General features: G+C 39.2%; 2 protein-coding genes and 1 pseudogene across 4 annotated transcripts; 1 reads left to right on the top strand and 2 right to left on the bottom strand.

The window, feature by feature from the left end:
• Positions 1-200,987: 200,987 nt before the first annotated feature.
• On the bottom strand, positions 200,988-269,711 carry SLC38A4 (solute carrier family 38 member 4). 2 transcript variants are annotated; one of them, XM_058558437.1, is made up of 17 exons: positions 269,612-269,711; positions 241,514-241,607; positions 229,285-229,515; positions 225,065-225,155; positions 224,441-224,556; positions 221,245-221,318; positions 220,688-220,780; positions 216,260-216,341; positions 216,087-216,169; positions 215,928-215,986; positions 214,778-215,053; positions 214,566-214,645; positions 213,168-213,268; positions 211,315-211,439; positions 205,761-205,905; positions 204,755-204,852; positions 200,988-203,284 (listed from the first exon to the last, which is right to left on the bottom strand). In XM_058558437.1, the coding sequence occupies exons 3-17, from the start codon at positions 229,401-229,403 to the stop codon at positions 203,183-203,185; spliced, it is 1,644 nt and encodes a 547-aa protein (XP_058414420.1). In that variant the 5' UTR covers positions 229,404-229,515; positions 241,514-241,607; positions 269,612-269,711; the 3' UTR covers positions 200,988-203,182. The 2 variants fall into 2 exon arrangements, with proteins under 2 accessions (XP_058414420.1, XP_058414419.1); XM_058558436.1 differs by lacking the exon at positions 241,514-241,607.
• On the top strand, positions 267,765-450,473 carry LOC131415553 (protein FAM186A-like; annotated as a pseudogene).
• Positions 450,474-492,169: 41,696 nt separating this feature from the next.
• On the bottom strand, positions 492,170-495,711 carry AMIGO2 (adhesion molecule with Ig like domain 2). Of its 2 annotated transcripts, none has more exons than XM_058558433.1 (2): positions 495,130-495,711; positions 492,170-494,758 (listed from the first exon to the last, which is right to left on the bottom strand). In XM_058558433.1, exon 2 carries the CDS (start codon positions 494,690-494,692, stop codon positions 493,127-493,129), a length of 1,566 nt encoding a protein of 521 aa, XP_058414416.1. In that variant the 5' UTR covers positions 494,693-494,758; positions 495,130-495,711; the 3' UTR covers positions 492,170-493,126. The 2 variants fall into 2 exon arrangements, with proteins under 2 accessions (XP_058414416.1, XP_058414417.1); XM_058558434.1 differs by having other exon boundaries at positions 492,170-494,755; positions 495,126-495,418.
• Positions 495,712-576,716: the final 81,005 nt, after the last annotated feature.

Raw genomic sequence — 576,716 nt, 5'->3', positions numbered from 1 at the left:
AATGTCTGTACTACAAGTGAATTGTGATTGTCTACAATATTTTAAGCAAAATATATATCTTTAGCTGACAACCTTGTATTATATCAACAGTACAGTACTATTACAGCAGTAACAGAAATCAAGCAAGAAAAAAGAGAGAAAAAAGTATCTCTAATCTTGCCATTCTAAAAACCAGCTGTTCTAATGTTTCCTTCCAGTTGCTGTCAATATGTTATCTAATTTTCATATAGTTACAATCTTAGCATAGACATGACTTTACAGTTTTTTTGCTTCTAATGTTACATAAGTCTTTTTTCCCAGCCAGTTTGCGTTTTGAAACCCTAATATGCTTTTACAATAGAATTGCTACACAATAATGGACTACTTCAAAAGGGTTCACTAAGTTCTGGAAGCAAAAAGTTTTCATTGCTATTCTCAATATTACCATATTGTGGTTAATTGTATTTTTACTGTTTCAACCAAGACAACACTCTGCCAGGGGCTAAACAGAGCTCCTAAGATAAACAGTCCTAGGAGACCAAGGGGCATGTCACAATCTGAGTGCTAAGAAGACTTCAAGTCTCATTTTCTGCTCTATAAAGAGTACAAGGCTCTTAGATTTTACCCTCAAGGCATTGAAACTACTGCTCAATTTAATGGCCAGCAAAGGGAATGCACCCAGGGCCTTGTGGTTTGCTGCCTTTCCTAGGTACTCAATAAAAGGAAGGCCATTGATAATAGTATAAATTCTAGCGACAATACAGAACCTTGTTCACTCAGTCATTCCGAAGCTCCCAAGTTGTTCCACCAAGGGAAGGAACATTTTGTTATTAGAAGAAAAAGAAGGCATTAATCAAAGGGTTTACATGTGTAGTAAAGGCGAGCCATAGGGAGTTACAGGGAGTTTGTCTGCTTTTCCTCATAGTTGTTCAGGATTGTGTAGGAGTTTCCCGTGGATTTAGTATTTGCCCATTAGCAGACACCAAGGGAATTATTCAGAAAACATTCCCTAGAATAAAATGTGAGCCGACTTAGTGGTCCTCCTCGGAAGAGACCTGGAGGGAAGGTGACATGGTAGGAGGGAAGGAGGTAGAACCATGTGGCCTGCCTCATGAACTCTTATGTCACAGCTCATGGTCAGAAAACTGTGGAAGGTCACATCTCAGTGACAGGTCCAGTAAGACATCAGCGTATGAATCTACAAAACAGAAAATTAAGATGGGCTAAAGGGAGCAAGAGAGATGGCTCTCTCTCGATGTTTCTCATTTGGCATATGAGATGACCTTCAAGAGCTTCTGTTCTGTACTTTCCACTTACTAGCCCAATGTGTTCTGGGACTTAATGTGCTAATATTCATAAGCCTTATTAATTACAAGATTACTATCATTGTCGTCATCACCTTCATCGGCTGCAACTGTGGCTTACCAAATGTCCTTGGTCAATGAGGCCTGCACAAGTATGAATTTTACCCCAGACTCATCTGGTTTCCAAAATATAAATATTGCTAATGACAATTTGCTGATATTCATGGATGAGATGACACACTGCTAACCTGGCCCTCACTAAAGCAAGGATGAAATGGCTAAATGACAAAACACTGGGTGGTTGCATAAAGGACAAACTGGATATGCTAACCCTTACATACTCTGACCACAGCTGGGCTGCCTTGTTTGCTCGTTGATTCATTCATTCATTGGACAAATGCTGGTTGAGTGTCCACTCTGTGCAGGCATTGTGCTGGGGGCTGGGCTACATGCATGAGAAGAGCAGGCAAGTCCAGCTCTCAAGGAGCCTTCAATCTGAAGGGGAAGACAGACGTATGTAAAACTCTTGTAATAAATGCAAAATTAAATCTCTGATGGGTGCAAGGAAGGACAGTGCAAGGGTGTTAGGAACGCAGACAGAGGGGCAGTGAGCTGGTCAGGAAGGGCTTCTCCAAGAAGTGATGATTCACCCAAGGTTGCAAACGAGAATAATAAAAAATAGCTGGCATTTACCAAGTGGTTACATGCCACGCCCAGATTTTAGAGCTTTATATCAATTATCTGTGAGGTATGGACTCATGTTAACATATAGGCGAGAAAAGTTAGGCTTGGAGACAGTAAATAACGTGTTTAGGATCACCCAGCTGGTGAGTAGAGGAGTGGGGATTGGAGCTCAGTTTGACTGCAAAGCCTGGGGTCCTAACCACTCTGCTACCCTGTCTCCCATCCTGCCTGAAATAGAAGTTAACCAGGTGAAGAGAATGATGGGAAGGGGTACTGAGCAGGTGGAACAGCATGTGTGAAGCACAGAGGTAGAAGAGAGCTGAAAGTATGTGAGGAAGTAAACGGAGGGCTGGCGTGTGCAAGTGGGGGCAGAGTGTGAGGTGAGGCTGAGAGGTGGGCAGGGCCTGGACAGTCACGTCAGATTGCGGCCCCGCCCGAGAGGAAGCCACTGCAGGGCTGTGAGCAGGGGCGGATATGGTCAGACTTGAGTTTTGAAAAGGTCGCTCTAGCTGTAGTATAGAGCTTAGGGGGGGCAAAGGCAGATTTCGGGAGGTGAATTAAAACCCTTTGGTGGTCGGGGGGGGGGTTTGAGAGCAATAGAGATGCTGAGATAAGTCCTGACTATCTGACTTTGGCAATTTGGCAGACAATGGTACCATTTCTAGAGTAGGGAACAGTGGGATGGGAGATAACGTTGTTTGGAGGAAAAAGTCATGAGTTTGATTTGGGCAGGTTGAGTCTGAGGTGCCAACCAAGGTGGAGTTGTCTAGTAGATCGTTTCATATATAGATCAGGAGCTCAGGAAGAGGTTAGGGCAGGAGAAAGAATTTTGTGAGTCACCCCAAGGAGAGGTGGTAATTGTGCCCATAGGCGTGGGCGAGAGGGTCTAGGGAGAGAGGCTTTGTGTTGTCACCATCCCCTCCCACACTTTCTTCTTTCAAGCTTGCCTCTGAGGAGCATGCGCCCTTCTCTTTGCCAAGTTAACCCCTCTCTCTGCAACCTGATTCCTTCGCGCCTTTCCCCATCAGTCCTTCCCTCTTCATTTACATCTTCATTCCACATCCCTCCATCAGACTTCCTGACGGCCACTTCCTTGTTGTCCGCTCGTCCACTTTTTACTATCTTCAGTGCTGACTTTCTGTTCTTGGCCTCACTGAAGTTTCTTTTTCCAAGATAGCCAGTGACCTCCTGAGCACTAGATCCAATGTCTCCTCTCCTCTCAGTCTACATCTCTCGGCTTCCCCTTAGCATCTGACTGTTGATATGCCCTCCTTTAAACATCCTCCTTCTCTGGGTTCCCTGGCACTGCATAGTCTTGACACTCAACTCTTCTCATTTCTCCTGTCTTCCTCACGTGCTGCTCTTTCTACTTCTACCCAGTAAATGTAAATATTCCCCAGGAATGTTTCCTACTTCTATACCTACGCTTGCTACCTCAGCTCTCTTGTTCAAAGCCATGGCCTTAACAACCACTCCCTTGTGGGTAGCACCAAAATGTGTCTTTCTTGCCAGCACCTGAATACCCCAGGCCCGACTGTCCACCTGCGGGCTCAACACCTCCCCTCGACATCCTGCTAGCGTCCCAAACTCAGCATGGCCCATAGCAAACATTTTCTTTTGCTTTTAAACAAGTCAATGTCCTACACTGTCTATTTTAGTGAATCCTTCTTCTTTCCATTTTCTTTAATTCTCTTCAGCGCTATAGTATTTCAGCGCCTTATCACCTCTTGCCTGGGACCTTTGCATTTGTCTCCTAACCAGTTTTTCTTTCTCATTTCTTCTTGCTCTGAATGAATCCTATGCATTTGCTCTAAATGAATCGTGTATTCAACCCGGATCATATCTTCTCAGCCCCAAATCTTTAATAATCCTCTGTTAACACTGATTTAAGTGCTGCCTCATTAGCCTAGTTTTAAAGACTCTCTTAACATGGTCCTGATGTAGTCTCCCATCTTTACCTCCAACTGCCACCTGACATATCACTTCTGAGCCAACTATGTTGGCCTCTCCTCCAGGCTGCATGACTCTTGAAGACAAATGTCTGTGCCTCAGGATCCTTGTATCATTTATACTTCACACCTAGAACATAGTAGATGCTCACTGAAGCTTTGTTGTGTGCATGAAAAAGTATTTGCTAGTTCCCTCAGATGTCTGATGCATCCCAGTCCTTGCCTTTGCTCAGGATGTGCTTCCTACTGGAAGGACTTTCCCTTTTTTGTCTTAAGAAGTAAGAAGATATATGCCATAGTGCCATTTAAAATTGTGCATTATATATATTTTTATTTTTTTTTATTATTTTTTTTTTGTGAAGAGATCAGCCCTGTGCTAACATCCGCCAATTCTCCTCTTTTTTTGCTGAGGAAGATGGGCCCTGGGCTAACATCCGTGCCCATCTTCCTCCACTTTATATGGGACGCCACCACAGCATGGCTTGCCAAGCAGTGCGTCTGTGCGAGCCCAGGATCCAAATTGGTGAACCCCGGGCCGCCGCAGCCAAGTGCGCGCACTTAACCGCTTGTGCCACCAGACCAGCCCCTATATTTTTATTATTATTGTACCGTTTATTAAAAATCTCTTCACCCTTCAGGACTCATTTCCAATGCCACTTCCTTCATGAAACCATTTCTTATCCCCTTGATTTAAGAACCATCCCTTTTAGGAACCTTCAAAATACCTCTCTGTCCTTCCTTTTTTTCTCAAAAAAATTATTTTAAGCATCGCAGTGGAGGATAGGAAAATTTCAAGGGAGATATGGTCCCTAGTCTTATATCTACGTTGTGTTTGATCATTAGGGGCACTTTTGTTATGAAACCTTTGATTTTCAACAGTAATTCAAAGACTTGTCATCTCCTCCCATCCCCAACTCCCCACAATTCCTTTCCAGCAATCACTCACTCTATTTAACTTTTTGGGAAATGGGCTGTCTTTCTCAGATTTAGGTTCCCTGAAGTACCAAATGTGATGCCTTGCTCACTGTAGGTTCTCAATATTTGTGGACGTGAATTAGGTGAAATGATGCGTATGGCTGCCCATATCTTCCATCATAGGTGAAAAAGATTTGGAGCTGTGTTTGTTTTGCTTCAATAGCCAGAGGGAAAGCAACAATGCTCCTCTCATAGAACCAGCAAAGGGAGCAATGTAACCATATGTAGCACAATGAGTAGCAGTCTCTGACACTCAGTTTGGGGAGTAAATGAAATTAGCCCTCATGATGGCGGAAACATGAATATTATGCAAACACAGGCATGTTTCTTGCGGAGCTAATCTCTGTGTGATCTTGGGTTCCCAACCCGCTGGCTCTGCTGGATTCCAGTTGCCAACCAAGCCCGGGGCAGGCACTTCAAACATATCACAGCCTTGTTTCTACCACAGGGGCTGGGAAGTGAGTTATATAAAATTACACTTTGTTTTCAGAATCTTTTATTTGTAATTGGAAGTGGGTCCACTTCTCAGTCAGTTAAGAGACAGGGGTATAATTCTCAAATCCTCCTAACTATCCCCACGGATAGAAAATATTTGGGACCTTGTAGGATCTTTCTTTTGAGGACATAATCTACCCCTTCCCCCTTTTAAAAATAAACTGAGAGATGGCCAAAATCTTAGGATGAAATATTAGCCCTGATGAAAAGCATTCTGGACGGCTCTCCCAAAGCAGCCGCTGATTTACGGGAACAACATTTATGGGGAGAAACCACAGGGCATGGATCAGGGTCTAATTTGGTCATCAATAAGTCCATTGTTTCTATCTGGGAATTTTATTTTTTCATGGAAGTCTTTTAAAAAGGCTAAAGCATTCAGAGAACCACTTCAGTTCTGTGCCGGGTCCCAGATAGTGACTTGGGCAGTGAGTGGGAGGAGAGTTTTTCCTTCCTGAAGGGAGCTGAGCCGGGCATTTCCAGGGGCTGATCTGCAGGCAGGTGGCCTCCAGTGAGGAGGTCACTCCTAGACTGAGTTGGGTTTTGCTTGCCAGTCAGGGCATCCAAGAGTGAGGACCATCATCTCTACGTGGAAAGCAAGTTATTTTATGTCTTTGCCCCCACGATATTCATTTGTAAAGTGGGCACAATAACTCCTAGTGAAGCCTTCTTCACAAAGTTGTTACATTGATCAAATCAGAAATGAGAGGGAAAAAAAAAGCTGAAGTTATTATCAAAGCATTTTGAGATGCTAAAAATGTTACAGAAATAAAACGCGCTCTTGGGCTTTCATTTCATTGTGAAAGAGGCGATACTATTTTCTATGTATTAAGCGCCCCCCAAAATTAATGAGAGTCGTTCCAATGCTCTGAGCCCTCAGGGGAGAGTGAGTGAGCGCGGGAATTGACGGCCTGTCTTCTGCGAATGGTGGTGAAAAGAGGCCCAATTCCAAGATCTTCTCGGGTTTGAAGACTTTGCCTAAACGTGATTATGCAATGTTTGGAGTGTCAGTTCCAAGGTCTCTTGAATTGCTTCTGAGACATTTTGTTTATTAAATAATTTTCTGAAATCTACTAGGTTTTGGTGACTCATGGATTCATGCAAACATATGTATGACATTTAGAATTATAGAATTAGAGGGGGAGAGATCATCTAATTCACCCTCTGATTTACAGGAAAGGAAACTGGGTTCCAGGAAGTCTAAATGGCTTGCCCGGAGGTATACGCTGTGTCCGTGGGAAAGCTGGGGCTGAAGCCCAGACCTCCCAGGGTCCCAGCTCAGTGTTCTTTCTTTTGAACACATTTCCCATGAATATTCTGACTACTTATTCTATTTTCATGGTCAATGCTAATTCCTTGGAAGAAGGCAAGAATGATTTTTTTTCCCGTAATTTTAAAACAAGAGAAACCTTTTACAATCGTAATACGTTGTGCTTTTAAGAATGTAGGATTCTCTATAAGATTTATAGGTCATAAAGTGCTTTCAGACATGCTTAATCTTTACAACAATTCAGGTGAAGATTGTTATTAACACCAGAAATGGAAACCACGATGTAGGAGGAAGTGGCTTGGTCAAGGTTTCTAAAAATCAAAACTGGGACTCAAGAAAGGTTGGGTTTTCAATTCCATTCTTGGAGATTTTATGCTGCATGAAAGTTGCTACCTAAGTGTTTTTAAATATGAGTGACTATTAGTCATGGAGGTGAGACTCTTCCCACCCCCGCCTTTGTCTCCAGGCTGAAGCTAGGCTCCGCCCCAGTGTAGCCTTAAATGTTGACATCCGTGCCGCTGTGATGTGCCAACCCACAGCAGATTGAGTTTTTCAGCTCATCAATAAAACCTCACTTACTTGAGAAAGGCCTGATTGAATTATCAATAGTAGTGGCCATAATAACAATAAAAACATTTGCCATTTATCAAACACTTATTGTTTCTAGATTCTGTTCTAGGTACTTTAAAAGTATTAACTGGGTGCTGGCCCAGTGGTGTAGTGGTTAAGTTTGTGAGCTCCCCTTTGGCCGCCCAGAGTTCACCAGTTCAGATCCCAGATGTGGACCTACACACCGCTCATCAAGCCATGCTGTGGTGGTGTCCCATATACAGAGTAGTGGAAGATTGGCACAGATGTTAGCACAGGGACCATCTTCCTCAAGTGAAAAGAGGAAGATTGGCAATAGATGTTAGCTCAGGGCCAATCTTCCTCACAAAAAAAAAACAAGAAAGAAAAAAGGTATTAACTGATTTGATTTTTCCAGCAAGCCTGTGAAGTAGGCACCATTATTATCTCAATTTTACAGATGATGAAACTGAGCCACAGAGAGGTTAAGTAACTTGCTCCAGGTAACACAGCTAGCAAATGGCCAGTAAGTAAAATTTGCATTTCTATTTTTCTTATTAAAAATATTTACAATTATTATTTTCATATGATAACCCTAGCTGTTCGCTTCTTTGTCTTTGGGCAAAGATCTTCCCCTCTTTGAACCTCAGCTTCTCAGCTCTACAACATCTGGATTGAACAAGTTGATCTTGAGAGTTTGCTCCAGTTTGACATGTCTAGCTGTCTGCCACGTCCTCTCATATCCTACCTTATGCTCTGGGTTCTAGGCTGTTCTATCACACCCTATTCTCCCCTTTCCTGCTCCCCCTCACCCTATTTCCAGGGGTAAACAAAAGTCACATATTATTATCATTTTTATTTATATATAAACATTACGTGTGCTAATGCTTCAGAACATTTTAACTTGGGAAAGAGAGGGGAATGAAGTAACCACTCCTCTCCTCCCTTCCACTATACTTCTTAAATATTCATTTTAGCAAGACTTTTCCTCAAGGGTAATACAAAATCCTCCACTAAGGAGTATAAAGTCCCAACTCCTACAGTCCTTTCCTTTGCCTCAACATGTTTATACAGGCAAAACTAGCTTAAAATGAACATCAGGGCAACCAGAAGTGGGGAAATAGGAAGGTGACATCACCAAATACACATCAAGGCTTGTGTACAAGCCTTTGCAGAAGAGATAAGGCTGACCACTTGCACGAAGCTGTGGGAGTGTGTTCTGGATGTACTGTATTATTTGAATTTATAGTCTTTTTCAACATCAGCTACCATACTCCTTGCCTCCCCTGAAGTGTAAGATCCCAGAAATTCCCTCCATCTGTCATTGGAGAGGCCCAGCTGTGAGTTCAATGGTACACTTTCATGCAGCTTGGAAATGAATCATCACAAATTATAACTTCCTTGACTCAGAATCAATGAGTTTTTAAAAACAATTAAAGATGGTGAAATTTGTACCTTCTGATATGTGAAAAAATTTTACCAGGTGCCTTTACCAAGCCTTGAAATAAACCCAAGCTTTGGGGCAAAAAAAAGTTCAAACCATGTAGAGTGGATTGATGCTGAAAGAAATAGAAATCATTGTTTACATGGGTATTGGATGTTCCAACCAGAAGGGGTTAAATCTCTACTCGTGTTGATGCATTTTCCCCCTTATGAATTAAGCACTAAAATATGTCCACTTCATCATTTTCTTCACACACCTAGCTCTTCCTTTATTATGCCTTGTCTCCACTTGCCTGCAGACAGATCTCCCCATATTTTGCTTCTGACTCTAAATAACCACGATCACTCATGATGAGAGAGCATTGGTTAATGAGACGGCTGTGAGATATTGAGAAAGTTCTGTTTTGCCTATAAAGCCATGACTGTTTCTTTTATAATGTAACTTTTATCTGCTGACAGAGAGCTTGGATCTCACATCTTCTGTTTTTGCTGTTTTCATTAGTGGTTGTTGGTTGCTATTCAAGGACTTAATTCTTTCCTCATGGAGAGCCGAGTTGAACATGGGGACCCAGGGCTTGGGGGACAGGTAGACGTTTCTCCTGCTATTCTAGACAACCCTTTTATGGGGGGTGGGGTGGTGGTTGTGGTGGTGGTGGTGAACTGTCTCCTGGAGGAAAGAAAGTGTTATCCTTATATTGTATAATAAACCCTCGTTGTGGCAAATACACAAAGCTTATATACACCTCAGTACCAATGCTGACATTATTTTCTTCATTCTTTTGTGAGATTTTTGTGACTCAGAACCGGCTTCTGTCAAATAGGGAGCTGTGTGTGCGTGTTGAGTTTGGCACGGGTCATTTCCTCTGGCAACAGAAGGGCCTGCTAAATGAGGGTCATGATGACCTTAACCTAGGTTCTAGTTTAATCAATAACCCAGAGGCAAAGGTAATTATTTGATGTAAAATCACCACTTGAATTTTCTGCTCCATTGTATTTACAGTCAGAGGAAAACAAATCCCGCAAAATGTACATGTTTTCTATCAAGGATGTAGCACAGATGTAAACAAAGTGTCATTTTAAGTCAACATTTGGTAAGAAAAGCACAGGGTGTTCTTGCTATCATTATGGTACATAAAGCTTCACAAACTAATAGAAACATTGAATTTGCTACATATTTATACACAAGTACAATGAAGCATAACACGCCTATATTTTAATAAAATCAAACTCATACATGCTCTGATAGGCAAAAATTTTGTACTTACATAGATCATGGATGAAGTTTTCTGCCTAGTTTCTCATAGGAAAAAAGCAGCTTTAAATATTTTGTTGGAAGGTAAAGTTGTGTCTCTTTTGGATTTCATTCAGATGAAACTGAATAGATGAATAATGTATATGTCTTAATGCCAATAAAACAAAAAAGTCCTGTGATTTGTACAGCTGTGACTGAGAGGAGCCAATTGACACTTGAAGGCAAAGAAGATGGAAAATGAAAGAATAAATGGGTGGAAAATTCCACGACTCAGAATCCCAATGCTCTCTCAAGGACAGGATTGTTACTTGAGAAGGCTCTGTTGAATTTTTGGCATTCTTGCATTATCTCACGTTGAGAATGGAATGTAAACCATGCTTTTCAGCCAGCATCACTTTTCCCTGAAGTAGACTCAAGTAGATTTGCTGGGACTTTTTGGTAACACCAATCTCCCTAAATTTAAGCAAATAGTTAATGTTTCAAAAGCTTTGGGTATTAATGATCTCTCTCAGTGGAAAGAGCAGCCTCATCTTTGGGAAGTCTATGGCAAATTCCCTTTCCATGGGACTACAGTTAACTACAGTTAACCCAGAAAGAGACCCCCTCTTATCTACAAAGTCTTGGATGAGAATTTTGGCTACTGTTAATCCTAAGGAGTATTGTTAAAGGTTCATTTGCTACAGAAGTCATGAGAACTGCCAACAGCTGGGGTAGGCGGAGGCTGGACAAGTGCTGGACACCAGTGATAGACACATGTTCCTCTGGTTTCATGGATAAGTTGGGTATCACTGATAACACGCAAAATCTACAAGTTTAAAGTTACTTTTATTATTTTCTGCTGCCCAGTACAATTTGATAATTTTCCAAGTGTCCGAAGAATTATCAAACCTAAATTATCAAAGAAAACATCTAATAAAGCTTAATCTCTTCTTACTTGCCTATTTATATACAATATGAAAAGAAATAGAGGGAAGATTTTTTGGGGGTGTTTGTTTTTAAAATAAAATATTCACTCAAACTTCTAGAATTTTACTTTCTCTTCTTGTGTTTGTATCAATAGATAACATATATTGAAAGTTATGCTTAAGTATTGGTTGTTGGTCACCTTACTTTCAACTAATTAGAGATTTTGTGTACGATGCAAAAAGGACACTTAGATCCTCTAGCGTAAGTAGCACAAGAGTATAAATAGCAGCATATATAATAGAATTAGAAATTAATAGAGACTTATTACTCCAGAATTTAGAAATATTTCTTACTGTCTTATCACTACAATTTTAAATGTCTGGTTTAAATTATAAAATTGAATTTGCTTTAATGTTTTCCAATATGGAAAGGATTCTGAGAAAAGGGTCAGTATTCAAAACACACCTGGTCATTGCTGGAAGAACCTGATGAACTGCGCCATAGTCTTTTCACTTAGAACTAGATTATACGTTAGGGATGCTATGTAAAGGATTGCTCCACTGGCACAAGAGATCCTGTAGATGTTTCAGGCTATGTTCTTCTTTTAGAGTTGTGTTAGATCCCACAGCATGGGCCGTGAGTAGAGCATTAAAGTGAGGCTTCAGGGTGTAAGGTATTGTCCTTTAAAAATGGTTGAGAAAGATTGTCTTATAAAGTTGTCTCTTCTTGAAATTGAGACTTCTAACAAGGTGCAACCGAATGATTTCTCTTTTAGCGAATAAGGCATTCTATAACTCATAGAATGAAATGCCCTTAATAATACAGAATGTAGCCTTTGAGAAATTTGACCCAATAAGGAAAATATACTATTGATAGTTTTCAGTAACATTGATATTACATTAGTTAGGAAGGTTCTCTTGGTGAGAAGTCACAGAGCGTGACTTAGAAAACAGAGACCTTATTAAAATGAATCTGAAGACCTTATAGGCTCTAAGGAAGAGTTGAACAGGTAGGTGTTGGGAAGGTGAGGCGCCATGGAAATTTAGAGATCCTGTCAAATGACTCAACTCTAGGGACACGGATTAGCACCAGAGTCCCAATTCTTGGGAGAAAGAGTCTTATTGGGTCAGTGTCCACCTTGCATCAAAGAGTTAGTGAGAGAGGCAGGATCACACAGCACAGACCTGGCATCTAGGGGCTTCCACCACAGTGGGCAGGGACCCCAGAGGCAGAACACATGTGACTTACTGTAGCTGGGCACCCACAATGAGAAGTGTTGAATTTAGAAATTATAGCTTCTAAGTTCTACGTGACATGTTTTGAATATATATATTCATATACATATACGTGTACCTGTATGTGTGTGTGTGTGTGTATATATACATACATATATACATACAGGTAATCAAAAATCAGGTGGTTTCTTATACATTCTGTAGTTATAGCTAGCATAGTTGCAGGGAAAAATTATTGCAATACCATGTAATTAGTTTCAGGGAATGTCACATTCACTGGCGTAGCCCAACCTTCTTGTCAGTTACTCACCACAAGGTCATTGGAATAGAAATGGGATGAATGGGAAATAGCTTATAACACATGTTTAGTGAGTAAACATACAAGCTAAAATGCCTTGTGCCATCAAAATTCCAATCTGTGTATGTCCTTCACTCCACCTGTGAGTACTCAAGAGTCCTTGTTAATTCATTCACTGATTTGATTCATTTTTCTTGATGTTCTGTTCCGTGCCAGCATCTGTGTTAATCATCAGGAACTCAACAATAAACTTGCCATTGTTCTGGCTCCCAAAGAGTTTACAGTCTAGAAGTCCATTCAGTTTAATGGGTTTGAGCTACAGTTGAAGATAAGCCAAAGTACCAAGCAAAGTACGTTTCAGAGACACCAACCCAGATGTAGGAGTCTGGATGCCAAGGCAGACTTCCTGGAAGAGTAAGAAGGAAAAAAGTAGGAAACTGAAGGAACATGGAGTTGGGAGAGAGGCTGGATAGAAGACAATGAAAGGACATTTCAGCGGGAATGTGCACAATCCCAGAGGCAATAGAGGGTGTTTTTCATTTGGAAAACTGCAATGAGAACACTATGGATTGTGGAGAATAAGGTGGGGAGTTGTCATCATGTGAAGCTAGAGAGACAACCTGAGGTCAGATAATGAAAGGTGGAGGGGGTTATGCTAAAGATTTTATTTTGAGGATAATGAGGCCTTATTAAAGTGTTTTAAATGGGGATACGTGATCATATTTTTAAACTATAAAAATTACTCTGGAGACTAGACTAGTGCAGATAGGACTGGAGCTGGGGAGACTAGTTAGGAGAATAACAGGAATCCAAGAGAGAGTGGTGGACTGAACCAAAGAGGTGCTGGTGGCGGTGGCAAGAAGTGGGTGAAGACGAGAGATCAGTATTGATGGGAAATGGGAAGTGATGTGTAAAGAGTGGGGGTGAGGGTGGAACCAGGCTTCTGCCTTGGGCAACCCAGAGGACAACAGGGCTGGTCGTGGAGATGGGGAAGAGCAGGGTTGGGTAGAAATAGTAAGTTCTTTTTATGGCATTGGTTGTTAGTGCCATGCAGTGGATTCCGAGTCCTAGCCACCCTGTGGACAGCAGAGTGGAACCCTGCCTGGTCTTTTTGTGCCATCTCTTACCTTCCAGTGCTGTATCAGACAATGCTCCACTGCTATTCGTAAGGTTTTTATGGCCACTTTTTTTTGGAGACTTCCCAGTCTGTTTTAGTCTGGAAGCTTCGCTGAAACCTGTATACCATAGGTGACCCTGCTGGTATTTGAAATCCTGGTGGCATAGCTTTCGGTATCACAGCAACACACAGCTGTCACAGTATGACAACAGACAGTCGAGTGGTGTTGTTCATTGACTGGGAAACAAACCCTGGGCCATGGCGGTGACAATGCCAAATCTTAACCACTAGACCACCAGGTTTATGGCATAGTGTATTTAAATGCTCATGTTACAGCCAGAGGAAGTTGTCCAGTAGTTGTTATAGGTCTGATGATGATCAGGAAAAGGCTTTGGAATGGAGATGTATATCTGGGAGTCAATGAGACTAGATAAGAGTGTACTGGGAGAAGTGTTAAAGAGAGCTGTTATTTCTCTTAGTCTTGGTGGGGCCATAAAGATACAGGGCCTATCATAGTCTCTTCAGGGGAAGGATGTTTGAGCTTCTGATATTGGCACTTTTTTTTTTTTTTTGTGAGGAAGATCAGCCCTGAGTTGACATCCATGCCAATCCTCCTCTTTTTGCTGAGGAAGACTGGCTATGGGCTAACATCCGTGCCCGTCTTCTTCCACTTTATATGGGATGCTGCCCATATGCAGCATGGCCTGACAAGCAGTGCGTCGGTGTGCGCCTGAGATCCGAACCCGGGCCTCCAGCAGCAGAGTGCGCGCACTTAACCGCTACACCACGGGGCCGGCCCCCTGATATTTGCACTTTTGAAAACAATCACTGGTGAGACTAAAGCAAACCTAATCCACCCAGGAAACCCTCCCTTTTGCAAGGCGAATTTCTGGCAATGCAAAGGCAGGGAAGAGATTTCTCTTTTCTTACAGAGTACTGTGTGTGCTCAAATGAGTTATTAAGAGTAAAAAAAATATCTCTAGTGCATGCTTTCTGTCCACATGCGTAGAACCTTGATTGATTATCTGGAAGCGCTTCTTCTCCTCACAAGGGCTGGAGCAGGCACACGTGGAACGCTGATCAGGTGGCTAATATAGGTTAGCGTCCTGTGCTACTCATGGACTCACTGATGTCGGAGGTTATATTTTATCTTCATCTCTATAGACTCAGTTCTTTGACCACAGCCTAGCAAGTGGCAGATGCTCGCTAAATATTCATTGATTATATCAAGGTTCTTTGACAGGAGAACATCTTCATATCATAAAGATTTCCTCTTGTGCTGTCTAGTCACTTATTATTTCTCAGAGTGGAGTTAGGATGTCCAATAGGGTGGAGTGGAGACAAGTTCCAGATTTTCTTGAAGCTCACATTTTTCTGATATGGAGTGTTTAGAAGTTCTCTGGCACTTGGAACCCCAGAATTGTAGAAAAGACCCCTAAAATTCTATCAATAAATCTTCACCCTCAATTTTTGTTTTATGTCTTTCTTGTGGTAAACTAATTTTAGAACTTAGTTCTAGTCACAGCCAGGGGAGGAAATGACATTAATGGCTCTATCAGTTAGGATTCTTCTGGTTGCAAGTAACAGAATATTTAACCAAAAATAGCTTAAGGAAAGCAGAAATACGGCTTCAGACCAGAACTTCAATAGGGCTCAATGGTGTGGCCATGGAGAGTTACTCTTGTTAATTTTGGTTCCACTTCCTAGGGGCTGATTCCATTCTCAGGCAGGCCCTTCTTTCATGGCTGCAAGATAGTTACTAGAAACTATAAAATACTTCCAAGCTGAAATCCTGCAGAAAAAAGTGAGAGTCGTTGTGGCAGCCCCTGCTGAAGTGTCATTGGCTCTGATTGGGTCATTAGATCCCCATAAACCTATCATTATGATTTAGAGAATGGGAAATACTGACTAGCTTAGATCTGGTCTTACGCTCTTCTCAAAGTACATGGGCTGGCTTGAAAGGAAAGATTGTTTCCCATGGGGAAATCTGGGTTCGGTTACCAGAAGTAGAGTGAATGAATGCCCAGTGGCAAGGGCAATTGATGGCATGTGATCTTCCGTTTTCTCCTTCTGCACCTATGGCAGACATTGATAATAATCATGGTATTTTTTCTCACCTGGACATAGCTTTGGCAATCTTGTCAATGCAGTGCTGTAGTCAGCCACTAACAATCCATCAGAGTTGGCAAGCAAGAGGAACACTAGCCTTGATGCAGGAAATATCTGGAAATTCTTAGAGAAAGCTCTGCTTTTCCTCACCAGTAAATCAAGGCAGAAGGAGAGTAAAAGAATTCTATCGTAAGGTTAAAATTGATCATTGATGAGCATTTTTAGTTGATTCCCTCTGTTTTGTTTCTCTCTGTGTGTGTTAGTTTATTAAGGAAATATTTTGTTTATGGGTTCTGAGAAACTCTCTGGAGTTGTAGAGTGGTAATAAATTTGTTCTTTTCAGAGTGGACAGTAAAAGCGTTGGAAAACATTCTGTGATTTCAATGGGCACAATGTGGCCAAAATAACTATGTATTTTCCTACAAGAAAAATGCAAAATACAAACAAATGAAATCAGATTCGAACAGATGGGTTTCCTTCTGGGGCCCAGTGGTCAGGATTTCAGGAATTCTGAGGCTGAACCCTGACTCTGCCACTGTCACCCAGAACTAGAATATAGGTGACCACCGTGCAACCACAGGAGTCCCAGCAGGCCCCTGCCTTCCTGTGCTTTCATCCCAAATGCTTCTAGCACTGGCTCACTTAGGCCAGAATTAAACATTTATCTTTGTGATTTTAAAGCATCGCTTCTTTTATCTCTTCTTAAAATGCCCTTAGAAGGGCCTTATGAGCAACAGACCATTAAGTTCCGCTGGCCCTTTACAACTCTATAACAGGGGTGTTGGATTGTCCTTTGAAAGCAGGTTTTATTGTATGGGAAGTGGAAAAAGCATTGGGGGGCTGGGGTGGGTGCCAAAAAGGTATAAAAGTGTCCATAAAGAGGAGGCTGTGGAAACCACAGACAAATGTGACTTCTCACTTTCTTATGGGGTCTTAACTGTAGCCTTGGGGATGCAATTTGAGAGATCCTCTAAATTTCAGTGTGTGTATTCTGTCTCTCCATCTCACATTAATTTAACAGACATTTATTGAGTATCTGCTATGTCCAAGGCACTGAAGGGAATACAAAGATGTAATTTCTGACTGAGGAATCTTAATTACCTAGTTATATAAGGTGGAAAAATACTAATGTTGCCCTGTTTTGCATGGTGTTTCAAATATTTTCAGGGTCACGATCCTAAAATTACTCTATGATTATTTTTGCCCTCTAGTCTGGAAAAGTATGCTATTTTCTCAATCACACAATGTGGTACTTTCTCAAAATTCCTTGGGGGTTTTGCAAGTAAGCCAACATGATAATCCTGAAATATTTCACTTTGTCTATAGTATGTGTATACAGTTGTCCTCGCTAATCTCTACCTCTCTTTCCCCTTCTCTTTCTTTTACCCTCTCCTCTCTCTCTCTCCAAGCTCCTCTTCTCTTCTCTCCCCCTCCTTCCTCTCTATTACCTCCTTTCTCTTTCCTTCTTCTCTATAACCCTCCCTCTGCCTCTTTCTCTCCATAACCTCTTCTCTTTCTTCCTCATTCTCTCCATCTTTAATCCTACTTCCTTCTTTCTCCTCCTCCTCCTTCCTTCTCTCCTATGCCTCCCCTTCTCTCTCTCTTTCTCCCTTTCTCTCCCTCTCCTTGTCTCTCTTTGCTTCTCTTCGCCTTTCTCCCTCCCTTAGCTTTGCTTCTTTGGGAATTTGATCTAATTTCTCCCACTGCACACAGACATCCATGTGGTGAGGAAAAAGAGGAGTGTGAACTTAGATAGCTCTAAGTTTACACCAGTCCAGCCTTAACCCCACAGAGGAAGAAGAGAACACCGCTCTTTTTGTATCCATCTATAAATCACTTCAACCAGCCCAACTTGGGTTGTGTCTACATTCCTGGGTTAGTCACCTTGGCTGGTGTGTGTGTGTGTGGATAAGCACGAAGATGTAGTCCCCCTGGGTTGTGGGCTCACCCTGAGGCCAGGGCCACCCACGGGTACTGTGATTGTCAGTACCCTCAAAGCTAAATGGAGGTAGGGAGAGTCGTTCCCCCACAAAGTAGGAGTATTATTATCAGAAGAAACTGGGGGAGGGGACACTGAACAGGAAAAAGCAAAACAAACCAAAACCAAAATAAAAGGCACTATCCACCCTTTCCCATGTCTGGAAGACAATGATTTTTAAGACTATAGGTCGTAAGACATACCTTAGGATCTTAAGTAACTTTTTCATGATAAAATTCACTAAAGATAAGCTAAAGTTCATGAATATTTATTTTCATGCAGTGTGATAAATTAACATTGAATTCAAGTCATTATCTCCTAGTGAAGGAAGTAGCTAACTTGTTATTTAACAACTAGTGGCTAAATCATTCACAGACATAAAGAATAGGATGTTACAGTATCATAAAAAATCAGTTTGTGAAAGCTATCACAAAGCATTTAGAGACCAAGAGAATATATAATTAAAGGATCAATTTAATTCAAGTCAACAAATATTTATTGAGTGTATATTTTGTGCCAGGATCACCAAATTAAATTATAAATATACTAGGAAGAAAATAAAATGATTAATTGATATACGTTTGAAAAGGTAGGGATCTGCTAAATGTATCCTCAGCATAAGTACTCAGACTTGGGGTGGTGATGTTGGGGAGCAGTGGTGCTGACCCCACCAGGGTAGATGAGCTCTGCACACCTTGTGTCTGGAGGAGGTGGTGGTGGTGCCCCATGGCCACCATCATACATGCTTCCTCCCAGCCTCTCAGATGTGGCATGGCAATACCTTATGTTCTCCTAGGGCCGCTCAGCCAATAAAATGCTTTCCTGTGCCCTATCTCACTTGATTTCGTATGACTGCTCTGCGACATGAGTTGGGAGAATCAGCATCATCCCTGGTGCACAAGGGAGGCCCAGGGAGGTGCAGTGACCTGTTCAGTGTCACACAGGTCATCAAAGAGAGAGCTAGGACTCAAGTTGAGCTTTTCTGAGTGCAAGATGGGCACTTTCCCCCACTGCATCACTGGAGCGCTCTCCTCAGCAGAGGGATGAAGGAGGGCCAACCCTCTTTCTCTTGGGTGCCCTTCAGCCTTGGCCCATGCTAGTTTGGTCTGCCTGGGTCTCTCCTTCACTGATTCCTGATGTTCTCTGGCTTTCCAAGTGCAGGTATCACTCAAGGCAGTGGAACCCAAAGTTTATTAATCATCACAATTCTCTGGGGGAACTTTAATACCACTTCTAACACCCCCTCACATCCCCTAACACACACAGAGTCCTATTCCCAGCCCCGTCTTGATTTCTGTTAACATTTTGACATTGTTGCAGGTCAGATTATATCTCGGAGACATAGTTAGGATTACAAAAGTTTATTGAGGAGTGACCATTGTGAAAGAAAAGAGGAAGTGGGATAAGGACAGGGAGCCATCAAACTGCATGCAGACCTGACAAAGTCTCTGCTAGCCCAATGGAGAATTCTGGAGCAAAGATGGTCTGTTAGAAGAATACTCATTAGGTGGAAATGGCCAGGCCCTGTACTACTGCCTTGCTCAGTTATTGTCTTCCTGAGAAGAGCATGACCTTGGCTTGAAAGCTGAAGGAGCGAACAGCTGGAGGCTGTCAGCTCTCCATAGTCCTTGCAGCTGGGTGGTGAGTCCTTTCTCGAAGGGGGGGTCTGAGCTGCACATCTCTATCTGTGCCAACAACATCTTTCAGGACGCTGATTTGTGCTGGTCATTTAAGTGTTTTATGTCTTTAGGTCTTATCTCACCAACTAGAGTACAACCTTATTAAGAGTCAGGGCCTCAGGACAACAAAAACCCCACAGTAATAGATGGTAAAAACAAAGAAAAAAAAGACTCAGAGCACTTTTATGTATTTTTTTAACCCCTTTTGCAAAGCAGCACAGTAGTTTTCCTATTAGATCATTGATCAAATTGGGGAACAAAATAACTGGGTGCCTCTGAATAAGAAGGATGAGAGTCTTCAAAACATTCATGGAGGAGAGAGAAATACAACCTCTCTTGGAGAAACTTGACAAGTTGGAACTAAGAACAAATGATAAACATGGGCTTTAAAATTTAACTAAGCTTCAAATTTTTTGTGTTAGACTGCAAATATTTAATGTCCTAGTGGAAACAAATTCTTGAGGTTTATACTTTGGAAGATGACTACGTCGAGCCAAGTCACAACTCCTGGATTTAGATTTGATTCACTAAGAGACACAGCCTTACAAAAGAAGCTGGCTTTCTGTTCTTGGGTGACAGGCTGGTCATGACATGGTCATGTAACCAGCCCTCACAGAACTATCTCTAAATTCTTCTGCAATACTCTCTAGCTCAGGGAATGAATTTAGGGACTGATCAGTGCCATCAGGAATACCTCTTGCATGAGGAGATGGGAAGTGGAATATTTATGCACCCGGGTACTCTGCTCATCCCTGTGTGGCTTTTCCACATGTTAAAGCTTCCTGTCCTCATCTAGGAGTAACAGCTAAAGCAATCATTCCTTCTCACTTCATTTTGACAGTGCAAAAGCTTTAAAATATGTTTTCCCAGTGGCAAAATACACTTGATAAACAGAGAGTACTATCCTTTAAAAAGCAGATTTTGAGCACAAACAGCTGTCTTCCATTTTTGGCATAGACAGGGAACAACTGAAATGACTAATCTCACTAAGTATTACAATACAAGTGCTGACGAAACCTTAACTATATACTTCACATCTTTAGTAGCCCTGTAATTACAGTTCTAGTTAAAAAACACAACAACAACTTCTAAGGCACTTTTAATTCCTATCTGCCTTTCTCATTGTCTTCCTCCCTATAGGAGTGGTCCACTTATGCAGTGACTCCAATATCAGTCATTTATCTGCCTCGAAAAGGTAAATGTGTTTTTGAATAAAACATCCTTATTTAATGCCATTTCTATTATCCTAAAAGATAAGCTGGAGGAACAATCAATAGTGGTTGATCAGAATAGGGGCTTGAACATCTTAGTACATATTATGCTGCCGTCTACACTTCATTAAAGCATCAACCTGCATTTATTTTTATCTTTTTCTACACAAATGAACAAATTTCATGGGTTGTATATCAGTGAAACAGAAGCCTAACAATGACAATTATCCCCAGGAAATTATTTTAGAAAATGTTAATTTTAAACACTGTTTAGGGTTAATAAGGGGTAAATTGGGAGGAGGATTTAAAAAAATCAAATTGATGTATTACTCAATATGTTTGGAAATTGTTCCTCCAGAGGTCATCAGTGCTGTAGGTATAGTTGCCTTTCTTAACATGCATTTAATTCCACATTTCCTTTCAAAAGCCTACAGTGAGCGGCGGGTGGGGCTTCCACGTGCTGGATATCCTTTGGGACTCACCCATGTGTCTGTGGTTGTTTCCATAATTCTCAGTTCTACCTCGGGCATCCCCGTTGGTTTGTAGCACTGGGATGCTGGCCATTCCCAGGAAGCCTGTAACCACATGCCTGCAGGTAGCAGTGACATGGCTTCATCGTGCCTTGCCAGGTGATGTAGGAAACTACATCCTGCAGGTGGACAGGAGTGCAGACTTGGAGTTGTACTGACTAGACTTTGATGCCGGGTCTGTCACTTGGAAAGTGCATGACATTGGGCAACTTTACTTAACCTATCTAAGTCTCAGTTTTCTTACATGTAAAACAGGGTCGATAACGGTCCATCATAGGGCTGCTGTGAGAAGAAATGAGATAAAGTGTGTGCAACTCTTAGCTCACTGCCTGGCACAGAAGACTGTGTGCAGTAAGTGATAGCTATGCTCATTATTATAGACAAATTAACAGGGGACTCAAACTACAATGCAGCTTGTCTAGAAGAATTTCTTTAGACATAGGCATCTATTTGGGGGAAACTATATTTCAGCCAAGATTCTTTTGGTTGCAAAGAAACAAAACCTTGTTTGAGCTAGCTCTAGTCAGAAGGGGCTTGAATGAAAGTTTATAGAAGAACCTCATGGGACCAAGGGGAAAGGTTGAGTTGGGCTCACAGGTGTTGCTGGGAGCTGGGAACTGGGACCCACCACTGGGGTAGCTCTCTGTCCCTCAGCCTCCACTTGGCCTTCTCGTCTCTGCGTCTGTCCATTCTTCTGCTCCCTCTTCCTCTGTCTTGGCCAGACTTCTCTGCTGACTCCTCTTGCACGTGGCTCCAGTGGCCTCTCAGCCACCACTGAGAGCAGCAGGCTTGTGTGTCTCTTGACACACAATTAGTGAGAGAAATCTGATTGGCCCAGCTCTTCTGTTTGAGCCAGGCCACATGAGTCATAGGCCATTGCCCAGCCAATGGATCAGCTCCTCCTTGGTCAACTGGACCCCCATGACCTATGCAGTTGGGGTCATATGGGGAGTTAGAGCTGCCTCTCTCAGGCCAGTGGGCAGAGCAGATTTTCTAGAAAGGAGCAGGAATATCCAGTAAAGTCTGCCTGAGAGTTGACAACTGTACTGCTAGCAGCTTTGCTAATTGAGTCCTAATGACGGAGGCCTGAAAATTGGTGGTCCCTCCTCCCCTCTCCCCAAATGCAGCTCATGTCAAGGTAGTTGTTCAGCAAAGAAATCTCTCTCCATCTGTGCCTTTCAGGGCAGTAGGTCAGAACAGGAAGGACTATGCTAGATTTTTCCATGCAGAGGGAAGAGTGGATAAAATGGGAGGAGGCGCGTGTGGGCAGGGGGGCTGAATCAGAGTGACACAGCTGGTGGAGGAACTGTGACTTCTCAGAAAGGGCAGAGGGGAGCAGGCGGGAGGTCCTTTGGGCTCAGGGAAATGGCTGACCCAACAGAGAGAGAGCTTTCTAAATTCCTCTGGCCCAGAGCCCCAGAGGCCTGGTTTTCCTCTGTGTTCTGGCAAGGGGGGTGGCCGTTTGTCTGAGGAGCCCTCACCGCAGACCGCAGCTGGGTCGGATCCTCCCCTGGGGCACTGTGTTCTCCAGAGAATGGGACCAGGGTGGCAGGTTAGGAAGGATGAGCTTCCTCAGCTTAACCAATCCTGGGCCAAATGAGGAGTTCTCCACCTTCATCTGGTGGGGGGTTGGTCTGGAGCCAGCTACTACAGTTAAAATATGAGAGAAGGAAGTCTGCTGTGGAGACATCTGGAATGGGGCCTAGCCCTTGAAATAACTGATAAGGCACCTGAAGTCCTCACTCCCAATTGTGCCAAAAGTCTCTATGTTTTCACTTTGATCAGGAGAGGTAGTAGCTTGATTACGTAAAAGTCTCCCAGTCTTGTTTAGTTATAGGTGCCTTTTAGCAAATAATGTGACCCCTGGGTCAGGTGCATGGGAAGAAGAGAAGCTCTCTTTGGTAACCAAATGGGCTTGGCCAAGACAAACAGCAATTCGGGTTGTGGATCAGTGCCCTGATGGCCCTGATGGAGAAGGGAGAGAGTGGTGATGAGGAACACGGTGAGGGGAAGTCCAGGGGAAGGGACACCCGCAGGCTGAAATGATAATAATTAAAATAACAACAATAATAATAGGTTTCATCTACTTGGCACCAAGTAAATATCAGGCACTTTACATACATTTATTTCTCCCTAAATCCTGCAATGTAGCTATTGAAATATCCATTGCACAGATGAGGGAACTAAAGCTCAGAGAGATTAAATCACTTGTCCAAGGCCATACTGTGGCCCAGTAGAGTCTGAGCCTAGTTCTGTCTAACACCAAAGCCCATTGAAGTTCTATTACCATTTACTGCTTCTCCATGTTGAAACAGGTGGAGGGGAGGTTAAGGAGGACTGGTGGGAATTTCATCCTAAAAATAATAAAGAGGGTGCAAACAATAAGAAAGGAAATGGGTTTTACTCTGAGATCTAGATGGAGAGAAAGAAGGAAGACAAGAGACCAAGTCAGCTACAACAGAAGAGGAAGGTGAAGGATGGCTGATCTTGGTCAAGAATTTGGATATAATGGATTCGCCAAATGACAAGTCAGGTCATCTGGGTTGAGGAGGAGTCTGGTGGTGGGAGGAGTCAAAGATAGAGAGGGTTTAGGATCCCTCTGCTGGGAAAAAAAATAAAACTTGGCTGGAGGGTGCTGAGAAGAGGAGGAAAAAGTACGTCTACTCTTCACAGGATTGCCTGAATCCCAGAAGAGTTGAAATTAACATTCTGCAGAGTCCAAAAGAAGAAGGAGCTGGTATCCCTTGGGCATTTTTGTCAAAGCTAAGGAGCCATGTACTTGTCTTCACCAACGTTCAAGTGACTACAAGTATTCTGGATGGGACTACATTTCTTCAAAAAGCTCTGGGTAGGCACGCAGGCGCAATGCCACATGTAACGGCTGACAGGCACCCTTCCCACCCTCCTGCCCCGCCCCTGCTCTGTTCCTCCCTGGAGCAGCAATGCTGACAGCTGACCTACTAAGACAGGCCGGGAACGAATCCACGTGCGCACTTCTGAAAAGAGAACTCTTCTCTTTTGGGTATTTAACATTTTCATGGAAAAATTATATTGTGTGAAGAAAAATTTCTAGAGACATCTCTATGTTGTGTAGATCAAGTGGGAAAAGCCCCAACTTTTCCTATTTGTCTATCACCTCTATGAGGGTTTTCACAGCAGAGAAGTCTCCCCATTAGGAATACAGTAAGTGAGGAGAGCTTGGGGACTGAAGTTATCATCATAAAGAGTGATGTCTTATTTCAAAGAATATCAGCAGAATCCTAAACACTTTTGATTATTTTTGATAGCAAGACAGCATCTATATATAACCCTGCCAATCTTATGAATTGTTACACAATGTGCCATTTCTCTTTGTGATTCCAGAGATGAGAGTATTGAGACATGGAGCAGTGTGGGACGGAGAGCTGCATCATTTCTTAGACAGTGTTCTAGAGGAATTATTCTCAAGAAATGATTGAAAAGAGGGTACTATAGTTAAATAAATTCAGGGACTGCTGCATATAAAAAGATCATCTCTTGGAACTTCATGATGCACATTAGCTTATCAAAGGGAATCTGTTTAAGTTTGTTTAACTCAGTATTTCCCAATCTCATTAGACCAAGAAAATATCTTGTCATCAAACACTTATGAGCACTCAGCAGTGCTAGTGCTCCACCCCTCTGCTCCTGGGTGCCCACCCACGGCTTTGCAAAGAGACTTTCTGGGAAATACCCATCTCATCTCTTAGAGCACGGGCTCCCTGGTCTGACAGAGTTCAAATCTGATCTCTGCTACTGTTAACTTTCTTAGCCTTTGAAAAGCCTCAGTTTCTCCTAGTGTATTAAGTAATAGTTCATTCTGTGAAAATGCTATGGTTTGTCCAATTATTCCCTTATTTTGGGGTCTTTATGTTGTTTCTTATTTTTCACTATTATAGTAGTGTGATGAACAAGGCTGTATGTAAATATATTTTGATTATAACTGATAATTAGACTAGACTCCTGGAAATGAAATAACTGGGTGAAAGATTATAAACATTTTCAATATATATATGTGTATATATATATGCAATATATATTATATATATACATAGTATGATGTATATACAATATATATATAGTATACATGTACATATTGTATATGATATATACAATATATAAATATAGTTTATATTTCTGTTTCTTTCCAGAAATGTATTAATTTACCCTATGTGTGTCATCCCATTCTTGCTGCATGGAATATTACCTGTAAAAAATCTTTGATAATTTGATAGGCAAAACAATGGTGTCTCATGATTTTAGTCTATATTTCTTTGTCTAGCAGAGAATATATATATGTGCATGTATAGACAAATGCATATATTGTATATATGATATATATGTACATATATTGTGTATACGTGTATCTATATGGCATATATGTATATATTGTATATATATCATACAATATATATATGTACTTACTGTATATATATGACTATTATTTGCTCATTTTTCTACTGTCCCTTCTTAGTTTGAGAGACTTTGGTTTGTGGAAAAACTTCACACCTCTATCTAATTTTGACAATTACTGGTTTTGGGGATTAAATCTCCATCCCCCATTCTGAATGTGGCTCTTTTGTCTATCCTGGTGTAACACGTGCCTCAGCATTGCTCCTATAATTATACCTTAGAGACGGAGAGGGGCAAGTTATGTTAACTTATCAGAAAGAAAAAATTTTCATTTTCTGAAATGTCAAAAATAAACGAAATCAACCCTGTCAATTGTGAAAAATCAGTCACAGGTCTGTGTGTTCCAGGACAATGCAAAAACAATCAGTTTCATGGAGACTTACCACAATCTAAAAGTTTTAGTCACATTGTTGATGATTGCTCCTGACTTTGAGGAGATCACTCAACTTAAGAGTCCTTCACCGTTATTAAAATCAGCAGAGTGTTGTATTCTGTTGTGAAGATTAAATAAGAAAAAATATAATGTCCATGCAGTAATGGGATGTAGGTAAATACACAAATGCTAATTCTCTTTTCCTTTTGCTGCTGCTCCTGTAGTTATTCAGTTTTCATAGGTGGCATAGTTTAAAGCTAAATAAAGTTATTATAACCCATTAAATTGGGGCAGAGGTGCAGATTCCTCCAGGTATCTGCATGGCTTACTTTCTCAGATATTCATTAAAAATGCCTCTTTCCAAGGGATGCATTCCTTGGCAACCCCAAGTGAAATTCCAACCTCTTCTAATACTTTCTATCCCTTTCTTGCTTTTTCCTAACACATTACTATTTAGCATTCAAAATATTTACTCATTTGATTATTTTCTCCCACATTACAACAAAATTTTTATGAAATCAGAGGTTTTTTTTCTTTTGCCTCTTATTTTCACAGGTGAACTCTTTCTCCTAGAGCAGGACCTGACATATGGTAGATGTCCTATGCATATTTGATGAATGAATGGATAAACAGAAACTTATCAGCCTTCCTCGTTGGGTCCATTCCTGGGCTCTCTATTTTGTTCCATCAATCTAATTGTTTATCCTGCACAAATATGACACTGTCATGATTATTATAGCCTTGATATAAAAAGTCTTCATATCTGGTTGGGAAAGTTCCCTGCTCACTTTGTCTCAACACTGTATCTTCACTTTCTTCAAAACTTTTCATCTATTATTGGTCTTCTGCTGCTCCACGTATGTTTTAGAATGTTTGTTAAAACCCTGTTGGGATTTTAATTTGGAATTTAGGAATTAATTTGGGAAGAATTCACAACTTCACAATATCAGGTCTTCTCATCTATGAACATGTAACAAGTAATTCAGTAAGTGAAAGAACCTGGATAAGAATGGAGGTCTCCCAGCCTGTCACACAAGTTCTGTTTCCTTCTGCTGAACTTTGTGGAACTGAGTATACATGTGGCAGCACTCTGGAGCTCACTCCGCTCAGTGTCATAATCACAACCTAAATGCTGGCTGATTACCCTCCTTCACTTGTAACATGCTCTGCAGTTGACTCAGGGGGCTGTTGTCATCCTGAGGTCAAGTGCAGTCAGTCTTGAGTTTTTGAGTGTGGCAATGACCTTCATCTGTGGGAAAGTCTTTTTAGTCATCCTGGGAGGAGGGTTTTTGATTCACTTTTAAATTAATTATTTTGGGAATAAAAGTAAAAGTTTAAAAGAAGTTGGCGACATATAGCACCCAGGCTCTTTTCATTTCGTTGCTAATACGCTCCTTATGAGCCGTGAGATTTCATGAGGCAAGAATTGAAGTGCTTGAGCAATCCTTTGAGGAGTTGCAAGTTCCTGTTACGTGTTCTGCTTCTCTTCTGTCCCATGCCAGTGACAGACACTGCTAGCCAAACATCATCCTCTTTTCCAGTGAGCCTAGATGGAGCTTCAGAATCCTTTCACCATGGTGCTCCAGTAGGTCTACTAATTGATTGGCTTTGGTAGAGGGAGGAAACCTATTTGCCATCCATTTTCTATTTTGGTCCAGTGAGTTTAGAAGCACTTAAAACTGGGATGAGGACAAAATCAGGGGTTTAGGACACTGGGGAAGCTCTGAAAGAGAGTGTCAGCCCCTTTGTCTAAAGGCAGGAAGTCTTGAGTGGAGGAGCCATCTGAATTTGTAATAGCAGAGTTTTTGATGATAGGCTAGATAGCAAAGTACTTGTGGGTGCCCAGAGGGTGCAGAAAGATCTGGGATTCCTAGCAAAAGCAGTTAACCAGGAGACAGGAAGGTGACCCAGCAGGTGGCGTTGGTACAGAAGGCAGTGTATGAATACAGCTTTTCTCTGAGACTAGTAAGGGACACTGCAGCCCTTGTGGGTTGGGATGTAGGATAATTGTCATGTTAATTGCAGATAATGTACCAGCAAGTCAGTAAAGTCAAATATTTAACACCAAAAGTATAGGGATTCCACTCTTAATTTGCTATTGTTGATCCTGACTCCCTGTTACCCTGCATTCATGTGGATCCAAGATTGCTGCTGAGCAAAGCTTTGCTTGAATACAGCTGAACTCTGCTGGAGTCAGACAGGGGTTCAAATTTTTGCTCTGCCACTTTCAAGGCATGCGATCTAGGATAACATATATAAGCTCTCTAAATTTCAGTTTCCTTTTCTGTAAACTAGGGATAATAATAAAATTTGTCTAAAAAGGTTGCTTGAGGATTGAGCCAATGCATTTAGAGCGCTTGGCTTGGCATAGTAAGCACTCAACCCTGTAATAGCATTAAATCTTTCTCTATCTCTCTGTCTCATTCTCTCATAGTTAGTGGGCTTAAAAGTGAGAGAGTTTGGGGCTGATCAGGAGAATGAATTTTCTTGCTCTCTGGGGCTGGAGTCAATATAAGTGTGATCTGATCTTTGGTGCTAGGGGCCATATGTGACCCACATTTTGAAGAATAAAATTTGGGCCCCTACAGTTACAACTTCCCATTGGGTCTATCAAAAAATCCTCTTGACTTTCAAAGTCATGATTTTAGAATCATGAATTTTTAAAATCATTTCAGATATCAAATATTTACAGGTTTAAAATCCTCTTGCCTGAAATATTAAAATTAAATATTGTTGAAGGTACAGATGTCTACATTTTAGTTTTAGTCTCTTGGGCTATTTACAAAATAAGTGGTTGGATATTTGACAAAGTTTAGAAAAAAATTAAGAAAAATGCAGTGGTTAAGGACTTCTGAAGATTCTGTGTGATTAAAGAGATATATGAAAATGGGAATATTTCCTATATATTATTATTTTTTTGTGTGTGTGAGGAAGATTACCCCTGAGCTAACATCTGTTGCCAATCCTCCTCTTTTTCTGAGGAAGATTGGCCCTGGGCTAACATACGTGCCCATCTTCCTTTATTTTATGTGGGACGCCACCACAGCATGGCTTTGATAAGCGGTGCGTCGGTGCACACCCAGGATCTGAACTCAGGAACACTAGGCAGCTGAAGCGGAGCACGTGAGCCTAACCACTACGCCACTGGGCTGGCCCTGGGAATATTTCATACATATTTCTGACAGAAACCATTTCTAGATGCCCTAGTAAGGGTTAGAAAACGTAGACTTTGACTTAGTTGTCTGAAGGAGGGTTTTGAGTAATTGCTGGACAGAGCTGGTATGTGTGTGCATTGTGCTAATAGGAACTTAGGACACCATTCCTACCACAGTCTCATAGAAACCTTTGCATCCATTGAAACGGATAATCAGAGATGTGGATGCAGATGTTCATCTCAGCATTATTTATGATAATGAAGAAATTGAAACAACTCAAACATTCAAAAATAGATTAATATTTAATTAAATCATGGTATAGCCATTCTATAGAATGTGCTTTTTAAAAATTACCTTTTACTTTTTACTAAAGTAATATATGTGCATGGTTAAAAAGAGTCAAATAGTGCTGAAAGGCTTGTCACAAAAAGAGCAGCCCCATGACTCAACTTCCCTAATTCCCAGGTTGGCTTCCCAGAAGCAACAATTTCCAATTCTTAAGTATTTATTTTGTTATTTACCTTCTTTTTTCCCCTAAATAATACATGCTTATAACACCACTTCTTAATTTGCTAATTTTATATATTATCCATTCTCTTTCAGATAGAACAGACTTTGGAGCAAGAAAAGTTATCAGGAATAAATAACGGCATCACATAAAGGTAAAAGGATCAGTTCTCCAAGGAGACATAACAACCCTTAATGTATATGTGCCTAAAAATAGAATGTCAAAATTTATGGGCAAAAACTGATAGAATTGCAAGGAGAAATAGATGAGTCTACTGTCATAGCTGGAGATTTCAACACCCCTCTATGGACAGATCCAGCAGGCAGAAAATCAAAAAGGACATAGTTGAACTCAACAGCACCATTAATAAACTGGATATAATTGACATTTATAGACTATTTAATCCAAGAACAGCAAAATACACATTCTTCTCAAGCTCACATGGAACATTCACCAAGATAGAGCACATTCTGGGCCATAACACATACCTGAACAAATTTAAAAGAATAAAAATCATACAGTGTCTGCTCTCAGACTTCAATGGAATTACACTAGAAACCAACAACAGGAAAATATCTGGAAAATCTCAAAATACTTGGAGATTTAATAACACATTTCTAAATAACATGTGAGTTGAAGGAGCAACTTCAAGAGAAATTAAAAAATATTTTGAACTAAATGATAATGAAAATAAAACACCAAAATTTGTGGGATGCAGTGAAAGCAGTGCAAAGAGGGAAATTTATAGTATTGGATACATATATTAGAAAATAAGAAAGTTCTAAAATCAATAATCTGTTTCCACCATAGAAAACTGGAAAAAGGAAGAGCAAATTAAATTCAAAGTGAGCAGAAGAAAAGAAATAATAAAAATTAGAGCAGACATCATGAAATTGAAAATAGGAAATCAAAAGAAAGTCAATGAAACGAAAAGCTGATTCTCTGAAATGATCAATAAAATTGATAAGCCTCTGTACAGGCTCACTAAGAAAAAAAACAAGACACAAATGGCTAATATCAAAAATTAAAGAAGGGACATCACGATAGATCCCATGAACATTAAAAGAATAATAAAAGAATGTTGTGAACAACTCTATGCCCACAAATTTGATAACCTAGATAAAATGAACCAATTCCTTGAAAGACTCCATCTATCAAAGCTATACAGGAAGAAACAATTTGAATAGGCCTATATTTACTAAAGAAATTGAATCAGTAATTAATAGCTTTCCAAAACATGAAAGCATCAGGCCCAGATGGGTTCACTGGTGAATTCTACAAAACAGTTAAGGAAGAAATTATACGAATTCTCCACAATCTCTCCCAAAAGGTGGAAGGGAGGGAATACTTCCTAAACTATCCTATTAGGCCAGCATTAGCCTAATAACAAAACCAGACAAAGACATCACAAGAAGATCAAGCTGCCGACCAATATCACTCATGAGCATAGATGCAAAAATTCTCAACAAAATATTATCAAGTCAAATTCAACAACGTATAAAAGGAATTACACACTAAGACCAAGTGAGATTTATCCCCAGTATACAAAGCTGATTCAACATTTGAAAACTAATTAATGTAATCCACCACATCAACAGGCTAAAGAAGAAAAATCACATGATCATATCAATAGATGCAAAAAAAGAATTTGACAAAATCTAACACCTATTCATGATAAAAACTCTCAGCAAGCTTTGAATAGAGGGGAATTTCCTTAACTTAATAAAGAAAGGTTTTTTTCTACAAAAAAACCTATAACTAACATCATATTTAATGGTGAGCCACTAGAAGCTTTCCCACTAAGTTCAAGAACAATGTAAGGATGTCTTCTCTCATCACTGCTTTTCAACATCATACTGGAAGTCCTCACTAATACAACAAGACAAGAAAAGGAAATAAAAGATATACCAATTGGGATTGAAGAACTAAAACTGTCTTTGTTTTCAGATGACATGATCATCCGTAGATCATCATCTACATTTCATATGTAGAAAATCTGAAAGAATCAACAAAAAAAATCCTGGAACTAATAAGTGACTATAGCAAGTTATAAGGACACAAGATTAATATATAAAAGCTGTAGGATACAACATTAATATACAAAAGTCAATCTCTTTCCTATATACCAGCAATGAACAAGTGGAATTTGAAATGAAAATCACAATACCATTTAAATGAGCATCTCAAAGAGTAAAATACTTAGCTATAAATCTAACAAAGTATGTAGACGATCTATATGAGGAAAACTACAAAACTCTGCTGAAAGAAATCAAAGAACTAGGTAAATGGAGAAATATTTCATTTTCATAGATAGGAAGATTCAAAATTGTCAAGATGTCAGTTGTTCCCAACTTGATCTACAGATTAAACACAATCTCAATCAAACTCCAGGCAAGTTATTACATGGATATCAACAAACTGATTCTAAAATTTATATGGAGAGGCAAAAGACACAGAATAGCCAAAATAATATTGAAAGGGAAGCAGAAAGCTGGAGGACTGAGACTACCTAACTTTAAGACTTACTATGGGGCCGGTCCCGTGGCTTAGCGGTTAGGTATGTGCTCTCTGCTGCTGGCGGCCTGGGTTCGGATCCCTGGCGCGCACCGACGCACCGCTTCTCTGGCCATGCTGAGGCCACATCCCACATACAGCAACTAGAAGGATGTGCAACTATGACATACAACTATCCACTGGGTCTTTGGGGGGGAAAAAAAAAGGAGGAGGATTATCAATAGATGTTAGCTCAGAGCTGGTCTTCCTCAGCAAAAAGAGGAAGATTAGCATGGATGTTAGCTCAGAGCTGATCTTCCTCAAAAAAAAAAAAAAAAAAAGGCTTACTATAAAACTACAGTAATCAAGAGTGTGTGGTACTGACAAAAGAATAGACAAATAGATCAATGGAACAGAATAGAGAGCTCAGAAATAGACCCACATAAATATAGCCAATTCATCTTTGACAAAAGAACAAAGGCACTAAAACGGAGAAAAGACAGTCTTTTCAACAAATGGTACTGGAACAACCGGACAGCCACATGCAAAAAAAATGAATCTAGACCTAGATCTTACCTCCTCAACAAAAATTAACTCAAAATGGGTCACAGATCTAAATGTAAAACACAAAACTGTAAACCTTCTAGAAGATAACATAGGAAAAAATCTAGATGGCCTTGGGCAAAGTGATGACTTTTCAGATACACCAAAGGCATAATCCATGAAAGAAATCATTGATAAGCTAGACTCCATTAAAATTAAAAACTTCTGCTCTGGGAAAGACACTGTCAAGAGAATGAGAAGACAAGCCACAGACTCGGGGAAACTATTTGCAAAAGACATAACTGATAAAGGACTATTATCCAAAATATACAAAGACCTCTTAAAACTCAACAATAAGAAAACAAACAACCCTGGTTAAAAAGTGGGAAGAAGACCAGAACAGACACCTCACCAAAGAAGTTATATAGATGGCAAATATGCATATGCGAAGATGCTCAACATCATATACCATTAGAGAATTGCAAATTCAAACGACGAGACACCAGTATACATCCATTAGAATGGCCTAAATTCAAAATAATGACAACACTAAATGCTGACGAGGATGTGGAGCAACAGGAACTCTCATTCATTGCTGGTGGGAATGCAACATGGTACCTTCACTTTAGAAGACAGTGTGACAGTTTCTTGCAAAACTAAATATACTCTTACCATATGATCCAGCATTCGTGCTCTTTGGTATTTACCCCAAAGAGCTGAAAACTTATGTCCACACAAAAACCTGCACAGCGATGTTTACAGCAGCTTTCTTCATAATTGCCAAAACTTGGAAACAAACCAGTTGTCCTTCAGTAGGTGAATGGATAAATAAACTATAGTACATCCAGACAATGGAGTATTCAGCGCTAAAAAGAAACAAACTATCAAATCATGAAAAGACATGGAGGAAACTTAGATGCTTATTACTAAGTGAAAGAAGCCACAGCAAAAATATGGAAACAGTAAAAGAATCAATGGTTGCCAGCTAGGGAGGACAGAAGGATGAATAGGTGGAACATAGAGGATTTTTTAAGTCAGTGACACCACTCTGTCTGACACTATAATGGTGGGTACGTGTTATTATACATTTGTCAAAACTCGTTGAATGAACAACACTGAGAGTGAACCCTCATGTAAACTATGGACTTTGGGTGATAATAATCAGTTATTATAGGTTCGTTAATTGCAACAAATGTACCACTGTGAAGTGGGATGTTGACAGTGGGAGAGGTTGTTCATGTGTGAGGACAGGGGGTATATGGGAACTCTGTATTTTCTACTCAATTTTGCTGTAACCTAAAACAGCTCTAAGAAATAGTCTATTAAAAAAACTATACAGTATACCTAAAAATATAATTAGTCTTCTCTCACACACATTCTTGGTCTTGTTTTCTCTCATTTTTTTTTTCCTGACATTCCTACTAGTTAGATATTAGACTTAGCTTATCCTTCTAATTTTGTTCCCTTTTCTTTCAATTTCCCGTGTTTTTTGTCTTTTTGTTCTACTTTCTGGGAAATTTCTTCATTATATTCCAAACTTCCTATTGACTTTTTCTGCTATTGTATTTTAAAATTTCCACAATGTTTTCTTGTTCCCTGAGTTTGCCTTCCTCCTCTCCTCCACCTCCCAGCCCCAGATTCTCTTTCTTATTCCCTGGTTGTAGTATCTTCTCTTATGTATGTGTCTTATGTATATAGTTTTATTTTTGTATTTTATACTCTTTCCTGAAATATGTTGGGTTCCATTAAGTTCTAGTTTTTAATGTCTGTTTGTTTTTTATGTTGGAAGCCTTCTTCCTGTGTCTGGAGATTTTATCTCTCTGTTCATATTTTAAAGGAAGGCACTACAAAGTTGACTGGGAACTAAGTGCACAGCACCACTGTAGGATGATAGGGCCTAGAGTTACCCTTTCTGTTAGTTGACCGACAAATATTAGTACCTATGGCTTTTTAAGCAACTGGGTTTGTTTAGTCTTGTTTCTCCATAGAAGGATTTTCCAATTTGTTGCCTTGTTTCTATCAGCCTAGCTGCCAGTCTTCTCAGGGTATCCCACCTTTTCACTTATCAACTTTCACTCAAACCCGCATTTTTAGTCTCTTGTATCACCTCTGGCTTCTATCCTGACCTCTGCCAGGCTGGGCAATCATATATCTAGGGCGTTCTCTGGTTCATTTTCTCTGGAGAATGAATCCTCTGTGTCTTTGGGGCGGGAAGAGGTAGTCCCTTGGCTGTGCCCAATGGGGCCTGGGTGTCTACTCCTAATACAGACTTGAAGCCAGTTCTCCTGTGCTCAGAGCCATGTCTCACCTCCACTTTCTGTGAATCTCTTTGGGGAGGATTCTAGAGTGAATTTACTTGTAGCTTGATAAAATCCCCAGCTGTAGGCACTTAGTTTCAGCTTTTTCTGTTCTACTAAGGCAGTTACTATGCCTTCATCTAATTGCCATCATGAAAAAAATGATACTGCTTACTCTTCAATTCTCTTTGTAATTTTTCCCTTTTTAGTGGGAGGCAAAGAAGATGAACACATGATTTCAATCCATCATGTTTAACCATGAGTAATATGATTTTGAATACTTTTTTTAATGTCAAGAGAAAATGCTCAGTATGTGAAAAAATTAGAAGACAAAATGTGAAAGGAAAAATACCAAAGTTTACCCCTAGGTTGTGGTATTATTGGTAATAATTTATTATTTTCTCTAAAAGATCTTTTCTGAATTTGCCAAATTTTCTATAATAAGCATATGACACTTTCATAATAAAATAATTTTTAAAATATGTTTAAAAATTCATATTGATGCTTATATTAGCTCAATAAGGGCAACTTGGATTACAGTGAACACTAGTGACCCGGAGAAGGAAAAAGTGTTCATTTTTTCCATGTCAAATGTTAAAGCTTCAGTAACAAATTAAATGTAGGCAGGGGAGAAACAAGCTATAATCTTCCTGGTAAGAAGTTGAATTTGCTTTTCGCTACCAGTGTAAATTCAATTCCTATAGATAATGGTTAGCAATATATGTATACATATATTTTAATTATTTTATTGAGGTCATATTGGTTTATAACTGTGTGAATTTCAGGTGTACATTATTATATTTCAGTTTCTGCATAGACTGCATCATGCTCACCACCAACAGTCTAGTTTTTATCTGTCACCATACATAGATGCCCCTTTACCCCTTTCGCCCTCCCCCCACCCCCTTCCTCTTTGGTAACCACTAATCTGTTCTCCTTATCTATGTGTTTGTTTGTTTATCTTCCACATATGAGAGAAATCATACTGTTTTTGTCTTTCTCTGTCTGGCTTATTTTGCTTAGCATAATATCCTCCAAGTCCATCCATGTTATCGCAAATGGCAGGATTTTGTCTTTTTTATGGCTGAGTAGTATTCCATTGTATATGTATACCACATTTTGTTTATCCATTCATCGTTGATGGGCACTTGGGTTGCTTCCATGTCTTGGCTAACCAATATAAATTTTAAGATTATATAACTGGTGGGTATGAAGAATTTAATATAAGAATACATTGTATACAATATGGTTATTTTAATATTACAAAGTGCTTTTAAATATCTGCCTATAATCTAAGTCGGAATTTTCCAAAATGGAATACCAGCTCCAGTTGATTCTCTGCAAAGCAATAAGTTTGCAAATTGCTACACATTATTTTGCTTTCTAGGAGAAACAATTCACATTAGGGAACTGAAGCCTTTGAGGATACCGCTGTAAAGAAACTTGGTTAATTTTATTGGTTTAACTTTGTTTGAATAGAGTTTTTGAAACTTATTTTGACCATGGAACTTTTTTTTCACAAAATCCCTCCATGTAATCCCGATCATTATCACTGTTATTATTGTTACTTAAATTTAAATTTCCAATGTTTGATTTCTTTCAAGTCATAATCATGTTCTTTAGGCAGAGAGATTATGGGGCCATACTTACTTTTGTGGTGTGGTAGAGTCAAATCATTCAATTTATCTGATCACAGAGTAAAGTAAAATTAACTATGCTAGATATGCCCTGCATTGCTTTAGGAGGGAAATATTTTTCTGTTTTGTTGGGAGGTAGAATAATTTTCTTGTTTTGTTTGTTTTGTTTTTGGATAAGGCTCAGAAGGTCATGGTGCCCAGCTGTTTTCCTGCAGCCGTGGCATTTTGTAAAACCTGGAGCATCTTGTGGGGGCATATTTACTAAAATATATCTGTAGATGCTGGCTATTGTCAAACTGTACAGCTGGAGTCCTGAGATATGAAGGTTTATTGTCTAATTTTCAAGCAAACACAATTTTAATGAAAGTAATCATTCATGGATTTTCTTTATCACATTTGCTTTTTATGTCTGGACTCCTTTTATGAAAGGAAATGGGAAAAATAATTTGGGAATCTAAAATAAATCACACTTTATCTGTTGATTTTCTTAAACTGGACTATCTGAGCATATAAATGGTGGAATTTACAATAAAATAAATTGCTTGGAAATAATCAGCTCTTTTAATACAATTTTTCAAAGCTTCCCACTCTAAATAGTCTTTCCACAGTGGGCAGTCTCTAGTCTTATTGGAAAGATTGAGAGTAAAGATGTGGGGTCTAGTCTCAGCCCTGCCACCAAACAGCTCCAAGATATTACTATTACTATTAATAGCAACTTTTATTGAGGACTTAGTATATGCTAGTTATTGTGCTGCACAATATATATGCATGAGTTTTTTTAATCTTCATTACACACCATCAGATGGTTGGACTAAATAACTCTTCACCCCTTTTCCAGGCTTCAATGATCCTAGGAGCTATGCCTCTGCTGCCAGATCTTTGTTCCAGTCTGGGAGGGGTGGAGGAGTCATGAAATGAAAGAATCTTACCCTCACTCAAAGAGAGGAAGCCTGAGATGGAACTCGGAACCATTTTCTATTCTAAACCAATATATAATCTAGCAAAACATATACTATAATCAGACATGTTAAATGAGTTTTTCTGGGGGCCAGGCCTGTGACGTAGTGACTGGGTTCAGAGCACTCTGCTTCGGTGGCCAGGGTTCACAGGTTCGCATCCCAGGTGCGAACCTACACCACTCGTCAGCCATGCTGTGGTGGCAACCCACATAGAAGACAGAGGAAGATTGCAACAGATGTTAGCTCAGGGCTAATCTTCCTCAAGCAAAAAAAAAGAGGAAGATTGGCAACAGATGTTAGCTCAGGGCAAATCTTCATCAGCAAAAAAAAAAAAAAAGAAAGAAAAAGAAAAAAAAGAGTTTTTCTGATGGCCCAAGCATCTGATACTGAAATACAGCATTGTTTTCTTGGACTACAGCCTGTTTCAGCTGGGCAGGGGAGAGGTGCCTTGTATTCACTTGCCCATCAACGTGGGGTCCTGTGTTTGACAGTTTAGCCATCAACTCTGCTAGTCAAGTGGTGTCATGTCCCTATCACAATAACTCCACCACCCGATATTTATAAGGTGCCTTGGAGTTTTAAGTGCATCTCCTCACCCATGATCTCATTTGATTTCAAATCTTCAATACTGTATCATATTATTATATGTCTAGAAGACAAGAACTTCTAGAATACTACTTTTACTGTCTGAGTGCAGGGCTATGACACCACCAGGACTCGGGGAGGAAAGACAAAATCCAGGGACTTATTCTCAGTTCTCTTATTCTCTTATTTCAGTTCTCAGCAGAATGAAAACTTTCCCTACCTGATGGCCAAATGATTTCTAGTTGGCTTCTCTGCTTTGGTGATATGGCCTTGGTCCTAGAGGCCATTCTGGCATGAGGATGGCTTGGCAGGCAGAATCCTATTTATCTGTTTTTAACACAAGTACCTCAACGTACAGAAGTTGGGGAGTGTGTGTCACTTCCATGTGGATCTTGCCCTCTTTTGATGTATAGCCTTGAGAGAACTCACCATCCATTCTTTATCTTCCAATAGAGGTCTCTCACAAAACACTCAGAGGGGACTTTCAGAATTTCTATGAACCCGAACTGGATGTTTATTGAACTCTATTACTCTTCTGAGCTCATCTTCCTTTCTGTTTACCCTTTAACTTATTATCTGCTGAGAGACAATTGGAAAAGAATTTTTCTCTGCTTAGTTCTTATTAGGGTTTTAATGAATCTATTAACCCTTTCCCCATTAGGATATAACTACATGTTAAATAGTTCACAAAATAAGAAAGATAAAATTAATTAGTGTTTAGATCAGATCTGCTGAGTTAAAATCTTTTAGTAGGTAAAGCCTTCCTTGTCTTTTAAATATGGAGCCTTATTAAAAAAACCAAAAGATTTATTTTTTCAAGCAGCCTCAATAATTTGGTAGTTCTAGAAGAATGGCTGGATTATTCAGTTTGAGGCCGACTGATTTCCTAGGGCTCCAGGTCACACAGCCGAGAGTATACAGAGATTCTGGTGCCTCTAACAATCATGAAAAGGCAACTTCTACACAAAATGCCACAGTGTGGGCACAGGACTGTGAGAGAGCCTGTGACCAGGCTGAAATCCCACAATTAGAGATTTATTACTTTGGCTCAATTTTTTGTCACCTGGCAAATTATAAGAACCCTGTGTGAGGGTTGATATGGTCAGCCTTATGAATTTATCAAAATCTTTAATGAAAGCAGGTTTTGATGGCTGGGACAAAATGGACAGCTAGGGTTGGAGAGAGGGGACTGAGAGTGGCAAGCAGGTGGGGCAGGGGGAAGGGAAGGGAAGGCTGAGAAAGGGCAGCTGGTGAGGCAGAAGGGTGGAAGAAGGCAAAAGATAAATTTCACCCACTTCATTCATTTATTCAACAAATATTTACTGAGAATCTACTTTGTTGATGGAGAAGCACTGTGTTAAAGGCTAGGGAATAAATAGTCTTGTCCTCTGGGAGTTCAAGTGTCAGGGGAGAGGCAGCCACATGGACGGGTAGCCATGGCACAGTGTACAAACTGTCATAAGACAGGGCAGGCATAAGATGGGGACGGTGTAATCCCAGAGGGAGGATGTGCGTGGAGGGGTGACAGAGAGCCATCTCAGAGACCATTGTTTGAATTTGGTCTTAACAGACAAATAGAAATGTTTGCCCGGACGACTATAGAGAGGAATGGCCCTGCAGGCTGAGGAAAATGGGCCCAGAGACAAGGAAGAGCTTGTGTAGGGGGTGAAGATGAGATGTTCTAGGAGGCTGGAAATCATGAGGTGCTTGGGCGTGGCTGGGGAAGCCAGTGAAACTCAAGCTGAAACACTGTGGCAGAACTTCCTCCTCCTTATGGAGCTTGAACTTGATTCTGTAAGAGATGAGGAGGTTCTGACTGAGCGAGGGGCCTGGCCAGATTTGCATTATTGAGAAATGGCTCTGGCAACATTGAAGTGGATGGATTGGTGGCAGGGGCTGCATAGAGACTGAGGATAAGGAGAGCAGTGCACAGTCTTGACAATATCGTGTTCTTCTGGCATATCCTGCAGCTTGAGGGTACCCTGCAAAGGGGAACAGGACCACGTAAAAGCTGTGTGTCCATAGCCTGCAAATATGTACAAACCTCAAGCAGATGTATGCTTGTGTCTGAATTTCAAGTGTTTGTATTTTAAGCTATCTAATTCAAAGCCTCCCAGAAGAGAGTCAAGATGGTGGCGTAGGCAGACTCTGAACTCACCTCCTCCCGTGGACACAGCCAATTTACAACTACTCGTGGAAAAATTACCCCTGAGACAGAACTGAAAACTGGATGAGAGGAACTCCTGCAACAACGGACAACCCTAACTGGGGTAGAAGAGGCAGAGACTCCCTTCTGGAGAGAAAAACCCCACCTTCACAAGCCACCAGCTTCACGGCCGCCGGGAGCAGCTCACAGGTACGCAGCCTCCCTGGAGGCGCGGGGCCCTGAGCCAGGGAGCACCCCCGCTGTGGGCATTTTGTGGACCCAGCACAATCGAGACCAGCGGCATAATATCTGACTGTGCCTGCTGCTAAAGCATTGGGGAGCAGCCCCAGAAAACCCGGTTCACAAAGAAACTAAAACCGGCTCTTAAAGGGCCCGCGCGCAAACTCACCCGTTCCAGAAAGCATCCTAAAATCACCAGAAAGAAAGGTGCACAGTGCTTTGGTGACAAGAGACTCACCTAATAGGCCCTGAGTGCATCTCGGTGAGGGGTGAGACCTCTCCAGGGACTGGGACAGTGGCGGCGGCCATTGTTGTGGCCTGGTGTGGGCGTGCTGACACAGACACCATTAGAGTTCTCCCTGAGGCCTGCTAGCCCAGGGTCTGCCCCACCCGCTAGAGCACCGATTTAATCCAGCTCAGCCAGGGCAGACAGCCCACCCTAGAGACTGGCCCCACCCAACAACAAGCCCTCAGGCAACGTGTGGGCCTGCATAGATTGGTGACTGGATTCTCTGCAGCCTGGCAACTGAGCCGACTTGAGCGGGCAGGGTGTGCACAAGGAGCGGGTGGAGAGTGTGGGGCGGTGGCGGAGTGTGTGGGGCTCCCGCCGTGGTGAGACTGGGTCCGCTTGGGGAGGTCGGGGTGCTCACACGGGGCAGGACTGTGTTGGCAGTGGTGTGGACCTGTGGGCAACAGGGCTTGTCAGCTGCAGAAGACTTGTGCTTCTCAAAGACCCACATAGGAGGTTTGCCCCACCTTCCAAAGCCTGAAACAATTGGGTTCTCCTGTGTCTGAGGCCAGCCCCACCCAGCTGCAATCCTCAGAGAGCTGACAAGAGACCTAATAGGCTAGAGGCTTACGGCAATTGTAAGGCCCTGAGCCTAACAACCTGCCACACTGGGGGCCTACTCAGTTAAAAGAAATACTGCAACACAAATGTGGTATTAGAACTTACAGCCAACCGTGCTGGGGCTCCCCACACCTGATAAAGAGACGGAAGGGCCCACAACAACTACAAGCAGCTGAGCATAACAACAGCTGGCCAGGAGCATAACTCAGCCTCCCTGGGCGCCTATAGGGAGAGCTAACAGGCCACAATAGAAGGACACACGTAGCCCACATAGGGGTCACCCCTGGAACATTGAGAACTGAGGGAAGCACACTGGAAGCCTCCTAAGGCATCACTTACATAAGGTCACCTATCCAAGAGCAGGAGACGTAGGTGACCTACCTAATACGTAGAAACAAGCACAGGGAAAGAGGCAAAATGAGGAGGCAAAAGAATACATTCCAAGTAAGGGAACAGGACAAAACCCCAGAAAAGGAACTAAGTGAAACAGAATTGAGAAACCTACCTGACAGAGAGTTCAAACTAAGAGTGTTAAGGATGCTCACTGATCTGGGGAGAAGAATAGATGAACTCAGTGAGAATGTCAACAAAGAAATGGAAGATATAAAAAAGAACCAATCAGAAATGACAAATACAATACTGGAAATGAAAAATTCATTAGAGGGACTCAAAAGCAGAGTAGAGGATACAGAAGAACGGATCTGTGAGCTAGAAGAAAGACTAGAAGAAATTACCCAAGGTGAACAGGTAAAAGAGAAAAGAATTAAAAAGAGTGAGGACAGTCTAAGGGACCTCTGGGACAACATCAGGTGTGATAACATCCGTGTTATAGGTGTCCCGGAAGGAGAAGAGCGAGACAAGGGGGCAGAGAATCTATTTCAAGAAATAATAGATGAAAACTTCCCAAACCTAAGGAAGGAAACAGACATCTAGGTACAGGAAGCACAGAGAGCCCCAAACAAGATAAACCCAAAGAGGCCCACACCAAGACACATCATAATCAAAATGTCCAGAATTAAAGATAAAGAGAGAATCCTAAAAGCCGCAAGAGAATGTCAAGTTACATATAAAGGAAACCCCATAAGGCTATCAGCTGACTTCTCAGCAGAAACCTTACAGGCTAGAAGAGAATGGCACGATATATTTAAAGTGCTAAAAGGAAAAAACTTACAGCCAAGAATACTCTACCCAGCAAGGTTATCATTCAAAATGGAAGGAGAGATCAAAATTTTCCCAGATAAGCAAAAATTAAAGGGGTTTGTCACCAAGAAACCAGTGCTACAAGAAATGTTAAAGGGACTGATTTAAGGGGAAAAGAGAAGACCATAAATAGGAAAAATTATTTATTTCCATGATTAGAACATAATGGATACAAATGTACAAAAAAGAGGTGAGATATGATATCAAAAACATAAAAGGAGGGAGGAGGGGAGTTAAAGAGTACAGCTTTCAGACAGAGGTCAAACTAAAGTGACCATCAATTCTGTATAGAAGAAGTAAGGAACAGAGAAGGACTACTAAAACACTGAGAAAAAAAAAAAAGTTACAAAATGGCAGTAAGTACATACTTATCAATAGCTACTTTAAACGTCAATGGACTAAATGCTCCAATTAAAAGGCATAGGGTGGCTGACTGGATAAAAAAACAAGACCCATATATATGCTGCATACAAGAGACACACTTCAGACCTAAAGACACTCACAAACTGAAAGTGAAGGGATGGAAAAAGATACTCCACGCAAATGGCAATGAAAAGAAAGCTGGGGTAGCAGTACTCATATCAGACAAAATAGACTTTAAAACAAAAACTGTAAAAAGAGACAAAGAAGGGCATTACATAATGATCAAGGGAACAATCCAACAAGAGGATATAACACTTGTAAATATCTATGCACCCAATGTAGGTGCACCTAAATATATAAAGCAATTATTAACAGACATAAAAACAGAAATAGACAGTAACACAATAATAGTAGGGGACTTTAACACTCCACTTACACCAACGGATAGATCATCCAAACAGAAGATCAATAAGGAAACATTGGCCTTAAACGACACACTAGAACAGATGGACCTAGTAGATATATACAGAGCATTCCATCCAAAAACCGAAGAATACACGTTCTTTTCAAATGCACATGGGACATTCTCCAGGATTGATCACATATTAGGCCACAAAACAAGTCTCCATAAATTTAAGAAGATTGAAATAATACCAACCATCTTTTCTGACCACAACGGTATGAAACTAGAAATCAACTATAGGAAGAAAATCAGAAAAGCCACAAATACATGGAGATTAAACAAAATGCTACTGAACAACAACTGGGTTAACGAAGAAATCAAAGAAGAAATCAAAAAATACCTGGAGACAAATGAAAATGAAAATACGACATGCCAGAATTTATGGGATACAGCAAAAGCGGTTCTAAGAGGGAAGTTTATAGCGATACAGGCCTATCTCAACAAACAAGAAAAATCTCAAATAATCTAACAATGCACCTAAAGGAACTGGAAAAAGAAGAACAAACAAAGCCCCAAATCAGTAGAAGAAGGGAAATAATAAAAGAGCAGAAATAAATGAAATAGAGACTAAAAAAACAATAGAAAAAATTAATAAAACCAAGAGCTGGTTCTTTGAAAAGATCAACAAAATAGACAAACCTTTAGCTAGACTCACCAAGAAAAAAAGAGAGAAGGCACAAATAAGTAAAATCAGAAATGAAAGAGGAGAGGTTACAACAGACACCTCAGAAATACAAAAGGTTATAAGAGAATACTACGAAAAGCTATATGCCAACAAATTCGACAATCTGGAAGAAATGGATAAATTCTTAGAATCAAACAACCTTCCAAAACTGGATCAAGAAGAAGTAGAGAATTTGAATAAACCAATCACCAGTAAGGAGATTGAAACAGTAATCAAAAACCTCCCCAAAAATAAAAGTCCAGGACCAGACGGCTTCCCTGGTGAATTCTACCAAACGTTCAAAGAAGACTTAATACCTATCCTTCTCAAACTCTTCCAAAAAATTGAGGAGGGGGGGAAGCTCCCTAACTCATGCTACGAAGCTGACATTACCCTGATACCAAAACCAGACAAGGACAACACACAAAAAAAGAAAATTACAGGCCAATATCACTGATGAACATCGATGCGAAAATCCTCAACAAAATACTAGCAAATCGCATACAACAATAAGTTAAAAAGATTATACACCATGATCAAGTGGGATTTATTCCAGGTATGCAGGGATGGTTTAACATTAGCAAATCAATCAACGTAATACACCACATTAATAAAATGAAGAACAAAAATCACACGATCATCTCAATAGATGCAGAGAAAGCATTTGACAAGATACAGCATCCATTTATGATAAAAACTCTGAATAAAATGGGTATAGAAGGAAAGTACCTCAACATAATAAAGACCATATATGAGAAACCCACAGCTAATATCATCCTCAATGGTGAAAAACTGAAAGCTATCCCTCTAAGAACAGGAACCAGACAAGGATGCCCACTGTCACCACTCCTATTTAACATAGTATTGGAAGTCCTAGCCAGAGCAATCAGGCAAGAGAAAGAAATAAAAGGGATCCAAATTGGAAAGGAAGAAGTGAAACTGTCACTATTTGCAGATGACATGATTTTATATATAGAAAACCCTAAAGAATCCACCAGAAAACTTTCAGAAGTAATAAACGAATATGGTAAAGTGGCAGGATACAAAATCAACATACAAAAATCAGTTGCATTTCTGTACACTAACAACGAAGTAGCAGAAAGAGAAATTAAGAATACCATCCCATTTACAATTGCAACAAAAAGAATAAAATACCTAGGAATAAACTTAACCAAAGAGGTGAAAGATCTGTACACCGAAAACTATAAAACATTTCTGAAAGAAATTGAAGAAGACACAAAGAAATGGAAAGATATTCCATGCTCTTGGATTGGAAGAATTAACATAGTTAAGATGTCCATACTTCCTAAAGCCATCTATAGATTCAATGCAATCCCTATCAAAGTTCCAACAACATTTTTCACAGAAATAGAACAAAGAATCCTAAAATTTATATGGAACAACAAAAGACCCCGAATAGCTAAAGGAATCCTGAGAAAAAAGAACAAAGCTGGAGGTATCACACTCCCTGATTTCAAAATATACTACAAAGCTATAGTAACCAAAACAGCATGGTACTGGCACAAAAACAGACACACAGATCAATGGAATAGAATCAAAAACCTAGAAATAAACCCACACATCTATGAACAGCTGATCTTTGAAAAAGGAGCCAAGAACATACAATGGGGAAAAGAAAGTCTCTTCAACAAATGGTGTTGGGAAAACTGGATAGCCACATGCAAAAAAATGAAAGTAGACCCTTACCTTACACCATGCACAAAAATTAACTCCAAATGGATTAAAGACTTGAATGTAAGACCTGAAACTATGAAACTTCTAGAAGAAAACATAGGCAGTACGCTCTTCCACATTGGTCTTAGCAACATCTTTTCAAACACCACATCTGACCGGGCAAGAGAAACAATAGAAAAGTAAACAAATGGGACTACATCAAACTAAAAAGCTTCTGCACAGCAAAGGAAACCATCAACAAAACGAAAAGACAACCTAACAATTGGGAGAAGATATTTGCAAACCATACATCTGATAAGGGCTTAATCTCCAAAATATATAAAGAACTCATGCATCTCAACAACAAAAAAACTACCAACCCAATTAAAAAATGGGCAAAAGACCTGAACAGACATTTCTCCAAAGAAGATATACAGATGGCCAACAGACACATGAAAAGATGTTCAAAATCACTAACTATCAGGGAAATGCAAATTAAAACTACAATGAGATATCACCTCATGCCCGTCAGAATGGCTATAATTAACAAGACAGGAAACAATATGTGTTGGAGACGATGTGGAGAAAAGGGAACTCTCATACACTGCTGGTGGGAGTGCAAACTGGTGCAGCCACTATGGAAAACAGTATGGAGATTCCTCAAAAAATCAAGGATAGAACTACCATATGATCCAGCTATTCCACTGTTGGGTGTTTATCCAAAGAACTTGAAAACACCAATTTGCAAAGGTACATGCACCCCTGTGTTCATTGCAGCATTATTCACAATAGCCAAGACTTGGAAGCAACCTAAGTGCCCATCAAGGGACGAATGGATAAAGAAGATGTGGTATATATACACAATGGAATACTACTCAGCCATATGAAATGATGAAATCCAGGCATTTGTGACAACATGGATGGACATTGAGGATATAATGCAAAGTGAAATAAGTCAGAGGGAGAAGGTCAAATACCGTATGATTTCCTTCATTAAGTAGTAGATAATAACAACAATAAACAAACACATAGGGACAGAGATTGGATTGGTGGTTACCAGAGAGGAAGCGGGGAGGGAGGAGGGTGAAAGGGATAATTTGGTACATGTGTGTGGTGATGGGTTGTAATTAGTATTTTGCTGGTGAACATGATGTAGTCCATGCAGAAATAGAAGTACAATGATGTACACCTGAAATTTTTACAACGTTATAAACCAATTAAAAAAAAAAAAAAGAAATCTGGCTCTCATGTAGAGCTAAACACACAAAGATTCCTGAAACACCCACAGTTTGGGGGAGGATATGATATTTTGTGTTAAAAGCACCCCATCAGTGTTGTTTCCAGTTTGTCTTGGTTGTCAATTCTTGATTTTAAATTGACAAATAAATTGATAAACGATAAAAAAAACAAACAAAAACAAAAACAAAAAAAACAAAGCCTCCCAAAGCCAGGAAGACCTATTAGCACAAAGGAGTGCAATGATTTAAATCTTGGACAAGTTATATAGGCTTATGCAAAAGTGTCATCATTTCTACATTCATACCAAGCATTTTCAGGTTGTTATTAACCTGGTTGAATAGTCCATCAACACAAGAACTAACAATAAGGTGAAATTTTGTTAAACCCAACTCAAAAGTAAATGTAATCCTAAGACTTAAGACTTAATGTTGGTGTTTTTAAAGGACACTTTCAAATGTACCAAATGAAAGGCTTTAATTTTTAGTAAAAAATGTGGTCTTGATATAAAACATACTTTTCAGTTGCGGTTTCACAAAATGATATGATGTCCCAAGCCAAAAGACACACTCTGATTTGAGGTCCCATTGTTCTCAGAAAGGAGACAAATCCTGCTGAAGTCGGGAGGCCTTCTTATCATTTTCTGTCCTCATTTGGAATGTTTCCGTGGCTCAGACTCAGCGAGCTTCGAACCCGTGGACCAGTGCTCCTGTGGCAGCCACACTGTGTCAAGGGGATGAGGCAGATCATGGGAAAATAAATGTTTGAAAGAGAGCAACTTTGTGAAAAGGAAAAGAGGGAGGCAAGCCAGAGCCTCTTACTTTCATTGGGGAATAAAGCCACAACAGGTGCTGGGACTTAGGTCAAAATTATAAATAGAATGGACATTCTAATGAGAATAGCAGAGGGACGCTGGAGCTAAGAGCTAAGATGAAGTTCTGGAGGCCTGCGCAGTCTCAGATGGCATCTTTTCACATGGCCTTCCCTGATTCCCAGCTCTGCTTTCCTCTCCTACTGTGTTCATACTTCAGTTCAGGCAATAATTTACTCTCCTTCGCACCATAGTTTTGCATTAGATTTAGCCTGACTACTCCATTGAGTCTGCCCATGTATTTATTTACCCCTCTCTGGTCTGAGATGGGATTTAAGCTGGGGCTACGTGGTAAGCCCCTTGAGGATAGGGGAGGTGTCTTACTCATTGGTTTTCATAGTCCAGGGCCTTACGTGTGGTAGGTTTCCTGTACAGAAGAGAACTTGGCCTCTGATACCTGCGATTTCCTGTGATTTTTCCAACCCCAAATTAAATGTAATCTTAAGACTAAGACTTAATGTTTGTGTTTTTAAAAGATACTTTCAAATGTACCAAATGAAAGGCTTTAACTTCTAGTAAAAATTTGGTCTTGATATAAAACATGCTTTTTAGATGCGGTTTCACAAAATGATATGATGTCCCAACCCAAAAGACACACTCTGATTTGAGGTCCCATTGTCCCCAGAAGGGAGACAAATCCTGCTGAAGTCAGGAGCCCTTTCCATCGTTTCCTGTCCTCATTCTTGTCGTTGCTACTCACAGCATATGACTCGAGCAAAGAGTTTAACCCCACTAAATCCCAGGTTTCCCAATGGGTTCTTCTACTAAATGAAATAATGTATTTTTTTTAAAACCCCAGTACCTAGAATATAATATGAGCTTGATAATTACCTACTATTATTATAATTGTCCACAGCCTCAAGATTACAATAAACTGTGAAAACAATTTTACAATTTTATTCCGTTATACCACATCTATAAGTGGATTATCTTATTTTTACAAAATGGGACAAAAATACTCTGCCTGACATAAGTAATAACATACTAGTTTTAGTGGGTGTTCAAGAGAATAAAAAGTCATGGTTATATTACCCGAAGAAGTGATGGAAGAAGGGAATGATTTTTAGATAACCTGACAAGTTCGCTGGAGTCACAAAGGGTCCCAATTTAGACTGTTAATAATGAAAACAATACTACCTATATGTATTTTTCAAAGGATTTCACATTTCACGGGTCTCATTATTTGATGGCTGACAAGATCTGAATTCTCTAGGGAATATCTATAATGTAGTTGGCACACAGGTAATTTTATTGGCATCCTTGATTGCTAGAAATGAGGGCATTCTGTTTGGGCCTCAGGTTCCCTGTGCAACTTCAGATAGCATCTACTTTTCTCCTATCCATCCCAACCCTTCCTCAGAAAGTAAGAGTGACAGAACTGTTAAGAATGTGGGCTCTGAGACGCTTTTGGGTCTCCTGGGGATCTGACCAGACTCTGGGACTGAAAGCTTATATTCAGTTTTTAATTTGGATTTCACACAACCTTGTCAGGTAGATAGACAAGTATTATTTCCCCCTCTTTCTAAGAGAGGAAACTGAGGCTCGAAGAGGTGAAGTAATTTTGGAAGACCTCACAGCTCATCTGCGAGAAAGGCTGGAATTTGAACGCAGGTTGGTTTCACTCCAAAAGCTAGCTCATAGTTGCTTTACAACACTGCCTCCCTTAATTCCTGGGTGTCCTAAGAAGGAGCCAAGGACGTGCCCCCTACAAGCATCCTGCTGACATCATGGTGCTCTCTCTTGCCTCCTCCAGAGTAGCTGTTGATAAAGGAGAGATTAAAGAGCAGGATTCTAGAGGTCAGTGTTCCCAGCTTTAGTGGGAATGCCAACAGAAAAAGAGGCCCAGTGTCTGAAGCTACAGGGCTCCAGGGAGGTAGACACAGCTCACATCTCATGGTTAAGGACGTTGCCCCTACAGGCTCCTTTAAATACTGAACTCACAGCAAGTAAACAAGCTCCCACAACAACCAATAAATAAATATTGGTGGAACTGATGCAAGTGAAACAAAAGTGATGAACTGCTAGCTAGTTCTCCAGGCAATTGGCACCTGAGCAAACTCAAGAATGTGTGTGAATCCCTGGGTAAGGCAGGCATGATTTCAGAGGCTCCAGGGGGCCCTTCCCCTGACTCTGCCCTTTCAAACTGCAGCTCTTTATTCTAAAGAAGGGCCCACTTAAAGCCTCATTAGTCATTCCTCCCTGAAGAAGAATGAGTCTCTTGGGTCCTGTCTTGTGAACATGTTTGGAGGGTAGGGCAGGAAAGAATACAGTGCCTGTCAGCAGGGAGAGGAAAGAATGAGTTGGAAATGCAGGAAAATACAAGCTAACTAATTAGAGTTAACCGTTATGCTATTTTTATGCAATTCAGTACAGGTTGCTCAGAAAATTACGGGCTAATAGAAATTTGTTTCATGAATTTGTTCGTCATTCTTTGCGTAACTTAGGCCAACCAGAGAAAGAGAAAAAACCATACCTGGAGTCATGACTTCTCAGTGTCCTTCTGTGTTTGAGATTCAGCACTGTTACTCCTTTGGGAGGATAATTTATAAATCTACCATGGAGACTCCAACATCTTTGAAGGTATACTATTGTTAAGTAGATATATTAGTACTTTTGTTCTCTCACCTTTTGGCATGTGTTGGTATGTGGAGGTGTGTTGGGCAGGATGGGGAATGGAGAGTGTCAAGAATTAATGGGCATTGCCCAAAAAAGTGAATCAGTTGACTGTTTAATCACAATCTACCTCGAAGTAAAAATAGCTGTGGGGCAGAAAATCTTATTATTATGCATATTTTACATTACTGTCTACATTATGTATACATGTATACATTATTATGCATATTGTGATTATTGTCTAGGGCATGAAATGACAAGAATGTAGGCTATGTCCATTTGGCTACTGATTTCCCTAGTCCTTGCCCCCAGGAGTCCCAGGAGAAGTCTCATTCTCTTCCCTTGCAAAGCGCCTAGAGTTTCTGCTTCGAGAATGATTGGGGTGTTGTCCCATCTTGTTGCTTTACTGATCACCTTCCCTCATTCACACATCCACAGCAAGCCACCTCTCTCTCTCCAACCCTAGGAGACAGTCAAAAAGTCGGAGTCTTTTGTTGGTATTTCCAGGAGCTGGGATACAGGGAATGAGCCAATCAGATGATCAACATCAAGCCACATTTGTCCCTCTCCCTCAATCCTTTTTAATTGGGGAAGGTAAACACTTTCTTTAAAATCTAGCAAATATGATACAAATTAGACATCCAACAACAATATCTATAAACAGAATTGTCAAAAAAATCAGTATTTCTGTTCCAAGTTTATAGACAATTAATATAACTCCTTTTCTTAAGAGCTATTTTTCTTTAAACTAGGCAGCAGTAATTAAGGATAAATCTACCAGGACCACAGCAGCGGTATGAAAGGTTAAGCCACCTTCCACTGCCCTTGGTTTTGTTTTTATCATCGCTTGAACTTTCCCTTTCCTCAAAGGCCTGTAGAAATGGCTGGCAATTTTCAATCATCAAATCAAAGCCCTTTGTTGGAATGGTTTCTTTGGTGTAATGCAAGATATGCTGCCAGTAATTTGATCAGTTCAGTCATTTCCATAATTAGAACAAGAGCGCGTCTTCCTGAAGTATGTGCTCATACCATGGTCTGAAGTCACACAAAAGCGAATGCACAAAGCCCTTGTGTCATGTGGTCCTAAAATAGCAGCTAATTTTAAAAGTAAATTTATCTATCTATCTATCTATTTATTTATTATTTATTTATGTCTAGAAGTTTGTTCACCACCCCAGCTAGACACATTTACAGCTCTGCTCTACGTTTGGCTTATCTGTTGATGACTAATGAAATGCAAGTCAGAGCATTTCACTTTAAATATATTATTTTTCTGTTTATTGGGTGTGTTGTGGATACCCACTCACATGAGACTTACTCAAAACCTTCCTGGGTTTCTCAAAAGCATGGGAAAAGCAACACTTAAATGCATCTAGTCTTCGCTATTCACACTATTTACGAACCTGGAAAGCCTTATGCGTATGATCACCTAAGTGTAATGGAGCAAAGCCTCATGACATCGCTGAGATTGTAGGTACCCTAACCCTCATTTTAAAAAAGGGGAAACGAGCCAGCGGGTGCAGGCTCTTTTGTGGGGTAGTGTAGATAATGAATGCTGTGCTCCGACTCGCGAGAAGACTGGGAGCTCACACTGCATCCCATGTCTTTCTCATTCCACTGTCTTCTGGCGGTCTCCTTGCCCTCGTCTCTTTCCTCTCAACCACCCTCCACACAGCGGTCAGAATAAAGTCCCTCATATCCTTTCGTCATGTTACTTCTTATTTTCTAGCTTACAAAATTCCGACATCTCAGCTTACCCTTCCCCACAACTGTCCCTGTGTCACAGCAGCCTTATTCTACATTAGTCCCTCTGGTCCATTCCTTTGAATTTGCTGAACAAAGAGTCTTGTCACTGCTCTGGCAACTTCCTTCTCCTCTTGGCCAACATGAGCTTCTCTTGTCTCCTGAAATAGTAATAAAAACTCCTCTTATCCAGGCAATCTTCTCTGGTCATTGATTTCACCTGGGTCTAAACACCCTTCTCAGTGCACAACTATTTAAACATTTGAGAAGGAAACATTTATCTAATTTTGTGACAATATAATGAGAAAAATTTAAAGACTCCTCCATAATCCTACCGCCCTAACACAACTTTTCAAACTTCATGTTTCCTTCCAATTCTATCTTATCTGCACATAAACTTTTTACATGGTTGTAATATATACAGCTTGTATTATTTTTATTTAGCTTTTTTTTTGAGGAAGATTGGCCCTGAGCTAACTTCTGTTGCCAATCTTCCTCTTTTTTCTTTTTTCTCCCCAAAGCCCCGGTACATAGTTGTGTATCATAGTTGTAGAGTTGTAGCTCTTCTATATGGGACGCTCCCTTAGCATGGCTTCATGAGCAGTGAGTAGGTCCGCACCTGGGATCTGAACCTGTGAACCCAGGGCCGCTGAAGCGGAACACATGAACTTAACTGCTATGCCACCAGGCTGACCCCTGTATTATTTTTTTACTTAACATTATTTCATAACTATGTTTCCACCTTCATTTTTAATAATAGGCAGTGAGTGATGATAGAGAGAGAGTAGGGTTTGTGGCTAACCTATGTGTAACCTTGGGCAAGACGCCTAAACCCTTTTGAGCCTCAGTTTGTTCATCTGTGAAATGAGGATAAAATGTAAAGCACATTGTGTGCGGCCTGACATTTGACGAACACTAGCTGTGATTTATTACGCAGTTTGAGCCATATGAGCTTGCTTTTATGGTTTGTTGTTTTGAAGATTTTTGTGGCTGTTTCATGGGCAGTTCCCAGACAATTGTTAAGCTCCTCTAGAGTAAAGATGGAATTTTATTTACTTTGTATCACTTCCTAGGTCTTCTGTTGAAAGGCAGAGGTCTGCCTCAATGGACTCCCAATCATACAGTGTGGTGGCTAACTGCATTTCATTCTAAATAATTTTGCTCTTCAAATGGAAACTTGGTCACTAGGCTTCTATGCTCTAAGACCCCTAAGCTTAGTTATAAGTTGCCAAAGCAGAAAAAGAAGCTTTGGCGAGATCCGTTTATTTCCTACATCATTTCTATCCCCTTCTAGCTGAGAAAGCTGAGTTCAACCAGTCCTTCATGTTCTTCCCACCTCAGTACCTTAACTCTAAAATCTAGGCCGTCTTGGGAAGCAACTTAGGCTTTGTCTGAAAGGGGTGTATCCACTGCTGGGTGTATCTTGCTCAGAACATTCTAATTTATTTATGGGACGAAAGAGTGGTGAAGGCAGTGGAAGGTGGTCTGCAATTCTGATCTGTGTGAAGGCACTTATTTTTAACGTGGTAATGAGGCGGAGGATCAAAGAGTGCCCCCCCCCCCCCCGCCTTTTATCCTCCTCATTTACATATGGCTTTCTGATAGCCAATCACCAAGTGTTTAGTTTGACCCCTCCTCTTCCTGAGAAAAGCACACATGCTTAAAGTTAACGTTTTCATGACAAGTTTAGGAGGTACAAGTTGGAGTTTTACATTAAAAAACGGCTGCTTACCTACGTATTCTGGTATATTCTTTTTTCTAAAGCATCAACTTGTCATTTTAGAGCTAGGCTCTTTTCCTCCATTTACAAAATGAGGAATAATCACTGCGCTGCATGTATTTCATGGACCTAGCAGATAACATCTGTTGAGAAGAAAAGTGCTTTTAAAAATTCTAGTGTTACTTTTGTGTCAGCTGTTTACATGTCTTAACAACTATGTGCATTTTTCCATGTTCTCAATTTTCTGTCTAGTGGTAAAACTCTTGTTCTCCAACACACCTTGATGGCAGTTGCCCAAAAGATTCCTGTTTTGTCTTGTAAGTAGTATCATGCTTATCAATGGTTAGTCGTGTCTGTAGTAATTCTTTATTTCAGTATGAGCTTCTGGTATTTTACCTTCAAAAGATAGTCTCTGTGCTAATTCTCAAATCACATGAGGAGGCACATTTTTGATGATTGCTTAATCTTTCATCCCCAAAAGAAGCTTTCCACCATAAAAAGAGTCAAAAGGCGTTCTCCACACCAGCTTGCCTGAACACATCTCCTTTGCTTTGTTCTTTTTTTCTTCTGCTCTTGAAATCTGGCATGGCTGAAGCCTGGGAAGCAGCACGATTTGAGATGAAAAGGTTATAGTCATCAACACGTCTTCTGTAGATGCATTTCTAGCCTCAAAAGTATGTGGCGCTAGAACATGGCCGGTTCAGGTCTGGCTTTTTCCACCTTTAGACTCTTCCTTTTAGAGTTTAAAGTTTAGACGAATGGCACCATTTCACGTTGTATTGTATTGAATTTTAGGAGAAACATGTCCTTCAGGGTAGAGCTTCTATCAAACCTGTGTGCGCTGACTCTGCAATAATAAGGGGAGAAGACATTTTGCTGAAGCATGAGGAACCAAGCCCCTTGCTTTTGAAAAGTAATTAGGAAATCACCGCTTTTTTTTTTTAATCCCAGTAGATCAAATTTTTGATTGAAAGGAATTGAAAGTTTGGTTTTGCTTTGTTTTGAATGTGACTCACACGAGGAGTTACAAAGTGGAGTTTATTCTTTGGATATGGGAAGGATAAGGTCACTAGAAGAACATGTGAGGGGGCAGAGAGAGTTTTGGAACATGCTGCCTAAATTTTTGAACCAAAAAAATCCCCTAGTTTATGACGTATTTCAGCAGACCAACTGTATGAATGAGAGGCTGATAAGAGCACAGACTAGGTTTGAATCTTGGCTCTACTAACTGGCTGTGTGACAGCAGGTGAGTTATTTAATCCCTCTGTGTCTCAGTTTCCTCTTTGGTAGAATGAGGATAAATCACTACCACCACTAATGCCTACCTGGGAGGGTGATTGCGTGATTAAATGAGTTAATATTTATAAAGTGCGTAGGATAGAAGTTTAGCACACAGTAAATGCCACGTGTCAGCTGATACTATCACCACAAATGTAGGATTTTTATACTGCAAACACTGAAAGATGGCTTTTCTGTAAACATGCCCCAAGTCCTTTTGGGAAAAGTCCTTTAGGTCTTGACTGCCTAGTTTATAGTTTTAAATTTACACCAACATTTCTTTTGTTTTACTAAATGGAGACTCAGTTCCACCCGGAAATCTCAATTCTAATCATTATCTAAAAGCCTTGACTGACAAATAACATGATCTGTTGGAAAGTATTTTTCAAGAATCACTTGATGATGAAAGTTAACTGATAAACAAATTAGAGAACAAATAGCAACAGTCAATAGTCAAAAGAGAGTATTCTCCGCATCACAGAAAGTATGTGTTTTAATTCTATACATCCCAGTTTGTAATCTTGTGTGTGTGTAGTTGTTCGATCAGTCCTTGTCTTCCTAATTAGATGTTAAACTCCGTGAGGGTAGCAACTGTGTTTTGCTCACCATTAAATTCCAGTACCCAGTATCTGTTACATAGCAGGCATTCGGAAGTAGTTGTTGAATGAATGAATGAATGAAAGAATGGGTGGCTTAGTAATAAAAAAATACCTTGAAAGTCATTGTGTTTATAGAACAGCCTTTTAAGAAGTTCGTGTGCAGTTTATAGGGTTATTCGTACTCTTAATATTTCTATTAAGAAAGTAGAAGCCTGACAGAGAAACTGAGGTGCAGAGAGATTCATTAACTTAGCAAAAAGGCAGGCTTGAGGACGGACGAGCCTCCAGTTTTCTGAGTCCCAGTCTGAGTCTGTTTCCGGTAAGATGAGAAAGGATTTGGAGAATCAAGAAATGGCACCTTATTTATCTCTTTCATATTTTCCTTTCTTTTCCCCTGCCATAGTTCCATGACTCAGAGCCCCGTCTCCCAACTGTCTTGGAGACAGTTCCTGACATTCTGATAAAATTTGAGTGTGCTGCTGGCTCCCAGGTAGGTGTCTTGAACATCAAAGTCTTAGTATCCGCAATGACAATTTAAAGTGAATGTGGCATCTCACTAAAAAATTACCACATTGGCAAATAGATGACTTTTTATTTAGCTCCTGAAAATACCGTTCAGAAAGACATTCTTAACCATCTGGAAACTATTTTGAGGAAATTAAAGTTTTGGAGCTCAATTCTACCAATGCTTCCCTCTTGCCTTTATTATTATTATTATTTCTCTATTGCCTTGCCCTCAAATCAGATCCTAAAGCTTGTTTCCTATGAAACGGCTCCCAACAAATTTGCAAGTCAGACTCTTTGCCCTCTCTCCTCTGTGACTTTCAGACATTCCTCTGCTTTTGCTCTAAGTTACGTCTACGTATCACAGACATAAATGTTCTTATTTTTTTGCTATTCTTAGCACATGTGGAGATGATTTAGTTTCTGAAAGAAGGTTCCTTGGACACCTACTTTATACAGAATCCAAATCCTATGGAATCAGAGAGAGGTTTTTCTGTCTCTTTAAAGTGTAAACCAGAAGCATAATCAAACTAAATTAAAAAAAATCAAATTAGGTCAATAGAATAATGTTCCATATCATTGGGATGAGAATTTAATGTTGGACAATTTATAGTTATTGCTATTATGCCATGCACAACTCTACCCAGTTTGGTTATGTCCATTGGAGATGTAATTATCTGTCAGACTTATTGGCTCTCTTGTTTCATTTCAGCCTACATGCTGGCTTAAGGTTTCATAAAACCATGATTGACTAAAATGCTTAAGGAATGAGGGCTTGTGTTTCATTTAATTTTTTGGTTAGCTGAAGTTCAACCAGAAAACTCTTGGCTTTAATCCCTGTTGAAAAACTTGCTAAAATCATTTCATTTTCTTGCGTCAAAAGGATAGCACAATGGAAGAGTCTGTCACTGATAGTTAAGAGCATTACAAGTTCCTTGGGATCATTTCTGACTATTATAAAATGTTACAGATGGAGGTTAGAGAGGTTGAAATGAATATGGAAACTAGTTAAAAAGTAGACCTCTGGGGTCAAACAGCCAGTTACCTCTATCTTTTAAAAACAGATGATAAACTAGAATTTAATGAGTACCTGCTACTTGCCAGGCCTTAGACTCTCCCTTTCAGGAGCCCGATTCTGGTGGAGGAGAGGGGAGTGTGTTTACAAATAATGACTGTACAATGTAATAAGTGCTTAAGAAAGTATGCAGCAAGTGCTATTGCAGCTTAGAGCAGAGGACTACCAATGGCCTGAGGATGTCAAAGACCTCATCTGGGGGAAGATAATGGTCTGGGTCTTGACATATGCATAGGAGTTAAGTAGAGAAAAGGAGGTAGGACATCCTTGGCCTAGAAAGCAGACTTTGAAATACACAGGGATGTAAATGAGGGCAATCCGTCTAGGGACCTGGTATGTATGTCTGTGTGTCCGGGCAGTGAGAGACTGTTGGCAGATGAATCCGGACAGCAGGCTGGGGCAGATTGTAAAGGGCCATTTACACAGAGTTCAAAAGCTATTTTGTAAGTAACATGTAACACTGGAGTTAAACAATCTGATTTGTGTTCCAGAAAGATTACTCTGGCACTGGTGGGAAGGAAGCATTGGAAGGAGGAACAGACCATTTTAATTAACTAGTTAATATTTCAAAAAGTCTTTTACCGTTTTACTGTTTTATTGACCTGAATTGTAGTTTGTAATATTATTTCACTCGTAAGTAGGAAAACATTTCCGTTTTCTTCTTTCATTTATGTGCCATATTATTATCTTCACTTTGAATATTGGGAAACTGAGGCACAGTAGGCATGTGACTTCCCCAAGTTTCTGAATGGAATCCACTGAGAAACTGACTCAAAGCCAGGTCTCAAAGATTCTTTCAGCAATTGCTAGACCACACTCCTCACTATTACAGCATATTTATGATATAATTAACTTTCAGAAAGCCATATGGCTTTTGTTACAGATACTAAAGGAATGTGCTTTTCATAACAAATGGTATATGGCCTCCAATAGCTCTTTGCTTGCATGTTTTAACAAAATGAACATGTACATAAATTAGATGCCTCAGGTCAGTTAGCAAACTGAAGTTGATTTTCCTCTGCTCCCCCTAATTACAAATGCATTTCTGACAACTATCAAGGAGGTTTTTGGCAGCCTGTGGCTGTAAACATACGTAGTGTGGCTCAGATGATCCTTTTCTCCTATGGCATTGTCCTTTTGAAGAGTCTGCATTTGTCTCTTATTCACAGTGGAGTACGCAGCTCGGAAACGGGCAGTTCTGATGAAGCTGCATGCTCTTGGAATTGTGGGGAAATTAAACGACTTAAATGATACACTGGCAAAAGGAACAACTGAATGAGAACCACTGAGCTGAAAGTTGACATTTATCTTTGGTCACTTAAATGATGCAAGGCTGATGGATACATGATAAATGCTCTCATGCTGAACTAATTTAATAGCAGTTAAGCGTGAGGGCTTACACTTAATCTCTCAGAGTTATTTAGAAACCTTTCTATTTTAGGTAACATGCCTTAAAGTTCTGCTTTCTTAGTTTATACGGTGTCTCATCCTACTGTTGATTTAACAGGTTTGCTGATAGAGTCTGAGAATGAACTCCTTGCAACTTTCTCATTATCATGTTACAATATTCACCACTGACTATTTGTACTCAATGTCAATGACATTATCTCATTGGAATTCCCTGGACGCTGAATTCACAAGATAGTCCAAAATGTTCTCGTCTGTGATGCAAAAATACGGCACAATTACTGTAAGTCAGTTGGTTCATAAAGGATTTGAGTTTCAAATTTAGCTACTCATCATATTGGCAAGTCATTTGCATTTTTTTAATGCTTGTGTTTACATTACAGTAATAATAAAATTATTTTGTTAATTAAGTGGAAGTATATCAACTATAAAAGGAAACTTAAAATATATTAAAGTATATAAATATAATATATAAGTATTTAATATATAATATATTAAATATATTATATAACTAAAGTACATAAGTAAAAATACATTTTAATTAATATTAAAATATTTAAACCCTTCTATTCAAAAGCTTAATTTCCTAAGAACAAAAAACATGTAATTTAGGATAATTTATTCATGAAGAGTAAACCAAATATTTTAAATAATAAATTAAACGTTTAGTCTGTCTTTTTCTGGTCTAAAATGACTCATTCAAATCCTGTTCATACAAAAGGAAAGTGTTTGTTAACTTGTATTCTAATTTGTCTTGTATTTACTATCTCTGTTCCTTTTTTAGACAAGTCATAGCTTCTCTTTTCATAAAATCATATCTTCCATTATGTTATAATTACAAACCGTGGACTCATAGGATCAATGAATCACAGGGCTTGATGGAATAAGCCTTCAGCAATCATCTTGGCCTCCAGGGTATCTCTAAACCGTGAATTGAAAAACAAGGTGAGTAAGAGACACCTTTAGCCAGAAATATGTTTTGTCTAGATAAAGAGAAAGGTAAACCTGGGGACTACTTTCCTCTTTAGAAAAAATATTTCTTTTTTTTTTTCAAAGTGAAACTCACCCTAAACTGAAATTATTGGAATAATAACCCCACCAGAAAACTTGTCGTGTGTGAAAGTATGAAACCATTTAGACTCACTTCATGTTTGAGGATTGGATACTAGGATCTGTAAGACTCCAGATGAGAATGTTTCAGAATGAAAGATTCAGCCCTCATCTAGTCAAACATTATTTATTACATGACTGCAAAATATAAAACATTAAGTACAAGATTTGTAAACAAATTAATACTACATAATCTATAGAAAGCCGAAAAACAATTTGGAAGAGAAAGTAATTAGGGTAACATTTATGTACTAACAAAAGTCAGTTGGAAGTTGAAATAAAACGTTACTTTCTTAACTGTCACAATTCACTCATGTGAAGACCACTCCCACCCTGCTTATAGACTCTGTAGCACTTGGAGGCAATTCTATTAGAGGATATGCTTTAAGACGCTGAGCCAGTAGAGCTAACTGTGTGGAGAAGTAAGATCAACATTTCAAGCACACTTAACCCCCTGGCTTCTTATAAGATGGTTCCTTCATGACTGAACAAATGTGAACACAAAAAGAGAGACCTGGTTCACTAAAATGACTTTGGGTATTTGGGTTAATTTGAATTTTACATTCTAAAAATGTTATGATATGCAAAGACACAAACAACTTGTTTCTCCGTATTTCCAAATCCTGTGCCAAATTATTTTCAAAAACAAATATGGTTATGAGGGAAATGGCCAAGACCAAACACAACTGGCTTCAAAGGAAGGTGGATCCTGTTACTGGAAGATGTGTTTTGTTCTGCTGAGCACCCTGTTGGGTCTGAATATTCGTTTTTTTTTTTTGCTGAGGAAGACCGGCCCTGAGCTAACGTCTATTGCCAATCCTCCTCCCTTTTTTTCCCCCAAAGCCCCAGTAGATAGCTGTATGTCATAGTTGCACATCATTCTAGTTGCTGTATGTGGGAAGCCGCCTCAGCATGGCCAGAGAAGCGGTGTGTCGGTGCGCGCCCAGGATCCGAAGCCCGGGCCGCCAGTAGCGGAGCGCGCGCACTTACCCGCTAAGCCGCAGGGCCGGCCCCCTGGGTCTGAATATTCTAGGGTGGTCTTAGTACTAGTTTTAGAGATTGGACATGCAGAGAGCTGAACCGGAGTTGGGAAGATATAGGAAAGAAAGAGTAGAGGAGGAGACATGGAAGAGAAGAGGAGAGTAGCCAGGGAGATGATGTGACACTGGGAAAACACAGAGGGTAAAGGCAGTGACTGATGGATTCTTAAGAGCAAGAATGTTTAATATTTAATGAAATTGTTTCCAACTCTTCAACTTTTAGTAAAGCCTGTCATAATCATTCGTGCGTTGAGGGCTTCCTTTTGTTTTTGGATTGAAATTTATGGGAAAGGCCTCATTCCATGCAGGGTGGGATAGGGTCAGCATGAACAGAAAGAGCCGTAGATGAACTCATTATGCAGAAGCAGGCACTCAGAGTCAAGGAAGCCCTGCACACATACCAGCTCCACTTCTCTCCATCTCCCCAAGCGTCTAGAACTTTTGGAATGTGCTTCCGTCTTCCAGAACCCAGGGGATGGTTGTTTGAGTCAAGGAGAGAGTAGATCCCAGCTGATATTTGAGTTATATTGATACAGTCTGCAAATATAGTAATTTATTAAGGGTAGAAGTAGGAATGGAAAATTTTGATCTCTAGGGCTCCGCTTTCTTTCCTAGTGTTAATTATCTGCAGCATGTGATGCTGTTGGCATTTTCTTCTACAAACATACAAGGCATTTAGCATTTATTTTCATTTTTTTTTAAGTCAAGTCCAATTATGTGTCTGGTAAACCAAAAGATATTGCAAAAATCCGTGGCAATGGTTTTGAAACTATTTTGTGCATTTGCATTTATTGAAAGTGTAATTATAGGCTGCCTCTCTCTGCAGCATTCCCCATGGGATGCAGGGGAATTCGTTTGTATGTGGAAATCATTATAGGAAGCAGTGTTGTGTGAGGCTTGCAGACTGGTACCTACATGTTTAAAGATGCCCGCCTTTTTTTGGCTTATCATCACTTATGAATAATAGCTGTGGGCTATAGCGCAAAAAGTATCAATGACCCACTGCTTGAACTTCTCTTCTAAAAGGGCAAATTTCACATGTCTAAAATGAAGATGAATCTGAGGTTTAATTTGTCTACGTTGTTAGAGTTTTTATCTACATACCTACATTGTATTCTGCTGTATTATTAGTGGCAAAATATGCACATTTATAAATGGATGAGAGAGAGAGAAAGAGAGAAGGAAAGACAAAGAAAAGCAGAGATGTTTTACGATATGGTATAGGCAGCATGCCTAATTCCTTTATTTGGGAAGTCTCTCATACTCTGGTTTTAACAGATATGCCTTGTACTGCTACATCTTTGCGTTATGATGGGGGCTTCAGGGGAAAGTCATTTGATGGAGCAACTCCTCTATGGTATATCTTGACATTTGAGAACCTTCTAGAAAACACTGAAGTATACAAACAGAACAAGTACCTTGACTACCTATCTACGTTTAGCCATAACTACACTATTCCCATGGTTATGGGAAAGGCTGACGGCCAAGTTCTTGTCTGACTTTGAATCTAGTCAAGTCCTTACAAGTTATGAAGCTTCAGGGCAAAGTTTAATTTTCCCAAGACTCATAGAGCCTACTGTTTAGTGATACTATATTATATTTCTGCTTAAAAAAAGATGACACGGACTAACTGACTTTATGGAAATCTGAAATGGAATCCAAATATTAGGTGATTTTAATCCAAACAAAATATAACCCATAAAAACAAGGATTGTTATTAAATCTGGAAACGCTATATCTTCCTTTGCTTTTCAAAGTGAGTCTAGGACCATTTAGACCACATAAAGCTACCTTGTTTTAGAGTCTGGAGACCACTTCACTGTGTGGCTTTCAAAATGCCAAGTATGTTCTCAACAATCTTTTCCTGTCTCATGTTCTCCAACTTTTATTCATAGAGGGCTGTGTGTGTGTGTGCTATTTTACAGTTGCCTGTACTGAACTTCATCTTCCTAAATTGGGCCTATTTTTCCAGGCTATCAGGATTTGGGAGCATTCTCATTTCTGCCAGCTTATCATTTGTTTCTCCCAGACTCTTGTCATTCACAAAATAGCAAGTGTACCATGTACAAATTCATTTAGTCATTGACAGATATGGTGATGAGGGCAGAGCAAAGAGAATTCTACAGCATGCCACTGGGGCCCGCCCTGCAGGGTAACACGCGACTGTTAATCATGGCTCTGTGGGTGTGGTTGTTCAACCAGTTTAAAAATTATTTATTCAACAAATATTTATTGAGTGCTCCCTCTGAGCCAGGCTTCGCGCTGGGTGGTGGAAATGAGAAATAATACTTTCTCTGACGTCAAACACTTTATCAAGAGAAAGACATGGAAATGAAGAGCTGTTATGAAGTGTGATAATGCCAAAGGGATACATTAGGCAAGGGACTTAAAATCCTGCCTGGAGTTTTGTGAAAGAATAAACTGAGCAGAGTAAGAAATCTTTTGAATTTGTTCAAAATGTGTTCAACTTATTCCATAAATTTTAGAAATAGTTTATCAAATCATGAAGAAAATCCTATCAGAATTTTGATTATAATTGCATTAAATGTTTAACTTTATAAATTCAATATTCTTATCTAGAACCATGATATATATCTCATTTAATTTCCACATATTTTAAGAAGATGATTTTTAGATATTTTGTTTTTTGTTGCTCTTAAGAATAGGGCTTTTTTCATACCTTATAAGTGGTGTTTGTGGGTTTCCAAGAAAGCTATGGGTCTTGACTCATTATTTCTCATAGTTTTTCATTTGACTTAATTGAGTTTTCTAAATCAAAAGTCATTATGTATGGATAATGATAATTTAACCCCTTATTTTTAAACATCTTATTTGGTTGTGTATTTCATCACACTCAATATTTTCAAATACTGTAATATAAAATACTTGACTTCAGTCACATCCACTTGCATTTCAAACACCTACCGTCCAGCTTCCCAGGACACCAGCAGACTTAAATTTCAGCAGAAAGTAGACACAGGAAGTATTGCACCTACTCACACCCCATGGAAATGCAACATTCTTTTTCTAAGACAGGCTCACTGCTTAGTGATACCGTGGATGCTCCTGCTATCTTACATTTTTTTTTAATATGTAATAAATGTAATTGGAAAATTAAGAAAATTGTTGAAATTAAGATTGGAAATAAGAGTAAGAAAAAAATGGGGTGTAAAAATATAGAGGAACACTACCACGAGACCAGTTTATGACAGAGGTGATTCAATTTATGAATGCATCATCAGGGATACATATGGATGTTAGCAGAGTTACGTAATCTTGATCAATAGGTATTGCGTGTGGTTCAGTTCCTATTGTACATTCTTTCCATCCATGCTCCTCTTTCCTGAAATAGGAATTGCTGTAATGACAGCAGCAGGCATCCTTATTTTAGTTTTTCAAACATGGAAGGCATATGTATATATTTGCATTTTAGAAAGGTCACTCCGATGACATGGTGAAAGACGGATACAGGAAGACAAAACTGTCAACAGACTTGTCAGAAACTAAAGTAATATTGGAAAATATGAAGAAGTGGGTCTGATCTGTGAGGCGTGAGGAGGTGGAATCAATTCTTCATGAGGAATTAGAAGCAGGGCCGAGTAGAGGAGAAATCAAGGAGAGTTCCCAGGTTTTTGGATTGGGTGAGTGAGAGGACTGAGATGCTAATATTGGCAATAGAAGAGGAGGAGCAGGTATGAGAGAGAAGATAATGAATTCAATTGTGCACACTTCGGATTTGAGATGCCTGTGTGACCTCAAGTAGAGATGGTAGGTAACACATGGATTTGGCACACAGGAAAGAAGGCAAATCCACCAAATTTCTATCCAGTATCTATTTCTTTCTCTGGGGCACAAGGAAATAATAAAACACATTGGGTCAGGATTACAGCAAGAATACAAACAATACAATAAATGACTTGCATATGAGCTCATGTGAAACTCTTCTAAAGAAGTCCTTTTTTTTTTAATTGTGGTAAAATATACATAACATAAAATATACCATTTTAATATTTTTTTAAATTGGAGTATAGTTGATGTAAAACATTATGTTAGTTTCAGGTGTGCAACATAGTGATTTGACATTTATATACGTTACGAAATGATCACCACAATAAATCTGGTAACCATCTGTCACCATACAAAGTTATCACGATATTATTGACTATATTCCCTCTGCTGTGCATTACATCTCATGACCCATTTATTTTATAATGGAAGCTTGTATCTCTTAGTCCCCTTCACCTATTTTTGCCAATCCCCCTACCCCTTTCCCCTCTGGCGACCACCAGTTTGTTTTTTGTATCTATGAGTCTATTTCTCTTTTATTTTGTTTTTAGATTCCACATAAAAGTGACTCGTACAGGATTTGTCTTTCTCTGTCTGACTTATTTCACTTAGCATAATACCCTCTAGGTCCATTCATGTTGCAAATGGCAAGATTTCATTCTTTTTTATGGCTGAATAATATTCCATTGTGTATATATATATATATATATATATATATAATGGATATATATACCACATCTTCTTTATCCATTGATCTATCAATGCACACTTAGGTTGCTTCCATATCTTGACTATTATAAATAATGCTGCAGTGAACATAGGGGTGCAGATATCTTTTCGAATTAGTATTTTTGTTTTCCTAGAGTTAATACCCAGAAGTGGAATTGCTGGATCGTATGGTAGTTCTATTTTTTTTTTGGTGAGGAAGATCAGCCCTGAGCTAACTTCCGATGCTAATCCTCCTCTTTTTGCTGAGGAAGATTGGCCCTGGGCTAACATCTGTGCCCATCTTCCTCTACTTTATATGGGATGCCGCCACAGCATGGCTTGGCAAGCGGTGCCTTGGTGCACGCCCGGGATCCGAACCTGTGAACCCCGGGGCCGCCGCAGCAGAGCGCACGCACTTAACCGCTGCACCACAGGGCCAGCCCCCTGGTAGTTCTATTTTTAATTTTTTGGAGGAAGTTCCATACTGTTTTCCATAATGGCTGCACCAGTTTACATTCCCACCAACAGTGAACAAGGGGCCATTTTAATCACTTTTAAGTGTGCAGTTCAGTGGAATTAAGTACATTCATGTTGTTTCACAGCCATCACCACCATCCATCTCCAGAAAATTTTATCTTTCCAAACTGAAACTCTGTACCCCTTAAACAATCATTCTCCATTTCTCCCTCCCCCAACCCCTGGACATCACCATTTTACTTTCTGTCTCTATGAATTTGACCACTCTAGGTACCCCATATGAGTGGAATTGTACAGTATTTGGCTTTTTGTGTCTGGCTTATCTCACTAGGCATAATGTCTTCAAGGTTCATCCATGTTGTAGCCTGTGTCAGAATTTCATTCCTTTCTAAGTCTGAATAATATTCCATTATGTACATATACTACATTTTGTTTATCCATTCATCTGTCAAGGGACACTTGGATTGCTTCCCTCTTTTGGCTATTGTGAATAAATGCTGCTATAAACACGGGTGTACAAATATCTGTTTGAGTCTTTGCTTTCAGTTCTTTTGGGTATATACCCAGATGTTGAACTGCTGGATTATATGGCAATTCTATGTTTAATTTCTTGAGGAACCACCGTACTGTTTTCCACAGCAACTGTACCATTTTACATTCTCACCATCAATGCCCAAGGGTTCCAGTTTCTCCATGTTCTCACCAACACTTGTTATTTTCTGTTTTTAAAATTTTTTTATACTAGCCATCCTAAGGGGCATGAAGTATTATCTCATTGTGGTTTTGATTTGCATTTCCTTAATGATTAGTGAGGTTGAGCATCTTTTCATGTGCTTATTGGCAATTTATATATCTTCTTTGGAAAAATGTCTATTCAAGTCCTTTGCCCATTTTTTAACCGAGTTGTTCGTCTTTTCATTCTTGAGTTGTAAAGAAGATTTTTAAACTCTAAAGAGAGGGGTCAAATTCTGATCATTTACAGAATTCTCACTTCCGTTATTTGCAACTAATAACTTTATTCCTTTAGAAGACAGCATATGAAGCACTGAATTAAAATGCGAGTAAGTGGAACTCATTTCAGGTACCTTTGGTACAGATCTAATATTTCTAGCTATCCTGTTCTAGCCAGATGCTTGAAATAAATTTTCACTTAATGAATCAATGCATATTTCTGTTTGTCCACATTCACAACTATTTCTGAACTCAGTCAAAAATTCTAAGAACTTCTCTCAGACTCTTGCCTATCTAAATACCAGATAAATATATACAAATGACAGTATTTTTCCATTTTCAGGATATATTTGGCGTTAAACTCAGGACAAAAGAAGACACAAACTTTAGCCTGTGGTTTGGGTCCCCCAACCCTCACAAAGGTATTTGTTTCCACCCACTGCCTCACAAGGATGCTATTGCTCTATGTACATCTGAATCTGTTTATAATTTGAGAATAGAGGTGAGAAAGAATGTTGATTTTCTATTTTGTAACATTTTTGTGGTGGCACCGATATTTTTATGAAATCCAACCATGAAATTTCCCTTTTCTGAAAAGATAACACATGAGGAATTATTTTAAAAGAGTAAACTATTTAACTAACTACCCTTATGTGCTCCAAAATAAGCTGCACTCAATTGTTTGTAATTGGTTTAGCTAGCTGATTTGGGGGCAGTAAATTTTAATAGATTTCTATGATACTCAGCAATTTCTACATCAACAAAGGGAACTACATTATTTTAAAATGCCCCAGAGTATAAAGTAGTGTTTATAGAGGCACTCAGTAAAGTGTTGTTTTGTAAATGTCCTAAAATCGTTTTCATATGTTATCATTTATTTATTCCCAAACAGATTGTAAGTAACTCAAAGGAGCTGTTTTTAATCCCCTTTTATTGCATAATATAATGGTCTTTGTACAGTGCTTGCTAAATAAATGTTGCTGACTGATCTGGCGCTTGATGGAACGTTTTTATGGGCTATTCAAAAGTTGTTTTAAATTTTGGGTGGAAGGAAAAGAGGCTTTAACATTTATAGCATTTCTGTTAGATAACCAGTTTTAATACATTCTGAGAATTTCAAATATAATGGGTGAGTAGGCGCATGTGTTCTGTGTTCTAGCATTCGAATTGCTCTTCCGCCATGTCCTATTCAGTTTCATTACCGTTCCATTGACGAAATCAATATCCATCAGCCTGTGGCAGACAGTGCTATTTGCTTCTCACATGCCGTACTTTTTCCTAGGGGTAGCCTCTATTTTGTCTCTGCCGTGGCACTTGTTTAGAACTAGGAAAATCTTTAGTATAAGATTAGGAGATACTTTTCTCATCATTTGTAAATTGGAGAGAATCAGCTCTTTCTATACCAACAAAGTGAAATATATATATTTTTAATCCTCTAGAACTACACTTTCCAATATGGTAGCCACTACCCACATGTGCCTGCATAGTACTTGATGTGTGGCTAATCCGAATTGAGATGTGCTATAAGTGTAAAATACACAATGGATTTTCAAGTCTTAGTACAAAAAAAGGAATATATCTCAATTTTTTAAATATTGATTCCATGTTGAAGTTATATTATTTTGGCTATATCGGGTTAAGTAAAGTATATAGTTAAATTAATTTCCCATTTCTTTTCCCTTTGTTTTAATGTGGTTGTTAGAGAATTTAAAATTACGTATGTGGCTCACATTAAATTTCTATTGAACAATACTGCTCTAGAGCAAGGTTTCTCAACTCCAGCAGTGTTGACATTTTGGGTCAGATAATTTTTGGTTGCAAGGGGCTGTCCAGTGTGTTGTAGGATGTTTAGCAGCATCTCTGGTCTCTACTTACTAGATGCCAGTAAATCCCACTCCCCTTAGCTGTGACAACCAAAAATGTCTCCAGATGTTACAAATCTCTCCTGAGGGGTTAAATAGACCCTGGTCGGGAACAATCCTTGAGAGTGTAAAACTGCTGATAGAGGTATCTACTAGGAGGTAGCTTTGTACGTGTTCTAAGGTCTTCTTCGTAGGTTTAAAAATTACTTTATCCAAATAGATCACACACAATTTATGGGACCTATTTTTAACCTCACTTTGGTGCATAATATATAGTGTTCTGTGCACAGTGGGAGGTCAATAATTGCTCTTTACTTTTTCAACTTTTTCAGTCCCAATTTTTCACCGCCCCTAACTTTTCTAGGCAGTTAGTTCACAAAATAGATGGGGCTGTTAGTCCCACATTGGTCTTTTCAAATTTTGACATTTAGTGATCACCATCCACAGTGTTGTTTTTTATACACAAGCAGTGCTATGAGTCAATTAATCAGACTTACTTCAGGGACAAAATCTGCTCAAAAGTCAGTGTATTAACTGTCTGGGGAAGTGCTGAAAGCAGCCGGGACCCCTGCCCTGCAAAAGCCCAAAGACACTCTAATAGAAGCTCACTAATTTTAGAAGAAATGATTTTCATCTTGGTCACAGCTGTCGGCATTCCAGGGCTCTCATTCTGTCTATCGAAATGAGGACACACGGTTAGATGTTTGGTTCTGTCCGAGGATTTGGTGACATCATTTAGAGAATTACTAGGCTGCCCGTGTATTGGTTTTATGTATAGTAAATAACTATTTAAAACTGGTTTATAAGGATAAGGATGGGTTTGGAAAAGCTGACCCAGAGTTGGTTCTTAGAGAAAAATGCCTCATTTATGAGAACGTTTTCCTAAATTGAAGTGTGGAGATTGCTTTTCTGGATAACATCCAGTGTCACTGGCCACTCATACATGTATAGGAAACTGCCAAGGGCCACAGCAAGATTTGCTGGCCCCATAGCTATATCTCTGGTTCTTTCCTTTCCTGCTCAAATTTCAAGCATTTGAGCAACTTGCTAACAATTTATATAGTTAAATGGTGGCATCGTCCTTTGAATACCATGGTTGTGATATAGTTGTAACTTAAGAAAGCCCCTCCATCCGCTGCCACAAACTTTGTAGATCTCATGTGGCTTTTTGCAGGGGGCTAGCTGTTCTGTCTCATATTGGACAGTGAGTCAGTTTCTAGCTGGCATTCCGGCTTACCTCCAGATATGTTCAGAAGCCACTCTGAATGCAGACAGTGATCATTGCTTATCTGTTTATCATCACTATGGGTAACTCTGGTTGAACTCAGTTAAATTTAGCCCATATTTTAAAAAAGAGCAATTTCCTACTCCCTGAAATGCTAGATTCCTTGGCTTACTAGATCTTTTTTCTAAAATGTATGCTAGTTTCCTTTTTGTTAATTTGCAAGCTGGATTTCTTAGGCCAATATTCATCACCAGGGCTTTAAGTATGGCTATTTCACTATAGACCCATGACACACACTTTTGTTACCTTGTAGAGAAAAGAGTTTAGGAGAAACTCTACACAGAATGCAATCATTTCGACTTAGAGGTTGGAGAGTTTCAAATTAGGTCACATCTAACAGTTGCTTTTTGATTACGATCTTAAATTATCAGTATACCTGTTTCTGCCAATAGACCATGAGTGCAGTACGTGGAGGAATCATGTCTTCAAAGAATGTAGCATGCTCAGTATGTTTAAAATAAACATTTTAACATATCAGAAGGCAATAAGTTTTTCACAGTATGGGAAAATGAGGAAAACGAGAATCATGGATTCAAAATATTCCACCTCCTATACTTGTTGACAACAAATCCTATTGCCATCACTCAGACCTGGCTTTTAACAAACAGAAAGCAAAACAGCAAGCCCTGTCCACTTGCCTCAGTCATTGGACGTACTTGAATTTACCTCCTGACTTTGTATGTATTTTTTTTTTTTAAATAGATCTTGGAAATGACATTCAAACTTTAGCCAGAAAAACTACCCCCCAAAACAACAACAACCCATTTGTACCCTGTCCTCTCCCCAAAACACACTGTCATCATTGCTTTTCAAGCTACATGAATAAAGTAGTTTAGAAACCATCATTGGAAAACAGTGAGACTGGGAAATTGAATCAAGTAGGTTTAGTGTCAGGCATTGTACAAGTTGGCTATGGTCTAAACTTGGACATAAATCCAACGCATTTGGAAGTCACTTATACTTGGCCACATAAAATACAATTTTGTGTAATTTGAATGCTTTGGCCAATATTAATCTGTAACTGCCAATATGAGTCTAAATAATAGGGTTACATCAAAGTTTCAGGGGCCACAAAGTGCTATTTTGCTCTAAATTTTGGTAAATTATAGAGTATCCTTCTCTGAGCAAGCAAATAAATAAGCAATAATGGAAATAACCCACTCTCTTTAGACCACCCTGTTTTGATGCTACCATTTTTCTCAGTCCTCCTCAAGTTCCACAAAATTGTTTACTTAGCACAACCTTTGTTTGCTCAAAGAAAGATTTATTTATCCGATGTGCCTATTAAGTACAAAGTACATTCAGGATTTTTGAACTCTAATTGCCCGAACCATTTGTTTTACCTTAAATTCTGTTTTATATTGCTTTGCTTTATCTTGCAATGATAAATCTTACACCTCACTTTGTAGGTGTAAGTGTTATTTTCACTCCACCTTCATGGCTAGCCAAAATTGTAAAACACCAGATCAATACTTAGTAGCTTTTATGTAGTTTGTAATCCCAATGGCACTGAAAAGATAATTCTAAGCACATAGCGGACCCAATGGTATTGAATTGCCAATATTAATTTCATAAAGACAGGGATTGTCACTGGTTTTGTTCTTTGTTATATCTTTGATGCCTGTAACAGTATCTGGCATATTATAAGTGCTCAGTAAATATTTTTTGAATGAATTAATGAATTAATGCCCAGTAATAATTAATAGTAGTCAGGCCTTTCTTAAAAATACAGAGAATAGTTCATTCTGCTTATTGGAAAGCATTTCTAGACTTTTGAGGATTGTTCACTTTTTACCACAATGATTTGGTGGGTTTTTTTGATTAATACTATATAAATTACTTGAGAGACCACCCCCCATGCTTATTTTTGCACTAGTGTGGACCTGACCTTAGAATCTTCCCTCCAAAGACCAGTGCAATCAGAGAAAGAACAAGGAAACATCCCACCACAGGAAACAGTCATACAATGAGTATTATCCCAGGCAGGGAGTTGGGAAAAGGAAGACAGGTACCAGCTCTAAGTAAAACGAATTCCAATTTTCTTGATGTAAGAATGAGAGATAATTCCCTCCTCAAGTTCTGTTGGGTGAAATAAAATAGGTTTAGATATTTTCTTTCTTATCTGTCATATCTAGCTATCATATCTATCTATCTAATCTATCATATCTATCTAATCTATCAATCTATCTACCCACCTATCTATCTATCTATCTATCTATCTATCTATCTATCTATCTATCTATCTATCATCTCTCTACCTGTCTATCCTCTATCTATCTTTCATTTACCTATCAAGAGAGGGCCAAGGATTCACGGATTGAAGTGGTTCACTGATTGCAGGGCCTGCCATTTAAGCCACCTGAAATGTATATAACTTTCTTCATGCCACTCATTATATAAGTAGAGCTACATTTATTGAATTCTTACTGTGTACTAGCCATTTTAACTTACACAGCAAAAAAATCTCATTTAACCCTTAAGACAATTCATGAAGTTGGTGCTATTTTTTATCACCTCTATTTCACAGGTGAGGAAACTGAGGTTCAGAGCACTCAATATATTTGCCCACATGACCAAAGTGGGATTTAAAACTGGAAGATATGACTCCACAGTGTGGACTTTTAATGCTAGGATAAACTGCTTTAATGGTATTTACCTTATATTGTTGTTTATTGCTGTTTTTTGTCTCTCTTACTTGACTGTGAGATTCTTGAGGGCTTGAACTGGGTCTTGTGCATCTTTATATTTTTCATAATATCTTTCACAGATCAGCATCTTGTAACATAGTGGATGCCCAGTAAATGTACCAGATGGAAGACAATGCTTTTACAGCTGAAACTTGGAAACCTATGTGCCATAACAATTAATAAATGACCCTAATGTCACTCTGAATCTCACTGGTTTAGGTGCATTTATGCATATATTTTTCATTTTTTGCAAGTCAAAAAAATACAGAGGTAAGAAGAAAACAACTAGCATGCTCAAAAATTCTGATTCAGTTTCAATCTCTGCTCTTAACCTCCCACTTGCTTCTGATTTTCATTTCTTCACAGCATGGACTGTGAAATCAGCTTGGGGGTAGTGGTTTTCCAGGAAAATTTCGTCAAGACTGTGGGATTTGTTTTCTTTTGACTTGGAGGATAGAATCTGCCGCAAGTGATTAACTTGAGCGTTCTCTTGAAAGACGAGCTTTGAGCTGGGGTACTCAAAGGGACAGTATATTGTGGCTGTTGTTCCACTGGTGGTGAAAATATCCCACCAAAACTTTGGGTGAGCTGGACTTGGGAACATTTCCTTATTCACGTTGGAGTCTCACAGGTAGGATTGGCCAAGAAGGTTCAGGCTCAGTGGCCTTCTCCCATCTGGGCCTCTGCCAGTGAGGGCCTGAGGCAGTCTTAATTCTTACATTGACTTCAGATTCCCCATATCTTGCACTATAATTATACTCTATGGCTATGAGCATAGGTAGTAGCATCTGTACAAGATGATCATCAGAGGAACCGCTAAAGTGATTGGTTATAATTCAAGATATGGACTAAGCCGTGTTCACTGGTAGGGTCGCTGCATTAAAAGGCAATGCATATTCATACACATGCTCTTCTGTTCTGCCTCTGCTCTTATATCTCTAGGTGAGTGAATAAGCCAACGTCTTTTGTAAAGATTCAACCTCTTCCCCCAAAGGCACGTCTGAATGCGCTGGTTCTCAGATTTTCATTTGTAATGGGAAGTAGGATACTCTATTTAGCCCTGCTACGGTAGGTCCCCCAAATCTAAGACTAAAAGCTCTTTCTTGGCATCTAAGGCCCTTCAACTACTTTAGTAGCATGGGGTTCATTGAGTGTATGCATCCTCAGGAGCATGCAGGGAAGAGGGATGTTTGGTAGAACAGAATTTGAGTATTTTTGGATTCTTGGTTACACTATCTAAACTGCATCTATCTTATCTTAACCTCTACCAATGTTGTCAAAGTTCAAAACATTATTCTGGATGCTTCAGAGTTAATAACATACAGATAGTTTCTATCTTAACTCATGTTTATAAGAAATGGTGGGAGTTATGTAATCACAGGATGGTAGTTTGGCAAGTACCGGCTATAAATAAATAGGCTTTTGGTAGATGGGTTTATATCAACAGAATTCATTTGTTGTATAGCCCAAGGGTATTTCTCCTCCATTCCAGAAGGTCTGGTTAATGGAAATAGATAGAAAGGTTCCCAGTATAAGATGCATTTTAGGATCAGAATTTTGCATAGATTATGGAATGTGATGAGTGGAAAGAGAACAGGTCTGAGAGCCAGGAAACCTGGGTTTCTCTCATCAACTCGTTTTGTGAATTGGAACAATGGACAACATTTTTGAGCTTCAGTGTCTCCATCTGCAAAGTGGAGAAATCGGCTATGCTTTCCCCTTCCAGCGCCCTATGCTCTGTGTGTCCCTGTTTGAAGGGGAGCGCATCTTAGACTGAACTACGCTTGCTGGAGAAAAGATTGGATTTCAGAAATGGAAAATGTTTTTATTCTTCCTAACATTCCCTCGTCTCTCCTTCTTTCTCCTTTTTGGTGAAATGTGGATGGCATAATAAGGAAACTGTGATTCAAGAGATTAATGTCCTTAGCTTTGTGGAAATCATTTCTCTTTTTCTTCCTCTGGTTAGCTAAAGGTCAGAGCCATTAGCTTGTTTATCACACTCCCCTCTTGAATACCTCAGCCTCTCCCTTAATTAAGGTCTCAGTGATAAGCTAGTTTATTGTCAAAAAATCCCAGACATGGCTCAATGTTAGAGGTAACACCCTGTGTGGGTGACAATGACAGCTCCAGGGACCTGTTCCCAGGACCAAAAAGCCATTATGGACAAAATGCATTCCTGGCATGAGGCCCAATGCAACATGGACAGAAAAATGTTAAGTGTATGTTCCATTTGAGGCCTAGGAGTCTCTCCAGAAATAAGTGCATGTGGCCAGCTTTAACTAGGTGTGTGCTTCTGAGGTTTGTGGGAGCACCTAGGGGGAAAGGCTGGACACTTAAAGAGCCTAAGCCCATATATCTTGACTCCTTCCTCTCTCATTCTGTGAGTAAAAATAGCCTTGAGACCTGGCAATGAGCTCAGTCAGTCCTTGTGTGTCTTTTCTCTCCTTCTATGAGCTGTTGTTTATTCTGAAGAATTTTTAAAAAGTCTGTTGTAAACAGGGTACCTAAAGACGTTTTATTTTAAAACTACCACACAGACAAACTTTACAGGAATTTGTGTCCACATTTAAATCTGGCCCAGCATATGCCCCCTCTCCCACCTCAGCAAAGATGCCCTCCCTCTCCACCTTCTGTTATGTTAGCAGGAGAAGAAAACTCCTGGTGTGTTTCCTGGCAGTGTTGCTTGCAAGCACAGTTAACATCTCCAATTTTGGTAAAGTTGGACCTTCTGATTTATTTCTCAATTAGAAACAAGCTAACAAATCAAAACACACAGATTTTTTCTCTTCATGAGGAGAGGGTGTTGAAACGAGAGGTTTTTTCCCAGATCCCTACAAAATAGACTGTTCCACTAGCATTAGATTTTAAATTCTGTGGAGGAAGCAATTATGTTTTCCTGTTTGTTGAGTGTACTGTCTACGGCCACACAACGGCTCCAGTTCAAGGATGATCTTCCACGTGGTGACACAACTTCAGTTGACAGTCACAAGCACATCTGGCTCCAGCCTAAGGCACGCAAGTCTTCTAGAGGTTTGAGGGAACAGCAAGACCACGGTTCAAAGCTCATAAAAGTGAGAAAGCTCTTGAGATTCTCTAGGCAGCCAACTATTTACCATGTGTCTTTCTGGATATGGCATTGGGCTCGTTACAAAGTAAGTACCTCAAGGCCAGGCTTGCACTAACCTGAAAGAGTGGAAATTTTGCTGGTGATTCAGTTCAGTTCAACAAGCATTTATTGAGCTACTCAACACTATTTGCTATGGAAAATACAAAAGTAGTCCAACAATTGAAGGCATGATCACAGCCCTTGAGCAAATTTTGGGAAGCAAATTTTGTCTTCTTGGGAAGACAAAATTTAACAGTGAAAAGTACAATACAGTAATTAATTGATTTCGAACGGCAGATACCTTCTGACTACTTAATATTTTTCACATCATGCTACACATAGCAAAAATAATATTTAAAAAGTATATGGATAAATTTGGAAGTAATGGAGAGTTTGTTGTATTGGATTTGGTAAAAAAAAGTCTAAACATTGAATCTACACTGAATAATTATGATAAGAAAAATGTAATGCAAAGTATTAGAGGAGGTATTAAATATTGAATTTGTGAAAAACTTCCAAAAAATGTTTTCAAATATTTTAAGGAGAAACTTGAAATTGCTTTTATGAACATAATGTTTTTTACACTTATATTTGATAGTTTTTTGGTGGATTCTTTAGGGTTTTCTATGTATAAAATCAGGTCATCTGCAAATAGTGACAGTTTTACTTTTTCCTTTCCAATTTAAATACCTTTTATTTCTTTTCCTTGCCTAATTACTCTGGCTAGGGCTTCCAATACTATGTTGAATAAGAGTGGTGAGAGTGGGCATACTTACCTTGTTCCTGTTCTTAAAGGGATAGCTTCAGTTTTCATGGTTGAGTATGATATTAGCTGTGGATTTATCATACATGGCCTTTATTATGTGAGGTACTTGTCTTCTATACATTTTATTCAGAGTTTTTATCATAAATGAATACTGAATCTTGTTGAATGCTTTCTCTGAGTCTATTTAGATGATCATGTGATTTTTACTTTTCATTTTGTTAATGTGATGTATCACATTGATTGATTTGTGAATGTTGAACCATCCTTGCGTCTTTGGAATAAATCCCACTTGATCATGGTGTATGATCCTTTTAATGTATTATTGTATTTGATTTGCTAATATTTTGATGAGGATTTTTGTGTCTATGTTCATCAGCGATATTGGCCTGTAATTTTCTTTTTTTGTGTCCTCCTTGTCTGGTTTGGGTATCAGGATAATGTTGGCATTGTAAAATGAGATAAGAAGAGTCTCCTCCTCTTCAATTTTTTGGAACAGTTTGAGAAGGATAGGTATTAAATCTTCTTTGACTGTTTGGCAAAATTCTCCAGAGAAGCTGTTGGTCCTGGACTTTTGTTTTTGGGGAGGTTTTTGATTACTGCTTCAATCTCTTTACTAGTGATTGATCTATTCAGATTCTCTTTTTCTTCTTGATACAATTTTGGAAGGTGGTATGATACTAAGAATTTGTCCATTTCTTCTAAGTTATCCCATTTGTTGGTGTATAGATTTTCATAGTATTCTCTTAAAAGTCTTTGTATTTCTGTGGTATCCATTGTAATTTCTCCTCTTTCATATCTGATTTTACTTATTTGAGCCTTTTTTTCTTAGTGAGTGTAGCTAAAGGTATGTCAATTTTGTTTACCTTTACAAAGAACCAGCTCTTAGTTTCATTGATCTTTTCTATTGTCTTTTTAGTCTCTATTTCATTTATTTTCACTGTGACTTTTTTATTATTTCCTTTCTTCTACTGATTTTGGGCTTCATTTGTTCTTGTTCTAGTTCCTTTAGGTGACATGTTAGATTGTTTATTTGAGATTTTTCTTGTTTCTTGAGGTAGGCCTGTATTATTATAGACTTCCCTCTTAGTACCACTTTTGCTATATCCTATAGATTTTGAGATGTTGTATTTTCATTTGTCTCTAGGTATGTTTTGATTTCTCCTTTGATTTCTTTGTTGACCCATTGGTTGTTTAGTAGCATGTTGTTTAGTTTCCATGATTTTTCCAGCTTTCTTCTAGTAGTTGATTTTTAGTTTCCTACCATTATGGTTAGAAAAGATGCTTGATATGATTTCTGTCTTCTTAAATTTATGGAGACTTGTTTTGTGGCCTAACATGTGATCTACCCTGGAGAATGTTCCATGTGCATTTGAAAAGAATGTGTATTCTGCTGGTTTTGAATGGAATGTTCTGTATATATCTATAAGTCCATCTTGTCAGATGTGTCATTTAAGGCCAATGTTTCCTTATTGATTTTCAGTCTGGATGATCTATCTATTGATGTAAGTGGGGTGTTAAAGTTCCCTACTATTATTGTGTTACTGTCATTTTCTCCTTTTAGGTCTGTTAATATTTGCTTTATGTATTTAGGTGCTTTTATGTTGGGTGCATAGATGTTTACAAGTGTTATATCTTCTTGTTGGATTGTTCCTTTTATCATTATGTAACGTCCTTCTTTGTCTCTTGTTACCATTTTTGTTTTAAAGTCTATTTTGTCTCATATAAGTATTGCTATCCCAGCTTTCGTTTCATTTCCACTTGCATGGAATATCTTTTTCCATCCCTTCACTTGCAGTCTGTGAAAGTCCTCAGATCTAAAATGCATCTCTTGTAAGCAGCATAAATATGGGTTTTGTTTATCCATTCAGCCATGCTATATTTTTTGATTGGAGCATTTAGTCCATGTACATTTAAAGTAATTATCGATAGGTGTGTACTTATTGCCATTTTACACTTATATTTTTAATGAGTACATGCAACTCCTGATAAAGACATTCTAATGATGATTACTTCAGTCTTGAGAACCATCATTAATAAGAAAAGTTGTTCAAACGTGTATGTGATACAAAATGCAAAACAAATTTTAACATGATTGGAAAGTTTACAGGACTTGAAATTACTTTTAGAGACTCTTAACAGTGCTTTCTTTCCTTTTACTGACAGATGAAATGTAATTTTTCAAGATTTTCAAATAATGGTGAATCTCTAATTTGTAGAATTCACATAAAGTTTTTAAGAAGAAATTCACATAATGCAAAATTAAGCATTTTAAATTGTATAGTTCAGTGGCATTAGTACATTCACAATGTTGTGCAACAACCATCTCTCCCTAGTTTCAAAACTCTTTCATCATCCAAGAATAACACCTCGTACCCATTAAGTAATCATTCTCCATTCCCCACTCCCCCTATTTCCTGGCAACTGCTAATCTACTTCCTGTCTCTATAGATTTGCCTATTTTAGATATTTCATATAAAGGAAACTGTACAATATGTGACCTTTGTGTTTGTCTTCTTTCACTTAACGTAATGTTTTTGAGGTTCATCCAAGTTGTAGCATGTATCAATACTTTATTTCATTTTATGGCCAAATAATATTGCATTGTATGTATATATCAGAATCCATTTATCTATTCATCTATTGTTGGACATTTGGAGTGTTTTCACCTTTTGGCTACAGTGAATGTTATGAACATGCATGAACAAGTTTAGTTTGAGTACCTGTTTTCAATTCTTTTGGGTATATGCCTAAGAGTGGAATTTGAGGGTCATGTGGTAATTCTACATTTAACGTTTTGGGAACTACCAAACTGTTTTCCACAGAAGCTGTACCATTTTACATTCCCACCAACAAGGTATGAGGGTGTTTATTTCTCCATATCCTCGACAACACTTATTTTCTGTTTTATTTATTTATTTTTAAAATTATAGCCATCCTAATGAGTGTGAAGTGGTGTCTCCTTGTGATTGTTTTAAAAAAACTATATTTACTAGTTTTTATTGTGGTAAGAACAGATAACATGAGATCTACCCTCTTAACAAATTTTCAAGTGTACAATATTGTTTAACTATAAGTATAATTTTGCACAGCAGAGCTCTAGAACTTCAACATCTTAACGTAACAAACTTTATACCTGTTGAACAGAAACTCTTCATTTCCCCCCCCTTCATTCTACATTCTGCTTCAATGAATTTGATCATTTTAGACATCTCATATAGATGGAATTATGCAGTATTTGTCTTTCCGTGACAGGCTTATTTCACTTAGCATAATATGTTCAAGGTTCATCCATGTTGTCACATATGGCAGGAATTCCTTCTTTTTTATGGCTGAATAACATTCTATTTTTATATATATATTACATTTTCTTTATCTATTCATCTAATGATGGACATTTAAGTCCATTAAGACATTAAGTGCGTGTATCTCATCAAGATCCTTATTTCAATTCTTTGGATACATACTCAAAAGTTGGATTGCTGGATCATATGGTAGTTCCGTTTTTTATTTTTTAAGAAAAAATTTTTCCGTAGTGGCTGCACTATTTTGCATTTCTACCAACAGTGTACAAATGTTCCAATTTTTCCATGTCTTTGCTAACACTTGTTACCTTTTGTTTTTTTGATAATGGACAACCTCAAAGGTGTGAGATGATGTTTCATGATTTGATTTGAATTTCCCTAATAATTACTGATGTTGAGCATCTTTTCATTTACCTATTGGCCATTTGTATGTCTTCTTTGGAGAAAAATCTATTCAAGTACTGTGCCCATTTTTTAACCAGGTTATTTGTTATTTTATTTTATTTTTTTGGTATTCAGTTGTAAGTGTTCTTTATATTTTTGGGATATTAACCCTTTATCAGATGCATGGTTTGCAATTATTTATTCCCATTCCATAGGTTACCTTTTCACTCTGTTAATTGTATTCTTTGCTGTAGAAGCTTTTTAGTTTAATGTAATCCCACTTGTCTATTTTTGCTTTTGTTATCTGAGCTTTTGGTGTCATTTTCAAGAAATCATTGCTAAGACCAATGTCATGAAGATTTTCCCCTGTTTTCTTCTAGGAGGTTCACAATTTCTGTTGTTACATATAAGTCTTTTTTTGAGTTGATTTTTGTGTATGATATGAGATAAAGGTCTAATTTCATTCTTTTACATGTGGATATTGTTTTCCCAGCATCATTTGTTGAAGAGACTGTCCTTTCCCCATCGAGTATTCTTGGTATTCTTGTTGAAGATTGGTTGACCATATGTGCATAAATTTATTTCTTGGCTCTCTATTCCTTTTTAAAAAAATTTTATTGAGGTCATAATAGTTTATAACATTGTGAAATTTCAGTAGTACATTATTGTCAGTCACCATATATATGTACCCGTTTTCCCATTATGCCCACCCCTTAAGCCCCTCCACCTCTGGTAACTAATCTGTTCTCTTTATCCATGTGTTTGTTTATCTTCCACATATGAGTGAAATCATATGGTGTTCGTCTTTCTTTGTCTGGCCTATTTCAATTAACATAATACCCTCAAGTTCCATCCATGTTGTTGCAAATGGGGTGATTTTGTCTTTTTTATGGCTGAGTGATATTCCATTCCATACTGAGTAGTATATATATATATATATATATATATATATATATATATACACACACACACACACACACCACGTCTTTAACCATTCATCAGTCAATGGGCACTTGGGTTGCTTCCACATCTTGGCTATTGTGAATAATGCTGCAATGAACATAGGGGTGCACAAGTCTCTTTGAATTGTTGATTTCAAGTTCTTTGTGTAAATACCCAGCAGTGGAATAGCTGGGTCGTATGGTATTTCTAGTTTTAATTTTTTGAGAAATCTCCTTACTGTTTTGCATAACGGCTGCACCAGTTTGCATTCCCACCAGCAGTGTATGAGGGTTCCCTTTCCTCCCTATCCTCTCCAATATATATATATTGGAGACAATTGGACAAATATATATATATATATATATTTGTCTTGGTAATTATAGCCATTCTAACAGGTGTAAGGTGATATCTCATTGTAGTTTTGGTTTGCATTTCCCTGATATTAGTGATGTTGTACAACTTTCCATGTGCCTGTTGGCCATCTGTATATCTCTTTGGAAAAATGTCTGTTCATATCCTCTGCCCATTTTTTGATCAGGTTGTTTGTTTTTTTGTTGTTGAGTTGTATGAGTTCTTCATATATTTTGGAGATTAACCCCCTGTTGGATATGTGATTTGCAAATATTTTCTCCCAGTTATTGGGTTGTCTTTTTGTTTTGTTCATAGTTTCCTTGGCCTTGCAGAAGCTCTTTAGTCTGATGAAGTCCCATTTGTTTATTTTTTATTTTGTTTCCCCTTATGCTCTCTATTCTGTTCCATTGGTCTATATGTCTGTCTTTATGCCAGTACCACACTGTTTTAATTTCTGTGGCTTTGTAATATATTTTGAAATAAAAGTTTGAGGCCTCCAACTCTGTTCCTCTTTCTCAAGAATCTTTTGGCTGTAGGGCCCTTTGTGGATCCATATAGTTTTTAGGATTGTTTTTTCTATTTCTGTAAAAAATGCCATCAAGATTTTGATAGGAATTGAATGAATCTGTAGATGATTTTGGGAAGTATGGATATTGTAACAATTAAGTCTTCTAATTCACGAACACAGGATATCTTTCCATTATTGGTGTCCTCTTTAATTTCTTTCATCAGTGTTTTGTAGTTTTCAGTGAGTATTTCGCCTCCTTGGTTAAATTTATTCCTAAATATTTTATTCTTTTTTATGGTGTTACAAATGGGACTGTTCCCTTAATTACTTTTTTATATAGTTCCTTGTGAGTGTATAGAAACACAACTGGTTTTTGTATGTTGATTTTGTATCCTGTGAATTTACTGAATTCCTTCATTAATTCTAATAGATTTTTTGTGGAATCTTTTTGGTTTTCTACATGTAAGATCATGTCATTTGCAAACAGAGATCATTTTACTTCTTCCTTTCCAATTTGGGTGACTTTTATTTCATTTTTGTCTAGTTGCTCTGGCTAGGACTTCCAGTACTATATTGAATAGAAGTGGAAATCTTGGGCATCCTTGCCTTGTTCCTGATCATAGAGGAAAGGCTTTCAGCTTTTCACTGTTGAGTATTAGTTTAGTTGTGGGCTTTTCATATGTGGCTTTTATTATGTTGAGGTAATTTCCTAGTTTTTTGAGAGGTTTTTTTTTTTATCATGAAGGAGTGTTGAATTTGGTCTAATGCTTTTTCTTCATTTACTGAGAGGATCATGTGATTTTTATCTTTCATTCTGTGAATGTGGTGTGTCACATTGATTGATTTTCATATGTTGAACCATCCTTGCATCCCAGTGATGAAACTCACTTTGCCATGGCGTATGATCCTTTGAATGTGCTGTTAAATTCAGTTTGCTAGTATTTTTTTTTTTGAGGAAGATTAGCCCTGAGCAAACATCTCTTGCCAATCCTCCTCTTTTTTTGCTGTAGAAGATTGGCCCTGGGCTAACGTCTGTGCCCATCTTCCTCCACTTTATATGGGGTGCTGCCACAGCATGGCTTGATAAGTGGTGCACGGGTCCACGCCCAGGATCTGAACCTGCAAACCCTGGGCCACCAAAGCAGAGCACGTGAACTTAACTCTATGCCATTGAGCTGGCTCCAGTTTGCTGGTATTTTATTGAGGAGTTTTGTGTCTATGTTCATCAGGGATATTGGCTTGTGATTTTCTCTTTTTTATAGTATCTTTTCCTGGCTTTGGTATCAGGGTGATGTTGGCCTCATAAATGAGTTTGACAGAATTTGCTCCTCTTCAATTTTTTGGAAGAGTTTGAGAAAGATTGGCATTAATTATTCTTTAAAGGTTTGGTAGAATTTACCAGTGAAGCCAGCTGTTCTGGGCTTTTCTTTGTTGGGAGGTTTTTGATTGCTGATTCAATCTCCTTGCTAGTTATATGTATGTTCAGATTTTCTGTTTCTTCATGATTCAGTCTTGGTAAGTCGTATGCTTCTAGGAATTTATCCATTTCTTCTAGATTATCCAATTTGTTCGTGTATAATTGTTCATAATAGTCTCTTATGATTCTATTTATTTCTAGGGCATAAGTTGTAATGTCTCCTCTTTCATTTCTGATTTCATTTATTTGATTCTTCTCTCCTTTTTTCTTAGTTAGTCTAGCTAAACTTTTGTCAATTTTGTTGATCTTTTCAAAAGACCAACTCTTCATTTTCTTGACTTTTAAAATTGCTTTTCTATTTTCAATTTCATTTATTTCTGCTTGAATCTTAATTATTTCTTTTCTTTTGCTAATTTTGGGTTAAGTTTGTTCTTCTTTCTTCTAGTTCCTTGATGTGTAAAATTAGGTTATTTATTTGGGATTTGTCTTCATTTTTAAATACAACTGTTTATCTCTATAAACTTCCCTCTTAATGCTGGTTTTGCTTTATCTCAAGTGTTGGCATGTTGTGTTTTTGCGTGTCTCAAGATAGTTTTATAATTTCCCTTTTGATTTCTTCTTTGACCCATTGGTTGTTCAAGAGGGTTATTTAATTTCCACATGTTTTTGAATTTTCCAATTTTCTGCATTTATTGATTTCTAGTTTCATTCCAGTGTGATTAGAAAAGATATTTGTATGATTTCAGTCTTCTTAAATTTGTTATGACTTGTTTTGTGACCTAACATGTGGTCTCTCCTAGAGAATGTTCCATATGTGTTTGAGAAAAAATGTGTATTCTGCTGCTGTTGGGTGGAATATTCTGTATATGTCTGTTAGGTCCATTTGGTCTGTAGTGCTGTTCAAATCCTCTGTTTCCTTATTGATCTTCTATCCAGATGTTCTATTCATATTGAAATCTACTATTATTGTGTTACTGTCTATTTCTCCCTTCAGTTCTGCCAATATTTTCTTCATATATTTATATGCTCTGATGTTGGGTGTATACATATTTATAATTGTTGTATCTTCTTGGACAATTGGTCCTTTTTTCATATAATGTCCTTCTTTATCTCTTGTAACTGTTTTTGAGTTAAAGCCTATTCTGTCTGATATAAGTAGAGCCACCCCTGCTCTCTTTTCATTACCTTTTGCATGGAAATGTATTTTTGCATCCTTTCATCTTCAGTCTATGTGTGTCCTTAAGTCTAAAGTGAGTGTCTTGTAGACAGCATACAGTTGGATCTTGTTTTTCTTTTTAAATCCATTTAGCCATTCTTTGTCTTTTGATTGGAGAGTTTAATCTATTAATATTTAAAGTTATGTTTTATAGGGAAGGACTTAATATTGCCATTTTGTTAATCACTTACTGTTTGTCTTGTGGTGCTTTTGTTTCTCTGTTCCTTTCTTTTATCTTTTTGTGTTTCATCGATTTTTTTTGTAGTGATATGCTTTGATTCATTTTCATTTTCTCTGTGTGTTTTCTATAGGTATTTTATTTGTGGTTACTATGGAGCTTACATAAACGTCTTGTGGTTATAGCAATCTATTTTAAGCTGATAATAACTTCAATAGCATACAAAAACTGCACTTTTACTTCTCCCTCTTCCCATTTTATTATTGAGGTCACAAATTACACATTTTTATATTGTTTATGCTTTAACACATTTTTATAGTTATAGTAATTTTTTAACTTTTGCTTTTTAAGACTTTTTGGGTTTTGTTTTTTGCTGGGAAAGATTCACCCTGAGCTAACGTCAGTTGCCAATCTACCTCATAAGCCTGAGTACGTACTTGTATATCCTAGTTGTAAGTCGTTCTAGTTCTTCTATGTGAGCTGCTGCCACAGTGTGGCAACTAAAAGATGGGTGGTGTGGTTCCATGACTGGGAAGTGAACCTGGGCTACTGAAGTGGTGAGCCCTGAACTTTAACCACTAGGTCATCAGGGCTGGCTCTAACTTTTGCTTTTTAACATCTATACCAAGATTAGAAGTAATTTATTCTCCAGTTTTACAGTATTACACCATTCTGTATTTGTCTATATATTTACCTTTAGCAGCAAGCTTTATACTTTCATGTGCTGTTGCTGTTTAATGTCTTTTGATTTCAACTTGAAGGACTCCCTTTAGCATTTCTTGTAATGCAGATCTAGTGGTAATGAATGCCCTCAGCTTTTCTTTTCTGAGAAAGTCTTTCTCTCTCTTTCATTTTTGAAGGACAGTTTTGCTTGATATAGTATTGTTGGTTAGTAGTTTTTCCCCAGCACTTTGACTATATCATCCCATTGCTTCTGGCCTGCAAGGTTCCTGCTGAGAAATCTACTGATAGTCTTATGAGAGGATCCCTTATATGTGACAAATTGCTTTTCTCTTGCTGCCTTCAAAATTCTGTCTTTGTCTTTTGACAATTTGATTATAATATGTCTCAGTGTAGACTTCTTTGGATTCATCCTATTTAAGATCTGATGGGCTTCATGAATATGGACATCCATTTCTCTGTCCAGATTAGGGGAGTTTTCAGCCATTATTTCTTTAAATAAGCTTTCTGCCCTTTTCTCTTTCTCTCTTCTCCTTCTGGGTCTTCCACAATGCACATGTTGTTCTATAAATCCCTTAAGCTTCCTTCACTCATTTTCATTTTGCTCCTCTGACTGGATGATTTCAAATGACTTGTCTCCATCTTCTCTGATTATTTTTTCTAGCTGAACAAGTCTGATGCTGAATGCCTGTGTGAATTTTTCATCTCAGTTATTGTATTCTTAAGCTTGAGTATTTCTGTTTGGTTCTTTTTTTGGGTAAGTCTTTAGGTTCTTTTTAATAGTTTGTCTCTTTGTTGATATTCTTATTTAATCATGTATTGTTTTCCTGATTTTATTTAATTGTCTATCTGTGTTCTCTTAACTCACTGAGCTTCTTTAAGATGATTACTTTGAATTGCTTGTCATGTAATTCATAGATATCTATTTCTTTAGGGTCAGTTACTGGAAACTTGTTTTGTTCCTTTGATTGGGCCACGTTTCTGTGTTTCATCCTATTTGTCATAGATTTGCATCAGTATCTGCACATTTGAAGAGACAGCCACTTCTCCCAGTCTTTATGAACTGGCTTTGACAAAGAAAGATTTTCACCAATCAACCCACCTAGAGATATTGAAAGCCTCTCAAATCTTTTTTGTGGATGTATCTTTTCTGCACTTGTGAGTGTAGATTCATATTTAGAGGGATTTACTGATTTCTTTTTTCAAGAGATCTTAATATTTTCCTCTTCTGGTGGGTCTGCCTGCTGTACCACAGATCCTCTAAAGCTGCAGCATGCCACCCAACTGTTTTTGTTCTTAGCAGCTCCCAGGCATATAGCATATGCCAGGCCCCTTCAACACCCCAAGTCAGGCCAGACAGAAAACAATCCCTTGGGCAGCACTTCAAAAAGCCAGAATATTAGAGGAATGTTCCACTACTCTCCCTCTGTCCTGAGGGAGAAGCTTCAAGTTGTACACCTTCTCCTGATTGTGCTGAGCCATGCTGGCCATGGCAAGCCTCCCACTGCTTTTCTTTGTTCTCTGTGGCCCCCAGGCATCCAAATTATGATGGTTTCATCAGTGCTCCAAGTGAGGCAAGACAGAAACCAGTTCCTCAGGCAGTGATCTGGAAGTCTGAGACATTGGAGGTGTGCTGCACTCCTTTCCCTCTTTCCTGAGGGAGAAGCCTCAAGTTGTGTGCCTTCTCCCAATCACTCAGAGCAATGCTGGCCACAGCAGATCTCCTGTTCCTTTCCTTTGTTCTTAACTACCCTCAGGCATCTGGACTATGCTGGTTCTGTTAGTGCTCTGAGTGAGGTGAGACAGAAACTAGTCCCTCAGGCAGCTCTCTGAAACACCAGGATGTTGGACACATGCTCCACTCTCTCTTTCTTCCTAAGGGAGAAGTCATAGGCTAGGCCAATATCTCTTGGTGCTGTGCTGTACTGGCCTGAGAGAGGAGCTGACTTGGGTAAACTGAAATTGCTCTTCTTATCTATTTCAATGTAGCTGTTTTTGGCTTTGTGTTCATCTGGGCTGCTGCAATTTTTACACTGTATTCTCTGCTTCTCATTAAGGTGTTTTGGTCTGTATGTCATTGTTAAATTGGTGTTTCTGTGGGGTAATAAGTCTTAGGACTTCTTATTGTGCATCTTGCTGATGTCTCCCTTCATTGTGGTTTTGATTTGCATTTCCTTAATGACAAGTGATGTTAAACATCTTTTTGTGTACTTATTATCCATTTGTACATCTTTTTTTGGAGAAAATTCTAGTAAAATCCTTTGCCCACTTTTTAAAAAATTTTTATTATTATTATTTTTTTGTGAGGAAGATCAGCCCTGAGCTAACATCCATGCTAATCCCCCTCTTTTTGCTGAGGAAGACCCACTCTGAGCTAACATGTATTGCCAATCCTCCTCCGTTTTTTCCCCAAAGCCCCAGTAGATAGTTGTATGTCATAGTTGCACATGCTTCTAGTTCCTGTATACGGGAGGCGGCCTCAACATGGCCAGAGAAGCGGTGCGTCAGTGCACGCCCGGGATCTGAACCCGGGCCACCAGTAGCGGAGCACGCGCACTTAACCGCTAAGCCACGGGTCCAGCCCCTTTGCCCATTTTTAAATTGGGTTGTTTGTCTTTTTGTTGTTGAGATGTAAGAGTTCCTTATAAATTCTAGATCATAAACTCTCATCAGATACTTGATTGGTAAATATTTTCTCCCATTCCATATATTGTCTTTTCTTTTTCTTCATAGTGTCTTTTGATGTGCAAAAGTTTTAATTTTTATGTAGTCCAATTTTTCTATTTTTTTCTTTTTTTGCTCATGCTTTTGATGTCAAATCTAAGAATCTGTTACCAAATCTGAGGTAATAAAGATTTAAACCTATATTTTCTTTTAATGGTTTTAGAGTTTCATCGTTTATATTTAGGTCATTGATCCTTTTTGAGTTAATTTTTTTATATGGAGTGAGGTGGGGGTCCAACTTTATTCTTTTGCATGTGAGTAGCCAGTTATTCCAGTACCATTTGTTGAAGAGACTATTCTTTCCCCATTGAATGGTCTCAGTATCCTTGTCAAAAATCAATTGGCCATAGATGTTTGAGTTCATTTCTGGACTCTCAGTTCCATTCCATTGGTCTATATTTCTATCCATATGCCAGTATCATGTTGTCTTGATTACTATAGCTTTGTAGTAAGATTTTTTTTTTTTTTGTGAGGAAGATCAGCCTTGAGCTAACATCCATGCCAATCCTCCTCTTTTTGCTGAGGAAGACTGGCCCTGAGCTAACATCCATGCCAATCTTCCTCCACTTTATGTGGGACGCTGCCACAGCATGGCCTGACAAGTGGTGCGTCAGTGTGTGCCCCGGAACCGAATCTGGGCCACCAGCAGCGGAGTGCGCGCACTTAACCGCTACACCATGGGGCGGCCTTGTAGTAAGTTTTGAAATCAGCAAATGGGCATGCTCCAACTTTGTTTTTCTTTTTCAATGTTGTCTTGGCTATTCAGGGGCCCTTGAAATTCCATATGAATTTGAGGATTAAATTTTCATTTCTGCAAAAAAGACCTTTGGAATTTTGATAGAGATTGAATTGAATCTGTAGATTGTTTTGGAAATTATTGCCATCTTAACAATATTAAGTCTTCCAATCCCTGAATATGGGCTATCTTTCCATTTATTTAGGTTTTCTTTAATTTCTTTCAGCAATGTTTTGTAGTTTTTCAGTGTACAATTCTCTTATCTCCTTGATTAAATTTATTCCTAGATAGTTTATTCTTTTGGATGCTATTGCAAATGGATTTGTTTTCTTACTTTCCTTTTTGGATTGTTCATTGCTGGTGTATAGAAACAAACTGATTTTATGTGTTGATCTTTTACCCTGCAACTTTGCTGAATTTGTTTGTTAGCTCTAGTAGTTTTTTCGTGTGTGTAGATCTTTGAGATATTCTACACATAGAATCATGCCACCTATAAATATAGCTTTACTTCTTTCTTTCCAGTTTGGATTCTTTTTTCTTGCCTAGTTGTCCTGGATAGAGCTTCCAGTACAATGTTGAATAGCAGTGCTGAAAGCAGGCTTCCTTTTCTTGTTGTTGATCTTTGGAGGAAAGCTTTCACCTTTAAGTATGATGTTAGTTGTTGGTTTTTCTTAAATGTTGGGATTTTCATCATGTTGAGGAAGTTTCCTTCTATTCCTAGTTTGCTGAGTGTATTTTACTATGAAAAGGTGTTGAATTTTGTCAAATGCCTTTTCTGCATCTAATGAGATGATCATGTGTGTTTTATCTTTGCTCTATTAATGTGGCATATTATCGTTATTTTTTTTTATGTTTACCTTTTGCATTCCCACGTTAAGTCTCACTTGATGATGGTATATAATTCTTTTAATGTGCTGTTGGATTTGTGTTGATAGCATTTTCTTGAGGATTTTTGCATCTATATTCATAAATTTGTCTGCAGGTTTTTTCCTTATGATATCCTTATCTGGCTCTGGTGTCAGGAAAATTCTGGTCTCAGAACGTGTTAGGAAGTTTTCCCTCCTTCTCTATTTTGGTGGAAAAGTAGAATATAATTGGTATAGATTCTTCTTTAAATGTTTGGTAGAATTCATCATTGAAGCTATTTGGTCCTGGAATTACTTTGCTGGGAGGTTTTTGATTGCTGATTCAATATCTTTACTTGTTATAGGTCTGTTGAGATTATATCTCAAAGGACACTAGACAGTAACTTGAAACTATACAAAGAAATTAATGTCAGTGGTAAAGATAACTACATAGGTAAATAAAAGCTAGTATTTACTTTTATATTTTTTGTTTATAAATGGCTGAAGAGAGAAATTTAGGTCTGCTTGAGGCAGAGCCTTCCAGAAGTCGCTGTCTTAACTGTCTAATTTCCCATCTCCACCTTCACCACTGGCCCAATCTTGGACTATAGTTTGCAACTTTGGGCTCCAGGTCTCTCATTCATGATGGGTGGTAGTTTCTCCATAGCTGGCTGCTAACACAGATGACTTGGCAGTAGAGGACCCTCTTCACTGTGCTCAGCATGTTGGGTGGAGCAGCAAGTGCTAGAAACAACTCATCATGCTGTCTCTTATGGGAACCAAGGAGCCTGAGCGTAGCTGCTCATGGCCAGAGGCAGCAAGCTTGGCAGACTCTGGCCGCCCTGGTTGCCTCAAGCTCTCGCTGGCTGCTCCAAATGCAGATGAGATTAATTTTGACCAATGTAATCCGTTCTTAGGCCACAAGTGTGCTTGGCATACTGTTTGGGAAGCTCTGGGCTAGATAATAAATGCTAAAAAGGTTTTGTTTTGTTTTTAAACTAAGCATGATATGAACGAAACATGTAATCGTACCTCATGGATAAGTAATACATGCAAACCTGTATACCTGATAAAGAGAAGATTTTGGATCCAGACCTAAATTTGTCTGACTAAAACCCTCATTTGTCACCTCTTTGTTGTGTTGCCTCTGTTTTGGTGAGTGGAGAGGTATTGAGGACCAGGATGATCAAAGCAGGCTTTTTGGAGGAGTAGTGTAGGGCTCAACATTGAACTTTAAAGGCCAAGCAGAATTTGGAGAAGCAGAGAGCAGGGGAGGGTGCATTTCGTGTAAAGAGAGCTGCAGACATTTCCAAAGGTACTAGAATGGCATTTAAAAATAAATTTGGGAAAGAACAATGAAGATGGTGCCTCATTGTGTGTAATCCTTCTCAGTCTGAGTGGGTTGTTTTCAGCTAATGATGATATCTCATAACATATTTTCCTCACCAAGTTGATGTGTCTATTCTTTAAAGCAGAAAGTACAAACAATGGAGGGGAAAGTGCTCTGAGTTAGAAGACCAAGTTCTTGACCTGGCTGTGCAATCTTGGGGAATTCATACTTCTCTATTGTGACACATCTTTGACACACTCAAATTTGGTTCCTCTGCTTCTCAGAGTGATGGACCCAAAGCAGCCCTTGAAATTCTTTTGTTGAGTCACAGCTGGGTCTATTCACTGTATTGAACATAGTACTTTAACCCTTAAGTGTGTAAAATAAATTAAGCCAATCAAGACTACGAATGAGAGCAGTAGACCTTTCTAAAATTTATTCTATTCTTTCAAAATCCCTGCAAATAATCCTTTTCTTTTAAATAATCCATTGATTATTTAAAATAATGTTGGTTTTGTTGGCAATTGAAGTGTCTACGTGTAAAACCATTATTGTTTGTTTTAAAAGACACCATTCTTACTCAATCATTCAGGATGTGGAATTTTCTCTCAAAAATCTCTTGGTGTTTGACCTTCAAGTCTTCTCTCCATGGGCTCGCCTCACCAAGAGTGGGGAGTTTTTAGTATGGGGCAGTTTGAAAAATGACTGCTCTGAGAGTCCATCCTTTTTGTCTGTTGTTTTGCCCTCTGTCTCCAAGGACTGCCACTCCAATGGACCACAAGGCTTTAGTAGCAATGGTAAAGGCACTGGAGTGAAAGGCATGTACTTGCTGGCAGGCCTAAGCTTTGGGAAAGTTCTGGCCACAGGAGGAAGCTCTGCTCCTTTTATTGCTTGTTTTAGGTGAATTATTATGATCAGTGCCATGAATAGTTATGGTTGGAGTAGGAAGCTGAGAAGAGTGTGTTTAATTGGAATCAGATGACTGAGGGCAAGTGAGTGCACATATTTCACACGATTTCTACAATGAGATGGAGCAGAGTATACATATGGGTTTAGGAAATGAAAATAATTTCTAGAAATTGATCAAAGCTCAATATTTGAATAGAATCACATGAAGTTTGCTGCTTATGGAGCAAGAACGTAGCTGATTCTTGGTTCCTTTGTAAGTGAGTGGCTGCTTTTCTGGTTTCTGTGGACTGCCCCTGCCAGTGGATTCTCCCTACCATCCCCCTTGTGCTGTCTTTAGGGCTCTTTACCTGCATGTTACCAACTCTACCGAAGAGGACTGGCAGCCAGGGCTGGGAGAGCAACCCCCAGTTAGAGATTTTGTTTCTTGTGTTCAATTCTGGCAGAGGTTCATGGTAAGGGAGACTGATACTCGCAACCATAAAATGTGGTTTGGGGGCTATCCATAGATTTGATTTATCCATACTGCCCTTCTTTCCCTCTCCCCTTTCCACATACCACCAGGAATTGACTGCATAGCACTTCTCTTATGCTCTGGAAAGATGCTTTTTGAGGGTGTGTGGGGAAGGGGAAGAGGACAGACTATTTTTCTCAGTCTTTCTTGATAGGAACCCCACTCTTAAAGTATATAGTGTTCTCTTGACTGGGCTAAGTGATTATCACAGCACCAGCAGCTTTCCTCTTTCATAATTGCAATGGAAACAGCTGCAGGGAGAAGAGATTGCAATCTGGAGAGTTGTTGTTATTGAGTTTACTTGCAAAATGGTAGCTGTTTTAGGAGATGAAAACACTGTTTCTAACATTGGCCTGGTGCTGAACTTTGGCTCCCGAGTTGTGAGTTACAACTTTGTCCCTAACCAGGGTTGTTTATCTATTCTCATTCTGTTCATGGGAATTACTTTTTAAAATATTTTCACTGAAATATGTCTTCCTTTCTTTTGATATCAACAGGTACATCCTGGTGACGGGGGTTTGTGGGGAGGTCGGTCATTGAGTCACAGCTTTGTAGACTCTGTCTTTAAATATCATGATAATGGCGATGTCAATGATGAAGATAATGAAGATAAATGAAATCTACAGCCCAAACTAACCTGTCCTTGAAGTCTCAGCCAGGGGAAGCTATTGAGCCTGAGGGGAGCAGAGTATTATTGGGGTCAGGCAGGCTGACTTGGCCACTTGCCATCTTTGTGACCTTGGTTGGGCAAGTTATTTAACCTTGCTAAGCCTCAGGTTCCTGATCTGAAAAATAGGGATTATAGTGTGATGTTTAGAGTGGACAAGAGTCATTCTTTTTGGTTGTCCAGCATGTGGACTCTCCTTCCTAGGTTTAAGGAACGCTTTCACAACAGAATGCCAGCTACTTGCTCTCCCTGCCTCTCTTGCAACCAGGGTGCAGGCACCTGCCCCAGAGTTACAGGTCAAAAGGGACTTCTCACAGGGGTTGGTAGCAGAAGAACCAAGTTCCTGGGTACTGGTGTTGGCTGGGACCGCAGTGCCAGTGGTGGCATTTGGTGTCCACGATTAGGAGTCTCAGTGGTACAGGCCCTCTAGCCATTTCCAGAGCAGCAGTGGCTGCCTTACTGAACCAGTTCAGTGGAATGATTTTAGGTGGTGTTCCTGCCTGTAGAACCTCAAAAGTGGTTCTCCAGCTCTTCTGGTAATCTTGCGAGCTGCCCAATATCTTTCTTAAATTAGCCAAAGTTGGTTTTTATAGCTTGCACTACAAGTCACGATTGGCATACTACCTCGAGAGGTGAATATTAAATAAAATAATACAAGGAAAGTGGCACAGGGCATGATGCATAGTAGGGATGCAATGTTAATAACAGTAGGAGTATGTTAATAGTAGTAGTAATATGTTAATAATAGCAGTAGTATGTTAATAGGAGGAGTAGTAGTAGTGAGAGTAACCAGAGATTACACTCTGAAAACAGACCTAAGGTGTTGGGAACTTTTTAGGGAGAGATTTTGAAGATAATTGCTGGAGGGAGTCTATAAATGTAACTTTGATTTTCATGGAATTAACTGGAAGGGACCAGACTTAGTCCAACTTTCTCATTTACAGGTAAGGAAGACTCAGGGATGTGAGTAAATTACACAGTGCCACCAGCTAGTGATGGCAGAGCTGGGCTAGAACTCCTGAGCCTTTTGTTCTTTGCCCCATACACTGCCTCATGCTATTTAAATTTAAGAGTTTAACAAACATATATGTCTGGTGTGAGTTAGGTTCTATGAGGAACTGTATAAGAACTACGGGGGTACTTTGGATTGCTCAGTGCTGTTTCTCATTATCATAGCGGAACCTGGTGAGGCAGAACATACACATAACCAGAACAAATAGAGACCAGAGTAAAAGAGCATGGCCCATGCTGGTCCCTGTGGCTTTGGAACCACAGGACAGGGCAGTCACAATGGGCTAACGTCAAGGAAGTTCTCATGGAGAGGGTGAGAATTGAAGTGGGTGGTAGGGGTGACATTTACCATCTGGATAAGGTGTGGGTTATTAAAAAAAGTGTTAAGGTAAAGCCAAAGTAAGACATTTACTTGTGGGTTTATTTGTCTGTTTTTGAGAGAACATCAGGGTAGAACTTTTAAACATACCATGGAAATTATAAGTTGTGAATTATGATGCCTAAATAAAACAAAGTTTTAAAATCTCTGCTGTAAGCTCTTATAGGGCTGTTCTGTTGATTGTTGTAACCATCTTTGGAAGTTTAAGTCACATTCACAATAAGTTGAAAATGCTAATGAAAATATCTGTATGGAATTTTTGTATCATTTGGTGGGTTTTAAAGAACATTTATATGCATGGACTTTGATCACTATGACAATAATGAAACATAGGTAGGGTAGATATTTTTTAAATTGAAAGATGAGGAAACTGAAGGCCAGAATGGTTAAATGGCTTGTCCACATCATAAAGCAAGTTGGTTTATTTAACAAAACTAAGTTCAGGTGTCTTGACTTCTAGTCTCAAATTTTATCTACTAAGAAAGTCCCAAAAAATTCATGTATCAAAAGGCAACTTTGGAAAATTGTATATTGTGGTAATACCCTCTATTTTTGTTTGACTGGATATGCTTCTCTCTGTATCTCAAAGCTGATTTACCCCTGAGCATAAAGTAATTTCTACACGCATCACCAATTCTGGATTGTCTAAATGATGGTTATCCAATGAATCCATTGGGTTGCTGACTGCTAACTGGCTTGGGAGCTTCAAGCTGTAGACATGTCATGAACTGGATCTTTTGGGGAGTCAAGATGCTCACTGAGCCTGACATTTCTTTCTGCAGTATGTTGATATGGGTGGTGAAAGGATTTTTTTTTTTTTTAAGTTAGACAATGCTACATCCAGAATTCTTCTTAAGGGAGAACACTGACAATTCTAATTTGTCAAAAAGTGAAGAAAGTTACTCTCTGCTTGCTAGCCAAAGAGGATAATTTGAAGAGGAATCTGAAACTTGGACTCTCCAATCCATAGGTAGAGAGTGCCAAGAATCATGCTTCTAGTTTTTTCTTTGTCTTAAGAAATCATCTCCTTTTCTTCCTCTCTCCCTCCCTCCCTTCCTTCCTCTCTCTTTCTCTCCTTTACTAATAAGATTCTCCTTAGCTGGAAACTATATCCTGTTATAAAAAAGTTTGCCAATCCAGTTCTCATTTTACTTGACTTTTCAGCAGTATTTAACATGGTAGACCACCCCCCACCCCCAACTTCTTAAAACATGCTTTCCTTCTGGCTTCCTCTCTTTACTGGTTTTCCAACTAACTTTCTCTCTGTTCTTCCTTAATTCCCTTTCAGGCTCTTGCTCCTCTCCATGGCTGTTAAATGTTAGAATTCCTAAAGGCTCAGTACTAGGCCCTGTTTGTTCTCTTCTTGCTCTATACTCATTCCTCAGGCAAATTCTATGACCAAGCTTGGATTCCAATCTATGTAACTGTGACGGGAAAGTTTCTGTCTCCAGCCCGGGTCTCTCCTCTGAATGCCAGGGCAAGTATATCCTTCTATATCCACTGAGTGGTCTCACAAACACCTTAAATTTAACATGAATAAGACAAATTAATCATGTTTCCTTCACCAATCCTGATCGATTGTCACTTGCTGCTCCCAAATCTCAGTGAACATAGCAGCATCATGCAGTTGCAGTGCCCTGGGCATCATTCTTTCTCTCAAACCCCATATCCAGTCCATCAGCAAATGCGATTTTCCCCACATCCATCCACTGCTCTCTGTTTTTTCTACTATCACTGGTCCTGACTTAAGTCGGACGATTGCAGGAACCTCTTCATAGCTCTGCCTGCATCTTTTCAGCCTTCTTACATAATTACAGGCAAATAGTGCAGTTCAAGTTGTGACCATATTGACATAAAGAGCCTCTAATATATTCAAGTCCGGGCACCTATTAGGCATTCGGTAAATACTTGTTGGCTGTTGTAGTCCCCCTGCAATGTGGGATCCTGTAGCCTTGGCTCTGTCGTAGGGCAAGATCATCATGCTATCATTACCTCTAACCTTAGTCTCTATCTTTTCCTTCAAACTTCAGAGCAAAGGCCAGAGAAATTATGTTTTTGTAACAATATCAGAGACAAAATAAGCTGGAGAACAGGTTGAAATAATCAATGATACATAGTTTTGATCTCAGCTCAAAAGATGGGGGGAGAAGGGGCCAGCCATGGCCTGGTAGTTAAGTTTGGCATGCTCTGCCTCCGTGGCCAGCATTCACAGGTTGGGATCCCAGGCGCAGACGTACACCACTCCACAGCCATGCTGTGGTGGCGACCCACATACAAAATAGAGGAAGATTGGTACAGACTTTAGCTCAAGGCAAATCTTCCTCAGCAAAAAAAAAAAAAAAAAAAAGATGATGGGAGAAGGAGGAGCAATTATAGTAGTTTTTACCTAAATTTACATTCAAATACAGATAAACACATACACAATTATAGGTATACTTATGCACACCAAGAATACATACACACACACGCCCTGTGCCCAGTGCCTAATTCAGGCTTGGTATGTGGTAAATATTTGTTAAATGAATGAATGAAACAAATCTAGTTCCTTATCAGGTTTGGACAAAATATTAGCTGCTACGTAACTCATTTGTAGGTCACTAAAAATGAAATCAAAACAAAACAAATTTATTAGTTAAGATGCATTCTTAAAGAATTCTTTTTCAAAATTATTCTAGGAAAACATTTATCCCCCCAAATTCTTAGAGTCAAATAGGACTACCCTTCTTTAATTCTGCTCCTTTCCTCTAACCCTGTCCAGCTCCAGTTGCAATCCTCAGAGATAAGGGTCCTGCTTTTCCGCTTTACGGATTAGGGAACTGAGGCACTTCCACGTTGTGGAGTTGAGACTTTATTAAACATTGTAAAACTAAATTCATAAAGAAGTAATTGCACAACAGGAAATTTTCTTTAAGTCTGATATTCCGTACCAGTACTTCCCCCCCAACTTAATGATATTGTTAAAAATATACAGCTAAGCCTCAATATTTTTAAGAGTTCGATTCTTCCTAAATTAATCTATAGATTTAAGTCCTTCCCAATCAAAATCTCAGCAGCATATTTTGGTAGAAATTGAGAAGCTGGTTCTAAAACGTATATGAAAATGCAAAAGACTTAGAATGACCAAAACAATTTAAAAAAAAGAACAAAGTTGGAGGTCTTATACTACCTAATCTCATGACTTAATATAAAGCTATAGTAATCAAGACAGTGTAGTATTGGGGAAAAGGTAGACATATAGATCAATGAGACAGAAAAGTTCAGAACTATATATTTATGATCAGTTGATTTTTAACAAAGATGGTAATTCAATGGAGAGAAGAAATTATTTTTGATAAATGGTGGTGGAGAAATTGTATGTTTGTAAAAAAAAAAGAACTTTGATTCTTACCTCATACTATATACAAAATAAATCACAAACCTAAATTTAATAATAAAAGTGATAAAAATTCTAGAAGAAAACATAGGAAAAAAGTCTTTGTGTCTATGAGGTAGGCAAAGAGTTCTTAGACACAAAAATTGTGAATCATTAAAGAAAAAAACAACACATTGGACTATCAAAATTAAAGCTTTTGCTCTTCAAAAGACAACTCTAGGAAAATGAAAAGGCAAGCCATAGAATGGGAGAAAAGTTTTGCAATACATATATGTTAGTTATCTACTGCTGCATAACAAATGACCTCAAAACTCAGAAACTTAGAACAACAAAGATTTATTATCTCACAGTTTCCTGGGGCCAAGAATCTGGGAGGTTGCAATTAAGCTGTTGGCTGTGGTTGCTGTCATCTCAAGGCTTGACTGGGGGAAGAGTCACTTCCAAGCCCACTTACGTGGCTGTTGGCAAAGGATCCACCAGCACATCTCAGTTCCTAGTTACATGAGCCTCTCCATAGGCTGCCCGTCTGTCCTCATGACATGGCAGCTGGCTTTTCCAAGACGGAGTTGCTCAAGAGAAAGCTAAAAAGTGCACTGAAATCAGCAGCTGTAGTCTTTGTATGACTCACTGTCTGAAGTTATATCCCATTCTATTCACTAAAAGTGAGTTCACCAGAAGTGAGTCCCTAAATCCAGACCACACTCAAGGGCAGTTGAACTAAGTTCCACCTCTTAAGGGGAGGAATATCCAAGAACTTGTAGACATAGCTTGAAAACTAACACAACATATATCTTATGAAGAATTTGTGTACAGAATATACAGAGACTACTTAAACTTTATAATAAGAATCAACCCTATAAAAAGTGAGTGAAAGAATTGAAAGGACACTTTACAAAAGAAGATATTATAATGTCTAATAGGCACATGAAAGGATGTTCAATATCGTTGGTCATCAGGTAAATGCAAATGAAAACTAGTATACATCTACCAGAATGGCTAAAATTAAGAAGACTGAACATTTTAACTGAATGTTGGCAAGGATGTGGAACAACTGGAACAAACATTGCAGGTGGGAATGTGAAATAGTATAACCACTATGGAACACTCTGAGCTTTTAAAGTTAAACATACACCTAATATACGGTTTAGTCATCCCACTGTGAGGTATTTACCCAAGAAAAATAAAAACAGATGATAGCATAAAGGTTTGTACACATATGTTCACAGCAACTTATTCACAATAGCTAAAAGAACTGGAAATAACCCAAATGTCCATCAACTGGTAATGGAGAAACAAAATGTAGTACATCCATACAGTGGACTAGTACCCAGCAATATAAAGGAACAAACTACTAATATATAAAACAACATGGATGAATCTCAGAATCATTATGCTAACGGAAAGAATTCAGACACAAAAGGGTATATATTGTATGAGCTCAATGATATAAAATTCTGGGAAATGGAAACTAATCAATAGTGATCAAAGCAGATCAGTTTTTGCCTTGGGCTGTGGATACAGGATAGAATAGAGTACAAATGAACACCAGGAATCTTTTGGGGTGGGTGGAAATGTTCTGTATCTTGATTGATTTGTGTACCTTACATGGATGAAGTTTTCTGACTATGCATAATATCTCAATAAAGTTGACCTTAAAAAGATGGGGTGGAGGGAATGTAGAAATCAATAATTTTGCATCTTTAAAACTGTTAAATATCACTTTGTGTGAGTACATTCACCATTTGCATAACTTGTGGCTTGGCAAAGCATTTAAATGATCTGATTTTCAGTGTTCTTGTCTATGAAATGTGTGTCTTTGGCAGAGCTGTAAGCAAATGGAGAAGGTGGGAGAGGTTGCTGTGTTGAACTGGACGGTCTCTGAGGCTCCTTCCAGTTGACACAGAATCCTGTCTCCTGTCCCTACATGGACAAGAGCCCAGGCTTTGGAATTAGGCAGAGCTGGACTCAATTCTGGCTCTGCTATTTCTAGCAGTGTCACCACGGGCCAGTTACTATGTCTCAGTTTCCTCAGGGGTAAAATAAGGATAATATACCTCCATTGACATGAGTTGGCATATAAAACACCCTGCACACAGAGAAGAAGGCACAGACAGCTGTTCGATAAATATTCATTTTCTCCCTTCCCCTTCCAGAAAAGTCTTAACACTATGAAGTTTGAAATTATGGGTCCTAAAAAAATTAGCATGATTTTCATGAGCATTCAAATGTCAGCAAAATCTGTATCTTTTGACTGTGTAGACAAAATATCATGGCAAATTGATGAATAAAAATACATCTAAAGAGGAAAGTAAAATAAAGGTTAAATCTTTCCTTTATTTGTTTTAAATCAGTACTTCAAATTCCAAAGAGATACAAGTCACTTCTTCAAAATAGGAAAATACACTGTAGGTAATAGATATATTACCACATTATTAACAAGGCTAATTTGAAAAACGGAAGCTGTGGGATAGTTGATGATAGTTGAAATCTAAAGCATATGCCCATTGCTAGGCTCAAAATCAAACAGAAGCTTAATGACTGCGTTATACTGTCTAGTTTACCTCTATTGATGTTTTCAGGGTCTTTTTTTTTCCAAATTGGTGAATATTATCTATGCCTTTCCTGGTCTAAAATCAATATGAGCTGTGTAATGTTTGTATTGGAAAAGCAAGTGTTGGATACTGGGTATAGAGTGAAAAATGCAAGAAAAAATAATTTTAGAAATAGAAAGTTATTATCTCTCTATCTGATTTAAAAGAGGGGGTCAAAAAAGGAGGTGATTTGCTTGAAGGTATTTGAATTCTTTTACTTGTTTTTTATTACAATTTGTTGACTATTTCACTCAAAAATTTCAACTGTTAATTAGGAGTGTTGTTTTCTCATCTCATCAGTCAGAGCACGCAACCAGGAGTTTGTTTTTGCTAGTTGGTGCAATAGTTTATTGTCAGTTATATTAGGACTCATTTAAACCAACTAAGTGAGAGTAAGTGTTCCTTAAAAACAAATTAAGCTTTCAGCAAATAATGCAATTCAGCAAGGAGGTATTGAATGCCTACTTTGTGCGGTTCGTGGTTGACTTGATGTCTCTGTTTCTGCTCCATCTACCGCTTCTTCCTCGTGTCATTTTCTTTTGTTCCATCTTTCTTTTTTAGATTACATGCTCCCCACTGGGGAGCAGGTTGGCACTTATATCGCTAGTGGACACCTGCCTCTGTGAATGCCCTATACACAGGTGGCACTCTGTGGAATGGCGGCAGGCTAGAAGTCCAATTCCCCTCCTTATAGAATATTCGATGTATACCATGTCTCACGTCTTCTTGTACCTCTTCCTCTTACCTAGATGGGTGAGAGATGTTGGAAATGAATGAGATGGAGTTTAGGACCCCGCCTAGGGCACGCAAACAGATAATGAATACATGTCGCCCAAGTCTCCAACTGCTTAGAGTTTTCGCTGCTGGTACGCACAACCAGTGTGGTGAGTGCCAACGAGCCAGAGGCCCCTTGTAGGTTTCATGGTTCTCTGACTTTAGAACAAAAAAAATTCATATTCACATGAAACCACCCTTTCCTTTCCAGTTTTTCCATTAGAGTCAATGGAAGTTTTATCCAGGCCCAATCATCTGAAACACTGAGAGGTGATTCAGTGGCTCAGCTCTGCAAAGATGTGAACTCCCCGCTCTGAGGTTGAAAATGGAGAGACCAGGCTGCAAATTTGAGCTCTGTGAGGTTTGCCTCAGCCTCTCAAACGCGTGCAGCGAACCTTGTATAAATAGAAAGCTGAATGGCTTGTTTTGTTTGGGACGGCTTAGGCGTGGGGCTGCCTAGAAATGAGAGTAGACCAGATGACCCCTCACATTCTTCCAGGAGCCTTTTATTTATGAGTCCTTGGCAGGATATTCTAGGTTCTCCCCAACGATCTCCAAACTGTCTGCCCAAATTCATGAACCTGATTCCCTCATGTAAAAGTTCTATTTCTGTCAGTTTGATAGTTTAATAATAGCCTGTTCATCAACCCCTTTCTCCTTCAGACAACTTATTTATTTATTCAACAAATATTTACTGAATACTTACTCTGTGCCAGGCACTATTCTAGGTGCTGGGAATCAAGAAGGAACAAAACAGACAAAATGTCCTGCTTTATGGAGTTTACATTCTAGTGGAAGAAACAGACAATAAACAAGATAAATAATTAAAATATAAAGTAGATTAGATAGTGATAAGTACTGAAGAGAAAACCATCAGCAGGAAAATATAGTATGAAATTTTAGGGGGTGGCCAGGGTTGAAATTTTAGATCAGGTAGCCAGAGAAGGTCCCACTGAGAAGGTGGTTTTTGAGTAAAGACCTGAAGGAAGTGAGCGGGCGACCACACGCCTCTCTAGAGAGGAGCATTCCAGGCAGAGGGAATGGCAGGTGCCAAGTCCCTGAGATGGGAGCACACAAGTTTGTCTTTGTGCCTTTGCCCTCCGCATATTCTTTTCCTGTCGTGCCCCTCCCTCTTCCAAATTGTACTTCCTTCAAGGCCTCTCTGTCTCTTTACTTCTTCCATAGAGTCTTCCCCATTCAGTGTTTGATCTCTTCCCGACTCCAGATTCTTGAAGTGTTTTTTGGTTTGTACGGATTCTGTCCCACTTACTCTAGACTGACTTCATTAATTATGTGTTCATATGTGCACGTATATGTCTGGCTAATCAAAGTATGAGCCCAGGAAGGGCTGGGGCCATGAGTCCTGGAAAGGACTATGGGAAGCAGGACCTTTCCACTACGGAAAGTACGTGCATCTTGGCACTGATACGGGCTCAATACAGGGTTGACATAAGGGAAACCATATTGTAGAGGGGAAAGCATATTGTGACTTGGAATGACTTCTGACTAACTCTAGACGTTATGGCCCCTCCCAGCTGCTATAAGTTGATAACTCTGTTCTTTTGAGTTCCTTAGTAATGTGATGTGATGACCCCCGGGGAAAGAGTCTATGCTGATAGCCTTCATCAATGACAACTGAAAGATCAGGATATAGGGTGTTGCTCCTGTCTCTGATGCATATCAGGTAAAACGAAAGACTGCCAGGAACTAAGACCAGATGGATGACCCCACCCTGGGACCAGATGCCTCCCCCACTCAGAGACCAGCCCTCTATATAACTGTCCTGTAGTCTTTGTTCTGTAAGATGATTCTTTGAGACGTTAGTTGGCCATCTTCCCCCTTGCTAGAAGCTGTAATAAATTGCCTTTTCTTTTCCACCATCTTGCCTCTTGACGATTGGCTTTTGTCTCCTGGCGAGCAGACCGTGCCCTTTGTGCAGTAACAGCAGCAATGACTGCTTTTAAACTGTAGGATATGGGGTTTCACTTTACATTTAGAATTATGGTTGTGCTACATTTTAATAGCCTCTTTTAGAGTTTCCAGCAATGTGTCCAAAGGTCCTAGATCATTCCCTCGGGAATGTTTTTCTCTGTTATGATCTGGAAAACTTTAAACAATGATTGGAAGCTAAAATCTGGAGAATTTCACACCAGAAACAGTTTTGAGCTGGCTGTTACTTTTCAAAGATTGAGGAAGCTTTTTAATATGGAACGTCTTTATTAAAGCAGTATGCCATTAGGGTTTTATTTTTGAAGTCTTTTCATGTCATTAGGGTTTGTTTTTCCAGTGTAAGCATGATTTTACTCTTCCCTGATATATGTGTGTGTATACACACACACACACACACATATTTGTATATATAGATTTATAAATATTTTATATGTGTGTATATATTACATACATTATGACATAATATATATATTATGACAAATTATTTTGGAATATATAAATATTAGTGGCATATCAGTATAGAAAAATCAGTTACAAACAAACTGAACTCAAGTGACCATCAAGGAAGTACTGTTAGATGCACTGTGAAACTACATAAGCTACTATAATGAAATTTTAGATATACTTTTGGTAGTATCACTTTATTCTTAACAAAATATTATTTAAGTTTAAGAAAAAGAAAAAGTTTTCTTTTAGTTTTTTAAGGCACAGGTGTTTAATGGTTAAAGTCTTAAGTCAGGGCTTTTCATGTCTTCAGATCAGGTTCAGATGTTTTCTTTCACTCCAGCCAATGCCCTTGCCTCCTCCTCCATGTGGTCTTTGTGAGTGGTCATCTTCAGGGTGGGTCCTCTCATCCACACAGCTGTGAGCTAAATCTCCACCAGGAGAACCCCTTTGAAGAGGCAGGAGGAGAGAATCCTATTAGGACTTTCAAAAATTTGTGTTGTTGAGAGTACCAAGAAATCTTTGGATAGGTAAAGATATTTCCCACTAAATGATTCTTAGGACTGGATGCCCAGTTGAAGATATCTCAATGATGTCACGTGAGGAAATGATGCATGTCAAGTTCAGCTCTGAATTTAGGATTGTTGAATTGTTTATACATCGGAATCTTGGAGCATTATCTCACACCAACTATTATGACTTCACTGTTACTCCAGTTCCCTCTCCAGTTATTCTTGACCTTTGTCCCTTACCTTCCCTGGAGTGAAGGCCTCACCTATCCCTTATTCACTCCATCCTTTCCTATAACCAATATTTATTTGCATCTGTGATATGCATTGGGATTATGGCAAAGATGAAATGAGTTTCTGCTCTCAAAAATTCATAGGCTACGGGAGAGACAGGCAGGCAATTCCAACACAACATAATAACCACTATAATGGAGATTTGGCGAATGGAAGCAGAAAGAAAAGGATGTCTTAAACTTGTGTAGGGGGGACCCAGGGGAGACTTCCTCAAAGGAAGCAGTGGTTTAGCCAAAACTAAAAGTAAGTAGGAATTTTCCAAGTGACAGGTGGGTTGGATGGTAGGGAATTCCAGTCAAGGAAGTACAGGCTGGCTTAATCAAGGAGTAGTTTGGGATGGCTGTGGCTCAGTGCACTGGAGAAGAATGGTAGCAGATGAAGCAGGATGAGTAAGCGGAAACTTCTTTGTGAATGGCATAGTATGCTTAGATTTTATCTTATAAGGAGGGGAAAAATGGAAGACTTTTAAGGATAGTGACAAAAATATATTTGCATATGAAAGATATTATTTTAGGATAGATTTCCAGGAAAGGGTGAGACTAGAGGCCAGGAGACCAGTTAAGAGACAATTGCTACTACTAGGTGGTGGAGTTGCATTCAAATCCAGGTGAACTGGGTCCAGGGTAAGTACCCTTAACCACTATCTAGGCTGCCTTTCTTGCACAGAGTGCAAGAGTGGAGGTTCAGGAGGCAAATCTACTTGGGTTCAAAACCTTACTCTGATCCTTGGAGCAATGGGATTATTGACAGATCACTAATCGCTCTTTGCCTCAGTTTTCTCACCTGTAAAATGGGAGAATACAAATATACTATCAACTTTATGATTTGCATGTGAAGATTAAGTGAATAAATATTTATGAAGTTCTAATAACAGTGCCCAGTATATAGTAAGCATTATGTAAGTGTTGGCAATGATGATGATGGTGGTGATGGTGATGGTGATGACGGCAACTGTGTCTCACTGCAATTCCCATTGGAGGCAGCTCAGCTGGAGTTGACACTTTGCATCATAAATTTCCACTACTTAATGGATTTCTGGTAATAGTTGGAATTGATCAGTTATCCTGGATAGGAAACTAGAGTCATTTCTCAAATTTTCCTGAGTATGACTTTGACAATGTAATGGCATTGAGGTTTCCAGAACACTAGTTATAACATATCCAGAAGCAAGTTGAACTTTTCCAAAAGGCAATACAAATAATTACCTGATTATCCCCTGTTGCAAGGATCTCAAACATTGACGTGCATCACAATCACCTGGAGTATTTTTAAAAACGCTGCCAGGTCCCACTGCCAGAATTTGTGATTCAATAGATCTGAGGTGGGGTCTAAGTATTTGCTTTTCTAATAAGTTCCAGGGTGATGCTCATGATGCTGGTCCAGGGTCCAGACTTGGAGAGCTACTGCCCTGTTTCATGCCCTGCTGCCTTGTGTTGCAAAGAGTGAATGAGACACAGTATTCCTGGCTTCCTGCTGCCTCCCACACCCTCCTGCTGAGCAACTCAGGATTCCCTCACTGTGTCAGATGCTCTTGCTCTGCCAGCTCCCGGGGTGTGTACACTGCGTGGATCTTTCTTTCATCTGTATAACCAAGAGATTGGACCAAATTCCCAGGCCTATGGAATCAGAATTCAGATTTTCTGTGCATGGGGCCCAGAAACTTGCATTTTAACAAGTGCCCAGGGGATTCTGATCCTTATTAGAGCCTGAGAGTCATAGGACTAGATACTCCCAATACCCTTCCAGCTGCAAGATTCCAGACTCCATCCATGGGCAGCTCCCGTGCTGCCTCTGAGGCCAGGGGCTGCCTTATTTTTTAATTGAGATATAATTGACATAGAACATTATGTTAGTTTCAGGTGTACAACATAATGGTTCTTCATTTGCGTATATTGCAAAATGATCACCACAACAGGTCTAGTTAACATCTGTCACTCTACATAGTTACAAAAAGTTTTTTCTTGTGATGAGAACTTTTAATGTCTACTCTCTGAACAACTTTCAAATATGCAAGACGTTATTAACTATAGTCACCAAGCTGTACATTACATCCCCATGGCTGATTCATTGTATAACTGGAAGTTTGTGCCTTTTGACCCCCTCATCTAGGTGCTGCCTTCCGATGATGACAGGTAGAGCTCCCTGGCAGAGTACTGCCGCTTCTGACCCTGCTTACACCTGTGGCCCAGGCCCCTGCCACCCGGGAGGCAGAAAACAGTCAGCCGACTCTGCTGGAGTCTCACTTTTAGGCAACACTCTTGATAACCCCCTTTTTCACCGCCATGCTCTGACACCACCTTCCTGCTCATCCCCCATTTCTTTGGCCTCCACAGGATGTTTGCCTGACCTGCCCCACCCACCCCCGCCTTTGGCCATGTACTCTTTCCTGACAGGTGTCAACTTAAAAAGCAAATTTGCCTGTTATTTTATCCTCAAAATGAGTTTATTACGGAATAGCCAAAAGAATTGCAATTCAGGATGCTATGGCAAACCATAGGCAAATCCAGAAAACAAAGGAAGGGAGCTGCTTTTATAGAGAAAAAGGGGGAGCAGAGAGAGGCTGTTCTAAATAAAAGTCTATTGGAAGAAAGTAAATTCAGGGCAGCAATGGCTTCTCATTGGCTGAGCGGCAGCATTTCTCACTGGCTGGGCTGTTGCCAGGTAAAGAGAGAAATCTTCCTTCAGTAGTAAAGTAGTTTCACTTCCTGTCCAAGATGTGAGCATAAGTCTCTTCCCGTTTGGTGTCAATGACAGTGTATGATAGGGTGTGAGAGCTCCCCTTACAGGACTTCCTGACTCCAATTTAGTTAAGGTTTGTTTTATTAATTTCCACATAGGTAATCCAGGCATGACCACCTCCACACCCCAAGTAGGCTAGCAAGCCTCCCTCACCTGGAGGTTCTTGCTCAGCCGCCCCCTGGCAGTTTGGGGCAGAATCAGTACAGATGAGAATGGCTGAGAAATCAGCTAGCCAGCCAATTATTGAGCATTTATGGTGCTCATACTATGGGCCCACTCTGTTCTAGGTACTGGGGACGCAGCATGAAAAAGACACAGACCTCACCTTCAAAGCATTTACATTATAATGGGGCAGAAGAAAGAAAATAAATATGTAAACAACAAATAAAGATGAGGATTTCAGATAGCATTCACTAGGAGGGAATTCATGAGTTCCTGCTGTACAAATGCTTCTTACTCTGTACTCTGTAATCCTGTTAAAGTGGTGTCATTATTCTCATTTTACAGAGAAAGCACCTGAACTGAAGCTCAGAGGTTAAATAACTTGCTGTGGGAATACACACACACTGGAAATACATATAGTTCCACAAACAGGGAATTCTAAAGCATATTGTTAGGTGAATACAGTAAAACATTGAAGAGTATTTACAAAATGATTTGATAGATAGATAGGCTTTGTTTACATCTTATGGTTTTATATATATATATATATATATAAGGGTTATATGTATGTATGTATATATATACACATACAGGAAAAAACTCTGGATGGACATGTACCAAAAGTTCCATTGGGAGTATGTCTGGAGAGGAGAGTGGAATTGGTGGGATAAAGGAGGACTAACACTTTTTCTTATGTTTTTCTGTATTGTTTGAGTTGCTCAAAATGAGCATGTTTTCATGTATTACTTAAATAAGAATAAATTAAAAATTTAAGAAACATTCTTCCTCTCAATATCCGTATACAATCAGTGTTGCTGGAAAGGGATTTGAACTCGGATCTAGTGTGCTTTGAACCTCACTACGTGCCATCTCCAGGCAGACATGGAGGCACCATCGTGCTCCATCTTGGTCAGAGCAAGTGTGGGTGCAATGCCTAGTGGGTGGGGCGAGGGCACCAGAAGCCCATCTGCATGATTCTGTGCTCATTTCTGTATCACCCTCGCTCGAATCACTTGCTGGTGAAGTGGCTACAGCTCTTTGTTTTTGAAGGAAACAGGTAACTCTCTCCGACATTTTTCATTTGTGATTTTGATTTTCCATCCGATGGTTGACTAAAGGATCACAAACCAAAAGTTTGTCAACATCACTAGTTAGTTGGATAATGAATGCAATATGAACTATTTTGGCAACTCACTGATTCTGATAACTATGGTCAGCCTGAGATGGTGGGTTTGTGTATCATTCTCTGACTCCAGTTTCCAGGATCTGGCTCCTGCCACTTGGCCTGCTTGCTGGCTGCACTTGCCTGCAATGCTGGCCTACAGAGTGAGTTCCTGGAATGAAAGCCTGATGGAAATGACTTGGCAATTCTTAGGATGAAATAGGAGAAATTTAAGACACTTCAGGTTGGCAAGCAGCCTCTGTACCATTAAACACATAATTTCTGTGGTGGGGCAGGTAGGATTTTAGTGGCATGTTATGTAAATATCCTCCAAAGGAACAGCATGTACATTTCAGTGGCAGCAAAAGAAAATCACTCTGTTCTACCATGGCTAATTGTTATTAATAATTTAAATATTACCTTATCATATTACACAGTTCTGCTTACATCCAGTGACCTACATAAGGAAATCCTTAAGTGATAGATTATGGGACTAAATAACCTTTTCTTTAAAAAAAACAAAAAAGCATAAAAGTTCAAATTGAATCCCAACTTAATTTTTTCAGTAGGATCTATTAGAATGTCTCTTTTTCAGGCTTTCAAATATTTTAGTATTAACAGACATAAACATTAATCTTAGCAATGTACCGGTGATGGCGGCAGGCCAAGCATATTGTCTCTATTCAGTGTAACAAATAATTACTGAGTTCCTACTAGATAAGGGCACAGCATTAGGAGCTGTGGAAGTAAAAACAAAATGCTCTTGCCTTTTTACCGTTTAATAGATGTACTATGCAATTTCACTCTTTTTTCCTTTTTGTTGAGGGAGACTCGCCCTGAGCTGACATCTGTGCCGGTCTTCCTCTATTTTGTATGTGGGACACCGCCACAGCATGGCCCCGGAGTGGTGTAGGTCCTCGCCTTGGATCCAAATCTGCGAACCTAGGCTGCCGAAGTGAATCACATGAACTTAACCACTATGCCAAGGGGCCAGCCCCAACAATTACACATTTTTATAATGCAAATTGAATATTTAAATATCAGTACAAAATGCAAAGGAGGCTGAGCAGAAGGAGCATTTTCATTTGGTTGTGGGGATGTGGAGGGTTGTTAAAGGAAGGAGGGGTAGGATAGAGTTTTGACAGGTGTGGCTGAGGGAAGGGTCGTCTGTTCTGGAATCAAAGAAGGTGATGCTTTGGCTCTGGTGAAGTCACTGCAGGACTACAATGAGGCCGGTCTTGAAACTCTTCTCATTCCCACTCAGAGGCCATCTACTGACTCCTACAGATGTCCTGTCATAGAGGGAACTGTCACACTCGGAACTCACCATATGTGACATGATGGAGAGGCCGTCACAATGGCCAAGCTTCAAGACAGTTTCACTTCCTTCATTTTCTGGTGCCATCCTCACACCATTCCAAAGGTGGAGTTTTGGGAGAATGGAGGTGTCAATTGGTAGCTTATAGAGGCCAGCTTAGGCTGTTTCAACCCACCAAGGCTGCACATTTGCTGGGGTTAAAATAAACCTAGAAAAGCTGGGCTTTTGCCATCTCTTGAGATGAGAGTCAGGTGAAGTGGTGGGTGTGGCAGTGACTGGAAAGTTTGTACTGTGGGTGGGAGAGGCATTGGTCACACAGTGCAAGGGTAATACTAGTGAAGGGAAGTAGGGTCCAGAGTCATCAGGACTGAGGCTGAAATGTCATCAGTGTTGCTCTCTAGGAGTGAGGTCAGTCTGTGGTAAGCATGCTTAGGTGACAAACATCTTTGCTGTGCAAATTACAGCTTAGGAGAAGCCTTGCCTCCCTGGTGTGTGAGTGAGGACACTTCAGAAGTAACTCGGAAAATTCTGTTTCCCATCAAAGTGGGCACCAAGATTGTTTCTATCCATTCCCCAGAAAGGTGCGAGGCAGTTTACACGAGAAATGGTCCACAGGATAAGTGTCAATCCCCTAGAAGCTTGCTCTTTTCATCTATATCACCAAGAAGACACTGAGCGGCACATTTCTTCTGCCTTTGAGCTGATTCCCAGTGGAGCTAGGAGGTCGAAAAGCACCTGACTGTTGGACACCATGTCAAGAAACGTGGTTAAACTTTTATTCTTGGGTTGAGATGACAGCAGGAGATGAGTGTGTATTCTGCAGAAAAGAATCCAGGGATCATCTGGAAGGAGAGAAGTTATGGGTCATGCTTTGCCACATCAGAGTCGTGGACGTTTCTCATAGATATGTGACAGTCTTTAGATCTATATTAGCCTCTTTGTTTTTTTAAAGCAAACAAGTATAAAAATGTGCAGTAACTGAGCCAGCCTGATGATGGCCTAGCGCTTAAAAGTTCCATGCTCTCCACTTTGGTGGCCTGGGTTTGCTTCCCAGTAGTGGAACCACACCACTCGTCTGTCAGTTGCCATGCTGTGGCAGAGGCTCACATAGAAGAACTAGAAGGACTTACAACTAGGATATACAACCATGCTTGGGGCTTTGGGGGGAAGGAAAAAAAAAAGGAAATGTTGGCAACAGATGTTAGCTCAGGGAGAATCCTTCCCTGCAAAAAAAACAAAAGAAAATGTATAATATTTATCTAACCTTAGCTATTAGGAAGTGCCATTAGGTGTCCTCCATGGATGGGAGTGACTAAAAAACGAGGGAAGGTACCAGGGACCTGTCTTCCCGTTAGCTCCTCCTATACTTCACCTTAAAGGTTAAACATCTTCTCTAAGCTTTATTTAATTTTCTGTCCAAACATCTAGTGTTGGTACTTCTATTTTTATTGCTTTTATTGATTTATTTTTACTAATATTGATATTGACTTTAGAATTTATTTTGTATCACTCTAGGATGCTGGGTTCGTAAAATGAATTAAAATATTTTTATTTAAAATAGGCTTTTTATTTCAAATGATAGGTAATTTTATGCAAATATTCTTGATGAAAATACATAACTCTCTCTGACATTTTTCCGTTGTGATTTTGAATTGGATTCCATAATTTAATTTAAAAGATCATAAACCAGTTTATCAACATCCCTCGTTAATCTGGATAATGGAGGTAAGACTAATTATTTTGACGGTTGAGTCATTCTGATCACTGTGTAAGTCCAAAAAGCACTTTAGTTGGCAGGCAGGAAAAAGCCAATATGGAGAGTTTGGCGAAGTAAAAATGTGAAATTAGTTTCTACCACTAAAGTTGTTGTTCTTTCATTAACTAGCTCTTGTCCTTATATTAATTTTTTTTTATATCTTAAAAATCATAATATCTGAGTCCTGCTGTTTGTTCTAAGGAAAATAATTTAATCTGTCTCTTTTTAAGCCAAATCAGAATGCCATCAGTTACCTTTATTTACTTGACTTTAACAGGCGTCTGAAATTTCACCCCATTGGCTGAACACACAACCTTCTGACATTTATTATCTTGCTCAAAGGTGAACAGAGAAACAGCTTTGCTGTTGCCGCCATGATTTTAGGGATTATCTCTGGTTGACAACTGGCCTGAACTGGAATGCTCTTTTAGGTAGTTGTGTTTGTCTAGACAGGACTGGGCAGAGATAGCATCATTCCCGTGGCGCCTGATTTAACTTGGCCTTGGATGGTATCACAGATGGGGGTGGAACCTTTCATAGTAGATTACATCAATTTAACCATTATTTCAAGATTTTATCTTTTTGTTAGAACAGCTTAGCTCCAGAGATCACATTTTATAGACCCATGCTCCTTCTAAACAAATATTACTGTCATTTGGACCTATTCTGACGTCTCTCCCATAGACAATGGATTTTCCTGAGTCATCCTTGGTCTGGTCTTTCCTGATCCTCGCTGGGTTGTTTGTGATAGAGCTGGGGCCACCACTGAAATCTCTGATTCTTGGCCACTGATTTTATCTGTGCAAACCAAACCAGAATAGACAGGGATGAAGCCATTTACAGAATCTCCTCACCACCGTGCTGGGGAGCACAGGCTTAGAATGCGTTAGAATGGTTAATGTACAGGGCGAGGGGTTTTGTTGGCATTTAATTTGATCCTGATTACATGATAAGCTTCAGGATTATATGGATGGTATAAAATATCTAAAGTAACATCCATGGAAGTAAATAGCTGATTGATAAAACAGTTTTGGCTGGTCCTTTCCATCAGATCTCTGAAGAAAATCCAGGGGTAGGGGCTAAGTTAGGCCATGACACTTGGGTTCCTGGTGAAAGAGTGCCAACTTTTCATTCTTGAGATTGTGTCCCTTCCCCACTTCTTATTTGGCAGCAGAGAACAACTCCCCTGGGTCGATAGAGCCAGAGCAATTTGGAAGGTCAAACTGAATATATTTAGAGCTAGAAGAGCCAATTTAGACAATTTAAGCAAAAGATTATTTTCTTTGAGTGTAGACTGTCTGTCCAAGAAGACTCAAATTCAGTGCATGGCTATGCTATTTTGTTTTGGCTGGCTGACTTATAGGTTTTGTTCTTTTCCCCCTCTCCAAAGTAAAAATATTGACACATATGAATTCAATGAGGTGATTAGGGAAAAGGGATGGGTGGGATGAGAGCGAGCAGATTCTGAGATTCTGTAAACATCTGCTGCTTTGGGAGGACTTGGGCATGATTTGATGTCTTCTGATGGGGAAGTGAAGCATCCTGGGCAGCCACTGGAACTCTCCACTCTTGTTCTGCTCTGTGGCTCTGCTCCTTCTCTGAGAGCTGAGGGCTGTGACGCTGCCACCTCACCATGAAGCGTTACACGTGTGCTCAAGTCCTGGCCAGGAGTGCTTTCTGGTTCTCACGGGGGCTCCTCTTCTCAGTGATGCCCCGCTAAAGCTAGCTGGGACTTATGTGTGTACCCACTCCCTCAGGACCCACAAGACATGCCAGGATGTCCTGGCCCCCATCCAGCCCAACTCAGCCCTCAATAAAAACCTGAGCTTAAAAGAGGGGCAGCCCTCTGTGAACCAGCAGAGTATACATTTGATATAGGAGTTAAGAAACCTGCATTCTTTCCCCAAATCCGCTCTGGATTTGGGCTCTCTGCTTTCAGAGTGCTGATTAATTTTGTGTTATGTTGCACAGCTTATTCTAAAGCTATCCATTATCCTTACTACAACCCTCCTGCCTAACTAATTCAAGAATACTGAGTGCCCGGTACCGAGGTTAGAGGAGGCAGTTGGAACTTCCTTGGCCTGGGCTTCCTATTTGCCCGTGAAAAGATTCTCTCCAGGAGCTCTCACCTGCTAATGATCAGCCCTTGCTCTGTCTCTCCACGCATTCGGGTCTGCTCCTCCAAGCCCTACATTTTAGAGTGGAAGCCTGTGTGGCACTGGCCATGACTGGGAGGGTCAATACAGATAAATCTGGGGTTCAGCATCAGGAAGCCCATGGTTCCTATATAACAGGAGCCGCCTCCTCTGGCCCTGTCTTCCTCAGTAATGAAGCTGATATTTTTATCTATATCTGCCTTACTCTTTTGTCTTATCCCTCATTTGGCTTAGAACTCAGGTGCGGAAAACAGAGGTAAACTTTATTGGGCCCCTAACACCGTGCTTGATAGGCAAAGATGATTGAAATACAGTCCCTACTTTCTGGAAGCTCACAGAGCAGTGGGGAGAGGTGGGGTAGATGGAAACAGAAGCAAAACATTGTGAATTAATGTAACTGGGGGGCAATGTAGAGTGGAATTCAAGAGCTCCACTTCTGGACTTGTTCAACCTTGGCTGCATTACCAGATGTGCCACTGACGAGATGAGTGACCCTGGGAAAGTTACTTTAATGCCTCTCTTTTCTCATCTGTAAAATGGAGATAATAATAATGGCCATCTCCCAGAATTGTTGTCAAGTTTCAATGAGATGATATATGTAAATTGATTAGCACAGTGCCAAACACACAGAAAACATCATACTTTTTTGGTCCCTGTTATTATTAAGAGTATGACACATATGGTGTGGAATCATAGGAGGAACACCTGATTCTTCATGTGAGTACTGTTGTCCACAATGAGGTAGAAAATACATCTGTCCATATTGTGGAGTGATGATTAGAAAAGCAACCCCAGACTGTACCTCATGTATATATATTTTTTGTGAGGAAGATCAGCCCTGAGCTAACATCGGATGCCAGTCCTCCACTTTTTGCTGAGGAAGACTGGCCCTGGGCTAATATCCGTGCCCATCCTCCTCTACTTTATATAGGACGCCACCACAGCATGGCTTGACAAGCGGTGTGTCGGTCCATGCCGGGGATCCTAACCTGCGAACCCTGGGCCACCGAAACAGAGTGTGTGAACTTAACCACTACGTCACCAGGCCGACCCCTCATGTATTTTTTTGGAGCATCATTCTGCAGGTTCTAATTTGCTTTTCATTAATAATAGTTTGTATTAATTGGGTGGTAGCTATTGTCCAGACTGGTGTCAGGCAACAGACAGAGGGAAGGGCAGTCACTGAGTAAGTATGACACTAATTATATGTCTTTACTGAAGCAACTATCTCCCTAGTGCCAGAGAAGAATAGAAGAGAAGGCAAGAAGAAGAAAGAGAAGGGAAAGGAAGAGAACAAAGGGAGGGGAAGAAAAGAGAAGAAAAAAGTATGATTCAGTTCCTTCTCATAAATATAGCTGTGTAATATTTTACATTAATATCACCAAAGTAGTGAAATTAATTTATGGACTCAGAGTATAATAATTCACAATTGACATAAGGAAGTCACATCCCAGGTTAGGGTGGACAGAGTACAGATGGAAAGAGGGATATGCGCAAAAGAAGAGGGAAAAAAACCTTAATAAAAAAAGACAAAAGGGAGTAGAGAAGTCTACCACTGCTCTCCTTTATTTGAACACTTCCACTAAGATATATGTAGTCTTGTACTCTCATATAATTATAAAGTTCACGTATACACTTTTTCATCCACACCATCTGTGTGAGAGACTCAGTCTTATGAGATGATTTTTTCATATTCAAGTCTTGCTCTTGTCTCAATGTTTGGTACTTCCATGACTCTGCAGTGGAAAGAAGGAGGCCTTGTTACAACCCTCTTTATTAGTCCTGACATCCTGCCACCTGCTTTTGACCTCACCCCAACCATCCTCCCCTTGATCGCGCTATTCCAGCCTCCTCCTTGCTCTCCAACCGTCACAAGCATACTTGCTCCCCAGTGTGTGTGCTTCCCTCTGCCCGGAACGTTCATCCCCAGCCTTCCCCGCTTCTCATGCCTTGGCTTCCTTTGGGTCTCTGCCAATCATCTTAGAAGCTTTTTCTAAGTATTTTATCTAAAATGGGACTCTCATCTCTCCCAGTCTATCCTTCTCTTTCCCTTGTATTATTCTCCAAAACAGTAATCATCATTTGACATGGTATACATTTACATGTTTACTTGCTTATTATTGTCTTTCCTTCTGTGTTGGGTTGGATTCCCTGACAGCTGAAGCTGAGAGAAGGATTCAAATGCATATTGATGGAATGCTCTTCAGGAAAAACCTTTAAGGGAGGGAGTGGAGCAGGACAGCGTGGGGGGGAGGCAGCCGGGCAAGGATGTGGTTTCAGGGAAAGGCTAGTCTTGGGAAAGAATTTTTTGGTCCATAAATTGCACCTGAAGACAAGGGGCTGGCCCTTCATACCCTATCAGTCAGTCATTGGCTGTAGACTGGGGAGAGGGTGTTGGGACTTCCTGGCCGAGGCAGTGCCCCTCAGCTGAGGACGATTCTCTTGGGAATGTGGGCGGCTGGGAGCCGGGAGCCAGCACAGGTGGAAACTGGGAGAGGACATGCTGGCCAGGGAGAGGGAATCTGAGACAGGCAACTGAGTGACGTCTCACATGCCTCCACTGCAATATAATCTCCACAAGATCTAAGGCTTGATCATTTTTGTTCTGTGCTTTATCTCTAGCACACAGAACAGACATACTGTGTAATAAATAAATGAACTTATTGAACTTGCACAGTGCTAGGTCCAGAGACACAATCGTGAATGAGAGTTTCCTGCCCTCATGAGCTTATGGCCTCATGGGAATTCAGATACAGACAATTAAAACACAGTTGGGTAAGCGCTGTCATAGGAAAAGCAGAGGGGACTAAGAGCACCCAGGAAGGCACTTAAAATCCAGAATTTGGGAGGAGCTGGTATTACAAACCTTGTGATATGGTCAAAAGCTGTGTTTTCCAGAGTAATTATTCACAGTCAGTGGAGTGCACATTGATAAAGTTGGGAAAATACCTGCAAGACTGTAGCATTACTCTGAAGATTCCAATCCAGTTGTGTTTCACCTTGATTCGTGTCTCAAATAGAGTGATTGAAAGGAGAATGACCTGATCCAGGACATTTCCCGTCTGTCCCTGTTTCCTCACCTGTAAAATGAGAGGGTGGAATTTTGAATTTCCTTTGTGGTCTGACCTTCGAGTCTGTTGAGGGGCGTGGGCACAGGGCTCTGCCCATTCTTGATAGGAAGCCAGAGAATGCCAGACAGTCATGTAGTGCCACCAACCAGCCAGTATGCCCTGGGATTGAGGGATTCCCTCAGACGTATGGTAACTGGCATTTTTTTTCCTCCAAATGCACCAGGGTGGTATTTAGGTTTAATGCTTAGTAGGGAGGTCTATTTTAAAAAAGAACTCAGGTGCCCTGAAGAAGACAGCTACCACAGCGATACTGTGGTCCACGCTGGTGCTCTGTAAACCCTGGTGACCCACGAACTCGCTTATTCCGTCTGATCTACCTGAAAGATCCTACATGGATCCTGGATAGACATAAACCACCTTCCCCAGTTTTTTCCAATTTAGTTTTTTGTTGTGTGTAAGGTTCCACATATTTTGGGGAATGGTGTGTGTGTGTGTGTGTGTGTGTCCATCCATGCGTGGGTGCATAAGCTTGTATGTAGCTGAGGAAAATGTGGTAGGAGTTGGTCTGGGTAGTGTCTTCAGTTACAACGTGACTTGCAAGTTTGAGTCATGTGCCTTAAGATGCTTTCATAATTCACCTGGGAAAATGGAAAAAAATAGGTTTTGGTGAAATACAAAAAGGCTATTGAAATGTTACAGGGTGGTTATGTAACTGTGGATTATATAATGCCTGAGGGTAGGGGCTAGAGAGGGGACATTATTCAGAAATTTATAGTAATTTGAAGACATTCAAAATAGCAATGTTCTTGGGCGTTATTGTGTTTGTTGCTAGCTTTTGGCAGAGCTCTTTTGCGGGTTGTTAACCACAACCGGGTTGGGCAGTCACCTTGAGCACAGAGGGGGTCTCTGGCTCTGAGTACCTCACCTCTGCCCCATCCCTACACTGCCTTTTCGCCCCTTCCTGGGCGCTCTTGATTGGCTGCTCGCTCACCCACCCCTTGAACAATTGCCTTGAGGCGTGTCATGTTTAATGGGACCCATCCCGCTAATTTATTTTTCCGGCTTTGTGCTTGAATTTCATCTAGATTTAGAGCTTTGATTGAAGAGACATAATATGTCAGAAAACTAGGGGATTTGATTTACCAAATACGAATTTTTTGTAAGATGATAGTTTCCTGAATGCTAATTAGTTATTAAGTATGTTTTATTTAAGTTTGTGGAATGTTAGAACATTTGTGAAAATAAAAGTTGGGTTCATATTGCTCTGGTTCATTAATTGAATGCTGACCTAAATAATGGTAATACAGGAGGAGTCCTGGACTAGGAGGCAGGAGAAATTGGTTCTTGGTTCTGCTCAGTCGTGACCTTTGGCAAGTTGCTTGACGTCTCTTGGCCTCAGTTTCTCCATAGGACTACATAAATTCTAAGGATCTTTATAACTCTATGAGAATAGTTCTAGGTCTGTGTAGCTGAAAGCTTGCAAAATGGCAAGAATGTGTTTTTGTTCAGGTATCTTAAACTAATCTCCTAGAATTTAGGGTCAGCCCTTGTGTCAGGACTTGTGGAGAATGAAACCAAGCAATGAAGGCTCCAGCCTATCAGACATCCTAACTTAATTTTCATCAAATGTTGTTTTTTTCTAATGAAATAGATTACTACAATAATAATATGCTTGGGTGAAGGGCATTGGCTCCAGGCAAAGGGATTGTTTTTTAGCTCTCCCAGTTCTTGTAAGAGAAAGCCAATATTTTCATCAGAACTGGGGTAGGATCTCCCTTGGGAAAGCCCATGTCCTAGAAGCCAATAAATATATTGCCTGGGGGCATAAAGGGAAATTCTATCCTGGAGACAATCAGAAATGTTCACATAATTCTTTTTTTCATGAGTGAAAACAGAGCTTCACCAACAAATATGGAAAGTTGTCATATTTGAATTATTTTCCTTTTCAAGAGAGGGCTGTGCAATACTGAATAAGGGGAGAAAGATTTTTCCAGGAAGTGTTTTTTTGTTTTTTCTTTTTGGCAGAGAAGAACCCACTTTTGAGACATAACTGTCATGAAATGTCATTTATATTATGACTATATAGAAACTCTGTTCCTTTGCAGATAGGCATGACCCTTAAGTGATGGCCAGTCACGCTTACTCAGTATCTCATTACAGCCAGAGAGACCATTAGGGCCATTAGATGTTACTTACACTAAGCGGAATAGAATAAACAGAAAACTGGCAAAATGTGATCAGATAGGATTGACATTTTTCATCTTTTAGAGTCATTAAAGGGGAGTTCTACAGGGACCGAGTGGTTAGAGTGGGTTAGTTCTTTGGGTTATTCCGTCAATCCTAGGTCAGAATTACCTTCATACTGTCTTCACCCTTCCAACATGCTCAGACACTCCAGCTGGAGTGGGCAGCACTCAGCTGATCTGCGGGTAGTGGGGCAACCCCCAGTCATATGGACATTTCCATAGGAGGCTTAAACTAGACATCAAGACATTTCATACAATTTCAGGTGTTTTTTTTTTGTCTCCCAATATGATAAATATGATCAAAAGAATTACATTAAGTTTAAATATTGTAGAGCCAGCCCTGATGGTCTAGTGGTTCAAGTTCGGTGCTCTCACTGCTTCGGTGGCCTGGGTTGGCTTCCCAGTAGTGGAACCACACCATCTGTCTGTCAGCTGCCATGCTGTGGTGGCAGCTCACATAGAAGAACTACAAGGACTTACAACTAGGATATATAACATGCACTGGGGCTTTGGGGAGAAAAAGAAGAAAAAGAGGAAGATTGGCAACAGATGTTAGCTCAGGGTGAATCCTTTCCTGCAAAACAAAAAAGGGATATATATATATATATATACACATACATATATATATATATATATATATATATATATATATAGTAGTTTATTATATGGTATAAAGCGAGCCTAACTGCACTTTTAGCCATTCTTTTGGACATGACTACTGCAAGATGAGATGATGTTGGCAAGTCAAGGGTTAACATACTGCAAGAGAGGGAGCAATTTTCCTCTCTCCACATAAGGAGGGAAAGACTCAGTCCTGGATTTTCACTTCCCTCCTTGATTTATTAGATTTTACAGGAAATTTAATGTAGTATGTCCTTTATCACTGAATGAAGGTATTTCACTTGGAGGAAATCCTATGCACTAAAAAAGGCACTTAGCAATTAATGGGGTAAAATTCACATTACTAGTAAGTCTCATGACTTCACAAAAGGCTCTTTTAGTGAGCCACCCCCGGCGCTTTAAAAAGAGCATGCTAAATGAGGAGCGTAAGCCTGTTTCCTAAGGAACGACTTCAGGTAAATCGACACCAGCGTGGCCAAATGTTCTTCACGCCTGGCAGGACCCAGGAGAAATCAGCTAATTTATAATTGTAATGCCCATGTGCACTGGCATCAAACCTTCCACCCCACTTGGATGCAAAATTGTACTTTATTGCTCAGAAAGTTCTTTTTTTCTTGACCACCTCTGTGCCTCTAAACAAGGGGCTCTTATGGGTAACAACTTTTTATTTATGAGAAAAACATTTGCAAATCTTTTACTCTTTGTTTAACTTTGTTTTTACCAGAAAATAAGGGGCTGTGTATGGTGTATTCATGGAGACCAAATTAACTAATAGGGTTTAACTGTGGGTTGAGTGTTCTGGGGAAGTATTTGGGAGCTGAACTTACAAACAGAAGTCTAGTGTTCAGGGTCCCTGGAGAAATAATGATGGGTCCTGCTCACTGAACATTTTGTGCTTCAGGGCAAGAAGAATGCAGTATAAAAGGGAAGGAGAGAGACCAGTTAGAGTGGTATTTTGACCATCCAATTGTTAGATTTTTTTTTGAAAAACAGTGATATGTACAAGTTGTTATTTAGAACAACTGATGAAATCCTATAATAAATATACTTGTGGATGATTGGGGTTGGCTGTTAAGAGAAATCCAGAGCTGTTTTTCAAAATGCCTTGCAGACTGCTGGACTCCTTCTGGAATGCTGGTTGCAAGCTGCTCACAACACAGCTACCACTGAATTGAAGCTCTTTTTATCTCTGAGCTAGCGATCCTGGAGGAATTTTTTTTTAAGTTGTTGTGTTAGAACCTTCTATTTTGAACAAATGAGCTAATCAGAACAAAAGAAGAAATGGCTCTTGCTCAAAAAAGAGAAGACATAGCTTAGAAAACCTTAAAATAATTTATTATTATTTTTTAAATACAGGAAGCTTTTATTTTTTACTTTTCCGTTACACACGTATATTACCTCCCGCCTGAAGTGGTCAGGCAGAAGTTTGAAGAGTCAAGTTGAGCTTTTATAACAAGTGTTCTAATTTTTGTTTATTGCATGCCCAGGAAGCAGAGAGGACCACAAAATGTGCTTCTAGTCCTTGGCTGTCTCTGCCTCCTCTCTGCCCCATTGCTTCCTTTCTACTTCCTCATTTAGTCTGAATTTTAATATGTAATATTCAAGTACACTCATAATACTCATTTCCTTTTAGTGGAATTTTCCAGTAAGTATACTGACTATATTGTTCATAGGAAATTACCCAATGGTGGTATGCCATTGGGTATGCTAGTAAAAACATTTTTTTTGAAATGACAATAACATAGAAGCATTTTAAAGGAGTCACCGAGAGAAGAGAAGCATAGTTGTGTAGAGTTTTCCTGGGAGAAGGGTCAGAGAAGAAAGTCCTTAGAAGAAATGTAGCCCCCAGAGAGACCCTACTAAAAGAAAGGGCTTGTAGGGCTATGGGGGGGCGGGGGGAATGCGGGGGAGGAGACACTCCACCCATCTCCAAGGAGGCAGATACCAACTTGCCCTGGAAACCAAGGAAGTCCTGTTTGTGCAGAATAAGCACAAATAATTTTTATGTTAAGAAATTTTCTCAGGAGAGTTTTTTTCTTTAGGGTGAAATGTTAAGATAGTAAATGTTTTATTTGGATAGTTTCTAAATGCAATTAAGTACATAGTGATCACAAACTCATCGGTTTATGCCTGTTGTCTGTCATAATTATTATAATTATTATTAATTATAATTATTATTAATGCCCCCTTTCACTCTCAGAAATATCTCCATTTATGTAATAAATTATATGGTCATGCTAATGCTAATCAGGATCAGCCTTTGGAAATGGGACCTTTACTGAATTGGGTGGTAGATCACAGAATCCCATCTTCACTGTTCAAGATTTTGCAATCTACAACAGAAAATTCTAGAAATAGTATTCAGTGTGAGGGAGGGTGAATACTTCTGTCTTGTGTTAAGGACATATATAGGGGAGTGACCTCAAGTTCTCGTTTCTGACTTCCTTTCCTGGTAACGCCTGCCAGGGTTTCTCTAAGTGATTTCATTTTCCTTTGTACAAGAATCAGGAAAGGAACAGGAGACAAGCTTTTATATGACATACGTACATAAATATCTTTTACACTAGTGAGGCAAATAAAACTTACTTTTATTTTCCTGCTAAACTTATACAATGGGGCTGTCAGGAATTTCTATCTCAGGACATTAGTAAGAACACTGAGAGAGATCTCCAATTAGTGTGATTAAAGCCTGGAATCCAATATCGTTAGAAAATTCAGGGGAAAATTGTTATCTTTCTGTGGTTGTTGCAATGATGATGAGACACTTGTAAATACTGATGCTTCCATCTAACCACAGAGTTGAAATAGAATTCTGCCCTTACAGCCTTAGACTGCTTAGTAATCCTCAGAGGACTTCTGTTCTCTCAAAGGCTCCCCCACAGAACAGAATGTGAAGACAATTGTAGTTCAACAATTCATCCAGTAGGGAGAAGCCACTAGCTCAAATATTGTCTCCTTCAGTCTAGTTCTTGCAAAGTTTCCTGCCAGTTCAGTGTCCTCTAGCGGTAACTTGTCTTATTAATGAACAAGCTGGCACATAAATCTACTCTGAGATCCATAGAGGTCATGGTCTTTTCCTTAGTGTTTTATAAGGAATACAAAATCTGAGGGCCTACTGAGTGCCAGGTGATATGTCCTCTCAGTTAACTCTCTGAGTAAGAGACTAATAGCACCATTATATAGATAAGAAAACTGAGGTTCGGAGAGCCTCAGTGGTATGTTGTAAGAGTCAGAGGCAGGATTTGAAACTAGAATTCCTGAGCATTTGTCCTGATGTTTTTGTTTTGTTTTATTTTTTAACTGTACTCTACCATTTCATGATTCTAAGAAAATAGATATTTTCTAGCTACAAGCGAGGTGCAGAGGCAAGGAGCCTCCAGAAGATGGAGTGTATTCTGCCTCACTTCACTTGCCTCTGACCTTGCTGACTATGTGAGTACTGGGGGGCCACAACATAGAGTGAAAAGGGAACTGGCTTTGAAGCTGGATACACCTGGGTTTAAATCTTAGCTCCACCATTCCGCCATCCACTCAATCGATATTTGTTGAGTGCCTACTATGTTCTAGGCCCAGAGGTACAATTTTGTACAAGAGAAAAAATCTTCTTGGTTAAGTTTTTTATTCTTGCTGATCTTCAGTTTGTCATCTCCAAAATAGGAGTGGATGTACTCCTAAACATTTGTGGAAGGCAAATGTTTAAATTTATTCAACATCTTATGGAAAGAAGGTAATATGGTCCTTGAGGGCAAAATGGTGACCCAGTGCAAAGCAGATTTTGCAGGCTGAGGACAATCTGATTGGTCCAACATTTTTAGAACCCTCTTTTCGGCTGGCTGCCTGCAGATATAAGGACGTGTATCATCATGTATTTCATGTAGCCAAGTCCTGAATTCTTTTTGTGACGTTAAAAGAATGAGTTGCCTCTTCCCTCACTTTGAGTAGACCGAACGTGCTTCGCCCCCCAAAATTTGGATGTTGAAATATGACTCCCCAGTGTTATGGTATTAGGAGGTGGGGCCTTTGGGAGGTGAATAGGTCCCAAAGGTAGATGAGATTAATTCCATTATAAAAGAGGCCCCAGAGAGCTCCCTTGCCCCTTCCGCCATGTGAAGACACAGTGAGAAGACGGCTGTCTGTGGACCAGGAGCTGGACACTCACCAGACACCAAATCTGCTAGTGCCTTGCTCTTGGACTTCCCAACCTCCAGAGCCGTGAGAAATAAATTTCTGTTGTTTATCAGCCACCCAGTCTATGGTATTTTTGTTATAGAAGCCCGCATGGACTAAGACACACTCCAAACTCTGAAATCTTACCAGAGTCTCCAAAATAACGATGGTTTGTGATTGTAGAATTGGGTTGTCACCCAAGGTAATCGAACAATTCTGTCTCTTTCCCAGAAAAAGATTGGTGTCTAGATATATGATATGGCATCTTTTGAGGGATATACTTGAAAGACTGAATGGGAGCAGATGTCTTTTTCTATGAGCAACACTAAATTCTAGTGATGATCATTTCATGTTTGCTTAGATCTTTTGGTCTCCCAGAAGCATATTGTTCCTTAAGGAACCATTTCTTTCCTTTTTCTAATATAATGATTGAGAACACTTGCTTAGGAAACTAAAGAATCATAGAACATTATGAGCATGAGGAGAAGTTAAAGATTTTCTAATCCAACCTCCTCATTTTACAGATTGGAACAAAAGTGGGATTATGTGTCTTGTCCAAGGTCATTCTTTAATTCATTCATTCAACTAATATTTATTGTGTGCCTATCATGTGCTAGGTACTGTTCTACATGTTGGGGTGAGCAAAACAGATGTGGTCACTGCCTTCATGAATGTATGTTCTAGTGAGAAGGGAGATATTCAATAAAATTTACACAAATAAATATATAGTAGGTCAAGTAATGGTAAGTGTTAAGAAAACATAATTAAGCAAGGGAAGGGATAGAGGGTAATGAAGGAGAGTGCTCTTTTAGATAGAATGTTCAGTGAAGGTAGCATTTGAGCAGAGTCCTGGATGAGGTGAGGGAGTGAACCATATGGATATCTGGGGAAAGAGCATTCCAGGCAAAGAGAACAGCAAGTGCAAAGGCCCTGAGGTGGACTCGCACTCAAAGGTCCATGTGGCCAGAATGCGTAGATGGAGGGAAGAATTGTCAGGGAATGTGATCAGAGAGTAGCGAGGGGAGAGGACACATCACATGGGGCCTGGTGGGCATAGTAAGGGCTCTGGACTTTTAGGTCCTGGAGGTTTTGAGTACAGGAGTGACACAATCTATTTGTGTTTTAAAAAGATGACTCCTGAGCCAAGTTCAGAGCAGAGTCCAGATCCCTTTAAGGTAGAGCCCATAGGTCCCCCCAGGATATCATGCAGCTCTATATACTTGCAGTTGAACCTAACGAACAGATCTTGGAAAATTTTAGGAACTCTCTGTATTTACAGTATTACCAAGATTGCTACTTTCAACCGGAGTTTGGTAAACACAAAGTGATGATAATTATGCTCACATCTTTTCTTTTCCTAATCTCTCTAAAGGAGAAATAACATTTAGATCTTTTAACATTTCTTCACTATGAACTTCATGATTAAAAAGAATAATATTCACAGAAAATAAAACAATGTGCCTCCTACTGAAAAATTATGCACCCCTTACTTGGGCTTTAAATGGGGGGGAAAAGCAGCTGCCTTCTGAGATGAGTTTGTCAGTTCGAGCCCTCCCATGCCTTTTGGTTCTGCGTATCACTGGTCGAGCTGTGGTTGTTTCCAGCCAGAGGTTATCAATTTACACTCTCCTCTGTGGAATCCAAACAAACAGGTGTTTAAGCCATTTTGAAATGTGCAAAAGTTAGAAGGATTCTACACTTGTGAAGAAAGAAGTTCGATACAGTTCCCTAAAAGTCGAGATTATTATTTTCTTCTTTTCACCCCTTACTTGATTTGGTCAGTATTTTTCTTTCATCGAAGGCGGTAAAGTTCATCCAGTTGTGCTGAGTTCGGAATTGTGTAATTGTAACAGGAGTATTGTTTTTCAGACATTCTCTATGGTAATAATAATAGCTGCTGTGGATGGAGAGTCTCTTTGGAGCTAGACCCCTCACATACACTGCTTGCAGGGTACAGGTTGTTATCCTCATTTCCAGGAAACTGAGGCTCATAGAGGTTAAGGATTGGTGCACATCTTCTCACTCAGCAAGTAGCAGAGCCAATATTTGAATCCTGTCTAGCTTCACTGCTAGCTAGTGACCATGCCATGCCACAGCCAGGATTAATGGAGAAGTTCCATTCATTAGGGTGATTTAATGGAGTTAAGATGTCAAATGTGCCCTCATGTTCTGCTGCTTTAAAATACTTATTTTAGAGTAAAGGAATAACAGAATTCAGGTTGAGAGAGACTTGAAAGCTCGTTTAGTCCAAACTCCCTGTTGATTCCTGTAAAAGCTTTGTCAAGTGACCCTCCCCCACGCCCCTTTCCCCCATGCTGTGCTTCCCTAGAGATATGAAACCCCCAGGGCAACGTTTCCATCATTGGGCTATTTTGAAAATTTTGGAGTTCTTCCTTAGACTGAGTCATCATCACTCCCCTCTCAACATCTGAAAGGTTGAAGCCACATAGACTAGAGCCTGCCACATGTTAGAAGACAGTATTCATGTTCCCATTCAGACTTCTATACCAGAAGAATTCCTTGTTTACTTCATTTTTTCTCACATGATATAGTTTGATGTCTAGTTTCCATCCTGCTTAATTTCTTCTGCACGCATTTGAGTTGGTCTCTATCTGTTTTAACGAGGGACGTCCAGGGCATAAGATAGTTTTCTTTCCACATGGTCAGACCATGTGTCTGCCGCTGAGTGTAAGGTCATGTTGCTGTTGACTCATGGTGAGGTTACCACTGACTCAAGCCCCGCTGTCTCTTTTACCCACGTTATTGCTAATAAAGCACGTCTTCCTCGTCCTGTACTAGTACAGCTTTTAGTCCTACTTGCCAGCATTTATCATTATGCCATCTTTTTCGTTAGATCAGTCCATTGCTCAAAATTATTGGGATATTTTGAATTCTAACTTCAAAACAAACAAACCCTACTTATAAGAAAATCACTTTGCTTCTCAGACAAATTTTTATTTCTTTTGCATGGCACTGATTTTCATTATGCAAACGATGTTTTGTAGCACAGATGGAAAGTTGTGCATGCATTGTTTTTAAGTTGTGGGAAATTCTGGTCCATCTTCACAGTGAGTAGACTGCACACGGGGGTCTCGTAGATGCCCTCTGCTTCCTGACAGGTCAGTCTGCAGCAATTTGTTACCTCGCTTGCAGCAAAATGTTGAGTGTAGAAGAACTTGGGATCTCAAAAGAGATGTGAAATTTTTAAAAGCCTTGCCAATGTCCCATCCCACTTTGAATTTTTCTAATTTTTCAACTAGTATTTGGAACAAGGGTGGAAATGGGGCTTTGCCGATCTGCAGCGCAAAATGATGAAGTTCTTCTAGTAGCTGAATTGTGATTTATACCAAGAGAGAAATCCCTTAAAAGGTAGAAAGAGAATAGATAACATACATTACCCATAACGAGTTTAACCATTGACAAATGTAGCAATCATTGACAAATCTAGCAATCACCGAGGCCTCAAGGTAGGCAAATGGTAATGACCTTAGGTCTAATCGTGTTTTCCAAAATCTGGAATAGACATTCATAATATCTTTATTTCTTACTCCAGAAGGAAATATATCACAAAACAAATATTGTATAGGGAGATATTTTCTTTTCTGTATGCTTTATTATTATCAGCAACATTTTAGATATACACGTCTAGAATGAACTTGCAACAAAATTACACAAGTTTACCATTTGTTATCTAGATATTGGCTCAAACATTTTCTGAAAATACTGTAAAATTGAAAATCTCTCCAGATAAAGCACAAAAAAGAAATCTGTTGAATGGTGACAGAACTTGAGTTAGGCTAAAGAAAGATAAAAACCATAGGTGGAAGGAACTAACAACTTGTAGTCAGTAACTTAGGTCTACAAAGTGAAATCTTCTTGGCAAAAGTCACAAAATAAAAGCTTTCCTCAAGTTTATCCTTTACATTTGTAATGGATTTTTGAGCATTCCAAAGTGACTCTACTAAGAGCTACAAAGAGATATTTATTTCTGTTGTTTTATTTCTACATCGTTACCATTGTTTTTATTATTATAGCTTTGTACTATATATTCTAGTGAACTAATGTTGCACAATAATGGAAGTCCCTCTATTATTCTTTTCTTTTTAAAATTCAGTTAATTATTCTTGTTTCTTTTACAGATGAAATTACAGATGTAATTATTTTTATCAAATTCCAAAAAAATCCTTATTAGGAAATTGAGTAGAGTAGCATTAAACATATACATTTTAATAATTTTAACCCAGAAAAACTGACAACTTTACAATGTAATATCTTCCCATCAAGTTAAATTGGATTTATTTACCATAAATTTTAGTTTATTTCATGTTCTTTGGTAAAGTTTTGAAGTTTGCTTCAAAAAAATAACTACACACTTTTGTTAAACTAATTGCTATGTAAGGTTTTTGTTTTGATTATGAAAACCATCTTTTCCATTATGCTTTCTGAGTTTTGTTGGCATATACAAAAGCACTTTATTTCTTTAATAAGTGGTCACCTTTATAAATTCCTATTATAATTTTCTAGTTAATTAGCTGGGGTTTTCTAGGCAGACATCTATTGGTAATCATAACTTGGTCTCTCCTTTAATCATAGTTCACAATTTCTTTTCTGCAATTTGGTTTGAAAATGGAAACTTTGTAAGTTTGGCACTAAAACCTGACTTGAATGGATGTGAGGCTGTTTATAGTGGTTACTATGTTTCCACTTTGCATTAATGATCATACATTTTAATACAGAAATATTGTTATTACAGAAATCTGCATCAGTTTCTGTTATTACATGATATATAGTAAATTAACTTTCCTAAAATATGAAAACTTCTAAATTCTGAAACACATCCAACCAGAGAGTCAAAAAAAGGAATGTGGACTATATTTATATCTCCTTTTGTTTTACTTTTCTTGTTGAGTTGGTTAGAATTATCAGTATCCAGTAAGTGATAACTTGTATTTTTTTAATTGTTTTTGACTGTAATGAAAATGTAATGATCTAGTGTCTTAGAAGTGAATATGATAGTGGCTATCATCAAGATAGACATTCTTTATTATGAGGGAAAGAAAGTATCTTTCTTAAATTAGTTTGCTAAAGGAGATGGATCTTTTCCTTCAAATACATATTTTGTGTTTATTGAGATGATTATATTGTTCTTCTCCTTTGACTTAGTGGTAGTTTGCATCAATTTTTTACCCCTCTCGTATGCTTTTATAGTTCCTCCCACCAAAGGAGAAGAGTATTATATCTCCATCCCTTGACTTTGGATTCAGTCATATAACTTGTTTTGGCAATAGAATGAGGCAGAAACGACAGTGTGACAGTTCTGAATCTGTGCCTAAGAGGCTTTGGATGCTTCCATTTGCTCTCTTGTATCCCTGCCATTTTCATGAGAAGAGTGTGCCTTTGCTAGTCCATTGGTCCAAAGAAGATGAGGGACAGTGGAGCAGAGCCTCCCCAGCTGAGGCTAGCCTAGATCAGTCAGCCTCCAGCCGACCCACTGAAACTTGAACTAATGCTTATTGTTGCGTGCTGCTGAGATTTTGTAATTGTCTGTTATACAGCATTATTGTTAGCTGATGCAAATATATTGTTGGGTAATTATATTTATTGAATTCTGGTATGAAACTATTTTACATTCCTGAAATAATAAATGTTTATTATTATTTTAACATAGGTCTGGATTATATCTGCTTAATTGTTCATTTAGAACTTTTGTGTCTGCATTCATTGGTTATATTGGTCTATTTTATCTTTCTCAGATTAGGATATTAAGGTTACACTATCATCATAAAATGTATTGGGATATTCCCCCACCCCCAACCCCAGTAGACCATAGTGTATCCCAAATGCTGATCCATAGAAAAGTTCTCATGACTCCCTGGTATAATAAGGAAAATATAATGAGTTTGAAAACCTAACTTGATTTAATTTAAAGGATAGTCCTTGATTCTGAGATTATGTACTTCCTATGTTCTCATGTCAGAAATTTTTTTCTTTTACCAAATGATTGTGTTGATAAGTGGTAATAAAAAAGAACGTTTCTACTAGAAAAAATTAAAAGCTGGTGATTCCATGTTGGTCTATCCAACTTTTTCCCTCAGCTTTCACAGTTTGGGAAATCCGAAAGTTTGGAAACCATTATTCTAGAACAATTTACACAACATGTGATAAATATAAACTTGTTTGTGTCTTGGGAATTGGAGTTATTCTGAAGCAGCATAAGATAGCATTTGAGAACATGGGCTTTGAGCTGTGTCACCTCTAGCAGTTATTTAACTATCCCAAGAATCATTGTCCTCACTTGTAGAATGGGGCTAATAAGTAGATCTGTTGTGAGGTAATATGTTACAAGATGCTTAGCATAATATTGTGCATATAATAAGTACTCAATAAATATTAGCTATTTACATTACTAGTATTTTGACATTTTTCTATTCATTAAATGTATTTTGTCCTTAAAAGGTTTTCTGTACTTAATTATACTTTTAAAATTTTTAATTGAAATATACATATTGAGAAGTACATAAAGTATATCACTTGATAAATTAAAACAAATTGAACACACCCATGTAACCACCCAGGTAAAGACGTGGACTATTACTAGCATCTGAAGAACCTCCCTGCACAGATACACATAGCACTTTACCAACGAAATGTAACCATTCTCCCCAAACGTAATCACTATCCTGATTATTAACACCACAGATTATTTTGCCTGTTTTTCATGTTCTTATAAATGGAAGCATACCATAGATGTTTTTTTGTCTGGAGTCCTTTGCCTAACATTCTATTTGTGAGATTCAAGTGTGCTGGTGCACGTAGCTGCAGATTTTTCAGGTTTGTTACGGGTTAGTATTCAATTGTATGCAGACACCATGATTTGTTTATTCATCCCGATGTTGATGGACATTTAGTTTGTTTCTAATTTCATGGTTAGTATCATCAAAGGTATAATTATTTTATTGGGATTTTTGAGAACCAACTCTTAGATTTGTTAATATACAGTTTATTTAGTCTACTGGTTTTATGCTAGCTAAGATCTGCTCTTATCTTTGTTAATTTATGTCTCCTTCTTCCCTGCAATTCTTTCCCCTCAAAATAAGTTGAATACTTCATTCAGTTACTTTCATTTGGTAAAGATGTGTTTGCTTGTCTCAAGTGGACTCTTTTTCATGAGACGAAGTCTAATTCTGTTAGGAGGCAAAACTTGGGTATATTTTTCTGATCACAATTAGAATGCTTTTAAATGATAGTTCATGATATTGTGAAGTTTCATCTTTTTCTTTCTTCATACTTATTTTTAGTGGGAAGTTGAGAGAGGCTCCACAATTGCTACAGTCAAATCCTGTATGACTTTGGAAGTCTGCTGCGCTGAAAATCTGCTAGTTGCATCCACCATCCCATTCATCTATCCATCCTCCCTCACATCCATCCATGCATCCTCACATCCATCCATGCATCCTCCCATCCATCCTTCTATGCATCCATCCATCCATCCATCCATCCATCCATGCATCTTCTCGTGCACCCTCCCATCCATCCATCCATCCATCCAGCCAGCCATCCATCCATCCATCCATCCATCCGTCCATCCATCCATCCATCATTATTATGTGTGAGAAACATCACAAGGTGCTGGAAAGATTTTCGTGAACAAGATAGGTTTTCTTAAGGACAAGAGGTAGCCATTGAACAAGTTAAACAGGGACTGACAACATCAATTTGCATTTTAGAGAGGCAATTCTGACTGTCACGTGGGGAATGATTTTAAGTTAAGTGAATTAGAGTTTAGGAGCAGTTCTTTAGAGGAATGGGTGACCTTCAGGTGCTCACTGCTCATTAGGAGCTGCTGGGATATGCCAGTAGTGCCCAGAAGGGAACCCCTTTTATTATGTAAAGCCTTGACCACGCACCAGACCTGGATTTTTGGCATGAGAATAAGAAATTATGTCCTCAAAGAAGATAAGGCCTCCAATTGTTTTTTTTTTAAGTTTCTTATTCTAGCGTCTAATAAGAATCATTAGAAATTAATATCTTTCTAAGTAGAGGCAAGTAATAGTTATAAAGTCTTGAAATTTCCAGAATTGCTTTAAGCTGAATCTTAGCATTAAACTATTTATTGCCTTTTTCTGTGACATTTTAAATACTAATGTAACATTCACAGCTCTTTTCCAGAATCCAAATTATATTTTATAGGGAATACTTTAAAGTCTGAGCCACTCTGCTCATCCAAAGCATTAAGAGTTTAAACTAGATAATTTGAGACCAGTAAAAAAAATCTGTGACTATGCAGCAATAGAGCTGATTCCAATAAGCCACCTAGGAAGATCAATCTTATTAATTTAATGCGATATCATATAACCTGATCTTTAAAAAAATCTTTTGGGAATAAAGACACCATACACACGACGGCTAGTCAAAGTTAAAACATTTGACATTGATTTGAGAGGGGATTAGAAGATGTGTATTTTTGAATAGGCATCCTGCTGGAGCAATACGGAGTTTAGGTTTCTGAATCTGCATGTCTTATAGCCTTGTGCTTATACCTGGACTCATCTGAGGTAAAGGAGGCTGTCTGTGTGCCGCACAAGGCTAAGAAGATGCCGGATGTGCCATGAAAGAGGAGTTGGTGCTTCAGCAAAGCTCTGAGTCCATCTTTACCCACAGGTCCGGTATGGCTGTTGCAGGCCACGGACTATTAAAAGGGGCTTGTTTGAAACGCAGTTATAGATGGAGGTCTTAGTCCTGGATCTCCTTTACTGTGTGTAACATTGACATAGAATTAACTGAAAAGGTCTAAGAAGGTAACAATTTGTAAAGCCAAGTTTATGCCGAGTTTGGTGCTGAGTTTTTTCTCTACTCACTCTCTAACGCATTTAGTTAAGGTGATAAATTGTTCTCTCGCCTGGATTTAGAAGAGAGTGGTGGTCACTGGCTGGAAGGGTGTATGGATACTGCTCTTGGGGGTGGCAGGGGTGTGGTGGGGGATGAGGGCAGAATGGGGAAGTGGGAGGCAGAGGGAAAGAGGCAAGAAGGGACATGGAGTGCTTAAATACATCTAAAAGTTAAATACATCTAAAAAGCTGTTACAGCTCCTTGGGTGAGGTCTGTCAAAACAAATGAAGGAATCCTTATACGGTATCTCGTTGAGCAAGTACAGTAACTGAAAAAAGTGAGTGAATTATTAGTCTTCTCTTACATAATCAGTGTTAAAAATTCTTACCTTTTTCTTCAATATATAGTCTTAATGAGAATTATAAGTCAGAGATGAATTATTCAATGCCTTTCCAGAGTTTATGAAGAAATTATGAAATCAAAATAACAAGCACTGGCAAGTTATAGTTGAAAGCAAAAGAAGAATACTGGAATTCTCAAAATAATTGATAACACCTCAGCAAGAGGATTTTTTATTTTCTCTTTTTTTAGACCACCGAGTACCAACAGCTTCCAGTAGAGGGGGGTAGAGGGTCAACTCATTTGACTTTGGGGCTCAGGAAAATCTCACTTAAAAACAATTTAAAATAAAAAATTCTAATGTCTTAGGGCAAAATTTCAGAACAGCCCTCCTTTGTATACTTACCATACCTAATCCTTGCTTAATTTCTTGACTTAACGGTGTTGGTAGATATATTTGTATAATTTGCTGTAATACTGGAACGCACTGAAAGACAATGGGTGATCAGCTGTCATTCTAGAACACTAAACAATATTCAATGTAAGGGTGGTGCATGTAGCTTCACGTACACAATTCTGTGAGCACTGCTTCAATCATCCTTCTCCAGCCTTCCATTATTTCAACACCGAGTCTACATTCATCTAAGTCACTACACGTCTTGATTCAAAATCATATTTAACTCACAATGTAAATATCTGTATACATATGAGCAATTTCAAAACCCCACAAATAATACTGTTTTATCTATTGCAAGTGTCTATCATGCAATATTGCCCACAGCAGATATTAATGATATTGCCTGAAAATATCAAAAATGAGGCGGAAACCTGTTATCATAGGATAATCCTTAGATTATCAGATAAACTGTCCTATTTATAATACCTACTTCTCTGACGCTTGTGATACCTTTGACTTTTTAATGCATTTCTAACACAAAATGGTGTCTTAGAAGGGCGTTTTTGAGATTTAATAGTTGATAGGAAACCAACTAGATGAAATAACTAGGGCATGCCCTTCTATCATGTCCTAACTCACCGAGGGGAGGATCATCGTTTTGGTATAAACTCTGCCCGCTCCGGAACTCTAGTCATGCCCGGGCGTGCCTGCCATGCTATGTGATGGCTTACTGAGGCCTGTTTCTATGGGGGCTGAGGAGCCTCCTAGGAGGGGTCAGGCAAAGAAGACAGATCCAGTAGTGAATGGTGTATTACTCTGAAGAAGGACTAGCTTTTTGGTTTAAGAAGAGAAGTTAGATGCAGGTCCAAATGAGTGAGCTTTTACACAGAAAGCATAGACTTACAAGGTATAAGCAAAACCCAAGCAAATTGGATGATGTTGCCTCCCAAGTGACTCAGTAAGTGCAACCGTAGCAGCCCAGTCCTGATGCTTCCAGCTGTCCAGGAAAATGGCCATCGAGTCCTCTAATCAGGGCCCAGTTCTGACTCAGCTCCAGTAGCCAGGCATTCATAGGCTGGGCCACCCTGGCACGAGTAACTTGCTAGTCCTTGAAATATATAGAAACAAAAGCCACTCATTTTTACATTTCAAATGAAACCCTCAAATTGAAATTGCTAGTTTAAAATCAAGTTGCCCTATTCAGTTGTATATTTAAGGGCTATTGGTTCAACCAATTTAGGTGAGAGTTTGGTGACACCAAAGAAAGTCTTGTTAAAAAGTTCCAAGGAGGGGCCAGCCCAGTGGCATAGCTGTTAAGTTCGCACATTCCACTTCAGCGGCCCGGGGTTCACCGGTTCAGATCCTGGGCGGGGACCCACACACTGCTCATAAAGCCATGCTGAAGTGGTGTCCCACATAGAAGAGCTACAACTCTACAACTATGATACACAACTATGTACTGGCTTTGGGGAGAAAAAAAGAAAGAAAAGGAAGATTGGCAACAGATGTTAGCACAGGGCCAATCTTAAAAAAAAAAAAGAGGCCTAAAGAGATTTAAAAAAAAGTTCCAAAGAGTTTTATTTATTTATTTTTTTTGGTGAGCAAGACTGGCCCTGAGCTAATATCTGTGCCAATCTTCCTCTGTTTGCTTGAGGAAGATTGTCCCTGACCCAACATCCATGCCAGTCTTCCTCTAATTTTTGTATATAGGTTTCCACCACAGCGTGGCTTGATGAGCGATGTGTAGGTCCACGCCTGAGATCCAAACCCACCAACCCTGTGCCGCCAAAGTGGAGCATGTGAATGTAACCACTATGTCACCAGGCTGGCCCTCCAAAGAGACTTTTTTCCAAGGACCCTATCAAGTTCAATGGGTGAAGCCATTTTTCATGACATCACTGAGTGAATTTTGGGATTTGTCTCTAAGCCCAGCCCCCAGAGGGTGAATACCCAGATACTATTGTGAGAAGGGGACAGAGCGAAGATTGAAAGGGCTATTTCTCTAAATTCTAAGACGTCAGTGCACTGGCAGCTTGGCCTGAACAGTTCTTTAACAGAATATGACCCCAAAGGAGACAAAGAGATGATCTGCCTCCCTTCCAGGATAACACTCTGAAACACGGGTATCCCCTCTCTGAGAGGAGAGGGCAGTATTCACTGAGCATGGAGTTGGCTGGAGATGCACTGGGGGAAGACAGAGAAGGGCAGTAGTCAGCAGGACTGGATTTGTTTCTAAGCATAGGTGAGCCACCTACTGGAGATACCAGAAATGCTGTGTGGTGGTAGAGATTTTGTAGGAGACCAGAAGTCCTACATTAGCAGGCAAGGCTGAGTCTATGAAATATGAACTAAAACTACACTTCACCCCAGCCGTATCTATAAACTGGGAGATAGGTTTCAGCTAGGTGTTGTAGGGAAGTGATTCTGGGGCTTAGGATCAATGTAGGTGCACTAAAATTAGGAGCTCTTGAGGATCCTCTTGATATATTTGGCAAAAGCTGTTTGGATCATACTAATTCCAGCTTAGAGGCTGCAAGGCAGAATTGTTTCCTCAGGGGCGTTTATTGACTGCGTATTATATTTTCAGCACTTGCTGGGTCCTGCACAAGATGCAAGAGAAATATGACTATCCCTGCCCTCAGGGGCATATGGCCCGGTAAGAGAGAGAACACAGGTGCACAAATTACTTAGAGACAAAGTGAAAGTGGGAGTTAGGACCATACAGATATTTGGCTGATTCTTATAACCAGTACCTGTAATTAACTCAGACTGGTAGACTTGAGGTGAACAATTCCCCTAGGCTAACTTGAAATGAAAAAACGTAGCAGATCTCTGCTTGGATTTTATGCTTAACTGTTGCCTTGCTTAATCATCATACAAGTGAAGACTTGCTGGGCTTATACTATCTCTGGCAAACGCTGACTCAGCTTCAGGCGGACATGGTCACTGCTTAGACATTTCTTTACACTTGCGCCAACTCCCTAATTTCACTGCATTCAAGCCCTTCTGACTGTATAAATGAAATCTAAAACCAAACACTTTTATCATATATTTCATCTAATCTAAGGAGCCATCGATTGTGAGATGCACCATTATTTTATGTACCACTAAGGAAAAAAATTGCCAGTTAAACCATGCCACTATGCTTTCTTACCACTTAGAATTTTAAATTGATGCTTATTAAAAATCTCTTGAAAGCATTATTTACATAGAGAATTTTATCATATATCCTCTTATGCTTATATAAAACGGAACATATAAGCAAAACAAATTGCTTAAGATATTCCTAAACCTTCACATTCAGAGTCTAACTCTTCTGAATCATCTTGTAACTCAGAGTCGTTGATGTTTTTCACATAATGCCTCTTCTGTGCATCAAATGTACTGGTGATGTATCATTACTCCTTTCAAAACTTTTTATTGAAGAAAGAAACAATGCATATCACATAAATGTACGGCTGATTGAATTATCCCAGAGCAAACATCCATTAAACCACTAGCCAGTCAAGAAAGAGAAGACCATCAAGCACCCAAGAAGCCCCAGTTGTTTCCTCCTAGGCACTATTCCTGCTCCTCCCCTCCTACTACCATTAGTTTATCATAATGGACTCGTTTTGCCTATTTGTGGTATTTATACAAGGAGAAACATTCAGTATGTTTTCCTTTGGGGCTAACTTCCTTTCTTCAACATTATGTTACATACAGTAACATATGTTACAGTATGTTACATACAACATATAGTACATCCTTGTTGTATATAGCATGGTTTGTTCATTCTTATTACTATATAAGATTCATTGTATGAATCAGTCTCGTTTTATTTATTCACTCTTCAGTGATGGACAATTGAGTTGTTTCCATTTTATTCAGTTAAAATTAATGCTGCAATAAACAGTCTCGTGCATGTCTCTTGGTACACATGTGCACATTTATATAGGTGTATATCTAGGTGTGGAAATGCTCTGTGTTTTAACCTTTAGTACATAATGCCAACAGTTTTACAAAGTGGTTGTATCAATTTACACTCCCACCAGCAATTTATGAGAATTCAGCATTTCTTAGTATAACGGTCCTTTATAGGCTCCAGGATTTTCTTCCTAGCTGTTGGCTCCCATTCTGCAAGTTTTGATGCTGGCACTTTCTTGATCTTACCAGAAAGTGTCAATTTAATACAATAATCAGAATTCTTTCCCTAAGTGTATTTCATCAAATGTCAATGTACTGTGGAAACAATCTTGCTGTTATTATTATTGTTTGGCTCTGTTTTTCGATAGACTTGTAAATGCCCATTAAAAGAACCATAAAATTATGAAATATGAGAATACTGGTCAATATCTATTTTTAATTGATGACATATCTAGTGTAGTTGATGAGTGACTGATCTATTAATGTTCCTATAATAATATAATATAAAAATAGTGAGTAGGCATGGACCAGGTACACACATACACACACACACACAGACACACTGGGGAGGGTGTAAAAGAAATAGCTTGAAATTAAAGAGGATAAAAAAGGGTTAAAAGAGGTACAATAAAATCCAAATACAGTAAATGTGCTGATGTTTTCCATTTTTCTGAATTTGTTAATTTCCCTCCTTAGATATATTTTTTGTACACATACTGTTTTGCCTACTGAATCAAAATCCTAGGTCATTTCAGTTTATTTTAACTAAAATTATAGCATAATCTGGAGAAGCTTCTGTAGCAATAGCACTTACTTTTGCAGCCATATGTTCATGTGTGTGTGCTGAGGAGTGGGGGCTGTGGGAGTGTCAGAAAATGTAAGGGGATTGAAGTAACTGAAGCCGAGTCTAGAGCTTTCATTCTCTAAGGTCACCCTTCCGCATAATGGAAAGCAATTGGGATAACGATGACTCAACAGATGGCAACAGTCCTTGTCAAAATGTCTTTATTTGGCACTGAAGGAATGAATTTGCTTTTGCCAACTGATCAGTCGTGGCCAATGTTTTTATTTCAAACATATTGTATTTACAGGCACTCTCCCTCTCTCTCTCCCTCTCTCATAATTTTGAAGTGCTTTTGGTCCTGTGGGGGAGATTGTTGAAGATATGTTCACAAGAGATCTGGGCCGTTGAAGGAGGAAGATGGCTGAACCTGCAGGATGATCCGTTGACAGCTGGCAAAATAGCCAACATCCAGGACAGCCACGCAGAGAGGATATTATGAGAAGAGTGGGCATCAGAAGTTTGGTGTCATCTGTGGTTAAAGGTACCCAAGTGAGAAAAAGGAAGCCCGGGGGGTTTGGAAGGATCTTCCCTAAAGGAGCTCAACGATTTTTTTTGCAAATGAGGAAAGCAATTAGTTTAAGGAATGGGTCTACTTGCCCTTTCAATTTCTCTCTGCCTTGTTTTCCTGAAGCCATCAGTCTGTACAGATGGAAAGAGCATGTCTTTAGTTAATCATGTCTTCATTTAGTTAAGGGTATCTTTAGTTGTCTTTAAAGAATGTAAGGTGGTATGCTGTCACATGGGATCCTTGAAGTTAAGGACCGTATCCGAAGTTTCTTTTTCCCCCTGTGTCTTCTACAAATCCTGGCACACAGGAGACATCCAATAAACAAGTTCTGAATATACTGTTTTCAACTGACATTTATAGACCATTTGACACGTATGGTAGAAGCCCTCTTCCTTGAAATTATTGATGTAGTTTGTTAGCTAATTGCAAATTTTGATTAAAGTAAGGAATTGTAACATTTTATGCATATACACCTTGAATCTTTTATTTTCGTTTAGAACACACTCATGATCTATCTTTTGATGCAGTACCAGGATCTTCTCCTAGGTATGGGCTAGTTGGTCTATACGTCACCCTGTGTTAATTCCAAGCTCTCTTGATTACTATAGCTTTATATCAACTTTAATATCTGGTATGAAAAACCCCACCCACTTTGATCTTTAAAATCGACTTGGTCATTTTTGGCTCTTTGAGCTTCACACAAATTTCAGAATCAGCTTTTTATGTCCTCCACCCACCCCCAACAAATTTGAGATTTTGATTAGAATTATGCAATAACTATATGTTACATTGAGAAAAAGCAACATCTTTATGATACTTAGTCTTCTTATTCATGAGACTGTTTTTTCTCTCCATTTTTTATGTCATTTTTGAGGTCTCTCAATAAAAATTTATGATTTCTCCGAAAAGGTCTTGATATTTTGGATAGATACATTCCTGGGAAACTTATACTTATAAATGGTATCTTTTAAAAAATTACATTTTCTAACTTTTTGTTGCTATATTTATTAAGGCAATTTTTTTTTTTTTGTGAGGAAGATCAGCTCTGAGCTAACATACATGCCAATCCTTCTCCTTTTTTTCCCTTTTTCTCCCCAAAGCCCCAGTAGATAGTTGTGTGTCATAGTTGCACATCCTTCTAGTTGCTGTATGAGGGACGCTGCCTCAGCATGGCCAGAGAAGCGGTGCGTTGGTGCGCGCCGGGGATCCAAACCCAGGCTGCCAGTAGTGGAGCATGTGCACTTAACCGCTAAGCCACGGGGCCAGCCCCAAGGCAATTTTTAAAGTACATTTTCATTGAAGTATAAGATACATGTAGAAAAGTGCGCAATTTATAAGTATACACCTCAGTGAATTTTCACCAACTGTTTAACAAGCATCCAGGTAAATAATCTAAACATAGTCAAAACCCCAGAAGCCCTCTTTGTATTCCCTTCCAGCTCCTACCATCCTCTTCTCCAAAGCATAACAAAATATGACTTCCAAAAATACAGGATAATTTTGCCTACTTTTGAAATTTATATAAATGGAATTATCCATTTTTGGTCTTTTGTGCCTGCCTCTTTTCACTCAATATTATGTCTGTGAGATTTATCTACTTTGTTATGATTATCGTATAGCATTCTACTCTATGAATATATCACAATTTATTTATGCTTCTATTGTTTATGGATTCTTGGACTATTTCCACTTTGGTATGATTATGATGAGTGGTTCTATAAACCTTCTTGTGCATATCTTTTGGTAACATATGTACACATTTCTGTTGAGTCTGTACCTAGAAGTGGCATTGCTGGGCCATAGGATTTGAGTATGTACAGCTGTAGTAGATAGTGCCAAGTGGTTTCCCAAAGTGGCTTGGAATTTGATGGTACTAATTTATACTTCTACCAGCTGTGTGTGAAAGCTCTAGGTGTTCCACATCCTCACCAATGCTTAATCTTCACTTAGCTTTCTGGAGACATTATATTGTGGCTTTAATTTGTATTTAAATGGTGAATAATAAAGTACAACACCTTTTCACAAATTTGCTGGTCATTTGGATCTCTTTTGTGAAGTGTCTGCTCAAGTCTTTTCTATTCAACCTGTTTTTCTATGGGTTGTAGCATTTTTCTTATTTAGTGGGTGGAGATTCTTTACATATTCTGAGTATGACATGGATCTTAGAACAGTTTAATTCTTATTACTTACATCTACTTAGACTTGTTTTTGTCAGCTAGTATTTTAGTTGCATCTTGTTTATATCCATAAATGAGTGATCATCATATTATAATCATGGTTGGTACAGCTCAGATTTTTATATTTTTCTGCATGTTTACCAGTTTCTTTGCTCATCCTTTCTTATATTTCGTTCCTACCTTCTGTGTTCAATCCCTCTTTTCCTGAAGTACTTCCTTTAGAAATGAGGGTCTATTGATGGTAGGCTCAGTTTTGTTTGTCCAAAAATGTCTTGTTCTTGATTAATAATTTAGTGGAGTATGAAGATCTGTGTTGACAACTTCGCTCAGTGTTTGGATGAAATTACTTCACTCTATTCTAGTTTTAGTATTGCTTTGAGAAGTCTGCTGTCAGTCTAGTCACTGTTGTTTTATAAACAATCTACTTTTTTCCCTCAGATGGGTTTTTTGATCCTTTGGCTTTGAATTTTATGCAATTGCCTGGGTTTGGATTTGTTTTATTTGATATTCATTATGCCTTTGAATCTGATGACTTTTGTCTTTATCAGTTCTGGAAATATTTCACAATATTTCCTCTTCTCTAATTTCCCTGCCCTCTCATTCTGGAACTTTTCTTGGACTTATCTTGCATATTCTTGTTATCACGTTTATCTCTTAATTTTTCTTTTATATTTCCCAAGTTTTTATCTCTTTCTGGTGACTTCTTTTTTAATGTCTTTAGATTTATATTCTAGTCCATTAATCCTCTCTTCAGCTATATATAATCCATTGTTTAATCCATCTTCTGAATATTTTATCTATTACTACATTTCCTATTTCTAGAAGTTCTGTTTTAAATGGCTAATATTGTTATGGTATCTTGTATCATGCTTTGATTTTTATTCACCTCATTTCTTTTAGACAAAGGTATTTCATAGTCTTTGTCTAACAATTATATTATCTGAACTTCCTTGAGGTCTGCCTCTTTCCTCATGATGGCTTTTTATCCTTGAGGTTTTTAAGTGTTGACTTGTAAGCTCATTTTTGACAAGGCTTTTCTGTGGGGGTTGTATGGCCAGGGTTGAGGATGGCTCCTTCAGAGAAGTTTTGCATTTATTTCTGCTGTCAATCTCTTGGGTTTTACCAACCCAGGACCAATTTTGCCTCCTTATTGTTCAGGTTTTAAGATTTCATTTTATTTTTGGTTCCTGTACATTTCTCTAATTTTCTTGTGAACTTATTTATGCATTGAAAAGAATGTTGTTAATATTTTTCTCTCTCTCTCTCTTTTTTTTTTGGTGAGGAAGATTGGCCCTGAGCTAACATCCATGCCAATTTTTCTCTATTTTGTATGTGGGACACTGCCATAGCATGGCTTGATGAGCAGTGCATAGGTCCATGCCTGGGATCCGAACCAACGAAGCCCAGACCGCCAAAGTGGAGTGTGCGAACTTAACCACTAGCCACTGGGCTGGCCCCAGAATGTTGTTAATAGTTTATCTAACATTTCAAGGATTTTGTTGTGGGAAGATTTTTGTTTGTTTGTGTTTTTAATTTATAGTCTGTTATATTCTCCCAAACAGAAGCTTCGAGATAGTTTTTTTCTTCTAATTTTATATTTTATGAATAAATACATTTAAAACCCAGAGGTAGTTTCAGTAAAACTTTAAACTAAAGTATACTAGTTATTCCTGATCCTAATTGCCAATTCTACAAATTCTGTTGTTTCATTTTATTCAAGTACTGTCTTAGTTTATGTTCTTCCACAAGTAGACCCTAAGCAAGCATTTGGGTGCAAGTAGTTTATTTGAGAGGTGATGCCAGGAAGCGTAGTGAGGGATTGAGACAGGGAAGAGAGGAAAGCCTAAAAGGTGTATTAATGAGTGAGCTCCCACGTTGGGCAACCGGGGCTCAAGCGAAATGTGTAGAAGATACCTTATAATTGTTCCACCAAAGGCCCGGGAATCTGGCGTATATATCCAGCAACTCCCACTCCAAATCAGCTGACAATTGCTCCTGGGAATGTTAACTCCCTGGCACTTTCAGCCTGCCCTGTGCACGGACACAGTACACTCCAGGAGCCAGAGAAAGATGTTCCTGCAGCAGAGACATGTAGGTGCTTGAGATACGAAGTCATTGGCCTGTACAGGGATTGTTCAATGAAGCTGCGTCTGACTTTGAGGTAGGCTGAGGGGATGTGGGTGGAGTACTCACAGCATCTTCTAGATTTGCTTGTGTTCTACACTAAATTCACTTGATTCTATAAGCTGCAGTTTGCCCCAAGGATGTAACGGATAATCATTATCTCCCACCGTTTTAGATTTGCTCATCTTTGGCCAGAACTTTTGCTGGCCTAGGGAACTTGCCCAATGGAGTGATCCAGATCTTCATCCCTGAGGGGTCTGAGTCCTTGGTTACTGTGTCTTTGTCAGGCTATGGTTGCCACAGATATCACTGTGCACGGAAGCACTAAGACATACTCCAGTGAATACTCCTACCTGCCCCTTTTTCGTAGCAGCAATCCTCATCTCTCACGATAATTGGAGTCAATTATTCTTACTAGTATCTTAACTCTTTTTTTCCCTCTACTAGTTTACCAGTACGAGGAACTCAAATTAACCAAATAGTAAATGTAGTTTTAGGTTTAGTGGAAACTTTACTATGTGCTTTGGTTAAGGCATCTCATCCCCACCTCTTCTAGGAACCAGGACCTCTAATCCATTAAAGTGTGGTGTTTTAGGGACCAGAAGCATGAACTTCCCAAGTGGGTCCTTAGAATTGATGGTTGAGGAAAAAAAATTGATTTTCCCTTGGTTTCCAGGCCTATGTCTTGTAGCTATCAGGGACATAGCACCGTCTGATGGCCTCAGTTCAACATAGATATTACATCATCAAACAGACATCACCCAATCCGGAAAGGTATTCTTTCCAATCTAGAGGCCCTGTCAATGTTCTATTAGGCCAGCAGCTTCCAGGAGAAGTGCTATATTATAGAACCAGTGGAGACATGCCAATTGTTTTGCCTTCTTCACTATAAAGTGAGTTTTTTGATGTGAGGAGATATTACATTGGATCCTTTGTTGGTGACTCAGACACTCTGTGAGCCTTCAGATAACGGTGCTGGCAGAGGTATTGTGGCCAGGGAAGACAAACTCATTCCTAGAATAAATTATCAACCTCGAAAAGGAAGAACTGCTGCACCCTCCAGGGTGGAAGGGTTTGACGTCATCAACTTGCCTTCACACGGCTTGTTGTTCTTGATGGGGGTCCCTCATTGGTCTTTGCTGCTGACAGGACAGAAATTAAGCAACAGAAGTAGCTACATAAGTTTTGGTGAGAGGAAGTCTATGGTTGGACCTGTATATAGTCACCATTCCTGTCACCATAGCTACTCTGCTCAAGGACCCATTGTGCAAGCGCTGGAGTGGCAAGGACAGAAGAAGCCAGCTGATATCCACTGTGTGAGTCATCCTGTCCAACAGATTATTCTGAGCCTCCTGTGAGGTGGATGGGCACTTAGTATACATTGACATGAGAAAGAAAAATCTGCACGCTTTGAAGCTACTCCTAGTGGTCTATCTATGTGCTTCTTCTCCAGACTTTCTTGTGTCCAATGTTCTAATCTTGCTCCTTCCAGATTCCTGACCAATCAGCCAAGTCATTTGCAACTGCCCATGAGTTTATCCTTACCTTACATCATTTCTCCCTCTACACAAGGTCGATGACCAAATGTACCATTAAAAGCTCTGCATGCTGGGAAGATTTCCCTTCACTCCTGTCTTTCAAGGCTACCCCTGAGTGAGACTGTATTGCACCGTCAGTCTGTTTTCTATTCATACCATCATACGTATTGAGCTGACTCACCTGTGAACCAGACCTGAGTATTTTCCTCTTCCTCTTATCTAGTTATAAGGAACCTCCAACAGGCCATAAGTATGAGCTGAGGGAGAAGTATTGGTGCAACTGCCCAGGTGACATGCAGGTTGAGGTCATCTGTTTATATTTCATACTTAGGCTCTCTGGACCTTCTTGGGCCTGATCTCAAATGTACCTCTCTCATCAAACAATTGATATCTTCTATGCCCATCCAATTTGTGATTTTAGGAATCTGATAATGCGTAGGTGGTGATTGGAAAGCTCTGGTTTCAAGTCATTTGGTGTCCCATGGCTGGGTACTCAGTCTACCCAGTAGCAGGCCTGAAGCTGCTTTTTGAGTGGAGAGCAGTTATCTGCTGCAGACAGCATGGACTTGCTCCAGAACTCTGAGTGAGCCTGTGCTGAGACTTTCCCATGGGGTGTGGTGGAGACTTCACACGACACCCTTATCTCACTTCTCTCCCATGGGATCTGCTGGGTCATGTGGCCTGAGTGCAAGAGAGCTTGTACTCCAGACTGAAGGTTTTGCAGAGCCCTTTATTGCTCTGGGCGTCACTCAAAACTGGGAGCTTCTCTAATTGCTTGATAAAAGGGCTGGAGCTGTAGTCCCAAGGATGATTTATGCTGTCTTCAAAATCCAAAGACGCCTACTAAGGGGCTGTGCCTCTTTCGTAGTGGTAAGAGGTACAAGGTGAAATAATTTATCTTTTACCCTGGAGGAGATCCCCAAACATGCCTCCAGATTATGGGACCTTTGAAAACTTCACCAATTTAAAAGGCCCCTCAGTGTTTGGAGGGTTAGTAATCCACCCCCCATCCTCTGACATGAATTTATCTTTCTAGGCCATAAAAAAGAGTATTTGCTATTTCCTGTTCACCAGGATTAACATAATGTCATCAGTATAGGGCATCAGCTTGATATCCATATTGATTGTGTATCCAGGGACCAGGTATTCAGGGACCAGGAACAAGATGAGTGCATGGTTTCACTGGACCCACTGTCAGGTAGACTTGGGCCATGACTCCATTTATCACCTGGCCTCCATATGCCTCATTCTAACATGGAGGCCATGATGGGATTTTGCCCATTATGATAAGTGTCAACTCAGTCCCGATACCCAATAGCCCTTGAAAGATCTGAGTATTACCCTCCATAGGTCTCTTTGGGGAAGTATTGGGGTATAATTATTGTATGTACTTAAATGGTGGCATTGTAGAGTCATTCCTCAAAGGTACCTGTTCTCCTTTTCAATCAATGGACTCTGGACTTGAGAACGGACTCAGATCTACAAACTGGGTGAGGGTTCATGATTTTCCATTACTGCAGGTTGCACCAGCTTTCTGATCACCTACTTTTGATCTTACATAAGTCAAGTAATACCCTCACTGGCTGCCCATCTGTTTTATATCATGCCTTTTTTAGCCATCACCATAGATTTCTGCACATCAAGGCCTCAGTTACCATTCTGGCCTTGCTTCCCATTATGGAAATTATGTCCACCTTGCCTTTGATGGCTATATTCCTCCATAAGACCTCTAATATTCCAGAATCTTCTCATCTCATTGCCACTAGGGAGCCCAGTACAATAGCAACAGCTCTGACCACCATCAGCCCTGGCCTACAGAAGTCTTGAGCTTCTCAATGATGGTGATATTCTCCTCTCTGGTGCAGTCTACATTGTTTTGGTGAAGGAAGTGCCCTTTGGGCTCTCTCAGCAAATATAGTAAGCTGGTGAGTTCTCTGGTCTTCTAACATAAATCCATTCTAACATGTCTGCCTCTCTGATTCTTCTGGCAGCTTTCTCAAACTCTGCCAAGGAAGTTCTGGCATCTCCACCTCATTTTACTGGTAAGCTATTCCAGTACCAGGTGTCTTTGCCAAGATGTTAGATCCTGAGTCATGGGACAGTGCTCCTATATCAATCAGTTCTCTCCTTATACTCTGACCCCTTCTCCAGCACCTCAGGGTCTGTTCCCATGTCTGTTACCCTGGTTCCTTTGATACATGTTAGCCAGGCTCATTTCCTCCCACAGCAGGGACTGTACTTTCTCATTCAGGTCATGATAACTTAACTATTGTTCTAGAATAATTGAGGAACTCTAGGGGGCAGATTTTGAAGAGGACAGAATTATCTTGCAAGGAACCTGCCTCAGATGAGGTCCTCATATGGTCTCCAGGAAATGGGAGGCTGCTGTTCTCTAGAAAGAGGAAGGGTTTCACTTCTGCTGAGACTCAGGGGAATCTCAAAGTTATCCACCCAAATGTCTCCATCCCAGGTCTCAGGATTCCACTCCTTTTCTATGAGGGTCCTCAATTTTCAAAGAGACCTTACCAGGGCTACGTATTCAGTTTCTTTTGCAACTCTGCCAACCTCATGATCAAATCTTGGGCTGATTTCCAGCAAGGCAAGTCTGCCTTCCAGCTGCAGAATATTAGGGTCTCTTAAAATGCTGATAGGGAGGGCTTCTGGCCTTTGATCCACGCCTTGGGTTGACCGACAGTTGGTTGACATCAGCCTGTCATTTAAGGCTTCTACGTCAGTTAACAAAAAACAAATAAATCCATAATCCTTTTGTTTTCTTTGCTTCCATATATTTGAATTGCTAGAATTATCATGGAAGCCAGTATGTGTTGGTCCTCTAAAAATCAGATATCAAAGCATAGTTAGAAGTGCAAGAAATATTGGAAGTGATGATAATTTTAGTGAAAGGAAAAAGAGACAGAGAGCAGGAGTCAGCAAGGAAAACCTCCAAATCTCAATGCAGGTCTGACAAGAGAAAGGAGAAGGGGAAAGAAGAGGTTTCGATAGGAGGGCTTCAGACTGAGTGTAGCGCAGCCTGCCAAAACAGGGAAACGTGGGGCAAAGGTTGCTTGAGGAGTTGCCCCACACTAACCAGGAATGACAAGCCTTCATACCACCATCATGTTCAGTCATTGGCTGAGGGCTGCCCAGGTAGTGCAAGGCCTCAGCTCAAGAGCTGAGGCAGATCTTAAAGGCAACTATAGCTAACTGCACCCCCTGTGACAGGTTTTCTCTTGAAGGAGATCTGTGTGGGATACCTCCATGGCTGCCTCCTGCTCATCCATTCTCTCCTTCTCATGATTGTATCTATTAAGCAGCAGCCCCATTGAGATGCTATGTTTCATTGACTACCCCTACCACTCACTCCAGTCAAGCTGCCTTGGGCTACTCTGACCTTGGCCCTGCCTTCTAGTGGTTCAGCACTGCTACCTGCCCTCTGTTGCTTTAGGGCCCGATCATCGTCACTGCAACTAATGATCCAGGCTCTGTAACTGCCTCTTCTACCATCATCTCTGGCCTGCAGAAGAGAGCCACTTCCGAACTTAGTGATGCTGGTGCCCTCTCACCAATGTATTTCTGATGGTCTTGGTGCACGGCGTACCCTCTGGGGCCTCTTATGGAACGTAATCCTCCCATGGATCTGCTGGCTTCACATAACAGATCCATTCCAGCACGGTCCATTTCCCTGAAACTTTTAGTCCCTCCCTCCACCATCTGCCATGACAACTCAGTCATTTCAACTATGCTCAGCTTTCTCTTGAATTCTAAGATCCATCCTGGTAGTGAGGTTTCTCTCTCGCCTCGGGTCCCTGACAGGGGGTTAAATCTCATATCCCAAGACAGTGCCCTCAAGTCAAGTCAGTTTATGTTCTGACCTCCTAGATCAAGACTATTAAAATCAAATCCAGTTGGTACTCCTCTGGCTCCTGCTGGTACATGGTGGTTAATTCTTGAAGCTTTTGGGGTGTAATCTATATCCTCGCTTACAAAGCCCATCACCTTCCTAGATAGCTTATGTTGGGATTTAACCCTAGTTATTGGCCTGGGAGCCAGAAAAGGAGGTAGAGGCAGCTTCTGATGGGGGCATTTGTTGCCTTGTGTGGGAGAGAACCCTGCAGTGTCTTCCTGCATGGAAGAAATATTAGCTTTTAATAGAGAAGAGTAAGCCACCTCTACAGACTCTGAAGGTTCAAGGGATGTTAAAGAGCCATTGTAGCTCTTTTCTTTATTTTCAGGGATATCCAGCCAGATGTCCCCATCCTATGTTTCAGGGTCCCAGGTTTTCTCACTCAGGGCCCTAACCTTAGTATAACAGACCTGCATTGGCTGAGCATTCAAGCCTTCTTTGAAACTCTGCAATGTTAACTATCAGATCCTGAGTTTGATCCTAGGCTGTGTTTGCTCTCCCACTACAGGAGATAAGGGCCTCTTTGGTAGCTTCCAAAGAGGCCCTTTGGCATATATATGTTTGTTTGTTAACTCCCTGTGATTCTCATTTTTTTTCTGTAGGGGATCAATGTACCCTGGTGTAACCAACCCATCCCATTGTCCCGTATGCATTATTTTCTACGTACTTTTCAAATGATTCAAATGTATGAATCGTTGAACTAGTGAAGGCTTTCTCCATAAGTCACCATCAATAAAATTTTTAGCCACCGAACCTTGTGCCAGGGACTATATGAGCCTCACACCTCATGTTGTGATGGTTTATTTTATGGGTCAACTTGACTGGGCTAAGGGATGCCCAGATAGCCAGTAAAACATTATTTTTGGGTATATCTGTGAAGGTGTTTCTGGAAGAGATTAGTATTTGAATCAGTAGAGTGACTAAAGAAGATCTGCTCTCACCAACGTGGGCAGGCATCATCCAATCCATTGAGAGCTGGAATAGAACAAAAAGGTGGAGGAAGGATAGATTCTCTCTCTCTCTTCTTGAGCTGGGACATCCGTTTTCTCTTGCCCTTGGACATCAAAGTTCCTGGTTCTCCAGCCTAGAGACTCTGGAACTTACACCATCAGGCCCCCTGGTTCTCAGGCCTTCAGCCTGGGACTGAATTGTAGCACTGGCTTTCCTGGGTCTCCAGCTTGCAGAGGGCAGATCGTGGGGCTTCTCTTCCTCCATAATCACATGATCCAATTCCCATAGTAAGTGTCCTCACATATATCCTATTGGTTCTGTTTCTCTGGAGAACACTAATACACATGTGAATGGGATACTCTCTAGCAGCAGGGTAGTCAACTCATGCAGTTCCCAAACCCCATCTTAACACTGCTGCCTCAGACCATTTTTGGCAGCAACTGATTTAATTTGGATTCTCCAGCAGGCTCTGAGACAAGGATTTGGTTGCAGTGGTTAATCTGAGGGATGATCCCAAATTTGATATGGGCACGAGGGAGCGAGACAGGGACAGGAGGAAAGCCGATAAAGAACGCATTGAGCAGGTTATCACTGTGGGTGACTGAGGTTGATCCCACCGATGACTCTCTGAGAGGCTCTGTAGAAGTTACCTTACAATTGACCCATCGAAGGCAAAGGAGCTGGCGTATTTATCCACCAACTCCCATCCCTCTTTGGCTGGGGCTTGCTCCTGGGGGTGTTGACTTCCCTGCTTCCCTGTCCTGCTCTGCATGCAGGCACAGAAGACTCTTTGGCAGTGAGACACAGGAGCTTGAAGAAGAAGTCACCAGTGTGTGTGGAAATTGTCCCGCCAAGCTGCTTGTGACCTCCAGGCTGAGGGTACAGGGTGGGACACTGACAGTGTCTGCCACAGGTACAAGATTTCTGTTTATCTTATTTAAAGCACTTAGCCTTGTTTCACGCTCTGAGTAGTTTTCATTATTCTTTCATTCATCCCATAAATATTTCTATTGAGCACCTGCTATCACACCAAGAAGCCAGCTCAATATTTTGACCTTTTTTTACTTCTTTAAAATATTTTAATAGGCAAGATGACTTTTTTTCTTATTGTTCTTAGTCCTATGAGTTTTCTTTCCAATCAGTATCTAGTAAAAAATAATATCGAAATCTGGATACTTTGAGTTCATGTAATATTTTTATTTCTACTCACTCGTTTTCATCACCCTTCTGCATTGATTATAAAACAATGGAAACTAGATCAGTAGGTTTAGTCTCCAGGCAACAAAGAAAATACCAATCCATTTAGCCTTAGGCAGAGCCTTTTGTAAACCTGATTGTTTAAAACCATTAGACTTTTCTAAAAAATTGATAAATGTAACCAGTTTGTAAAGTTTTGTTTTGTTTGATATTGTTTTATACTGTAGGAATATAAAGCAAGCACTTAATAAACAAGTCGAATCAATGTTAAAAATTTATTGAGGAGAACTAAACATTTTCATCTTCCTTGTCTCTTCAAATAAGAGACTAAAAATGTGAATGTCATGAAAGACAAAGACAGGCTAAGGATTCATTCCACATTAAAGGAGCTAAGGAGATACAAAAACTAAATGCAGAGTGGATCCTGGAGTAGATCCTGGACCAAGAGAAAAATACTATAAAGGACATTATTGGGACAGCTGGAGAAATTTGAATAAAGATTAAAAATTAGAAAATAGTATTGTATTGTGTTAAATTTCCTGATGTTCTTAGAAAATATACTCTGAAGTGTTTCAGGGCAAAAAGAGAGAGAGGGAGAATGATAAACCAAGTGTGACAAATGGTCACACTTTAATTGCAAAATTGGATGATGGGTATCAACATGTTCTCTGTAATAGTTCTACGAAATTTTCTGTAAATCTTAAATTATTTCAAAATAAAAAAGTAAAAACAATAAAAACATAACAAAGTTATAAATATGGTAAAAGAAAGGAACCTCTTGATGGAACTCAGAACTCAGCTGTTAATTGAAACTTGTATTTCATTTATCTATGCTTCCTGTGGTGGATAAATATGTTACATTATCCTGGACTCAATACAGCATTAAAAACTAAGTTAGCTCTTTTGTGGTTAATGGAGATTGTAAGTTATAAAAGTTTGAATTTAATTAGGGTAACATGTGAAAGAGCCTGACACATATTGGGCTTATAGCAAATTCTAGTAGCCTCTCTTTCCTTTTGTAGTGATTTTCAACTGGATGTCAGACACACAAATATGGTACTATGGTTGTGATGTCTGGCAACTGATGGAGGAGAATTCTGCATAATGCTCAGACCCGTCCCAGAAGTATTGGCATCAGTTTCTATGCTCATGAAAGTGTCTCTCATATGAATCTGGGTTGAGGTGAAAAAAAGGCTTCAGAATAGCTTCCTCACAATTATGATAAGCTCTAGGTCATATTTCTTTTTTCTGGCATAATTTCTTATAAATTCCAAATCTTAGAGCTAGGTGTGAAGAAAATGCAAGTGTTTCTAGCAATTCTAGATGGTTTCTTTTATATACTGTTATAATTTCTTGTATTTTATTTGCATATTTTCAACCTTTTCCGTAACATAGGCTAAAAATGAATAAAAGCAGAATCAAAGTTTTCTCTCAAGGTGGAAAATAGGTTATCAGAGTAGAGTGGTGACTGTTTTCTAAATAGAGGAACAGGAGATGTGACCTGCAACACATTGCTTAGGATACAGTCTAGGAGACATAGTCAAACTTTAAAATGATGGGAGCTTGAGAACATTTCAAACGTATAGGGAGAAAATGAGATGAATATTGGAAATTAGGATTTGCCTAGAGAATTTGGGCTCTATTTTACTTCGTTCAACAGGTATATCCCAAACAGATTCAGTTTCCTTCAGTGTATTCCTCTTGTTATTTCTCTATTTACAAATATAGTAAAGGCAATGGTGACACATTTACTTCTCAGGTGTGAAGAAACAATTTTATGTATTTGCTCAAAACTTTTTTAAGGTCTACATAAACATTTCTTTAAATGTTATGATGTAATGTTTTAGCTCAGAATAGTGTACCTCCAATCTGTGTCAATGACAAATTTGAACCATATTCTATACGCTTTATGCATTTAACAGGCCATTTTGTGTAAATTAGAAATAACTCCAGATCATTTAAGGACAATATTTAAGAAAAGGAAAATGTAGTGCTCTAATTGGAAATGGCCAGTTGCTGGATTCGCTGGTGGCATAAGTAGAGGTGAGCTCCTATTCAGCAGGTCTGAGGGTGGGACCACATAGAGTAGACCCTGTTAGTGTTGTCTTACTAGCATGGCCACCAGTTTTAAAATACTCCTCATTAGATTCTGATTATCAGTTAAGTTTAGGTGACATGGTTGTACAGTATAAATCTTCATATCTTTCAAAGCACTTTTTGGTTGCCATATTTATATAAGAACCTATGTTAGACCTGATACCTGGAGAAAATTTTATGAATTTAGATCAACAAACGTTAAATATATACTCTACTAGGAAGTCTATTGTAAGACACCATGATATTCAATATAATGATGTTTGCTGAAGGGAAACAAGTCTAAATAAATTTAAATAGATTAAAATCATACTAAGTATGTTCTCCCACTACAGTGAAGTGAAATTAGAAATTAATAACAGAAGGAAATTTAGGAAACTCACAAAGAATGTGTAAATTAAACAACGCACCACTAAACAACTAATGAATCAAAGAAGATATCACAAGAAAAATTAGAACGTACTTTGAGATGAAAGAAAATGAAAACACAACATTCCAGAACTTAAGGGATGTAGCCAAAGCAGTGAGCAGAGGGAAGAGTGTAACTGTAGATGCCTATATTATAAAAGAAGAAAGATAAATCAATACTTTAACCTATGACCTTAAGAAACTAGAAAGAGAAAACTAGACACAAAACAAGCAGAATGAAGGAAATAATAAAGATTAGAGTAGAGATAAAGAAACAGGAAAACAATAGAGAAAATCAACAAAAATCAACAAAACCAAAAATTAGTTCTTTTAAAAGATGAATAAAATTGACAAACCTTTAGATAGACTTACCAAGATAAAAAGAGAGAAGACTCAAGGTAATAAAATCAGTCACAAAACAAGGGGCATACTGAACTTATGGAAATAAAAAGAATTATAAGGGAATAATTCTGTGCCTATAAATTAGTTAGCAGATAAAATTGGCAAATTTCTATAACACAAACAACTGACTCAAGAGAAATAAAAAGTCTGAATAGATCTCTATGAATTAAAGAGTTGAATTAGTAATCAAAAACTTTCTGACAAAGAAACACTCAAGCTCAGATGACTTCACCAGTGAATTCTGCCAAATGTTTAAAGAAAGTTAACAGCAAACTTCCACAAACTCTTCCAAAAACTAGACAAGGAGAGCAAACTTCCCAACTCATTCTATGAGGCCAGTATTATTCTCATACCAAAACCTGACAAAGAGATCCCAAGAAAATAAAGCTAACAGACCAATATCTCTTCTGAATATAAACACAAAAGTCCTCAACAACATAATAGCAAACCAAATTTAACAATGTATAAAAAAGATTATACACCATGCACAAGTGAAATTGATCCGAGGAGTGGAGGATTGGTTCAACATAAGAAAATAAATCAGTGTAATACACGATGTTAGAAAAAAGGACAGAAAACACATGATCATCTCAATAAATGCAGAAAAAGCGTTCAACAAAATCCAATACCCATTTATGATGAAAACGGTCAACGAACCAGGAATAGAAAGGAACTTTCTTAACATGGTAAAGAGCATGTACAAAAACCCCATAGCTATCATCACACTTAAAGGTGAAAGACCGAAAGCTTTTTCCTTAAGATCAGGAACATGACAAGGATGTCTGCTCTGACCACTCTATTCAACATTGCACTGAATTTCTATCCAGGGCAAGTATTCAAGAAAAAGAAATAATGGCATCCAGATTGGAAGTGAAGAAATAAAACTATTTCTATTCACAGCCGAAATTATCGTGTATATAGAAAATGCTAATGAATCTACAAGAAAACTTCAATAGTTTTCTAAGAAGCAAGTCAGTAAGGTTGCAGAATACAAGATCAATATACAAAATTGTATCAATTGTATAGAATTGTATTAATTGTTTTCTATACAGTAACAAAATGAAATTAAGAAAACAATTCCATTTACAGTAGCATAAAAAAGAATAAAATATTGAAAATAAATTTAACAAAAGAAATGTAAGACTTTTATACCAAAAACTACAAAATAGTGTTGCAAACAATTAAAAAAGACCCAAATACATAGAAAGGCATCCCCATTCATGGATTGGAATATTTAACATCGTTAAGATGGCAATATTCCCCAAAGTGATCTACAAATTCAATGTAATCCCTATCAAATCCCGGCTGTCTTTTGTTTTATAGGCATTGGCAAGCTGTTTGTAAAATTCATATGGAAATACAATGGACCAAGAACGGTCAATCTTGAAAAAGAAGAGCAAAGTTTTGAAAGCTCCCAATTTCAAAACTTACTAAAAAGCTACAGTAATAAAGACAGTGTGGTATTTGCATAAGGAGAGACACATAGATCAATGGAATAAAATTGAGAGTCCATAAATAAACTCTTACATTTATGGTCAATTGATTTTTGACAAGGATATCAAGACTATTCAGGGGGAAGGGGTGGTATTTTCAACAAATGGTGCTGGGACAATTGAATATCCATATGCAAAAGAATGAAATTGGACCCCTACCTCATATCATGTACGAAAATTAACTCAAAATGGATCATATACTTAAACTTGAGACATAAATCTACAAAACTTTTAAAAGAAAACGTAAGAGTAAATTTCCATGCCTTCAATTAGGCGATGGTTTCTTGCATACGACACGCAAAGTAGGAGCAATGAGAGAAAAAATTGATAAATTGGACTTCATCAAAATTAAAAACATTTGCCTTTCAAAGAATATCATCAAGAAAATAAAAGACAAGTCACAAAATGGGATAAATATTTGCAAATTATATATCTGAGAGAGGACTTGCATCCAGAATATATGAAAAACTCTTACAACTTAACAATAAAAAGGCAACCCAATTTTAAAAACTAGGTAAAGGATCTGAATAATTTCCCTAAAAAAGATACACAAATATACACATGAAAAGATGTTCAACATCATTAATCATCAAGGAAATGCATATCAAAATGCTATGTGATAACCACTTCACACCCACTAGGATGGCTATAATTTAAAAAAAAAAACAACAGAATAAAATGGAAAGCAAAAAGTGTTGATGAGGATGTGGAGAAATTGGAGGCCTCATACTTTGCTTGTGGGATTATGAAATGATGCAGCTTCGTTGTTAAATAGTTGGACAGTTCCTCAGGATGTTTAATACTGAGTTACCATATATCCTTGCAATTCCAATCATAGTTATATTCCCAAGAGAACTGAAAGCATATGTCTACACAAAACTTGTACATGAATGTTCATATTGGCATTATCCATAATAGCCAAAAAGTTGAGACAACCCAAATGCCCATCAACTGATGAATGGACAAACAAAATGTGGTATATCCATATAATGGATTATTTAGCCATCTGTGGAATGAAGTATTGATACATGCTACAACATGGATGAGCCTTGAAAACATTATGCTAAGCAAAGAAGCCAGAAACAAAAGGCCACACATATCATATGATTCCATTTATACAGAATGTACAAAATAGGCAAAATCCTAGAGCAGAAAGTGGTTGCCAGCGGTTGGGGGAAGGGGGAATAAGGAATAACTGGCAATGAGTATGAGGTTTTTTGGCGGGGGCTGATGAATATGTTCTGGAATTAGGTACTAGTGCGGGTTTCACTTTGTGAATATTCTCAAAACCACTGAACTATACACTTAAAAAGGGTGAACTTTATGGTATTTGAATTATATATCAATTTTTTTAAAAGGTACCTAGATTTTGTTTTGTTTCCTAAGTCTTGCCCAGTCGTATACCTTCTGAGAAAATCATTTAACTTCTGTCCAGAGAACAGAGTTAGGATAACAGGGTAAGCATTACAAGAAGGAATATTTCATGTCAGTACTATTCAATCATTCAAAAAACCCACAAAATTAGTGATGGATTCTCTCTAGTTAGATGCTAGGGAAGCAGTTTGAGCAAGGTAGAAATGCACCCTGCTTTTAAGTGGCATACAGTTGAGTCAGAGAACTTTCTACGGTTGGAGTTGTCCAACAATAAAATGACATCCCTCTAGAGGTGTTAAGACGCCCTCCCATCACTGAGGTGTTCAAGCAGAGGCTGGATGACCATCCGTTGGGATGTTGTAGATGGAGTTCAAGACTTGGTTAAGTGTCCAAGGCTTTGAAGGCTCCGTTAGACCTGAAATTCTGATCCTCTGACAAGCCTCATTAATGTGCCAATGGTTGCTAGTTTGGTTTATAGCATAAAGAAAGTTAAAAAGTGCTTCTGGATTTTGATCTTATATTTAAAAATACTTATTGCAGAATTGGAAACATTAAAAAGAGAATGAATGCACATGGTCTCTACTATGATTATAACTACCTGCTTTTCTCTTTCTCACACACTATTCCCAGCCTGCTTAATCTATATCCACATTTTATTGTTTTGCTTCTGCCTGTATGGTTTGCCTGCTTTTTAAAATCCATTGCAGTAGGCATCACATGAGATAAAGAGTGGTCAGCTTCACGGATCTCTTCAGAAAGAAATGGGACCCTTAGGGTGTTACTTTTGAAAAGGTTTGGAGTCAAATAGACTTGACTTTAAATCATGGCTCCTCCTTTTAATAAATGGATGATCTCCCTCAAGTTATTTTATTTCTCTGAGCCTCAGTGTCTTCATCTGTAAAAACATTTAACTTACAAGTCTGTTAAAAGCTTTAAAAATTATTTACAATCTAAGGCACACGGGAAGGGTGGTGATTATCATCATCAAGTTTATTTTATAGTACAAAAGTGAATTAAGAACTAAAGGTGGTCTTTTTTCTTTTTTATAAGGTTTTTATTCAAAATATGCCTCTAATTTTGGATATAAACAATAGCCAAATTATTTTTCCTAGAATAGAGGAGTAAGCATTTAAATACAGAGAAGCCATGGGGGATATTAGCAAGAATATTGAATCAGGATTTGGAGATTTGAGTTCCCTCTATAACTGTGATGTAAGTAATTGTGTGATCTTAAATAAGTATTTTATATTTTTGAACATCAGCTCTCTCATCTGCATAATGCCAGGATTACCCTAGGTCAACATTTTCCAACAGGGTTCCTTGATTAAGTCAATTTGGGAAACTCTGAGTTGAACAAAATCAACCTTAAAAAAGAAAACTGCAATACTTCTCAGAGCCTTTATTACACTATTATGTATTGTGACTCTCAAGTAGTTTATATAATATGCAGTATTTCTTAAATTTATTGGAGCACTGATTCATTTTATAGAGCATCTCACAAGACCAGTGTGGCACAGAACACATGCTGGGAAATGCTGCCCTACATAATACCTAAAGAAGGCCCTTCCAGCTCTAATATTCTGAGGTGAGCTGCCTCCTGCACCTAAGAGTTGTCTAAACTCAAGGGAATCTTAGCCTCTTTGAGTTTCAGTTTTATGTCTATAAAATGGAGACAATTACTATCTGATTACCTCACAACTTGGTGGGAGGATTAAACAAATAACAAGTTTGAAAGTGCTTGATAAGCTATAAGACACTACACAAATGCAAAGATCTCTTCATATCATTATAAGATTTTTTAAAACATGAAGATTTCCTAATAACATCCAAGAGAACATAAACAACAAATGTATGTATGCACAGGTTTATACTGAATTCAAGACAGAGAAATGTGCAAAATTTCTTTCTCCCACATCAAGGGAATTTACTGCTTATTGTTTGGGCTTGGGTTTAATTAATATGTTGCATTTTGGAAGTATTTGTGATTTTCCATACCCTCAGAATGCCTACTGATATAATTAATTAACAAGTAATTAAACTGTGAAGGCCCACTGGGCTCTGCAATTGCTGAGGGCCGGAGAGTACACAGAGAGATTGTGTTTCTCATGTGCTTTTCTCGTAGAATGGATTCAATGTCTTTGCACATGGAAATAGAAGGGTTATGGGAGGTTGGGGGGTAAAGATATGATGAATATACGTGATGAAATGGAAAGAATGTGTTTGGAGCCAGAAGACCTGAGTGTGGTTCTGATTATTCCACTCACTGGCTGAGTGATTCTAGGCAAGCTATAACCCTCTGAGGATCAGATCTTTCCTCTATAAAATGGCTGGTTTTTTTTTTTTTTTGGATAAAACATCGTATGGCTATTGTGAGGGGGAAAAATGAGAAAATCCCTTGTAATTCTAATTTGCTACAGAAATATTAGCTTTATGGCTTTAATAAGGTATTTGAAGTCTACGCTGAATTGATGAATAAGAAACCATCAGAAAATTCTGATCGCCTCTACCAGCTTCTTTGCCCCTTTTTAGCATTAAAAAGCAGTTGGTGTATGCCAATTATTTCTCAATAAAATCGGAGAAAAAAGCACATGAAAACATAATACACCAAAAGCACATAAAATATATAATATATTATGTTTAAAAAGATAACTAATATCATGTGGAATTCAATACCGTTTAGTCTATGCGGACTTTATCTAAATCTGTTTTTATATTCTTGATCTAATAGCATGGGACATGTTTTAAGAATGATTCCACTCTAATACAGATATAAAAGGAGCATTTAAAAAAAACTAAAATTTCTAGGTAATAGTCAATGTACCTGTTCCTTCTCTATTTTTAAGACTCTCTATATCCACAGATAAAATAAATATTAACTTACAATATATAAAGTACCCTCATTCATGCTTACAATATGCTATATTTCTGGAAAAGATATTCTCATAAACAGTTTAATCTGAATTTGTCCCCACAGAAATAGGATTGAACTTAATGTTATTTTTTTCTGAGAAGGAACTGGTTGCCCAAATTTTTATAGAATAAACCACAAACTCATTTTTTACCTATAAATAATATTTCTTTATGCTATACAATAATCAGTGGATATTTCTTTAGAAAGTGTTATGAAGGAGGCATTACAATAACTGGTTATATAAAACTATGTTTAATGATTCAACTTTGTAGTAAACCATATAAGATTCTTAATTTTGAACAACTGTTTAGTGCAACTAACACGAAGGTAAAAAACTGGCTTCATAAAGTTGGAGAAGTGGATTCAATATTATATATTGGGCTCTTTTTCTTATAGTGAATTTCAAGATTAGTTGTTGGACTTCTGTATTGAAGGAGTGGGAGTCAGTTTTCTCACAATGATGAATACAATATATATTGAAAATTCATTGTGCTTGAGCGGAAGCTGGTGTGGTCAGATGGGTACGGTTTGTTAAGAGCTAGTATGAGTGGTTGATTGGACAAGAACCAAGAAAAACAGATAAACAGGGCCCTAAAACAAGTGAAAGCCTCAACAGCAACTTAAGAAAATAAATATGACTCAGATTATAATTTACAATGGTGCTTATGGATCTGGATCCTTAGGCAGAGTTCTTTGTGCAATTATAGCATCACTAAAGTTGTATGATCTGCTAGAGGGAAAGCCTAAAGATATCAATAGGTTACATGAATATCCTAAAGAGTGATGTACTAGAATCCTTTCCATAGTCTTAGGCTCTAAATGTGGCAGTGACACACATCCTTGGACTTGAATCGAGAAAACTTGCTGTGTATTCCTGAAATGAGAATGATTGCAATGCAATTCCTAAAGTTTATGAATGGGAGAGAGATGTTTTGTAATGACCAGAACAAATTTCTTTGGAAGATGGGTTTCTTGGTGTTCAGGCCACATTTACCTTTGTGATTTCAGGATCATGTTTGTATACGCTTTCTTATTTTTGCAAACACTATATGTATAGACTCTTATAGGAACTCCACTTATTGTTTCCTATCCAAAGGACATGTTTTTGTCATCCAATATTTCTCTTTAAAGCAGCCGTCTAATTCCTTAACTTTCTCTTCTACGAATTCTTTCCAGTCTGTGTACACATGCTTAGTAATGCCTGGACTGTTCATCTCTTTTCTTTCCTTGGGAAATTGAAGAAAAAAGGAAGTACCATTTATTATTGTTTATTTTTGTCATGTTTTTTATTAAAATGACCACAAATTCTTCCCCTTTCTGTAGCCACATCCTTGTAATGTGACACTGCAGATCCTCCCTTCAAGGGGGCTAGTCTATATCCTTACCCTTTGAATGTGGGTTAGCCATGTGACTTGCTTTGGCCAATGGGATATTTGCAAACCTAATGCAAACAGAGGCTTGAAAAGCATTTGCATGCTGGGGCTTGCCTTCTTGTTGGGTTTGGAACCTTGAGAAAGAACACCAGGTAAACAATCAGAGTTAACCTGCTAGAAAATGGAAGAGAGCTGGGGAGTCCTGACCAATGGCCTGCCAACCGTCAGATGTAGGTGAGGCCATCTAAGTTCATCCAGTCACCATTGAATAAATGCACCAGCTTATCACAGATACATGAGGAAGCCCAGAAAAGATGAGATGAACTTGCCCAGTTCAAAAGAACTATCCAGCTGACTTACAGATCATAAGCTAAATAATGAGGATTTTAATAAGTTCCCACGTTGTGTGACTTACCTATTGCTGTGTAATAAACTATCCCCAAATTTAGCAGCTTAAAACAACAAATGTCTATTATCTTACAGTTTCTGGAGGTCAAGAGTGCAGGCACAGATTATCTGGGTGCCTCTAACTTGAAGTTTCTCACAAGGCTGAACTCAAGGTGTTGGCTAAAGATACAGTCATCTTAAAACTTGACTAGGGAAGGATCTACTTCCAAGCTCACTCACATAATGGTTGGCAAACCTCAGGTCCTCACTGGCTGTTTTCTGGAGATATCAGTTTCTTGTCACATGGGTCTCTCAACACAGCTAGTTACAATATGGCAGCTTGCTTCTCCCACAGTGAGAGATCCAACTGAAAGCAAGTGAAGGAAAACCTCCTAGGCAGAAGCCACTGTCTTTTTATAACCTAATCTCAGAAATGGCATCTCATCACTTCTACCACATTCTATTTGCTAGAAGCAAGTCACTAAATGCAGCCCACATTCAAAGGGAGGGAATTATGCAAGGGCTTGATAGCAAGAGGCAGAGATCATTGGGAGTTATCTATGAGGTTGTCTACTTCACACACTCTTATAAAATGGCCAATTTTTCTATAGCCATGGAAACAAATAACCACCATACCATTTTTTTTTTTTTTTTTTTGCTGAGGAATATTAGCCTTGAGCTAATATCTATTGCCAATCCTTCTCATTTTTTTTTTTTTTTTTTTAAAGATTTTTTTTATTTATTCATTTTTTTCCCCCCAAAGCCCCAGTAGATAGCTGTATGTCATAGGTTCACATCCTTCTAGTTGCTGTACGTGGGACTCGGCCTTGGGTTGGACGGAGAAGTGGTGCCTTGGGGCGTGCCGGGGATCCGAACCCAGGCCGCCAGCATCAGAGCGCGCACACTTAACCGCTAAGCCACGGAGCCGGCCCTCCTTCTCATTTTTTGCTTGAGGAAGATTAGCCTTGAGCTATCATCTGTGTCAATCTTCCTCTACTTTATATGTGGGTTGCTGCCACAATGTGGCTGATGACTGGTGTAGGTCCATGCCTGGGATCAGAACCCATGACCCAGGGCTGCTGAAGTGGAATGCGCCAAACTTAACCATTATGCCATGGGGCCTGCCCCACCACCATACCAATTTTAAACCTTTTTAATAGATCAACTACAACTGGCCTCATTAAACGTGCTTTTTGAAGCCTGGCTAATGAGTATTAACCTCCACTGTACATCAATCAATCAGAAATGAATTCATTCAAATAAGCACACCTCTGAGTGTGCCAACCAATCATCAAATGTCTTACCCAAGTAACCATGATTCAGCAGATGATGACCCTGATAATCCACCAATCTTTGAACTCCATGTATCCCCCAAACCCTGTATAAGATCAGCAGTCTGCTCTGCTTGGAGAGACTGCCTGATCAACATAGCTCTCCCCTACCACATCAGCAATAAATTCAGCTTTGTGTTTTTGATTGTTTGTTTGAGATATTGAGTGATGGTCTATCACCCTCTGGCAATCCAATAGATGTCATTTTAAGCCATTAAATTTTAATAGTAAGTTGTTAAGCAGCAAAAGCTAACTCATACACTCTCACAAATAACAGATCCATTATATGTCATTCTGTTTTTCATCCTCAAAAGAGTAGGACCCTGAGGAGTGATGTCAGCATCATGGCAGAGTGAGTTGTCTCCTTTGTCTCTCCTCTCTAAGTTAGAACTAAATGGACATTCATTTACCAACAGAGGATTCCCTACGCAGCACAACAGGACGTCTGACAGATCCATGCAGCCATACATCTAAAAGTGGGGGGACTGGATCCTTGGGAAGCAGTGGAACTAGGTGAGTGGGCCCCTTTCTCTCCCTGGTGGCAGCAATCTAGGTCGCGGGTCCTCACACAACAGCTGGCATGACTCTAAGAAGAGGTGGGGACAGCTCAGCCTGATCACAAATGCTTTCAGAGTGGTAGCCCATCCCGCAGAAGTGCCCACCATGCCACGGCATCCCCGCATGTGGGAATGCTTCCCACCAAGTGGCATGGCTCAGCCTCCATGAGGGAGCCCCCACCAAGAGCATCAACTCAGCCAAGCTGCCCGTGAGCACAGAGCCAGCTCGCACATGAAAGAATGTGCCCCTCCCCTCCCACCTAGTGCATCAGCTCAGCCAGTCCCCTGCCGTCCCCTGCCAAGTGCAGTGGTCCCACACCAGAGTGACCTGCTGGCAGAGCATAGAGGCCCCATCTGTGTGTGCATGCGCAACCTGCCAAATGACCACAGCCACTGTGCAAATACAGAGGAACTCTACCAGCACAACTTCCAGCAGACAGGGTGGGATCAGAAAGCACAGCTCCTGGCCTCCCTGCCCCCAGCGGTGGCAGGTGGAATCTGCAACCTGATACTACCACAGATGCACTGGCAAAGTATCAATACATCAAACACCATGAAGAACTGCATTAACACTTCAGAGCAGAAGGAAAAAGACAAGTGTCCAGAAACCAATCCTGAAGTCACATAAATTTACAATCTAAATGACAGAGAATTCAAAATAGTTGTCATAAAGAAACTCAATAAGTTACAAGAAAATTGAGAAATACAGTTCAATGAACTCAGGAATAAAATTAATGAGCAGAAGGACTACTTCACCAAAGACATTGAAACTCTAAAACAAAAAAAAAACCAAATAGAAATTCTGGATATGAAGAACACAATTAATGAGATAAAAAATAACCTAGAACCAATAAAAAATAGAACTGACGTTATGGAGGACAGAATTAGTGATTTAGAGGATAGAAATAGAGAAACGCTTCAGGTGGAGGAGGAGAGAAGACTAAGATTTTTAAAAAATGAGGAAATTCTTCGTGAAATATCCAACTCAATTAGGAAATGCAACATAAGGATTATAGGTATTCCAGAGGGAGAAGAGAAGGGGAAAAGAGCAGAGAGCTTATTCAAAGAAATAATAGCTGAGAACTCCCCAAACCTGGGGAAAGAACTGGACTTACGAGTACATGACGCCAACAGAACTCCTAATTACATCAATGCAAAAAGACCTTCTCAAAGGCATAAACTATTAAAATTGGCAAAAGTCAAAGACACTGAAAAAATATTAAGAGCAGCCAGACAGAAAAAAATAACCTACAAAGGATCCCCCACCAGGCTTTCAGTGGATTTCTCAGCAGAAACCTTACAGGCTAGGAGAGAATGGAATGATATATTCAAAATACTGAAGACAAAAACTTTCAGCCAAGAATACTCTATCCAATGAAACTATCCTTCAGATACGATGGCAAAATAAAGGCTTTCCCAGATAAATAAAAGCTAAGGGGGTTCATTGCCACTAGGCCTGCCTTACAAGAAACGTTGAAGGGAGCCCTCCCATCTGAAACTAAAAAGCAAAGGTTTACAAAACCTTGAGCAAGGAGATGAATAGACAGATAGAATCAGAAAACTGCATCTCTATATCAGAATAGTTAGTAAATGGTTAATTATGACATAAAAGACAAAGGGAAAGAAAGCATCAAAAATAACTATAAACACTTCAACTTAGTCACAAAATCACAACACAGAAAAGAACGATTTGTGACAACAATAACTCAGAAGAGGAAGAGGAAAGGGATGGAACCTGCTTAGGCTAATGGAGATAAGAGGCTATCAGAAAATGGACTATCTCATCTACAAGATCTTTTATACAAACCTCATAGTAATCACTAAATAAAAAATCAGAGCAGAAACAGAAATCATAAATAAAGAGAAAACTGAGAAAACTATCATAGAATACCACCAAACTGAAATGGCAGTCAGAAATACTAGGGAAAAGAAACAATGGAAATATAGAACAACTGGAAAACAAGAGACAAAATGGCACTATTAAACCCTCACATATCAATAACCACTCTAAATGTAAATGGATTGAAATCTCCAATCAAAAGACACAGAGTGGCTAGATGGATTAAAAAACAAGACCCAATGATATCCTGCCTCCAGGAAACACATCTCAGCTCTAAAGACAAATATTGGCTCAGAGTGAAGGGCTGGAAGATGATACTCCAAGCAAATGGCAAGCAAAAGAAAACAGGTATTGCCATACTTATATCAGACAAAGCAGACTTCAAGATAAAAAAGTAAAAGAGAGACAAAGAAGGGCAGTATATAATGATAAAAGGGACATTCCACCAGAGGAAATAACACTTATCAATATATACGCACCTAACACAGGAGCATCAAAGTATGTAAAGCAACTATTAACAGACCTAAAGGGAGAAATTGACAGCAGCACAATAATAGTAGAGGACCTACTTACATCAATGGATAGATCATCCAGACAGAAAGTCAACAAGGAAACAGTGGCCTTAAATGAAATACTAGACCAGTTGGACTTAATGATGTATATAGAACATTCCATCCTAAAACAGCAGAATACATGTTCTTCTGAAGTGCACATGGATGTTCTCAAAGATAGAGCATACGTTGAGAAACAAGGCAAGCCTCAATAAATTTAAGAAGATTGAAATCATATCAAGCATATTTTCTGATCACAATGTTATGAAACTAGAAATCAACTACAAGAAAAAGGCTGGGAAAGTCACAAATATGTGGAGACTAAACAACATGCTACTGAACAACCATTGGATCAATGAAGAAATCAAAGGAGAAATCAAAAAATAACTGGAGACAAATGAAAATGAAAACACAACATATTAACTCTTATGGGATGCAGCAAAAGCAGTACTAAGAGGGAAATTTATAGCAATACAGGCCTACCTCAACAAATAAGAAAAATATCAAATAAGTGATCTAAAATTACACCTAACAGAACTAGAAAAAGAAGAACAAACAAAGCCAAAGTCAGCAGAAGCAGGGAAATAATAAAAATTAGAGGATAAATAAATTAAATAGAGACTAAAAAAATAACAATAGAAAGGATCAAAGAAACTAAGAGCGTGTTCTTTGAGAAGATAAACAAAATTGACAAACCCTTAGCCAGACTCACTGAGAAAAAAAGGGAGAAGGCTCAAGTAAATAAAATTAAAAATGAAAGAGGAGAAATTACAATGGATACCACAGAAATACAAAGGATTATGATAGAATACTATGAAAAACTATATGCCAACAAATTGGGCAACCTAGAAGAAATGGATAAATCCTTAGACTCATATAACCTCCCAAAACTGAATCAAGAAAAAATAGAGAATCTGAATAGACCAATCACATGTAAAGAGATTGAAACAGCAATCAAAAACCTCCCAAAAAACAAGTGTCCAAGACCAGGTGGCTTCTCTGAGAATTCTACCAAACATTCAAAGAAGAGTTAATACCTGTCCTTCTCAAACTACTCCAAAAAATTGAAGAAGACAAAGTGATTTTTAACTCATCTATGAGGCCAAACTTACCCTTACCCCAAAACCAGACATGGACAACACAAAGAGGGAAAATTACAGGCCAACATCACTGATGAACATAGATGCAAAAATCCTCATCAAAGTGTTGGCAAATCAAATATGGCAATATATTAAAAAGATCATACACCATGATCAAGTGGGATTTATTCCAGGGACTCAGGGATGGTTCATCATCCACAAATCAATCAATATGATACACCACATTAACAAAATGAGGAATAAAAATCACATGATCATCTCAATAGATGCAGAGAAAGCATTTGACAATATCCAACATCCATTTATGATAAAAATTCTCAATAAAATTGGCGTAGAAGCAAAGTACCTCAACATAATAAAGGACGTATATGACAAACCCACAGCGAAGATCATACTTAATGGTGAAAAACTAAAAGCTATCCCTCTAAGAATAGGAAGAAGACAAGTGTGCCCACTTTTGCCACTCCTATTCAACATAGTACTTGAGGTTTTGGCCAGAGAAGTTAGGCAAGAAAAAGAAATAAAAGGTATCCAAATTGGAAATGAAGAAGTAAAACTGTTGCTGTTTGTGGACAATATGATTCTATATATAGATACCCCTACAGAATCCTATAGAAAACTATAGAATTCCCTAGAAAACTATTAGAAATAATCAACAACTACAACAAAGTTGCAGGTACAAAATCAACTTACAAAAATCAGTTGCATTTCTATACTCTAATAACGAATGAACAGAAAGAGAACTCAAGAATACAATCCTATGGACAATTGCAAGAAAAAAAATTAAAATATGTAGGAATAAATTTAACCAAGGAGGTGAAAGACCTATACGCTGAAAACTATAAGACATTATTGAAAGAAATCAAAGAAGACATAAAGAAATGGAAAGATATTCCATGCTCATGGATTGGAAGAATAAACATAGTTAAAATGTCCATACTACCTAAAGCAATCTACAGAGCCAGTGTAATTCCAATCAAAATCCCAATGACATTCTTCATGGAAATGGAACAAAGAATCCTAAAATTTATACGGAAGAACAAAAGACCCTGAATTGCCAAAACAATCCTGATAAAAAAGAACAAAACTGGAGGCATCACAATCCCTGACTTCAAAATACACCACAAAGCTATAGTAATTAAAAACAGCATGGTACTGACGCAGAAACAGACACACAGATCAATGGAGCAGAATTGAAAGGCCAGAAATAAAACCACACATCTATGGACACGTAATCTTCGACAAAGGAGCCAAGAACATAGAATGGAGAAAGGAAAGTCTCTTCAACAAATGGTGTTGGGAAAACTGGACAGCTACACGTAAAAGAATGAAAGTAGACCATTATCTTACACTCTACACAATAATTAACTCAAAATGGATAAAAGACTTGAATGTAAGACCTGAAACCATAAAACTACTAGAAGAAAATATAGGCAGTACACTCTTTGACATCAGTCTTAGTGACATCTTTTTGAATACCATGTCTACTCAGGCAAGGGAAACAAAAGAAGATATAAACAAATGGGACTATGTCAGACTGCAAAGCTTCTGCAGGGCAAAGGAAACCATGAACAAAATGAAAAGACAACCCATCAACTGGGAGAAAATATTTGCAAATCGTGTATTTCACAAGAGGTTAATTTCCAAAATATATAAAGAACTCATACAACTCAACAACAAAAAAACAAACAACCTGATCAAAAAATGGGCAGAGGATATGAACAGACATTTTTCCAAAGAAGATATACAGATGGCCAACAGGCACATGAAAAGATGTTCAACATCACTAATTATTAGGGAAATGCAAATCAAAATTACAATGAGATGTCACCTCACACCCATCAGAATGCTATAATTTACAAGATGAGAAATAATACGTGTTGGAGAGGATGTGGAGAAAATGGAACCCTCATACACTGTTCATGGGAATGCAAACTGGTACAGCCACTCTGGAAAACCAAATGGAGATGTCTCGAAAATTTAAAAATAGAAATACCATACAATCCAGCTATCCTACTATTGGATATTTATCCAAAGAACGTGAAATCACAATACAAAGAAATCTATGCACCCTTATGTTCATTGCAGCATTGTTCACAATAGCCCAGACATGGAAGCAACCCAAATGCCCATCAACTGATGAATGGATAAAGAAGATGTGGTATATATATACAATGGAATACTACTCAGTCATAAAAAAAGGCAAAATCGTCTCATTTGCAACAACCTGGATGGAGTTTGAGGGTATTATGTTAAGTGAAATAAGGCAGGCAGAGAAAGACAAACACCACATGATTTCACTCACATGTGGAAGATAAACATATGGATAAGAGAGCAGATTAGTAGTTACCAGAGGGGTGAGGGTTGGGGGGTGGACAAAAGGGGTAAAGGGGCACATATGTATGGTAACGGATAAAAACTAGACTATTGGTGATGAGCACAATGCAATCTATACAGAAACTGGTATATAATAATGTACACCTGAAATTACACAATGTTATAAACCAATATGACCTCAATAAAGACAAAAAAAAAGAGTAGGATGCTGACTCATTTGACACGGAAGTTGGAGAGTACAGATTATCAATCATTAATGGAAATGATGGATTGTAAAAACGGTTGAGTCCAAGTTATCATAGTCATGAATTCAGATTAATTTGTGACTTAATATAGTTTATTTTATCACTCCTATTAAAGTCCAGAATTACAAATGTCTTAAGTGTTTCTGGAGGAGTCTTTTTTATGTGGCTTTTAAATGCATTCAGCAGGCTTGAACTTTTGTCTTAAAATACTAAAGATGCTGGTGTTGATTTTTTGAAGGCACGTACTCTCATATAATTGCAGAATGATTTCTGAGAAGTTGGTATCTGGAAGGCACATTTTAAAGGCTCTGATTTATATTTATGATGCAAGAAGGAGGAATTATTAAGAAATTCTTGGAAATGGGCTATGACTAGTTTTTTTTCCTTCCCACATTTATTGGCTTTCATATGAAACTTCTTAGAGCAATACTGATCAAAACATGCTCCGTGGTATCTTGTGCTAATTTTCCTGAAGAACAGCACATTTTTTAAAATTCTGAGGTTTGTCACATGCTGGTCAACAACCAGATGATCAGCAAACCCTACAAAAGAGGAATATGGCAAGAAATAGTCTGAGAAATAAAATTGTTATTCTAAAACTAATTGTATTCAATACACATTTAACGTAATATCTTATTGTATAAAAAGAACTGGGTTGAGGGGTTGGAATTGGAGATAAAACCGAGAAGATTGAATCTTATGCCATAATAAAGAATTCTAAGTATGTTTTCAAAGAGCACAGGGAGCTTTTGAAATGGTTTAAATGACGATGACATAATCAGATCTGTGTTTTAGGAACATCAATGTGATATGTGTGTCAGATAAATAGTATTGTGGAGATAATAGACGGAAGGAGACCAGTTAGGAAACCATCATGGTACTCCACGTCATGGGTTCGTATCCCTATTCTACCACTTACCAACCATGTAACCTTAGAAGCCACCCAACACTTAGCTGCACCTTAGTCTCTCCATCTGTAAAGGGAAGTAACGTCAAGCTATGTGCTCCCTAAGATCCTTTGTAGAATCTGAAAAACCACCATAAAGCTCTTTAACTCTCTGGGGTTCTATGAAGGAAAATTAAAGCAATGTAAGAGTTTAGGTCATTGAAAGAGCAAAAACAGCCTTGTTAAGTGTTGATGAAGGAGAAACCTCTTTTGCTGACTTCAACCATCTCTCAGTGCAGAAATCCCACCTACATAATAGTTGGCAGATGGCCCCCGCTCCTTGCTTCAATAACTCAAGTAATACAGGACTCACTCTTGAAGAATACCACTTCATGCACTGCTGGGCAGCTCTAATTGTGTCTTCATTTGCTTTTATGTTGAGGCAAAATTTGCTCATTATTCAAGTCTGCTGTCTGGAATTACACTGAAGAAGTCCACTTTTCCTTCTGCGTGACCATTAAACTTGACCCTAGTCTCTCTCAGCCAAACATTCTGTTTTCTGAGGATGTGGCTTTTGGAGCCTTCACCATCTTGAACATCCAGAGCAAAATGGGTGCAGCTTACGTGAATGTCTGAATGCTGCTGTGACAGCCCCTGGCTCGTCCTCCTCAATCTACCCCTTCATTGCTGTTGGAGTAAGAACGCAGTTCACACTCTGCCTCCCTGGTCAAAACTTGTGGTTCTCCAGGGTGCAGGCTCCTGGGGTGAGGCTCCTGGAATGAGCCAGGAGCTCTCTGTGGATTGTTAATAACAAGTTGGCTGGGACTGAAGGTCCCTCTCTCCCAGTGGGAGGGGTTGCACTTGAACCCAGTTTGCCAAGGAAATGGTAGCTGTGGTCTGGTGGCTTCTTCCCCACAGCAGGAGGGGCTGCAAATTCTCAAGGGCCCTCAAGGTCTCCAAGTCCTGGGCAGCTAGCCTTTCTCAGTACTCTCCTAATCAGCAAGCAGTTAAGTTCAGATGGCTCAGCACCTGAGTCCAAAAGTGTTTATTTCCTCTACTAAGTCCATTTTCCAGCATGTACCATAAGGAGAGCAGAGGTCTCCAAATCTCCTCAGATTACAAGTTTCTCCAATAAATCTTGTACCTCGTGCTTATTCTGAAGTTGTGGAATTCACCCTCATCCATCTTACCACAAAGCTATAGTACGCCCACATACACACAGACAGATACACACACACACACAGACACACACACACACACGGTTCCCCTCCTAATTTCTTTACTTTGCTGAGAGATTAGGTCTCGGTTTTAGCATTGGATATAATATCTCTTCTCCAAACCATGTGGATTGAATTTTTCACTTAATGAGTTTTCTGAAAGCAAAAGTATTAATTCCAACTATCTGTCTCTTACTCAAGAGGCGACACATGCTCTTAACTTAAAGGACACAGTGTTTTCCCACAAATATGCCTGCCAGTTGAAGATAAGGCCTGGGAGAGGGAGGCTCAGGGGTCTCGAAGGCCTCTAGAACGTGCCTCTTTGGGTGGATCCTCCATCCATCCAGCCTCTGGAGCTCAGCCAAGCAGAGATCAGGAGTTGGCACTTGCCTAGGCAGATCTCTAATCTCTGAACTCAGGGGCTCTGCTAGTTCTTTGTAAAGGTGAGGCTTTTAGTTCCCGAAAGCTTGGAACTGTTGTTACTCAAGCTGACCTCTGGCCACTTAGTCATCTTTCTCTCCAGCATGATACGATTGATCCTCCAATCACCAGCAAGCAAGAAGAGGTGATGTCTGCTATTGGTTGGAGGTCCAGGGTGGCAGCTGGCAGTGTCCTTACCGGGGCAAAACCAGGGAACCTCATGGAGTTTCAGGGGCCTACCAGTATCATCTAAAGAACAGGATGTCTAAGGGACCAGTTCACACCTGTTCTTTATCATTTACTAAGACACTTCCATGTTATCTCAGTCGAGTAAAGAGGCAGAGTCATTTCTCAGATCAGAAAAGCCCACCTACTTTAGTAAAGGCAGGTCAAATTTCCCCTGAATGGTAAGCATTTGTAACATGCCTTCTGGCCATGACACTTCACGATAAGTATTTCAGGCTGCTAATAAGAGCTGGTTAGTATTTATTGGGTATTTACTATGTGCCAGGCACAGTTCTAATTGCTTTACAAATTTTAACCCTTTTAATCCACAGAATAGGAATGTGGCAAAGATACTTGTACTAACTCCATTTTATAGATGAAGAAACTGAGGCACAGAGCATTGGTAGCCTGCGCTAGGTCACACAGTGAGTAAGTATGGCAGAGCCAGAAGTGAGACGGAAACAATCTGGCTCCATAGCCCAGGCCTAACCACTGCACTGCCCTGCCTCTCTAGATATTGCTGCCTCTGCAGTATGGCCCCACATGTCCTTTCCAAATCCATCTTTTTACTTTCCAGGAGTAAAACTGGAGCATTCACTCTTCTGAACAAAATCCATTTTCCCCACCTGTGTCCTCTTGTGATCATTTCTCTGCCTAAAATGTCTGTCTCTGTGCCCTATCTCTGCCTGTAAATCTCATCCCCATTTTGGAGAGAGTCCAACTCAAAGACACCATCAAAGCAAAAGAAACATTTGCTATGTTCCTACTATTTTTTGGGTTCTGTACTAAAGAAATTCACATAGTATGCTTTAATTAATCCTAAATCTAACTCTTTGACACAGGATGGATGAGAAAGGGCTGAGATGACTTCCCTGCTCAGCTAGTAAAGGGCAGAGCTTGTGCACAGCTGCGCCGTGGGCACTAGGTGTGTCCTCCCTTTTTCTTGTCTCTCCTACACTTTTGTGCATCTCTGAGGACACTTTACCATACCTTGGACTATAGGTGTTTGTGTAACACTCCTACACTAAGACTTCTGATAGCAGAAATTGTGTCATGCTCCTTTTCCTCCCTGGGGTGTCCAGCCTAGTCCTTCGTACCTAAGTCAGTTAATTAATATTTGTGTAATTGACTGACAGAGAATCGAGGATCAAGGGGCAGCCTTCGCAAAGACAGGCTCCCTCTTGCCAACTCCAAGACTTTTCAAGTTCTGAAATAATGAGCTGTCAGTTTCTTTGATTCGCTGAGCCTTTTGGGGAGGGAGGAAGAAGTGAACTGAAACAAGCAAGTACATGCCTCGATTCACCAAAAGAGGAGGCTCCTGCTTTCAGACATGACAAGCTCCCAAAATATGTGGTGTGAACTCCAGTAGTGTGCATCCAGTACAACTCGTGACTGCACGGGCATGTGCAAACCAGCTTGGGAACAGAGACACCCTAACCCGAAGGTGCCAGAGTCCATTAAAACACCACAAAAGCAACTTCATTTGAATATTGCATGGCTCCTGCAAAAGAAAATAATTTGTTCGGTAACTTTCTTTTATCTTATGCCATGTTTTTACTTAACTGTGTCTAATTAGCTTGTGTGTTGTGTGCCAGTTGTGTAAGTAATAAGGAGTCCAAGGCACTGTGTCTATTTCACCACTGCTGGATCCCAAGTTCCAGAAAATGAAAAATACTTTTCTCTTCAACTCCTGCTGACTTTTCCTCTCTCATTCTGAATCGGAGGGCCAAAAGCCATAAAGATGATCCAGCCATTCAGGGGCTGCAAAAGAGTTACAAGCAGCCAGGACTCTTTATCTTGTCCTGATTCCAAACGGCTGAAACAGACGTGGCTTTAAAATACATAAACCTGATGAGACAATCACCAATAAAATACTGGAGAAAGAAAAGAAGGAGCTTAGTTTATATTGTATCGTATACATAAGAACACAGGGAAGTCGAGGCTGCATGAGGTGGTAGAAATTGGATTTGAAATTGATCAAAAATGTTGTATGTGTGAGCAATAAATTTCGAGGGGGAAATAAACCGTTCGCAAGGAGACCAAGAGAAAACCATTGCCATAGTTTCTAAAAGATGTTAAGGACACCCTAGGGCAGTGTTAGATGGACTGATGAGACATAACAAACCTGAGAAGTATTTGGGAGGTACTGGGAGACTGTGGGTAATTGATTGGCTGAGGTTTGGTGAGGCATCAAGGATGATGCCCCTTCTGCAGGCTTGGGTGACTGGGTGAGATATAGAATACAGCAGGAGGTATGAGGAGAAGATGATGTAGAAGGTGTAGCAGCTTAAAGCGGCTGGCTCCAGTTTTCTGGGTAAAGTAGGAAGCAATGGCATCTTGTAATAAAGAGAGGAGCAGGAGTGTGTTAGGGCCTTGAAGGTGGTGAAGGTTTACAATGGTAACTGAGTATAGAGAAGATGCCCATCCAAGGTAATGGAAAAAGAGTGGAGGGCAGAACTGAGGACTCAGCAGAGCTGGAGACTAGCCAGATGGGCAAGTAGTATGATTTTCTTTAGCAGTGTCAACGGCCCAGCTGTTGGAGGAGAGAGAGCAGAGTGTGGCACCGATAGACACAGAAATAAGCTTCAAAAAGGAGACATTCTGTAAGGTGTGATGACTACTTGGTCTAGCATGCTCTGATTACCCAAGTCTTAACTCAGATAGTAGTATCTACCCAGGCCAGATGCTAACCCATGCCATTTGTGTTTTAAACTAATCCCTGTGTAAACAAATACACTTAGAGTAATCAGTGTGACGAAGATTTGAGGGAGCTAGCACTGGTGGAGAGGAGTCCAGCCAGGAGGGCGGTCTGTACAAAAGATCAAGTTCTGGTCTAAGGCAATATTAGTTGAGCTGCAACTCAGACCTTATGAAGCCAACAGAAAGGTGGATGTTTTTGTTTTTAGCTTTTTATTCATTTATTTCTTTGACTGTCTGCCTTATGTATGATTGAATCCTTAAAAGAAAAGAATGCAGGTGTATCATTTTTAGAATGCAGATGTATCATTTTTAAGAGACAGTATGATATGGCAGATGACAACATAGGCTCTGGTAACTCAACTCCTGGGTTCAAATCCCAGCTCTACCATGTAAGGGTTTTGACAAGTTACCTAACCCTCACCTGTAAAGTAGAAATAATGATTTTACTTAGTTATATGGTTGTTGTAAGAATTAAACAGGTTAACACATGTAAAAGCTTGGAAATACTGCCTGGTACATATTAAGAACTCAATAAATATTAGTATTATTCTCATCTGTATTTAACCCAAATGTCACCATCTCAAAGAGTTATCTTGCTCTTGATATTAAAATTAAAATGGCCAAAGGTCCTACCTATAGTGCCTTCCCCCAGATTTGTGTGCCTTCCTGTAGGTGACAGCAGCTCTTGCTCACTAAACTCCTCCACTCGCTTCTCACCTCCTGTGTCTGTTCTCTTTTTTCTACCAGTTGATCCAAATGTAGAACACAGTCCCTTGTCCCGGATTTCCCCAAAGTATCTCCATCACAGGGCAGGTTAGCAGAATTTTCTCCCAGGCTCAGAGGGTAATAGAGCAGCAGCTTATACCACAGCACCACAACTCACCGTGAACCGTCAGAGCCCTCTGTTGTTGGAAGTCCATTGGACATTCCCATTGGCAGGAATGAGTTCCTGGCCACTGCTTTGTCTCACGTGGGCCAGTTACTGAGCCTCTTCCTCTCTCCTTCAGCTTCAACTTCTTCATTTCTCTTCCTTTTTAGTCTAGTCTCCTCATGCTGTCTTTCCTGGGATGCCAAAGGAACTCCATCTATTTTTTCTTTAGTATTCACAGCAGTCAGCTTTCTCTGTTTCACACCTCCACCTTCCAGAACAGTGGCCTTTCAGGGTGTTCGTCAGATAAAAAAATTATACTCTCACTAGGAAAATGCTGCTGTTGAATTTTAAAATAAATTTTTCCTCATGAAATGTACATCCGTTAACAATAAATGCTACATAGTGCCATCCTAATATAAATGTCTAATTCTTCTGTATATCAGTGATTCACAAACTCTAATGAAAAGTCTCCTTTTATTCACTTTGCTAGTATTTTGTGGAGAATTTTTGCATCTTTGTTCATGAGAGACATTGATTTGCAATTTTCCTTTATTGTAATATTCTCAACAGTCTTTGGTGTCCAGGTTATACTGGCCTCAGAAAGTGAGTTGGGAATGTTTATTCTTCTCCTCTTCTCTGGAAGAATTTGTATAAAGTATTATTTCTTCTTTAATGTTTGGAAGAGTTCTCAGGTGGGAACATTAGACCTAGATTGTGTATGTGTGTATGTGAAGGTTCACTGATGGAAAATCAAATTGTTTTTATTTTAATGTTTCTTATATATGAAAAAAAAAACTAGTTATAAACTCCATATGGCCCATAATTCCTATACAAAGGTAAGAATAAAATCAATTTATATGCTAAAAATCAATAAAGTTATACAAACCATAATATTCAAAGTGAACAATATTATTTCAGTGTGATGGGTAAGTGTTTTCCTTGGCTAAGTTGCAATTTGAAATGTGAATGCAGTGTTGTTTGGGTCTTCTGAGTCTGCTGTACCTATGCTCTCTTGTGCCAAGGGATGACTTGAGTCTCCCATCCCTTTTCTTCATTCAAAATACGGGAAACTTTTCTCGTAAGGTACAGTGACATCATTTGGCCTTCATTTAGCAGAAATGCCTCATCTCCGCATCAAATCCTCAAGAGCTCTTTTTTACACTAGACTGTAATCACTAGAATAGTCCATTATATTACTTGGTGGCAAGAGGTTGTTTCATGTTGTCAAATCAGTCTCATTTATTAACTGATATAAGACATTAAGATCACGTGCTATGGGGAAATCTTTTAAATGAAAACTATCATTCAAAAGAGAACTTGCATGTTCATAACTGGTAAAATAATTCAACTTGAGTGTGACTGAGAATAAGGGACAGTCATTTCTGTTTTGATATTAGGATGCCTAAGGTTGCTAATATCAACCTGGCTTCTGATCTAACATCAAATAAACGTTCTTCCAATGCATTCAAACTTAAATGTGGTCCCTTAAAGTGACTCCTCAGGGCTACTGTAAACCCAAATGCAGGAGCAGGAGCTACAATTGCGTGATAGTATTACCTGAGGATAAAGTGGTTCTCTAGGTGATTACTAATACTTTTATAGTATTTTTTTAAGATTACCATCAAAAAGAAAATACAGACTTAGAGAATATCTGTAGGGAACTTGTAGACCATTGAAAATGCACTTACAGACCCCATGAGTCTAAGAACCCTAGTTGAGAAACACTATTCCATAGTAAGGAATCAATTTTTAAAAATTCTGCTATTGTCTGGTGGTCTGTTCATACATCATCCAATTATGTTGTCCTTTTTTGTGTGTGCTCTGCTATTCTTGTCCCAAAGCTGACGTTTATGTTCAACAGGGCCTTTACTATTGGGCAGAAAGATTTCAGGCTTTGCATCTGCACGTGCAAAGTTTACTCCAAGCGTTGGGCTGAGACTTGGCTGTCCTGTAAGAAGCGCTGTACAAGGATGGCTGCCGACTCCCGCAGGAGCATATTCGTCCATGTGGTTTTTGTTGACAATGTTATTTGTTTACCCTGTGACTTTCCCCTCCTGGGGCTAGACCAGAGGCTTTTATTGTCCCGAGAAGAAATCAGCACAGCAGAACCAGAGGATAAATGCATTAAATCCTTGGTTTTTAACTGTAAAATCCTGTCCTATTGTAACTGCTGAGCCTGTTCAACAGCTCTTGTGGTCCCTGCTGGGAAGGGTTCTTGGGCAGAGTTAGGGGAAAATTTAGAGTAGACGCAGAGAGCAGGCTGATGGTGCAGATCTGAACAGGTGTGCTGTGCCCTGCTTCCCTGCCTTCTGGTTCGCTCCAACATGGGGAGCGGGGGCTGGAGTATAAGAGAACAATTGTCCGAAATGTGAGAAGCCCTGAATAGAGGGGACGGAAGTGCTCTGCTTCCTCTCTAGAACCCTGGGAAGTATGCACTCAGCAGCAGCATCCTATCAGCAATAGAGTTAGAGATGGCTGGATGGGGAGCAGGGCTGGAGGGTCTAAGGCAGCCCCAGTAGGTTTCCCACAGCCCATTTAACAATACAAAGTCTTGGAAGGAGAGCAGAATTTTTCCATACCTCAAGAAAAGCATGAAAATGAGCTAAGAGCAAACTGGGAGACCTAAAATTGTTATAGCAGTTGCAAGGGGATATCACCAAAGGACAATATGTCTAAAAATCACTGGAATGTGACCTTTTAGAAGATGCCAGCATGGAGGGGCGAAGCCAACAACCACGTTGGACAGTGGCCATGGCTGTAAATGCCGATGTGGACAGATGACTAAGGACTAGATGCTCCCCTAGTACCGTGATGGTACATGAGCCCCAACATAGATTCCACCTCAGGGAGAAGGAAGGACAAGGGACAGCCCCAGTGACAGAGCCTAGGAGAACTACATTTATCTGAAATTGAATAACCATACTTTTAAATTATTTTTCAGGCTCTAAATTTGGCAAAACATTCAAAAGAATCATAAACCTAATTGACAAGTCCTGTCCTGTAAAAATACCTATCAAAGAAATACATCCTGGGGCCAACCCCATGGTTTAGCAGTTAAGTGTGCACACTCCGCTACTGGCGGCCCGGGTTCGGATTCCGGGCGCGCACTGACGCACCACTTGTCGGGCCATGCTGAGGCGGTGCCCCACATACAGCAACTAGAGGGATGTGCAACTATGACATACAACTATCTACTGGGGCTTTGGGGAGAAAAGGGTGGTGGTGGGGGGGGAGAAATACATCCTGAATGCAGGAAAAAAGATACTATCTGAGAAAATATCCGGGCTTCAATATTTGCACACTTCAATATAAAAATACTGAATTAAGAATATCCTCGATTTAGCAGCATTTGCTCTGAGCTTACCAGGTACCTCAGTGCCTGTAGAGAGAGATTTTCTCAGGTAGACAAAGTCTACAGGACAGGATCATTGAAAAGTATCAATAATTTCAAAACTATTAGCTGTAAAATGCAAATTTGAAGAAAATTGTAGGCATTAAAAAATTTTAAAAACACTATATTTAAAAAGATAAATTCTTCCAAAGATAGGTAATGTTAAGAAACTGATTAAAGTTCATGAATATATAGAAAATTAACAATTCTTATACATTTTTACAAGGAAATATTTAATTTTAAATTTTATTTATGAATAAATAAATATACAACAGAGCAAAATCAGAAGTGTAGAGTTTATTGAATTTTCATAAACTGAAATCAGCAATCAGATTGAAAAACACCACACTCCCAGGACCCCCGACGCCCTCCTCCAGTCCCCACCTACAGCTCTCTAGGCAGCCGCTCTCCTGGCTTCTATCACCATCGATTAGTTTCGCCTGCTCTTGAATGCTGTTCATGCATTCTTTTGTGTCTGGCTTCTTGTGCTCAGAATTATATTTGTGAGACTCATCCATGGTGTTGTGTGTAGTTGTAGTTTGTTTATTCTCATTGTTATGTTCCTCCATAGTATAAATACACTACAATTTTTTATCCATTCTACTGTTGATAGACATTTGTGATGTTTTCAGTTTGGGGCTTTTATGAATAGTGCTATAAATGAGTGTATTCTTGTATAAGTCTTTTGATAAGTATGTGTACACTTTTCTGTTGGGTATATTCCTATGAGTGGAATTACTGGTTCATATGGTATACGTGTATTCCTCTTAAGAAGATGCTGCCAAATAGTTTGTCAAAGCAGTAGTACCAATAATGTGCCCATCTGCTGTACCCACAGAGTTCCAGTCACTGAGTGCATCCTTAATAACAATTGCATTTCTTTCCTCCTCCTCCTTCTCCTTCCTTTTCCCCTTCTCCTCTCTTTCCCCTTCTTCTTATACTCTTTCTTCTATTTCTCCTCCTTCTGTCTCTTCTCCCTCCTCCTTTCCTTTCTCCTCTTCCTTCTTCCTTAGCTCTCCTTTCTGGTGGATGTCTACTGGTAACATTGTGGTTTTAATTTGCATTTCCTTGATGTCTGAGGGACTCGAGCATCTTTTCACAAGTATTGGCTATTTGGATATTCCCTTTTGTGAAATTCCTGTTCAAGTCTTTTGTCCATGTAAAAAAATTGGGTTACGTGCCTTTTTCTTATAGTTGTGTAGCTCTTCATATATTCTGGATGTGAATCCTTTGTCAGATATACGTATTTCAATCATATCCTCCCACTTGAAAATTATTACTATTAAGTGTGATATGTGCTATACATTTTTTTATAATACTCTTTATAAGAAAATGAATTTCCTTTTTAGTCCTAATTTGCTGAAGTTTATCATAAAAGAGTGTGGCATTTTATTAAGTGCCTTTCTTCATCTTTCAAGTTGATCATATGTTTTTTCTCCTCTGTTCTATGAATGTAGTGAGATACATTGATTGCATTTGGAATGGTAAGCCAACTTCAAGTTCTTAGATCAAACAGTTTGGTCATTACACATTTTCCTTTTCTTTACATTTCAGAATTTCATTTTCTATTATTTTGTTTAAGGTTTTTGCATCTATGTTGTTGAGAAAGACTGGTCTATAATTTTCATTTCTTTTTATATCCATGCCCAGGTTTAATGTCCAGGCTATGACAGACATTATAAATATTCTTTTTTTTTTATATTCTCTGGAAAACATTATGTGAGATTAATTGTTGTTGCTTCCTAAAATGTCTGGAAAAATTCATGAGTGAATCCATCTGGTTCTGGAATTTTCCTTGTGGGATGGTTTTAAATTACAGATTCAACATTTTTAATAAATATAAAATTATTTAAGTTTTCAGTGTCATTTTTGGGAAGCTGTACTTTTCATGGAATTGGTCTAGTTCATTTAAATTTTCAAATATATTGACATAAAGTTATTTATAACTTCTCGTTATCATTTTAGTGTCAGTAGGATCCATAATTATGATGTCTTTTCCATTTCTGATATTGTAATTTGTAGTTTTTTCTTTTTTCTTGATCAATCTTCTTAAGAGTTTATTCTTTTCATTAGTCTTTTCAAAGAACTACCTTTTGATTTGTTGACTATTTCGATAATACACCAGTTTTCTATTTCAATAATTTTTGCTCTTTATTATTTCCTCTTTTCTACTTCTTTTAGGTATAGTTTGCTGTCCCTTTTCTAACTTCTTGATATGGATACTTATTAATTTAAAAACCTTTTGCTTATTTGAATATCTGTGTTTAACAAAATAAATTTTCTTATAAGCACAGGTTTAGCAGCATCCCACACATTTTGATATGCCCTATTTTTATTAACCATATTTAATATTAAAAATATTTTCCAATTTCTACTGTGATACTTTCTTTGATCCATATTTAATTTCTAAGCATCTGGAGATTTTTAATTTATCTTCTTGTGATTAATTTTGAGCTTAATTCCACTGTGTTGAGAACTTTGTATGACTTCAATATTTGAAAATTATTTGCGGTCTATGAGTAATTTGGGTAACTATTCCATAGACGATTGCAAAGAAAGTATATCTGCAATTGTTGGTGCAGGGTTCTATATATGCAGGAAAATTTTGTTAATCATGTTATTCAAATTGTTTATGTCCTTACTGATTTTTAATTTGATTATTATATCAGTTACTTAGAGATACATGCTAAAATCCTCCATTATGTTTGTGGATTTATCTATTTCTCCTTTTAGTTCCATAAGTTTTTGCTCTATATATTTTGAAACTAAGTTATTGGATTGGTGATCTAGTGGTTAATCTTCCATGCTCTCACCACTGACTAGATTCGTTCCCCAGTCAGGGAACCACGCCACGCAGCTTTCGGTTGCCATATTGTGGTGGCTGCGTGTTGCTGTGATGCTGAAAGCCATCCCGCTGGTATTTCAAATACCAGCAGGGTCACCCATGGTGGACAAGTTTCAGCAAAGCTTCCAGATTGAGTCAGACTGGGAAGAAGGAGCTGGCCACCCACTTCCAAAAAAATTGGCCAGGAAAACCCTGTGAATAGCAGTGGAGCATTGTCTGATAGAGCATTAGAAGGTGAGAGGAGGGAGCAAAAAGCCCGGACAGGGTTCTGCTCTGCTGTCCACAGGGTCACTAGGAGTCAGAATGGACTCCACAAAACTAACAACAAAGCTATTAGATGACTACAGATTTAGTATTATGTGTTACAGGCAATTGACCCCTTTATCATTAATAAATGTCCCTTTTTATCATTAGTAATGATTCTTGCCTTAAATATTATCCTTCTGATACTAGTTTCGCCTTCCCAGTTTTATTTTGGTTAGTGTTTGTATGGTATGTCATTTTCCATTCCTTTTATTCTTATCCTTTCTTTGTTTTTATATTTAAGCTGTATCTCTTATAACCAACATATATTTGTGGGTTTTAAAAATTATCTGACAATTTTTGTCTTTTACTCAAAGTATTTGTTGTATTTATATTTATTTTAATTACTTAGATATTTAAGTTTATAGTGACCATCTCACTATTTGTATTCTATTTGACCCACCAGTTCTGTTTCTCTCTACTTTTAACTTCCTTTGGATTAACAAAGTATTTTTTTATTATTCAACTTTTCTGCTTAATTAGTTAATTATATACTCTTTTACTATTCTTCTACAGGTTACCTTAGAGACTACAACGTGCATTCTTGACTTTTTGCAGACTAATATAAATCGTCACTTTTACTCCTTTCTGGATAATGCAAAGTCACTTCCATTTTATTCACCCTTCCTATCCTTTATGTTACTGTTGTCTTGTATTTTAATTCTACACATAAGCTAACCCCCACAAGACATTATTATCATTATTTTGTGGAAATAACGTTAACTTAGATTTACTTCTTCCAACATTCTTCATTCTTTTCTTCATTTCCATGCTTCCATTTAGATCATTTTTCTTCTGCTTAAAGAGGTCTCTTAGTATTTCTTTTAGTAAAGGTTCTCTCAGTTTTTGTCTGAAAAAGGTCTTTATTTTATTTTCGTTTTTTAAGAAATATTTTCCCCAGATTGTGTGGCAGTTACTGATTATCAACACTTTGAAAAGGTTGTATCTTGTCTTCTGGATTCCATCATTTCTATTGCTAAGTCAGCTTTCAGTATTATTATTGTTTCTTTGAAGGTAATGTGTCTTTTTTTAGTTTTCAGCAATTTGATTATGATGTGCCTTCGTGTGATTTTCTTTGTATTTATCCTGGACTCATAGGATTTTAAAATATGTGGTTTGATATCTTTGGTCAATTTTGGAAAATTCTCAAATATTGCTTCTGCCCCACTGTTTTTCTGGGTTCCAATTACATGTATGTTAGACCCTTTCAGCATATCCCATCTCTCTCTTATATATACATTTTTTTGTATTGTTTAAACCTTTTTTTCTCTCCTTATGTTATGGATCCTGCACTGTGCTACCCACATCCTCCAGTCAGGACTGGAAGCTTATTTTCTCAGCTGCTGGGAGTGTTGGGGCTGACAACTTGCAGGTGTCAGTCTTTTCTAGGAATTGAACTCAGTTGAAGAGAGTCACCTCCCTGAATTTCATGCCCTCTTCATGGGAACAGCCTGAGTCAAATGATTGATCAATGCAAAGGTATAAAAGATGGGCCCTGTTGCCCCCTTGGTGAAATTCTATAGGGCTTTCCCAGCTTAGAGTTTCCCTGGAGTTGGCTGATTCTATTGAGAACCAATTTTTCCCTCTGCCCAATTCTACTTCCTTCACTTTCTTTGCTTCCCTCCAGATGTTTATCCCAAGTGCTCTTCCCCAAACTTCCTGTATGCTAATCTCCATCTTAGAGTCTGCTTCCTAAGGAATCTGACCTGCAATCTGACCTGACTATGCTTCAGTCTGCAATTTTTCTACTTACTATGCAATTCACTAATCCCGTCTATTGCTGTGACTAGCTGTAGTTAACTACTTACGGAATTTTTTGTGTGTGTGTGAGGAAGATCAGCCCTGAGCTAACATCTGATGCTAATCCTCCTCTTTTTTGCTGAGGAACATTGGCCCTGGGCTAACATTCATGCCCATCATCCTCTACTTTATATGGGATGTTGCCACAGCATGGCTTGACAAGCAGTGCGTTGGTGCGTGCCCGGGATCCGAACCTGAAAGCCCTGGGCAGCCAAAGCGGAGTACAAACACTTAACTGCTACGCCACCAGGCCGACCCCAACTTATGGGGTTTTTAAGTTCAGTTAGTTTATTTAAGTTCTATCTTTTCCTTTAGGTGCTTTTTTTTTCCCTTGCTGAGGAAGATTCACCCTGAGCCAACATCTATCGCCAATCTTCCTCTATTTTGTATGTGAGCCGCCGCAACAGCATGGCTACTGACAGATGAGCAGTGTAGTTCTGCGCCCAGGAACCAAACCCAGGCCACCGAAGTGGAGTGTGCTGAACTTTAATTAACCACTAGGCCATTAGGGCTGGCTCTTACATTAATTTTTAATGTTTATATAATCAAGACAAATAAGTTTTCAAAATTTTATTCTAATGTACAAAGGTATATTTTATTTTTAAGGGAGAATTTTCTTTTTAAAGATAGTTTTTGAATAGAACCCTTGTACATGTATGCCAATATAATAAGCCAATTTACTGATAAAGTGTGTGTGTATATATATATATATATATATATTTTTTACTATTTCTAGTGCCCCTTTTCCCTCTCAACACTGTCCTCAGTTGGAAATACACCATTTTTTAACAAAGAGAATCCTAAATCTTGAAAGCAGAGGCCTAATTTAAATCACTTCAATAGAAAGTCACAGCCTTTCGCGCAGTTTCTAGACTGGAGTCAGTCAACTGACTTACAGCCCCTGGAGGATAGTCCCTGCAGAAATGTCACAAGTACTTACTATAAATATGCTTCTTAGCTTTATGGTAGGGAGCGTGAAGTAGATTCTCCTGGAGCTCTTCCTCCATGACAAATAGTAAAAATGAAGCAATATTAATACCATTTAACTCCCTTGTATGACTGTGAAGACCTGGAGCTTGGAGAGTGACAGTGGAATATCATAAGCTTAATCAAGTGGTAGCTCTGCCTTCTTTTATGCTGTACCAGTTCCTTTTTCTTTTTTGGTGAGGAAGATTGGCCCTGAGCTAACATCTGTCGCCAATCGTCCTCTTTTTGCTTGAGGAAGATTGTCCCTGAGCTAACATTCATGCCAATCTTCCTCTGTTTTGTAATTGAGACACTGCCACAGCATGGCTTGATGAGCAGTGTGTAGGTAGGCCCCCAGGATCCAAACCCATGAATCCCTGGCAGCCGAAGCAGAGGATGTGAAATTAACCACTATGCTGCCGGGTTAGCCCCTATACCAGTTTCTTTTTGCAACTCAATTAAAGCATAGCCGCTAATTCAGATTTTAAGACAATAAACCAAGCAAAAAATTAGAATCAATGCTAGCTGCTCTACCTAGTATTTTAAACCTCAAATCTCTAAATGCATCCACATCATTAAATTCAGCTGATGTAAATTATACCCCTCCCAACCCCCGACCTGGTCTACTCTAGCACTGTCCGAGTCCATTTCCTTATGTTTTTACCAGCTTAGTGTTGTTGTTGTTATACATATAGGGTAGGTTGAAAAAATGGCTACAAATTCTTTGCACCATCTCCATCAGGAAGAGGAGTTTATTTCTTCACTTCTTGAAAATGAGCAGCGTTTGACTAGCTTTAACCAATAGAATACAGAGAAAGTGACAAGTTCTGAATCTAGGCTTCAAGAGGTGTTGTAGCTTCTGCTCACACTGGGAATCATTCCACTACGATGTGAACAAACCCAAGCTAGCCTGTTGGAGCATTAGAGACCATGTGAACAGTCCACTGCCATTCCAGCTGAGGTCCCAGACATGTGAGTAAACCAGCTATGAATAGCTGATCCTAGCCCAGGCCAGAAGGACCACTCAGCTGTTCTCAGGCCAAATTGATAAGCACGGACTCATGAGCTAGATAACATTGTTATTGCTTAAAGCTGCTAAGTTTTGGTTAGGTATGTCATGTAGCAATAGGTAAAATTAATTAGCCAAGTTTTGTAATTTTGAGGCACGTAAGCATTCTCCTCCTGGGTTTGACTTTCAAATTGGTCTCCTGGGGCATGCAGGGGTATAGATAAGAGTCTGAAGGCAATAAGAGGCCGGATAGGTGAAACAGGAAGAGACTTTGAGCAAGAACAGTTTCAGGGAATAAGAGGGTGATCCTGCTGTCAAAGGCTGATCAGCAGAGTTTGGGGAATTCAGAATCATCTTATTCCTCCCAAGTGTCACCATTTTAATTCTCATGGTTCCACTCTTTCTCAGTCAATGCTCTGCTTTCACATAAAATACGTTGTGAGACTTAATTCCCCACCCAACATGATGACACTACATCTAATTTTTAGCTACATCATTCTTGAGATAAAAGATAAGAGATTCTTTTAGGGTCAACTGAGAAATTCCCTGGCTCTCTGATCATTACATTTAAAAATTTACAACACCAAGCCTTAAATTTTCTTTCTCTAAGCTCTGAAGATCCAACTACCAGGTCTCACATTTCTTGTGCCCCTCATATTGTGCTCTGAGAGTAGTCCCTGTCTGCCAAAATCATTTCTTCAACAGGCGCTTTCTCTGTGTGGCTGTAAATGATAGTTTAAGTAGCTATTTTGCCACTGCATGTTGTGAATTATGAGTATTCCATTCCTTAATAGCAACTGGGTCTTCACTACCTTCCAACCCAACCAAGTCAGATAACCAGTCCCAGTCAGTCAAGGTACCCCAGTGAGAGTTCAGTAGCAGATGAAGAATCCCTTCAAGCCAGTTTAAGAGGAAAGAGATTTAGTGTAGGGTATTAGGTGCTTATAAAACTTTGAAGGCTGAAGATGCAGGCTCTAATTTGAGCTGCTAGGAATGACTCCCAAAATGATATGACAGAACCGGCCCACAGTTGAGCTTGCGCCTCTGCCACAGTTAGGCAGCTGAGAAAATAGGAAGCTGCCATCACAACTTCTGGTTCTACAACTGCTCCCACCCCGACCTCTGCCATGATGTGGGCCAGGTATACGGATCCTCTGCTCCTTACTTCTCAATTCTCACTGAGCTAGTGATGATCTTAAAGGACCAGCTTCTCCCCTATCTGACACAGAAATACCTCTATGGCACTGTTTTCCAAAAGAAGTAATAAAGCACAGCTTCTACCTTTCTAGATACCCTAGAATTTGAATCTTCTAAATCATATGCAGGTATGTCTGCTTGGCCTAAGCTATGTGACTAGCTGAACTATAAAGGAATCAGGGAAATGTAGTTTTTCACTTTTCGTCTCTATTTCCTGACTATACAGAGTATTATCTGTTGCCCAGTGGCATCAGCATCGTCTCTAAGGCAATAGAGATAGGCAAGCTTATCTGTAGTACCTGACCCAGAGCTAAAATGAATGGAATATGCTTTGTACAAGTGCCGGTAACAAAGGTAACACTCAATTCATGGTAACTGTTTCATTGTTGTTGTCGTCAGCCTGGAACTGCTCATCGATGGGAAAAAGCAAACTCCAGCGTCGGGGAGCCTGAAGCTTCTTCCGCCAGAGTAAAAACATGCCTTTACACGGTTTTCTTTTTGCTACTAGTGTTGTGCTCTTATAAAAGGCTTTCCCCAAACACTGATGCTGGAAGGGGGTTAGTTTTTGATGAGTGCTTTTCATACTGTCTCTCTCGTCATTAACTCTCTTCATCAATTATCTCAATGTCCCCTTGAAGAAAATTCCACTTTCTGTCTCTCTTTTCCTTGACTTTCTGTTTCTGCTTCTTGCTTCCCTGGTCTCCTTCCCTCTTTCTTGCTCTTCTCTTCCCTCCTTGTCTCCCTTTCCTGCCCTCAGAATAAAGTTTTTACATTATTAGAAATATTTCATGTTATTCTTTTTCAAGAGTAAATCTCTTTTGACTTCACTATGATGAATTAATATTTGTAAAGCACTTAAAAGAGTTCCAGGCACATAGCAAGCATAGTTTGAATATTCACATTTCTTTATTTACTAATTTTAAAAAAATGGACATACTTTAGGCATACTCTGGGACCCATTTTTTCTTACAGTGATTTCCTTTTAAAACTTCAGGAGTTAAACTACTTTGGATGGGATCCAAGATAGACCTATTTCATACTGAATCTGGCTCTGGAGGGAAAAATATCAGAGGATGATTTCAGTGTTACCAAGACAAAGATCCTAAATCTCATCAAAGCTGCAGGTAATATATTGCAGGAAGAATAAATTGGTGCTGAACATTAGGTCTAATTTCATGTGATTAAACCTAAATATTAGAAATAAAAATAACCCAGTTGTTTTAGGTGCTCAGTTTTGCATTTCTTTTAACATCTGGTTTCACACTTGAACTTCTGCTTAACAAGATTGGATGCTGGTTTTCCAGAAAAACCCAGGAATAATTAAGCAGGAACTACACACCTATTTATCACATACATATTTGTATCGGGGACAGTTTTAATCATAACCCAAATGTAGGTTTTTACAAAAGACTTTGGAGACAGTAAGAAAGAAGGAGTGCGTGGACAGAGAATAAACACTTTCAAGTCTGAGAGGGTGTACTAGAACCTGCATTCTCGTGTCCTGGGAAGCCCATATCTGGGAAAGCCTTGCCTGCAAAGAGGTCATTTAAGACTTGCAGGGTGTGGAGACAGGGATGTGAGTGGGAAACCCCGAGTCTGGCTCGCCTGGGCCCTTACAGCTGTTAGCTGCTTTGGTTTCCTGCACTTCAAGCACAGTTGGGTTTAATAAGGCAGTTTGATGGTCTTCTTGTCTACACGTGCTTCCTTATGTTTTCTTCAGCTGTGACCAGCCCGTATGGACACTGTGTGCAGAGCTGTCAGCCTCTGAGATAGCAATTTTATCTCTTAAGTCCCTTCAAAGGAGCCTTTTACAACCTCTGCCTCTCAGCTCTTGAATGTGAGGAAATGATCATTTAAACAAGGGTTGCAACAGACCTCAAATTTGGCACCTTCCTTGTTAGATTTAACCACTTCACGAGTAAACAGGATGGCAGAGTGGAAGGATTTCAACAAGAAAAATGGCCATTAGCAGAGTTTCATTCAAGAACACATAGATCCTGATGTTTGCAAACTGTCCCTTTCTTGGAAGTACATATATTGTAATGTAAGTTCTTCAGCAATGTCGATGAACATCCATAAACATTGAGTTGCCAATCAATGCTTGTGGCCAAGCAAGGAGCCACCTGTTTCCTCCAACCTGACAGGGCTATATCAGCATAATCAGTGTGACTGACAGATGACTACTTTACAGGTTGGATGACCATATATCCCCATTTTTCGGGAAAATCCTGGTTTATACATATTGTCTCTGCATCCATCCAGTTGATAGCCCCATTCACTCTCAAGCATGTCCAGGTTTGGATGATAAACATTATGGACAACTTATTTCTAAACAAACAAGAGGGGAGGAAAAAGTCACACCAGGATATGCAACATTGACTCTTACCCTATAGAGTTCCTGGAGTTCTGATAAATTGGTGTGATTTCTGCTACTTGAATTGGGAACTTAGTGGAATCTTCATTGACAATGGGAGAGGTGTCCTTCCCACTAATCTATACCCTCCTGAGCACTGAACCCTCCCTCCAGCCTTTCCTTAAAACCATAGAAGACAAGACCATTGGCATCATTATGCCCCTTTCCCATCTCCTGCCTCCTCTCCTTCATTTCCTAGCTGCTGTTGCTGCTGCTGCTTCTTCAGAAACTATTGTTCCAGATTGTTTTTATTTTTTATTTTTTGCTGAGGAAGATTGGCCCTGAGCTAACATCCATTGCCAATCCTCCTCTTTTTGCTGAGGAAGATTAGCCCTGAGCTAACATCTGTGCCCATCTTCCTGTATTTTGTATATAGGACACTGCCACAGCATGGCTTGATGAGTGGTGCATGGGTTCCTTGCCTGGGGTTCTGAACCTGCGAACCTGGGGCCACTGAAGCAGAGTGCGCGGACTTAACCGCTACGCCACTGGGCCAGCCCCCAGATTGTTTTTAAATTACATTTTCTGTTTTGGGAATCTTTGCTCAACAATTGGAATACATGTTATAGCTGCACTATAAGAAATTATTTGTCTTCATTATATGCTTTACTGGTTAGTTGTTCTATTTCTTCTATTCTTGTTCTATTTCTTGTATCACATGTCCTGCCCTTTCTTGGATTACATTTTTATTTTAAGTAATATTTTCAGTAGGTTATGTGGGTGGCAAAATTTCTAAATTACTTGCATGTTCGAAATTGTCTTCATTTTGCCTTCACGCTTGAATGATAATTCAGCTGGGAAAAGTTTCCAAATCCTTTCCCCTCAGAATATTTCTCCATGGTTTTCTAGCTTCTCCACTGGCCAATCAGAAGTCTGGTGCCAGGTTCATTCTAACTTCTTTGTAATTTTTCTTTCCTTCTCCCCTCTCTCTCTTTTGGAAGGTTGTAGTATTTTCTTTTTATTCTTGTAATTCATAAAAATCACCAAAATATGGTGTTTCTTAATATTTGCGTAAAGCACATGGTGGGCCCTTTTGATCTGAACACACGTCTTTCTTTAGCATTTGGAAATTTCTTCCGTTATTTGTTTGATTTTATTTTTTCCTCCACAATCTCTGTTCTCTCATTTTTATTGGGTAAATATTAGATCTCTAGATGTAGCTCCATATTTATTAACTTTTCTCTCATAGTTTTCATTTTTCTTTCAAGTATTTTAAACTATATTCTTGGAATAGTCCTAAGCTTAAGCTTCCAGGTTAACTAAGTATGCCTCTAGTTCTCTCCATTCTTCTATTCAGACCTTCTACTGAGTTTTCATCTTAGCAACCAGAATTTTAGCTTCCAAGAATTATTTAGTGTTCTCATGCTTCAATTTCATACTATCCCTTCTCATTTAATGGATATGATTTTCTTGAATTCTCAGAAGACATTTCTGTAAATCATATTTTAGGATTTATTTTGTGTCTTGCATTAATTGTGTTTCCCTTGAGGATAATTCCCCGACTTATTCCATTTATTGGCTTTCTTTCTTTTTTTCTCAAATGTTGGGGCCTGGCTCTATATGTGGGTAGGCCTGTGTGACAGGTGGGCTTCATCTCAAGGCCAGAGAAGCTTATCTTCTGAGTATGGGGCTCCATGTCCACAGCGAAGCCAGAAGTGGCCTGGGACATTGCCCTATATCTCTCTCTCTCTCCAGTCCCAGATCTCATGCTGGGCACTCCCCAGAAGTAAACTCTACTATCTGGAGAGGTATCCTCAGGGCTGTAGGCTGGGGGCAAATCCTACAGGCAACTTCTTGGAAAGCTGATTCCCACACTATGTTAGGTTTTGTCAGCATCCAAGTCCATCTGCTTTATATTATACAGGAATTCCTTAATATTCTGGTCTACTAATGATACAGCTTTTTGGTTTTCTAGTGCTTCTAAGGATTTCTTCTTTTTTTTTATTCTTCTATGACATTTTGAAGAGAGCAGTAAGTAGTCCACCCATTTTGAGCTTTAAGACACACCAAGTTCACCAACTATTCTAATCCCAAGGAAGGTTTGCCCAATCTGAATCCTATGGACTTTATGGTCGACGTTGTACCTCTTATTATATGCTTCCATTTATTGCTTTCTAATTGTCTCTAATTTTACAATTTTTCTAACTTCTAATTCATTCATATGGAAGGAAATCTTGACAGATGCTACAACATGGATGAACCTCAAGGACACGATGCTAAGTGAAATAAGCCAGACGCAAGAAGACAAATACTGCGTGATTCCACTCAACGGAGGGTTTTGAAGTAGTCAAACTCTTCAAAACAAAAAATCATAGTGACCAGGGGCTGTCGGGAAGAGGGAAAAAGTTTTTGTTCAATGAGCATAGAGTTTCAGTTTTGCAAGATGAAGAAGTTCTAGAGATCTGTTCCACAACAAGGCACTTATAGTTAACAGTGTATACTTAAAAATGGTTATGATGGTAAATTTTATGTTGTGTGTTTTTTAACCACAATAAAAAAAAAATTAGAGCTTTATATCTCAGTTTGGGAGAGGCTTTATATGTAAATACTCCAGGAAGAGGGAAACAATTGGCTTGAACTCAGCGGTAGCTATAAATGACCATAGTAGTTTATGAAGTTGTGAGTGCCTTTTGAAGATTAGTTTGTATATGTGAATGTGCTGTGAAAAGCTAGAAATATGCAAGGTAGGTATTAATCATGATGAAATCAGCAACAAGAAATTGTTTTGACCTGCTTTTCTTTATTAAATCCCCAGTCAACTAACTTGCTAAAAGCTAAATTTAAAAAGCCTCCATATTGCAAGAGAATTCTTCATCCTGTTCTAACTGTATGCTTCCAATTTCATGGCAATAAAACACACTAAGCTTTAAGAAGAAGTTATGAAATAACAAAATTCCAAGTGAACTAACTAATTTTAAAGATCAGGAAATACTAATGTTATCTTTTGATGGAAGACCATGAAGACAAAAACAGGACACTCAAAGTTTTAAGCTGTAACTTTATTTTGAACAGGAGAATTTTCCTTACGGAAAGTTAACGGTTTTAATTACCTCAGGAAAAACTATTCAAAAGCAACATTTTATTACGGAAGAATCTCGCTTAAGTGGTTTTCTGTCCTCCTCTCTTCTCGTTATTATGAATATTTGCTTCATAAATATATTCTCCCTTGTAATCAAATCAGGTGACGAAATTACTATCTGTACTGAGATATCTGAGATCTGAAGACTTGGTTCAGATCATTTTAAATTGACACCAGCACAGTGTCTATAAGAAACTGATAATGCAGATTAATGGGAAAAAAAGAAACATTCCAACAGAAAAAATGGGCAAAGAATATAAACAAGCAACTTTCCAGCGATGAAACAGTGGTTACAAACATATTGCTAAATATATAGTCGGATTTATGCTAATTAAAACAATGAAGTACTCTATTTCCCCATCACAAAGCCAACCATTAAATAATGACAATATCAAGGAGTTATCAAATTATAAAGAAATGAGCACTCTCATATACTACTGGTGAGAGAATGAATTGATGCATATACTTTGGAGAATAATTTGGCAGTTTCTATTAAAGTTGTCTGTGTTGTATGACCCAGCTAGAGAAACAATTGTACATGTATACAGGAAGTTATGAATTATGATCTGCATAATTCACTGCAGCATTTTCGTGATAATGAAAAAAGTATGAACAACAAATGACTATTACTTGAGGAATAGTTAAATAAAACGTGGCATATTATACAATAGTTACTGTAGTTAAAGCAATAAACTAAATCCATATGAATCCACAAATATATATCTCAAAAAACTATACTGAATAAGAAAAAGAAGTTATAGAATAAATATAGTATATAACTTTATGTTTAAAAATGACACAAAACAATTTTATATTTTTATCTATGATATAAAAATATAGAAAAAGGTCTGGAAGGATACACAGCAAACTCTTAGTAGTAACTTCCCCAGAGAGTGTGAAAGTGGAAGCTTCCAGGCCTCTGAAAGACCCAGAGCTTGTGAAGGGTCATTTCAGCTACATGCTGTTGGTCAAAGCAAGTCTCAAGTCCAGCCCAGATTCAAGGGCACATCACCTCTTGATGGGAGGAGTGGCAAGCACATGGGCAGCATTGGTGGTGGTGGAATTGATGGTGGCCATCTTTGGAAAATGTCCACCATATTTCCCTTCCCCTATTTCAGGCAATTAGCCTCTTCCGGCTCTCCACTCCTTTGCTTTCTCCTGTGTCTCCCATCAAAGCCTGCTTTTAAGAAAAGATTTTATAGGATTCTTTTACTTCGTGAATTTAAAACAAGATATGCCATTCTAATGGGACATTTACATTTTCTCTCTCTCTCTGATTATGGCAAGAAATGATTTCTCTCTTCTTCAGGCAAGTTCAGGCATTAACAAGTAGGGGAGGTGCTTTGCAGAGCTTTACTTTTGAGTCACTTTTTGGCTTTCGAGGTGCTTCGTCTCCTCCACCTTCTTGAAAGCTGGCTGGGGATAAAAAGATAATGTCACCCTGGAGGGCCCTAGCTCTCTAATCACAGATACTGCACAGATGCTGGCTCTGAGCTTCTGAAGAGGTGTTCATTGTTATCTGGAACAGAGGTGTTTAACGACGTTCTCACAGCTTTCTGGGCCAAAGTTATTCATTGTCCATGTCAGATATCAGATAGGAGGAGAGGAACAACAAGAAGTCATCCATTCAAAAATATTCGTGGAGGCCAATGTAGCTGGGTACTATGCGAGGTACTGGGCGTACCAACAGTGGACAAGGGAAGTGGTGAATGGTCAGAGTCTGCCCTCATAGAGCTTATAGTCTGATGGGGCATATGGATAAGGAAATAGCAAGTGCAATGTGTGTTAACTATAAATAAAGGGAAATTATAAGGAGATATGGGAAGACCGCAGAGGGATCTAAACAGTAGTATGCTGGTAAGTGTTTAACAACTGGATCTGCCAAAAAGACAAAACAAAACAAAACAACCCCCCCCACCCCCGATTTGTAGTGTTTGCCAATTTCCGTGGTGTAAAGACTCCCACCAATTTCAAACTACCAACATGATGTCACTGAATGGAGTTATGAAGAGAGACGCAGCTCTTGAAAGCCAGTACATGCCAACTCAGCACTCCACTGATCTAAACCAGTTGAGGCAGGAGGAGGGGGATGTCAGATGTCAGGCAGGCTTTCTGGAGGGAGAGCCATCTAAGGGGGGAACTGAAGAATGAGGAAAAATGAGCCAGATGAAGAGGGTCACAAAGAAATTTTCCATGTAGAGGAGACAGCATGCGTCAAGGTCTGAAAGGTGAGAGAGGGCATGGCACACCTGGAGGATTACGGATCAGTGTGGATCAAGGGCATGGTGCTGAGCTGTATATTTGTGTGGGTCAGGGAGGGAGGGGGCATGTGGACATGTGTTGTCTGTAGCGTGGTATGTATATATGCATGATATGATATATACATATATGTATCTATCATGTGTATGTGTATGTGTGTGGTGTGGCCTGTATATCTGTGTGTGATGCAGTGAGGTAAGGGAGTGTGTGCATGTCTTAGTCAGCTTGGGCTGCCATAACAAAACACCATGGGCTGGGTGGCATAAATGCCAGACTTATTTCTCACAATTCTGGAGGCTGGGAAGTCCAAGATCAAGGTGCCTGCAGGTTTGGTATCTGTTGAGGGCCCTCTTCCTGGCTTGCAGAAGGCTGCTTTCTTGCTGTATCCTCACATGTAAGAAAAAGGGAAAACTCTGGTCTCTTCCTCTTCTTATAAAGCCATTAATCCCGTCATGGGAACCCCATCCTTATGACCTCATCTAAACCTAACTACCTCCAAATCCTATCAAATTGGGAGACGTAGTTTCAACATGTGAGTTTGGTTCGGATACAAACACTAGTCCACAGCAGTGTGGTGTGTTACTGATGAAAGAAATGTGGGGCTGGGATGTGAAGAGTTGTAGAAACCAGGATGCTGTGTCCTGATCCTCTTCTTTAACACAAGATTCTGCCCAAACTGTGGAGCAATCCATCTTTCAGGGAGATTTTGAAAATATCACAGGAACCCAGCAATTTTACCACTTTCACCTGGTAAATTTTCCTCTAGCTGAAGGCTCCTTCATAGACTCAGTACTCTGGTACCTAGGGAAGATCCAGTTCAGTTCATCTGTGTTTTCTGTGAGTAGGACTTGGGTGCAGGTAGGGGCTTTCCCAGGATCGCCTAGAAGGGAGTGGTCACTAGTCCTTAGGCCTTCAGAGCCTCAGTTCTCAATTTTTCAACTCTCCCATCAGTAGAGTTGGTGTTAGAAATAAAATAATTTAATTCAGTTAACTCTTATTCTAAACAAGTAGACAAAATACTTATATAAAGCTCTACTAAACAGTGCTTCATTTCATAGCATTATTAAATAGAAAATGACCCATGCGATGAACATCCTTCATGGGTAAATAGCTATTTGATGAAATAGACTATCTTCTTTTCATTTTCCTGCACGGCAAGATGAGGACTACTGTCATCTTAGCAGCTATAGCCTTCCAGCGACCCATCAGCAGCTGGCCAAGATTTGTACCTTTAGGAAAAGTGATACAAGCAAAATGACAACTATTTTGGGCTCTCTTTATGTTGCTGAGTTAGCAGAGGCCGTAGGAAATGCTGATTATACATCTGGGAACCTAGAGGCTTGGGCTGCAGACCAGGTTTAGACAACCTCATACTTCCCAAGTAAACCTCGGTGATTTTCCAAAATTTTAAGTTAAAAAGCTGGCAATAATAGGAGAAACATGCCCATTACTTTATGGAAACCAGTCAAGTTTTACTTCGGGATGACAATACCAGGAACCTGGCCTTAAAGTAATCAGTCTCAAGTAGCTTATTCACAAAGGACCCTGATAAAATGCTCCGTGAAGCTGTGCCAGGGAGGCTGAGTCATGCTGGACAGGGAAGAATTGGGTTTCTGTCTTTCTCCCTGCACCCTCCCCAGAGCTGGTGGAGAAACTCCAGCTTAGTGGCAATCATACTAAATGTCAAACTCAGTTTAAAGATTGCTGTCTGGGAGCCCTATTGCTAGAGCTGCTCACTGCCTGAGCCAGGTGTGGGATGTGCAGAGAGCAGGAGGCCAGCTGCAATGTGGCGATTATTTTGCTGTTACTCCTTCATTCCTGGATCCTAAATTTCGCTCCAGTAAATTGGATATAATATTTTCTTTCCATGAGTCTACTAAGCTAATCAATTAGACCCGAATCAGACTGATTTGGAAAAAAATTCAGATGGCAGTGAGTTCATGTTTTACTTAGTTACCTTTTGTATCTTCCCTTTGCTCTGACCTGGCCCCCTCCATCCTACCTCAAAACACACACACACACACACACACACACACACACACGCACACTCACTGCCATCCTAGAATTAGAGTGGCACATGGTGATGGTACCCACCATTTTGTACTACTGTGTACAGAAACTTTAGAAAAAATGGGGCCCGTACTCTTTGGACCACAGAAGGCTAATAAGGTTGTTTTTGTTTTTGTTTTTTTTTTTACAAAAAGCGTATTTTATTAAATTTAGTTTTTTTTTGTTTTAAGATGTACATTATTTTATGTACCATTAGAAGAGGAAAACTGCTGCCAATTAGATTGAGACACAATGCTTTTTTTCCCTCTTTTTATTTTTGTCAGTCTTGCTAGAGGCTTATCAATTTTATTGAGTTTTCCAAAGAACCAGCTCTTGTTTCATTGATTTTCTCTATTTTCCTATTTTTGGTTTCAGATATATGCTCTTATCTTTACTAATTTTTATCCTTCTGCTTGCTCTGGGCTTATTTTGTTTTTCTTTTTCTAGTTTCGTGGGGTATATAATCTAGCATTTTCCATTTTATACTGTAACTATCTGTATATATGTGTCCCTCCTCTAGACTGTAAGCTCCTTGAAGACCTAGACTACTCTGTATTCTTGTGCCTAGGGTGGTGTCTGGCACATGGTCTTCACTGAATAAATGTTTGTCCACTAAATTACTCAGCCCGAGTGGCCAGGCATATTATTCCTCAGAAGCATTTGACGTATCTACTCACTTTCAGGACTGAGCTACAGAAATCATTGCTGTAAGGTATGCTTTGAAGCTCTCTGATGATCCTTCATTTATGACTATTGCCAAACATTTGTACTAGAGATGCGACTGTTACAAGGACCTTCCGGTATTTCCAATGAGTCCAAGCTAAATGACCTTGGGAACTGCTTTACACAGAAATTATTTCAACAAGAATGAAGAAACTAAAGCTCAACAGATTGAATGACTTGCCCAAAACATGGGTCTGGGACTCAAGTCCTGGTCTACTAGCTATGCTACACCATTTTCTTCAACAAGTCCTTCCTATCTCTTCCCAGCCCCACCTCTGGCCAGGGTCTGCCCCATCCTTTCAGCTTCTGCTTTAGTCATCAATGACTGTTCCTTAGTTGTGAATTGCAGTTTCATCCAATTCTGCCTTTAGACTCAGCTGAAAATATAAAAATGTATACGAATTGGCAGCATGCTTTAGATTTTTTTCCAGAAAATATAAATTGGTGGAAAAACTTTTCTTTTTCTTAAAAGTTTTTCCTAACTAGAAAAGGAATATATGGTCTTTGTAGAAAATTTGGAAAATAACAGAAACGTATGAAGACCAAAACTAACATTACTTATTATTTTGCTACCTACAAATATCTACTTTTAACATTCTAGGTCTATTTCCTTTTTTTCTATTCCTGTTTTTCTAATCCATGCATTTTTAGTATGTAAAATTGAGATAATAGAGCTTTTATTCTTGTTGTTTTTCACTTAATATCATACCATAGTTTTTTATTTCATTATTGATTATTCAAAAAAATTTTTAATGACTGCATCATAGTCCAGCCTATGAAGGTACTCGAATTTATTAAATCATTCCACAATTTTGGGCATTTGGAGTATTTCAAAATTGTAATCCATTATATGTTGAAAGAATACATTAGTACATAAAAGTCAATTCACTTCTCTGATTATTTCCTAAGAATAGATTCCTAGAAAAGAGATTAGTGGAACAAAATGCGTGAACTTTGTATTTCATAGTTTCCTCTTGCTGCCACAAAAAATTATCACCAACTGAACAGCTTCAAACAACACTCATTTATTATCTCACAGATCTGTAGGTCGGAAGTCTGGCTGGCCCAGCAGAGTACTCAGCTTTGGGTCTCACAAGCCTCAAATCAAGATGTTGGTGCCCTGGGCTCCTATTTAGAGGCTAAGTTGTTGGCAGAATTCATTTCCTTCTCACAGTTTCCAGGTGGTCTCCTCCATCTTCAAGCCAGCAAAGGTAGGTTGAATCCTTCTCATACTGAATGTTTCTGATTTCAGTTGAAGAAAGTTCTCTGATTTTAAGGGATCATGTGATTAGATTATTTGGGATAAGCTCCTTATTTTAAGATCTGTACTTCAATTACATCTGTGAAGACTCATTTGTCATGTAAAGTGACATGTTCTTGGGTTCTAGGGATTAGGGTGTGATCATCTTTGAGGGGCCGTTCTGTCTACTACAAACATTTTTAGGGATCTTTACAAGTATCGCCAGAATGCTTTCCAGATAAATTTAGCCAAGATTTCTGCATTGAATGAGACTGCTCAACTCCCCACACTCACCAGCACAGAATGTTATCTTTTCTTTATTTTAGTAATATAACAGACAAAACAATTGTATTTAATTGTGTTTTTACTTGCATGTATTTGATTCATAGTGAGGTCAAACTATTTGTAAATACTCTTTCACCATTCATTTTTCTTCTGTGATTTCATGTCCACTGCCCATTCTTATACTAGATTCTTAGTATTTCCCTTGTTGATTTTTATTGTCTCTTCATACATAAAGGATATATGGGTCTGTATTTTAGAGTAGTTTGTGTTTTTTTAATAGTTTATCCTTTAATGTGCAGGATTATTTTTTACTGTTGTATAGCTGTATGTATTCATCATTGCCTTTGTGATTTTTTCCATTGTATTTTACTTTCACGTGCAGCTATCAAATAGTTCTTCCTAAAATGTCTACTGATTTTGGGGCTGGCCTGGTGACGTAGTGGTTAAATTCGTGCACTCTGCTTTGGCAGCCTGGGGTTCATGGGTTCGGATCCTTGGCGCAGATCTATGCACTGCTTATTAAGCCATGCTGTGGCGGTGTCCCACATATAAAGTAGAGGAAGATGGGTACAGATGTTAGCCCAGGGCCAATCTTCCTCAGCAAAAAGAGGAGGATTGGCAGCAGATGTTAGCTCAGGGCTAATCTTCCTCACCAAAAATAGAAAAAATGTCTGCTGATTTTGGCCTTCATATTGAATTTTTTCATTTTGGTGTGAGGTGTGAAGAAAAGCTCTAAACTAATTTTTTCAATCAGTTTCTTCAACACTATCTATTGAATAATTAGTACAAAATTTTTTATTGGAAAAAGATAGTCATGGGGGTGCATGCTACAGAAGCAAGGCTATGCAAACTGCTTTTGCATGTGAAGGAAAATGCAGGGTCAAGAGAAAATGCCAGAACTTCCAAGCTGGTAAGTAAGAACCAAATGGAGTCATTTCTCCTGTTTCATCTATATGTCCCTGTAACAAGAGCAGAGAAAACTAATATAAAGTTGATTACAAGTAGCCAGAAAGGGTTTTTGACGTCCTGGGCCTATCTAGGTAGTACTGGGTTTCCTAACCAGGCTTCAAAGTGACTTAGAAAAAGTTATTGTTAATCAAATATCTGTATAAAACAAGAACTAGATTAGCATACATTAAATAAAGCTAACTACAAGGCAAAAGTGTATACCAACAAAAAAAAAAAAAAGAGGAAAAAGAAAGAAAGAAGACTCTTACCCTCCAAATTTGAAAATCCAAACATTAATTATGACGAGACCATTCTAATTAATCTTATCCCAGTAAGACAGGAATTGCAGAACTTCAAGCTATAAAGATCTGGCCTCAGAAAGATGTAATTAAGACACCTTTAGGAAAATGAGTAGGCATATCACAGACTGGGAAAATATATTTGCAATCTGACAAAGGACATGTATCCAGAATATGTAAAGAACTCTGACAAATTCACAATAAAAAGACAACCTAATTTTAAAAATGGGAAAAAGATTTGAATAGACACTTCATAAAAGGAGACATGAATGGCCATTAAACACATGAAAAGTTTATAACACTAGTGATCAGGGAAATGGAAATGAAAATTCCAATGAAATACCATTTCATACACACACTCAAAAGGCTATAAAGTACAAGAGAATGCCAAATGTTGGCAAGGATGTGGAGCAACCAGAACTCATATATATTACTGGTGAAAATGAAAATGGTCCAGCCACTTTGGAGAACTATTTGGAAGTTTCTTAGAAAGTGAAGCATACACTTACCATTTGACCTGTCAATCCCACTAATAGTCCCTTTCTACCCAATCCTCGGCACTCCCGTGTTGTTTTCCCTTCTCTCAAGTCTTCCACGTCTTTTTTTACTATTCTCGTGTTTCTTCTATTTTCTGTTTTTTTCATTGTAAATGAATTCTCCCAAATTAACAACAAAGAGACTCATTTCTTCTACATTCATTCTAGGAGGTAAATATGTGATGACATAAAATAAAAATGATTTAGGGTTAGCTGTGTATTTTGCCAAAATAAGATGGCAACTATTTTTTGGACAGCTATAGATATGAGTTATATGTCAAGAGTAACAATAAAAATGGAACATATACCAACATAGGAAAGACAATATTTGGATTTAACTTTTTTCCTGTGCAAATAATTCACAGCCTTCAACAATAGAAAGAAAATCACCTCTTAGTCATTTGAAAAGTTCATTTATTATATACCAATATACACATTCTGTAATAAAAAAAAAAGCCTCCCAATACATTGAACCATCTTATAAATGAAATAAGAAAATAAAAATTTCATCTGTTTATAAATGGGGTTAAATTAACCAATACAAGATACCATATGTATGTCTGCCCTGCAGTCTATATGAACTCTAATCCAGAAAATGGCCATGAGAACAAAATGGTGTTTTATTATTTGGCACATATTATTGCTCTTGAATATTTATACAATTACACATGTTGATATTTTTGAGTTAGTCATTTCAAATGTAAAGCATTCAAAATATATACAGATTTTACAGTTTTCCAATGTTTTGGATTAATCTTTGATATTTACATTTAAATACAACCAGATTAAACATTTTTTTAACACTCAGAAGGTACCTTTTTCCCTTTCTATTTTGATACATTCTTTAGATGAATGAAAATGAAAATATATCTTAAAGATGATATTTGGCAAATTTTTTCCAGTAGTAATAACTCAAAAGTTATGATAGTTTCTAGTAATGCTCAATTTCCATAGCTTTGCACCGTTTTACAGTATTATGCCTCTAGAAAATAATACATAAAACAAATATATGTTTTCTTAAGGCACATTCCAGAAAAACTATTGAAATATGATTTAATATTATCATACTTATATCATACTTGTATTTCATAATTGGCTTTACTAAAATATAAAATATACAACCAATGTTCTTGCTACTGATTTGAAAACAAATAGTAGCAAACTCTGGAAATTTTAGGCAGTGAGTACTAATTTTTAAATCCATTTCGTGTAAGTATGTTGTAGAAGTGAGCAAGAATATTAGTTTGCATCTCTTTGTAGTGTTAGCACTTTTATTTTTATGGAGAACTACTCAACATTGTATTAAATGGCAAATGAATGTCAGCTGTGCAAGCTAAAATAAACTAAGTCCTATTTTAGACATGATAAATTAAAAGAATAACCTTAGTATTGATAATTATTTGCAAATAAAGAACTTATTCTCTTACAGACGATTATGATGTTATTGTAAACATTGAAGAAGAGCATTACTGAACTATATATAACTTAGGTCTCAAATTTAAAATATCCCCAATAGACAGATACATACAAATGGATTTTTGGGCTCATCAACTTAATTCCTTGCCCCCCACCCCAATAATATAAATGTTTTGACTGTGAAAAGAGAAAACTACACATGTAAAAAATAAAAATCAAATGTACCATACATTAAAATTCTGATGACTACAGAATAAGATTATATACATAAACATATAGCAATCACAGTTTCCTGCACTGAATATTTATCAAATAAAAATGTATCAAACAATACTGGGTAGTGTATCTCCACATGAATCGTGGTCTTCTAAAACTTCTGAATGAGAATGGAAGACGAGAGGGAGGGCATTGTTCAATGACAAAGTAAGACAAAAGGACGAGGAATAACATTAAAAAGCAAATGACTCCAGAACAGGCAGTTTAGCTACAAGCATTATTTTTGCTGTTGCTCTATAATTTAAATAAAGCCCCTCTCTATGTTTAGTAAGATGTTTTAACATTTATAAAAACATCTATTGAATGAAGAAGTCACTAATTCAATGTCACAAACAGGGTGGGCAAAATATTCCTTTACTGTTGACAATAAGATGTTCTAGCCTGGTGTCCGATCATTCATGTGTCTTATAGGGACAGTTTATAAGACATGCCTTTTGCCTCTGCTATTAAACAGACCCAGGGTATTTGGTGTAAGACTAGGAGAAGGAATTTAGTGGTGATAGCTTTGCCACCAGGGAACTTTTGTTTGCTGTTCTGAGAATACAAGTATTTAGTACTTTTCTGGGGGGAGAACAGGGGAGGGGGAGGGTGAAGGGTATTATCCGATGACCATACATGCAGTTACCCTTATTCTGCTTGTCCAGCAGCAAAAATACATCATCTCACACTGCTGTAGTAAAACCTGGGGAGAAATGTGCACCACAGATTTTAAACATATAAACAGCCATTCTTGATAAAAATGATGATTTTCTCTTCTGCAGGTGACTGGTGATGTTACTAGTAAACATTTTTGGAATCTTCCTGTTATTACCTATGAATAACGTTCCAATAAAGATAACTCAAATGTCTTTTGGAGCATAATTTGCAACCATTTCCAACAGAAAAAGAAAGTATTTTCCCTTGGGTTAGTGATGCTTGGAATTTGGGGGATTGTAAATCCAGTCAATGATAATGAGCGCCATGCTTCCAATCATGAAGATGATTCCAACCACAAGGAAAATTAAAGCCTGTAAGTTAGAGAAAACTTGTTAGGGAACACAGGAACCATACTTAGCATGGTTTGCTTTTATAAGTTGTTTACCTAAGGCTGCAATCTCATTTGCATATTAATTGTATTATTCTTATAGCTCAGATGCCCATGCCTAGCAGTTCAGTCAATTTAGAACCTTTGTTGGGGAAAGAGGGTGAATACAGTGGAGAGATTTAACCAAAATGTTCAAAATAGAATAATGGTTAATTGACTTGGTACATCAAAATGATGGAATATTCTGTGATCATTAAAATCAAGTGGTAGAAAAAGATTAATGACCTAAACAGTACTCACAATCTTTTAGGTGAAAAAGGGCAGGTCATAAAAGAGTAGTATTAAATTTTATAAAGCAAACAAATAAAAACAAAAGCCCAATATATGTTGCATATTCCTTGAAAAAAACCCAAAGTGTGTATATATGTATGTGTGTGTATGTAATACACAATATTTCAGAATTTTAATGCTAGAAGGGGACTTATATATTACCACACAGATCAACCACCTAATTCTATATATGAGGAAGCAATAGCTAAAATTTTTTTCACTATAAAGAATCTAGGAGATAATTTTACTCGTTTTTACATCTTGCCATATTGAAAATGGGTCACGAGCAGGACAAGTAATTTGCCAAGGTGACACTGCTATAAAAGTCCAACTAAGATGGACTACATAGACTGGAAATGTGGGGCTGAGATGATAGGAGGAGCTTTTGATATCAAACTGTCCTGAAATCCCTGAACAATCCCAAGAGGTGAATGACTTCTTGAAAAATTCAGGGTAATGCAGTAAGAGGCATTCATTTCAAGTCTTAATATAAGACTTTATTAAGCTGTCATTGATAATATTTAATTACTGGAAAAAAATTATCTCTAGTATATGTTTTCGTAGTACTGTTACAGAAAAGAAACATATACTCTCTAGTTTAATAAGACTGTATTGTATATCTAGAGAGGTTAACTGGAAAACGAATGGTGCTGTTCTGGATCTTAGTTCACACCAGGGGATAACAAGGTACTGCAGAGGGGGAAAAAAAGCAATATCATTTTTCTCGCCTTACAAACCTAACAAACGAGACCAAAATGTTGAAATTATTTCATAACACTGCTAGGGAGCCTAAATCCTTCCTGCATAATTTCCTGTAGACAGTGCAGCAATGGCTTGGCGGGGGTGCAAACTGGTGCGCATGTATGCCTGTGGGAAAACTCCACTAGCATTTGACAGGTAGGAAGGACTCAACCTAAGATATTTGATATTCGAAAGGAAGAAATCCTGGAATCATCGGAATACCAGAAATCTACCCCTCTTCTCTCTGCCAGAGAGCTCCAGCCCACCTTTGATTTTTGGTTCTTATCCATCGATTCATTTTTTTGAACCACATGCATTTTCTGCTTTAGTCTAAGTTGGCAAAGAGCAACTCATAACGGGGGAAATTGCAAGCCTTACTTACCCCGACCTTTTGGGTTGACCTAAGAGGCTCTTTCTTAACAAGTTTCAGATAAAGAACTGCTGGGAGAATGAAAATCAGCATAGTGGCAGAAGAAGCCCCTGAGGAGAGAAACACAGGGCAGGTCAATGTCGTACACAGCAGGTCTGGCTCAGCAAGGCACGCTCAGGCTCAGGGGCACGCTCTTTAAAGAAACCAAATCTAAAGCTACCCCAACCCTAGCAGTAAAAGCTCTATAAGCTCGTCTTGGTGGCTTATTCAAAGAAAATACGTTGATAAAGAAAATTAAAATGCGCCTAACTTTAGCTGCAGACTAAGTATACATAACACATAATAAACAATAAAAAGGCTAAATGTTACAAATTTACAGGAAATTAGTAATAGAAATACATACTAAGGAGGCTGAACCCATCGCACACCCTTCCTACCCACTTCTAAATTCTCAAGCTGCTTACACCTAATTTTTCAAAGTTTTATATTGTATTTTAAATTTGAGTAATCCCTCAGATCAGCAGAATGAAAAATTAAATATACTAACAGGACACATAGTTAAGGGAAATATGCTTTACAAAGTCAACCTCCTCTTCCTCCTTTAAAGATATCCTTTAATGCTCAGCTGATACTCACAGATCTGAGAGAGCATCTTGTAGGTTAAACCTATCTTCTTTACTTTTTGATGCAGAGTTAAGACCTAAGTCCAAATCCTGGGTCCCCTCCAAGTTGTATGGCTTGACTTCTACGGGGCTCAGTTTCCTCATCTGTCAGAAAAGGCAGCTGGACTAGATGAACTATAAGGTAGCCTAGCGCTAACATTTTCTGATCCTGTGAATAACCTGCAGTGTCACCTGGAAGGAAGGGAAAGTGAGCAGCTGGAGCCCAGCTGGGCTAATAGGAATCCTGTGAGCTGAGATGGACTGGGGATCCTTGATCTCCCAGCTCTGGGTCCCTGTCTGCCCTTTAAGGAGGTATTAGCTTGAGTTGACTAAATAAAAGCCTTTCTGAAACTTACCTATGAATCCAAAGATGTATTTTATAGTCGGCACCCGGATGACCAAAATATTATTAAGTGCAATCAGTATGGCTGCAATCAGGAAATGTCTTATCCAGCTGAAGGGTCTTTTGGGAAATAATAGTGTGGTCACTGATGTACGAATCTGCAACAAAGTTCAAAGGCAAGGTCACTGCTTTGCTTTTGACTTTATCTACTATTTCAAATATTCTCACCCCTCTAAAGCATTTTCTGTTTTTTCTTTTTTTCCCAGAAAAGATCTTGGTGCTCATTTTTTTCTGAATTTTTTTATTGTAGTAAAACACACATAAAATTTACCATCTTAACCATTTTGAAGTGTTCAGTTCAGTGGTATTAAGCACATTCATATCGTTGTGCAGCCTTGATGCTGATTTTTCATGTTTGAGATAGTGCCATTTTTCCTTGGCGATACGTCTTGTGCTTACATTCTCAGCTTTCAGAATTTTTTCTTAAAAATAATCTCAGTCAGAAAGAGGCAAAATAACAGGTAAGATATATAATTCAGAGATACAGTCAAACCCTTGTTGATTTCTAATTATGTCTCATCAGACTGGGCCAAGTATGAAGGGCAAGCACTGAATTGATTTGCACGTGATTGTGAACGGAATTTTTCCAAACTTGGGTTTTTTTAATTTTACATTTTCTTTAACATTTCTGCCAACCGATATTTAAAAAAATATGATACTCTTTGTATTTACGCCTTTCTCTTTCTCCCCTTTACTCCTGCCCCCATCAACAGATTATATATGCACAGGGCAGGGAACAGGACCTGATGATATTAACACTCCTCAAAATTTCTAGTTTGGTGTCTTGCACACAGCAGGCACTCAATAAATGTTGAATTAAATTAACAGAATGAATCTTTTCCCTCCCCCGGAGGTCCTTGACAGATTTCAGCCTATTTCAGCGGCTGAAATAACTAGGTGAAGGGTCAAGAGGTTCCGTTTGCAGCAGTGGCTCAAGTTACTCTGATGTAACTGGATAAAAAGATCCTTGTGAGTAGAGAGAGGGAGGGAGTGCTGTTTATGTCTCAACAGCTGAACAAAGTTGAAATTACTCTTATCTTTTGGAATCTTTTAGAGGACACTTTAGTCTATTGGTTTTTCAATAGGTGAGCACGTCAGTTAAGCTAGGACTTCACATTTTTAGAAATGCTGGGGTTGATTTTCACTCTCAAATTTTACTTCTCAAGTGTCTTAATGGTGTGGAATGGGAACTCATTTCAAGGAGAGAAAATGTAAATGATATTTTGAAACACACATACGAACGACAAAAGCTTCAAGCTGAATTGCTTGCAGTGTCTAACGTGTCGTCCCTTTCATACCACTCCACCAAAAATTAAAGCCACCTGTTTAGGTTTAAAAGGCAACTTCATTTCCAGAACGGCAAACCAGAGAGTCTCTGGAAATGGTGTAAGAGTGAGTTTGTACATGATTTTAAAAATTGAATTGGCAAAAATTATGAAACTCACTCTGAAAAGTAGACTGAGCAAAGCAAATGGTTTGATTTCGTTTTCCCAGCAGCCTATAAATTCTACATTATGACCTACAATTAATGCATATTCAGTGTTGTCCAAACTTTTCTAATGGGTAGGCTTATCATAAGCTTTCTATGCTACATACATAGTGCTTAAGGATTTATTTGTCTGAAGTGCTAAACTTACAGAATAAATAAGTAGAATACAGATTATTTTTAGGCAGAGGGCACATGTATGTGCTTTTCAGTCTTTTGTTAAAATACTGCATTTAATTCAGTAAGCTGAGTTAGAGGCAACCGTATAAGTACATGGCGTCCGAATGTAAATGCAACTTCCTAAGGTCTCATGGCTCAGAAAGTCTCAGAAAGAGTCTCAGAAAGACTCAGGTTTGGCCTAATGATGTAAGAATACAGAAAGTTTACAGGAGTAATGGTTGGAGTAATTGGAGAAAGCTTGCTCCTCGGAGTGAATAAGGAATAACAAAATCCAAAATAGAACTGAAGACATATAGAGTTGCCAATGCATTCTTGGAGAGAGCAACAGGGAGCAAGTAGGCTGCTGGTGGTGGTAGGTGGCAGTGGAAAAGAATAGAAGGGAACTTGCTAGTCATTCCATGTTAAAACGCTGCCTTGAGGGGTGAGCCTGGGATCAAAAGGTCCTCAGCAGTTCTATTTACCTATATCAGGATCGAGGCAACCCTGGCTTATTGCCTACAAAGCGTTGCCTGCTGGTCCACTCGTTTAAATGCCCTTTTCTCTACTGATGCATACTGATAAGAACCTGAAAATGTGGGTCAGATGCTATGAGTGGAAGAAGTCCCCAGCAACAGCCATGGCCTCTGACCCAGAATGATTCCAGAACAGTTCTATGCAGCTCTAGAGAAAACATCTGCTATTTCCGGGGAGAGTGTTCTGAAAAGGAGTCTGTTAGGAGGTGCTGTGTTTTAACGTGGGGACCCAATGTGAAAGTTAGAAACACAGAGGCAGAGTGAAAAGTGGGAGCCTAAGCTCTGAACTCTAAAAAAAAAAAAAAAACAATTCTATTGCTTAGAAGTGAATCAGTTTTATTTTGCAGGATTGCTTAGGACAAGAGTGTTGGAAATACCCATAGATCGCCACTCTATTCCAGTTCACAGCATCATCTGCCATATTTCTATGCCTATCTCTACATCTGCTTCAAAACAGGAGATCTAAAGGCAACATACGTGAAAAGAATGATTTTACTATGACAAAATGAAATAGAAGTAGCTAGAGAATCTGAGACGTGACTTTTTTTTTTTTTAAAGGGGTGGCAGGTGGAATTTGAGTCTGTATGTTCTTGATAAACCTGTTAGGATTATTTGGTTTTCTGTTTTTCATGGTGATGTGTGAATTTTACTGCATAAAAGGAAGCACAAACTGAAAATGGCATTATGGGTCCTTGGGAAGGAGGTGCAGTCCCGTAATAGACACCCCTGCCCCACAGTAAGAAAGAGGAAAAAAAATGTTGGGCTGCTAGTGAAAAAGCTGGTCTTAATTCACTTCATTTATTCATTTGTTCAACAAACACTTCAAGCAGTTACTTTTGTGTTTTACATTAAGAAGGAAAAAACTAATCTAACTTGAGAAAAGAAAGATAATAAATGGAGTAATGAAAGGAAAAACTAACCAACCAACCAGACACCACCAATAAAACCTTTGTCATCTTTTCCTGGGCTCCTAAGAAAGCGAGCCCATTTATCATTTGTTGAAAGAAGAAGAATACAAAATAATACCTAAAACCGATAGATTTTAATCCAGATTAGGTTTTGTTTGTTTTATTATTTGTATGTGGGGATATCAAGGCAAAGTCAATAAACTTATTGGTCTAGAGTTTCTTAATTCAAAGAAACCTGTCAGGAGAACTGAGCTGTGACTCAGCATTTGACACATTGAACATTGTGGCTCTAAATTGTAAGAAACAAACAAAAACACTGCTAACAACTTCTATTACTTTAGGGAAAAAGTGTCTGAATGTAGCCTTGTGGGACTTGACTGGGACAAGGAGGCTGGACCCCCTTTAATGTCATCCATCACATCCACGGAGGCTTGGTTCATTTAGCCAGGATCCTCACACAAACTGAAGTTCATGGCAGATGTTGGCAAGGGGAGTAGCCTATGCTTTTGCTAGAAAAGGTAGTTTATATGTCTCAGGAAAAGGCAGGACTCATTTGGAGACCATTTTTCTTAGCAAACATTGCTGGGCTCATCCTGTGCCCATCAGTCACTGTGCACATCCCTAGCCTCCAGGGACTTAGAACCCAGAGGAAAATGTGATACACAGATCATCTCAATGTAACGCTGTAAGGGTGAAGACAGAATTATGTACAAAATGTTTCATAGATGCTACTGTTGAGTGAAAATACATAAAAAAGGAGAGGTTAGTTATTTTTCTGAAATTTGGTTCTAATGATCAATTCTGATTCCAACGGACATCTAATGGGAGATGTTTACAAACTATTGCCCTTGCTGATGGTCAGATTTACACCAGGGCCTTATCCGTCATATAGGGGAAGAATTTCTACGGGGAGATCTGGATTTTTAATGTTGAGGTGAAATGGTCATTAGTAAATGAAAGGCTGACTTTCACTTCCCATTATTATGATGCAGCCATCAGTGTCATGCTCTGAGCACTGGATTAGTTCAACTGCTACCAACTAGCTGCATGACCACAGCCAAGTCCATTAATCTCCTGAGACCACGACTTGAAAGCACTATATTTAGGGCTTATGAATAAAGCAATATAGAAGCACGTCACAGATTTCTTTTATAAAATGCTTTGATTCAACAGTGATGTGAGTGCCTACTGTGTGCCACAATTTAGTTAGTGATATCTTCACACACAAAAACAAGGGCTGCAGATATTCTTTTCTCAGAGACGCTGTTTGCTTGGAATTTTACCCCACGATACACTTTCTGTCTACAGCTGTCTTCTGCCTTGTACCCACCACGGAGCTGATTTTAGGCTAAAGCTGTGTGCATGTCATTTGAAATACCTTCAGATATATGAGAGGCAAGACGTTATTTAAGAGTAAAATATTAGCTGCCATAGTCATAGGATCTGATTTCATGCACTCATGAGAAAGGAATGTGCCAAAAAATATTTCAGCACACAAGCTGCATTTAAAGTGACCACAGTGTCATTATATGAGTTGTCCTCATAGGCTAGGCCCTATGGAACATTCTGTACAGGACAGTGCTGGTTACTGTGTTGCTTATTTTTCCCCCTAAAATGAATGAGTAAATTCAGTGTTTATGAAAAGAGAAGAGTTGGCAGGAGACTGCAGACTTGTGTTTATCCATAGGTGGTGGTTTTAACTCATGTAGCCCAAATATCCGCAACCAGCCCTGCTCTGTGATTCCAGAACGACTGACGCCAACGGCAAATGCCAAGAAGGGGCCATCTCAGAACAAGTCTGGCAGAGGGCACATGTCAGTTTTGGGGGCAATAGAAGAGACATATGACAGATAATGTAACTATTTTTCAAGAAACTTGGTTCTAGTATGTAATTTACTTAAGATGAATCCCCTTCTCATTAGCCTTCAAGGAATCACATTAAATAAGGTGACTTTTGGATGCTACTGCAGCACAACAAACTGGGGGGAAAAAGTGAGATACCTTCAAAACTGTGGTGAAAATGCAATATGATTCAAAGGTTAATGTGGTTTTGGCTTTCAAGTTTCAGAAGTTATATGAATTCCTACTCATTTCTACTGATCCACAAGAGAGAAATTCAAGAACTGCTTTTTGAATTTGAGTTTAAAAATAAATTTTGACCTCAATAAAACTGGAAAATAGAAATAAATTTTGTGACTTTTTCCCTTCACTTTAAAAATATTTAACATCTAAAAATATTTGCTATATCTACATATTAAATGGTCCATTTTAAATGGCTACAAAATGCTACATAAAAATAATAAAGTCTTTGGGCATTGCAACTGTAAACTCATATTATAATTAAATCCACATCAAGTCAGAACTCATGTACTAATCTATGGGGTCAAGCAGGGTTCTTTCATCAAAGCTTCATGTACTTACTGGGAACAGGACAATGGGCACAGTTAGTGTTACCGCCACGAGGACCGCCAGGCGTACCATGAGGAGAGGGATGTCAAATGTGTACACTTTGCTGTAAGCATGAAGTAATTCATCTTCAACTTCTCCTACAAAGAGGAAGAAGAGAATGAGTCCACTGGGTGTTGTCAAGTTGGCATTGGTTATCTATGGCGACATTTTACAGAGGGAACACAGTACAGCAGAAAGAACCCAGGTCTGGGAATCCAGACACCTCCATTTTTATCCTGTCTCAGAGCTTATTAGCTGTGTGACCTTTGTTCAAGTGATCAAAGCAGCCCTGAAGTTTAAAGTTGCAGGAGCTAATACAAAATTATTAAGATGCTTCTCCAGCTAGCTACCTTTGCTTTTCAGAAGCATCGCAAAACAGATAACAAGTTGAAGTGCTCTGTTTGGAGGGTGTGAAAGGCCCAAGACCCACCAGCCTGTCCCTCACATCCTGCCACCCTCCTCTGCTCCCACCTGCCCAGGGATCCCTGACATAGCTGCTCCAAAACCAGTAGGGAAATCCTAGAACAAATGATCTCTAACTTAATTTTTTCACGTTCAATGTTATGACTCCAACATGACACTGATACACATACTTTTGGGCTTTTTCAAGTTTTTGCTTGTCTTTTGAAACTCATTAGAGTCAGTATAAGTAACATGCAAGAATGAGTTAATATGATTTTTACAGAGTCTTCCAATGAATATTGCTCTAACATTAAGATGCAGCCCTCCTGGAAAACACATTCATTCAGAATTCCAGACACAAATGACATGGAGGTGCTTATAGAATCAGATGTAGTTTGATTTTCCCACTACTGCCTTCAAAATCAGACAAAGGGGGGTAAAAATACCTTCCATGGTATTGACTTGACTTGCATTAACTTGTAACCAGCAAGGAGTTAATGTCCAATCTAAAGTGAGTGCTTGGTTAACAGCCAAATATTAGTCAAATAGAATAAAATCCAAGCAAATGGTGCCCCCCCAGACCTTTCTTCCCTAATTTGTCTTTCAATCAATTTAATTTACCATATCAGTCAAAAAAAAATCCAAAATGTTAGAGAGTTTTATACAAAAAATATAGTTGTGTTGAGAACATTGATTAGTGTGAACATCGGCTACCAGGTCAATGTTTGATTCCCTGAAATTAGTCTACAGGGTCATGCTTCATGGAAGGGAATCCTACTCCTTTTGTGTCCTGTTAAGATGCCATAGAGGAAACGTTTCAGGCAAAATCTAATGTGGCCATAGTCACTTTTTGTTTTGGTAGTACATTCTTAGATTGAAGGGAATTCTGTCATGTCCTTCTCTTTTCTGAGGAAACCATTCACTATAACCGAACAGAATGCGATAAGCCAGAAAATTTGCCTAATGCTCTAAGCCCCCAGATTCCATTTGACTGGTAAATAAAAAGCAAGTCCCAGCTTAAGGACTTTGTACTTTTTCTTCCATTTGTTTGGTAGTTAGTTACTCCACCAAAACAACTTTGCAACATGCAATTGGATTCACTCTTATTGCTTCTAGCTTGAGATGGCCTAGAGAGTCAAGCCAAATAAATATAATTTATCCCTTAAGGAAAATAATTAAATTTGAGGGGTGGTTTTTATAAAATATGCGTGAATTCACAAATTGTTGTAGCCCGTTAGCCAGGCTAGTTCAGGTCCTATTTTCTTAGGTCAAGGGACAAGGCTAAAACAGTAGGTTAATTGAATACATGTATCTACAGATCATGCTGCTTATAGAGGGTAATTAAAAGAATTATACCTACCCGGGTTAATGATCAGTCCAACTAGGATTTGCACAAAGAGAATGACTGTGACACAGTGACCTACCATAAAAGGTTAGGTAACCAAAGAGGGCAGCAAGCAGGTACATGACGAGCATCCCCGTGATGGAAATATTTGACACTGTTTGCATCTTCCTCCGGGACCGACTGAAAAGAACAAGAACACTGAGTTTTGTTTTTTCAAACTTATGAAAATATCACTTTTTACAATCAAAATAAAAAAAATAATGATTGTATGTCTCTGTGGCTCATTATAAAACCATGTCTCTAGTGCAGAAATATAGCTTATTTAAATTTATCTTAGAGAGCTGTGGAGGATTTGTTTCCATTTTTCTTAATCACTACACCTTCAGTCTTAGAAACAACCATTTTCCTAGAAGAGGACCAGTTTATTTCATGTTGATAAGTAAGCATGTCTACTGAGGATCTAAGAATGTAATTAACATGAAGATCAAACTGGCTCCTGATGTAAAAGCCTTCATATTTCACAGTGAGATGGATTTAATGAGGACAAGAACCTACTAGAATCTGCTAAGCACTACTTCCAGGAGTTCAGACTACCAGGAAGCCTGATATTGTTACCTGGACAGCTTCTGGAAACCATTCCAGAGAGCACTCAGCTTCTTAAATTCAATTGTCAGGCCTCTAGAATAACTGCTACATATGATTTTTCAAGTAAATCAAAGACATCAAAATACTTGAAAGTGTTCCAAAAATATTTTATGAGGTAAATCAGAATTTACGGGGAAAGTTATTGCTATTTAGTGAGAATAAAGACTGAGGTTATTGATGTCTGGGTTAAAGAAATTGAGAATTATTATATGACACCGTCCCCTAAGGGTAAAAGGGGAAGCTGTTCTAGTGGGCTCAGGTCCATTTCATCCCCAAGTAGATGTCAACAACCTCAAAGGGAAAAGAGTATTAATAAATCATAGACTATCAGCTGGAAGAAACAGGGTTGTCTAGCTAGCGTCTCCATTGTACAGATAAGATAATGAAGGCCAGATATTGGCACACCTCTGTGGTGAATGTCTTGTAGGCAAGGGTTAGGAATTGACCACAAGTGACATCAGTGGCTTAACAAGGCCTCCCTACCTATAATTTTTGGTCTTCATGGGTGTGGTCATATCCAGTTTAGGTAACATCACTTCTTTCCGCCAAAATTCAAATACTAATTCCCCATGCCTACCCAAATCCTTACAGACATTGGCTCCTCCTCCCCCAGTTCTTAACCTCTCCCCTGGACCATTAGGGTGGAAGAACAGGTAATGCAGTGAGGGGACTGATTCACACCTTTCTGGTTAAAGCACATTACTGATAAGTGGTTGTAGCACAAACTTTCCGTGAAGAGAAAGCTATAAACTATGCTTCTGTATAAAGCACCTTTGAACACACAAGCTCATTTTCAAAGCAAATTAGAGTGCTAAAATGATGGCTGCCTTACTCTTTAAGTTCACTGTAGATGGGAAGGACCTCAGGGTGGCATACAAAAGCAAATGCTAGGATAGGAATTGCATAGGCGGTCTGAAAAACAAAGACAACACAGGATGTTTAGCATTCCAACACAGATGGCAATCCCAGGCCATCTCAGCTTATGACATAAAAACTCAGAGGCCACATCGCTAGGCTCGTTAGAGGCCCAGGCCTCTCACTTACCCGGGAGTTGAATACAAAGTATTTGGGTTGACACTTGTCATCACTGTGTGCTTTATACTCTACTCCACTGCTGTGAGGAGAGCCCTTGGCCTGGTTCTCATCTAGCCCTGCAGTTTTCTGGTGGGTGTAATCCATCATGAAGTTCACATCACTACTCTCAGAGTTGTTGGGTAGCATGACCACATGCATTGGAAGTGTGTTGTTGAATGTCCGATTTCCAACACTGTGATCCAGAACAGGCAGAGGGCAGGGTATTTGGAATTTCTTGTAAATCACCTAGACCCAGTCATTAAAAAAAAAAAAGTCAGCCTTTTGAGAAAAACAATGAAACAAAAATCTGTATGGCTTATGGGGTAGAGGTGAGGGGCCTCTGCTGAGGATTCCTATTAGATAAACGGGCAATGGAGACTCTCTCTAGCCTCTGCCCTAAGGAAAGAGTTGGAACCATGATTGGCAGCCCTGCCCTTTAGAGTCCACAGGGGACAGTATTTTGCATGAATCTATCCCAAGCTTCATTCATACTCTACAATGAGAAAGACGAGTATTTCCTCGCTACATTTCAAATCTTTTGCTTCTTTAAATTAGTGATAATATGGTTCACTGAAAATTCACCCCTCCTCTTTTGCCTCTTTGGGGAAATGCTGTACAAATTTTGGCATCCATATTATAAGAAATTCTTGTTTTTGGGGGGTGTTGGGGGCACTAGGGAGAAGAATTTCTTCTTTAATTCCACTGTGGTTGCCCTCTCTGCATGGGTAGAATTTGTAAGAGAAAATGGCTGATTCACGCAGATGTGGCTAACTCTATAGCCTACTCATTTCTCTTCTGAGACTCCTCACTTCTTCTTCCTCCACCTTTCTAAATATTAGGTTATCATCACGTTCCTGCGTGAAGTATTCCTTTTGTCCAAATATACATTCAGTGTGTCTAGAACATACTATTAGTAATGGCCTTGATGTTCTAACTCAACTATTTTTAAACACATGACTCTTCTTTTCTCGTTCCAAATTAGAATATAGGAAAATTGCTTGTGATGTAAGAACTATTTCATGCTAGTGAAGTGCTTGAACAAAAATGAGGACACTAACTCAGGCACTAAAAGCATCTCATGCTCACCAGGCTAGAAAGATCATGTCAATAAATCACTTACCACACTGACAAAAAACACCATGCAGGTAAGAGAAAATCCACTGGTATAACCAAGGTAACCTAGGAGTTAGCAGAGAAATTCTGGAAGGTGAATATGGCATCTACAGTCAGCTTAGCTATTAGAATATAAAATGAAAAGAAAAATTAAAAATGACTTTACCTAAATTTTTAAGAAGAGAAAGTGGAAGAATGATTCCAACAGACACAAATATGAGGAGGTAGTTGCCATTGAGGTACCATTCTCTAGAAGAGAAAGAGAGGCAAGAATATTAGGATCAGAAAAGACCAAGTAGAATGAATCACTTGACATTACAGAGAGAACATAAGACATACCCAGTATTTTCTTCAAGTCCCATGAATGCTCTGATTACTTCAGGTAGTTCATATTTAATGATAAAGAGGTAGCTTGACATTGCTAAAATGGAAAACATGACAGCTTAGTGGTGTACACAGCACTAAAATCACAGGAAAGTTGTGAGAAGTCCTGGCATTTGGGACATCCATTCTTCTCAGTAAGATGAGCATCTAATCCCCCAAACAGATGAAAAAAAAAAAGCCACCCAATGTGTATTCTGTATCACTTCCAAGTTCTTTTCAAAAATAGACATTTGGCCCTCTGGCTCTTGCGTCTGGACCTTTGCTGACAGTATCAATGCTGATTCTGGGTTAAATCCAGCTCTGATGTTTTCAGTGAAGCTGCAGTTTCTAAGTTTTATCCTCATTAGCTATAAGTCATCAAGGCCTGTACTGAGTGTGCCAGTTTTAGTGTCTGAAACTTGGGCAAGGGTCTGGCAACCAAAAACATGGGCCAGAAGAGACAGGACAGAATTGCAGGGTGGAACTGGGTAGACTACATGTCCCTTTGGCTCTCTCCAGGTGGGCACTGGTTTAGTCCTCTGTAATCTCCCTGAGGGGCACACTAAGTCTCAGAACACTGATTGTCTAAGCTGGAGTCATACTGGACTGATAAAAGAATACAAGAGATGATAGCGTCTCCTTTCTTTGTCAATGGAGTTTATTTTCTATATCCTAGTCTCCCTTTGGCCAAATAACAAATTATGCAAAGTGGCAAAATTTCTTGAACGTCTAGATAAGTGATATATGTGTGATCATGTATTCTTCCGAAAATCTGATGAAATCTATAAACCATCTCTCTGGAAAAATGCATATGGATACATATGCATAACATACAATTTTGCCTACAATTGTAGGGATTTATGCAACATCCCTTTCCTCAAGTCCATCCACTTAGTGAAGTGTAATATTAATTTGTTATTTGACACATGGTCAAAAGACTCAACTAAAAATTAAACTGACAGGTGTTACATCGCAAGATTTAAGCATGTGCTACATCCTGCTGGTGAATTTTTGCTAACAGACATTTAAAGCAGGTATCCAAGTTGTAAATTGAACTATTAATAGTTTAAAAATAAAAATTTCCTTAGCCTCAAACAAAAGTAATAATGGTGAAAATAATTCCCCACATTTGTTTAGTTCCTCAAATTACTCCATTTGACCAGCTGAAAAGCCATGTGAAATAGCAGCATGTATAGTATTATCTTCACTCCACAGCTGAGGATACAAAGATTTTGAGAGCTTTCAATATGTCCAAGATCATACACAGCTTAAAAATGACAGACCATATCCAAAATATAAGATCCCTGATTTCAGGCCAGTGTTTCTTCTCTATTGTGAAGTGAAGTGATTTTTTACAATACTTGATGTGTCTTCTGTAAACGTTATTTGGTTAATCTTTACAAAGGCCTTGGCTAACGGTAAATCTTACAGAGCGTAAACAGAGGAGATATTTCTGATGAACTGGCTCAGCGCAGTACCATTCAATTTTAGAGCTATTAATTGCTGACTTTCAGTGATGTCACTGCTGTTAATGTGTTTGGTCTTTGAAATTCAGAATAATCCAGACTTGTCTGAGTAATGTCAACATTATTCTGCTAATAATGGTGGTAAAGGTTAATTTTTCAGGGGAATGAGAAAAACGTTCTAAGTGTGAATTGCTAAATACAGAAATACAAGTGATTTGCCTTAGGTCAAGATAACCACTAATCATATAGAGTAACCAAAGTGAGAGCATTTTCAGGGAAGGTGTACGAAATTTCGTCTTACTGCCTCTTAAAGCCACACTTTTTTCATTTGTGTGTGGTTTGATCCAGAATCCACTTTACAGTTTATTTCATTATTTAGAAGCATAACAATAGCTACACTTTGAGCAGCAGACAGTGCTGTTGCCACTCAGCCTGTCGGGTTCAGGGCTAAATATGTGTATGTCCCATTGTTTCAGTTGTCCAAACAAGTAAATTACAACAGTCTATTTGGTGGGGGAGGGGATTTATATGCTTGTGGCCCTAAACCAATAAAATTAATGAAACAATCTTGGTGTTACTGTCAAATTCTACCCAGGTATTGCAGTCTTAATATATAAAAATATGAAAAGAAATAAAAACAAATCATTAAGATATGGCTGGATTTTATTTATCTGCTTACCAACTATCCATTATCAGGAGCAGGAATAGTTGGTTATCAGGATAAAGGTTATTAAAGGAATTGCTGCATTTCAGAAATTCTAGATAACTCCAGTGATTTTATTTATCAAAAAGGGTTACCTCCTTCCAAGATCTCTGTGCAAGTTTATTTATTGCAGCATCATTTGTAAAAGTGAATAACTGGGAACGATCCAACTGTTCATCACTGAGGGCTTCAGTAAACCAATTACAGTACATTTGTACAACGGAAAACTTGAAAGCCGTTAAAAAGAATAGTATGCAAATACACTCAAGGCATATTGTTAAATAAAAAAGCAAGCTGCAAATCAGTTTTATAAGATGATCCAATTTTATCAGTAATAGCATATTTGTTAAATTTGGCATAGAGGAAAACCTGGAGTAGTTATTTCTAAGGGTGACTTACATAAACATTTCTTTGTAACTTACGTATTTACGTAATGTTTTAGCTTTTCACAATTAGCAGATTTTTGTTTTATAATTATAAAAATACCCATTTAACAAATTATCAGGAAGGCTCCAGAGACATGGATATTGAGTCCGAGAACCAGGGAGGAAGGAACCATGAACTGAACCCTTATTATGCGCGGTATGTTATCTTGTTTCATCCTCATAATGAACTTCTGAGGATGAGATATTACTCTCATTTTCATAGGTGGAAAAATTAGGTTCGGAGGAGTAAGCTGATTTTTCCAAGGTCAGAGATAGTGACAGAAACAGATTCAAGTTCAGGTACATCAGCCTCCAAAAGTCTATTCTCTATTCAAGAGTTTTAAGATATCTTTTTAAAAACAGTAACAGACCAGATACATACCAACAGGGCCAAGGGAGCCCAGAGGAACTGCTACCTACTTGCCTAGAGAAGTGATGGATTGTGTGAGCAAACAGAAAGTGCGTGCACGCGCCCACGAGAGAGAATGTGTGCGTGTGTGTGTGTTAGGGATGCAAGACACAAGAGCAGGGGAACTGAATACAGTTTGTTATGGTATGACACAGGACACATAGGGGATAGATAGATAGATAGATGATAGAGAGAGATGATAGTGATAGATGATGGGTAGAAATAGATGATAGATAGATGGATAGATGATAGATAGATGATACATAGAGAGAGAGAGAGAGATAGACAGATAGATAGATGGATGATAGACATGGAGGTTGGTAGGAAAGGTATCAGAAAGGTAGGGAGAGGAAAGATGATGAAGAGCCTTATGTGTCAGGACAAAGAGTTTAAATTTTACTAGAAAATAACGAGGATACACTCAAGAATTTTACGCACAGGAGAAATGAGAATTGCTTTGAATTTGAGAAAGTGAATCTGGAAGATGAATTAGAGATGGGAGCAGGGGATGTTCAAGGCAGGGGGACCAGTTGGAAGGCTCCTGCAACAGTCTGAGCTAGAAATGGTGATCACCTGAACTGTAGTGGTGAGAATAGAAGGAGAGGAGAGATTCAAGTGACAAGTACAAGATAGAATGGACAGGAGTTGGTATTTGATTGGATGTTCAAGGTTAGGGAGAAATGGAAAAGCTTAGGCTGACACCCAGATTTCTGGCTTAAGAAACTGGATGCTGCTGGTATCATTCACTGAGAGAAGAAAGAACAGAGGAATAGAATAGCAGGTTTGGGGAAGAAGCAAGTAGTTGAGGAAATAAGTGCCACTATGTGGGGATACAGTCTGGCTTCTGCAAGAGGATGTAGCCAGTGGGACATGTGAAATACGGGTCTAGGGACTTCTGATGCCTAGCTAGATCTTTGCCTTAGCCAATTCTAGGGACAGTCTCCAATGGGTTGGCTCTGTGCAAGCTCATGTCTCAAGGACCCCAAAATTTGGCTATGCCCCTCAGACACTTAATTTTAAATTTTATGAAATAAATTCAATTGTACATATGACACATCAACTGTTCTGGCAATGACAGAAATAAACACTAATGCTTTAATTTTGAAAGGTAATAATTAAATCCATAATAGCATTTGAAATCCAGAAAGGTTTTATTCTATATTTTAATTCTAGAATTCAATTGGTTGGGTTTTATAGAGTATTTCATTCATAGATATTGCTATTTTTAATTAAGGGGAAACAGAAAATCTATTTAAGGAAATTTATTTCATAAATTTAGGAATTGTAAAGCAGATATTTTCCTGTATTTAAAGTGCTTGTTTATTACCATAACAGTTTTCTTATTTATTGAACATTCTTTAGGAAAGTTTAAGCGGTGTATCAAAAGCTATATCCCCTTACCTCCAATGTTCTGCATTGTAATGGAAATAAAAGCTCCAATTTTCCCAGGCCATCCAAATGCTTTTTCCCCTAATTTTTCATAAATTAAAGACCCTACAATCAAAGATAAAATATCCTTGTTAAAAAGATTATTTTAATGACTAAAGTACTTCTCTAAATATAATTCCACACTGGAGTCTCAAACGTGTAAATAAAGACCATACAGAAATTATAATCCCAGAAGATGCAATCTCAAAAACCAGTATGAAAGATGTTAAAATATTCTCCCAACAAGAAGCAATGGCTTCATTCATGTTAGCTCCATGCAGCAAGTCAAAACTGTTATTTGCATCATCCACCAAAAATCTCTTTTTCTATTTGGCTTCAACCTGAGCCAGTTGACTTTCACTCCTCTCAGTTGCCCAAATAACTAAAAACATTGAGAGACCATGTCGTTGGGGTCAGAAGAAAATGAGATGCGAAATTGACAAAATCATCCTATAGTTATGGAGCTGTAGACTGAAATCCCGTTTGACGAAAATCAAAATAGAACATCTTGAACTTAAGGAGTAGCGTACCTCCTTCCTTGGCAGTCTTTAATAAGAGGTGAACTGAATAGAGTGATAATATTGCCACAGCAAGCAGCATGATTCTGTGGAGGGAATAGAGAGTTGAAAATAAAGTTTCTATAACAAATAAGGCATAATAATGTTAGATGTTAACAGTAGAGTATCACATTGATCTTTTCAATCATTATCTTTCCAAAAGTATGTGGATTTAGGGGAAGCTGAGAAATTCTTTTCGGAACTCCACACATCTTTAATGTCACAAACTGGAATTTACCATATTTTATGTGCCAAAAGCTACTACCTGAATTTCCTAACATATCTTTTTATTAGCGTGACCCAGTAGTAGCATCTGGTTCATAATTTAGACGCTAAATGTATAGCAAATGAGCGAATACTGTATCTACTTACCCAACATATTGGTATATGCCATCATATTTGCATGATATATGCATCAACATTTATAACTGAAGGACTTTTCAATAGTCTGACTAAACCTTAATCTAAAATCTAGAAATACAGAAGCCAAAGCATGCAGAATCTGAGCTCCATTACTACTAATCCTTCACATTAGATGACAAGACACCTTGTGAACCAGAGGGTCAGGCAACTGCCTGTGTAACAGAGAAGCAGAGAGAAGTAAATATAGGGTGCAGGAAAATTCCTTTGTTGTATTCAGAAAGAATCATTTCTGGTTTGGGACCCTCCACGTGTCCATAGGCAGGTGTGGTCTCTTCACGTACATGGCGATCAGTGTTTCTCCAAAAACAAGAATTGGAGAGCAAAAACAAAAGTGTAGATAGAAGCATCTATATAATAAATTTTGGAACAATACTAAACTTTACCTGAAATTCAAAACAAATCTTATTCTATGTCTGTTTTACATAGTGAGAGCACGCTAAACAATTTCCCCACAATCGATATAATTCTTTGGTAATTCCTGATGAAGTCAATGTTGCAAATGTACATTTGGACAAGGAGTTAAAAATTTTATAACTATCCTAGCTATATTGTGCTCTTATTTTCCATAAAATATGTTTGCTGGAGCTGTCTAATCAATGACTTATTCATATATTTTTCCATATGCCTTATGAATTTACCTGTTTTTAAAGAATTATGTAATTTAGATTACATAATTTTGTTCCCTGGAAAAATAATGAGTATTCCCTGTATTCCAAGCATAGACTTGCTTTGGCAGAAAATACTAAAACTAAAACCAATCAAATCCTCTGTCACTTGCTATGAACTAAAAGAGATAGCTGATGCAGTCTGTGCTACAGGGATATAAGGCACATACCCATGATGTCTAGCAATTTAATTGCTTGGGCCAAATTAATCTGCTACATGTTTATAGACCTGAAATAAGGCCCTCGGTTTTAAAAGTGGAATATTCTCCTCCCATGAGAATGATCTGTGGCTCTAGGATTGGGGGAAGTGTATTTTTTTCTATTCATCAGTGACCTATGATAACTCCCTAATTATTTGAATGGTATGTGTAATTAATAAGGAGAAGGCAGTCTTTTTGTCTGAGAGATAATGTACATTACAAAAGGGTACAAATACATATATGAATACCTCTTTAGCTATTAAGATTCAAAGAATAAAAAAAACTAGCTTATTTCAAATATGGTTTATAAAAGCAAAGTTGATATAAAAACCCATTCAGCTAAAAAATATTATACCTAAAACACTGAAAAAGCACTAACACAATATAAAGCACTAACACAATATAAATATTTATAGTCCTGCCTAATCCTTAGCCCTCAAATAGCTGTGTGATTATCTAATCATAAGTGATGCTCAGAACATAAATAGTGTACATTTATAATATAAATGCTGCATTCTTAGACAGTTATTTAACTCTCCAGCATTGCATTAGGGATTGTGATCTGCATTCACACAGATGCCTAACATCAGACTTTATTTCTGTGAAGAATTCCACTGCTGCCAACTGTGTCTTGGAAAATACCAGGCCATATGTAATGCACACAAATGTCTGTGCCTGTCTGTCACAGACGATGCGGCATCCACCCTCCGGGTCAGCTATGTGGCGCTGCTACCCTTAGGCAGCATTTGACCAAGTTTGGTTAAAGTGCATAGGTTTAGGAATAAGCTTCCGCCACTCTGCAAATATTCTCTGTGCCAGGCACTGTGCTAGGTCTTAGGGATACAGGCATGTGGTGAGTAAAAACAGACATGGGCTCAAATCTCTGGAGATTATAGTCTGGCAAGGGAGACAGACATTAACCAAATGAATCAGACAACTTCACTAAAATATTAAAACTAGTGAGTGTAGGGCTGGCTTGGTGGCACATAGGTTACATGCGCGCACTCGGCTTTGGCGGACGGAATTCGCAGGTTCTGATCCCAGGCGTGCACCCACGCATCACTTGTCAAGCCATGCTGTGGTGGCGTCCCATGTAAAGTATAGGAAGATGGGCACGGATGTTAGTGCAGGGCCAATCTTACTGAGCAAAAAAGAGGAGGATTGACATCGGATGTTAGCTCAGGGCTGATCCTCCTCATAAAAAAAAAAAAAAATACTGGTGAGTGTACAATAAGGTGGTCTGGCCCAGTCATGGAGGTCAGGGAAGGCAGCACTGAGGTGAGGCTGAGCTGAGGTTTGAGGAGTTAACTAGACGAAAAGGAAAAGGAAAAAGGATTCCAAGATCATGTGCAAAGGCCCTATGGTGCAAGGGAACATGGCACCTGCACAGGATGGAGAGAAGACTAGTGTGCCCAGCGTGTCTGGTGCCCAGGGACACAGGGGATGGGGCATGAGATGGGATGAGGGAACGCAGGGATCTGTAGGCCTGGTTTGGGATAGGGTCTTTTTCCTAAGAGTGGGATAATGTCAGATTTGCTTCTGGGAAAGATCACCATATTATTTTAAGCATCCACTGAACAATGAATTACTGTGTAAAATGGTTCCTATGGCCTGGGGGGCAGGGGGCGCTGCTCCAGCACTTCTGGTGGTTCAGCACATAGACTTTCTGCCGTTGGATTAGGGCCGGTTGGTTGAACAAGTACTATGATTAGACTGCTTTGACTATTCCTCAGGTTGCTGTTTTATCTGAAAGCAAGAGCAATATGCTAATACTTTCTCAGATTATTCCTGTTCACAAAGATCAAACTTCAGATTGTGAGTTGAAAGAACACCAGATATGCACAACCTTTGAATCAAATGCAGATGTGTCCATTCACTTACATAAAAAGTATGATCCCTGTGTTGGCCATGGCGTAGGACAGGCCCAAGATTCCACTGCCCATGATGGCATTACTCAGGTTGAATGTAGACATTCCAAAGGACGTGGTTCCAGGATGCTTGAAGAAAAAGGGATGCATTATAAACAAATATTTGCCAAAGGATGAACCTTTTTTGGGTTATTCTTTTTCTCACATTATCTCTTTTAGAGGAGATTATGGTCTAAAATAGAAGACTAAGATAAAATCACAGTGACTAAAAGCCATTACTCAATTTCAATAAAAGCGTGTGATTTTCAATGGAATGTAGCTCTTGGTTTCAGCAGGGATTTTGGTAAAAATAAAAAATACAGGTCAAGTAACACAAAGAAGGGAAAGCATGTATGATTGCAGATTACATTTGGGTGAGAATGATTTCTCCAAAAAAACAAATAAATTTCATAAATGATTTATACAGCCATATGGTGAACAGGAAAAACAAGCCCTTATTCCAGTAAGGGCCTGAATAAACAGAGAATGTGCTGATGAAGGCTTGGAAAATTTCAGTCACATTGTTTTCCCGCAGAGACCTAGGTAGATCAGACACCCTCAAGTCCTGTTTACTGCCCGACAGCAGAGATTCACTTACATGTTCATCATCATAATCTGCCAGCTTCTTTTCCCCCAAAAATCCATTTGTCAGGAACTTCTGACTTTCATCATCTTCATTAGCAAATTGACTGAATGCATACACAAAAAAAGGAAAATAAGAACATAAAAACATCTAAGTAAATGCTCTGAATTATATTTATGTTTCAGGTGATCTAAGTAACTGAATTAGGGAAGGAAAAACAAGACACCTAAAACTCTTTTTTCTACATACTAGTGTTCCTTCCAGACCAACACCTGAGACCCATTTATGAATGTACTTTGGGAGGAAGGGTTGGAGGAAGTAATGAAGGAAGAAAATATTTTTTTAGTTGGGATCATTTTTAAGCCACTTTTTCTTCCCACATTAACTACGCCAGAAAGAATAATCAGAGCTAATTTTGTTCCCATTTTGAGCCCTTCCAAAGAAAGGGTACAGAGCAGTGACTGAGTTTTCTCAACTACGAACACACCATAATCAGATGATTTTATTAATCCAATAAATATTTATTAAGTGCCTATGTGCTGTGATCCTCCTGTCATTTAATGCTCAAATATCCCCATGAGAGGAACTCTACTCTAAAGATGAGGCAACTGTGGCTCAGAAAGGTGAAGTAGCATGCCCACACCCACCAGACTGCAAGTCTAGGGTCTGCCACGGCACCCTGCAGTCCCAGGCAGGGCCCTGTAGCTGGTATTTTCCCCTCTTTTGTCTCCACCTGTTTATTCACATATCACTTGCTAGAAAGTAGTTCAGTGGTATCTCTGTATTACGTTAGGTTATTTTCGTACGTGAGTGTGTGTTTTTTAACTACTCTGAAAAAGTACTTGGGTTATGAGACAATGGAGAAAACCAAGAAAAATATTAAAGAAACCCAATGAATTAGTAGAGGAGTTGGGAGGGAAGTGAGACTTTAAAATGTCACTATCCACGGAACCCCGTGATGGTGGTCTGCTTGGGCAGAGGCTGGAAGCTGTGCACTCCCTTTCTGTACTGGTCGGCTCCCGCAGCACGTGCCAGGCGCTTTGAGGATACGGATCTAGCACCAGCCACACTTCCAAAAGGCTTGACTAATGAGTCCCGCTTCCACCATTGCATTCTGACACTGCAAAATATCACACAGGCTTTCTTTTCGTTATATGAAATGTTCAACTATGTATGCGTCTTTAAAGTGCTTTATAATTAGATAGATTGCAATTTTTAGGGCATTTCTTGCGTGAGAGAGTAAGATCAAATAATTGGAAAGTGTTTGATTAAAATAACTCTTAGAAATAAAAAAGTGGAAAATAATTGTTATAAGAGATTTGTACAAATTATCTTTTATAATAGGAGCTAATCCTGAAAATATCTTGTGAGAAAGAGGGATAACAAGGTTTCTTTTTGAGAATAGAGAATAATACGAGTTGTAGACAGAACCAGCAGACAAAAATCACAAAATTTTATGTGCTTTTCTAGAACCCAAGCAGTGGGTTTCTAGAACCTGACAGTGTACAAGTTAGGCACATTTCCTGACATTCTCCTCCTATTTCTGGTAGGAAACATAAGGCCCTCAGATGCTGCTTTCTTCCATCTCTGTACTCCACTCCCCCTTCCTTTTTGTGCTTTATTTTAATAGTCTGTAGTTAATATACTTGCTATGTGGAGACTGGTACTTAGTGTTCATAGTTGACAATAAGACGAAATGGAGCCTAAAATAGGCCTAAGGATTATAAAAACAAAAATGTCATCTGGATTTAAACTCTGGAATGTTCAACATTCTCTTTTTTACTTTAATCAATAAACTAGAATCCTTTAGTTCATGAGTAGTTTTGAAAATTTAGAATGTGAAAGTAAATAGATTTTCTTTTTTGAGGCATTTGCATGTTCTTATTTTGGCATGAGATGAGTTGCAGTCATAAAACATGCCAAGATTGTATAAAATACATGAGGAATGTCCCCAGTGTCTGAAATGTTTTGATATCAAACCCAGAATGTATTGAAAACATAAGTGTAATGATTCCAAATAAATGCATTATGTTGAATTTCCCAAAAATTTACATTTTAGGGATCAATCTAACGCAAACATAAACAAAACTCATCTTTTTAAAGTGATTATAAAATTGCAAAATGATGACTCGTGTTTGAGTGAGGAGTTAAAAGCTAAGTGACTGTAAGTGATACAGAAAACATTACATGAAGCTTAACAAAAGCGTTCTTGCTCTTTCCACTGTGGCTTTTAGAGGACCAAATCAAAGACTGTAGAACTGTTTTGGGGACAGTGTCCCCTTCAGCTTGGCCACTTCTGCAGAGCTCATATCTGTGTGCATCCTTCTCAGAAACAAACGAGCCCTCAGATTCGATGGATTTACTAGGGGTGATGAAGCGGAGGAGAGAGAACAAAAGTTCACTGAGTCTCCTCTCTCCTCCAGGTACTCATTTAATCCGCAGGGAAGTAGGTGCTAGTTTGTGATTCTGCGTTTTCCACTGAAGCCCCCAAAAAGATAAATAACTTCTCCAAAGTCAGGCAACTACTCTGAAGATTCCAGAGCCCTGGGTTCTACCACATTGTGCCTCCTCAAGAGTCGCCCAACCTAGAAGACGACGTGATTTACATCTCCACAGTCTCTCTAGTCCGACAACACTAAAGTTTACTGCATTGCTCCCTTGGAGGAAGAACAGTGCTTCCTCCTGATGGGCCTTTCCTGGATGTGATGAATGAAACGAGACGTCCTTGTTTGAGGATAATATTCTCAATTTGAGGTCTAGATTTGCTCAAAAATTCACTTCTGCACGTCCTAAGTCATGCATAATTTGTGTTACATAACATTTTGTGAGAAATTAATTTACTTATCAAATAACTATCATGCACCTACTATGTACCAGGCACTGTGATATGTGTTGGGATCACAGAGGCCATTAACCTGTTGTAGTGACATGATGAACATCTGGACAGAGAGAGGGTGCACAAAGGAGGGAGTGCACCTGGAGGAAGGCTTAGTAGGAGACCTGACATTAAGCTGAGTCTTGAAGGATGAGAAGTGTTAATAGAGAGAAAGAGGAAGGTGGGAGAATGATACTAAAAGAGGGCACTCGCGGCAGACAGAGCAGAATGAGTGAAGGCGCAGAGAGCTGTGAGTGGCTCCACAAGGCTAGAGAAGAGGATACAAACAGGGAGCAGGGCAAGAGGTAGGAGAGGAGAGCTAGGTCAGGCACAGATCATGAAGGGCCTTACATGCCAAGCAATGGATAGTCTAGTCTTTACCTTAGAGTTAATGGGGAGCCACTGAAAGGCTTTACCCAGGGATGGAGTACGAATCAGTTTGCAGTTATGAAAGATTACTTTTGTAGGGATGTGGAGGGCTAGTTGGAAGAGAGCAAAAGGTAAGACAAGGAGACAAATCTGGGCTGTTCTAATAGACAGGTGACAGATCATGAGGGCCTAAAGTAAGATGGCAACAGAATAGATACAGAGAAGAGTGTGGATTTGAAACACTAATGAGGTAGAACGAACTGGATAGAATCAAACAATGGACGTGCAGTTTGGGGGAAGGAATGAGTCAAAGTTGACACCTAGGATCTTTTGAATGAGTTGCTGAATGATAGTGGTGACTTTCACCAAGATGAGGATTACTGGAGGAGGAGCAGATATTGAAGGGAATTATAGGAGCTCAGCATTAGACATTACAAGTTTGACTTTATAAATGAGGCAGTTCAGACACACAAGTCATCCAGTAGAGATGTGTAGTAAACAGTTGGATATAATGATGTGAAATTCAGTTGAGAAGTCTAACAGGCTGAAGACATGGCATATGTTCAGTGGGTGAAGCCATGAGAGTTGTGAATGAGCTTGCTCATAGGACATTTCCAGTGAGAAAAGAATCCCTACAGAAGAATGAGGGGCAGCAACATTAAAAGGGCAGTCAAAGGAAGAGGAAGCTGAGAGCGAATAGTCCAAAAGGTAATACGAGTGATAGGCTAATAAAATTAGTTAATCTACATTATTAATGGGGACAAGAATCCTGTAACCTCGATTCTAAATTAGTCACACAAAGGATTGACATGTAATAATGATATAATAATGTGTACATCAGGATCGGAGAGTTGATGTGTTAACATCAATGTCACTGTTCTCTCTCCAATTGGTAATAAATCCAATTCTTCCTGACAAAAATCTTGTTGTTTTCCACATCCATAAAACTCTCTTATTTTTCCATGGAACCTTGTCATTTTTAACCCCATACCTGCTCATTGCTGCCTTTTCTAAATTTCCAATCCTGGTGTAGCTATCTTGAGCGCTTTCTCCGCCGATGCTTTCATCATCAGGTTCGATGTTGACATTTCTCAGTTCCATGGGATCCATTTGAGCTGTCAGCGCTTTCCTGTCCACACACAAGCTCCTTCAGTGTAAACAAGATACTGTACCTTCAGCTTAAGGCTCTGCCACGTTGTGTTGATGTTCAGAACACTCTGTTCTGCAAACAGAACACAAAATAAATCATTATGACTTTCTTTAAATGAGATAAATGAATATGAATCACCTACTTTGAGTATCTTCTCTGTAAAAGCACGAAAAGGAAGTCAACTCTTGAAAATTTCACATACATATGTCTGGAAAGGTTCCTTTACCCAATTCAAGAATGGAAAATGGAGAAGAAGGAAAATTATTAATAAATTGCCAAGTCAGCAGATATTTGTAGAGTGCCTATGTATATGAACATGGAAGGTACTTTGCTAGTCACCATGGGGAGAAAAAAAATAAAATTTCAGACGTGGCAGCAGTCTTCAAGAAGCTTCAGGTATTTGTAAGCAGATTGCATGAATTAAAAGAAATGGCAACCAAAGTAAATTGTTGATTAAGGAAGATCTGCCAAGGCAGAATCTATCAGTGTCTCTACTAGCAGTAACACAAGAGAATTACTACTTTAATCTGTTAATTGGGCACGAAAGAATTAACACCACCACAATGCTTGATAACATGCAACATAGGGTAGGATCAGGCTTAGGGAACCACCTTTAGGCACTTGGGTCATGAAGCCAAAGTTAAAAATAGTAACAAAAGGAAGTACAGGTTTATCTTTGAATCAGCGTCAGTCACCATCTATATAAAATTAAAATGCATTTTAACAACAAAGAGATCTAGATTTTAGGCTCTGCTTTGTCTAATTCATCAGATCTCAGCACAAGTTCTTTAACTTTTTTGGATGTCATTTTCCTCAATTGTAAAGGGAGAAGGGGTGGACTGGCCCCATTGTGTAAAAAAAATTCTTTGAACCCATTATATTTTGTTGATACAATTTTTTCTGAAATTTTTACTATTAAAATCATACAATTCTTATTGAACCATTATACAGTAGTCCCCTCTTATCCATGGGGGATATGTTCCAAGACCCCCAGGGGGTGTCTGAAACCACAGATAGTTCCGAACCTCATATACACTATGCTTTGTCCTATACATACATACCTATGATAAAGTTTAATTTATAAATTAGGCACAGTAAGAGATTAACAACAATAACTAATAATAAAATAGGACAATTATAACAATGTACTGTAATAAAAGTTGCCGTTGATCTGAGCAACCTCAGGATACAATTTTTTTTCTTAAGTTGAGAACTTTCACTTTTTCACTTGAAGTAAGCATTTTATGGCTAATCTTTGGCATATCTGAATTGTCAGCATCACGACTCGTACACTTTGGGCCACTATTAAGTAAAATAAGCGTTACTTGAACACAAGCACTGTGATACCGTGACAGTCAATCTGATAACCCAGATGGCTGCTAAGTGACTAATGGATAGTAGCGCATACAGTGTGGATATGCTGGACAAAGGGATGATTCATGTCCCAGGTGGGATGGTATATGATTTCATCATGTTACTCAGAATGGTGTGCAATTTAAAACTTATGAATTGCTTATTTCTGGAATATTCCATTTAATATTTTTGGACCACGGTTGACCACAGGCAATTGAAACTGCAGAAAGTAAAACTGTGGATAAGAAGGGACTACTGTATTCATAGAAACACCATCATTCTTGGAAGGTATGGTTCTGGAATGTGCACTACCCATTTGGTAAGGAAATCCTGAGCAGAGAAATTAACATAAAAATTGCTCTATAACTCATGAAATCCACAAATCCCATGACAAATATGAAACAACTGCATGGGAATGCCTCCACAATCCAGTGCTGCAGCAGCACATCTATGGAGGGCAACTCACACTTGAGATGAGCTCACACTCTGAATTACAAAAGTTACAGAACACACATGGAAACTCATTAGGATGAGTGTCGTTAGGCATAAGAAATGATAAGATTCATGCCTGAGTAACTACAGACAGCGAAGCAATTCAAAAGGGACTAAAATTAATATAACAAAGAGTAATAAAAAGATTCAAAATAAGAAATATCCATAGAATAAGAACATTGTAAAAGAAGATCAGGCTAGCTTGAACAAAAGCCAAAAAAGGAATTCTAAAAAAAATATAGTCATTGAAATAAAGAAAACTCAGCTAAAGGGAGAGTAATGAAACTGGAAGACAGATCTGTGGAAATCACTCAAATTATATCACAAAGAGAGAAAGAAAGAAAAATATGAAGAAGTTAAGAAACATGGGGAGGGAAAGAACAATAATAAGAAGTTCAGGGGCCGGCTCAATGGCATAGTGGTTAATTTCGCGTGCTCTGCTTCGGCAGCCTGGAGTTCGAAGGTTCGGATCCCATGCTCGAACATATGCACCACCTACCAAGCCATGCTGTTGCAGGCGTGGCATATATAAAGTAGAGGAAGATGGGCAGGGATGTTAGCCCAGGGCCAATCTTCCTCAGCAAAAAGAGGAGGATTGGCAACAGATGTTAGCTCAGGGCTAATCTTCCTCACCAAAAAAAAAAAAAAAAAGAAGAAGTTCAAATATACTCTAATAGTCTTTCTAATAGAATAGAACTGTGAGACTAGGGAGACAAAATGGAAAGACAGAATGGCAAAGAGTTGTCCAGAATGGGAAAATGTTAGTAATTCTCAGGTTTTTAAAAAAAGGACGCAATGCTTCAAGTGGGAGGAATAAAGATGAATATATTTATTAATACAAGGTAGTGTAAGTGTATAACCTCAAAGATAAAGAGAAAACTGTTAAAGCCACCAGATAAAATAGAAGTAAGACATGCATATGGTTAAAAGAAAAAATAGAAACTTGTATTAAATGGGTACAAAGGTTTCTCCCACCCATCACCTAGCACCAGTTTCACTTCCCAGCAGCAACCGCTAATGACAGTTTCTGTTTTTAGTTCTTCAAAGTTAGTCATTCTAAATTCAAATTATTCAGTAAAACCTCTGACTTGGTTTATCAACTCTATGGTACCAATGAGAGATAAGAAAATTAGCCTGCTTCTTTCTATCCTTCCTTCTCTCACACTTCTAATTTTAGTTTTAGTTAATGAAATATTTTCACAATGCTGAGATTCATAATATTTTCATCCTATTCTGTAAAATAATTAAATTTCTCGTAATTTGTCTATAGGTTGTTTCTAAACACTAAAAACCAATAATCAGCATTTACAGCATTATGATTGTGTAAATAGTATGCTCTAAAAAGCAAGTGGTATATTTGACTACATAATAAATAAAATATAATCCTATCTTACTAAAACTTTGAGAGTGAATTTTCCATGCCCTTTTGCTGTCAGTGTCTTCTCCACCCTCTGCGTCTCACTCAGCTACCAATGTTTCCTGAATGCCATTCCATCCCCCTTCTTCAATTCATTTTGCATTGTGCTAAAATATTACCTCGAATAACTTTTTTTCACACAATAAGTCCATGTTTGTAAATAAAATTTCTGAGTTGTTTCATGTTGGAAAATGTCTCTACCTTGCCATCAAACTTTGTTGATTGCTTGAATTTTAGATTCAAAATCATTTTCCTTCATAATGTTGAAGACATTTTTCTTGATTTATAGCTTCTACTGATGAGTTTGATTTTCATTTATTTGATTTTTTTCTTCTGAAGGATTTTAGAATTTTTCTCTTTCTCATTAACTGGAATTTCTCCAGGATGCAACCAAATGTGAGTAGTTTTTAAAATTCATCTTACTCAGCATGTGGAGAGCCCATTCAGTCTAAAGACTTATATCTTTCTTCTGATCAGAAAAATGTTCTGTTATTTTTAAAACTGTTTCTTCTCCTGTATTTACTCCTTTTAAAACTTTTATTAGTCAAGTTATTAGACCTCTTGATCTATTTTTGCTAAAATTTTTCCTTTATTTTCCATCTCTTTGTCTTATTACTCAATATTCAGAGATATTTCCTCCATGTCATGTCCAAAATAACAAAGATGATTTTCAGCTGTGTGATACTGTGATATGATAAGAAATACATATTTGGTCTTCATCCCTGGTTCCTGGCACAGAGTTCCTAATGTAATACAATAAATAAATATTTGGTTTTTGTCCCCAGTTCCTGAAATAGCTCTAGAATGATAAAGGTTAAAGGACCGTCTTTTGTTATTATTAACAAACCTCTTTCCACCATACCTGAGTTTCTGTTAATGCAGTGACTTCTGGAAAGCCCCTAAGGTTCTGGGGGCTGGTTGCCAGGGGAACAAACCAGGTGATTAGAGAGTTGAAACTTTCAGCCCCACCCCTAACCTCCAGGGAGGGAAGAGGGGCTGGAGGTTGAGTTAATCAATGATTTAATCAACCATGCCTATGTAATGAAGGTTCCATAAAAAATACTAACCAATGGAGTTTGGAGAGCTTCCACAATGGTAAACACAAGGAGTTGCAGCAAAGGTGGCACACCAGGAAAAAACTTGGAAGCTCCATGCCCCTTCCCCCGTACTTTGTCCTATGCATTTCTTCCATCTGCCTGTTCCTGAGTTGTATCCTTTTATAATACACTAGTAATCCAGTAAGTAAACTGTTTCCTGAGTTCTGTAAACCGTTCTAGCAAATTATCAAACCCGAGATGGGAGTTGTGGGAGCTCCTGATTTATATAGCCAGTCAGACAGAAGTACAGGAGATCTGGACTTACCATTGGCATCCGAAGTGCAGGCAGTCTTGTGAGATTGACCCCTTAACCTGCGGGATCTGACGCTAACTCCAGGTAGACAGTGTCAGAATTGAATGGAATTGTAGGACACCCAGCTGGTGTGGGACAATTGGTCTATGTGGGAAAAATGCCACACACTTGGAGGCAGAAGGAAGCATCCAGAGTAGAGTAGAAAAACATAGTTTACTTTTCAGCTGTATCCATTTTATTTTTCATCCTGTCAACTAATTACTTTTCACAATCATGTTTTTAATTTCTAATTATTTGTTCTTCCTCTTTTTCATATCACCTTTTTTGTTTGTTTTACAGACGCAATATTTTCTCAAATCTTCCTGAAGATATTGAAGTTTCAAAAGCTCCTTTTGTTCCCTAAATCATGTATTTTTTCTAGAGTTATTCTGTTTGTTCATCTTGGCCCTTCTCTTTCCTACGGCTGGTTTTCCTTAAATTCTTAGCAATCCTATGTTCGTATTTATGGATGAAGAGCACATTGGGTAGCTTAGACGCTAGTACTTGGGGTTTCTCTGAAACTGTGCAGGCCCGTTTCCCTAACGGGTTGCTCCCTTGTGGGTCCTGTGTGAGTGGCTTATCTGCAGCTTGTCTGCGTGTGGAGCATCCTGGAGAGGCCCGCTCCCGGACACAGCTGTCTCTAGGACACTCTAGGAGAGGTTCCTCTGGGAACAAAATGCTGTGATCTATTTCCCTCTTGGTGGAGCTTCCATTCCTGCTTGTTGTCCCTCTTTGTCTATTGTGAAGGCCCTGATACCTATTTTGGAGTCTGGTTGCAGGCTTTCTTTATAGATTAGATCACAGCCTTATCCTATGGGCAAAAATTGTGCCCAAACAGAATAAGGAGTCCCCCAGCTGAGGTTCCTTGAGGAGTACCCGGTCACTGGTTTCCCACGATCCATGCCTTCTCTTTGTCTATGTTGACTTAACTTGGAGCTGCTCCCGGGCTCCCTCTGGCAAAAGCCCACTTACCCTGGTTTACCTTGGCTTTATCTTTCACAGATTTTCCAGCTCTATCTGCTTTCTGGCTTCTAGAAATTCTCCTAAACTTCTGTTTGTTGATGACACCACTATTATTTTTCAGAACTTTTGTGGTTTTGTTCTTTGAAAAAGTATCATTTTGTTTGAAGTTCTATTGCTTAAATTCCTCAAGGCTAGGTCCCAAGCCCCCCTGCTTCCTGTCTACTCCCAAGACTTCATATACCAAAGACTCCTCAAGCTACATCTTTGGCCCAGGCTTCTCCTAACAGATGTATAGTCTTGCATATCTCAAAATCAGTTTAAATTCAGTGTGCCCAGAATCTAACCTGTGACAGTTTCCTTTTCTTCTAATATTTCCTATCCAAAGAATGTTGTCACCATTTATCCAGCTACTCAAACCAAAACCATCTTCTATTATAAATTTTTCTTTCTTACCCTCACATCCAGTCTTTTTTTTTTTTTTTTTTTGTGAAGGAGATCAGCCCTGAGCTAACATCCAATGCCAATCCTCCTCTTTTTTTGCTGAGGAAGACTGGACCTGGGCTAACATCCATGCCCATCCTCCTCTACTTTATATGGGATGCTGCCACAGCATTGCGTGACAAGCGGTGCGTCAGTACGCGCCTGGGATCCGAACCGTGAACCCTGGGCCGCCAAAGCAGAGTGCATGTACTTAACAGCTTGAGCCACCGGGCCAGCCCCCCTGTTTTTTTTTTTGGCTTCATGAGCAGCATGTAGGTCCTTGCCTGGGACCCGAATCTGCCAACCCTGGGCCACCAAAGCATAGCACGCGAACTTAAGCACTACGCCACCAGACCAGTCCCTCACATCCAGTCTTTTACAAAATCTGGTAGATTTTACAACTAACTAAAGTAGTTCTCAAGTTAGTCTACTTCTTTCCATTTCTTCTCCCATCACTCTTGTCCATGCAACCATCATTTCTTACGTTGTCAACTGCAACAATCCTAATTGATGTCCTTGAATCCTCTTCTGCCTACACTCCCCTGGAATTATCTTCCACACAACAGCCAGAATGATCTTTTAAAACCAAACTTAGATCATAGTATTCATCCCTTTAATGTCTTCTGTTTACTCTTAGGATAAAGTCTAAAATTCTCAACATACCCACAAGGTTCTATATGATCTACCCATTTCTTTGGTATCATCTCCTTCCACACCCTGCCCACCTCGCTGTTCTAGGTTCACTAGCCTTCTTTCCATTTCAAGAGCTCACTGTGTTCTCTACCACCTCAGGCCATTTGAACTTTTGGGTCACAGTGTCTGGAATACTCTCTCCTTCCTGCTTTCTACACTTTACTTCGTTAACCCCTCTAGGGGGTTACAGGAATATACAGTAGTCTTGAGGGCTTCAGTTAAAGTCTGTCTCACTTTGAACTTATTCATAGGAACCTCATTGATTTCATTCACAGTAAGACATGCTAATCCCAGGATCAAAAAAATATATATCAAACACTCATGTGGCACTTACCACACGCCAGACACTGTTCAAAGTGCTTCACATCTATTAACTCATTCAATGCTCCCAGCAGCCCTCTGAGGTAGGTACTAATTTTGTCCTTATTTTCATTCTACAGACTAGATAATGGAGGTGCTGAGAGGTTAAGTCACCTCCATGCCATCCACCTCTGTACTGCTGTCTCCACTACAGAAAACTAAAGCCTGAACAGGATATGGAGACTCTGGCTTTAGTGATAAATAAAACTGGGTGTAAATCCTGACCAAATTAACTAACTTCTGACCTTTCTGTCCATTTGCAAAATGAGGGTAATATCATTTGCCACAAAGCAGTATTGCGAGGGTTTAAATGAGATGATGTGTGTCAAAGCTTGGCGCACAGTAGGCCTGAATAAATTTAAATCCCTTTTCTCTCTTCTAATAATCAGAATTTGATTGCCACCTTCTCACCATGCAAACATATATAGTATTTTATATGTATATCTGCATATACACATAATTTAGCTTAGACAGTTATACAAGAGGACTTTACAGTTCTCGAAATTCTCACAAACATTGTAAGCAAGGCAGATGCCCCTTCACAAATAAGGACATTGAGATCTAATTGTATGCTATTTTTACCGTATATAAAACACTTATTCCACTCTCTTTTGAAGGTGATACGATATATCCCATGAAGGATGAAATAGTGGTTTCAAACCTGGGCCCCTAATCCTAATTAGAATCATAATTGCTAAAATTTACTCACATGATTAAACTTCAGTATGGAAGAATTTTACGCATGGCATTTATTTATTCATTCCACAAATATTGAGAATAAAATATGAGCCAGAAACTATGAAAAATAAAGCACGAATAAGACAGAATTCCTGCACTTGATGAACCCTGCTTAGTAGACAAAATAGATTATTTTTTTAATTTGGTTTTCATATTTACCTTTTTTTTTTTTTGCAGGGAAGGATTCGCCCTGAGCTAACATCTGTGGTCAATCTTTCCTCTTTTTTTTTTTTTTTCTTCTCCCCAAAGCCCCAAGCATGGTTGTATATCCTAGTTTAAGTCCTTCTAGTTCTTCTGTGTGAGCCGCCGCCTCAGCATGATAACTGACAGACGGGTGGTGTGGTTCCACAACCGGGAAGTGAACTCGGGCCACCGAGGCAGAGGTGGAATTTGAACCACTAGACCATCAGGGTTGGCTCCAAAATAGATGTTTGAACAAACTATTTTAGTATAACAAAATTAACATTCTTACTTTTTTCTCTGAATCAATACTTACTGAACTAATCAATGAATCACTGTATGGTTAGGATGGAAAAGAATGAGGCTGGCAACCACTGTGATAGAAAAGTATAATCTTCATAAGCATAGATTCTTCTGCTGCTCCCCATCTCGGTACATGGCACCTCCATTTATGCACTGCTCTCAAGAAGACTCTGGCTGTCAGTCTGGGCATCTCTCATTCTCTATCCTGAATCCCCCTAGCCACGTCCAATCTATCACCAAGTCCTATCAATCCTTCTTTCATTTATTGAAAATTCATCCACTTCTCTCTCCATGACCATTATGTTATTCCAAACGACTACTTGCTAAAGGCCCTAAAATGATTTTCTTATCAGTTTTTAGAATAAAGTCCAATTTCCTAATAGGCTGTATGGGTCCACATGCTTTTAACCAGACATAGCTCTTTAGTCCCAGAATGAATTGCATCTGCCTTCACTCACTGAACACACTTGGCTTCTTTCATTTCCCCATGGCCACTGCAGGACCTTTGATCCTGCTGTTCCCTCTACCTGAAATGCTCTTCTCCACAATCTTAACCCAGGTGTCTCCCAAAGTTCACTAACAGAACCTGAAAATCTTTAAATGCCACATGGTCAGAGAGGCCCCACATGTAATCTAGATTTTCTCTTATATATGCTCATAGCATATTCTCCTCTCCCTCACAGTACTTATCATGCTTTGTCCATCCATTTTTAGTTGTGTGGTTATTTGATAAATGACTGTCTCACCCTCTTGGCAGAAAGCTTCATGAAGGTGGGACCAGTGCTGGGCTTGTGGACTCTACATATTCCTAACGTCTAGCACAGTGCCTGGTGTTATATTCTAATAAGACCGATGCAGCTTTACATCTCCTTTATAGATCCAAGCATGCATTCTTGTGACAGCTTGATAAGTTAATATTATAATAATTCTTTTTATAGTTTATAGTGAAATGGAAGAGTTCCCCTCTTGTTACCAAGAGAAAGAACAGCTTTGTTGCACAAAGACTATTCAAAATGTTTCTAAAAGAAAAATCAAATTTGGTTTGACAGAACTTTCTGGAGTCTAGCCTTTCTCGCCAATAAAGTTAAGTTTCTCTGTGCTATGAACAGATTTTGCAGAAACAGACTGGATATTCCAGTGAAGTAGTCTTCTGCATTGTTGCTTCAATTCGCTCATTCATGAAGATGCAAAATCAAAACACGAAACAAAGGTATTTAGAATACTGTCATCATTAGAAGACTTCGTTTCATCACATTTGTTAAGAGATATCTAAATGTCCTAATTAGCCGATTCCTTATATCCAAATTCTAACTGTTAAACATTATGATGTCTCCTTCTTTGAATAGATACCTAAGAAACTCAGGATGGGAGATTCTCAAAAAAGCAAATTTATCAAATTTTTACTTATGTAGTTCAACTTCAAAGAAAGACATCAAACCTGGGAAGCAAAACTGTCCTTGAGTCAAGAGGCAAAAGTTATGACCCTCCCTAGTTACTGCAAACATTTATTTTACCTGATAAGTGAAAGTGAAAAGGGAGCTAACATTGTCAGAGCATTTCCCATCATAGCTATCTGTTTTGTCTTTCATGCCAACCCAGTTCTGACTAATATACTCTGAAATCCAGGTTTAGGTAGCAGACAGCCCACAAGTCATTTACCCTTTGGTTGAGCAAGTGAGAAGTAATGGGTAACTTCTAAAAGCCAAATTATCTTGCATCCAAAGAACTGATTTAAATCCACATCCAAAATTTATCTTAGATAAATGAACACACCTTTGACAACGAAATCAATCTAACATTACTTTTATATTAAATTCTCTTAATTTCTCCAACAACACCATTCTAGTCGCACATCAATAGTTAGACGGCTTGTTAGTCTGTGGCGTGATTTCTCACAGAAATCAGTCTCCATAAAAAGCATTCACTATCATTGCCTGAGGTCCACCTTAGAAAGGAAACTGCCTATAACAGCAAAACGGTATTTACTTGACTACTTCCTATGGCTCATGCTAATATTTAAGCATTTCCATTTTTCTCTTTTACTCAGACATAGCTTAGAAATATCCAGGGAGAACTGGAAAACTTAAAGTAAATAACCCTATGTTGAAATGTTTTCTCTTTGCTAAGAAGATTACATGTTTGCTAATATAAGAATTAAAGCAGCCATTTGATGAGGTATAAAGAACTACTCATAAAACCTGAATATGTTATTTTGCTTACAAACCTTCTAGCTCTGTTCTTAGAAGACTTAGATTCTCCAGTCATCTTAAAAGCTAAGAAACATCTTAAATTTATGCATAAGTTTTAGTTCCTATTTTCCCAAACAGTAGTTAGTTTCCAGAAAGGTACAGAGATATGTAGCACGTATGATATCAACATAGTGAACTCTTTATGCTACACATGTTAATGCATTATATTTAATAACATTTATGAAATGTAGATGCAGTAAATTCCAAAATGTCTACATTCTATATAATATATATACTGGACCACCCCCAGAGGTACTTTTTTCTTCTTAAAATAAATTATTTCCCTTTCTTTAAAATAACTCATATATTAAAAATAATAACTTCAATAACTCATAAAGTATACTGTATAATGTGGTTAAAGAGAAGTCAAGAATTTAGCCCTCAAAACTACATTACTCAATATTTAAATGTTACTGATATACTTCTTGGGAGTATATATATAAAGACTTAAAGAAAATCCCAAAACATTATCTAGATATAAATCTGAATGACTGGAGATCTTGACCTGTAAAATAAATGGCAATCTTTTCTAAAAAAACACCTAAATTTCTTTAGTTTGTCAAATATAAATCCTCTTTCAGCCAAATGTCTATGAATATGATATATATCATCGGATCAAATATTTTTTCACTGAGTTATAAAACACTCAGTTTTGTTATTGCCTTGGCATTTAATTAATACCATCACCATATACTCTATAAGATGCCCAAAATACAAGGATACTTAAATCTACTGAGAATTTTCCCCCTGTCTGATTAATAAATTTGAGGAGTACAGTTCTATTTTTAGATAATTGATTCTAGTCCTTCAAAATCTAAAGCTATGTTTATATTCTATATGTTTTCTCAGTTTCTTCTAGTAAGTTTGCTCTAAAAATATTCTTTCATTAAAATGGTCACATAAGAAGGCAAAGTAAGACGATTTTTTTCTTTTCCATTTGACCATGGTGGGGCCCCAAGCCTCAGCCTTTCACCTCTGCTGCAGTCATGTGATGTTCCCTCTGCTTAGTCTAAGTTTTTGTGGGTAATTTTGTTTCCAAGATAAAGAAAATCTTTGATGTTAGAACATTGAGAACGTACTTCTAAAACTTTATATTTTTCCTGAGACAAATTACATCAACTTTTCACTCCATTCAGCGATTAACCAGGAGACGTAAATAACTAAATACTTGTTACTTGCTGGTTTTGCAATGTTTCACTTTCCTATATCCACTGTCCTAATTTTATGCTCAAACCTAAAATTATCTGCAAAAGAAAACTGCAATCAGGATCTGGGTAAATAATTTCAATGTTTGACATTATATTGAACTGATCTTTTTTAAAGTGAGAAAAAAATTACCTGAGTAGTATTTTTCAAACATTTTAATTTGTAGTGAATAAACAATCAACACTATAAAGAGAAGAAAGGAAGCCTTATTTTAACACTACAAATATTTATGTAAAAACAGCTTTACCTTAATTATTTATCCAGTCCTGTGCAATCTTTCCAGAATTGTTTGGAACAGCAGACTCCTGTAACAGAGTTGACTTTCATGAACCTTTGGGGATCTAGACAATGATTTAAAGACCAGTGGGCGTGAACGAGAGAAGCCAATCACCACCACCACCTTGCCCCAACACCTCCCTCTGTCTAACTTGCGTCAGTTCTTTTAAAAAAAAAAGAGAAGCTAAATCAGTTGACTGTTGTACATTTGGATTAAACATCGGTTACACCAATTTCTATTTGCTTTTAGAAGTCTGGCTTTTAAACAAAATACTCACTTAATGAAAGTTTTACCTTGATTGGCGTCACTCTGTATCAAGATTCTATAGGTCGAGTGACTGATAAATCTAGAAATGTTAATTTTTCCAAAGGTTTATGAATTGAAGTCAAAGTAGAACAACACAGTAACAATAATAATATTCATGGAGTCAGATTGTTTAAGGAAATATTATAATCAGAATGCATGGAAAATATTCATTATGTAGTGGAAGAGTTATTCTCTTTAGAATTGTTGACGCATTCAGAGGAAACGTTACAGAATGAAAGAGACTTCCAAATGGCACCCAGTTACTCAAGGTGATGTGAGCTCGGAAATCATAGGTTGTTATCAGCCACCGCTACCATTCCAAGGGCAGAGTAAGCAAAAGGCTGTTTGGAGTTTTTAAAGACTTTCTAAACAGACATTTTCCTCCTTTCAAAAAAATCTACCTGGCTTTCCACATATCAGAGGAAGAGTTCAAATGTGCTGGCAAATAATTAATTCTGTTATGAAAATGTGTCAAATAGACTTAACATTCTGAAAGTGAGGTGAGAAAAACAGTTTAAAAATCAATCCAAAATTAACAGTTCTTTGTCTTTTCAATATTTATAACATGAACGAACAATCTGATAACCAATCAAAAGAAATGCTAGATTACAACAGTTGTGTCAATTCGCTATTTCTATTAAAAAAAAACTAAACTTTGTTCTTTGAGTAAGAAATTCTTAAGTTGATGCAAGACATTAAACATTAAACAAAATGTCCAGTTGCCCATTTTTCTTTTCCTTTTCAGATGTGCCCATTTGGGCTGTTAAATTTAATATGGTATTTTTACTTTTATTTGTCTCTTAGTTAGCTTGTTCTTTATTTTCCAGATTTAATCTGTAGTGTTGTCTTTTATCAGATGAAAATTATTATGGTCTAGGGAAAAAATGATAACAAATACACTAATTTTAAGTCAGGGAAATTTAAAGAATGTTCCTTTTCAAATTACTTCCATCATTTAATTGTGATCTTTCCCACTTAAGATTTCTTTCTGTTTGCAAAGTTACCAGATGAGTATAAGATTAAGCAAGCAAAAGCCTACAATAATTGTTAGAAAATTAAATAATCATATTGTAGTAAAATTCCATTTAATAGTGGGTCAACTGAAAATGAATGAATGTACCCCAATGTGTGAATTCTTACAATGATATCTTCATATAAAATAGGGTGGAGATAAATGTACAAATACCTAAAGTTTTACCTCTCTTAAAATTTTAAGTTTTGTCTTCCTTATAATTCTGATCTTCTTTGAGTATACTGAATAATTATAGTAAATTAGAATGTTGGATTAAAATAAAAAGCACATGTAAGAGACTTCTATGAAGGGTCTTGTCATATTTCTTTTGAACCTACTCTAATTGCAAAATTCTTATCACAAACTTTCCTAACACTGACTCAAAAACCAAATATACACATTTGAAATTTATTTGACAAAAGTTAGCTTAATTAAAATAGTTTAGGAAATTGTTTGTTGGACTATTTTCTTCCCTCGATATTTGACATGTTTAGACATGCCAAAATTAATGAAGAAATGTGTGGTCTGGTCTTGACAAAACTCACTGTAACTCTCCTTTCATAAGAAAAATACAGACAAACATTACAGTTCAATGTCCTGAACATTTCTGAAAACCATATATGATGTAATTTCACATACATTTGGTAATAAGTCTATGCTCTTTTGATTTTTAAAACATGGCCAATGTACTATATTCAGTTAGTCTCTGATTTGGCTCACGTATCACTGTAGAAACAGGTAATGGATGAGAATATGTACAGACTTAAAAAAATGAATGAAATGAAAAATATGTGGATAGTGAATAACAAAGCTAGTCTGAGCAAGGAGATAAAAAACATTTTAACTAATCCTTCACATAAGGAATTCATATAAGTGCCACCATGTACAGGTATATGAGACTTGATCTGTGTGTGTGTGTGTGTGGGGTGCCTTGCAGGGGGTAAGATATATCCACATAAAGGGATACCTGGCTTCCTAGACTAGAACGCAATTAATGTCAGCAGAATTGCGCAATATGCCCCAGGACTCCAGAAGACAAAGAGTCCCCCGCGGCTGAGGCCATCCAAGAAGGCTTCAGGGAGCCCACGGACTTTGAAGAGGGCCTTAAAGTCCAGGTGAGATTCCAATAGGTAGAGAGAAAAGAGAAAGACATCTTGGATGAAAAAATGCAGACACGCTAAAGTATATTCTGGCAACAGTGAGAACCAGTCCGACTGCAGTGGAGACTTTCTGGAGCAAAATAGAATAGAATGGAATAGTCCAGGTTATAAAAGGCATTAAGACTAGGGACCTCAGATTTTTAGCAATGAGGATCTCTTGAAAGCTTCTGAAGAAAATCATAAAATCACCAGGGAAGGGATATAGGTGGGATGACAGGGTGGAGATGGCGGTGGGGAGAAGGAGAACAGTGAGGAAGTTGACTAATAGTTTGGCTTTGGCGATACTTGCCTGTCTAGAATGATGGCAGAAGAAAAGGCAGATGGAAAGGATTTAAACTGGAGTCAGTGGTAGTTTGCCTCTTTCTTGTACTGCTGTATCTATCTATCACTTTCACTAGCTTACAATACATGCTATGAATTTTATGTGCTCATTCTATGAGAAACAAGAAACTTGCAATAAAATCTTCATTTTTCTTTATATAGAGAAGGAGAATATATGGTGATAACTCATCCATTTCAGCACCCCTTCCATCAATCTGTAGCTATCATTTTCAAATAGTACAGAGGAGGTCCCTAGAATGTATATCCCAATATAATGCTACCTATTGAAAATACAAAATTGTTGGCTCAAAATAAATTAAGTGATTCAGATCATACCTATGCATTTAAATAGGGGTTTTTTTGCCTCTATTTAAAATCATTGATCATCTTGTTTAAAGTTTCTACCTTCAACGATGTCCTCAAAGAGAAAGTTCCAGCTGGATCAAGTCAAAACTGGTCAACAATTAAAAAAAAAGTCCCTTAGCCAGACCATCAGGGCATTTTGCAATGACACTGGGAAAGATAACCTCTTGTTCTCATCACCATTGTACCCAAATTTCTAATTTTAGTCATGGGACAAAATAATACTTGGAAATAGAATCTGGTTACAGCCAAATTGGAAGAAGATGGGTAGAAATAGTAATGATTAAGAAACCAAATTACCTAATTTTTAGTAATTTCATATGACCTTTGTATCTGCATTCACTTGCTTTTCTTTGCTCCTACTTCAATTTCCCTTTTAGGTCACCTATCTTTTTTCTTGCTTCTGTTTCTTTTTAACTTTTCTATACTACACTGTTTTTATGATGCCTTATTCTCCAAGAAGAGTTGCCTTTTATCATTTTCATCCTTTAGATTTGTAAACTCAAAATCTAACAAAGTAGATCAAGTCCAAAGACTATACGTGTGTCCTCATCCTAGAGCCAATATTGGGGCTTCCAAATACGAACAACAATTCCATTAATCCAACTGTTCTTTATAATACTGCAGGGAAATGTCTATCTGACCTACCAAGTTATTCCTGAAAACAGAAGACACTACCATAACTGCAGTTAGAAACAAGATTTTGATATGTCTTTTTAATGTAGGATTTACCCTCTGGCTTTTGAGTCTCAGGCTTACAGTGATGAAGAGAATTTGTGATCTTTTTTGATGTCACGTTTTGGCACTCCAAATTCTTCATTTTATCTCTCTTAGTATGGATACATGCAAAAAAGAAAAAAGAAGAAAATCTATACAGAAATGTTACAGAAATATTTCTAAATCATTCAAATAGCAGAATTCCATGTTATTCTGAAGATGACTTGAGCACTATATTCTTGTGCTACCATAGTCTGTGCATCACTTGTGGAGTGATGAAAGATTAGATATGCTACAGGCATCTCTCTTCATGATTATGTAATTATTAACCTCAACTTACATAATAAGAAATAAAGAATAAAGGAGGAAAAAAATGAATATAACCCCCAAAAGCCACATAGCAAGTTAATTGTAAACACAGAAGTACAGATTAATAATTTTCTAATTCCCCTTTGACAGATCCTCTCAGATATCCATGGAAACTTAGGCCACTTCTATTTTTTGAGGCTCTAAATATATTTTAAAAAATTTTTAAAAATCCAAAATAAGGTTCCTAAGTTGTAGTACATTTTCAATGTTCCTATTTAACAAAATAACACCTTAACCATAATACAAATGACTTTATGAATAGCCTCATTTGATGATACCTTCAAAAAGTTTAAATTTGAGACCTTCCTGAATATGAGGCCCCAAAGGGGTTCCGAGCCTAGGCCCCCAGGAGAGGCTCTGCTTTTCTGTTCTAAAAACCACCCTGACCGAGAGAAATGCAGTGACCCAGGCATGGTGAGGAAATGATGTAGTCGATGGCATTCCCTCCTCTGCAGCCCCACCTAAACCACCTTTACAGTACAATGGAGCACTCTGAAAATGTTTGAATAGTCAACGACTATGTTGCAACATTAGCAAACAAGTTTGGTGCAGACTGACAAACTTACTGACTTTGCCGCAGACCTAAATAGGAAATTCCTTTTAGCCTCAGCTGACGGAAAAAACGTTAGGAGACAGCTCATGGTGTTGATGATATTTTGTTCTCTGCGTTTCCTCATTCAAGCAACTCAAATCCTTCTGGTCCGTTTCATTCCTTGATCCCACATTGAAATGATGCAGAGAAAAGGGTATTACAAGTTTACTGCAGGCTTCTGCCTAAGCAGATATATCATGGTGAAGAAGGATGACAAGTTCTGTGAGGCTTATGGGTGATTACAACTTAAATAACGTACCGAAACTCTAAATGTTAGATTAGAGCTTTTAAAAGATTGTTTTAAAGAATGATTCTTATGCTTTAAAATGCCTGCTTGAGAAAGAAATAGCACTGCTAAGAGATGTATAATTATAATGATAATTATAACAACACTTCCTAAACAAATAAATCACCTTGTTAATTTAAGTTCTTCATATAGAATGCAGTATTAATACAGTGCTAGGTTGTTGACTGCCTTTCTAATTAATAGCAATTGATGGGTTAAAAAATTACATTCTTGGGCCAACCTCGTGGCCTGGTGGTTAAGTTCAGTGTGCTCCACTTCGGCGGCCCAGGTTCACGGGTTCAGTTCCCGGGTGTGGACCTACACCACTCATCAGCCATGTTGTGGCAGCAGCCCACATACAAAATAGAGGAATACTGGCACGGATGTTAGCTCAGGGTGAATTTTCCTCAAGCAAAAAGAGGAAGATTGGCAACAGATGTTACCTCAGGGCAAACCTTCCTCAGCAAAAAAAAAAAAAAAAAAATTAGATTCATTTTGGGCTGCAGTACATTAATTTCCCTTGCTCTCTTTCATATTCCCACCCATCCCTTTCCTTTAAAAGCAAATTCCCTCCCAGAATAATTGCTATGCAGTTGGATCTTGTAATTTCATCAGTGATTGGACTTTGAAAACCTGGTGTCATCTTGCTTGAATCTGGACTCCCAACAGTTTCTTGAGCTGTGACCCAGTAGACTGCCTGGCTAGACTGGAACAAGATAGAGGAGAAAGGAGGCAGAAGAGCACTCAGCAGGATTTTTAAAGGGAAGGGGCTCTCTCCTAAAAGGTGATAACACAAACCCATGCTGTACAAGAATCAGTGTCTCTAATAACAAAGACACGTTCAGGCTGGCCTTTTTGGTATCCTCTCCCAAGTGTTGCAGTAGGAATTTGGGCAGAGTGAGATGTATAATAGTGACATTGACATTTCCTAGTGGACTTTCAGTGAATGCAGAGGATTTCCTGAGTCAGGTCTGCTCTTTCCTGAGTCAGTAATTAGGGGGCAGGTTTCTGCCTGAGGATCTCATCTCTCCTGCTGGGCTGTAAGCAACTCCAGGGCCGGGCCATGGTGCAGTCAAAGGTCTTAATAGGGAACTTGTTGACTGATGTACCGTCCTTTGCTATGAGGGTCACCAGTGCCCAGCATGGCAAGATTAATTGAGCTTTTTGTACTTTATGTGTTGCTTGAGTTAAGATTTATGATTCCTGGAGGGCTGGATATGAAGTTGGTAGCACCCATCTTTCTTTAAATATAGGAAAGCTGACTCAGAAAAAGTAAATGTCTTGACTTCATTCGGCAGGATGGCAGCAGAGGGGGGACATTCAGGCAGATGGTATATTTAGGAGGCTTGGAATGCATTCAAGCACGTCTAGACAGCCAATTTAGATTAACTGTAAACAATGTCTTGTTTGTGTACCTCGATTAGTATTAGCCTATGACTGGTTCATAGTAGGTACTGTATAAATGTTGAACAAATGAAGCCTCTGTTAAAGGCACTGATTCAATCTGTGCATTCAAATCCTTTCTTTAGAACCTGATGAGATTGCAACAGGAAACATTGTAACAATTATTCTAATTGATGGATCCTGTGATATATTAAAATGCAGTAGTTCCTTCCTATGTTCAGAGCCATTGTGAGAGGGTAAGTGAATGCTTATGCTGCATGCATTAGTCCCTTCCTAGAGAGCTGCCTTCCTGGAATACGAGGCAGTAATTACCAACCATGTGTTCAAAGAATATTCTAAGAATAATAAGGGTATGGGAAAATTATAATAATAATGTTTTAAAAAGCAAGATACAAAATCTAATAGTAATATGATCCCTATTTTGTTTCTAAAATTATGTATATGTAATATGTGAAAACATATGCAAAGAAAAAATGCTTGAAAGAACATATATCAAAATATGAATAGTGGTTATTTCCAGATTGTGGAAATGTAGATAATCTTTTCTTTTTCTCATCTATATTTGCCAACTAACCTTTAAAAAGTATGGATTACTTTCACTATGTGAAAAACAATAAACATTATTAAAAACAAAAGCAACAAAAACAAAGAGCTCCTCTCTTAGGTTTTGCAACAATTATTAATCAACCCCAGATACTAGCCGCTAGCTAAATCTCTATTTTTAGTGAGAATATTTTGCATCCTTGACCAGCAAAAATCAACTTTCTTAAAAAATCTTCTATCCTCAATGGGTACTTACAAAATTTTGTCTAGACAAAATCATACATGTCCCGTTTGTTCTGGAAGGATGGATTGTTTCTTCTCCATCAGCAAGAGGTACTCCAATGGATCTCAAAATATTGTTGAGAAAGATGGAGATTTTTGAATACATTTGGACCCTCAATATTTTTTCCATAATGCTGTGAGATAGTCAGTTTCTAATACAGCATAATAAGGAGCCATCTTCATTTATTCTTTCAATAAATATTATTGAACACTTATATGCCAGACTTTATGGTAGGGGCTAAGGCAAGAGAGACAATAAAAAAAATTAGACCCAGTCTCGGCTCTCAAGAAGCCCTGGTCTCTCAGAGGAATCCGTTGCTTAAGTAGGTCATGATGCTATAATGTGGTGGGCGAGATGCCTGTGGGAACTGAGGGGTAGGAGAAGTGTGGCACCCACCTCGGCTTGAAAGGGACAAAGAAGACTTACTGGAAAAGGTGACAGCTGGGCTCAGACTGAAAGAATGAACAGGAGCTGGCAAGGAGCAATGGGATGGGGGACAGACTGCAGGCAGAGGGACAGCATGAGCAAGGGCAAGAAAGAACACCTCCTGGCGACCTGGTGTTCCCGGAATACCAGCCCCATTTACTGGAGAGGTCACTGGTGTGATCACATGGGGTTTCCGTGCTTTGTCTTTTCTTTCTTCTGTTCAGTTCAAATGAGTTCATAAAAAAAAAAGCAACTGAGCAGTGCCAAAATTTCAGATATGTGGAGAAAATGTGCTTTGTTAGAAATCGTGTTAATAAAGGTTACCACAAAGAGTAAAAACCACCAGGGGAGCATGAGGTAAGTCTTGCCTGCATTGCATCCTTGGAGAGAGTGTTCATGTGGGCTGGGGCCTCTGCTTTGGGTTTGGACCATCAGGATCGTTGTGTTGTAATTGGGCTAAGAACAGAAAAGTTCAAGTTCATGAGGTATTTTGAGAAAGGAGCCAATTGCATGTTTTAAAGAAATTGAATTTTAACTACAGAAATTTTGACTCTCTATTCTTTCCTAGATATCTTAAATATTTTAAAATACATCTTGGTAAAGATGATGCTTAAGTAAATTATATAAGTAATTTACCCAGTAATATTAATGTCTTAATTTGCAAGCATCTATAGTCTCTAGTTCTTTTTTTATAGTGTTTAGTGTAGTGTGATTGGAAGACTGATAACTTGCTTTTTAATGATGGATGATTTGATTTTTACATATGCATAAAAGAATCATATTCATGCAAATAATTTTGCTTGTGCCCTTTTCTCGACTTTTGAAAAGGCTGATGGCATTTCCTTTGAAGCTTGCTTAAAACTTTTAACATTAGCTTTCTCAGAGGAAGGCTGAGAGGAGCTCATTTTTTCTTGAAATTGCCCTCTTCATCCTTTCTAATCTACCAGAGAAGCCTTCTGACACCCTGAAACGTCTGAATGGCTGAACAGGTTCTTCCTCCTCTGTTATACAAGCATTTAGCATTGGATTTCGATTCTGAAGATTTGGGTTCAAGTTCTAACTCCAACATGTACTAGCTGTGGAAGTACCAACAAGTCAGTAAACTCTCTGGGCCTTCATTTTCTCATTTATAAAAAGTATATGATTCCTAGGGTGACAACAGGACGACTGAGAGGAACAAATGAAATTCACCAATTCATTTATTGAGAATCTACTATGTGCCGAAAATACACTTATGAACATGACAACAGTTTAAACTGGCAAAATAGTTACTTCTTTCTTCTCATGGAGCTCCTTTTGCCACTCTTTGGACTACAAAACTTAGAAATGTAAATAGATGGTAGCTACACTTATGTAGCAGTCAAAGAAATAGCGAAGTGGTTGTCCAATAGAAACATGTTGGACATAAAATTCTGACACATTGACCTAAAATCCTGATTCTAAATATTTCAACTTAACTAATTCTCCTCATCCAAATTTTTACCAAAGTTGAAAGGTAAATGATGAATTAGTTGTCTTTAGTCTTTTTTTTCTCTCCTGTTCCTGTTTTTAACCTGTCAATCAAGCAATCATTCCATCAGGGAGTAATCACTGAAAATCTATAATTTACCCCAAACGATGTTCATCACTGTGTCCTCGTCTTTAGGCTTTACTTCTACTTCCGAACATCTGGCTCTGTGTTTCTCTGAGTGACCACAAGCCTTAGAATAACTGGGGAGCTTTACGGTTGAGTTGATATACACAAGAGTTCTGATGGTATCTACATATGTATTAAATTATGTATTGTATGTTACATATATGAAGACAGAGATCTGTATACCTGTATCTATTTTTACATTTGTATCTAGTAGGAACCATAGTGCTTTTTTTCCTATTCAAAGCTCAGTTTTTATCCTTTGCTTCATATGCTATGTTCCTATAAGGGCATTGTTGTTTTCTCACTGTAATTCCAAATTCTTTTATCAAATATGGGACTGCCCTATGAAATGGAGAGCCTGTTGATTCTGAAGTTCAAATTCAAGGATTCAGATATGATCCCCATTCTGCTGCCTACTAGCTAAGAGACTTTAGACAAAGTGGAGTAAATGCCTCCCTCCTCTGTGCTGTCTCTGCTTCCTACAAGCTTTGCTGTTGAGCTTATATGATATCCTAATAGATTTGTCTACATCTGCCCTTCTAGACTTCGTAGTCCTCAGGAGCAGACACTGTGTCTTGTTCAGCATAGCACAGGGTCAACTGGTATAGATTCTGGAGCTCGACTGCCTAGACTTAAGCCCAAGTCCTGTCACTTATTAGCTGCTTTGACTTTGAGCAAGTTGTTTGTCATCTCCGTGCCTCAGTTTCCTCATCTGTAAAAAGGAGATAATAGTGCCTACCTCACACTGCTGTTATGAGGGTTACCTAAGTTAATATTTCTAGAACATTTAGAAGAGTGTCTGGCACATAGTAAACATGATGTAAGTATTGTTATATATGTATATTTAAAGAATTGTCTCTAACTTCAAAACCTAATATGGTACCTACTTAGTAAGTCTTTGTTGAATAAGCAGATAAGGTCATGTAAATATTCTGGAACTCAGTTTTCTCTTTAAAACTGGGTCTAATAAAAACCATTATACAAGCTTACTGTGAGGGTTAAATGAGATAATGGATATTTAAGCACTATAAACATAAAATATATTTTTATTGCTATTCATTTATAAGGGCAATGTGACAGTCACAAAATTGATCATACAATTCAATTCGTTTCAACACCTTTTGCTTTGGAAGTGTCTTGTCACTGTTTATCAGACCATTATTTCATTTGTTAAACTATTGATTAGCACTGTCGAAAAGCCAGAAAACGGCAGGTTTTAACCCTGACCCGTGGAATCTCAGAAAACAACCTCGTAATAAGACACGGTTTGCAATACGTGTTTAACATTAACCAACCAGTGAAACTGAACAGCACCATGGTACATATTTACCCCTGAACCTGTCCTCAGAGCCAATGTTTAAACATGCAAATGTCCTGGTAGATTTTAGAGGTTTGGTTAGGCTTTGCTTTGGGTTACTTTTCTTTTTGGTGAGATTGACAAAATATGAAGACCCAAAGATGTGCCAAGACACATTTTCTAAAGGCCAAAGTAAATGACCTACCTTTTGCTTACACTCCAGAACTTGAGATTGCTGGGCATTTTAGTACTAATTCTGAAATTGGCCAGCCACACAGTTGTCGTCTAATCCTAGTCAGTTGATTCAAAGGTAAGACCCCTTTAATCTTGATGAATCAGTGCATGGTCAGCTGGCGACATGAATGGAAGACTGGCTCTCTTCGAGGCAGCTTCTTGATCAAACAGGACTCCATAACTTCCATCTTCACATCTCTTAAATACAAGGAAGTCTTGCAAGCACACATAGATGCTACTTCTCATTAATTGAGGTTAACCAGGACAATACTGCTTAGAATTTGAGTTGAAGTCTAAAAGACTGCGGTGTCGGGCCGGCCCTGTGGCTTAGCGGTTAAGTGTGCGCACTCTGCTACTGGCGGCCCAGGTTCGGATTCCCGGCGCGCACCGATGCACCACTTCTCCGGCCATGCTGAGGCCGCGTCCCACATACAGCAACCAGAAGGATGTGCAACTGTGATGTACAACTACCTACTGGGGCTTTGGGGAAAGAAAATGAGGAGGATTGGCAATAGATGTTAGCTCAGAGCCGGTCTTCCTCAGCAAAAAGAGAGGGATTAGCATGGATGTTAGCTCAGGGCTGATCTTCCTCACAAAAAATAAAATAAAATAAAATAAAATAAAATAAAATAAAATAAAAAATCAAAGACTGTGGTGTCAAATCCTTTATTAGGTCCAGTTCGATTCACTCTTTGAGATTGAGAAATGAGGAAAAACACATGCAGGTGTTTTCAAATAGAGAGCTTTATAGAAATTAAAAATAACATTATTTAAAAATCTTTAGTGTTCTTATAAAATATTCTTATGCTATTTGAGAAATATGTCAGTTTTTTTACCCATTAGGTGCTCTGGGTATAATGCTGATGCAAGCTAGTCATGTCCACTCTGGTCATTTACTTGCTTTCCATTTCTCCCTCTTTCAAACAGTTGTTCTTCCAGTTGCTGAGATATTGAGCCATTTTCCCATGAGTGTATATATACGGAAGTGAATACGTTCCTGTTTTCCTCCTAAATTGAAGTATATTTGTTACATAAATATAGATGTCTTTAGGCTTAGTACCTATTCAGACTACTGAGATTCATGGTCTCAACAACCCAGTTTAATTTTTATAAGGTAAATTTAGTCTTTAAAAAAAAATCTGTCTCACTATTTGCTGGTAGAACAGCAATAACTAGTCTGCTGAATTATTCATTGTCCAATGTGTAGTCACCTAGGCTGGTTTTCCTGGGGCAATCGTTAAGTAAACAAGATTTTTATCACTCTCATGCCCAATTATGGAAAGAATCAACAGGAGCAAGATGAGGCTGCAGGGAGTTGTCGAAAGACCTCCCAGGATTTTACTCAGTGTTTTCTGGTCATGTTTTTGTCACAAGAAACATTATTTAAACATTTCTTTAATATCCAGTATAGCTTATTTTTATTACACGAATATAAGGATTTAGGAATATGTGGCAAAAAGATGAAACACATTTTTAGATGCTTTCTCAGCAGAGAAATCTCCTTATGATGACCTCAATAAGCTAAATCACTCCAGCTATCGCGAAAAATTTGAGGCTCTGTTTATTCTTTTTTTCCTAGGATTTCAGCATAAAAGTACTCAGTTTCTATATGCGTTATCACAAATGTTTATATATACCCATGAGGAATATTTGAGAGTATATATAGATTCATTTTCACTGTGCAGAAATAGATGAGGTCACAGGGCTTTGTGGCACATGCATTTTCACCTAAAGTGTTTAAAAAACAATTTTCTTTCAAAGCTTTGCATGATCTCATGGAATCACACTTTGTTATTCTACGTTGTGACTGCTGAAATGACTTGAGAATAATTGACACAAGATGTACATGAGACAGTATGCTTGTATTGAGTAGATCCGGGTGGGGGGAAATAAGTTTTCAAGGATTCTAAGTGTTTAGAGAGTTCCTATTTTGCCCTCTCTCTTTAGCTCCACGAATCATGTGGAGATGGCCTGTGTTTTATATCTTGAGTAGACTGGTAAATTAAGGCCTCTTTATTTTTTAACCCGTTATTCCTTCCTTCCTTCTTTATTTTTGCATAGAACAGTAACTTATTAAAGAAGGAGTGTGTATTCTTTCTTTACTTTTCTGCAAGTGAGAAAATATGTGTAAAGAACTTAGAACAGGGCCATGGATACAGTAAGAACTAAATAAATATTAATTGTTGCTGTTGGTTGTACATTTTTAAATCAGAGAGCCACATAAAATTGCCTAGGTACTTAATATTTTTATGAGAACCTACTCTTCTACAGTAGATGATTTTTGATTCAAAGAATCATGCATTAACTAAATCTCAATTCAAAATCTCAATTCCATTCTGTATTCTCGGCTGAAAACCAGATGGCAAATTTAATTCCTAGGCCTACCGGCAAACGTTCCAGAAATGGTCCCCAAACTTCTGTTCTTTGCAATATTCACAGATCCCAGGAGAAACAGCTTCCATTAGTGGGCCACTTAAAATATTCAGCTACTTGGGCATTAGCATCCGTTGCCTTGTGTTAACTTGTTATGGAGTTAACTTTTCACATGTAGGAAATTCTGAAAAATATATATTTATAACAGAAATGCTGAGGTCTTAATGCCTCCAGCACTGCCTCAGTCTGCTGCAATGTCTGTTTACTCTGGTCTGGTATTTAAAAAAATATACAGACTTGCCATAGCAACCACTGCAACACAAAGCATATACGTGTTTCTAAGATAAGGAGAACTTTTTTTTTTAAAGAAACATACAGAAATATGTTAGTTGTACAGGTACAGATTAGATATTCTGCAAAATGGAAATGTGTGAGTATAGTAATAACATTTTCATATGAGACAAGAATATTTCTAAATACTTAGAATAGTTCTGAGTACTTATTACTATTATTATATTTAAGGAATTTTTTAAGATTAAGGAATCCTAAAAGTGTAATGTATTTGGATACACAACAGTGACTCCAGCAAAAAAGACACAACCATAGCCACATAAGAATTGAAGTTGATGACTATTAGTTTATGAAAACATGATATGTAAATGTAATGCCTTGTTATTATTTTGCTTGATATTCTCTACATATGCTTGAAGTTTATTTGTTAAAAGTGAACCTTGAAGAACCTGAAAAAGAACTACTCTATACCTATTTCTAAAGAACGTGTATAAACATTTCTTCTATTTTTATTGTGAGAAAATGATTTGTGCTTTACTGACAGAAGGACGGGTGATTGGGCCTTCTTTTGGCCTCAATAATTGATATATTTGGGGCTTACATTGCATGGAATTTGAAACTCATCACACTTGACTATCTCCTTACTGTCACTATTCAAAAGTGTGCTGCCCTCATTTGTTAATTTTGGTGGAGAATAGAGGAGTAAAAAAAATGTACTCACATGGGCTATTGAATTATTTTTCTAAATTTCTTGCAAAACTTAAAATATTCACAAATCTAGAAACTCAGAAATATATACATATATAACATTAGTTTTATTGAAAGAATTACAAAGGGGAACCAACTGGCTTTTTACTTCAATTCTGATCAAAATTTTTAAAGAGTGACTATGTAGGAAGTAACAGCTCCGAGGGATTGGGGGATCTGGGGATAGAATAACCTTTCACCCGTTGAGAGGATCAAATTCCTGAAAAGTCCATGACAGAAGAATTCCAGGTTGAGTAACTTAATAGCTTACAAAGAAGATATGATTTACGCAGTTGGGGCTAAGCCTGCATGAATCAGTAAGATATTTTTATACTCATAAAAGTAAAAACATCACCAATGAGATTATTACATATTTAAATTGGTAATAATAAATTTCAACTTCTCACTTTTTGCTCACTAAAATGTTTCTAGAATCTTAAATTTTGCTATTGCATAGCTGAATACAGTTAAAATTAATTACTAGTAAATAAATTAATTAAATATAATACTAATGAAGTAATAGGAAATTGTTATTAATAAAGGCTAAATGTCCTTTAAAAAGTATTTTCTAGTATATATGGCTAGTAGGTATTAAATTCTGTTATCTTTTCAACAGTTAAACAAAATAAAGAGAAATCAGACTCAAGTTAAAAGCTGAAAGGTTTTGGAAAGGTTTGCTTTTGACTTGCACATTGGAAAACAGGACTGCATGCTCGTCTAGCAGAGTAGCCCAGAAAGCTTGTAAGTGAGACCTTCATAATCCATCTGAGCATCTTTTCTTATGAGGTAATCAAACGGCTTGTGTTGCTTCTTCTTCCATGCGTCTTTTGTCAGCTCTTGGTACCTACAGAGGCATGTCAAGGAGTTCTGCCACACTAGAGTCTTAAGAAAGACAGCTTAGATATATCAGCCAACCTATGAAGCACCTCAGCATGACTCACATTTTCAATCATTCCAAACCATTTCCCTATTTTATTTAAATATTATTTATCTGCTGATTTTTTTTACTTTAAAACTGACTTGTTTTTAGGCAAACCATACTTGCAGAACAAGAAAAGCAACTGCATTTTACCTTAGAAATGATTTTTTGGTGACCTTTGGCAAAAATGTTACAATATATAGGCCCCCAAATGAAATGCTTCATTCCTTAGCTTAGCTAATATAGTGAATTTCATTTTTAATTCTTATTATGGAAAATTTCAAGTTTATACAAATGTAGATGGAATAATATAGTGAAACCTCACATATGCATTATCGGGCTTCAACAATTATCAACCATGGCCAATCTTATTACATCTAAACCACCACTCTCTCACCCTGCTATTTTAAAACAAAGCCCAAATATATAATTTCCTATTAAATATATCTGTGTATATGAGTAATAGAGAAGTACTTTTTAAAAAATAGTCATGTTGGGGGCTGGCCCGGTGGTGTTGTGGTTAAGTTTGCACACTCTGCTTCAGTGACCTGGGGTTTGCAGGTTTGGATTCCGGGCACAGACTCGCACACCGCTCCTCAAGCCATGCTGTGGCGGCGTCCCATATACAAAATGGAGGAAGATGGGCACGCATGTTAGCCCAGGACCAATCTTCCTCAGCAAAAAGAGGAATATTGGCAATAGCTGTTAGCTCATGGCCAATCTCCCTCATGAAAAAAAAAAAGTAGTCATGTGGCACAATTTTTTAAATCAAAACAACCCTTCTTGTTTACTGGTGATGTCTTGCAATCTTAGAGAAAGTTGTGTAAGCACCGGGGTGAGTAGACCAGTGCATACTTTGAAACCTGATTGAAAGGGCACCATAGGTCAGCCAGGTTCTATCAGGAAGTAGTGTTAGGTAAACCACGGGTGTTAAGAGGAAAGATATTTGAGCAAAACTGGGCAAAATGTAGGCTGGAAGATTCTCAAGGAAACAGGCAAAGAAATGACAAGAAGGTGCAATTTTTTTTAAAAGAGAAGCAATTTTATGAGGGTTGGATTGAAGAAGGCAGAATATTGGAGTTTGAGGATGACAGTCATGTAAATCAACAAAATTCAGAATATAGGAAATTCTATAGGACAAATGACTGGGTTTCGTCATCAAATAAATTTCAAGGGGAAAAAAAGAGATGAGAAGTGGTTGAACCTATGGATTAAAACAGACTTAAGAGACATATCAACCAATGTGTGTGAACTCTGGATTTGGCTTCAAACAAACTAACAGTAAAAGAAAAAAGAGAGACAATCAGAGATATTTGGATACTGCCTGGATACTTGATAATATTAAGGAAATGTTGGTTTATTTAAGGTGTGATAATATTTTAGTTATTCTTAAAGACTTTTATTTTTTTGAGATACATACTGAATCACATATGGATCAAATTATATGATGACTTGGATTTGCTTGGAAATAATCTAGTAATGATTGTAGTGGGAGTAGCAGGAAGGAAAAGTGTGGGTATAGATGAAAAGCAACAAACAAGTATTGACAGCTGTTGAAGCTGGGTAAAGATGGGGTGTCATCATACTATTCTCTACTTTGGGAAATGTTAGAAATTTTCCATATTAAAAAGGTTTAATTTTTCTGGTTTAGAACGACTACCTATATTTTTCCTGATATTCTTCCCAAAAATTTGCAAGCAGAAGGAAGATACTATAAATTCCTTCAACCAAACAGAAATTTCTATTAACTAGCACTTTTGAGTTTTTCCGTTATAGGTGAAGTTAACAATGGTAGCCTATGGCATTCTGAAACATTGAAAGATTAAATTATGTTCAATAGAATTTTGGTTTTAAAATGGATCTTGCTGTCTTCTAATTCTTTAAAAATTGACAATCCATGGCGGGTATAATTTCCTCTTAACCAAAACATTGCATTCTCTAATCATGCAACAAAGAGTTTTTCCATATCTTTAGTTAGACAAGTGAGACTTCTGAGCAGAATTTTCCTCTTTTGTGCCTGTGAAATTTATGCATATCCATGTGCACGTGTGCACCTCACCCAACTTTTGAGAACGTCTTTTGGGAGGGGGGTGTTATTTTGAAAAACACTTGTACACACAGAATTCCAATTCCTTAACAAAGAGTAATTATGTAAGATATGGCCCCAGGAGCAGGATAAAATCAGAATCTGCATGTGACTGCATCTGTTCTCCCAAATCCAATGTGCCTTGCTATTTATTTAAATTATTTTCTGTTCTGTTTATAATTGCATGCTATGGTCTAAACACATCATATTTAGATCTGTAACGCAAAACACGAAAGAGGTTTGCTTAGACATCAGTGTAACCAAAAAAAGTGCTAATGGTTATGCCCTTGATTTGATTGAAGCCATGCTTCAGTGAAACATCAACCAATTTGTAGAGGAATATCAGAAAACCTAATAGTTTACATCATGTAGCTCAAACAACCAGTTAACTCATTGAAATTTTCACTTTTCTATGGTTCCAGCTTGTGTTTGTAAATAGCTTCAAGGATAGATGACTCATCATGAGACTATTTTTATTACTCTTTGAAGCTAATGTCTAGCATTTGTTCCCTTCTTCATAGAAATTCTTCCATCATTTGATTACCTCTTGCCAAAAATAAACTCTGTGCCAAACCACACATATATCTATTAGATCTGAGAAGGGAAGACTCATTCTGTTTCAACCTCTTTGTGTCCAGTCTCAGTGGGTGGGCAACTGGGGATTCTTTCCTCTTGGTTGATAGGCATAGAGGGACCCTGTCCCGTCTTATGGCAGCATTAGGGTTGACAGACACAGAGAAGCCTAAACATTCAACTTTTGTGGTTTGCATCCTCCACTCAGACCATAATCCTGTTAATTTTGTAAAGTCTGAAATCTCGTTTACTGAAGTCCTCATTAGCAATAATCATATTCGTGGTAGCCTAGCGCAGTGCCAAGCACTTCACATGTATCAAATCAGTGATACCCTCGCCTTTGGGGTAGGTGTTATTATTATCCTCATCTTGCAAGGGAGGCAACTGATGCTCAGAAAGATGGAGTAACTTACCCAAAGACCAAAGCTGGTGAAGGAGTGGCTGAGCCAGGACTCAACCCCACGTCTGACAGCAGAGCCTGGCTCCTAATGACGTTCCACTACCATTGGGTACCTATTTTGTGTCGGACACTATTCCTAACAGGATCCCAGTCTTCCAGACTTGGGACTGAACTGGAGAGCTCAGCATGGGAGCTGGCGCAAATAGAACAGGTTCATGGAAGAAGAACGGTGTGACGGCAGAGAGGGGAGGGGGTTCCAGGCAGGAGAAGAGCCTGGCTGAGGTTGACCCTGACTGCCAGGTTAAGGAGTTTGTACTTTATGAAATTCTGGTATAAAAAAATAATGTAAGCATCGTATTTGGTTTCATTCTTCAAAGTGTAGATACTGCTATAGTATTACAAAATTGTTCGAGAGTAATTGTACAGTGAATGCTTGCTTTTTGTCTACATTGATATAGTACATGAGGCATTTCTATCTTATTTTTTCTTCAGAGAAGCTCTAGTTCTTCTCCGTAAAGACAAAGTTTAAAAAACAAACCCTCCCATCACCCCTTAAAAAAAACAATGCCTGCAATGTTGGGAACCGTAGTCTCTGCGTTTACATTTCATGTCACACCCCCTAAGGACTGTCATCATTAGTCAAATAAGTAAACAGCACAATGTAAGAGAGGGAAACAAAGTCCAGTGGGCCTTTTGTTCAGTCTCCCGATGTACAGAGAAGTGTTCTCTCCCTCCAGATTACAGGCCTGAGTTACCTGCGCTCCCACACACTGTGGGACCCTATGGTCCACGCACAGGAGATGAGACCCAGAAGAACAGCCTGCAAAGTGACATGAGGTAGCTAACGTTTACACAAAATAAAATAAATCACAAAGACAGCACAAACGATTCTATTCCGTTTCCAAAGATTCAGTAAAGCAGATTTGCCTATAAAAAGAGCTATAAGTTATTTTAGTTATGACGGTCTTTCGTATGTTTAGGCTTTGAAACCAGCATCTCCTACCTGCCCTCCACCCTCCTGCAGGGTTTGGGAAAAGGAATATTTTTCTGGTAACAGAAATCATTAGAATGGAGACTCAGGGCAGCACCCTCAGTTAGACTCGGGTCTAGTCAGGGCTCTGGACTGATAGTTTGTGTTATTTTGTGAATTGACAATATGTCTCTGAAAGCCAAAATGTGATATTCTAAAAACTCAAAGGGGTATTTACACCTTCAGAGAGTAGTGGATATTTTGTTCTCTCCTCCCCTTGGGGGGTGGAGAGGGGTGGGGGGAGAGCTCTCCCATAGGTGCTGGCTGAAGGGAAGGATGCTCCTAACTCCTCTAGGGAGTATTGAGAAGTGATGCACTTCCCTTAGCTTCTTACAGCTGCCAGTGCCCAGGTTCCCCATGCTGGTGGGCATTCAGGTGAAAGATAACATCTTCATTTTAAATCAAACCTGACTTAAGCAATGTCTTGGAGAGGCTCCTCCCCCCAGCAGGTGGGGTGAATGCCAGAGTAGTATAAAACTGACAATCTCTTGAGAGTTGACGGTTGCCTTGTGCCCAAAGATGCTGTTTTGACTCTGGGTGACCCTGTCAAACTGAACAGCCACTTGCTGTCATTTCCAGCCATGCCTCTGTCCCTGAGTTATCAGCTATGTGACTGAGCAGAGACTGGCAGGGAATTCCCTATTGCAGAGGCATTGTTTTTATTAGTTTCAAGAAATCTGAGTTGTCTTAATTAAAGGCAAAAATCACGGGATAGATTATCATATGGGTGTGGAAATTTTAAAAGGTGCCCAATTTTATACTTTATTGTCTAAATACACACTTTTCTCTACCCTATTCTTTTTCTCTCTTCCAATCTTCCAGTGGCCTCTGTCTTAAATGATGATGTAGTTTATCCATCCTTTTGATCTATCACACACAAATGTCATTTTGAACAGAAAAATTTATTCAAATTTTGTCCTCACACTTTTCACCTCACCAGGCATTCTCAGTATCTCTTTAATCCAACTGAAGTTCTAAATAAGTCTATCAACAGAGAGGAAAAAACATACCACTAAATATAGTCAAGCAACTGAAATATTACTCAGCAACAAAAAGGATCAAACTATTGATACAACTCAAATGGATCTCAAGAGCATTATGCTGAATGAAAAAAATCAGTCTCAAAAAGATCACATATAGTACGATTCTATTTATGTAACATTCTCAAAAGGAGAAAAATATAGAGATGGAAAACGTCTGGTTGCCAGGAGTAGGGAGAAGGAGGTGGGTGTAATTATAAAGGAATAGTACAAAGGAGAGCTTTGTAGCAATGGAAGTTTTGTATCTTGGTTGTGGCAATGTTTGCACAAATCTATGCATGTGATAAAGTGACATAGAAATGATACACACATATTGTACCAATGCCAACTTCCTGGTTTTGATATCCTAAGAAAATCAGGTCCCACGTAACCATTGGGAGGAAACTAGGTGACAGAGATATGGGGCCTCTCTATGTCACCTTTACAACTTCCTGTGAATCTATAATTACTTCCAAACAAAAAATTTATATGTAAGTCAACCAACCATATGGACTCCTCTGCAGAGCAAGTATAAATATAGCAGAGTGACACATGCCAAAAAAGCGTCAGACATTTTTTAAAAATGTGCTGTTACTAAAGAATTGCTTCCAAAAACAAGAAGGAATAAAATAGTGATGAAATGTGTTCTCAGGACTATAATAAAATCGCTCCATTTATGTAGCGCTCTGAACCATTTGATTGCTTTTCAGGCGTTCACAAAGCAAGACTGGAAACACAAACCCTTCCAGTTAGATCACTTTAACAATCAAGGGCGGTTTGGTCCTAAAGGTTACAAGTACATTCTGCATGCATGTACCACATTCCTCCCGTTTGGAAAAATTCCAGGAAACAAGACCATAGCATGTGTAGCCCCAGGTAACACGTAGGAAATGTTTCTTAAAATAGCAAGGGCCACCACAGCCTCTCTCCTTAATGAATTCCTCCCTCTCCTTTCTTTTTCAGTTCTTTAATACTTGTCCTTCCAAGTTCATCTCACTCCCACGCGGGGCCTCTCTAGCAAAGTCGGAGCAAAGCAGGCAAACCTGTAAGCAGTGCGGTGTCCCGAGGCAGCGGCTTCCCGAGGTCCTTCCTGCGAGCCACCACCCAGCTCATGCTCCTCGCGCCCCGGCGACCACCCAGGACCCGCGCGTCACCCGCGAGCCGCGAGCCACGAGCCACTAGCCACCAGCCACCGTGGGAGATGCTGCTGGGCGGCCTGCCCCAGTACCAACACTGCAAAGAGAACAGCAGCCTCACCAGCTGTCAGCCTAAGCCGCCTCTTGGTGAATTACATCTTTTTTTTCTTTTGCTTCTTTAACATTTTTATAGTACCCTGAGTGTACCCAGTGTTATAAAATTATGCCAAAACAAAGAACAAAGTCCTTGTCCTGAGGAGTATGTAGTGTAAAAGGCACGAATGACGCAAGGCAAAATGATAAGGCAAACATAGTGTGGGGAGAAAAAGTTAGGAGTGAAAGGGAAGTTAGAATCAACAAGACTTTCAGTGGACCAAAAAACGGAAAGGCTAAGCCAGGGCCTTTACTGCTCACAGCAGAAAAAGAAATAAAGATGTGCAATAATTGCAATAGTAATAGTAACATTTTTTTGAGTGTTTCTTATGTGCCAGGCAGTATCATCGAACCAATTCTATCAGGTAGGTACTATTATTATATCTAATTGGAAAACCAGGGTTTCTTTTAGCTGTTTAATTTAACAAACACCTCTAATGCTTACAAAGTGCCAATTATGGTTCTAAATACTTTACACATATTAACTCATTGAATCCTCATAAAATCTTTATGAAGTAGGAACTATTTCCCTCATTTCACAGATGAAGAGAATGAAGCAGTCAGGTTAAATGACTTGCTCAAGGTCACTGAGGTAGAAAGTGGGAGGGCCAAAATTTGAACCCAGGGAGTCCAAATGATAAAGCCAAGATCTGAATCCAGATAGCTCAACTCTGATGGCACTCGGCTTCCTATCCACACAGCCTGACGCACAAGCCTGCATACTTAATCACAGGCATCAATGTACACTGAATAAATAATTTAAATTTAATTTGAAAATACTTATATTGACTATCAACAATGAACAAATTCACTTTGCAAAAGCCTTTAATATTGCAATGAAAAAGTGTTCAGTTGAAGAATAAATCCTGTTAAAAAAAAGAGAAAGATGCAGGTTTTCCTTCATTCATTCAACAAACATGCATGAGTGTCTGCATATGCCAGGCACTACGTGAGGCACCAGGGCAACAGCAGTGACCAAAAGACACGAAAATGAGAGAAAACAAGGGAACTGGAGCTGCTGTTCATTTTAATGATGGATACACACTAGTTTTATCAGGAGTAATAGGGGCCAATAGCCAACAGGAAATAATGAACTTTTCAATCTTATTACGCAGGGAATGAAGTTATTCTGGGCTGGCCAGTCCTGCATCAGTGTTACATACTTAGTCTTTTCTTCATTTTCTCTCTTCTATTTCCTTCATTTTAATTACGACAGTGAGAGGAAAACACATTGTCAAAGAACATTTAGTATAGACATTTGTTAATATTTCTAACAATGCTTTGCGTGGCAGATAATCATAATAATAACAGCTATCACATATTGAGCGCTTACTCTGTATCAGGCATTAGTCTAAGCATTTTACCTGTGTTAACTCATTTAATCCTCATAACAATCTCAGGAGGTAGATGCTACTATGATCCTGATTTTATAGGTGAAGAGACTGAAGGTCAGAAAGATTAAGAAACTTGCCCAAAGATATAATGCTAAAAAGTCGTGGATTTAATGTATGAACGGAAATTAGGTTTTAGATTCTTTGTAGATTCCATTTACCCTTTGAATTCCCTTCCTCATAACAGTATGAGTAAGAGTATTTTACAAGTGTGGAAATGGTGGAGAGGCATGCAGACCTCTGATCCTGGAATGAAAAGTTGGTATAAAAGATTCCTAAAGAAAGAAGAAACATGGGGAGTTAAGTTTTCAAAGTCTATTATCAAAAGCCAAAATCTTAACTGGCGTAAATATCTACTTTGGAGATAGGAGGGACAGTTCATTCCCCCAACTCACCTTATTTTTTGAAAATACATTTTTATTTCCTGACTCCTTATAATATAGTAAAATAAAAAATAAAACCAATAAAAACTAAGATAAAGAGAGAACCCTCTCCCACCACCAGCATTTGTTTGGAAGTCTTCTTCACGACTATGTGGGTTGTATCTATGCTAAAATAAGCTATCCCCTTGAGAACAAGAAACATAATTTGGTTTTCCCATACAGGGGACAACAGAGTCTCGTCCTTCCATTTGAGCTTGGATTTTAAAACACTAACATTATAAGGAATCTAAAAAACTATAGTTCTCTATTATAGGGCCATAATAAAACGATAAAATAATAAAATGAATCGCTAATTCCTGTATTCAGTCATTTTGTCCACAGTTCACTTCCAAAATCCAAGGGAGGGGCAGAGAGCTATGGGACACTTGCAGAGAGAATGTGCAAGAACCTCCCAGACCACGTCTTCCGCCTCGTCTACCTTCTAGACCACACCTCCCTCCCAGCCCCTCCCCTAGCATTCCCCACTTCCCAGAACTGAACTCTTAAATTCCCAAGTGGCTCCCACCTTCTCCTTTCTCGGTTCAGGCTGGTCTTTCTGTTGAGAATTCTCTCCCACTTCCTCCACTTCTTTGCCTGGCTAACATTTATTTCTGCTTCAAAACCCAGCTCAGGCATCACCTGGTCTTGAAATGTTCTCTGACCCCTTTCCTAAGCCAGGTTCAGTGGCAGAGCGTTCAAATCTGATCTTTCCCTGGCCCTTAACATGCTGTTAATGCAACTGTTTGCTTATTTATTCTTCCCCCCACTAGACTAATTCATTTATTCAACAAACATTTCTTGAGCACCTAGTCTTTGCCCAGGACAGTGGTAGGTGTTAGGGAGACAGGCATAAAAGAAATTCCCTAACACGGTTCCTGGAAGATAGTAATACTCAATGATGGTTTGTGGAATGAATGAATGGAATTAGGTCATTACAAAAATAGTGAAGGAAGTCCAGAGGAAGATTAGCAGTCCCATGAAAGTGATTTGGTTTTTTCCGTTCTCCTATCTCTCGCTTCCTTCTTTGTTGTGTAACATCTTTCTAAGTCTCTTCTTTCCTTAAGTTTTTGTTCTCCCAGTAGTGTTGATCTTACTGCTGTCTTTACTGGAAGGAAGAACTTGGGCGTAAGAGGGACTGTCACTTCCTAGCTGTGTGACCCTTGGCTCTTTCCTTAATTTCTCTGAGCTTCAATTTCCTGCTCTGTAAAATGGAGCTAACAAACACCCATGGTATGGAGAACTGTGTGATGATGAAATGTGATTCACATATGTAAAGGGCTTAGGTCAAAGGCTGGCTTCGAGAGTCCTCCTTTCCTTTCCTTTGTCTCTTCCCTACTCCCACCCCTCACCCTTCCTACAAGATGTCATCAGGGCGGTGGTGGCACGCCAGATGATTTCAGGTGATCCATGGAAGTGCATTTTAAAAAACTCTATTATTATTTTGATATATATTAAAAATATGTAACTAGTGATTAAAACCCATTAAACCTTTGATTTTTATAGAATTCATTGCTTTGATATGTAAAAAGTAAAAAAAAAAAAGGAGTTTAAGTTTTTAAAAATAGTTAGAAAATAATAATGAGTCAGTACAAAGGGTAAGGGGGAAAAAACGGAATAGGTACCTGAAAAACACTGCAGAAATGAACAAAGACAATGACATAGAAGAAGAAAAACATTTAACGCAGAAGTCCACATGGTGCTATATTTATTATGCCTGCCCTCAGCGTTTGATAATCTGATAGTAACCATAGTTATACTATGCATTTTTCAAATGTCACTTATTAAAAAAATCCAGTCCTGGGGCTGCAAAGATTCAGTCTTGAGCTGCATGATCATGTCTTTGGATAGGATTAGTCTGTAGTAGATCAAGAAGTCAGCTTTGGGTCCCTAGAAGTCACCTGTGCAGTTCTGCCCGTGAAAAAGTGCAAAGTGAAAGAGAACTGTTCATTTACATTGAAGAATAATGAATGTCCAAATAGAATTTTCCAAAGATGTTCTGTGTCCCCATACTGTGTGTCTTCATTTCCTGATCTATAAAATGGGTATCATAATAGAATCTCTCTCATAAGGTTGTTATGAGGGTCAAATAACATAAAAGAAGAGCTTAGTAACACATAAGGAATATAATAATTAATATGTATGGGTGAGCCATTATTATCATTAATCTAGTAGACGCTAGCCTCCTGCGAACTCTGGCAGAAGAGCTCCTATCCCTGCAGCCTCGAAAGTTATGTATCCCCTTTGCCAGTCTTCCTGCTTTTTGATGTTTTGTGATAAAATTAGCCCAAAAATCTTCCTGACTCTGAACACATGGTATTCAGTAATTTGGGAAGATCAGATATTCTCTTTAGTGTCTCTGTCACAAACTTCTACCCAGAACACAGATTTTCTGTAGATTGATTTTTTAGAATTTGAGAGAGTACATCACACACACTCAACCATTTCTTGTGTTCTGTATGGGAGAGTCCACTAATATCACCGACTCATTAGGGACTTGTTTGGGGTGGGGACAAAAAAAAAAAAAATGAGAGAGAGAGGACTAATTTCCCCACCCCAGCCCCACAAAAAAGTTAAGGTCTATAAAAGGCAATAACCAAAGTTGAAACACATGGAAGCTGTAGCCCTAGTTACCAGGCCCTGGAAATTGTGATCTAGGTGTAGGATGCTCTCTTTACAACATAAGACAACTCAGTCATCATGATTATGTCTGCGCTGCCTGGAAGCAAAAAAACATGGATATAGGAAACCAGGAAATTGGGAAACAGGCCATCCACGGTGAAGTCCGCTGCCTCCTCTCCTTAAGGGTGAGAAGCTGTGCAGCTCCCAATGGATAACAAAGAAAGCAGGTCCGCGAGCCTCGGGGGAGGGGGCTGCGGTGGGAAGAGGGCAGCCAGGGTCCGCTTACACCTCCAGGGCCCCGCTACTTCCTTCATCTCTTTTCTCAGGATCTCAGATCCCCCTGAGACAGGTAGAGATGCACTTTTCACATTGAGAAATACATATCAAGAGCCAACCGGTCCTCCTCCAGTGAAACCAGGCCCAGGTATCTAAAGGGTCCGCGGAGGACTGCGGCCCGGGATCTCCCGGCCCTCGCCGTCTCTCAAGGCCCCCAACCGCTACCCCCTCACTCCCCTGATCACGCCCTGGCACACTAGCGACCAAGTCTCCCGCGCCTGGGTTCCCAACTTAGTTCATCCCCTTCCCTCCAACCAAGTCAGCAGCTCGGCGCGCATCCCTGGGCTGGTCCCGGCGCGCACAGAAGGGACACTCTCTCCACCTCTCCCTGCTGCATCACTGAAAGGAGCTGGGGGACTCACGGGTTCCCTCACTCCTCGCCTTTACCCCCAGCCCGCGCCGACCGGGGGCGCAGCGCCCACCTGTGCCAGCGACAGGCGAAGCACCTCTCCCTGCTCGCTGCCCCCGGCGCACGGCTGGCTGGTCCCTGCGTTCAGCTCTCTCTCCTGGACTCCGGGGTGCTCCCGGCTCACCCTCCCAGGGATCCCCTGCGTCCGGGCTCCCTTTTCCCTTCTCTCTTCCCTTCATTCTCTCTTCTCTCCATTTTCCCTCCCACTCCCACCCTCTTGAGGTCTGGCCTTTTATCATTCTTCCCTTCTCCTCTCCTCCGTGGGCTTCTCCCCTCTTCTCCGACGCCCTCTCTCCTTTCCCTGGACGCCACTCGCTTTTCCCGCTCCGTATTTCTGCACCGTCCCTCCCTTCTTTCCAGCGCGCCCCAGGCTTCTCAGTCCGACAGCGCCGGACGCCTCCCTCGGGACCCGGGCTCAGCGTTCGAACCCGCCCACGGCCGGGAGCAGAGGCCCCCAGACCCAGCACTGCTCTCGCCTGCCTCTTCCCTACAGGAGACTCCCCGGGGGATCCCCGGGCAGAGCCTCCGACCCGGGGAACTGCGCTGGCCTCCCGGGCTGCCCAGCTGTCAAGGACGACCGCTCTATTTTGAGTGCTGCACCCAGTCTCCCCGCCCGGCCTGGGTCCCGCGACTCGGGTAACACCTTGCCAGCAGGATCTCGAGGTGACGCAGAGCCAGCTCCCGCAGCGAGGTCGGGTCCCCTCCACCAGGCAGGCGGCGCCGCCACGGCGGTGGAAGCGGTCCCAGTACACCCAACTCGAAATCCAAGCGCCGAGGGAATCCCGGGGCCGCGGGCGGGGGTGCCCCACGCCCCAGCCACCCCCCTTCTGCCCCCCGGGAATAGGCTGCCTTGGCATAGCCACCTTTCCTTGCAAACGGAGTCACACATGAGCCTGCCCAGCCGGTCTCCTTTCCCTGCGAGTGCTCTGGTTTACTTAATTTCTAGTCAACCTGGTCATTAGCCTGCAATAACCCACGCAAAGTGCGATCCTCTAGAAAACGGAAAGAATAAATAGGGACCATCAACAAGGTATGACCAGCAGCAACGCCTAACCTAAGCCCCAGACGGTTGAGGGACTGGGCTGCACACGTGTGAGTGTCCCCGTGCGGGCACACACACACACACAAACACCCAGCCCGGCTGGGATCCAGCCACAAGTTTGCACATTGACACGTCTCTAAAGTCCAACAGAAAATATACAAAGCTCCACTCACCTGCCTCTTTTTCTACTCTCTTCCGATTAGGATCCAGGGGAAGTATCGGAAAAGGGTGGATAGAGGGACCCTTCTTTCTTTTCTTTTCGCCTTCCTAAAGAGTGGAAATTTCCATCGTATGATAGGGGGCGGCATCCCCAGTGTCGCGTTTCCTGCGGACCCTCCCTTCGAGCCCAGCCGCCAATCGCCAGGCGGCAACCTGAGATGTAAACAAAAGCATCCTCCCAGGTGGGGCTGAGTTGTCCAGCTGTCCCTCAAGAGGGAAGCCTGGGAGCTGCGAGCCCCTGCGCTTCCTTCCTGGGTCCCCAATAACAGAGAAAGTCTTGGTGTGAGTGAGTTGGTTATTATTATTAGTACTAGTATTTTTGACCATTAAGTTTCTTCATTAGTCAAGGTTGCTCTTATTGGATCTGTCCTACATGCAGGAATACAGGTTGATCTTCATTTTGAGGTCTGTAAAAGGGTCTCTCAGGTTGGTGACTCTAAACTTCCTCCAGGTTTGTGGATGTCAAACCTCAACTTGACATAAAGGGAAAAAAATAAACATTTGGGGAAGGGGTACAAATGAAACACCTGTCATTCACGGTAAAAGTTACTTTATGCAAGAGCCAAGCAGGGAATAACTTGCTACCACCTAGCCACGGGTAGGGGTCTTTGTGGTGATTTTTTTCCCTGGGATTTCAGTTTAAGCATAATCCTCAGATATATGAAGAAGAAATTAGGATATAATAAGTAGCACTATAATTTTAATTCCTTTTAGTAAAGGCACTACCTACCATTTTAAGGAAAACTTTATATTAAAACCATTTTCAGATGTTAACCAGAATTCTTGTTTCAAAGAAGGCCCATGTTCACAACCTCCTGTTTATTTAGTACTCATTTGTCATTCTTTAGGGAAAAAAAATCTTCTCGTATGGAGACTTGACCCTACAGTTTAGCAAACTCACCAGGCAACACAAATTCCTTTCTGAATTCTCTAATATTCAATTGAACTTGATTCACAATGGTAAGTCTCACTGTTTGTTCATACCATGAATACCCAGAACCATCTCATTTTACAGTTCCCATTAGCTAAAACACCAGCAGCACTTTAGCACCCTAAAAAACAGGATAACAACATCAAAAATCCACCCAGATGATGTATAATAATCAGGAACATTAAAAACACGACATTAATGCACACATCCACACATCAAATTGTACTAAAACCACCCAACGAGGAAAATTCACTAGAAAGATGATGCAATAAATATCTTCACTGGAGTTACTATTTTGGAACTTAGAAAAAATAGATAAGAAGCAGTATATAAGAAATATTTGTTTTATGAAAGCTGATTATCTACTATCTGACCAAATATGGTATACTTCTTTAGTTTCTCATAACTACAAGTTTCCATTTTGTGAAATTAGAATACATCAGAATAATTTTGAAGTCCCTATAAGCTTGTGGAAACTAGATTATCTTTACACCATCACACTGTTCCATTGATTCTTATTTAATAAATATAAGCAGCTTTTACTAAGCTACTAAAATGTCAAAATTGGTAGGATTGGGAGAGGGTTACTGAGAGATCAAGACAGGTATATATTTCTCTCTGCCTAACCTGAGATTTAGTAAAAGCAAAACCCAGGTATCTAAAAGGAAAAGCCATTCCAGAGAAAGTGCACCTGAAGATGGGATCAATGCATTTCTAAGCCAGATACTAGTTTACTGTGCAACTGCTCAGCTTTTTAAATGAACTGCTTATGTAATCAATTCTTGACATTTATATCTTAGCTAGTACAGAAAAGATCAAAAACAGTGATTTATTGCCTAATTTATTAGAGAACTATGGGTTACCCATCTATACATGCTGTTAATACTAATCAGATCATAGGTTGAGGTAAAATGAGTTGCATTCGTCTATAAAGCAAGGAAGTGCTGAGTAAAGGTCAAATTTGTCATCCTTTGTAGCTACTGCACATCATTAGAGTTTTAGAAGAGCTCAAAGCAATGTCTGGGTGGTGCGAGTCAACTGACAGCCGTTATCTCACATGCTGCAGTCAAAAACTTGAGCTATTAATGGCTATGCTGAATTGACTCAACAGTCCTCAAGGCTGTGTTTTAAATCAGTATTTGAAAGAATATGGAGCAGCTCTCACTAGCAACATGAATATCTCTGCTGGACCACATTGTGAAACACATTTTGATTTATCATCAGATCGTTGAGTCTGGAGCAGACTGCTTGAGTCTGAATCCCAGAGCCACCGCCTACCAGCTGCACAACCTTGGCCACGGTGACTATTTCAGTTCTTAGTGACACAGATCCTCCATCTGAAAAATGGAGAACGTTTCTTGATACATTATTTTCCTGACTTATGTTCTTTTCAGACAGTACTACACATTCACCTAGTGATAGAGGAAAACAAAATGTTTGCAATCCAGAACAAAGCTTACAGAGCAGTTAGAATTTACCAGCATTTTGACAAAGCTGAATTGATTGAAGCTCTCCACTCTAAAATTATATTAACACACTGGTCCTAGAAATGGTTATTGGTTTTGCTGTGGATGCTTTTGTTTTAAGAAAAGTCTGTATAAAAAATATTCCCCAAATATATTCTTTTAACTCAAGCTAAAACTTGAAAACAGAGTTCTACACTCCAATAAGTTTGGAAAACACCATGTTAAAGTTTTGGTGGGGTTCCTCAGAGGTTTGAATCAGTTTCTTTAAGTTGAGATGGAGCATGCAGTATTGAGAAGGAGCATGAGCCCTTTTTGGAGGAACATCTCTAAGATCTAACGATCCAGAGAACAGCCACTACTAAATTTTGGTATAAATGAATGCCTTAGGAAGGAAACAGAACACAATTATTATTCAAATATGGTACGTGTGAAGTTTCTTGGTTTATGTATTATCATTGTGAAGTTTGATAGCAGTGATTTTAGTAGGCTTTTGTATATTTTTCTTTGATAGTACTTTTAACATGGATTATTTTTCTAGTTAATAATTATTATGATTAGTAAAGTGGCTTTAGGTTACAAAGCACCATAGCATATGTTATGCCACTTGATACTAAAATAAGCCAACCATGTAGGTATTATTATTTTCCCCATTTGGTGGGAGAGGAAAGTGAGGTTCAGAGAGCTTAAGTGACTCTCCAAAGACACAGAGCCAATAAGTGACAGACTAGAGCATGAACAAGGTTTTCTGGCTTCAAATTCAATGTCTCCCCTTCCACAGCTCACCTCCCTTTTTTTCTGAACATTTTCTTTACTAAAATTGATTGCTGTTTTCCTGCCTACAATCTAGCTAACCCTAAATGGCATGCTTTGCCATAAGCTTATAATTTTTAAAATAATTACTATAAAAGTAATGATCTGTTTTTTTATCATAATTACATGAGCCTCTATAAAGTTTTAATGTCAGTATAATGATTTTATTTTCTATGAATTTGAATTGATTTATGTGAGAAACTGAGTAATACCATGAATTAAATTTATGGTTGAGTTTCTTTAGTGTCATGTTCTCTAAATGGGCTACTATTTCTTACCGGTAGTAGGAAAAAGACACTTGAATAGATCACTCACTGTCACAGTTTCACACATGATGAAACAACTAGATATTGGATCTCAAAATAGAATTATCAAACGAGATCTAGGATCTTAGAAGATCCAACTCTAGTGTCCAAATCGGGATGTCAGGCCCAGACTCTGAGCCCATCCATGAGGTGAAAAGGGAGAGCAGAGCCCACGCTGCACCCTGACTTAGCTCAGAGGAAAACATGCATCATGTGGTCAGTATTCAATACTCAGCTGCAGGGAGGTTGGCCTTTGTCTCTCTGGTCTGGACATGGCACTACATGCACACAGCTGACCAGTCATTCACCTTCCGTTTGCAGCTTGACACTCACGGCACCGGTCAACTACACCCCTCTGTATACCCCCTGTTCTAAACACTCACTGCCTCCCAGCTCCCCAGTGCCATGGTCTTCCACGCATTGGTGCTTTTGAACACACTGTCTCCACTTCCTGGAAGCCCTCGCTCCCAGCTCTGCCTGTCAACTTCACCTTTTACTCATCTTTCAAGCCCCAGCTCATATGTCACCACTTAAGTGAATGAAACCTTCTCCAACTCCTCTAGCTATTTGTTTTTTCTTGGTAGGCTGGGAACATGGGGTGATTGGGAAGCTGGCAGAAAGGTGGGAAAAGAGAACTAGGATATTTTGGACAGAGAGAATTTAGTACTGACAACCACCCTGTGAAGTGAGTGTTTTTATCTCCACTTTTCAGGTGACAAAACAGAGAATGAATGAGTTAAGGGGCTTGCAAGAGGCAGAATTAGGACTCAGGTATATGTGATTCCAAAGCTGTCCCCATTCTGTTCCATCACTAGACTTGCCTTCATTTGGGTTCCAGAAGCACATCGTAGTACACTGTTGTGGCCCCCACCAGATTTCAATCCCTTAGCAGCCAGCCCCTGTGTCGTTCTTCTGTGTTCCCGGCATTTGCCCCAGCATTTGGCACATAGGTACTCAGTGGATATGTGTTGAACGAGTGAATGAACAAATGAAGAACACCCCTATGATTTGCATATCTTAACAAACACCATCTGTGCCTGAGTTATTTGTTAAATAAAGTTACCTGTGATTTATACCTAATTATATTTTGTATCTTCTATATTTTTCTCTAAAGTTAAGAGGCATCGTGATTAGGTGGCCAGTTATAATTTTGGTGCCCAGAGAGACAATCTATGATTGAGTCTGCCTGGCTACCAGCTACTCTGACCTGCTTTGCACAACTGGTGTTTGAACAGAGACTGACATTGAGTTGATGTTGCCAGGTAACGCAATAGCATGGCAGCTTTCAGAAAACGATATTAAATTACTCTAAAAGCAAATGTTACCCTCTGTGATATCCCTTGAGAGTTAGAAACTTATTCATGTCAGTCTTAACTTCATTCTTCCTTTATCTGGAAAAATAAAAGGAAATGGCTTATCACCAAAAACTAGACCTGTTTAACGAGAATTATCACATTAAAAAAATGTGTGTGTGTGTGTGTGTGTGTGCTATGTTTACCAAATGTACAAGAAGTAGAACATGTGAAGTTAAACACTTTGTTTCTGATTTCTGGAACCAGCCTCCTAGGTTTGAATTCCAGCTCTGATACTTTCTAACTAATAACTAGTTGTTAGTTTTACAATAATTAGAAAAATTAACCTCTTTATGCTTCAATTTCCTCATCTATAACTTGAGGATAACAATTGTACTTATTCATAGAGTTGTTAAAAAAATTAATTGAATCACTTAAGGCACCTAAACCACATATCCTTAATCAAATGGAAAATGCTGATTATAGTCACATCATTTGTTAGTAAAAAATTCTTATAATTACCCCAAAACTTCATTCTATTCCCCTGGGCCTGCTTCCTCATCCTCAGTACAAGAGGGCGGACAATCTGATCCTTGCATCCCGTGCGATCTTAATGTTCTACAATTGCACAGCTTCTGGGTGTTTATTTCTTCCCTTGTTGCCACAACAAAACTTGAGTTTCCTTTTATTTGCCTTCTGAAGAGATGGAGAACAGGAAAATATTATTAATCTATTTTCTCAAGACTAAAATTTTCACAAGACTAAATCTAAAGTTTTCACAAGACTAAATCTAAAATAAAACAAAACTTGCGAAGTTCCATGAAAACATTTAGCTTTTAGTCTTCAAATGCAGGAGATGGATGGTATGAAAGAGGTCAGACTTCTGAGCTTATTTCTCCTTTGTCCTCCAGCATTTGGTTGTTCCAACGTTACAGTACTGCTTCTTTCTCATTGTACAATAGGTCATGCGCATGGATCCTCTTGAGACTGTAAGTTCTGTAGATGCTTTGTCAAAATGTATTTGCTGAATAAATAAATGGATGGATGGATGAGTAAATCAATTGATGCTTCTCTGTTTTTCCAGAAGCTTGAAAAGTTGAGTAATAAGTTCCTTAAAGATAGGAATGGAATTTTATCAAACCAAAACATTTCAGGTTGAAATATTACTGTGAAGAAGACTTTGGAATTTATTGGTTTTAAAATTATTACCTGGTTTTACTGGGAGCCTTATGTTACGTCAATGTGGAAGGGGGATATTCCTAACCTACATGGGCCGTTGGAGAAGTGGAGTCTTACTGGGGTGGTCTTCTGTGCCACTCCAGGCAACTGCCACTGACCTAGGGGGATTCTGCCTTGTATTCCTCTTGGGGGGCCAATGCTCTCCCAGCCCCTTCTCTGGTGGGGCTTTCAGCAAAGTAGGAGGTCTGGGATCTTCTCTTTCATGGCCATCCTACCTGGTCAGCCTTCAACGGCCTACAAATGCAGGAGTATGTAGATATGCCAAATTCTGAAGAGTGAGACACATCTCAGAAGGGTATTCCAAAGTGGAAGGAAGTTTGAAGGTTGACATTCTGACTAATTTTACTGCACAAATGAAGACTCTGACACAAAGCCTCTTGAACGCTGCCTTCACTTGCGGTGTTTCTCCCCTCTGGATTCTGCCTGAGCACAGGTGGCTCTCTACTCAAATCTGGTGACCCAGTCTCCTCCCTCAAGAAACCCAGTCTTGTCCACATTTGCTCATCCTCTGGCTTAATGATTTAATTGGGTACCTCCTTAGTGCTAGGTGTTAGGGACAGAACCATGAGCGAAAACAGACATAATCCCTGTCCTTGTGGAGTTTATAATTTTGTAGGAGGAAATATTTTAATCAAAGTGTGACACAAATAAATATAAAATGACAAAGACTGCAGTGAAGGGAGGATGCACAGGGTCTAGAGGAAGACTTCCGTGAGGAAATGACTCTTGAGGATGCGTTTGAGGAAAGTTTTTGTTTCTTAAGATGGTAGCAACTTTGGCATATTTATATGCCCACAGGAAGCCCATGCCTGCGGTTGAGACAGGATTCGAACTGGTGCTTCTGAGATGGTGGGAAGGGTGGATCTGTCTCAGGTGGAGTGATTGCCTTAGGTAGCAAGAAGGATGCCTCAGTTTTCTCTACTCTTTCTCTCCAGAGGCAGACAAGCTCTTGTCTCCAAAATGGGATAAATGAGGGGCCCTGATCCCCATTCTGTCTCCCCACCAGTGAGAGTCAAGGGCTGGCTGGCCTGTGTTACCATGTCCCCTGTGAATCAACAATTCTCACAGAGACATGCATTACTCATCTAGAGATAAGCAGAGTTACCCCTCCTTTTGCCTGATCCTTTAGGAATAACAGAGAATCCCACTCCACCCCCAGTATAGAGCTTTTGACTCTTTTTCTGCCCCGCCTTAGGCCAGCCACGTTGCACTAAAGATCATAGTCCACTGGTTCTCAGTGTTGTTCCCTTTGCTGTCTGAAGGAATGATCCAGCTTGATGGAATCTTTTTGACACCAGATCTTCTGCTGATGATTGATGTCAGAGAAGGAGGAATCTGTTAGTTCAACTTGCTGCAAGGAGTTCAGAGGGAAAAAAGATTCTTGTTCTTATAATAAGCCAGACTGTAAACTGGAGAGTGCGTCTGAGTGAGTTGGTAAGGAATGAGCTTCAAATGCTTGGACATTGAGTACCACTATTTTGAGGAGGGTCTGGTACATGAAACAGAGAGAGGTTCCTTTAAATCTTAAACAAACAAACAAAGAGTGGGAAAGTCAGTTTGAAACTGAGATTTACAGTCAGTCCCCGCATTTCTTCTTAAACTTATGTTGACATATTGCAGCACGTAGTATGTTAGGAAAGATGTGTTGCAATATTTAATGTGTAAAGGACAAAGTCACACCTCAATCCTAGGTTCTGGGTTTTGTGTTTTTTACTGTAATAAATTTTCATGCTAGCAGTTTACCTTATAATGTAAAGGGAAAATCTCCCCAGATAAACTTGGCCATCCCTATTCAAAGGTATGAGCTAGTACAGAAGTTTGTCAGATGATCACGGCAATTGGTTTCCAAATATAAATTTCAAATATCCTCATCAAATCGAGTCATCTTCTCATAAACCTGTTATTTTGTTACTCTGGCTCTCACTTTAAAATCATCCCACTACATAAGGTCCCCACTCTTTACCTAAGCACACCTCTCCTTAGGTTGGCCTTAGACAGAAGAGGTAAATTGGATGGAATGTGACTTGGCACACTGTCCTACTTTCCCCTTTGAGAGTCCTCTGGTCCCTACATGCCTGTCTATAGTCCTAATTCCTATTTTTTGTGGGACGAGAAAGAGCTTGCTGTCCATAGGGAAGGCAAACTCCCTACTTTGCTCCCTGGTGAAGTGTCCCAATCTCCAGACACCCCATTAAAACCAATGCCCTGGGCTGGCCCCGTGGCTTAGCAGTTAAGTGTGTGCGCTCTACTGCTGGCAGCCCGGGTTCGGATCCCGGGCGCGCACCGACACACTGCTTCTCTGCCATGCTGAGGCTGCGTTCCACATACAGCAACTAGAAGGATGTGCAGCTATGACATACAACTATGTACTGGGGCTTTGGGGGAAAAAAATAAATAAAATCTTTAAAACCAATGCCCTTTCTCTTGTTTTATCAGAAGCTTGTTCTTATTTAGGTATCAGAAGACTGAACATTTAAGGCAAACAGGTCTTTAGGTGCCACCTAAACCAAAACCCACAGAGAGTTACCTCCTCTGCTTGCTTGCTGAGTAAGCCCGGAAAAGAGCTATATTATGGCAACCTCAGAGGCGTCCTGATATGAGAGAGGCGTCACCCTTTCTGGAACTGACCTCAGCACAGAAAATGAATGTTTGGCATCTGTGTAACGTCTTCAGCTTTCTCTCATCCCATGAAAGATGGGGATGGGTGCGTGGGGGCGGGTGTCCCAGTGCCCTAACACTCTCATCCTTCTCTGTATCAAAACTTGCTCAGAGAAAAAGGCTTTATAATCCCACTGGCGTTAATGTGTGAGGACTCAAGCTACTATCTTTTGTTTATTAAGCAACAATTTATTGAACACTTACATGCTGCATAATGTCTAAGATATAGAGAGAAAAATTAGACATTCTCTGTTCTTAAACATTTATAGTCCAGGGGCTGGCCCCATGGCCTAGTGGTTAACTTTAGCATGCTCTGCTTCAGCGGCCCAGGTTCAGTTTCCTGGCACAGACCTACGCCACTCTTCAACAGCCATGTGTGATGATGACCCACATACAAAATAGAGGAAGATGGGCACATATGTTAGCTCAGGGCGAATCTTCCTCGGCAAAAAGAAGAAGATTGGCAACAGATGTTAGCTCAGGGCAAGTCTTCCTTAGCAAAAAAGAAAAAAAAAAAAGAATTTACAGACCAGCAGAGGGGAGCACACATGTAAAAATAATCATTCTAAATAAGAGTAATTGTTGGGGTGGGGTGGAGAACAGCATTGAGGAACATGTATGGAGGAAGAAGCAGCCTCAAGTTTCCAGTTGGAATATTGGGGAACATACCTCAATACGCTCCCAAAATCAACATGGTGGTGTTTAATGTTAATTATTCCTATTTGGCATTTGAAGGGGCTGTCTTTCCTAAAGATGTTTAATATTAACAGAATAACAAAACAATCTCTAGGCCAAAGGGCCTAGAATCTCTAACTATGGAATTTTAAGTACCAGGAAGGAACATGCTATATATTCCCGATTGCTGACAGGTCCATGCACAGGTTTGTACTAGAGTCATCTGGGGCATAGGGTAAAGCAGAACCTCCTAGACTCCATTCTGGAGAAGCTGATTCCATAATATCAGGCTGTGGCCCTTGGATCTATATTTTAATCACATAGCCCAGGTCATTTTAATGTGTAGCCAAGTTTGGAAACTACTGCACTATCTCTTGAAGTACCTGAAATTATACCAGGTCAGGGCATGTCTATTTTGAAGGCCAGCTCTCATCCTTTCCTAGGACTCTAGCTTAGCATCACAGAATGACTTAGCAGGCAGATTGGGTTCTTTGTGTTTCAGTGTCCACACTTGTTACATGGATGCTTCTTGCTCTGGGATCCTGGTCCATAAACTTCAGCAGGATAGGACCAAACAGCATGGGGTCTAGGACCAGATCAATGTTTTGTCAAGCAGGGTCCCTGGGTGGCCACCAGAATGAGAATTCCCTGGGGTACTTTTGAAAAATTCCCTAATCCCACCCCAGGCCTGTTGAATCAGAATCTCTTGATTGAGCAGGAATCCACATATTCAACAGGTTCCTCAAGTGGCTCTTGTTCCTACTAAGACTGAGAACATCTAGACCAGGCTCACCCACTGAGGAGACGGCTTTGAGGTCTGTGTTGGGAAAGTCGCAGGCTCAGCAGGCCAAATACAGTATCTAAAGAGTGTAGTGACAACCTGTTGTAGTGTGGAGGAGCAAGAGGGCCAAGCAAGAGGAGCAGCTGAGGAGGAAATTCTAGGGGGTGGTGTGGGGAGGGTGAGAGAGGCCCTGCAGTAGGAGACTCAGGAAGCACTTTGGTCATGGGGTTCTCTGAGCAGAAGGGCTCTGATTATGGCACTGGGAATTGGGGGCAGGACACTGTCTTTCCAAGGAAACTGGTGTCCAAGGCAGGCTCCCAAGAAAGAATTTAGAGGGAAGAAAGAATGTAGGGGACTCGATGTCAACTCTGGTATAACAGTGACTCAACGTGGAGTCCCTGAATGGAAGATTCCTCTGAACTGAGTTGAAATTGATTCTGCAGCTGGGAAATCAAATGACCTCTATGAGTAACAGGAGGTTTAAGGTGAGGAAGGGCAGGACTTGACCGTACTGTGTTACAGTAAGGCGGTGGTGCAGAGCAGGATGTCTCAGCATCCTAACTGCTGGAAGACAGTCCTGTACCTGAACTCCAGGGTAATCATTCTAGAGTACCATCTTCTCATAATATTTCGGTCTTACAATAAAATGATTATAAAGAGAATAGAACCCTGAGTAGCTGCAAAAAAGCATTCATTTCCATTTTCACTTATGAAAAGCAGTTGCTTTACATAGCCAATAAAATTAATTTGCATAACTTTTGCCTATTTTAATAACACTAGGCAATGAAATGAGAGAATGGAAAGGGTAGTACGTAACTAAGAGGAGACAAATAGCCTTTAGTTACAATGATCCCGATCTGGAGGTGCTTTTTAAGAAAATAGTATTTTATCTGCAATTTGTGTTATGTAAATTGGAATAAATAATAAATTTTTAAAATGTGAAATTAAGCAAAAGGATAAACTCACCTATTGTCTCTTTCTGCATGTCTAATGTATGAAGGCATTACACAGAACTCTAGCATCCTAGAAATGCATGTTCTGGGCCAGCCTTGGTGGCCTGGTGGTTAAGTTCAGTGAACTCTGCTTCAGCAGCTTGGGTTCAGCTCCTGGGCGTGGACCTATATCTCTCTGTTAGCGGCCACGCCGTGCTGGTGACCCACGTACTACAAAGACAGAGGAAGATTGGCACGGATGTTAGCTTAGGGCAAATCTTCCTCAGGAAAAAAAAAAAAAAAGCATGTTCTCTCACTTATAAATATTTATTGCCTATCTATTCTAAGATACAAAGTTCTACCACTATATAAGCTTAAACTTAACAGAGGATAATATAATACCATATGATATGATTCAATATATAATATCATATATAATGTAAAATGATATAATATTTATATTATTCACATACTATATATACTATTTACATTGTATATACATATACATTGTATACATATATTATTGCTGTATATACTATATACATATATACACATATATACATATATACACACATATATATTATTACATATTATATATATAAACATATATATATATATATAAAACGCCTTATCAAAGTAACATGAAGGTCTGGTTCCTCTCTTTCAAAGTGCCCCAGTTATTTCCAAGTATGTCCAAAGGGGACACCCCACACATGCCCTCGGACCAGCCACTGCAGTCAACCACAGTCACCATCCTGTTCCTCCTCCCTTGCTCTGGCACCTACTCCGCACGGGCAGTTCAAAGAGCCACTTGGAAAAGCTCCGAGAGGGACATCCTGGCCCATACCTATAGTCTGGTCTCCAGATGCTCAAGTGTCCACCAGGGCCTGGATGGGCTGGAACAGTGGTGGGGAGACGGACTTCTCTGTTCTGTGGGCCCTGGGCACGAAGCAGAAGCCACACTGGCCCCTGCATCCTCCCCCTCCTCCTGGCTCAGCCTCCAGTCCTCCAGCCATAATGCCTTCCTTGCATGTTATTGGCAGGAAATGAGTCGGGGGCAGGGGAGGGAAAGGAGGTGGGGCCTGGCAGCTCCTAGATTGGCAGCAACCGAGCCCCAAGTGTGACTTTCTCAACTGCTGAACCCCCTCCTGGGCTGTGCTTTAGCACTGGAGAGAATAGTCATGTTTTCTATCAGCTTTTAGGACAGCTACCAAGGAGTATTGCCTCTCATTCCTATGGTCTTTGAGGCAAACATTGCTTTTAGGCTAATGTTGTTTTACCTCTATGTAGGATAGGAAAAGAGGCAAGTATATAGGAATTGTTTAGAATGCTAATATTTAGTTAACTAAATTTTGCTCTTCCAGTGAATTATCTCTTATTATTGCTTTGGGAAACACATACAAAGATCTGATATTAAAATTCCTTTTAAAGTCACAGGGGATGTGGCTTCCCATGACTGCACATTACCAGCTCACAAATAAGTATAGTAACTAGTGACTTCACTCTAACAAAATAATCCGGACCTTTGTGGGGGCTGTGCTCTGTTTATGTTGAGAGAGGGCTGGAGAGAAAGGCATCAGCAGGCCTCAGGCCTTCACTCTAGGAACCTGAGGCCCCCAGGCCCTGCGTCCTGGACAGAAAGTTGCCCTCCCCTTCCCCTGGGCCAGCATGTTAAAGGCCAGTGGAGTGATGCTGGGAGGGGTAGGACAGAGGAGGGAGGGTGGGAGGATCTGGGGCTTCCCTGGCCTCAGGCTGGGGGCCTTTGGGGTCTCCGTAGCCTCACATCCCCGATACCTCAGTTTCTCTTCTCTGTGATGACCAGGGACAGACCCTCATGCTGAATCTCTAGGAATGTTCACTGTTTTCCACACCCGGGAGCCCATCCTTCTGCACTAAACTCAGGTGCAGCTGTGCCCCAAAGTTAACATGAAGACAAGATTCATGGCTACCAGAAAAGAGCGATGGATATACAGCCCTGCTCTTACATTTAAAAAAGAGAGAGCTCTCTAGGCTCTCCTGACAAAGAAAACACCCAAGAATCCCATGATTTGCCGTATTTCCCCAACTTCTGCATCCCTCTCATGTAGCCACCAAAAAGAAGTTTGGAGATTTTCTCTATCAGTAATACCTTTGCCTAAGTGCCTGGCCCCTGTGGTGAAAGATGCCTCAGAAACGCAGAGATGGAATTTCCAAGCAGCCATCTCAAACTCCTGCATAACTCCTCTCGTGGAGCTATTATTGATGACACTAATATACATGGGAGAAAAGGGAGAATCTGAGGAACTCAATGAGGTAGTTCTCTTTTACTTCCTCCTTTTGCAAAGTGAAAAGTTGACAAAAGTTTCATTCATTCAATGACTATTTCTTGAACATCTGTCTTCTTTATGCCATAACACAATATAAACACGAGGAGGGAGTGCAACCAATAAACAGTTAGCCATTGACGATTAGGTAGCTAGTAACTAAAGTTTTTTCTTTTTTGCAATTACTGATTATAGTTTTTAGTTGTTCACCTGCCCATTATTAACCGTGCTGCTTAGGCAATAAGGTACCTGACTCCAGCTAGGTTCCTATAGATAACATCTCTGGGTTGCCATGGTAATGGGTGTTTGAGCTGGTTTTTCAGGAATTAGGACCCCCTTGTCCAGTTCAGGCTGGTTGAGACCACCAACCCATCAATTGGGCCCAGGCAGATGCCCGATAAGTGACATTTTGATGTCAAGAGGCCAAAAACTCCACCCTCAGATCATGCTAATACCACCATTTTGTGAATATGTGTCCCTTGAAGAGGCGTGAAGTCTGACTAGGCTTGCGCAGATCATCAATTACCTCACCTCTCCTCACCTCCAATCATCTATCTCTACGCTTCAGACCACCTTGCCCCCTTACCTCATAAATGTCCCTGAGTCCCCATTTTCAAGGAGGCAGATTTGAAACTCATTCTCCTGTTTCCTCACTTAGCTGTCTTGTGATTAAAACCCTCTCTCTGTTGCAATCTTATGGTCTTGGTGTTTGGCTTTCTGGGTGACTGGCAAAAAACGAATCTGGTTCATTAGTTTTTTTATCTACAGGACCTAGCTCAAGTGTATTTTCTTCTTTGAAGCCTTTCCTGACCCAAACTCCCTCCTGAGTCATAACTATGCTTTGTTAAATATGTCATTAATATCACTTATTGCACTCATTACAGTTAATTGCTTGTATGTCTATCTCCCTAATAACTATGGGGTCTTTAAGACCAGAGACCATGTCTTATTTAACCTTTTAGGACATTGCTTGTACATTGTTGAGTACATTGCATGTATATATCCAATTAATTTCAGTTAATGAATGATGATGTAAAAGAACAAAGCTGGAGGTATCACACTCTCTGATTTCAAAATATACTACAAAGCTATAGTAACCAAAACAGCATGGTACTGGCACAAAAACAGACACACAGATCAATGGAATAGAATCGAAAGCCCAGAAATAAACCCACACATCTATGGACAGCTAATCTTTGACAAAGGAGCCAAGAACATACAATGGGGAAAAGAAAGTCTCTTCAACAAATGGTGTTGGGAAAACTGGATAGCCACATGCAAAAAAATGAAAGTAGACCCTTACTTTACACCATACACAAAAATTAACTCCAAATGGATTAAAGACTTGAATGTAAGACCTGAAACTGTGAAAGTTCTAGAAGAAAACATAGGCAGTACGCTCTTCGACATCGGTCTTAGCAACATCTTTTCAAACACCACATCTGACCGGGCAAGAGAAACAATAGAAAAAATAAACAAATGGGACTACATCAAACTAAAAGCTTCTGCACAGCAAAGGAAACCGTCAACAAAACGAAAAGACAACCTAACAATTGGGAGAAGATATTTGCAAACCATACTTCTGATAAGGGCTTAATCTCCAAAATATATGAAGAACTCATGCATCTCAACAACAAAAAAACTACCAACCCAATTGAAAAATGGGCAAAAGACCTGAACAGACATTTCTCCAAAGAAGATATACATACAAATGGCCAACAGACACATGAAAAGATGTTCAAAATCACTAACTATCAGGGAAATGCAAATCAAAGCTACAATGAGATATCACCTGACGCCTGTCAGAATGGCTATAATTAACAAGACAGGAAACAACATGTGTTGGAGAGGATGTGGAGAGAAGGGAACTCTCATACACTGCTGGTGGGAGTGCAAACTGGTGCAGCCACTATGGAAAACAGTATGGAGATTCCTCAAAAAATCAAGGATAGAACTACCATATGATCCAGCCATCTCACTGCTGGGTATTTACCCAAAGAACTTGAAAACACCAATTTGTAAAGGTACATGCACCCATGTGTTCATTGCAGCGTTATTCACAATAGCCAAGACTTGGAAGCAACCTAAGTGCCCATCAAGGGACGAATGGATAAAGAAGCTGTGGTATATATACACAATGGAATACTACTCAGCCATAAGAAACGATGAAATCCAGCCATTTGTGACATCATGGATGGACATTGAGGGTATAATGCAAAGTGAAATAAGTCAGAGGGAGAAGGTCAAATACCGCATGATTTCCTTCATTAAGTAGTAAATAATAACAACAATAAACAAACACATAGAGACAGAGATTGGATTGGTGGTTACCAGAGGGGAAGGCGGGAGGGAGGAGGGTGAAAGGGATAATTCGGTACATGTGTGTGGTGATGGGTTGTAATTAGTATTTTGGTGGTGAACATGATGTAATCTATGCAGAAATAGAAGTACAATGATGTACACCTGAAATTTTTACAATGTTATAAACCAATGTTACTGCAATAAACAAAAAATTTAAAAAAAAATAAATAAATAAAATAAAAATAGCCACAAAAGAAGGAAAAAAAAATATAATAAAATAAAAAAAAAATAAAGTATATGGGAGGATGTGCATAGGTTATATGCAAATACTAGGCCATTTTATATAGGGGACATGAGCACCCGCAGATTTTGGTATCTATGGAGCGTTCTGGAACCAGTCCCCCAGGGATACTGAGGGACGACTGTATATGGAAAAAAGACTCCGTGGACTATTAATACCAGAGTATAAAACAGTAATTAAGCCAACCGATATTTATTAAGCACTTCTTCAGTGCCAGGGACAGAGCTCTGTGGGGCAGGGAAGGGGGAGGTACGTAGCTTAATCCCTGGAATATAATAGGCCCTGCCCTTAGAGCCAGAAGCCAAAATAATTTAAATTAACAATTTAAATTTCAAATAATACTTCCTAAGTTGATTATTATAAGGAAATAACTAAATGAACACAAAAATAACTAAAAGAACATAACTGGATGAAGTAATTTTGTCTCGTTTTATTTATATTGAGAAATATTAGGATTACATTAAAAGGACTCAAGCAATTATTCAGATAGTTGAATATATCTAGACTTGGAAATATCCAAGAAGAATCGGCAGCATTTCTCCTGATATTCCCTACCATGTAAACATGTCCTTAGATTCTACATCTACAGTAAATTAGTGAAACAAATTAAAGAAGCTCAGATATTCAAGGCATTATAATTTTAAATGGTGGTAGTATCTAGATTTTATTGATTACTTTAAAGATTTCCCCATCAGAAACCTATCCTAAAATATTTCAATTCAAATGAGTTAATGTATATGAAAGCATCTAGCATCACACTTGCTAGACAGTGGATTCTTAATAAAAGTCAAAACAACAGCAGCAATTAACCCTATCTAAGGAGAAATAAAGCTCATGCTTTTCATTTGAAGCTATAGAAGTACAGAGCTTTACCGACTGAAAAAAACCTTGGAAATAATCTTGTCTAACTCCTTAATTTTAAAAGGCAAGGAAACTGAGGCCCAATGCCTTAGCCAGCTAGTGCCAGAGCCAGGATTAAAATCCAAGTCTCCTGATGGGAGACTAACACTTTTGCAAATTCTTTTGTTCAGCTAAATTATGAAAAAAAGAAATGAATCCACCAAAAGCTTTGTTTTCAACAAGAAGCCCTGACTCGAGGCAGAAGGCCAGACTCTTACTCCAGCTCTCACTAATTACAGCCTTAAGCAAGTCACCAAAGCTCTATGAGATTCAGTTTTGTTTTTTGTTTTTTTTTTAATTTTTTGTTTATTGCAGTAACATTGGTTTATAACATTGCAAAAATTTCAGGTGTACATCATTGTACTTCTATTTCTGCATGGACTACATCATGTTCACCACCAAAATACTAATTACAACCCATCACCACACACATGTACCGAATTATCCCTTTCACTCTCCTCCCTCCCCCCTTCCCCTCTGGTAACCACCAATCCAATCTCTGTCCCTATGTGTTTGTTTATTGTTGTTATTATCTACTACTTAATGAAGGAAATCATACGGTATTTGACCTTCTCCCTCTGACTTATTTCACTTTGCATTATACCCTCAATGTCCATCCATGTTGTCACAAATGGCTGGATTTCGTCGTTTCTTATGGCTGAGTAGTATTCCATTGTGTATATATACCACAGCTTCTTTATCCATTCGTCCCTTGATGGGCACTTAGGTTGCTTCCAAGTCTTGGCTATCGTGAATAAGGCTGCAATGAACACAGGGGTGCATGTACCTTTGCAAATTGGTGTTTTCAAGTTCTTTGGATAAATACCCAACAGTGGAATAGCTGGATCATATGGTAGTTCTATCCTTGATTTTTTGAGGAATCTCCATACTGTTTTCCATAGTGGCTGCACCAGTTTGCACTCCCACCAGCAGTGTATGAGAGTTCCCTTCTCTCCACGTCCTCTCCAACACATGTTGTTTCCTGTCTTGTTAATTATAGCCATTCTGACAGGCGTCAGGTGATATCTCATTGTAGTTTTGATTTGCATTTCCCTGATAGTTAGTGATTTTGAACATCTTTTCATGTGTCTGTTGGCCATCTGTATATCTTCTTTGGAGAAATGTCTGTTCAGGTCTTTTGCCCATTTTTTAATTGGGTTGGTAGTTTTTTTGTTGTTGAGATGCATGAGTTCTTTATATATTTTGGAGATTAAGCCCTTATCAGATGTATGGTTTGCAAATATCTTCTCCCAATTGTTAGGTTGTCTTTTCGTTTTGTTGATGGTTTCCTTTGCTGTGCAGAAGCTTTTTAGTTTGATGTAGTCCCATTTGTTTATTTTTTCTATTGTTTCTCTTGCCCGGTCAGATGTGGTGTTTGAAAAGATGTTGCTAAGACCGATGTCGAAGAGCGTACTGCCTATGTTTTCTTCTAGAACTTTCACAGTTTCAGGTCTTACGTTCAAGTCTTTAATCCATTTGGAGTTAATTTTTGTGTATGGTGTAAAGTAAGGGTCTACTTGCATTTTTTTGCATGTGGCTATCCAGTTTTCCCAACACCATTTGTTGAAGAGACTTTCTTTTCCCCGTTGTATGTTCTTGGCTCCTTTGTCAAAGATTAGCTGTCCATAGATGTGTGGGTTTATTTCTGGGCTTTCGATTCTATTCCATTGATCTGTGTGTCTGTTTTTGTGCCAGTACCATGCTGTTTTGGTTACTATTGAGATTCAGTTTTGTATATAAAATGAGAAGGTTAGACTGGATCAGTGATTTTCAATCTTGGCTGTGCAGTGAAATACTCTGAGTGGCTTTTTACAAAATAGCAATGCCCAGGTCCTACCTGCCCCCAAGATTCTATTTTAAATGATCTGAGATGGTGCCCTGGCATCAATATTTTTTTAAAGTTCTCCAAGTAATTCCAATGTGTAAACAAGATTGAGATCTACTGAATTAAGTAATTTTTAAGGTCCCTTTATCATCTAAAATTCCAATTCATTTTTCCTTGTTTTGACTGTAGTCATTTGGCTGTGGGTTAACTGGTGGGTAGATTAGACACAATAAATGCACACAAACCCAGAAAAAAAAACTGTCCCCTTTATACTTTGTAGACATTCACCGTGTGGGTGGATTTTACATATTATTATATTATTATTATTATTATACATTATTCTTAGCATTTACTGAGGCCTGTTATAGAGAAGGCTTCCTCTTCCCTGATGTATCCTTCCACAATGGGGGAGTGCTCAATTAGTATTAAACTATTGCCTCTCTCTCTGTCTTTCCTCCCTCTATCCAAGGAGAGACAGAATGGTTTATCGGTTGGCAAATATGGAAGAATAAACCATTTACAGTAGTCCCCTCTCATCAGAGGGGGATACGTTCCAAGACCCACAGTGGATGCCTGAAACCACAGATAGTACCAAACCCTATTTATACTATATTTTTTTCTATACATACATACCTATGATAAAGTTTAATTTATAAATTAGGCACAACGAGAGATTAAAAACACTAATAATAAAATGGAATAATTATAACAATGTACTATAATAAAAGTTACTGTAGATCTCAGCAAAAAAAAAAAACAAGGCTAGATGGATGAGACTATTCATTTTTAAAATTTTAAAATATTTTTAATATTCTATTATGAAATTTAATAATTAAATAAATTTAAATTTAATAATTTACTTAAAAATTGAAAAATTTTAAACTAAAGTCTAAACATCAGAGTGGGAAGGGATCTTAAAAATAATTTTGTCCATTCCTTCCATTCCCATCATCCCTTTCTTTAGAGATGAGGAAACCGAGATACAAAGAAGTAAGAATTGCTTAAGGTCACACTGATAGTAAGTGGCCAGAGTATGTAAGTAAAAGTACTTGGTCCCTGGCAGACAATCAGAATTAGTGGTCAAACAAGAAACCAAAATATAAATCCTATATCTTCTTTTACTATTTTTTGTCCCTTTCATCATTAGTCATTGTATTAGTGAAGATGTTCTCAGCTATGAGTAACAGAAAATACAACTCAAATAGGCTTAAATAATAAAGGCTCTTATTGGCTCCTATAATTGGAAAATCTAGAAGTAAAGTAGACTTCAGGGATGGTGTGACTCAGCAGCTTCGTAATGTCATGGTTTTCTTTCTGTGTCTCCATGTTACCTCCTGTAGTATCAGCCTTACACTAAGGCTGGTTTCTTCTTAAGGTGGCTGCCAACAACTCTCAGGGCTACGTCCTTTGACATCCACATGCAGAAGAGGTTGAGAGAGAGAGAAAGAAGGAGAGAGACAGAGAGAACAGCTCTCTACTGATCATCAAAACCAAAATCCTGGACTTTTCCCTGATTAGAAAATAATAGGTAATTTCCTTATTCTTGAGGCAATCAATCTATCCAAAGCAATTAACGTTCCTCAACTGATTACCCATCAGAGCCTCTTCTCTGCATCTTGAAGTTAGGTTAATCCCAACCAAAACACTTTGTCGTTATCAATGATGAAGTGATGGAGTGGATGCTATAGAGACCATTAAAATGCTAATTGCAATCTTTATTTCCTAATATCTTTTGAGCTCTGGGTAGCTGTTGTTCAGATGCACAAGTAAAATCATAGGAAAATAGCTGAGGAAATACATGTGAGGACAAATTATGTAACAAGTTTAGTGAATGATTTTATTGGGTGTTCCAGTTATTTATTGCTGCATAATAAATTATCCTAAAACTTAATAGTTTAAAATTAAAACAATAATTTATTTTGCACAAGAATCTGCTCAGCAGGAATGACTCATTTCTGTTCTACAGAACATCAACTATGAGAAATCACTTCCAAGAAAGCTCGCTCACAGGGCTGGCGAGTTGGTGTTGACTGTCAACTGGCAATTCATCTGGGGCTGTGGTCTGAGAGCTTCAGTTCTTCTCTACACGGGCCTCTCACCTGGACTAGCTTGAGTGTACTCATAGCCATGGTGACTGGCTTCCAAGAATGAATGTTCCGAGAAGCAGGAATTGGAAACTGCTATCCTCTTAAGTCAGAGCCTAGAAAAAGGCATAGTGTCACCTCCACCATGTTCTATTGATCAAGCAGTCACAGGACCCCTGTCCTCTTCATGACAAAAGCATCAAAACTTTGAGACCACATTGAATCTACCACAATGAGAATGAATTGAGTTAACAGGAATGAGAAAAATTATCTTCAATATAATTAAATGTATAGCATTTTTAGGAAGATTTCTACTGAACAAAAGTTTAAAAATAGTGCTAGGACTTATTTCTAGAACAGCAACTTGAGGTGCTCTGCTAGATCTGCTCTTCAGAGAAACAACCATTCTGGCTGAAATTATTTCAAAAAAATTTAAAGTCTCTGGAAATTGTCCTAAAAGCATACAGCAAGTGAAAAAAGATTTACTCAAAAAATCTACTAAATCTCAGTAAGAATAGCAAAAGTCTGTGACTCTTGAGCCCTGATCTGCTCCCCCTACTCCCCAGCTCAATGTAATGGAAGCTCCACTCTGGGGGATGTGGCTAAGAAAATGGAGCTCCCTCTTTCTTCAGATCACGGTTAAGGAATATGATTTCTCATTAGGAGGGCAGGCTGCCAACATTTCTCATTACTCCTGTCTCCCAGTTGCAGAGGCTAAATTCCTGATGAGTGCAACCAAGAGATCAGGAGTTCCCTCCTCCATCCAGCCTCCATTCATAAGACAGATACTCACATCAAGTGTAGTAACAAGAATACTGGGGACTGATTGCCCTCACACCAGCTCACTCAGAGAGCAGAAGTTGCACACCAGGAGAGGCAAGCAGAGACTAGAGGCTATCACCCTCACCCAGCACCCTGCTCATAAAACAGGGGTGTCACTCAGAGAGAAGTAGACAGCTATCTCCATCCATGGTTCCAGAGCAAGGTCTCAGAGATTTTGCTTAGGGACAGAGGCAGTTCACAGGAACAGCTCAAAGCTCTTCCCAGAGGAACTGATTTTATTTGAAACATACTTTGAGGAAGTTCAAGGCCAAACATTCTTAAAAACAATGGTGGTTTGGTGGTAAGCAATTAAGAGGAGGCTGATATCTTTATGAGGGTAACAATCTATACCGTAGGCCAGCTAGTTTACCAAGAGAACCAGGGAAAGACACCACTGAGAAGATCCCTTCTGGAGTCAGAACAAACCTCAAAGACTGGCTTCAAAGATTACCCTTGCAAAGGAGCCTGAATTTAATTGCAACATACTGTGGAACAACGTATGCTCTGGGGCATTGTCAAAACAATAGAGCAACCAGCCAGTAATTAGTGGAGCCTAATGTCTGGATGTGATACGAGCAGAGGCGGTCAACTTGATAGATAAATCAGGAAAAGAGACAGGCAAAGAGAACCCTGCTAAAACCACAGTACTCCCAGGGTAAATGTGTGCGTGCCTATGGCTGTGCCCTCTGAAAGATGACATCAGAGACTTTACATGGCATGGGAAATAGACTTCATTTAAAATATTCCAGCAAAGTCACTAAACAAATGAACAAGCAAACAATAAAGAAAATAAACCCTAGGGGAAGGAGAGAACAGTATCTAGAATTACTATAATATACTACCTAAAATGTCCTCCTCTCCTCAGACTCTTTGCTTGTGCTGTTCCCTCATCCTGTTGCTCTTCTTCACCCGTTTATGGAGTTAACTTCTATTCATCACTCAGATCTCCACTCACTTCTTTAGGGAAGCTTCTCTCACCTCCCAATTTGGGTCAAGTTTCTTTGTTATTAGTTCATATTTAACTGTACTCTTTTTCTTTCCTGGGACTTTTCTCAGATATAATATTATATCCCCTTGTTCATTTAACTGATTAAAATCTGTCTCCCTACCTCCCAGTCCCCTACTAATATATCGTAAGTTCTAGGAGAATGTGAATAAATGAGCGAATCTCAAGCTGTGTGATTTTTAGGTGGCCTTGTGTGGATCATGTGGAAACAAGTGTGATAGTGCTGATAACAAAGTGGTGGAATTCTGGGTCTTTATTGCTATGAATCTTTCCCTCCTATGTTTCAAAAATAGCATCATGCTATAGACTAATGATCTCACTGGTATGATAAGGTAAGAGAGGGGAAAGCTCCCGGCATAAGATGCTCAGCAAAAGAATAATTTTTTAGGTATTTTAGTGAAATGGAAAGAGCTGTGAATTCAAATCCCCGGTCTGCCTCTTAAGTCTTCTTAGAGCTTTAGCCAAGATGGACGACTCCCAGTCTGTTTCATCATCTGTAAAATAACAATATGCTGTCTCCTAAGTTAGTTGTAATAACTAGTAATAACTAGAAATTATATATCTACAGTGTCTGCACCATAGTAAGAGTCAGTAAATAGCTGCAGACTAAAGAAATAATTGAATGAATGAATAAGTGAAAATGAAGAACCCACTGGAGTCCTGGCAAGGAGCAAGTGCTCAGTGAATCATAACCATGACTGACAAGAATGCTTTCTTTAATTTTTAAAAATATTTTATTGAAGTCACATTGGTTTATAACATTGTGTAAATTTCAGGTGTACAGTATTATATTTCAGCTTCTGTATAGACTGCACGACCAAGAGTCTAGTTTCTATCACCCTACATATGTGCCCCTTTACCCCTTTCACCCTTCCTCCACCCCAAGAATGCTTTCTTGTAAGAAAAAGGGATCAGTGAGCTGATGTAGGAATAGAAGATTGAAAGTAGGTGGGGAGCAGTCCTGGACAATAATCCAGAGCAGGTCTTGTTTCAGGGCTTGGTGCCTAAGCAGGTTGACTCTGTTAACTGCTCAGGAATGGAAAACACATACAGCTAGCTGCCTACCACACAACGTTCCCTGATGTCCATAGGCAGCTATAGATGAAAATGAGTGGAGAAAAAGGGTCTCACAAAGAAAATGAAAGGATGAGCCAGAGAGAGAGAAGCAGACCAGTGGAGGGGAGGGTATGTCAGAGGGGCCAAGGAGGAGGCAGCGGTCAATAGCATCAGACCTCTAAATATCAGTTCAGATGGGAACGAAAACATGTCACCTAGAGCTAAGGATAGCCATATGAAGGTCATTGATGACTTTAGCAAAGACCATTTTCAATAAAGTGGTGGGGCAGATGGCAGAATCAATTGAGCAGGGCAGCAAGTGGAGGTGGGGAACAGATAGTGAGCTGATAGTATTCTTTCAAGAAATTTGTCTAGAATTGGCTGAAGAGAGACTGGGTGGGGGAGTTTGAGGGGGAGACAGGATTAAGAGAGACGTTTTTTGTTTGTTTTGTTTTGTTTTTAGGTGAAAGAGGCTTAGCATATTTATAGTCTGAGAAAGAGAATTAGAGGACAGGCAGATGTCCCATGTACTGGAGAGAGAGGATCATTAACAAAGATGAAGTTCTGAAGAGCTGTCAGGATGCCAGTCTAGCCCTCAGTGACCTACTGTGCACCCCTTAGCAAGATCCCCCAAGATTACTAAAAATACATTATTCTCAGTATCCCTCCTCCATCCATCTGCAGGGCCCTGGACCCTCTCACTTGGTCCTGCCTTGCATTTACATTCTTGACCTGGTGCATTCTCCTCACATTTTCCTTTGCCTCCTATTTTCTTTAGGTGGCACTCACTCTTAAGATCTGATGACTGATTTAGCTTCTCTGGCTCCCGGCCACTGTTATCCTTGGCTACACTATCCCCCTCACCCTCAGCTGTTGCAACTCTTAGCCACCCCTGGTAACCGAGTAACCGTAACCCAGTAACCGCCTACCAAGCCCGGCTCCCTGACTTGTCCACGTGGAGGAGAAGTGCTTCCCGGAGGAGGGCTCCACAAGAGGATGAAATCTGAGGCCCAGGGGAAAAGTTAGCTTCTGAGGCAGGAAAGAAGAAGGTGAGGAAGGAAGGTGGTGGAATTTACCGAGAAGGGCAACTTTATCATTTCCTTTAATGTAATTCTGTAGTATTTTGGGTTTTTACTGTAATAATATTGTGTATTAAAAATGAAACTTTTGTTTTTAAAACAAAAACTTATAAATGAGGGGAAGGAAGTATGTTCATTCATTTATGCAATAGAGGCCTATGGAGCGCCTGGCAGACCATGCGCTGGGTGCTGGGGACACTGAACTGGCTCCGTCCCTGATCTCATGAAACTTTCTATTTAGCAAGAGAGATGCGCAGACATTAAGCAAATAATTAGACACCTATTTACATCAGTACGAAAGTTGGGACTCTGGGAGAGTTCAATCCTGGAAGCTTCTGTTTTGACGGAAAGGTAGGAGGCAAGGTCATTTGCTCAGAAAGGGGGTGGAATTGAGTAGGGTGCTTGAAAGGAATGATGGGGATTAGGAAGAGGAGTGGTAAGGAAAGTGGGGAGAGACAGACCAGGAATGTAAACAATATGTAAGCAAGAGCAGAGCCGGGCATCCTTTTTGCTTGAATCTCTCCAAATTCAAGTCCCAGAACTTGATTTTAAGCTGGCCATGTGTGTCACATATTTGCTTTAAAAAGGCAAATCATTTTTCTTTCAGAATCTGTCACTGCTGTCTTTTTAACATCGCCAACAACAATCTTCTTTTGCAGAAGTGTCTTCAATTCACAGTAATTGTACTAGTAATAGCTAATCCATGTCTTCGGGACTAAGTGACAAGATAAATGTTTAGATTAAAAGGAAGACAACTGTGTCCTTATTAGGTTCTTAATTAGATTTTAGCACGCTGTTCTTAAGAGTCATTCAGCCCTCCTCCCCTGGGCTTTGGCAAAGTTGGAACCACTGCCTTCCTGGGACATAGACACCACAGCCCTCGTTAAGCTTCAAAAGCATATTACCAATAAATTAACTCCAGTTGTATCTAGCATATTTAAACGATAACATCTTAATTAAATTCTTGTAAATTATAAGTGCCTCAGAACACTTTTTTCTTAATCTTCAATCCACATCTTATTATCGTTCACTATTTTATGAGAATATATTTGCTGAATATTGGAAAAGAGAATTAAAAATAAGATAGGCATCTCTAACATTTTTTTCTTGTATGAAGTGTGCGTTATTTAATTTATCCACAGGTTTTATCTTCTATGTAGTGAATTTCTAAATACATTTAGAGTTTACTGTTGAGTGGTGTACTAAAATCAGGGCGTTTTCAGATATTAAAGAATAACAACAAAAAAGAAGTTGTGACAAAGTATTTTACTGCTATTTTATGGAGAACTGATTCATTTGTTTGGTGTGTATCTTGCCATATCCCTCCGTTCATCTCATTGATTTTTATAGGGTAGCTATCTGGGCAGCTTGGTCTGTTACGAGGTGTGAGGAGGGAGACGATGAGAAAAAAGATATGTTGCTGAATTGTTAATAATATCTGTATATGTTGCATTATAATAGGCAAATAATAAATATTTATTGAATTGAATTAAATTGAACCAGGATCAAGGACATGTGGCTGAAGGTTGAAATACATGTTGCTATGGTATCAAGTTGAATCAATAGTCCTGGGGAAAGAAAGGGAAAGAATGGAAGCAAAATAGAAAACAAAGTAAGAAAACAGGAGCAAAGTGAAAAGAGACTGATAAGAAGGATGGGGATTGGTACATATATATATATTTTATATATATATATACTCTTACATTCATATATATAGTTACATTCATATATCTATACTGTTACATACATATGTCTATGCTATTACATACATATATCTATATTGCTACATACACATGTCTATATTGTTACATACACGCATATATATACTGCTACACATATGTATATATGTAGCAGTCTCCATCCGTGTGTGTGTGTGTGTGTGTGTGTGTGTGTGTGTGTGTATAGCAATAACATTACAGAGTCAAATTTTAATAAATATGAAATGGAGTTAAATTTAACCATATCTAGTTCTTTCACTTTAAACTAACACCTCAGTTTCCACATCTCCTCATGTTGCACAGCAATCCATGTGAACGGAACGCATATCAGTAGCCTGAAAGATAGTATAATTCTTGGAAAAATACTTTCTCCTTTCAGTTAAGGTCGTCACTTATCCATGGGCTGATCCTTTTTCAACTTTGTGCTGATTTTCTGTAGCCTTCTACTGCATTTAGATGCCATCTCATCTGTCTGTGTTTTAGAATGCCAGGGTAAAGTTAAAATAAAAGTTAAAAAAAAAAAAAAAAAAAGACAGGAAACTACAACAACAAATAAGTGTTGAGGCATTCTTACTAGCTGCCCAGCATGGGAACACCTTTCCTGAGTTGGGGGAATTCCTCGTCTTTTTGAGACTGGGTGGGTGGCTCCGACACTGCTCGTCATTAAAGCTGAATATGTATGTGGGGACTTGCTTTCTCTGCCTCCTTTGAAATGAGGGACAAAAGTAATTCAGATGTCGCCAACTCACCCACCCTGGAGCCACCAAGACTTGGAGGGTGCGTTCTCTGGCAGCAGCGCAGGAGTGCCGGTGGTGTGGGCTGAGCCCGTGCTTGTTCCGTCACCCTACAGGCTGTAGTGCTCAGGGAGGTGGCAGTGATGGCTTCCCTAGACCAGTCCTCTGGTGTGATCAGGGCGTTTTCTAAATCTGTCACCCTATACTAAATTCTCTACCCAAGGCCCTGGTCAGCCTTTTGAGACCTTTGTGTGAAAAAGAAAAAGGTGCCCCCTCCTGGCAGGTACAGGGTTCTGCCAGCATATGGTGGCTCTGTCTCTGTCCTTTCAGTAAGTCCCTGAGATATCCATGCTCCTTTGCATAAATTTCTTTTCTACCTAAAACAGCGAAAGTTTGCCTTGTTGCTTACAACTATAAATCCTTGCTGATATAATAAGGCTACCACACCTGTCCAGTTATATCCATAAGCCTTTTCATAGTGTTATGTGCCTTTTAAAATAGATCAGAATTCTTTTATTAAGGCATACTATCATATTACCTGGCATTACCATAGGACCTATTATATCCCCCCAAAATAACACAACTAGCAAACGTTTGCTATTCAGTCAGCCTTGATCTACTAACCCAGAGTAAATAATTAGCTGACTTATAGTTTTAAATGTTTATATTCAAGGTTAAATGGCTCAACTTCTAATATTTAAATGAGATAACTTAAACGTTAAGTTTATCTTGCCTTGGGGAAGAAGGTAAGGACAATAGTTATCAGCTTGTACATGGAGATCCCATTCAAGTACACAAAACACAAACCCACTCCCGGGAAGAGTAATCTGGGCCACCTGGAGCGCCACTCCCTCCTCCACAGAGAGACTACAGGCTCAAGATTACTGTTGCATCTTCTCCAATCTTTCCATGGTCACAGCACCTACCATCGCCAGAGAAGGTATAGCAGCGTCCAATATCACTCTTGTAACCCAACCACCGTGACCTCTGGAATTCCTGCACTGTCATCATCAATCTTCCCTGTATCTTCAACCTCTTTCCTGGACATTTGCTCCACCTCCTTGACGTCATTGAAATAACCTGCAGGCTATTTCCCCTGCAGCCTTGTCATGTGGGGGCTGGTCCCTTCTGAACCTGCCAGAGTCAAGGTGGGTTGTTCCTGATGGTTTCCAGTGCTACATCAAGATTATTGTTTCCCTTCCCTCTTGTAAAATTCTTGCCTTTGAGGCTCATACTCTCTAGCCACAACACGTTCTTCCTTTTAATCACCTTCATCTCACAGCATCCTAAGCACTCTTGCTCGCTGACTAGACAGCACCTGGATGACAGTCTTCTCCATCCCAATCCAGAGGGTTATTGTGCCTTCCTCCTAACGGACATCCATACCCACAAAAGTGTGCTGCCCAACATCCCAGCCTCTTGTTCCTGGACCTCCAGTGACCTCCTGTCCTCTAACTCAGACACCCACTTGCTTTCTCCCTGTGCCTTGCCATCACCAGAGGCAGACCTTCCCTGAAATCACTAATTCTAACATTCCTCTTCTATTGCAACCCACTGTCTTTCTGGTTCTTTGCTCACGAATACTCACTGATATAGTGTTTTAACTTCATTGAGATTTCCAGTTCATTGACCTTGCCAATTTCTATCTATAAGTCTCCTTCAATCTTCACCAACTCCTTATCTAGCCTTGATTCCATGGTCCATCACTACAGTTTCTCTCCCTTGGTAATCTCCATTCCCTTCGTCAGAACTCAAATCCTGTTGCTTCATCTTTAAAATGAGAATAACAACAGTACCTATCTCATAGGGTTGTTAGGAGAATTAAATGTTAATGTGAAGCACTTAGAAGTTTACCTGAAACTGAAATAGTGCTAAATAAGTGTAACTGAGCAAAAGGGGGCTCGTTCTGCTTGCCACAGTCCAGTGCCAACCAATTGCAAATGAGTCGGTGGTTGAGAAAGGAAAGTTTATACAATTAGCTAGCACAATTGGAAGATGGTGGACTAGTGTCCTGAAGAACCACCTTAAACAATCTTGAGGCAGTTATATAGGGGACATGGGCAAGGAAGGAGGGGGTTTAGGGATGGCTAGCATCTGGTGTGACGAACTTCAAGGAACCTCATTATCTCTTTCTTCTGTCATTTGTGATGGGTACCAACACATAGTTTTTCTTTCTGGAGGTCACCATGTTCCTTGGGAACTCAGAGAACGAAGTTATCCTTATTACAGCTGGAAGATATACGTAAGCAAGAGTCATTGAACTAGCAGGTCACACGTTTTGCAAAAGTGAGAGGTGCTTAATCATCTAGGCTACGTGCAGGCTAGAGTGCATTCTCAGAGACTAGTGAGTCAGAATCACGGTTACAATATTGACTCCTTTCCCTAAGATGGCTTCCCTCATGCTAACTTAAGATCTAGCTGTTACATAAGTATTATTCTGTCCTGCCCCTCTGGAAAGACCCAACCCTGGATAAACCCAATCACCAGCATTCTCTGAGCATGTATTGAAAGGCTGAGCATTAGCGGAAAAATTTTCATGTAATTGTGAAAAATAGTAGCTGTAGATACTCTTTTTTTTTTTTTTTTTTTTGTGAGGAGATCAGCCCTGAGCTAACATCTGTGCCATTCCTTCTCTTTTTGCTGAGGAAGAGCAGATCTGAGCTAACATCTATTGCCAATCCTCCTCCTTTTTTTCCCCCCCCCAAAGCTCCAGTAGATAGTTGTATGTCATAGTTACACATCCTTCTAGTTGCTGTATGTGGGAGGTGGCCTCAGCATGGCCGGAGAAGCGGTGCGTCGGTGCTTGCTGGGGATCCGAACCCCGGGCCACCAGTAGCGGAGCACGTGCACTTAACCGCTAAGCCACCGGGCGGGCCCTGTAGATACTCTTGATCATCAAACTCAAACTGGCTCTCAATACAGCTCGAAGTAAATTTGTTTTTCCTTCTACAAGTATTTCCATATGTTCTTCCCTCATCTTTAACCTTGCATCTGACTTCCCTATACTTACATGACTAGCTTATGGTCACCTCATAAATTATAAAGAAACTAGAAACCATCACTCAGGAGCCCCCTTCTTTGCACCAGCAAGTCTACAACTATTGCTGTAGCTGTACTTCTCTTCTTTTTCATCCTTTCTATTAAGGGACAAGTGTTTCCACAGTTATCAAAAGCAGGTGTCTCCTTGAGTGCTCAGAACTTTTCCTGCCTTCCCCAAGACCTTGATCTACTAATTATTGCATACCTGCCCCTTGCCTTCCCTTTTCAAGAAGGTCTTTCTCTAAGAAGTAGGTCCTTGTGATGACTAGGTCCTTCTCATCTTAAGAAATCTTAGTTTCACCCATCTTATTGATGTGTTAGCAACATTCTCTCCCGGTTTGTGGGTTGTCATTTCACTCTCTCTGTGATGTCTTTTGGCGAACACGAGCTCTTAACTTTAATGTAATTAAATTCAGCAATCTTTTATGGCTTATACTCTATATTATATTTACAACTTTCTTCCCTACCTTGAAGTCATAAAAATATTCTTTTGTAAGTTTAATAATTTTGACTTTCTCATTTATATTTCTAATCCATCTGTGATCATTTTTTATTTGTGGTGTGAGAAAGGCATCTAACTTTATCTTTTTCTGAAATGATAGCCAATTTCCCAGAATGATTTATTGAAAAGATCATTTCCCTATTGATCTGCAGTGTTACTTCTGTCTTATATTTTAATGGGTATATTTTGGGAGTCTCTAATTTGTTCTACTGGTCTATTTTTCTCTGCCTGCACCAACACCTTTTAGTTTTAATTACCTTCGCTTGGTAATATGTTATGTAAAGAATGTCTGCTTGAGGTGTCACTCCATTTTAGTTATTCTTGACTCTTTGCAAATATAAAATTTACAATCAGCTTATCAATTTTCAAAAAAGAAAAGAAAACTGTTGCATATGTGATTAGTATTTCATTGAATCAATTTAGAGAGACTTGACCTTTTTAAAATATTGCATTTTCTAATCAATGAATTATCTTTCCATTTATTTAGGCTTCCTTAAACATCATTCTGAAAAGTTTCATACATTTATCCAGAAAGCTCTTGCCTATCTCTTATTATGTTCATTATTAGGTAGTTATTTTTCATGTTATTTTAAATAATATGTCTTTAATTTTATTTTTCAACTGCTGCTGGTTATGTGAAATGCATATCAACATTTATTTGATTCTATTTCCAGCAACTTTGATAAATTCTCTTGTTATTTCTACTAATTTTCTAAAGTGCCTTTTAAAGCGTTTATGCACGAAATCATATCATTTGCAAGTAATGTCTGTTTTGTTTCTTTTTTTTTTTTAATAATTTTATTTATTTATTTTTCCCCCAAAGCCCCAGTAGATAGCTGTATGACATAGTTGCACATCCTTCTAGTTGCTGTATGTGGGACGTGGCCTCAGCATGGCCGGACAAGCAGTGTGTCGGTGCTTGCTGGGGATCTGAACCCAGGGCACCAGCAGCAGAGCGCGAGCACTTAACCGCTAAGCCACGGGGCTGGCCCATGTTTCTTTCTTTCTAATCTTTGTAATTTTACTTTCTTCTTGTCTTCCTTGCATATAGACATGCTAAATTCAAAAGAAATTGTGCTGTGTTGTAAGTAGATGTATTACACAAATTCTGCCTTTATATGTATCCATTTGCAATAGTTCATTGGTGCTAAGTGGAGAGGTCAATATATAATGAAGAATGTTCAACAAAACTACTAAATGTCATGTTAATGAAGATTTCTAAGATGTTGCAATCCTATATCATCTTGATGTCTGTAAGTACACTTTACAGAACTATCAAACTGTGCTTCATTAAAAATGCCATTTAAAGATTGTCCATTGGTGAATTCTTGACTAATGTGATACTTGATTATCTTGAACTAACAAGCAAAGTTTTGGTGTTAGTAACATCGCTTTTTACAACACATTTGAGAGCAAGCATTGGCATTTGTATTGTGGATGTTAAAAAAAGATAAAAGAAACAGTCTGCGTCTTTCAACTACTAAATCAAGCTTTGGCAATTTAGTTTCTGCAAAATAACATCTTCTGTAATAGTATATTAATGTTTTAAATTTGAGTTATACATTTCCTAGTGTTTAATTTGTAAATTTATTTGGTTTTATAGAAGTATAAAAACTATAATTATACGTTGTTTATGCCTAGTTTTATTATGTATTTAAGTAACATTGTAATTAAAATAGTTTTAATAAATCCTGCTGGCCTATGACGATTTTTTCCTTTGAAATGGTCTCTCATTTTATTACTTACATTTGAGAAATTCTGTAATGAGGTAGGAGATGCTTCTTGGTCTCACTTTGGAGGACCCTGGCTTTGCTGGTCTTCCTAAATGTGTAAGTTGTCTACTCAGATTGGGTGGACGTACGTCATTACATCATTTTCCCCCCTGTAAGGGCTCCTGAGCATTTTTTCTAAAATGCAAATCTGATTCTAACCTTTGCCTACTTAAAAGTATTCAACAATTTTCCTTTATTTTTAAGATAATGTTCAAAATTCTTAACATAACTCAGAGAGCTCTGTATAATTCAGTTCCTACCTACCTCTCTAATTTCATCTTTGCAAACTGTTCCTCCCACAGTTGACTCTATTTCCATGGAAACTCCATCCTTCCAGTGCTCAGACCAAAAACTTCGGAATGACCCACAGCTCCTCCCAATCATACACCACATCAGGCTCTACTTTCAAAATCTATACAGAATCTGACCACTTCTCATCACTTCCAAACTTTTGCCTGGACCACGTCACCATCTCCTGCTAGAATTTTGCAATAATTTCTTGATTAGCATTTGTGCCCTTATTCCTGTATTAGTTTTCTATTGCTGCTGTAACAAATTATCAAAACTCAGCATCTAAAACAACACTCATTATAATCTCACAGTTTCACAGCAATCCAGCAAACTTGGTGGCTTTCTGATCTGGGACCTACAAAGTCCACAGTGTCGGCAGGGCTGCATTCCTTTCTGGACACTCTGGGGATGAGTTCACTCTCAAGCTCCTTCAAACTGTTGGCAGAATTGAGCTCCACTGGATATAGACAACACAATGTTGCTGTCCTGAGAAACACGTGCAAGCTGAGGGTCTTTGCAGTGTGGTGGTAGTGCACGATGCTCCAAAGGCTGAGCTGGCTTTCACTGAGCATGGGGGAAACACACACACCCACAAGGTATATTGCATACCTATAATGTACTGTGTGTGTGTATCTTTTAAGGAAAATGTTTCAAATATGAATGGTGTTATAACAAATCAATGCTGCACACACAGGCTGGCTTTGAAGGAGTTGTGTGTGCGCTTGTATGACTGTTTAACATTAGCTCTTTCCCTGCTAGACTGCAAGCTTCCAGAAGGCAGAGGCCTTGCTTATGTTGTTCACCACTCTATTCTCAGTGCCAAACACAGTGCCTGGCACAGAGGAAGTGCTCAGTGAATATATGTTGAATAAATAAATGAACAATGATTTTGTATTCACCAGTAAAACCGTGTTACAAAAATGTTTTAAATCCCAGTATTAGTTAAATGTTATCTTCATAAGCAAGATAAAACCATTGAGCCTATACTCTATTTCTGAGTGAGTTTAGGAGAAAATAAGTCTATGGGGAGTAGATTTCTGCTCTTGATGCAATAGCCCTGGTGCAAATCAACCAGAGATAAGCAGGTCCCACTCCGATGGATGGATGTGGGGTGAAACCTGAGCCCTGGGGTAGGCTGGGGCTGCTGCTGTGCCTAGCTCACTGGTTCAGGTATTGCTTTGAGACTGACCTGTTCCCTATGTCTTCTCCCTCTGGACCAGCATGCAAGGATGGAGACCCAGCAGCAATCAAGCCTTGGCCCAAAAAGGAGCCCTCCTACTACATTTGTCCCAACAACAGCTGCCTCAAGGGAGATTATATAGAGTTTCAGAATATATTACCTTGGAATTAAAAGAGTGGGTTATATGGGGGATGGGCTGGTCAGTCATCTTCCTGCATTTTCTTTATTGTGTACTATTCCCTTTGAGTAGGCTCTTCTTCCTTTTGCAAGGGCCTAGTATTGAAGGGTCAAATTGATCAGACAATGTGGGTGAATTACAATGGATATTGTTAATTCCACTCAATTACCAGAGAAGAGGTCCAGATTCAACTGTGCAAAATAAAGAAAATGTGTTAGTGTCATTTGTGAATATTTTTCTATACTTTCAATATTATAGAAGCTGTAGGAATGATTATACTAATTTGGGGAGTATGTTCCATAAACCAGAAAATATGCAGTAAGCTAATGATGAGCAGGACTCATCATGAGTTTACCTTTTTAAACAGGAATATTAGTTCCTCATTCAAAAATTAAGCATGTATTTGTTCAATTCATACATTCAACAGAAATTTAAAATAATCATCATTTGATTTTTGTTAATAGTCCAAAAAGGGAAGTTGTATTGAATAAACCCCTCTGGGTGTCCCCTGGGTTTCGTGAATTTCCCCAATACAGTGATCAGTTACACGTTGGAATCAAAGTCAAGGAGAGAAAGACACTTTGTGCTGAGGGCTAATGATTTGCCATAAGATCTTAGATGCGGCTTTCTGCTCTCTCTAGGCTCAGTTCCCTAATCTCTGAGAGAGAGTGAACACTTCTCCTTAAGGGTTTTGAGACACAATCTACAAACTAATTATAAAACACTTTGCCAAAATACTGTGCCACACAAGTGCTCCCTAATAAAGGCTGCTTTGTAACTGCAGAATATTTTGAAAGCTGATCAGAGATGAGGAGGGTGACGTGAATTCTGGAGCTAATGTTTTGGCTAGATTTTGTTTTCTTTTCTTGTAGGGTGGTCCTCTCAGGACCTGCAGATTGTGGTAGTTAGTGACTTAGGTCTAGGCATCCATTGCGGTGGGCATTTCAGCAAGCAACAGAAAGACAGCAAGGAATAAATAATTCTTGCCTTCAAGGAGCTTAGAGAAAAGGAAAAGCAGAAAGATGTGCATTTACAACTCCATGTGGTTAGTGCTTCAAGAGTATAGATGTTAGTGCTAAGAAGTATATAGGAGGGGAACCACACACAGCTAATATCTGAAAGGATTTGTGCGGGGAGGGGAGAGGATAGGAGAATATGAAGAGTGAAGAGAGAGAAAGCCAGATGTCTTAGAGGAACTAAAAGTAGTTCCCATTTGGCTGAAGTGCAGAGAAGAGTGGCCTCACAGTGGGATAGTGGAGGACTTTAATCTACTTTAGGGATTTTAAGCTTTCTCACTAAAGGCAATAGGTAACCATTAAAAGGCTTTAAATAGGGAAGCAACATAATCAGGTTTGTGTTTTAAAAGGTCACCATGTTATGTATATTTTACCACAATAAAAAAAAAGTCAGTATGGACAATTTTTCCATAAAAGAAAAAAATTGGACCTCATCAAAGATAAAAACTTCTTCTTTGTGAAAGCCTATATGAAGGGGATGAAAAGACAAGCTACTGACTGGGAGAAAATGTTTGCAAACCACATATCCAACAAACGATTGGTATCTAGACTATATAAAGAATTCTCAAAACAATAGTAAAAAGAGCAGCAACAACAAAATAATGCAATTAGAACATTGACAAAAGACATGCATAGTCATTTCACTGAGAAAGATATACGGATAGCAAATAAGTGCATGAAAAGATGATCAATATCATTAGCCATTAGGGAAATATAAGTTCAAACCCCAATGAGATATCACTACACATCTATCAGAATGGCTAAAAAAAAAATGGTGAGAACACCAAATGCTGGCAAGGATGTGGAGAAACTGGATGATTCATCCTTTGCTGTGGGAACGTAAATGATCCAGCCACTCTGAAAAATAGTTTGGGAGTTTCTTATAAAACTAAACATGCAGCCACACACCACACAGCGATTGCATTCTTGGGTCTTTATCCCCAGAAAAATGAAAACTTATGCTCACACAAAAACCAATACATGAATGTTCACAGTCACTTTATTTATAATAGCCAAAAATTGTAATCAATCTAGGTGTCCTTCAACAGGAGTGCTTAAACAAACTGGGGTACATACTAACCATAGAAACTACTCAGCAACAAAAAGGAACGAATTACTGATACACACAACTTGGATGAATCTCCAGGAAATTATGCTGAGTGCAAAAAGCCAATCCCAAAAGGTTCCATACTGTATGATTCCATTTATACAATATTTTTGAAATGACAAAGATTTAGAAATGGAAAACAAAGTAGTGGTTGCCAGGGGTTAGGGATGAGGAAGGTGGGGGCTGTTTGAGAAGGATGTGGGTATAGTCATAAATGGACAAACCGAAGGATATTTATGGTGTTAGGACTTGACTGTGGTGGTGGATGCATGACATACGCAGGTGATAAAACTGCAGAGAGCTTGATACATATGCACACAACATCACACACACACACACCACATCACTACAAGTAAAACTGTGGAAATCTGAATAAAACAGGTGCATTATATCAATTTTAAAATCCTGGTTATGACACTATATCATAGTTTTGCAAAATGTTACCATTGAGGGGAACTGGACAAAGTGTACAAAGAATCTCCCCATATTATTTCGTACAACTGCATGTGAATCTACAATTATCACAGTAAAAATTTCAGTAAAAAAAAAAAAAAAGGTTACTCTGACTGCTTTGTAAAGAATGGATTCAAAGCAGTGGTTCTCCCACTCCAGTCCTGGGCTCCACCTCCAGGGGCAGCTGGTCTGGGGTGGGGTCTGAGAATTTGCATTCCTAACAAGTTCCCAGGTGATGTTGAGACTTCTGCTCAGGGAACTACACTTTAGAGAACCACTAACTAAGAGGGTCGTTGTGGCTTTCCTCCATTTCTATTCAATTCAAAGGGAGAAAACAGAGAGTTTGGTTTTTCCTCAGTGTTTCTTTTCCCAAAGCCCTGAATCTTCAGGCTGGGCTTCTGCAAGGCTGGGTCATTGAAGACCGCCCAGGCGTTAGTCTCTTGGGGCAGCTTTGAAGTATCTGAGTCAGAGCAGTAGAGCTCCAAGTGTGGCCCCCAGCCAGCAGCATCAGCATCACCTCAGAACTTGCTGGAAATGTACCTTTTGGGAGTCCACCCTAGACTTAGTGAGTAGAAATTTCTCAGGGTGGGGCCCCGCAACCTGTGTTTTAACAAGCCCACCAAGAGATTCAAACGCATGCTAAAGTTTGAGGACCACTGGATTAGAAAGGCAAGAGAGGATGGTAGAAAGCCATTTAGGACCTTTTTAGTTAAAATTAACAAGTGTGAAGGGCCTTTCAGGTGTACCTGATTTCAAAACAAGATGTGGCAAAAGAGAAATTGAGGTGTGGTCTCCGTAGGACAATGTAGGACTTCTAGTCTCTTTCCAATAGAGGCAGAAGGCAATGCTAACTCACATCCTTCGCAGCTAGTGCTGGTCTAATTAACCAATTAAGGACTCATAAAGTGCACAGAAGGAATAAAGCCCATGATTAACCCTAAGTGGCAATTAGTGGTATTAGGCAGTGCCCATTATATGCTCATAAACCTATCAACATGTTGATCTTAAAGGGACTACAACCAGACAATGTTCAGTGAACTGCCAGGCTCTCAGGGGCCTCTTATTTACTGCAAGTCATAGGATGAATTGCCCCTTGAACAATTACATTTCAGGTTGGTTAATTCCGCCATTCCAGAACTCAATCATTCAGCTGCCTATTGAAGACCTGCTCTGGTTTTTCCATCATGCTGCTGGAATGGTTCTGGAAGTGCAGAGCAGTATCTGGTTTCTCAGTCCCCTTCTATTCCTAGCAGTGATTTTAGATGTGGCTGGCTGTCAACATTCAGAGACACAGTAAGTCACTGGGGACCACGGCTCAGGGTGCATGTGTGAGTGAGTGAGTTTCATACCAACTCTACGCATATGAGTCATCGCTGCTCTATTTGTGGAACAGGACAAAGATGCCAGGAGATTTTCAATGCCTGACTTGGCTCAACAGCTAACTAAATGGATGTTAAGTTGGAGTAATTCTACTTATTTATTGCTCTGTTTGCAAATTAACCAAGAAAATGTCTAAAACTTATAACACTTTTTCAACACATCGGGGAAAATTGACAGCTCTTGAAAACATTCCTTTATTGAGAACTTTGCCAAGGTCTTCTGAAATTTCTCACCAACTTCTGACTTCATAAGGAGATAGTGTGGTGTACAGGAAAGAACCTGAGTGTTAGAATGAAACATTTATGTTTGACTAGCAGAACTGCCACTTAATGGCTGTTTGGTCAAGTGACTTAAATTCTCTAAGCCTCGGTTTCCATCCATAACATGGGCAAAAATGCCTGCCTTATGGGATTGATTTGAGAAAACAAAACGACACATGTACAGTGCCTGGCACATATTTGGCACAACGACCTCGTGGTTCCTTTCTCTTAGTATTGAAGATAATTGCTTGGTCTTGATGTAAGCTCCCCCCACCCCCATGAGTTTAATAGTATATGGGAAAATCTGAGTGGTTCTAGGACATGTTCACTCTGCTTTCCCTTGTTTTCTTTTCCCCAGGGCCTCAGTCAGCATAAAGTCAGCCCTTCTGAGGCTCAGTCAGCTCTTCTGAGGCTCAGTCAGCTCGAGTCCATTTGCCAAGGATCCTATCACTCCTTGTATGGTCTGAAAAGTGATATTCGTATCTGGCAAGCATCCAAATCATAATGATACTCCAGCTCATGTTTGTCAGACAGGGCTACAAAAAACAGACCATAAAATAGTAAAAGGAACAGAAGTATTTTCCTATACCCTCCAAAGAACTGACCAAGAAACAACTGAAAGCTTAGTCCAGTATGACTAAAATCATACTATGATATATGATTATAAGAAAATGATAAAGTAGAACACAAGTTATTAATATTCAACTCCACCGAAACAGTAAACTCACTCTCTGTGGAGTGTATTAGGCCTTCGGTAAATCTGAAAATAAGTTTTCCTTTAAAATAAACATTTAAAATATTTTGGGGGAGTGAAAACCAACAGACGTAGAATCTAGCTGAAAATCAATTTTGAGAGACAGTATACTATTTTGTAAAAGTTAAATGCAAAGACCTTTTGGCTGGGCATGCCTTCTCCAGCTAGCCACAGTGCCTACCGCCCTTGTTGTTTCACGCTCTCCAGCCCACCTGCTTTGTATATTACGGGGCTTGCCATGCCCTGAAGGCATTTAAGTTTGTAGAACCCAGTCCCAATCGTTTACATCAAATTACTGGTTCCTGCTCAGGGAACTGGGTTCCAACAGCAGGAGCCTTAGCAATGCATCTGACCCAGCCTTTGGGCAAAGTTTTGGCTCTTCAACACAGAGATGGGAGCAGTTTCCTGTAGTTACTAATCTTTGAGTGGCTTGAGCTCACTGTCTTTTGCTTCTCCAGAATTTCCAACAATCTTATAAGGTATCCCTGTATTAAATTTGATCTGTACTGATGTTTGAAATACCTAGTGTGGTTTCTGTTTTCCTGTTTGGGCTCTGACTGATATAGAGCCAGACTGAACACAGCTACAAAGGAAACCTAAGGTCAGTACGTGTACTTTCCAATATTCACAAACACGAAAAGGAAATCAAGGGTCACCAGACATTTGAGGAAAATCAACACCATGGAAGAGAAAGACCAAGATGAACAACAGAAAAATTAACCCTAGAGAAAAGGAGATAAATTAGTGAACAAACAAGAACTTATGCTTTTAAAAAACACTTGAGATTAGAATTAAGAAGATTTTGCAGCTGAAAATGAAAACAGGCCGCTATGAAAATGGGCAATCAGAAAATGGGGAAGACTTTATGGCAATTAAAAATACAATTGCCCAAATGAAAGAAATTAATGAATGGTCTGAATAATGACTTGGACAACTAGAAAAGTTGATGATATGGAAGGTAAATTCAAGGAACTCTTTAGAATATACAGAACAAAGAGTCAATGAGGTGAAAAATAATAGTAGCACTTAATATGTGCCAGACCGTTGTAAGTGTTTTAGTTATAATAACTTATTTAATTTTCCTAACAACTTTCTGAGCTGAGAACTATTAGAGAGAGGTTAAGTAACACACCCAAAGTCTCACATCTAATGGGGTAACAGGAATGAAATTCAAATCCAGGGAATCTGATTCCAGAGACCTTGCTCTTAAAGTATTCTACATTGCCTATTTAAAAAGTAGGAGATAAGTTAAGAGACATGGAAGATATATTCAGGAAGTCCAATAGCCACCTAATTGAAGTTCAAAAGAAGCACACAGGATGCATAGAAAGAAGGAAATAATCAATAAACAAGAGTAGAAACTGTACTCAGCTGGAGAAAGACTTGAAAGACCCTACTAAGTGCCAAGAATAATAACTTAAAAAAAAATAACATTTCTAGACACATATTGTGAAATTTTAGAACTCCTGGATAAAGAGAAAAAGCTTAGAATCCTCCAGAGAAAAAACAACTAGCTACAGCATACTATGAATCAGGTTAACATCAGATGTTTCTTATATAGCAATGGAATAATGGTTTGTAAACTCTGAAGTGTTGGATTTAGAATTCTATACCCAGACGATATTAATCAAATGGGCAGGCAAAATAAAGACATTTTTGGACATGTAAGAATTCAGATAGTTTAGCATCCATTGCTATTCAAACAGACAAATTAATAAAATATAAAATGTGTCTTAGTCAGTTTGGGCTGCTATCACAGAATACCATAGTCTAGGTAGCTTATAAACAGCAGATATTTATTTCACACAGTTCTGGAGGCTGGGAAGTCCAAGATCAAGGCACTGGTAGATTCCATGTCTGATGAGAGCCCGCTTCCAGGTTCATAGACGGCTGTCTTCTCATTGTGTCCTCACATGGCAGAAGAGGTGAGGGAGCTCCCTGGGGTCTCTTTTGTAAGGGCACTAATGCCATTCATGAAGGGTCCACCTCATGAGGGCTAATCACCTCCCAAAGGCCCCACCTGCAAATACCATCACATTGGGGAAAAGGTTTCAACATCTGAATTTGGGGATGGGGGACACAAACATTCAGTCCATAGCAAAATAATTCTAAGAAATAGAAGGACTTGAGATATAAGAAACATCAGCAGTTGAGTATAATGCAGAAATGAAAGATTCCAGAACAAAATTAAAAGTGAACTCATTAGGCTGGGGCTTGTGAAAAGTTCTCTTTAGAAAAATATAAATGAAAACAATATATTTACTTCTCTGTAACTCCAAGCTGGTATTTGGTTTCACTAGCAAAATATTTACGTAATCAGAGTATAAGTAATGTAATGTAAATGACTTTTCAATTTATTATTATTTGAGTTTTTAAAAATGATGTTCATATAATTTGAAAAATATTGAATGAATGATAACAAAGAAAATCAATGAATGCCCTAATTATAAAGAGATTTAAGCCAAACAAAAACAAAAATGCAAACAAAACAGATTGTAATGATCAAGCAGAGCTTAATTGAGATCAAACAACTTTTCTCTGCTTTGGGGGGGAAAACACTTTGTTTCTACATTTTTTCAGAATAATGGGAACATGTTCTTTTCTTGATCATGTCTCAACTATTCTTGAAAAGACAAGCAACAACACCTTCCAGCAATCCTAAAGAAACTGCGAGGCAGCAATCCAAGACACACGCAATGGGTTGAAACCAGTTTGACAATTTAGATGTGCTGTATCTAAAAAGTTATCTGAAACTTTCTCAGCAAGCTAAGCATTTTCAGAAGTCAATTCAGTAACACCTCTTATTTTGCATTCTCAGAGTTTACTAATAGATTAAATTAAGGGGTAGCAAATATGGTGAGTAAAACTATACAAAATTATAACCATATATTATAGTGTTCTCTGCCTATGTTTCTCTTGCTTCCTCAACTTTGAATAACTTACGTTATTTACAGCTATCATGGCATTTGATGACCTCATACAAGAAAAATATTAAACTCAGAGCAAACGTCTCTAGATGGAATGAATCTAAATATCTTTTTAGAATTTTCTCAATAAAATAAAACCAAATCACACTCAACAGAGATATTTATTTCATCTCTTATATGTCTAAATAGGCTTGAAAAGATAATTTTGAAATAGCATGGTAATATATTAGTATCCTGTTACAAATTTAGGTATCTTTTTATAACCATCAAAATGGATTGAATTTAATGGATTCAATTTCAGAGTCAAGTTGGCAAACAATGACACTTTGTCTTTTGGAGTTGGTGGGAGGAAGAATGTGGGAAGATTGATTTCAGAGGACATTTAACTTGCTTTCAAGTCAGATTTCTTTGAACTAGGAGTAAATTCTTATACCTCATCAGTCTGTGTGGACTTGCATATGAGTAAAATACAGCCTAGCTTTTGAGCTATGGTTGAGAAACTAACGTACTTCATCTACCTCCCCCAAGTCAGGATGTAAAAGTCAGACAAAACCAGTGCTGTAAGTGCTGAAAAAAATTACTGTATAACAGGAGGCTACTAATGGTAATTGGAAACTCTGATTGGTGTCATATGATTGCTCATTAATCCTTCCATTCATTTACAAAACATTTATTGAGAGCTCCCTATGCATTAAACACTATGCTAAACTATGAGAAATCAATGGTGAAACCAAGAGACATGGTGCCTGACATCAAGGGAGGTTAGACTTGTCAATGGGATAGCATCTAATACAGAATATAGACTCTAATTTAGAAAGATTATTCTCTGTCATTTTCTCTTTAACTGTACATTTACATTTGTTAAATCAGATTTTCCTGCTGAAATGAGCTATACTCTGATTTGAAATGAAGTTCTCTTGAAAGCCGAGCACAGTCAGAACTGAAGAGCAATTCCGTTAAACACTGTACTTATCACATGGTTATCTTCTCTTGCTCCCGAACACCATTAAAATGAAAAATGACCAAAACAAGAAAGGGAGATGAGTCCTCAGCAGACAAAGGCTTTCAGTAGATTTTCAGATGATAAAATTAAAAGGAGGAATGGTAAGTGACTTAGCAGAGTGGAAGAAGCTAAAACTGAAGAGCCTGCTGAAAGGGACGCTGATGAAGAATGAATCAATTTGCTCCACTGAAACTCATAAAAAAACTCAAGACTTGGAGGCACCAAGCTGTGGATACAGTGAAAGGTTAAAAAGAGGGGAATAAGTCAGAAGTCTGTGTCTGAAGCAGTTGCACACCCCCAGGTCTCCTCCTCCAACCCTCATTGGACAAGTGACAACCTTTTCCTACCAACCTACCCGACACCTCTCTCTAAATGACCACAGGCTAATTCTTTGGAGAAATTAAGCAAGAGATGTTCTGGGCCTAAAAGTAGTAGGTGCAATGGAGTAAGGAGCAGGGTTGAGGACAGAGTGATATGTCTTTGAATATTACCTTCTCAGGGAACACAGGGAAAAAGCCAGCTCACTGCCCAATAACCCCAAAGCAAAGCCTGCCAGTTGATTAGCCATTCTCATGCACAGGGCACTTCCAATTAGTCTTTTAGTATTTCACTCTTAAATATGATGGAGAAGATTTTTTAGCAAATGGTGTTGGGACAATTGTATATCCACATGCAAAAGAATTAATTGGACTGTTTCTTCACATCAAACACAAAAAATAACTCAAAATAGATCACAGAAATAAATGTGAGAACTAAAACTATAAAACTCATAGAAGAAAATATAGGATTAAACCTTTGTGACTGTGGGTTAGGCAAAGCCTTCTTAAATATGACACCAAAAGCACAAGCCACAAAAGAAAAAAAAATAGATAAATTGGACTTCTTTAAAATTAAAAACTTTTGGGGGCAGGCCCGATGGCCTAGTGGTTAAGTTCAGCATGTTCTGCTTCGGCAGCCCAGGTCCGCAGGTTCAGATCCCTAGTGTGGACCTACACCACTTGTCAGCCATGCTGTGGTGGCAACGCACATACAAAATAGAGGAAGATCGGCACAGATGTTGGCTCAGGGCTAATCTTCTCAAACAAGAAAAGAGGAAGATTGGCAACAGATGTTAGCTCAGGGTGAATCTTCCGCAGCAAAAAAAAAAAAAGGAAAAAAATTAAAAACTTTTGTGCTTCAAAGAATACCACCAAGAAAGCAAAGAGAGAACCCACAGAATGGGAGGAAAAACTTGCAAATCATATACCTGATAAGAGACTTGCGTCTAGAATATATAAAAAATCTTTTACAACTCATAATAAAAAGACAAATAACCCAATTAAAAATAGACAAAAGGGGGCTGGCCTGGTGGCATAGTAGTTAGGTTTGTGTGCTTTGCTTTGGCAGCCCAGGATTTGTGGGTTCAGATCCCAGGCATGGACCTACACACCACTCATCAGGCCATGCTGTGATGGCATCCCACATACAAAATAGAGGAAGATTGGCACAGATGTTAACTCAAGGACAATCTTCCTCAAGCAAAAACAGGAAGGTTGGCAACAGATGTTAGCTCAGGGCTAAGCTTCCTCACCAAAAAAAAAAAAAAAAAAAAAAAAACTGGGCAAAGGATCTGAAGGGACATATCTCCAAAGAAAATACACCCATAAGCAATAAGCACATGAAAAGATGCCCAAAACCATTAGCCACTAGAGAAATGCAAATCAAAACCATGAGATACCACTTCCTACCCACTAGGATGGCTATAACCAAGAGGACAGATAATAACAACTATTGGCTATTGGCAAGAATGTAGAGAAATTGAAACCCTCATACACTGCTGGTAGGAATGTAAAATGGTGCATCACTTCGGAAATCTTTCTGACAGTTCCTTAAAAAGTTACACATAGAGTTACCATATGATCCAGCAGTTCCACTCCTAGATATAAACCAAGAGAAATGGAAACATATGTTCATATAAAAAGTTATACATGAATGTTCGTATCAGCCTTATTCATATGAGTCAAAAAGTGGAAACAACCCAAATGTCCACAACCTGATGAACGGATAAGCAAATATGGTATATCCATACAATGGAATATTATTTGGCAATAAAAAGGAATGAAGTACTGATACATATCGTAACATGGATGAATCTTGAAAACGTTATAAGTGAAGGAATTGAGTCACAAAAGACCACATATTGTATGATTCAATTTATAGGAAATGTCCAGAATAGGCAAATATATAGAAATGGAGAGTAAACTAGTGGTTTCCTAGAGCTGGGTCAGGAGAGGGCAAGGGAGAGAAGATTGACTGAGGGAAATGGGAAATGAATACTAGCGGGTACAGGGTTTCTTTTTGGGGTGATGAAAATGTTCTAAAGTTTATTGTGGTGATGGTTGCACAACTCTGTGATTACACTACAAGCCACTGAAGTGTGAACTTTAAATGGGTGAATTGTATGGTCTGTGAAATATATCTTAACAAAGCTGTCAGAAAAATGTGAATGGACAGCCACAGATTACCAAATATCTGTGGAAAGCCACCAATACGAAAGACAGTAATGAAAACAAACCACAAAAATGAACTCGCAGGAAAAACACATGGTATAAGAAATAGAAGAAAAAGTCAAATTAAACATATTTTATTAGTATCCTCAGAGCGATAAGAGAAAATATTGCATCTCCATATTTTCCTGGCAGATCAAGCTGCTATGGGGAAATAAGAGCCCCTGAAGATAAAAATATGATTCCAACCAAATCAAAGGAACTATCCCAGAAAGTGAAACAAAAAGACAAAGAGTTGTTACCCAATAGAGACAAGATAACAAAATTAGAGGATCAACCCAGGAGTTTCAACAATAAGATTTTCTAGAAAGAAAGAGCAGAGAATGTGGAGTAGAAGAAGGTAAAACAGAAATAGCAAGAAAAATTCCTATGACTGAAGGACACCAGCTTCCAGATTTAAAAACTCCACAGAGCACTCTGAATAATGAATTTTTAAAAAATTTATTTCAAAGCATCTGGAAATTTAAGAACACCAAAAAATATATATAAAATTCTTAGAGAAGATTTAAACATCCTGAACATATACACATATATGAGCATATGTATATATATGAACATATATATGTGTGTGTATATGTGTATATGTGTGTGTGTGTATATATATATATAAAATCAGTGGCATAGTATCAGATCTTTCCATTGTAACACTGGACGCTATAAGACAAGTAATCAATGTCTTCATAATCTGAGAAAAAAACCTTTTAGGTCAAAAGTTCTATACTCAGCCTGACTATCAATCAAGTATCAGAGCAAAAGACATTTTCAGATATGCTAGGACTCAGAAAAATAACCACCCATGCACCTCTTCTTAGGAATGTACTGGACAATGCTTTAGAAAATGAGGAAATAAACCAAGAAAGAAGAAGTTACGTAACCCAGGAAACTAGGGGCCCACAGGAAGACAGCAGGAGAAGGATCAGGATGAGAGCTCCACTCAGGAGGACTAGCAAGTAATCCATGTTAACTGGAGAAGGATAAAAGAAAACACGGGGTGGAGATTGGGGGGCTGGGGCTGGGGTGACAATGAAATCAGTAAATATCTGATGCAGGCTTTTGGATAATTTGATAAGTATTTGACAGATCTCGTGGAGCAGTTGGATACACACAAGAGAAACTGCAAAAAAGGGAAGGAAAACTAAAGAGTTCTATATACAAGAAAGAAAACGTATCAAACTGCAATGTTTGACTCAGCAGTGGCCAATGTTTGCATAGCTATAATAGTGCAATCACAATTTTAGGAATTGTGATATAGCTGTATTGGGAAAAGGGGCAATGGGAAATGACTAAGGAGGTGGGACTCGTAAGAGGGAGAAATAATCTCAATGATAAGTATTGGCTAAAGTTGAAAAAAATCAAGATAGAGAAGTTACGATTTTAAAACATAAAAGTAAAACCCAAAAGAAATAGTTAAAGAAATTGAAAGTTGTCTGGGGGTAGTGATGGAGAGAGGTGGTTTAACCAACTGCTGATTTTTGATAAAAGTGCTTTAAGACTGCTTGGATTTTTAAACCATGTGCATGCATTAATTTGGATAAACTATTTTTTAATCCATTTTTTAATGATAGACTGAAAAAACACTGTGAGGCATGGACATAGGCTGTCAGGAATTTTACAGAGTATAGAAAAGACGTGTTCTTTTCTTTTGAAGACCACCATCAAACAAACAACCAAACTGCAATAGTCTAAGTTTTAGTTCTGAACTATCTTGGAAAAACTCCCTAACCAGAAGATATATAAACCTTTCACAGATATTGGAAGGAAGCCCAGGAAAAAAGAAAGAAGGGCAATGTTCAAGTATTAATCTCGAAGCCTGGGCTGACAGGTGGAAAGATAAGCGAGATAGAGTGAGAGTTTTCTGGGCAGTTCTGAAGAATCAACTGGGAGTGTTGCCGGGGCTGCGTGTTACAGACACCAAGGCATCAGGACAGAGGCTGACATCATTCCCTCTGAACCTTGCAAGGCCACCAGCCAAGGGACAATAGAATTCTCCTCTTTAAACCGAATCTTTGAGACCACTTTGGATCAACAATCAGGTCTCATCCTCTCAGTTCCTGTTTTCATCCTAAATCCCAGCACATGGACAGAGTCAAAGTCAACTCCACTACAACATGAGGAATTCTGTGGTGCAAACCATATTCAGCTAAGCAGAGCACAGGATAGAGAATCTGGTGTTCGTGTGAGCTAACACATTTATTTGCCTCTGTGGCCACGTCAGCCAGTTCTCATAGTTCTAGAACTTGATGAAGTCAAGTCCATTCTGTCTTGGCCAAAGAGCCTATTATGGGTTCTTCTACGGCTCCCAAACTAGGAGAGGAGTTGTTCACATTTCTATTCCTTAGTCCCCTGGATGGCACACTCTTTGAAGATCCGTTTCTACCTACCCATGTCAGGGTCATATTTTGTCATCTCAGGGCTTCCTACATTCTTAGTCTTGTGCACTTATTAATCTCTTTTTATCAGAAGAGTAAATTTCTTACACCAGGTTCCCACTTTCCACTTTCTGCGGCTCCCAGTTTCCCTCTTTCAGACGACCTCTGTTTACTACATTATTAATAGATGTCAAAACTCTTATGTCTATAGAACTTCATAGCATGGCTCTTGTCTAAGTGGAAAGGGGCAGAATTATAACATACGTGTAACTATCCAGCGAAGTGGAGCACAGGGCTATTAAGAAGCTAACTTAGGGAATATAATTAAGGAATGGATTTTTAAAAATATACTCTTTAGGATTGTGAATGTTCTGACGGGAGTAGATGTCATTCCCATCCATTCATTTCAACAGATATCTTCCAAGTGCATTCCTTGGAGGCAGATTTTGTGTGTTGCACATCAAATAAGGCTCGTAACATGAACGACTTTGTAAGCTGTGGGAAGAGATTGGGCAAAGATGAGAGATCAAAACAGTAGAAAAAGAGATAAAGTAAATTATATAAGAGAAGTGCTAAATGCTGTCATGGTTTGAGGAGAAATAGATTATCTCTAGTTGGAGGAGGTGTGTCCAGAGTGTATTAAATAATTGTATGCAGCATTTGCGACGCATCTGCTGTGTGCTGTACTAGATGCTGTGTAAGAGGAAACTAGAAGTATAAAGACAGTGTTATGCTACAAGGATGAGAAAGTGCTGGGAAAGTGCAGAAGAGGGGGTACTCCATTCTCCTGGGGGTGGGAGAAAGGGTGGAGGTGTCAGGAAAAGCTTTATTGAGGATGTTGGTTTTTGAACTAGACCTTGAAAATAAGTGGGATACTGGCGGGCAGAATGCTAAAATGGAGCTCTATAGGCATATGTCACAGCATGAGCCAAAGCCTAGCCATGTACCAGTTGCTATGTAACTTGAGGCAATTTTTTTAGCCTCTCTGTGTCTTGATTTCCACGTCTGTAAAATGGGGATAATAATAATATCAAGCTTGTTGGTTTTTGAGAGAATTAAATGAGCTAGTACCTGTGAAATGCTTAGAATAATACCTGCTGCGTAGGAAGTGCTCGGTAAATGATGGCTATGATTATTATTGTTGTTATTCTGTCATAAAAACATCAGTGCTGACAAACTCAGTAGCAGCATATATTTTTAGGGAGAAAAGCAGAACACTTCCAGAAAAAGTTTCAGTAGAACAATATAATATTTCTGAAAAATGTCACTCAAAAATTGAGACTTTTTTGCGTGCATAATAACCCATTTTCTACGTTTCTGATGCAGTAGTTTGCATTAGTTCTACCAGGCATATTTTCAAAACTATAGACAAGTGTAGAAGGGCTCGTATCCAGTAGACTTTGTGGAAGTTTCCGTTGATTAAGGTGTTCTTAGGATCTGAAAGATACTTTGACCTTTGGAAGTGGCACTGTGTAGATGTCTAATCTATTATCTGCTTTGTAGAGTTTTACATGTGACAAAAATATTAAGTTTTTAGCATCTGAAGCTGTCTATTAAACACTTGGTTATTTCATTTTTTCAGTATGTTGGACAAAATACAGTGATAAAAATATTGCACTTAATGCAAACTGGGAAGACTGGCAGATTTTCCCTCCAGTTCATTTTATACGGGCTCATTACGACAAAGCCCTAGTGGCCTGGTGGTTTCCTAATTCCAGGACATCGTAATTCTGAACCAGATGCCTGTCTATGTGACTCTGTTAGAGGCTTTGCCTGGAAAGTGTTCTCTGGTCCTCTTCTGAGTGTGTCTCCTTTTTTCTTTGTTTCTCTCTGTCACTGTCTCTCTGTGTGCTAACTCCTTCTCCTTATCTCTTCTCATCACCAATTTGCTCATTATTTCCAAATAGTTTGAAAGTTCTTATTCTATAAATACTGTCTTTTCTAGCTGCCTGCTAAAGACGCTTCTAAACTGCAGCTCATGTTTCCACCTGGGTGACAAAGGGGCTCTGGCAGAGCTGCAAAGAATGAGGCAAAGAGTTCCAGTGGGCAGCAATCCTGTCTCCCCTCTCTTCTTGGTACCTTACAACTGTCCTCAGTTTGGTATTTCCACTTATCTCTCTACTTCTTTACCTATTCCTCCTTTTTTTTTTTCCATCTATCTCCTCTCTCAAAACAGAAGAAATGTTTTCTTAGGTACTGTACTTGCATATGTTGTGGTTATGATGATGCTGTTGATGATAGTAAATTACTGTAAAATAACTTTTATTTCAGAGTTTTTGATTAATGATAGGTAACACCCGCCTGACCATATTGCGGATGATACAAATACTCCCAGGAATAAAATATTTCCTATGGAAATGTTACTTAGCTATCTTAACCATTAGGACTTTCCTGACTGCCACTTATAAAACACATTTGTAATGTTTCAAGAGTAAATATCTTGAAGATCTCCTTGAATTTTCAATAAAGCTTTCATATGATAATTATCCCATTTGTCAGTCCCTGAGCTAACACAGATTAAAACTTTCTAAAGCTTTATTAATAAAATCAACAGTAACATAAAGTAGATTTTAAAATAAATCAAGATTTATAAATGTCATAAAAGTATAAATTATTAGAATCTCTGACATGTAAACATGGTGAATAACATTTTAACAACTGATTTGGTTTAAATTAAGGAAAATGGGGATCATAATGTTTAAACAGGAGAAATGACTGGGCTAGAGATATAAATTGGAGAAGTATTAGCATGTAGATAGGAGTTGAAGCAATGGGAACAGATGAAATCATTCAGTTAAAGTAAATCCAGGGAGAAGAGAGTAGAGACGAGGATGGAACTCCAGAGAATATCAACATAAAGGGATGGAAAGAAGAGCCAGTGAATGAGCCTGAGCTGGAACAGCAGAGAGAGGAAGAAGCAGAGAGAGGAACTACAAGAGTGTCTACACTCTCTAGGAGACAAAGGGGTCATGCTTAATGTCGCTTTATGCCTCTTCCAACCTCCAATTACAAGAAGTTACAAAAAGAAATAAATACCAAATAACTAAAGTTAAAACTGCCAGTTGCAGTTTAAAGATCAGAAAGAGAAAAATTTCTGCTGACTTAAATGTTGGTGAGGACGGACAGAGAGATGGAGCAGGCAAAACTCTGAGTTGGCCACTAAGATTCCTGCTCATTGGCGTACATGCCCTGTAGAGTTTGGGTGGGACCCGTGAGTAGGGTGGATTTCACTCCTGGGATTAAGTTATTTTATACCACAAAGGTGATAAAGTCATTAAATTTTTTCTTTTAGATAAAATATCTCTAAGGATAATAACAGCCTATTTTCAGTGAACTTAATGAGTGTTATATCTGATTTACACAAACGGATGAACATCATTTTATAGAGGAAAAAAATATTGAGCTATAATATTTAATAATCCTGACTCATAATATGCCAACAATATCAAGTGAAGAGATTCAGTAAGTCTGGAGCAGGGTATGGACAGCTGTTTGTTATAAAACTGCATAAGCAAATCTGATACATATCCCCAGTTGAGAGCAACTGGCCTAGAAGATGCTGCATTCAAATTAAAGGAGTAAGGTTGTAGCTAAGAAAAATTTGAAACAATAACTGAAATTCTGACTGACAACACTGTGGTTGCCTAACAGCCTAGGTCATCAGGCAGAGCAATACTAGGACTCTGATAAATACAGGAAAACCCGACAGCTATTTCTTAGAGTTTTGATCAGTGTTATACCTAAAGGTTAAAATACATTGTGGACAGTGAAGATACTGACAAATCACTAAGAATTTCCCATAACGCATACAATTTCTGATAAATTTATATTAATAAAATTTTACCTGTACAAGTTAACCTAGGAATGGCTGAGTGTCTCTTCTGATTTGACAACTATTCTCACTCAACTAAAAACAAACCTAGTTATTTCCGGCACCTCTCCTTTTATAAGGTGAAAGAACCAAGATTTGTAAATTTTCAGGAGCCCTTTGGGAAATCTTGAAGTTAGTTTTAGGTATAAAAGATAGCTTGAAAATTTTGTTTTATTTTTTCGGTATTTAGGATTCAATTTTTGGAAGGCAAAAATAGAGAAAAAACTGTCAGAAGAAATTTGGACACTTGGTTAAGATAGTCACTGGATACCTTAGAAACAACACTTGGTTGTCTATTTAGTCATAGTAACAATAACATATTTTTAAAAAATAAGCATGGTAACCTGATTGAAAAGAATCTTAGCTCTTTCAAAAGTGAGAGTGAAGAACCTTTGTTCTTTGCCTCCCCTACCCCAAATAATCAAGGATTCAGGGTGGGAGGGCCGAGTCTGTAGAGAGAAAATCAGTGTGGGGTGGAGTAAGGAAGATAGATGACCACAAGGGCTTGCAGTCTGGGCAGCGACCCAGCATAACAGGGATGTGACGCTGGGGAGGATTAACTGGATGCAAAATTCCAAATGGAACTCTGGTGTCAAGTTGCTCTGATACCGGAGAGGGTGGACTGTGGGATCAGGGTGTCAGATATTTGAGGACCTGAATGGTTGGGGCCAAATTAGAACATTCTTGAAATAAACCAGAGTTTAGAGAGGTTGTGTTATTAACACAATATGTTGATACAAGAAAACTTAATTCACAATATCCTGTACCTTTTTTCCTTAGGACTATTTAAATCTTTTAAAAATTTTGTCCTAATGTACAGCATTTGTTTTTAAGAATACAATGTTTATTCATCTCTGTGGCAATTTCTGAGGATTTGTCTATCTTCTCTATCTTTTTTTCCCTTTTGATTACGTTAAATAAGTAATAAAAGAAAGATAATTCCTGCTTGAGGAGTATCCTAAAAGAAGAAAATATAAATCTTTAGGACACAAAAACCCTTTCCAGAGTATTAACCTGATAACTTGAGATGGAAAATGTTGTGATTTCGGCTCTTAAGCTCAGCAAATCAGGCTGCAACTGTATCCTGCCAAAATATCAAGAACAAAGTGAAAAAAAAATTGTCACTGGACGTTTCCACAGATTGGGAAATTTGGCATTATGTATTTGGAACATCTGCATAATTGATTGAATTCTTCATCTGGATATTTTGGCATCATGACACCAACAGCTTTGGAATCCTTTCTTTTCCACTGCTAATTTGAGCAGAAAACACGCACACACACACACAAAATTCAGTGCTTGATGTGTGAAAGACAAGAGGGGTTGCAATCCCACTTCTTTTCCCACCGAAATCTTTTTCAGGAGTTAGGCACAGAGTGGATAAATAAATACACTTCCATATTTCTCTAAATGAAAAAATATTCAAACCATCCCATTTCTTCCTCACCCTTCCTCCACCTTGTCGCTTTAATCCTTCCAAATAGTCTATCATCTTGGTGATATGGACCCAGGGTGTCGGAGGGCGGGAGGAGGAGAGAGTTGGGAATACATGGGGCCGCCAGATCATCCCACATGTATCATGTCTGTCTATAGCAGAAGACGAGACTTTTGTGGCTACGGCAGACTGTTTCTTAGCTTAGGCGGAGACTAGAACAGGATTTTCTAGAAGAGCTCTCAGGATTTCTATCCATTTTATTGCATGAACATGATTCTGAACTTCGAACCTATTTCAGGGCACCTGGTCAGGTGGTGCTCAGTCTACCAGTGTTCAGGGAGCACCTGCTAGAAGCTCCTCTTGGGAGTTTATCATCCAGTGGGGAGCCCCGACTTGAAACAGGAAGGAGTGGACGGTACAAAGCTGGAGTTCTGTGACAGACTGTATACTCAAGGTTCAAACACTATGAATACCAATAAAAACTTGGGATTTGGGGAAAGGCATATGGAGAAAGAAATTTTGAGTTGGGCCTTAAAGGATGACCAGGATTCTACTATGTAGAAAGAGAGCATTCTGTAATGGAATGAGCAGATATACAGAAATGGTTAATTTATGAGCTTGATTGAGGAAGCGTGCTATGTGGTCAAGTTATAGAGAGGAAGGTGGGGGTTCCTGGAGGCCAGATGAGAACATTTCTCCCTGAGGCCATATGGCACAGGGAACCATGTTCGATGGTTCAGCAGAACTCAGTGACTGTCACTTGCCTCTCTGTGTCTTCTACTATACCTACCCTTAGTAGATGTTTAGGAAATATTCCTGGAATTGAAGTGTGGCATGATGAAAAAAGCTTTCAACAACTTAAATGCCACAATTAGGACCTAAAATTAACCACTTAAACTACATTTTCTGCTAATTTTTGAGAAAGAAGGGAAAGAGTATTTCTTGTTTCAAATATAAAAGCTACAATCATTGTGAATGTACCTCATTGAATACATAAATGATATAGATACTATTTATTGCACATTTACTGTGGGTCAGGCTCTGCTCAAGGCTCCTGGGATTCCACCGTGAACCAGAGAGGCAAGATGGATGCAAGAGCATTGCCCCAGTGATAACTGCTTTGAAGACAGCAAACACAGGCAATGGGAGAGTGACTGGGCAGGGAGAGTCTGGCCATTGAGGAAGGGCTCTCTGAGGATGTGACATATGAACAGAGTCCTGACTGAAAAGAAGGAGCAAGACAAGGGAAGGTCAGAGTATTTCATTAGAGGGAAGAGTGAGGCAAAGCCCCTAGGGAGAGGACAGCTGTGCATGCTGTCACCCATAACTTGAAGATGAATTTTGTCTTTGGGTGTAAATTCATCTTAAAGTATGCCAATAGGAATATGGCAGGGAAAATATTTTCTTCTTCATTTCTATTCTCTCAGACTATTTTCAAAAATAAAATTGAGCCTTCCCAAGACCCCATAGTAAAGGGATAAACTTATAACAGCAAAGAGAACAGAAAGTGGACCAGCATTGAACAAAGGTTTCAGAAAATATCTGGAAGATTGAGAGAGGATGGAAGCCCAATGACACATAAAACAGAGGGAGGAAGGATGTGGAGGGTGGGGGCAGCAGCCAAGGAGAGGGAAGAGAATCTCTCTGCCTGGCAGAAACACAGAGGCCTGCCCTGTACACGTACTATGACTGCACCGGTCAGCCATTCACATCCCCTCTCCTTTCCCTTCCTCCACGGGAAAGAATCCAGAGATAAAATTTAAAATAAGGTTGGGGTAAATAGTAGGGCCTTGAAACTAACTCAAAAGGACTTTATGGAGATAAAGATGCACGGGTAGAAAGTATTTCAAAATGTTTGGTTGTAAAAAGAAGAAGAGAATATGGCCAGAGCTAGAGAAAAGTATGGGATTGAAGGAAAGGGTTTCTGTAGTGGTGATTGCTTTTCAACCAGCAGGGGCTTGAAGACGTTGAAATGTCAATGAAAAGTGCAGTGGATGGGGCGCTTCCCAACCAGTGTTCGACTTCCAGGTTTCGTTCTCTTTGCTTTGTCTTGGTTAATCTTAGCTAATTTTTCTAAAACTCAGCTCAGAGCATACTGGACTGTCTCCTCCAGTTCCTTAGTACATATCCTTGTCTGCTGTTGTGACATCTCCACTTATGCCCCTTCCGGTGTTTAAATATTGTCTTCACATTTCTACTCCTGAAAGTGCCAGTGAACTTTTGGTTGCATTTCAAATGCAGCCTTCTCTTTGTTTTCCTTAAAGGCAAGCACTTGAACTTAATCCTTGTTTGTTTTGATTTCCCATTCTGGCCACATAATAGATATTTAGTGAGCATTTGTTGATTGTTCCTCCCAAAGCTTATGACTCTTCCTAACACCATATGTTCAATAGTCATCCACATCCTCACTTTCCACTCACCACATTCTGACCCAACACACCCCTGAATATGCTGTTTAGAAGATCTCCCACGAGCTCTTTATTGCTGATGCAGAGAACACTTCACAAGCTCGCCCTATGTCAGATTTCAGCAGGATTTGACTCTCTTGCCTTGAACTTTTTTTCTTGAACATGCTCTTGTCTTGACTTCATTGATACTTCATTTTCCTAGCTTTCTTCTGACCTCTCTCCTTCTTTTCAGTTGACTTTTCAGGATTTTTTCCCCTTATCTTCCCTTCGACGTCATACTCAGGGCTTTAGCTCAGCTTTTCCACTCTTTTCACTGTGCCCACTCCATCTGCATGTACTTATCCATGTCAACATCATCAAGGCCATCTTTCTCTCCAGCCCAACTCTCTCTCCTGAGTATAAGACCAACATGTGTAACTGTCTCCCAAAAACCTTCTCTTGGACGTCACAATCACACTTTCAATTTAGTATGTCCAAAGCCAAACTTATCCCCTATGCTCTACTCCTTCTCCACCAACCCTTATCGTCGCAAACCATTTTATCCTCCGCTCTTCCCTCTCTCAGTGAATTGAGCTATCAGCCATCTGGTTTCTTAAATCAGATTTTCACCTGGGCATCACCCTTGATTATCAAAAGATGAGTTAACTTGTATACCTTGGAGAGTAGTGGTGCCCTTAACAGTGACTGACACTTTCATGAAATGTTGTGTGCTGTTTTGTTTATTTCTTTGGAAAGGACAAGAGAAGAGTGATTTATTTGGATTAGACAGGTTGAATTTGAAGTCACTGGGATACCTATGTAAAAAATGTTGATTGGGCATTTGGAAATGTATGTAAGTACTGTAGCTATGAAGAGATTTCAGAGCTAGAGTTACATATTTGAGAATCATCTACAATACTTAGAGACAATAATTGAAACCATGTGAGAAGATGAGATCATCTTGGAAAAGTACATAGAAACAAGAACGTGTGGAAACAAGTTGTGGGGGCAGGTCATAAGTCTTTTAAACCTGATAGAACCTTACAGATCATCTGGCAGAACTTTTTTTTTACTTTTTTCCTGAAAATTATACTGAGACCAAGACAGAAAGAGAGAAATTAAATGCTAAAGAAAAATCTACTTATAAGGTCTTTTATGCCAAGTTACTTTAAAGTTCCAGAGCTCAGACCAAGAAAAGATTCAGAATCAGTTGACTTTACTCGAGTCAAGAGCAATGCCTCAGAATCAAGCTAACTTTGTTGTTGGCAACGCAGAGAGCCAGAAAGAAATTGGGATTTTTATGAGTTCCGTGAACCAATAGATAAGCAAGCCTTAGCTCTCACCCTGCCTCCAGATTTCCTGTAGTGTAAACCGATATATTCCCTTATTGTGTAAGCCAGTTTGATTTGTAAGTGCTGGAGCCAGCTCATAAGGGCTCATTAGAACTGACTGTGCACATCCCTTCCTAACTCTGTATTCACTGACATCATGTTGTTAGCTTGAAATTGGCCATGATGGGACTATTTACAACTTGGAAATTGACAAATACTGCGAGTTAGGGGTTTTATCCCCCTTGGAACCTGATTGTTAAATGTTTTCCAGCACATCACTGGTTACAGCCAAAAGCATCCTTAATTGATGTACATGTTGAATCAAAAACTGATGGTCAGTGTTTGTCACTTAATTCATTTGGAAAAGTATCCATCAATGTCATGCAGCTATAATCCAGTTACTACAAGATATCTATCTAGGCTTTATAATGGAATGCTGAGAATTGATTGGGAGGTAGGAAATGTGGGAGTTTGAATTTCCTTAGAGGGATTGGTGATGTGGGGATACCCTTCTCCATGGGATAGTGGATGGGGGTATTACCCTCCTACCTCAAGTCCAATGAGAGATTTCAGGAGAACCAGCTGGAGAACCTGACTTGAGTCCCATAGAAATTGAAGGATGTAGAGATTCACAGTTGAAAGTTTAGAAGGAAGAGGCTGTGCCTGAAATTACCCTGGACTTGTTGAAATCAAAGAGATAGTCGTTTTGGAGGGGCACAAGTTCAAAACTACATTCCATGGGCTTGAGTGGACTGCAGAAGGGAGCTGATTGGATCATCCTGAGAAAAATTCTGGCTAAGAGGATGGTCTAGAGGGCCAAGGTGACCCAACATAGGTGCAGACTGCCTGGGAGCCAGGAGGCTGAAGGGGGAGTTGGCTGTGGCCAGCCAAGAAAGCGTCTTCATCCAAGTCAAAGAACTATGAGTCAGAGACCCCTCAGGATGATGCTGATGTTGGGTAGAGAGAAAGTTTCATCACAAGAGGTCACAATTGTGCATCTGCCACATCCAGAGGGCACTAATACCAGATTACAACTATACTAGTACAATTAAAATAGACTCCCACTATTATTTCTCTCTTTTCTCATACACTCCAACCCTGGAGGGTTCTAAAACAGCAGCTAGTGAGTGGGTGAGTAGTAGGAGGCTAGAAAGACGAGGAAGAAGAAGCCCGCCAGGATCTCTTAACCCTGCAGATTTCCCAGCCACAGACAGGCCTTGATGGGAGAGGCGGAGGGTTTAAATTGGATAAAAGATGGACATTTGAAGGTTAGATCGGAAGGTACTTTTCAAAACTACTCAATGAAACTACCCTTGTGACTACAGGAGACCAGAAGAGCTGTGGAATCTTCTGAGTACTTCCTCCCGGGGCAGGAAAGAACTAGCACGAGAGTGGGTTTGAAGGGTCCTTGAGGAAAAAGAATAAAGAGAATCTCTGTTTGTGCCCTACTGGCTCATTCAAGGCATATTCGATTTGCACAGATGATTGCAGCATTTAATAACTTTATTAACTATAAGAAGCACAGTAAATGTCTTAACTGATGTCTATTGAATGAATGAAAAAAAATCCAACTTGGAGTAAGAGAAAAGGATTTAGGAGGAAATTCTCCCATCTGAGGTAAATGAGAAATTGTTTGAGTCTATACGATGTGAGAAAGAAAGGTACTTTCCTTTAATTCTCTCTGTATTAAACAGAGCGTAAATTAGGATTCATGGGAAGGTGGTGGTTTGAGGATATTTACAACACTTTTTCCCTTTAGCCCCATAAAGCTAAACACAAATACACAATTTCCATCTCTCTTCCCAACCTCTGCCCTGTGCAGAGGTGAAGAGGAAGATTCCTCTTCATGTCTTTCGATGGTTCTGCTTTTCTTCACAGGTAAAAAGTGCTGCGGTAGCAATTTGGACTCTCACTTTATTTCCAGATAGGGAGAATTAGAATGCATGGCTCTCAGGATCTAGAAGACCTGGATCTGCAGTGTCCATAACAGTAGCAACTAGCCATAGGTGGCTATTTAAATTTAAATTTAAATTTAAATTAATTAAAATTAAATAGAATTTAAAAATTCAGTTTTCCCATCCTACTAGGCACATTTCAACTGCTCATTAGCTACGTGTGGCTAGTAGGTACAGATACAGAACATTTTTATCATCACAGAAAATTCTATTGGTCAGTGCTACCCTAGATCTTAATTTATTAGAAATAGACATAAAATATTTTTTTAAATAAATTTTTACCTGGTATGATTGAGGTCCATTCCAAAAAAACAAAGAGATAAACATTCATATTTAAACATAAAAGGTCAAGAAAGTAAATAAAAGAAAATAGTCTTTAAATTAAGAATTTAGAGTACATCTAAAGGCTGACTTTGACAGAAGGGCTCTTCTGTGTGCAAATTTTATGAAAATGCTTTCAATGTGACTGTTTAGATAACTTGTTATTTTGCATTGTAATCTTAGAACACATCTTTTGGGATAATTCCCAGAGAGTCCATCTCAGTTTTTATAAAACATTACCTAGCTATTTTACATTGGCAAAGAGAAATTAAAATTGTCTGCACTTAGGGAAGAATCTTTACATTTTCAATAACTAAAATCTTTGATCAAAATAGATTGATCCTTACCAGGGATAAGAAGGCTGCCTAATTCCTCTCTATGAACGTCAACAATAATTTATAGTAGTTTCACTTCCAGCTCAGGGCTGGTGACTGGGGGAAAATATTGTGTCAGAGAAGGGCCCATTGGATTTAGCATATAGCAATTTCAATAGAAGGTCATTACAATGAAGTATAATTACAGTCATGCCTTGCTTAACAACAGGGATACATTCTGAGAAAAGCTTCATTAGGTGAATTCGACGTTGTGTGAACATCATAGAGTGTACTTACACAAACCTGGGTGGTGTAGCCTACTACACACCTAGGCTATGTGGTACTAATCTTATGGGACCACTGTCGTATATGCGGTCCGCTGTTGACTGAAACGTCGTTATGCAGCACATGACTGTATAACAATTTTCCATAGCTTAGGAATTGTCAATGGAGAGGGACAGGGATAGGTGAGAGAAAGGATGGTAAGACTGTCATTTTCTCAATAATGAGGATGGGCCCCATGGGAGCAGGCATCTTTGTTTTTGTCTACATGTGCCTCAGAGCCCAGAACACTGCCTGCCACATGGTCCACGCTCAATATTTGTTGAATTAAACTGTTATTTTACTATGTTTCCACTTAATGTTTACAGAATATCGTCATCTGCATTATCTCATTCTCTGTGAGGTAGGAAGGGAAGATTTCATTAACCTAATTTGTAGACTGAAAATGAACAAAGAGAAGTTATGTGGCTTTCCCAGGGTGACAGAGCAAGTGATGGAGCCGTGGGCTTAGCTCTACTTTGCCAAGGGAAAGGAAATGAGGTGCTTTCTCTGTCTTTGCCTATCCAGGGTTAAACACTGCTTTTTTGTGTGTGTGTGTGTGTGAGGAAGATCGGCCATGAGTTAACATCTGCTAATCCTCCTCTTTTTGCTGAGGAAGACTGGCCCTGGGCTAATATCCATGCCCATCTTCCTCCACTTTATATGGGATGCCGCCACAGCATGGCTTGACAAGCGGTGCGCTGGTGTACGCCTGGGATCCGAACCGGCGAACCCCAGGCCCCCGCAGCGGAGAGCGCGCACTTAACCACTTGCGCCACAGGACCGGCCCCCTAAACGCTGTATTTTTGTCTTGTTTTGTTTTCTACTTTGGAGTTCAAAGTTGTAAGAGTGAACTTGTTACTAAGTGGCAAGCTGAAGTGAGTAGATAGATGAATGAATGAACCATAAAAAATACTTTGTCTGCTTTAACGCAGAGCAAAATTTCAGGTATCAAGCCTAAACAAGTGTTAGTTCTGTGTATTTTACGTTTTTTTCTGAAATTTCTAGTTGTCCAAAGTCCGATTTCTTTAAACTAGACTTCTAAACAAGGGATTGAGAAACTTTTTCTGTAAAGGGCCAGATAGTAAATATTTTAGGCTTTGTAAACCATATGGTCTCTGTCACAATTACTCAGCTCTGCTCTTATAGCAGAATCTGCCAGAATCTACTCAGAATCTGCCATTATAGTAAAGCAGCCCAGATAATACATAAACGAGGGAGTGTTGCTGTGTTCCAATGCAACTTTACTTATGGATCCTAAAATTTGAATTTCATATAATTTTCATGTATCACAAAATATTATTCTTCTTTGGATTTTTCTTCAATCATTTAAAAATGTGAATTCTTAGCTTATATATGATAGGTTGGATTTGGCCCGCAGGCTGTAGTTTGCCCACCCCTGCTAAAACTCCCACATTCTAAGTTATGTCATCAAAGCAAGCTTATCTGAGCACACTTTTGACAATATCCTTCCTTTCCAAAAACTCCCACTGGCTCCATATAGACTATGAAGTGCAGTATCAACTGGTTGACTTGAGCACAACGCTGTCCAAGACCAAGGCCCACACTGCATTTCCAGCCTTATTCTCCCTCACCTTCTGAGGTGCAGCTAACCCAAGCTCTCCCTGAACAGGTCTGCTCTTTCCCCCTTCCAGTCCTTTGCCTATTCTGTTCTGTCCACCTGAAATGCCTTCTCTACTCCCATTGCTATTTCTTCCTGTCAAAAGTCAGCCCTCCCTTCCACCTTCATCTCTAAGTCTTCCCAAATCCACCACCCCCTCCCCAGCTGGATCGAACCTTTCCCCTAGTGTTACATCTTTGTAGCGTGTGTTCTTTTTTCCCCTGGTATTTAATAGATTGTGTCTTCTATTATAATCTTACACGTGATCTTCTGCTTTACAAAGTCAACAACTACTGAGGTCAGGACCTGTATCGTATATTTTTGGTAGAGTTCCATCATAGAGTTCAATGAACGTTTGTGGAATGCAAATGAATAACTAATCTGAAAAGGATCTAATTGGAATCACTTAAAGTATTGCTCTTGGCAATTTCAGAAAATAAAAAAATAGGTAACATTACTATTTCACAGCAGTTTCTAAAATCAAACTATTGATAATAAGAAATAAAAATTGTATTTTTTATTAAATGGAGTTCTTTTTCATTTTATGAAAAAAGATTTAAAAAGACAATTTACCAAAGCTTAATTGATGGTTATAATTGGCCATAAATGAAAGGTTCCCAATTAGCTGTAAAATGAGTGATGGCAAAGGAATCTTCTTGTCAAGATAGACTCGCAGGAACTTAATAACAGGTAGAAGCAAGTGAGCCACACTTGTTCGTGAGACAAGCTGGAGAAACCAGTGTTATTTGAGCAGACCAAAGAGCAAAAAATTTAAACCTGGACATGGAGACTGAGTTGAAGCAAAGAGGGAGAGAGGGACTGAGCCTTGCATGAAGGTATGTATTGCGGTAAAACTGGTCTGACTTTCTTTGAATTCATCTTATTTCCATCTACAAGGCTTTGTGGAGTGTTTTTTTATCCTTTCTGGAACCATAAAGACATCACAACTATTGTGAAGAGTTATTCATTGTTAGAAACCCAATCATTGTTTAAAACCAGGCTAGCTTAGTGCTGAAGACCAAGGTAGCCAAATTGTGAAGGTTTTGTTAGGGCTATGTCTGCCTGTCCCAGTTCCTGGGAGCTTTTGCCCAAAGCAAACTAAGCACATGCTGTGCTGTCCTCCACTTTTAATCTGAGAGGCAGTGTTGCTGTGGATGGAGTTGTACGGAATGCCAAGAAATCTCAAAGAGAAAACAGAGCATCCGTTAAAGGGTGCCCCAAACTAGGTGAGCAGCACGTTCAGGTAGACTGAGTTCACGATGGGAACAGCTACCAATCTTCTAATAAATCAGAAGAAAGTGTTCCTTTGTAAGAATGCTGAAGGTGTAATTTAGGAGTTGTTTAATTGATTGAGGGTAGGTAAGTCCCCCCAAAACATGCAAACTAACATGACCTACAGAGGTAGGAACATGCTTTGGGGAGTTGAGGATGACGTGGAGATTTTCCTTGGAAGGAAAGACTGTGACTTAGGAAATAAAATGTTGGTTAGGTATTTGGGAAACCTTAGGATGATGGGAATATGGAGAGAGGCTTGTGAGAGCTTCATTTTAGCTTTCTTAAACCAAGGTCACCCTTTAAATCTGTGGTCAGCAAAATTTGAGTCTTACCTGCTGAAGGTTAAAAAGGAATGGATATGTGCAAAAAGGAAAACTTACTGGATTTTAAGTGCATTTTCAAGGTATTCTATCTTTTTAAATTCCTTGTTGAATTGTACTTATTAGGTATCATAGTTTGATGGTAGACAAGTTCAGCTAGGAGACAAAAACAATTAGTTTATTGTTACCCTACAGCATAGGAACCTGGAATCACTATAACTATATGTGGGTAATGGAGTAGCAGTTTGAAATACTGAAAAATTTTTCTCCTGGTCTTTATGACTATTTTCTTTTCCTTTCATTCAAAGAGAAAGGCAGCATTCCATCCCACTGCCTTGGGAAATAAAGGTGACAGGATGGAGAACAGAAGGAGACAACAAGAAGCAGAGATGGAGAAGTGGAAGATGATGGTGGTCTGTGGGGTGAAACGGAAGAATGAGAATGGAGTGTAGGAAGAACCAGAGTGGCTTAGAAGAAGGAAGCTTCCCTGAGAATAAAAAGTTTTCCCGAGCTGTAGGATGGAAGGAGAGAAGAGGGGTCTGTAGTTGGCAGAAGAGGAGACCCAGCTCTGACCAAGGTCTGGAGGTGCCTCTCAGAGAATTAGCAAGACTGCTGAGAGGGATGAAGCCTAAGAGAAAGGGCTGGAAGTCAAATGTCTTTGGGAGTATGAGTAATACAAATGTGTGAAAAGTGCGTGTAGGCAGTAAGGTGTGGTGGCAACTGTGGCTGACTAGAGAGCACACGACCTGACTAAAGGTTTCCAAAATGTTTGGTTTTTTGGTAAAAAGCTTTGCTTGCCATCAGAATATTTGTGAACCAAATTTGCGTCTCCTGGGCTCCAGGGCAATATAGAGACATAATTTGCTTCACAATCAAATCCTGTGATATGGAAACCACAGAGAGCCATCAAACCTGTATGGACCATGGGGACAATGATAATTGTCATCTCAGTGGTAAGGTACCGACGAGAAACAGTCACTGGAAGAGGAGGATCTCATCTCCCCTTCTTCCCCCCTCCAGTTGCACATTTTTGGACACTATTTATAATCCTGGATTTTTGATACAAACTCAAGCAAGGGGTAGGAAGTTCCATGAATGCCTGCAGTTAGGTTTCTCAATGTCTTCATATTAATTTGAAGGTGATGGGGCAGGATGGTCCTGTGGTTTAAGGTTAAGAGGGATATACCACTTAATAAACTTGTGAAACTAATGAAAGCCTATTGTGAATGACAGAGTTTGTCAATGAAGCACATCAGATTCCGAATTGATGCGTAACCAATGAATGATCAGAGACACTTGCAGAGGTGGAAATGGAGGATGAAGATAAAATTGACATGTTCCAGCAGCAGACAGGAAGTATCTACTAAAAAGGGAACCTGCTACTTTACTCCAGGACTCTGTTCCTACAGCCCAAGAATACATTCTCAATTAGAAACTGCAATTTGGTTTCACTACATCCTGATGAGTACAGTATGGTTTTCTCAGTGCTTTCATTTCTTCCTTCCCCTTTCTGTTACTATACATAAAGTAACTGGTGTATGTGCCCACATATATTCTTTTTCATTTTTTAAACCAAATGACCAATGGTTTTGATCAACACCAAATAGAGGTGGGATGGAGAAAAACACTGGTTCTGTGAAAATACTCGCTTCCTCCATTAGTGACATCCTCATTTGCTCTTATCTTTATATTCCAGTAAGTTATTTTGCTCTCACTGTTTAACCAAAACAATCAACATAAAAATCCTTGCATACCACATTCCATTGGAGAATTTTAATTTTTTTCATTTATCATTGTAAAACCAGTGACAATTTTATAACTTTTTTGTACGTAATTGTTACATGTAGGGCAATCTGTATTTAAATAGAGATAAATTACTCTAAAAGAAATGAATCCTACATAGTTTTTCCTTCAAGTCAAGTGTTTGTTGTTTAAATAAACTCCTTGTTTGAAATGAAAAAGAAAAGCAAATGTGAGCTAGCAACTTCATATAATCTATCTTAGCAAGTATTCACTGAATATCTAATATACCATCATCTATATGGTGGAGGGAGATAAAATTTTAGTAAGATACAATTTTTGCATCCAGGGAACTTACAATCTAGAGAGAAACCAGGTGAGTACATTAAATACAAGGGAACACAGTCCCTTGAGAACACAGAGGAGAGAAGGGTTTATCAGTGTGGAAGGACTAGATGATAGAGGGAAGGACCCAAATTTACCTCAGTACATCTTAAGACTGTAATGAATTCAGTAGCAGTTTAAGAAACAGACTTAAATTGGGTAGAACATGAAGACAGTTCCTTACTCCTTCATGCTTTATCTTTCCTTCAGTCTTGTCACCAAGCTTCCAAACATTTTGATCTCACCTTTTGACTTGTTGGTTTAATTTGCCCCTTGCAGAGTCAGAAGAGTCTTTCTTATTACCTCCTGGTCCCACCTGTTAAAAAGATATTCAGCTTGAAAAATAAGGACCTGTTTATACTTGGCCAAATGAGTAGTTCTCAACCTTGGGCACATGTTGGAATCATTTGGGGAAATTTAAAAAATTCAGATGCTTGTCATTTGGCTCCTGGTAAGGATGCTCTGAGAAGGACACAGCATCACTCTGGGGTATTCCTGCCAAAAACACAGAACCTGAATTTAATCATAAGGAAAGATCCAAAAAACCCAACTTGAATGACATTTTACAAAATAACTAGTCTGTTATTTAAAAATGTTTCAGATCCTGAAAAATATGAAGAATGATTCCATATTAAAGGAGAGTAAAGAGACATGATAACTAAATGCAATGGTGATCTTGAATTGGATCCTAGACTAGAACTGGACCAGAAAAATAACAGCAGTGGGACATTTGGAGAAATGTGAATAAGATTTGTAGATAAGATAATATAACTATTACTGTAAAGTTCTTGATTTTGATAATTGTACTATAATCATTTAAGAGAATGTTCTTGTTTTTACGAAATACACACTAAAATATTTTGAAGTAGAGAGATGTCATATCTTCAGCTTTCTCTCAAATGTTTCAGAAAAAAGTATGTGTATATAGAGAGTGTGTATACTTAGAGAGAGACAGAAAGAGGAGAGAGGGAGGGAGAGGAAGAGAATGATGAAGGTACTGTGGAGAATCTGGATTAATGGTACACAGGAAATCTTTACACTATTTTTGCAACTTTCTGTAAGTTTTATATTATTTCAAAATAAAAAGTATTTTAAAATTAAAAAAAAAACAAAACACTGATGCCTGAATCCCACTCCCAGAGATTATGACTTACTTCATCTAGGGTGGAGCCTGGGCATCAGGACTTGAAGCTCTTTCCAGCTGATTCTCATGTGCAGTCAGGGCTGAGAACCACAAGCCTAGGCAGATCCTGGTGTCTAGAGATACAGAAGCTCTAAACTACCCATCATTTATGGAACTTGTTGGATTGGAGGGCATTGGGGTTGGAAATTAAAAAAAAAATCATCTCTGAGAAAAGCAGTTTATCAGGGTCCTAAATACGGACACTGTCACCAATTAGGTACCTTGAGAAACTCAAAGGTGGGTTTGGAAGCAATTAACTGTTTTTCCAGGTTGTTTCTTTTCCTTTTGTGTGTTAAGGAGATGTAAGCACCAGCCATCCTGAAACTGACCAAGCTTCACCACAAGAGCAATGCCCATGACCTTTGCCTTATTTTTAATGCAAAGATCTCTCCAGGAGGGGCTTAGTCCTCATTATGTGGAAGCATGTTCTCCAACTGAGCCTGTGCAAGCGAATACCCGCCTTTCTCTTCTTAATATTCGTTCTTCAACCAAATACAACCTCCTGCTTCCCTTTGTTCAGGGATGCCATGACTTTGGAAATGATTCCTCATGGCCTCCTATTTGCTGCAAATACACTCTACTTTGTGAGACAACTTCCATTGGTGTAGAGTCTTACTTAACTCACCAGGAGGCGAGCCCACTTGGTTCGGTAACAATACCTCAAGGTCCCAGCAAGTACTATAAATGTGTAAAGCAGCGGAACACAAGATAACAGGGAATAGTGAGAACATGTCTGAATTAAAGTCATTTAATTCTCCTGAACAATCCAAAATTGGCAGGCCTATTTGGGGGCAGTGGGTCATCAGATTGCAACATCTGGACCAGGAAGAACAGAGAACTATGGTCATGATTTACGGACATAGAAATTAGACGGTACTTAGATTCCTCCGAAAATATTCTTATCATGGACCACACACTATGTTTAGGCATCAGGTTTATATTAAATTTAGCAAAGTATATATTTAAGATAATTTTGGGAATAAGATAATATGCATTTGATAACCATTTCCATTAGGCTAATGTTGGCTGCAAGTAACATAAAACCTCAACTTAAACTAGTTTAAACAATAAAGCAATTTAACATCTGACAACATAGGAAGTCTAGCAGCTTAACAATGTCCTCAAGGATCTGGGTTCTTTCCATCTCTCTGTTCCATCTTCTTTAGTGGGTCACGTTTGCCCTCTAGCTAAGTTCCCTTGTAATCCCAAAGGGCAGCAAAAGCTCTAGGCCTCACATTCAAATGTGGCAACATCTAGGAAATAATCTTCTCTTGCTTTTGCCTCCTAGGAACAAGGAAACTTTTCCAGAAATGCTTAAGTAGATTTTCCTCTTATGTCCCAATATCTTGAATTGGGTCACATGTTCATTCCTAAGCTAAGCATTGAAAAGAAATAGGATTTCCAGGTTGGGCTTAGACTAAATAGTATCTGCCTTGAGGATGGGGTCACTGTTCTATGAGATATGAGGGAGGCAGGGTGGATACTACTACAAAATTGGGGTGGAGGTGGGGAATGAGCATTAAGTAATCAAACAGTAGAGTCTGCAACAACAAACTGTTTTTTTTTGTTGTTTTTTTTGTTTTGTTTTGTGAGGAGATCAGCCCTGAGCTAACATCCGCCAATCCTCCTCCTTTTTTGCTGAGGAAGATGGCCCTGGGCTAACATCGGTGCCTATCTTCCTCCACTTTATATGGGACGCCGCCACAGCATGGCTTACCAAGCAGTGCGTCGGTGCGCTCCTGGGATCCGAACCAGCGAACCCCGGGCCGCCGCAGCGCGCGCACTTAACCGCTTGCGCCACCGGGCCGGCCCCAACAAACTGTTTTTAATCAGACATTTCTCTGAGATTAAGTCAGACTTTCACATAAGACAGTGGTCTGCATAAACCATCAGTTCAAGTAGAGAGACTGGCAAATTTAGCAATTTAAAAATTGAGAGATGTGGAATTCAGTGAAAAAAAAGCACAAGACTAAGAGATTTGGCTCTACATTAACCAGCTGAATGACTTTGATCAAATAACTTACATTTTCTAGAGCTCATTTATTCTTTCACCTAAAAAATAAGAGTTGGACTGGATGGTTTTTAAGATCACTTCCAACATTAATAGACTGTTAGCCTGCGAGCACTGTTTATTAAGCTCTCTGTAAAAGAAATGAACTGAAGAACTTGGTATTTGTGAGGATGCCTCTCAGAGTAAATAGTTCTACAGTGCAGACACAAAATGAGGGAAAGACAAATACTACAAACTGAAAAATCAACAACTCTTCTTAGATCCATCAGAAGTGAGATCAAGGGCAAACTGCTGAACCAAAAATTGGAGTTACAGACAGACAGATGCAGAGAATCACCTTCCTGAAATAAAAACCCGTGTGTAGAGGCAGAAGCCTCCTCGGGAACCAGTGCTGGGGTAGGAAAACTTAAACTGTAACAGACAAATTGCTGAAGGCTCAATGTGGACAACTCCAGGTAGAGGGACCCAGTCATAGAGGAGCCACCCACACTTTTGTAGATTTAACCTGCAAAAGCTATACCAGGTTCTCACGGTGAAGAGTGGAGAAAAATCCTCTTGTGCTTCTTCAGATGGAGGGGAAAGTAATATTTTCAAATACTGAGTGTTTTATTCTTCTTAATAAGGTATGTCCTCAAGAGAAACTATTTTACCAGAGCATAAACTATTGGAGTTTTACCAGAGCATAACCAACCTGAGGGAAGAGAAATACCCAACTCTAGCCTTGTATGTGAGAGAAGGGAAATATCCAACTCCGGCCGACAATAGCCATCCTGTACCACTTAAGGGGTGGGAAACCAAGATGCACTTGTTAAGTTCACAACTAAGGGGCACAGGCTCACTAAAAGACTTATATCTAATCATAGGATTAATGAATACCTCCCTTCCCCACACACCTTACCACCACACCACTAAAGGGCAGTTTACCAGAGTACCAGTTCATCATGTCTGGCTTTCAACAAGAAATTACAAGGCTTACTAAAAAGCAAAAAATACAGTTTGAAAAGAGAGCAAGCATCAGAACCAGACGCAGACATGGCAGGGATGTTGAACTTACACGGGGAACGTAAAACAACTATAATTGATATGCTAAGGGCTCTAGTGGATAAAGTAGATAACGTGCAAGAACAGATGGGGGGCCGGCCCAGTGGCGTAGTGGTTAAGTGCACACACTCTGCTTTGGCAGCCCGGGGTTTGCAGGTTTGGGCCCTGGTCATGATCGATGCACCGCTTGTCAAGCCATGTTGTGGCGGTGTCCCATATAAAGTAGAGGAAGATAGGCATGGATGTTAGCCAGCACCTATCTTGCTCAGCAAAAAGAGGAAGATTTGCATGGGATGTTAGCCCAGGGCTAATCTTCCTCACACACACAAAAGAACAGATGGGTAACGTAAGCAGAGGGATGGAAATTCTAAGAAAGAATCAAAAAGAAACAATAGAGACCAAAAACACTATAATAGAAATGAAGAGTGCCTTTGATGGGCTCATTAGCGGAGTGGACACAGCTAGGGAAAGAGTCTCTGCACTTGAGGATACAACTATAGAAACTTCCAAATGGAAAAGCAACAAGAAAAAAATGAGAAAAAAAAAAAAACCATAATAGAATATCCAATAACTGTGGGACAAATACAACTGTGGGGTGTAATATACTCATAATGGGAAGACTAGAGGGAGAACAAAGAAAGGATCAGAAAATATATGAAGCAATAATGACTGGAAATTTCTCCCAAATTAATGTCAGATATCAAACCACAGATCCAGGAAGCTCAGAGAACACCAAGAAGAATAACTAAACTATACCTAAAACTATACCTAGATACATCATATTCAAACTGCAGAAAATCAAAAATAATGAAAAAATCTTTAAAGAAGCCAGAGGGAAAAAAATCTTAGCTATTGAGGAGTAAATATAGTCTGCCTTCCATATCCACATGTTCTGCATCTGTGGATTCAACCAACCATGGAGCATTTACTATGTTTATGGTTTATGATTTGTGTTTGGTTAAATTCATGCACGTAGAACCCTCAGGTATAGAGGGCTGACTAAGGGACTTGAATGTCTGCAGATTCTGTTATCCATGGGGGAGTCCTGGAACCATCCGCTGTGGATACCAACGGACAACTGTATAAGAACTAAGTCTGACTTCTCCTCAGAAACCATGCAAATAAGAAGAGAGTATAGTGAAATATTTAAAGTGTTGTGAATAAAACTCCACCAACTTAGAATTCTGTACCCTACAAAATTGTTCTTCAAAAGTTAAGAAAAAATAAAAAGTTTCTAAGAGAAACAAAAATTGAGAGAATTTGTTGCCAGTAGACTTACCTTGCAAGAAATGTAAAAAGAAGCTTTTCAGAGAGAAGGAAAATTATATAGGTCAGAAACTCAGATCTACATAGAGAAAGGAAGAGCCCTGAAGAAAGGAATAAGTGAAAGTAGGATAAAAAATTATATTTTTCTTATTCTTAATAAGATTCTTATTCTTAATTTATCTGATAAGATTGTTCAAAATAATAATATCAACAATGTATTCAATTATGTATGCTTATGTATGCTTCTATATAAGAGAAATGAATGAGAGCAATAATACAAGAGATGGCAGGGAGGAATTAGGATTATTTTGTTATTATAAGGTACTCACTACCCATGAAGTGGTATAATGTTATTTGAAAGTGGACTTGAATTAGTTGTAAATGTATATTGCAAACTCTAGATCATAAAAAAGGTAAAAAAAGAACTATAATTCATATGCTAAGAAAGAAGAGAAAATAGAATCCTATAACACGCTCAATTAAAACCACAAAGAGCAGAAAGAGCAGAAAAAGAGTGAAAGACAAAAATAAGAACAAAGAACAAGGACAATGAACAGAAAACAGTAACAAATATGATAGATATTAATCCAGTTGTATCAATAATCACTGTCTAAAGACACCAACTAAAAGACAGAGATTGTCAGAGTGGATTAAAAAACAAGACCCAACTATATGTTGTCTACAAGAAATCCATTTTAAATATAAAGATACATATAGATTAAAAATAAAGGGGTAAAGAAAGATATACCATGCTAACATTAATTAAAAGAAAGAAAGAATAGCTATATTAATTTCAGACAAAGCACTATTTCAGAGCAAGGAATGTTATGAGGAATAAAGAGGGGCATTACATAATAATAAACGGATCAGTTCTCTAAGAAGACATAACAATTCTTAATGTGTATGCACCTAATAACAGAGAGTCAAAATACATAAGGCAAAAATTGATAGAACTGCAAGGAGAAATAGATTAATTCACTATTTCAGTTGGGAAATTCAACACTCCTCTATCAGAAATTGACAGATCTTGCAGAGAGAAAATCAGTAAGGACATAGTTGAACTCAACAATACCATCAGTCAACTGGATCTAATCGACTTCTATAGACTACTTCATCCAATAACAGCAGAATAACCATTCTTCTCAAGCTCACATGGAAGATTCACCAAGATAGACCACATTTTGGGCCATAAAACACACTTTAAAAAATTTAAAATAGAAATCATTCAATGCCTGCTCTCAGACCAAAGTGAAATTAAACTGGAAATCAATAACAGAAAGATAGCTGGAAAAGTCCCCAGACACTTAAAGATTAAACAATATATTTCTAAATAACACCTAGGTCAATGAATAAATCTCAAGAGAATTTTGAAAATATTTAGATCTAAATGAAAACAAAAAGATAACATAAAAATTTTGGGGATGCAGTGAAAGCAGTGCTTAGAGGGAAATTGATAGCATTGAATGTATACATTAGAAAAGAAGAAAGATTTAAAATCAATAATCTAAGCTTTCACCCTTGGAAAATAGATAACAAAGAGCAAATTAAATCCAAACTAAGCAGAAGATAAGAAATACTAAAAATTAGAGCAGATGTAAATGTATTTGGAAAGAGGAATTCAATAGAGAAAATCAACAAAAACAAAAAACTGATTCTCTAAAAAGATTAACATAATCATTAAGCTTGCAGCCAGGTTAATTAAGAAAAAGAAAGAAAAGACACAAATTACTGATAATATAAATGAAAGAGGGTATATCAGTACAGATCCTGTGGACATTAAAACCATAATAAAGGAGTACTATGAAAAACTCTATGCATACAAATTTGATAACCTAGATGTAATGGACCAATTCCTTTTTGTGTGACTATTGGACATGATCTGTCAATATTCACACAAAAAGAAATAGACAATTTGAATAGGTCTATATCTTTTAAAGAAATTGCATCAATAATTATAACCTTCTAAAACAGAAAGCACCAAAACCCAATGAATTCACTGGTGAAGTCTAACAAACATTAAAGGAATAAATTATATTGATTCTCTACAATTTCTTCCAGAAGATAGAATCAGAGGGAATACTTTCTAACTCATTCTCTGAGGCCAGCATTACCCTAACACAAAAGTCAGAGAAAGACATTACAAGAAAAGTAAATAAGAGACCAGTATCTCTTGTAAACATAGATGCAAAAATCCTCAACAAAATATCAGCAAATAGAATCCAACAATGCATTAAAAAAATTATACATCACAACAGTGGGATTTATACTAAGTATATAGGCTGTTTCAACATTCAAAAATGATTTAATGTAATTCATCACTCAACAATCTAAAGAAAAAAGTTACATAATCATATCAATAGATGCAGAAAAAGCATCTGACAAAATCCAATACCCAATTGTGATATTGTGATTTATATTAGGAAATATATATTTGGTCTTAGCTGGCACATAGCTTTGAAAACCCTTGGAATTTCCTAAGTGATAAGAAGAGTAAAAGTGTCCTTTGTTATGTTAATGAGGTGATTTTTGGAAAGTACCTAAGGATGGGGGCTGGTTGCCAGGAGAACAAACATGTGATTAGAAGGTTGGAATTTTAGGTCCCACTCTCCTGACTTCTGGGAAGGGAAGAGGGGCTGGATGTTGAATCAATAGCCAATGGCCGATGATTTGATCAATCATACCTATGTAATGAAGCCTCCACAAAAACCCAAAAGGCATTTGGAGGGCTTCTGGGTTGGTGAACACATGGAGATTTGGGAAGAGTGGCAAACTCAGAAAGGACATGAAAGCTCCTCGCACTTTCCCTATACCTTGCCCTATGTGTCTCTTCCATCTGGCTGTTCCTGAATTATACCCTTTTATAGTAAACTGGTAATCTAGAAAGTAAAATGTTTCTCTGAGTTCTGTGAGCTGCTCTAGCAAATTAATTGAACCCAAGGAAGGAGTCATTGGAACGTCCAATCTATAGCCGGTAGGTCAGAATCACAGATGACAACCTGGACATGCAACTGGAATCTGAAGTGAGAGGGGACAGTTTTGTAGGATTGAGCCCTTAGCCTGTGGGAGCTGATGCTATCTCCGGGTAGATAGGGTCAGAATTGAGTTGAATTTTAGGACCAGCTGGTGTCAGAGAATTTCTTGGAGATGTGGGCAAATCCCCCTCACACACACACATTGAAATTGGATGCAGAACCCTTTTACCAATCATGATAAAAACTCGCAGCAAATTGGGAATAGAGGGGAACTTCCTCAACTTGATAAAGAATATCTACAAAAGAACCCTACAGTTAATGTCATACTTAATGTTGAGAAACTAGAAGCCTTACCACTAAGATCAGGAACAAGGTAAGAATGTCCCCTCTTACCACTCCTTTTCAATATCATACTGAAAGTCGTAGCTAATGCAATAAGACAAGAAAAGGAAATAAAATGTATACTGATTGGGAAGAAAGGAATAAAACTGTCTTTGTTCACAAGTGACATGCTCATCTATGTAGATATTCCAACAGAACTGACCAAAAAAACCTCCTGGAGCAACCCAGGTGTCCATCAACTGATGAGTGGATAAAGAAGATGTGGTGTGATATATAAAATGGAATACTACTCAGCCATAAAAAAGACAAAATCATTCCATTCACAACAACATGGATGGACCTGGAGGGTATTATATTAAGCAAAATAAGCCAGACAGAGAAAGACAAACACCATATGATTTCACACATATGTGGAAGATAAACTAACACAAAGAGAGAGAGAACAGTTTGGTGATTACCAAGGGGAAGGGGGTTGGAGGGTGGGCACAAGGGGTGAAGGGGTGCATTTATATGGTGACTGACAAATAATAATGTACAACTGAAATTTCACAATATTGTCAACTATTATGACCTCAATTAAAAAAATTTAATTATAAAAACCTTCCTGGAATTAATAAGCAGTTATAGCAAGATTGCAGGATACAGAGCTATTATACAAAAGTCAGTTGTTGTCCTATATACCATAGATGAACAAATGGAGTCTGAAATTAAAAACACAATACCATTTACATTAGTACCCCCAAAAATGAAATATTTAGAGGTAAAAATCTAACTAAATGTGTACATGATCTATATGAAGAAAACTACAAAACTCTGGTGAAACAAATCAAAGAAAAACTAAATGAATGGAGAGATATTTCCTGTTCATGGCTAGGAAGACTCTCTATTGTCGAGATTTCGGTTCTTCCCTCTTGGCTATAGATTCAACACAATCCCAAACTTTCAGCAAGTTATTTTTTGCATATCAGCAAACTGATTCTAAAGTTTATGTGGAGAGGCAAAAGAATATTAAAGGAGAAGAACAAAGTTGAAGGACGGACCCTACCTGACTCCAAGGCTTACAATAAAGCTACAGTAATCAAGACAGTGTGATATTCGTGAAAGAATAGATGAATAGATCAATGGAACAGAATAGAGAGCCCAGACATAGACCCACATAGATGTAGTCAACTGCTTTTTGACAAATGAGCAAAGACTGTACAATCAAGCAATGATAGTCTTCTCAGCAAATGATGCTGGAACAACTGGATATCCGCACTCCAAAAAATGAACCTAGACATAGACCTTACAACTTTCACAAAAATTAACTCAGAATGGATCACAGACCTAAATGTAAAATGCAAAACTATAAAACTCCTAGAAAATAACATAGGAGAAAATTTAAATGACATAGATATGCTAATGACTTTTTAGATACAACACCAAAGGCACAATCCATAAGAGAAAGAATTAATAGGCTGGACTTCATTAAAATTAAAAACTTCTGCTCTTCAAAGGACACTAGTAAGAGAATGAAAAGAAAAGCCATGGACTGGGAGAAAATATTTGCAAAAGACATGTCTGATAAAGAACTGTTATCCGAAACACACAAAGAACTCTTAAAAACTCAACAGTAATAAAATGAATAACTTGATTAAAAAATGAGCCAAAGACCTGAACAGACAATTCACCAAAGAAAATATACAGATGGCAGATAAGCATATGAAAAGATGTTCAACATCTTATATTATTAGGAAATGGTAAATTAAAACAGCAATGAAATACAACTACATACCTATTAGAAGGGCCAAAATCCAAAACACTGACAACAGCAAATGCTGGTGAGGATTTGAATCAACAGGAACTCTTATTCAGTGCTAGTGGGAATACAAAATGGTATAGCCACTTTGGGAGACAGTTTGGCAGTTTATTACAAAACTATCCATATTCTTACCATAGGCTCCAGCAGTTGTATTTCTTCCTATTTACCCATGTGAGTTGAAAACATATGTCCACACAAAAACCTGCATACAAATATTTGCAGCAGCTTTATTCATAATTGCCAAAACTTGGAAGCAATCAAGATGTCCTTCAGTAGGTGAATACATAAATAAACTATGGTACATCCAGACAATGGAACATTATTCAAAGCTAAAAAGAAAAGAGCTATCAAGCCATGAAAAGACATAGAGGAAACTTAAATGCATATTACTAAGTGAAAGAAGCCAATCTGAAAAGGCTACACGCTGTATGACTCCAACAATATGACATTCTGGAAAAAGCACAACTATGGAGGCAATAGAAGGATTAGTGGTTGTGAGGGGTTAGGGGGGAGGGAAGGATGAATAGGCAGAGCACAAGGAATTTTTAGGGCAGTGAAACTACTCTGCATGATACTATAATTGTGGATACATGTCATTATACACTTGTCAAAACCCATAAATGTACGACACCAAAACTGAACCCTAAGGTAAACCATGGACTTTGGGTGATAATGATGTGTCAGTGTTCAGTTCATCCATTATAACAAATGTAACACTCTGGTCCGGGATGTTAATGGTGGGGGAGGCTGTGCGTGTGTGGGGACAGGAGTTACATGGAGAATCTCTGTACCTTCTACTCAATTTTTTTGTGAACCTAAAACGGCTCTAAAATACAAATTCTATTTTTTAAAAAAGTATAATTAAAGCTAACTCAGACCCTGAGATGTAAATTTTATATAATAAAATAAGAATTTTCTCCTTTTGACTTCAAGCCTTGTCTGTTACTTTCTTGAGGAATGTCATAACAAATAGATTTGTCTGGAAGTTTGATGAAAAGAAAAGCTATCTGAAAGCAAGCAAGGTCATTATTTGCATTTCACACGTATCCAGGAATGTGGGCAAATTCTCCAAGCTTGTCCTTCCCAAGAGAAAATTGGATTTTTTTAAGGTAAGCATCTAATTATCTTTAAAAATAACATTTTAGGTATTTCCTCTCCTTAAGAAGTTGCCATTGAACAGATAACAACCTGAACTGTGCTTATGTTAAAAACAGATGCTCAAACTAAATGAGCAAGGTTAGTGCTGACATCTACTGTTGGAAATGGAGTATGAATTACTTGACCGCAGGCCGTCCTTCCCAAGGAGATGGGTGTTGGTGCAACAAGAGCTGCGAGTGTAGGAGTGACTGTAGGAGAACATCACCCAAAGATCCATTATCCTGAAAAGCGGAGCAAGGGAATTACTCAGGAAGTGATTCTTGAGATAAACATGTTGAAGAATCTGGAGCAGAAGATAAATTAATGTCAAGAGATATTTTCTGATTCTCATTTGGGAGTCTTCCTAAGGCTCTGGCATCTTGAACAAACCTTCGCCTCTGTTCCTGTTGTAATGTTTCTGTCCCTGGTGGTAGATAAGGCCACTGGGTTTCAGAGCTGTCTTTAGGGGAAGGAAAGAGAGAAAGAAAGAACGGAAATCTTCCCTGATCTTGGTCTCTCTCCTGCCCTCAGGCGTTGCTCTAGATTAAAAATTGGTTATCTATCTTTTGTTTCAGTCATCTTTATCTTTGTCTGGAAATATTTTCCACCCCGACCTGGGGAATAGCTGCTGAATTGTGTCGCTATGCCTATTTTAAAAGGTGCGCGTCATGTGAGGTCTCACACTCCATCACCTCACAGTTACTTATGTGTCTCATGAATAGCTATTACCTAGACTGGTGAGAAGAGACCCAGAAGGCACATTCTTCCAGTCAAAGAGAAACACACTGATCTCCCGATGTGCAGAGGAAAACAGCTGTGTGTTGCAATTGTCATTAGGCAAGGACTTCTGTAAAAATCAAGAATGGCAATGTCAGTGCCTGCTGTCTGTTCATCAGTGTTGTCAACCCAGAGGAAGGTTGGACAGGCCTGAGAGGATGGACAAAGAGGGCTCGGGAGCTCTTGATGAAGATCATCAACGCCCCCTGAACACACAGCTGATGGTTCTGTGGGGTCTTCTGGTCTTGCTCTTGAGTTCTTGTTCTTGCTATGGTCCTTCCCTTCTCTGATAGAATCCCTAAGAACAATCGGCTTGTTCCTAAGTACTGTGAAGGACTAACTACACCCCCATGTGGAGAATACGAAGAAATCACCCTTATTGTTGCCCTCTTATTCACTTGTTTTCGAGGCAAATAGCCTAATTTAACTGCCACTTTTTTTTAGTTTTTCTATTTTACAGTAAGTTATTTGAGTATTTAAAATGAGATTAATTTTAAGAAAAATTGTTGGTAGTACCCAACATTCTTCATGGAAGATCTAAACATGCTTAAAGGATTTATGTTCTTTTAGATAAAATCATAAAAATACCTCTCCTTTTATTCATACGGATATAATCCAAGCACTCTTTGTAAAACTGTTTTTATTTGGTTGACGTTTGGAACCCACGATATGCTATAACACTTTGCAAAAATCTGTTTCATAGAAGACCATTTTATGTTCATTGAAACAAAAAACTTTACGAAACATGACAGAAGAGGTGCGTTTGGCGAGTTAATCAGCTGTTTTCACTCCCATGATGGTGTTACACGTAGTGATCAATGTGGCACAGCAGTTAAAAACGTGGACCTTGGCATCACAGTGCCTGGTTCAAAGCCCTGCTCTGCCAATCATGCACTATATAAGTCTTTGCATAACTTACTTTGTGCTGCATGACTCATTTTCCTCACCTGTAAAATGAAGTAAGTTAATACACATGTAAAACACTTAATGCTGTTCCTGGTGCTTTGCAAGTTCTCAATTAATATAAGCTATCATTATTATCAAATGTAACAAGTTACTGGTCATATCCCATCTTAGTATGAAAGAAACATCCCAAATCATTGGTTCGTCTTTCTGGTTTAAATGTAAATTAAGTTCCGGGTTTAGAAAATATTGGATTGACTAACAGAATCTCTTTATTTAGAGGATATTAGTATTCCTCTAATTTTCTCTAGGGAAGATATTGTTAATATAACTTTGTTTTGTCAAAAAAAAGATACTTTTTTAACTTTGGTTGTCTCAATTCTGTTTTATTTTGGTTTTTGTTTGTTTTTGCTTTCCTCCAGTATTTCAGTCTGTCTTGTGCTCACATATTCTTCTCATTTAAGGTCGTTTCCCAGGCCTCCATCTTCTGTTTTGACTGTTTGGGGTGCGGCCTGAGTCCCAGGATTTTAAGCAGGTTCCCTCTAGGCCTTACTGTGAAAAGAGGTCACAACAGGGCAGTGCGCACCTTTGTTGGGAGTGTGCAGGAAAGGAACATGGAATTGTTTGGCTGTCTGCAGCGGTCACCCTCCTGGTGAGGGCCGGGGAAGGGCAGAGGAGCGATGTCAATGACATTAGGTTGAATACATGTGACCCCTCAGCATTATCTCCTTCTCCCAGCCCCACTGCCTCTGTGAGTTGCGTCCACTAACCTGGTGTCCGCCTGAGACCCAGGATGAGCACCTACATTTTCTGTGTCCTGTGTTTAAGAGATATTTTAAAGTTATTCATAGTCCTTTTCCTCTTCTTTAAAGTGTGGGTAAGTACATATTAACTAACTCTAGAAGAAATTTAGTAAAACATGTGTGTGCACTCTTCCCCCTCAGTTATCAGGTATTCTTTGTCACTGCTGATATTTGTCACCACTGAAATGAGATATAGCTCTCCTCTACTTCTGTGCCCAGACCACGGCCCCAGCCTTGTCTTTTCTGAGCTGTCTACTTTTTTTACTACACATTGCTTTTTTCTTTCTTTTTTGCCTTCTTAACCAAAGCACCATTATATTGAGGGCACACTAGTCACATGTGGCCTTTGTGTGGTAAAAGATCCCAATTGAATTGACTCAGCTGATGGTGGTTTGTCCAGGCTTGATTTGGTATTTGGCACTTAAGTCAGCTTCACGCCCTTCAATGACGTGAAAAGAACAAGATAAGATTAACTGGGAAAGGGGTTTCATGTCACTGTTGCCAGTCATTGCTGGTGACCCTATTCCATATGGTAGGACTCCTACTGTCCTGGGTGGCTCAGAAAAATGCCCAGCACAATCCACTGCACTAAAGTGCCCTCTGCAGTTCTGGTGCACCTATATTTTTCCAGCTACTAATGGGCCCAAATTTTTCCTTAGTTTTAAAACATATCTCCTATAGGCATTCTCAACTTGAAACAAAGTATTCATTTGGACACAAGAGACCCCACTATTTCATTGTCCATCCCAAATGAGATGGCTTGCAGTGTTTTCTTGGTCAAATTTTTCCCTGAAGTTGTCTGTTCCAAAGCCCAAGTCAGATGTCATCAACAGCAAGGATTCCTTCAGAGTTTGTTGCCACTCTAAATATCAAAGGTCTTAAAAATACATATAGCCTTTGAACTAGCACTTTTTGTGTGTGGGTGAGGAAGATTAGCCCTTAGCTACCATCTGTTGCCAATCCCCTTCTTTTTTGCTGAAGAAGATTGGCCCTGGGCTAACATCTGTGCCCATCTTCTTCTACTTTATACGGGATGCCACCACAGCATGGCTTGACAAGCGGTGCATGTGTCTGCCCTCGGGATCCGAAGCTGCGAACCCTGGGCCCTCAAAGCGGAACGCACGAACTTAACCACTATGCCACCGGGCCGGCCGGCTGAACTAGCACTGTTATATCTAGTAATTTATCGTAAGGAAATCATTAATCCTAAAGAAACAAATACTTAGCTGAAGATGTTTACGGTAGTGCTATTTATAATAATGAGTTATTGAAAACAGTCTGTTGAATGTAGAATAATGGTTAAATGTTCACGATACCTCTATACAAAGGAATTCTATGCCACCATTAAAAATGATGTTGTAAAAGAATATTTATTGACATGGGAAAATATCTTGATAAATTGTTAAGGGCAAGAATTGATATAAAGAATTTGCATGGAGTATATACAATATGCTCCCATCTTTGGAAAATATGTATATATATGCATAGAAAAAGTCTGAAAACCTTTCAGACAAAATGCCAATAGTGGTTAATTCTTGGGCCGTGGAATTATAAGAATTTTAACTTTCTTCTATTTCTTAACTTGGATTTATTTTACAATGAATGAGTAGTAATTGTATATTTTTAAAGACTTCCAAAAAAAATCACTGCTGCTTTTGTGAGAACCACCAATAGATATCATTTCAGTTCTTCCGCTATAAGTGTGCAAGGTATTGTCATAGAAACTACGTGGGATACGAAAGAAGTGTACATGAAGGTCATTCAGAGGGTTTTTATTTATAAAACACCAGCATAACCTTGTTACAAACAGGTTTAATCTTATTAAACAAATCTAAATGAGTGGGTTGTATTTTGCAAAATATTTTTCTACTGATACGGCTTTAGTCATTAATATTTAATGGCTCTGTGTAATTTGCATTAAGCACTACAACATTCTGCTGCACAGTTCTTCAATTCATAACAACACGTGAACCTGGAATAATGTTCTCCAGGAAGATGACACAGGACTTTCTGTCAGGTTCCTTCAGACAGCGTGGTGGTTGAAGAGGCTCTGTTGGCTCTGAGTATGTGTCAAAATGAGGGGGCAAATTGTAGATGGTGAAGGAAATATGAATGTGGCAGAATGGGGAAGGGTCATTACAGTCTCCAACCGCAGACATTAACTGTCTCCTGCCCTGTCTCATTCTTGGCATGTGGGGAACAGAACCCCAAAAATCTCAATTCAAGTCAAGCCACATGAACGTTAAGCACATAAATAAAAGTCTGGAATCCCTCCATAGGTTATTACATTTTAAGCCAATCATTTATATAGAGAGTATTAAATTAAACAACAAGCATACTCTTTTTATCTAAAACAAATAAGAAAAAAACACCAACTCCCTGGTGATTTATTTTCTCACCATAGAATTTCAATTTCTAATGGATTTTGGTACACATACAGCATGTTCATCTATACAGGAATTTCACTTATAGGTACCAGTAGAATTGAAGCTACAGATGGACTATTAGGAGAAGAACCGAAAGTCATTTACAAAGTTGGAATGAGTCCAAGACAGAGGATGGAAAAACCCAAGCCTCTTTAGATGTTTTCCAGAACTTTTAGAGTTCAGGATTATCTTGTTTAATTCCCAAAATGGCAATTCCTAGCAGCATAGGATCCCTGATATACGCAGAGGAAATGATTCAGAAGCAGAAGAGAATAAATCATCCAACAAATAATCAGAATTAAGCCTCGCGTCAGGAGGTGGCACGCATATGTTCATTTATTCGACAAACATTTATTGAGCACCTGCTTAATAAATCATGGGACCCAGACAAGATTTCCTAGATGCACGTGTGACTCTAGATTATTCATTCGGTGTATGTCCTTGGTAGCTTATAGGCACTCTGTGTGCAAAGTCCAGTTTGAATGAACATCAAGGGCAGCAGTGAGATAAGAAGTGGCAGAGATGCAACTGTGTGTGTGTGTGCGTGCGTGCGTGTGTGTGTGTGTAAAATGGAGGGAGAGCCAGCAAAATTTAGCTTTCCTTTCTTTCTAGGTATATCTGCCTTGGGAGCTGGGGGAATGCTGCAGTCATCTCCTTTGTCCTTGTCAGCTGTCTTCAATAAACTCTGGGGCCTAGAATGATTTCTCTGCTTAGCTATACTCAGGATAACCATGGGAGTGAAAAGGTGGGAACGGGAGAAAAGAAGGCTGATGATGCTCTTTGGCTTCCCAGGAACTGACCCACTGCTCATTGACTTAAGATGTTAAGCTGCAACAGTCTGTAAGAGGTCATGTATTGAGAAGTATAGCAAAGTCTAGGATAACTAAATGAGAGAATCTGGTGATTCTACTTTCTGGTTTGCTAAAAGTTAACTCTCTAAATGCCAAAATCCTTTTTTTGTCTCTTCTTGTTAAAATTATTTATGAACTATATCATTTTATTTCCTGCCTTAGCAAATTTTGAATATATATTCAAAGTATGTGATGGTTCAATCACACAATTTTCAACTGTAAGCAATTGAAGAGGGCCAAGAATATTAAAATCACCTTAGAAGTTGTTATGATGGTTTACTTGTAATTTTTTTCCACAAAATTAGAGTGTTGACTGTGAAAGACAAAAATCTGATTATTTGATGGTTCCAATCATTTGGGTTATTATTATTTTAGACTTCCTGCCCTGTTCATGAACTTGAGGTAAACTTGCAGCATAAGTATTTTCTGGAACTAAAAGAATGACTAATTCCCACATAAAGAGAGACTCAAAATGTTTTTGCTTTTATTCAGGTCAGATTTCTTTGCATTCCATCAGATCATTGAAAAATATTCCAAGCAAGTCATAAAGAGGAAAAAAAAATCTGGAAAAGTACAGAGGAAGTCTAATCATTGAAATGGCACTCTCACATTAATTTCATAAAAGGAATCATTAGGCTGAAGTGGTTTTATATGGATGAAATTGTGTTAAATAAATAACCATGGGTTAAAAAAAAAAAAGCCCAAACAAAAGAGGAATGGGTCAAGAAGTTAATTAAGTAATTTATCTAAGGCTCGACAATACACCAGACAGCAATCCAAGGTTCCTTTATTGCAGCTGGTATTTTTCACCGCTTCCCTCGCCTTTTGGGTACTTTGTATTTCACATCATTTTAAGAACAATGCATTCCCAAAGGGTCTGGATGTGCAGTCATTTTGGTCTCGCTAGTCCATGAGCACGTGAGTTTTTGCACATCTTCTCTACGTAATGTTCACTGACGAGGCAGAGAGAGCTGTGCTCAGCATATTCTTCAAATGCTATTTGGACAGTGTTGTAAAAATGAGGTGCACTGTTGTTTGTTTCACCTGTTCTCAGTACTGATAGTTGTGGAAATTACTATTTCTGAGGACAACATCTGTTCTCATTAAAGAGAAGTAAAGTGTTCTTAAGACCCAGCTAGGTGTTTCATTAAAGGTGATCTATGCCGCAAGGCATAAGCTGTATCATTCATTCACCTTGAGATGTTACTATGAATATGACTTTATGTAACGTCTAATGGAAATAATACAGTACACTAAAACAGGATCCTTCAATTTAAGAGCTATTTAACTATGGGTTGGGGAAAGTTATATTTCTCAGGAAGTGTTTGGCTTCAAAGGCTTTCTCTCCCTTTTTAAAAGGTGGTAGTATATCTTAAATACATATATATGTGTATATGTGTGTGTGTGTGTTTATATATATAATAGTTGCATAGACTAAAACAAGGTAGTTATTATGAATACTTGGAAGTCATGCCACAATGAGAAGTAAAATTTCCTCTGGCAGTTAAATTTTAAATCAACACATTACTACGATGTGCAGTAAGTCCCCTTAAAGAAAAAGTGCAGCACTCAGGCTGTGGCATGTGGGCCACGAGAAGACCTCCAACCACAGGGTGCATAATTGACCAAAGGCCCACGTTCCAGGCTCTGAAATCCTTCACCACATCAGTACTGAGGCCCAGCCTCCCACGGGCTGTTCTCAGCCAGTGACTGAGCACAGCAGGGATGCTAAGGCAGATCTATTCCTGGGAGACAAGGATCTCCTCCTACAGCCCATGTTGCCTCTAGCCACCCTCCTCCCATCCCACCCTGCCCTCAGTGGCCTTGATGAACCTTCCTTAGACTACGTGGCAGTCTAGGACACTTCCACTTTCCCCCTTCTCCCTTTCTCCTTCACTCAGGGTCAGGCTTACATCGTGGTCTAATGGCCTTCCCAGCCTTCCTTGGCTCCCTCCCCCAATAAAATCCATGCATATTTAATCCCACTCGACATCTGCTTCCTAGACTAACATACAAACCAAACTGTAACTTGATTAATTAGTGTATTAATACAACTCAGGAAAAAATGTTACTCTCAGAAAGAGGTTGGTCAGCTTAGAGAGCTCTGCAAAGGGCACCAAAGCAAAGCTGAACATCTCAGCTCATGCTCCTCTGACCAGAGGCGAGGACGGCAACACTCCAGCACAAAGACTATCTTCATTGTGAAATGTGTATGTCTGTGCCATTAAGTATTCCATTCATCTGACTAACACACTTGGCTCTGAGTTCATGCTCTTCATCCGATGTTCAGTTGTCTATTTAACTTCCCAGTTAGGTCTCTCTTTAGGGAGAAAATGCGTACTTGAACTGGAGTTCACAAGGGCATTCTTGGAGATTTTGAGAACTGCATGCTGGGGATTCAAAACTTGTGACTGCTGACTAGACCATCTACTGCCAAGAGCAGAATCATTGGATACTTGAGTAGGGGTGAAGGGCGGCCTGCTTTCTGCTGGGGTGATCAAATGGGCTCTGTGGAGGAAATGGTGATGGTATCTGGCAAGTATTCAGCAAGCAGTAAATGTTGGCAGTCATTCTTGTTATTGGGTTATGGATAGAATTCTCATCTAGAGAGAGAAATGTTAAGGTTTCTTCCAAATATTAGTGTCTTAGCTTCCTAGAGTTGCCATAAAAATGTACCACAAACTGAATGACTAAAAATAACAGAAATCTGATTCACAGTGCTGGAGGCTAGAAGTGTAAAATCAAGGTGTTGGAAGAATTGCTTCCTTCTGAGGGCTCTGAGGGAGAATCTGTTCCATGCCTCTCTCCTAGTTTCTGGTGACAGCCTCAGCATTCCTAGGCTTGTAGATGCATCCTTCCAATCTCTGCTCCCATCTCCATATTCTCCCTGTGCATCTCTGTGTCTTCACACGGCCACCTCCTTATAAGGATACCAATCATGTCGGATTAGGGGCCCACCCTATTCCAGTATGACCTCATCTTGACTTACTATAGCTGCAACTGCCCTATTCCAAATAAGATCACATTTTGAGGTACTAGGGGTTAGGACGTCAACATATCTTTTGGGGGGACACAATTCAACTCATAGCCATCAGATTTAATGATTCTATAAAATTTCCCAAGAGTGTATTCCATAATGGACGATAAATATAAATTAGTATGTAATTAGAGACATTACTAACTTTATAGTTGATGTTTGTTCAAATTGGCTTAAAGAAGGGATGGGGTATAGAAGAGAGGAAGAGGGACCGCCTGTAGGAATGGATCCCAGAGAAGGAAGGGAACACAGAGAGCACACAGCTAATTTCTACATAACAAAGGATTTCCTTTGCTGCCCTTGAGCTCTTGTCAGATTTAGGTTGAGGGCTGTGCCCTGAGTGGTTCTCTCACCCCACACCCCTGCCCAATTGGACACACACACTTTGTCCAACAGTCCAGTCTCCACACATTTTCTTCTAATTCTTTTGTCTCGTACCCTTTGTCCTTCCAGTCCCTCTGGGAGGCTAATGCAAATAAATACATCTGCTGTTCTGCAATGTTTAAATGATGAAAAAGCACTTCTAGTCTCCAAGTTTAATTCTCCTTGCAATGTTAGACTGTTTGCTCTATTTTAGCCTGTTAAGTATGGGCAAAATACATTAACTATGTTTTACTTCTCTATTTTGGGACATTAACATTTGACTTTCAGATAATCATTTAAATGTGTGCTGCTAGAAATACAATTCATAATTACCTCAGTATTTACATTCCTCAGGGTTGAAGCATAGCAGTTTGAACAGATGCTGTTTAAGAATTAATATGGATAGATGGAAATGACAGAGAATTCTACAAAGGACCAGTGGTTTGGGAGCTATTCTCCAGCAATTCCTTGTGTTTGATTAAAAAACAACAACAACAACAAGTTAGTGTTGGGTGCTCTTATGTTACTCTGCATTTATGGAATTTTCCAGTGAGTTGTGTGTATTCTGGTCACATACACAGTGAGATTTCCTGCAGTGACAGTACAGATAAAAAGGCTGTGCCACTTGGTGATAATTGTGCTCCATTTAGGCAAACCGTCAGCTGGTGCCTTTTTACATTGTCTCAGAAGCATGAGAAATGCTTTTGTGTGCATATCTTAAATATGAATTCATTAGCACCCAAAGAACAATAGGATGTGTTTTGAAATGCATTTTAATGAGAAATAAGCATTGACAGGCCTTCAGAGTTCACGTTTCTATATCAATTTAAAGCCATTAATTAATTAGTGGTTATTTCCTCAGTAAAATTCAGGAATAAATAAACCTTTTCTTCCCATCTTCTCGGGGTGGCTTCCCCAAAGCCTGGTAACATATTTTGAATATCCATCGTCCCTATCTATTATTATTATTGTTGGGTTAGAGCAGAAGGTTTAGTATCTCTTAACAACAGAAGGAGAGGATGGGGGAGAACAGGAATATTAAGGTAATCCATTCTGTTGTCGTTCAAGGTATGACCTAGAGTCAAGATGAAAGACTGTGTACTGTCCATGAAGTATCTGTGCTTCTCACCACGCTGAGTTACTAAGCATCAATGTTATCTAACACTTTGAGGCATATCTGTTGGACTTTTAAGTCTTTCTAGAAGATAATCTTCTTGGTGTGCAACACTGTGCTGGTAGAAGTGTTGGTTTTTGACTCACTACCTATCAGCAAAGCTACCTTGAAGAGGGGCCGGCCCAGTGGTGTAGTGGTTAGGTTCGCACACTCCACTCCGGTGGCCTGGGGTTTGCAGGTTCGGATCCCAGGCACGGACCGCTGTGCTGCTTATCAAGCCACGCTGTGGCGGCGTCCCATCTAAAGTAGAGGAAGATGGGCACAGATGTTAGCCCAGGGCCAATCTTCCTCAGCAAAAAGAGGGGGACTGGCAACAGATGTTAGCTCAGGGCTGATCTTCCTCACCAAAAAAAAAAAAAAAAAAGATACCTTGAAGATTACTCAAAGATATGGAAACTACTGCAGATATGCTTAGACTGATGCAGCAAGAAGTCAGCCATTGCAAGGAAGAGATGGGCATAACACTGAAGCTATGAAGGGTTTAAAACATTTCTTGTGATGAACAAGATAGAAAATGCCTAACATAATTGAAAATGTTTAACTCTAATTTCCAAAGAAATTAGTGATAAGCTAGACTACTCCCTGGAAAGATGCTTTTGCAGATAAAATCATTATTAAAATATTACGTAAATTCTCAAAGCTGAAATAAGCCTAAGAGGAATGACTTTTTATATATGGGTTCTCTTAGGAAAGAGAAAGACTCATCTCATTTCTCTCAGTACCTCATGGCATCTTTGGTTCTGTCTTCATATCTGCATTATTCTCCGGCTCTCTATGTGCCAGTACTGTCTAAAATGGTAGCACTAAGCACATGTGAATATTTATACGTAAATGTAAATTAATTAAAATTAAATCACATTTAAAATTCATTTCCTTAGTCGAGTTACGAGTGCTCAGCAGCCATGTGTGACTAGTGGTTACTGAATTGGGCAACACCAATCACAGAGTATTTCCATCATTGAAGAATGACTTCCCCTTCACTCTCTAGCCATTTCTCAACAATCTGGATGATAGGCAGATTCTCTCACTCAACTTTTCCGTTAATCTCCACTTCACTGATTATAAAACTGAGACTTAGAGAAACAAAGATTCATGTTCAATTTCACATAATTAACAAGCAGCAGAACACTCAATCCCAGCTCAGTTGTCTCCCAATTAATTCTTTTTTTTTTTTTTTTCACTATCATATCACATCTACTCTAAGTCAGTAACAAGTTTTCTTTTCCATATTGGAAACAAAGAATGAAAACTCAAAAATACCGCCATTTAAAATAAACATTCCAAAATTAGAGTTAAATATTTGGTTTAACTAATCAGAGAAAAATCTGTGTCATCAATCAAGTTATCAGCTTATTGAAAGCCTAAGTTTAATGCTCAAAATACCTATTGCCTTTTTAGCCTTGGCCCTTTCTTTTGATCTGATGGTCGAAGAATGGAATTTTTTTGTTTAATTTTCTCCGTATAACATTCAGTATGATGAAAAGAGTAGAGGATTAGGAGTCAAGAGACCTGGGACATAGCCCAGGCTATGCAACTAACTGACTGGATATGACTTTGAACAAGTCAGTTCCGTTCTGAGTCAGTTTCTTTAGCCATCAGAGGATGATTTAGATGAGTTTCCATATTCAGGGTTGATATTTACTTGATATGCTCCAAGATGGCCACACTGTTTATTAAATTACTGAAATAGCTGCATACCAGTAGGTAAACAGCACTCCTTCTCCAGCGCCCCAGGTCCTCCCCTGGGATCCTCCCATCTCCCTATGATATAAAAACTGAAGGATTAATGGCTGGAATATTATGGGCCTCCCAGGACCCTGCTCTAGCCCACAGCTGGCATTCATTCTGAATGTCAGTTTTCATGCCTTAATAGTTATTAAATATTTTGGGTACATATACATCCTGCATGCATCCAAATACATGTGCACAATATTCCCATTTATCATGTGTGTAGGTTGTCTCTTTGGTTTAGTTTAAGTTTGAAATATAGACTTGAAGTTCGTAAATTATTTAAGGTGTCTATCAGGCTTTTGGCAAATGAGTCAAAAAGCCTCGTCCCTCTGAGGAGTGGGAAAGCAGGAAAATGAGGAGAGGGTTGCAGTGTTCACATTCTGGTTTGCTCTCCATATGTCAATATAGCTATACGTTCTGTGAGCAAATTCATGTTGTCTGAATCATTCTGCATCAATAGCCAGCTTGGCTTCTCAAAAGTATTTAGATAATGGATCGTCCCCCTAAAAAAACTAGAAAAAACAGTTTAAATCATCATCTTTGACATTTAATACATTTCAAGATCATTGAACCAGATTCTCTTTCTATGACTCACTTTATACTTCCTGAACCAACATTAATTTACCTCTTAAGACACCTGACAACTTCAGGGAAAGAAGTATAGAGCATCTAATAATTTATTCAAAAGGTTCCAGTCATTGCTGATTTCAAAAGACATATCAGTTAGCTTTTCATTCAAAGGTCCCCCTCTCTACCTTCCTTTAAAAGTTACAGATGCAATTTCTGCAGGACTAAGAAGGAACAATTTTTAGATTAGTTTCAATCTAAACTCAAGTTCCCAGCTGATTTTCAGAACTTGTGCTATTAGTCTTCCAAATACTGCTTTTGATAAATAATTGAGGGTTCCTTCAATCTATCTGTGCTGACACTCTCAGGTAATCTACTAGTTTTCCTCATGGTAGCAAGACGGCTGCAGAAGCTCTTGACATCACATCTTCACAAACCAATATGAAGAGATAAGAAATGTTTCTCATAAGTCATCCCAGCAGGCATCTCCCACATCTCATTGCCCAGGATTCGGTCTTTCCTAAGTCAATTATTGGAAGAGAAGAAGAGATTTCCACAATTGGCTAAGACGGATCAAGATCTAAGGCTAGGGCCAACCTTCTCACAGCATTCATGGAGGATTGGTTTCTGTTAGTGAGGAAGAAGATGTGAACAGCTGTTGGGTAGGCAATTATTAGCATCTGCCACACAAAATGGCCCTGTGGGATAGCCTTATTATTTCTCCCATTTTATAGTTGAGTAGACTGTTATTTGACATGGTATGCAAGGTGCCCAAGGATGAGAATTGATCAGTGGTAGAGCTGTGATTTGAACCAAAGTCTGTCTGGCACTAATGCAGGTACACCCGACCACTAAGCTCTGCTATCTCTTGGTCAGACACTACATTCACTAAAGATTTTGGCTTCTAGCTCACAGTCTTCCTTTTCACTGCAGTCCTTCTCATCATCCTAGCGGATTTCAATATTTGTGAGGGTGAACCATCAAATCCTCGCCACACTTCCTGACCCAACTTCAATAGCCTTTGTTTCCACCTCACTGCAGCCTCTCACTCCCTCGGCCTTACCTCCCATAATTATTCCAATGTTGAATCTTAAATTCTAATATTTCATGCTCTGACACAACCCTCATCCTTCCACCTTTCTTTATTCCTACTCCTTCCTGTTTCTCCTTCCTTATTCCTACTACACCTGTTCTTTAAGCTCCTGGGGTCCTCCAACCTCCCTTCTGTCTGGAATGTCTATTAGAATGTATGAACTTGCAGGCATCTCAAAGTTCAAGTCAAAACATCTTGACGGGGTTCAGGATGCACTACCCCAAAACATGGCACCTTGGCATATTGAATATTTTTAGCTGAAAGACTTTGAGAAAGCAGCAGAAGCTCTGACATTCTCCCCACCCTTTTCCCCTGAAACCAGTCATAAAACCCTCATGTGAGAGGTGCCCTCCCTGTACCTGCAGGAAAGGAGCATCCTTTTCTTGGAAGACAAGGGGACGCCGAGAAGAATCCTATCCAACAGGCCTTGCAAACTTCCCCCAGTTCACTACACTTACCTCATACTCTTTGACCTATCAGATCCCTTCATGGCTGTCCACTCTTCAGCAGACCGAGCACAGCAAACTCAGGTGTAACTGTTGCTTCAGGTCTCTTCATTTCCTCATGAAGGCTCCTGTGTCACACGGAACTTATATTAAATAAATGTGTGTGCTTTTCTCCTGGTAATCTGTCTTTGTCAGTTTAATTTTCAGGCTCAGCCAGGGACCCTAGGAGGTTCGAGTAAAACACTCTCCTCCCCTACGCTCTCATCTAGAAGAGAAGGAAATGGAGGCTCAGAATGCTGACGTGAGGTGCCTGGGAACCCACTGCTAGTAATCACAGTACGGGACTGGAACGTTGGCGCCCTCTGGTCCCAAGTCCAGGCCAGTGTTTTATTTTTTTTTTGGTAAGGAAGATCGGCCATGAGCTAACATCTGTTGCCAATCTTCCTCTTTTTGCTTAACAAAGATGGTCCCTGAGCTAACATCTGTGCTGATCTTTCTCCACTTTGCATATGGGACGCTGCCACACTAGATGAGCAGTGTGCAGGCCCATGCCCGGGATCTGAACCTGTGAACTTGGGGCCACCAAAGAGGAGTGTGAGAACTTAACCACTACCCGACCGGGCCGGCCCCCCAAGTGTTTTATTTTGTTTTGTTTCTCCCCACTCTGTCCGTTTAGATTGAGTCTTTCCTCCAGGTAAAGATTTAAAAATACACTAGGTTGAAACAATATATTAGGATATTAGCCATTTATATTGACGTATAATATACTTTATATTTTAAGAAGATTTTATGGCATGCTTTGCTAAGGTTTGGAAAAGGATATAGTGATGAGAAGCCCCAAAGATAAAAAACCTCTTTGCAGATTTCCTCGCTGACAGAAAGTCAGTAATTGAACGGTCAGAGACATGCAAGTGCTCATACTTGGAGAATTTCAGGCAGATAGTCAAAAGATAGCTGAAATTCTCTTCAAAATAGATGTTGTCATGGATTAAATTGTTTTAAGATAAAGACAAAGGCTCAGAAACAAAGTGGTGTTGCATTTCCTTAGTAGCTCTGGAAGGCATTGCTTAGATTCCAACTTCGAAATTAAAAAAAAAAAAATCCGGGCATAAATTACAATATGAAACTATTCAGTGCTACTCTATTTCCTGCAAAACAGGATTTCCTAGGGGTATGACTGCTTAATTTGATTGATCTGGAATTACAGATTTAGGTAATCTGGAGATGTTGTCGGTGATGTGGCATCAATTCCAACTCCTAGTGACCCTGTGTACAGCAGAGCTGAGCCTTGCCCAGTCTTTGGTGACACAGCTTTCAGCATTACATGCAGCCACCACACTACGACAATGGACAGACGAGTGGTGGGTGGTGTGGTTCCCTGACACTGAAACAAACCTGGGCCAGCAGTGGTGAGAGCGCCCCGAATCTTAACCACTAGACCACCGGGGTTGACCAATGTAGAGATGAGACCTTAGTATTTCCAAACATAACGCAAATGTTGCTCTTTCTTATTGCACTAGACGGGTCTTCTTAGTTATGTTTACCGGCTTGATCAGAATCATATTGCCTCACAAAATGACAACCACTTAAACTGAAATTAGCTTCAAGAAATCACAAAAGTGTTGATTAACAAAAGGTATAAGGTATCGAGGGTTAAAAAAAAATTCTCTGCTTTTGTTTAATTTATATTGACCATGACTCATCTTCCGAGGCAAATTTTACCTGTGTAATCAACAGTCTTCCAGCTTGGGGTGAGGTGATAGGACAAGGATTTTAGAAGATTTTTTTGTCTTTAAGAAACTTCACAAGTATCCATTGCAGCTCTTTTTAGGCTAGGAACAGAGAGAATCCTGATCGTTTAAAGTATTTGTTTAAATTTTATCTAATGACTGTGGCCTGAGAACAGATCTCCAGCCTAGCTTCAGTTACCCTCCCCAACTCCACCCCAGTGGGGAAAAGAGAGAAAGATGAAAGGAAAGAAGGAAGAATAGGGGTACAAAAAATTCTGTGTTTAATTGTGGCTGTAAATGCCAGCAGGTGACTCAATATTTGATGGAAGTTTTCACTGTGAATCACAGGGAGGAATGTGGAGAAACTATTTTCAAGACTTCCATATCCTTGGAGGATTTTCCTCAGTGGTAGGCATGCCAATGGTGGCCATCAGTCTTAGATCAAGAATATATGCGCTCCGGCACACTGCTCTGTGGCCACTTCCAATATCTTTAGAGTCTGGTGCTTTTTTGACTGTGTGGGTATCACAGACACATTTCACTGCTGCTCTGTTCTGGAATTGGTCTATCTTCTGGTCATATATTTTGCAAAGAATCCATGGAGGAGACAGAGGAATGGACCTCAAAAATCTGTAAATAAGGGAAGAAAGGTCGTTTTTTGAAAATTAAACTAAGAAATAAGTACATCATAATTTGGAGTAAAGAGAGATATATAAATTCCCATTAGAAACATGGGCAAATCTGTTTTTTTTTTTTGCCTGAGTTATGCGTGTCTAAGCAATGACAAGAAGTGGATTTATCCAGTCTACCTGGCCAGTGTATTTGTATTGTAGAGATGGACGTGGCGGGCTGTCAGAGTCAATGCTGGCTGCGTATCCTGTTCATATAACTAATTCCCCTTGTTCTGTTTCCTTTTCCCCAAAGCAAACTTCTCGTGTATTTTGCACCGGTCAGACTGACTTGTATGTGAGATCTCCTTAACAATTACATTTCTCTTTAAAATTTAATAGACTGGCATTCTGTGTTTCTACCTTATGATCTTTTTAGTTTTGTTAGCATTAAGGCACATCTCTAAGTCCAAAGAACTCTGGGTTATTGATGAGTTTCAGAGCCCACAAATCTGAGATCATACCCTAGAAAGTGGTGGATTCACTCCCTGAGATAGTCTCCTTGTGAGGACGTGTCTGGGCAGCTAGGCAGCCCTCTCCAGGCAACGCCCCACCAGGCTCTTGAGTGCAGCTGCTTCACTGCCACTCAACCAGCCTCAGGAGAGATGCCATGTCCACCATGTTCTTTTCCTCAGGGAGTCCTTCAAACACTTCATTTGGCAGTCATTCGTCTTCCAGTAAGGCTTTGTGGTGCCCAATTCCACAGATGGATGATGGCCCCACCCTGCAACAGAAGAAGGAATATAACTATGTAAATCAGAGAGAGAGGAAAAAGCAGCCACTCAACCCAATGGAAAATCCATTGCTCTGGTGATGTATAGGAATAAATGACTGCAACACTTTTTCCTTAAAGTTTTGTGTGCGTGGACAACAAGCAGACTTTCCTTCCTTTACAGAAGGCTTTATTTCAAAGAACTCATCAACCTCAAGATTTCTCACTTAACCCTCAGGCTTTCTTGGCTAACCCAATTCCACAGCTGTCACACCAAATTCATCTTTAGTGTTAAGAAATTCAACTATGCGGTGCCCTTTTTCTCAAGAAAAAATTGTGACAGGGACCTTTATGAATTTTCTTTATTTCATTCAATTTGCCAAATTTAACTTTTTGTATGTGACCAGAAAATGTTTCCAAATATAAAATGCTCAAATTAGTGTCAACTTTTCAAATGTGAAGTCAACATAAGTTTCATACCACTTGGTAACTTGTGTTAATGTCGCCTTAATAATACACAAGACTTAAAAGAGCAATATGTTTATTTAAGGTACAAGTGTATTTTTAAAATAAAGAGGACTAGATGTGTGTGTGTGTCACATGGAGCATAGTTCTCTTGTGGATTACACTCTTCAATTTGAAAATTTCAGACCATCTCCTGATCTATCAATTATTAACTGTTGTCCTTTTAGCTACTGAAAAGTATGTGTTATATAACGGATTATCCCTGACTACTGAAATGATTCATCTGGGGGTGGGAGGTGGGGAAGATATAAAAAACATAAAATTTACTGAATTGAAGTAAAGTTGCTTTGTAACACTTCAAGGTATCGTAAACCAACTAAATCTATGCAAATTCATTTAATAATCAGAGAAAAGAAATAGATGGTAACTAAATCAATGGAACTCAGGCAGCACTTCAGATCATCTGCCACGTGTCCAGCACTGTGGGATATATCAAGGAGCTTCAAGCATTTTATAGAAAGGGCTCACAGAAGAGATGGGACGACTGGGGGCACTGACAGCTCTAGGTGCAGGGGTAGCCTGCTGCCAATTTCAATTCCAAACGAATTGCCATTGCAATTCATATTTTTGTGCATTTCTTTCCTCTGGAGATGGTAAGTGTCCTGGCAGTAGGAGTTGAATTCATTTATGTTTCTACATTCTCAGCTCCCCTCCACCTAGATTCTCCATTAGCTCTCAGTGCAGTCATGGGTGTGAATAGAGAAATAAGAGATGAAAGGGATGCATAGAGGCTGCAAACTACAGTCCTTCCATTTCCTCCTACAATGTAGATGGCAGAAATAAGTCTTCAGGAATCAGTCTTTTCCTATTTTTTCTTCAAAAAAGTGGCTGAGTAATCGAAGATTTTTAAGTTCTTGGAAGTCACAATTCAGTGGCCTCTCCATAGCTCAGCCTGGTACTACTCACCTCCCCTCTCTTCTCCTTGTGCCTTTGGAGTGATCAGGTCCACTTCTATGACTGGATGGGCTGATCAATTCAAACATCTAGTTGATACAGCTTATAAAAATAGCCACACGGGACTTCTCGGCAAAGTCTATATCTCGAGGAAATGAGTAGTGGTCTGAGTCAGCTGCTCATGAAATTCAAGCTGGCAGGCAGGATAAGGAAAGAGAATCGATGGCGACCAGAATGTCCCCAGATAACACAACACCCCACTGAGGAAATGGAGAAAGAGATAAACAAGAGCAGAGAAATGTGTCAGTGGATATTTAAAGAAAATAATTTCAGCTGATATTCTATTTTAAAAGATTATGTTGACCTGTATTTATTGCAACATAAAGAGAACAATTAATTTAATGACTTTTAAATATGAGAAGTAACATGGTGAATAGAGTAGTATAAATTGTCCTCAAAAATTGTCACTAACCAGAATTAATTAATTTTTTAATAATGAACCCCACAGGCCTTTGGGAGAGTCTGCAGTTGGACCAATGTATGGAATCTATTCTGAAGCCAGAAAAAAAGATTTTATTTTCTGTCAGTGTTTCTGTCTAGGCAGTAGATTTAATCAGAATTCATGTATGATAATTGTTAGTTATCTTCAACTATTTAATGCCTATTTGGCTTAAAGACCAGAATATGGTATCTTTAAGACATTAAAAAGAGTCAATTTTGTTGCATACTGCTGGTTATTTTTTACACAACTGAGTAGGTGTGATCATGCATAGCTGTCGAGTGTGGATACCCCTTGCATATTTTCCTTATTGGTACCCAGCCAAAAAGTATGGGAGGCAGAAGGACAAAGATCACACCAATACTTAGAACAGTGGCTCACATAAAAGTGGACTATTCATTACCAATAGGCGCTACAAACATGTTTGCCTATTCATGCCACAGGTTCTTCAGACTCACTGATTAGCTTCAGTAATTAATTGGTTGATGGGTGATGTTAATGCTTTTTTGTGCTTTTTAAATTAATACTTTAGCATTACATACTTGAAATAAATACTTTTAAAGTTCAAGAGGAGACCCCATCCCTGCTGGGCAGGAAGAAGGAGGAGTGGGGGAAGTTACCTCAACCTCTTATCATCAGAGATAGACCCCACTGCCCCAGGGCGTCCCTTCTTAGAACCGTGGATGATTAACAGAGTGCTTAGTCACTGAGAGATTTCACACACCTCAACACCGGGGTTTTACAGAGGAGGAAACCGAGGCACGGAGATCCGAAGGCCTCTCCCAGGAGAACACAGCAAGGGATTGAAACTGGGTTTAAATTCAAGTTTTCTCCAGACCCCAAGTGCTTTCCAAGGTATCACTTGACAAATTGCAGGCAGATAGCACTCATTTCTCAACAGACAGAAATAAGGCAATGTGCAATTTTGGCATATAAATGAAGTCTATCTCCTAAAACTTACAGGCATCTTAATTGATGAGACCTCTTAAGATCCTCCCAAAGTTTCTTAAAACGACCAGTTATTAATCAAATAACATTAAAAAAAAAAAACTGTTAGAGTTACAGATTTAAATGGGAAAATAAAATTCATCCTAGAATAACTTAAGAAATTTTCAAAATAATGTATATATAGTTTTGAAAACATTCTCAAAGCTGCTTTGGGAACCAGACTGGCATAAGAAGATTAATGAAATAAAGTATGAAAAGACAAGAGATTCTGGGAGAGAAGAGGTGGTTAGATCCTTTGAAATTATACTTAGGCTAAATGACTGGAGAAATATGATGGCAATTATGTTGCAGTGACACCCAGTCTGCTCACACCTGAGGACATCGGCCAGGGCCAGAGCTTTGCTCTCCATATCACAGGCTCTGATTGGAATAGTCTTCTAAATAATTGAAAACATTTTTATCTTCAGAGAAGCAGAACGCAAACTAATGTCAGGTTTTCATCTAGAGTGCACACACACACACACACACACACCCACACACCCTCCTACTCATAGATCCTATGGGGATAAATTTGATAGACAGACCTCTCCTTCAGGTCATTCTCTTTGAAAGCCAATTCAATGGGTATTTTTTAAAGCGTTTTTTCTCTAAAGATCCCAGTGATAGTGTTTGAAAGGTTGTAAAAAATATGCCTAGCACATAGTAGATGCTTGTTTCATATTTCTTGGCTAAGTGATTGAAACAGCACAGATTGAAGACGGGAGAAAAAGGAAACAGGGAGGCCAATTAAGTGACTATCGAAACAGTCCAGCAAGAGGTGATGAGGACTTATTCGGAGGCAGTGAGAAGAAGAGGACAGACACTGGGGGCACTATACAGTAGAATTGACTTCCTTGCTGAATATTTGGTATCTTCCCACAATCTAGAGAAACTATTAAACTTCCTTTATCTACTTCTCTGGCCTTACTCATTCTCTGTGAAAAGGTTTGTTCTCTCCTAATCATCTGGGAAGTAAACAAAGCTAAAACACTTAGCTAAAATCAATTATATTTCAATAACATTGGAGGCAATTGCTATACTCTTCGTGATATATTTTACAGATAAAACATTCATTTAATGCAGTCATGTCTGTAATAGTTAAAAACATAGTTTAAAAAGGTGTTGTCTTCAGGAAACAAGAAGAAGAAAAAAATAAAAGAAAATGTCAGACTACCTATCACCCATGTAAATTCTGATGGTGTGTTTATTTGCCTATTACATTTTGCTACTTTAAGAATTTAGAGAGAGCGACTCCTGAGAAGTCTGAGCCCTTTTGTTAAGACTAGTTCTTGGATGAGCCAAACTAGATTTCTCAGAAAGAGAAGTTTCTCCTATAAACAGTGTGTCAGTTTCCTTTGAACTTGGGGACAAATGTGAAACAGAGTCCTTGGTTCCTTCTGTCGATTCACTCCTGTGTACAGGATTCATGAGTGTCTGCTAGGATTTGTCCTCAAAAGTTGCATTGGCTTCATCTGTTGATGCCTATGGACTACTTTTGGTTGGAGAGGCAGAGGATAAAAGGAAAAGAGGTGATTTGCAATCCTAGTGCAGACTCTAAGGAGTTCAGGGAGAGTTTAAGAAATTGGAACAAATGTTAATTCAATTCAATGATTGTGTATCAAGTGCCTGCTATATGTTTATTGATGGGACTTACAAAAATTCTTACATTAAATTGTTGTCATAAGATTTTTTTAAATTTCTGCTCTGGGTTTGACTTGTTTTCAGCATTCCTTCTTTTGATGCATCCTAAGTTGATAAAATACGTTGTCTCCATTCTCACGAGCAGTTAGCACAAAGAACTCTCATCCTTGTTGCTTGTTATCTCTGTCAACAAATAGGAGGCATAAACTGCAAGAGAAGCAATAAGTTTATTTGGGGTCTCAAGAATTGCAATTAGGGGAGCATAGATTCGGATAGAAACCCAAATAGTGTCCCACTAGGGGGTAAAAGTCAGGGGCAAAGAAGGGAGTTTGTATTACAAAGAATTTTAATTAGAGTTGGAGGCAGAGAGCTAGTCTTGGCTAAACACTGATTGACTATTGATTCTATTTTCAGAAAGTCCACAATCCTCAATTTTTTTGATCAGGATGTCCATTCTCTTGCTGATTTCTCAAAGAATTGCTTGCAAAACAATTGCCGTTTTGGCCCGGTCCATAGGTTTTGCCCAGTCCAAGGTTCAAGACAGCAAGGCAGTTTCTCTGGAAAGGCAGCTCTGAGTCCATTTAAAACGGCTCCACTATAGTCAATTTTGACGTCTCTTATGTGTCTTATTAGCAGCTGGTTAGGGCTGCTGAGAAAGAGTGCTATTCTAGAGATAGGATTCAGTATCAGGCAGAAGTACCTGGTAGAGAACTAAGCACGTTTGTTTGGAGTAAAGGGTTGTGGTGTGATGAAAGAAACCAAGGGACAGTTAAGGCTACACGAGGATATTTTTAAATTATGGCTCATGTGCAGCATCTGAAAAAGTACGTCAGCGTTCCCCCCTCTTATGTGACCTGATACTTTTGTCATTCGCTTCAACGTTGAAAATGACTTTATCAGTATTCTGCTTTTATTTTGAGGACTTCAACTTTTTCTTTTCCCCTATGCCTATGTAAATGACATGGCTGTGGGGGCTGGTGGAGGGCAGTGGAGGGAGAGATGAACTCTCCACCAGTGGAAATAAAGCATTTGAAATATGCTCCACTGTAGTACCTGGATAGGTCACGTGGGATCAAAGATGGCGAACAATTCCTCTTAAGGGCACTAAGGACAAGCCGGAGTGACTCCCTGGTGCATTTGAGGTCCACGTGCACTCCAAGTTCTGGAAATAGAAAGGGTTTCAACGAGTTCTGCCAGATGCCTTGTCTTGGCAGGTTTTCCTCTTGTTATTCCCCTTGACTACCAAGGATCAACTCTCTCATTGCCGTGCGCAGGTCAGCAGTTGCGCAATCAACGAATCAATGCAATAGGCGGCAGTTGGCTTTCAGGAACTGGCTCCAGGTCCACAGGGAAGGCTCCTGTAGAAATTATGCTCAGCCAAACCTGCCAAGGGCACATTGAGAAGGACCTATACTAAGACATTTTATTGTTCTTAGCTCCCACACATTTCTCTAGGAAACTTACAGGGGTTGTTTTTGACAAGAAAGTATGAATTCGGGGTATTTGGTGTGAACTCATCATCTCTGCGTTCCTCAAGGTGGAAATGATTAAGGCCCATATGTAGCAACTCTTTTTCTGGACTGGGAAGTCATTAAAGCAAGGGTGGAGACACTTGGCCCTAGGGCCTCTGATTCCTCAGCTGCATCCATAGTGGCTACTGCTCATCCATCATGAAGTTCTATCACGGAGTTCCCGCTAAACCCGGCCACAAAGCTTTCTCAATCCAACATTCCAGGAATTCTATTGACATTAGTATGTGAAATGCAATTTATTTGCCTAGATTAGGGAGCTCCAGTTCAGAGTTGCCCCAGAGGGCTTATTCCAAGAAAGCATTTTTTAGGACAGGGTTCCTTAGCTGACCCCTGGCTTGCCCTGGAGAGGAAACCAAATGTTGGAATGATCCAGAAACTCACTCAGGCTTTCAGGAAGTGTCAAGATAAGCAATGCCAACTGTCTTGGTCTCATCCTAGGTTGTATTAATCGTAAATCTGGATTTATTTCCAGAGTAGAAAAACGCCAATCTTACCTTTATTTAGGTTTCACTGTCTCGTTTTAGACTGTGCTATAATAGAGTCCGTAATTTTTGTTTTAATGAAAAAAAAAAATGATTCGTTGTAACTAGTAAGACTCTTGAGTAATCAGGTGAAAATTGCTCCAGGAAGTTCCCTCTCTTCTCTGGAAGTAATCAGATTCATGCAAGGAGGAGTAGTACAAGGAGAAATTATTGTATAAAGTATTTCTGTTGAGGTAACAACCTTCATTTAACCAATACTTAAGTGCCAGGCACCGTTTCAGTTGAAGGTCAACAGAGAACAGCACAATGGTCCTGCTTTTCAGAGGATGGAGGGTGAACCCTAACCAACAGTCACACCAGTGTGTACCTCTTGTGCAATATGGACTATATGTGCAATAAGGAAAGTATGAACCAGATGCTATGAGAGCACCAAGAAGGAGGTGCCTGACCCCCGGGAGCTCACGAAAGCTTCTCAGAGAGGGGAAGTCATTGAACATACTTTATTGTTTCACGTTACGCCTTCTCTGGGGCGTGGAAAGAACATCGAACAACTCACACTCAAACAACTCAACCTGTGCATAACAAAACTGGTGGCTTTGAACGTTTGCCCTCCGTTCTATAAAAGTTCATGGCTGAAGAGCTCAGAGGAGAGTTACAAGGATTCTGCTTCCCCACTGTCACATTGTGATCCTGGTTTAATGCGACATGGAACTGTCTTGACAAAGTCTGGATCAGGTTTGATTTTGGCTTTGGCTTTTAGCACACGGTGTATTCTCCTTCAAGTATCGTGTACTCAGGCCACGCCATGACCTGGTCCAAATATGAGGGCACCGCTGGTTTTATAAATGATCGAAGCATTACTCAGAACCGCAGGGGATAAATCGGAATGCTGTCTGAGCTCCGAGTAAGAGCTTTACTCTCAGGATGGCTTGGCTTCTTTTAATTGCAGTCTATTGCAGCTATTTAGGATAAACCTTGGCAGTCAAATCTGGAAAGCCTCAGGAGCCATTGAGATGATCTTTGCAGAGCCTCCCCTGGTGCAGCTGGAGGAGGATCCTGATTTAGAAGTTTCTACTTTGGGTGAGGACACACCGCCTGGGTCAAGCCCAGCGTGGCCATGCAGTGAGTTGTATGAGAAAAGTGAGTGCTGGCAGGTGCTCAGCACAAGCCCAGCTGCGGGCCGAGGGATGCTACTCGGCAGCCCAGGCCACGCCACGGCCAAGGGCAGCTGGCAGGGGGTAATTTTAGGGCCTTTCACGATGGCAGAACTTTAAACCCCTTATTTTTCTCTCTTAGAACAATGCACCAAGTTGGGGGGCTTTTTCGTTATTGCCACGGCCTTGAGGAATTTCTGTAGCCTGGCTCTTTTTGTCTGGAGGCTTCTCTTTGCTCAGAATGATCTAGTGCTGCAGTGGATTTGATGATTTTTACTTCAAGGTTGAAAGAAGACTAGTATTTGTGTGTTATCGTTTGTCAAAGCCCAGCTAACGTGGGAGCGGGTCAGTAGGCCTGCTTTGTAGTAGATGCTGGAAAAGCTTTGTAATTGGAGTCCACAGACCTAGATTTAAGCCCCTAGCTCTGCCCGGTATTAACTGTGTGCCTTAGGGCAAGTGACTTAACTTCTGTGAAACTCACTTTCCATTTGTGGGAGTTGTCCCTCACTATAGAAAATACCAGGATGAGTTTTATTGGTTATTGTCCCAAATTAAAAGTGGTTTCAACACCGAGGTGTTTTGCTATCTAGCTAACTAGGAGCAATTCACGGGCAACTGCTCTAAACCTCAATTGTCATTTTTCTATGAGAAGGTCTCCAAACTATAATTGATTTTCCAACAGATGCACAGCAGTTTATCTCCTTTCATTTTTTTTGTGTATGAGGAAGACCAGCCCTGAGCTAACATCTATTGCCAATCCTCCTCCTTGTTTTTTTTGCTCCCCCAAAGCCCCAGTAGATAGTTGTATGTCATAGTTGCACATCCTTCTAGTTGCTGTATGTGGGACGCGGCCTCAGCATGGCCGGACAAGCGGTGCATCGGTGCACGCCCGGGATCCGAACCTGGGCCGCCAGTAGCGGAGCGTGTGCACTCAACCGCTAAGCCACGGGTCCAGCCCACACTCCTTTCATTTTTTAAGGGAACATTTTGCAACATTTTTCCTGGAGGAGTTGATAGAAAACTATGCTAGGTGACATGATGCTAGGAACATTACTGAGAGATTTCTTAAGCCACTGTGCCAGGCATTAAGCTAGGTGCTAAGGACACTGGCTCTGTCCTCAAGGACTTAAGTCCTGAGAGGGAGAAAGCCAAATAAACAGAAACCTGCAGTGGAGTATAATAAGGCTGTGATAGACTCATCCATAGGGTGCCAAGACAGTGACCAGATAACGTGTTCCTCCTGTTGGATGTACACAGCCCCACCTCAGAGGTAGTCTTACGAAAAATTGAGCTTGAATTTGATCAAATCCTTACCAATATACAAGAAATATGGGAGACAGAGGAACGAGTTAATGATACCCCAGGAATGCCATCGACAAAATCCAGATGGTGGGAAACTCTACAGGACAAAACACTCTGTTTTTTCAACAACAGCGTTGTTTGCAGGGAGGGGAAAAAAAGATGGACAGGGCACTTATAGATTAAAGAGGTTTAAGAGATTTATTAACAGTTAAAATGTGTGGATTCTTATTTGGACCCAGATTCAAATACTGTTAAAAATAAAAAAGAATATTATAAGAAAATTGGAGAAATATGAGCACTGATGCGATAATCGATACTAACAAATTATTACTGATGCAAGATTATGATGATGATAATGTGAGTCTGTTTATAAAGGGGATCCTTGTTATTTAGAAAGACATCCTAAAATATTTACAAGTGAAGTCATATGAATCTGGAATCTGCTTGAAATGATCCTGGGAAAGCGGTGAAAGTGATTGGGAATACGGAAGAAACAAAATTGACTCTGAGTTGACCATTGTTGAAGCTGGTTGTGGGGTATATGGGGACTTAGATTATTGACCCTATGTTTTCATATGTTGGAAATGCTGCAAACTGAAAATCTAAAGAGAAAGCAAGGCTAACTGCTTCAAAGACTGCTGAAATATCCAGTAACTTTCTGAAAGCAAGCTTGGCTTTTGTTCTCAGGCAAAGCCTCTGTGTATCAGCCCTGTGAGTTATTCACAGAGGCCATAAAGTGAGTGGTTCCTCTGGGAGTCCAAGGGGCGGGTGCCATAACAGGCCCTGGACCAGGGCAGTGTCAGGGCAGTGTTTGGGGAGGAAGCCAGACTACACTGGGTTTAGCATGTGCTGGCCTGGAAGTGAAGACAATGTAGATTTCTTTTTTTAAGGAGCAAGAAGATTCAAGTTGAAGGGAATTTGGATTAAAACAGATTTTCCCCCCAAGATAGAAATGATTGAAACCGTTGCAAACGTAAACAAGAAAAGAGCCAGCAGACAGGCAGAGGCACCGCAGCGGGAGAAGGAAGGAATGGAGTGACATCCAGAGGAGACAGGAAGAAGCGAGTAGGCAAGAGTTGGGAGTTTGAAAATACTGGTAAGTACTTAAAATAGTCATTGTGGGCTTTATACTGCAATAAATTAGAATTTTGTATTATATGTATCTGATTATATCAGAAATGACTTGCAATAACTTATGCAAAAGACAGTTTATTACAGGACTCCAGGACTGTTTTAGAGAAACAGGAGAAATGCACCTGACTTTGGGACCTGCATTGCCCTGTCGCTTGTCTCTATGAGTCTTTGCACACGTGCTTCATTCTGTTTAGAATTGGCATGGAATATGGCCACTCCACAGTTCTCCAGAATATAGGTTATAGCTACTCATGGCAAACTAAACGTGTTCTGATGTGTTACAAATTCCTAGCAGAGTCAATCTAATTGTACTTCCCATCTAATCAACTATAACCAGGAAGCAAGATCATAAAATAGGAAGCAGTGACCGGAGGCCCACAAATTTGAGTAGAGAGGGAAACAGTTGTGAAAGGAGACAGGCTGGGAACAAATTCCAGTAGGTTTCCACTAAAGGTTTAAATGCAAAAATAAACCATGATGACACAGCTTTGAGTTGGAAAGGGAGTAGTATTTTAATAGCCTTTCAGATAATTGTGGGTGTTCTTTGATACTATGCGAAAAGCTGACAAGTGACATTTTTTAAGAATTAGTTGTAATGTGGAATATGAAATTATATTAATGAATATTTTATACATTTTAAAATCTATTGGCCTATCTTTAAAACAAAACATGAAAATACTGAAATAATATACCAATAAATACTTCACGAAGTTTAGGGAAGATCTTCCCAAGTATGACACATAAAAATGGAAAGCTTTAACCATCAGGAAACACAATAAACAAGAGACAAATGATACTCTGGAAAAAGTATTTTGAGCATACATGGCAAAAGAGTTGATATTCTTAAGGTATAATGAACACAATTAATGAAATAATTATACATTAATACAGAAAAAAATGAACATTCAAATAGAAACAGATAAAGGATATGGCTAGGCAACTGACCAAAGAAGAAATTCAAATGGCAAACATGTAAAAAATTTCAAACTGAATAATATTCTTTAAAATGAAAATTAAAACTATGAGCTACCACTTTTTGCTCATCAGATTTAAAAAGGTGAAAAAGAATAATGCTGTGTTGGTGTGGATGTGGACAAATAAGCACTGTCATATACTCTTTTGGGGGCTGTATTCATTTCCTACTGCTGCTGTAACAATTTATCCCAAACTTGTGGCTTAGAGCAACACATATTTATTCTCTTACAGTTCTGATGATCAGAAGTCTAAATGGGTCGGCAGGGCTGTGTTCCTTCCGGAAGCTCTAAGGAGAATCTGTTTCCTTGCCTTTTCCAGCTTCTAGAGTCTGCCCTGATTCTTAGCTCGCAGACCCTCATCACTCCAACCTCTCCTCTCTCCATCATTTCTCTGACTCTGACTATTCTGTCTGTCTCTTATAAGGACACTTATGATTACACTGGCCCACCCAGATAGTGTAGAATAATCTCCTCGTCTCAAAATCCTTAATCACATCTGCAAAATCCCTTTTTACCAGTAAGGTAACATACTCACAGGTTCTGGGAATTGGGGTGTGGACATCTTTAAGGGGGAGGGTCATTATTCAGACTACCAGGAGGACTGTTTTGGTATAAACTTTCTGGAGGAAAATTTGGTACTATGTATCCAAATCCTTATAAAGTACATCTCTTTGATCCAGTAATTCTACATCTAGGAATTTATCCTAAATATTAATCAAATAAGTACACAAAGCACAGGATCTGTCTGCAGGATTTTTTTAATACAAGAACTTGGAAGCAAGATTTTTATTCTGAATAAAAAGCAAGATTTGGATTAAATATATTATACCTCATCCACATAATAGAATATCATATGGCCATTACTAATGATAATCTCATTTATATTTATTGATATGGAAAGATCTCCATTAAGTGAGAACCCCAGGTAAAAAAAGAGTTGACATAGTATATTCCATTCTGCAAATATATATCATGTATATATATATATATATATTTAGATAATAAGTTAGCAAGGATAGGCACAAAAATTCTAGCGCAAAATATTGCTGAGTGGAAGTATTTATTACTTTTTCTTTTTGTTGCGGAAAACGGAAGTGAGACCTGACTGGGGACATGTAAAAGGATGGGCAGGATTTAGCTGAGTTTGGAGGCCATGAGTCTTCAGGAAGGACCAGAGAAAGATCTTTGAGGATATTATCAAGTGTCTGGATCTTAGAATCCAGGTGGGTGAGGGAAACAAGAAAAGTCAGGAGGGGTCTGATCAATAGGAGAAAACGGATGGATTAATGGAATGGAAGTCTCTTTTTAGAGAATATAATCTCAAATTTTATGGGTTCAATTTTCATAAAAATTAAGAAATAAGGGTCCGGCCCAGTGGCGCAAGTGGTTAAGTGCATGCGCTCCACTGCAGCGGTCCGGGTTCGCCGGTTCGGATCCCCGGCGCGCACCGACACACCGCTTGTCAAGCCATGCTGTGGCGGCATCCCGTATAAAGTGGAGGAAGATGGGCGTGGATGTTAGCCCAGGACAAGTCTTCCTCAGCGAAAAAAGAGGAGGATTGGCAGATGTTAGCTCAGGGCTGATCTTCCTCACTAAAAAAAAAAAAAAAAATTAAGACATAATATTCACTAAGAATTGTCAGAAGAATACAAAGCCCCTCCATTTCTCTTCTAGAAGTTTTCTCTAGATAAAGTCAAACAAGCAGCTAGAACTCTGTACTAAATCTAATTATCTAGGGCCCTTCGGAATCACTTTCATTAAAGGGCCTCAGTGCCAGAGCTTCAGCCTATAGGAGTGATGTGAACAGAGACAGCCTGCAAGATTCATGATTACCTAGGCAGTAGAGCCTACTGCTCTGCTCAGGGTTACCATTCTGGAGCCCCATCCAAGAAATTTTATTTTATTTTTAATTTTTTGTTTATTGCAGTAACATTGGTTTATAACATTGTACAAATTTCAGATGTACATCATTATACTTCTATTTCTGCATAGATTACATCATGTTCACCACCCAAATACTAATTACAACCCATCACCACACACATGTGCCGAATTATCCCTTTCACCCTCCTCCCTCTCCCCTTCCCCTCTGGTAACCACCAATCCAATCTCTGTCCCTATGTGTTTGTTTATTGTTGTTATTATCTACTACTTAATGAAGGAAATCATACGGTATTTGACCTTGTCCCTCTGACTTATTTCACTTTGCATAATACCCTCAATGTCCATCCATGTTGTCACAAATGGCTGGATTTCATCGTTTCTTATGGCTGAGTAGTATTCCATTGTGTATATATACCACATCTTCTTTATCCGTTTGTCCCTTGATGGGCACTTAGGTTGCTTCCAAGTCTTGGCTACTGTGAATAATGCTGCAATGAACACAGGGGTGCATGTACCTTTACAAATTGGTGTTTTCAAGTTCTTTGGATAAATACCCAACAGTGGAATAGCTGGATCATGTGGTAGTTCTATCTTTGATTTTTTGAGGAATCTCCATACTGTTTTCCATAGTGGCTGCACCAGTTTGCACTCCCACCAGCAGTGTATGAGAGTTCCCTTCTCTCCACATCCTCTCCAACACATGTTGTTTCCTGCCTTGTTAATTATAGCCATTCTGACGGGCGTGAGGTGATATCTCATTGTAGTTTTGATTTGCATTTCCCTGATAGTTAGTGATTTTGAACATCTTTTCATGTGTCTGTTGGCCATCTGTATATCTTCTTTAGAGAAATGTCTTTTCAGGTCTTTTGCCCATTTTTTAATTGGGTTGGTAGTTTTTTTGTTGTTGAGATGCATCAGTTCTTTATATATTTTGCAGATTAAGCCCTTATCAGATGTATGGTTTGCAAATATCTTCTCCCAATTGTTAGGTTGTCTTTTCGTTTTGTTGATGGTTTCCTTTGCTGTGCAGAAGCTCTTTAGTTTGATGTAGTCCCATTTGTTTATTTTTTCTAATGTTTCTTTTGCCTGGTCAGACATGGTGTTTGAAAAGATGTTGTTAAGACCGATGTCAAAGAGCGAGCATACTGCCTATGTTTTTTTCTAGAAGTTTCACAGTTTCAGGTCTTACATTCAAGTCTTTAATCCATTTGGAGTTAATTTTTGTGTATGGTGTAAGGTAAGGGTCTACTTGCATTTTTTTGCATGTGGCTATCCAGTTTTCCCAACACCATATGTTGAAGAGACTTTCTTTTCCCCATTGTATGTTCTTGGCTCCTTTGTCAAAGATTAGCTGTCCATAGATGTGTGGGTTTATTTCTGGGCTTTCGATTCTATTCCATTGATCTGTGTGTCTGTTTTTGTGCCAGTACCATGCTGTTTTGGTTACTATAGCTTTGTAGTATATTTTGCAATCAGGGAGTGTGATACTTCCAGCTTTGTTCTTTTCTCTCAGGATTCCTTTAGCTATTCAGGGTCTTTTGTTGTTCCATATAAATTTTAGGATTGTTTGTTCTATTTCTGTGAAAAATGTTGTTGGAACTTTGATAGGGATTGCATTGAATCTATAGATTGCTTTAGGAAGTATGGACATCTTAACTATGTTAATTCTTCCAATCTAAGAGCACGGAATATCTTTCCATTTCTTTGTGTCTTCTTCAATTTCTTTCAGCAATGTTTTATAGTTTTTGGTGTACAGATCTTTCACCTCTTTGGTTAAGCTTATTCCTAGGTGTTTTATTCTTTTTGTTGTAGTTGTAAATGGGATGGTATTCTTAATTTCTCTTTCTGCTACTTCGTTGTTAGTGTACAGAAATGCAACTGATTTTTGTATGTTGATTTTGTATCCTGCAACTTTACCATATTCGTTTATTACTTCTAAAAGTTTTCTGGTGGATTCTTTAGGGTTTTCTATATATAAAATCGTGTCATCTGCAAATAGTGACAGTTTCACTTCTTCCTTTCCAATTTGGATCCCTTTTATTTCTTTCTCTTGCTTGATTGCTCTGGCTAGGAGTTCCAGTACTATGTTAAATAGGAGTGGTGACAGTGGGCATCCTTGTGTGGTTCCTGTTCTTAGAGGGATAGCTTTCAGTTTTTCACCATTGAGGATGATATTAGCTGTGGGTTTGTCATATATGGTCTTTATTATGTTGAGGTACTTTCCTTCTATACCCATTTCATTCAGTTTTTATCATAAATGGATGCTGTATCTTGTCAAATGCTTTCTCTGCATCTATTGAGATGATCATGTGATTTGTATTCTTCATTTTATTAATGTGGTGTATTACGTTGATTGATTTGTGAATGTTAAACCATCCCTGCATACCTGGAATGAATCCCACTTGATCATGGTGTATAATCTTTTTAACATATTGTTGTATGCGATTTGCTAGTATTTTGTTGAGGATTTTTGCATCAATGTTCATCAGTGACATTGGCCTGTAATTTTCTTATTTTTGGGTTGTCCTTGTCTGGTTTTGGTATCAGGGTAATGTTAGCTTTGTAGAATGAGTTAGGGAGCTTCCCCCCTCCTCAATTTTTTGGAAGAGTTTGAGAAGGATAGGTATTAAGTCTTCTTTGAATGTTTGGTAGAATTCACCGGGGAAGCCGTCTGGTCCTGGACTTTTATTTTGGGGGAGGTTTGTGATTACTGTTTCAATCTTCTTACTGGTGATTGGTCTATTCAAATTCTCTATTTCTTCTTGATCCAGTTTTGGAAGGTTGTATGATTCTAAGAATTTATCCATTTCTTCCAGATTGTCGAATTGGTTGGCATATAGCTTTTCATAGTATTCTCTTATAATCTTTTGTATTTCTGAGGTGTCTGTTGTAACCTCTCCTCTTTCATTTCTGATTTTACTTATTTGTGCCTTCTCTCTTTTTTTCTTGGTGATTCTAGCTAAAGGTTTGTCAATTTTGTTGATCTTTTCAAAGAACCAGCTCTTGGTTTTATTAATTTTTTCTATTGTTTTTTTGGTCTCTATTTCATTTATTTCTGCTCTGATTTTTATTATTTCCCTTCTTCTACTGATTTGGGGCTTTGTTTGTTCTTCTTTTTCCAGTTCCTTTAGGTGCATTGTTAGATTGTTTATTTGAGATTTATCTTGTTTGTTGAGATAGGCCTGTATCGCTATAAACTTCCCTCTTAGAACTGCTTTTGCTGTATCCCATAAATTCTGGCATGTCATATTTCATTTTCATTTGTCTCTGGGTATTTTTTTATTTCTTCTTTGATTTCTTCATTAACCCAGTCGTTGTTCAGTAGCATTTTGTTTAATCTCCACATGTTTGTGGCTTTTCTGATTTTCTTCCTATAGCTGATTTCTAGTTTCATACCGTTGTGGTCAGAAAAGATGCTTGGTATTATTTCAATCTTCTTAAATTTAAGCAGACTTGTTTTGTGGCCTAATATGTGATCAATCCTGGAGAATGTTCCATGTGCATTTGAAAAGAACGTGTATTCTTCGGTTTTTGGATGGAATGCTCTATATATGTCTACTAGGTCCATCTGTTCTAGTGTGTCGTTTAAGGCCAATGTTTCCTTATTGATCTTCTGTTCGGATGATCTATCTGTTGGTGTAAGTGGCGTGTTCAAGTCCCCTACTACTATTGTGTTAGTGTCTATTTCTGTTTTTATGTCTGTTAATAATTGCTTTATATATTTAGGTGCACCTACATTGGGTGCGTAGATATTTACAAGTGTTATATCCTCTTGTTGAATTGTTCCCTTGATCATTAGGTAATGTCCTTTGTCTCTTTTTACAGTTTTTGTTTTAAAGTCTATTTTGTCTGATATGAGTACTGCTACCCCAGCTTTCTTTTCATTGCCATTTGCTTGGAGTATCTTTTTCCATCCCTTCACTTTCAGTTTGTGAGTGTCTTTAGGTCTGAAGTGTGTCTCTTGTATGCAGCATATGTATGGGTCTTGTTTTTTTATCCAGTCAGCCACCCTATGCCTTTTAATTGGAGCATTTAGTCCATTGACATTTAAAGTAGCTATTGATAAGTATGTACTTACTGCCATTTTTTAACTTTTTTTTTTTCTCAGTGTTTTAGTAGTCCTTCTCTGTTCCTTTCTTCTTCTATACAGAATTGATGGTCACTTTAGTTTGACCTCTGTCTGAAAGCTGTACTCTTTAACTCCCCTCCTCCCTCCTTTTATGTTTTTGATATCATATCTAACCTCTTTTTTGTGCATTTGTAGCCATTACCCTCTTATCATGGAAAGAGATAATGTTTCCTATTTGTGGTCTTTTCTTTTCCCCTTAAATCAGTCCCTTTAAGATTTCTTGTAGCACTGGTTTCTTGGTGACAAACTCCTTTAATTTTTGATTGTCTGGGAAATTTTTTATCTCTCCTTCCATTTTGTATGATAACCTTGCTGGGTAGAGTATTCTTGGCTGTAAGTTTTTTCCTTCTAGCACTTTAAATATATCATGCCATTCTCTTCTAGCCTGTAAGGTTTCTGCTGAGAAGTCAACTGATAGCCTTATGGGGTTTCCTTTGTATGTAACTTGACATTCTCTTGTGGCTTTTAGGATTCTCTCTTTAATTCTGGACATTTTGATTATGATGTGTCTTGGTGTGGGCCTCTTTGGGTTTATCTTGTTTGGGGCTCTCTGTGCTTCCTGTACCTAGATATCTGTTTCCTTCCTTAGGTTAGGGAAGTTTTCATCTATTATTTCTTGAAATAGATTCTCTGCACCCTTGTCTCGCTCTACTCCTTCCAGGACACATATAACACAGATGTTAGTGTGCTTGATGTTGTCCCAGAGGTCCCTTAGACTGTCCTCACTCTTTTTAATTCTTTTCTCTTTTACCTGTTCAGCTTGGGTAATTTCTTCTAGTCTTTCGTCCAGTTCACAGATCCATTCTTCTGTATCCTCTACTCTGCTTTTGAGTCCCTCTAATGAATTTTTCATTTCTGGTATTGTATTCTTCATTTCTGATTGGTTCTTTTTTATATCTTCCATTTCTATGTTGACATTCTCACTGAGTTCATCTATTCTTCTCCCAGATCAGTGAGCATCCTTAACACTCTTTGTTTGAACTCTCTGTTGGGTAGGTTGCTCATTTCTGTTTCACTTAGTTCCTTTTCTGGGGTTTTGTCCTGTTCCCTTACTTGGAATGTATTCTTTTGCCTCCTCATTTTGCCTCTTTCCCTGTGCTTGTGTCTACGTATTAGGTAGGTCAGCTGCGTCTCCTGCTCTTGGATAGGTGACCTTATGTAAGTGATGCCTTAGGAAGCCTGCAGTGTGCTTCCCTCAGTTCTCAATGTTCCAGGGGTGACCTCTATGTGGGCTACGTGTGTCCTTCTGTTTTGGCCTGTTGTTCTCCCTGTAGGCACCTAGGGAGGCCGAGTTATGCTCCTGGCCAGCTGTTGTAATGTTCAGCTGCTTGTAGTTGTTGTGGGCCCTTCAGTCTCTTTATCAGGTGTGGGGAGCCCCAGCACCGTTGGCTACAAGTTCTAATACTACATTTGTGTTGCAGTATTTCTTTTAAGTGAGTAGACCCCCAGCATGGCAGGTTGTTAGGCTCAGGGCCTTACAATTGCTGTAAGTCTCTAGCCTATTAGGTCTCTTGTCAGCTCTCTGAGGATTGCAGCTGGGTGGGGCTGGCCTCAGGCACAGGAGCACCCAATTGTTTCAGGCTTTGGAAGGTGGGGCAAACCCCCTATGTGGGTCTTTGAGAAGCACAAGTCTTCTGCAGCTGGCAAGCCCTGCCACCCACAGGTCCACACACACAGTCAAGACAGTCCTGCCCCGTGTGCGTGCCCCGACCTCTCCAAGCAGACCCAGTCTCTCCACGGCGGGAGCCCCACACACTCCACCACCACCCCACTCTCTCCACCCGCTCCTTGTGCACAGCCTGCCCCGCTAAAGTCGACTCAGTTGCCAGGCTGCAGAGAATCCAGTCACCAATCTATGCAGGCCCACATGTTGCCTGAGGGCTTGTTGTTGGGTGGGGCCAATCTCTAGTGTGGGCTGCCTGCCCTGGCTGAGCTGGATTAAATCGGTGCTCTAGCGGGTGGGGCAGACCCTAGGCTAGCAGGCCTCAGGGAGAACTCCAATTGTGTCTGTGTCAGCATGCCCACACCAGGCCACAACAACGGCTGCTGCCAATGTCCCAGTCCCTGGAGAGGTCTCACCCCTCACCGAGATGCACTCAGGGCCTATTAGGTGAGTCTCTTTTCACCACAGCACTGTGCACCTTTCTTTCTGGTGATTTCAGGATGCTTTCTGAAATGGGTGACTTTGTGCGCGGGCCCTTTAAGAGCCCATTTTAGTTTCTTTGTGAACCAAGTTTTCTGGGGGTGCTCCCCGATGTTTTAGTAGCAGGCAAAGTCAGATATTATGCCACTTGTCTCGATTGTGCTGGGTCCACAAAATGCTCACAGCGGGGGCACTCCCTGGCTCAGGGCCCCGTGCCTCAGGGAGGCTGCGTACCTGTGAGCTGCTCCCGGGCGGCCGTGAAGCTGGCGGCTTGTGAAGGCGGCGTCTTTCCTCTCCAGAAGGGAGTCTCTGCCTCTTCTACCTCAGTTAGGATTGTCCGTTGTTGCAGGAGTTCCTCTCATCCAGTTTTCAGTTCTCTCTCAGGGGTAATTTTTCCAGGAGTAGTTGTAAATTGGCTGTGTCCACAGGAGGAGGTGAGTTCCGAGTCTGCCTACGCCGCCATCTTGACTTCCCCCCTCCCATCCGAGAAATTTTAAAACGTGGTTTTTACTAAACAACTGGTATCTTGTATCCAATGTGGTGACTCTGGTCACGTTTCTGTCTTTAGCTGCTATAAACCTGACAGCAAAAATTATGGCCACTTTTGTAATTGTGTCTGCCTCAACAGCATAACTTCTCATTATCTTCCATGTGCTGTTCTATTTTTATTTTTCCTTCACCCTGATTTCTTTCCCTATAATTATTTTCTAGAAATTGTTTCTCTTTATTTTATTTAGCAAATTTTTATTTTGTTAAAGAAGGTATTACGGGCCTGACTCTGCTTTACAAATATTAACTCATTTAATCCTCCTAACAGCCCTATGAGATAGATAATATTGTCATCTTCATTTTATAAGTGAGGACACTGAGGCACAGGGAAGCTAAAGCTTGTCTAAAGACCCAGTGTGTTTGGTGCCAGATCCCATGCTCTCACCCACTGTTCCCTGATCCCTGCCTCTTTACAAAAGTTCATGTAAGAACAGCACAGAAGTAAAAACTTCCTTGGCTAAAAAATTAATCCAATGTCACTTACATTTTCCTTTCCTAAAAACGCAAATACATAAACTGAGTTTCTTACAGTTGGGTCACTAGATTGAAGGAAAAATAATTTAACATGCTTCTTTCACCTTTCATTTCTCATTTTTTTTTTTTTTAGGGTTTTTTTGCTTTTATTGCTTTTTTTTTTTTTAATTGATATTTTAATGGTTTCTAACATTGTGAAATTTTGGGTTGTACATTTTTGTTTGTCCATCACCCCATATGTGACTCCCTTCACCCCTTGTGCCCACCCCCCACCCCCACTTCCCGGGTAACCACAGTCCAGTTTTCTCTGTCCATGTGTTGGTTTATATTCCACATATGAGTGAGATCATACAGTGTTTGTCTTTCTCTTTCTGGCTTATTTCACTTAACATAATACGCTTCAGGCCCATCCATGTTGTTGCAAATGGGACGATTTTGTCTTTTTTTATGGCTGAGTAGTATTCCATTGTATATATATACCACATTTTCTTAATCCAATCGTCAGTCGAGGGACACTTAGGTTGCTTCCACTTCTTGGCTATGGTGAATAATGCTGCAATGAACATAGGGGTGCATAAGCCTCTTTGGATTGTTGATTTCAGGTGCATTGGATAGATTCCCAGTAGTGGGATGGCTGGATCATAGGGCATCTCTATTTTTAATTCTTTGAGGAATCTCCATACCGTTTTCCATAGAGGCTGCACCAATTTGCATTCCCACCAGCTGTGTATGAGGGTTCCTGTTTCTCCACATCCTCTCCAACATTTGTTGTTTTTTGTCTTGGTGATTATAGCCATTCTAACGGGTGTGAGGTGGTATCTTAGTGTTGTTTTGATTTGCATTTCCCTGATGATTAGTGATGTTGAGCATCTTTTCATGTGCCTATTGGCCATCTGTATATCTTCCTTGGAGAAGTGTCTGTTCATTTCCTCTGCCCATTTTTTGATCGGGTTGTTTGTTTTTTTGTTGTTCAATTGTGTGAGTTCTTTATATATTATGGAGATCAACCCCTTGTCAGATGTATGTTTTGCAAATATTCTCTCCCAGCTGGTTGGTTGTTTGTTCATCTTGATTCTGGTTTCATTTGTCTTATAAAAGCTCTTTAGTCTGATAAAGTCCCACTTGTTTATTTTTTCTTTAGTTTCCCTAGTCTGGGTAGGCATGTCATCCGAAAAGATTCCTTTAAACCCAATGTCAAATAGTGTGTTGCCTATATTTTCTTCTATGAGTTTTATAGTTTCAGGTCTCACCTTCAGGTCTTTGATCCATTTTGAGTTAATTTTTGTGAATGGCGATAGCACATGGTCCACTTTCATTCTTTTGCATGTGGCTGTCCAGTTTTCCCAACACCATTTATTGAAGAGACTTTCCTTTCTCCATTGCATGTCCTTAGCACCTTTGTCGAAAATTAGCTGTCCGTATATGTGTGGTTTTATTTCTGGGCTTTCAATTCTGTTCCATTGATCTGTGTGTCTGTTTTTGTACCAGTACCATGCTGTTTTGATTACTATTGCTTTGTAGTATGTTTTGAAGTCAGGAATTGTGATGCCTCCTGCTTTGTTCTTTTTCTTTAGGATTTCTTTAGCTATTCGGGGTCTTTTGTTGCCCCATATAAATTTTAGTATTCTTTTTTCTATTTCTGTGAAGAATGTCATTGGGATTCTGATTGGGATTGCATTGAATCTGTAGATTGCTTTAGGTAATATAGACATTTTAACTATGTTTATTCTTCCAATCCACGTGCATGGGATATCTTTCCATTTCTTTATGTCATCGTAGATTTCCCTCAATAATGTCTTGTAGTTCTCATTGTATAGGTCCTTCACCTCCTTGGTAAGATTTATTCCTAGGTATTTTATTCTTTTTGATGCAATTGTAAATGGTATTATCTTTTTGAGCTCTCTTTCTGTTAGTTCATTATTAGCATATAGAAATGCAACTGATTTTTGTAGATTGATTTTGTACCCTGCAACTTTGCTGTAGTTGTTGATTGTTTCTAACAGTTTTCCAACAGATTCTTTAGGGTTTTCTATATATACAATCATGTCATCTGCAAATAGTGAGAGTTTCACTTCTTCGTTACCTATTTGGATTCCTTTTATTCCTTTTTCTTGCCTAATTGCTCTGGCCAAAACCTCCAGTACTATGTTGAACAGGAGTGGTGAGAGTGGGCAGCCCTGCCTCGTTCCTGTTCTCAGAGGAATGGCTTTCAGTCTTTCCCCATTGAGTATGATGTTAGCTGTGGGTTTGTCATATATGGCCTTTATTATGTTGAGGTACTTTCCTTCTATTCCCATTTTATTGAGAGTTTTTATCATAAATGGATGTTGTATCTTGTCAAATGCCTTCTCTGCGTCTATTGAGACGATCATGTGGTTTTTATTCTTTGTTTTGTTGATGTGATGTATCACGTTGATTGATTTGCGGATGTTGAACCATCCCTGCGTCTCTGGTATAAATCCCACTTGATCATGGTGTATGATCTTTTTAATATATTGTTGTATTCGGTTTGCCAATATTTTGTTGAGGATTTTTGCATCAATGTTCATCAGCGATATTGGCCTGTAATTTTCTTTCTTTGTATTGTCTTTGTCTGGTTTTGGTATCAGGGTGATGTTGGCCTCATAGAATGATTCAGGAAGTGTTCCATCTTCCTCTATTTTTTGGAATAGTTTGAGGAGGATGGGTATTAAATCTTCTTTGAATGTTTGGTAAAATTCACTGGAGAAGCCATCTGGTCCTGGACTTTTATTTTTTGGGAGGTTTTTGATTACTATTTCAATCTCTTTACTTGTGATTGGTCTATTCAGATTCTCCATTTCTTCTTGGTTCAATTTTGGGAGGTTGTATAAGTCTAAGAATTTATCCATTTCTTCTAGATTGTCCAATTTGTTGGCATATAATTTCTCATAGTATTCTCTTATAATCCTCTGTATTTCCATGGTATCCGTTGTAATTTCTCCTCTTTCATTTCTAATTTTATTTACTTGAGCCTTTTCTCTTTTTTTCTTAGTTAGCCTGGCTAAGGGTTTGTCTATTTTTTTTATCTTCTCGAAGAACCAACTCTTTGTTTCATTAATCCTTTCTACTGTTTTTTTGGTCTCAATATCATTTATTTCTGCTCTGATTTTTATTATTTCTCTCCTTCTGCTGGCTTTGGGCTTTGTTTGTTCTTCTTTTTCTAGTTCTGTTAGGTGTAATTTAAGGTTGCCTATTAGGGCTTTTTCTTGTTTGTTAAGGTGGGCTTGTATCGCTATGAGTTTCCCTCTCAGGACCGCTTTTGCTGCGTCCCATATGGTTTGATATGGCATGTTATCATTTTCGTTTGTTTCCAGATAGTTTTTGATTTCTCCTTTAATTTCATCAATGATCCATTGGTTGTTCAGTAGCATGTTGTTTAATCTCCACATTTTTGTCACTTTCCCAGTTTTTTTTTCCTGGTTCATTTCCAGTTTCATAGCCTTATGGTCTGAAAAGATGCTTGTTATGATTTCAATCTTCTTAAATTTATTGAGGCTTGCTTTGTTTCCCAACATATGGTCTATCCTAGAGAATGTTCCATGCGCGCTTGAGAAGAATGTGTAGTCAGCTGTTTTTGGGTGGAGTGCTCTGTATATGTCTACTAGGTCCATCTCGTCCAGTTTTTCATTTAAGTCTAATATTTCTTTATTAACTTTTTGTCTGGATGATCTATCCATTGCTGTAAGTGGGGTGTTAAGATCCCCTACTATTATTGTGTTGTTGTTGATTTCTCCTTTTAGGTTTGTTAATAGTTGTTTTATGTACATTGGTGCTCCTATGTTGGGTGCATATATATTTATAAGTGATATGTCTTCTTGATGGAGTGTCCCTTTTATCATTATATATTTCCCTTCTTTGTCTTTCTTAACCTGTTTTATCTTGAAGTCTACTTTGTCTGATATGAGTATGGCAACACCTGCTTTCTTTTGTTTGCTATTAGCTTGGAGTATTGTCTTCCATCCTTTCACTCTGAGCCTGTGCTTGTCTTTAGTGCTAAGATGTGTTTCCTGAAGGCAGCATATTGTTGGGTCTTGCTTTTTAATCCATCCTGCCACTCTGTATCTTTTGATTGGAGAGTTCAATCCATTTACATTTAGGGTAATTATTGAAATATGAGGGTTGAATGTTGCTGTTTTGTCACTTATTTTCTGGTTCTTTTGCATTTCCTTTGTTTCTTGTCCCATTTGTTTTGGACTGCCAATTCAGTTTGGTTGTTCTGTCTTATGATTCTTCTAGTTTTCTCTTTGTTTATCATATGTGGTTTTAATTTGATTATTTGTTTAGTGGTTACCTTGAGGTTTGGGCAAAAAATCTTCTGTATGAGATAGTCCATTATCTGATAGCCTCCTATTTCCTTATACTAAGTCAATTCAGTCACTTTCCTCTTCCCCTTCTAAGTTGCTCTTGTTATACCTTATTCTATCTTGTGTTGTGGCTGTGTGTTTACAGTGATGAGGTTAAATTTATTTTTGGTGAATTTCTTCCTTTGATCTTTGAGTTTAGTATTTAAGTGGTTGCTAACCTATTCCGGTAAAGATCTACTATTTCTCTGATTTTGTCTACCTACTTTTCTCCTTACTCCAAGCTTTGTGTTCCCTTTCTCTTCTTGTTTTCAGGCCTGAGGGCCTTCTTGAGTATTTCTTGTAGTGGCGGTCTCGTGGCCATGAACTCCCTTAGCTTTTGTTTATCTGGGAGAGTTACTATTTCTCCATCATATTTGAAGGATATTTTTGCTGGATAGAGTATTCTTGGCTGAAAGTTTTTGTCTTTTAGTATTTTGAATATATCATTCCAGTCTCTTCTAGCCTGAAAAGTTTCTGTTGAGAAATCCGCTGAGAGCCTGATGGGAGTTCCTTTGTACGTTATTTTTTGTTTTTGTCTAGCTGCCCTTAATATTGTTTCTTTGTCGTTGACCCTGGCTAGCCTTACCACTAGGTGTTGTGGTGAAGGCCTTTGTCTGTTAATATATATAGGAGTCCTGTTGGCTTCGCTTACTGGTATTTCCTGCTCCTTCCCCAGATTTGGGAAATTTTCAGCTATTATTTCCTTGAATAGGCTCTCTGTTCCTCTTTCCCTCTCCTCTCCCTCAGGAATACCTATAATTCTTATGTTACATTTTCTAATAGAGTCCGATATTTCTCGGAGTCTTTCTTCATTTCTTTTTAGTCTTAGTTCTCTCTCTTCTTCCATCTGGAGTATATCTGTATTCCTATCCTCTAAAGTACTAATTCTTTCCTCCATATTGTCAGCTCTGTTCTTTAAAGATTCCAGATTCTCCTTTATCTCCTCCATTGTGTTCTTCATCTCCATCAGCCCTGATAGGTTTTTCTTTATGATTTCAATCTCTTTTGTGAAGAAACTCCTAATCTCATTTAATTGTTTGTCTGTGTTGTCTCGTATTTCGTTGAGTGTTTTTATGATAGCTATTTTGAAATCTCTGTCATTTAGTTTATGGATTTCTGTGTCTTCGGGGTTGATTTCTGGGTGCTTGTCATTTTGTTTCTGGTCTGGTGATTTCATATATTTTTGCATTGTGGTTCCTGTGTTGGTTTTGATTTTCCTCATCCTGGAAGTCTCTGGTTGCAATTTCCACCTGCCGCCACTGTCTGGTGGTAAAGGGCTGTGTAGTCTAAGCCCCCTGCGCTCTGCCCCAGTTTTTCTGCTGCGATCCGCAGTTTTGTTTTGTTTTGTTTTGTTTCTTTTCCCCACTGCGATCCACGGGTCCAGTCCAGTTTATTCAGGTCTGCCTCGGACCGCTAGATCTGGTCGAGCTGCAGACTCCGGGTTGCGGGGAGGGGGGAGCTCTCTCTTTTGCCCTCTGGGTCCCTGATGTGGGAGGCTTCTCGTTTGCCCCTCTTTATCCGCTCTCTGGGTTGCTCAGATGTTGATGGTAGCCCTGTGGCTCCTCTGAGCCCTCTGTGCGGGAGTTTCCCACTGGCTGAGAGAGCCCGAAGAGCTACAGTTTCCCGCCGAGGGCCGCCCCTCCCCCCTCTCTGGGAGCCGCGCGGACCGGATCGCTGATCTGATGGGGAGGGAGCGGAGTTCTCCTTACCTCTCCCCACTTCCTCCGGGGGCCCAGCACGTTCCGCTCTCAGATGTGTGGCAGTGTGGATCCCTCCGCTCTAGCTTTTCACTGTCTGGGATTCCGTTGTTGGTCTGTGGCTGTTACTTTTGTTGTATCTTGTGGGGGAAGAATTCATGGGAAAGCTCACTCCGCCATGATGCTGACGTCACTCCTCATTTCTCATTTTTTAAAAAAAGTGTATTTGTATATTTTATAATTATAAAAATTATACAAGCTTATTGCAGAAACTCAACAAAGGCAAAATGTTTTAAAAAAAGAACTCATTGGGGCCTGGCCTGGTGGCGTAGTGGTTAAGTTTGCACTTTCCGCTTTGGCAGCCCGGGGTTTGCAGGTTCGGTTCCCAGGCGCAGACTGACTCGCCCCTTATCAAGCCATGCTGTGGCGGCGTCCCATATAAAGTAGAGGAAGATGGGCACGGATGTTAGCTGAGGGCCGGTCTTCCTCAGCAAAAAGAGGAGGATTGGCGACAGATGTTAGCTCAGGGCTAATTTTCCTCACAGGAAAAAAAAAAAAGAACTCACTGGATTCCATTCAATGACAATTAATGATAATATTTTGGTATATTTAGATAGGTTTTTTAAATATATACAGAGATATTTAGATAATTGAAATAATATGGCGTATTCAGATCAATGCCCCTTTCTTTTTTACTGAATATTATAAGTGCATTTTTCCATAACATTAATATTTTTCAAAAGCATCATTTTAATTTAACTACATAATGTGTTTTAATGAACATGCCACAATTTATTTACTACAGTGCCTTTAAGGTAACACAGTTAATATAAATAACACTAATAAACATCACCATACATATATTTTTCCTACATTTCTCATAATTTCCTTAGAATAAAATCCTATAAATTAAATTCTTAGTGTTCTTATTGAATTGTGCTTAATTTTGTGAGTTGATTTACAATATCTACCAATATAAGATTATGTGAGAATTCAGTGAGATAATGCATGTACCTATTTTCCTGACCTAAGTTGGAGTAAAAGCTGTGGTTATACAAGCACATGAAGAATAGTAAACATCTTCTTGACCATTTCTTCTCCACTAAAAATAAAGAAAGTGTTGGAAGAACAACTGTTCATGTAGGATCCTCCCCCAGATTTTAAATTATTGTTCCTTTTCTCTGGATCCTCTCTGCATCCTCTGAAGCTTACGCTAATGACCAGACTTTCTCTAAAGTGGGCCTCTGAGACTCTGACCACAGAGGGAAGGTTGTCTTACAGTCTCTACATAGTTATGGAGAAGTCAGAGACCCAGGAGCCCTGATCCAGTAACTTGTGGAGAGAAATTAACTTTTAGCTTTTTTAAGGCAGAGAAGAAAAAGAAGTTTGTTTTTCTTAGAAAATGCCTGATCTTCTTTATAAAGTCTAATTCTATTCTTACATGTCACAGGCAATAATTTTTCAAAGTTCTATCTGACGCAAGGTTGAGTCACTTTACTGAGCTTGAAAAATACTGATTCATTCAATACTCTCCTACTAGTGGACCATACAGTTGTTCGTAATTGAGGAAATTGGATTGGAATGAAGCTTCACAGAATCCATGGAGAATTCATTATTTTTTGGTTGCCTCCATGTCAAATTGTGTGAGGCATAATTCTAAGATGGCCCTCACAATTCCAGACTCCTGGAATAAGGTCCCAGATAATCTCTTCCCCTTTCATGTTTGTGGGACTTATGAATATGATGGGATTTCATTCCCATGATTAGGTTAGATTATGTGGCAGAGGTGAAAGGATTGCACAGACACAATTAAGGTCCCTAATCCTTGACTTTGAGTTAATCAAAGGCATAAAAACCAAACAACCCAATTAAAAAATGGGCAAAAGACTTGCATAGATATTTTTTCTAAAAAAGATACAAATGGCCAATAAGCACATGGAAAGATACTCAACCTTATTAATCGTTAGAGAAATGCAAATCAAAATCACAACGAGATACTTCTTCACACCTATTAGGATGGCTGTTATTCTAAAACTAGAAAATAGCAAGTGTTGGTGTAGATGCGTACTGTTGGTGGGGATATAAAATGGTACAGCTGCCATGGAAAACAGATGGTGCCTCAAAAAAGTAAACATTGAATTACTGTTCCATCCAGCAATTCCACTTCTGGGTATATACACAAAAGAATTGAAAGCAGAGACTCGAACAGAAAGTTTTATACTAATGTTCATAGCAGCATTAGTCACAAGAGCCTAAAGGTGGAAACAACCCAAATGTCCATTGATGAATGGATAGACAAAATGTGGCATATACGTACAATGGAATATTACTCAAGCTTAAAAAGGAATAAAATTCTAATACATACTACAACATGGATGAACCTTGAAGACATTATACTAAGTGAAATAAACCAGACACAAAAGGACAAATGCCGTATGATTTCACTTATATGAGGTACTTAGAATAGTCAAATTTATAGAGATAGAAAGCAGAACAGTGGTTATCAGGGGCTGGGAAGAGGAAGAAATGGGGAGTTATTGTTTAACAGGAACAGAGTTTCAGTATAGAATGATGAAAAAGTTCTGGAGATCAATAGAGGTGATGGTTGCTCAACAATGTGAAAGTGAGAGAGAGAAGTCAAGATGGCAGTGTAGGCAGACTCTGAACTCACCTCCTCCCGTGGACACAGCCAATTTACAACTACTCATGGAAAAATTACCCCTGAGAGAGATACCCCTGGATAAGAGGAACTCCTGCAACAAAGAACAATCCTAATTGAGGTGGAATAGGCAGAAACTCCCTTCTGGAGAGGAAAAATGCCACCTTCACAAGCCGCAGCACTTCATGGCCGCCCGGGAGCAGCCCACAGGTCCGCAACCCTCCCTGGAGGAGCAGGGCCCTGAGCCGGGGAGCGCCCCCGCTGTAGGCACTTTATGGACCAAGCACAATCGAGACAAGTGGCATAATATCTGACTTTGCCTGCTACTAAAACATTGGGGAGTACCCTCAGAAAAGCTGGCTCACAAAGAAATTAAAGCCAGCTCTTAAAGGGCCCATGCACAATCTTACCCATTTCAGAAAGCAACCTAAAATTACCAGAAAGAAAGGTGCACAGTGCTTTGGTGAAAAGAGACTCAACTGATAGGGGCTCTGAGTGCATTGCAGTGAGAGGTGAGACCTCTCCAGGGACTGGGACATTGGCGGTGGCCATTGTTGTGTCCTAGTGTGGGCGTGCTGACACAGACGCCATTGGAGTTCTCCCTGGGGCCTTCTAGCCCAGGGTCTGCCCCACTCACTAGAGCACTGATTTAATCCAGCTCAGCCAGGGCAGGCAGCCCAACCTGAGACTGGCCCCACCCAACAACAAGCACTCAGGCAACTTGTGGGCCTGCATAGATTGGTGACTGGATTCTCTGCAGCCTGGCAACTGAGCCCACTTCGGTGGGGCAGGGTGTGTACAAGGAGCAGGTGGAGAGTGTGGGGCAGTGGTGGAGTGTGTGGGGCTCCCACCGTGGAGAGACTGGGTCCACTTCAGGAGGTTGGGGCACGCACATGGGGCAGGACTGTGTTGATTGTGTGTGTGGACTTGTGGGTGGCAGGGCTTGTCAGCTGCAGAAGACTTGTGCTTCTCAAAGACCCACATAGGGGTTTGCGCCACCTTCCAAAGCCTGAAGCAATAGGGTGCTCCCATGCCTGAGGCCAGCGCCACCCTGCTGCACTCCTCAGAGAGCTGGCAAGAGACCTAAAGGCTGGAAGCTTATAGCATTTGTAAGCCCCTGAGCCTAACAACCTGCCATGCTGGGGGCCTACTCACTTAAAAGAAATACTGCAATACAAATGTGGTATTAGAACTTGCAGCCAACTGTGCTGGGGCTCCCCACTCCTGATAAAGAGACTGAAGGGCCCACAACAACTACAAGCAGCTGAACATTACAATGGCTGGCCAGGAGCATAACTCAGCCTCCCTGGGCACCTACAGGGAGAACAAACAGGCCACAACAGAAGGACACATGTAGCACACATAGGGGTCACCCCTGGAACATTGAGAACTGAGGGAAGCACACTCCTCCTCCTCCTAAGGCCTCCTAAGGCATCACTTATATAAGGTCACCTACCCAAGAGCAGGAGATGTAGCTGACCTACCTACCACATAGACACAAGCACAGGGAAAAGGCAAAGTGAGGAGACAAAGGAATACATTCCAAGTAAGGGAACAGGACAAAACCCCAGAAAAGGAACTAAGTGAAACAGAAATGAGCAACCTACCAGATAGAGAGTTCAAACAAAGAGTGTTAAGGATGCTCACTGATCTGGGAGAAGAATAGATGAACTCCGTGAGAATGTCAACATAGAAATGGAAGATATAAAAAAGAACCAATCAGAAAGGAAGAATACAATAATGGAAATAAAAAAAATTCACTAGAGGGACTCAAAAGCAGAATAGAGGACACAGAAGAACGGATCTGCGAGCTGGATGAAAGACTAGAAGAAATTACCCAAGCTGAACAGGTAAAAGAGAAAAGAATTAAAAAGAGTGAGGACAGTCTAAGGCACCTCTGGGACAACATCAAGCACACTAACATCCATGTTATAGGTGTCCTGGAAGGAGAAGAGCGAGACAAAGGAGCAGAGAATCTATTTCAAGAAATAATAGATGAAAACTTTCCTAACCTAAGGAAGGAAACAGACATCCAGGTACAGGAAGCACAGAGAGCCCCAAACAAGATAAACCCAAAGAGGCCCACACCAAGACACATCATAATCAAAATGTCCAGAATTAAAAATAAAGAGAGAATCCTAAAAGCCGCAAGAGAAAGACAAGTTACATACAAAGGAAACCCCATAAGGCTATCAACTGACTTCTCAGCAGAAACCTTACAGGCTAGAAGAGAGTGGCACGATATATTTAAAGTGATAAAAGGATAAAACTTACAGCCAAGAATACTCTACCCGGCAAGATTATCATTCAAAATGGAAGGAGAGATCAAAAATTTTCCAGACAAGCAAAAATGAAAAGAGTTTGTCACCAAGAAACCAGTGCTACAAGAAATGTTAAAGGGATTGATTTAAGGGGAAAAAAGAAGACCACAAATAGGAAAAATTATCTATTTCCATGATAAGAGGGTAATGGATACAAATGCACAAAAAAGAGGTTTGATATGATATCAAAAACATAAAAGGAGGGAGGAGGGGAGGTAAAGAGTAGAGCTTTCAGACAGAGGTCAAACTAAAGTGACCATCAATTCTGTATAGAAGGAGAAAGGAACACAGAAGGACTACTAAAACACTGAGAAAAAAAAAGTTAAAAAATGGCAGTAAGTACATACTTATCAATAGCTACTTTAAATGTCAATGGACTAAATGCTCCAATTAAAAGGCATAGTGTGGCTGATTGGATAAAAAAACAAACCCATATATATGCTGCATACAAGAGACACACTTCAGACCTAAGAAACTCACAAACCGAAAGTGAAGGGATGGAAAAAGATACTCCAAGCAAATGGCAATGAAAAGAAAGCTGGGGTAGCAGTACTCATATCAGACAAAATAGACTTTAAAACAAAAACTGTAAAAAGAGACAAAGAAGGACATTACCTAATGATCAAGGGAACAATCCAACAAGAGGATACAACACTTGTAAATATCTACGCACCCAATGTAGGTGCACCTAAATATATAAAGCAATTATTAACAGACATAAAAACAGAAATAGACACTAACACAATAATAGTAGGGGACTTGAACACTCCACTTACACCAACGGATAGATCATCCAAACAGAAGATCAATAAGGAAACATTGGCCTTAAATGACACACTAGAACAGATGGACCTAGTAGATATATACCGAGCATTCCATCCAAAAACCGAAGAATACACGTTCTTTTGAACTGCACCTGGAACATTCTGCACGATTGATCATATATTAGGCCACAAAACAAGTCTCCATAAATTTAAGAAGATTGAAATAATACCAAGCATCTTTTCTGACCACAACGGTATGAAACTAGAAATCAATTATAGGAAGAAAATCAGAAAAGCCACAAATATGTGGAGATTAAACAAAATGCTACTGAACAATGATTGGGTCAATGAAGAAATCAAAGGAGAAAGCAAAAATACCTGGAGACAAATGAAAATGAAAATATGACATGCCAGAATTTATGGGATACAGCAAAAGCTGTTCTAAGGGGGAAGTTTATGGCAATACTGGCCTATCTCAACAAACAAGATAAATCTCAAATAAACAATCTAACAATGCACCTAAAGGAACTGGAAAAAGAAGAAGAAACAAAGCCCAAAATCAGTAGAAAAAGGAAAATAATAAAAATCAGAGCAGAAATAAATGAAATAGAGACAAAAAAATAGAAAAATTTAATAAAACCAAGAGCTGGTTCTTTGAAAAGATAAACAAAATTGATAAACTTTTAGCTGGACTCACCAAGAAAAAAAGAGAGAAGGCTCAAATATGTAAAATCAGAAATGAAAGAGGAGAAATTACAACAGATATCTCAGAAATACAAAAGATTATAAGAGAATACTATGAAAAGCTATATGCCAACCAATTCGACAATCTGGAAGAAATGGATAAATTCTTAGAATCATACAACCTTCCAAAACTGGATCAAGAAGAAATAGAGAATTTGAATAGACCAATCACCAGTAAGGAGATCGAAACTGTAATCAAAACCTCCCCCAAAATAAAAGTCCAGGACCAGACGGCTTCCCCGGTGAATTCTACCAAACATTCAAAGAAGACTTAATACCTATCCTTCTCAAACTCTTCCAAAAAATTGAGGAGGGGGGAAGCTCCCTAACTCATTCTACAAAGCTGACATTACTCTGATACCAAAACCAGACAAGGACAACACATAAAAAGAAAATTACAGGCCAATATCAATGATGAACATCGATGAAAAATCCTCAACAAAATACTAGCAAATCACATAAAACAATACATTAAAAAGATTATACACCATGATCAAGTGTGATTTATTCCAGGTATGCAGGGATGGTTCAACATTCGCAAATCAATCAATGTAATACATCACATTAATAAAATGAAGAATAAAAATCACATGATCATCCCAATAGATGCAGAGAAAGCATTTGACAAGATATAGCATCCATTTATGATAAAAACTCTGAGTAAAATGGGTATAGAAGGAAAGTACCTCAACATAATAAAGGCCATATATGACAAACCCACAGCTAATATCATCCTCAATGGTGAAAAACTGAAAGCTATCCCTCTAAGAACAGGAACCACACAAGGATGCCCACTCTCAGCACTCCTATTTAACATAGTACTGGAAGTCCTAGCCAGAGGAATCAGGCAATAAAAAGAAATAAAAGGGATTCAAATTGGAAAGGAAGAAGTGAAACTCTCACTATTTGCAGATTACATGATTTTATATATAGAAAACCCTAAAGAATCCACAAAAAAATCTTTTAGATGTAATAAACGAATATGTTCAAGTTACAGGATACAAAATCAACAAACAAAAATCAGTTGCATTTCTATACACTAACAATAAAGTAGCAGAAAGAGAAATTAAGAATACAATCCCATTTACAATTGCAACAAAAAGAATAAAATACGTAGGAATAAACTTAACCAAAGAGGTGAAAGATCTGTACACTGAAAACTATAAAACATTGCTGAAAGAAATTGAAGAAGACACAAAGAAATGGAAAGATATTCCGTGCTCTTGGATTGGAAGAATTAACATAGTTAAGATGTCCATACTTCCTAAAGCCATCTATAGATTCAATGCAATCCCTATCAAAGTTCCAACAACATTTTTCACAGAAATAGAACAAACAATCCTAAAATTTATATGGAACAACAAAAGACCCCGAATAGCTAAAGAAATCCTGAGAAAAAAGAGCAAAGGTGGAGGTATCACACTCCCTGATTGCAAAATATACTACACAGCTATAGTAACCAAAACAGCATGGTACTGGCACAAAAACAGACACACAGATCAATGGAATAGAATCGAAAGCCCAGAAATAAACCCACACATCTATGGACAGCTAATCTTTGACAAAGGAGCCAAGAACATACAATGGGGAAAAGAAAGTCTCTTCAACAAATGGTGTTGAGAAAACTGGATAACCACATGCAAAAAAATGCAAGTAGACCCTTACCTTACACCATACACAAAAATTAACTCCAAATGGATTAAAGACTTGAATGTAAGACCTGAAACTATGAAACTTCTAGAAGAAAACATAGGCAGTATGCTCTTTGATCTTAGCAACATATTTTCCAGCACCATGTCTGACTGAGCAAGAGAAACAATAGAAAAAATAAACAAATGGGACTACATCAAACTAAAGAGCTTCTGCACAGCAAAGGAAACCATCAACAAAACGAAAAGACAACCTAACAATTGGGAGAAGATATTTGCAAACCATACATCTGATAAGGGGTTAATCTCCAAAATATATAAAGAACTGATGCATCTCAACAACAAAAAATCTAACAACCCAATTAAAAAATGGGCAAAAGACCTGAACAGACATTTCTCTAAAGAAGATATACAGATGGCCAACAGACACATGAAAAGATGTTCAACATCATTAACTATCAGGAAAATGTAAATCAACACTACAATGAGATATCACCTCATGCTCATCAGACTGGCTATAATTAAGAAGACAGGAAACAACACGTGTTGGAAAGGATGTGGAGAGAAGGGAACTCTCATACACTGCTGGTTGGAGTGCAAACTGGTGCAGCCACTATGGAAAACAGTATGGAGATTCCTCAAAAAATTAAGGATAGAACCACTATTCCACTGCTGGGTATTTATCCAAAGAACTTGAAAACACCAATGGGTAAAGATACATGCACCCCGGTGTTCATTGCAGCGTTATTCACAATAGCCAAGACTTGGAGGCAACCTAAGTGCCCATCAAGGGACGAATGGATAAAGAAGATGTGGTATATATACACAATGGAATACTACTCAGCTATAAGAAACCATGAAATCCAGCCATTTGTGACAACATGGGTGGACATTGAGGGTATTATGCAAAGTGAAATAAGTCAGAGGGAGAAGGTCAAATACCTTATGATTGCCTTCATTAAGTAGTAGATAATAACAACAATAAACAAACACATAGGGACAGAGATTGGATTGGTGGTTACCAGAGGGGAAGGGGGGAGGGAGGAGGGCGAAAGGGATAATTCGGCACATGTGTGTGGTGATGGGTTGTAATTAGTATTTGGGTGGTGAACATGATGTAATCTATGCAGAAATAGAAGTACAATGATGTACACCTGAAATTTTTACAATGTTATAAACCAATGTTACTGCAATAAACAAAAAATTGAAAAAAAAATAGCACACGTGGAGGAGCGGCAAACCCAGAATTCCTAACATGGGCGAGTCCCTGAAGAAAAGGTCCACAACCCGTGGAGAGAGATGTCCCCCTTGCAAGCAGGACTGGCAGGGCTAGCTCTGTGATCAGAACATCCACCAGCTCCTGACCCAGAGGGAAGCGTCAGCGCTCACACTCCTGATTGCTCTTTCTCGGACCAAAGGTGACTCTCCTGACCCACACACGGGCACCAGAGAGGAGAGATTTCTCTGGAATCCAGATGGCTTCCTTCAGCAGATGGCCGTAGTTTCAAACATTTTCCCTGAGTCTCAGCTGTCTGCTAAAGAGGACTTCCCTGGGTCTTATTTTGTTGCCATTGTTTTTAATTTTTAAAAAAAATTTATGGTGGTAGAATACACATAACATAAAATTTCCATTTTAACCATTTCTAAGTGTACAATTCAAGAGCATTAAGGACATTCACAATGTTGTATAAACATCACCACTATTTATTTCCAGAAATTTTCCATCATTCCAAACAGACACTCTGTTCCCATTAAGCAATAGCTCTCCATTCCTCCATCCCCCAGCAACCTCTATTCTACTTTCTGTCTCTATGAATTTGCCTATTTTAGATACCTCATGTAAGTGGAATCATACAACATTTGTGCTTTTGTGTCTGGCTTGTTTCACTTGGTGTAATGTCTTCAAGGTTCATCCATTTATTAGCATGTACCAGAATTTCATTCATTTTTATGAGTGAATAATCTTGCATTATGTGTGTATACCACATATTGTTTATCTATTCATCTATGATGGACACTTGAGTTCTTTCCACTATGTTCATTGCGAGTAATTCTGCAATAACCATTAGTTACAAGTAAAAAAATAAAATAAAAAACAATGTGAAAGTACTTAATGCCACTGAACTGTACACTTAAGCATGGTTAAAATGGTTGGGGGGGGCCATTACCCTGGTGAGCCTGACCTAATCAGGTGAGCTCTTTATAAGAGTGTTCATGCCTCCCCTGAGAGAGATTTATAGCAGCAGAGATGCTCTCCTGGATTTGGAAGAGTAAACTGCCATGTTGTGGGGAGGGCCATGTGGCAGGAAACAGCAGGTGGCCTCTAAGAATTTAGGGCCTCAGTCCTACAACCATAAGGAATGAATTCTGCCATCAACCAATGAGACTGGAAGAAGACCCCTCGTCTCAGGTGAAATCACAGCCTCAGCCAGCACCTTGATGTCAGCCTTGTGACACTGAGCAGAAGATACAGCTAAGCCACACATGGAGTGCTGAGCAAGAGAAACTATGAGATAATAAATATGTATTGTTTGAAGCAGCTAAATTTGTGGTGATTTGTTAGCAGCAATAGAAAACTAATACGCAAACACTGCTGTATTTGTCAGTTTTCCTCGTTAATTAGACAGACTATGTTACTCTCATTTTTGTGCCTGTCAGTAAGGCAAGTTCCTGAGATAAGGACTTGCCTGCATGTCTGTGTGGTTCCTTTCCCTGTCCCAAATCTTAGATGCATATTTTGATTGACGATGATCGTCCTCGATGTAAGAGATCCTCTGATATCCCACCACCCCACCCCCCACTCCCTCATGCACTGGAATCGTCCTGAAATGGTCTGTAACATTCCCTCTTTCCTCGGCTCAGGGTGTTCTAAGGTCTTTGGGAGCTGTGGTCCCTAAATCACATGACAACTTTTCCTGTTGTGATAACGGGGTGAGCACAGAGGCAAAGTGGTGGCTGGTCTGCTGCAGCAGCTGAGGTCCTGTACTGCTCCTGCCCCCGACACTGACCTGATGCCCATGTAGGCAAGTTTTCCCCTGCTTCCGTACATAGACAGAGTTATCTTTCAGACTCCAGGTGGTCTCGGCATCCACCACTCACAGAACCAGCGCCTTCTCGCTTGCAGGCCAGTGGCTCCTTTTGCAAATTCTCAAATGTAAAATGCTTGATCATCCACCTTTCTCAAGGGCTTGATTGACTATAGGAATACAATGGTGGTGGTGGAGAGGGGTAAGGAGCTGATGTAATCTTTCACACTTCAAAGGTACTCCCCAACCTTAGGATGACCCAGGTCACATACACACACAGACACACATTCTCTGGAAGACCATCTCATCACAGATTTACAGCCCGTGGTTACCCTTGAATGAACCCAGTCTCTGGAGGTGTTGGGGGAAGCCAGGAGGGAGGAGATGGATGGCTCATTCTGTCACATGCATTGCTGGATTGGGGCAATTATTTTAATCCCCATGATAGGAACGTGCACATATTTCCATGTTTGCACAACTCTTTAGTCTACTTAAATGGATATCCAAGGACACTATAAGTCAATATCCAATTTAATCGTTTTATTAAAAAAACAGTAACAAAATAAACTCGAGTCAAATAGATGGCCTCGTATAAACGGTATCTGCAATTCCTTCAGAGACCAGGCACATGATGTACGATGCTATTGTAGTTTTCTTTAAAAAGAGAACCAAAGCACTTCATCTCTAACATCTTCCCTAAGACTGCTAAATACTAGCTGATAAAATTATATCCCCACTGGGAACCCAATAGCTCATTTCTTACCTTAAAAAAACATATTCTTGTTGCACAGATTTTTAGAAAGCCCTTGCTTAAAATTAAAATCATGCAACAGAGCAGGGATAATTCCTGAGTTTCACTGGGCTGTCTTTGGAAAGTTACCCACATATAACCAGTGAAATTCCACTTGAGTATAGGATATATTCACAGAGAAAAAGAAAATGAAAGTGAGATTGCAATCAGAAGCACCGTATTTCCTGTTTTTAAAAAATATGTTTTTAGTAGTGCCTTGTTTTTCAAAACAGGCAGCTAAAACCATGAATACACATACACACTAAAGTGTTGACAAAGTAGACTTCTTTTGTGACCTTTTATTTATTTCTCTCTGGTAGAGCAGACTCCAACCTGCATATTTGAGGACTGGAGCAAGAACCAGGACAGAGAAGAGAATTCTAGGACTTTGTATAGAGAAAGTCCTGCCTCCCGCCCAAGGAGAGGGAGAGACCATGAAGCAAGCAAGGACGGAGCAGCACCTCGAAGCCGTGCCATGCAGGCCCCGCCAGCGATTGGGCTTGGGCCCTATCCCCACATCCTCTCATTTCACCCCCCAACCCCCCAACCCCACTCCCAGCCTGCGGCTCTCCCACCTGCCCCCTCCACCATCCCCACTCCAGGCTCTCCCAGCTGCCTGGGATCCCAGGCTCTCCGGGTCCTGGCCCAGTCTGAGAGAAATGCCTGGGCTGGGCCTGGCTGGTGTCCCCTTGCCTTTCAGGCCTTGGCATCCTCCTCCAGAGAGTCCTCCCTGATGCCCTGCCCGGACAGAGCCCATCTGTGCTGCATGACCTCTAGGCCTGTGTCATGTCTATGAAACGTAGAGGACGTATGGCTCCCCCAGTGGAGGTGGAGGAGTCTGGGAGGGAACTTGAGGGAAGCTGGCAGTGGGGAGGCAAGGAGAACTCAGCAGCACAGATGCCTGAGGAACTGGCTGAAGCCTTGTCCTCTCTGCATTTGAAAGTCTGACCCTCACTCCATTACCTGCTCCTGAGTCTCAGTTTGCGACTGGAAGCACACAGTCAGCTCAAACAAATGTTTGTTGAATGAATGAACTGAGGAAAGGAACCAGGGACTCGGGGGGCAGGGCCTGAAAACCCTGGGTCTGTGTAAAATGAGTTTACACATGCACTGCCAGAGATTCCAAGAGGATGGTGAGGGTCTGACCTGGGGGTCTCCTTCTCCCTCAGGGCTTAGCTGAGGCATTGCCTGCCCCAGGAAGCCTTCCTCAACCCCACAATTCTCCTGTGCATAAGCCTGGTCAGAGGTGGGGGAGTTATTGGTGTGTTTTCCTTAAATCAGATAATAACTGTAGAAATGTATAATACTTTTTGTTTTGTAAAAAATATTCTTGATTTTTGCTTCCACTCAATAGAAAAACGACATTTTTATTCTAAAAACCAAATGGTTTTGGTTTTTAATGGACCAAATGGACCAAATGGACCATATTCATAATGGACCAAATTCAGAACGTTCCATTGCAAGATCATAAGAGTCAGGGAAGCAGGGTGATTTCATGAGCTTTGTCTGTTTTTTTGTTTGTTTTTTTTTTGACCTTTTTAAATTAAAAATAATTTTCAAAAAAGTAAAAAAAAAAAAGTCTCTCCCAATGAAAAGGTCTTTCTGCTGGAGCGGGATCTGTACTTCTAGCACATCAGTCTTTTCTCTGTTCTAGGGTGACAGCTGGAATATATCCTGGGGCAGATCTTCCTTTTGTTCTGGAGGAAACCACTTCTGTGAGCCGGTTTGGTTATAGATCTATAAGACTCTTCATTGTTTTGGGGGAAAGTCCCATGGAAAGCCCCAAACCAATGAAATGATGCTACTGCAGATGTTTCAGAGGGATGTGTTGAACACTTTTCTTAGTGCTGTACCATGGCATGTATTTGTGACAGGACTAAGCCTTTGCAGAATCAGAGCCACGGTGGAGCAGCATGTAGACTGGGCCCTACTCCAGGACACCTGGCTAGGGGCAGAGAAATCAGCCAGGTCTGCTCACCAGTCCATGAAGTGCTAGTCTTTCCAGAGAAAGGGCACTTTTTTCTAATTTTCACAGAGGTGCCATAGAGGCTAGGGTTTCTGAGAGACATTGTACACACCCCCAGACCATGCCAAGAAGCACCGAGGGATCTGATCTTCACCTTTTACCAGAGGAAAGACTGTGAAGAGGAAGTAAACTGGGGTTGGTTTACAAGCGCTGGACTTCTTGATTTTGTTCCACAGACGTGGTGTTAAGCCTGAATCACCCAACCTTCAGGAAATGTGTTGTCAACTGTTGAGAGTGTCTTGTCTAAACAACAGATGAGGGAGATGGTGTGGGCAGACCACATGCTACACGGAGGGTGGGCGCGCTCTTAAGCCAACGGGTGTTCCTACTGCCAATCACCCTAGAATAGGAAAGGAAACAGGTCCAGGAATGAGAAAGGGGTCTCTGGAACCAGAGAAGTTGAGCTTGGGTTTCAGGTAGGAGGACACAAGCAAAGATCCTTGCAAGATGATAGCAGTCTGAGGATCAAGGAGAAAGAAGACCAATACAGGATGACCTATAGAAGGGCATGGATCAAGGACTTAAGAGGAGTGATATTTGGATACTTTTCAACCACATTACAGTCCATTCAGTAATCTCCAAGCCTTCAATGGAGTTTCCTAGAAAACCCAACCTTATTGAGCTATGCTTTAGAGAAATAAAGAAGATGCTTGGACCTACGCATGGGGTGCAGGTGTAAGGGAGAAGCCACTACAGCCTGGACAAGCCATTATACAAGACAGGAGCAGCAGTTTGGAGGAAAATGGCTGGCTAAAGGGACAAACGCAGGGGAAACATCTTCGAGGGACAGATAAGCACGCTTGGAGGACTATCAGAAATACTTGGTGAGGGCAACCAGATAACCTGGACTGCATGCGGTTGTTCAAGTCAGGAGCTTGGATTAAGTTAGTTGGTATTAAAGGAAAGGTTGACTCTGGAAGGCTAGAGGTCGTGGGGACATGTGAGATGCCCAGGGAAGGACGAATGGCTAGAAGGGAAATGAACGTGGTATTGCCGACTCTGTAATGCCACACACATTTTTCTTTTAGCCCATAAAGTGAAAAGCTGGCAGTTCCATTCCTATAAAGGGAAAAGCATTTGCTGGATGTAATCTCATTTTCGTTTCTTCTCTGTCGTGACTGAAATACGGATTAATTATAAATGTTTGTGCAAGAAGAATTCATATTCAGATTCTTTATTTAAGAATTAAATATATTCTTCCAATACACGTTCAAAGACAGAATACATATCAGATTTTGGATCCTTTTCTCTATCATTCTTTTGATATTGACTAGTTACCTATCTGGGTTTCTGTCTTCCAGTCATCAACTCAAATGCCTGCAAAAAGCCAATGCTGCCTATTGTTAAAATAAAATAAAAAGCCAATTTCAGAAAATTGCATATTATTTTATTTGATATAAAACTGTGTCGGGGGAGAGGGAGAATTTCCCTCTGCCCTTTCCCTTAAGGTTCTTCTGGCTGGCCAAATAATCAACAAGACAGGTTAGCAGGAGAAAATAATACCAAGTTTAATAACATGTATACATGGGAGAAAGCAGGGACACTGCGTTTTTCAACACAATAGCAGAAATTCTCGTCTTAAATATCTTTTTCAGCCAATGACAAAGGAGGATTTTGGCGGTGGGGGGAGTCAGTTACAGGAGATTACCACTAAAGCACAGTAAACAAGAGTAAGGTTTATTATGTAGCTCAAGGCCTCACCTTTCACATTGACAAGTCACTGGAGATGAGCTCATCCCCCTCTCTTCTCCAAACAGAGAGGGAGATACCTTTACAAATGGAGATTTCCCTTATAAATGTAAATGATTGTCTGGCAACTCTTTGCAGGGTCATCCAGAGAATGTGGCCAGAGAGACAGAACTTCTGATAAGAGGGGCTTGTTGGTGCCTTTCCTATTGTAACATTTATCCTACGTTATCTTTACAGCCATCATGATAGATCTATTCCAGGAAAGAGCTACCATGTCAAATTCTTTAGACAGTTAGTGGGGGAGGTCAAATGTCCTCAGAGAAAACAACCAAGGTAAAGAGATAGATTTCAGGGTGGCCAAATCTTGATCTCCCACAACTGCATATTACTTCCAGATGGTCAGGTCTAACCCAACCAGAAAAAACCTTAGTAAATTAATGCATAAAGTCTTAGGAAAGCAAATAAGACATAAAACCAAGAAGAATTGTTATTAAAATTACTGATAATCATAAATTTCTCTGGAATGCTAGTGATCTGATGTAATCTAAGGAAATGTTTACTTTGGTCAACTTGCAACTTAATATGACTAACCATGTTGATTTGAAGTGTTGAAACTGAGTCAGTAAAAGAACCATCTGTGATGAAGTCATGGGTGTAATGTTCCCCTGCAATTGAACAACATGCAGAGAATTTCACTCTAAAATGCTGCTGCCGAGCACTATGGGGACCACTCATTTCTATTTGTTTTCAATGAGCTCAATTTAATATAAATTGTAGGTTTTAGCAAACTAATATTTTTAATAAATCATAAGCAAGAAGACAATGAAGGCACCAAAAGTGATATGTAAATTAGTCCACAAGTGTGTATTTATTGAGTGCCTTTTATGGGAGGGCACAGAACTAGATGCTGGAGTTGAAGATGTGTGTAAAACATATGTCATTTCTGCCTCATCAAGCTGACTATCTAACCTGACATGAAGCAAATAAATGTGAAGAGCTACACAAAAGTGTATGGGTGGCCCAGATGTGGGTAGCACACAGGAAGACGCATCAGTGAGGTGTTGGCAACCTCAGTGCCCCAATATATGTGCAATTAGAGTCCTTAAGAGAGAAGGGGAGACATAAAAAATATTTGAAGAAATAATGGCAGATTTATTTTCCAAATTTGATGAAACTATAAAAACACAGATTCATGACATTCAACAAATCACAATCGCAAGAAACAGGAAGAAAACTACACAAAAGCACATTATGATCAAAATTTTCAATGAAGCAATATAAAGGGAAAACTTTAAAAATAATGCAAGGAGAGAGCCAGCCCTGATGGTCTAGTGGTTAAAGTTTGGTGCTCACCACTTCGGCGGCCCAGGCTCGCTTCCTGGTCATGGAGCTGCACCACTCATCTGTTGGTAGCCATGCTGTGGTGGTGGCTCACATGGAAGAACTAAAAGGACTTACAACTAGGATGTACAACTAGGTACTGGGGCTTTGGCAAGGAAAAAAATAAAAAGAGGAAGACCGGCAACAGATGTTAGCTCAGGTCAAATCTTTCCCTGCAAAGAGAAAAAAAAGAAAGAAATTTTCCTACCCTAAATACTGATTTCTAAAAAAAGAAAAGAAAAAAAAATATGCAAGGGCGGGGGAAGCATTACACACAGAGATAAGACAGACTACAAATTGCTAGTCAGAAACAATGCAAGCGAGCACATAGTGGAGCAACATTGTTAAAATACTGGGGGGGTAAAAACCTGTCAACTGTGTGTAATTCTAAATCCAGTGAAAACATATGTCAAAAATGAAGGCAAAAGGCATTTTCAGACATATAAAAGCTGAAATAACTTATCACTAAGAGACCTGAACTATAAGAAATGTTAAACGTCCTTGAGGCAAAGGAAAAATTATACCAACTGGAAGTCTGGATCTACACAAAAGAATGAAGCGTCCTGAAAACAATAAATATGTGGGTAATAATAATGTTTTTCTTATTAATTAAATCTCTTTGAAAGTTAAGTGATTATTTAAAGAAAAATAATAATATATTGTGGAGGATTATAAAATATGTAGAAATAAGATATATGAAAACAATATCACAAAGAAAAGGAGGTGGAGAAATGGAAGCACACAGTTATATTGTTCATCTACTTTACACAAAATGATATATCACTTTAAGGTAGACTGTGATTGGTTAAAATTGTGTACTATAAACCCTAACATAACCACTAAAAACACAATAAGGACTTGTAGCTAATGAGTCAACAAAGGAGATAAAATGGAATCATTAATAAAAAATTAATCTAAAAGAAGATAGAAAAGAAAGAGAAATGGGAAAAAATAGATGGGACAAATAGTAAAAGCAAAATGATAGATTTAGACACAACCACATCAACAACCACATTAAATTAAAATAATATGTATATCCCAATTAAAAGGCAGAGATTGTCAGATTGGATTAAAAAAAGCAAAACCCAACTATATGCTGCCTTCAAGAAACACACTTTAAATATAGAGATACAAGTACGTTACTAGTAAAAGGATGGGAAAAGATATAGCATGCTAACACAAGTCAAAAGAAAGCTGGAATGGCTATGTTAATACCAGACAAAATAGATTTTAGAGCAAAGGATATTATCTGGAATAAAAAAGGTCATTTCATAATGATAAAGGTGTCAATTCATTAAAAGACTATAATAATCCTAAACATTTCTATAATAACAGAGCTTCGAAATACATGACACACACACGCAAATGATAGAATATCAAAGAGAAATAGAGAAATCCACAATTACAAAGATCTAAACAACACTCTCAACCAACAAGACCTAGTTGACATTTGTATGACACTGCACACGTGATCAGCAGGGTAGACGTTATTCTCAAGTGCACACAGAACGTTTACCAAGGAATACCATATTGGGGGCCATAAAACAAGCCTCAGTAGATTTTAAATCATTCAAATTACATAAAGTATGTTCTCTGTTAGTGATAGAATTTAATTAGAAATAAGAAGCAACTGGGAAATCTTCAAATATTTGGAAGCTAAATAATACACTTCTACACAACCCATGGGTCAGATAAAAAGTAAAAAAAAAAATTAGAAAGTATTTTGAACTGAATGAAAATAAAAGCACAACATATGAGCCGGCCCCGTGGCTTAGCGGTTAAGTGCGCGCGTTCTGCAGCTGGCGGCCCAGGTTCGGATCCTGGTCGTGCACTGATGCACTGCTTCTCTGGCCACGCTGAGGCCGCGGCCCACATACAGCAACTAGAAGGATGTGCAACTATGACATACAACTATCTACTGGGGCTTTGGGGGAGAAAAATAAATAAATAAAATTATAAAAAAAAAAGCACAACATACAAAATTTGTGGGTGGCAGCTAAAATAATATTTGGAGGGAAGTTAATAACACTAAATACTCCTAAGAGAAAAGAAAAAAGGTGCCAAACAAATGACTTCAGCTTCCACTTAAAAGAAGAAGAAAAACGAGTGTAAATGAAAGTCAAAGTAAGCAGAAGAAAAGAAATAAAGTTCAGAGCAAAAGCCAATAAAATAGAAAACTGTAGGAAAAAATTAATAAAACCAAAATCTAGTTCCTAGAGAAGATCAATAACATTAATAAACCTCTCACTAGACTAATTAGGAAAACAAAAATGAAGCCACAAATTACCAATATTAGGAAAGAGAGAGATGACATCCCTATACGCACTACATATATTAAAAGGATAATAAGAAAATGCTATGAACAATATCAATAAATTTGATAACTTAGATGAAATGGAAAGATTCCTTGAAAGACACAAACTATCAAAGCTCACTCAAGAAGAACTATATAACCTGAAAAGTTCTGTATCAATTAAAGAAACTGAATTCTTAGTTAGAAACTTTCATACAAAAAAAATTTCAGGCTTAGATGGCTTCACTGCTGAATTCACCAAATATTTAAAAAAGAAATTACAGAATTCTGTGCAAACTATTCCAGAAAATTGAAGAGGGAGGAATATTTCCAAACTTATTCTATGAGACTAGGTTTACTCTGATACCAAAACCAGACAATGACATTACAAGAAAAGTAAAACTACAGACCAATCGCCCTAAAGTGACCATGACATTAGAGGTTTATTCCAGAAATTCAAGATTGGTCTAACATCCAAAAGTCAATCAATATAATTTTTCCTGTTAACAGATTTAAAAAGAAAAATCATATGACCAACAAATAAACACAGAAAAAGGATTTGACAAAAATCCAACATCTATTCCTGTTTGAAACAAACAAACAAACCTGTCAGCAATCTAGGAATAGAAAGCAACTTCTTCAATCTAAAAAAGGACATCTCTACAAAGAAACCTACAGTTAACATTGTACTTAATGATGTATTTTCCTCCTAATATCAGAAATAAGACAAGGATGTCTGCTTTCACTACTTTTCAGAATTTTAGAACAGAGTCTAGCCAGCGCAATAAGGCAAGAAAAACAAGTAAAAGAGATCCAGTTTGGAAAGGAAGTTTTAAAACTATATTTGCAGACATGACCATGTTTGGAGAAAATTTCAGAGTCAACAAAAATACCACAATAGCTAATATGTGAGTTTAGCAAGCTTGCAAGATACAAAACCAATCTGCAAAAGTCAATTGTATTTCTATATACTAGCGATGAACACTATTAAAATGAAATTTAAAAAGTAATTTCATTCACTTTAGCATAAAAAAGAGTAAAACGTTTAGAGACAAATTTGACAAAAGAAATGAAAGACTTGTACTCTGAAAACTACAAAACACTACTGATAAAAAACAAAGAAGACCTACGTAAAGAGAGACATATTCCATGTTCATGGATGGGAAGATTGAATATTGTTAAGATGTCAATTCTTTCAATTAGAACTATAAAATCAATGCGATCCCGATCAAAATCTTAGCAGGCTTTTTTGTAGAAATAAACAAGCTGATTCTAAAATTCGTATGGAAACGCAAAAGACTTCGAATGGCCAAAACAACTTTGAAAAGAAGAGCAAAGTTAAAGGACTTCCACTCCCTGATTTCCAGACTTATTATAATAAACCATAGTAATCAAGACATTGGGGTATTGGCATCAAGAAAGGGATAAATAGATCAATGGAACAAAATAAAGAGTCCAGAAATAGACCCACATATATGTGGTCTATTGATTTTTTTTGACAAAGGTGCAAAAGCAATTCAGTGGAGAAAGGATAGTCTTTTCAACAAACAGTGCTGGAACAACTGACTATCCACAGGAAAAAAAAATTTTAATGAACTTTCATTTATTCCTTGTACCATATACAAAAATTGTTTCAAAATGGACAATAGGCCTATATGTAAACTCTGAAATTATATAACTTCTAGAAGAAAACATTGGAGAAAATCTTTGTGATTTGGGCTATGCAAAGATTTCTCAGGTATGACACTGAAAGCATGATCCATAAAAGAAATTTCTCAATTCTTATTGGTTAGTTGATGATCACTATCTTTACCAGTTTCCATAGATAAACTCCTAGAAGTGGATGAATATTGACAAGTTATCTTCCAGAAATGTACCATCACTAGCCAAGCATGACAGTGTTTATATCTCCTTTTCCTTATTTGATAACGTCATTCAACAAAATCTTTGCCAATTTAAAAGACTCTCTCATCAGGTACTTCATTGTTCCTTTAGTTTGTCTCTCTTATAGTAAAGTGTGTGTGTGTGTGTGTATTACCCATTTGTGTTTCTTCTTTTGTCAATTATCAATTCATGTCAAAGATTAAAATGACAATGGTCCTCCCCAACACAATGTTGGCTTTCAGGAGGTGGGAGAGGGAATACCAGAGAGTTTCATGAACTAGGACTAGCAACTTTCCCTATCTATATTTACCCCCTCCAGTAATCTCAGAACAGTTCAGTAATTTTGACAATAAAAAACTTTAACTCAGGGCCGGCCCGGAGTCTTAGTGTTTAAGTGCGCACGCTCTGCTACTGGCGGCCCGGGTTCGGATCCCGGGCGCGCACGGATGCACCGCTTGTCTGGCCATGCTGAGGCCGCGTCCCACATACAGCAACTGGAAGAATGTGCAACTATGACATACAACTATCTACTGGGGCTTTGGGGGAGCAAAAAAGACAAGGAGGAGGATTGGCAATAGATGTTAGCTCAGAGCCGGTCTTCCTCAGCAAAAAGAAGAGGATTAGCATGGATGTTAGCTCAGGGCTGATCTTCCTCATACACACACACACACAAAAAAAAAAAACTTTAACTCAGACTCTTTTGAATACATACTCTGGTTTTCTGCCCTCTCTCTGCTACCACTCCAAGGTGGCGTTTGGCCATATAGGGGTGGAAAGCCTTAAGGACGTCAAGCAGAGAAGAATGGTGGAAGTTTGGGCACCCCACAGGCCCTTTTACTGCCTTCTGCCGCCTCGGTCTTCACAACAATGTCCCTCCCCTGCCTGATTACTTCTCACTCCTCCACTGTCTGTAGCTAATGCATCATTGGTTTGGGGCTTGATTTGGGCCTCGGGGTCCTCTCTGTGACTCAGTCCCCCCTTTTAGCTACAGGTGCTTGAATTCTGGTTATGACTCCCATCTGGTCCCTGGTTCAGTAATTCCATCCTGCAGGTGTGGACTTGGTGTCATTTCACTCCACCACCATTACCCGCTCCGGTCAACTTCTGAGTGAGGCTCTCAGCCAGCTTCCATGTCCACTTCCACATTGCATGTCTTGAGGGAATCAAGACAGCTTATAGGAAAGGAGAGTAAAGCCAAGTCAAGTCAAGTAAAAAATCCTGTTTTCTACTAACTATGCTTGTAGATACCATTACTCTGATGAAGCCTGAGAAGCATTCACTTTAAGGACTCCAGATGCACAAGGGGACGTGGGGACAAGGTCTGCCCTCAGCATTTCCCTTAATCTACCTAGCACACTCCCGTGCTGCGGGGCTTCAGCTGCAGTGAGAACTCAGAACATAGGTGTCCAGCCACATGTTTCCCCTTTAAACATCTCCCTTCCTCTTCCCACAATCTCCAAGGCCAGGACAGGGACACCCTTTCAACCTTGTCAAGGTCACAGAGCTATGATCCAATTAGACATGATTGCATTTTGATATGTCAAAATAGGGTCTCTATAACATAGAAATTTCTCTTTCTCTTAACAAAGCCCAATTTTTAAGGCCATTATCTAAAGATGCAAGAAAAGTCATCTGGTTAGAGACTCAAAGCTAATCAATGGTTTATTTATTTACTAATTCATTCATTCAATAAATATTTATTGACAAAATTACTTTCCTGGTGTGGAGATACAATGTCATACAAGGAAAAATAAGGCTTTGACCTCATAGAGCTTATATTCTAGTGCAGAAGGCATAGAACATATAGTCAAATAAATATATAATCAAAATCCAATGTTATAAGTTTGATGAAAATAAACAAGCAGGATGGGTGATAGAGAATAATGGGGTAAGAGAGGAGATGGGTGCTATTTGGAAAGAGTGACCCAGCAAGGCCTCTGTGAGATAAATTTAACCTGACACCTGAATGAGGTGACAGAAGGATCCAAACACAGATATAGAGAAAAAATGTCCAGGCATAGGGAACAGCGAGAGCAAAGGCCCTGAGGTGGGAACTTGCTTGGAGAGTCCAAGGACCAATAGGAGGCTGGTCAGAGGCTGGGATAGCTAGAACAGCGAATGAGAAAGGAGAGATAGTTAGGGAGAAAACTGGAGAGACGGGCAGGGGACAGATCATATTGGACTTTGTAGACCAGCTGTTTTCAAAGTTGGGGGCCCATGGGGGTTCCTGAGATCCTCAGGGGTTCCATGAGGGCCTCTTTTTCCCAAATACTTTTCTTTCTTTTTTTTTTTTTTTGTGAGGAAGATCAGCCCTGAGCTAACATCCATGCTAATCCTCCTCTTTTTGCTGAGGAAGACCGGCTCTGAGCTAAAATCTATTGCCAATCCTCCTCCTTTTTTTTTCCCCCAAAGCCCCAGTAGATAGTTGTATGTCATAGTTGCACATCCTTCTAGTTGCTGTATGTGTGACGTGGGCTCAGCATGGCCGGACAAGCGGTGCGTCGGTGCGCGCCCAGGATCCAAACCCGGGCCGCCAGTAGCAGAGTGCGCGCACTTAACCGCTAAGCCTCGGGGCCGGCCCTCCCAAATACTTTTCTGTGTGAGGCTTCTACATATAGTTCAAACAAAACAACATATTATAACAGATTGAATGCAGAGGCAAATATGAGAATTCGGCTGTCTTCTATCAAACCAGATATTAAAGAGATTTGCAAAAATATAAAACAATGACCTTCTCACTATGTTATTTTTATTTCTGAAAATATATCTATTTTTCATAAAATGTTGTTTATGTTAACATGTAATAGGTTTATTATTATTTTAAATTATTTAATTTTTAATTTTTCATGTATTACGTGTTGATAGATACAGGCCACATAAACAAAAGCTCTTTGGAGCCCTCAATGATTTTTCAAGAGTGAAAAGGGGTCCTGAGAACAAAATGTTTGAGAACCATTACTGTAAAACATAGTTAGGGTTTTATTCTAAGGATGATAGGAAACCACTTGGAAGACTTGAGCAGGGAGGTGATAGAATCGGACTAGTGTTTTTAAAATATCCATCTGACTGCTGAGTGGGAAATTGACTATAGAGAGGGAAGAGGCGAAGAAAGACATGGCAGAGGTTGTTGCATTAGTCCAGACAAGAGATGACTGTGGTTTGGCCTGGGATGACATAAGTGGAGATGGTTAGAAGTGTCCAGATTAGGGCTATGTTTTGAAAGTAGAGCCAGTAAAATGTGTTGATTAAATGGATGTGGAGTATGAGAGGAAAAGAGCCCAGCCTGACTCCAAGGATTCCAGTCTAATCAACTGGTTGGATGGTGGTACAGTCTACTGAGAAAGGGACAAAAGGTTGGAAGAGTTTCTGGGCACAGCCAACCTCCTCTCTCCCTGGGGCAAGAAGCTCAGGAATCCAATCTTGCACTTTGAAGGGTAAAAGGAAATAAAAGGGAGAAACAAAAAAGCATCTGTTTAATGTTTGCAAAATGTCATCCTCTGTTACCTTATACATAGTCTAATCTTAACTACGTTAAAGAAATGCATAGAAAAAGGCTAGAAGGAAATATCCAAATGTTAAAATGTTAACAGTGGTTATCACTGATTAGAGGTTTACTAGAGGATTTCATTCTCTCGTATAGGTTTCTGTATTTTATAAACCTTGTACAGTGAGTGTTTACTACTCATACACTCAGAAATAAATTATTGTGAGAACTGTCTTAAGCCCAGAAGCACTAAGTGGTGTATATGAACTTGAGCAGATCTCTATTGCAAGAGAAGGTAGCCCCCTTTGCAAATGTAACTCAGTGGAAAATGCTTTATATCTCAAGCATAATTTCCGTCCTGGTTCATCAGGATATTTATACCTTTACAGAGAATTGTTTTCTACCACAATATTTTCTTCAACTTTTTTTTAACTAAAATTCAATCCAGTTTAGATTTGACTCTTTGGGGTGAGAAAAAATAGTTCTCGAATAGAGATTCTGAAAGCCTCTGATTAACACAGTCCTCAAAGAAGCATCAGGCTGAGTTCAAAGTTGGTCTCTTGTTTCTTACGTCCCTAAGCTTGTAGAATAAATTTAATGCCAGATTTTAGAGAATCTGTCTTGGAATGAAAACACATTCATCAGTGAGGCTATACCTGTGAAACTTGAATAAACAGGGAGCAGAGAGAAGGAAGTCCCCACTGCTGTTGGTGAACTGATGTCCTAGTGAGCATGCGCGTCCCCTGGTTTGCTAAGCTACTGACTGAAAACCTTGGTCTGTGTCGCTGCTGTGGTCAGAAGTCAAAGGGCGATGGAAGAGGGCAATGCCTTCTTCACACCAAATAACACTCACTATTCTTGTTTCCCTTTTGTTGACCTCAAAAGATTGTCAAGGTAGTTTTTTGGTTTGATACTAAAAGGGCATTTTGTCCCAGCCAAAGCAAGCACGCAGCCATTTTAAAATTAATAAGACTTAGTAAAAAAATTTGCCTCTCAAATCTCCGTAAGGGTCTTTAGAGTCAGGGAATACTGTCCACAGCTTGATTATAAAAATAGCCTTAGGGGCCAGCCCTGTGGTGCAGCCGTTAAGCGCGTCCACTCTGCTGCTGGCGGCCCGGGTTCGGATCCCGGGTGCGCACCGACACACCTCTTGTCAGGCCATGCTGTGGCGGCGTCCCATACCAGGGCCAATCTTCCTCAGCAAAAAGAGGAGGCTTGGCATCAGATGTTAGCTCAGGGCTTATCTTCCTCACAAAATAAAACAATAGCCTTAGTCACTGAGGTCGTCCTGGAGCCTTCTGACGTCCAGAGCATTTATGTATCTTTCTCTTTCACAAACTCTACCTCTGGAATAGAGATTCTTCCGGCACATGTGGGAGGTTGTGAGGGGTGTGACCGTTGCTCCACAGAGCAATAAAGGTAGCCTCACTGTTGTCTGGGCAGCCTGCCTTTTCCAATGAGCCCCACTCCCAGGTCTTCCCTCTCAGGTCTTCTGTTTCTTTCCTGGATATAACAACCGACTGGTTTCCTGTGCTAGCTGACCATTAAGGTGAGATGGAAAATGTATATAACATATGTAGGAAATTCAAGCCCAAACCTCCTTGAATGTCAAGGCCATTCCTCACACCTTATCCCATCACTCCTATCTCTGGTCACGGTTTATCCAGCCATGCCATCGTGGGGTCCCCTTTCATTTATCTGCCTGGCTTCTGCCTCAATGCCCATACAGTCATTCCACAAACCTGAAATTCTGCCCTTCTTCTACCCATCTCTCCCAGGAAAAAAAAATAATGAAGAAGAAATAAAGTTAAATTAAAACATAAGGAATAATCACTACTTTTTTTTAATGTCAGCTGAAGTGAATTTCCAAAGAAATTGTTCTACGTAATTTCTGGATTTAATTAATAGAAGAAGAGGTAAGCTCATGGTGTGCATGATGAAGGCATTCATTCACCTACAGGAAGTCTTGGGTAAGATGGATTCCTAAAGTCTCTTCTAGAGCTGTGGTTCCAAGATTAACACAGAGAGAGTGACTTCAATTTATCCCACAATTTGATTACGTTGACACAATAATCCAAGTGGTAAATACATAGGAGAGATAATGAAAGCACTTGCTAAAATTTTGGAAAGAAAATAAGTCAAGTTGTTCTCTAGGAGGGAAAAAGTGGTCTAATCTACATATAATGAATGAGATTAGCCATCATGGTGGTAAAGGTAGAGGCTGTAAATGTTTGCTTGAATTGCTTTGACAACAACCAAAACTCCAATCAAGGTTATCATGTAATCTCAGGGAGTCAGGACTATAATATAAGGGAAAATCTAGTCAATTTTACTCTACCCTGTCTGGATAAAGACCATGAGAACCAAAGGAGGTGGCCAATGTAAAGCACAGAAAAGAGAAGCCCAAGAGTCATAAGATAATAATATTTGTCAGTCTACATCCTGTGAGGAATTTGGCCGAACACAGATATGATCAGTTAAATGTGTGTACTCTGGTAGGGTAGGGGTAGTTCACAAAGCCTCATCTCCTCATAAAATATTCCTCCAATTTATCCATAGTTTTTTTTCTTTCATTATAGTATTTACAAAGTGACTTCCTAATTACTAACTCAGGTTCCCGGCTACTTCAATTTTAGTAGGAGGTATCCCAGATAGAAACATAAACAGTCTGGTCATTAGAAATAAAGATCCCTTACTTTTTTTTTTTTTTTTAACTTTCTGAGATAAATGCATTTAGTCACTTGAGTAGTTGCTCTGCAAAAACTTTAAATTTAAAAATCTCTTACTTTTAATAAAAATAAAATCCTTTACTGGCATTATGTAGAGAACAACACATACTTTTAATAGGTTGTGATGAAGGTCAAAATAGAGAATATATGGAAGGCACCTGGCACAGGCCTGAACTATAATAGATATTTGGTATTTCCCCTCCCCTTTCCCTCTCCTCCCTTCCATTCAAACTATAATAAATAAGAGTAGCAAACTAATATTAGCCCATTGATATGGAGTACCTGCTCTGCTATCTAATCCTAACAACCTGTGTCCTTGGGCATGACACTGATCCTCGAGCCATCAGATTCCTAAGATAAAGTGAGGGTTTTGAGTAGACGATGTCCAATTTCCCTTCTATCTCCAAAAGTCAAAGAGACTAAGTATTTGCGATTGGTCCTTAGAGGATCATAATGATTCCATTCAGTTGAGATCCAATTATTCTGCTCAATTGCTCTTTCTTAATAATAAACAAAATCAAATAATTTAGACAAACTTTCGGGTTAACATGGCAGCAAATTAGCAATCGCTAACAGACCTCCTCTCAATTTCTCATTAAAATACCCATGAGAATATACAAAGAGATAAAAATCTGACAGCAGTATTGTAAACTAAAGACAAGAGAAGAAGATACGTCAAAGTTCAGAGGGACTTTCCACTAACCGCATCATTAATGGGGAGGGATTGAGAAATATATTCTTGGATGACACAACACTACCCTTTGAACCAAAACAGTAAGAACAACCCCAAAGCAAGAGGAAGACTTTGACTCTCCCCCACTGCTTGCCCTTAACTCCAGGATGAGGGGTTACACTGAGCAGAAGAAGTAGAATTGTCATCTGAGCCAACCAAAGTCATAATCTCTCTTTATTCCCTATGGGCAATTCTATTTCTATGTCCATTCGGAGACTACATTTCCCAGTGTGCAGCTCAGCCTGAAGTAGAGGAGGCTGGGTAACAGAGTAATGAATATCAAGTAGGGTTTGGGATAAGAATTGTGCTGAAAACTGTCTGTGGCTAGCGTTGGGGGCAAGGAGAGGAGTGCTGTGTTTCACACACTACACGTTCATTGGAATTGTGTTTTAATCACTGTCACAAATCCCAGCTCCTTTCAGCAGATGTATGCTATGCCTTTAACGTATCATATACAGGACCTATAACCTTCTTTGGCTAGACCTGGGAAGGAGAACCTGCCAGTGCCAGAGCAAGCAGTAAGGGAGATGAAGACCAACTCACCCACCCTCTCTGTTGGTAACCCAGTACTGAGGCCTATAGAATTATTCAGTAACATCAGAGAAAGAGATATTTATACCAAAGAGTCAAGGGAGCGCTTCTTTTTTAAAATGCTTGCTACAAAAACAAATAGATTCTTTATTTTTAAACAATTACTTCACTGTTTTTACTAGCCAAATATTCTCAGGCTCTTTTAGTGCTTGGGAGCCATTTCCTGGTTCATCTTGCTCATATGGGTTGTTTTGATCATAGTTTTCATGAGATTTATCCAAGATACTGGATTATCCAGCATTAACTATATCATCTTTAATGGTTCTGTCAGCTGGAATATATCAGATGTAATTCGTCAACTCTATGATTGAATGTATTCTTAATCTGCAAGTAAAAACCAAATGGAAATCCCTGTCATGTTCAATAATGCATTAGACACTGTACGGGCTGTTACCAGAAGGATTTGGTTCTGCTTTTTCTTCAATAGGTCACATTGAAAGAATGACTGTAATATTCTAAACTGTTATATTATTGCAATCAAACTGGTGCTGGAAATGTTGAGAGTCTAGATTTTTCCTTATAAAATAACAATTTGAATAAATGAAAGGCAATTCAGAACTTGCCTACGTTTTACTTTACCATCAGGATAGTAGATAGCTATATTTTAGATCCTTCATTTTTCCCCTGAAATTTAGATAATATAGTGTTTTAGGAATATGTTCATGATTAAGAGATTTTCCCCCTTTTCCGCACTTTTAATGCTTTCCCTGTAGGAATCTGGAGGTGGCAGCAGCGGTAGGAGGATCACAGCCAGCACTTGTTGAGTGCACGCTGCTCATGTGACCATGCAGGACACGCGGTGCTCAGCATTTCACATACATTGTCTCATATAATCTTGACCATCACTCTAGGAAATAGGTACGCGATTTTCCCCATTCTACGAATAAGGGATACAAATATCAAACATCCTGGAGAACGTTCTTTGAGAAAGAAAATCTGTAAGATTGGAAAGGTATTTCATAGAATACTATGGTAAATTAAATCTGATGTGTAACCAAGATAATTTCTACCTTAATCAATTAATTAAATTCAACAAATATTTATTGTGTGCCTACTATGAAAATTATTGGCACAGGCCATAAATAAACAGACGAACAAGTTACAGTTTCCATAAAGAAAAATGAAACATGACAAATGATTTGGCAGTGATGGGAAATGGTCAAGGGCTTAGAAGATGTGGAAATGGTGGCTATGGATGGTCTCTCTGAGGAGACAGCTTTTAAATTGAGAACTCAGTGAAGTGAGGGAGTGAGATATGAAAATCTGGGGAATACAGTTATAGACAGAACAAACAACAGTTGCAAAGACCCTGGGGTAAAAACAGACTTGGTAAATTTAAGGACCAGAAAGAGGGCGGGTGAGGCTGGATGAAAATCAGCAGGAGGAAGATTGAAGAAAGTTTGGAGATGTAGCCATAGGCCAGACTTTGTAAGGGCTGTAAGTCTGGTAAGGACTTTGGATTTTATTCTGTGTGAGATGAGAAGCTTGCTAGGTGTTCATTAAAATCTCTGTTCTCCTCTTCTCCTGGGCACACAGCCAGAGCAAATCTTACGGTATACGTTGCACTTAGATGTGGTCATATGAATGAGAACTAGCCAATGGAATATGAGTGGAAGTGATGTGCAAGACTGGCCAATAAAAATCATCCACATATGCATTTCTCTGCCATTTTTTTTTCTCACTCTGTGGGATGGAAATGTCAATGGCAACCTTCAGATCCATATGTTGAAGATGACAGAGCCTCCTTCACCTGGAACCCTAATGACCACATTGAGAAAAGTGTGACCAACAATCAATTCACTCACCCAAAAGTCTTATGTGAGAAAAAATTAACTTTCATTTCGTTGAGCCCTAACGTATTTGAGTCTATCTATTACCACAACCTGGTCTACTATGCAAACCCTGAATATCCATTCTCACTGTTTGCTATTGTAATAGAACCACTAATTTCCATCTCAGTGCATGACTACATGGAATAAAAATTATATTTCTAAGCTTCCCTTGTAGTTAAGTGTGATAACACAACTAATATCTGGCCAATAGGATGTGAGTGCAAGTGATATGCACATTTCCAAGTTTGTATCCTTACAGGAAGAGGCAGGCCCTCCTCTTTTCCACTTCCTACTAGCCTGAAAGCAGATGTGGTGGCATTGAGCTATCTTGAATGTGGATGAGGGTTGCACACTATGCACAATAGAACAATAAGATACAGGGAGTCTAGGTCCCTGACCTATGGAGGCATCCTCAACAGCCTTTCTATCTTGTTAAAGCCACAGTTATTTGGGGTCTCAATTTCAATAGTTACCTATGTGTTAAATAATCCAGAGTTAATTGGAAAGTTTTAAGTAGGGAAGACATAATTAAATATAATCTGGTTTATATTTTAAAACTCTGGTTGCTGGGTAGAGAATAAACTGTAGGGTCCAGAGTAGAAACAGGGAGAGCAATCAAAAGGCTATTGCAGGAATCCAGGAAACAGATGATGGAGCAGGCTGACGGGGAGAGAAGTGGTAGGATTCAGGATGTATTTGGAAGATTGGACCAATGTTATCTGATATAGATGTGATGTCAGGTGGTTGTCAGACAGAAGAGGAGAGAATGACTCCATAGTTTCCAACTTCAGCAATTGGGTGAAAGGTGGTGCCACTAACAGAGATAAGGAACATTGAGGAAAACATAAGATTGGGGGAGGAAATCAAAGTTCTTTCTTTGGCTACTCGTCCAAGTGGAGATGTCAAGAGAGTTGAGGAGCGCCCGTCTGGAGTTTAGGGAAGATGTTGAGGCAAGAAATATAAATTTGGGGAAATTAAATTAATACATTTCTAATACAATGTACTAATGTAATCTCAAGAGGTCCTTGTAAAACCAAGAATCCAGGTAAACAGAGGTAATATCATGTTGGATTGTCCCAGCATAACATTGGATATTTTCTTAATTGGCAATAAAATGGGACTTAATACATAGTATTTTTGTTTATTTTTTAACTGACATGTAGAACAATAATTGGTATCCAGCTCTGAATCCTCCAAAAGATGGCATAATACTTTAAAACATTTAGAGAGGGAAAATAATTATTTGCCTGATACCCAAGATCATATTAATCATTTTAACTATTAAAATTATCAAGTAGACGAAAGTGTTTACATGTAAAAACAGATTTAAAAGACTAAGACTATCAGTCTGGAAAGAGAAAACTAAAGAGAGGTATAAAGTAAAACATTTTCAACAAATTTCGTATTACATAAGCTTTAATAGACAGGTCCCGGTCCTGATTTTTAAAAATTGGAAATATCAGAAATATGTCAGGGAAAGTGACAATTGGCCTGCCATCCTTAGCATTTGTGTTTGAGGTTACCAGCTTATTATTTGGGGGGAATTTTTCTAACCTAAAATTACAAGATGCCAAAATAAAACCTGTAATAGAAAAGGTTATTATTAGTTATAGGAACAACTTATGTCATTTATTCAACAAATATTTATTGGATGCCTACTATGTGCCAAGCATTGTTTCGGGTGCTAGGGACACAGCAGTGAATAAAACAAAGTACCCTGTTCTCATGAAATTTACATTTTTGTGTGTGCGTGAGGAAGATCAGCCCTGAGCTAACATCCGATGCCAATCCTCCTCTTTTTTCTGAGGAAGATTTGCCCTGGGCTAACATCTGTGCCCATCTTCTTCTACTTTATATGGGACGCCCCCACAGCATGGCTTGATACGCGGTGCGTCGGTGCGTGCCTGGGATCCGAACCTGCGAACCCCGGGCCTTTGAAGTGGAGCCCGCAAACTTAACCGCTGTGCCACCAGCCGGCCATGAGATTTATGTTTTTGAGGACTGAATTCATTTGGGAACTAAGGGTTGGAACAACAAGGTGCAGCAGAAGAAAGGCTTATCCAAGATATAATCGGAACTTTTCATTTCAAAGCTTAAGTAATCTGAAATTTGTTGAAAGATGTTTTACTCTATACCTGTCTTTAGTTTTCTCTTCCCAGACTGAATAGTCCTAGTCTTTTAAATCTGTTTTTACATATAAACACTTTCATCCACTTGAGAATTTTAAATAACATGTTTCTGGTCATTCTCCAGTTCCCTTGTGTCTTTTTTCCTTTGTTACATTTAAATTCAAAAGAATAAGTAGTACTTTCACCCGGTACAATATTATAAAAATACAAATGGTGGAGTGAAAAGCTTCCCTAATAGTCCTATTCCCAGCCATTAGGCCCTTCCCCTAGGGCTACTAATGTATGTCCATCCAGAAATATCTTCTGCATATGTAGAAAAAGTACATATGCTCTTTTATCCCCGTTTTTACATACTTCAAAGTTACCATGTTTGATTTTTTTAATAACTTAACTTAGATATTAGCAATTAGATAACTTAGGTATTAATATGTAAAGAGCCTACTCACTCATTTAAAGCTTCATAGTATTACAAAGTCTGGATTTATCAGAATTCATTTAACTTCTAATGGACATTTACGTTGTTTTCAAGATTTTGCATTATAAAAATATACTTCAGTGAACAGTCTTGTATATTCCTATATATACATATATATATGTATATATTCTTAGAAGTAGAATTTCTGGATCAAAGAATAAGTGTTTTGTAACTGTGATGGATTTTTGTCAAATTGTTCTCCAAAGAGGTTGCAACAATTTACATATTGGTCAGCATTATGAAAGAGTATTTCCCCACATCAAGACTAACATAAAGTATTACCAAATTTTTTGTTTATTTCCAATATAATAGATTAAATATGGTATTTCACGGCTTTAACTTGCATTTCTTTTATTATGGATGAAGTTGAGCATCTTTTCATAGACAGGAGCCATCTGTATTTCATTTTCTGTGAAGATTCTATTCAAATACTTTGCCCATTTTTCAATTGGGTTGTCAAATTGCTTTTTTAAACTGATTCGTGGGACTTGTTCAAATATTTGGAAAATCAGCCCCTTGTTTGTGATGTAAATTGCCAAATTTCCCCCATTTGTTTGTTTTGACTCTGCTTTTGGTGGTTTTTGCTTTGTAGAAAATTTTTATTTTTATGTGTTTTCATCAATATTTTTAATAAAGCTTTATACCTTATTTAGAAAGGTCCTCTCCACTCTGAGAAACAAAAATATTCTTTCTAGGTTTCTTTTAGTACTTTTATGGTTGGTTATTAGTTTTTTGGGGTTTTTTTTGGTGAGGAAGATCGGCCCTGAGCTAACATCTAACAATCCTCCTTTTTTTGCTGAGGAAGACTTGCCCTGGGCTAACATCTGTGCCCACCTTCCTCCACTTTATATGGGATGCCCCCACAGCATGGCTTGACAAGCGGTGCATCAGTGCACGCCCGGGATCCGAACCAGCGAACTCCAGGCCGCTGCAGCGGAGCGCACGCACCTAACCGCTTGCGCCACCAGGCTGGCCCTTGGTTGGTTATTAGTTTTTTTGTTTGTTTGTTTTACCTTTAAGTCTTTGATTCACAACTTTTTGCTGTGAGATATAGGTCCGACTTTTTTTTCCACGTGGCTACCAAGTTGCCCCACTACTACTTGCAAAATAATCTACCTTTTCCCCTACTGATTTGAATGTACCTTCATCATAAATTCTTGTATCATTCAGGTCCATATCTGGACTCTATTATTGTTTATTGATTACATAATGATGAGTCACTTCTCTTCTGTGTTATTTATTGCAGTTTTCTTTTTCTGATGCTGAGTCTGTGTGGTAGTCATTAGTGCTGTTTGCTACTATTTGTCGATAAATTGTGAGCAGAACCGACGTGTGTCATTTCTGTGATGAGCTTGTCATTGTTGGTCTGAGCCCCTCCAGAGTCTCCTTTTTCCTTTGGCGTGGTAACATACGATGTTCAAGATGACAGCTGTTCTGTTAGCCTCTGTCCCTGAGAATATGCAATGAAGCTCACTTCCTGCCAAGCCATGATGGATTTGTAATATGAGCCACAAGTAAAATTTGTTGTTTTTAGCCACTGAGACTTGGGGATTATTTGTTAAAACAGTAAACCCTAGCTTATCTTCACTAATACAGTTTCCTATGCCAGAATATGATATACCCTTCTGTTTGTTCAGGTTGTGTGTGTATGTGTGTGTGTGTGTGTGTGCGTGTGTGTGTCCTTCAGGAGCATTACAAAATTTTCATCTAGCTCTTGCATATTCTTCCATCAGTGTACATCCTGGTAGTTTTTATTTTTGTTGTTGTTGGAACTATTGTAAATGGACTCTCTTCTTCTATGATATCTTCTAACTGGTTGTTATTTGCATAAATGAGGTTAGATTTCTCTATATCACTTTTGTATGCAGCTGTCTTACTGTATTCAAGCATGTGAAAGTTTTTCAGTTGATATTCTTGAGTTTTCCAGGTATATAATCATTATCACTTTCAACTAACAATTTTTTACATCTAGATTTTCCAATTTTTAAACATCTCATTTCTGTCTCTTGACCAGCTGAATTGGTTAGTACTTCCAGAATGATGTTAAAAAATATAGTGGTGATATGGCTACAAGGCCATCTTTGTTCATTTGACTTACCTTGAGTGACAGCTAGGAGTGCCTTTCCATGGCCTCATGTTATTTTTTTCAAAGAAAAGTTAATCTTCAAGAGTGTTTAAAAGAGTCATTTATGTTTATATTCTCTTTTCTGAAAAAGTTGCAAAACATCCTTAACCTCAGTCAATTTCATTTTTTTGTTGTTATTTTCTCCATTCCTGTGTAACTTAGATTGCCAAAATGTAAGTCCTTCTTTCATTGCTAATTATTAAAATATAAATAGGGGCTGGCCTGGTGGCATAGTGGTTAAGTTCGTGCATTCCACTTTGGCGGCCCAGGGTTTGAAGGTTCAGATCCTGGGCACGGACTTACACATTGCTCATCAAGCCGTGCTGTGGCAGTATCCCATATACAAAATAGAGGAAGACTGGCACAGATGTTAGCTCAGGGCCAATCTTCCTCACCAGAAAAATAATAATAATAAAATAAAATATAAATATAAATTGGTTAAAAATATAGTGGCAACAGGAGACATCTTTCTAGTATTTGTCCTTAAGAAAAATGCTGGCTTTTGGGTTGAAATACATTTTATCATATTAATGAAGTATATCTGCTCATTTCATTATGTTTTTTTAAATCAAGAATGGAGGTTGAATTTTGTTAAATTTGTTAAATCACATTTTGTTAAATGTAATTCAGCACTTCATTTTCATGTATTAAAGAAAATATGATTTTCCCCTCAGATCTATTAATATGATTAATTATATTAAACCATCATTGCATTCCTGGAATAAATTGTATTTGTTTTTGGTGTACCCTTCTTTGAGTGTGTTATGGAATTTGTTTGATAATATTTTATTTAGGATTTTATTTTGCATTGATATTCATTGGTAAGTTTGGCTGGTGGTTTACTTCTTTTGGTGCTATCTTTGTCAAATTTTGGTGTAATTTAAAGCTTGTATCATTTAAAAAATGTGGAACCTTACCTTTTTCTATGCTCTGTAATGGTTTAACAGTAAAATTAGCTGTTCTTTTAAGGTTTGGCAGATTTCACCTATGATATTATCCGGGTTTGGTACTTTTGGGGAGAAGTTCTTTGACAACTTTCTCAATTTTTATATGGCAATTAGTTTGTTTAGATTTATTAGACATTTTGAAGACCTAAGTGACATGATCTGACCTGTTTCATTAAAATCATTTAAAAATTGAAATATATAGATCAACCTTTCCTAAGAATATTTACATTATACAATTATAACTTTAATTCCATCAAGGATCAATTCATTTTTTCAGAAAGTTCTTCTTTAATATTTAATATTATGATAATCAAATCACCAGCAGGTATAACAAGGAATAAAATATTGACAGATTAAAGATTCCATAACAAGGATGGCTGGGTCAAGAAGATTCTAACATTATATGTGAGAGAAAATAGAAAGTATAAAAAACTATTTTTTTTTTTTTTTTTTTTTTGTGAGGAGATCAGCCCTGTGCTAACATCCGCCAATCCTCCTCTTTTTTTGCTGAGGAAGACTTGCCCTGGGCTAACATCTGCGCCCATCTTCCTCCACTTTATATGGGACACCGCCACAACATGGCTCGCCAAGCAGTGCGTCGGTGCGCGCCCGGGATCTGAACCGGCGAACCCTGGGCCGCCGCAGAGGAGCGCGCGTACTTAACCGCTTGCGCCACCGGGCCGGCCCCTATAATAAACTATTTTTGAATAAAGAAATTTTGTAGAATCTCTGTAAGTGAAGATTCTGTTATTTAAATGCTAAAGCACAGTTTTAGAGTTGTATTACCACGTGATCAGTATAATACACCTGAGAAGCAATGATGGAGAGGATGTAAAATTAAACCAGATGATGATAATGAAACATTTCATTTTCATACATATTGAAGAAGGTCCTCAAAGGTACTAAATATTGTAGTGACTAGATAGGATTTAATTTATCTTTTAATTCATCATCATTTTTTGAATACCCACTATTTGCCAGGGGCTGGAAGGTGGAAGGATACAAAGACTGATACGCCATATCTCTGCCAGGACACTCAAAGTCTACTTAGAGAGACAGTCACACAAACAGATGATAACATAGTGTGATGTGGAAAGAACAGTGATGGTGTGTGTACAAAGTGTATAGAAGAGGACTGAGGAGAGGGGAGAATTAGGTAAAGCTTCTAGGAGTCCAGACCTTTGAACTATGTCTCAAAGAACTATTAAAAGTCAGTAAAAGAGAGAAGGCAGAGAGTCTAGCAGAGCAAAAAGAAAAAGGAGCAAGAAGCAGCAGTGCGTGTGTGTGTGTGTGTTTGTGTGTGTGTGTGTGTCTGGGGAAACCACTTTGTTGCTGGTAGAACAGATGGTTCCTGTGCCACTTTGACATACCCCCATCAATGTGGTTTTTTCTTTTTCTTTTTGTTAGCACTTCCTTACTTTCTCACACTACAAGATGCTTCAAGATCATCTTGAATATTTCCCGTCCCAGTCCTAGAATGTGCCGTTTCTCCAAGGATTTCTGGTTCCTTTTATTGGAGAATAATATTAAAAACCAAGGGCTGGTTGCTAGGTGTGCTCATTGCTACTGGGGTGTCATTTCCGTCTGGCCCTCTCATCTGACAGAGCAAAAAAATATGTGTGTGTACTAATGTATGTTTACTAACCCATGAATAGACACATTTCTGTAAATATTTATGTATCTAATCATCTGTAACTACATTAAGCTAAACAAGAGTTCTTATTGTTGTCTTTAATCCACTATCACATGGATCATTCTAGCTTCCTCCCCTTGCTTATCTGTAAATTTCCACTCAAACAACAAGAAACCTGCTCCTACTATCTGCCATCTTTTTGCTTAATTGTTCAATTCCAGTATACATGTCTAGTAGTATCAGAATTATTAACCCATACCCCAGTGGGAAAAAACCTATCAACTAGAGTACAGTACTTATGTGCAGTTCCTTTTGCCTTACAGACTCCATTTATTTCCAGTTACTTAGGTCAGCACCTTCGCGCCCCCCATCCCTTTCAGTGATGTTGTGTCATACATTTCTTTCTTTTGGGGGGGGGAGGAAGATCCGCCCTGAGCTAACATCTGCCAATCCTCCTCTTTTTTGCTGAGGAAGACTGGCCCTGGGCTAACATCCACGCCCATCTTCCTCTACTTTATATGGGATGCCGCCACAGCATGGCTTGACAAGCAGTGCATCGGTGTGCACCAGGGATCCGAACCGGTAAACCCTGGGCTGCTGCAGTGGAGCACATGCACTTAAACCACTTGTGCCACCAGGCTGGCCCCTCTTTTTTTTTTTATATCAACTTTATTTTATTTTTTTGGTGAGGAAGATTGGCTCTGAGCTAACATCTGTTGCCAATCTTCTTCTTTTGGCTTGAGGAAGATTGTCCCTAAGCTAACATCTGTGCCAATCTTCCTCTATTTTGTATGTGGGATGCCTCCACAGGATCGCTTGATGAGCGGTGTGTAGGTCCATGCCCAGGATCCAAACCCTCAAACCCCTGGCCACAGAAGTGGAGTGCATGAACTTAACTGCTACGCCCCCTCGATGATTATTTTTAAAAATTTGCATACATTAAGTTTCACTCTTTGTGCTGTAGAGTTCTGTGGGGGTTGACAAGTGTATATTGTCACGTATCCACCAGTACAGTATCATATGGAATAGTTTCTCCATCCTAAACATGCACTATGTTTCATTTATTCCTTCCCATGCCTCCCCAATCCCCTGGCAACCACTGATTTTTTAATTTCCCTATATTTTGATTTTTCAAGAATGTCATGTAATTGGAATCATACAGTATGTAGCTTTTTCAGCCTGGTTTCTATCACTTAGCATTATACATTTAAAGTTCTGCCACATCTTTCTGTGCCTTAATAGCGTATTTCTTTCAATTTTTGAATAATATTCCATTGTACAGATGTACCACAGTTTGTTTTTCTCCACCCAGTGAAGGATATCTTGGTTTCTTTCAGGTTTTAGTGATTAAGAATAAAGCTGCTATAAACATTCTGGCACAAGATTTTTGTGTGGACATAAGTTTTCAAATTAATTGAGTAAATACCTAGGAGCATGATTGCATGATAAGACTACATTACTTCATAAGTAACTTTGTAAGAAACTGCCAAATTGTCTTCTCAAGGAGCTGTACCATTTTTCATTCCCACCAGCACTAAACAAGAGTTCCTTTTGCTCCATATCCTTACCAGCATTTGGTATTATCAGTTTTTTGGATTTTACCTATTTTAATAGGTGTGCAACAGCATCTCATTGATGTAATGTTATAGAAGAGTGTGGGAGATCAAGATTTGGCCACCCTGAAATCTATCTCTTTACCTTGGTTGTTTTCTCTGAGGACATTTGACCTCCCCCACTAACTGCCTAAAGAATTTGACATGGTAGCTCCTTCCTGGAACAGATCTATCATGATGGCTGTAAAGATAATGTAGGGTAAATGTTACAATAGGAAAGGCACCAACAAGCCCCTCTTATCAGAAGTTCTGTCTCTCTGGCCACATTCTCTGGATGACCCTGCGAAGAGTTGCCAGACAATCATTTACATTTATAAGAGGAATCTCCATTTGTAAAGGTATCTCCCTCTCTGTTTGGAGAAGAGAGGGGGATGAGCTCATTTCTAGTGACTTATCAATGTGGAAGGTGAGGCCTTGAGCTACATAATAAACCTTACTCTTGTTTACTGTGCTTTAGTGGTAATCTCCTGTAACTGACTCCCCCCACCGCCAAAATCCTCCTTTGTCATTGGCTGAAAAAGATATTTAAGACGAGAATTTCTGCTATTGTGTTGAGAAACGCAGTGTCCCTGCTTTCTCCCATGTATACATGTTATTAAACTTGGTATTATTTTCTCCTGCTAACCTGTCTTGTTGATTATTTGGCCAGCCAGAAGAACCTTAAGGGAAAGGGCAGAGGGAGATTCTCCCTCTTCCCCCGACAAGAGTCACAGGGAATGGATGTGATAGACATTCTGTAATGCATTTAGAGAAGTGTTTAAAAACACATGCATTAAGGATGCTTATGAGAGTTGTACGTGCATGCTACTTTGGGGAAAGTGTTATTTCAGGGAATGGATGTCTTACCTTTATTTTTTGAAGAATAGTTTTGCTGAATACAGAATTCTTGCTTAGCAGTATTATTCTTTCAGTACTTTCAATATGTCATCCCACTGCATTCTGGCCTCCAGTCTTTCTGATAAGAAGTGAGCTGTTAAATTTACTGTGGTTCCCCTGTACCTGATGAGCCTCCTTTGATTGTGATAAGTCATTTTTCTTTTCGGTTTGAAGATTTTTTGTCTAGCTTTCAACAGTTTGACTATGATGTGTCTAGGTATGGATCTTATTATGTTTATCGTACTTAGAGTTCTCTGAGCTTCTTGAATGTGTAGATTAATATTTTTCATCATATTTGAGATGATTTGGCCACTATTTCTTCAAATATTTTTAATGCCCCTCTTTCTCTCCTCTTCTTCCAGGACTTCTGTTACTTGTACATTGGGATGTTGGATGGTGTCCCACAAGTCTCTGAGGTGTTGTTCATTTTTCTTTATTCTTTTTCCTCCCTGTTCTTCAGATTAGACAATTTCTACTAATCTAGTGTCAAGTTTTCCGGTTATTTTCTTTTGTCAGTTCAAATCTGCTATTGAGCCCTTTCGGTGAATTTTTCTTTTCAGTTATTATACTTTTCAAGTTCAAATTTTCCACTTGCTTTTTCTAATTTCCATCTCTTTATTGATATGCTCTATCTGATGAGTAATCATCATCATATTTTCCTTTTATTTTAAAATATGGTTTCCTTTAGTTCTTTGAATGTGTTTATAATTGCTTCTTTTGAGGTCTTTTTTCTTATAAATCCAATATCTGGCCTCCCCTAACACTGAGCCCCGAGACAATTTCTAGTGACTGCTTTTTTCCCTTGTGTATGGGTCACACTTTTCTGTTTCTTTGCATGCTTCTTTTATGTTGAAAACTGGACATTTTAGATAATATATTGTAGCAACTCTGGATTCTGATTCCCCCTAAAACCTCCAGGGTTTGTTTTTGTTCCTTTTTTGGTTTGTTTTTTAGTGACTTGCCTGGACTAATTCAGTGGAGTCTGTCTCCCCTGCAGTGTGCAGCCACTATTATCTCTGACCAGTTATTTTTTTTCTTTTTTCATTTTTGTTTTGATTTTTAAGCCTGAATTCCTAGAGGTCACCTTTGGGTCAACACAGCTTAATGGTCAGTCAATGATTGACCAATCCTTAACTGATCCATATTGATGCTGTAAGGCTTCTACTCTTTGCTAATAGATCTGTGTATGGGTTAAGGATGTATTGTTTTAGACAATGCCCTTAGGCATGGATTTTTCCATGATTTGCTCCAGATCAAATCACCCTCCTCAGGCAGTAGAGCTGTGAATCTTCGCAGCCTACCCCACTCTGGTAGAACTATCAGGCCATGGGGCTGGGGAGTAGGTGATGGAAGCAGCTCCAGGCTTCCACTGTTCCACATCACAGACTTCCACTGTTCTTACTTACTCAGTATTTTTCTTGAATAAATGCTTCTCAATTTGTTGTATGACTTTGATCAATTTCCAAAGTCCTAAAATGGGTGTTTTTGGCAGTTTTGTCAAGTTTTATCAATGTTTTTTTGGAAAATAATTGCTGAGTTTTTCATGCAGCCATTCTGGAAGTTCCTTCCAGTGTTTGACTTTTGTATGTTCTTTTATGACCCTTATGAAAGAACCAAGGTTAGCTTTGATTCAGAAAAGGAAGAAGAGAAAGACAGGAACCCAAGAAAGAAAACAGAAAGCACCAAGCATAATCAAAGCCAAAGGAAAGTTTTGGCTTACGTTATGTCTAATCCCAAATTGTAACTGAAGGTAAGTTGAGGTCACAGCTGAGTTCTCCTAAACTCTAGAAACAGAAGTTCTAGGTGATTATGGGAAAAGAGTCATTCTTTTATAAATAATACTATGTATTTTGGAGCCCGGGTTTTCTAATGAATCTTTATCCTATAGTTATCTGTTAATTTAGGCTAAATTCCTTAGGCTAAAGCATAGATAGAGCACAACACAAAAGAAGAAATGCAATCTCATTATTTTATGGGCTTTTTTCTTCTTGCATCTAGAAGCACTCTATGGAAATCTTGGAAAGAAAGAGTTATAAAGCGACTTGCAACAGCCCATGCTTTAAGACCAGATCAGATGATTAGTGATGAATTTGCAACAAATACAAAGGTTTCAGAAATCCAAGATATGCTACAGGAACTCGTAGGCACTGCAATGTTCAATAAATTGGAAAACAATGCTATTAAATATATATCATCAACAATAGTAAACTTTTCTAAAGCTTTAAGTACACTAAATATGAAGTAAAAGTTTTTAACCTCCAAAGTGCTAATATGTATATAAACGAGACAAGTGAAAGAGAAAAAGAGCTCTCTCTGAAGATAACACAAGATCTCAGTGAAAAAAATGAAATGCTTCAGCAGAAACTTCAAGATGCAGAAGAAAAACGTGAACAAATTATTCTATCCAAAGATGTGGTAGAACGCCAAGCATGTACAGCGTTGCCTACATCAACCTTGAAAGTGCTACCTGAGCTTTCTCCACAATCATCCATGGTCATTAACAAAGCTGACGTAGAAGACAGTATGCACAGCGTTTTGGCCAAAGAATTTGAAAATATTGTAGATGAGGCCCAAAGAAAAGGGACCAAAGCCTCGAGGATCAAGTGGGACTCAACTATTTCATACACAGCCCAAGTTGAGATGACTCCAGATTTAACTGAACAGCAATACCCTTTACCTGAAAAAAACCAGAAGAAGTCTTCTAGAGATATTACTGAAGATATTACTGAAGATAAGATATCACTGAAGGAAGGTGATGTCTATCAGAAAGATGGGACTGACCTGTATCAATTACAGAAAAGAAAGCACACAAAAGGCCCAGATATGCAAGAGACCTCTGGACCAAATCTGAGTGATGACAAAGGAGAACACAAAGTCTCAGAAATCAAACTTGATCACCACTCTGAGCTACAAGCACTAGAAAAGAAGAAAAAAGAAAGAAAATCCTCTTCTGAAGCCAAATCAAAGTCATCCACAGAATCAAAAAGTCAACATGTCCCTGCTGATTTACTTTCTACGAACACAAATAGCCAAGGTGGCAAAAGTGGAACAAGTAGTGTGTGGGATCAACTCAGGAAGGTCAGACCTGAACATTCACTTGACAAAAGCCAGATTTCTTCAGAGAAAAAAGAGGAGCCCACCACTGAGTCAATGGCCAAAGAGAGCAGAAGCGAGATGACTAGTCAAGCAGAGCTATTCAGGTTGATCTAACTTGATTATTCCTCTGAGAAAGTGAAAACAACAGGAAAGAAACATCCAATTTCTCTAGGAACAACCACAAGCAAAGAAGGAAAAATTGAAAAGAAGGACGTGTTAGTCTTCGACAAGAAAGGCAAGTCTCATGAGCTTGTTAAATCACAGTCTAGGATAACTAAAGAGACTTCAGAATCTACCAGAGCTCTAGGAAGTCTAGATGGCAAAAGTGCACAGAGTAACCTAGAAGAATTTCAGAAAGTCATAATGGCTTTCCTTAAAGAGAAAATTGATAACATAGGAAAGCCTTTGAATAAAAAAAACTGTACCAAAAGAGAAGTTATTATTAAAAAGAGCAGAAGCTGAAAAATTAGGAATCATAATGGCAAAAATGGAGGAATATTTCCAAAATGTGGCAGAAACTGTGACAAAAATCTTGAGAAAAAACAAAGATATAAAAAATGCAGGACAAGTTGGAGAGAAACCTCTGAAATGAAAAAAGATAGTCTCATTTATGCCAGGATTGTATTTTCAGTAGCCAATTAGTGCAAAGTCTGAAATTAGCACCTTACTCTCACATAGGAGCATGGGCCCAGTAATTGACAATTTAATACAAATGATCTTGACTTAGATAGATAGAAAGTGAAAGAGATGTTCCAGTAGACTCAATAGGAGGGAGAGATCACAAGGAGAAGGAAAAACAAAGGCAGGAGGAATACTTGCAAGAGGATCAAAAAAAAATTTTTGGTATGAATCTCAAAAACCAGTTGGAAGAAGAAAGGAATCTCTGGAGGAAGCGCTATGAAATGACAAACAAGAATTTGGAGAAGGAAGAGGCAGGGCTCCAGAGGAGGGAGGGAAAGCAAGGGCAACAGAGGCAGAAACAGCGGCAGGAAGAAGAGGGGTGGCAGGAACAGCAAAAACAAAGGAGGCAGAAGCGGATTGAGCGAGATGAGATCCAAAAGCAAAGGGGAGAGGAGGGAGAGGAGCAGCAGAAGCCACAGCAGCAGCAGCTGGAAGCGCGGAAGCAAACAGTGCAAGAGCAAGGGGTGCCCTTGGGGAAGGAGAAGGGGCAGCAGACGAGGCAGGTTCTGAAGGAAGTGAGACACGGGGAGCTGGAAAGCAGCTGGGAGAAAGAGGAGGAGACGCAGAGGCCAAGGAGAAAGCTAGAGGCAGAGGCAGAAAGGCAGAGGCAGAAAGGCAGAGGCAGAGAGAAGCACAGGGTCAGATGAAGACTAAGCCGAAAAACTCCGAGAAGCTAGAAGAGATGTTCAGCCAAACTTCAGTGACATTGTCTCCCAGGTGGACAAGCATACCCAAAGACACCTCCCAGTCTCATCACAGAGAAGAGTTCCAGCGGAATCTTAAGACATTAGATGTTCTTGCTGACGGGAATCACCCCGTACCAATCACTCCTCCCACCTCCACACAATCTTCCTCACCTGGGGCCTTTCCTATCTCTGGACAGTCTCCCACAAAGTCCATCACCCTCACACCCAAGGGTACAAAGGGGCTTGTAGATAGGGAGATTGCTCATGGGCGGCCGGGGGCTGGAATGCCTGGGGCTGCTCAGAAGTGAGAGGAGGTCCTAATGCCTGAACTTGCTCAGGGATGAGGGTGACTCCTAAATCCTGGGATTTCTCAGGGGTGAGAGTGCCCACCAATGCCTTAAACTGCTCAGAGGTAAGAGGGATGCCTTGTGCCTGGGCCTGCTCAGGGGAGAGAGTGATCCCCAGTGCCTGGGCCTGCTGAGGGGTGAGACTGATCCCCAGTGCCTAGGCCTGCTCGGTATGATCTTCCACCTGAGAGACAATGTCACTCCACCCCTCAGCAGGCCCAGGCACTGGGGATCACTGGCACACCTCAGCAGACACAGGCAGAGGGCATCCCTCTTACCTCTGAGCAGTTCAAGGCATTGGTGGGCACCTGCACCCCTGAGAAATCCCTGGGTTTGGGAGTCACCCTCATCCCTGAGCAAGTTCAGGCGTTGGGACCTCCTCTCACTTCTGAGCAGCCCTAGGCATTCCAGCCCCCGGCCGCCCATGAGCAATCTCCCTATCTACAAGCCCCTTCTACCCTTGGGAAGCTTCTGGCACCATGGACCCTTCCTCGGTGAGCTTCCCCACTATGCATCCCTCCTACCCCTGGGCATCCCCCAACACTATGGTCCCCTCAACTCCTAGAAAGCCCCAGAAAGATCTGTCCTCTTCTGCCTCTAAGAAAAGTAAGAAAAGATTGGCAATTATTTCTTCTCTGGAATCTACATCAGCATTGGCCCAACCCAGTGCTCCAAATATCAAGATAACTCAAGCCCCTTTCACCGCTGAGAAGTTCCAAATATCAGAGGTCTCTGACACTTCTGAAGAAATCCAGATGCTCCATGATCCTTTTTCCATGAAACAATTTAGAGCATTTCAGTCCTATCTCACCAATTACAGGACACCAGTATCACAAACCTCTTACATTGATGAGGGGGCCCTTCCCACACTCATGAAGCCTGTAACATCACTACCTTCTCTTACTACTCAGCTACCCAAAACACCACAGATCTCACCTGAATGGGACCAGAAATCCTGATTTCCTCCTATAGACAAGCCCTGGATGCTGCCTTCAGTTTCAGGTACCAAGTAACCCAAGATGAGGGTGCCCCATTCCTCTCCCCAAGAGCTCAAAGAGCAGAGGTATTTTGTTGACCTGGAGGCTCAGAGGAAGAACTTGATACTCTTAAGTCAGGCCACAAAAGCTTCTGGACTCCATTCAGAGCTACACACAGCAGCTAGGAATCTCATAATTGAAACACTTCATACACACACAGTTCGGCTGGGATACCTGTTTCACAAGTACATCGCCTATAGGCTCATCCAGTGTACAAGGTAGATGTAACTATTGTATGTCCAGTTTTCTGGTTTAGTCCAGATTTCAAATATCCTCCTCATTGCCCTATAAGTATATATGTATTTGTCATATCAGATGTTCTAAAGGATTCTCATATATATATATAGATGGTCTATGGGATAGCCTATTTAAGATAGCAAAAGGAGATACATTTTTTAGGAAATAAGAAATGTCATATAACATGATCCATTTCATCCATTTATCTTTCTAACAGAGACGCTAAGATGTATTTTGTGGATCATGGTTGATCTCCAAAACATCCACTTCAAAAGTTTAGAGATGCTTCCAGTTATTCTGTATTTCTTTCATCTTCTTGGGTTCACCAGAAGATATATGAACTTAAAATAGGAGATGGCAGGTTATGTACAAGGTGTTACCATGGCAACTTTGCTGCTGGAGAAGTGTTCCTGTCTGTCTTGCATCGTCTCCCAAAGGAGTGAGAAAGCCTTCATCACTGGGAGCTCTACTTGCTGAAGAATAGAAAGAAATGGCATTTATACCTCCAGAGGCACAAAGTAAAAGAGGTACCTCTCACTGTTTCCCCTCCCCTTCATCTCCCACCGTCTTAGTGGATGTATAGTCTCTGGGTAATTATTGTCTATTTGTTTCCTGTTTTATACTAACATCAATACTAGCTGCCTAGGAAGGCATTGAATTATAATTTCCTAAGGCTTGAGGACTCCCAAAGCATACATGCACAATGGGCTTCACTACACAGACTTGAATGGCCTTTCCCAGCTAACATAAATATAGTTTATAAGAGTCTGCTCAACACTTTTGAAGTGGTTAAAGATGTATAGATGGAGCTTTGAATGGTGGAAGACCAAAGTCAAATAGCTTATTAAACTGTGAGCATTCCTGAGTGGCAAAAAGATGTCCTATATTTTTTCCAATTATTTTGTCTCACTCCCACATTCAATCCTGCCTTAATAAGTTTTGTTACTTTATGTCTCATAAATGAGTAGGCGTATTAGTTTCCTGAGGATGCTGTAACAAATTAACACAAACTTGGTGGCTTAAACAACAGAAATGTATTCTCTTATAGTTCTAGAGGCCAGAAGTCAGAAATCAAAGTGTTGGCAAGTCTCCAGGGCCTCTTCCAGCATCTGGTGGCCCAGGCATTCCTTGACTTGTAGCTACGTAACTTTAACCTCTGCCTCCATCTTCATATGGCCTTCTCTTCTTCTCTGTGCCTCTTATAAAGACACTTGTCATTGGCTTTAAGGGCCTCCTAGATGATCCAGGATGATCTCACCTAGAGATCCTTAACTTAATTACATTTGCAAAGACTCTTTCCGAATAAGGTCGTGTTCACAGTTTCTGGAGATTAGGACATGGGCATATCATTTGGGAGGCCACCATTCAACCCACTACAATCCCAAGTCTAGCCAATCACTAGAATCACCAAGGTAACTTTATAAAATACAGACCCCTAAGCCCCATCCTTAGAGATTCTGATTCTGTGTACCTGGTTTTTACGCAAGTTTGTGTTTTATGATGAGAGCTATATGGGGTTTAAAAAAAAAAAAAACAACTCTGGGTAACTCTGATGATTGTTATCTCCTGTCCTTTCAAGATCTTGATTTTTGAAAATGTCGTTTTCATCTGTTATATCATCTGTGCAGTGAAAGACAATATAATATCAAGAATGGCAAGATGGTACAGGGGAATTTCCGGGCTTAGGAATCATTCAAGCCTGAGTGTGACATTTGACTCTGTGTTTTCATTTACTCAGGATTCGAGAAACTGCGTGGAAGTTGCAAAATCATTATTGTGGCAGGTAAGAAGGTAATATGGAGAACCTAAATTCTCCAAGCTTCAATTTTCTCATTGGTAGAATGGAGATCTTTACACCAGAGTGTTACTGTGAAGATTAATGAGATAACATACGTAAAACCCCAGCATATGCCTAGTGATCAATTAAATGAAAACTATTATTAACAGAAGGTGGATCGGGCAGCCCACTTTATTCAATATAGTTATAATACAGTTATCTGAAAATAACTCATTAATCATGTGTCATGATTTGGATAACTTTATTATATAAAACAAATAGTCTTTATCAGTTTTAGGATTATGGGAAAGTTCTACAAAATAATGAGAGAATGTAGTAGAAAATATTACCTTCTTACCTGCCACAATAATGATTTTGCAACTTCCACGTAGTTTCTCAAATCCTGGGTAAATGAAAAATTTCCAATATTCAATCGATTCAGTGGTTGCACCCAACTCCCTGCTATGGACTGAATTGTGTTCCCTCACACACACACACACACACACATGCACACACACACACACACACACTCTATATGTTGAAGCCGTAACCCCCAAAGTGACTAGTATATCTGGAGAGAGAGTCTTTAGGAGGTAAATAAGGTTAAATGAAGTCATAATAATGAGACTCTAATCTAATAGGACTGTGGCCTTATAAGAAGAGGAAGACAGGTTTCTCTCTCTCTCTTTCTCTCTCATACACACTTACTCTCTCACTCTCTGTGTGAGGACCCATCAAGAAGGCAGCCTACATGCTAGAAAGAGACCTCACGAGAAACTGAATTGGCTAGCACCTTGATCTTGGACTTCCCAGCCTCCAGAACGGGAAAAAATAAATTTCTGTTGTTTAAGCCATCCTGTCTATGGTATTTTGTTATGGCAGCCCAAGCAGACTGATACAACCCACCTTCTAGCCTACACTCTTTTTTAGCACTATCCTGAAAGGATGTGTCCTCAGAGTTTTGACAAACATTCCCCAGACTTGCTATTTCTTCTTATTTCTGATAGGCAGCAGTGATAAAGGGCTAAGTGGCAAGCAACAGGGCATGTTTCCTAGAAATGAGTTTATAAGAAGCCCAGCTCATTAAGCATAAACTGAAGTCATCGTTATAGATTTCTTTAACAGAAGCATCAGACCCATAATTTCTCTTCTCGATCTTTTTTCTTGAGTAAATTTGTTTCTTCTAGTTTTCCATGAGTGAATTCCTTGATTGCTGGGTGGGCTTATTGTACAAGCCCTGCTCTACAAGCTTTGGTATTCATCCTTGCTTTCCGAATACAGTCATGCACCGCATAACGATGTTTCAGTCAATGACGGACGGAATACACTATGGTGGGCCCATAAGATTAGTACCACATAGCCTTGGTGTGTAGTAGGCTATACCATCTAGGTTTGTGTAAGTACACTCTATGATGTTCACACAACAACAAAATTGCCTAACAATGCCTTTCTCAGAACATAGTCCAAAAACTCATCAATTCGTGGTTGCAAATGCCTACCTTGCCTTGGCTCCTACTCCTCATTATGTGAACGCTCTATCAGGTCCAGCTGGCACACTGATGTCCTGCTGACTGGCTTTGTTCTTCCCACCTCCACACATTTTTGCATCTCATTCCCTCCGCCTCACATGCTCGCCTCACATGCTCTTCGAGCACAGCTATCCAGATCCGATCTAAACAGCACTTCCTACTTCACCTCCTACCTGTTCTGAAAAAGCTTTGCTGACCACTCTGCTTTTTTTTTGTATTAATCAAGATAATTTTATCTCATAAATGTATATAGTTAGTCATCACTTAAGCTGGAACAACTCTATCCTGAAAGTATAATCATTCACTCCCATTAAGTAGAGTTAAAACAGGGTACAAATCACTAAGACAGATAAGAACTAATTGTTCAAGTTTTTATTTTGATACATAGTGTGAGAAATGAACTTTTAAATCAACTGAATTTTATGGAAAATGAAAGAGCAAATAAATTAGACCCATGTTAAAATAGAAAGTCGATTAAATGTCCAAACTTAAGGATATAACAGCCACAGATAAACTTTGCTTCCACAGTGTTCTTTAAGAGGGCGAAGTCTTTCAAACACGACTTTGCTATGAACTGGTCCAGTGCTCAACAGCATGTGGAACTGCTTAACAGGGGTGGTGATCAGGGGCGCACTTTCTTAGTGCTGCTTTGCTAACGTTGTCTGCGTTAGAATCACCTCTGCTGCTTCAGCTGCACTCAGAAGTTGTCTCTTCACCTGGAAGCTTTCTGTTCTCTCCAGTACTCCCCTATCTGCAATGGTCCCTTCCTTCGTATCCAGGCCAGCAGCTGTATTGCTTTCCTGACTCAGTATGTGGGAGTTTATTCTCTTTGTGTTATCTTACTCCAGCACTTTGCACAGGGTAAATGTTAGAAAGTACTTGTTGATCTAAATATTTCTGTCTATACAAGGGTAAAACGAAAAACAAATGGCAGATTTAAATGACCTTATAATCCCTCTTCTGACTCGAGATGCCCTGATTCTATGAGCTTTACAGTGAATGAAAACACATTGCATGGAGGCGTCCCAGTGCTGAACAATAACGCTCTTACAGTAGCTGCTGCATTGCCCACATTTCTGTCATTGTCCAGAAGAAGGCTTGATAAGCCCGCTAAATGATTTGGAATTCTTCCAGGCCTTGTGAGCCCATTGTTTGCAGTTTTCTAATTGGCATTTCACAGTCATTGGGCCCAAAGGAGACAGGCTGAAAACTTGTTGGAAGTGATGGAATTTTCCAGTTGTGGAGATGAATGCTAATAATTCAGATATCTCCCTCCCGTCGATGTCCCAACAAAAGGTTAACGTGAATGTAATTGCCTGTCAAAATTTTCTAAGTATAGTTACCTTTTCTTGAAGATAGCTGAAAGCTGTTGTATACAGACTCAAATTAATGTTTAATTTGGATGATCTTTACCAAAAAATGAAGCCCCAAAGTATCAGCTCCCTCGATTTAAATTTGAATGTTCTACCCCTTTGAAATCTCATTTCCATATATTGGTGTCGTGCATGGGAAATTAATGGCTTTGTGGGACAGTGAAATGGAGAGGTGTTCATGTTGGCAGCACTGGCATGCACAAAGGCTGAGTGACTTCGGGGACACCCAAATCCCTGTTGCTTCCAAATACAACTTCTTCTGGTCTTCACTCAGCCTGAAGTTTCTACTTTCGGAATCATATTTATGGAAAAATCAGTTTTGTATAGTGGTAAAAAGTATGCACACACACATGCACATATACACATGCACACACGCACACACAGGAGCGAAATGCAAAATTTTAAAAAGATACAGAGGTAAAAAAGGTCTATAATGTAGTCCTGAAAAGAGAGAAGAGAGTAAAATTTTACAATCATCTTTGAAAATTTCATTTGGTGTGGCCCCATGTAAAAGCCAAAATGTTTCATGCCCAAAATCTTAAAAGCCAAAAGCATGTATCTATGTTTCAATATGCTTGGGGTTATATTAATAGCTGTCGTTCTAGTGAGCAATTCAGCCCTCACAAACACTCTCCATTCTCTCCTCTGCACTCCTATGCCTGGTGTCTTGGTTCAGCCCAGCATCCCTTGTCAGTATTTTAAAAACAGCTTTCTGATCTCCCAGCCTCTACTTTCTCTCTGTTTCCATCCAGAGCAAAACCAGATACTCTGCTCTGCTTCGCAACCCCCAAAGCTCTGTGTTGCTGCAGTAGGAAGTCTCAGCTCCTTTGAGTGGCCTTCAGGGCCCTTGTGCGGGGTCCTTGCAGACTCATCCTCTGCTCTTCTCCCCAATCACATTGTCCTCCAACCACACCCTTAGTCTTCCCGTTCCCTAAAAACTCCCAAATTCTTAAGCCTTCTGCATACATGTTTGTGATTCTTCACCTACTCCCTGAATGTCTTTCCTTTTTATCTGCCTGACCAAACAATCCCAATCCATCCTGACCTCATTCAGCTGCCACACAAACACTATAGGCAGAATCAGGTTGTAACCTACACATGTATGATTTCCGAGTCCCAAGTTCTTCCTCCCGCGATGGTACACTAACTGGATTGTGAAATGCAAATTGGGACTCGGAGGCAAGGGGCAAATAGAAGCCATGTCCCACATGGCTTGCGTTTCTCCTCACCCCACCTCGCCCAGCTAGCACAACAAACTCTGGCCGCGAAGTGCCCCTGCTCGTCCCCACCACCTCTGGTATCATCTGTCTAAGTTTCTCAGAAGGGCCCAAGGCTGGGAGGTCAGATTCAAATTTAAAATTCTCACATTTCTTGATGTCCACAAAAAAATTTTAAGGAGCCACCCCCCTTCTCCTCCTACACTGGTTCCGTCCAGTACTATTAGGGGCCTCAGGCACAGGTACATGGATATCCCAGCCTGCACGGCCAGACTCCATCTACACCCGCCCCCAAGTGCCATCGCTTGGAAGATGGGGCTATTTGGACAAAGAATTCCAGGGTCATAGATACCTAGAATAGACCAAAGTCCAATTTCTTAGCATTAAATATCATTCTTGATCTGGAGCCTACCCTATCAATTTCATCTTTCTGTATTCTCTTATGTATCCCAAAGCCTATGTCTATTTTAGAATGCCATGACAAATATTTTAGAATGCCATGTGGCCCTCTGTCATATTTTCCCCATCAATCTTTGGCTCACTCAAACTCATATCCAATAGTGAATTACGTCCCCAGCTGGGCCTTCTAATGTAAAATGTTCACAAGTCAGAAACAGTCTATACTTAAGCAGAACTACCCAACAGCATACATCACGTCTGTTCCAATAACATAATAATGACTAACTCTTAGGGTTGGGAAGATTAAAAAATGATACCATGTATCAATCACTATGAAGACGTTACCATTATGATGTCCCTAGCACATAATAGGTGCTCAAATAAACAGTCCCTGTCTCCCCCTATAATGGAAGAAGCATTCCAGGTAAGAAAATAGCTTTTGCAAATAAATTAGTTAAGGTAAGGCTAATTTGATGTAACAAGAAAAAAGAAAAGAAAAGAAACTTAATGACTTAGCATAATAGAAACTTATTTCTCACTTGTATAAAATCCAAAACAATTGTTATTGTTCCTGGTTGGGTGACAGGAGTGGAAGGCAGGGTGTAGGAGTGGAGGAAGGTCCTCCTTCACACCATCATTCAGAGCCCTAAGCTGATGGAGTCTCCAGCATCTTCCACTTACGGCTTCCAATGTCATCCTGTTTGTTAATATCCACTTGGCAGATGAGGAGAGAGAAAGCACATAGAAAGAACTCCCATTTCTTAATCATCTTGGCCAAGAAGTGACACATCATTTCTGCTCATATCCCACCAGCAAGAACTAGTTACATAGTCCTACCTGGATGTAAGGGAAGCTGGGGCCAGGAAATGTGGGCACAGACTTGTCAGGGCTTCTCAGCAACAGCCCTAGACTATAGCAAGGGAGCTTGCCATCTTTGCCATAGCAAAGCACGAGGGCTGAGAGGAGACGCAGCAGCACACAGAACAGGGAGCAGGCCTGCCTGGCTAGAATATGAATTGGAGCTTCCTGGCAGATGAGAATAGTTAGGCAAGGGCCGAGAGCCAGAAAGTGTGGGAACTATGACCCCATCATTATGAATTTGATTTTATTATTTTTATTTTTTATTATTTTTTTGTGAGGAAGATCAGCCCTGAGCTAACAGCCATGCCAATCCTACTCTTTTTTCCGAGAAAGACTGGCCCTGAGCTAACATCCATGCTGATCTTCCTCCACTTTATGTGGGATGGTGCCACAGCACAGCCTGACAAGCGGTGCCTCGGTGCGCGCCTGGGATCTGAACCCCGGGCCGCCAGCAGCGGAGCGCGTGGACTTAACCGCTAAGCCACAGGGCCGGCCCGTGAATTTTATTTTAATTTAAGAGACAGCTGTAAATTAGACCTTGAAGAAGTGTTAATTGATAAACAACCATGTTTAAATCAAATACTGTAGCTTCAGAAAAATGCTGATTTCATTATAAAATGAACGTGGTTTTCATTCAGGCATACCTTCATAATTAAAAAAATGAATCACTGCATCACTAAGGATTCTTTTCACAGAATTTTCACATCCCTTCCAATTATCCATTTCAATCAATGTGCTTTCCCATTGCTTCAATTACTTCCATGGACTTGCAGATTCTGCTGCTGGATTTGTTCACTTGCTGTTCTGATTAATTGCTGCCTCTGCTGTGTTTGGTTGTCTGGGTGACTTTTAGTCACCCAGACTTTTAGTCTTTGGTGTAGTTAAAATGTCATTTATTTCTCTAGACTTGTATGATGTTGTGTCAAACATGAAATTAATCTTAACTATACAAGTTTTGACATTTCAATACCTTTATTAGAATGTTAAAATAGAATTTTCCTTGAAATATGTCAATATAAAAGACTTGTTACTTTCCTACGTGATAATTTATTATATCTCCCACATTAACTTTCATTATCTGGAGAAAAACATTTTTGATTTTATAAGTGAAGTCAGTGGGAAAAGGAAATTGATTGTATAGAAATTTATTGTCACAGTCAACTTGTTGACTTTTGCATTCATCCAATAACATAAAGTACCTATACCCATATAATCTGCTGTTTTAACTCTATAGATTTCCAAAATGTTATTTTGCCCGCCTGATGCATCAGCATCACTGCTATTAGTGTGCCATCTAGTGGCTTATGTTGTGACATTTTCTATTCTTTGTTGAGGTAGAAGATGCTTTAAATGACATATGGAAAGGTCCAGTGAGATTCTTCCTTTGGTACAATGGAGGGATAATACTGTTATATAAAATAGGCAATGGCAAATGCTGAGTCATCCAAAAATTTACAGGAGATCATGTGTAAATTCTTATTTAGCCAATATAATTAAGAAATGAAGCTTTCAGAATAATTGAATGTATTTATTAACTTATTGTATCACGATACACAAACCATATTCACATTGGCAATATACCAAAATCCAGAATGCTGTGAAATAAACTTGGCCTTAAATTTAAATTAGCATTGGTTTCACTCTTGTTATTCAGATGATACTTTAGGGTTCTACAGGTATGTACTTTGAGTATTAAAAAAATGCATATTTGAGCTTTCTGGTTGATTGAAGTTAAAGTTAAATGTGATTCTGTATCTATAAAGGGTAAAACCTGTAGGAGTCAATGTGAGTGGTGGCACGTCCACCATTTTGATTGATCTTTTGTAGAATTATAACCACATTATCTTGTATATTGCCTTATTCCTAATGAGTAGTAAATAAAGATTGAGAGATAATGTTAATGGTTTTTATCTTTTAATTATAGAAATGCTTTCAGATGCCTTGTTTTCGAACCGTCTCAAAGTGATAGAAGAGATTCCTTTAATCGCTACAGGCTTTTTCAAAGGTGAGTTATGAGAGAATGAGTGATTTCACTGTTGAAGATAAAAGGACAGAAAGCAAAATCATATTCTCCAAACACATAAGATAGTATTGGAAAGAAGTATAAGAATTAGTTATTGCATGTTGGCTCTTGGAAACAGCAGTTATTAAAATAAAACACATATTATATTTATTATTATTAAAGGGACAGTTATAAATAGAATCATTTTAGAAGAAACGTCTTTGAATCAGACACAGGAAACTATGAATCAGACACTTCCACTTATTAAATTCTTAATGTGTGCTAAGCACTTTACTTACTTTGTCTCATTTAATCCTAACAACAACCTGACAAAGTATCGTTTTACAAAGGAAGAAACTGAGTCATTAAGTAACTTTTTCCAAGTCAGGTTGCCAGTAAAGGGTCTTATCTGGATAGAAAGGAAGTGTGCCAGATTCTCTGGGTCTTGTGCTTATAAATGTGATGAAAAGTATCTTATAACCATGTTATGAAAGCCTGCGCTGTCCATGCTTCTCAACAAAGGCCAGCCAAGTGCAGAGCAGCCATGCATTCTCCTTGTTGCCATAAGCAAATCAGTGGGACAGCGCAGCATACACAGTAGTTAACTCAGACTAGCGTATTACTCGAGGTTACATGGTGGCCTACCTGCCATTATTGCAGAAGCAAGGTTACCAATCATTTGAGTAACATGATTTTTAAATACCAAGGTAGGTAAATGCCACATCAGACTTTTTAAAGGATACATCATCACCACAGAAGAGTTTACTTCTTTTTCCTGGCTTTCTCAAAATGACCAGCATTAGGCTTTTTATTCAGAAAACAATTATATTATAACATCTGTTGTCTTATATCATCTTCTTTCTCTCTGTTAGACCAAGGTGCCGGGCCACTGATTTTACCTTAAGTCAGGGTTCCTCTTAATCATTTTTTTGTTTAAAGCTCACAGTTAAAAGCTGTAAACAAGTCGCTGTGCCACATATAGACCACAGTATGAAGGCTGAGACTTCAGGAATGAATTTTAATATTGTGAACATATAAACCTTGCCAAACTGATTCATATTTACTGCATAGTTTTTTGAGCTGCTAATTAGGTACAATGCTAAGCAATCACTGTGGAAGATTATATATCATAGTCTTTTACACATTTACATCCAGAAAAGGAAAATCTTGTCAGCGTTTGTTAAAAACCTGAAGATGTCTGGATTAATAACCAGAAGGAAACTGTGCTAGATACCATTTGTTGTCCTCCCTATATCCACCCCCTCTCTACTTTTCTCACCGTTGGAACCTCAGTTTGCTCAGGCGGTGGCTGAGATCTCTTCCTCTCAGAGAGAGGAGGCCCCTACTTCGAGGCCAGGGAGCATGATGATTGGTCTAAATCTGTTTTAGTAATCTCATTCTCCTTTATCTGGGTGTGACCATGTGACAGGTTTTAGCCAATGAGATGTAAATAGAAGTTTTTGAATGGGGATCCAGGGAAAACTTTTGTCTTTCTGATTAACACGAATAAACTTGATGAGCATAGCCTTTTGCCTTTCTCTGCTCTTCTGCCTGGGATGCAGGCATGGTGCCTGGGGCCACAGCAGATATGTGTGACCATGAGATGACAAGCATGAGGACAAAAATCAACCTTCTAAGGATGGTAGGGCAGAAATATAGAAAGATCCTTGGTCTCTGAGAGCATCATTGAACAGCTATCTCATCCCAGGGCTACTTTGGATTTTTTGTTACATGAGACAAATTTTATTTATCGAAGCCGCTGTTTGTGGTCTTTTTTGTTACTTGCAGCCATGTATATTAGGCTGAACCAGATGCGATTGCAATTTTTGTAGGTCAAAATTGTTGAAAATCAGAAGTTTCATTTGATTCAACAAATATTATGAATTGATGTGGAATTCAAGATCATTTCACTTCTTTAGAAGTCAAAACCTCTCCTTTCCCTCTCTCTCGACCACTCAGAGAGGGATACCACTCAGTACAGATCTTCTTTAGAATACTTCTGATATTTAATCTGTGGTGTGCTGGTAAACCAGTTCGCGGGGATGTGGGCATTAAAGCGGTTTATTATTCTTATTGTCATTTCTCTTTGTGGAGTTGAAACAAAGATAAGAGGGAAAGAATATAATCAGAACTTGAGGAAATTAGACAATGAAAATGTACTTCTTTACCCTTTGACTCATTTAGATCTTATGAGAAAGGTAAAGAAAATATATAATAGCCACCAGGGAAACGAAAAAATAAACGAGTTTTTTAACCAACTAGCACTTCTATTACCTAAGTCTATTAGTCGTCTCTAAAAGAATGGATAAGAAAGGAAAACAAGATATCCATCATTTGGTTATTCATTTTTTTAAAAGCAGTATTTTTGTTGCGGTGAAAGAAGGTGAAGCATTTGACTTCTATGTGGGGCAGTGACTTTTATAAACCCACAGCAAAACTCATCTCCTCTAGCTGTTAAATGCCAAATAACTGTCTAGTTTTCAAACAGTGATTTTTCATTAGTTTTAAGTAACTGATCCAAGGAATGATTAACATTCTTCCCAGTTTAAGTGTGAGCACAGTTGAAGGTGGTTGAACAGATCAGCAGCATCAAATGCAAGGTCTCCACACTCCCTGTGCCTTCATTCTAGACTGGGCGATGATCTCCAAACCACACACAAAATTATTTGTTCCTACCTTGGCCTTCCCTTTAGACTCAAGAAGCCCACCTTTGAGGAGTGGGAGAGCAGAAGCTTTGTTGCTATGTGGGTGCTTGAAACTGAAAATTGACACAACCAAAGATGTCCTCTCAGCGAATTCACACTGGCCCTTCAGATGCTGCAGGCTGAATATTCTACCTGGGGGGAAATCAACGTGCCTTACAGTCCTGAAAAATATTTTAAAAATATATTAACTTAATGTTAAAGCACAGCCCATTTGCGTTGTGTATCTACTTATTTGTTTTCTTTGGAAAAATATCTGATACCGATTGATATGAGAAGACGTACTTATAAAAGAAGGAAGATAAATTACAGGAAAGCGAAATTAGCTTGAGTTTGAGGAGGCAAGTCTTAGTAGAGAAGGAGGGATTTGCCCAGGGTTTTGAAGGATGGGGAGAAATTTAAAGACTGGTGAAGCAAAAAGGAGTGAGGAGAGGAGCAAAGAAGGTAACAGAGAGCTCATGTTTTCTCCCTAATGGCTTTCTATGTCTTATGAGCATCATCTGTTTCAAGAAAGATAGACCAAAGCAACTTCTAAAACCCATCCGTCTTTTCTGTTATTTTTTAGCTGTGATGTAGGATTCTAATCTCTGAAACCAATTTGTTGTGCTGAAGTTCTTGAGAATAAGGAACCATTTGGGTGTGATAGCCTATTCCAGAAATGCCATGGGTATATGGGCCTGTCAGATGTCTTTCTCCAAACTGTCTTTCATATTTTGAGCATCTCCTTTTCTTCTGCTTACATGCTGTTTAAAAACAGGAACAACCTTTGATTGTCTGTCTTTTAATTTGAGGTAATATTCAAAGTGTAATAACGTATTTTCTGTTTCAAAAAGAGTTGGCAAAATTCCTAGCTTTTCCATGATGGTAATATCAAGCCTGTGAACCTTAGACAGAGATTGAAGTTCTGAAGTCACTTCCATCCGGACTGTTCTTTGGGCAAGAACTTGGATACATCCCTCCCTAATTCTCTTGGGTCAGAGGGACTCCAGTCCTGGTAAGGCAGTGAAAAAAGCAGAAAGTTATGTGCTCTTTAAGTCTTGTTTCATTAAATCCCCACAATAATCCGTGTGTGGTTATTACTCCCATTTCACAGATGAGGAAACTGAGGCACAAAGAAGTTAAGCAGCTTGCCCAAAGTCATGCCACAGCGGCAGAGCCTGCAGAATTTGGCAGTCTGTCTCTAATGTTTACCATCTTTACCGCCACACTCTACCAGGTTGGCAGAATTACAATAGATTCTCTTGCTTAATTACCTCTCAAATACCTTTGTCTTTTCCTTGATATACTTAATGACTTCACGCTAGTTTAGATCATGATTAGTTCTTGCCTAGATTTACTGTGATAACCTCCTAAATGATCTCCCTGTCTCTGATTTTTTCCCCTCTCTCTTGTACACCCTATACCCAGCTGACAGAGTGCTTTTTCCAAACTGTCCATCTGATCAAGTTCCTCCCTGTTGCTTGCGGGAGAAAGCTAAAACTACATCTTAGTAACCTGGATCTGTGTGTTGTGAGCCCTGCCTTCCTCTATCTCCACTCCCCTGCACACCGCAACAGTCTGGTCCTACTAAACCACCTGAACTTCCCCAAACGCGTCATGCTTTTGCATAGCAGCTCTTGCCTTTGAGCGTACTTTGCCTTGTGCCTGGAAAGGGCTGACTCTGTTCCAGGTGGCTAATTTCTGCTAGTCCTTCCAAACAATAGTCATGGGGCCTCTCTCAGCCCTCTCTTATCCACTACAGTGTCCTGGCCATCGCCCACATCATAGCTGTCTTCAAGAGCTCCTGCTCAGTTCAGGAGGCAGACAACTAAACCAAGTCATGACCAGTTCTTGTTCTCAAATCACAGATCTTAATTTCCCATAATGCATAGTCTTATAGGATTCATATTCAAGTAGTCTTACAGAATTCACAAAGAAAACCACCGTTATTTGGATGGCTGTGTTTTAAATGTGAAAAATACTTTGACTAGTCAAGGAGTCTTAGCCATGATGTGTGTTTCTAGATGCACCTGTGACTCTCCTCATTTGTCAAGTCTACTGGGAGGAGAACTGTAAGGCATTTTTACAACAGAAGTAATTTTTTAGCTTTATTTCCCTCGGCAGTTATCGCTTTTGGTTTATTTATTTCTTGGTGTTCTTTCTTTCTTTTCCTAAAAGATTGAAGATACAAAAACAACAAAACAAGGAAATAGCAGAAGATGGTTTCTTTTTGAAGTGAACTCAGTACTACCATTGCTCTACTTATAAGTTACTCTGCTTCTACCCTGGACATGAAATGGGGAGAGGGGGTTAGGTAACTGTAGAAGAGGCAAGCGCATTTCATGGGTTGGCAGTGCTGGCCTGAGATTAATCTATAATTAAATGAGGAGTAAGAGAGACCAGCCTGGAAACTGTGCGAGGTCAATCTATACTCTTGAGCTAGACTCTGGCAGATTGCAAGCCTCCCTCCCTCAAATGCCCCCCACACTCTCCGCCCTCAATGGCCATTTTGGTATTTGATCTTTTGTGCAGCTGATCAATGAACGATTTGCTTGTGCAGGGGAAAGGCTGGGAGAAAGAGGTTGCACTATACTAATAGCATAGCCTAGTTTGGAGGGCACCTAGATGTAGATTGTCCAAAACATTTTTACATAAAGTACACTAAGAGAGTGTGGAGTGAAAGACATTATAGTTGATAAAGGTGCAGGAAATCTTTGGAAGCTAAGCAGTTGAACAAAAGCAGAGGGTAACAAACTGGTAAGAACCGTAGGCCTTCCCCTACTATAGGATGCCAGAAATACAAATATTTATGAAGCAATGTAGAAGTTGCAGTTTTTACAAAATGGTTGTCTTATAACCTTTTCTAAGACTTGCAACATTTTGAACACATTTGGGCTAGATGTTAGCTAATCTTACTTGGAATCTAGTCCCACCTTCTTTTGTATGCCCTCTGTATATTAAGGGATAGAAGTCTAAAAACTACATTTTTCAGAATCTCTTGGAGCTAAAGTTTTAAATGTGATTTGTTTCCAGCCAGTGATATATACTCATATAGATATAGAAAGCGGAGTTGCGGGGAAGCCCACATTCGTGGTGTGTAAGCTGGCAAGCAAGTTCCCCCAAACATAAGTGTTTGTGGTAGCTGGCCTCTGTGCTCTCGTGTCTAGTTCTCAGCTCCATGGATGTGAGCAGGAGTGGTGGCGGCAGCTGTGATAGCAATAGCGGTAGCAGCAGTGGTGGTTAGACTTTGAAACCAGCAGACTGATGGCAGCCCCATGACCTTCCAATGAATTTGTAAGGGCCTAATTGCGTATATCAAATTCCCTCCTAATTGAAAAATCTAAACTTATTTCTATTTCATGCACTGAACTCTGATATAACATCTGAACAGCAACTTAAAGAAGCTTGATTTATTAAAGAAAACACACGTAATTCAACATCTATGAGTAACTCTGTCATACCCCTACTATACTGTGTCAGGAGATAGATCCCAAAACTGGGGTCACAGTTACTGTAGGTCTGTTTATGAGTGTAGTACTTCCATAAAGTATGTGAGGCAGAAACTGAGGAATTGATAGGTGCAGGAGAAATCTGTGTCTGTGGAAGGAGTGGCCTCTGAATTAATGAAGGACAATTAATGAAACGGTATTATTACAATCGTTAGTAGTCCTCTCCCTCATCATCTCCTCTGCTGGATTCTCCTTTCCCCGAGCTCTGAATGTTTACCGTATCCCAGGGCCCACACTCTGGACTTCTCTCTGCACCTATGCTCACTCCTTGACTGATCTCATCTAGTCATATGGCTTTAAATGCCATCATTTTGATGATAACTCTAAGTGCAATCAGCCTCTTTGCAACTCTCCACATGATTTGTTTGTTCATGGATGGGTTGGGGAGAGGACTGGGGGAAGGGATGGGTAATTGACTAATACTCAGGTGTGTGGGTTCTTTGGAATACATGTGATTGATGAATAGAAATCATCCACAAAGGGCCTCTCTGAGACTGGGAGGTACAGACTACTCACATGACGCTGATGCTCCTGGTATGTTCAAAAACAGAAAAAAAGGACACAACAATGTCACAAAATTGTGATATATTTTAAGTGTTTATGTTTAATAAATTAATGCCTTTAAAGGACACACAAATACAATGGCTCTACTGACAGCCTCATTTGGCATGGGCCCAGTGGCCTCTTGCTCCTCCCACCACTGGTCCTGCAACCATGCGAACTGCTGCCACCAAGCAAGGCTTTGGGAAGGTGGTGGGGGTCGGGGGGCACTGAAGTCAGAGGCTCTCCTTCCTTTGAACAAGGGGAAATGGAGCTGGGTTCAACACATCTCGACTCCCTGTGCTCATCCACTCACTCCAGTGTTATCATCTTCAAATATTCCCATCTTTGAAGAGGACTGTCTCCCTGAACAAACTTTAGTCAGGCTCTTCTGAGCACTCTTCTTGCGTAGGACTTGACCTTGGTATCCCAGGCCAGTTTAACCATATGCCTTCCCCTACGATAGGATGCCAGAAATACAAACATTTATGAAGAGAATCCCCCCATCTTTGATATCTAATCATGTTCCTCTTCCTCCATCTTTGATATCAATCAAGTCTCTCATCAATTTTCCATCCACTGACCCCTTCACCCTGCCCCTTGGCTGTAAATCCCCAGCCGCCCCTGCTGTATCTGGACTTGAGCTCAGTTCTGTACTGAAGTCTCTCTCCTTTACTGCAGTAGCTTGAATAAAATCTGTCTTGTCATTTTTAACAAGTGTCCAGTGCAATTTCTCTTTGACATATTGCACCCTTCCTCTCTCAAAAACACAGCTATTTAAGACTGGAAAAAGCATGTTAACTTCAGAAATGGGGCTGACAGACTAGAACAGAGTCATCATATGAGATGTCAGGAGGGAGTCCTGCTAGGTCTACCACCTTGTACCTAAAGGAGAACCCTGAACTCTGGATCAGTGCGAGGAAGAAGGTTAACCCTAAGCAAAACTGGAGTCAATATGTTGTATCCCACATACTGCATCTTTCATAATATTCTTTAGTACACACAAGACACTGGGCTTGGGAGGCCGTTGTGTCCTGGATGGCAGCCCTATAAACTGAATTGTGGCATCCTAACTACCTGCCAATTTTCTATGCTTAAAATTTTCTCTCTACCTTCTACCATGATCAAAGCTTATCAAAACTGTGTCTGTTCCTTCAGAGAACTGTTTCCATTTAAATATCCTGTTGGGGAGCAGTCCTAAAACATAGTCACTCTAAAGAGTTTGATGTGATGATCCTCTCAGTATTTGTACTTTTAACAGAGAATATTGTTTTGACATTATGAGAGTGTCTTAATTGTGGAAGGCTGCTAAGAACTGCAAACTGTCTACCCTGATACTCAGCCTGGACACCCAGAGCCAAAACCATGCCTACCGTCTACGTTACTGTGACTTTCTACTCCTCTGTCCTCATCAGCATGACTTTCTTTTTCCAGGTCTTCTGCCCAGGCAAATGGCTTGATCATTCATTACAGGAACTTCCCAAAAGACCCATCACTTCTTCAACGGAAAACGTCAATGGAAAGTTTGCACCTAAGATTCTTTGAACCTTCTGCCTTGGTGTTTCCACCAATCCTGGACTGTTGTATCATGATCCTTACACAATTCTAAGCCCTATTTTCAAAGACCCACCTTAAATCATACTTCCAATTGTCAATAATTCTGTCCTTGCCTTCCCACACTCCAAGACAATACCAAAACTTTGTGAGATGGTGTCCACTCTTATTGAGGTAAACAATAAACTCAGATTTGTCTTATTAATAGTTCTTATTAATTGTCTAATTAATAGTTGGTGATATTTGGGGAGTCAGGTTTGACAGCTTGGGAATCTTGCATTGAGAGGAGAAGTCAACAGTTACACCTTTAAATCATCAACATCACTTAAATGTGAAGATGGCCCTAGGCTGATTTCTTTCAAATTGGATATTATAGAAAGGCACAAAGGTTGGTGCCAGAATATTGTCTTAGTTGTCAGGATAGATTAAAATTCCATAACCAGTCCACAAGATGCCAGAATTCCGTTATTCTTCAAAAATCCAAGAACTCACATGGGTCATTACCATGTCCACATTTGAATGAGCCACATAAAAAAGGCAAGATAATCTTACAAAGTGTTGTTGCACTAGTGGAGTACATTAACTCTAAATCTGAAAACATAGATCTCTATGTTGTAAGATAGTCTTAAGCAAGGAACTGTTTTCATATATAGCTATTACGGGAACGCAAATATGGTAACATATTTCATTTTGGAAGAACAGAAAAGATATATATGAGCTACCACAAGTTTTCCAATATCTGTCTTTAAAGCTTCTAAGAGCTGATGTGAGCAAATTAAGAGAGAAAATATTTGAGTTTGTTGTTTTTTCTCTTATTCAGCTTAACGATAATTTTTAGTATTTTGTATTCAAGACGCCACTAGAGGACGCTAAAGCCCACCTTAAATCCAGAAGATAGTTTCAACACACACAGTTATATACAAGCTGCCGAGAAGCAGAAGAAAAAAACTAGTCATGGGCTCATGAACATACACTAGAAAAAGATAATTCATACAAAGGCATAAAATCTATCCTGTGTTTACTTAATTGTTTGAAAGAATCAAGTTTTATTCCTCTAACATAGTAGCATTTTTCTTCCTGGGAATGAATAGGTGCATACCATAATAGCCACTTGTCTTCAACGTGAGTGATTTTTGCAGGTACTAATGTGCAAGTAATTTGTTTTCCAGTGTTGACTCAATTATTAGAGCTTCTAAGCAGGAATTTTATAGTAAAGAAATGCAATTTATAAGAAATAGTGAATTTGAGTGAGGCTGAAACTCAGTTGCATTGATCAGCGTAAGAAACAACGCTGCACAGAATCTTTTACAAACGTGTGTCTGCAGAGCGTACGCAGAGCGTCCCTGGTTCTCTTGGCCCATGGTGTTTGACCACGGCAGCTCCACCCCTCATTGGTGTTCCCGCTGGCCTGGCTGCTGCCCGAGAGGGGCAGGGACTGTGGCTCTCTTGGCCATGGTTATCTCCCCATCACCTACTTTAGTGGGTCATTAAAGTGTCCCTGGTTTGACAGTGCCAGGGATAGAATAGATGCTCAACACGTATTCACGAAAGACGTTTTACTTAGGAGGAAGAAGTCACGTTTATTGTTATAAATTCGGCGGCTTATTCGAAACAGAAATACAAATTAAGTAAAAGTCCTGAGTTCCACAGTTGTCTCGATGCCAAAGTAGAGACAAGGAATTAGCACAAGTACAAGTGGAAAGCACCAATTCATCAGCGGCAGGAAGTAGAAGCCAGAGGCATCCACAAGAGCGGGACGAGCCTCCGGGGAATTAGCAGCAATCCTGAAGAAGATATTAAACTTCCCACAGGGCATGAAATGGGTATTCAAGCCAATCTGATTAAAATCTTCCAGGATCAAAAGACCCCAGCAGACTCAAAGTTGTTACATAAGCATTTTAAGATAGAGACCAGGCAGAGAAGTGGGCAGCTGAAACACAACAAATGACAGAAAGGCTCGGAGTGAGTTAGCTCGGGAGCCTCACGATGCTGAAGGAAAAGAAATCAGCCTCAGGCAAAGGAGAAAGCAGCCGGGGAAGATAGAGCCCCGAGAAATAAACTTTGCAAGCACATCTGCCTCGTGAGGCGGTCAGGTGAACGGTCCCTGAATGAGGCTGATAAGGTCGAGAGTGGGCACTAATGGGTCGTGGCTCCAGAGTCTCTAAAATACAAATGCCTAGATTTTTCTGGCAAGATAAAGGTCCATTTCATGAGTGAGCAGCCGTGTTAATAAGGAGAGAAAAATTATGCTGCCTTTGATCTCTTTTGTTGTTTCTATCATCCAATCACTCCTCCTCCTGTTAAGGTTGATTCTATTTCTGAGGGCATTTGTTTTCATCATCTGGCAAAAATGTCTGAATTTTTACATTTATTAGTATACTTGGTTTTTGTCATAATACATCCAGAAATAAGTGAAACCCCACAAGTTCATGTGATGGCTCACGAGCCTTCATTTCTCTGGAGGTGCCCCTGGTTTCTTTATGGAAGCATCACCCTTCTTCTGGCTGGACCAGAACCCGGGGGAGATCTTTCCATAGCATCCATTCCCGATTTACAAGCTCACTAATCACAATACATCAAATGAAATAGATTCACTCATCAAATGTCTACTGAGTGTCTGCTATATGCTGCAGATAGAGAAATAAATAAGCCCAGAGCCCTATCCTCAAGGAACTCAGGTGTAGTAGAAGAGAAAGAAAACTAGTGATTACAAGATACCGTGGTAAGTATTGAAATTGACGTTCACATGGTCTAAAGCTTTGGGCTGCGCGCTATAATTATTAGTTACGAGTCCATTCAGAGGCAAGAAAACCCAACCAACACTCACCTGAACAAAAAGGAGTTTGTCTCAGACAAGGTAGAGGTGGGCACTCCAGGACTGGTGCAGGAGCTCCATGATGCCACCAGGGACCCAGGCGTTTCTATTTTTCCCTCTACCATCCTTACCTTGGAGGCATTTGCCTCCACGATCATTGCCTTATGGTGGCAAAATGGCTGCTACACCTCAAGACATCACATCTCTCCTTGTTCTAGGCGGGGAGAAGCAGGCAGAATGAAGGGCAAAATGAGTCATGCTAGCCCATTCTGTCTCTCTATCAAGAAAGCAAAAAATTTTTCCAGAGGCCCCAGCATGTATATGTTCTCTTATAGCGCATCCATCAGAGCCAAGTCACAAGTCCACCCTGTTTGGAAGGGGGCTGATGAGAAGAAGGCTTGGGATAGAAATTAGGCTAGCCAACCCGCAGTGTAGGACACACCAGTGCATTTCACAGCTCTGTATTTTCTCTGTCACCCACTCGAGCAGCCACTGTCCTCTCTAGGTAATCTGAATGCTGGCAGGAAAGGCTAGGGGACGATCCCTGGATGTGCCTATGAGTATTGCTCTTCCAAAACAGTCCCCTGGAACAAGATGATGAACAAGGAAGTTCATCTTTTAGAGAATTTCTCCCTGTTTACATTAAGTCTTTAAGTGTTGAACTGGAAATTTAAAGGAGAGTCACTGTGTCTCCCTAAGCAGGTTTACCTTCCCCCCTTTGGAGTTCAGTATCTTTTTTAGACTGCAGGGGACTCCGTAGCCCCAACTCCATTTTCAGGTGAGGTGGCTGAAACTTCACTCCTCACTGGTGTCCCCACCGCCGCTTCACAAGAGGACCCTCTTCCTCAGCTCTCTGGGGATGCCAACTGTTCCCCTACTTACTGTCAAATAAGGGAATGGCATTCATTAGGCACTCACTGTGTGCCAGGCACTGTCTTAAGCTCTTTCAGTCTTTCAACAACCACCTTATGAGAGGTACTAAGATGCATAAAAATTAAGTCACTTGTCCAAGGCTGCACGGCCAGTAAGTAGTGGAGTGGGGATTCAGACGGCAGCTGACCTCTCACTGGGCCCTGGGCAGGCGCTCTTGGTAGTAAATCACCTCTCTTCATCTAGCGGGAAATTATACTCTCAGAAACTCTTCAGGGTACAGACATGAGGCCCCTGAAGCTAGCTCTGTCGCCTTAGAAAGGTGCATGGTTAATAATAATTCAGGAATATAAGACAGTTTAAGATTTTAATTGCTCATTCGTTCATTCAATAAATATTTATTGAACTCCTATTATGTGCCAGGTTCTACTCCAGGGCCTGGGGATTCAACTGTGAGCAAGACAGCATGGTCCCTCCCATCAGGGTTTATAGTCTCTAGAGAAGACAAGCAAATAAATGAAATTTGATGAGATATAATAGGAAAAAATCAAGGTACTATAAAAGTACATTACAGGAAGCTGGTTCCTATTTTGGAGGAGGAGGTGGGGAGCTTGTCACTTCTAGGAGGAAGTGATATTTAAGCCCTCTGAAGGTTTGAAATTAGCCAGACAAAGAAGCTGTTGATGAGAAAGAGGGTTCCAAGCAGAGAGAGAGAGAGAGTGTGTGTGTGTGTGTGTGTGTGTTGGTGTACATATAGAGTCATGAAAACCTGGTTTATTGGAGAATTAGAATGAGTTGCAGGGGCCGGCCTGGTGGCATAGTCGTTAAGTTCACGCGCCCTGCTTCGGTGGCCCAGGGTTTGCGGGTTTGGATCCCAGGCACCGACCGACACACTGCTTGTTGAGCCATGCTGTGGCTGCGTCCCATATAAAGTAGAGGAAAATGGGCACAGATGTTAGCCCAGGGCCAATCTTCCTCAGCAAAAAAAATAAATAAATAAAAAGGAGGAGGATTGGCATCAGATGTTAGCTGAGGGCTAATCTTCCTCACGAAAAAGAAAAAGAAAAAAGAAAAGAAAGAATGAGTTACAAAAGCCCTGGGGTTAAAGTTCAAGGAGAAAAATAGAAGAGTGAGCAGAAGAGTCATGAAGAGCTCTGTAAACTTCTAAGCCAGCTTAAGGTCAAATATTTTATTTATGGATTTACTGTTTTACCATTAGAATCACAATGGCAGCAGTAAAGAAACCATAATATAGCTCATGTCATTCCTGTTCCAAATTAGCTTGTTAACTTCATGGTACATTGATTATTTTAAAATGAGATGTTTTTCCTCATTAACTTTAAAATGTTTGGAAAATAATTGTGTAACATTTGTAAACTTTTCTTAGCTTTATGATGGGGGAGTAGGTGAGCATCTATGTTACCTGACAACACTCTTTGGTCTTATTTCTCCTTGTTTCTTGATTCCCATGAAAGACATATGCCTCAGCTCTTCTACTCTATTCAGAGGCCACCCCCAAGGGTGACTTCCACAAACCAGATTAAAGCTCCTCCCAGAATATGGGATTCTAGGCATTATCTTCAGAGTGATACAAAGATTGCTGCACAGTCTCTCCACCTCCTCTCCTGGTCCCTTCTCTGGCCTCTAGGCATCTGTGCCAATTGTGTGAGCTGTGCTGGAGGCCAGTGAGCAAACGACTCATTGCTCTGCTAAATCCTGGATATGGAATGTAGGGAGTCTCAACATATAGGAGAGATGGGGAGATGGGTAAGGGGGCAGAGCTGCCTTGGGGAGAAACCAAGAGAGATGGAGGTACAATCCCTGAGTTGTGTGGATATATGCTCTCTAGAAAGTGGGGTGAATGTAGTGCCCAATCCTGGGGACATGTGACCCCTGTGTAGTCAGGAGAAACAGCCCCATCCTAGGTAACCAGGGCCTCAGGGCTGTCTATTCATAGGCAGAGTAGAGGATGTCACAATCCTGAGGGATTCATTCATTCAACAAATATGCCATGGGAACACAGCAGTGAACAAAATAGACAAAAATCCCTGCCTTCATGAAGCTTATATTCTGGTGCTGCTGATAGATTCCAGTAAAATGTGTAAAAAAGAATATTTCATGACCAAATTGGGTTTATTCCAAAATCATGATTTTGAATTTTGGTCTTACATGGAAAAATCAGTCATTGTAATTCACTACATTAACAGAATTCAAGAGAAAAATCACATATCATCTCAATATTTGCAGAAAAACACTTGATAAAATTCAACATCCATTCACGATTTTAAAAAACAAACACTCTGAGCAAACTTGGACTATAAGGAAACTTTCTTAACTCAATAAAGGATATTTACAAAACATCCTTTGATGAATGTCATAATTAACGGTAAAATGTTGAAAGTTTTCTTTTCAAGATCTATAACAAGACAAAGATTTTATTACCACTTTTATTCAACATACACCATTGAAGGATCTGAAGGTCCTAGCTGGTGCTGTATGAAAAGAAAAACAAATAAATTGCATAATTATAGGAAGTGAAGAAATAAACCATCATTATTCACAGATGACATAATTATGTAAGTGGAAAATTGGAAAGAAACTATACCCAAATTAAAAGAATTAATAAATGGGTTTAGCAAAGTTACTGAAAACAATATGTTAAAATCTATTTAAATTTTATATACTGGTAACAAAAAATCAAATAAAAAGATACAATTTATAATAACTTCAAACATATCGAATATTGGGGCCAGCCCCATGTCATAGTGGTTAAGGTTTGGCGCGCTTCACTTCGGCAGCCCAGGTTCGCCAGTTGGGATCCTGGGCGCAGACCTACACCACTCATCAGCCATGCTGTGGCAGCAACCCACATACAAAATAGAGGAAGATTGACACAGATGTTAGCTTAGAGCTAATCTTCCACAAGCAAAAAAAAGGAGGATTGGCAGCAGATGTTAGCTCAGGGCAAATCTTCCTCAGGAAAAAAAAATCAAGTATCAAAGAATAAATCTAACAAAGAATATGCAAGACCTCAATGCAAAAAACTATAAAACATTATTAAGACAAATAAAATAATATCTAAATGATTGATGGGAAATACCATATTCATGGATTAGAGGAATCAAAATTGTGAGGAATAATTCTTCCCAGATGAATCTATATATTTAATGCAAACCCCCTTTGATGGCGCTTTTTTAATATTTTTTTTTTGGTGAGGAAGATTGGCCCTGAGCTAACATCTGTTGCCAGTTTTACTCTTTTTGCTTGAGAGAGATTGTCCCTGAGCTACCACCTGTGCCAGTCTTCCTCTATTTTGTATATGGGACACTTCCACAGCATGGCTTGATGGGCAGTGTGTAGGTCCGCACTCAGGATCCAAATCCATGAACCCCGGCCCACCAAAGCGGAACAGGGGAACTTAACCACTGTGTCACCAGGCTGGCCCTCTTTTTTTGGTAATGAAACTAAACAAGCCGATTCTAAATTTCATTAGAAATCCAAGGGTCAAGAATGGTCAAGAAGATTTTTTAAGAAGAAGAACAAAGCCGGATTTCTGATTATCAAGTCTGTGAAGCTGCAGAAGATAGGACATTGGCACAAGTTCAGACAATGGCACAAGGAGAGACAAATAGGCCAAGGAAATAGAAAGAGAGCCAAATAGACAGTCGCACATGGACACTAGATATGTGATAAAGATGGTATTATAGAGCAGTGGTGAAAATGAGAATCTCATCAATAAATAATACTGGGACAATAAATATCCATAGAGAAAAAAAGAAACTTGACCCCTACCTTACACCATAAACAGATATGAATTCCAGATTTTTTTCAGTCATAAATGTGAAAGAAAAAATGAAAGAACTTCAAGAAGATATAATAGGGGAATATCTTCATGAATTTAGAGTAGGGAAAGGCTTTAAAAAGCAGACATAAAAATGCAAACTATAAAGAAACCATAAAAGCACAAATCACATATTTAATTACATTGAAATTAGTACCTTTTGTTCACCAAAAGACACCTTTAAGAGTGCAAAGGGGGGCTGGCCCAGTGGCATAGTGGTTAAGTTCATGTGCTCTGCTTTGGCAGCCCAGGGTTCATAGGTTTGGATTCCAGGTGCAGACCTACACACTGTTCATCAAGCCATGCTGTGGCAGTGTCCCATATACAAAACAGAGGAAAATTGGCACAGATGTTAGCTCAGGGACAATCTTCCCCAAGCAAAACAAAGAGTGAAAAGGGAAGCCCAGAGTAGAAGAAAATATTTACAACACAAACAAGAGTTAAAAGGTTATCTCAAATATATAACATCTACAAATTAATAAGAAAGATAAACAATCCAGTAGAAAAATGAATAAGAGCAAATCACAAAAGAGGCTATTCCAATAGCCAATAAATTCTTCTATGATATTAAAATTTCTCAAAAACAAAAGCAAAAGACAAGAGAGAAAAGTGGAGGCCTTGTGGCAAACAGAGAGTGAGGAGGGAAGGGAACAGGCTGGGCCAGCCCTTAGGCTAAAAGATCTTGGGTGATATGCATTGAGCTCCACTATTTTTAACTGAGATTCTTGGGACCAGCCCTGTTGATAGAAAGTTCATCAGTTTTCTGTGGGTCTGTGGATTTTCATTCCATCTTTCCCGTTTCTGAACACCAACTCTGCCCTCAGCCATCGAGCCCAATTCCTCTCTGTTGTTTGCTAAGTGTGATCATCCTGAAGGAGGCTGAAGGCTGTTTTTTCCCCATTAGATGTGCCTTTTGGGGCTGAACAGAGATCCGCAGTTGATTTGTTAGCTGGTGGAAAGGAAGTGTGGAAAATGTAAATTGCAAATTGAATTTTTCCTGAAGGGACAGCTATTGGCTTGCATATTCGAGTAATCGGTTATGATGTTGTCAAATAAAATCACTCACATCAGTGGCCATCTAAAAATAGCAAATACAGATGACCTCAGACACTCTTAACCTCTTAAAAACACTTGCTAGTGGCTTCAGGTAGATCTCCAATGAGAAAAACTTGCAAAAAGATTTGACCTGAAATCAATGATGAAATTCTCTGCCGCATTTTAAGAGTAACTCTGTAGGAAGAAAGCAATCAGTATAGTTATTCGTTTAATCACTTCTCAGAAAGTGAGCTGAATTCTTCATTTGGGGTGAAAGAATCCATTTGAAAATTTTACTTTGCAATAGATTTTACCCCAAATGGCCCCAGAAGCACTATAGGTATGTGGTAGTCTGTACCTAAATATTTTAACTCCAGCTATAACTTTATATATAGGGTCTATCGATGAAGTGGAAGGAAGCATTATGCATATTATAATAATAAATAAGAATGCAACCCAGTGAGTCTTTGGAAGATTCATAATAATGTTGTGGAAGCTCCTACACATTTATATATTTCAAAATTTCTTCTTTAAAGTAGATCGGAATTTTTTTTTTTTAATTTATAAAGACTAATTTTGAGTATGGTTCAACTGTACTCCATTCTAGAAAATCAATTTTTATGCATTACCCATTATTCACATTAATATATCATAACCTCTATAACTTTGGACACTGATTTATTCATTTTATTTGACAGTAAAAAATAAAGCAACCTAAAATAAAATCAGCATTGCCTTGGTGAAATGTTCTATTAATCTTTAAAGTTTGAAAATGAATGCCACAGGAAAATGCCAAACGATAGAAAATTTATTAGGATAATGGAAGAAAATTTAAAGTACTCTCCTAAATGCTCAGAACTGGGCTATACCCGTGCAACCACCTTTGAGGGGAAACTTTAAATGAGGTATTGAGTTACAAGTGTGTTTGAGTTAACATAACTGGAGAAAATGTAGAAAATTCTTTGGAGAAAATGTAGAAAATTCTTTGCCCTAATTCCAGAGAATATTGTATATAGTGGTAAGTGAAAATGCTGACATGATAGCACTTTTTTCACATTAGTTGACACCCATGAAGTTGATAGCAACGTATATATGATTCATAATAGTCCATTACTCAGACCCCCCTCTGCAGAGAGACCTGTAGGACTGTTCCTTGGTAGGTCTGGCTTCACGGGCATGTGACACGTGCAGTCAAGCAGGACCCTGAGCTGAAAAAGGCCTCGCACTTGGTTTAATGTTCCACTGTTGCCGTCTTGAAATTACCAGTAATTTTTGAAGGAGAGGTCCTGCAGTTTCATTTTGTAGTGGGCCCCACAAATTATGTAACTGAGCCTCTTCCTCCATGTGAAATCTGAACTGTGACGTGGGCCACACTTGTTGTCCCCCTATTCCTTAAATATTAAGGAAAATAGTTTGGGCCTTGGTCAAACTTGTACAGAAACCAATAATTCTCTCTTTCAACCATTTTCTCTTCCTCTCTCCCTCTTCCTTAACATTGACTGTTGTCTACATATATGTAGGTCTATTATTACTGGGCTCTTTAGTCTGTCCCATTGATCTATCCTTGTGCCATAACACAATGTTTTAACTACTACAGCTGTATGATAAATCTTGATATATGACTGTGCAAGACCCCATCTTCTTCAGAAGTGTCTTGGTCATTCTTGGTCATTTACTCTTCCATATAAATTTTAAAATCAGCTTGTTGTGTCATTGAGATTTTAGGAGAATTAAAATCATGTGACGGATTTGATGATCTGAGGACAGATTAAAATCAGTCAAGGAGAGAAGCACATAGGGCAGAGTCCAGGATTTACCAAACACGGAGCTTCTGTTGTCCTCTCCCCATGGAGTCATGGATGAGTTACTTTCCCAGTTTCAACGTGTGACAATGTGCACAGAGTATTGTCAAGCAGAGAATCTCACCTGAGTCTGGTGTCCAGTTTTTCCTGGGGCTCCATTACATTGGCATACTGATTGCCTACATGGCTGATTTCAGTGTCCAGTCTCCAGTCCCTCCAGGCATGACCCAAAGCCCCCATCCGAAATCACATTGTTGGTCTTTCTGATGCAGCCAGCCTCCACCCTAAATCTATTGTTAGACTATCCAGTCATCCAAAGCTCCCAGGCAAACAAAGACACTCTTACTAGGCATGACATTCCAAAGGCTTAGAGAAGCCAAGAAGCCAAGGATGAAGGCTAGACCTCTTTGAGGGCAAGTTTAAGATCTTTACTACGTATGAAGTGAAAAATATAATTTTATTTTCTCATGTCCAATCAGCTTTGTATTCCTGGAATGAATTCGACTTGATAAAAAATTATTTACTTTTTTATAGATTATGGAATTTGGTTTTATAAAATTTTTTTAGGCTATTTATACCAATGTTCGTGAATGAGATTAGACTGTAATTTTTCTATTTAATATTGTTGTAGGGGAGGCAGAACTTTACCTCTACCCTCTTAGGGTTTCTGGCTGGGCCTGAGAATTAAATTGACATAAGACAGATTAACAGAAGAAAAGCATACAGATTTTTACATGTACATGGGAGCCCCCATAGAAAAATGAAGACCCAAAGAAGTGACTAGGCCTAAGTGTTTATATACTAGGTTGCACAAAGAGTAGCCATTGTGGAAAAGTAACTAAAATATATGGAGAGACTAAAGGAAGATGAGAGTTATTAACAAGGTCTATTTGTGCAGATTTCTTACTGCCTTGACTCCCCATCTCTGGTGATAAGAATGTTTCTTCCTCTTGGAACAGGGAGGGCACCTTTCACAAGGGAATTTTTGTCTTCTGCCTTTAGGGATAAAAAGGACAGTCAGAGTGTCTTTTTTGTATCTGCTGTTTTTGTAAGTGTCTTTAGCTCAAAATTATCCTTAAACCAAAGGGCATATTTTGCGGTGTTGTATTCTGCCACCTTTCACTGCCCTTGTCTAGTTTTGGTATCAAGATTATGCAAACCTCATAAAATGAATTGGGGAATGTTCCCTCTTTTTCTATAATCTAAAAGAGGCTTTGTAAAATTGGAATTATCATTTATTGGTAGAACTTGTCCTTATTTGTTAGAATGTGTTAACATTTTTCTTAAAACTAAAAAGTGAGTGTTGAATTTCATCTAACACTTTTTTCTTACATCTATTAAGATTAGCATATGATTTTTCTCTTTATAATGTTAATGTTGTAATAGGTTTCTAATGTTGAACATTTAATATTTTTTGTTTTTGTATGTTCCTGGATTTGATTTGCAAACATTTTTTGAAATAACATTCATAAGTATAATTGGCCTACAATTTTTATCTTGAATTTCTCTCATGTTATTATGAAGATTATACTAAATGTACAAAATAAGATAAAGAAATTTCCCTCTTTTTTTTATAACAGTTTATGTAAAATAAAGATTCTATGTTCCTTAAAGGTTTAGTAAAATTCATTTGAAAAAGCCTCTGGACCTGATACCTTTTTGGGAGGGAAAGGTTTGTCTACCAATCTATCATTAATAGATATTGGTATTTTTGCATTTAAAAACTATGTTTCTTGAGTCAGGTGTTAGTTATTTACATTTTTCTCAAAAATACCTATTTCATCTGTGTTTTCAAAATTATTGTCATAACTTGCTTATTTTATTCTCCTATAATTTACTCTTGTTCATGCCTCATATTGTTTACTTATACCTTCCGTCTTTTTTCTTGATCAACACTGCCAGAATTTTTAGTCTTTTCAAATAACCCCTTTTGTGTTAATTATCTCTTTAGGTTTTTTAATTTCATTAATTTATTAATTTATCATTATTATTTCCTGTATTTTACCATCTTTGGGATTATTGGGGGTTTTGTTCTAGCTAATTGAGTTGTAATCTTAGGTCATTAATTTTCTATCTTCTTATTTCTATTATAGATATGTTTAAATCTATTAATACCCAAATACTACTTTTGCTATATTCCACAAATTTTGACACCTATTTATCAGCAACAAGTGCAAATCCCCTGACTCACAAACATATGTGTGCGTTTGAGCGTCAGCAAGGAGGGCAGTTGGACTGGACCCCATGCAAGAGAGTTAGGGAGGAAATGGGTCAGATCATGTAGAGTTTGTAGGCTGTTGTAAGGACTTTGGCTGCCATTCTGAGTGAGATGGGAAAGCACGGAAGGATTTTGAGCAGTGAAAAGACATGATCTGACTCATTTTAACAGGACCATTCTGAACATATTAATTACATATATGAATTTTACAATAAAAACTAATCAAGATAGAAAAAAATTAGATCTGCAATTTTGTCAAATAGATTTATAACAGTGTTTTCAAAATCATGTACTCTATATATGCAATAAACCTCTATTGATAGGATGACTATGTAGCTTTCCTTCCAAATGGGACACCTCTGAAAACGAAAGAAGACACTGTTAGTAATTAGGCCAGGAAACCAGGTGCACACAAGGACTGCCCCAGGCACATCTGGATATATGGTCACCCTATCTATTGAACATTTACTGTCACCTACCGTATGCCAGTCCCTCCGCTAGGACACAGAGCTTCATCTGAGAATAAGACAGTGTCCTTGGGGAAGACAAATCATTTCAATACAATGTGATCAGTGCCATGGAGAATAACAGAGAGAACAAGCCAAGCAGTCCTTTCGTCTTCACAGGACTATTTATGAAGAAGGATGTTTTTTAATTAAGGCAATACTAGCAGCAGCGTATCTTCAGATCTAGTAACATCTTCCAGCCAACCTTTTCCTTTTTTCAATGTATCTTGTTTGATTAATGCCACATTTATTGATAAACACTTAGGCTTTTTCAGTTTTAAATTATTGTTATATTGCTGTATTGGTTTCCTAGGACTGCCATAACAAAGTACTACAAACTCGGTGGTTTAAAATAACTGAAATCTATTCTCTCGCGTTCTGGAGGCTATAAGTCTGAAATCAAGATGTTAGCAGGGTTGCTTCCTTCTGAAGGCTTTGAGGGAAAAATCATTCTATGCTTCTCTGCTAGCTTCTGGTGATTGCTGGCAATTCTTGGCAACCGTTGGAGGTAGACACATACCTCCAATCTCTGCCTCTATCTTCACATCTTCTTCTCTGTGGGTCTCCCTGTGTCCTCTCTTCTTATAAGGACACCAGTCAAGGGATTCAAGGGCCAGTCTGAATCCAGGATGATATCATTCTGAGATCCTTAACTAATTACATCTATAAATTTCCAAAAGAGTCACATTCTGAGGTTCTAGATGGACATGAATTTTTAGGGGACACTATTCAATCCACTACAATTGCCTGAAATATGACAAAAAAATACCTTATATAATTCTAAGGTATAAAAGAAATAAATAGCTTTCCTAGATGAGACTTTTGAATTTCTTCATACTTTGTCCTGGATCTGAGGTAATAAAGTATATTTGAGGTGAAATTGCTTTAAAAAGCACTCAGTTGGAAAAAGAAGATGTGTCAGAGGCTAAAGCCACAGATAAGAGAATGTTACCAGCTGTAGATGGTGGCTTCTGGGGAGAACAATCGCTTAGCAGAGCATCCATCAAGCCTGCTGGATCGTTTAATGTGTAAATGTAAATAAGAATGACAAAGTCTCCATAAAGCATTTAGAAATGCTTACTCAACATTTATTCAATCTTGGGTTTCTGCTGAAACTACTAATTTTAATAACTTTGCTAGAGGCATAATAGAAAATAGCTTAGCACCAATAAGCATTTCACTAAAGTCGCCCCAAATCCTTTCGGCAGCAGATGATTTAGAGTGACTCATTGGCATGATTTCACCTTGCCAGTACTTGAGAAGTGAGTAGCTGTATTCTAATATTTAATGATATATTTAAAGATATAACTATACAAACCTCTGATTTTTGCCCCTGGCTCAGCACACTTCTCTGGAAACATTTTTCTTGGATTCCATAAGAGGTCTTCTAGTAGAAGAGGTAGACTTAAGAGCAGAGGTAGAAGAATGCGTGCCAATTACAAAATGATAGAATAGAGCAACATTTTTAAAACTTCTAATTTCAAGAGAGCTTCCAACAAAGGAAGCTCTGAAGCAGAAAACAGATGGGCATCTACTGGGGACACTTCAGAATGGAGACTCTTGGGATCATTTCCCCCTCTCTAAGATTCTGTGATGTTCCTGAGCTGGCGTGAAGTAAGCATTGCTGAGAAGCCAGCATGCACGTGGGAAGGTGACTTAGCAACATGGAGGGTAATGCATCTTGGAAATCCATACCCCAGGCCAAGAGGTGGCCCAGATAACAATAAGTCAGAGTAGCGTAATAGAAATATACCAGCTTTCTGAGCATGTAGATCTGAACCCCGGATCCTCCCTCTCTAGCTGTGTCTGTCTCTGTTCCTTCACATACCTCAACTAAAATTCAAATCAGATAAAATATGTAAAGTACCTGAATGACATGACAAATAGTAGCTGGTGTTACTCATAACTAGGAAAGAGAAAAGAAATTGTCGCATAAAGACAAAAATTCTAGTCGTAAATTAAAACCATTTACATAGGATGTATAAACTTTTAATACTTATGATGGTATCTTTTCTTTTCTCATACAGAAGAATTGTATCAACATAAACAATTATCATAACATGGGAGTTATTTGCACATATCAGCATGGCAACACACCTCAGCTGTGTACTGTACATGACAATACATGTTGCTCATGCTGCTGCTGAGAAATTCGGTGATCACTGGCCCCTCCTCCTCCATTTCACTTCCCAAACAAGAAAATATTTCATGTGCACTTGTGTGTTAAAGAAAATATTCTTTCTTTCTTTGGAAGAATGAAATACTTGGAAAAAATGCATTCCCATAATTTTAAAAAATTATCAGAATGCTCTCATTAGTATTCAGTTATTTTTGCCAGAGTGGGTCAAAAATCAGCTTTCTTACTGCAAGGCTTTATTGAAACAATATGAAATTGATGTCTGATTATCAAGTAATTCAGTTACCTTAGGCACTTCAAAAATAGCATAACATTCAGTGACTTGAAAAGGGCCAGTTTTCATAGATTGATGCTGTTGGGAGACAGTTCTCCATGGATCTTGTCAAGGCTGCTAGATTGTCTCTCAATGACTCTACACATCTTGCAAACAGAGGCACTGATTTCTTTTTGTTACAGACCATCTTTTCAAGGATGTTTGTATAGAGAACAACCTTGACACACAAAGATAGTGTTTTCCACTGGAGCAAAGGGCAGGCATGCCTGGTGTCCAATATAATAGATATAATGTCTCCCTTTGGAGCAAAGAACCGGACTGTTTGCTGCCCATTATAAAAAAATTCAGGTCAGAGTTCTTCTCCGGTAACACAACCTGCTGCATGTGAAGGTGTCATCTGGCCTTTTCCTGTTGCCCTGTGGAAGCTGGGGCTTAGGGGACTGGTGCACAAATGCTAATATTCTGGCTACTACTGTTGCTGTGAATAAGAAACTGTCCTTTGTCTCTGACCTGGGAGACTTGTGTCTCCTCCAGCATCCATGAGACTGCAGCAGGTGAACTGGTTAGCTTGTAAGTGGGTAAAATCCCTTTGCTGTTCTTGACACATACCTGACACTTTCAGTTGATCACTAACAGAAGGAACTAAGGAAAGGCACATAGTCTAATAAAGTGAGTGGGGACCTTGGGAAGTTCTTTTATTCATTTTGCAAAGTTCACATTAACAGAAATGTCTCGATTATTTCTCTCTCTTTGGTAGTGAAGGCCTTGGAAAAGGGCTGACAAGAAAGAGAAATTCATCATAAAGGAGAAAAAGCCTTGTTATAAAGAGCTCTTGGAACTTGTGATTTCAGGTCCTTGGATTCAAATTCTAGGTTGGCTAGTGGAGTCTTAGACCAGTCACTGAGCCTCTCGGAGGTTGAGCAAGGTCATCTTTAAGGTCCCTCTTCAAGTTTTAAAGTCTATGATCATCTGCTCTGAAAGATGTCATGGTTCCCTTAAGAGAAAGTTTGGCTATGCAATTTCAGCTTTGTGGAAAGCTATGCCTCAATTGGTTGCAGTTATGGTACCTAAGTTGTTAGAGCTCCTGTACTGCATATCAGACTTTGCAACTTACACATGCTAAGTACTAGGAACCCTTTTAGTGATTTGCAAATAATCCATGCTTTCAACATGAAGCCATGTACAGAGTTAGGTGCAAAACTGCCCCAGTAATCTAGCAACTACGAGATTTGGAAAAGGCCTTTATTTCTGAAGAGTAGTCTAGGTTAGTGGTTAAGAGTACACACTCTGCAGCCAAACCATAGGGCTTCCTAGCTTGGCTCAGCCACTTACTAGGTGGGCAATCTTGGGCAAATTACCTAACCTCTCTGTGCTTAAGTTTCCTGATGTATAAAGGGGAGATAATTATCATACCTAACTCACATAAAGCAACAAGAACACGACATGGTACAAAGTAATTGCTGAATCAGTGTTATTTTCATAAGATCATGTCACGGGAGATAATTTGTCCTAAAATGTTAAGGGAAACAAAGGCACAAATCAATAATTTTACTATGGTAGACCATTGATCCACTGATTACTTTCGCAAAAGTTTAATAGCCTAAGGGGATGAGGAAATAAACATTTTCTGCAGCCCCACCTGTAGCTGGGGGGATAGGGAGAGATGGATGAGACACCCAAGTCTGACCTCTTCCCTTCCCACTTTCTCAGCTACCTTACTTAAGTAAGGCAAGGTTAAATCTGGGGTATCTTACAGACTATCAAGAACAAAACACTTTCAATGAGCTTTGGATGAGTCAAGAGATTAAGCAAGTGCCTTTCCTTTCTCCATCTAAAACCATCCAAGAGGTTTTCTAGAGCAGCAGAGTGGGGTTGCCGCCCTCTCGTGGTTCTATCGACCATTACACCCTAGGGTCACACAGGATACCGGGCCACCTCCTATACTCCACTATTGTGTGATAAAAATACTAGTGGTGATAACTAGCAGGGCAGTTTGCAAAGCTCTTTCACATGTTTCTCACATGAGCCTCACAACGACACTGTGAGGGCATGAGGGAGGAAGGACATGTGATTTAAAGTCAGAATTCACTTGTTTGGTAATTCACCAAAAATGTACTAAGTACCCACTATGTGTCAGACACTGCCCGGATCTCCCAGTGGCCTCAGCTCTTTGGCTCTGAGTTAAGCCTCATCATCAGCAAGCCCATTCTTGTTTCTAACCAGTTTTTGGCCAAATAGCTTTGACTGAGAGGGGAATGAGGGTTGGGTGTCTACAAGCATGGGTGGGACTGGGGGTTTCTGCAGCATTCTGAAGATGATGCTTTCCTGCTAGACTTTTCTACTAGCCATGTGAGTGGATAAGGATGCATGACTCAGTGACACATTCTAGCATGCTTAGAGCAGACCAGTAAAGAGTAAGTGTGACAATTTGTGAAGTCGTGTGTATGTGTATGTAAAATCAATTACTTATTAAAAAAAAACCAGAGGCGTGCTTAACACTTCCTAGAACGTGGAATTTTTCTAAAACAAGGTTATCAGGTAGGGTGACATTTCATATCAACCCTTATAAATTCAAAGACATCAAAACCGTAGTACATGATATTTAGTCTAATGATAACCAGAATGTTATACCTGAAAACACATGAGAGACAATAATAGCTATCAGCAAATAAATAATGTGGAGGATTTGCTCTAAAATCAGCTCATAAAGTGAAAATCACCTATAGTAAAAATGTATCTTGAAAATACCTGCAATCACCCATACAGTATACTGATCATCCTGATTTTTTAAACAAAGAATGTATTTCATTTCTTTGTCAACGGTTGAGAAACTTTTAAAATCATTCGCATGTTCTTTCCTGGGGTTTCGGAACTCCTGCAGACGGTTTTCTGACTTGACTTCATCCAAGACATAAGTCCTAAGATGAGTAATAGTGAGGCATGTCCATTTAAGGGTGTTCATTTAATGTAACAAACTTGAAACGTATGCATGACATGATTTCATTGTACCTTTAAATACTTTCATTATAAAACAAGAGAAGATGAAACATAAGCCAAGGCATGGAATTTAATAAACAGAGGTAAAATAAACTTAAGGAAAGGAGGAACAGAAAAGCAATAAGGCTAAAGAGAGATATTAATGAATTAGAAAACAGAAAATCAGTTGAATTAATAAGTGCAAGAGGTGGTTTTCGAAATAATAGAAAAAAATGGAAAAATCCCTAGTGGTCACCAATCCGTAGAAGGTAAGCTCCACGAGAACCCCGTGCCTGGTACATAATGGGCACATAAGTGTTGTTTAAATGAATGATTGGATTAAGAAAGTAGGAGATTGGAAAACAATTTGGCTTTTTTTTTTTTTTTTTGTAATATTGACATTTGCTTATTCTTTGCACATTTAGGGGAGAGAAAGAATGGGAACCAGTGAGATATTTAAGGGCTAAGACTAATGGTGGCATGCATTGCTTCTCCCCATATCCCAGGGGCCAGAGCTGTTACTTAACTCTTCCTAGAAGCAGAGGGAGCTGGGAAAGGCATTCATCCTGCACCCAGGAGGAAAAGGAAATGATTTGGTTTCTCTGCAACAGACAATGCCTGGAGATTATCTTCTCTCCCTCTCCTCTCTCAACATGGTCTGTCCCTCTATTTGGCCTTTACCACTTGATGTTGTGTGCATCCTTTCATGGCTTATCTTTTCCAACCAGACGGTAAGATCCGGGAGAAGAGAAATCACATCTTTATACCCAGCATGGGGCTCTGCTTGCTGGTAAATTCCTCACACCTACAGAGTGCATTTCAACGTACAGAGTGTCTTCACAGATTATCTCATTGTTCATTGCTGATGTGGAGGACCAATATTTCTGACTTTATGATATACAAATGTTTGGATGAGCTGCAGAAGCTTGAGCAAAGTAAATGTTTCCATTCCATCCAGTTCGTCCAGGCCCACACAGACATAACATCTCTCTTTCCCTCCTAAAATAAACTCTACTGGGTCATGCTGTATTTTTTTTTTTGTTACTGCTGGCATTTTATTTAAATGTTTTTATCCATATTCATAAGTGAGATAGTGGTTTCCTTTTTTTGTGCTATCTTTTCTACGTTTTGTGTCAGGGTTAGACTAGTTGGAAACGAATGACCCCAGATGGCAAAGCCACACGTAAGAGTCCTAATCCCTAAGTCTCTGCTTGGAGGACAGCTGCCGAGAGAGCAGCCTGACCCAAATTGGACTGTGGCATGATGGAGAAACAGACTTTTATTTTGGTGAGCCACTGAAATTTTGGGGTTCTTGTTACAGCAGCAAGCATTGCGTTTCCTGACTCATACATCCTTTTCATTTCAGGTCCTGCCATCATCCTAGGAGACTTCTCTGTCCACATGGATGACCCTTCCAAAGCCTTAGCCTCACAGTTCCCCTTAACTTCATTACCCATCATAACCTCATTTCCTTTACTGACATTAATGACAATCCTAGAGCTTTTCATTCCCTAGAGCGTCTACTCCTCAACAACTATAAATTCCAACAGCCACTCTCTTCCACAACCTCCTTTCCCTGCAATGCAGCCATTTCCTTGTTCTTCAACTCACTCGAGATCTCTTACCCGCTTTTCTGTTATCTCCTTCCTGCCTTCACTTCCTTCCCTTCCCATCTGTATTAGTCAACTCGGGCTGCCAAAACAAAATACCACAGACTAGGTGGTTTAAACAACAGAATTTTGTTTTCTCACAGTTTCGAAGGATAGAAGTCAAAGGTCAAAGTTTTGGCCAATGCAGTTTCTGGTGAGAGCCTGCTTTCTGGCTTGTGGACAGCCACCTTCTCCCTCTGTCCTCATGTGGCCTTTTCGTAGTGTGTATGCGTGGGGAGAGGGAGAGCTCTCTAGACTCTCTTCCTATAAGGACACTAATCTTATCAGATCAGGGCCCCACCCTTATAAGCTCATTAAACCTTGATTGCTTCCTTAGAGGCTCCATCTCCAAAGGCCACACTGGGGGTTAGGGTTCAACATACCAATTTTAGGGGGACACAAACATTCAGTTCATAACACCATCTCTTCTCAATGATCTGTCAGCTCAGTCACTCTTGGGCTAACTAGAACCCTGACTCCTTTGACTATTTGTCTTTTCATCATACCAGTCTGGAGAAACTAAACTAAAGTGGATCAACCCTAGGGTCCGCTTTCTCTGCTCTTACACCTACCCCGCTGGGTATTGCTGGGGGATAAAAATCACACCACTGCGTAGACATGTTGTTGTCTTCAACCTGATAACTCTTTACATTTCCCTAGTTATCTCTTTCTCTTATTTCCCCCGAAGGGGTCCAGAATATGCCACTGTGGCATAAAAATTATTTTGAGCTGAAGGCATTTGAGAACAAACAGATGCAAGAAAAGAGTTTTTTCTGAACTCTCCTTATCTGCCTGAAAGCAGGGCCTTCCAGAAGAACTCTATTGTCATAAATTCCCTTCCTGGGGATAGGACTGACTCGTATCACCAGAGATGGAAAGTCAGCACCAGGATAAGCAATCAGCTAAACAGACATGGTCACAAAGCTACCATATCTTCCATCTGCTCTCCTAAGGACCCATTTGTCTTTCCTAAAAGTCATTTGTTTTCCCATAAGTGCCCTTCTGCGTCTTCTCTTCTCCTATTAAGATGGTATATAAGCCTCCAATTCTAACCATCTCCTTGAGTCACATTTTTCTGTGAACTTTTGTGTGTATATGTGAATAACAATCTCTCTTTTCTCTTACTAATCTGTCTTTTTGTCAGTTTAATTTGCAGGACCCAATAGACAGAACCTGAGAGGGTAGAGGAAGTTTTCTCTCCCTGACACCCACAACAACTACTTCACATCTTCTCCACTTTCTTTAAGCTCCTCCCCAATCTATCACTTCCCCTCACTCTCATCAAATGACCTCCTTTTCTATTTACTGAGAACGTGAAATCTTCAGGTAAAGATTCCCTCAACTTCCCGCCCAGTACTCCAAATCCTAATTGTATCCACACCCATCCTTTTCTCCTTCTCTCTTCTCTGAATGGAAGAGATGTCCCTCCTGTCTCCCCTATGCACTCATTTCCTTCCTTCCTTCCTTCCTTCCTTCCTTCCTTCCCTCCTGCCTGCCTGCCTGCCTTCCTTCCTTCTTTCCTCCCTCCCTCCCTCCCTGCCTCCCTTCCATTGTCCCTTCCTCCTGTCTCATGCCTTTGCTTCATTCTTTATGCCCTGACTTAGCTAGATCTTCCTTCTCTCCTCTGCTGGCTTTTCCTCCCCAGCATTTAAATATGCCCAAACCTTCTAAATTTCAACAGCCCTTTCTTGATTCTGCATTCCCCCTGCATAGCTCAGGCTCTGTCTTTTGTTTTCCTTCTCTCACATCCAAATTTCTTGAAAGAGATGTCTGCACTTCCTTATTTCTCTTGCATTCCTCATCCCATTGCCATATGTTTTCCTCCTCCACTTAACTACTTGTGCCAAGGTCACCTGTTTCTAAATCCAGTGAACCTTTCCGGGCATTCTCTTCCTCGATCTCTCTAACATATCCAGCCCTGCCGGACACTGTCTCCTCTTCCTCATTTGGCATCAGTGACTCTATTCTCCTCCTCTGCTTTGGCTCTTCCCTCTTTGGCTCCTTCTTTTCTGGCTCCTGCTCTTCCAACTACTTAAATATTGCTGTATCCACTGTTCCACCCTCTTCTCTTCTCTTGCTACATAGTCTCTGATTTCTTTTATTTACTCTCATGGCTTGAACTACTAACTAAATGCTGACTGACCACCAAAATCTAAATCTCTGGCTCAGCCCTTTTTCTGAGCTCAAGGCATCTTCATCCATCTTTGTATTGGACATTCTTCTTGGATGCCCTACAGGCTACTCAAACTCAACATGTCCAAAACAAAACTCATTTTCTTCTCCATAGAACATATTCCCCATCTTGGAGAATGCACCACTCTTTACTGCACCACCCAAGCTATAAATCAGAAAGTAAATCTTTTTTTAAATTTTTTGTTTATTGCGGTAACATTGGAGAAAGTAAGTCTTGATGTTCTCTTCTACCTTCCTCCATCTAATGGGGCACCAATCTTGTCAACCCTAGCACCTAACATGTCCCAACTAGATCCCCTTCTCCATCTCTATTACCATATCTCAGTTCTGGCCTTCATCATCCCTTCCTAGGATTACTTTTATAGTACCCTAACTAGTCTGCTACTCGCTTCTCACTGCAGTCAGAAAGCTCTTTCTAAATTATGTAGTGGAAGAAAAATTGTTTTCCCTCTACGCATTTTAGGTTCACTGCCTGGGGCCCTACAAATTAGAGCGACAAAAGACAGATTAACAAGAGAAAAACAAACAAAGGTGTGCATTAACATGTTTATCATGCATATACATGAGAAGACTCAGTGATGAGTAACTCAAAGGAGTGATTAGAATTTGGGATCATATAGCATCTTAACAAAAGAACCATACACTTCTGGAGAAGTAACAAGATAAAGGAAAAGGACTTTGAGTTTCTAGGGCAGCAAATTGTGGGAAGGTAAATATATGGGAGAAAAAATGGAAGATAAGGGCAATTAGTAAAATTTGTTATGTAGATTCCTCTGGTGCTGTCTCTGGGCTGAAAAGGGTTTAGAGTTGTCTCCAGTGACTAACTTCTGTCTTTCCTCATAGGGAGGCAAGAGAGGACACCTTTACAAATTTATGTCTTGCTTTTATACATATAGGAGGAGGGCAGAGAGTTTTTCTGGTATCTGCTGCTTCTCAATTGCCTTCAGCTTAAAATAATCCTTATGCCAAAGTGGCATTTTTGGGGTGATGTATCTGCTACCTTTCAATTACAGATCTGTTCAGATCACTCAAGATGCTAAAATCATTCACATACTTACTTTGTAGCTTTCAGAATAAGGTTGAAAAGACTTGGGGTGGCACCCAGGACCCTGCATAATCTCACTTCTGCCTACCTTCCAGCTTCCCCTCTGTCGAGTTCCTACCTCCACCCATCCTCAACTCTACTTCTGGCAAAACCAAACTACTTGCAATTCACTGGATGCCCCACATTCTCTCCAGTCTCTCAGCCTTTACTCGTGCTATTCCCTCCACTTGGACTGGAATCACCTTCCTCCCACTCCGCTTCACCTTACAAACTCATTCTTTGAGGCTTGTCTTAGGATATCATATCCTTAGGAAAGCTTTTCTGGACACTCAGCACCACCATCCTTCTTTGTTCTACAGTGTTTTGTGTATATCTTTGTTATTACTCTCATGTGAGCCTGAAATGATTTGTCTGTCTGATTGGAATCAATGAAGTCCTAAAAGTTGTGCCTTTTTAATATCTCTAAAAACTTGTCCTACTCTTATATTGGGCCACTGCTTCCATTCCTGCCTTATCTATACCCAACCCATCTCAACATCAACATCACCACCAGAAACATCTTTTTCAGATGCAAGTTGAATTAATCTCCCTTCTCTGTTTCAAAATGGTCTTTTAGGGAGGGCTTAAATCAGAACTGGTTCAGAAAATGTTGCTTTAACCTATGAATAAATGAATGAGGTCAAAGATGGTTTCATAGAGTGAGATTTTTGCTAGGCCTTTTAGGATTAATAGACTATCAATCAATGGAAAATACTAGGGAGAACATTCTAGTAGCCTCTGAGTAAGCCATATTGGAATGCATTGTTTAGATGGAAGAATTGTGGGAGCAAACACTGGAAAAATTGCCTGGAGCCAATCTAAGGAGAATTTTGAATGCAGTCCTAAAGAGTTGCACCATTAAATGTGTTTTATGCAAGACGAAATTGAGTTCTGCATCTAATTTCCCTAGTTCAGACTAACACAGTTCAGGAAACTTAGACGGAAAGTGAACAGAATTATTTTTAATTATTCTTATTAGTTGACAGGTCATACACAGGGTCCCAGAAGATTGCCTGAAAACTCAATGTCACAGCAATGCCAGAAGAGAAGCCAAGAGAGACGTTGGGAGGGAAAGAGCCAAGGAGGCAGAGAGAAATAATTTCAAGAGCTGCAATTTTAATATCCTGATATGAAAATTACTGAGATATAGACTGACTTAGGGAAAATTTTTAAAAAGAGAACTATTCGTTACTCTAATATTTCACCAAAGCCAGTGCCTGTTTAAATGCTTAATGTTTAAATGTATATCAGTACTATGCTAAGATAATCATATTCTCAAAAAATAATTTAATCAATAAGAATAGGAAAAAAAATTAGAAAAAAGAGTTCCGTTATTTAAAAAGGAAAAAAATATGCTACAAAAATTTTGTCTCCAGAGAAAGTGATAGGTTGTTTAAGAGGATGCTCTGTTGTATAAAGGCTTGGTTATCAAATTCAAATGCTGCAGAGAAAGACTCTTTTATTCTCTGTGCCACAAAATAAATAGTTCTGCATTAGGGAAAGGTTCCTCTTAATGGGATGAATCATCTTTCATGCGCTAATAATTAAACCAGTAATTTTTAAGTTTTAAAGCTACTTGAAGAGTGAGAAGAGTTGAATTAGTGCAGTTTCTCTTATTATTATTAAAGGGTTTCTAAAACAATGGATTGAAAGTGGGAACACCTGGATTAAATTCCCAGGCCTCCAATGATTAAAGAGCTTCATGTCGCTGTATTATGTCAATCAATCAACAAATACGTCTTGCCATTAAAAAAAAAAACCTGAGGGGCCGGCCCGGTGGCGTAGTGGCTGAGTTTGAGCTTCTGTTTCGGCAGCCTGGGGTTTGCAGGTTCAAATCCTGATTGTGAACTGATGCACCACTCATCAAGCCACGCTGTGGTGGCATCTGACGTACAAAATAGAAGAAGATGGGAATGGATGTTAGCTCAGAGCCAATCTTCCTCACCAAAAAATAAATAAATAAATAATGAGTAACAAGGTGCTAATGATCCACATATTTTGCAAACCTAGTTTAAGGTCATATAATTATTTCTCAGGAGCATATTAAATATTAGTGATCATGATTCTGAATGTGAATTGTGGCAATATTACGGGATATTTTATGACACCTAAAAGAACATTTAATGTTAGGTGAAACAGAGGTCCGGTGAATTGAACGCAATTATCTCCCTCCTCCCTTCCATTAGAATGACATTTACTGAAATGGCAGCAGCCTTAGGAGTAACACAGAAAGGTAATCTCTACTGGTTACATACCATTTAAGAAAGACTGGTGATAGCAATGATTTAAATTTAGTGTTAGAAATTGAGTTGAGTGATGAAACACAATGTGCTTTCAGACTATAGAGGACATATATTAGCAGGCTCTAAACCGTGAGATTCTAAAGGATGTATTAATCTAGGAGAGTAGTACTAAAGCTTTTCTCAACTAGAACTAAAATTATTATGAAACAGGTACTGATTTAATAAAAAAGAAAAAAAAAGAAGAGAAAAAAAAAGAGACAGAGCGAGGGAGAGAGAGAAAGAAAGGAAGGAAGGAAAAAAGACCTGGAAAAGGGAGAAAGAAAATTAAAAACAACTTACTTAATACTTGGTGCCAGATTCGTGGAGTTTTTTTTCCCATGAGAACAAAACCAAATATAGGACCATAAACATGAATAATATGTATGAACACAAGTTCTGTAATTGCTGTCAAAATGATAACGCCATTCCTATTTTCAGAAATATTTTTATTGGACACATTCGGTTAATTTTATCCAGCTGTCAGTAAATACTTTCTGGAAGTTGCCAGAAAATGAATTGAATGTGAACAATTAAAATGATGCATAAATAATCGTAAGACATCTCTGAGCTTAAAGAAGAGCACGTGGGCCAAATGGCTTCGCTGTTTACTTTTTGGCATAGATATCAAGGTGCCACTAGACCTGGTATGTGTAAGCTATACTCAGAACTGTTTTTCCAACAGAAATGGTCGGTTTATGATGAAATCCTTCATTCTTAAAGGGTCTTCCTAGTGGCCAATATAGCATCTTTTCCTGAGAAGGTTGGCCGGGGCCAGAGAACCAGTCTGCTGCCTGTGATAGATTGATTCAGACAAGCTCAGGTAGGACTTTGATCCTTGAGCTCACAATCAAAAGTTCCCCAGGCAGGGCCGGCCCCGTGGCATAGCGGTTAAGTGTGCATGCTCCACTGCTGGTGGCCCGGGTTCGGATCCCAGGCGCGCACTGACCCACCGCTTGTCAGGCCATGCTGTGGCAGCGTCCCACATAAAGTGGAGGAAGATGGGCATGAATGTTAGCCCAGGGCCAGTCTTCCTCAGCAAAAAAAAAAAAAAAAAAAAGAGGAGGATTGGCGTGGACATTAGCTCAGGGCTGATCTTTCTCATACACTCTCAAAAAAAGTTCCCCATGCAATGACAAGCATTCTTCATTCTATTACAAAAGAAAAAGAAATGCTGTGGCTCGGTTGTCTAGGTACCAGGAAGCACATGGCCTTTGCACTGACCACTGGGTAGAGAGAGGACTGTGGGCTGAGCACAGGCTTTGGTGTCAAGGGCCGTGGTTGACATCCCATCTCAGCTACCCATGAGCTGTGTTATGTAACCTCAGGCATAACATCGGTGCTAATCCTCCTCTTTTTGCTGAGGAAGACTGGCTCTGAGCTAACATCTATTACCAATCTTTCTCCTTTTTCTTTTTTTCCCCCAAAGCCCCAGTAGATAGTTGTATGTCATAGTTGCACGTCCTTCCAGTTGCTGAATGTGGGACGCGGCCTCAGCATGGCCGGAGAAGCAGCGCGTCGGTGCACGCCCGGGATCCGAACCCGGGCCGCCAGTGGCGGAGCGCACGCACTTAACCGCTAAGCCACGGGCCGGCCCTAAAAATTATAGGATCTTTACGTAACACCTAATGATATCTGGATGCCTGCTTCCAGCAAAAGTTATGTTAACACCAAATTTAGGGTATTAAGAATGAATCAAAGAGTGGGCTTTGGAAGCCAATTAAAGCACAGCCAAGTGCTTTGAAACCAGACAAACTTGGGTTCTGATCTTAACTTCCTACTTGATAGCCACGTGGCCTTGGGTGAGTAATTCAATTTTCTCCTATGTAAAATGGAGCAACAGGACTGACTTCAGTGTGCTGTTGTCTAGATTAAATGAAACAGTGTGTATGAATCCTGGCTCTGCCATTGACCAGCTGGGTCACCCTGGGCAAGTTTCTAAATCTCTCTGTGCTTCAGTTTGCCTGCAGGTCAGGTGGCTTTCATGGTAATCCCCAACTCAGAGGCTGGTAGGAGGATTACATGGGTTAGCTCATGGAAAGCACTTAAAACAGTGGCTGGCACATGGTACATGCCCAATAAATATTAGCTATCATTTTTTATTGTCACTTCTTATTCATCGATGATAATGTTAACAGCCAGAAATTATGCTGATAAGATGACAACGGCACAGACCTGAAAAAAATGCTTTAACAATACAGAGTATAATATGGCAAGAGGAGTAACCAACTGAGAACAGTGTGTTAACCCTTGTTCTCTTGGGTTTAGTAACACATGGACCCTCAATGGAACAGAAAGAGGGGTCCAGGCAGAGGAAAGGAGCAGTAGCTGTTCTGGAAGACATGGATGGAGGTGAGAGGGCCACTCAGCAGGTGTGACCCACCTGTGAGCCACTGAAACTGGCCCAGCTACCATCTTTAATAACCCCTATCATCCTGCAGTTCACAGTTCACTAAGCACTTCACATCCACTATCACATACTTGACTCTCACTCGGAGTAGGTAGATGTTCTGAGTGGCCAACCTTCACGTGAGGCACCCCACCCCCTTCAGGTTTCTTCTTTTGCCTGGTTTTCTCTGTGGTAATGCAACTTTCTCCTCATACCAGGAACTAAGTCAGAAAATACGTTGCCATGGAAGTTGCTGGAAGTTTCCATGTTTTGACAAGGAGAACAGTTAATTGGCCTGTCAGACTACGTGACCTCCACAGAGGTCATCTTTGACTGCACTCGGATGTCACCGAGTAAACACAGCATGTCTGCTGTGTATCCACTAGAGCAGTCAGAATTCCTCTTGACAGAACTGGATTCAAAAAAACCTGCTCCCAAGGTAGGACATAGCTTATTAAATTTGTGTCAGGCCTACTGCCTGATACCTTTTAAGTCCAGTCTGATTCCTTTCAGGCCCTTGACACATGCTAATTGGCATTACTCTGTCAGCAGATGCTGAGGGGAGACAGACATCGGCTCCCTGCTTCTCCTGTACTCAGCATGACATCTTTTCATAAATACCAAACAGGATGCCTTAAACAAGTGGGAAATATATGCAAAATGGGCACTTAGAGGTATTTAGACAGTTTATTCATCACTGAATAAGGCCAAACCCTTCTTGTGCTCTTTTAGGGGGTGAAGAAGAGCGTCACAAACTGTGGGTTAAAGTAGCAAATGTGCTGCATTGAAATCCATCATATTGTCAACAGTATGCGCTGGTTGTGGCCTTTCCTCACCTCAGAATTTATTACAGTGCGCAGTCTTACAACTCCTTCCTAAGTGTTTCCTTCGTTGGATAAATATTTATTTGTTGGGCCAGGTTCTGTTCTGGGCACTGGGAACACAACAGCAAACAAAACTGATCAAAATTCCTGCCCTCATGAAATTTGCATAGTAAGGAAAATACATAGGATATCAGATGGTGATGAATGGGATGGAGGAAAAGCAAATAGGAAAGGGGGAGAGGGAGAGTGGGCTTGAGGTGGTGGAGGGGGATTCGACTCTAAATAACCTAGTCAAAGGCCTCGCTAAGATGACGTTGAGCAAAGACCTGAAGGAGGCAAGGCCAGTCAGGCAGGAATCAGGAAGAGGAGGCAGAAGCACAAAGTGGGAGCATGCGTGTTGTACTCAGAGCTCAACAACGGGCGAGAGCAGTGGGAAGTGAGGCTGGAGAACTGGTATGGGAGGTGGGAAAGGGCTTGCAGACCATCGTGAGGACTCGTCCATGGCTATACTTTAGAATCACCTGTGGAACTTTTAAAACCAAGTGAATCAAAATCTCCAAGGATGGAGTCCAGACCTAGGAATGCTTTTGAAATCTCCACATGTGCCTCCAGGGAGTGGTCAGGGGTTGAGAGACACTGAGTCCTAAGGTCTGAGCAGAGGAAGGACAGGAGGTGCCTCGCACTTCAGAAGGGTCATGGTGGCTGCAGTTTTAAGAACCTTTTAAGAAAGGTGGAAGCAGGGAGACCTGCGAGGCGACTGCAATAATCCAGTGAGGGATGCTGGTGGCTTGAACAGGGATGGGGTGGAGGTGGTGAGAAGAGGTCAGACTCCGGATATATTTTGAAGGTACAGCCCAGAGAACTTTCCCACAGATCAGATATAGGGTGAGAGCAAAAGAGAAGTCAAAGACGACACCAAGTTTTGGGCCTGAGCAATTGCATGAGTTGCCATTTGACAGAGATCAGAAAGACCATAGGAAGAACCACGTTTATGCAACAACCCAGCAGGCATTTCTAGATCAAATATAAACACATTGCATGGAAATGCCCACGGATAGTAAAGTGCTCAGCACCTGGCACTTACCAGGGGTTAATAATGCCTTTAAGAGAGAGAGTGTGGGGTGGGGCCAGAGGGCGAGTTTCTATAGCTGCATATCTAAGGTGGTTTGATAGCAAATAATAAACGCATGTTCCAAGCATTTTCCAGAAATAAATAGAGGAGATGAAGATGTAGCCAAGAAAAACTTCACATAAATGCCTCTGCCTCCATCTCTTCTAAATCTTAGACCCTGTGGGAAGAGGCTTCAATGCCTGGCAGGAATCCTGGCAACGGCCCCTAAATTCAAGAGACGTATGGCATGCTTGACACTGGTAGATGATGCTCCCATCTCCCCACGTGTGCAGTACTTAAAACTGAAACAGAATTAGAGAATACGCTGAGTGACAAACAGCAGGGGCATTAGTCAGCCTCTTCATCATTATAAGTAGAAAAATCCCTAAAGAGCAACGCCTGAATCCAGTCCTTCAGGAAAATCTCAGACCCTGTACAGGGCTGCATATAATTTCATTTTCAAAACTCTGCCAAATTGAACAAGAAAAAAAAAATATAATAACACTTTTCTCATTCAAATCACTAAATACTATAGAGCTAATGAAGATCCTTTTAAGATCCTTATCACAAATAATATATAATAATTAATGATATGATTTTTCAATCGAATTCTTATATGAATAAGATTTATTAACACAAATAGTTCCTGACAAACCTGGCCCAGAATCAAGAACTATATTTCCTCTGGGTTTTAGGAAAAAGTCAAAGTTATTATAAATGGTTGCTCAGGGGAGAGATTTGCTGTGTTCTCCACTGATTTGAAGTAGGTCAGGTGGAGAGCTGAAGGCTTCCCTTAGGATATAATTAAGGATGAATATTAAAAAATGGAGAACAAACAAAAAAATAAACAACTTCTTTTAGGTTTTCACATGACAGGTCTTTCATTATGTTTCCACTTCAGGCAAGATGCTTTTCTTTGGAAAAAGGAATACAGTTGAAAAAATAGAGTTTTTTGTTTTTTTTTAAAAACTGCAATATCTCTCCAAGTCTAGACTTCAAGAAAGATTGCTCATTCCTGAATACTTTGGAGAAGTATTTAACTAGGCAGAGCTGAGGCAAAAATGCACACAAATGCTCAATAAGCAGTCTGAACTGTTGTAATTTAATAATTCTGCAGATCAGTCTGATGTTTGTTTTTTCTTTTCCCTTGAAAATCACATCTTTCTGTCTCTTCCCACCCAAATCATTCACTCGTGTAAAACTGGCTTAGTCAAATCAATATCTAAGCTAGCAATGTAAATTTAATTACAGTGAGGCTTGGATAAACATTAGCTCTAAGACATTTCTTGGTCTATAGAGTGATAACTGAATTAAGCAGGATTATTTCATCATTACTGTATTAAGCCCACATTGTTACAGAAGAGAAGCTAACATTTCTAACTCTTTTTAGCCTAGCAAAATATGCTGTAAGCATTTACAAGAGCCAGTTTAGTACGTTTCCTCCTTGAAGGGCTATGAAATAGGACTACGTGCAGCTATATGTTGAGTGCAGAGTCGAATGGGACATGAGGAAGGTTCACACTGACCCCATCCAAAGGGTCTAGTGATCAAGCTACGGAAGGGCCCCATTATAACATGGTTACCCAGGCACAGGTGCCCTTGTTCCCAACAGCCACTCCAGCGGAATCCCCACAGACCTAGGGTACAGTCACAATCTCACCTTCCATGTGTCTGCATGTCCAGCTGAGTAAAGCAAACCAGACCTCTAAACATATCAACCCCTTGAAGCCTCCGCTCAGGCATTATTTCTTCCAGGAACCTCTCCCTGACCTCCCTGTCTTTGGGCATGTCTACATCAGCGCACTTGCGTCACGATAAAACTCTGTTTCTGCCTCTCTTCAAAACCTGGGAGCAGCCGATCATCGTGGATCTCCGGGTAGAGCTTCAGGGACCGGCACATGTTGGGTATTCCATACTGTGTGTTGAACGAATGAATGAATGTAACAGAAGAGCTAAGACATGCAAACACCTACTAGGTGCGGGATAAAGAAGTAGAGGACATATCCTCCAGCAGCTGAGGATCTGGTCAGGAACATGGGGAATATAAAGAGAAGCAGAACAATGAAAGCCAGCATTGGTCAAGGGCCAAAGCAGTGAGCTGCCAGGGTCAGCGGGAACTGCACCAGGACAAGGGCACGGAGCAGAATCTTGAAAGCAGAGCCAGACGACGGAAAGAAAGGTCGCCTGAAGCCAGATAAAAGAAAGCAGGAGGGCAAAGGGGACATGAGGAGCAAAGCCCTCTTACGGAGCTGAAAAGTATTACAGTGTAGTATATTACAGTCAGACTTTAAGAGACGGTTCTGGATGGATCCAGACAAAACTAGATTCAAATCCTGACTCCTTTTCTATATGTCCTTTAGGCAAATCACTTAACATTCCTAAGCCTCAGTTCTCCCATCTGTAAAATGGACATAAAAATAATCACTTCCTCATAGGAATGAGAAAAAATATGTAAAGCCCTGAGCGTGGAGCTTACATATAAAAATGTTTTTTGTTATTATCATTATTCTGTTACTGTTATTATTCTCCTTCCTCATGACTCGGCCAGAACACATGCTGAAGGCTCCATCCCAACTGTGACAGAGGTGAGGTTTGGGGCTGTGAGTGTAGATAGAGGACCAGTGTGAAATTTTTAGGTCTCTTTCTCCTCCAGATTTGATCAAAAATGATAATAGATCGGCAATAGAATTTTAAATAGAATCCCTGACATTCATTTCAGAGCACTATTAACCAGCTCGCCCCACTTCCTTACGATACTGGCTTTCTGGAGGTAAGGATCCCTGCCAACATAAGATTCAGGGTATCTGCGGGATGCTGTCTAGCGTGCAAGCCTGTGCCTCGTTAGCCCAGGTGGTGAAAACAAGGTCTTGCCAATTATCTTCCTTTCCTTACCTCCTTTTTGCCAGGATAGACACTAATAGACAAATCAACTCTTATTCTCAAATTATTTTAGGTTTATCTCTTTCTACCCTCAATTTTACTGTAATCTCCTTCAAAGGGAGAGAGTAGTTATTATGCATCAGTTATGGCCTCCACAGTATCTAGCAACGCTCAGTAATCTTCTCTCAGTTAGTACTGGCCATTCACCACCAAGGATTTGCCTCTTGATCCTATGATACTCGACTCTACGACACTAAGATCCTATAGAGGCTACAAAATTCTCTGAGACTATGATATTTGATACTCTGCTGACATATTACCTAATAGAGAAGTTTAATCAGGTAAGCTAGCGAGGCTACTTTGTGAAATAATTTTAAAATTATTTTGAGAAATCGAATTTTAAAATTAGCTGGAAAAATCCCCCCTGGGGTCTGAATTGTCCCTACTACTCTTTTAGAAATTTAAAACAAATTCACAGATACCCCCTCCAATATAACTATTTACCCTGTAGATTTGGGTCATTTTTAATTTAAAAAAATATGGAATTTAATCATGTATTCATTTAACTATCTTGAATATATCATTTATAACGATAAAGCAGACATTTGTTTTGCATATTAAGCAATTTCATGTGTGAAAACCAACCAGACTGAAAAGAGCCAGCAGACTAAAGGAGGCCTCATCTATTAAACGTGTATCTTCTTAGGTAGATTTCCAATTTTGCTACTTGTGTCATATGGTGTTTTACATGGAAAAAATAATAATTTCCACCTTTATTGTGTTTGAATGACTTATGGTCCCCTGATCTTCCAATCATCTTCTCCCAGAGTTGCTGTGAGCACTAATTCATTCACACTCCTGTATTTATAGAAAGTTTACTTGATGACCCATGCTTTACAAAGTCATTATATTGGTAGAACACCTATAAGAGTTCTATAAAGAGATATTTTTAAAATGACTCTTATGATAAAAATGGCTTATTAGCTGAGTCACCTGCGAAAATTATTTATCCCTTTGAGTGTATTTTTCCCATCTATAACTGGGGGTAATATTTCCCATCTTTCAGGGCTGCTGTGATGAGGCATGATACTAAATAAACACCACACCTCTCACAGTGTGCCTGGCACTTAGTAGGTACTTAACAAATTAAAGCCAGTATAAATACCATATATATGACATTTTACATTTGCAAAGGGTCTGTTTTCCACACTTGTTTACTCAGGTCCTCGCCGTAAAGGGCTCCCCTCCCTGGAATCCAGCCACAAGCAACAATGGTCCTGTAAGCAATCCTCTAAATTATTCAAGAGGTTATTATAGAGTTTTTAGTTCTACTTTTTATATATTACCATCCAATAATACTTGCAAGGGCAAACTAGGACTAACTTTCATATTATAAAAAAATAAAAGACACGTTTGGATGGCTGGCTCTGGGGCAGGGAGGGATGAGAAAGCCTTGAAGAGAATCTTAGTGCTCTCGTTAATAAATATTATTCTAATATAGTGAAAAAACACAGGAGTTTGATTCTCTGTAGATGAGATTTGCACTCAGCATCCTTAGAACATGCCCTCCCTTTACTACGATCTAGTCAAATTTCAAAGCTCCAAGCTCATTGTTATGAACCAGATCTATTGTGACTGCTTTCAAACCAAAAACAGTTTGAAAAATGAAAGAATCAGGGGCCAGACTGGTGGCACAAGCGGTTAGGTGCGTGCGTTCTGCTTTGGCGGCCCGGGGTTCGCCAGTTCGGATCCCGGCATGCACCGACGCACCGCTTGTTAAGCGATGCTGTGGCGGTGTCCCGTATAAAGTAGAGGAAGATGGGCACGGATGTTAGTCCAGGGTCAGTCTTCCTCAGCAAAAAAAAAAAGAGGAGGATTGGCATTGGATGTTAGCTCAGGGCTGGTACTCCTCACAAAAAAAAAAAAAAAAAAAGAAAGAATCAGAGATTTAGTAATTATTCTATATTTCACAAAAAAATTCTATATTTCATAATTTAGAAAAATAGAAATCATAACGTACAGCCACCAATTTACTCTAGAGTTCATTTAATATCAGAAAATCAAACTCTTTCGTTTTTCCAACAGTTAGAAATTTTTTAAGAGCACTAAAATTCTTCTTCTTATTAATAAATTTGTTAGCAAGTAATAATAAAGTATTTTGACCTAGCCTCGAACACAAAATTTGCTATGGTCCCATTTTTGGACATGTTTAAACAAAATAGGCAGAATCAGAATAACGTGGAAATTTTTAAAAAATATGATGGGAAGGCTTTACCTCAGACCTCCTGAGTCAGAATCTGTGGTTGGGGAGTGTGTAGAGGGTAGCTGCCAGAAACCCCTGTTTGTCTCACTTTCCCGCGATTCTATTGACCAGCATGATGTCAGACCTATTGCTAGATCACTTGGTTAACCAGATGATACTAAAAGGTGACAATAATCCAGCAGCAGTTATGGCAAAGGAAAAGCCAGATGTTGGAGGATGTTTAGGCTGTATCCTGTTTCAACAGTGCTTAGAGGATGATCCAAATCAGATGTCTTTGTAGAATTTGGACTGACGGCCCATCTTCTTGTCCCTCTTCTGTTTCCACCCCCAGAAGTTTCACCTACGTCCCTTCTGATTAACATTTTAGAAAAATGTTTATTTAGAAAAAGAAAAAAATCATTTTTTCTGGGAAAATAATTCAAGCAATTAAAGCTAAAAATAAATATATTCATCTCTCTCCAGGCCAAACAGTGAGGATTAATGCAGAAGTTGACTATACATAAGAAAATGTTTTAGGCCATTCTTTTTTCTTCTTTTTTTTTTTTTGGAGGAAGATTAGCCCTGAGCTAACATCCAACGCCAGTCGTCCTTTTTTTTTTTTTTTTTTTTTGCTGAGGAAGATTGGCCCTGGGCTAACATCCATGCCCATCTTCCCTCTACTTTATATGGGGACGCTGCCACAGCATGGCTTGACAACCGGTGCGTCAGTGCATGCCCGGGATCTGAACCTGCAAACACCAGGCCGAGGAAGCGGAGCATGCACACTTAACTGTTGCGCCACAGGGCCAGCCCCCCTTAGGCCATTCTTTCAGATTATAAATCTTAAAAGTGTGTGTTTAAGAAATTTAACTCATGAGTAATTATAGAGTATATTATCATAAACTAGTATCTTCTAATTATAGTGAAAAAATACTCTAAGCCCAGGAAAATTTCATGTCTATGATCTTTGCTTGGTTTCTCCAATGAGTAACCACCTCTCTCACAACTGTGTAATAAAAAATAGTTTAAAAGAATAGCCCAGTTACATAAATCCAGATTATTACTTGGAAGGAAAATTATATAAAAGTTTTGAGTGACAGATTTATAAAGCACAAATTAGTTCTGTTCCTATATTTAAAATACATGTGATCAGGCTCCTTCAAAAAAAAAAAAAGATAACACCTAAGAATTTAAAATTCCACATTATAACATTCAGTTCATGCTTTCTCATCACCATGCCTTTCTACTTTTGTTCAAAAGCAGCTTTGCTTTTCAGTATTCAGGATTTTTCTGTTTTCTTGTGTTTAGGTTATGTTAGTCTTGAGTTCAGCTTAGCTTGTCCTCTACCCAAAGCGTATTAGGACCAGCCAAGATCAGGCTCTGCAAACTCCCCACTCTACGTAGCACTGTCCATGTTCCCCTGACAAACGCAACACAGGTTTCCTAGGCTCGAGGGTTTGAGGGCTGAAGTACTTCAGAGACCCGTCCAGAAAGGGTTCAATTCAGAGATCCTCTTTGCAACTTCCCTGCTCTCTCGCACTCCTAAAGTCAGGGCGATCATGGCCCCTGGAGGCAGCCCTTCCCATTGCTGGAGAGCCTCAGTGGTTCAGGAGTTTTTCCTTGCGTCCAGCCTAGCTTCGTGAGGCTGAACAGATCACAGAGTCTCTGAGTCTGAATTTCACCAAATATGAAGGAGAGACAATTTCAAAAGTCAAACAAATCACAGAATTTTTCTGAATTACTTAAATGGCAGTAACTGGAAAAAAGTGTCTGCCTGTAACCTCTTTGGGTCTGAAGGATCTTATCTAACCGGTGAAGTCTGTGTTTACAAGACAGAGGCAGTAATTTTTTAACACCATGCAATAAGGAATTTCGAAGCTACTGAGCAGTGGCTCTGCATCCTATTCCCTAAGGCACGATCCTGGCCACTCACTCACTTCTGAACAGCGTCTGCCACTGGGAGCCTGGCTTGGCACTTCACCATCTGTCACCAAGTGTCCACCATTCCCTCAAAACCACCATTGCCAAAGGCAGTCTTCCCTTCTCATCTACTTCTCTGCACTATTTGTCACTGTTGCCCACTTCCATCTTTTAAAAATTCTTATCTCTCTTTGCCCCAGTGACAACACATCCCTGATGTTCCTTTGCCATTTTCTGACCACTCTTCTATCTCATTCTTTAGCTCCTCCTCCATGCCCACTGTTAAAAACAACCATTCTTTGACTGCCTTATCTTTGCCAGGAAGAATCCAGAATTCAAGCTCTCCTATTCCTGTCACTAATTCACTGTGTGGCCTGAGACAACCCACAACCCTCTCTGGGCTTCGTTTGTCCCTGAGAAAGGGAAGGAGCTGGATTCAACGATCCAAAACATCCCTTTGAGCAATGCAGTGCTATGCTTCTCTATCCTAATCTCATTCCTGTATTCCACTGGTATGTGGTACAGTTTCAGAAAGCCAGTGCAAGTCTGTGATGGAGCTAAGACCACCGGGAAATCATCACTTCCAGTATGGGAAGGAACCTTAAACATCACCTAGTCTGAAACTTTCACTTTATAGCTGAGGACACCTAGGTCCAGAGTGGGTATTCAATTACTGCTTAGCAGATATGGGGCTAAGAAGGGGGTCTCCTGGGCTCTCACGCGTTGCAAAATTGGAGCTTATGTGTCTTCCAAACCCAGTTGAAGTGCATAATGATATTAGAGTAAAACATGTAAAACACTTTACAGCCTTTTTCCGCTTAAAAAAATAAACTCTACATTGTAACTCAAAGAACTTTGGAGAGATGTTTGCCATAGAGGGTACTTTACACAAAATAGAACAATCTGATCACGTAAAACATCTCCAATTTATGTTTTTAAATAGTCAAATAAAACAGAACATCAAGTCACAGAATACATATATTTACATTAATTCAAATGTCTAAAGCACAATACAATGGGATCTATTTAATAGCTCATATAATTTAAGATTTACATACACACGAGCATATTAAACAAACATTAGTGTGCTAGAACAAAGGCTTAAGAAGTTACTCAGACATTTTGGTGTTGACACCTACATATTTATGGCAAATAATGATGACTTGAAACTCTCAGTAAGAGCTTTTGTACAAGGATAAGAAATGTACAGAATGGAAAGAAGACAGTCAAACAAGTGTACCTTTATTGCACTATTTCTCCAACAGCATATGGGATGTGGCATTACACAGTAAATGTTTTCAGTGTAGTCTGTCTGCTCTGGTCTGAAATGACGAAATTAGCTGAATTATCCCCAAATCTAACTTGACTTTGTGCTTTACAAATAATTGCTGCTTGGTTCTTCCTTTTACATCTTTTTAAAGTGAAATGGGACACTAATCCTTTTCTTTAACTCAACTTTGGTCCTAATAAATTAGTAAAGTCTCTTTTTAAAGTACACTAATACGTGAAATTTATTTTTTCTTTCAAGAATCCTGAATGGAAGGACACTGTCAGTCATATCAATCACCTCCAGGCCAGCTTTGAAATTGCCAGTGGTGCTAAAGACTAAGATATTGTTATCTGGAACTTAAACTTTGGAAAACAACTCCATCTTCCTCTGGCACGTTGAGCACCCTAAGTGCTGTATCACATTTCCTATCAACCATTTAAAGAGACCATTTGGTTGTCTTTCAAAAAACAAAACATAATTTCTGTCCTGCTGTTTATTTTGCAGACCACACACATAGTTAAACATGGAGAGACTGAATTATTACACCATACAAATATAGGCACAAAATTAAGTGGACGCCACAAAGGGTGTGTCTGAAAACACTGAATTGACTGAATCCGAGTCGGATTTCACCCTGGTGGACTTTAAGATGCCCTCAGCTATAACCGTTTCACTGGCAAAGAGCCTGACTTTCCCGTTCTGGCCTGCTGCAGTATCCTTCAGTGGCTCCAAAAACACCACTCTTTTACTGGCACCTGCCTTCCGTTCATCAGCGAGGGCATCGCTAGCGGGGCCGGGATTGAGTATAGATGAATGGGCACTGCTTTGGTTGAGCATATTTTTTTGCCTCTTGGGTCTACACTTGCAGGGACACGGCGTCAGATAGAGGTACAAAAGTACCAAAACAATACTGGCCACACAGGCTGCAAGAGTGGTAAAAGCTGTGTTGAATGCCTCGTGGGCATGGGATCTGTTTACAGTGAAATTGCTCACATTAATTGTGACATCCACAGTTTCATTCAACAGGCGTTGCCTATTCATTGCAATACAGGAATACACTCCGGCGTCCTCAAAACGAGGACTTTCTATAACCAGACTTCCATTGGGAAACACGTGAAAGTTTTCCATCTCTCTATCCGGCTGCAGCAGGCTGTTATCTGGACCCACCCATATGAAATCTGTATTTGCATTACCGGTCTTGCTGTCACAGTGGACAATCAGCCTCTCCCCAACTTGAGCCTCATGAATAAGGCCAAGCGCACGGAAGGAACCATTGACGATACTGTCAGAACAATTCAAAAAGCCATCTTGGAGCAGAAGCATTTGATGGGAATGCCTAGAGTCAGACCACAGGCGACAGGTATAATCGTTCTTAAAATCCATCACCGAGCTAAAGTGTCTACGATACCAGAAGATCAGCAAGGAGTAAAGGGAACAGTCACAGACAAATGGGTTTCCATGAAGGTAGATGCCTCTCAGCTGTTTGCCTGGCACTAAATTTATATGATGCATTGGCAGGGAGGGGATCCGGTTATAAGAAACATCTAGAAACATCAGTTCTGGTAGCTTGAACCTTCCAACATACAAATCCATGGGAAACTGCGTAAGAAAGTTTCCACTTAAGTAGAGTTTTTGCAATTGGGAGAGCCCTCCAAACGCAGAAGGATCGAGATAGGAAATGCGATTGTTGAAAAGCAGGAGCACTTCCAGAACCTTCAACTCTTGGAATACTGCGCTCTTCACGGTCTTCAGCTTATTGGATGATAAGTCAAGACACTTCAAATTTGGAGTTGTGGAAAAACTGCCCGTGGAAATGCTCGTGATGTTGTTATGACGAATGATTAAGGTGTTCAGCTTGACGAACGACACTGGAATCCACTCAGAATCCAGAAGCCCGATTCTGTTATAACTCAGATCCAGTCTCTTAATCAGTCTGAAAAGATTCCCAGGCACCTTGGAGAGGTTTTTGTTGGTGCAGCTCACGATGTCAGTGGCACAGATGCACGCGGTGGGGCACAGCCCGGAGGCGCCGCGGCTCACAGTCACCGTGATCACCAACAAACACAGCAGTTCCCTGCAGCCCCGTCTGACAACTCCAGGCAGGGCGGGCAGTGTGTGTAAACGTAAAGACATTATGGTCGCCTCTAAGTCTCTTCCAGGCGCCTTTTCCACCAGCTCAGCCTCCCACCAGTGAACCTGGTAAACAATCAATATTTAAAGAGGGGTAAAAAAGCAAAGTTAACTACCACCAGCTAACCCTTAAAGTCATACCTTGCTTTCTTTCCAATAACTTTTGAAATGGAGGTTTTATTTCACACTGGGGAGCCTATGTTGCCTTTTTACTGTTAAACGCAATATTTCCTGGGTTATTCCTGCTTACAGGCATTTACAGTCACATTCTATCAATACAACCGTCTCAACATCTGAAACTCAATATATTTTTGTAAGGTGCATCCTGCGTTGTTTTTTTTAAACTCCCTCCAACAGACACAAAAATACACAAACGCATCCTATAAACAATTAAACGGAAATACTTAGCAAGCCACTCGTCCAGAAAGCAACTCACTGAGCTGGGAAGCCTCACAGGCTCCGGGAATAGGCCGCCGACGGTGGTGTCTTCTGAAGGTCTGTGCGTCTGTCTGTCTCCGTCTGTCACTCTTGCATCTGCCGAGTTCCTTTCCCTCTTGCTCCCGGCGGGCGGCAGCCTCTCGCTGGCTCTCAACTTCGGGGAGTTTCAAGAAGCCGCGGCGGCAGCAGTAACCCCGGGCGCAGGGAACGTCTCCGCCGGCTCCAGCTGGTTCTCCCGGGCTCTCTTCATTGCCCGGCTGAAGGTACCGCCTCGGCGCTCTGGCCGTCGTGCTCCCGGAGCCGGGTCCGAGGGGCGGGGGCGCGGGCAGCCGGCCAGCCCCGGCCCCGCCTCTCCGCGCTTTGGAGGCTACAGGACCCGGGGTTCCCGCGCGCCGCCGGCCGGGTTTTATCCCCGCGCGCCCGGGGTTGGCAGCGGGGCCGGGAGACCGGTCCCGCCCCTGCGCGTCCTCCCTCCTGCGGGAACCAGCTCGGAGGCTGCGGGCGGGAGCGGGCTGGGCGCGTGGCGGGGGGCGCGCGGTGCACGGAGCGGGCGGCGGCGCAGCCAATTGGAGCGGCGGCCGGCGCCCCCCTCACTCCCGCCCGCGGCGCCGCTGCCTCCCGCCTTCCTCCTCCAGCTCCTCTCGGAACCCGGGAGATCGGTGTTGCGGGCGGGGCGGGGGTCCACACCGAGGCCGGGGCTGGCAGCCCCCGGGATGACGACGCACTCAGAACAGGGGCATGGTGGGGTGGGGGGAGATTAAAGGGGACACGCCCAGCCGCGGACGCAGAGGTCGCACCCTTGAAGACCCACTTCGTCACGGCCGCGCAGGTCGCGTCTCTCTCCCACCCAGTCCACTGAGCTCCCCGACCTCTTTCAGCTTTCTTTGAGTGAGATCCGAGGGGGCTTCCACGGCGCTAAGTGCACTTGGTTTTAAAGGTTTACAAAATAAACAGAAGCAGCCTTCCGTCTCCGCCTACATTTGGGGGCCAGAGGTCAGGGGAAGGGGAATCGGACACGTTCCCTCCGCTGCAACAGGCATCTCTCCTGGGGGAAGGAACCGGGAAGGCGCAGCGGGGACACTCCGCACCCCTCTGGGAAAGTTCTTCCCTTTCCTAACTCTGGAGGTGGCATCAGGGATGGTGCCCAGCTCGCGAAGGAGAAGCGCAGGAAAGGAGGCTTGCAGCCGACCTTCCGCCTGGAAAGCAAAGATAAGGGTATTAAGCTTAAAAAAAAAAAAAATCCCAGAGCCAGACTTTGTGTGTGTGTGTGTGTGTGTGTGTGTGTGTGAAAGAGAGAGAGAGAGTGAGTGTGTGTGAGTGTGTGTGAGAGAGAGAGAGTGAGTGTGTGTGTGTGTGTGTGTGTGTGTGTGTGTGTGGCAAATGTGCTTGCGCCGGACAGGGACTGATCCGAGACGGGAAGGGGTGTCCGCGCCGAGATTCTTCAGGAGGTTCTGCATCCCGTGCGTAGAGGCGGGGCGGGCGCCCAACTCAAGCGGCTTTGGTCCAGCAGGCTGGGAGGTGCAAGCCCGGGCAGACAAGGCCAAAATGAGATGGAGGGTGTGGGGCTGATGAGCTTTTCGATTACAAATCCATTTTGTTTAATTCCGAAATCAGTTTTAACGATGGGGTTTGACTGAGACAAATGACCCATTTGTCCATTATATCCGGATTAAAAGAAATAAATTACTGCCCTGGCATGAGATACTAACCAAAACAGAGGGCATAGGAAGACTGAAAGGCAGGGCAAATTGAGAAAACAGTGGGGGCAGGGCACATAACTTGTAATATTACTTAAAAAATAAAAACAATTTCAGAGACAACCAACTCCGTCCGCCTCATACACGCGCCTGAGCATCCTTGGATTTAGTGCTAGTTGGTCTCTGCGTTGTTCCTGAATGGATTCACGTGGTAGTACAGATCTGTTAGGTCAGTGACCAGTTTAAATAGAATTGTGTGCATTGTTAGCCTGTTTGTGGGATAAGTCTGGAATAGCACCGGTAAATCAAGATTTTTCAGGTGAGAGCAGCTTGATTCAGATTAGTTTCAGTTTCATGAAAACCCGAATTTTATCATAAGAAGAATACAGCCTGAAATGCTTGGTGAAAGCATTCCTCACTGTGAGCTCCCAAGGGAGAGGCAGAGGTTAAGATTTTCTAAAGTTAGGCCCCTCTTCCTGAGGTTCTCAAAAGAAACTTGGTCCCTAGGCCTTCATTTTTACAGTTAGAATGATTAACACAGAGAAATAGAACTAAAATCACTCAGAGGAACACCCTTTAAGTGGCTAATAAATGACCAGGTAGTTGCAGTAATTTACTAAGTAACTAACATCCTTTCCAAAGGAAACCATGAAGGTGGCAGAAGGACCTGTATTTAATACAAAAATAGTCTAAGGAGAGAAGTGACTTTCAAAAATGGAAACAGAAGGTTATGTTATGATAGCTCCAGGCTTATCACAGAAACATTATGCAAAGATTACACAGCATAAATAAACCACATGCACTCAGAAATCCACAGACTAGTTTATTTATCTATTTGAAGACATGATTTTTGGGATTCTGCACACTTGTCAAGGGGAAAAGACTTGTGAAAGGAGTGGGTTTATCTGGCTTGGAGAGGAGAAAGCTAAGAGTTGACCTTAATAATGGTATAAGGTATGGCCTTATTTTGTGGAGGATAACTTTTTATCTTTCTAGCATCCTTTTACCTTCTTCTACCAGGTCTACTCTTCCCACTAGAAGGTAAATTCCACAAGGACAGAAATTTTATGTCTTGCACACTGCTCCTTCTTCGCTTTCACAACCCTGCTTGACACTTCGCTTGGCATTTAATAAATTTTTGACAAATGAACTGATGAATGGGGAACCTATTCTAGGCTTACTCCCCTGAGTCTGCTGGTTGCCATTCTGCTATCTGTGTACTTCAAAAAGCTTGCCTGAAAGAAAAGAGGGAGAAAGAGGAGCCCTGCAAACATTATTTGAGCACTGGATCCAGTAGTGCCTGAAGGGCACTGCACACATGTGCTTCCTTTTAAATTACATTCTCCACCCCATCCTTCTTTTTTTTTGCTTCACTTATTTTGAGTTGTGTTTATGCCACTTGTGACTGAAAGAGTCCTCGTACATATAATGATGGTAATAATAAATATGTATTGGGCTATGATTATGTATGTGCCAGATACTGAACTCTGTGTTTTACACATATTATTTCATTTACTGCTCATCCTAACCCTGTGACATTACATAATCCTATCACCCAGATGGTAAACAACTGTGTTCCAAATTATTTGAAAATGAAGTGAGACGAAATTAGCCTGAGGCTCCATTTGAAGGATTTAGATTAAACAGAAGAGAGTCATTTCTGACAGGGTGGTTCCAGCCTGGAATGGGTTGCCAAGACAGATGGTTGAGTTGCCTTCTCAGGCGTTTAAAATAGGACAGATAGATATTCCTCCAGTCTTTTCAACATGGCACAATCTATTGGTACTTTTGACCACTCAATAATGACTCCAATGGATAGCAGAAAGTGGATTGACGTGTGACATGGTTCCGAATCCAGTGTGCTGAGGCAGGTGTGGTGGTGTGAGTGTTTGAAAGTGACTTCTGCCTGGGGGCAGGGATTTGAGTAGATGAAATCTCAGGGCTTCCTCTGGCCCTGTGATTTCCAGAATTTCTCAGGTTGTAATCAAAGACTTAAGAAATTAGAGATATGAGACAAGAAATTGTTACAGCACTAATTTGATGATTGGGAGTCATTTTTACTAATAATGAACACTTGAGTAGCACTTTATATTCCATGTGGAGCTTCCACATTCTGGGTCTCATTTGATTCCAGGATACACATCCTATAATCAGGTGTAGTTGGGACGCCAGCAGATATGTAACGTTGCTTCTTTTTTTCACCTGGGGGCATATGGAGTGTTCTTCAGGGACAGTTCACTGGGATCTCTAAATCTGATTGTTGCACACAGGAGCTTTTTCTTGAGGTCTCCTCACTCTGGGGTTTTTACAATGTGACTGGAGCCTTGGGAAACATACAGGAAACACACACCTTTGCCCACCAGCCTTGGAAGTGCCCTCCACTGCTGCAACAGCCTGTTCTTTCCACGTTTGTAAATTGCCCAGGACTTGTGGTAGAACCAGATCTCTTCTGGTGGAACCAGATCGCGGTATGGAGACTGGGGCTCAAAGCCCTGTGCTCTCTGAACTCCACGAGCCATGTGTCAATTTGTGGCTTCGTTCTCTGGAAGCTAGCTGCCTTGGCTACAAAGTGGGGGGCAGGCATGCAAGTAAGTACCCACATGTCCTCCTCAGGGAAGGCCCACAATGGGGCAGCTCTTTAAGCAATCCCTGCTCATCCACCTGCTGTGTCTCCTGTCTGCATGGACACAGGCTAGATAAGTTCTTTTGTTTTGTTTTGTTTTTAATTTCATTGAGATAAAATTCTCATAAACAAAATTCACCTTTTTGACCATTTTAAAGTGTACTATTCGATGATTTTAGTATACTCACAATATTGTACAACCATCACCACTGTCTAATTCTGGAATAATTTCATCACCCCCAAAAGAAGCCCTGTACCATTAAGCAGTCACTCCCACTCTCCCTCCTCTCAGCCCTTGGCAACCACTAATCTACTTTCTGTCACCATGGATTTGCCTATTCTGGACATTTCATATAAATGGAATCATACAATATGTGGCTATTTGTGTCTGGCTTCTTTCACTTAGCATAATGTTTTCAAGGTTTGGATGGGCTTTTTGGCTAGGGGTTGTAGAATCAGTTGGGGTCATCCCTTTGAAAGTCTTGCATAGTTGGTTTAGCTGCACTTGAGCTTAGAATGTGGGGTATCTGCCCCCTATCATCAGCCTTGGGACACAAAGTCCCATTTACCCATAGTCTTCAATTATAAAAGTATGAAACCCCTGTGTTTTTAAAGAAATCTAACAGTTTTATGAGCTAAGGAGAGCTAAGTTCTTGTCTTGGGCAAAAACGCTTTAATCTCTCCATAAACCCCAAGAGTCAATTAAGGATATGACAATCAATGATTTCTTAAGTTCCTTTCAACTTCAAAAAAATTAATCTGATTTTTTGATAACAACGTGCCTGCTGTTACCCAGGCTCCAGAACATGGACTGTTAGAACAAAGGTACTAACCGGTTACAGTAGGTCTGGGTCTAATTCCTCCATCTGGGTCAGTTCTCGCGACATTGAGCAGACACAAGCTTCTCCTCCCTCTCCCCAGTGATGGTGTCAGTCTCACTGCTGCTTCAGGAAAGGTAACTCCGGGCAAGTTCTCTGTAGTTGAGGTATCGCTTTGATCTATTAAGTCTTTGATTATGATGGAATATCACACATTCATTGCAGCATCATTTCTAACAGAAAATGAGGGTACATTCTTACTGTGCAACAAGGATGTGGGTGAATAAATTTGTGTACCTCTATCTGGAGTCATACTATATTGTCATTAAAAATAATGTGGCAGAGAAATATCTGGTGACATAGCAAAAAATTACAAAATGGTACGATTCCAATTTCTGTAAAAGAAAATATGTGTTTATGAATTATGTGTATGTATAGATCATCTGAGTGTATAACTGTGTCATAACAGTGGTTTTTAAAAATTTTCTTCTTTCCTTATCTGCATTTTCTATTTTTCTACAGTGCTTTTGTGATAAGAAAAAGCGCAATGAGAACTTATGATTGTTTAAAGTTACCTATGAACAACTCATGTGCATCAATGTTTCTGCTTTCTTGTGATTCCTACTTAATATTCAGCGGCTCTAGCTTCAGAGAGCAGAACCCTCTTCTGGCTTCTCAGGCAGGAATTGACTGATTTCCCCTGATTTAAGGTACTGTTCTGTCTTAGCACTACTGTCATTTATTTGACAAGTGTTTCCTGAGCATCTACTGTCTGCCAGGTACTGTTCTTTAGTCTGAGAATTACAGCAATACATAAATGCTGTGATAGCCACACAGGCCTGACTAGAACGAGATACACACTAGTCACTCACGCATTTCTTCTTGGCCAGTTGTCCGCATTCCCAGGGCTGGGATTCAACATCCTTGGTTGGAGTCAACTCCCAACAGCTGTGAATCCTTCTCTCCCACAGCACATTCTGAGACCAGCCTTTGTGAAGGTGGCATGATCCTTTGATCCCACAGAGCCATGTGTTTTTCAATGAGGAAAAAAAAGGCAAAAATAACAACTAAAAACATTTTTTCTCAATCCTAAAAGTACTATGTGCTCATTGTAGAAAAAATGGAAGGCGCAGTCCTGGTGGTGTAATGGTTAAGACCGCATGCTCTGCTTCGGTGGCCCAGGGTTTGTAGGTTCAGATCCCAGGCATGGACCTACACACCGCTTATCAAGCCATGCTGTGGCAGGCGTCCCACTATAAAGTAGAGGAAGATGGGCACAGATGTTAGCCCAGGGCTGATCTTCCTCAGCAAAGAAAAAGGAGGTTTGGCAACAGATGTTAGCTGAGGGCTAATCTTCCTCAAAAAAAAAAAAAAAAGAAAAAGTGGAAGATACAAAAAAAAAAAGGAAAGAATCAGAGCATGCCATTCATTCATAATCTTACTGGTAAATTACATTTCTGCTCAAAGAATGACTCCATTGTAGCGAACCTGAGCAGGCTGCAAAAGGATGATTTTCTCTTGTCATAATTATGTAATGAGAGAAACAAATAGACCTGTGTTTCTTTTTTTTTTTAATACTCTGAAATTCTCAGCCTTAGGAAGGAAATAAGCAGATGAAGGTTTGTTTTATAAAATCCAGCGTGTCAAAACCATGCTGCTAGCATTATGGTCCCTTCTTGCAATTTTGGTCATAAATGGTAAGTGCTCTAATTTTCATTTTGCTCATTATCAGTCTGAAGAGAATCATCTAATTGAATTCCTAAATGCTGTTATATCCCTCAAAACTGGGGACTTTTAGCTCTCTGATAAATAGGGATAATGTTTAACAAACCCAGTTTGGAGAACTATAAGAAGTGCTCAGACTCCGATTTTATGTCCTTAAAAAAATATGACTTCCTGTAGCAGTAATTAGTTTATCATACCTCTGCAAAGGTCATGTCTGATTATTCAAAGAAATATCTGATTTGAAGCAATCATTACTTGCTGGCCAACATTAACACAAAATAAGGTAAAATAAAATTGAGAGAGAACATAATAAACTCTGTCTATTATACAGCCAGCACTATTGCAAAACTTATTCAATTATTTTCAGCATATACAAGGCCCTCTGTTGTCGGTGCTCCATGGACAATTTGCTCTGGAACTCTGACCTTACATTTTGTGATAGTCAAAAGAAACATCACATCCATGTAGAGGAAGGCAGAATGACCTCTGGGAAGATCCAAGACACTGGGCTTGATAATAAGACCCAACATTTATTGCATTCTCACTGTATACCAGGCTTCTTATTTAATTCTTACAAGGGCCCTAAGAGATGGCCATTAACATCCCCATCTTCCAGTGAGGGCAGTGGGGCTTAGTTTGTTTATGTAACTTGCCCAAGATTAGTAGTAGAACCAGATCTCTTACCCAAGTCTGTCTCACTCTGATCTCTCGCTTAACCATTCACTCTAATTCTTCCCATTAGGGAGTAGAAGGGTCAGCCATAATTTAAATTCCATTCAGCAAATATTGTTAGTCCTGGCTGCACTCCCAGAGCCATGATATGGTTTGCTTTCCTCTAGGAATTTGTAGTGTTATTGGAAATAATTATAGGATATAAGACAGTATACAATTCAATTTCAAATTGGATATAACCAAGAGCCAAAATATTTGCAACAGAAAGTATGTACTTCGGGCATTGAAAATTCGAATACAAGCAGAATTTTAGGTCTTACTCATTTCTTGTTGACTAAGTTTCTGACTCAACAAAGTGAAATGTATGCAAATAAGAATATACTTTGGGAGAAACCATTTGAATGGTCAGGGAGGCAAATTATCTCTTAGAATTAAGCAATGATAACATAAACCCTATGGCTCATTTTATCTATAGCATTCACAATGAAGAATTATAAGCAAGGAAAGGAGCTCTCTCTCCTGGCGCATACAAAGAGTCTGAACCATCCTCTAATTATATGCCAAATGGCAATGTGTTACAAAAAAAAAAGTAAGATGTGGTAAAATGGAGCATTGAATAAAGTATCAAATCCCTGGATTCTGGAGCCAGAACTTCCATTTATTAACTGTATGATCCTAGATAAGCGATCTGGTCTTTCAGACTCTCAACTTCCCCATTTGTGAAATGGAAATGCAGTACCAATACGTGCACTGTTTGATTTCACAAGGTTGACTGAGGCAAGGCGTGTGAAAAGAGCCTGGGGACCCATAAAGCTGTAGAAGAGCATTATAGTGAGTCCCGATGGTGCCATTTATCCTTGTTGCCCTCGTGCCTTGGACAGGATCTGACACAGCACAGATGTTTAACAAATGTTTGTTGAACCTAATGGAACCGAAGCTAGGTTTATGTACAGAATAAACAGAGCTGGAGAGGTGTCTCACCCAATCATGTTTGTACTAATTACGTGGCTCCCCCGAGCCCAGCTGTGCCTTGTTTGGAGGCCCTGCTGTTGGCTCAGCCCTGCCAGATGGGAATGAGAGACCAGTCTGCATGCCTGGGCTTCTCAAAGCCCCTGGGGACTTGAAGCAGGCATGTTGTGGGGAACATCTTGGGTGGAAGCCTTTAGTTAGGAGTGATGATTGGCAATCTGGACACACACTGGATAGAACCCGGAGAGGTTTTGAACTACAGGGAAAAGCGAAATAAGAAAAAATAATAATAATCACTCTCTCCGGAGAGCAGTTTCGACGCGCTGCTACTTGCCTCTTGCGTTGTGATAGAAATACCTGGTAGGAAACCAAGGAAGGTTTCCTTGGAAGCTGTTGTGTAGAAGAGGTCAGGCACAAACCTGAACAAGTTGCTGGAGGATGAGTCTACTCATTGACATTCCTACTTTACAAAAACAGCAGGATGATGGAAAACATGCTAGGGTGACAGTTGTCCGCATTTATCTCAGAGGAGAATTTTATATTTACATATTTATATTTATTAAAACTATTGGACATCTGAATTCCTCTTTTCTAAACCCCATTTGTTGGGAAGGCACTGAGAACCTTGGTTCTATTTTCATAAGCAGAATGTGCACCCACCCAATGAGTATCAAAATGTGTTTGTTTGTTTGTTTGTTTGTAGAGTATGTCTAGGGGAAAAGCTGGATGATGGGCTCTCCACACAGGGCCACCTTGATAACATCAACATATCCCAGCTTGGCAAGTCCAGAAACTTGATATTTTGATGTCCCAGAGATAATTTGATGTGTTGAAGAATGATTTGTAATAAAAACCAAAAGAATACCTACCTATAAATTTAAAGCGAAAATCAAGTGGATCAGAACTTGATATCAGCCTAATCATTTTCACTGCCTGTAAGAAAGCTTTAGGAAGTCAAGTTTATAATCATAAATATGTGTGGTGAGTGTGAAATAAGAGAAGAGTAGTTAGTTTGATGAGTTTAATGTTTAGTGGTATCAAGCTATTGTAGCATGACAAATACATTGCCACAACAGAGTATGTCTGCCAATAAGACCACATATTCAGGTTGGCCGAATATGGCACCATCATCCCTGGGGAGAAGGCACCAAGCAGTTAATCAGTGAAATCTTAAGTTACACAAGATATGCAATGGCATCATGATTCTGCCCCAATCAGAAAATTACTCTTTCTATTAAATATAATCTCTCCCACTTCCTTCATCAGTACAATAACTGAGTGTGCAAAGGCAGAACAACATCATAAATAAGGTAGAATAATGATCATGCGGAAGAGAGGCAGATGGACAAAGACACAGAACTGTTATCAGAAAGTCGTGGAGCTACCTGGAGAGAAAAGCCAGTCTCCAGAAATAAGTCCTGAGAAACAGGCATTTTGCAGCACCTCAGCAAAACGTAATGATAAATATGTGTATTGAAAGTAGACTGAATAATTATATAAGCAGAAATTGAGTTCTGTCCAACCATTCTGATGGGGAAAAAAAAAGTTCCAGCAAAGACAGTCATGAGACAAGAATCATTTAGCATGTACAAAGAGGGTTAGCAGAATGAGGACAACATCACTCAAATCGAGGAACAGAGCATTTACCAGCACCCAGAGGTCCCGTTTTTCCTTCCAGTCACTAACTTCCCCACTGTAACCATGCTCCTAACTTCTAACAATATAGATTAGCTCTGCCTCTTTTTATACAGTAGTTCCCCCTTATCCTTGAGGGATACATTCCAAGACCTCCCAGCAGATGCCTGAAACCACAGATAGTACTGAACCCTATATATGCTCTGTTTTTTCCTGTATATACACACCTATGATAAAGTTTAATTTATAAATTAGACAAGTAAGAGATTAAGCAACAATAATTAATAATTAAATAGAGCAATTATAACTATATATTTTAACAAAAGTTACATGAATGTGGTCTCTCTCTCTCTCTCAAAATATCTTATTGTATTGTAGTCACCCTTCTTCTTGTAATGATGTGAGATGATACAACGCCTAGTGATGAGATGAAATGAGGTGAATGATGTAGGCATTGTGATGTAGCGTTGACCTTCTGATATGTCAGAAGGAGGATCATGCAGCCATGACGATGTCGCTAGTTGGATCTATGCCAATCCAACAAAGGGATGATTCGTGTCTTGGGTGGGACAGAGCAGGATGACACGAGATTTCATCACACTACTCAGAATGGCTCGTAATTTAAAACGTATGAATTATTTATGGAATTTTTCATTTAATATTTTTGGACCACAGTTGACCTGCGGTAACTGAAACTTAGGAAAGTGAAAACTTGGATTGGGGGGACTACTGTATTTTTTATAAATGAAATATATACTCTGTCTATCTTGCTTCTATTGTTCAACTGTATGCTTGAGAGAATCATCCATATTTTTGTGTGTAGTTGTAGATCTTTCTCACTGCTATATAGTATTCCATTGTGTAACTATATCACAAGTTATTTAACCATTTTATTGTTGACAGGCATTTGGGTAGTTTCCAGTTTTCGTCTATAACAAGCACTGTTGCCATGAACATTCTAATACATGTCTTTTGATAAGCATATGTACACATTTCCATTGGGTATATACCTAGGAACATATTTGCTGGGGCGCAGGTTACGCACATATTCAACTTTAGTAGTAATTTCCAGTTTACCAAAATAGTTGTACCACTTTATTCTCCCACAAGCAATATATGAGAATTCCTATTTCCCCACATCTTTGTCAGCACTTATTATTTTCCATCTTAACCATTTTGATGGGTAGGTAGTGGTATTTCCTTGTGCCTTTAATTTACATTTCCCTGATGACTAATGAACTTAGGCAACTTTTCATATGTTTATTGGCCATTTACATATCCTCTTTTATGAGTCTTCTGCCCATTTTGTTGTTAAGCTGTCCATCTTTTTCTTATTGATTTGTAGGAGTTCTTTATATATTCTAGATTTTGTGTTTTTTATCATATATATTATGGGTATGTGTAAATATATATTTAATGTAAGCATAAATATATATATTTAATGTAATTATAAATATATATATTTTTAGTATTTTATCCTACCCTGTGGGTTGCTGTTGTATTCATTTTTGGTGACCAGAAGTTCTTAGTTTTAATATAGTCAAGTTTGTCACATTTTTTTCTTTTATGTTTGTTCTTTTTTATTTCTTATTTTAAAAAGTAACAGCTACTCCAAGGTCATAAAGATGTTTTCCTCCAGAAGATTTATTATTTTACCTTTCAAGTTATTTCTCCAATCTATCTTGCTATGGTCTGAATGTTTGTATCTCCCCAAAATTCATATGTTGAAATCCTAACCCCCAAGTTATGGTATTAGGAGATGGGCATTTGGAAGATGATTAGGCTCCAGAGAGATCCCTTATCCTCTTCCGCCGTGTGAGAACATGCAGCAAAAAGATGCCATCTGTGAATGAGGAAGTAGGCCCTCACCAGACACTAAAGTTTATGGTATTTTTGTTATAGCAGCCCAAATGGACTAAGACATCGGGAATTGATTCTTGAGTGTAGTGTGAGGTAGAAGTCAATGTACATTTTTTTCCATATGGCTATGCAATTGACCCAGCATGATTTATTGAAAAGACCATCCTTTTCTCCACTGCATTGCATGGTGACTTTTGTCATAAATCATGTGATCACATATGTGTGTGTTTGTTCCATTGGACAGTTATCTGTTCTTTTACTAGTACCACACAGTTTTGATTATCATAGCTTTATAGTAATAGTTCCTGATGTCTCACAGTGTAAGTCCTCCATATTTGTTCTTCTTCAAGAATGCCTTGGCTATTCTTGGCCTTTTGCATTTCCTTATGAATTTTAGAATTGACTTGTAAATTTCTGGAAAAAAAAACCCCACAGCTTGGATTTTGTTTGAGAGTGCATAGAAGTATGTGTTAATTTGGAGAGAACTGACTGACATCTTTACAATATTGAGTCATCCAATCCATAATAATATGTATACTTCCATTTATTTGGCTCTCCTTTATTTTTTCTCAATGATATTTTGTAATTTTCAGTTAGAGGTCTTACACATCTTTAATTAGATTTATTTTTAGGTATTTGAGTTTTTGGATGCTATTTTAAATATGTTTTGCTTTCTATTTGTTTATTGCCAGTATATACAAATATGACTCATGTCATAGTCAGCTCGGGCTGCTATAACAAAATACTGTAAACTGGGTGGCTTACAGGCAATAGAAATTTATATCTCACAGTTCTGGAGGCTGGGAAGTCCAAGATCAAGGTGCTGGCAGATTTGCTGTCCACTGAGGCCCTCTTCCTCATTCATAGACAGTGGCTTTTGCTGTGTTCTCACATACTGGAAGGGATGAGGGAACTCACTGGAGCCTCTTTTATAAGAGCACTAATCCCATTCATGAGGGCTTTGCCCCATGAATCACCTCCCAAAGACCCCATCTCCTAGAAGCATCACCTTGGGGGTTAGGATTTCAAAATACGAGTTTTGGAAGGGACACAAACATTCAATCTATAGCAACTAATTTTAGTACTTTGACTTTATATCTAGTGTCCTTATATTCTCTTATTAATTCTAAGACTTTGTCTATAGATTCTTTAGAAATTTTCTATGTGCACAAACTTATTGTCTGGAAATGACTGTTTTATTTCTTCCTTTTCAATCTCCGTGACTTTTATTGTTTCTCCTGCCTTTTGCACTGGCTAGACCGCCAGGTACAATGTTGAATAGAAGTGGTTACAGTGGACGTTCTTGACTCAGTCCCAATACGAAGGGGAAGTTTTCAATATTCTACACTGAGAATGATGTTTGCTGTGGTATTTTGTAGATATTCTTCATCACATTAAGGAAGTTCTATTCTTAGTTGGCTAAAAATTTTCATCACGAATGTTGAATTTATCAAATACTTTTTCTCCATTTGAGATCATGTGATTTTACTTATTTTTCTGTGAATGTGGTAAACTGAGTTTATGATTTTTTTTTTAATTTTTTGTTTATTGCAGTAACATTGGATTATAACATTTTATAAATTTCAGGTGTACATCATTATACTTCTATTTCTGCATGGATTACATCACGTTCTCATGTTCACCACCTAAATACTAATTACAATCCATCACCACACACATGTGCCTAATTATCCCTTTCGCCCTCCTTCCTCCCGCCTTCTCCTCTGGTAACCATCAAGCCAATCTCTGTCTCTATGTGTTTGTTTGTTGTTATTATCTACTACATAATGAGTGAGATCATACGGTATTTGACCTTCTCTCTCTGACTTATTTCACTTTGCATAATACCCTCAATGTCCATCCATGTTGTCACAAATGGCTGGATTTCATCATTTCTTATGGCTGAGTAGTATTCCATTGTGTATATATACCACATCTTTATCCATTCGTCCCTTGATGGGCACTTAGGTTGCTTCCAAGTCTTGGTTATTGTGAATAATGCTGCAGTAAACGCAGGGGTGCATGTAGCTTTATGCGTTGGTGTTTTCAAGTTCTTTGGATAAATACCCAGCAGTGGAATAGCTAGAACATATGGTAGTTCTACCCTTAATTTTTTGAGGAATCTCCATACTGTTTTCCATAGTGGCTGCACCAGTTTGCACTCCCACCAGCAGTGTATGAGAGTTCCCTTCTCGCCATATCCTCTCCAACACGTGTTTCCTGTCTTGTTAATTATAGCCATTCTGACGGGCATGAGGTGATATCTCATTGTAGTGTTGATTTCCATTTCCTTATAGTTAATGATGTTGAACATCTTTTCATGTGTCTGTTGGCCATCTGTATATCTTCTTTGGAGAAATGTCTGTTCAGGTCTTTTGCCCATTTTTTAAATTGGGTTGTTAGTTTTTTTGTTGTTGAGATGCATGAGTTCTTCATATATTTTGGAGATTAACCCCTTATCAGATGTATGGTTTGCAAATATCTTCTCCCAGTTGTTAGGTTGTCTTTTCGTTTTGTTGATGGTTTCCTTTGCTGTGCAAAAGCTTTTCAGTTTGATGTAGTCCCATTTGTATATTTCTTCTATCCTTTCTCTTGCCGGGTCAGACATGGTGCTTGAAAATATGTTGCTAAGACTGATGTCAAAGAGTGTACTGCCTATATTTGCTTCTAGAAGTTTCATAGTTTCAGGTCTTACATTCAAGTCTTTAATCCATTTGGAGTTAATTTTTGTGTATGGTGTAAGGTAATGGTCTACTTTCATTTGTTTGCATGTGGCTGTCCAGTTTTCCCAACACCATTTGTTGAAGAGGGTTTTATGATTTTTGACTGTTAAACCATGCTTGCACACCGAGACTAAACTGCACTCAGTTTACTGTACCACTAGATTTGATTTCCTAATATTTTTTTAAGAATTTTTTAATAATGTTTATGAGAAAGGTGGGTTTGCAATTTTCTTTCTCAGAATGCTTCAGAGCTTTTTTTCGTGTTTTTTTTTTAATTTTATTTATTTATTTATTTTTTCCCCCAAAGACCCAGTAGATAGTTGTATGTCATAGCTGCACATCCTTCTAGTTGCTGTATGTGGGACGCAGCCTCAGCATGGCCGGAGAAGCGGTGCGTCAGTGCGCGCCCGGGATCCGAACCCGGGCTGCCAGTAGAGGAGCGCGCACACTTAACCGCTAAGCCACAGGGCCGGCCCATGCTTCAGAGTTTTTAAATCAAGTTTATGCTGTTTTCACTTTTTAAAAAGTCTAGGAAGCTCTTCTTTTGCTTCTACCTTCTTGAAGAATTATATAAGAAAGAAGTTATTTTTCCTTAAATGTTTGGAAGAATTCATTGATAAGCTGTCTGGTCCTGGGCTTTTTTTGGGGAAAAGATTTTTAAATAATGGGTTCAAATTTTTAATATGTACAGAACTATTCATATTTTCTATTTGTTCGTCTATCAGCTTTGGTAAGTGGTGTTTTTCAAAGAATTTGTGCATTTCATCCAAAATGTCAAATATATCGGCATAAAGTTGTTTTTAGAATACTTTTGTTGTGCAATCTATAGTGATATTCTCTCTTTCATTGCTGTTGTTGCTAATTTGTGTTTTTTCTACTTTTTAAAAATCAGTCTTATTAGGATTTTATCAATTTTATAAACTTTTCAAAGAACCAACTTTTGGATGTGTTGATTTTCTCTGTTATATGTTCAATTTTTATTTCCTTGATTTCAGCTTTTATCTTTACCACTTATTCTTTAGGTTTGATTGCTGCTCTTTTTCTAGCTTCTTGAGATCAACACTTAAATTGTTGATTTTTAGACTTTTTTCTTTACCAACATGTGCATTTAAGGCAATATATTGTCTTCTAAGCATCATTTTAGTTTTTTCGCATAAGCTTTGAAATGTATTTTTAGGTTATGTAGTTTAAAATATTTTCTAAATTGTGTTTTTTTTTTTCTTTAACCCCTGGATTATTTAGAGTGCCTTATTTAATTTCTAGGCAGTTGGGTTTTTTCTATTTTCATTATTGATCTCTATCTCAATCCCATCATGGTCAGAGAAGATATTCTGAAAGATTTCAATATTTTGAAATTGTTGAGACTTTATATTACAATATATTGATTTTAATAAATGTTTCACATACACTTGAAATGAATATGAGTTGGTCCTTAGTTAGTGCAATTTTACATGCATGGCAATCAGATCAGGTTTGTTAATTGTGCTGTTAATATCTTCTATGTCCTGACTGACTTTTTTATTTAGGGCTTGTTCTACCAGCTACAAAGGAAGATATGTTAATGCCTCCCTCTGTGATTGTTGACTTGTACATTTATCTTTTTTTTGTTAAATTTATTTTGAAGCAATGCTATTGGGTGCATAGAGATTTAAGACTATAATATCTTCTTATTGGATTGACCCATTTATAATTATGAATTTGTCTCTAATAATATTTCTTGCCTTAAAGTTCACATTGCTTGATATTGTAATAGCTACACAAGCTTTTTCACTGTTATTGGTGTTTGCATGGTATATTTGTCTTTCCTTTCACATTAAACATTTCTTCATCATTATATTTAAAGCATATAGTTGGGTTTATTTTTTATCTAATCTGACAATCATAGTCTTTTACTTCAAATTTAATTCTTTTATATTCAGTGTAATCACTGACATAATTGGGTTTCTAGCTACCATCTTAATTTCCATTTTCTATTAGGCTCTTCTCTTTTATATTCCTTTTTTTCTTTTTGTTTTATGTTCCTTTGTTTCTCCTTTTTTGTTTCTTTCAGATTATTCAAAATTTTTTTATTATTCAATATTTTTATTCCAATAACTTGCAAATTATACATTATTTTATTATTCTGATAGTAGTGATCCTAGAGATTACAACATGTATCCTTGACTTATTATAGAATTAGACAAATAATTATTTTTACCACTCCTCTGATACTACTAGACCCTTAAACCTTTTAAACTATTTACCCCTCCTGATTTTTGTGTTCTTCTTGCCTTGTATTTTAATTCTACATAGGTTGTATACTACAAAGGGCATTACAATTATTGTTTTGTACAGTCAATAGTAATTTTTAAATACCCATATATTTACCCTTTCCAATGTTTTCTATTCCTTCCTGCATTTTTTAGAAAATAAACTTGGAACACAGCCACCATGTAAGTTAAGTATGCTACCTTAAAATATATTTGAGATGGAATTTTGATTAAATAATCACCAAAAATGGATTGGAACTTTGTGTAAGACAACTTCAGTATTGAGGTCAGGTAATAATATTGATTTTTCAATAAAGCATTGAATATACTCAGTCAAATTCAAACACTTACTGAATGGTAGTTTTCAGTTTTCAAAGAGGATTAACAGTCAGCCTCAGTTGATCCCATTAATAACTTGATGGATAAGCCAAAAAGACAAAGAAGTAGAGATCATAGGAGAAAAAGGACTTGCCCACATTTACTCACCTTACGTGGAACTCAAGTCCCCTCATGCCTAGGTCGATCCTCTGACTATCTGTATCTACTAAAATAAGTCATATGTCTACACAGATAAAATGTGCCTAAAGAAAACAGTCCCTCGGAATACGCATTTTAATTACAACTTCTTAAATGATCATCCTCTTGCTTATCACTAGATTTTTAAAAATCAAAACGTGCATAAACATCTGCCTGTAGCAAACATGGTAAGTTTCCTCAGACCTGGAAGCTCATATTAAAGCACACATCAGTGGGAAAGGGAAAGTGAGGCTGGTAATATTCTGTTTATCTTAGTCTTTCTGCTTTGTTTTTCTTTCCAGGCACTGGACTGAACTTAGTTTTCAGAGCCAGAAATAATCGTTTATGTATCTAAATTTATTAATACTCTGCTTTTAGAGATTTTTAGGTACAATAGATTCCAGGAGTATTTTGGAAACTTCTCACCAGTGAAATCTAGCTTGTATTCCATGGAAAGCCAAAAAACACATACCCCAAAGAGCTACTAATAAAATAAACTTTTGGAGTATGTAAGACTCTTCTACTTATCTAGCACAAGGCAGAGTAGGTGCTTACTAAGGTTAATGGAATGAGTGAATGAATAAATGAAAAGTATCTCAGTATCTAGCTCTATCTCATCAGTTTACTCGAAGATTCTCTTAACCCCATTCACAGTGATGGCTGTGCCCCCATTGGAGCAACAATTTACTTTCTGTTAAATTTGTAGTAGAGGGAGAAAAAGGATGGAGAATCAGAAACCAAATTTTTTTTGTGCTCCAAACACTATCTGACTTGGTTTTGTGCCATAGCAAACAGGGTCTCACCCCCTTCCAAGTAAGGCTTGCCCACCGCCACACTGTGGAGAGAAAACATTCGGTTTGGGGTAGCAGTTGATGTGCTTTGGGACATTTGTGCCTCCTTCCCAGTTCCTATCTCTGAGAATTCCTGCTGTTCGGTCTCTGCTGTAAAGGACAGACTGAAGTGGCCCAGACCCCACCTCATGTCCACCTCACCCCATTCTGAATTGACCAGGAACAGACTCCTGGACAACAGCAATAAGACTCTCTCAAGAATTTGAGCCAAATTACAGAAACTACAATCAGTGAGTGTGGACTACCCCTGAGAGCTCACGTCCATTCGGGGCTGAGGCTGAGGTTGGCACCATTGCTCGCCAAAGCCACGTACAACCAATGTGATTGACAGCAAAATCATAAGTAATCAGAGGAAGCCAAACTCTATAGAGAGAAAAAATTAGACATGCTTAAAAAAGCAAGGAGAAGAGTCAAAAGAGAAAGAGTCAAAACACAAAAGAAAGAAAGAATCAGAGTCAGAGAACAGAGATGGACCGACTTGAGTTTCTGACTTTCTAGTTCCAGCTTTGCTCTCATGAAGTCCAGCTGGACTTTGTTTCCTGCTTCTGGATGTCTGTTAAGATTGCTGGGTTTATCTTGACAGTTAATTCCTCTTTTTAATTTGAGCTAATTCCAGTGAGATTTGACTCCTAGCAACCAACAGTCTCTGACGAATGGGTTTCGCCTTCCCCCTCAGGCACCCAGGGCTTTGGTGTGGCCCTTCTCTCTCCTGTGAGGAAAGAAAGTGACCTGAAAAACTTGCACACTAGAAAACACGTGGTGTGCTGACTTTTCCAGAAACATTCTAAAAAAGTACTGCAGTGAGAAGCCAACATTAGACACTAAAGAATAACAATGCAGGATACCATTTTGGCGTCAGTTGGAGTATATTTTAGAATGAGTCTTCCCAGAGCACCTTCCATTATCTCAGTAGCTGACCACTTACTCTGCCTAAAAGGACTACTTATCATTACGCAGAAACCTTACCCTATCCCCCCACACTCCATACACACACCATAGAAACTCTTCTATCGAATTATAAGTGCCTTGAAAATAGGGATTATTATGCCTCCACCATCTTTGCACACTTAGCACCTTAGTACAGTGTCTGACTACCCATGAGTAGAATGGGTCTGTCAATTTTTTGGTTTTCTGTGCTTCAGTTTCCGCTTTAATAAAATGAGATTCTTCCCGTGACTGAAATCTTATTCTAAGACTCATTGACCTTTTTCTTATTATTTATCTTTTGATAAATGGCATTCATTTGAATGTAACATGTAATTTGAACAAATATTCTTTCTCCACCTCGCGTGAATATTTTGAGAATGTTGGGGCCTGATATTCAGATATCATCTTTTCAGAAACCCTCATTTTCCCTTTACCACTCCTTCTGGACTTCCACTTATCCTCAGACTTCTGTGAGCTCTGCTAGAATTGTTTGAAGAGCATGAGGAAGACAGGAAAGCAGCATTAGCCTTTACTTAGCCCAGGAAAAGAAGATCTAGAGGTAGTCCAGTCACATTCATAAAGTCCTGATTAAAGGAGCCAATACAGGTGATTGAAAGGGACTTTCTGAGCCAGCACAACCTCCCATTCCATCTGGGCATTCCCAGTATCAGCCTGCAAATCCACAGGCTCACATCCATTCCATGCCAGTCATAAAGCTGACTTTCTGATGAAGACGCAGCAGACATGGCACATTTGCATCGATGGAGGTATAGGTGTATAAACCTAGGGGCTCCAAAGCACTACACCATGCCAAATTTGACGATTTCCTTGGAAAGAGGGCCATTCTCACAAATTTGATCTAAGACCAATAAGGGAATAGTAGTAGAAAATCTTGAATCCAGGGCTCTTCATAAATACTGTTTTAGAAAAATTATTTTCATGCATAAAGGACTGCTTTTTCTGACAGACTACCATTAACATTTTATTTCCCTTTTCTGTGTTATTAAAGGCAAGAGTAATATTCAGAACACTCAAAAGTCATTGGAAATAAAAGAAAATCATGTTTTGAGCATGTTTGGTTCGCTAGCCTATTATCTACTTGTCTTTTCTCTTACAATAGTATAATTTATTTTCTAAACATTCCAATTTTTACAGAATGAGTCATTGTTAATGTAGAAACCAGCTGAATCATCCATCCATCAATCAATATATTTGTTTTCCCTTTTCTTCTGTATGTTTATCATTATCCTGAAAAAGATATCAGGAATTCTTTCATTTGAAGTACTTCTCCCCTTCAGTTGTTTTGTTTGGTTCACAAGTAATACAGTAAAGCTACCATTAACTTTGTGTTCCTTCAGATTCCTGTTCATGATATTGAGTCAGAAACTTGTGTTACACGCAATCCTCCGGTATCTCAAATCTGATGCCGTCCATACAGGAGATAAACAGAGAGTCTAGAAAGGGTAGGATAGAAAGCAAATTCTTTCTGGCCCTGAGAAAGACCAATCAGACTTTGGATTCTGGTGATAAATCTGTAAGAGTTGACTTAAGAAGTTATTTGATCATCTTGTTTCAACAAATCTGAAGAATCTGGTTTATCTCAAGTTAAATATAATCACCCAGGATATTGAGTGCATTTTAATATATTAATTTGTTGGGCACAGCTTTTATTATTTGTTCCAGATGGTTTCAAAGAAAAGAAATGTAGATAGGAAGGAATACAATATTACTTGGAACCAAACTATGATTTCAGCGGGGAAAACACTGGCCCAGGAGTTAAGAGAACTGAATGCTGGTATCACCAATGAGTTCAATGGCCCTGTCCATTTTTTGGCTTTCTTGTGCCTCAATTTCCCCTTCAGTAAAATGAGATTCTTCCTGTGACTGAAATCTTATTCTAAGACTCATTGACCTTTTTCTTATTATTTATCTTTTGAACCAAACTTGTGGCACTAAATCTTCCCAATTATTATGCATTTATACACCGTTCAGTAGCCATCATGTATCAAATGCAATAATTATTATTAGCTACCTTAATATTTCTCATTCTATATCAATGGAGAAAACTATAAATTAAAAAGAAGACTTGGGTTTATTATGCATTGTTTCTAAGAGAAGAAATCAGAGAAATAATTTGTCATAGACAATAGCTTCTATTTAAACCACTATGCTCTTGACTCCCAGGTAATTCCCAAGAAACTAAATTGCTCTTACCAAATTATCTTTTTAATGTATTGTGTTATAGATTCATAACCTAGCTGCTCATTAAAACATATGGTCTACCAAAATCATATTTTAACATCATTAGCTTTTAAATATTAGAAATCATTTCCGTGCTTCGAAAAGTCTGGTGAGCATGATTATATGTGGAGATTTTCAAATAGAATATATCAGGAAATGTAAGTGGATTAAAGAGTTTTTGGCACGCTTTACCATTTTTTATGCAGTTTCACATCATGTCTTGGAATAATAATAATAATAATCAGCGCAAAGATAAGAGATTATTTTATTATTCCCCCAACTCCTCCACCCAGTACTGCTTTATACAATTTTCCAATCAACACACTGCCAGTCTACAAGTAGTCTTTGCGATGTCAGGAGGGGATTCAGAGCCAATGCATTGTAGTAGTAGGTTGAACCATAAAATTGCCATCATTGTTCACAAATGATTGACTCCTGGCAGTTTCTCTAGCTCAAGCTAAAGAGCCATGGGTTTGAATTCCAGCCCTGAGAGTCACTTGCATGTCAGCTCAGGGCAGTTACTTACCTTCTGAGCCTTGGTTTGTGAAATGATGATACCACCTACTTTGTAGGGGTGATGTGAGGCTTAACAAAGACACATAGAAGCACTGTGTCTGGCAGTAGTAAATGTTCAAGAAATAGTTAATCATCCAATATTATTATCAATATAAGTAACTCAGGGAGTTCCTTCACTTTCTTTTTAGCAATTTCCTTATATATGGCAAAGATGACAGTTGCTCTAGTTGAGAAAAATGGAAAATGTTTGTTAGGCAAGCGTAATTTTTAAAGCCCCAATGGCTTTAAAGGCCTTCCGTTCCTGTCCTGTGTGCTCCGGTATGTCCTAGTAAGGTCACAGATAAAGCTTGACACATACTCTGTGGAGTATCTAAATAGGAAATGTACTGAAGTAAATCAAGAACAGAGTTAAAAAAAAAAAAAAATCAAAGCACTGAGCAAACATTCTGAACTTTTGGCAGAGGAATTGGACTGCCTGAATCCCCATGACTCTTGGAGTTATTAATAGTGACTCGTTTTACCATATTTTGGGCAGTTATATATTTATACATCATGCAGTGTGTGTGAGGCTTTCAAGGCTCGATGGCCTTTTGAAAAATGTGTTGCTCTAGAATAGAGCGGGGCCAAGAGGATGCCATTTTGTCATCTGTGTAGCACCTACCACACTGCGGTCATTAAATGCTAAGGAAAAGATGGGCGCTATAGCAATGCCTGGAACGCGGCTCCCATCTGCTCTGCCAGAAGCCATGGTGCAGTCACGAGTTGCACAACAGTAGTAATTCGCAGCTATTTATGACCATTTTAATAGCAAAGGGCTAGAGTAGAAGGCTGTGTTTACATGCCGTGCAGCAGAATGCTTCCATGAATCATTCTCACAGTAACTTTTGGTCAAACCAATCAACCAAGCAATGAAAAACCAACCCATTGGTCCTGAAGCTGTGATTAACAGGTCTCCAAGTTAGCCTCCACTTTCCCCATGCTCCTCCACTTTCCCCATGCTCCTCCACATCTGAGACTGAATTGACTCCTACCACTCCCACGCCTCCTCTCTCCTGTCCTCCCTGCATCCACAGCCCTGCAGCCCTCTCTCCACCCGTGTATCAAACCCTAACATCAGGTAAGTCAAATGAGCTTTGGAAACTCCTGAAAAGCACCTGTGGACATAATTAAGAGAACACATTTTTAGCACGTGTTTATTTTCTCATTGTCATCACTCCATCATGTGACTGCAATTAGTGACCCTGATAGCTCATTTGCATCAAGATCAGTAAAACCCTTTCATTTGTCCATTTAAATTGACTTGAGGTTTTAGTTAATTATCACTTGCTGGCAGTCTGAAGGTCAGACTATTTCCTTTTGTTTCACATGGTAGTTAATCCCCTCATTAAGGGTGATGGAAAATGAATTATTAAACTCATGCCATTTTCATATTTCAGGTAATGAGAGGACCAAAGATCCCAAGGGTACCATAGAGGAAGTCAGGAAAGCGTTGAAGACTCTACTTCCTGCAAACGTGAGTTTCTGTCCTCTGGTCTCATGGTAAAGAAGGTTCAGGTAAGGCTCTTGCTCTAAATTAAAAAAAATAAAATGAAAATAAAAACAATAGTTCTTGGGCTCAGCTTTGCCACTCACTAGTTGCATGGCTTGGGGAAAGGCAGCAAACCTTATGACATTAAAGATTTTTTCAATTGCAAAATGGAGATAGTAATAACCCACTTAGAGGTGGTGAGCATTAATGCATAAACGAACAGCAAGTACGTACAAGAGTGCCTGCCACATAGTAAGGGCTTAATACATGTTAGGTAATTATATTATCACTTCCATTGTCACCCTGGGCAAGTCATCTTCTGAATTCTGTGGGTATTAGGCCTACACTTGCAGAGACATTGCTCATGCTTGGGTCAAAATTTCACTTTGACCTACTGGGGCAAGGATGAAAGTTAAGTTGTGTTAGACCATGGAGAAAAATCCCAGTTAGCCATATCACTAGGGCCTTAGAGAACTCAACTTTATCTATCCTCTTCTAATTACTCTGAAAAGATTTTTTGGAGGATGGAGTTGGTAGAAGGTAGACACAATAGATGGGATCCAGAAGACCACACTTGGTGAGGGAAGGTGTCTCTGGCCCTTCCTCTGGTTCTCCGTCTCACTGGAAGCCGGCTCACCCTGGGCCTCCCGGGCAAGACTTTGTACTTGGACTTCTGTCTCACCTGACCGTGTTTTAGGGGTACCTTAAGCTCGTGCTGACTACAAGTGAATTCAGCTCTGCTAAGGAAATCCCCACTCCATGAGGGAATACCTCCAAGTTTAATGTGGCCATTTCCTTTTGCTGTACCAAACAGCGGACGGTACAAAGTAGGGGAGTGCCCTGTAAGATGCAGAGTTCAGGGAAAGCTCTATAGGGGAAGGGAGATCTCAGCTGGGTTTTGAGAGACCAGTAGGATTCAGATTGCCAGAGAGAAGGAGGGAAGTCAGTGAGGAGAATGAGCAAAGTGGGAAGGGTCTGGGATGTGCCTAGAACAGGGAATCTTCCCAGAGGCTGGACCATAGACTCTGCAAGGGAGTAGGATAGCTGGGCTGCTCAGATAGGGTTGGAGTAAGGTCTTGGACTTCATCCTGCAGTCGGTACAGACACTAGAGGGTGGAAGCAGTATTTTAGGGGAAAAAAGTGTGGAGTACTGCTTATGTGGAATCAGTGGTGATAGACTTGGTGGGAGGGGCCCAGGGCCTGAGGTAATGGAGACCTGGGATGAAAAAGGAAAATAAGATGCACTGGGGTGGTTTTATGATTATACACATTGTTATATGCAGAAAGGGTAGAAACTGTTGCTCAAAACTGAATTTTAAAATGTATTTTGTGAACGCTTTACCCAAAACTGTCATTCACTAAATCCTGATTGCATTTTCGCAGGGAAAATATTTTACCCCTTTAAGAAAGGTTCTAGTAAGAAACAGCTTTAAAACTGCTCCTAGAAGGATAAAAGTCACAGGGGAAAGTGAGTGGGGTGTGAGTGATTGAAAGAGTGACAAAGTGCTGGTGTCTTTCCAAAGACCATGCCCGTGAGTTGATGCTTCGTGTGACAAGTGCGGTCTTGTAGCTCTTTCATTCCCTCATCAATATTGGAAAACACTTTCTATATCTTCCCATAAAGAGGAGAAAAATACCCTACTAATGATGCAGTTAGTAAGTTTTATCATTTTTAATTGAGAAACATATGAAAGTTAGAAAATTAAATCTGGAAGAGAACTTAGATGTCCTTTCATCCTTTTACAGAAAGGGAAACAGGACAAGAGAGTCAACTCCACCGAAAGCCACCCAGCCGGTGTGTGTGCCGGTCCCGTTGCTAGAAGGTAATGGCTTTGACTCCTGGTCTAGTGCTCTTTCTGCTTTACCACAAGAATCCCCAGAGACCATTTTCTTGCTGACACAGAAGACTTGGTGCTTTCCATTTTCTCTTTCTAAAGTCAAGAACTGTTTTATTGGATAAATTCTTCACATTTCTCCTTACTGCATAATTTTTTCCATTTTAAGGAATTAAATAATTAACTGCAAGATAGTACATGTGTTGAAGATACCTTAACACAGAGGGGTGAGTTGCATAGAGGGAGGAAAGTGGGTGCCTATGGGAAAGTGCTCTGGCCAGCCCGCCAACTGGTGTTCAAGGTAAGGCAGACTCACAAACACTCAGCAAACTGCTGGCTCTGAACTCACGTGTTTCTGTGCTGATGGTCATCCCAGGCCCCTGAGTGGAGGCAGGGAGCCGCCTGCCATGGAGTCACAGGGGTCACTTGCTGGCCTCTCCTCTCTATGTGAGTGCCTTCTCTCTTCTCCGAGGGGGCCTAATGGTTCTAGTACCAATTCCAACATGGGGGCAGGATTCCTCACGCCACAAGCAATTCTCCGACACCAGCTGGGTGTCCTACAATTCAACTCAATTCTGACACTATCTACCTGGAGATAGTGTCAGATCTCACAGGTTAAGGGCTCAATCTTACAAGACTGCCCCCCCACACCACACTTCAGATGCCAATCACAAGTCCAGGTTGTCCGCTGAGCTTCTGACCCACCGGCTATACATTGGACGTTCCAACTACCACTTCCTTGGGTTCAATTAATTTGCTAGAGCAGCTCACAGCACTCAGGAAAGCATTTCGCTTACTAGATTACCAGTTTATTATAAAAGGATATAACCCAGGAACAGCCAGATGGAAGAGATGCATCGGGCAAGGTATGGAGAAAGGGTGCAGAGCTTCATGCTCTCTCCTAGTGTGCCACACTCCCCAAATCTCCACTTGTTCACCCCCACCTGGAAGCTCTCCAAACCCCCTACTATTGGGACGTTATGGAGGCTTCCTCACATACGCATGATCAATTACAAACTCCATTTCCAGCCCCTCTCCCCTCTCTAGAGAAGTGGGGGCAGGGGCTGAAAATTCCAAGCTTCTAATCATGGCTTTGTCTTTCTGGTAACCAGCCCTCATCCAGGACCCATCCAGGAGCTCACCCAGAATTGCCTCATTAGAACAAAAGATGCTCCTACTGCTCTTATCACTTAGGAATTTACAAGGGTTTTAGGAGACCTGTGTCAGAGACTGGGGATGAAGACCAAACATGTTATTTCCTATTATAAATCACAATATCACACCACCACCCCCCACCCACCTTGCGGAAGTCTTGGCTTCCTACAGGTCACCCATCAACCTCAATTCCCCAATCTCCCCCTTTCCTAGAAAAAGTTTAAAGAAAAATAAATTCATCCTGTCAGAGCATGCTCCTTTTCTTTTTCCTCCAACCTTTTTCGTGTCTCAGGTCCTGCCTCTCGTCCAGGTGAAATTGCATACACACTTCAGGGCCTGCTTCCTCTGCCTCCAGGACCTGCAGCCTCCTCTCCATGGCACCTTCTCCCCCAAACCTGTTTCTCTCTGCATATTAAGAATCCACACTGGGGAGGGGGTGCCCCAGTAACCTCCGCAGGTAACTGCTGCTGACTGTCTCCCACCGTCTCAGTGATCTGGCCTGGGCTCAGGCACAGGAAGTCTTGGTCATGGGAAGCTGCCAGATTAATTAAGAGAAATTCAAACAGTTGTATTTTCTGAAAGTGTACATAGGGGAAGAACATGTGCAATTGACAGTCATTGAAAGGCCATCATTTTTAGCACAACCCAGTGAAGTACTAAGTGGTGTGTTTTCATTAGGATATTGTTCCGCTAAACACAGGCCAATTAAGAGATCTGTCTGGATGCTGGCTTGATGATATTTCCATTTTAACGTTGGGTCAAATAGGAATATAATGATAGGTGGTGAGTTTCTTCAGCTCAGTTCTGTCCTTCACATAATATAAACGTCAACTTTTTCTGTAGACTTTTAAATTTTCAGAATTAGTTAGAACTTGGAACCTTTTTCTTTTATGACCAACTTAAGTCTTTGACGTTTAGCTCATCAGACACTTATTCTTTGACATTCTCTGTTCTGTGGATTCCCTGTCAGGCCATGAATGGTGAGGCTAGATGAATCTTCTAATTCTAGGCATCCATCTCATTTCTTCTTTCTTTCTCTCAGTGTTTCTTAACTTATGATTCTTTAACTAACTTGGAAATCATCTGGTGCTGACTTATATTGAATCTAGCATCAAGGTTAAGCTGATTCTTCATTCAATCATTCACAGGATGTGTTGGATGGAAACTCTATACCAGGAATGTTCCAGGTGCTGAGGAAATCATGGTGAATAAAAATAATTGTGATCCCTGCCCTCATGGAGTTTACATTCTAGTTGAGCAGACAAGCAATAATCAAATGATCATACAATAAATCTATAATTAACACTGTGATAAATAGGATAAAGGAAAAAATATGGGTAACAAGTTAAGACCTAATTTCCAATGGTCACGATTTTATCAGTCGGGATTCTCACTGTGGAAACCTATTTAAACCATTTTAAACAAAAACAAAATTGGGGTCGGCCCATTGGTGTAGTTGTTGAGTTTGGTGTGCTCTGCTTCGGCAAACTGGGGTACATGGGTTTGGATCCCGGACACAGACCTACACCACTCATCAAGCTGTGCTGTGGTGGCAACCCACAAACAAAATAGAGGAGGATTGGCACAGATGTTAGCTCAGGGCCAATCTTCCTCAGCAAACATAAAAAATAAAAAATAAAAATTGATGAAAATTAAATAAAATAAATGTATGTTTTACAAACACTTAATCATTATGAAGAACTGTAATGGTAATTTTTCATTTTCTGCCTAGCACTGCCTCCCCTTTCTTATGGTAACAAAACCCATTCCAGTTATCAGAGATGGTCACGTGATCCAAAAGAGGACTATTGGAATTCTTCTCTGGGATTTTTCTAAGGGGAGCTGCTGGGAAGGCTTTTCCCCACTTGGTCGTGGAGTGGGGGGCATGTGAGTCTGGACTGCTCTTGTCCATGCCCATCCTCCTCTCCCCAAAGTCCCTGCTAGTAGCTCTGAACTCAGAGTGAAGCCAGCTTGCAGAGAGAGGCAGAGATGAGAGACAAAGAAAGAGAATCTCAAAGTGGGAGGTCCTAGCTTCAGACATACCTAAGACCAGTCTTCTGTGGCTTTTTCTATAGTTTGGATACAGGAGACTTTAAACTCTGGTTTCTACCTAATGTGAGTTTGAGTCCATTTCTGTCATTTGCTAATGATGAGTTCACATTAATACAGAAATCAGGCACTTAATGTTGTAAATATTTCTTAGGATGGATTATCACGTGTGGCTGGGCTACCTGAGCATATCTTATAATCAATCCATTGAAGTTCTGATTTTCTTGGTTCTGGTTTTTTTGCTTCTCCTTGAAGCAATTTTTCCTTACACCAAGGACCCAAATTCATTGTTCAAAGTTGGTGCATATGAGAGGGTGGGCATAAATCTTGATGTTCTTCATTGTTGATTCATATTCATGAAAGATTCCTAAAGTTCTGTTGGGTGAATGCCTGTGCCAAGTGTCATAAGTCAAAGGAGTCACTCTGCTGCATCTGTATGAAGAGGCTGGGAATCTTGGTGGGATCAGAGCCTCGCCCATCTCCATGGACCATTGTGTTGCTTTCCCGGGACAGGTCTATGGGACAGGGTCAGTATATGCTCTGCTTGCTATAGAAGGACAGAGGCTCTTTTCTCCTCTTTTCCATGGGACGTAGGGATGGAATAGGTAGGTGGCAGCCCTTAGGGCCCAAATTTAAGAGGGTAAGTTGAGGCAAACTTGTTGAGGTTTTGACCATTTTCCCAGAAGACGCAGAGGGAACAATGTATCAGAGTTAGAGGACTATGGAGGGCTTTGGCATGGCCCCTGACATTAGCTTTGGCAGAGAGACCAGGTTCCAGCAGGTGGCAGTAGTGCAACAGAGGCCTCTTCCTCCAATGAATGTGCAGTGAAGGTGGCACAGGGACCAAAGTGCAGACAGGGCTGGCAGTGACCCTGGCAGGGAGGGAGCCAGTCTCTGCAGTAGATGCAATGCCTCAGGGATGAAAGGAAGCAGAGTTTAGGAATTAAGACTTAGGCACTGGAGTCACCAGCCTGGGGTTAGCATCTCACACATTAGCCGGTCCCATAGGGATTTGTTCAGATACAATGTCCCTTGAAAGAGGAAATTGGTGGGAAAGTATGTTTTCTCTTTTACATCCAAGTGAGACTCCTGAACCAGAAAAATTAGGGACTTTACTGCCAATTACGAACTGGGTATCTTCACAAAAGACATTTAAACTTTCTAAAGCTCAGTTTTCCCATATGTAAATAGGGATGAAAAATAATAATTACCTTATAGGATTGTTGGAGGACAAAATGACAATATGACAAAGTGGGATGCTATGCCTGATGCCAGGAAGCACTCAGTGAATGGTGGGAGATACACACCCAGCAACTAAGCTAGTGAGAAGGCTACTACCCAGGAGTACAGGGCTTGCAGACTTACTCAGTGATGAGGAATTCAAGATGGAGGGGGTTGGGGCAAGCATTGCTTTCTCCAGTTGAGAACACTGAAATCATTGCTGGAGGGGGCTCTGGATGGGAGCAAGAGGCGAGTGGGAGGGAGAGTAGCCCTAACATTGCTGAGCTTCTCAGGAGCTGACTCGGGAACAGCTCATACACACTAAACAAGGACCTGATTATGTGGGTCAACAATCCCAGGGGAAGGTAAAATAATGGGGTTGATGAAGAACAACAGATTTCTCCCAAGAACTTCCTCTCCTAGTGATACCAGACCTCTTAATCTCAAGTTCATGTGCCCAACATGCAATTAACAAAAGAAGAAAGCAGGGATTTTTATAGAGCTAAGAGGCTTGGGATGAGGAGTCTTGGAGAAACAAAGGGGAAATCTATGTTTCTTTCTCTCCAGATAAACCCTTGGGCAACCAGACTTCTGTGCATCTGGGGGCCAGTTATCTGATAACCTCCTTGAAGTTTATGTCATAACTTCCGTGAAGGCATTCTTTTTCTTCTGCAAAACAAGCCCATAAATCCTTTTGACCCTGGAGTCACCCCTCAGGTTAAACAAGAAAACAGCAAATTAACAAGAGTACTTCTTTTCATCTGTGTCTGTGTTGGGAACAAAGTCAAAGAGCAATCATGATTTTATTGAATATTTACAGGAGCCCTCAGGTACCCACCTTAACTAGGATCTTTGTACTCTGCACATTCCTTTTGTTCAGAGACTGTCTGAAAGCAACAAATTTCCCAAATGTGCATTGGATTGTCCTTTTCCCCACATCTTTGCCAGGCCTAGATGTTATCAATTTTTTACTTTTCCCTAATCTGATAAATCAAACTGTAGTTTAATTTCCATTTTCCTGGCCACTGGTGAGACTGAGCATCTTTTCACATGTTTCTTGGCCATTTGCATTTCCTTTTTGGTTTCCATCACTTGACCTTTACAACAGGATGGAATCATCTTTAGAATCAGTCCTTTTATTTCATTTCTGTTTTCTTCTCTTCTTTAAATTGCATGCCTCTGATTAATCTATTTTACAAATATATAATACCTCAGGGCACACACGGACTTTGTTTGTCTTCCTTTGGCAGATTTCTGATATAGGTAGAATTTTTTCATCTTTTGGATTCATCATGGTTCAGATATTGAAATGAAAACTAAAATAAACTTTCCAGCGTGCCTTTCATCTCAATTTAAATCATTCTCGGTTAAATAAAAATCACCTACTTGAGAGTACTTTACTTAAGTTTTGGACTTTCTAAAGAACAGAATTGGAGGCAGAATAATGTAAAAAGAAGTTTCAAGAAGTTTAGAGTATTAGATTTGGGATTTAAAATCCCTGTTTGCATCCTTCTACCAATTTCCCTGTCACTTTTAGCAAATCACTTCCCTTTTCGTTCTCTAAGTGGGAGTGAGGCGGGGGGTTAAGCTATATCATTGATTAGTGATTCTTAACCCTGGCTACACATTAGGATTACCTGAAAAACTTTAAAAAAACACTGATGCCCACCTCCAAGCCGGTTAAGTCAGAATCTCTGGAAATGGAACCTACGCATCCGTATTTTTTTAAAGAGCCCCAGGTGATTTTGATGGGCAACCAAGAGTGGGAATCACTAAACCTCATAATCTCTAATATCCCTTCTAACAAACATCTCTATGATTTTAAAACATGTTGAGATTTGGGCAGTGTTTCAAACCCATCAGTGATTTTTAACCTAGTAAAATGGAGATTCTACTTTATTTTTCTACATAATACAGTGGCGTTTAGAACTGGCCTAAATAGATGGCTTGGAGGAATGTTTACTAGTGGCTGAAATCATTCACTAGTCCTCTTACTTTTCCCACTTCTCCTATGGTGTTCCTCTCTCTAAATGAGACATTATTATGAGCTTTTGTTGAGCTAAAATGTAGATGAACATACACTCATGTTCATAGCAGCATTATTCACAATAGCTAAAACATGGAAGCAACCCAGTGTCCATCAACAGATGAATGAATAAGCAAAATGTGGTATACACACACAATGGAATACTATTCAGTCTTAAAGAAGAAGAAAAGTCTGACATATGCTACAACATGGATGAAACATGGGGATGTTATGCTATGTGATGTAAGTCAGCCACAAAAAGACAGATATATATGATTCCACTTATATGAAGTACATAGAATAGTCAAAATCGTAGAGGTAGAAAGTGGAATTGTGGTTGCTAGGGGCTGGGGGCAGAAGAGCAGGAATGGGGAGTTATTGCTTAATGGGTACACATTTTCAGTTTTCCAAGATGGAAAGAGATCTGTGGATGGATGGTGGTGATGGTTGCACAACATTATGGATGTGTTTCATGCCTCTCAGCTGTACACTTAAAAATGGTTAAGTTGGAAAAACCACAGACATTTGTGGCCTTTCCTGAGTATTAGCTCAAGACTATGTATTTCTCCATGTCAAAAAAAATGGTTAAGGTGATAAATATTAAGTGTATTTTACCACAATAAAAAAAATTTTTTTAATGTACGTGAACAAAGAGGGATAAATGAATGAACGATCTGTCATGTAAATCACTAATCCAGAGGACAGCTAACAATCACTTCTTCTGTCCCCACTTTGAGATTAAAAACCAAAATGTTGGGTTCAGAGTGTGTCAAGTGAGTTTCGCAGACATGGTTGTCAATGAAGAGGAAAGTATAGTGGTTACCATAAGACACACTTCAATAGCCATTTTATTCAGTCAATAGCCATTCAACCAATCGATTAATTATGACTTGCAAGCATATTTCATCCAGGAAGTGTTTGCTAACAGTTTGTGGTTGACAAAGTTTTGGTCCGGCCCAAATTTACTAACAAAATATGATATCTCTGCTGCACAAGGAGCTTCGAATATTACTGGGAAGACAAAACCCTTAAGACACGAAGTTACTCCATGACACCCTTCTCTATTGCATGGTAGACACCGTAAGTGCAAGAGAAGCAGCCTTACCTTGAATGTCAAGTGGGAAATGTTTCGGGAGCCCTCTGTGTCACCATTGGGAGCATAATCAGTGAAAAGGAATGAGGCTCCCTGAGAAGCTGCTTTGATCACGAAAACATGAGCTTCATTTTTAGATCAAACTTGCATTTTCTTTCAAGTAATTATTGATCAGGCCCTTCCTTGCTGAGTCAATAACCAACACATAGCAGACGTTGGTCCAACATGAAGTTCTATCTCCCAGGCTGCAAATGCAGGGAAACAGGAGGTCAGAGCACCAAAGGGTTGAGCTCCTCGGTTCAAAAACCATAAGCAGCATGAAAGAATGTGCTGGTGTTCTTTCAAGTTTGACTTATATAGCTTCAGATTTCAAAGATAAATACATTTATCCTCCCACTGAGTTCAGTTGCTTTAGAAGCAGTCTGATTTTTTTTTAATTAATTTTTGGTAGAACCAAAGGGTCCTTTTAACATTTAGGTGGTCTTAATAATATAAGCCCGGGGACACTGTGAACCTCATATTTTGAGCCACAAGGACATAGAGATGAAGATGGCATTACCCTGCCGTGGAAGAGCTCATGCCCTCGGGGGAACCCACACCTACGTGAAAGAATCTTGTGGAAGACCACCTTTAAAATGCATCTGCTCTCATTTTATGATGGAAGGAACGTCTTCATGGTTTTCACTGACCCTCAGAAGAAATAAGTGCTTATTAGATTTTTATTTACGTGTTTATTTATATATATATATTTTAATTGTATTAAATACACATAACATAAAATTTACTATCTTTCTTTAGAAAACCAAACCAACAAAAATAAATCGCTAGGCTACTTTTGTTAAAACACTAACTGCTGAATTGTTGCTATTGTCCATCTTAGTGTGTTAGCCAGAGCTAAGTGGTACATACTGTTTTAATTCACAGCTTTGCGGGGGGCTTAAGTACAATGTATATAGAAAAAAAATTCAGTCTATTAAACTTGTAACCCTCAATGATGAGGATATGTGCATTACTAATTTAAAAAAAATTTACCATCTTAACCATTTTAAATATATAGTTTAGTGGCATTAAGTGCATTCACATTTTTGTGCAACCATCACCACCATCCATCCACAGAACTCTTTTCATCTTGCAAAACTGAAACTCTGTCCCCATTAAACAATGACTCCACAGTTCCCCCTTCTCTAGCCCCTGGGAACCACCATTCTCCTTTCTGTCTCTATGAATCTGATTATTCTAGGTACCTCGTATAAGTGGAGTCATCCAGTATTTGCCTTTTCGTGACTGACATTTCACTCAGCATAGTGGCCTCAAGGTAGAGTTTTTTTTACAAGAGCTAATACTTTCAGGTGTCTCAAAAAAACCAACTGTACTTATTCTAGCTGGGTTGTCCCAGTTATTTACAGATCTTATTAGAAAGTCACATCTCTCAGTGGTAAAGGGAACTGAGAAGATGTCATTTTGCACATAGTTGAGGGAAATCAGCGTCATTCATGAATTGTCTGGACCTCTCCAAGGCTCTGTGAGCAATCAGAAGCACCAGCACCACTCCTAATAAGTGTTTGTGGAGGTCACGAAGCTCTTCCACAAGAGTAAGAGAGAAGGCAGCAGCCTGAGTCAGCTGCCACGCCAGCCCCCGGCCCACTCGGCTCTGCTCTTGATTATGGGTGTGTATAACCATCTGGTATGTGGGTTTAGCAGTAAGAATGAGAGAATCAGGCTCTCCATGTCACATGTTGCTGTTATTTTATTTGACACTTGTTATATGGCCAACGCTGCACCAAGCACAGCATAAACCTGGAATTACTCAATAGTCTCTGTCTATTATACAAAGGACGCTTCTGCCAAACTTGCTCCAGGGCATCAATTCCTCCAATCCACTGAAATGTAGCCTTATTTCCTAATGCCTTTCAAACACCGAGACTTGATTGTTTAAACTCTAAAAGCTGTGGTATAGAGGTATTTTTTTTTAAGTAAGTGCTATTTCAATAAGCGTCTCTAGGCAAATTTCACCATACTTCATTAGGTTTCTGTTTTGGAGGAAAATATATCCCTCCATATTCCATGGTGTTAGTGCAGAAAACAAAGCAACTGTCTTCACTCACTATAACCCTTACTGTTTCTATTGAACAAAATAGTGATTTGAGCTGAAGGTTTATTTGTGATTTTAATTACAATCTACGTGTTGGACCTTAGCAAGTAGATATTGTGTTTTCTTCATAGGAAAGCCACTTCCAAGGTACATAATTTTACCTTAACGTCTTCCAATGTTGTAATCCTTTAACAAAACTTTGTAAAAGCACATTATTTGCAAATGTTCATAACAGATATGATAGTTGCCTGTTTCTTATGCCCTTTAAAAGACTCCCCATTCTCCCCTGGGCCCCAGGGAGTATTGGGATATTCAAATGCCTCCTCCCTTCAACCAAGAGACTAAAGTTTCGTTTCTGCAGTAAAGGGCCTCAATCTTCAGCGAGCTTCTAGGGCAGGCAAAGGATGGTCATTGATTTGCCCCTGGACATCCTACTGGCCTTCTGGGTGCAAAACCAAATGGAAATTCCTTTCCCTTCCTCAACTAATATTCCCCCACTCTTGGTAGGTTTGTCTTTACAGTCTATTACAAAAAACTGACTAATAGAACTAGCTTTCTTTAAAATTATACAACAGTTCCCTCTCAATTATATGTGACGTCGCCGTCATTCCATAAATAAATTCTGGGTACTGGGGTAGGTCTCTGGGATGTACTAAGATGAATCAGATGGAGTCTTTGTCCTAAAGGAGTAGGAAAAGGATTTACACTCGTTTCCTGTTATACTAGTCAGTCATAATACATGGTATAAGAGAAAGCTATGGGAATGCAGAATATATTAGGCCGCTGACATGTAGTATATAATTCAATCCTCACAACCATGATATAATTAGGCATTTTTACCCCCAATTTAGAAATGAGGGCACTGAGGCTTGGCCCGGTATGATTGTTTGCTCAACTTTTTTGCTTTTTACTGCACTATTCCATGCTGGTAATACTTTCTGCTTCATGTCCATCATCGATTCAGATTCCCACCCCTAAAAAAAGGAGGAGAGATTGGGAGGCTTCAGACAATCAGCTTTTACCAGATTTGAACTGCCTTCTAGTTTGCATCAGAAATTTGTGGGACGTGTATGCAGAGAAATATATATGCCCAAAAGGTAGCCAAAATGTGATTTTTTTTTCCCAAAGAATGTGATTTTTGAGAGTCATATATTTTATTTAGAGAAACACACTGGTGAAGCCCTTGGTATGTTTGCATAATTCTCTCTTCCTCCTGTGATTCCAATTAGCAGGGTAAAAACTAAGTTTGGGACTTTGGTAACTTTCTAAAGATTTTCTGGGGATAAGGAGAGATACAAAGCCATCATAAACAGCGGGGCACGCTTATGTAGAGAGAGCAGCTGTCAAAATGCAGATTCAGGGCCGGCCCGATGGCTTAGCGGTTAAGTGTGCGCGCTCCCCTGTTGGCTGCCCGGGTTCGGACCCCGGGCGCGCACCGAAGCACCGCTTCTCTGGCCATGCTGAGGCCGTGTCCCACATACAGCAACTAGAAGGATGTGCAGCTGTGAAATACAACTATCTGCTGGGGCTTTGGTGGAAAAAAAATAAAAATTATAAAAAAAAAAAAAATGCACATTCAGCACACCTTCTTGAGTGAGTGCCCGCTGCGCACCACTGCATTAGAGGCTTATCTTTTGCCATCTTATCTTCATAGCAAACCTGGGAGTTGGATGCTAATCTCCCCCAGTTCACACATGAGGAAACTGAGGCCCAGATAGGTAATAAGTGATAGAGCTTAGATTCAAACTCAGGTCCTCTGCCTCCAAGCGCAGCTTATGGCTTAAAAGCAGACATGTTTGAGATCTAGGCAGAGGCTTTTCAGCTAATTACAATCTGACCTGTGAAAGCTGGGAATGCAGCTTTCTCCGCACTCTGGACAAGAGAAAGAGAACATTGCCCCTGGGAACAGATCTGTGTCTGGCTCATAGCACATACGCAGACACCTTGATTTTAGCTCAAAATTAGATTGCCCTGGGTTAGCGGAGGCTGCCTCTCTGCTACTTCTGCTGTCGCTTCACCTGTAGAGCTATCTCAAAAAAAAAGTAAATGTTCCTATCTCAGAAGACTTAAGGTTGCTGCCACCAAGTCCTCCAGCTAGAGCAGGAATGGAGGCTCCTATTACCAGGGGCTGCCACCAAGGGACAGGCCTCAGAGTAAGCTTTCAAGAACTAGATAATGCCAGCATCTGGCTTTCCATCATGATCATCTTACTCCAAGACACACCAGGTTTTAAGAGCTTCTACTTTCCTGGTTCCTGTTGTCTGTTAAGCAAGGGTGAACAACATAGCCTGGAGATATAGGTGGGAAGAAAGTTTGGGAAGTTAGATTATGTGCAAATTAAGATGATAACTTTTGTTTGAATTACTCCAAAGTTGATATCTTTTTCAAAAATAATAAAAAACAAATATAACAAATTGAGTCAATTCTAATCTAAGTCATTAACATAAATAATGAGATGTTGCCAGTCTACGTGTATAAAGGGGTTTATATCAAAGTCTATCAGGTAGGTTACCAATAAATGTTTGTAAAAAGGAATAAATGGATGGTGGTTTTAGGACCTTACCAAAACCAAGAGTGACACCCTTCTCTGGATTCAGCCTACTTTGGAATCTTTGTAATAATGGTGGAGGGAATTTCAGGCACAAGAATCAGAGCAATTAAAAGCTTCTTCTAGTGCTGCTTTATTCTGTGCCCAAACCACTATTAAACTACTGTCACATGGTATTCTGGCCTCTGCTGGTGTGGTTTCTTCCCCCTTCACCTCTCTGCCTCCCCAATGTCTGCAACTAGCTGGACCTTCCATTTTGCACTTTTCAGGGGGCAAACATACAAGGTTTTGCCTTAAAGCCATAGCCACACTCACAAGGTAGAACTGGAAACTGCTTCAAAAGAGTGCTGACTTACCTCCTCTTGGGCAGAATGCTCTTACCTCATTGGGGATAGGTTCAATGAGCAGGTCCCTCTCTTGGAAACTAAGAGAGTTTTCGCAGGCATTTTAAGGGCATCACAAGTTCTATCTGTTGCAGTAAGTGTTCAAGTCCTCTGGAAATGTGTTAGTGAAACTTTAATGCAATTACAGTGTTCCCATCTGTTAATCCCACTTGTTTCTCTCAAGAGGAAAGATAATCACTCATTGGGTCATATGTGTTAGGGGAGTCAGGCCCATAAAGGGGAATTTGACCAAGAGTCTCCCACAACAATTGATAAACGAATAGATTAACAGGTGAACGAATTAAGCAGTTAAGTAAGGTATATAGGATGGCTTTATTGGACTGGCCTGCAGAGTCTTGCACCTCCTTTGACGGATCTTGGCTGGGAGTTTAAAATCTTTAATATTTTAAAGAATTTTTCAATGGCTCTTATCTCCCAGAGTTTTGATTATTAAGATTCTTCCTTGGTTTGCATTGGTTCGAGTACATTGTTGTAGTTCCAGAAATAACTTCCTTTTTTAAGGTTAAAATTCTTTTTCTTAATCTTGATTAAATTTCTTTAAAAATATTCGATCTTAGGGCTCTTTTGTTTTAACCACGCATGAGCTCATGTGGGACATTTAGGTTCTCAGCCTAAGTGTGTACATAGCATTCATGTTGAGTCAGCCTTCCTATATTGGTATTTAAAAACTGTAATGTACTTTTTAATTTTTTCAAAGGCATAGTCATCTGATGCCTACAAGCAAACAAGAAAAAAAAAAAGTTATTTGCTTTATTTCCTCCCTTTTTCTTTCTGGTCTCCTCCTCTGCTGTCTCCTCCTCTCCTTCTCCTCTTCCTCTTCTTTTTCTCCTTCTTCTAGAAATGTTTTCAATTAGAAAATATTTTGTTTCTTTGCTGTTAAAAAAATGTGGTACAGGTTGAATCTCCTTATTCATCCTGGAGATCAAGTTTTGTGTTCATCCAATGTGCAACCATTTATTCTCTAAAAGATATGATGATTATATATAGCAGATTGGAGGCACCCTTTCAGATTTGTACCTCTTACATCCTCATATAATCCTTTCTGTGTAACTAGAATGGAAAACAATTGCACAGAACAGTGTGAACTGCTATGCTAGCTTCTGATCCTGATAAATTGTATGGATTGGTTTTCGGCATCTAAGAGCATGTATTAGTCAGCTTGGACCTCCATAACAAAGTACCCTAGATTGAGTGGCTCAAACAACAAAAATGTATTTCTGACAATTCAGGAGGCTGGGACGACTATATCTCGTTGCTGGCTGATTCGGTTTCTGGTGAGGACTTTTTTCCTGGCTTGCTGATGGCTACCTTTTTGCTGTGTCCTTATATGGTGGAGAGAGAGAGCTCTTGTGTCCCTCTTCTTGTAAGGACACCAGCTTTATCGGATTATGGCTCCACCCGAATGACTTCATTTAACCTTTATCACCTCCTCCCAGGCCCTATCTCCAAATATAGTCACACTGGGGGTTTGGGCTACAACATATGAATTATGGGGAGACACAATTCAGTCCTTATCAGAGCACTTGAGTTTTTGTTCCACATCAGCAAAATCATGTTCCTTTAAATTAACACACTAGAAATCTATAGTAATTAGACTAATTTAAAATTTAAATATACAAGTTATACAAAACAAAAAATAATCCTGAACCAATCATTCCCTGATTTCTATTAGTTCATTTCTTTAGTGTTTTGTTTCAGAATATGACAGTTATTTTATCAATATGTTTCTATTTTAAAATGACCTTTATTAATAAGATTTTTTCTTGGGTCTACGTGGTGCAAAGTATCCAGAAGACAAATACAAAATTCTGTCATTTAAATATTTGCTGACACACCCTCTGTTGATGGGTCTTGATAAGCTCTGTACACACAATAATTGTTTGTTCTCTTTGGAAAGGTACACAGTCTGTCAAAACACCTGAATTATTTCTAGTCTGCAAATAAATTTAATGGAGCAAGTGCTTTTTCGGTCACAGTTTGAGAAAGGTGGCATCTTTATTATGAAAAGAGTCAAGGTCTGCTTTTTAATCTGTAAATTAAAAACAAATAGCTTGGCCTAGATGATGTCTAAATTCTTCTCCAGTTCCAAAATTTCAAATGTAAAACCTGTGGATATGGAGGGCCAACTGTATTCATTGTACTACACCATTTTATATAAGGGACTTGAGCATCCTTGGATTTTGGTATCTTCCGGGGTTCTGGAACCAATCCTCTGGGGATAAAAAGGAGCAACTGTAATTTACTTTATTTTGAGATTTTGATTTTCAAAAAGCACAATCAGATAAGAAAATGTGGCTTATTTTTGTCATATGAATTTCTCCCTAAACATAGTAGATAGCAGGCAACTTTATAACAGTTCACTACTGATATAGTCTAAGGTTTTAATAGGTAGTTGACACATTTGAGCCAAATTTTTTGCCAATCTAAATGCTAGTTAATCATTTATTAAAAATATCGGAGTTGTGAGATCCTGGACTGTGTCAACCATGAATATTTGTAAAATATTATTCAATCCTACAAACAACAGTCCTGGCACTGGCATAAGGATAGACATGGGTCAATGGAATAGAATTGAGAGTCTAGAAATAAACTGATATGTTTATGGTTAACTTATCTTTTACAAGGTTGCCAAGACCATTCAAAGAGAAAGGATGATCTTTTCAACAAATGGTACTGGGACAACTGGATAGCCACATGAAAAAGAACGGGGACAAGCCCCATGGCTTAGCGGTTAAGTGCGCACGCTCCGCTACTGGCGGCCCGGGTTCGGATCCTGGGCGCACACCGACGCTCCGCTTCTCTGGCCATGCTGAGGCCACGTCCCACATACAGCAGCTAGAAGGATGTGCAACTATGGCACACAACTATCTACTGGGGCTTTGGGAAAAAAAAGGAGGAGGATTGGCAATAGATGTTAGCTTAGGGCTGGTCTTCCTCAGCAAAAAGAGGAGGATTAGCATGGATGTTAGCTCAGGGCTGATCTTCCTCACAAAAAAAAAAAAAAACACAGTGAGATACTACTTCACACTAGAATGGCTACAGTAAATATGTCAGATAATAAATGTTAGCAAGGATGTGGAGAAATCAGAAGACTCATACACTTCTAATGGGAATGTAAAATGGTGCAGCCACTTTAGAAAACAATCTGGTAGTTCCTCAAACTTTTAAACCTAGAGTTACTATCTGGCCCAGTAATTCTACTCCTAGGTGTATATCCAAGAAAAATGAAAACATATGTCCACAGAAAATCTTGCATATGAATGCTTATAGCAATATTATTTGTAATAGCCAAAAGGTGGAAACAACCCAAATATCCATCAACTGATGAATGAATAAGTGAAAAGTGGTGTCTCCATACAGTGGAATATTATGTGGCCATAAAAAGGAATGGAGTACTAATACATGTTACAACATGGATGAATCTTGAAAACATTATGCTAAGAGAAAGAAGCCAGTCACCAAAGACCACATATTATATGATTCCATTTATATGAAATATCCATATTAGACAAATCTGTAAAGACAGAAAGTAGATTAGTACTTAGGGCTGGAGAAAATGGGGACATGGTTTCTTTTTAATGCTAAAATGTATAAGATTTCTTTCCAAGGTGGTGTAAATGTTCTAATATTGTGGTGATGGTTTCACATATCTGTGAATATACTAAAACCCACTGAGTTGTACATTTTAAATGGATAAATTGTATGTTATATGAATTATATCTCAATAAAGCTATGAAAAAATGAGTGAAAAATCTTATTCTTTATGCACTGGGAAGGAAACTATTGTGGTGTATGTTGTGGGGGATGGTTTATAGATGAGGCTTTCGCCAAAGGCAGCAGCCTCTATCACTGTCTCGCCAGTTTCCTTTCACAGCTACAAAGTTATATCATCAGTGAGTTCTCATTGCCCTGCCCTGTAAGATAGGATCTGCTCTAAAACCACTGACTCTTTAGGAACCAAACCACTTCCAGATCTTATAAAAATTAAAAGCAAATTGAAGCCCATAGTAAATTGAGTTTTTAATTACTTAAAAATATTGGAGTTTTATTTTCAAGAAAACTTCCTCTGTAATTTTTCCTCAATGTGCAAGAACAAGAATGCATGTTCAACATGTTCTAAAACACTTTCTAATAAAACAATCATTTAATCTAATTAAGTGTCCAAAGAGAATACTTTAAATAAGTTGACCAGCCTGCCTTAGGAAGTTCCTGCTAATTGGAGGCAGTAGAGAAGTGGTTAAGAGCGCTGTGGACTTAGGCTTTCTCCTGGCTGTCAAAACAAGCTATAAAAAGATGCTCTCGGGGCTGCCTGTGGCATAGTGGTTAAGTTCAGCGTGCTCTGCTTCAGTGGCCCAGGTTCACGGGTTCAGATCCCAGGTGCAGACCTACACCGCTTGTCAGCCATGCTGTGGCGGCAACCCACATAGAAAATAGAGGAAGGTTAGTACAGGTGTTAGCTCAGGGTGAGTCTTCCTCAGAAAAAAAAAAGATGCTCTCAGCTTCCCTTTCTTGATCTTTAAAATGGGTATAATTATACTTCAATCCTCATGAAGTTATAAAAACATTAATTGGAATAATAACATGGACACATTTCATATATAGTTATCATTTTATATGTTTCTCATCACTATTATTTTTAATTTGGCCTTCATCACTTGGCCTAATAAACCTTCTATTGGAGGAATATACACAATCTAGTGATTCACTCTGGCCCTCATTTTTTTTAAGCACTGTGGCAGATTTGCCACTGACTTTGGTGTTTACAACCACAGGAAATGTGCTTCACTGTAATTGAAGGCAACGTGATGTTTCCCTGAAGATGGGCAGAAAGCCAGTCACACACACTTGGTTCCAGAACTTGGTGTTTCACTTTGTCAGGGTGTGACTTACATCGTAATTGCTCAAACCATATTTTGTTAAGTGTGAAAAACAAATGCTTTCCTTGTGTCCTCCGTAAAAGAAAGTCATTAAACACCTTGCAGCTGCTTAATATTGTTGTCAAGGTATATAGCATGGAAAACTAGATTGATGGTTCCTCTCTCCTTCCAGCCTCTCCTGTCAACCTCTACCATTCTTCTTTAGAAAATAAACATTTTCCCCAAGGCATCGAGCAGCTTCTCTGTAGGCTGTCGTTAAGTCCCTCAAATCTGGAAAATGAAAACTTGGAGATGGGTACAGTCCTTGGCGCTTGCAGGCTAAGTGATTGACAAGTTTATCTTGCTCCCATTTGTAGAGCTTGGCTGTACAGTGCAAATCTTGTCAAAAACCTGTTCAATGACTAAAGATTTATTAGGAGCAATGCAATGTCCTGTCCATTTTTGGGAAGTCACAGAAGAATTAGTCACTGACCTCCTGAAGATTATGACCCCTTAAATCAAAAACAAATACCATATGCCCATTTTTTTTTTGCTATTTTCTCATCAGAGTGGGGAACATCTGAGTTTCATGGGAATCATATCATCGAATGAGAAGCAGAGCAGAAAATAAGGTTATTAGATTAGAATGAAGAATTTAACATTTGCTGATTGAGAAATCCTACTTTCTAGGATAATTACCCAGTTACGTCATAGTCTAAGTTATTTTATCAATACAGAGCTTGTCGGTTTCCCACAAAATAAGATGCTACCTTTGATAGCACTCACGTTAAAGACATCCATAGTTAGTTACAACTAGTGGTCAAAAAAATTTTTCTGTAACTTTTATTAAGTAAAAAAGTGTTTTGATGTTTCTGAACACTAAGAATTATTCCATAGGGTATAACAGCATTGCTTGAACACAGCCTCATATGTATCCAGGTCTGCCCAGGAATAGTTGGATTTTATCCATGCAGAGGTCAAATAAAGACACTTAATTTTTATGACCTCAATTATCTATGGAGAACAGACACTGCAAAAATATTGCTGTTTGAAGATTCTATTTGACCTTAAGATGTATACTTTCATTAAAATCAACAAAACAATGTCCCAGAATTCTGTAAGTTCACCAGGATATCAGATAATTTTGGTAACAGTTCCTTTTCCACTTCCTTAATATGTTTTATATTCAAGTGAAAATTAGGTGGATCTTAGAAAGCAAGAACAAAAGTTAAACATAGATGTTAAGATGCCTGTTCTTAACACAGGTGATACAGCCAGTGCATCACAGATGTTAAAATGACATTTTTCTTCCCATTTTGTTTCTATTGTATTTTAATTAACAAAATCAGATCATGCCAATCTAGAATCTTGAATTCTCGTTTTTATTAACATTTGCATTGTAACATGACCTTTTTCCCACGTTATTGAGTATCATCTAAAAATATTGTAGTGGCTGTTTGATAATTATATTTTATGAATGCATCATTATTTACTTAGCCATTCTCCTACTGTTAGACATTTTGTTGTTTCCATTTTGGGCTACTATAAATAACAGTGCAATGAACATCTTTATACATACATTTTTAACACTGTTACTGATGTAAAATATATAATATTGATGTATAATCAGTAACAATTTACTGATATATAATGACATACAATAAACTGTACATAAAGTGTATAACTTGATAAGTTTTCCCATATGTATACACCCATAAAGCTATCACTACAGTCAAGATAATGAACATATCCATCACCCCAAAAAGTTCCCGTGTGCTTTAATCCTTTCTTGCTCCTTACCGCCAGCCCCAGGAAATCCTTGATCTGCTTTCTGCAACCATATATTAGTTGGTATTTTCTAGAGTTTTGTATAATGGAATCATATAGTATGTACTCTTTTTGTCTGGTTATTTTCACTCAACATGAGTATTTTGAGATTGATGCATGTTGTGTTATGTATTGAAAGTTCATTCTTTTTATTGCTGAATACTGTTCCATTGTATGGATATAACAATGTGATTATCCATTCACCTGTTAATGAACATTTGCATTGTTTCCAATTTTCAGCTATTATAATATAATATAGTATTATAATAATTTATAATTATAATTTATAAATAAAGCTCCTATAAACATTCATGTAAAAATATTTGTGTAGACATATGCTTTTATTTCTGTTGGGTAGAAAACTAGGAGTGGAATGGCTGGGTCACGTGGTAGGTGTATATTTACCCTTTTAAGAAATCAGACAGCAGTGCGTGAGAGTTCCAGTTGTTCTACATGCTTACTGATACTTGTTATGACCAGTCTTTCATTTTAGATATTCTAAATACAGTGTGATATTTAAATATTCTAAATAGGTATTCCAACAGAGTGTGGTGATATTACACTGTGATTTTGATTTGCATTTTGCTAACAGCTAATGATATTAAGCAACTTTTTATGTTCTTATTTGCTACCTGTGTGTCATCTTTGGTGATGTGTCTGTCCAAATCTGTTTCTCGTTTTTTTTATTGCATTGTTTGTTTTCTTATTGAGTTTTGGGAGTTCTTTATATATTCTGGATACAGATCCTTTGTCAGATAGATCATCTTCAAGTATCTTCTCCTAGTCCATGGCTTGACTTTTCAGCCAAACAGAACAAAATAGTGTCTTTTAAATAGCTGATATTCTTGATTTTGGTGATGTCCAACTCATCAGGTTTTATTGTATGGATCATGTTTTTGGTATGATACATGAGAAATCTTTGCCTAACTCAAGATCACAAAGAATTTCTCTTATGTTATCATTTAGAAGTTTTATAATTTTATGTCTTACATTTAGGTCAATGATCCATTTTGTGTTAATTTTTGTATGCTGTGAAAAGTATGGAATGAAGTCCTTTTTTTGTTCTCTTTCTTTGCATGTGGATTGTAAATTGTCCCATTTCCATTTGTTGAAAAGACTATCCTTTCTCTAGTAAATTGCCTGTGTACCTTTGTCAAAAATCAATTGACCATATATGTGTGGGTCTGGACTTTCCGTACTCATTATTCTGTTCCACTGATCTATTTGTCTATCTTGATGGCAATGCCATGCTGTTTTGATTACTGTAGCTTTATAATATGTCTTAATATCAGGAAGTGTTGGCCCTCCACGTTTGTTCCTTTTCTAAGTTGTTTTGGCAATTCTAGGTCCTTTGCATTTCCATGTGAAGTTTAGAATCAGCTTGTAAATTTTGACAAAAAAAGCCTGCTTGGAATTTGATTGAGATTATGTTGACACTGTAGATGAAATTGAGGATAATTGACATCTTACTAATATTGAGTCTTCTGATCCATAAACATGGTATATCTCTTCATCTATTTAGGTCTTTAATTTTTCTCAGAAGTGTTTTGTAGTTTTCAGTGTACAGAGTACATATCTAACACATCTTTTATCAGATTTATCTCTAGATAGTTCATATTTTTTGATACTATTATAAATGGAATTGCATCTTTATTTCAATTTCTGATTGCTTATACCTGGTATGTAGAAACACAGTTGACTTTTGCACTTTAGTCTTGTATCCCACAACTTTGCTAAACTCACTAAATAGTTATAGTTGCTTTTTAATAGATTCTATAGGATGTGCTATATAGACGATCATGTCATCTGCCAATAAAGACAGTTTTATTTTTTCCTTTCCAATCTTTTCCAAAAATGCTTTTCATTTCTTTTTCTTTTCTTATTGCATTTGTTGAGCCTCTAGTACAAGGTTGAATAGAAGCAGTGAGAGTTGACATCCTTGCCTTATTTTCAATATTATAGGGAAAGCATTCAGTCAGTCTTTCATCATTAGGTGTGATATCAGCTGTAAGTGTTTGTGTAAAAATCTTTTTTTTAGGTTGAGAATTTTCCCTTCTATTCCTAGTTTACTGTAAGTTTTTATAAGGACTGTATGTTGGATTTTTCCAAATGCTTTCTCTGTATCTATTGAGATGATCACCTATTTTTCACTTTAGTCTATTAATATGGTGAATTATGTTGATTGGTTTTCTAATGTTAGAGCAACTTCTTATTCCTGGGACAAATCCCACTTGTCATGATGTATTATCCTATTTATGTAATGTTGGATTCAATTTGCTAAACTTTTGTTAAGAATTTTTGCACTAAGTTTTATGAAGGATATTGGTGTGTACATTTCTTTTCTTAAAAAGTCTTTGTTTTTGGTATAAGGATAATGCTGGCCTGCTAGACTGAGTTGGGAAGTATTTATTCCCTGCAATTCTCTTGAAGAATTTTTGTATAACTAGTTTTATTTCTTCCTTAAATATTTGATAAGATTCACCAGAGAAGTCTTCTGGGCCCAGAGTTTTCTTTGTGGGTAAGTTTTAACTTCAAATTCAATTTCTTTAATAGATATAAGATTATTTAGGTTATTTGTTTCTTGTAGAACCAGCTTTCATAGTTTGTGTCTTTCAAAAAATTTATCCATTTGACTTAAGTTGTCAAATTTATTGGCATAAATTTTTTCATACTATTCTCTTATTACCATTTTACTATCTGTTGAGTTTGTAGTGTTGTGACCTTTCTCATTCCTGATGTTGGTAACTTGTGTAGTCTCTCTTTCTCTTTTTTTTTTCCTGATTGATCTGGCTAGAATTTTTATTAATTTTCTCAAAGAAGCAGTTTTTGGTTTCATTCATTTTCTCTATTTTTCTGTTTCTATTTCACTGATTTTCACTCTGATCTTTATTATTTCATTTCTTCTGCTTGCTTTGGGTTTTATTTCCTCTCTATTTTCTAATACTTAAGATGGAAGCTGAAGTCAAAGATTTCAGAAACTTCTTTTTGAATATAGGCATTTTAGTGCTCGAAACTGTCCTTTAAGAACTGTGTCAGCTGAATCCCCCTGCATCCCACAAATCTTGATACGTTTTGATTGTATTTACATTCAGTGCAAAATACTTTCTAATTTCCCTTTGGTTTACTTTATTACTCATGGGTTATTTAGAAGTGTGTTATTTAGTTTTCAAATATTTGGGGACTTTCTAGTTATCTTTCTGTTATTGATTTCTAATTTATTTCCATTGTGGTAAGAGAAAATACTTTGCATGACTTAAATCCTTTAAAATTTATTTAAACATGTTTTATTGCTCAGCATATTGTCTGTCTTGGTGAATGTTCCATGTGTACCTAAAAAGAATGTTTATTCTGCTGTTGGTGGGTGAATGTTCTATAAGTGACAATTAGATCAAATTAGTTGTTAGTGATATTCAAGTCATCTATAGTCTTATTGATTTTCTGTCCATTTGATCTATCAGTTATTGATAGAGTGGATGTACATTTTTTGCATCTTGATACCTTTTTATCTTTCATTAATGTTTAGTAAGAGAACAAAGTTGTGAATGCCATATAGAAGATCTTGGCATCATTCACGTATGAAAGCATACTTCATTAATAAAAAACCTGAAAACAGTCTTTAGAAATGTTGTTCTGCAGATTTAGATCTTGAAATGAGAAGTTAAATAGTTGGCTGATTATGCCAGTTGACAGTTTCAGCCAGATCAATCTATGAAATGATACATTGGTATGAACATTGTGGCTCGCTTGCTGATAATATAATAATTTAGTGATTTCAAATCTTTTTCCTAGTTGCAGAGACTTTTCCTCAAATAAAATTTTGCCGGGAACTTCAAGACACATAGCAGATGAAAGTGAAGCCACTCCACTTTCATCTAGACTCCAATTGCTCAGCCTCACCCTCCTTCCCACAGAGGCAACTTCTGAGGTACCTCAGTTGAAGCCTTCAGACACAATGAGAAATACTGAAAACCATAGACCTACCCAAATATTCTGCTTAACAAGCACGGAAAGATGACCCCATTCGAAATACTCACCGAAGTAGAAGGTAAATAGATTTCAACTCTTGCATCAACAATATGGATTGGTAAATTGCCTAGTGAACTATTTGAAAATGTTTCTGAAATTGATTCCTGTCTCAGCAGGAACATAACGGATCATGCTCAATTGTTGATGTCTGCCGAGGGTGCAGGTGTGGGAACTGGAAGAGCACATGCCATGTGTTTGACATTCTTGGTGTTGAGATAGAGACAAATCCTGTGTCTAAACCTGGTTTCACATGATTATCTCCCGAGGAGAATTATGTATTTGGTAAAGTAGGAAAACTATGCAATGGGGTTAGTTAGGCTTTTTCAAATTGAAATCAACAGAGAATGCTTAGGTAACCTTGTAGGTTACCTTTTCCTTTACACAGGAAAGTGAGGAAGTGCAGGAAGCCATCTCAGAATTTCCTTCGCAGCATGTGGGGAGTCCCAGTGGCCTGGCAAGGGAACTCTGAGCAGGCATCTGCTGCTTCCTTCTCCAGTGCTCTGCCATCACTAGGACTTACCTCTCTCCTTTTCTTTCACTGCTCTGACCATAACAAACTAACTCTAATTCTCTTTGCCTCAAAACTTCTGCTTTTTGCCTTCTTTCTGTATATCTCCCTGCTACATTCCTTTCTGTATATCTCAGTTTCAAATTCCCACCGAGAGTGATAGGTTAAAGAGTGACTTTCCAGAATGGAGTGCCCCCTTGGGCAGAATTCTCATGCCAGGTTATTTGAATGTCATTGGACAGCCTATGGATAGCTGTCCTTAGATCAGATGCCCATCCCTAGTCCAATCTCCTGTGGCGGAGGTAGCAGAATCACAAGGTACGAAAGGATGGAGAAGGGACCACGTGTCTCACAGGAACTCTGAAGAATCCCAGCAGGGGGCAAGTATGAAAATTGGCCTGTATGTACCTGGCAAGTATGGAAATTGGCCTATACATTACAGCCATCTCCAACAGTATAGTATACACTGACTGGACTTGCTTGTTATCAAATGAAGAACAAATTTCCTTATGATGGGCTAGCAGTGGTCTTCAAAGTGTGCATAGCTGGAAGTTTTAAGTTCAGTCCACAGGAGAAACTTAGGAGGTAGGACTCTGAGCTCCCAATGCCCTTTTTCAACCAGATCAGTTTCATATTATTTACTTTTACATATTGGATTCTCAAATAAAATTTCACTTGAAGATAAGATTCCACTATTCACAAATAGTGAATGGAGAGCTACTGAGTTATAGGAGTACAAAAACTTTTGTTTGGATTTTTTTTTTTTTAAGTAGTGAGGCTTTCATTTTTAAAGAATAAGAGTTAATAAAATATACAATCAAATGCAAAATGTCACTGAATGTATTTTACACGGTTTTCTGTAAAAAGCTTCTGGGAAGGGTAAACAGCAAAAGAGAATAAGGTTATTTAACAATACTACTTGCTTCATCCCAATTGTTTTTATGTCTTGGATGTTATCATGGGAAACTGTTAATTATGACTGTCAATATATATTTGATGAGTAGGATAAATATTTTGATGCCAATTAGCAAATTAAACATTCATAAGGGTTAAAATAACATAATATTACAGCTGTTTTGTTTGGTTTTGTTTATAAATACAGAACTGCCACATCAGGGTGAAAATTTATATTAATTGCTAATTACGTTAACAGTTATTTATGATAAATTGAAACGCATCACAGCAATCACACGCTTTAGCATAGAATGGTCATCTGCCAAGAAAATTTTTTTTTATTTTTTTTATTTATTTAATTTCTTTTTTCACTTTTGCAATTTGTGTGTGTGTGTGTGTGTGTGTGTGTGTGAGGAAGATCAGCCCTGAGCTAACATCCATGCTAATCCTCCTCTTTTTGCTGAGGAAGACCGGCTCTGAGCTAACATCTATTGCCAATCCTCCTCCTTTTTTTTTTTTCCCCAAAGCCCCAGTAGATAGTTGTATGCCATAGCTGCACATCCTTCTAGTTGCTATATGTGGGATGCCGCCTCAGCATGGCCGGAGAAGCAGTGCGTCAGTGAGCGCCCAGGATCCGAACCTGGGCCGCCAGTAGCGGAGTGTGAGCGCTTAACTGCTAAGCCACCGGGCCGGCCCAGATTTGTTTTTTTAAACTGAAGGCATCTTGATGATATTTATAAATTTGAACTACTTTTATAATTGAGGAACTATATTCTTATTCTGTGACTTGGGACATCCCAATACCTGTCACTTCAAAGGTGACTCATCCAATAAAAATGTCAAGGTATTGTTACTCGATGACACGGCAGAGAGTCTCTGAGACTCTCTTCTAAGCATTCCACTCCTTAGGTTGAGCATATATACCGCTGGATCCTTCTTAGAATGCTCCCCGAATGCCCTTTTTAACCAATGCAAGGCAACAGCCTTCCTTTGCTTCGTCTCAGAATCTTAGTGTATCTCTGGTTTAAGCAAAAAATTATTCAACTAGTCTTATTTCCTAGAAACCTGTTAGAGTGAATGTGTAAAAGGTTGCAGCTCCTCATCTGGCAGAACACCCACATGTGCACACTGTTACTTCTGCCTCATCAGTCCTGGCTGGGATTACACCAGAGAATTCTCACAGTTAACATCACTGAGAGGGAAAGGGAAAGGGAAGGGAGGTTGGAGGGAGCCACACGGGTATGGAAGGTTTTTCTCCATGAGTCATTTCTAGTTTTGTCCAATGTCCCGATTGTCCTGACACTGTTGTCGTGTTCTGCTTCATATTTACATAAAAAATAAGGAGGTTGGGGTGAAAGTAGGTGTCTTGGGCAGTAATGAACTTCACATGGAAAGTCATTTGCATCAAGGACAACTAACAACAGTGGAAGCATGCAATTTTTCCAATGCTTTTTGTTTTTTAATAAAACAATAGCTGGCTGCCAGTACTCATATTAATAAATGGTCAACTGCCTCTTCCCTTTTCTTGAACTCTCTTATTTGCATATGAACTTCTTCTAAACATGTCAGCTGAGATGGAGCCTTCATTTATTTAAGTGGATATGCATAAACATAGTTATGGAGAAAAATAACCACGCCATAAAAACATTGCACTGATTAATTTTTATTCCTATGTGAACTTAAGCCTGCAGTCTGGAGCTTTGATCCAGTTTATCCAAATTAAAATAAGGCCCTAATATAATTTTAGTAAAACATTTTCCTCTGAAATAAACGTCCCTGTATAAATGTTCTGATGCTATGGAGGAATTAAATGGCTTGCACTTGGATTTATAGTTCAAAGCTTAAATGCCATCTTTATATTATCAAGAAAACAATCCATCACACCAGCATGGTCTATGTGAAGTTCTTAGGCTAAGGGGCAGGCTTCATCTGACAATGATGTCAGTTTACTCATTGTATTGTGTTGTAAGTCGATTTCCAGATGGCCCTAACTAAACTCTTAACCCTATGCAACTACCTCAGAATCTGTGCTGTCAGTTAGCAGGGAGACTGGAGAGGACACTGCACATGACTCAGCCCAAATGCATCACTGTTACTGGAATAAAACCCAAACCATGACCTGAGGCTGGTCAGTAACATTCTCTTCAAGTTGAGTAACACTTCAAGCATCACTACCAAAGGAGAGTCGACACCCAGCTAAGGCACCTTCAACATCTGTGGAATTTACAAGTTAGGAGCTCCTTTTGTTAAAGATTATCATTAAAAATATACATTCAGGGGGAAAAGAATGAAAGAAATAGGACAATATGCTAATCCTGTAACACTGATGGGTAGTTTAGAATTTTTTATATTTAAAGCTTAAAAACACAGTTTAAAAAGCAACTGCCCCCCTTTCTTATAAAGGAACCTCTAGAGGATTATTGTCTTTACACGTAATTCTGTAAAATAACGCAAAGTTAATTTAAATCACTGAGACAAATATTATTTGCTGACTGTTTTCACATATTTATAAATCTGCACAACACGTTTTGGAATTCAATCCTTGCTAAGCTAAACTAAATAAGGCAACATGACATCAGCAAACACACTTTCCAAGTACCTCCAGGTCTGTGATTTCTGTAGCAGGTACCTTGCTAAGAGAAGAAAGACTCTATCCCTGTCCTAAAGGACTTTCTCTGGTGGGTGCCCTGACGTGGCATCCCTTGTATGGGGCCCTGAAACAACAGAAACAAAATGGTAGGTGACTGGACCAAAAGCAGTTACATAACTTTCAGTTCAATAAGAATGGCTTAGGTTTAATTATGAGAGTGGACTGGTGGGAGGAGGGGCACGTCATGCCAGTGGGATTTGGAAGAATGACTGTGGGAGTTCTAGGTTCAGGCCTGATAACCTGGTAGTCACTGAGACCTGTTGTTAAACAAAGCCAGATACTAGTTCAAGTGGTGAGGAGAGATTTTATTCACTAATAAACTACTGCAATAATTCAATGAACTGACTCAACTTTGCCAAAACAAGGGGCAGGAGACTTTTCCAAGGCTGGGGTGGGCTAAGGGTAAGGCAGTGGAGGGTGTTAAGGGGGGTTGGTCCGTGTGACTGGATCACTGAGTTTGTTAATCGGTGCGTATCTGGAAGAGAAACAAACGTCCCCCATCTTTATGACAGGAGGCAGAGGTGCAAGTTAAAGGAAGGCTCCTACCAAGTTAGGCCCTGATCCTCCCACAGAAGTGGGGGAGAGTTCCCTCCCTGAGTGTTTGCATTTCAAAGATGCTCAGGTCCCCAGAAAACCGTTTTGGGTGGTAGATTTTCATCTCAATGGGCAGAGAAAGGATTTATAATTGCAAGCTGTCTAAAGTCTCTGCTTGAAGAGGGGGTTCAGGGGCCTGTCTGCCTATCACCACGTCTGGGCCTGGAACAAACAGTGAATTCTCCTGGAAGCACTGAGATTTTTCAGGTAGGTACTGGAAGAGGGGCTGGAGTTGTCCCAGGAATGCAGGCTTGAGCTCCTAGAAACTGTGCTGGTATTTCTTCAAGCAGGGTGGGAGTGGATGAAATCATTCGTGCTGAGACTCTGCAGTTTTTATAGGACAAAGGTGAGGTGTCCAGATGAGGGCTCAGAGGAGCCTGACTAGAGTTTGGTCAAGGAAGGAGTCTGTCACAGCTCAGCGTTCACACTCAAAATCCTGTTGCATATGAAGTACATCATCACTCCTTGAAGATGATATCACAGTACAAGCATAAGATGCCTCACAGCAGAGAGTATCTCACTTGCCAGGGCAAGAGAGAGAAAGGAAATCCTACTGGTGACTTTTAAGATACGATTTCCAGCGAGCGAGATCCCTGTCTGCTTCAAGATGTGAATAGTCAATCCAGATGTGACAGCATCTTCAGGAGCTCAGGGACGTATTCTATAACATGATGGGCACTTTGTGCCACAAGGGAGAATAAAGAGGAGATTTAGAAAATGCAAGAACTTTATTAGATTAAGATAGGATATATTGTGAATTTGCTTTGTAGATAGGACTATGTATGTGTTTGTTTTCCTTATCAATATAGGATCCCTCCCTTATTTTCCTTTTTTTTTTTTCCAATTCAGTGAAATGTAGAGAAGACGTCCTTTATTAACACTTAAAACAAACAGAAAATACCACGTGTATCTGGTTAGAAAGTAGAAAATTCAAACAGGGAAAAACATACAAAATGGATATTACAAGCTACCTCTCCCCTCCTAAACTGATTCCTTCCTGTCCAATCATTCACCTCAAAGGTAACTACTATTTAATAGAGTCCTGTGATTCATTCATGACACAAAAGGATACGTATGTGCATGTGTGCATGTATATGTGTTCATGTGTATTTTTCAATTTATTTTTCTTCTTTTTTAATCTGTAGAATAGGGATCATACTATAAACACCTCTTTACTTGTTTTTTAACTTATGACTAAATATTGAAAATAATTCCATATACAAATTTACATTATCTTTTAGGCACCAGTATTTGCATCTATGGATTTATCTTTCTTTTGTTTCACCAATTCCCTACTGAGAGGAATTGGTTGTTTATGGTTTTTTGCCATTACAAATAATGCTGTAATTGATGGAGTTTCATGTTCGTAGATCTAGGTGAACTTCCATCAATATATCCATATAGTAAGATCCGTCCAATGTTATTGCTCCTTTAAAGGATATATGCAATTAAAATTTTTATAGAAAATGACAAATTGCCCTCCAGAGGGGTATTCAAATTTATACTTCCACCAGTAGAATAAGAGCCTGTTCCCCCTATATCTTTACCAGGATTGAGTACTATCCAACTTTTTTTTTTCCAAGTTGATAGATAGGTGTCTTATTGTTTTGCTACTCATTTCTTTTATTATAAGCATCTTTCATATATTTTTTGGCCATTTGTATTTTTGTACTATAAGATTCATGATCACATCTTTTGTCCATTTTTCTAGTGGTTTTCTCACCTTTTAATTTATTTGAATGAGCTCTTTGTAAATCAGGAAAATTAGCCTGTCCATCTGTCAAAAGTTTCTAATGGCAAAAATAAATTATCTTCCCTTCATTTTAGCAGATGGAATTATTAAGCCCTCTTATAAAAAGGATTTCAGCCAGATTCTGTTTGAAAATGAGATATAGGAGATGACAAAAGCCAAACTATCACTTACTTTAAAGGGTAAGTGAACAGCAAGAAGGCAGCATGATGTACCCAAGGGAAATTTGATCCATCAGAGTTGGAAAAGCTACCAAACATTCACGCCTTTATAATCTGCAGTAAACACACACCGGAACTTCAAAGAGCTGATTTTTTAAATGTAGCTCTTCAACATCTTTCAGAATCCTGAATCGTCCAAGTTTTAAGTGATGCTGCTGACAAATGTTAAGTTCCATTTTGAGCATCTCAGCATCACTGTGAAATAGTATTAAGCAACTCTTTAATATGATATCAGCTTATACTAGAAGACAAGGCATAGTACAGCAAGAGGAGCATATTGTAGCAAGGCCATCACGATTAGAGTCAGGAGATTGGATTCTAAACTTGTACGTGTCACTTCCCTGCCATGTAACCTTGGGTAACTCCCTCAGGTTCTCTGTGTCTCAGTTTTCTCATCTATAAAATGAAAATAATAATTTTTCTATGTATCAAATAGGTTGTTTTGTGAATTGAAAGAACTCGTGGTAAAGCATTTTGCAAATCATATAGCACTCTCAATTACTGTAATTATTGGAAAGTAATGTATCTCTAGATTACTTTCATCAATGCCTCATTGGTTTCCTGATTGTTCTCCAACTTGTCAGAAAGATTGTGGTACTAATTACAAAATCTAACATAAAATTTTCCCATGAAGTGGGTATAAACATAGCCTTAATTTTATTTTATTTTCTTTATATTTAAACAATTGATGACATATTTCAATTAAATATGCACATTTTAGCTTCTTATTTATCATGTTCAACATATGTTTTCAAATATAAGAATGATTAGAATTGGAATCATCAATAAATCCAAAGCAGTCCTTTGCAAAAATGAATTCTCTATTACAGGAAATAAGATATTTAAGGTATACAAAGTAAGACCTACAAGAATGCTATTAGATAGCTTTCTATATAAGAAATGTTTCTAAAATGTTCCTATTCTAATTTCTAAACATTTAGGTAAAATTTTTTGGTCTTTCAAAAAAGGTATCTTTTTAATGCCTAAAATTACAAGGTTTATCTAGTCCCAAAATCTACATTGTTCGCAGAGATGTTTATGTTGAAGCTGAGAGGTTTGAGCCACTTTAGAGATCTGAAACTTTATTCAGAAACACTCAACCTTGTCACTGAAGAGGGCCTTATTATTTAAATGCATATGGCCTCTTTTGTAGAAATTGCCAGTGAACAGTTCTGATGATCTGAGAAGCAGCCCTCATTCTGGAGGTTCATGCAGCACAATTCCTAAGAAAATTCATTCCTTAAAAAGATAGAGTTGGGTTAATTGTACCAGACATGATAGACCGGACATATCGCTAAACATGTAGGGACTCCCCCAAAATTTGTCTGCTCTTTCATCTCTTTTATACACACACGTACACGCACCCACACACTCAGCGGTTTCCTTTTGGTGGCTGCCTCTTAGATAGAACCTCAAGCATGAGGAGATAAAAGGAGTCTCTGAGCTCTTGTAGGTTATTTTCTCAGGATTCTTTGCTGTTTGGTCTTCCTTTTTTTTTTCAGATCTTGGTCTGCCTTTCTTAGTCTTTATATCACATGTCCTCATCTCATGATGGCACCAGTGGACTTTTATTTTTCCAGAATAAGTATAGAATGGGACATTCTTAGATGAGTAGTCTGATTTTGGTCTTGCCTTGTGCGTGACCACTGATGACTTCCCAACTTTCAGTAGCCTGGCTCCCACTTTTAGACTGTTGATTATTTTCTCATAAGATTCTGTGTGTTCCTGGATTTCAAGGCAGCCTTAACCACTATCAGAAGCTGACGTTAACAAGAGTATCTAAACTGTACGATGGTTCATTATGTGCAATGTTTTGAATGGATTCAGTCCAGATTTCACCATTATCTTCACTGCAGTTACTGCTACAGTGAAATTCATTGTACTGTCTAAGGGTCTTTTATGCTCTCCTTGCCTTGAGCCTAGCTTCAGAAGCTGTGCCTCCTTTTCAAATCCAAAGGAACCCCTTGCTAAACCTTCTGCATTCATAAGTTACTTGGCTGCCATTTGAATGAACAGATGTTTTAACATCTGGAGAACTTCCAACAGACTATATCACCATGTGCCTTTGAGATAGTGTTTCTCAACTATTCCTGGCTCTTTCTTACTTCTGCCTCCTTTTTCCTCTCTGCTTTCCTTTTTTTTTTTTTTTAATTTAAGCATTAATCGCCACCTAACATTCAACTATATATTTATTTGTTTATTACCCATTTCCCTGAATAGGACCTAAGTTTCTTTGCCCTTTTTGTACCCCTCAGATACCTAGTACCTAGGATAGTGTCTGGCACAAAGAAGCTGACTAAATATTTGCTGAATGGATGAATGAATGATTTGTGTAAACTTGGACAAGTAACTTCTCCTTTTGAGGTTTCCATTTTGTCGGCAAAATGAGAATATGAAACTAGATTAGATGATTTCTAAAGACTGTTCATATCTTGTGGTTGGGATTCAGGGTATAGATAACTAAGGCCAGTCTGGAGAACAATGGGGAGAGGCAGACAACACGCAGAGTGAGTGACCTGCATGCTTCCCTGGATTGGGGGTGAGGGAAGGGCTTTCTGAGGAAAGTGGGGTAAGCCATGTGCATATGCAGGGAAAGAGAAATTCAGCAGAGAGAACTGCAAGTGCAAAGACAGGAAAGTGTTTGGCGTGTTCCAGAAATGGCAAGGAGGTTCAGTAAACAAGCTGAAGTACAGTAAACAAGGGAGAGAGGGTTGGAAGTTAGGGTCGGGAGGTAGCCAATGGCCAGAGCGTGTTTGTGGAGGGTGGGGAAGAGGAGTGTACGTGTGCCTGGTGTGAGAAGGAATGTGTGTGTGGTATGGCGTGTGCAAGGCATGTGTGGTAAAGTGTTGTGTTTGTGTGGTGTGTGTGTGTGATATGTGTATGTGTGTGGTGTGGTGTGATGTGTGTATATGTGTGTGCGTTTGATGTGAGAAGTATATGTGTGAGTGTGCTATGGTGTGTGTGGTGTGGTGTGTATGTAGTGTATTTATTTGTGCTTGGTGGAGAGGGAATGTATGTGTGTGGTATGGTATATGTAGTGAGTGTGCGATATGCTGTGTGTGGTGTATGTGTATGTAGTATGGTGTGTATGTGTGTGGTGTGTGTTTATGGTGTGTAGTGTATGCATATGTGTTTGGGGCAGAAGGGGAATAGATGTGTGGTGGCATATGTGTGTGTGGTATATATGTGTATCGAAGTTACTACTCTTGTTACAACAAAAGCTGGTCAAAATTATCCTGCCAAGGTGTTCCAAAACCTCAGCTTGAAAAGAAAAGAAACATTCCATTTCTAATCGTTTCCTTTTGAACAAGCTCACAGGATTAAAAGACCACCTTGCCTATGTTACTGCATACTAATAAGGAATTTTGCTCATGGAATAATCCAGATTTTCAATAATGCATTGATGTTTTCTGAGAAAGAACACCATTTCCTCCTGCTATATCATCATAATCATTGAAATCTAATACCTTACAAGATCATAAATGTATAATGCAGCAAAGCACAGATTCCAAAGCAAATCCATAATACATTTTAAATAAGTACAGAATTTTAAGATTCATTTATTTATAATGCTGGTTAAAATGTAGGTTTGAAAGCCCAAGGACTCTTGACCTATATTATCAAGTCTCTTATGCCCCTGGCCTCTTGGGCTGCCAAGAAATGTGTATCAACTTGTCAGGGACAGCAAAATGTGTTGTCGCTTTCAACTCTGTTTTATGTATTAATATATCTGTACCCAAAACCTCTCTCCTCATTTAATCAGTGAAATGAAATGATATACTGTCTCCATCTTGACCCACATAGAAAACACAACCAAGATTGAAAGACTAAAGATATGCTTCACGACTGAGATTTTGGTTATCTCAGAAGACAGTGGAAAATGCTTCACATATTTTTCAGATGCCATAAGAGATTTTTCCCCTAGTCATGATTGTGGCAGTTGTATGCAAAAAAGAATATCTACCCAAAATACACTAGATAAATGGAGAAAGGGAGCAAGGACCATGAATCTCCCTCCTCTTGTAGTGTTCTTGACTCGTGTGTCTCAAAATGTGCCAAGATATGTTTACTTGCTGAGTATCCTGACCCAAAACAAGATGAAATAGAATCTTCTCGGGTAACGCTGGTGTATTTCTTTTTTTTTGGTGAGGAAGATCAGCCCTGAGCTAACATCCCTTGCCAATCCTCCTCTTTTTCTCTTTTTGCTGAGGAAGATTGGCCCTGGGCTAACATCCGTGCCCATCTTCCTCTACTTTATATGTGGGATGCCACCACAGCATGGCTTGATAAGCAGTGCATAGGTCCGTGCCGGGGATCCGAACCCATGAACCCCAGGCCACCGAAGCAGAGTGCATGAACTTAACCACTATGCCACCAGGCCAGCCCCTGGTGTATTTCTTAAAGTGGCCTTGATCTAGGGATTGTTTCTAAGACATTCTTGGTACTTTCAGATGACAGACTACACATCTTGAAAGTATTTCATACTTAAGAGACTGAATTTGCTGGAGGTACTTGAAAGGAATTACATTGTAAAACAGTGGATCTCTTGACGCAGCAATCAGAAGACTACAGTTTGAGTCCTGGTTTTGCTCTTTACAGGTTGTAGAGCCTTGGGAAGGTTGTTTAATTTCCTCCTCACAAAGTTTCTTGGTTAGATATAGCATGAAGCCAATGATAGCATGGCGATTAAATGAGCCAGTACATGTCAAGTACCTGGCACAAATTCAGCAATGTCAGCTATTAATATTCCACTTTTGCATCAAGTATTAAAAGTATATATAACATGTAATAATTCAAACTCCATACAATTTTCAAAGCGGTAATCACATACATTATCTAATGTGCTCCACACAACAACCCGTTGTAGTCGACAGATCAGATACTATCCCTTTTGGCAAAACAGGACAGATTAGGGAAGACCTGTGACTTCCCCAATGCCCCACCACTACCATGCCATAGACAGGATCCAAGTCTTCCATGTCCAGTGCTCTTTCCAGTGGACCAATTAACCAAGTATAATATTGACTTGATATGTGACTCTAGAAAGAATATAAGAGATGCCAACAGAAATTGTAGGTTTCTGTGTAATGGGAGTGTTGGAGACCCCCAAAACCACTCTCAGGTTCAATGATGCTCTAGAAGGACTCACAGAACTCAGAAAAGCTGTTAAACACATAATAATAGTTTATTACAGTGAAAGGATACAAATTAAAATCAATAAAAGCAAAGGTGCATAGGGCAGAGTCCAGGAGAGACCAGGCACAAGCTTCCAATTGTCCTCTCCCAGTGTTGTTGTACAGGCAGCTCTTAATTCTCCCAGTAAAATGTGTGATAACATGTGCAAAGTATTATTGCCAACCAGGGAGCTTACCTGAGCCTTGGTGTCCAGGGTTGTCCTTGGGGATCAGTCACATAGGCACAGAGCACCTGAGTGACTGACCTTAACTACTCAGTCTCCAGGCCTCCAGAGGTCAAATTGGTAAAGCGTGGCCCAGAGCTCCAGGCAAACAATACAGATGCTCACCATAAATCACATTGTTAGCATAAATTATCTGGCATGGCCCAAGATCTCAGGTATGCAAAGACACTCTCATTGGGAAGGATATTGCAGGGGCTGGTTAAGGCCAGTCCTGTCTTTAGAATGTGCAAGGTTTGAGCACCCCAAGTCTGCTGAGCCAATCCTTTACTGTACAGCAGAGGTGTAGTGTCTGGGCATCCTGAAGATATCAGAGCATGGCAAGAGGTAACTCAGAGGCAGACCCAGCCCAAATATGAGCCTAAGAACCAATTTCTAAATTTGGTCCGTGCATCAATCCTCTGAGCCAATGGGCATTTTCAGCTATTGCAGAGGGTTGCCGGAACCTGGAAAGTCTGCCTCTGTTCCTAGCTGTGATGGGAGCTCCATGTCTCTACTTTGGATCTTTGGCAGTCTGAGAGTGTAGCATTCTCCCCACTCTGGGCGAACCCCCACAGAGTGAAAGAGAGAGAGGCCTTACTGTCACTCAATAATCTACTCATCAGTAAGGGTTCTATTGCTGGCAGACTCAAAATTTCGTTATAAGAATAATAAAATGAAACAGGTAGGACTCAGACAACAGTAAACTCATAATGGCTGCAACAACTGCTGGATTTATTATCTCACATAAAAAGAAGTCGCAAGGTAGTACAGCCCCAGGGCTGTTGAATTCAGTACCTTGACAGCATCATCAAGAACCCAAGTTCTTTCTTCTGCTCTTCCATTCTGAGCATGTTGGTTTACTCCCTCATGGTTAAAAAATGTCTGCAGCAGGTCCAGGCATGACATCTTCACATTCCATGATATGCACAAAAATAGGACTTTTCTTTGTGTCTCTTTTAAAGAGCTAAGAAACCTTTCCCAGAAGCCTTCCCTACCAGCCTCCCTTCATGTCCCGCTGGCCAGAACTGCTTCTTTCTAAGCCAATCACTGGCAAAGAATGAAATTTTCTCCATTAGGTTAACATAATCAAACTCCAACATCTGGGACTGAGAATGGGACCAGCATTCTCTAAAGCCCATGGCTTCTTGGAAAGGTATGGATACTAGAACAAATTCAGGGTCGGTTAGAAGAGAGTAAGTAGGGAATTGCTATTGGGTAGGCAACCGAAGGTGTCCACTCAGCAAACTCACAGGTAGGATAGCACAACAGAAGTGTCTCCACAGCTTCTGGAACCCCTAGTCCTCGTGGGGGATTGCAGGGTTCATTTGTGTTGCCTCAGTTTCCTGGAGTTCATTGATTCTTAAGAGAAAAATCAAAGATCTAAAGAGCCATGTTTGATGCTCATATAAGCTTTATTCTCCCACTTTTTGTTCAGATGTTCTCCATAAAGGAAAGCCCTCTACTTTAGGAAGGAAACATACCCTTTGTTTCAGAGATTTCTTCATCATTAATTAAGATGTGCCTACCCACCCCATTGGCCAGATTCTGGTGCTGCTGACCAGAGGCCCTTAAATCGGGGACATCTCTCTGTTACCAGAAGGGCCACGGCTATTTTCAACATTTCTCACCCTTAAATGTCTTTCCCATGAGATTTTACAAAATTAAGACTTTCTGTCCTCTTTTTCTCTTCCCCTCTCCAATTTTATTTTCCGTTGTCCACCTACTTTCAGGTTTGGTAACATTTCCTCAGGAAATGGGGTTGCCGAGAATCTTCCCCAGTGAACCTCTATGGAAGATTCCATTAATCTAACCATCCCTTTGGCTATTCCCAGTCTTATCAATTTACAGAACTAAATCTGTGGAACTGGTGGAAACAACTTCCTAGCTATTATTTCTCAGTTGAGACATCACTCAATTGCTTCCATAATTTGGTATTTGGTATCTGGCTTCCAAACATTCTGACTTAGGACTGACAGTACATTTCACTTATGTTAAGTGCTTCCCTTCCAAAGCTACCCCACTCCCTTCATTGTATTTAAACGCAGGAAGAGACATTGATATCCTCACCCCCTATTAGAGCTGAATTCCCTTTTCTTTGCACTTCTCTTTCCCTTTGTCAAGTTCCCTGAGAACTAGCATAATAGTTGCCTCACACTTTCTGCTATCTGTTATTATTTCCCTATTCTGCCTCTCCTGTTAAATGATTTGGGATAACTGTCGTTTTGTAGTCTGGTGTATACAATAGTAGATGGCCTATCTGTAGGTGCAAATGTGCTTCATGGTCATTTTTTCAGACAGATGCTTTAAAAGTTGATTCTGGAGCCTGTCAGCATGAAAGATTCCTCAGAAGAATGAGGAGTGAGGAAGGGGATCACAATAATTCTAGGATGAGGACTTACACTGTCATAGATGAGCTTGTTGTTTTAATAGCTTTTGTTTTTTTTTTTTCTGTTTATAAAAATAATCCATGTTCATTGCAGAGAATTTAGGAGGAAAAAAACATATTTCCTTTATATAAGGCCAGGCAGCTATTAGAAGAGATGTGGAGGAGTATATTGAAGGCAAACATTCTAATGAATAAGACTGAATCACATATGGTACTTGCACAGGTACTGCAATGTGCATTCGAAGCAGAAATACAGATTGTCAGTCCTTATGCTGGCAATTTGTTATCAGCTGACACTTATTATTGACATCTAAAACATCAAAGATATTTTCTTAATGAAATATGAAGAAGGTTAATTCAACACACATTCAACAACAAATATATATGCACTCCTACTAAGTTCCAGGGACTGTTCTATGTCAGGGAGTACAGCAGGGAACGGAACAAAGTTCTCATGGAACTTACATTCTTGTAAATAAGACAGACAAAGAAACAAACACACAAGGTGCCTCTTGAACAGAAGCCTGAAGCTCACCCATGCTGATATCTGGCAGAGAGCATTGCAAGCAGAGGGACGAGCAAGTACAAAGTCACAAAGGTGGGAGTGTGTGTGGGATGTTAGAGGAACAGTAAGGAGGGCCGTGTGACTGGACTAGGGTGAGCAAGGGGTTGCTTGATAAGGAGAGGAGGTCAGAGAGGCATTAAGAAGGCCAGATCATGCAGGCCTTAGACCATGGAAGGACTTCAATATGACTTAGTGTAAGATGGAAAGTCCTGGAGGGTTTTGTACAGATATGATCTGACAGTTTTTTAAAGTAATATAAATGGTAACAAATGGATAATTACAAATGAACAACATGACCACAATGAAGGGAGTACAGAAGAAAAACATTAACCTAAGTAATTTTGGAAAATAGTATTTTGACTATATACTATGTATTAGTAGTCTTGGTTCTCCAGAGAAACAGAACCAGTGAGAGATAGATATAGATATAAATATATATATATAAATATATATATATATATATATCATGTAGTCTATCTATGATTTATTATAAGGAATAAGTTCACATAGTTATGGAAGCTGAGAAGTCCCAGGATCTGCAGTTGACAAGTTGGATACCCAAGAGAGCCAATCGTATAGTAGTTCTCCTTTATCCATGGTTTTGCTTTCTGTTAACCACAGTCCAAAAATATTATATGGAAAATTCCAGAAATAAACAATTCATAAGTTTTAAATTGCGCATCATTCTGAGTAGCGTAGCGTCCCATTCCGTCCCCCCTGGGATATGAATCATCCCTTTGTCCAGTGTGTCCACACTGTTTATGCTACCCATCCATTAGTCACTTAGTAGCCATTTAGGTTATCAGATCCACTGTCAGAGTATCGCAGTGCTCGTGGTCAAGTAAGCTTTATTTTACTTATTAATGGCCCCAAAGCACAGGAGTAATGATACTGGCAATTCAGATATGCCAAAGAAAAGCGTAAGTGCTTCCTTTAAATAAAAAGGTGAAAGTTCTAGGCTTAAGGAAAGAAAAAAATTGTATGCTGAGGTTGCTAAGATCTACAGTAAGAAAGAATCTTCTATCCATGAAATTATGAAGAAGGAAAAAGAAATTCATGCTAGTTTTGCTGTCATACCTCAGATATGCATATACAGGAAAAAACATAGTATATATAGGTTCGGTACTATCCGTGGTTTCAGCCATCCACTGGGGGTCTTGGAACGTATCCCCCACAGATAAGGGAGGACTACTGTAGTTCCAGTCTACGTCCAAAGGCCTAAGAATCAGGAGAGCCAATGGTGTAAGTTCTAGTCTGAATCTAAGTCTGAAGGAAGGAGAAGACCAGTATTTCAGCTTGAAGACAGTCAGACAGAGAGAAAGAATTCTTTCTTACTCAGCCTTTTATTCTATTCAAACCATCAATGGATTCCATTTGGTCTCCACATTGGGGAAGACAATCTGCTTTACTAGGTCTACTGATTCAAATGTTAATCTCATCCAGAAACATCCTCATAGACACATCTAGAAATAATGTTTAGCCAAATATCTGGGCACCCTATCCCAGTCAAGTTGATACATAAAATTAACCATCACAAACTGCAAGGCTAAAAACAAAATGAACTATACAGAAATGTTTTATTTTGAATTGTTAAATTTGTTTTTCACAGAGGTATAGGTTAGCAACTCTGAAACTACTTTATGTGCATTATAGGATTGTGTAAATAAGTAAATAGATTGTGGCTAATGACAGCCAGATATCTCAATAAAGGAGAAAGAAGTTACAAATAAGGGAAGAGGGGAGACTACAATGGACCACACTGGATTGGAATCAGAGATACCAATGTGAACATGGTTTAGATAGATAGGTAGATAGATGGATAGATAGATAGATAGATAGGCAGACAAATGGATAGATATGTGCATGCATGTGTGTGTATACGTACATATATTTCCTAGTTTGCTGAAAAAGCCTGAAAACAATGACACCCCAGTAATGATGAGAACACCTGGCAACCAACAGATCTTGGTTTCTAATCATTCTCCAGTAACAGGAGCCAGGAATTCTTTGCAAAATGGCTAATTCCAGGGCTGGAGAAGGAAAGCATAAGATGAGCCTGGACGATTTTGTGGTGTCAGAAAATAAGGAAGTGCTAAAAAAACACGATGGAGGTGTGTCAAAAAAATATAGGAGCCAATTTGAAGGAGCTTCCAAGGGCCAAATACAGGACAAGTTGAACAAGAAAATAACTAAAATAAATATCCATAAGTTTGTACTAATATAAGTAAATAGTTGAATAAATTATTCAGTTCTCCTTTACAGTAGACTTCCAATTAATAAATGTTGAAAGAATGATGGAAATAGAAAAACACTCTTTGATAAACACCAAAATACATAGTAATAACTACAGTAGGCTAGTAACATTGACAGATACCAAAATTAGTGGGCAAAACTATGATGAGAAGTACAATATTTGCGATATTTGTGTAGTCTCAAAGTATCTTCCCCCAAGACATTTATTAGTTACAATGGGAAAAATCATGACTTTACAGTGGAGAAACCTGGCAGACACCACCTGAACCAACTGATCAAAGTCAACATCACCAACATATTGACACCGTGTACCTCCTGATATGCTGCACTGAGAAGGGCATAATATCACTTCTGCAGTCTTCTTGCCAAGAATACACAATCTCTCTTAATCATGAGATAACATCACACCAACTCAAACTGAAAGACTCTTTAAAATATCAAGGTGATGGAAAATAAAGAAAAACTGAGGAATTGTTCCAGATTGGAGGAGACTCAGGAAACATAAAAACTATACACAATGGACCTGGATTGGATTTTGGACCAGAAAGAGGACAATTGGAGGAATCTGAATAAGGTCTGCAGATTAGTTAATAGTATTATATCAACGTTATCTGCTAAAATAGCATTAGGCTGCCAGTTAGTAAAAGTGATTAAGAAAATGATTATTACATAGAAGACTGTAATCAAATGTACTAGTTCTAGGAAAAGGAAAAATTGCTTAGAATTTAGAAATTGAAGTTAATAGCTGAATTACACACTTTAAAAGTATACATATTTCAATCAATTTGATGTATAAATTCAAAATGATTCAAGTTCCATTCATCTCAAATCTGGTAACTTTCTTTACCTCCCAATTCAAGTCCTTTAATATAAGGACAAGAAACTACTAGATATAGCCAGAAGAAAGAAAAAGCCATCTATGCTGAAAGAGGAAAAAGAATGATCTCTCCATAACTGCACTTTGAACTCTTAGATTGCCTTTAGGCTAAGATTTTTCCAACTACTTTTAAGTAGTTTCCAGTCTTATGCTTCCCTCTGAATTATGAAATACATAATATGCCTGTCTCTGAATAAAGAGGAGAAAGAACTTTTCTTTGTGTCCTTTGTCCTATTTCCTTCTCCATGAATAGACCTTTTCATTTGGTTCATTCCCGTGAGGAGACCAGACCTGTGCTGTTCCAGACTAGAGCTGGACCATGTGAACTTCCTAGGCAGTCTAATAATTTGTACCTCTTCACACTGACATTCTTCCAGTATAAGTTTCAATATGTTTGTTTCAATGTGTTGTTCAATGTGTTTGTTGGGTGGGGTGGGAACTCCTACACCATATTCCACTATATCATATTACTATGTCGTTGTTGGAAGACAATTCGCCAAAGTCTCTCCCATTTCTGCACATCTTGTAAGCAAGGCGCTGACTGCTCTCTGTTCCAAACTATCTGACTCTGGAGACTTGTGTCATCTACTAGCATACATGGAATAGCGGCAGGCTTACTTGTTAGCTTGCAAGGAGGGCAAAATCTCACATCCTTGGTAGTCCTTGACAGTCGTTTTGACTTAGTGACCACAAGTGTTAATTCTAGCATGGGATATTAGGATTGGTGGTCGATCCCATAACTGCACTATGTGACTTGCTTATGAATGCCACAAAAATACTCATTTGAAACAGGTTTAGCACCTGTAGGGAGTTGGGTTTCTTTTTTTAAACTATTTCTCCTAGAAGTCAGCATCTCCTTTAGTGGGAACAGAACCAACTTGTGTTTCAGCCACCATGTAGAGCTGCTTTCAAAAAACCTGAGTTAGCTGGTGTCATAGTTCTGATTTATGCCAGTGATACTTTAGTGCCCTTGTAGATTGGTTCCCCAGGCAAGGGCCTCCTAACCTGCTTCACAATCTCATTCTATTACCTATAAGAGCAAATGTGTGTGTGTATGTGTGTGTGTGTGTGCGTGCCTCCTGTCCCCAAGCAGGTGACACTAACTACTCTAGGGTCCTAACCATCTACATTCCCTTACAGCTCTGGTTTTGGGGCGTCATGTGAAGATTTAAGGCAGAACTCCATAGTATGAGGCAGAGGGTATGTGTGTATGTGTGTGTGTGTGTGTGTGTGTGTGTGTGTGTGTGTTTGCGTGAGCATCTTCCTACTTCCTCCCCCGACAGTAAGCCTTGCTGCTGCGATCAACATGTTTCTACAAGCTTGGAAAATTACATTCATTACATTCTTGCCTGGTTCCATTTTAGAAACAGCTTTGAAAATCTCTGAGACTTCTTTGTTTTGTTTAGTTTTAGCAGCAGCACATGTGGTGGGGAGAGGGACAGCTGAGGAGAAAGGTGGCACCAGATGGTATGGATCACATAGGAGACTGAGTAGATGGATGATTCTGATGTGTCTTCTCTTAGGAACAGATGTGTTGCCAGGTTGCAGCAGCTCAGAAAGATGAGATAGGTACTTGCCATGAATCTTATCTTTTCTGTCAGAGATTTATTAAATAGGAGCAGGGTTTGCTCCTTCTTTTATCTGTTGGCCTGTAATCAAAGTAAAAAGCTCCATATGTTGAAAGGGACTACCCTATTTCATCTAATCTAAGGTTTCCTCCACTGTAAGATGCTCCACTATTTTATGATCTACTAAGAAAGAAAAATCAGTGCCAATTAAACTATGATACATCATGTACTGTAAGACACCTCCCAATTTCAGAGATGTGAAAACGTGAAAAACAGCATGTCTAAGAATTGAGGAAATATGATACATAAATGGGGGGTTGCACACTTTTTGCCTAGGCATTTCACAGTGTTTTATTGTCCGACCTTGCATCTGAGTTTGTGATCCTGAATAAATAATAATAGCTACCAATTGTTGAATTACGTAGTATGTGCCTGTCACATTTACAGTCGTTATCTCCAGTCCTTTCAGTGATACTGCAAAGAAGGGGTATAAATCCTATTTTACAGAGCAGGAAACTGAGATCCTGGAGGTTAGGGAAGGTATGAAGGGGAATTGCTAGAAGGAGTGGGAGCTGAGATTTGCACCCAGCTGGGTCTCCTCTCCAAGCTGAGAAGCTTTCCATTACTCTAAGGAATTGTCTCTTCGAAGAAGCTGCCTGAGTTGAGAGTGGCTTTGAGAACGGTACCAAATCTAAATATTTGTGGATTGTTTTAGAAACAAGTTCCCACCTATCACACAGCTGTCACACAGCAAAAATTGTGAGACTCTGCTCCTCTTCCAGCTCGAGTTAAAAGCGAAAGGAGGGGGTGAGGGTGGCTATTCACCTCCGCAGAAATCATTATAGACACAATGGGGCTAATGCTTGGTGAAGCTACTTGCAGCGTCATTGGCACCTTCTGTCAAGTCTTTATTCTGAGGAAGGAGAAAGCCCTTTGAGAACTCTCAGCCTTGAGAAGGATTGTGGCCTTTTCAAGGGCCTGAAATGTGAAGGGCTTTGAATCAGCCAAGCATATGCATAAAGCATTTCTAGTACATTATTTAAAATAAACCTTTCTCTTTGTGTGTGTGTGCGGCTGTGATTTGAAGAAGTCTTCACCAGAGCCAAGAACAGAATTTTAACTGATGGCAAAAATATGAAGCCTTGAGGTAATGTTTTATCACTGTTTATTATTGTATCCAAAGAAGAGGCCTTGACAAGTGTTGGCTGCTGCTGGGTTACCATGGCAGTAATCAGTCAAACGGGGATGGGATTTTTAAAGCCTGCTTAACCCTTTTCTTACCCACCAGCACAAAAGCCAAAAGAAAGATTTTCATTTTGCACAATAGTATTGGGTGAGGCAAATACGTCCCTTTGTAACGAGGTCCCAGCCTTGCTCCCTGGGTCATTGCGCGCCCTTGCACCCTTGCTCCAGCCACCTGCATTGCCTGAGTGTGCCACGATCTCTGGGGCCTCTGAGCTTCCCATGGCTTCACACGGCTCTGAGGCAGACATGGCTGCTTCTGCCTGGAACACCATTTCGCGCTATTCTAGCTCCAACTCCTATTCACATTCTGTGAAGATAACACCTCCTCCAGGAAGCCTTCCCCATCCTTTCCTCCACTCACTTGGGGGCAGAAACGGGTCCCAAGTGCTCCAAGAACACTCTGTATTTACCTCCACCTTAGCGTATTTCACTTTGATTACAGTCGTTTGAGACAGTCTTGGTGAAGAACATCTAGAGATGGTCCCCATGGGTTTGAAGCTCTCCCTCTTTATTACTAGCTGGGATCTTGGGCAACTCAACTGACCTCTCTAAGCCTCAGCTTCTCACTATGTGAAAGGAAGATAATTACAATATCTACGTCATAGAATTATTGTGGGGATTAGATGAGATAATCTAAGTAAAATGCCTAGCACCAGTGAAAGTTCAATGAACATTAGACTAAGAACTTGTCTCCTCATAGAGTCTAAGCTCGTGAGGGCAGGGACTATGTCTTTTATTGTTGGATATTCAGGACCTGACAAACATCAGGCACAGAGTGGGCATTTCCTAAAAGTCTAACACAGTATGGTCAAGGGATGGGTTTCTCTACATAAATGAATTTTCCGTATAACTAAAGCTCACCCCTGAACACACACACAGATAATCTATTCTTGTTTCTGATTATAAAATTAGTTCATAACTATGGGTGAAAATATGGAAAAAACAGAATTATAAAAAACAAAATAAAAACTGTGATCCTACCATCCACTGTTAATATGTTAGTGTATATCCTTTCCCATGTACTCTTTTTTATACACATGTATACATTTATATTATAATGAAATATTTTTATTTAACTTTTAAAAATATTTGTTGGACAATATTTCTCTACTGATGGGCAGTTTTTCATAGTGTTAATACTGCAATGAACGTCTTTGTGTTATATGTCTTTGCAAGCATTTTGCCTCATTGTTAAAACATTTTTCTTGAACTGTTCACACCATCCAACCATTTTTAAGCATATTGATTTTACTGTGCGCTTATCAGCACTGGGTTTTATCTTAAGAAAACATCTTTGCCAATTTGATAGATGAAAAATGGTATCTCATTTTCCCCATCCCTCTGTAAGCTGATCTGCAGCTCCTCATTTAAACCTTCTGATGACTCCATGTGGTCATTCCAAGCATCAAGGACTGCCTCTCTCTGAATCTCTTCCAGTTCCCCAGGGCTGCTGAGGTGTGCGGAGCTCTTTGTTCCTACACCAAACGGCCCCAGACGGCTGGGCTTTCTCCTGTAACAGTCCTTTGATTTTAGTTTTCTTCTTGCACTGTCAACTGCCATATGTGACTTCTAGCTGCTTCCAGCAAGACATCAACTCTTCTAATTCTCTATTTTTGATTCACTGTGTTTAGTGAGCATTTATTGTATGCCTACAGTGTGCAAAGTTTTTGGAAAGATTTGAAGAAAAGAGGAATACAAATATTAATCGAACATAGTAGTAAGTACCTACCCTGAAAGAGGAGATAGAGCTGTAAACAGTTATACAAAGGAGTCAACTGGAAAGAGGAAGAAGTCCTAAAATAGGACTGAGGGTATAAGTCAACAAGGTTCTGAAGTAGGATTTAGTATTTCTTACAGCATGATTGCGTTAAAATTCTACCCAAGGAATTAGCATTGTACAAAACCCTTCTAACCTGTTGGCATAGAAACCAGAAAAACAAAATTATTTAAGTTCTGTGCTAAACAAGATTCAATCAGCTTTGATTTGGGGCTCCAGGTGCTTCTTCTATGATAAGGGCTCTACAGCTGCTGGCTCTGACTCCAGGAACTTCCGTTGGCTCTTCAGAGGGTATTCCTGCTTCTTGCTTTGGTCTCAGCTATGTTTCTCAGAGGGAAGATTTGGTGCTGGGAGTAGCCAGTTAGATTAAATGCTTCTGCGTAGCAGTGAGAAACGATGGTGTTAATAATATGGCTTCTTTGTAACAGAACAATCAGAGCTTCCTTCCTTTTGTCATCTCTTTGAAAAAGATGCTTATACATGAGTGAGCCAACTGGTTGACATGTAAATATTACTCAATATCTTAGGTGTTTTATTTACATGTGGTCAAAAGACACATTTTCAAAACTCCACTTAACATACATTTCCTGAAGGCCTGCTGTGTGCCAGGCACTAAATATTTGACTATTTTGCAAATAGGTTTGCAAATTCCTAACTAGAATTGTTTTGTTCAATTTTCAGCCAGATCTACAAGCATCAGCTAAGCCCAAAATGTGATCTGTAATAAGATGACTTTTTTTTCCTGTGGAACCTTCAGCATACAGTACAGAACCAACCTCACCAAAGGAATAGCTGATTTAGCGAAACATTTATTCCATTTCCCTATAGCATATTATCCCATATAGTGTTTCTTGTGATTGCAAAGATAAAACCATTTTACAGCCAATGAATGAATGATGGGCTATTTTTCTAGAACTGCTTTCCACTTTTGTCAGCTTTCACATTTTCACATATATATTTCCAAAGACTGTATGTGCATTGGGAAAACATTCTAATAACAAATTTGGCACATATTCTTTTAACAACTCCAGAGAGAATATACATCATTGATTGCCAGTTGTTTCAATAATTTGTCTAAAATGAGGGTACCTGAGGCTAAAAAGTTTCATCCTATATCTACTTGTTCAAGTGCATATTTATAGGCTTTTATGACTAACTCCTTGATTTTATATCACCACTTAAAGCTGGTGGGCAAAAGTTGGCCACCCACTAAGTTATGCACCCACAAAATCTTGCTCCTTCATTTAAAAAAGTTGTTCCAGGGGCTGGCCCGGTGGCGGAAGTGGTTAGGTGCGCGTGCCCCACTGCGGCGGCCCGGGGTTCGCCGGTTCAGATCCTGGGCAAGCACCGACGCACCATTTGTCAGGCCATGCTGTGGCGGTGTCCCATGTAAGGTGGAGGAAGATGGGCACGGATTTTAGCCCAGGGCCAGTCTTCCTCAGCAAAAAAAGAGGAGAATTGGCAGATGTTAGCTCAGGGCCGATCTTCCTCACAAAAAAAAAAAAAAATGTTTTTCCAGAGGGCTGACTCAGGGCTATACTTTGCAGCTGGTTATGTATATATTATGCTGTTGCTCAGCCATGTCTTTAGGAGCTACTGAGGCCTAATGGGCGATTGGTCCTCTGCTCAATTAGAAAGTTCAATATGTAGTATTAATTTGACTTTATACTAGTAAATGAAATTATAAATTTAGTGACAGAGGAATTATATGGTAATAGCTGTACATATTAAGGTCCTTATCGTAGCATGAGTTCTGTAAGTTACATCTGAGAACTGTCCTTTACTCTCATCACAAATGATTTCAATCACGCACACCCCCCACCGCACACGCACACACACTGGGAGACTGGAACAAACACTAGCATGGTTTCTAACAGCTCAAGGCCACGTCCCTGGGATGACCAGCCCCCCCTTAAGTTCCTGCCTGGGAAAATTAAAGCTGATAAAAGAATTTTCTGTTTGTTCCAACACCTGAAGACGGGGCCCCTGTTTCCCAGTCTCTGTGGGAGGGTAGCAGCCTCACTCTCATAAGCACCAGTTGACAAACCCAGACTGCCCAATCATGTTGACCAACCCCCTACCTGATTTCTGTAACTTTCCGCTTGCCTGACTTTGCGCAAGCCTCACTCGTTCTCTATATGGATGGGAGTGAGCGCAGTTCTGCACTGACATCCTTCCCCTACTGCAGAAGGATGTCTGTTTTTACCACCTTTAACTATTGTCTGGCTTTGTTTTTCTTTAACACATTCACCCAAAAACTTGAACTAAACCAGTAAAATATGGATACATAGGAACTTTTAGCTCACCTCAGAAACATGTCAATAGCAATTGTCTCTGAATTAAGTATAGGAGAATGGCAGCTGGCCACAGGCATGATGGCAGGTGATTTATAGCCATTCTAAGAAAATTTGAAATAATGTTCAGCTCATCTCAATCATTCCTCCGTAAAATGAAAGAATCCAAGAGGGAAGTCTTTTTGCAAACAAGTAACTAAGCAAGATGGGCTGTAGTCAAAAATAAAAGCATTTCCCTTATCAAGAGTTCATTTTTCTGTTGGTGATGACTTTTAGGTCTGTTGGGCCTTCCTGGGGGGTTTGGGCTGGACTTCCCCCCTGACCAAGTAGGGAGATGAGGTGGGAACTAAAGTGGACATTGTGGCTGACTTTCTAACAGTCCCTCCTCAGACAATGCGTCAAAGCCAACCATGCCCGTTACCTGTGATGAGGCTGATGAGATGTCAGGTGTGGTTTGCTGGAGTTGTCTGAGAAAAGAGCCAGTTGTCTTTGCATCCTGCACATGGACAAGGATGAAGTTAGTGGCATAAATAGCAGAGTGGAGGAACAGAAGGAAGCTAAATTCCAAGTGATATTGCCGAGCCACTGCATCAACCGCCCCTACAGCCTGCCCCTACTTAAAGTTACATAAGACAACACCTTCCCTTATTGTTTATGACGTTTTGAGTTGGTATTCTGTTACTGGAAGCCGGAAACATCTTATTTGAGACAGGAATCTGCATGGTGTTCTGTAAGGTTTCCCTCTCCACCAGCAGTAGCAGAGCCCACAGGAGGGACACAGTGTTCTCCAGGGAGGGAAGAGGGAAGAGGCCGTCTAGCTCAAGGGAGCCCCCCAAGGGGAAAACTGTCAGTGGGATCTGAATGGGAAGATGAGTCTCCTAAGACAGCCTGACCAGCTGCAAGAGGACACAGACATTTCGATGAGGGGAGGGGCTTGGGGAGAGGGCAAAGAGAAGTAATTTTGAAACCAGCAAGTCTGTGAAGGCAGACAACTGTGTATGCATGTTGGGGTTGGGGGTGAGGCAGTTTGGGGTGAGCTAGAGGGGGAGATAAACATTAAAGAGAGGAAAAATTATTTAGAGAGTAATGTAAGAGGATACTAAAAATTTCTCTTTCTGTATTCTGAAAAGTATGTTTTATTCAAACCACCTGGTTTATTTGTTTATTTTTTAAAGATTAGCTAGAACTTAGCTCTGAATCTATCTGTCCCTGGTGATTTTTTAAATAATAAGTCTTTTAGGGGCCGGCCCCATGGCTTAGCAGTTAAGTGTGCGCGCCCTGCTACTGGTGGCCCAGGTTCGGATCCCGGGCGCGCACCGACGCACCGCTTGTCTGGCCATGCTGAGGCAGTGTCCAACATACAGCAACTAGAAGGATGTGCAACTATGAGGTACAACTATCTACTGGGGCTTTGGGGAGAAAAAGGGGAAAAAAGGACGAGGATTGGCAGTAGATGTTAGCTCAGAGCCGGTCTTCCTCAGCAAAAAGAGGAGGATTGGCATGGATGTTAGCTCAGGGCTGATCTTCCTCACAAAAAAATAAATATATAAATAAATGTTTAAATAAATAAATGTTTAAATAAATAAATAGATAGATAAATAAATAATAGATCTTTTAGACCTCTTCTAGTCTCTTCTATGGCATTTGGTCTATTCAAATTTTGTATTTCTTTGTGGGTCAATTTTGTTAGTTTAAATTTCACAAGGAAATCATTTATTCCCACTAGGTATTTTAAAATGTTGCCATTGAATCTAATATTCTGCTATAATGTTTTAATGTCTTATCTGTGATTGTCTCTTTCTCATTCCTTATCTTGTGTATGTTTTTCTTAATCAAGTCCCTGTTGATCTACCTAATTGAGTTTATATAGCCTTTCTACTATTTTACTTATTTCTTGGCTTTTTTTTTTCTTGTGAGGAAGATTGGCCCTGAGCTAACATCTGTGCCTGTCCTCCTCTATTGTGTTTGTGGGACGTCGCCACAGCATGGCTTGATGAGCAGTGTGTAAGTCCACACCCGGGATCCGAACCTGCAAACCCTGGGCCGCTGAAGCGGAGCACACAAACTTAACTACTACGCCACCGGGCTGGCCCCTTTCTTCACTTTCTTATTCATTATTTCCTATTTTAATTTTTCCACTTGTGTTTGGTTCTGTTTGCATTTCTTTTTCTACTTGTTTAAAGATGAGTATGATGGTCCTTTATTTTTCAGTCTTTAATTTTTGATGGCAAAGACATTTAAAGCTATAAATATTCCTCCTAGAGATTTCCTTATGTCTCATTGGTTTGACATGAATAGTAAGTACTCCTTGTCATTGCTTTTGAAATAATTTCTGATTTTTGTTTTTAGTTTCTCTTTGAACCAATTATTAAAGTGGTCTTTTTGTTGTTAAGTATTTAGGATTTTTTGTCATCTTTTATTACTTATTTCTGAGTTTTATCAGAGAATGTAGCCTATAAAATCTTATTTTAAAAAATTGTTAAAGTTTTTTGTAACCAAGAACATGACCAAATGTCATAAATGTTTCACGAACATAAAAAATATATTTTCTATCCAATACATTCTACCAAGAGATATGTGGTTTAATAATTTTACTACGTAATTTCTATTTGTCATTACTACTAATTTTTTTCCCCACTGGATCTGGATGATTCTGAAAGAAGTGTATTAAAATATTAATTTTTAATTGTATTTTTAATGAAATTCTTCTTGTAGTTCTAATATTTTGCTTTATATATTTAGCCATTATATTATCTAACACATACAGGGTTACGAATGGTGTATCTTTTATGTAAATTGTACTTTTTATCGTTATATAATCCTCATCTTTAACGTCACTGGTGCTTTTAAACTTAAATTCAGCCTTATCTGGTGTTAATATTAATTGTTACTTTCTCTTTGTTTGTGATATCTCTTCATCCATCCCTTTATTTTGGAGTCTTTTTTTAAAAAAATGACTTTGTTTTAAGCATTAAAAAACAAATAAACAATATATTGCTGAGTTTTGTTATTTAACCCAATCCACCAGTCTGCTTTTCAACAGAAAAATTTAGCCCATTCGTGTTAAGTTTAACAACTATTTTATTCATGCTGTCTTACTTAATGTTTACTCTTGGTCTTGTTTTGTGTTTCCACTTTTTTCCTAATTTATTTTTGCTAGTTTGTTCAATTACTCTACATTCTCCAGTTTTCCCTGTGTTAATTGGAAATTTTACTGAACTCTTCTATTCCACTGGTAGTTACCTTCCCTTTCTCACCACGCACAAGCTTCTGGACTATCATATGAAACCCACATACTATTTCTTCTCAACCAAATCACTCTTTTCTCACTATTCTCATGAATAAATGAGACCTCTGAATACCTTTACTTCTTCACTGTTCCTACCGTGTTGTCTTTAAACTGTTTTTATTCTAGAGTAAAATATGTTCTACACCCCAATGCCTGTTTTGCTGATATGGCTTAACATTTAGGGTTTCAGGCCATCATTAGATTTTCCTTGCAGTAAATTCCTTTCATTAAAGACTTCTTATTTAGCTGTTATATTTCACAACCTCACTCTATTAGCATCTATTTGCATTTGACTATACTTCTTGCAAGGTATACTGTTTGCCATTTTTGTTTCTCCTCTTCACCTTCTACCCTGATCTGATTTCCTTAAGATGGACTAGGAAGATAATATTTTCTCTGAATTCCTGCGTAGCTGCAAATATACATTTTTTTCCCCTCCTGACAAATGAATAATAATATCTTGTCTGGATATAGAATTCCTGGATTGTAGTTCTTTTCTCTCCAATATTATTAATCCTTTTTATTAGGTTCTAGATGACAGAGTCCCATATCTGTCCAATACTGTTCTCTTTTTTTTTTTGGTGAAGAAGATTGTCCCTGAGTTAACATCCATGCTGATCTTCCTCTGTTTTTTATATGTAGGATGCCTCCACAGCATGGCTTAAGAAGTGGTGTGCAGGCACGCACCTGTGATCCAAATCCACTAACTCCGGGCCGCTGAAGAGGAGAGAATGAACTTAACCATTATGTAACCAAGCCAGCCCCCGCCTTTTTTCTTTTTTTTGATATTTGTTTGTTCTGTCTCTAAGTTTATAAAATTTTTTTCTTTATCCTTAGAGTTCAATAATCTCACTAGAATATGCCTAAGTGTGTGAATCTTGGTACTACATTTCCATCTGCTGACTCAGAGAAATCTAATACATATTTAATTTTGCCTTTCCTCAATCTGTCCCTTTATTTCTTTCTAATATTAGCATATAGGTCTCCTGAACCTATCTTCCAAGTCCCTTATCTTTTTGCTCATGATTTCTACTTCTTTGAATTTTATTCTGTATTCTGAGATACCTTTTCCAATTGATCTCCCAGGCCACTAATTTGAACCCAACACTAATCATCCAATTCACTTACTCACTTGCTTAGTTAAAAAATCATGGGTTACTTTTTTTTTTTTTGTCATTGTTCAGTTCTTTTGTTGTTGTTTTGGTTTTGGGTTTTAGGGTTTTACTTTTTTTTTTTTTTTAAGTATTATGAGTGATATTCTTAAGTCACTTTCAGTTTTTTCCAACTCAAGTTGTTGCTTCTCCTCCCAGCAGTTCTGAATTGCTAGAAGCTCCTGCTGTGAAGTTTATATTATTATACCCTCCCTCCAGCTGTTGATAGCCCGAGGCAATTTGTTTTCTGGATCAGTGATGTGGATCACCTGGGGATCTTTTGGGGGTTTTGTTTTGTTTTTATTTTATTTTTTTATTTTTCTGGGGATCTTTTTAAAAAAATAGATTCAAGAAAATCTAGAGTGTGCCCTGAGTGTCTGCAGTTCTTACAAGATTACAGGTGGTGTCAGTGCTGCTGGCCCATGGACCGCACTTTGGATAACACAGCTACTCAATCTTTAGCGTGCATCAGAACCACCTGGAGAGCTTGTGAAAACACATTGCTTGCCCCAGTCCCAGAGTTTCTGATTCAGTGGGTCTGGAATAGCATCTGAAAATTTGCATCTCTAACTGGTTTTTCAGATGATGCTGATGCTGCTGGTCCATGGCCTGCACTTTGAGAACCACTACTCTAGATGGAACTCAGGTCCAGCTGCTGGGGTTCCTTATGTGCACTCTAGCCAGTGGTAGATCTACAGTTGGTTCTGCAAGGTAGGTGGGTGATGGACAAGTCCAGCAAGTTGCAGGCTCCTGCCAGAGCACCAAAAAGCAGGTTATCTCCATCCTGTGGTCTCCTTGGCTGCAAATGCCAGTGGCCTTTCAGCCTCAGGGATGGAGCAGACTTGGCCCATTTATTCAGCTCTCCTCAAGAACCAAGGAGATCAGCAGGCTTCCTAGGAGCACCTACATGTGCTAGTGCCATCTCTCTTCCTTCAGTTCTATAAATCTCCTCTGGGCCAATTGATACTAGTCTCAGGGCACGTTAGAGCTGGTCTCCAAGCTCTGATTCAGACTAGAGGGCAGAAGTTTTGTGCTGGCTGCCAGATTGCTCCATCCAGCCCAGCTCAGACCAAGACCATGCTTCCATCCTCCAGGCTTAGCCTGCCCACCAGCTGCAGGAACCACTCATCTCAGGAGGAGAGGCAGTTGGATTGGTGTGGTGAAGGAGGGACAAGGAACACTGTCTTCCAAACTCCTGAAGTGTTTAGACGGAGAAAAACTGGAACAGGAGGATTCAGAAAGGTCCTATGGAAGATGAACATGCTGAGCCTTAAAGATTGGGTAAACTTAAGACAGGAAAAGGGAAGAGTATTCCAGGCCAGTGGGCACAGCTTACCTTAACGCATAAAATCAGGAGAGCTGTGTGATGATGACCCTGGATAGAGTTTGGGGCTAATATAAAACTAGTTGTATAAAACTGGATCCCAATCAAGGAAATCTATGAGTGCTAGACTGATAAATTTTGAGTCTGATCTTGTAAGTGGTAGAGAGCAGGATGACATAGGGAAATAGCATGAACTTTGTGGTCGGAAAGACCTGGGTATAAGTCTCAGTTCTACATTTGTTGGCTTTGGGAACTTGGTCAAATCGCTTATGTTTTCTAACCCTTGTCCTGTAAAATGGAGATAACAATGCCTTCTTCCAGAGCTTTTGCTGGGAGATCATATCTGTGAAAGATAAGGACTGGACATCATGAACTGCTCTCCTTTTCCTGATAGTGTTGAGGAAGGGAGGAATTGTCTCTTGAGACCCCAGGGGAAACAGAAATGTCTAGGGGAAAGGGGGTGAGGAGATGGCAAGAGGAAATCAGTTTGAAACAGACAAGGCTGGGAAGGCATCAAACTGTATTTGTGTGTTTGTGGGGGCAGTTTTTTTGGAGAGAAGTTGTTGAAAGAGGCAGTGGGGAAAACAAGCCAATAAAGAGAGGAAAAAGAACAAAGAGAGTGAAGAAGAAATAAAGATTTCCTATGCATTTTTGAATCAGGATCAGCCATGCTGAAGACAGAGCAAGTGGCACAGAATGACCCATTGGGCCTTAAATTGGATGATTTAAACTGTGGCAAATTGTAGAAGGAAGAAACCAACCATCAGAAGAGTTGTAAATAGATTCCCCTCAAAGCTAATCTACAACTAACAGTCCCCTCTGGGAATTTTGGAATTATTTATTATTTCTTTAACTTTGTACACAAACGTAAATTTTTTCCTACTTTGAACATGGTAGGGGGAAAAACACAATGTCTATATTTATAATAGAATTTGCGCCATCTTGCCAAAGAAGATTACAATGACTAATTTTAGGATGAAGGAGATTAATCTCTGAGATACTAGAAGAAAAATGTAATGCCCAAATAAGAGACACTCTTTTCAGTTGTTTGAATATTATTCGTCTAAAAGGAAAGATTTCAGATCTTAGAAAAATGATAAGAGCTTCACAAATACTTCTCAGTTTTTTCCTATGTTTTCAAACACTAAGGAAATTGTCTGTGGGAAATGCAGCAGACATATTAAAGAGTATTCTTATTGGAACAAATTAAAATAAATATATATACGAAAGAGTCTAGCATGATGTCCAGCAAACAAGACAAGCTCAATAAATGTTAGGGGAATCCAAGTCAATCCTTTAATCCAAACTACTCTCAGACAACTTTTTGCTTTAGAGCAGATTTTGGTCCAAAAAGGTGGCTGGGGTAAACCTCAGTGGTAACCACTGCTAATTCAAAGCTCCCAGAGACAGCCTAAGGATTATTTGAAATTCACTCTATTTTTCAATATGCAGTTTAATGGGTTGCAAGGAGAACATTTCTGTTGCTCCTTTTAAGAAGTCCATGATTACCTGCATGTATGGTTGATTGGAAGGCTGTCGGGATTAAGACGGGGTCTCTGGTCATGGAACAATCCAGTGATCTGTCCATAAAAGAGGGGCTTCCACAGTCTCCTCCTTACTGAAGTCCTTGGCTGAGTATAAGACGTATTAACTAGAGATCATATTTTGGGGGACATACTCCCATTTATTGAATTCTTATTATATGCCAGGTACTTTGCAGACATTTTCTCATTTAATCCTCACAACAACACTGTGAGACAGGTACTATTATCATCATTTTACACATGAGAAAATACTGTCAGGATTAAAAGCAGGGCAGTGTCAGTAGTTAAGCAGAATTTGGAATCAAACTGACCTCAGTTTAAATCTCGGCCCACGACTTTGGCATGTCCTACCCTTAATAGGTCTCAATTTACTAATTCTACCTTGTGTAGAATAATCCTTAAAAGACTAGAACTTGAAGTTGAGGTTATAATTACCTAACAAACATTTTTTAATATCTGCTAACAGCAAGTCGTGGACACCAAATGTCCAACATGCAGTATTTGGGAATAATTGGCTCAAATTTGCCTCATTTGTCAGGTTGCTCGGTGTCATGAAGACCTAGGTTGAATCAACTGCACCATGGCATTAGGCTAGAACTAAATTTTCAGGAGCTAGTAA

This window comes from Diceros bicornis, chromosome 17 (assembly GCF_020826845.1).
Source record: "Diceros bicornis minor isolate mBicDic1 chromosome 17, mDicBic1.mat.cur, whole genome shotgun sequence".
NCBI lineage: Eukaryota > Metazoa > Chordata > Mammalia > Perissodactyla > Rhinocerotidae > Diceros > Diceros bicornis.
This window is presented reverse-complemented; position numbering and strand designations above follow the sequence as displayed.

Excerpts from the sequence above, each read along its gene's own strand:
- SLC38A4 (XM_058558437.1), bottom strand. The coding sequence starts at position 229,403 with ATGGATCCCATGGAACTGAGAAATGTCAACATCGAACCTGATGATGAA. Across the intron at positions 216,170-216,259 it reads GGACTTGAAGAAAATACTGG|AGAATGGTACCTCAATGGCA; the intron begins GTATGTCTTATG and ends TTTCTCTTCTAG. Across the intron at positions 215,054-215,927 it reads TGGTGTTTTTTGTCAGTGTG|GTGATTTACAAGAAATTCCA; the intron begins GTAAGTGATTTA and ends GACTGGGTCTAG.
- AMIGO2 (XM_058558433.1), bottom strand. The coding sequence starts at position 494,692 with ATGTCTTTACGTTTACACACACTGCCCGCCCTGCCTGGAGTTGTCAGA.